Source organism: Microcaecilia unicolor, chromosome 6 (assembly GCF_901765095.1).
Source record: "Microcaecilia unicolor chromosome 6, aMicUni1.1, whole genome shotgun sequence".
NCBI classification, from domain to species: Eukaryota; Metazoa; Chordata; class Amphibia; order Gymnophiona; family Siphonopidae; genus Microcaecilia; species Microcaecilia unicolor.
In genome coordinates this window covers 149,142,339-149,695,098 of record NC_044036.1, presented here as the reverse complement: position 1 = coordinate 149,695,098, position 552,760 = coordinate 149,142,339, and the positions used below count along the sequence as shown (strand labels likewise).

Genomic DNA, 552,760 nt, shown 5'->3' with positions numbered 1-552,760 from the left:
ACCACAATCGCTCAACTGCAAAACACTATGCACAACTTTGTGCAAAAACACACTCAGAACCTTACTGTACCATAAATATTACACTGGGCAGAACCGAATACACCAATATACCACCCATACGGAAAATGCAGACCGTCAACAATATGAAACAAGGATCATAACATCACAATTCTCATGTAGAGCCACAAAACATCCTAATTCATGTTTAATGTGGGATAAAATGCCATACATAAGTAAATAAATAAAAACATTTAATGTTGAGCACCTGATTCTCAAAGTGGACATATTCCAAACACTATAATGAAAATAAAATGATCTTTTCTACCTTTGTTGTCTGGTGACTTTGTTTTTCTGATCATGCTGGCCCAGTATCTGATTCTGCTGCTATCTGTCCTCTTAACTCCGTTTACAGGGCTTCCTTTCCATTTATTTCTTTACTTTCTGCCTTTCTTCTTCATTTCTTGTCCTCGCTCCCCTGCCCCCCCCTCCAGCCATCCATACACACCCATTGATTCTCTCCTCTCCCCTCCCCCCCTCCAGCCATCCACACCCACCCACCCATTGGTTCTCTCCTCTCCTCTCTGTTCCCGGGCAGATTTTCTAACAGGAGCTGCTCATCCAATCAGAGAGCTCTATTTGAATGCAGATTAACATACAGACATATAGTCAAAAACACTAGCTAAACCCTTTGTTTTTGGATCAAACTTCACATTTTTGATCAGAGCCATGCCCTAACATTAAGGCTGTAAACATTTCCAACAATTTTTACCCATAAATATGCAAATGAGAACCTCCCCAAAACGGACTAATTTGCATATGGCTTGAGCAAATTTGAGTACATGGCATACCAATCCCACTTCCTAGCACCTAAATTCTGCAATTAGATTTAATGCAAATACTTTTAAAACTTATTTTTAGCACTTTTAAAATTTCAGGGGTCAGTGCAAGTCTCTTTGGTATGAACTGCTCATGTGCAGTTATTCATCCTAGTTAAATATCTCCCTGGCAACCCAGGACACCTCCAGCCAACCCCTCTGCTCTGCTCTCCCAGCAGTAAGGTAATCAAATTACAACTGGTTATACACAAGGCTAGAGACAGCTTTCACTGCAGCTGCTGCTATTTAAACCCCCCAGAGCAGCAGGACTCATGGGAGAACTACTACTACTACTATTTAGCAGTTCTATAGAAACAGCTGATCCATCCTGCTGTGGCTGGGGAGGCACAGCCTCTCCAAGCCTCTTATACCGGGCGCCTATGACAGGAAGTGAGTCTCTTTCAATTGAAAGGAAGCTCTGGAATGAGGGGGTACAGAATGAAGGTGAAAGGGGACAGCAGGGCCGCTGAAAGGGGGGCAAAATTCCCCAGGCCAAGCCTTCAAGGGGGGCCCAACATCAGGGTCTGTCTCCTGCTGGGACTGGGTAATTGCATCAATGCGATAATCCAGTCCTGGCACACAGGAGCGAGAAAGAGACAGACCTCAGCATCAGGCCCCCCTTGGAGGCCAGGGAGGAGTAGATGTACTGAAGCAGGAAGGTAGGGGATGGGGTGGTGGCTGTGGCTGCATCCTGAGTGGGGGAGTCGTGGCTGCATCCCTAGGAGGGGGCCAGGCCTGGCTCTGTCTCTCAGCAACCCTGTAGGACAGGCTCAGGAAATACTTCATTACAGAAAGGCTGGTGGATGTGTGGAACTGGTAGAGACGAAGACTATCCGAATTCAAGAAAGCATGGAACAAGCATGTAGGATCTCTAAGGGGTCCTTTTGCTAAGGCATGGGGGTTTCCCATGTGCTCCAGCCACTTTCTACTACTACTACTACTACTTAACATTTCTAAAGCACTACTAGGGTTACGCAGCGCTGTACAATTTAACAAAGAAGGATATTCCTGCTCAAAGGAGCTTACAGTCTAAAGGACGAAATTTCAAGTGTGGCTCTCAAATGGCTGACTCTCAATTTCTTCCATTAATGGTCACGCGCTAATTTCCAAATTAGCATGCAGCCATTACCGCCTGAGAGGCAATGTGCCCACGCTGCCTGATTACCACCAGGAACACCACCTCCCCGCCCCCTGCTCTAGAAAATAAAGATTATTTTATAGTGCAGGAAACAGCGTGCAGCAAACCCAGAACACGCCCAGTGGTAGTTCTGTTTTGTAACACGCTACCCACATGGTAGCCCTACCAAGCCTTTGTAAAAGGGCCGCTAAAGGAGAGGAAGGGATAGTAGACAGTATGGATTGGCAGACTGGATAGGCCGCACGGTCTTTATGTGCCAACAATTTCTCTATTTCTGTGTTTCTTTAGCATGTTTATCCAGTTCATGCTAAGAATTCTAGAACTTCCACATAGGTGCATCATTTGACATTGATTCTCAAGCTTCATATTGGCTGACATGGGGAAAACCAGCACTTGGACTGAATTTAAGTATGACTAGGGTCAGCTATATAGAAAAGCAGTAGAAACAGTTTTGATGGCTTAGAGAAAAGGCGGCTGAGGGGAGATATGATAGAGGTCTATAAGATAATGAGTGGAATGGAACGGGTTGATGTGGAGCGTCTGTTTACGCTTTCCAAAAATACTAGGACAAGGGGGCATGCGGTGAAGCTGCAGACAGTGTAGTAAATTCAAAACGAATCGGAGGAAGTTTTTCTTCACTCAGTGCATGGTTAGACTCTGGAATTCGTTGCCGGATAAGGTGGTTGGGGCGGTTGGCTTAGCGGAGTTTAAAAAAAAGGTTAGCCGGCTTCCTGGAGGAAAAGGCCATAGAATGTTATTGAATGGGCGTAGGAATAATCCACTATTTCTGGGATGGGTGGGACAAAATGCTTGTTCTTTTGGCCGCTGTTGGAAACAGGGTGCTGGGCTCGATGGACCCTTGGTCTGTCCCAGCATGGCGATGCTTATGTCTTATGTCTTAAGGGCCATGGAGAGAGGGGAGCTCGAATAGTGGCTTAAATACAGCAATTTGTATGGTGTTCTTGCCAGAACAATAGTAGAGAAACAAAGAAGGAAGACAACAAAGCTAACTTTGATAAAGACAGATATCCTGTCAGTGGTCAAACATTTATGGCAGTTAGAGCCAACCCAGTGTTTCCATCTATCAACTGTAATCTATTATGTTGCTATTGTTTTGCAATGTGCTGCTTTTTCTTTTTCCAATAAAATATACCTTTACAGTGATGAAATAACAGAAAATGATTCTACTAATCTATAGTTCATTGGGGCTGATATTCAATGCTATTTCACTGCCAGTAACAGCTCCTGGCTGGTTAAATAGAAATACAGAAATATAGAAATATGACTGCAGATGAGAGTCAAATGGCCCAGCCAGTCTGCCCATCCTCAGTAACCACTAACTCCTGCTTTCCCTAAGAGATCCCATGTACCTATCTCATGCTTTCTTAAATTCAGACACAGTGCTTGTCACCACGACTTCTACTGGGACACCATTCCACGCGTCCACTACCCATTCTGTGAAAGAGTATTTTCTTAGATTACTCCTGAGACTATTTCCTCTTAACTTCAGCCTACGCCCCTCTCATACAAGAGTTTTCCTTCATTTGAAAAAGCTCACCTCCTGTACATTAATGCCACTGAGGTATTTGAACATTTCTATCATATACCCTCTCTCCCGCCTTTCTTCCAGAGTAGACAGGAAGACCTTAGGAAATTGGAAGACTGGACATTCAAATGACAGATGAAATTTAATGTGGACAAATACAAGGTGATGCATATGGGAAAGAATAATCCTAATCTTAGTTACCTGATGCTGGGGTCCACCTTGGGGATCAACACTCAAGAAAAAAGACTAGATGTTGTTGTAGATAATACACTGAAATCTTTTGCTCAGTGTGCGGCAGTGGCCAAAAAAGTGGCCACTGTTGGAAAACAGAAGACTGGACTAGATGGACCATTGTTCTGATCCAGTATGGCTTCTCTTATGTTCTTATGTTGAGGTCTATAAGCCTGTCCCCTATATGGTTTATGACAGAGACCACTGACCAGTTTTCTACGGGCCCTCTGGACTGACTCCATCCTGTTTCTATCTTTCCATAGGTGTGGTCTCCAGAATTGCCCATGGTATTCTAAATGGGGCCTCACCAGAGATCTATACAAGAGCACTATCACCTCTTTTTTCCTGCTGGTCATGCCTCTCCCTATGCACTGGAGCATCCTTCTGGCTTTGATCATTGCCTCTTCCACCTGTTTGGTCACCTTAACATCATAAGTACATAAGTATTGCCATACTGGGACTGACAGAAGGTCCATCAAGTCCAGCATCCTGTTTCCAACAGTGGCCAATTCAGGTCACAAGTACCTGGCAAGATCCCAAAACAGTACAATACATTTTATGCTGCTTATCCTAGAAATAAGCAGTGGATTTTCCCCAAGTCCATTTTAATAATGGTCTATGGACTTTTCCTTTACGAAGCTATCCAAACCTTTTTTAAACCTCGCTAAGCTAACCACTTTTACTACATTCTCTGGCAACGAATTCCAGCATTTCATTACATGTTGAGTGAAGATACAATCACCCCCAAGTCTCACTATTCATTCGTACACAGAAATACTTCACTCCCTATACTGTACAGTTCCCTTGGATTTTTGTAACCCAATAAGCGCTAATATTCAGTGCGAGATAGCCGGTCATCTCCGCTAAATATTAGTACTCAGCGCACAGTGGCTAACCGGCTGTATTGTGTGATAGAACTGGCTATCCACAAATATTCAAGCACTGGTTGGCTAAGTTTAGCTGGCAAATTGGACCACAAAAATATCAGTCCTATCTTAGCCTGCTATTAAGTTAACCAGCCAGAGCTGAATATTCACATAGCTGGTTAAGTTACAGCCAGCCAGAAAAAAAGCCGGATATTCAAAGCTGGTCACCAGAAGTGGCTCGTCATTGAATATCTGGGGGTTAGTGCTGGCTGAATATCAGGGGGATCGTAACTAAGAGAAATGATAAAGCTTATTTTCAGCATTTTCCCTTAACAATCATTTTTGAAACTTATCTCTAATATATATTTTTAACCACAGTCTGTTTTCTACTCCATGACAGCTCGGTGAGGAACTGTGATCCAATACAAATAAAACCTTTTCAAGATAGAATTTCTTGTCTCAAAGTACCAGCGGGAGCTTTTTATTCTTCTGTGAAGTCAAAGCTGACGCTGGGCTCTTTAATTCTTTATTCTGATATGAAGAAACTTGATGGAGAGTCCCATAATATGCTTTGAGATAGCAGGCGGTCTTTGTCCTATAGCCATGCTGCTGAAAGCTAATGGTATTAGACCTGATAGAAGAACTACAGCCAGCTGAGACTCTAATCATATGACCTGGGGAAGGCAATGGTAAGTGCATGAAAATTATTTTTCCATTTTGCATCTTCCATTTACTTCTTTGCTACAAAACACATTGGACCAGCAGAAAGATTATTCAGAGAAAATAAGTGTGCATGAGTTTTTGCAAGCAAATAAGGCCTTTCTTCAGCTGTAAGATCCTTCAAAGAATCGGGGCTTTTTTCCCATGACTAGTATGACCACAAGAATTCTGTGGTGCAGTGTTATTGTAACACTTTAATATACCATTCAGCTAAGATAGGGAGAAATTTTCAGGCTGAAATTCAAAAGAAGGTATGCCTTCACCAGTGGCTGGTATAACTTCCCTCTATATATGTTTCCAAAAACTGTTTGAATAACATCAAACTATTAGCGTGGAAGAAAAAAAGCTTACTACAAAAGTGTTTTGCGGTACTTTGCCTGTTAGCATGCGCTAATCACGTGTTTGTTTGTTTGTAATTTTTTCAGGAGGGGGCGTGTCATAGGCAGGAAATGGGCGTGGAATCGTTATCAGTTAGTGCATTCACATTAGCTCATGCTGACTAATGAGGAGTTAACCCAGGAACACTTATGGTATCTCCTGAATAGTAGGTAGTAAGTGCTCCCACATTAATATTTTTGCAGGGCTCATGCACACATTAGAAATGTGTATAAATCTGTAATATCTGAAATTTCAATTAAAAAAATATTATCAAAAGGTACATTGAGATTGAGAATGCCAGTGATGCTCCTAGCTTCACACCTTATTTTACTTCACCTAAAAATACATTTCCCTCATAACAAGCCAATGTTCAAACGCCGTGTACATGAATACTCTGGATATAAAAATTATCTTGTTCTGCGCAAACTTTCAAGTAGGGATGATATCTCATTTGAAAAGAGTTGGATGGTCGGTAGTGGGAGGCGGGGCTGGTGGTTGGGAGGCGGGGATAGTGCTGGGCAGACTTGTACGGTCTGTGCCCTGAAAAAGACAGGTACAAATCAAGGTAAGCTATACACAAAAAAGTGGCACATTTCTTGGGCAGACTGGATGGACCGTGCAGGTCTTTTTCTGCCGTCATCTACTATGTTACTATAGAGGAGCACCTAAATGTAGGCACCAGTTGCATATGAAGAGACAGTCCCTGCTCGAAAGAGCTGACAATCTAATCAGGACAGACAAACAGGACAAATAAAGGATAAGGGAATTACTAAGGTGGGAATGATAAAACATAAATGGGTACTGTACAAGTGAATAGCGGTTAGGAGTTAAAAGCAGCATCAAAAAGATAGGCTTTTAGCCTAGATTTGAAGACGGCCAGGGTTGAAGCTTGACGTACTGGCCCAGGAAGTCTATTCCAGGCATATGGTGCAGCCAGATAAAAGGAACAGTCTGGAGTTGGCAGTGGAGGAGAAGGGTGCAGATAAGAGAGAGGGAGGAGTATAGGGAGAGATAAGAGCGGAGAGAGAGGTACTGAGGAGCTGTAGAGTGAATACACTTGTAAGTCAATAGCAGGAGTTTGAACTGTATGCAGAAATGGATATGGAGCCAATGAAATGACATGAGGAGAGGGTTAATATGAGCATAGCAACACTGGCGGAATATAAGTCGTGCAGCGGAATTTTGAACAGATTGAAGGGGAGTGAGATGATTTAGTGGGAGACCTGTGAGAAGCAAGTTGCAGTAGTCTAAGCCAGGGGCGTAGCTACGGGTGGGCCTGGATGGGCCCAGGCCCACCCAGTTTAGCCTCAGGCCCGCCCAGAAGCAGATGCTTACCGCGACCGTCTCCCACCCCTGCCACAGTGCTTCATTTAATGTTGTCGGTGCTGCTGTTACAGTTTCCCACCCCCGCGGCAGCGCGCTTTACACTTTACCTGACAGCAACGCTACAGATGCAGCGCTGACGTCCGACGTCCTGCTCCGGGGCCTTCCACGCTGATGTAACTTCCTGTTACGGAGGCGGGACGCGGAAGGCCCCGGAGCAGGACGTCGGACGTCAGCACTGCATCTGTAGCGTTGCTGTCAGGTAAAGTGTAAAGCGCCGCCGCGGGGGTGGGAAATTGTAACTGCAGCGCCGACAACATTAAATAAAGCGCTGCGGCAGGGGTGGGAGAGGGTGAGGAAGTCAGTGGGGTGCTGCGTGCTGGCCCAGAAGTAAGGGGAGGCAGGGAGGGGAGGGAACAGAAGGGTGCTGGACTTGCCAGGGGCAGAGGGTTGGAGGGAAGGGAGAGAGGTTTTGGGATTTGCAGAGGGGAGATTGGAAGGAAGGGGAGAGGTTTTGGAATTTGCAGAGGGGAGGTTGGAAGGAAGGAGAGAGGTTTTGGGATTTGCAGAGGGGAGGTTTGAAGGAAGGGGAGAGGTTGGAAGGAAGGGGAGATGTTTTGGATATGTAGGGGGGTGGAAGGAAGGGGAGAGGTGCTGGACATGTATGGGGGCTGGATGAAAGGGAAAGAGGTGCTGAACATGTAGGGGGGGCTGGATGAAAGGGAGACAGATGCTGGATGTGTGGGGGGGGGGGGGGCTGAAGGAGAGGTGCTGGATATGCAGATGATGATATGCAGAGGGAAGGGAGAGAGATGCAGGGAGAAAGAGCCAGATGCATAAGGGGAAGGAAAGAGAGGAAGAGAAGCTGGTTGGGGGGTGGGATCAGAGAGGAGAGGGACACATTGGTGTGGAGGAGGGAGAAAGGGGACATAGGGAAGTATACAGATACAGAAGGGAGATGATGGGCATTAGGTGGGAGCATGGGGACAGGGACACAAATGTGAGATGCTGTATGGAGATGGCACATGGGCACAGAGGGGTAATGCCTGACCAAGGGGGGGGGGGGGAAACGGGGATATGGAATAGAGATAAAATGCTGGACACTGGAGAGGGGGGTATATGGACACGGGGGGGGGGGGGGGGGGGAGAGCTACCAGACAAGGGAGAGAATAGGAACGCAGAAGGGATATGCTGGGCATGGGGTGCATAGGTGCACAGAGGAATGATGATGGATGAGGGGATATGAACACAGGGGAGATACTGAACAAGGAAATATAGGAAAACAGAGATGGGAGATGGATGATGGACATGAAGAAAGAAGAAATGTCAAATAGGAGACCCTGGCAAGTGAGTTAAGAGAAGACAGAGGGAAGCAGAAACCAGAGACTGGGACCAATATGATTTGAGAAAAAATGACTAGACAACAAAAAGGTATAAAAAATATTTTATTTTCAATGTTGTGAATATAATATGTTGGATTTAGAATGTACATCTTGCCAAAGTTGATGGTAAACATGGCTGGGGTCCAGGACAGAAATCTAGGAAAGGACCCCAAAGTCCATTACCAGGCTGCGCCTTCAGCTTCCAGCATGCAGGCTTTCTCTGGCCAAGGAACCAAGCACAATTGCCCTAGTTGCATCCCCTAACACCATCCCTGGCATGTGCCATCTTTATATTTTGCACAGGAGCAAATGCCTTTCTTTCTTGTTTCTCTGGTGTTGTACTACATGCAAGGTCTAGTTTCTTCGGGTTTCCGTTTAATTTATATTTCTAGAGTTTGTGGTCACTTATTCTGTATTTGGCATTTGTGTCTTGTGTGTGTGACTGAGGTATTCTGTTAGCATGAAGTTTCTATGTAGCATTCTGTAGTAATTTGGCTTGTTCAGCTTTCCTGATAAATGTATTTGTATTTTAGGGCCCTACTATAATATTTAAGGCACTTCTTTTTCATAGGTAGGATCTTTGTTTTTGGAAGTTAGTGTTGGCATGGTAGATTTGCTCTAGGTTCTGAGTGACTTTTGTTTTATAGATTTTTTTAAAGTTAATTTATAATATGTCTGTAATTGAGATTACACTAGAAAACAAAATTTCTTTATATGATGAGTTTTATGGAGAATTGTCCTTGCTGTGCTCTGTATCCATTGTTGGTGGACAGCCAGGAGGTTCTCTGGATGCAGAATGTGTTTGGCTACAATACCATATATGTGTTGGAGGACCATGGCTCAGTGGTGCTGAATAGTGCAGTCTATTGTACTTCCCTTAGCTCTCAATTGGCCTGCAGCCACTGAAACCTGCACTGCAACCCTCATTGAAGTTATGGGGAGAGGGGTAGGGACAGAGCATGGGTGCATCAGGTTTGCTGTTTTTTTTCTTTTTCAAAAAAGTTGGCAACTCTAGTGCCCACCCATCCAACCTGTTGGCCCACCCAAAAATTGCCTTCTGGCTACGCCACTGGTCTAAGCGAGAGGTGATAAGACGGCTTCCTAAAGGAAAAGTCCATAGACCATTATTAAATGGACTTGGGGAAATCCACTATTTCTGGGATAAGCAGTATAAAATGTTTTGTACTTTTTTGGGATCTTGCCAGGTATTTGTGACCTGGATTGGCCACTGTTGGAAACAGGATGCTGGGCTTGATGGACTTTTGCTTTTTCCCAGTATGGCAATACTTCTGTACTTATGTATAAGTGTGGATAAGGGATTTGGTAGTGTGCTCAGAAAGGAAAGGATGAATGTTGGTGATGTTATAGAGAAAGAAGCAACAGATTTTAGCAATCTGTTGAATATGTGCAGAGAAAGAAAGAGAGAGAGAGAGAGGAGTCAAAGATAACTCCAAGGTTACAAGCTGATGAGACAGGGATGATGAGAGTTTTATCCACAGAGAAAGAGAATGTGGGAAGAGGAGAGTTGGGTTTATGGAGAAAGATAAGAAGCTCAGTCTTGGTCATGTTTAGTTTCAGATGATGGTGAGACATCCAGGCAGCAATGTCAGACACCCATGCCCTAAAAGATTTGACAGCCAAGAACTACTGAAAAGATGTTGCTTGATCAAGTCGGAAAATACTGTTAGATCAAATCAAATGTAGCTTTCAGATTTTCCTTGTTCTATGAGCTGGACAACTTTTCTCAGCAGGAAGTGTCTGATAGAACATCCTGTGATAGCAAATCACAGGATACTTTCATTAGAGATGTGAGCTCCATTAATTTCCATGATAGGTCTGGGTGTTAGCTTATGAATGTTTCAGGAGAGACACTCACTACCCTGCTGTTTCTAACAGCATTGAGTCTGTGGGGAATGCCAAAGATACCAGGTACACATTTTGTAATGAGGTGTGATCAACCTTGTTCTGTCTGACAACAAAATGTATTTTTGGGGAGGGGAAGAGGGAGCACAGATGGAGGAATGAGCACAAATCAGTAAAGCAGCTGAAGAAATACAAGCAACAATAAAAAAACACAACGTTTTGGTTAAGGATGCACGACGTAACAAAATATATTAAAATGGATCAGATTCTGGAGCACATGAACGATAGGAAACGTGAAAGGCGTTTATTTGAAATCAGCTTTCCAATGAAATTGATTGTTCATAGAACCAGTGAGGGAATAGGACAGTCAGATCATGGTTGCCATGGTAACCAACGTGTGTCTGCCCTGCGTAGAGTCATGCAAAATTTGTGTGCATGAAGGTTACCCATGACATGTCTTTCTGAATTGCAACACCAGAGGTTTGTCAGCAAAGGACACTGCAAGTATAAATATTGCTCAAATTTTCCTTCTCAGCAGGTTTCCACAAGCATTTTCTACTACCCACTGCATAACGAGCAATTAAATATTTTAGCTCAGCAACCACTTACCCTGCTGATATAATCGCGGAATGGCATCATTACACATGAGCGTCATTTTCTTTTGTAAGGAGAAATGAAAACGGTAAAACTACAGGTACACATTTGTGGACATTAATTTTCAGTGATTTAATGAAGGAACAAAGTTAATGCAGTCTAAATATGACTATAGATGATGCTGGGGTGTTCATTAACTACCACATCCCTTCAGGGCAGCATTAACCCTTTGGTAGGCCCTAGGCCAATGAGCATATTGGGCCCCCCTTTTCGTAATATAAATATAAATGCTGCTTAATAGCAGTTTGAAAATGAGCACATGAAATGTCTTTTAACAGTGCCATTCATAATGACTGTACCAGCTGACTCAGAGGAGTATTTTCGATCAGTGGCGTACCAAGGGGGAGGCAGTGGGAGCGTTCCACCCCGGGTGCACGCCACTGGGGGGGGGGGGTGCCGCGCACCTGTTGGCCGAGTCCGCTCGTTCCCTCCCTGCTGCTCCCTCTGCGCGGAACAGGTTACTTCCTGTTCTGGGGCAGAGGAAGCAGCAGGGAACGAGTAGACTCGGAGCCAACAGGCGCGCAGCACCCCCCCAGCAGGTAAAAATGCACCCAGGGGGGTGTAATTACACCGGGGGGGGGGGGGGCGCATCGGCGATCCGCCCCGGGTGTCAACCAGCCTAGGAATGCCACTGTTTTCGATATGAGGTCTAAGTCGGACTTTGGACGTTTTGTGCTAAACAACCCAAATCCGAACAGAATACACGACCATTTTCGAAACTGCAAAACATCTATCTTTTTTTAAAAAAATTTTTGAAATACCATTTGTAACAAGGTTTTGTGCACTGCATTTATCTTTTCAGGCTATTTTCGGGGGAAAAAACGTACAAGTGAAAAACTTTGAAAATCAAGCCATTGGGATGTAGGAGGGGAGAGCAACGGGGCACCCTAGGGGGCACTGCTGTGAACTTCATGTAAATGCTCCCAGGTACACATCTCACTGTTGCTCCCTTATCTTGTCTGCTGAGCCCTCCAAAACCCACCCAAAACCACTACCCCCAACTGTACACCACTGCAATAGCCTTTATGGGTGAAGGGGGCACCTATATATGGGTACAGTAGGTTTCTAGTGAGTTTTAGAGGGCTCACAAATTCTACCACAAGTGTAACAGGTAGGGGGAGGTATGGGCCTGGGTCCACCTTACAGTGCACTGCACCCACTACTAGACTACTCCAGGGACCAGCATGCTGCTCTAATTGACCTGGCTATAGCATCTGAGGCTGTCATAGAGGCTGGTAAGTACTATTTGTATTCACATTTTGGGGGGTGGGAAGGGGTCAGTGACTACTATGGAAGTTAGGGGGGGGGTCATCCCTGATTCAGTGGTCATCTGATTCCCTCCAGTGGGCATTTAGTGCATCAATTTGTGCTTCATTCATTCTGAAAGCAGGTCTACACCATAACATTGAAGTTTTCACCCTAGGCATTTTCATGTTCTTATATTATGGCTGTAAAATGTCCAAGTGTTACGTCCGCCCTAAGCCCACCCTAATCCTGCCTTTCAAACACCCTGACACACACCCTTGTGATTTGGACACACTGCAGACAAAATGCATAGATAAATGTCAGCAAAACAGGTTTTGAAAATACTGATTTGGACGTTTTGAGAAGAAATCCATCCAAATGCTGCACATTTTTCTCTTTCAAAAATGAGCCCCTCAGAAAACCTCATTGGGGTGAACTTCTGACCTACCAATAGATGTCAGCATATTCCATCTGGCTTGTTTGGCCATTCCTATCCATTCCATAGTTACCATTTCCTCTAAGGGCCCATCTTGTTCCTGGGTTTGCCTGAGTTCCTTGTCAGAGGTTGGTATTCACCAATCTAGTATTACTGAATGTTACTTGATTGCTTGCCAAGACCCTATCGCATTCTTGATCTTGAGCTTTTGGTGTGGTCTTCCTCAGGCCTGAACCAGTTCCCTTGCTGCAATCAGGTTTGGTAACTCAGTTGGAAGTTTTTAGCGAGTGACAGCATGCTCTGCTGTTCCTGTTTTGCCATTGGGTCCAGTTCCCCATCCTGGGCTCAAGCTAGGACCAAAGGGATCAACACAAAGGGGGTGTAGTTGTAACAGGTGGAAGACCACAATCCTGTCACGACAGGCCTAGGAGTGATTTGTCCAGTGGCTTGTCTTGTCCTGGGACTTCATATCACTCACTACTCTCCTTGGGTCCCTTTTAGGAGTATGTATTTGCTGGTACGCGATTGGCTTATTGATGGACTTAAAATTTTTGTGCATGCCAAATTGATTTAATGCACACTAATCAACTTAGTGCACCTTAATTCATCAGTTAGTGTGCGTTAAATCAATTTGCCATGGATTAAAAGCTCCTTATTAAACACATGTGTGAAACAAACAAAACAAATGGCAAAATGAGGAAACATTGATGAGAAAATGAAAACTAACCAAATTTTTCTTGCATATCTCTAGTCCCTTTTACTGATTAGATCCATCACAGTACCATATCAAAGGAAGACTGGGTGATTAATGATTTTGGTTTGTAGCTGCAATTTAAGCTGAACTAAAGGAGAGGAAGGGAGAATAAATGTCATGAATGGGCAGACTGGATAAGCCATATGGTCGTAATCTGCCTTCATTTTTTTTCTGTGTTTAAAAAAAAACAAAAAACTTATTTGCCTCAACTTCTCCTGAAAATGCTCTGTAAATGTACTGAATAAATAAATGAGATGGCAAAGGCCTTCATACATTTTTATAGTTGTTCTACACTATACACACAATCTTATTTACAGTTTTTCTACGGCACCCTGCCCGGATCACCTTACAACACGAATTACAAAATGAGAGTTAATACTGTACACAGTTAAACGAGCAGTGTATCAAGAAGCACATGCCAGACATATTTCTCTTAGTTCGAGACGTGCCATAGCTCTTCTTATTAAACTGTCCTCCACTGACTTCAAGCCATTTTCCAGCTGCAACATTCAGTACTGGGGACTGTAAACAATTTCAAATGTGCTGCGGAGAAAGCTGGACGGAGTCTCAGGCCCCGATGCTCACTAGTAGCCATTAAATACCGTGTGCATTTATAGCGGCAGTTGAACTTACCGATTTCTAGACTGCGACTGATGCTCAAAGGAAATCATATGCAAATGAGATGCATGGAATTTCTGCAAGCGGCTCAGTAGGGAAAGCGCCTAGCATGTGCGCAGAACAGTCTCTCGGTAAGTGCTCATGTTCTACGTATGCCTAGGAATCATTTTGTCCGACTACTGCAGTCTCTCCTTTCCCCTGTAGTGCTCTGATGCTGGTCCACCTTCTTCCTGTGAATTACTTGCTCTCCCTCAGGCTGCCCTCCTATTGATTTTTCCAGAGTGCTTGAGAATCTCCTCCTTGCTGAAAGCCCTCCCCCAGCTGACATCATACGGGTTTTCTCCAGCCGATTGGCTGTCTGCTTTTGTTTCTGCGCCCCTCTAAGCTGTTCTCTGCTCACCATCGCTGTTTTGTTCCTCCAACTCCTTTTCCGATGCTGTTGAAAAATGCAAACAGACTGTTCCTCCCAGTAGTCGCTCTCACACAGCAACAGTTCCAGACCTGCTGGAAAATTTAGTATGTTAAAGGTAGGTGCTCCATTCTGTGCATCACATGGAAATGTCGGTGCATTGCACAAGATGCTCATTTTAATACTAATGATCTCATTGTAATGCATTTGCATTGGATTTATCGGTAGCTGCTACAGCGAATGGTTAAAGCCACGCAGAACGCGTTATGCATTAGACGCTAAATAACGCTATCTTTAGACCAGCAGCAAGCGACAAAACAGTGTGACAAGGCAGTGGGTGTAGCCAGAAGGATGCTAGGCTGTATAGAAAGAGGTGTAACCAGCAGAAGAAAGGAGGTATTGATGCCCTTGTATAAGTCATTGGTAAGGCCTCACCTGGAGTATTGTGTTCAGTTTTGAAGGCCGTATCTTGCTAAGGATGTAAAAAGACTTGAAGTGGTGCAAAGAAAAGCTACTAAAATGGTATGGGATTTGCATTACAAGACGTACGAGGAGAGACATGCTGAGCTGAACATGCATACCCTGGAGGAAACAGGGGTGATATGATAAAGACGTTCAAATATTTCAAAGGTATTAATCTGCAAACAAACCTTTTTCCGGAGACGGGAAGGCGGTAGAACCAGAGGACATGAATTGAGGTTGAAGGGGAGGCAGACTCAGGACTAATGTCAGGAAGTATTTTTTCATGGAGAGGGTGGTGAATATGTGGAATGCCCTCCCAAGGAAGGTGGAGATGAAAACGGTAACGGAATTCAAAAATGCATAGGATAAACACAAAGGAATCCTGTTCAGAAGGAATGGATCCACAGAAGCTTAGTAGAGATTGGGTAGCAACACTAGCAATTGGGAAGCATAGCTAGTGCTGGGTAGACTTCTATGATCTGTGCCCTGAAAATGGCAAGGACAAATCAAGGTCAGGTATTTATATAAAGTAGCATATACAATGAGTTTATCTTGTTGGGCAGACTGGATGGACTGTACAGGTCTTTATCTGCTGTCATCTACTGTGTTACTATGTTACTATGTTGTGAGCATGGTAAGCTTTGTGTATTGGGCCCTGAATGTACCACCCGCTCCCTTTCTTCAGATCATTTTGCCCATTTTAGGAATCTTTCCATGTTCAGGCGAGTGTATGGGAAGTTACACTCTGATGAACAAATGCATCACCTTGTCAGTTTTACATTTGACAGCTAGTACCCTGGAAAAAAATGATTTGATCAAGTAAAACTGTTTTCTGTACCGGTATCATGAGCTTAGATGTGATTACAAGCTTTGAAATGTAAGAAGAAAACACACAATAAAAGAATATATACCAGATAAACTATACAGTAACATTGCTAGCGGTCAGTACTCACGTCCTGGAGTGGAGAAATAGCCTAATGGCAGAGAACCAGCAAACAAGGTTTAAATCCCATTGCTGTTCTTTGGGATATTGGTCAGGTATAAACTTAGATTATTGCCTTTCAAGGATAGGAAAATACTCACTCTACCTGAACGTAACTCACCTTAAGTTACTGCAGTCCAAGGAATGAGCAAAATCCCTTCCTCTTCCTGTGTTTTGGGATTCCATTGGACAAATTAGATTTTGCTGAATAGCAGCTGTCCTCAAAATGGATATTTGCGAAATATCCTTTGTCATCATGGGAATAGTTTTATTAAGGTTTTTTTTTCTGTTGATGTAAACCCTGTTTTAACCATGGTAAAGAGCTTTAAGAAAATTACATCATGGTGATCTGCCTAGGTTATAGATGGAACATAGATTAACAACCCATAAACCATATAAGCAAAAAAAAAATATGTATAGTGACAAGAAGGCAAGTACATTTAGCATTTCCCAGGTGCCATAGTTTGAGTGGGGTGCAGAGGAAAATCCTCAGGAGCTTAGCCGAAATTGTGCGGCGGAGCCGGTGGGGGGAAGAGGGGTTGGTGGTTGGGAGGCGAGGATAGTGGTGGGCAGACTTATATGGTCTGTGCCAGAGCCAGTGGTGGGAGGCGGGACTGGTGGTTGGGAGGCGGGGATAGTGCTGGGCAGACTTATATGGTCTGTGCCCTGAAAAAGACAGGTACAAATCAAGGTAAGGTATACACATATAAGTTTATCTTGTTGGGCAGACTGGATGGACCGTGCAGGTCTTTTTCTGCCATCATCTACTACGTTATGTTACTATGTTCATATCGCTTCCCATGTTGTTTCTGGAAATATTTGCTTTATTCACTTTGGCTTGGCCACTTTTTCATCACTGGAGCAAAGTCATTGAGCGGCCCTTTTTACAAAGCGGCGGTAAACCTAACGCGGACTTACCGCTCGTTAAAAAGAAAGTACCACTGGGCTACCGCAGCAGCCCAGCTGCAGTTTCCACCCCATAGCGCCATACCCAATCCCTGCTCTAAATTCATCAAAATACACCACACTGTAAAAGAGAAAGAGATGTCAGATACGAGTGTAACTTAGCAAATATTTATATATGACTTTATTAGTGGTTGCATTCGCAGATAAAATGTTTGGAGAAGAGACGGCTGAGGGGAGACATGATACAGGCATATAAAATAGTGAGTGGAGTGGAACAGGTGGATGTGAAGCGTCTGTTCACGCTTTCCAAAAATAGTAGGACTAGGGGGCATGCGATGAAACTACAGTGTAGTACATTTTTTTTATATATCAATTTTTATTGATAACATTTGAACACAATACATCAAATAATTCGAACAATACATAAGAGATGTCATCAAGCTTATAAGTTTTCTCCCCTCTTCCCCCAACTCCCCCCCCCCCTCTCTATCCCCACCCTCAACTCTTTCCCACTACCGGTTCTATTAACAGTTCAATATCCTGCTTCTTGCAACAGGTGTCAGAGTGTCCCAGAACGGGAGCCAGACTTTACAGAACTGGTCTCCTTTTTTTGAGGCCAAGTCTCCCACTTTTTTCTTTTCTAGCATGCAGCATTGCATCATGGCTCCTCGCCATTGCGGTGTTCCAGGTGGTTCTGGTTGTAGCCACAATTGTAGTATGGTACGCTTGCCCATCAAGACTACTCTTTTCAAGAACGCTTTAAATCCCTCTGGTGACTTGCCACGGATCCTATAAACATCAAATAGCTGTCCTGGCGTTGGTTGCCAGTGGATGTTCCACATTTGCGATACTTGTTGTCCCAGTTTTATCCAGAAAGGGATCACTTTTGTGCAATACCAAAACATATGCCCTAGAGAGGCTCCCACAGTTCCACATTTTGGGCAGTCGTCTGTTGTTCTCAGGGTTGCTTTATAAGCCCTGTGTGGTGATATGTACATCCTCATGATAAATTTGTAGTGCATTTCCTGCCAAGTCACATTCTCTGTCACCCGATACACACCCATTAGGCACAATTTGATCTGTTCTAGGTTCGGTTTCCACTGCAGCTCCTGATGCCATTGTTGTGACACTTGCGTGTAGTCCAGTGTCCCCTGTAAGTCTCTTAAATGATGGTGGAAGTACTTAAGCGGTACTTTTAACTGTGCTTCCAGGCCCAGCATCTCACTCATGGATTCCCATACTTGCTGAGTGAGAGCCGATGCAGGCAATGTTCGTATGTAATGTTTGAGCTGCATATATTGAAAATAGTCTTTCTGTCCAAGTCCAAATTCTATGCACAGGGCCTGGAATGTTTTAATGGTCCCTGTTTCAGACACCACCTGAAATAAGTATTTAATACCACAAATCTCCCATTTCCTAAACAAAGCAGATTTCCCCCCCTCTGGGAATGCTAGGTTACCTTTAATGGGTAGTAGTGGGGACACTACATTGTTCCATTTGTTTTTCTTACTCAACCATTTCCATGTTTTCCGCAATGGGTTCAAAAGAAATCTATATGGGCCCAGGTTTGGGAGTTCTTCTGATGGGGCATGTAGCCAGTAAGCAAATCCCATTGGGGCCATCAGCGAGGTTTCCACTCCAGTGCAGGAGAAAAACTCCCTCGAGCGAAACCAGTCCGATAAGTGCCTCAAATTACAGGCGATTGGTATAAGTTTTAAGTCAAGTAGCCCCAGCCCCCCTTTTAAACAAGGTCTCATTAATTTGTTTAGTCCAATGCGTGCACGTTTTCCCTGCCACAAGAATGTTGTAAGGGTTTTGTGTAGCCACCTCTCCTCTTTATATCCCAATATAGCAGGGATCATCTGGAAAATGTATGTCCATTTGGGAAAAATAAACATGTTATACATTGTGATTCTTCCCCTCAAAGACAGAGGTAGGCCCTGCCATCCCTGCAGAGTTTCTTTTGTGTGCCTCTTCAAGGGGTCCATATTCTCTTTGTACAGATTTGTTAAATCCCTCGGTACATTAACCCCTAGGTACTTGAGTGTGCCCACGGCCCATTGAAAGGGGAAAGGGCCCTCCCACTCCTTTTGCACTGTTTCCTGTACTGGAAGGGCCAATGATTTTGTAAATTTAATTGTAACCCTGATTAAAACCGAAATTCGTCTATGACTTCTAGTAGGCATTGGACTGAGGTCTTCGGTTGAGTAAGGGTAAGAAGCATATCGTCAGCGAAGGCCAGTATTTTTATTAATGTCCCGTGTAGTGTGACTCCCTGTATGTCCGGGTCTAGTAGCATTGTGCATAATAGTGGTTCTAAATATAAAAGGAACAGTAGAGGGGATAATGGGCATCCCTGCCTGGTGCCGCGCTCTACTCTAAAGGGTTTAGATCTGGTGCCATTTATTAATATTTGGGCTGTGGTATTTTTGTATAGTGTTTTCGTGGCATCTAAAAACCAGCCATCCAAGCCCGTGTGCTCAAGTACCTGAAACATGTAATCCCAGTTAACTTTATCAAACGCTTTGGCTGCATCTAGGCTAACTAATAGGAGAGGATCTCCTGTAGCCTGCCCATACGCCACTGCTAAGAGGGCTTTCCGTACCTGTTGAACCGCCTGACGGCCCTTAACGAACCCTACCTGGTGTTCTCCGATCAACATTGGCATGTGAGACATCAGTCTGTTTGCCAGTACTCGGGACAGGATCTTGACATCTACATTAATAAGGGAGATGGGTCTATAAGATTCTACTTGATCTTTAGGTTTACCCAGCTTAGGAATTAGGGTAATCAATGCTTTGTTCTCTCTGGGTGAAAAGGATCCCCTAGCAACCACTGCATCTAAATAGTCCGCCAACGCTCCACACAATTGTGGTGTCAGCATTTTATAATATTCATTGGAGAAGCCGTCCAATCCTGGTGCTGATCCTATTTGTAAGGCTTTTATTACTTTAAATACTTCTTGTGTTTGTAGGGGCGCAGATAATATTTGGCGGGCTTCCTCTGGCAATCGTGGCATTTTTGCATCTTCTAAATAATCTTTAGTCAGGGGGCCTTGGACCCTATTTCTGGGAGTATACATCTGTGTAAAGTGCTCATAGAATGTATTTACTATATCTTGTAACTGATTAAGTTTGTCTCCCTTAGAGTTTTCGATCACTGGGATAAATCGCTGTGCAGTGGTTGCCTTTGCCACCCTTGCCAGTAACTTCCCAGATTTATTCCCAAATCGTTGGAAATTTAGGCGTCGCGCTGTTAATTGTTTCTTTGCTTGTTCATGTATCAGGGAATTTAATGTTACTAGGGCTGCTGACATTGAGTCTCTATTGGCTATTGTTGGGTTACTCAAGTATTTCCTCTTGGCCTTCACATACATTGTCTCTGAATGTAGTATCCCGGCCGCCAGGCGCTTTTTCCTAGCACACTGAAATGCTATTACTTCTCCCCTCATAACCGCCTTAGAAGCTTCCCAATATGTTATAGGTGAGTCACATGATATCAGGTTTGTATCCTCGTATAATTGCCATTTTTCCTGCAGGTGAGTTAGCAGTTGTTTATCCTGATACAAATATGCTGGAAATCTCCATTTATTACCCTCTCCACCACCCCCACCTACGTTAATTTCCACCCAAATCATGTTATGGTCCGATATTTCCATAGGGCCGATAGTGGCTTTCCGGACTTTAAAGAACCAGGATTGTGATATCAGTATGTAATCAATTCTAGACCAGGAAGAATGTACTTTAGATTGGTGTGTATAGTCCTTTGTGGTAGGGTGGAGGGCACGCCACGGATCAATTAATTGGAGATGTTTACAGAGCGCTGGTATCCCTTTCCCTTTACCCGACCCTGGGATAGCCGTGGGTGAGGATCTATCCAGACTCGGGTCTAGTACTTGATTGAAGTCTCCCGCCCATATCCAGGGGGCATCATTATGTTGCAGTCCTAATGCTATAAGGGTCTGGAAAAAATTTGGGCTATAAGCATTTGGGGCATATATTGCACAGATGTAAAACTTTTGCCCTTGATAGTTTATCTGTAACAGTACAATACGTCCCTCAGTGTCCCTGTGGATTAATTTTGTTGTGCAAGGTAATCCCTTTCGGACGAGTATTACTACCCCGCTCTTCCTATTACCCGAAGAGGAGAAGTGGCTTTCACCCACCCATTGTTGACAGAGTTTTTCGTGTTCTATATCGGACAACTTTGTTTCCTGTAAGCAGGCAATGTCTATACTTTGCCGCTTTATCTGGGTCAGGATTTTATATCGTTTTACAGGTGATGTGATACCTGAAACATTCCATGATAATATTTTAATTCCAGACCGACTAATCTTTTCTTTGTTTCGTTGGTACTATTATAAATATCATCAGGGTAGTCCTCCGGGAGCCCAGCCTCCCCCGGAGGGTGTGTGATTTAATGTGTGGGAGAACTTGCATTGTCCCTAACACTCCATATGCGAGAACAGACATTATTAAGAACCTCCCCTCTATTTTACTACTTATCCCCACTCCTATCACCTCCCTCCCATCCTCCCCCACCCCCCTCCTTCCCTCCCTCCCTGTACCTAAACCCCTTTCCTTCCCCCCTTGTTCCCAGAGTTGCCTCGAGAGGGATAATCCCATCTAGGCAGAGTCACAGCATGCCGGTTCCCCGCTCACCCCCAGGCCCCTCAGTGTTATAATTAAACTTATAAAGTTATAACCTCTATGTATAAAGTCTTTTCATGATTATTTATCCCGTCAGGACAGTTCAATCAATCACAAGTTATGCTCACCACCATATGTCCAAAACCGGATCAAGCCGGTGCTTCCTGACTTTTCAGTTCTTGGTTAATATATTGCAGTGCTGAGTGTTCTGATGTAAAGGATATCCATTTCCCGTTTTTCATGATTTTTAATGTGGCAGGGTAAAGTAGCATAAATCTGGTGTTTTGTTCAATTAAAGCTGTACACACCGGGTGGAATTTTCTTCTTCTTTCTTGTACGTTGGCTGAGTAATCTTGAAATATGCGGATCTGGGCACCCGCGTAGGTTAGGGAATCTCTTTTCTGACGGAACCCCTGTAGAATTTCTTCTTTATGGATATAGTTGTGAACTTTCATAATTACTACTCTGGGTTTTGATCCATTTTGGCGTGGTTTCCCCAGCCTGTGTGCTCTTTCAATGCATAGTGGGCCTCTGCTGTCTGATATAGCAAATTCTTTAGAAAGCCAGCTTTCAAGCAATGTGCCCAGATTTTTATCAGGAATTGTTTCGGGCAGGCCCACCAGTCTAAGATTACATCGTCTGGCTCTATTCTCCAGTTCATCCAGCTTCTCCTCTTGGGCAACCAGGCGTTTCTTGAGGGTGGAAAGTTCTGGCTCATGTTGTTGCCAAGTCTCTTCAATTTCGGAGACTCTCTTTTCCACCTCCGCGGTTCTGCTAGTGATCTCACCCAACCGGCCATCCAATTTCTCCAGCTTCCCCTCTAATGTAAGGAATCGGGGTTCCAGCGCTGTACTCACCGCCGCTACTAATTGCGCGAGTTGTCTGGCGGTAAATTCGGCCTCGCCTCGCGGCGATGCGGCCGCCATCTTGGATTCGCCGCTCGCTACCGGGAGCTTTTCTTTTTCGTTCTTCGAGCTCTTCCTCGTGCTTCCAAGCGGCATGGGAACGAGGAATGGGTCCATACACCTTCCGCAACACTTTAACGGGATGAGGTTGGTATTTTTGAGGTTAGCTTAGTTCGTAGGGCGCCGGGAGCGAGCAGGGTCCGCGGAGCAGCACAAAAGCGTTGCTACTGCTCCAACTGCATCACGTGACCTCTCACAGTGTAGTACATTTAAAACAAATAGGAGAAAATGTTTCTTCACCCAACGCATAATTAAACTCGAATTCGTTGCCGGAGAACGTGGTGAAGGCGGTTAGCTTGGCAGAGTTTAAAAAGGGGTTAGACGTTTTCCTAAAGAGCAAGTCTATAAACCACTACTAAATGGACTTGGGAAAAATCCACAATTCCAGGAATAACATGTATAGACTGTTTGTACATTCGGGAAGCTTGCCAGGTACCCTTGGCCTAGATTGGCCACTGTCATGGACAGGATGCTGGGCTTGATGGACCCTTGGTCTTTTCCCAGTGTGGCATTATTATTTTTTTTTTTGTTACATTTGTACCCCGCGCTTTCCCAGTCATGGCAGGCTCAATGCAGCTTACATGGAGCAATGGAGGGTTAAGTGACTTGCCCAGAGTCACAAGGAGCTGCCTGTGCCTGAAGTGGGAATTGAACTCAGTTCCTCAGGACCAAAGTCCACCACCCTAACCACTAGGCCACTCCTCCACTCCACTTATGTACTTATGTTAATCTTGTGTGAAAAATTTGCAGCTACCGTGGCATAATTCAGGGTTTTACTACACAGTAGCTGCAAATATAACACCACTATTTTTTATTGCTGGTTGTGTGTTAACATTCAGATTAACGCGTGATACTTCTGATTAACACAGAATACCTTGTATTTAGGAGGTGGTATGTGTTTCCGCATTAACTCTGTGTTAGGCAGTCAGGGCGCAGTGCATACAGCAATGTTAACTGCCGAACACCTTCCACGGCTACTCTCCACCCATGCCATCTCCCTGGACACTAAAAGCATTTAATGCCCATTTGGCTGTATGCTAGTTGTGCAAATACCACAAAGCCCCTTAACGCAACTCTATGGGTAGATATGAATCGTTTGTTTACTCTTTCCAAAAATACTGGGACTAGGGGGCATGCGATGAAGCTACAAAGTAGTAATTTAATACGAATTGGAGAAAATGTTTCTTCACTCAAAGTGTGACTAAACTTTGGAATTCATTGCCAGAGAATGTGGTAAAGGCGGTTAGCTTAGCAGGGTTTTAAAAAGGTCTGGACGGCTTCCTAAAGGAAAAGTCTCTAGACCATTATTAAATTGACTTGGGGAAAATCCACTGCTAATTTCTGGGACAAGCAGCATAAAATGTATTGAACTTTTTCAGGATCTTGCTAGGTATTTGTAACCTGGATTGGCCACTGTTGGAAACAGGATGCTGGGCTTGATGGACCTTTGGCCTGTCCCAGTGTGGCAATACTTATGTACTTATACTAGTGGTTAGTGCGGCATAAACCGGGTTTTAAGGGTATAATTAAATAAATGGCACCCATAGTTTGGTGCTAGGCAGACTTGCGCTAAGATAGTATTCTGTGAAAGTCGCTCCACATAAAACACTCTTTGCAGAAAACTAACTCAGCGTGGATCTTACGGCTAACGGTGTAAATGCTGGCGAACAACCAATGGCAATTGGGTGTGTAAATGACCCTAATCTATAACATCACACTTGATTTCTGGGAACACCCCTGACCTGCCCATGGCCATGCCCCCTTTTGAGTTAGCTATAAAATTTAGGCATGAATCTTATAGAATAGAGTGCAGGGCAGATCCATGCAATGGCGGCCCTACCATTACGCGGGGGCCTCAGGTGGCAGTCTTATGGGAGTGGCATATCCCCCAACACCGGCCGCGGTCTGGCATCTCCCCCCTTCCTTCTTCAATCCCCTTCCCCGAGCCTACCTTTGATTATTAAAGGATGGCAGGGCGTCAGCAATTCCCATTGGCTGCCTTGCTTCCGGCACTGGCCTCTTCTCTCTAGTGTGGCCTGCTTCTGACATAACTTCCTGTTTCCTCAGAGGCGGGCAGCAGTAGAGAGAAGAGGCCGGTGCTGGCAGCAGGGCAGCCAATGGGAATCGCTGCCACCTCTGCCTTTTGGAAAAGAAGAGTAGGTTTGTGGAAGGGGGTTGAAGAAGGACGGAGAGGGCGGCAGCTCAGCTCTCACCTCAGGTGGCAGATTGCCTTGGGCCGCCCCTGCTTTCATGCATAAATCCAAATTACTGCCAATTAACAGGGATAAGTGTTTAATGCGGTTTAGTGAAGGTCCTATTTTTAAGCCATCTTTGTTCAAAGTTCAGCTTGCTTTCTGCAGGTTTTCTTTTTGCTATGATCATTTCGAGAACACTGTACTTTATTGAACCTCCCTCTGGATGACTACGGGCTGAAGGCGAAATCTTCTTCCATATGAGTTACTCACTGTGGAACATGTTCAGCTTTGATGGGTAATTTCTGCTTTTGTGTTTTCCATTTGATGTCTGCAGTTTCTGCAGAGTTTGACTTCATGGGCTGTCCATAGAGATCAGGCAGATTGGACTGAGATAACTCATTTATTGCAAAACCCAGCTTCAAAAGCATCTGTTGTTATGAGTCTCATGACCCAATACTAGCCCAATGGACATAACTTACCCCGAGTCATGCAACACACTCAGAAATATAAGAAAACTACAAAGTGTGCTGAGCATGTGATTTGAGAAAACAAGGGTCACTTATTTGTACTAGATTTCTTTTTTCACTTTTGTAAGAACTGTTGGATATTTCTGACTTTCTGTACCAGGTTGAAATGCTTTTTATTTCTAACACTGTATGTCTTTTCAAAGTGTATATGTTCCATTCCATCTCTGGGTTAGCGGTTTTCCATCTTCTGAATATTGACTTCCAAGGTTGCACAAAGATTCTCACATGTTGCTTTGATTTTGCATCTTCAAATGATACCCTAGAAGGCATGTGAGGGGCTTTATTTAATGAGCCGAGGCACCCACAATGTGTGAGGGAAGAGCACGAGGAGCCAGCAGTGTCAGGAACAATAAGATTTAAATTTTATGCAGGGAAGAAATTAAACTTTAGGCTGGATATTCAAAAATATGCAGTTACAGGTGCAGATTGGATAAATAGACTTTATAATGTGATAGAAGCAGATTCAACCTTTGAAGGGACAAAATTATTTTAAGTGCAAATGAAAGATAACAGCTCATAGCAATTTAATAAATGATGACATCCAGCCTTCCCAGTAGGTTCACATACAAATTCTCATATGGAGTCTGTTTCAGGTACAAAACATAGATTGTGAGCCCACTAGGGACATGGAAAATACCTGCATATAATATATGTAAACCACTTTGGTTGTTCCCACAGAAAGGCAGTATATCAAATCCATGACTCTAACCTTTTCTTGTTCCCCTTCCTCTGTTGCACTCACCCAGCCTCTTCGGGTTTTAGGGTTGTATCTGGTGCTCCATGCAGGTTACCCTAATGCTTTCCATAGATCCAATGTAAATATAGACAGGATTGGCAGCAGACTATCTCACACCCTGGGTGGCACAAGGGTGGGGCTGGCTGAGGAGGAAAGGAGAATCCTCAGATGATGTGTCCAGTTGCGTTCTTCCTCAGGTGATATGACTGTAAATTGGTGCCCCCGCTGGATCTCAAATTTCAAATTACCAGAAGATGTGCTGCTGCTGACCCTCTGGTGCCCCATGAACCTGGAGCTATGGTTGACTGACTGTTCCTTCAAACCCTCCCAACAAATCTGATTATTCCACTGCTGTGTTACAGCATAAAGAAAGGACTGATTTTTATGTGATCCTATTTATGTGGTTAACCTGGCCAGTTAAATTCTGAATATCAGCACTTAACTGGGGAAGTGTTGACTCCACCCCTAAAATAGCCAATTTAGAGCTCAGCATTAATCGGTTCTTTTCAATGGTCTAACCAGATAAGTAAGAACATAAGAACAGCCAAATTAGGTCAGACCAATGGTCCATCTAGCCCAGTATCCTGTTTCCAACAGTAGCCAATCCAGGTCACAAGTACCTGGCAGAATCCCAAAGAGTAGCAAGACTCCAGAATCCCAAAGAGCAGCAAAATTCCAAAATCCCAAAGAGTAGCAAGATACCAGAATCTCAAAGAGCAGCAAGATTCCAAAATCCCAAAGAGTAGCAATATTCCAAAATCCCAAAAAGTAGCAAGATACCAGAATCTCAAAGAGCAGCAAGATTCCAAAATCCCAAAGAGTAGCAAGATTCCAAAATCCCAAAGAGTAGCAATATTCCAGAGTCCCAAAGAACAGCAAGATTCCAAAATCCCAAACAGCAAGATACCAGAATCCCAATCCCAGGGCAAGTAGTGGCTACCCCATGCCTATCTCAATAGAAGACTATGGACTTTTCCTCCAGGAACTTGTCCATAGTCAGATACACTAACAGCTGTTACCACATCCTCCTGCAGCAGGTTCCAGAGCTTAACTATTCTTTGAGTGAAAAAATATTTCCTCCTATTTGTTTTAAAAGTATATTCATGTGACTTCCTTGAGTGTCCCCCTAGTCTTTCTACTTTTCAAGTCCCCCTAGTCTTTCTACTTTTCAAGTGAGTAAAAAATGATTCACTTCTACTTGTTCTACACCACTCAGGATTTTGTAGACCTCAATCACATCTCCCTTCAGCCATCTCTTTTCCAAGCTGAAGAACCATAACCAATGTAAATGCCCAATTAGCCTTGAGCAGGTGATTTAACTAGCCAAGAGCATTTTCCGGCCGGTTAAACCACCCTGAGTATCAATCCTCACTATATTATGATCTGATAACCCATCTCAACAGGCTTTTTGAAAAAACATTGACCACCATAGCTGAATATTGACTCCATAACTTTCTGGGGGGGGGGGGGTCCTTTTACTAAGCTGCGGTAAAAAGTGGCCCGTGTAATATGGGTGTGTGTTTTGGGCATGCGCTGGGCCATTTTTTTTACTGCAGTTGGGAAAAAGGGCTTTTTTAATAGGTCGGCAAATGGGCATGCACTGAAATTAAAAGTAACGCACACCTATTTAAAGCCTGAGCTCTTACCACCAGTGGTGCTCCTAGGTCGGCTGCGCATCCCCCCCCCCCCAGGTGCAGCGGCGTCTGTCCCCCCAGGGTGTAGCATGACCCCCCCCCCGGCGCAATTACACCCCCTCCCCGGCGCATCAAGCCCCCCCGGGTGCATTCTTGGCTGCTGGAGGGTGCGGAGAGCAGCCCCGCGCCTGTCGGCTCCACTGGCTCCCTCTGCCCCAGAATAGGAAGTAACCTGTTCCGGGGCAGAGGGAGCAGGGAACCAGCGGAGCCAACAGGTGCATGGCTGCTCTCTGCACCCTCCAGCAGCGTGCACCCAGGGCGGACCGCCCCCCCACCGCCCCGCCCTTGCTATGCCGCTGCTTACCACCACCCACTGACTTAGCAGTAAGAGCTCATAAGCTACCAGTATGGTAACCATACAGCATGCCCCCTCCTCCCCCCCGGTGGTAGAAATTAGAAAATTATTTCTACTGTGGGATTCTGCGTGCGCCAAACTCAGAATTACCGCCGGGTGAATGCGCTAGCCCAGCGGTAGTACTGATTTGGCGCATGCTACCCGCGCATTAGCCCTCCTGTACCTTAGTAAAAGGGCCCCTGGGTGAATTAAAAGGAATTAGTTCATCTGTTACTTCATGGCTGTACATGAAGCAAACGGGAAAACAAAACGCCAAGAAAAATAATACTTCAAGCTGCCTGTCCTCTTTCCAGGTCCTACTATGTTGGTTACAGGCTCCTATGCAATATTCTACTAATAGAGTTCCCTTCTCAGGTAACAATGGTGGGAGGGAGTGGGGGGGGGGGATCCTCCTGGACCCTAGGGATGACACACTGCTGTTTACACAGTTCCTATCCTTTCCTTTTTCTCTCTGGTATGGAGACTCTATCCTCAACAGGAACTGAGGTTCCCACTTCTTAAACTCCTGCCTGGGTTTTGGGAGGCAGGAAAAAGATGACTCGATATTAACCCCTCTTCATTCTTGTCCTGGATGGACCCCGCTGACTAGGGAAGGTTCTGTACTATCTCAGGTCAGCTTGTCAAAAAGAAGGAAAGAGAAAGGAAAACATTCCCTTTTATAACCTGGCATTACAACTCCTCCCCTACTTTTCAAAGTATGGAGCCAACCAGAGAAGTCCTTAATAGTCATTATAGCCCCTCCTCTACCCCCTTGCCCAATCACCTGTCAGGAGCATCTCTGGGTCCAAGGCCATACTGGCAGGGCTTCTTTTCAGGCATGCTCAATCACTCCTTGAAAGCTTGATGCGAGGTGTAGCCACCTGAGGAAGAAGAGTGTTAGGTGAGATTTTCCTTATGTCTCCCAAGGAAAGCCATAAAAACAAGTGTGACCGTGAGCAAGACTGATGGTAGTATTTTGACATTTTATTAACTTATACATCTATAGGTTTTTATTAAAAACCAATAATGCATTTAAACAATTGAGATGTTAATCTTCATGAAGTATAACTAACAGAACACAAGAATTTATGCTCCTCCGAGGTGATTGTTTGTCCTAGGTCCATTGTCGCTTTCTGGTACTTGAAAATCCTGGGGTGCCTTCCTCCTGCCCAGTTAAACCCTTTTGAACCTTGGACCCTATATTAGCAAAATGGAAACACTTCTTGATAATTTAACAGACCTTAATTAATAACAATAGAGGTTTAAAATGAAGGATCAGAAACCCGTCTGTGTTAGTCCTGCATGATGGTGAAATGAAACATGACTACCATCTGCTGGTGAAAGAGGGTACTGCCAAACTTGCAAGGATGGCCTATTTGCTCACTTGGGGATTCAGAAATGAAAGTGAACAAATGGTCCCGTTTACTAAGGTACGCTAGCATTTTTATCATGTGCACAAAATTAGTGCGCTGATTGTGTAGGCGCTCATAGGAATAGTTTTAGGGTGCGCTAAAAGATATACAAAAATAGGATATTGCAGCATTAAGAAGTGTTTAGAAGAAACATCACAAATTTAGCTAAGATATTAATTCAATTTGACATATATTTGGGGGCTCGACCATGCAAGATCAAAAATACAGTTATACAGATTTTACAACAAAGGACGCGCCTTTCTGAGCAAGGGCGTAGCCAGACCTCGAGGTGGGGGGGGCACATTTTGTTCTACCACCCGGCTGCTGCCCCCTCCGCCACCTCGCTGCCCTGCCACTCCCCACCCACTGCCACTGCTGTACCCCCGCCAGCTGAAGCACCGCACACCACAAATACCTTGGCTGGCAGGGGTCCCCGCCAGCTGAAGCCTTCATCCAGCGCTGGTCTCCACTGCCACTGCCGCATTGCCTGCCCTGCTGTCTTTTCCCCTCACGTCCAGCATGCTCCTTTTAGTGAAACTCAGCATGCTCAATTCACTAAAAGGAGTGTGCCGGACGTGAGGGGAAGAGAGAGCAGGGCAGGTAATACGGCGGCACCGGAGACCAGCGATGGATGCAGGGGCGTATCTGCGTGGGGCCACAGGGGCCTGGGCCCCCGCAGATTTCGCCTTGGCCCCCCTACCGCCGTCAACCCTCCCCTCCGTCGCTTACTTTTGCTGGAAGGGGACCCCAACCCCCGCCAACCGAGATCCACTTCCTCCTCCGAGTCCTACCTTTAAAAATATTTCTTCAGCTGGCGGGGGACTCCAACCCCCGCCAGCCGACCCGAGATCTTCTTTAACTTTCTTCTATCTTCGTCCTCCGCGTGGCCAACGTGTTGCTGCTGTTGTTGTGCAAAGCTGAAATCCAGTTTCGGAGTCTGACGTCGCAGCACGTTACGACGTCAGTCAGACTCCGAAACTGGATTTCAGCTTTGCACAACAGCAGCAACACGTCGGCCACGCGGAGGACGAAGATAGAAGAAAGTTAAAGAAGATCTCGGGTCGGCTGGCGGGGGTTGCAGTCCCCCGCCAGCTGAAGAAATATTTTTAAAGGTAGGACTCGGAGGAGGAAGCGGATCTCGGCAGGCGGGGGTTGGGGTCCCCCGCCAGCAAAAGTAAGCGACGGCGGGGAGGGAGGGTTGGCAGCGGGAAGGGAGGGGGGTGTCTGGCAATGGCGGGGAGGGGGGCGGCAGGGGGGGCTAAAATGTGCCCCCTCCCTCTGGCTCTGCCCCCCCTACCGCCGGAGTCCAGATACGCCCCTGGCTGGATGAAGGCTTCAGCTGGTGGAGGTTGGAGACCCCCATCAGCCAAACCAGGGGCCCAGAGCAAATTTAGGGGGGCCCAGGCCCCCATGGCCCCATGTACCTACACCACTGTTTCTGAGACAGGCCAATTGTCCATCCAACCCAGGCCACACTAGGCTGTGCTTTAAGATGGCTTTATCCAAAGAAACAAATTTCACAGGCCATCTTGCTCACAAAGCAGAAAGTCACTGAGAACTCTTCTGAGATGGTGGAAAGTGACCAGGTATGTGTTTATCCTGAGTTCTTAACTTTATAGTCTTTTTGGGAAGCTTGGGAAGCTTGCCAGGTGCCCTTGGCCTGGATTGGCCGCTGTCGTGGACAGGATGCTGGGCTCGATGGACCCTTGGTCTTTTCCCAGTATGGCATTACTTATGTACTTAGTCATTGGCATATTGCTTCTATGGGCTTGTAATCTATCTACTATAATAAAACTCACCCTCAACGTTCTGAAGACAACGTTCTGAAGTCACTCAGTCACTCCCTGAAGGGTTCATGGATTCATGGTGGTGAAGCCAGAACACTGACCATGTCTCTCTGCCCCGCCCTCGCATGTCGGACCAATCAGAAAAAACACCCTCAACATTCTAAAACACAAAGGACCATCACAACACCGTTCCCAGGCAACACTAGGCAACGTAAGACGGACCAATCAGAGGAAACTACGTGACAATAAGGGAGGAGCATTCCCCAGCAGAATGGCTTATTATCTGTGCAGCACGGAGAGCACAGAACCACCACTGGAACAAGAGAAGAATATTCCTGCTGTGGGTATGTGCAAAAATAGACCGGGGGGGGGGGGGGGGCGGGAATTTTTAAATGCATAATGCCAGTACTGAAGAGTGCCAGAGGGCCTATAGTACAGACTATATTTGGGATCGCTTGACATGGAGTCAGAGGAGCCGGAAAACAACGTGCCCATCACCATCTGGGATGTGGGCGAACAGGACAAGCTGCGGCCCAGCTGGAAGGATTACCCGCGACCCAGCCAGCAGCAAACAGCGACCAAGGACAGCACAGCACATCCCCCAACCCCCAAGCAAAAAAAAAAAAAAAAAAGACACATCAACAACCTGCACACACACAGCACCCTCACACACTCTCACACACACACACAAAATAACTCTGTGACACATACACACACACAAAAAAAGCCACATGCTAGTGCCCGTTTCATTGGTTCCGGAAACGGGCCTTTTTTACTAGTAATAATAATAAAGCACAGCAGCATTCTAGTAGATGGAATGGGGAGGGGGATGGGATTTGATATACTATCTTTCTGTGGTTACAATCAAAGTGGTTTACATATTATATACAGGTACTTATTTTGTACCTGGGGCAATGGAGGATTGAGGGGCCCTTTTACTAAGGTGCGGGAGGGCTAATACGCGGGCAGTGCGTGCCAAATTGGCGGTACCACCGGGCTAGCCTGTCTACCCAGCACACAAAGACAGTATCTGAATTCAAGAACGCATGGGACAAGTGCAGAGGATCTCTGAGGCAGAGGCAGGGATTATGGAGCTGAGCATTTGGTGTGGATGAGCAGACTGGATAAGCCATATGGTCTTTATCTGCTGTCATGTTCTGTTTTTCTATAATTGTATAAATAAAGTTGCTGGTGCAGAAGCATTTGTTTAAAAAATGTAATTCAGTCAGGACTGTCAAAACAAGGAAAATTATTTTTATTCTGATGATATTTCAGTCCCAAGAAGAAATCTGTTTTGAAAGTTTTTCAAAGCTCCTCCCACCAAATCACTGCCAGCATATAAATCTAAGAAAACAATCGCTTTGCCGAGACCTACGGTAATAATCTTTTATTTCCCCAAAACGGTAAATATGGGTAGGGGAAAAGGGCTTTTTGGAAATTGTCTACCCTCCATGGGGGCCTTACACATGACCGTTTTGGAATAGCAGACATGCATATACCCTCGTTCTGGGGTAGCATTCCTGGGACAGGGTTAAGTCAACAATGGGACCCTTTCAGCAAAGTGTGCTAAGCAGTTAATACACAAATTAACACGTGTTAACTGCTTCCATACAAAGCTCTGACTGTTACCATGATGGCATGGCAGTTACTGTGTGCTAATTTGTGTGTTAACTCCATGATGTGTTATGGGATGGGACCAGGTGAGTCATGGGTGGAGAATGGGTGTGGACTGCATGGCTTTGATCAAAAATGTGAAGTCGGATCCAAAAACAAAGGGTTTAGCTAGTGTTTTTGACTAAAAATTCCCATTAGAGTGTGTGTATGTTAATCTGCATTCAAATAGAGCTCTCTGATTGGATGAGCAGCTCCTGTTAGAAAATCTGCCTGGGAACAGAGAGGAGAGAATCAATGGGTGGGTGGGTGTGGATGGCTGGAGGGGGGGCAGGGGAGAGGAGAGAATCAATTGGTGGGTATGGATGGCTGGAGGGGGGGGGGGCAGGGGAGCGAGGACAAGAAATGAAGAAGAAAGGCAGAAAGTAAAGAAATAAATGGAAAGGAAGCCCTGGAAACGGAGTTAAGAGGACAGATAGCAGCAGAATCGGATACTGGACCAGCATGATCAGAAAAACAAAGTCACCAGACAACAAAGGTAGAAAAGATCATTTTATTTTCATTATAGTGTTTGGAATATGTCCACTTTGAGAATCAGGTGCTCAACATTAAATGTTTATATTTATTTACTTATGTATGGCATTTTATCCCACATTAAACATGAATTAGGATGTTTTGTGGCTCTACATGAGAATTGTGATATTATGATCCTTGTTTCATATTGTTGACGGTCTGCATTTTTCGTATGGGTGGTATATTGGTGTATTATGTTCTGCCCAGTGTAATATTTATGGGACAGTAAGGTTCTGAGTGTGTTTTTGCACAAAGTTGTGCATAGTGTTTTGCAGTTGAGCGATTGTGGTTAGTATATGCTTTGAGCAACCACTTTATTCTTTGATATATGATACATATCTAATATCTAAATTTAATAAAAGGTATTAATTGTGACTTTTATTTTTATTTATTTATTTTTTGTGTGTGTTATCAGACCATTATGGATTTAAGCTCCACCCCTGGCCCCACCCCCTAACCCCGCCCCCTTTAGCCTCCCCAAACAGTTGGGCCACCAACCGCCTATGGACTGCATCCTACAGTTAGGGACCCTTTTACTAACGAGCTGTTCACGGGTAGCGTGTGGCAAAATAGCATTGAGGCATCTCGCGGTATTGCTGTGATCAGCGTGTGCTGATCCCCGCGCTAGAAAATTATTTTCTAGGATGGGGGAGCAGGGAATAGGTGTTCCTTGTGGTAATTCGGCAGCTCACAGCCATCACTGCACGCTGCCCGATTACTGCAACATTATCACGTGAGTTTTTTGCGCCAACTAAATAGGTGGTGCTAAGGGATCCGGTGGGAATAGCCACGTGCCAATTGTGAAAGTAGCGCATGGTCATTACTGAAACAAATACCAATTCTGGCATTTTTCCGACGTGCTAGAAAGTGGCCGGAGCAGTGGCAAACCCACGGGCTAATCGCAGCGCCATCCACTTTCTAGCATTGCTTGGTAAAAGGACCCCTTACTGCGCTGTTTTAAAGGCACACTAGCCTTCACTTGTGCAGCTAGCACAGGTTCACTTAGCAGCTCCTCAGCAGGAGGCGGTGTGCATCCACACATTTCAACAGGTTCACTTAGCATCTCCTCAGCAGGAGGCAGTGTGCATCCACACTCATTTCAACAGGTTCACTTAGCATCTCCTCAGCAGGAGGCGGTGTGCATCCACACATTTCAACAGGTTCACTTAGCATCTCCTCAGCAGGAGGCAGTGTGCATCCACACGCATTTCAACAGGTTCATTTAACATCTCCTCAAAAGGAGGCGGTGTGCATGCACACTAACTTCAACCAGGTTCACTTAGCATCTCTTCAGCAGGAGGCAGTGTGCATCCACACTCATTTCAACAGGTTCACTTAGCATCTCCTCAGCAGGAGGCAGTGTGCATCCACACTCATTTCAACAGGTTCACTTAGCATCTCCTCAGCAGGAGGCAGTGTGCATCCACACTCATTTCCGCAGGTTCCCTTAGCATCTCCTCAACAGGAGGCGGTATGCATCCACACTCATTTCAACAGGTTCACTTAGCATTTCCTCAGCAGGAGGCAGTGTTCATCCACACTCATTTCAACAGGTTCACTTAGCATCTTCTCAGCAGGAGGCGGTGTGCATCCACACGCATTTCAACAGGTTCATTTAGCATCTCCTCAAAAGGAGGCGGTGTGCATGCACACTAATTTCAACCAAGTTTGCGTTGCTGTTTTCAGTGAAAAAATTGCTGAGGACATGCTAGGCAGGGCCCCAACAATTTCCACACAGCCTTTGCACTTAGCATGTTTTAATTTTTTCTGCTAAGGCACACGTGCAAAAACATAGTACAATTTCATGAAAGACCCCAGATTTATAACGTTTTTTTTCTTTAGCGACTGCTGAGATGAAAAACTTCAACGTACTCTTTGTCCACAACTGAACTTTTTAAAAATATTTCTGGACTATTTACATTAAGAAAAATGTTTCTGATTGTTTTGTGGAAATTCACAGTTCACTATTATTTAATATGCCACTTGACAAAAAGATATCTAAGCAGTTTACAAGTAAAAATATATTTTTAAAAGGTTGTTCATTTATATATTTTGTGGGACCAATGATTACATCTTCCGATGGAGCTGATTTTGGCAAAGAAAAGGTTGCCTGTCATATTCCTCTTTTCCTTATGAAGGTTTAATGGCTGCTGGTTCAGTAATGATTGAGTATTTTTGATATGGTCTTTATAAAATAGGTAAGTTTGAGGGAATTTTTATAGGAGTTCTCATATAAAATTTATCAATAAATATATTGCGCTGCCTGTGTGCATATTTCCCCAAACTTTCAATTTATAGCAGCCAAAAGTTTTAGGATGGGAACCTATGAAGTTAATATCGAGTAGGATGGCTGAGGATGTCATGCATGCTCAGTTTCACTAAAACTCAGCATGCACGTGACGTGAGAAGAAGCAGGGCAGGCAATGCACAGAGAACAGCGCTGGAGAAAGGTTTCAGCTGGCAGCAGCTGGAGATCCCTGCCAGCTAAACCAGGGGCCCTGGATCCAATTTGGGGGGGGGGGGGGGCAGGCCCCCAAGGCTCCCCATTAGCTATGCCACTGTTTTGGCCATATGTTCACTTACACAGACAGAATGTATCTGTCTGCTGGTGGCTTGCATTTAGTTTATTTCCATTAGTTTTTATATTTTATGTTAGTTTTCTCTTTAGACTCTGGACCCCTAGTACAGGCATCTGCTGAAACGTGACCTCATTGGGTTTGACCAATAGAAGGTATTGTCCAGTTGACCCCTTCTGTTGCCATAATGGTTTCTTCTTTTTACCTATCTCAGGGGCCCTTTTACAAAGCAGCGGGAAGCCCAATGCAGACTTACCACACACTAATCTGGAGCTACCGCCTGCCCAACCCAGGCGCAGGTAGTAATATCAGCCCCGGCGAGCACCATTTCCCGTGCTGGGGAAAATAAGGCTATCATTTTTATTATGATGCTAACCTGACGGTAATTGGGCAGCGTCTCATGTTACTTGGTTACCTCTGGGTTAGTATAGGAGCCCTTACCACCACCTCAATGGGTCACATTAAGTGCTCCCCCTCACATGGCCATGTGGTAAAAGCAATCTCACCGCATGGCCATGGCTATTTTCAGACTTTTTGGTTTTGGTTCTTTTTTCTGCCTCCTTTTTGGCCCTTTCCATCTCCCTGCCTCCCTCCCTGCCAACCCCTTCATTGTTCTGCCATTGCTCCACCCTCAAGGGCGGGGCCCGGAGCGATTTTGGTGGCTTCACCACCACGAACCTTTGAACCTATTTGAAGGAAGTCAGGGCTTGGCTTCACTGACGTCAGTGACCTCAGAACGTTGAGGGTGAGTTTTATTATAGTAGATACTGTATACTGTATATATATATATATATATATATATATATATATATATATATACATACATACATACATATATATACACACACACACACACACTGGAAAAGAATTTGCATTTCTACTTTTAATATGAGTAGCCACGTATAAAAACTTTCTTCCCGAGGGAAATCTTTTGAAACCTAATACAATCAATGGTCCTAAGCCATGCAGACTATTGCAATGGAATTTTATGCGGGATGTAAAGAACAACTCACAACAAAACTCCAAACCACCCAAAACACAGCAGCCAGGCTGATATTCGGCAAAACACGATTCGAAAGTGCCAAACCCCTCCAAGAAAAGCTGCATTGACTCCCAATCAAAGAATGGATCGTCTTCAAAATCTGCACCCTGATCCACAAAATTATCTACGGCGTAGTTCCAGGATAAATGACAGACCTCATAGACCTACCTACCAGGAACAGAACCAGATCATCAAGAACATGCCTAAACCTACATTACCCAAATTGCAAAGGACTCAAATACAAAACAACTTACGCATCTAACTTCTCCTACATAAGCGCACATCTATGGAATGCACTTCCAAAAACTGTGAAAACAATCCATGATCACCTAAACTTCAGGACATCACTAAAAACCAACCTGTTCAAAAAGGCTTACCCCACCAATCCAACCTAAACCCCCACACCAGACAACACAGCAATACCAATGATCGTACTGGACAATCTACAATTTTCACTCCCTCCCTCCCCATTAGACCACAACATAACCTTGTATTTGTTTCTCAACCGGACTTGGCGAACGCCTTTACGGTGCTTTGTAAGCCACATTGAGCCTGCAAATAGGTGGGAAAATGTGGGCTACAAATGTAACAAACAAACAAATAAATAAATAAATAAATATTTACAATACTATTGCCAATAATATGGGGAAACATTCTTGCAAGTTATCACCTGAACACTAGGTGGTAGTATCAGCCTATGAAAGTTTCAGCTGGCCTATCTTTTTTTTTTAATTTATTATTTATTTATTAGGATTTATTTACCACCTTTTTCAAGGAATTCACTCAAAGTGGTGTACAGTAAGAATAAATCAAACATGAGCAGTAGACAATTTCAGCAGTAAAAATATACAATTAACAATACAAAGCATGGCATATTAGTATACTAATAATGTCAACACAATACGTAATAGAACATTTTAATTGACATTTTAATTGCTACTTCTATAAGTGTTCAGATTTGATGCTTAGAGTATTTTATTCTGTTCTTACATTTATACCTCACCTCATCAATGCCTTTGCATTTATGCTTTTGAAGATAGGGTCACCAGTCTTGATTAAGAAAATATTTACTCTTATCAAGAACAATAGCATGTGTTTGTACCATTAGCAGAACATCTACAATATTTGTGACAACTTAACCCTGCCTTTGTCCCACTCCTTATAAAGCAAGAGAAATATTTTTTAAATGACTCAACACGATTAAACTGTATAATTTCTTCTTTTCAACAGTTGCACTTACATGTTGTTGTTTTTTTTTTTTTAACTTTTGTTTAGTTCTCATTTTCGTTCTCATTTCTTTTGATAGAAAGCATCTTCTTACCCGGATTCAAATACTGCCTTAGCTGAGAAAGGAACTTAACATATTATGGGGGTTCTTTTACTAAGGTACGCTGGCACGCTAAACACTAGAGACACCGATGTATTCCTATGGACGTCTTTAGCGTTTAGCACGCACCTATTTTTAGCACACGGTAAAAATACCAGTGCGCCTTAGTAAAAGCAGCGGCATAGCAACGGCGGGGCGGTGGGGGCGGTCCGCCCCGGGAGCATGCTGCTGGAGGGTGCAGAGAGCAGCCGTGCGCCTGTCGGCTCCGCTGGTTCCCTGCTCCCTCTGCCCCGGAACAGGTTACTTGCTGTTCCGGGGCAGAGGGAGCAGGGAGCCAGTGGAGCCGACAGACACGCAGCTGCTCTCTGCACCCTCCAGCAGCTGAATGCACCCAGGGGGGCCTTGATGCGCCGGAGAGGAGGGTGTCATTGCGCCGGGGGGGTGTCATGCTGCACCCTGGGGGGACGGACGCCGCTGCACCCGGGGGGGGGGGGGTGCGCAGTGGCGATCCACCCTGGGTGGCAGCCGACTTAGGATCACCACTGAGTAAAAGACCCTCTACATACCTTATATTTCCCATAAACCTAAACACACACACACACAAAAACCCAAGAAAAAATGCCAAAACACTGATGTCAGCACTCACTGTCATTCGTGCACTATTGGGGTAATTCTCTGTATAGCAGCCAAAGCTGGGCACCAGGATGATTTAATGTAATGTAATCTAACATGATCACTTCTATTCCGCTTCACTCAAGTGCAGCTCCCGGCGGATTACAAAACAGCAAGAAGAAAAGTGGGCCATTTTCCCAAGTTATAACATCACAATCATATACTGTGATTGATTAAAAAAAGATCTTCACATAATCTGGGGCTCATTTTCAAAGCTTTTATCAAGCCGTGGTACGGTTACCGTGGCAATGGTGATCAGCAAATCGGCCCTACCGCTGGGCTCTCAAGAGGCCGGAAGTAGTTCTGGCTTCTGCTGTGCACCATTTCTGGTGCTAGGAACATTTTTTATTTTTGTAGCGCTGAGGGCTTACCCCACGGTAATCAGGCAGTGCTGCGGATTGCCTGGTTACCGCTGGGTGAGCACAGAAGTCCTTAGGAGGCGGTCAGGGTTCTGGGAGTAAATGGCCATGTGCCAATGTGCTGACATAGTGCACGGCCATTTACTTCCCTTTGGGGGGGGGGGGGAATTCCTTTTACACGCTGCAGTAAAAGGGGACCTCGGTATGTGGCAAACCGGTGCACTGACACCACTGCAGGCCCCATTTTACCGCAGCTTGGTAACAGGAGCCTGTAGACTTACAAAGTACTATGAAATTTTGGGGCCCTTTTATGAAGCGATGGTAAGCCTGACACGGGTTTACCGCATGCTTATCTGGAGCTACTGCCAGCCCATTGCAGGTGCCAGCGGTAGCTCCAGCCCTATCGCATGCAATTTCCCATACTAGTGGAAATATTCAAATAATATCTCCACAGGCGCTAACCCGATGGTAATCAGGCAGCACCGCGCAGTACCAAGTTACCGCCAGGTTAGTGTGGGAGCCCTTAACGCCACCTCGGTGGGTAACTCAGAATTGGCCAATGCGGCTTAGTAAAAGGGCCCCTACATCTGCAGCTAACACACCTAACTTTAGACGTGATGTTAGCTCAATGGCTGGTGTAAATGCATGTGCCTAGCTGTACGTGCAAGTGCTGGACATGCCCCCAACCCAACCATGGCCCATGACCTTCCCAGAACCAATAACAGGCTTCATCGTTAGTAGTGGGCAAGATGCTGCTGATGTGAATGTCTAGCACTGAAAGATTAAGCCACAGTGGTGTACCAAGGGCGGGGCGGTGGGGGCGGTCCACCCCGGGTGCACGCTGCTGGAGGGGTGCAGAGAGCAGCCACGCGCCTGTCAGCTCCGCTGGTTCCCTGCTCCCTCTGCCCCAGAACAGGTTACTTCCTGTTCCGGGGCAGAGGGAGCAGGGAGCCAGCGGAGCCGACAGGTGCACGGCTGCTCCCAGCAACTAAGATTGCGCCAGGGGCGGGGGGGGGGGGGTGTCGTGCTGCACCCGGGGGGGGGGGGGGTGCATCGATGATCCACCCCGGGTGGCATCTGACCTAGGATCGTCACTGTTGAGCCAGGTTGATTATTATTATTATTTATTGTTTATTACATTTGTACCCTGCGCTTTCCCACACACAGCAGGTTCAATGCGGCTTACATAGTAAAAAAAGAATTACAGAGTCCTGTAAGAAGACTATTATAAACTGTAATAAACGTAATAATAGTAAGGTTTTAAGAATATATGAATTGGATATGGGAAGGTAAGAAAGTTAGGATAGGCAATAGGAAAGGAGATTGGGAGGGTTATGGTATAGGAGAAGAAAAGACTGGAGGATGAGTATAAGGAGATAGGGAGACAAGGTCAAAGGTATAATCGGTGTCAGAGTTAGTGTCAGAGCAAGAGTTGTGTAGATGGGCTGATAGGATTAAGTTGGGTCGTTAGGGTAAGCTTGCTTGAAGAAATGTGTCTTCAACATTTTCCTGAAGGGTAGATAGTCATTAATTGCTCGGATGGATCTTGGTTTCCTCCTGCAATTGAAGGTGGTTCAGATCCCTCCCTTCCCCCTCTTCCACCCCTTCCCCTCCCCCTCTTGCCATGAGGTACCCTTCTTCACCCTCCCCCTATACTGATTTCATCCAGCCACCACTCAGCATTTGGTGCCAATATGCAGCCATCTTGACATCTTGGCTATAGTTGCATTTTCTGTGCCACCTCTGTTTGCCAGTTTTCAGGCTATCCACAATGAATATGCATGAGATTAATTTCCCTGCAATAGAGGTCCGAGCCCTGATGCTTGGCCTGTGAGCAAGGATTATCACTGGAACCCTGCAAAGACTGGGCTAGGTAAATTACAAGTGAATAAAATACAGGGGAAAAAAATCACTTGCTGGTGAAGATTCCTGGCTAAGGCTGCCAACTAGCTCTGGATTTTCAGGGCAGGCTGATCCAGTCCTGGTTTGACCTTCTGGACTTTTGGTTCTGGTCTTCCTATTGCAAGACTCTGGGTTTGTGCAGATAGTGAGGTACAATGAGGACTGGATTGTCCAGTCCTGTAATCCTGGAACCAGTTAGCAACTCCACGTCTGGCACCAGATTCCAGTTCTGGTTTTGAATGAGATGGAAGCCTAAAAGAGCAGAAAATGGCCAGGTCAAAAAAAAAATCCACTTGTTTGTGTTCTGTAAAATATATGACCACTTAATGCAAAGCAAGAAGAGAATACATTAGTATTAACCTGCCTATTTCACAGTTTGAACAAATTGCAAAGCGGTATTGATTTCTATGTATAAGCTGAGAAAAAAGAATTACAAAAGTTTTTAGAAGGCTGAAAAGCATGTATCGACCAATCCAGAATGACATTTAGGGGAGCAGTGCTTAGCTGATGAAAATAGATAGCAGTAAAATAGCTTCTCACTTGTAATTTTTATCTAATATTGTATCAGCTCTGTAACCCTTTCTAAGTATCATCTAAGGCATTTTTGGTGACTGGAGGAACACACCTAGAATTAATAAAGGATTAGGGTCAGACACAGAACAGCTCCAACAAACTGAAGAAATTTTGATATAATCTGTCAGATATTTAAAATTATTTAACTAGCCAGGAACAGCTGCTGGCAGTTAAATAGCCTTAAGCCGGCTAAGAGATAATATTCAGCACGTGATAGACGACTATCTCAGCTGAATATTACCACTTAGCAACTGGCCTGGTCACGGGCTACTTCATGTGACATAGCCGGTTAGCGCTAATATTCATTGGCTGACTGGCTAACAGGGCTGGACTGACCCCCCAGTCTCAATATCGGCTCCAATGAGTTTATACAGCTCAGCGCTGATGGAAGTGTGATAAGCATAAACTATTTAAAAACAAATACAGCAAAGCACCATTCAGAAAGACACAAGGAGGTGGCCAAAGGCTGGATGGAAGGACCACAGAAAGCAACTGAGACCCCTGCCTATCACTCACCCATGCTCTGCCCCTCCATATACCCCCTTTCAAATCCACACTATGATGCCCTTTTATTAAAGGGTTGGCGGGCAGCAATAGGTTTGCCTTGCGCCAATCCAAAACTACTGCCGGGCTATCAAAAGAGCCCAGCGGTAGTTCCCACTGGTCCTTACATCATCCAGGCTCTTATCATCAGCTGGGGGAACCCGTTACAGCGAAAGCCAGGAGCTTTTTAGACCAGGAACAAGTCCTCTGTGCAGTATGTACCAGAGGCGTATCTGAAGTGCGGCAGTAGGGGGAGCCAAGGCCAGAGTGAGGGGGCACATTATAGCCCCCCCCCCGCCATTGCCATCACCATCCCCCCTCCCCCGTCATCGTCCCCCCGCCGTCATCACCGTCACCGTCACCTACCTCTGCTGGCGGGGGACCCCAACCCCCGCCAGCTGAGGTCCGCTTCCTCCTGCCACTGCCTTTAAAAATATTCCTTCGGCTGGCGGGGGACCCCAACCCCCGCCAGACGAGCCAAGGTCTTTTAAAGTTCTTTTTCGTCCACCGGAGTCCGTGCTGTTCAAAGCTGCTCCTTTCAGAGTCTGACGTCACTGGACGTTGTATGTGCAGGATGTCTGCACGTACAACGTGCAGCAACATCAGACTCCGAAAGGAGCAACTTTGAACAGCACGGACTCCGGAGGACGAAAAAGAACTTTAAAAGACCTCGGCTCGGCTGGAGGGGGTTGGGAGGGTTGGGATCCCCCACCAGCCGAAGGAATATTTTTAAAGGCAGCGGCAGGAGGAAGCGGACCTCGGCTGGCGGGGGTTGGGTCCCCCGTCAGCAAAGGTAGGTGACGGAGGCAGGGTGGTCCAGGGCGAAATCTGCGGGGGCCCAGGCCCCCATGGCCCCACGCAGATATGCCTCTGGTACGTACGTTACTCACAGATGAGCTCCTGATTTCACTGAAAGAAACTCCCCTTTTTATTAGACTCAGAACTCATGTTCAGAGCTAAGGAAAATAACATAATGCTTCTCTGCTTAGGTAAACAAGCCATACTGTGGGAACGTGGTCACATGCTTTCCAAGTCTAGGTAGCCAGGCTGAACTTCCGAAAACAAGAACCATCCTCCCCTTTGCATACCAAATTAATTCTTATCTTCCAACTTGTTTTTGTATTTACAAGGAAAGTTACTTTCGGTCAAAGAGAGAAGATTTCAGAGTTCATTATCGATCAAAGCAGGGTTGAACAGCAATCCTTTACATCTTCCATTATAGATGGGAAGACCTTTACTAAAGTAGTATTCTGCAAAGGGTGATTTGTGCGGACAATGCCCTTTACAGAATACTAGCTCAGTGAGAATCTTGCACCTAACTTTGGAAGCAATACTTAACGCCTGCTGAAACCTGGGGAAATGGCAGTTGGGCACGTAAATTAACCTATTCTATAACATCACAACTAATTTCTGGGAACACCCATGCCCCCCATGGCCACACCCCTTTTTGAGTTGCATACTGTAAAATGTAAGTGTGGGTTTTATAGACTAGTGTGCAGGGCAGATCCACTCACAAACCAAAATGAGTGCAAATTAACACCAATTATTGTTAACAGCTCCTTAATTAGTTTGCGCACACATCTGGAATCTGCCTCCTAAATTTGGGCAACCTATATAGAATCCGAGGGTAGCACACGCATAAATGTTAGCGCCTAGGTGGCCTGTTGGTGTGCATGGAAACATTTTGAGTCACCTTTTTTTAGACATCAAACACTCTGCATATAATTATCAAAACATCCTTTTTACTGTAAATTTAGTCTTGTGATTATTTAGTTTTAAAGAAACTTTCATGGGAGATCAGTAGCTTTATACAGATAACCTAAACATGTGTATTTCAGGAACAGATTCCGAATCCTGAGGAAAACAGATCTCTTTCTCATTCCTTCAGCAAGATTTTTCGTATGGCAATCCAGTTTTGTATGGGCTGGAGAGGGCTTCGATGGAAACTCCAGTGATTTGGAATGTCAGGACAGTGCCGGGCTGACTTTTTTTTAGTCTGTGTCCCGTAAATGACAAGACAGATTTGGATAAGCTGGAGTGGGCTTTGACAGCAACTTCAGTAGTTGGAACCCAAGGACAGGTCCAGACAGACTTCTATTGTCTATGTCTCAGAAATGCCAAAGAGAGACAATGATCAAGTATTTTGTATCCCGTTCATTGTTGGTTTGATCATGACTTGGTGATGGGTGTGACTGTTGGGCAGACTGGATGGACTGTTCAGGATGGACTGTCCATACTGATTCCCAAGTTCACAATCATACCACACAGGAAGGCTGTCAGTGAAAGTCCGGAACAACAGTTAATTGATGGCCAACTGGAACAGCCAACGACTTTGCAACAACCTTCCTCTTAAATTTGAAACTGTGTTTTCCTACATAAAACTAATCACGATGATGCTGCTGTGATATAAATTATGTCTTAGATGAATAAATGTCTATGCACAGGGTTCTGCGGGTTTCCTCATTTACTTCTGTGGCACAAAATTAATTTAGCAGCATGGCCAGTAAAAACACGGCTTGAGTGTATTTCGTAAACTCTTTATGATTTAGAAAGTGTCCATGATTTCTCTTAACAATGGAACTTAAATCGTGCATAGCTCAATATCAACCAATAATTTAACAAGCAACTGGAGCATGTAATTGAGTTTGTCAGCATAATTGTATTTTGGAATGGATATCAATTTTTTTAAACCTTTGTGAGTCCTGTATTTAGGCTGCTGATTAATTCTATTAGAAAAGTTAATTAGGTAGACTCAGAAAGGAGGCTGAGGGTGTGGATTCGATACAATTCATTTTGAGTATCTGGTCTCAGTCTGATTATTCTGCATACTGAAAGAAAAAAAATTATCAGTGTGGCAGCAAACTACACCTCATGTGCAGTCAGAACTTATTAACGAATCTCTATTACCCTCAGATGCAAGGACACAAATTTTGAACATCAGCAGAACAGTAGCTTGAGGCATGTGAAGCCTTCATTGCATCCCGACCTGTTAGGAAGGATAAACTCTTGTTGTACTGTCAAATTAACACACTGTTATCCACAATGTATTAATTTAAGGGGTGATTTTAAGAGCTACTTACAGGCGTAAAACAAAGACATGTACAGGAAGGTTAGTTATAAAATCACCAGGTACCACAGCGAGTAACAATATGTGTGTAACGCCATTACAAGGGGCCCTTTTACTAAAATTAAAATTGGCGCTCGTCCATTTTGGGTCTGAGACCTTACCGCTAGCCATTGACTTAGCAATAAGGTCTCTTGTGTTATCCATGCAGTAATCGCCTATGCGCGTCAAGTCGGAGTTACCGCCTGATTTTCGCTGCACACCAGAAAATAAGATATATTTTCTGGCGTGCGTACCAGGCGTTTTGTCAAAAATGAAATTACCGCACGGACCACAAGGTAGCTGGGTGGTAACTCCGAATTGATGCATGTTGGGCATACGTAGGTGCCTATGCGGCTTAGTAAAAATGCCCCATTGTGAACTACTTAGAACTTTGTGGTTATAGCGGTATACAAATACTACCGTTATGTTATGTTATTTTAATAGAATAGTAAAACACATTTTGGCTTCAGGAAAGACTTTATAAAACTATCTCCTATTGGGATATCAGGCTTATTTTCAAAAGAGAAGGGCACCCATCTTTCGACACAAATCGGGAGATGGGCGTCCTTCTCCCAGGGTCGCCCAAATCGGCATAATCGAAAGCCGATTTTGGGCATCCTCAACTGCTTTCCATCGCGGGGATGACCAAAGTTCACGGGGGCGTGTCGGAAAGCATTGCGAAGGCGGGACTGGGGCGTGCCTAACACATGGGCGTCCTCGACCGATAATGGAAAAAAGAAGGGTGTCCCTGACGAGCATTTGGGTGACTTTACTTGGTCCATTTTTTCTTATGACCAAGCCTCAAAAAGGTGCCTGAACTGACCAGATGACCACCAGAGGGAATCGAGGATGACCTCCCCTTACTCCCCCAGTAGTCACTAACCCCCTCCCACCCAGAAACCCACTGTACCCACATGTAGGTGCCCCCTTCACCCCTTAGGGCTATGGTAGTGTTGTACAGTTGTGGGTAGTGGGTTTTGGGGGGGAGGGTTGGGGGGGAGGGTTGGGGGGGAGGGTTGGGGGCTCAGCACCCAAGGTAAGGGAGCTATGCACCTGGGAGTAATTTATGAAGTCCACTGCAGTGCCCCCTAGGGTGCCCGGTTGGTGTCCTGGCACATAGGAGCTGACTCTGTGGGTGCTGTGGGTGCTTGAGCACCCCCAATATTGAGAAGATTCCTTGTATGTGTCCAAGGAGGGGTTATTTCCATTGGGCTTAGCACCCCCAATAATTTTGAAAAGTTGGCTCCTATGTCCTGGCATGTCAGTGCACTATGAATGCTTGCTCCTTCCACGACCAAATGGCTTGGATTTGGTTGTTTCTGAGATGGGTGTCCTTGGTTTCCATTATCGCCAAAAACCAGGGATGACCATCTCTAAGGATGACCATCTCTGAGGTTGACCTAAATGTTGAGATTTGTCCGTCCCCGACCGTATTATCGAAACAAAAGATGGACGCCCATCTTGTTTCTATAATACGGGCTTCCACGCCCCTTCGCCAGGACGTCCTCAGGAAAACTTGGGCGCCCCTTTCGATTATGCCCTCCACGTTATACAACATTCACCCAGCATACGTATTGGTTATGGCACACATCTTTCTTTATAGAATACTAGAGGGAATGACCAAAAATGGCTGTATACAAGACCACTGTTATCTCTAAACTGAGCAAGAATCGTCCACCTACGTTCCTGCCAGTAGAGGGTGCTGTTTTATTATCACATTTTCAATAGTGAGGGACAGGCAAGTTCTGCAGGACTCCAGGGAACCTGCCTGTCCCTAGCGATTGAAAACACAACATTGAAGCACCCCCCCCCCCCCCCCCCCCCCCCACTGACTGCAATACAGTTGGAGGACTCCCACTCAGCTTAGAGGGAACAGTGATGAAGACATTGTCACTTCTATCAGCCCTATGGCTTTTACTACTTTGGAGTTCCTTTCTTTTAAAAACGATTATTGTTATTTTTGTAAACCACTATGATTTGCATAAGCCAGGTGGTATATTAAATTTTATCAAACATATAAATGGCAAGAGGCGTACTCACTCGCAAATGCGCAGTAGAGACCCTCTCTGTCCCGCCCCCGCGTCAATACGTGATGATGGGGACATGACAGAGAGGGAACCTGCGCACCTGCGAGTGAGGGAACCGCCGTCACCACCGCTCCCCCCCAGGGTTGCCGTTACCGCTCCCCCCACCCACCTGGAGTCGCCGCTGCCACCCACCCTCCACCCGGCCCGGGTACCTGGCTTCACTATTCAAACTGCCGGAATGCAGCACACAGCTCATCTGAGCTGCCATTGGCCTTCCTTACCTGCCTGTGTCCCGCCCTCGCTGACGTTACGTCACACGAGGGCAGAACACACGCAGAGAAGAAGGAAGGCCGACGGCAGCTCAGATGAGCTGTGTGCTGCGTTCCGGCGGTTTGAATAGTGAAGCCAGGTACCCGGCCCGGGTGGAGGGGTGGCGGAGGGGACTCCGGGGGGGGGGGGGGGCGGTGACGACTCCGGGGGGGGAGGGGCGGCGGCGACCTATCTGGGGGGGGGGGGCCTTTCAAACCCCCCCTTCCTTTACTAGCCCGTTTTTACGAGCTCAATGGCTAGTAATAAATATAAACATATTAGGATAGTGATAGGAGTGTACTACCGTCCGCCTGGCCAGGACGAACAGACGGATGCGGAAATGTTAAAGGAAATCAGGGACGCAAACAAACTGGGCAACACAATAATAATGGGGGATTTCAATTACCCGCATATAGACTGGGTTAATGTAACATCTGTACACGCAAGGGACATAAGATTTCTTGATGAAATCAAGGACAGCTTCATGGAACAGCTAGTTCAGGAGCCGACAAGAGAAGGAAAAATACTAGACTTAGTCCTTAGTGGTGCTCATGATCTAGTGCAGGGGGTAACGATACGAGGGCCGCTTGATAACAGTGATCATAATATGATCGGTTTTGATATTGGCATTGAAGGAAGTGAAACTAGGAAATCAAGTACGCTAGCGTTTAACTATAGAAAAGGTGATTATGACAAAATGAGAAAAATGGTGAAAAAAAGACTGAAAGGAGCAGCTCGCAGAGTAAAAAACTTGCATCAGGCGTGGATGCTGTTTAAAAACACCATCCTGGAGGTTCAGGACAAATATATTCCACGTATTAGAAAAAAGGGAAAAAAAGACTAAACGTCAGCCGGCGTGGCTAAACAGTAAGATAAAGGAAATCATTAGAGCCAAAAAACAATCCTTCAGAAAGTGGAGAAGAGAACCAACTGAAAGTAACAGGATAGATCATAAGGAATGCCAAGCCAAATGCAAAGCGGAGATAAGGAGGGCAAAAAAGGACTTTGAGAAGAAATTAGCGTTGGAAGCAAAAATACATAGTAAAAATTTTTTTAGATACATTAAAAGCAGGAAACCGGCCAAAGAGTCGGTTGGGCCGCTGGACGAAAATGGTGTTAAAGGGGCGATCAAGGAGGACAAAGCCGTAGCGGAGAAATTAAATGAATTCTTTGCTTCGGTCTTCACCGAGGAGGATTTGGGGGGGACACCGGTGCCGGAAAGAATATTTGAAGCGGGGGAGTCGGAGAAACTAAACAAATTCTCTGTAACCTTGGAGGATGTAATGGGTCAGTTCAGCAAGCTGAAGAGTAGTAAATCACCGGGACCTGATGGTATTCATCCCAGAGTATTAATAGAACTAAAAAATGAACTTGCGGAGCTACTGTTAGAAATATGCAATCTGTCCCTAAAATCGAGTGTAGTACCGGAAGACTGGAGGGTAGCCAATGTTACTCCGATTTTTAAGAAGGGTTCCAGAGGAGATCCGGGAAATTATAGACCGGTGAGTCTGACGTCGGTGCCGGGCAAGATGGTGGAGGCTATTATTAAGAATAAAATTGCAGAGCATATACAAAAACATGGACTGATGAGACAAAGTCAGCACGGATTTAGTGAAGGGAAGTCTTGCCTCACCAATCTAATGCATTTTTTTGAGGGGGTAAGCAAACATGTGGACAATGGGGAGCCGGTTGATATTGTATATCTGGATTTTCAGAAGGCGTTTGACAAAGTGCCGCACGAAAGACTCCTGAAGAAATTGCAGAGTCATGGAATCGGAGGTAGGGTATTATTATGGATTAAGAACTGGTTGAAAGATAGGAAGCAGAGAGTAGGATTGCATGGCCAGTATTCTCAGTGGAGGAGGGTAGTTAGTGGGGTCCCGCAGGGGTCTGTGCTGGGTCCGTTGCTTTTTAATGTATTTATAAATGACCTAGAGATGGGAATAACTAGTGAGGTAATTAAATTCGCCGATGACACAAAATTATTCAGGGTCGTCAAGTCGCAGGAGGAATGTGAACGATTACAGGAGGACCTTGCGAGACTGGGAGAATGGGCATGCAAGTGGCAGATGAAGTTCAATGTTGACAAGTGCAAAGTGATGCATGTGGGTAAGAGGAACCCGAATTATAGCTACGTCTTGCAAGGTTCCGCGTTAGGAGTTACGGATCAAGAAAGGGATCTGGGTGTCGTCGTCGATGATACGCTGAAACCTTCTGCTCAGTGTGCTGCTGCGGCTAGGAAAGCGAATAGAATGTTGGGTGTTATTAGGAAGGGTATGGAGTCCAGGTGTGCAGATGTTATAATGCCGTTGTATCGCTCCATGGTGCGACCGCACCTGGAGTATTGTGTTCAGTACTGGTCTCCGTATCTCAAAAAAGATATAGTAGAATTGGAAAAGGTACAGCGAAGGGCGACGAAAATGATAGTGGGGATGGGACGATTTTCCTATGAAGAGAGGCTGAGAAGGCTAGGGCTTTTCAGCTTGGAGAAGAGACGGCTGAGGGGAGATATGATAGAAGTGTATAAAATAATGAGTGGAATGGATCGGGTGGATGTGAAGCGACTGTTCACGCTATCCAAAAATACTAGGACTAGAGGGCATGAGTTGAAGCTACAGTGTGGTAAATTTAAAACGAATCGGAGAAAATTTTTCTTCACCCAACGTGTAATTAGACTCTGGAATTCGTTGCCGGAGAACGTGGTACGGGCGGTTAGCTTGACGGAGTTTAAAAAGGGGTTAGATAGATTCCTAAAGGACAAGTCCATAGACCGCTATTAAATGGACTTGGAAAAATTCCGCATTTTTAGGTATAACTTGTCTGGAATGTTTTTACGTTTGGGGAGCGTGCCATGTGCCCTTGACCTGGATTGGCCACTGTCGGTGACAGGATGCTGGGCTAGATGGACCTTTGGTCTTTCCCAGTATGGCACTACTTATGTACTTATGTACTTATGTACATACACATGCAAATGATAGAATTATATAATTTACAGAGGTACCTGTGCTCTTCGCTTAGTGCTCCACTGGCTAAGTGTGTGCCATCAGGTCATGGCTGGTACTTTTTCACTAGGTGGTATTCTATTAAAAAAAAACCACCTAAATAATTAGAATACCACCATCTATGAGCCTTCCTGCTCTCTAAATCTAGGTAGCTCCTTATACAATTACTTCCCATTAGCGCCTGACCAAATTTCAGTTTTGGTTTTGACACTGAAATTTCTGATTCAGCCATGTGTCGGTTTTGGTTTTGGCCAAAAACTACCACCCACTCTCTGCCTCCCCTTACCAAAACTTCTGCCCTTTTAACCCCCCAGGACCTACCTTAGGAGCCCTGAGGTCTAGTTGCCTAACCGGGGTAGGACCACTCACCAGTTGCTTCTGCTCCTGCCATCTCTGCCATCAAAATGGGTACTGAGACCTTCAGTGGCAGTCTTGCAAGACTGCCGCTGAAAGTTGCAGCAGCCATTTTCAGATTGGAGCCAGCATAGGCAGGAGCAATTTTCAGACTGGGGATCACTCCTGCCCCGGGTTGGGCTATTAGACCACCAGGGTTTAAGGTGGGCCATGATGGGGGACTGATGAGTGGGACTGGGAGGGGAGTTCTGTCTGGTCATAAGGGAGTCTCTGTCTGGTTGAGGCAGCAGCGGTAAGGGGGGGGGGGGGGAATGGGTGCTGTTCAGAGAGCAAGACCAGGTCGATTTCAGTTTTGGCTGAAATCAAACCGCAAACTTTAGCGGAGGACTCAGTTTTGGCCAAAACCAGAAAGCCTGGTTTCAGTTGGCCTCTACTTCTTATATGTGTTACTACACAACGGAAAAAATAAACTGTTTTCATTAATATAATAAAATTGTACTTACGCAGCAAAGCAAAGGTGAGGAAACTTAAGTCCTCCACAGTTACAACCCAGTCATATTGTCAGGAAAACCCTGATGAATATGCATGGGGTTGATTTACATGCACAGTACCTTAATTGTATTCAAATGTGCTTTATGCATATTCATTTTGGACCTCTTGGAATCCTGACTACTTTATATACCTCAGGTGGCCATGATGTGGAGTGTGATACTATGTATGCTTATGTGCTACTGTTTTTACTAATTATTACTTCAGCCCATGCATGCAAATCTTTCTCATGAATATTCAATGTGGATATCCTGAAAACCTGACTGGCTGGAGAGCCCTCAGGACAGGTTTGTGAGCCACTGATTTAAGGACTTTGTTTATCCAAACTTTAAAAAAAATATATCTATGCTAACTGCTTTTCCTACATCATCTGACAGCAAGTTCCAGAGCTGAAGTATGCATTGAGTGAAAAAAAAAGTTTCTACCATTTGTTTTAAAACCATTACTATGTAAATACATGGTATGTCCCTTAGTCTTTGTGAAAGAATAAATAATCAGTTTGCATTTACACATAGATCATTCTCTGAAATCTTTTCATATACCTATATACCAGTTTGCACATGTAAATCTGTTTTTTACACCAGCAAATTGCTCCTAGCTTTTCTAGAAGTACCTCCAAAACCTACATCTTCATTAATTATATTTCCTTAATGAATACTGAAACAGGTGCTTCTCCTGTTGGGTGGCTCATAGGAATTATTAAGTATTTGGCTGCCTGTTTTTTCCATCTGTTCCAATGAAATTTACAACAATAATTGTTTCTGCCAAATTTCTCTGAAATTTCCAAATAACCTTGTGATGGCCAAGCTGATGTAAACAACCTTTGAAATGTATAGTTCTGACTATCTTAATACATTCAAATGTTATCCAGTAACATTAATTGACAACAAAAATATATATAGTGATTACAAGTTTAGATTGCCATGTCATTTTAAGCTCTTTTTTTGTTTAAATTTCTTTTTATTAGTTTTCAATACAAAGATAAACAAGAGCGCACAACAAAACAACAGATAACACTTTACAGCAAAAGGTAACCCTGGAGCTCATAGGTGAAAACAACTATTCATGTCAAGGTTAAGATCAAAGCAAGAAAAGAGAGAGGAAGAATAGAGGGGAGCTGGAGGAGCCAAATCAGAGTGTAGAGCATGCAAAAGACACGAGACACATCAATATTTATGCGTATCACTGTACAACGTTGGAGTGAGATACAAGCGGTAGCCATTTCTCCCTATAACACACAAACCGAGGAGACTGCTTAGCAAGGTGTGATTCATACTTGTATATTTGAAGCATTAAGTTCCACCATTCCTGTCATGTCATTTTAAGCTCTTTTGTAAGAACATTAAGATTAGTCATACTAGGTCAAACCAATGGTCCATCTAGCCCAGTATCCTGCTTCCGACAGTGGCTAATTCAGGTCACAAGTACCTGACAGAATCCCAAACAGTAGCAAGATTCATGCTACTGATCCCAGGGCTAAGCAGTGGCTTTCCCCCATGTCTATCTCAATAGCAGACTATGGACATTTCCTCCAGGAACTTGTCCAAACCTTTTTTAAACCCAGATACACTAATTGCTGATACCACATCCTCTAGCAACGAGTTCCAAAGCTTAACTATCAGTTCAGTGAAGAAATATTTCCTCCTGTTTGTTGTAAAAGAAGTAGCATATAACTTCCTTGAGTGTCCCCTAATCTTTGTACTTTTTGAAAGAGTAAAGACATTGATTTACATTTATCTGTTCTACGCCATTCAATATTATGTCTCCCCTCAGCCATCTCTTTTCCAAGCTGAAGAGCCCTAACTTAATCTTTCCTCATACAAGAGGAGTTCCATCCCCTTAATCATTTTGGTTGCATTTCTTTGAATCTTTTTTGAATTCTGCTTTATCTTTTTAAAGATACAGTGACCAGAATTGCACTCAATGGGCCCTGTTTACTAAGGTGCATTAGTGGTTTTAGCGCGCCTACACTTAGCGCACAAGCTAACCATGTAGGCACCTATAGGGATATTGTAGGCACATACATGGTTAACGCGTGTTAAAAACATTAATGCGCCTGTAACGCTGCTTAGTGAACAGGGCCCATAGAGTGATACAGAGGCATTGTAATATTCTTTATCTTATTTTCTATCCCTTTCCTAATAATTCCTAGCAATCTGTTTGCTTTTTTGGCCATCACCACATACTACTACTACTTATTATTTCTACAGCTCTGCAAGATGTACACAGCACTGTACACATTATATTCAGGTACTTTCTCTGTCCCTAGTGGGCTCACAATCTGAGGTGTCTTTTGTGCCTTCATTAAGGTTTAAGTGAGTTGCTCAGAGTCACAAGGAATTGCAGTGGGAGTTGAACCCCAGTTCCCCAGAAAGTGTCCACCTATAAAATCACCTCCTAAATGCTTAGAAGCAGAAAGTGCTTGAACTGTGCCAAACCTACTTGAGGATTATCACTAACAGCTGCCCAGTTTAGTTCAGTCCAGTATTTCAAGTTCACAACTTTATTTGTTTCAATTTAAGCACAAATCAACTCAGAAACTTCAACACAACATTCCCAGATGGTGTGACCCTCACCCCACCCTCCCCCTACAACCCAAATTGGTCCAGTAACCCCATATAATGCCGAAGAGGAGCCCGAAAGGCAGAGAAGCACCTCCACTGCCATATGTGGGCCATTTATTTGAGCCTCCAGGCTACTTTCTGAGTAACTTTCCATGCAGTGGCAAACTTGATAGGCTTATTGTAGCAGTTGCTCTTCAAGAAATTTGAGGGATTGGAAGAATGTATCTTTACTGCTACCTTCTGGTGGAACTCTGTATGTTTGATATACAGGTATGAGGCGAGAGCAGCAGAACAGTCCAATATTTTAACTCCATATATGTATTAGCATGACAGGATTTGAAATGATGTCATAGTAGTGAACTCTGCTGATTGGCTGCCATGCCACCACCTTGCTTCCTGAACTGCCTCTGTAGCAGTACAGAACGTCCTATGGCAATGTGCCTCATGTCTAATCACCTCTGCGCCTTCTGCGATTTCTTTAGATACACACGCACTTCATCTCTTACATCCAGCATCCACATTAACAAAGATACATCTGAAATAGAAAATCCTCTCCATTTTAGTTATCACTTGCAATCATAGACCCTGCAGGTTCTCAGCTGTGACCAATGATGATAAAAGCATTTTTCAAGTTCAAACTCAATTTCAAACGCCACAAAGGGTTAATGCAAACCTACAGGAAAATGATTTAATAGTCCAGAACTTGGACTAGTGTTAAGGGTCCGGTAAAACAAAAATGTGATTTCCCTTTTGTTGGTGAATCTAAATAGCCAGTATTTGGAACACAAAGATCATGGAGCCATCACAAAACTGAAGCCAGATGGTGCTTTAAATCACCAGCTGAAGCTTGATGCTATTACTGGAGTCTCATTTAGGTCAATGATAATAAACGGGATGTGGAAAGTAATTACCTTTTATAAATTAAGTAGAGGACAGGTGTGTATTTTTCCACCCTCAGAGGTCAATAAATGACCGGCAGTTTCATTTTAACATCTATTCCTTGACAGCTTGAATACTGCTGTCATTGAATCCATGTCTTTGCTGCTGGTGACATGCTTCCCTCTGCAAAAGAAGCTTAGAAAAATTGCAAGCTGGAAGCATTCATCATTACAATCAATAGCGACTAGTGCTGTAATAGCACAGATATATGGGGCACATCTGGAGCAATATTCTTTCCTCTTGATACATCTATGTTTAGCAAAGTGTGTGATAGGGGATCAATATCCTGCTAGCAAACGATGATTCATTGGATATGTTTGTCTGCATGTTGGCAGGTCCTGGTGCCTCTACCAGGCAAATTAGGCAGTTGCCTGGAGCACCAACATTCCATTGGCAGCAAAAGGACAGTGAGCAGGCTTTTTAAATGTACTGGGACTCAGCTCCAAAAGCAGAAGAAGAAGGGCAGTCGAGAATTCGTTGCTTTCCTGTGAGGTGCAGGTTCACTACAGGCAGCTGAGCTTTTGAAGCCAGAAGAGGAAGGGCATTTAACAGTGGTTGGTTTCCTCTGAGACACGGGGTCACTCCCATGAGAATTATCTACACCTCATAGGAAAGCCCCCTCCTTCTCTGAAACCAACAATAAATTTTGAAAGTCTGCTCGGGCTCATTTGGTTGCAGCAGCAAGCTGAAGGTACCAAGAATGATGGGGGGGGGGGGGGGGGGGGTGGGGGGAGAGTTGTCATAAGAATGATTGTAAGGCACTGTTTATAGAATACATGTAGCGGCCGTTCCTGCAGCTAAAAGTTATGCAACAGTCATTTATGCCAACTAAAACCTGGTGTAAATACCTATGCCTAATTTAGGTGCAGATTGGGCATATTCTATAAGAGTGTGTATAATTTTTAGAAACACCAATGATCTGCCCATGCCCCTCCCACGGCCACGCCCCCTTTACGATCAATGCATTAGAATTTACACGCACCGCTTCTGTGTGTAAATTCTAATTAGTGCCACCTAGTAAATTCTAACTAGTGCCAATAATTGCTTGTCAGTGGCCAGTTATCGGCGCTGATTAGCTTGTTAAGCAATTAAGTTGCATGCGCAAAATCAGCTACACCTGCTGATTGGCGCACACAACTTTAATCACCGTTTATAGATTCCAGGGGTAATTGGCTTTAAGTACCAATAATGGCTCTTAATTGGTGTTAATTGGCACTGATTTGCAGTTATGTGTGTAACTGATCTTAGACAACAATTCTATAAACATAGAGCCTGAATGCTATAAGGCACAACTGCAAAGGGGATGTGCACATGGGCACTTATGTGCAGTGGAGATGTTGCCTAATGGTCATTGCAGTGGGCTGAGAACCTGCAGAACTGGATTTTGATTTCCACTGCAGCTCCTTGCGACTATTGGCAAATCACTTAACCCTCGGTTGCCCCAGTTATAAAACTTAGATTTTGAGCCCACTAGGGACAAAGTACCTGCTGCATATAATAAATGTAAACCACAGAAAAGCAGCGTATCAAATCTATAACCCTTTACCCTTTATTTCCTTGTAAATAATTCACCATTTAGGTTATTTTCTTTTGTAGTCTTCCCAGCAGCTAAGCTCTGGGCAAACTGTGTTTGCTGGGGGGGGGGGGGGGGGGGGGGGGGATTTTGTGCCCCATATCTGCACAGGTGACTATATGCCACTCCTTATTTGATGAGTTTGCACTGGCTTCCAGTCAAAATTTGAATATCTTTCAAGCTCGCCTGCTGGGTTTATAAACTTTTTAGTGGTTTATGCCCAGACTACTTAACAAATGTATTCACTTTACCTGCATCTCCATTTGTTTCTAGAGCTGGAAGTTCTTTATTTTCCTTCTTTATCAGGAGTTAAATAGAAACAGACTTTACAGTTTTCTTTTTGGAACTCTTTGCCAATAGAGCTTAAAACTATACAATATGTTTCTTTTCATAAGAATCTAAAACCCTTATGTGTTTGCTAAGACCTCCTATTAGCCTTTTTATTATTTTTGAACTGTAATCCGCTTTGAACCAATTTACATTGGGAGTTGGAGGACTATAAATACTGTATCATATCATATCATGCACAAAAAGAAGAGGAATTATGGGCAGGTGTTGTGCTCTGTCATGAGGTGGGAGTTTAGGGTTACCGCAGTGGAATTGTGGGAAATTAACTGCCAAAACGGGAGCTCCCTGCTGAGTGCAGGAGACTTGGTAGGTATGTGGCTAGACCAGCAGTTCCCAAACTGTGCGCCCTACTTTCCCCTCCCGCAGGTCCGGCGTCTGCTGCTTCCTGCTTCTTCCCCTGCCACCGCTGCAGTGCTTACAGCTTACATTTTCGGGCCATCTGCGATTCACACAGGCATTGTGGGGACTTCCCTCTGCCACATTCAGCCCTCACAACAGGAAGTTGCATCAGAGAGGGCCGGATGCGGCAGACTGGAAAGGCCCTGGAGTGCCTGTGTGAATCATGGACGGCCCGAAAATGTAAGCTGCAAGCACTGCAGTGGCGGTGGGGGGAAGGCGAAGGATGCGACAGCAATCCTGGACCTGCAGGAAGGAAGATAGCGAGTAATGCAGAGGTGTGCTGGTTGAAGAGGAGGGGGCTGCAGGGAAAGAGAGACCCATGTGGGGGGGTGCAGAGACCCATGTGGCGGGGGGAGTGCGTAGACCCATGAGACCAGGGGGTGCCACAGAGACCCATGTGGCAGGGGAGGGGGTGCCGCGGAGACCCATGTGGCTGGGGGGAGGGGTGCCGTGAACTGAAAAATTTTGGGAACCTCTGGGCTAGACCATTCCATAATACAGCCTACAAATGAAGCATCCAAAAAGCTGAGTGCATCAGAATTGTTTCACATTTGAGAACTTTCCGCTGTAAAACCATCCCCAAGCTATGTGTTTGATTAGCTAATCCTGGACAAGCAAAAGGGTAAACCAATAAGCATGAATTATTTTGTTAAACATAGGGAGGTCATCGGTAATAGAAGCATTCACCTTTGGCAAAGATTTCAGTACAGATGGATGTATCACTAATGATGCTGCAGGATATATACATAACTGCTATCGAATGCAGGAAAACAAATGCCAGGAATGTGGCTTTGAACTTCTAAAGTCACAGAATGTTCCACATGAAACATTCCTACACTAAGCATTAAATCTAAAATAAATATTTGCAGAGCAGATTTCTGGTGGAATATGAAATTTACAGGTAACAAGCCTCCAGTGTTTCTTTGCATTAAAGTAAGGCACATATCTTTTTGTGGATTCATGTTTATTTATTTGGATTTATTTACCGCCATTATGAGGGAATTCACTCAAGGTAGTGTACAGCAAGAATAAGTCAAACATAAGCAATAGACAGTTACAGCAATAAAAATATTCAAATAACAATACAAAATATGGCATAGTATACTATTTATAATGTCAACGCAATAGGTAATACAACATTTTAATAGACAGCATAGGGTGTAAGCAAAGATGGAACATATAGATAGGTAAGTTACAAAATAAGGTACTAATTTAAAGAAAGCTGTACATAAGATCAGAAAGGTGCTTGAAAATTATTTTAGCTAGGGTAGGAGTGGGTAAACATGTCCTGCTATAGTATGTGCAGCCGGTGTTATTCCGTGTGTGTGTGTGTGTGTGTGTGTGTGTGACTAGCAAGTTACTTCCATTAAAGGCCTGGGTGAGCCAAACATTCACCTGCTTCCGTAAGTACAGACACTGTAGTGTTAAGTGAAGCCTTGAGGGAGTGCATTCCAGAGTATGGGGACGACTCCAGAGAAGGCTCAATATTGCAACGCATAGCTGGGTCCCGCCCACACAGCAACAGGAAGAGTGTGACAAAGGGGGCGGTACCCAAGAGTGCCTTCCAACGCAATGGAATGAGATACTCCGTGGAGCACAGCTTTTCTTATTGGATGTGATCCTCTAGCTGGGACAAGAAGGTTATGATCTCATTTCAGTGCATTTTGGCCTCTAATCTGCAAAGTGCATGCGCCACAGACTTAGCCAACTATCTGTGTACACAATCCCCCTCAGTCTAGAACTTGGCACCTTAGCACACTTGTTATACAATAGTAGCACTTAACATGTGTCAGTGCACCAATAATTGGAAGTTTATGCATCTAAATGCTTAGCGCTGATTCCTGCACCCTATCTTTGGGTCTGAGAATTACGCCTGCTGAAACCTGTCGTAAATACAGGCTCCCAAGTTAGACATAACTTTCTGAAATGCCCCTGACATGCCCATGCCTCTTCCATGGCCCTGTCCACTTCTGAGTTAAGCACTATTAGAGTTAGTCGCCATGCCTTATGGCAGTGGTTCCCAAACCTGGTCTTGAGGCACTCCAGCCAATCAGGCTTTTGGGATATCCACAATGAATATTAATGAGAGATATTTGCATGCACTGCCTCCACTGCGTTCAAATCTCTCTCATGAATATTCATTGTGGATATCCCAAAACTCTGACTGGCTTGGGGTGCCTCCAGGATCAAGTTTGGGAACTACTGCCTTATAGAATGCTGTGCAGCGAAAGATGCACTGACAAATTTTATTGGGTGCCAATTAAAATCAATATTTGGTTGTTAGCACCCAAGTTGAAAAGTTGTGTTACTCATGAGAACGCTCTTTGGGTAGGTTTATTTACTTTCACATAGACTCTTTCACATAGACTCTTCTGTAGCATGGAAATTTGATGACTGGAGCTGGTATCCCGTTATTTGGTCAGATCATTATCGATTGGCGTTTACTCTATATTGGTAACTTTCACAGAGGAAAGTGTATAATCGTAGAAAATATGAATCTTATGAGCTCCTACCACTCTTTCACCTCATTCTTATTGAGGTGGCGGTAAGGGTTCCCGCACTAATCCGGCGGTAACTGGGTAGCATGCGGTGCTGCCCGAGTAACATGGTAACAAAGTAAATGACGGCAGATAAAGACCTGTATGGTCCATCCAGTCTGCCCAACAAGATAAACTCATTTACATGGTATGTGATACTTTATATGTATACCTGAGTTTGATTTGTCTTTGCCACTCTCAGGGCATAGACCGTAGAAGTCTGCCCAGCACTGTTCTTATACTAAGTTCTGAAGCTAATGTCGAAGCCCGTTAAACTTTACACTCAAGCCCATCCATATCTATTCAGTCACAATCAGGGCATAGACTGTAGAAGTCTGCTAAGAACTGGTTTTGCTTCCCAATTACTGGCGTTGCCACCCAACCTCCACTAAGATTCTGTGGACCCATTCCTTCTAAACAGGATTCCTTTGTGTTTATCCCACGCATGTTTGAATTCCACTACCGTTTTCATCTCCACCACCTCCTGCGGGAGGGCATTCCACATATCCACCACCCTTTCCATGAAAAAATACTTCCTGACATTACTCCTGAGTCTGCCCCCCCCCCCTTCAACCTCAATTCATGTCCACTAGTTCTACTACCTTCCCATCTCCGGAAAAGGTTCGTTTGCAGATCAATACCTTTGAAATATTTGAACATCTGTATCATGCCACCCCTGTTTCTCCTTTCCTCCAAGGTATACGTGTTCAGGTCAGCAAGTCTCTCCTCGTACGGTTTGCAACACAAATCCCATACCATTTTTGTAGCTTTTCTTTGCACCCTTTCCAGTCTTTTTACATCTTTAGCAAGATACGGCCTCCAAAACTAAACACAATACTCCGAGTACTGCTGGGTAACCCCCTACAAAAATAGTTTTTGAATATTTCTGCCAGCGCCAAAAATGCCATGCACTGGGGGTAGAATTACCGCTGGCGTCTGCATTGGGCCGGCGGAAGCTCAGATTGGCATGCGGTAAGCCCACAGTGGGCTTACTACCGCTTAGTAAAAGAGCCCCTTTGAATGGGCTGTGTTGGCATTGCTGTATGGCAATCGCTAGCACAGCTTAGTAAATGGGGGAGGGGGGTATGTAGATGACCAGGTCTGTATAACTGAATATCACACATTCTTTTTCTTATTTAACATATAAATGGAAAGCATATGCAAGTCACTCATTTTTTAAAAATAAAATGAATAATTCCAATCCTTGCTAGAATGGATTTGTACCACTTCTTGCCTGCTACCAAATTCTGCCTTGTTGCTCTGATCAATGCTAAAAAGAGAGAATCCATCAGTCTGTCATATTTCATCACCTCTGTGTTCCATTACTGTTAAACATACCCACAAAAAATAAATTAAGATTAAGGACAGCAAGGTATGTATTAAAGAGTTTGTAAGCATGCAACTTGTTAGCCATAAATAAAGGGGCTGAATTAAGGAATGAGACAACGTAAGTTAAATATAATAAAATCCTGTTTTGAAAATGTGCATTTATTGTTTGAAAAATGAATGTCCTTCAGTTTCTGGAAAGGGGAAAAAACTGACAAAATTTTATTCAGGCACAAATGTGTATGAAATGTAGTTTTGGTTATTTTATTAATTTCAGGTAAATAAAAAAATATTTACGTAAACAACTTCTTCTACCACAAGCTTGCAGAGAGTGAAAGATCTGAGCAAAAGAGACACAGGGACCATTTTACAAATAGGGCTAACGTGCGGGTAACATACGCCAAATCATCACTACTGCTGGGGCAGTACGGGTGCCCGGCGGCAATTCCGAAATTGGAAAATAATTTTCTACCATGAGGAGAGTTCCCAGTGGTAATCTGCAGCGCCCACATTGGAGCGTGCTGCATGATTACTGTCCGTGTAGCATGTGAACTTTTACCGCTAGGTCAATAGGTGGCAGTAAGGGCTCAGGCCTACACACTGCTTTTAGTTTTAGTGTCGGCCATTTATGGCCCCATTAAAAATGTCCTTTTTCCTAGCCACGGTACAAAATGGCCCAGTGCACGCCAAAAACACGTGCCCAGACTATGGCAGTCCACTTTTTACCGAAGCCTGTAAAAGGACCCCAATGTAAATAAATGAGAGAGAGAAGAGCTTCCGGTTTGATCTAGACTTCGACAGTGAATGAACATTAGAAAACTGCTGTAAAAATTAAGACCAGATTCCACACAGTTTTCATCTTTCTTTGTTTTTAAATGTTTTCTGTATTGTTTTTGTTGTCGTTGCAAGCACAGTAAAATCAAGATTACACACAGCATCATCGGCAATTTTTATGTCACCTAGGAGAAAGGACATAACTATACATGTCTCTTCTTTTGTCCAACTGCTTCTTTAGGCTCTGTGGGAGTTCACTGAGGGGCATATCAAGAAGATTAATGTTAGCCCTATAGCATTAAACAGAACTTGTTCATTTAAGACAAGACAGTGGCTCAGAAGAATAAAAGGTTGCTGCCTTTCTAATGGAGAACTGCTGTTCCTGAGACAGACGCCCATAAATAAAAGAACCACAGTGCCACAGAGCACATTTGGAGTCATCACGTCGAGCAATATGAACAAAAAAAAAAAAACAGCTGCTAAGTCAGAGAGAGCTTGAACACCAAGGGATCTCATGAAGGAAAATGCAAAACAGCACTTCTTAAATATGATCATCAGTGGATCATCCTGGGACAGGGGCACCATAATAACACACTTCATTTAACACAGTTTTGTGCTTTTCCCTTATGTGACAGTAACCTCCAAAGCACCTAATTTAATGATAGCGATGCACTTGGAACATTGGAAGACTTAACTACATAAGTACATAAGTAATGCCATACTGGGAAAAGACCAAGGGTCCATCGAGCCCAGCATCTTGTCCACGACAGCGGCCAATCCAGGCCAAGGGCACCTGGCAAGCTTCCCAAACGTACAAACATTCTATACATGTTATTCCTGGGATTTTGGATTTTTCCAAGTCCGTTTAGTAGCGGTTTATGGACTTGCCCTTTAGGAAACTGTCCAACCCCTTTTTAAACTCTGCTAAGCTAACCGCCTTCACCACATTTTCCGGCAATGAATTCCAGAGTTTAATTACACGTTGGGTGAAGAAACATTTTCTCCAATTTGTTTTAAATTTACTACACTGTAGTTTAATCGCATGCCCCCTAGTCCTAGTATTTTTTGAAAGCGTGAACAGATGCTTCACATCCACCTGTTCCACTCCACTCATTATTTTATATACCTCTATCATGTCTCCCCTCAGCCGTCTCTTCTCCAAGCTGAATAGCCCTAGCCTCCTTAGTCTTTCTTCATAGGGAAGTCGTCCCATCCCCGCTATCATTTTAGTTGCCCTTCGCTGCACCTTTTCCAATTCTACTATATCTTTCTTGAGATGCGGCGACCAGAATTGAACACAATACTCAAGGTGCGGTCACACCATGGAGCGATACAACGGCATTATAACATCCTCACACCTGTTTTCCATACCTTTCCTAATAATACCCAACATTCTATTCGCTTTCCTAGCCGCAGCAGCACACTGAGCAGAAGGTTTCAGTGTGTTATCGATGACGACACCCAGATCCCTTTCTTGGTCCGTAACTCCTAACATGGAACCTTGCATGACGTAGCTATAATTCGGGTTCTTTTTTCCCACATGCATCACCTTGCACTTGCTCACATTAAACGTCATCTGCCATTTAGCCGCCCAGTCTCCCAGTCTCGTAATGTCCTCTTGTAATTTATTTATGTGTTCTCAGTACCAGCAAGCAGTGACAGATGAACATGCATTTTTTATACGGATGCCCTGTCAAAGTAGATCTGAAAGTCACTTAAGAACTTTTGATTGTGGCCTCAGCACTTGCTCGCTATGGGATCTAGAAACCAAGAGGCGTATTTTCAAAGCGTTTAAAGGGTCTTTTACTAAAGATTAGCTCGAGTTATCTGCAGCAGGGCCCAAAGGAAATGGGACATGCTGCAGATAACTCGAGCTAACCTTTAGTAAAAGACCCCTCTTAGACTTACAAAATTCCAAACTAACGTATGGAACTTTGTAAGTCTAAGAACCCGATGATCAATTCCCTGCACTGTTCTGAAAAAGCACCAGAAAAATAGCACTGGAACAGTGGGGGGAATTAACTCCCTGATGATCAACGCTAATAACATGCAAATTTAGGTGCATTATTAGCGTTGATCATCAGGAGAAAGTACAGGATTGTGCCTGGTGGTCTAGTGACCCTGAACTCTCCCCTCTGTACTTTACATGCTAGAGGAGAGAGTAGCACTCCCAGTGCTGCCTCCAAAATGGCAGCACACTGCCCAGTGCATCCTGGGATGTGCTGTGCGGGGCTTCCATATATATGGTGAGAACAGTGACAGCCCGGGCTGCCTGGCATGAACAGGGTGGGGGGGGGGGGGGGGAGAGGAAGGAATAGTGCCTTAACCCTAACACCAGCACCGAGCTGTTGTAGGTTTAAGGTGCTATTCTACTGATAAGATCAGAGCGCAGTGCTCTGATCATATGGGCAGAATACCTCAGCATGCCATTTAAATATAATTTAAATTAGATCTGCGGTATTCCCCTCCGATCATGTCAAGCTGGTAAATGTGAGCTCTAATCCAGCACTAGTGGCCTCTAGCACCCACATTTATCTTTGATCATCAGGTCCTAAGTGATTTGAAAATGAGCCCCCAAGAGTTATAGAATAGCATGCAGCCAGATTCATGTGCAAATTCTAATTGGTGCCAATTAATGTCAATAATTGGTTATTAGGAGCCTATTATTGCTTAACAGCTTGTTAGCCAATTAAGAGATCCTTTTACCAAGGCATCTAGCAGATTTAGTGTGCACTAATGATTATGCCATGCAACTTAGTAAACAGGGCCCAAAGTTTAAAGCAAATGCTCTTAATATGTAATATTTGGTAGCAATAATGAAACAATGATAGAATATTCACATAACAAGCAGCCCGAGCCAACAGATTTATTTTTCAGTGAACATAATTAACTTTGTTTGAACTTGGCAGCTAATAGTGTCCTGAACTGGACAATGTTGGCACATTTAGACAGACTCTGGACTTGTGCTTGAAGGTAGCTCTGCCCTTGTTATTCAAAATCTGTCTTTTAAATTGTAGTAATCAAAAATATGAAGTGTATTTTTATAATATACCACCACAATCTACAAAACAAAAGAAGCAAGTTCCCACATGCCATCTTTTTCTTTTGATCTATGCACAGGAAAAAAGAAGATTTTAAATGCTCCCAGGTTTCAACCAAACTCATGTTTGATGTGGGATATAAATGTCACAAATAAATAAGTCAATAAGTGGATAGATAGAAACTCTAATGTTGAGCACCTGATTCTCATAACATGATGTCTGTTTAGCAGCCCTTTATCAGGAGATAAAAAAAATTCTCTGAACGAATATAACACGTGCTAGAGTGTCCCTATATCCAACCGCTCCAAAATGACACTTCTCTCTACCTATGAAAATATTATTCCGTTATTATTCTTCCTGTGTGCACATCCGTATGCTGAACAAGCTCGCATGTTTGAATATATAAGTGAGATTAAATAAAAATGCTACCAACAACAAAAACGACAACGTGGATGCAGCAGCTCACAGCTTTCATTGCTTTGTTTTGAGTGTACTGGGATGACGGCTACGCAGGGACGGGGAAACAGAGGTAAACTTAATTAGCTTCAACGGTTTGACGTCATCCCTACCCAACCTCTTTGCATCAAATCTCCTTAGCAAGAGCACCTGGATGATTCACGGATTGACCCGGAAGTAGTCCGGGTAAGGATGCAATATGGCGGCGCCCAATGAGCAGAATATGTGATTGAGTTGTTCCTCGGCATCAATCGCCAGGTTGCTTAATTTCTCGATTACAGATGGAGAAACGGGATTTCTGGGTGTCACTCCTGGTACGTTGGGTGCTGTTAATTTGGTTTGGGCGCCGTTGTCCATTAATCGACTCCATTCTTTTTCTGTGCTTCTCTTCCACCTTTCTGGAAATTGTCAAAAACTAAGGACAGTAAATATAAACAAACAAAAAAGTCACCCAATTTTCTTTTAGCTTTACCTAAAAATATGGGCTTGGATTTAGTTTATCTACTGTACTTGTTGTAGTGGGTCTATGGTATGCATCTTACTGAAAATATAAGATTTAGCTCACTCCTTTTCTGTAGTAGTTCAAGGTTATGGTTACTATATGGCTCCAGAAAAAGGAGGACAGATTGAGCCAGTCTGTGTTTTACTTACCTGGACTGGATCAATTTGTCCTCCTTTTTTTTGAGCAGGTGAGGTACATTCAGGTAGTATACCTCCATTCTGGGAAAGGGCTTCTATCAAAGATACCCTTTTACTAATACTTTGTGTGCTAATGGACATTAGCTTGTGCTAAGTGCTAGTGGCCCCAAGGTATAGGATGTGCGGTATTTAGCACACGCTAATTCCATAAGTGAGCACTAAGCTTTAGGAAAGGCCCCTGTTTGGACCTGGGCAACTCTTAACTCTCCATCGGCTCGAAGACATTGAGAACATCAGTGGGATTTGAACCTGTCGTCCCTGGATCTTATCCCAGTGCTTTAACCTCTAGGCTACTCTACTACAGACTAGAAGTTTATTTCTTTATTTCCCACATTAACCAGAGTACAACTCAGGTTCAGTGTGACTTACTTCCATATCATCAAGCTGATCAATCCATAGACTGGTGGGTTGTGTCCATCTACCAGCAGGTGGAGATAGAGAGCAAACTTTTGCCTCCCTATATGTGGTCATGTGCTGCCGGAAACTCCTCAGTATGTTCTCTATCTCAGCAGGTGGTGGTCACACACAGCAGCAGCTCTGGCTAGGCCTCCAAGCCTAATTTTTAGGTTTTGTTGAGTGCCTGGGGTTGAGGGCTCTTTTGAGCAAGTGCAAACCTGGTGGTGCCAGGTCCCTCCTTTTCTCCCCCCTCCCGATGGCTCCGTTAAAAAAAAAAAAAAAAAAAATTTTGAACGTCCTTAAAGGCGTTTATTTCGACGTTTATTTAAGCGTCTATTGCAGCTACTCACTGGGACACCAGGTCGTTACAGCTCGGAGCGGACAGCAGGTAATTTTTACCTTTTTATAGCGGGCAGGGGGTTCCCCGATTCTTCTCCTCGTGGCATATGGCGTTGGAGGGCGAGGGCGCAAAGGGTCGCTCCCCGGATCGCTTGAGCGCTTCTAGAGGGGATGCGGGGGTCTTAAAGACTGATTCGCCCTTGTCGGGTGACAGTTTCGTGACCGATGTATGTCCCGGTCCTTCCTCCGGCGTGGCGGTTTTTCCCGCCATAAACGCCCATCCCCCGCTCCTCGCCTCCGCCATCTTGGCCGGCCACGCGGCTCGGACGGCTTCTTCTTGGACCGCCCTTGAGGTTGGAGACATTAATGCCATGAACGCCCTTAATTTGGGCGACGGCACAAAAGCGGCTAAAGTTAAGAGCCGTTCTTCCCGTGCGGCTCCTTCGCGGAGTGTCGCGCCGGACGCCATTTTGGATGCGCAGCATGTCTCTCCCCCGCTCTTGCGAGCGCCGGTTGAGGGTGCGTCTAGGGCTGTTGCCCAGGCTGCGGAAGTGCACAGTCTGGGGGGTTTCTCCCCCGAGTTTGTTTTGCTGCTGCATCAGGCCTTCCTCATGCACAACGCTGCCCCTGCTCCCTCGTCTGGAAAAGAGGTTGAGGTTCCCAGAGGCAAACGCCCTCGGGTTGATTCCCAGGCCTTGGAGGAATTTGTCTCCTCCGATGTAGATGAGGGCAGCGTGTCTGAGGTCTCCCAACGGTCCTTTGCGGATTCCTTGGAGGAGATGGATCCCCGCTCGCATGGAGCGGATGACCCCTCTGCAGCGCGGCTCTTTAGCCCAGAGGATTTGCCCAACCTGTTGGTACAGGCCATGGACACTTTGAAGATTTCCTCTCCGGAGGACGTCTCTCCTTCAGCCCCTGTTGGCTCTGCCATTATGCTGGGGACGAAGCGCCCGCCTAGAACCTTCCACGTGCATGATGCCATGCACACCTTAATTTCGGCTCAGTGGGATGTCCCAGAAGCGAGCCTTAAAGTGGCTAGGGCTATGTCCCGCCTCTATCCTTTGGCTGTGAGTGAACGTGAGGCCTATCTGTGGCCTACCGTGGATTCTTTAATCACTGCGGTGACTAAGAAAACGGCGTTGCCGGTGGAAGGTGGCACGGCCCTAAAGGACGCCCAAGACAGAAGATTGGAGGCGGCCTTAAGGTCGTCCTTTGAGGCGGCTGCTTTAAGTTTGCAGGCCTCAGTTTGCGGCTCCTATGTGGCCAGGGCGTGCCTGACTATGGTGCAGCGGGCTTCCCCCTCGGATCATTCCTTAAGGGCTGATTGGCCGGCCCTGGAATCGGGCTTAGCCTATTTGGCAGACTTGCTGTATGATGTCTTGAGGGCCTCAGCGAAAGGCATGGCTCAGACAATCTCTGCGCGGCGGTGGCTTTGGCTGAAACATTGGTCGGCTGACCACGCCTCTAAATCCCGCCTGGCTAGGTTGCCTTTTAAAGGCAAGCTGCTCTTTGGGGTCGAGCTGGACAAAATCGTGACCGATCTCGGCACGTCTAAGGGCAAGAAGTTACCAGAGGTCAGGGCTCGAGCTAGTACTCGTCCCGGTACCTTCAGAGGACGGTTGCAGGAAGCCCGTCGGTACCGCCCGGGCAAGTCGGGTTACTCTGCCCCCTCTTCCTTTAAGAGGACTTTCTCCCACAAGCAGCATTCCTTTCGCAGAGACCGCCGTCCCGGAGGTGCTTCCTCCGGTCCTCCCCCAGGGTCTCGTACCCAATGACGGGGCCTTGGTCCACGCCCCAGTGCAGATTGGAGGACGGCTGTCCTCGTTTCTGGGCGAGTGGACCACAATAACTTCATACGCGTGGGTGCTGGAAGTCATCAGAGACGGCTACAAGCTAGAGTTCTGCCGACCCTTAAAAGACGGGTTCGTACTCTCTCCCTGCAAGTCTCCGGTCAAAGCTGTGGCAGTACAGCAGACCTTGGACAATCTGATCCGCCTGGGCGCGGTCGTTCCGGTGCCAGAAAGTCAGCTTGGCAAGGGACGTTACTCCATTTACTTTGTGGTACCAAAGAAAGGAGGTTCTGTCCGGCCTATCCTCGACCTCAAAGGGGTCAATCGGGCCTTGAAAGTGCGGCACTTTCGCATGGAGACTCTCCGCTCTGTTATAGCGGCAGTGAAGGCAGGAGAGTTCCTGGCATCCTTGGACATCAAGGAAGCGTACCTGCATATTCCCATCTGGCCTCCTCATCAACGCTTTCTGCGTTTTGCAGTCCTGGGACGACACTTCCAGTTCAGAGCCCTCCCATTCGGGTTGGCTACTGCTCCGCGGACCTTTTCCAAAGTAATGGTGGTCATCGCGGCCTTCCTACGAAAGGAAGGGGTACAAGTCCATCCTTATCTGGACGACTGGTTGATCCGAGCCCCCTCTTATGCAGAGTGCGGCAAAGCTGTGGACCGGGTAGTTGCTCTTTTGAGCTCCCTGGGATGGATCATCAACTGGGAGAAGAGCCAGCTGCGCCCGACTCAGTCCCTAGAGTACCTGGGAGTTCGATTCGACACCCAAGTGGGCAGAGTGTTCCTGCCAGACAATCGGATTGTCAAACTTCAGGCTCAGGTGGACCAGTTCCTAGTAGCCTCTCCTCTTCGGGCTTGGGACTATGTGCAGCTGTTGGGCTCTATGACGGCCACGATGGAAGTAGTGCCCTGGGCCAGGGCTCATATGAGACCACTTCAACACTCTTTGTTGCAGCGCTGGACTCCGATGTCGGAGGATTATGCTGTGCGCCTTCCCCTGGACCCAGCAGTGCGCAAGGCACTGAGCTGGTGGATGCAGACAGACAAGTTGTCTGCGGGAATGCCTCTGGTGACCCCAGAGTGGATTGTCGTCACGACGGACGCCTCGTTGTCGGGCTGGGGAGCCCACTGCTTGGGAAGGACAGCGCAGGGGCTCTGGTCTCCTGCAGAGGCAAAGTGGTCTATCAACCTCCTGGAACTCAGAGCCATTCGGTTGGCGCTTTTGGAGTTCATCCCGGTACTGGTGTGGAAGCCTGTACGGGTCATCTCGGACAATGCCACGGCTGTGGCCTATGTCAATCGCCAGGGAGGTACCAAGAGCGCCCCTCTAGCCAAGGAGGCTATGAATCTTTGCCGGTGGGCGGAAGCGAACCTGGAGCAGCTTTCAGCGGCCCACATTGCCGGAGTCATGAATGTCAAGGCGGACTTTCTCAGTCGCCATACCTTGGAGCCCGGAGAGTGGCAGCTATCTGCTCAGGCGTTCTTGGACATCACGAAGCGCTGGGGCCAGCCGAGCCTAGATCTGATGGCGTCATCGGCCAATTGCCAAGTGCCGCGCTTTTTCAGCAGAGGACGGGACCCTCGTTCCCTGGGAGTAGATGCTCTTCTCCAACAGTGGCCGACACAAGAGCTTCTCTATGTGTTCCCGCCCTGGCCCATGTTGGGCAGGGTGCTAGACCGGGTGGCAAAGCATCCCGGCAGGGTAATCCTGGTGGGTCCGGATTGGCCCAGACGTCCCTGGTATGCGGACTTGATCAGGCTCTCAGTCGACGATCCTCTGCGGCTGCCAGTGGAGCAGGGCCTGTTACATCAGGGTCCCGTGGTGATGGAGGATCCCTCCCCCTTTGGTCTTACGGCCTGGCTATTGAGCGGCAGCGTCTGAGGAAGAAGGGCTTCTCAGACAAGGTCATCACCACTATGCTGAGAGCGAGGAAGCGCTCTACTTCTACTGCTTACGCCAGGGTTTGGCGTATCTTTGCAGCGTGGTGTGAAGCAGGCTCACTTTCTCCCTTCACTGCTCCAATTTCTTCAGTGTTGGCGTTCCTGCAAGAAGGTCTGGAGAAAGGCCTGTCGCTCAGTTCCCTTAGAGTCCAGGTAGCGGCTCTGGCTTGCTTCAGGGGCCGCCTGAAGGGTGTTTCCCTGGCTTCGCAGCCAGATGTGGTGCGCTTTCTCAGGGGAGTTAATCACCTGCGCCCTCCTCTGCACTCAGTGGTGCCTGCGTGGAATCTCAACCTGGTGCTAAGAGCATTGCAGAAGCCGCCTTTTGAACCCTTGTCGAGGGCATCTCTGAAAGACCTGACGTTGAAAGCAGTCTTTTTGGTGGCTATCACTTCAGCCAGAAGAGTTTCCGAGCTCCAGGCGCTCTCTTGTCGAGAGCCTTTTCTGCAGTTCACTGAGGCAGGAGTGACTATTCGCACAGTGCCTTCCTTCCTGCCCAAGATTGTTTCTCGCTTCCATGTGAATCAGCAGCTCTGTCTCCCTTCCTTTCGTAGGGAGGACTACCCAGAGGAGTACTCTGCTCTTAAATATCTGGATGTGAGACGAGTCATCATCAGATACTTGGAAGTGACCAATGATTTCCGGAAGTCAGATCATCTGTTTGTCCTGTTTGCAGGTCCTCGTAGGGGTCTGCAGGCTGCTAAGCCTACAGTGGCAAGATGGGTCAAGGAAGCCATTGCAGCGGCTTATGTGGCCGCGGGGAAGGTGCCGCCTATCCAGCTGAAGGCTCACTCCACAAGAGCTCAGGCGGCCTCGATGGCAGAGGCCGGGTCCGTCTCCTTGGAAGAGATATGCAAGGCGGCAACTTGGGCTTCGGCTCATACATTCTCCAAGCATTACCGTTTGACTGTGGCTGCACGGGCGGAGGCCCGGTTTGGAGCTTCAGTGTTGAGGTCAGGGATTTCAATGTCCAGCCCTGGGTGAGTACTGCTTCGGTACATCCCACCAGTCTATGGATTGATCAGCTTGATGATATGGAAGGTAAAATTATGTATAATCATACCTGATAATTTTCTTTCCATTAATCATAGCTGATCAATCCATAGCCCCTCCCAGATATCTGTACTGTTTTTATTCTGGTTGCATTTCAGGTTCAAGTTTAGTCTTCAGTTACTTCAGAAAGACTTCGTGTTCAAGTTTTTTCACTTGGATTCTTCAAGAGTTGAGACGAGTTTGTGTTACAGTGAGCTGCTGCATTCCTCTCCCCTCCGTTTTACGGGGCTGGATTGAGATTTAAATTCTGCCGGCACTCCCTCCCGCTTCGTGCGGCTGTAGGGCAGCTTTGTACCCCTCCCGCTTCGGCGGTGTTAGGGTCAGTCAGCTCCTCCCGCGGTTGCGGTTGCAGGATAAGCCAGATCCCCCCCGCATCGGCGGGTGTGGTGTCCCTCCCCCGCTCCGCGGGGATGAGCTGGACGGATTCCCCTCCCCCACTTGTGTGGGGATGAGCTGGGTTAATTCCCCTCCCCCGTTTCGGCGGTGGTGAGCTGGGCAGAGTGTCCCTTCGTGGGTGTAATTCTCTAAGTGCTGAGTCCTGCGGATGGAGCTTTGATATCGACATACTGAGGAGTTTCCGGCAGCACATGACCACATATAGGGAGGCAAAAGTTTGCTCTCTATCTCCACCTGCTGGTAGATGGACACAACCCACCAGTCTATGGATTGATCAGCTATGATTAATGGAAAGAAAATTATCAGGTATGATTATACATAATTTTACCATAACACTTAATACATTTTGAACTTGTTTATGCTTTTCTAACAGAAAGCAGAATGTACCATATAATGTTAGGACCTGTAAAACTTGAGTTAGAAACAGATGTAATTAAATACTTGGGCTTCTTTTATAAAGTAGCGCTAGTGATTCCCGCATGGCAAATGAGGAGAATCCCATAGGAATTGAATGGGCTTTCTTTCATTTGCACCACGGAGAATCGGTACCGTGGCTTTCTAAAAGAAGTTAGATAATTGAAATATGTAGGAAAAAGGTAAAGGCTAGGGTTAACTGGGATAGACAGGAATAGTGCGAGGGTGGGATGAGGGAAAAATTAATAAATGAGACATATACCCCCTTGTTTACTAAGCCGTGCTAGCACTTGTCGGTGCAGTAATACCAACATAGCCCATTCACTTTGAATGGGCTATGTTGGCATTGCCGCACGGCAGCTGCTAGAACGGCTTATTAAACAGGGGATACATTTAGTTGAAATAATGTTAATAAAGCAGTTGGGTGAGGATGCTCTTTGCGGAAGTTTTCAGTAATGCTAACTACATATTTTTACACATTTGAGCTCCATCTCAGACCACAGTAGTATAAAACATTACTGCAAGCTATATTTAGCTGTATGGCAGGATCTATTTATTTAGGCTTTTTCTTAGCTCTTATCTTTTTGGTCCTAATGTATATTTTGTATTTTTTTATAGATATGTCCCACAGCTTTCAGATTTCTTATATATATATATATATATATATATATATATACAAACTCTATTAATACTTTGTTGAGGGTCTGGATAGCATAATCTTGATTTACTGTTAGGTTGATAACTGACCTCCCCCCTTTTTACAGAGCCTCATGGCAATTCCGACACAACCCACTGACATTGACTGGACTGTGTCAGCATTACTACACCGGCAGCCACTAGCGTGACTTTGTAAAGGGGGGGGGGGGTGGTTAGGGAGTGACTGAATAAGAGAAGCTTTTTTTTAAAGTGCTATTTATTGCTCCTGAAGATTGAGATAAATAGCATGAAAAAGAGGAGTCATTGGGAGTATGCAAATGGAAGGAAAGTATTACAATTTTATGCTTTTACAAAATGTATAATTTAGCTACATTCTGCTTAAGCTCATTTTTAACCGCAGGCTTGATTATGCTATGTTTTAATGGGAGAAACTTTTTGCTTTCTGTAAAAAGAAGAACTTACAAGGTAAGAAATGTTAGTGATCGCTCAGGAGGTGACATCAGAAAGTTCCACCAACTACTGGACCAGTCGGTACCAGTATGCAAGTCTAGACATCCTTTGAGACCAACACCTGTTTTTCTGTGATGAAGTGTTCAGCATTCTGAGACCATGTTTATCGAGCTTTTCTTATCAATATCTGTATCAGGGGGTAATTTCACAACAGAGCACATATGTGAAATTTTTTTTTGTTTTTTTAACATATGTAGCAAGTATGTGCATATGTGCACACAAACACGCATATATGCTAGTATTCTAAACATTCATGCTTGTAACTGGCATGCAAATGTTAATGCCTACTTTATAGAATGAGCCCCTTAGTAACTTGACTTGCAAAGCCAACAGAATTTCCCAAAACTTATAGGGGCCCTTTTACTAAAGCTTAGCATGCACTAACAAGCGTTAGCATGTGAAAAATGCTAAGAAGCCCATTTTACATCTATAGGCTTCTTAGCATTTAGTGAGCACTAATTCTGTTAGTGTTTGCTAATCTTTAGTAAAAGGGCACCTCAGTAAGAGAGAATTTTTATTTCAATTAAATGAATAATTTAAACATTTTTTTTATTGTAGTAGACATATTTAATCAATAAAAAAATTGATTGCATTTTAACTTAACCTAGCACTGCAGAAATGATATCAGGTTTATACTTTTTCCGATGATTTTGTTTGGATTTCTGGTGAGCTTTTGTAACTTCATTAAAAAAAAAAAAAGATGAGGCCAAAGCTCAAGGAAGCACAAGCACGATGGGCAAGAAAAGGAGCAAAGAGACAGGCAAGAAGAAGGATCAAAAGGGGACTGCACAGAGCTGTTAGAAGCCTGGTTGGGTGGCGAGCCCTATGTACTCAGCAAGCAGCACCTTTCCTTGCACAGTGATGCTCCTTATTTTATGGCCAAAAGCACAAGCACTCCTTAGCACAGCAGCATTGGGGTTGCCAAACTCTGCCCGCAGGCCCAATAATGTTACCAAAGGGAACTGCAGCAAGGCTAGAAAAGCTGTAATGGAGCATACTTTTTTCTGGTCCAGCATTTGCTCTGCGTTGCTTGAATAATTAGGAATGGCTTTTATGTCAGAATAAATGGGTATTATGTAATAAATTTTTAAAGTTTGTGGAGGAGTGGCCTAGTGGTTAGGGTGGTGGACTTTGGTCCTGGGGAACTGAGGAACTGAGTTCGATTCCCGGCACAGGCAGCTCCTTGTGACTCTGGGCAAGTCACTTAACCCTCCATTGCCCCATGTAAGCCGCATTGAGCCTGCCATGAGTGGGAAAGCGCGGGGTACAAATGTAACAAAAATAAAATAAATAAATAATGTTAATGAATTTGATTTTGAGGTTAGTAAGAGGGAACCTATCCACATTGTCTGTGGCAAGGCGAATATGGAAGGGTTGTTTGACGAAGAGGTGGACAGTGAAAAGCTGTTTTGAAGCATTGGGTTTGCACCTTAGTTTATCTTTCCTAAAGAAAGGAGTGCATTAGGGAACATTTGGTGGGGGATCTTAACGTTGTTTTTAACTACATGAGCATTAAAATAAATAATGTGGAGACTGAGGTAGATAGGCATAATAATTGTATATCAGGCGATTTTGGGGCCTTTGAGGAGGTGATACATGTAGATCAGGGGTGTGAGGGTTTGGCTTTGCATTTTAAACTTTGTTCAATACTTCTTATTTAGTACTCACCGTGCCCTCAGGCTAATCTTCAGTGAATGGACCCTTAAGTGTCTCTCTTGATTTCCACTTACATTTTCTGCAAAATCTGTATCGATAGACCCAACACAATATGCTATAAAGTGAGCTAGTTGTGGTTGCTGTTGAGTAATGGCTGGAGTTCTAGCCCCAGGGAGATAATCTGCATGCAGGCTTTGTAACATCTCCAGCTTCCGCTAACCTCTGGAACATATATGAGTGCACAGCACTGTTGCTGAAGTAGAAAACTTTTACTTTATATTAAGCTCTTTTATTTAAAATTAAAAAGAAAATATTCTGATGTGAATTAAATTTGATTCTTTTATTCACCTTGTAGTATTTCTGTTTCCCTTATATTCTTTTAGTAACCTATACAGTGTCAAGGACTTAAATATAGGAGGTTCGGAAGCCTTTGTATCAAAAGGGGTACTTCAGAAAAGAGCGCTTGTTGCCTAGCAAGTGGCCATACCAGGATCCTGTGCCTGGGTGGGGAGGCTGGGGTGGATGGTAAGGATTAGGTTTTTGGTCATGCTCATCATAATAAGATGGCTTGGAGCCATAAGAGTCCAGACACAGGCCGTCCGAGTCGTGTTTTCTTATATTTATTTATTTATTGCATTTGTATCCCACATTTTCCCACCGAATGGCAGGTTCAATGTGGCTTACATATTGCTAAAAAGGCGGTTACAAAATTTAGATTTGTAGAAGTCTAGTACATAATACAGAAGGGAAATGGGACTGGATATACCGCCTTTCTGAGGTTTTTGCAACTACATTCAAAATGGTTTACATATATTCAGGTACTTATTTTTGTACCAGGGGCAATGGAGGGTTAAGTGACTTGCCCAGAGTCACAAGGAACTGCAGTGGGAATCAAACTCAGTTCCACAGGATCAAAGTCCACTGCACTAACCACTAGGCTACTCCTCCGCTAGCAACATTCCATGTAGAAGCCTACCCTTGGAGATCAGCAATGCGGCCGCGCAGGCTTCTGTTTCTGTGAGTCTGACGTCCTGCACGTTCTGACCCCTGAAAATTATGAACAGTAGTAGAAATAAACTGTGGAGTTACGTGAGGTGCAGAATGAATGTGTGATTGATATCTAGATTTGGTACTACAGTTGCCAAATCTGACAGGGAAGACCCCATTCCCTCCCATGCCACATGCATATTTTTCTGTCCTCATGCTTTGTACCTCCTGCTACCCTCCCACCTCTAATATTCCTGCTCACCTTCCATGAAATTACTCACAAATGCTGGGTGGCTTTGTCATCTTCCTCCCTGTCAGCAGTGTTTTGGAGCAAGGAGTAGAGAAGAACAGTCATGCATTGCTGCAGATCCTTCCCACCCTCTTGGCCACAGTGTCACTGCTGCTTTAGGGAGGCAGGAGCAGTAATAGATTTAAAGGGTGCCACCTGAATTGAAGCCAGGCCTCAGGAGGGAGAGAGAGGCATAGAGAGCAGAGAAACTGTTCAATAACATAACATAGTAACATAGTAGATGACAGCAGAAAAAGACCTGCATGGTCCATCCAGTCTGCCCAACAAGATAAACTCATATGTGTATACCTTACCTTGATTTATACCTGCCTTATTCAGGGCACAGACCATACAGGTCTGCCCAGCAGTACTTCCCGCCTCCCAACCACCAGTCCCGCCTCCCATCACCAGCTCTGGCACAGACCGTATAAGTCTGCCCTCCACTATCCTCGCCTTCCAACCACCAACTCCTCTTCCACCCAATTTCGGCTAAGCTTCTGAGGATCCATTCCTTCTGCACAGGATTCCTTTATGCATATCCCACGCATGTTTGACTCCAGCTCCATCCTCCTCTGCTGGCCCTACAGCAAAAGAGGACTTGTAGGGGATAGTTGGAGCAGCGAGCATATGAGCTATTCATCACTGTGGAAAGAGAGAAGGGTCAGGAGACTCCTCATGCCTCTTCCAGTCCAGCTTCTCTGGTGTTGCTGTCCACAGGTTATGTGATTGGTGTTTGTTTTTTTAGCCACAGCTGGAGAGTAGTGACAGAAGCAGTTCAAAACCAGTTTTTTTTTAAATATATTTCCACTTTAGAACTTGTGCTTCTGCTGGCCATAAAAAAAACAGCTAGGCCGGCTGAAAACCGGCCAGTTGGCGACCTGAATTCCAGTGGGTATTTCTGCACCTGTTGGTGTTTGATAGCTGTAAATGGTCAAGTCTGGCAATCTGACTCATTTGGCCTTTACTGATGAATATTTCTGAGATTCTCACTAGTAGCTGGAATCAGACCTTGGATATACAGGGGTTCCCTGCTGCTAAAGCAATATAGTGGGCATTAGCTTCCAAATAATTTTACATGTCTCTTCTGCCAAAAAAAGAAAACCTGTTGGAAATATCTGTAAAATAAAAAGTATCAACTTATATTTAATGTAACTAGAATACATTACTAATTAGTTACACGACCCCCAGTGGTTGGTGTGAAGGGCTAAAGCGTCTCTTTAAAAAAATAAGTTAAAATGTTAAGAATACATCTTTTTTAATCCAGGCTTTTGGCTCGCAGGTATCAGGGATTTTTTAAGTGCACTGAACCATATCTACAAGACTGTATGTGAATTGTATTAATTAACTGTTTGTCATTGTGGATTGAGTGTTTAGGTCTGTCATATCATAATACCAGTTCCTTTTTCCTCTTACATGTTTTTATATTGTTTTATTATGTAAACCACTGTGACCTGTAAAGGCTAAGCAGATTAAAAGCCAAAAAACACAACAATATTGTATTCAAACATAACCTGACCTGGCCACATTTCACCCGAAGGCTGTGTCAGGGGAAATGCTTTTTCAGCGATTTTTGAAAACAAATTTTTGAGTATTGTAAGAGTTCTTTTAAACATATGACCTCTGACCCTTCTCAGAGTATAAATGCTGGCAGCTGAACATGGCGGACTGCATACTCTGAAGGAGATTTGCTTCTCTATAAGTAACTTGTAATTAATGTTCTCTGGCTCTTACACATTTTTTGAGACTACTTGATGGTGTGTTATGTTGAAAATTTGAATTTTATCTTTTATGTTTTGTGATTTTGAATCTGGCTAATAGGGGGAGTTTTTGTGCCCTTTTTGACTTTTTATTCCATTGTGATATTGTCTTCCTGTTACACATTGTAATTATGATGTGCTTCACACCGTTTCTCCCTCTTTGCACTAATTTATCTTTCTATCGTAAGTTCCATTGCTATATAATGCACAAGTGCACTGATATTTGTAACTGTTCATTTGTATCTGTCTTTGACTGCATGGTCTTAATCCTGAGCCCTGTGATTGTTACACTGTGTCGTAAGCATCTTCAATGCATGCTTTTTATGTTTTTATTGTTTTGGCTTATTTATTTGTGACATTTATATCCCACATTATCCCAAACAAGTTTGAGTTCAGTGTGGCTTACAATAAACAGTATAGGATACATAACAAAGAATAATGCATAAGAAAGTAATTTGTTGTAAGAATCCAATTTTACAATACAGTATCTTAAACATACTGGGATAGCTATGGATGTTTAACCTTTAGAAAATCTATTATGAATGAGAAATTGTACATGAGGCAAAGAGAAAGTTAATGATAAATAGTGTAATAACCATTTCAGATAATAATTGCTTGAGATGTACAGTTTTTATCTTTATGTACTGATTTGTAATATTTAATCTGTATGTTTTGTAGTATTACCCCTGACGCAGCCTTCAGACAAAATGTGGCCCTATTGGGTTATCTTTGAATAAAATATTGTTGTGAGACTTGTCATCTGAGACCTGTTCTGTTTTTTTGGTTGTACTGATTTACTGATCCACACTGCCTCTCCTTTTTGAATTAAGCTAAGTGTAATAGCAAGTTTTAATAAACATAAATATCAGTTACAGGATTTAGTTGGCAAGGGCTATTTCTAATCTCTGCTTTAATCACTGATAGAATAATTGTAGTTGCTGGCTCCACTGGCGTACAGGTGACATGCTCCACAAGCTGACTTTCTTAGCTCTCTTAAATGTCATTTTAAATTCATGAAAGTTTGGAACCCAAAGAAGCAATTAGTAACTCTTGATTCATGTTTTACTAGATGGTTAGATTGAATTTGATCAATTTTATTTTGATCAGCTTGGAATACTGATGGAGAAAGAATGGGGAAAATCGAATCATGCAAAGCAGCCCAATAGATTAAAAGAGTAATTAACTTATTGATTAAAACTTTGGAAGCAGATGACACAAATCTTGCTGAGCTCCTTTCTCAGATTTAACAGAAAAGCAGAGCTGGACACAGATTCAATTCAGATTTTTCTTCTTCTATACCTTCAAAATATCAATTTTCTCTCTCCCCCTCCTCCACCTAAGCTTCCAGTCGCAGATCGCATGCCTAAGTGGCAACGGTGTTCTCTGTGCTCATCGTTAACTGCCACAGGAGCGATAGCTATCTTCTTTTCTTGGTTTTAAATCAGCAGCCTCCACAGTGCATCTAATCTCTGATGACCCAAAGGGACAGCAGTTGTGGACTCTAATGTACCGCGATGCTGTCACTATTACAATTAATGATACTTAGAATTTGTGTAGCAGTATTAGAGCTAGATAGATGTTCCTACTCTTTGGTGAAGTTGAAAAGGAGTGTGCCCTAGTATTCAAGCAGTACTTAATAAAATGTTCTTTCTGAAATTGATTGGGTGTATTAATTCAGCTGGCAGGAGTACCACTTGCCAAAGCATTAGCATGTACAGTTTAAGGATTTTTTTCTAGCAGCTACTTACATGGAAAGCCAGAGGAGGAGTTGTGATATCAGAGGTTGTAAGAGGGAACCTTGGAGGGAAACTGGTCTTGCTCCCACTTGGACCAAAAAAGGACTCGACACGGCACCGTGTTTCGGCTAGTGTGCCTGCATCAGAAGTCTCATATGCTTGTAGGTGAATATAGAGTAGGTTGTAATTGTGAACTTGAGCTTCTCTAAGTTAGTCTTTAAAAAGACGCTGCAAATTCAGATGCACGCTGATATCAGCATGCATCTGGAATTCTGTGCCGTGTCGAGTCCTTTTATGCAATAAAATTTGAATTTGATACATTATCATCGCCCACGTGTTTCTTCTGCAAGAGTTCTGTTGACTGGGTTACTCTGTTCTTCTGGCTCACTGTTCGTAGCAGTTCACGTTTCTCAACGTTATGGTTTGCCACACAGGATTGAATGAAATACTCCTTTTTATTTTTTTTTCTAAAATGGCTTGATCATTTAATAGTCGACATATTCTTTTATAAACCCCTTTAGGGAGAAGCTTTCTTTGCGATATGCTTCTCATTTTCCTGTTTTAGATAACACATTTGCCTTCAGACTATGTAATTATTTCTACATGCAATTAATTTGTTAAGCATGATACTGTAAGTTCTGTTTTCCAGATAATTTCTGTTCTCATGACAAAGCTCTCTTGGAAGCACTTCTGTAAATGCTGTAATTAGATGATGGAATGAATGATAGCTATATCATTGTACTGTGTTTGAGCGAAAGCTGCTAGGAAGTGTTCATTTGGTATAGCAAACATTTACCGTAGGAGACTGAACTAGTGTGCAGTGTGTTTGCTTATACCTTGTTTTCCCTTTTGAAGGTAATTGCTTTTATATATTTATTTAAGGCTGGTGGAACAGCAGGTGTATGTGTTGACCTGGTATTATTCCCCCTCGATACGATCAAGACCAGACTGCAAAGCCCCCAAGGATTTTCTAAGGCCGGTGGTTTTCGTGGCATCTATGCAGGTGTATCATCCACAGCGGTTGGGTCATTTCCTAATGGTAAGACGTTTTCTAATTCTAGATAAGCTATTTGTAGTAACAATTGACATAGAAAGAGCCAACATTTTATTGTAGTAATATTATTGTAGTTGGGCACATAAGTTAAAGATGTGTTTGAAACAAAGGCTGTGCAGTAGAAGGGAAACAATACCTAGCTGGCACCATTAATTGGGCAGTGTTTAACTAGCTTGCCCTCTCTCTATACTGAATTGCCTTTCTTTCCCACTTTTGGATTAGAGAAGTAGTTTGTTTTGCCCAGAGTTCTAGGATCTTATTCCTAAGGAAAACTGCAGAATCGTGCGTGAACCATTGGGTGTTAGAACCAGAGTAGGTCATACAGATTTATGCTGTTTAATCATTGTCATCCATTAAGCCATATCATTTGAGAAATGAGCCTCACAGAGCCACGTTCAAATGGTGCTAATGAACCATGCTAAGGAGATCAATGAGCCTTGCATGGAGTAATGTTTGTATAATAATGCACAGACATAGGTCTTTGGATAAATCTTGAGTTGTGCAGAGGCATATAACACATTGCAAAATAGTTGCAAGTGTTTTCCAGGAGCCATTTGTTTTGTCTTTTGTTTTTCCAAATGCTTCTTCCTCTAGACCAGTCCAAACCAATGGTTGTGTACCCCTACCAGCAGATGGACGTAGAGCAGCTGAAGTCTTCCAGTGACATCGGTTTAAGCACTGGTGCAGACTGGAACGTTCCAATATTGCTATACCTCCAACAGCGGGTGTAGGTTGGAATTGTGCAGCAGATTTACGTTTGCCAACTCCTTGCGATGAAATCCACGACCTGCATTCATTGTGGTAGAGTCCCTTGACAGTATTTCTTTTGGGGTTTGGTTCATGGCCCCTACCCCAGTTGATACTGGAGCGATCTGACCTGAGACCCCTGGAGGTGGTGGTAACTTTACAGGATTAATGCTGCTTACAAAGTTTAATGCTAGCCATTTTGCTTATAATGTATTTTATTACCTTGTAACACTCGCTGGGTCTGATTTTTGCATGTAGCCAAAATTAACACGTTTTGTTTCATTTTCTTTATTTAAAGACATTTATTACCTCTTCCATCCATTGTTTAAGGTGGGGTACAAAATATGTATATACATAAAAACATGATAATGCGTCAATCAAGACACAAGCATAAAACAACAAAAAACATAAATTCTGTAGGGTTTTAATGTGTGTTAGATGCTGTTTCAAACAGGCTATTGCCATAACACAGCTTAGTAAACAGACATTACATTTGTTTAAAGTTGAAACTCTTGTGTTATGTGTTTGATTGAACTCTCGGTTTAGCTGATCCATAAAGCTGTTTACTGATAAGCATCTGCTGATTTGACTGCAAAAGGCAATGGATGTGGGTCCCTGGTCAGTACAAATCTCTCCTCTTTGATTTATTTCTTCGGGACCTGCAGGCTTAGAGAGGTTCAAGCTGATATTCAAAGGGAGTTTATTGAATTAGCTGCTGGGTGGCAACACATAACTCTATTGTCTGTGTATATTTGTTTCAAAATCTGTGGACAATGTCGAGCTATTTAAGGGCCTCTTTTATCAAGCCACGCTTGCGGTTCCAGGTGCGGCAGTGCCAACAGAGCCTGTTCACTTTGAATGAGCTGTGTCGGCTTTGCTGAACGGGAACCACTAGCGCAGCTTGATAAAAGAGACCCTTTATTTCTAAATGACTTGATATTAAGGACCCGGTTCAGCACCATCATCTGCGCCTGGTTTTTGGTGCGAGGATTTACTGAAACCTGGTGTAAATTCTTGCACCTAAATTAGGCACGGATCTCCCTTTCCTTTCTGAGCACACTACCAGAACCCTCATCCACGCTCTTGTCACTTCTCGCTTAGACTATTGCAACTTGCTTCTCACAGGTCTCCCACTTAGCCATCTCTCTCCTCTTCAATCTGTTCAAAATTCTGCTGCACGCAGTGGCGATCCTAGCCAGCATGACACCCGGGGCGGATCGCCGATGCGCCCCCCCCCCCCCCCCGGGTGCATGCCGCTGGGGGGGGGGGGGGGGGAGTGCCGCGGCGTGCGCCTGTCAGCTGAGTTCGCTAACTTCGCTGCAGCTCCCTCTGCTCTGGCCGGAACAGGAAGTAACCTGTTCCGGGACAGAGGGAGCTGCAGTGAAGTTAGCGAACTCAGCTGACAGGCGCGCGCCGCGGCACCCCCCCAGCGGCGTGCACCCGGGGCGAACCGCCCCCACTGCCCCCCCCTTGGTACGCCACTGGCTGCACGACTAATATTCCGCTAGCGTCGTTATGCTCATATTAGCCCTTTCCTCAAGTCACTTCACTGGCTTCCTATCCGTTTCCGCATACAGTTCAAACTCCTCTTATTGACCTATAAGTGCATTCACTCTGCAGCTCCTCAGTACCTCTCCACTCTCATCTCTCCCTACATTCCTCCCTGGGAACGCCATTCAATGGGTAAATCTCTCTTATCTGCACCCTTCTCCTCCACCGCTAACTCCAGACTCCATTCCTCGTATCTTGCTGCACCTTATGCCTGGAATAGTACGTCAAGCTCCATCTCTGGCCGTCTTCAAATCTAAGCTAAAAGCCCACCTTTTTGATGCTGCTTTTAACTCCTAATCCTTATTCACTTGTTCAGAGCCCTTATTTTATCATCCTCACTTTAATATTCCCTTATCTTTTGTTTGTCTGTCCTAATTAGATTGTAAGCTCTGTCATGCAGGGACTGTCTCTCTATGTTCAAGTGTACAGTGCTGTGTACGTCTAGTAGCACTATAGAAATAAGTAGTAATAGTAGTAGTAGTAGTTATTCTGTAACACTATGTACAAATTTAAGGAACGCCCCTGATCTGGCCCATTCTCTTCCCGTGGCTGCACCCCTTTTTCGGATCTGCATGTAAAATCTACACATGGGTCCCGATGCCTGAAGATGCATGTGCAAATTTAGATCGATGCAAATGAACGCCGATTAGATTTTTAGCGCCCAGTTATCGGCACTAAATTGGCTGATTTATCAGTTAAATTGCACATGCAATCTTGAGTGCCATTTATAGAATTAGGGTGTAACTGTGGGTCGGATTAGGGGATGAGCAAAGGTGGACCACAATAATATCCATCTAGAAACAATATTTAGGTTGAACTGCAGGCCTAAATTAAACAGATTTTGCTGACTCATTCACTGCACTGTCTGCATATACGGTGATTCATCTATATGGATAGCGATGTGAAATATTGACCTTCCTGTGTTCTATTGCATTTGCGTGGTATTCTATTTTGTAATGTTTATTAGATAAAGCTTTAATCAAAACCATAAAGTACATTTTTCACTTAGCTGTGCAGGTGATTCGCTGCTCTTCCTGGTCTCGTGGGTAGAGTGATTGATCCGTGCTGCCAGTGTTACAGTTGAGGAAGAATGGGGGTCATGATGGGTGAGGGTCCCAACTGCCCAACAATCATATTTCTCCCAAAAATTCAATCCAAATGGCTGTCACTTAAACAAAAAAGATCCAACTTTATTGGTGCTCTGCCCCCCCCCCCAAAAAAAAAAAACCCCACAAACATGACCCAGCAACAAAAATATCAAATAACAGTATAGAGGGGGGAAAACAATTTAAAATTGCAGTCCTGTTTAATTGGTGCCTTCTCAGCAACAAGTAGACCACCTCTGTCTTGCAGTAGTTGGGAAGGCTTACTTCCTATTTCTCCTTCCCACCTTAGTATAGGCCAGGGGTTCTCAACCCAGTCCTCAGGATACACCTAGTGAGTCCAGATTTTCAGGATACCCACCATGAATATGCATGGGATCAAATTTGCATAGAATGGTGGTAGGGCTCGCAGATATATATTGTGCATATTCATTGTGGGTATCCTAAAATCCTGACTGGCTAGGTGTGTCCCGAGGACTAGGTTGAGAACCATGACTGGTTCACCTTTTCCAGTCTTCCTCCCGATCGTCTTTAGATTCAGACTCCTCACTCCTTCCTTGGACCCTCCGGGCAGCACACAGTCTTCTCTTCGTCCGAATGAGTCTCGCACACAGTTAACACTAGGGGGTCTTTTACTAAAGCTTAGCTCGAGTTATCTACAACAGGTCCCATTTTATTCATATGGGCCCTGCTGCACATAATTTGAGCTAATGTTTAGTAAAAGACCCCCTCAATGTCTCCAAATCCAGAAAAATGTTTTTCTGTTCCCCCCCCCCCCCCCCCCCCCCCCCCCGTAACCTTGGAGAAAAGGCACCGGAACAATGTTTTAAAAATCTCCAAAGCAGAGCCTATTTTTCTGGTTCTTCTACATATATATTTAAAGAGTGAGCATGTTAATGAAAAAAATTTTACGGACATACTACTACTACTACTTATCACTTCTTTAGCGCTACAAGTTATATGCAGCGCTATACACCATACATGAAAAGATAGTCCCTGCTCAAAGAGCTCACATTCTAAATAGGACAGACAAACAGAACAACTAAGAGGTAAGGGAATTAAAGAGGTGGGGATAAAAGGGTACAGGGCAAGTGAGTAGTGGTTAGGAGTCAAAAGCAGCGTTAAAGAGGTGGGCTTTTATCCTGGATTTGAAAACGGCCAAAGACGGGGCTAGACATACAGGCTCGGGAAGTCTATTCCAGGTGTGAGGTGCAGCGAGATAAAAGGAACGGAGTCTGGAATTAGCAGTAGAGGAGAAGGGGACAGACGAGAGATTTATCCACAGAATGGAGTACCCGGGGGGGGGGGGGGGGCGTAGGGAAAGACAAGAGTGGAGCGGTACTGGGGAGTGGTAGAGTGAATGCATCTGAAGGTTATGGAGATGAGTTGGTATGTGATGTGTAATACGTAGTAATAAGCCATTTGAAAATTTTTGTTTACAGATAGTCTCTATGACAAGTGATATTCATAAAGGCCCTGTTCTCTGTACTGGCAACCATGCAGTATGCAAATATTGATTGCCATTTTTAACTAGAGTAGTTATTGCTTACGGGATTTATGGTTATCCTTTTTTTTATTCAACTAAGCTCGCATTTTGGTACCTGAGGGTAATAAATTTGACTATTGCCAAGAAAACGGTAATCACAATCTGCTTTTAGCATAGACAGCTGGATTGGAACATCCACTGAAATTGACGAGTGGTGTCTTTTCCTGAAAATAGATACGTAGCAACAGATGTCATGCATCATAAATGTGAATTACTGGTTATTATCTTACTGAGGCTGGGTCTACTATATATCATAATTTTATTGTGTGACCTGTGCACTGAAAAAAAAAGTATTGCAGCTTTTGGAAGGTCTAGCAAATAACTTGCTCATGTTTTTGTTTACATCAGCTGCTGCCTTTTTTGCCACCTATGAATATGTGAAGTGCGTGCTGAAGTTCAGCTCATCTTCATACTTGTCTCCAGTTACACACATGTGTGCTGCCTCACTTGGAGAAATAGTAAGTAACGGCTGAATGTACTGCATGTTGTTATTCTTTTCAGTCCAAAGTAAGATGGAAAGAAATATACAGAAGGTGTTGAGAATCTGTGGTTTGGTGGCAAAACCAAACCACAGATTCTGGAAAATTAAAGAGACTGGATGAAACTTGGCCTGAGTTAAAAACTGGTAAAACGGCACGAGTTTGAAAATAAGCCAGATTGGACTGGGGGTTCCACAGAAAGAAGATTCCCCCCCCCCCAAAAAAAAAAAAAAAATGACCCAATACATTTCTATGAAAAAAGATGTTTCAGCATCTATAGCATTGAAAAGTTAACGGAATGAGATGAAACTTTACTTTTGGGAAAAAAAAATAAAAAGGAAATTCAGGAGAAGTTAAAGCAGGTACATCTCTGTGATAGTGTGTTTACCAACTTAAATAATTGCTTTGGGTATATGAAAAGAATATCGTGAGCCAGGCTGTTCATTCTTTCTCCATTGGTATTTACTACTTTTTTGAGACTGCAAGCACAAACAAAAATTTTTTTTTTTAAATTGTATGCCATGGTAGACAAGCATCCATACAACTTATACATTAAAACTCTGGTAACAAAAGATTTTATCTCGCCTTTAACTTCAGCACTTGAATTTTGGTTTTAATTGTTGACCTTTCCAGGTGCATTCGAGGACAGTAAGTAGTACTTTCCTGACTAAGAGGACATGCATTCTAAAGGTGCCCCGACAAAACAGCCTTGTAACAAAATAGCCCTTGACAAATCGGCCCCTAACAAAATAGCCCTAGACAAAATGGCCCTTCCCACAAAATAACCCTTGACAAAATAGTCCCCTAGAAAAAAATAACACATCACAAAAAAAGATGATAAACTACAAGTGAAATCTACACTGATAAAGTATTAGTTAAGAGTTCCAACACAGTCTGTTTATCTTAACAAAGGCATTTACCCACATAGACTATGTTAGAACTCAACCTAAAACTAGTTTTATCATTATTACCTATAAAATTACCTCAAATACAGGGATCCTCTACAAGTAAATTTGGGCAGATCCTCTTGCGGTGTGCCGCAAGGTAAGTTACTACTACTACTACTCATCATTTCTATAGCGCTACTAGACGTACGCAGCTCTATACACCTGAACATGAAGAGACAGTCCCTGCTCGACAGAGCTTACAATCTAATTAGGACAAACAAGAGATAAGTTCTCCCCCTGTCTGGTACTGTTCGGGCTACTTTGTCAGAGGCCATATTCTGGCCAGCCTGATAGGACCCTTTTGTCGGGGGGCTAATTTGTCAGGGACTATATTGTGGGCAAGCTGTTTTAACAGTGGCTGTTATGTCGGGAGCTTTTTTTGTCAGGCTGTTTTGTATGGGGGCTTTTTTTATTGGGACTATTTTGTCGGGGCTTTTTTTGACAGGGCTATTTTGACCAGGTACCCATTCTAAATGTTGTACCTGAGGCAATGGGGAGCGAAGTAACTTGCCAAAATTTGCAAGCACCATCTTTGGAGAGGAGGGATTTGAATCCTTGTGTCCCTGGTTCTCAGCTACTACTACTACTACTTAACATTTCTAAAGCGCTACTAGGGTTACACAGCGCTGTACAATTTAACATGGAAGGACAGCCAGCTACTCTGACTCTATTCCCATCTTCCTTCAGAGTTTTTGCAGCCACAGTAAGGGCTCCTTTTACAAAGCCGTAGTACTGATTCCCACATGGCAAATGCAACAAAGCCCATTCAGTTCCTATGAGCTACGTTTAATTTACCGCGGGAGGAATCAGTACAGTGGCTTTCTAAAAGGAGCCCTAAAAGTGCAACAGTTCTATGACCTATGAAGAGCAGCCAATCAAGAGTTTGATTAGAGATTGCATCCTATATCTCTGAAGTTGTGTTGTCCAAGATAAAACTGGAAAAAAAACAACTCCTGTTGGCTAAAAGCAGTAGTAACAAAATGCATGTGTCACTGTCTCTTCGGTGGCTATGAGAGTTTTTCAGTCCTGGGATTGTGGGGGGGGGGGGGGGTCTCATGTCTGAAAGCCAAATAGTATTCTTAGTTGTGCAGTGCCATCACAGTTAGCAAGAACGGGTACGAGCTTGAAGTGATAAATGGGTTGAAGAAGTTTGAATAACTTAATAAAAGGCAAAACTCTAATCAGTGGTTCTGATGATTTTCTTTGGAATTACAACATCAGGAGTCAATCATGAGACAAAATTAGTTGGGAAATGCATTCTCTTCTCATTCCCTTAGGTAGAGATGCTAATATTTGGAAGCCTATGAGACTGTCCTGAGTGCCCCCTCCTCCCCTTTAACTTTGTAACTTGCAAATGATTATGTTTAAGGATAACAAATTTTGGGGTATGGGGAGGGACTTGCCTCCGAGTTCTGTATAGTTTGCCCAAAGTTGGGCATAGAGCACACACTGAGTAGTCAGTTGGGTTCTAACCAATTATTGGAATTGATTGGCACTTAATTGACAATTTTGATTTCATATTTTCCTAAGCTGTGTTCTATAACTCTGTGCGCCCAAAAAGTCTTGTGCACAACCCAGAAGGGGGTGTCGCCATGGTGTGGGCATGGATGGGTCAGGGGAATTTCAAATATTTAGACACAACGTTATAGAATACCAGGTGTCAGCTGGCGTAAGTCTTTGTGCCCAAAGTTGTTTGCGGGAACTTGTTCTATAGTGTGGATTCTCCCCGGCAGCTAAATTTGATTACCATTTACTGAATCTGCCTCTTAATAAACATGAGGACGATTTCACAAAATGTTCACCGGGCGACAGTACAATTCATCATGGAATGACAACTAGTTTGGGTGGGGAAATGCGGGGGATTTTGTGCTGTAACCTTGGCAGGCTTGGGATTGATTTATCAAGGGATGCTGGGTCAAAACTGCATGTCTAATGCACTGAATAAAACTAAAGGCTAGTTAGGATTTTTAAAAATTTTTACTGGCCTTAGTAGGTAGTCGATTGACAAGTCTCTGTTAAACCCCAGCGTCTTTTTCTCTGGCTTTCTTTTGTAGGTTCTCTTCTCCTGCCTTCTTTTGGAACTGTTTTTTTTTTTTACCCTTTTCCATTTTTCTTTACTATTCCAATACTTTTTTCTACCCCTCTGCTTTTCCTCCTGGTTCTCTTCATACCTCAGCTAGGGGTAGGGGGGCTGGAGTTTTGATGGAGCCCTGCTGCTGCTCTGCTCGTTCCTCTTCCAATCCTAGTCAGAGGACTCCCTGAGCTTTGTTCTCAACCCAGTCCTTGGGATACCCATAATGAATATGCATGAGATAAATTGGCATGCACTACTTCTACTGTATACAAATCTGGTGCCGTATATAGAATCCAGGAATAAGTGCTTAAGAATGATTAAAATACAATAATCTAAGGACCTGTGATGAACTGTGGTGAGCCGTGAGTTACGAATTGACACTACTCTTGTGAAGTAGGTCACCTGATGGTCCTAAATATTTTTTTTGAGATGTGAAAACTTTTGAAAGAAAAAGTTTTTGAATTGAAAATAGGAGTTACAGCATTCTGCTTGTAAGAGTGTGTGGTGTTAAGTATTAGTGTATACGCTGGAACTATTCATATGTATTTTGAAATCTCCCCACGTTATGTAGAACATATTGGACCTTTAGAAGTGATTCACTACAGAATTGTTAAGCACCAGACTGGAAAGTTAAGTTGCTACAGGTTGCCAAACAACCATGTTTTTGGACCTCCTTTAAATGTAATGTAATGTTTTTCATTTTGTGTTTAGGTTGTTTTATGGAATATGCACAATAATGTGTGTCAGACTGGTGTGTAAAAATACTTGGTGAAAAGGTAGCTAAAATTTGTCTACTATAAAATCAACAATTTTGTGGATGGATTATTTCTATGGCATATAGAGTTATCCAGGAAACAATAAGCAGAAATATTTTTATAAGATTCTGGTGCACCTGTATGTGAAACTGGAAAATGAGCTGATAGCCGGAATTATATTGGAATTTATTGAAGAGAGAGAGATTATGTTTTTAAAATGGTAATAAAGATGTGCCGGCTGCTGTGGAGATGACTCAGAATGGAAGGATTATGCTGTGTGACATGGAATGAATTTGATCTGTTGCTATCTGCTGCTTTTCAGTGCTTCACTTATCTCGTAACATATCCAGGGAAGATAGAGTCTTACATTTTCATTACTGTAAAATGGCATTCTCTCTCTCTCCAAGAAATCAGTCCCTTCACCTTAAAGTCTCTTGAGAAAAGTGTTCATAAAAAGAACATCAGGGTAAGATATCTCAGCTCTTAGTTGCCGTGCACACTTCATAATGAATGAATCTATTTTTACATTTCTGGGTTTTGGTTTTGCTTTGCATTATGCATTATTCCCCTCATTTTATAGATGGCCATCTAAATTTAGCGTGTTTTGCGTGCTTAAATTTATACACTATTGCCCTCCGTAAATGGCAGTAGTGTGCCTAACCACGAGTCTGTATTTATGCAGTAAAATGCCCTACCCCCAAATTCTATATGTGTTGCTCAAATTTTGGCGCAGTGCGAGGATGCGCATGCAAATTTTTTAATGAGCAGTTTAATTGATGTTAACAATCAGTTATTGCAGGGATTTGTGTGTTTATATCTGCCTGCATGTTATTCTATAAGACTAGCACCTAAATCATCTAGCATGTAGCTCTAAAAAGGGGTGTAGCCAGGGGAGGGCATTCCAAAAAGTTGTGCGTTGCTTTATAGAATAGTCTCCTTAATGAATAATTGCTAGAGGGGCATTCACAGAGCCGGAGCATAGGCATGGCTGACATTTATACGCATTACAGAATACTGTAAATTATGAGCATAAATGTCACATTTAGGTGTCAATATTTATGCGAGCCATAGAGATGTCTGCATGTAGGCATACCAGTGCCAGTTAAGTGTGGAGGAGTGGTGTGGAGAAGTAGACTAGTGGTTAATGCAGCGGCCTGAGAACCCAGGGAGCTGGTTTCAATTCCCACTGCAGCTCCTTGTGACTCTGGGCAAGTCACTTAACCCTCCATTGCCCCAGGTACAAATAAGTACCTGAATATAATATGTAAACTGCTTTGATTGAACCACAGAAAGGCGGTATATCAAATCCCATCTCGTTTCCCCTTATAGAATAGGCTAACTGCCTGGATTACTAGGATGCTTATACAATGATGCCCTGTTATTTTTATTGTTTTTATTATTTTGCCTTGACACGATGAAGGGAGCATAGCTATCAAAAGCTTGTCAAAAATGTATGGGAGATCCAATTAAACATATTGTTACCTGCACCTTTTTTGACCCTTTTTATTTCTGTGTATCAACACATGACTTCATTGTTCTGTGTGATTCTGCAGGCTTTAGATAGCGAAGCAGTCATAAAGCTGCAATGCATCTTAACTTTATTCCATTTCCCAGCAATTATAACCGGCTTGGAATCTTGAGACCGGGAGTAATTTTTTTAAACCAGGTGTTGGTGGATCATGTGACCATGGACTGTGGCAACCCCCTCCCCCCCAGTCCTTAAGTATTCTACCTTCTCCAGTCTGCTTCCCCAGCACTAGAGAGTTGCACGGGGACAGAAATCTTACCCGTCCCCGCTGGAATCTTACCCGTCCCCGCTCGTCCCCGCTGGAATCTTACCCGTCCCCGCTCGTCCCCGCTGGAATCTTACCCGTCCCCACCCATCCCCACTGGAATCTTACCCATCTCCACCCATCCCCGCAAAAATTTAAACCATCCCAACCTGTCCCCACCCGTCCCCGTAAGAATTTAACCCATCCCCGTAAGAATTTAATAGTACATAAAAGAAAGTTCCAGTCAGCTCCCTCAGTCTCTCTCTGGATTTGAGCCACAGCACTGTAGGCAAGGAAGGAGTGGAAGCTGAAACTTGGAACACTCTGGTGTGCACATGTAAGATTTGTCTCTGATTTACTGGCAGTGTGTGCTGAGAGGCCGCCACATGCAGGCGCCAGTAGGTTAGGTGACATCTGATTCTTGTGCCTGTGTCAGAGCTGAGGTCTGACACAAGTCTGGTAGCAAAGAGGATTAATAGTAACAAAGTAAGTGACAGCAAATAGACCTGAACGGTCCATCCACTCTGCCAATAGTCACACTCATGATCAAGTCATCATTAAATCAACGAGTGATATTATATACTTGATTATGGTCTTTCTTCTGTGTTTCTGGAACAAAGACCACAGAAGTCTATCTGGCCCTATCCTTATGTTCTAACTACTGGAGTTGCCGTTGAAGCTCACTCCAGTCTATTCGTCTTCTCATTTGTGGGACACAGACCGTAAAAGTCTGTCCAGCACTGTCCTCATGTTCCAGCCACTGAAGTTGCTGTCTAAGCCCTTTCCAGCCCATCCTAAACCAGATTGCCATGTATGAGACAGAGACCATACAAGTCTTCCAGGTATCAGCTCTAGTTCATCACAGCCAGAGTTGCCATCTAAGTGTCACTTGACACATCCACACACATGCAGCCATTTAAGGTTAGCTTTTTATATAACTTCCATTTTCTAATTAGAGATCCTCTGTGTTCATCCCACGCCTTTTTGAATTCCGTCATCATTTGTGACTCTACCACCTCCTTAATGGAAGACTTTCCACATTTATGCTGTTAAAGCAAGGAAGAAGAGGAGGAGGAGGAGGAGACAGCACTCAAATAAATTGGTATTCGGTAGATGAGAGGCTGGTGCAGGTGCAGCTTACACTTCTACGGGAAGCCCACAGAACTGGTTCCATCCCCGTGGGAACCCCGCAGGAACTGCCTCCGTCCCTGCGGGAACCCCGCAAAACTGCTTCCATCCCCGCGGGAACCCCGCAGGAACTGCCTCCGTCCCCGCGGGAATCCTGCGGGGACGGAAGCCGTGCAGCTCTCTACCCAGCACTGTGAGAGGGTACGAAAACACACCTATATTCAAAGCAAATCACCTTGTACAGATTGGTGCACTCTGTATGGATCCCTGGCTTTACATAGTACTTTCAGAACAAGCGGGTAAGATAGGTAGCTGTCCAAGGTGCTAGGCTTAGGAAGAGGGTGTGTTGCCCAGTCAGCACAGTGACCACAGAAGTCAGTTCCTGCATGGCCATGCCATTGAATGGGAACAAGACCTAGGAGCTGGCCATATCACCAGAGGTGGTTCTACAAGGCTAGCCAACTTCACCAGGCACCGTACAGCTGGTGACAGTGCAGGCTTTACATCTGTCTTAGGAGGGGACTGTCCTGAACATTGTAGAAGTTAACAGAATAGGAACTTGGGAAAACAGCATTGCAAAGCTGCATAGTGTGGGATTTACAGTGATTTAAAGAATACTTCTCCTTAAGTTTATACCTTCTGATGACCATTTCTCTAATATATTGCATTTCTTGAAGATGTGAATGAGACTTCCTGTAGCTGCCTTACTTAGGGGTCCTTTTACAAAGGAGCTCTAATTATTAGCATGCGCTAAATGATAAGACATCTGTAGGAATATAATGGGCTTCTTATCTTTTAGCGCATAGAGCAGAGGTTTTCAACCCAGCCAGTCGAGGTTTTCAGGATATCCCTCAGAACTGGGTTGAAAACCGCCGCTGTAGACATACAGGCACCCAATGTCAACACCTACACATATATAGAGTATGCATGTAAATAGATGTACAGAATTAGTAAGTGTTTTTAGTGGTGCACAGTATGGGGTAATTCTTTAACAGTGTGGCTATATTTAGCTACCTGGAGTGTGCTTATGCAGTGCCTATTCTGTGAAGGCAATTAGGCACTTCCTTTTCTTTTTAGTATATTAGCTTTGACAGGTGAAGTACATGCTTATAAAATCTGATGTTAGGTTCTTATGCCAGAGTTATGCATGTAAGCTATTGTATTTTATAAGTACATAAGTATTGCCATACTGGGAAAGACCAAAGGTCCATCACGTTCAGCATCCTGTCTCAAACAGTGGCCAATCCAGGTCACAAATACCTGGCAAGATCCCAAAAAAGTACAAAATATTTTATACTGCTTACCCCAGAAATAGTGGATTTTCCCCAAGTCCATTTAATAACAGTCTATGGACTTTTCCTTTAGGAAGCCGTTCAAACCTTTTTTTAAAACTCCGCTAAGCTAACCGCCTTTACCACATTCTCTGGCAACGAATTCCAGAGTTTAATTACACGTTGAGTGAAGAAACATTTTCTCCGATTCGTTTTAAATTTACTACATTGTAGCTTCATCGCATGCCCCCTAGTCCTAGTATTTTTGGAAAGCGTAAACAGATGCTTCACATCTACCCGTTCAACTCCACTCATTATTTTATAGACCATAAATGTGACATACACCTCCTGTAAAATACACATTATGCAAGATATGTGCATCTATACAGAATAGCGTTTAGATGGACTTGTGGCATTAAATGCACATGCATGCCATTATTCTAATCATTTACTTTCCCAAATAAATGTTCGTGTTTAATTTACAGAATTACCCCCATACATTCAACACCACTGAAGATCCACCAGATCTAAACATATAGCTCTTGCAAATTAACAGACATCACTGGACGCCCCATTTGATGACTGATCCGTTTGTTTTCAAATTCCCACTTCACACAGTTAATATTAGTGAATTATGCTACAGAGGCAAATACTGCGTTATTCTCTCGCCTTTTAAATCCAGTTTCTCCCTACAAGGCAATAAAGAAAGGTATGTTATTTGCGGGGAATTAAGAGTAAAGTTTCCAGCTTGAAAGCCCTCCCTCCCCCCTCCGAATTTGGAGGCAGCAAAGAACTAGGACTCAACTTTAGAGTCCTGCACTGGGATTCAGTTATGAACTCTTAATCATCATCTCGGAGGTTTATATGTTCTAATTATCAGAAGAAGATATCGCAACCCATCAATTTGCTTTACTATTTATTCCAAAAATAGTAAAAAGGCCAAAGAAAAAGGAGAGGAAGCAGTGGAAATAAGGTATAAATCATTTCTCCCAGATACATTTAGAAGCTGTGTAAGAAGCTCTGTCATATGTGACAATCTAGCGTAAAGAACTGGATTGTCACGTATGTATTGCAGACTGGTTTAAAAAAGTAAACTAAAAGTACTACAAATGAATGGCATATCCTAATTCCAGAAGATAAGACTTGGAAAAGGCATAGTAAAATATGCATATGAAAAGGAGATTTTAAAAGATTTAGTGGTCTCTGTTGTTTTAATGCCAGACTGATTTTCTTTGTAATGGTGTTATGCTCTGTGTATATTCTGTTTTATAGAATGTGACTTTGTGATCCACTAAGAACGATGGATTAAGCGGAATATATGTTTTGTAATAAATAAATAATTAACAAGGAATCATCAGAGCAGCATTCATTAGAAATGTGTATGCCATTCCATATTTCTGGATGATATCTTTCTACAGAAGAAATTCATGCACTGTCTAGCAAGTAAAGTTAAAACGGCTGACAACTGCCCTAACTTGTCATGTCACTCTGTGTTTTCTGGTGTGTCCTCGGGGATAGAAAGTTTATAAATGCAAGAAAGCTTTTCCTTCAATGTGACAAATGAGCTTTAGAAGACAATGTTGACTGAATGTGAATGAAAGGATGATTAACTAGTTTGCTGTTGGCTTTATCCAGCTCACTAAGTTGAAATTTAAGCTATGAAGACAAAAATGCACTATTTATGACACTTTTCATTTGAAATTCTCATGTAAATAGCACATGGAATGTTTCTGTGTGAATATGTTTTCATAAGCAACCTAATTTTCTGTCATGCAACAGCTCATATGAGTGAGATACAAAGGTTGTGGAACCTAACTCCAACTTATCAATTTCTCAGAAAACAAAGCATAGCTTTAAAATGAAAAAGTCAAGGCAAGCTCTTAATGAACTGACAATGGCCACGTTCCATAACTCTTTCCAACAGATTTCAGGGTAGTCTTGAAAAATAAGCTTTAAGTATCATCATGTTGTCTGATGTTTTCCAACAAGATTACTACCAAAGATGTTCTTCAGAAAACATGGATCTGAAGAAAAGGTGAATTGGGAACAGGTATTCTTTAAAATTTAAGGAAATGAAGTTTCCCTCATTAAACCATAAACATTGTGTCTTTTCTTACCAGTTGAGTATAATAAGCAGATAGTGCTACAGGAAGTTATCCACAGAGAAAAAGGTGGTGGTGGTGGGGGGGGGGGGGGGGGGGGGAGAGATTGTTGGTATCAGAAATGGTTGGTATTTTGGTTCTTGGGCATTTATTGTATGCAGACAATATCCAATTATTCTTTCCTGCTAGTTCAACTGGGCAGATTTGTGTACCATGTATTCTTGATGTACCTCCCAGATTCATACTGGGTGATCTCAAATAAATTGGTTTTTAACATTCAGAACACAAACACAGAGAAGTGGAAACTTATAACAAGAAGTCAAAGGAAGCGGAGGTGGCCAAAAACAGAGATGAAACCACAGGTCCAATTGAAAATCCTTTATTGACGGACCCGACATGGCCCTGTTTTGGCACTTTGCTTACGTAAGGGGTTGTTGAAATGTGTCGGGTATCTGTACCAGAAACTCAAAATCCAAAATGCATGGAAGTTGTCTGAAAGACTGGGAGCAGCATGGTGTATCAGTGGCTGCCACACCTTCCACAGTAACATCCAGAAAACAGAAGTTTCTTGGCTATGACAGATATATCCCAATGGTATATTTTTTGTTACACTGGCTCATAATCCAACAAGCTAGTCTTCAAATAAGATGCTTTACTGCTTTGAACTTTGAAAAGTCAAAGCACAGATTTTAAATTTAATTGGCAGCCAGCAGAGTTTGGTCATTTCCAGTGATACGTCTGAATTCTCAATCATTTGACGTGCTCTTAAAGAAATCTTTAGCAGGCCCAGGTAAATAGCGTCACATGACTCAATTTTCAGCATGATTTATGCATTCACCAGCAGGTGGCGAAAGCCTAATTCGCCTATGCAGATATATTTATTTTAATTATCTGAATAAAGTCAGGCATTTTAATTTTTATTTATTTATTTAAAAAAACTTTTATTCTGCTCAATCCAAATGTCCTTGGTGGATAACAATGTGTACATTCATACTATAAAACCAACAACATACAGGATACATATAGGTCCCATCTATATTCTTCACAACACATTAAATGGGTATATTTTATCCAGATAATAAGGGGCTGGGTTAGTGGTAAGTTGGAGGCAGCATCAGAAATTATCAATTTTTTTAACAATGTTTAGGTGACGACTACAGAACATGTCTTTTGTGGCTGGCTTACCCGAATATTGTTTGGCTCTTGCAGAGAGCAGATTGCTTTTGGCCTCCTTTTCATACACCAGGTTCAGAGTGGAACCTTCAGGAAGGCCTCCTTGAAAGATCTTATGCTAAAGACAGCGTTCTTGGTGGCTGTTGCATCAGCACATAGAGTTTCGGGCTCTGTTTTGTTTCGGGCTCTATTAGATTGTAAGCTCTTTGAGCAGGGACGGTCTCTCTTTGTTAAATTGTACAGCGCTGCGTAACCCTAGTAGCGCTCTAGAAATGTTAAGTAGTAGTAGTAGTAGTTTTGTCAGGATCCCTTTCTTCACTTTTCAGAGGTGGGGATCTCCTTGTTCATGGGTCCTTTCTTTCTTCCGAAAATGGTATCTGCATTTCATCTCAACCAACCTGTGGAGCTTACGTCCTTTCACAAAGAGGAGGAAGAGGCTCAGTACTCTTCCTGTGTGCGCAGAGACCTCATTAGATATCTGGAAGTCATGAATGAATTTTGCAAATTGGACAGAATATTTATGCTTTTTGGAAAACAGAGGCTGGCCTTATGGCGTCCAAGCCCACAATTGCTAGGTGGCTGAAGGTGACATCACACAGCTTATTTACTTGCAGGGAAGCCTTGCAGGTTCATTCTTCAAGGTGTACAGTGATATCCTGGGTGGAGACTACCTTACCGTCTCTTGTGGATATTTACAAAGTAGCAACATGGTCTACACTGCATACCTTTGTCAAGCACTACAGGGTGTACATTGCATTCGGAATCCAGTTTTGGGCTTCTTTCCTCAGGATCCCACACTCTAGGGTGCTTCCTGCGTATCTCTCGTTCTCCCAGAGATGTGTTTCCTCAACTGGTTAATGTTAAGTGAGTGAGTTGTTTAAGATTGTTGTGTTTATTCAGAGTTTCTCCTTACTGCTTGTCTGCGTAAATGCAGAGGAGCTGGACTGGATGCCAAGAGATGTCTCAGCTCAGTTTTTAGTTCTCTGTCTCCACCTGCTGGTTGATGGACACAGTTATCCCACAAGTTCTGTAATAGTGGGGAGGACTAATGGAAATAAAATTATTAGGTAAGCCCTAATTTCTCCTTAGCAGCAACTTTTATGTGCACATGCCAATACATACATTTACAGTTGTTCTGAATTTGGTGTAAATTTGTGTGTATTTTATAAAATAGGTCTGCATTGCAACTCTGCTTCTGCTTTGCCCAGACTATGTTCCTGTTAATGTCTGCATGCTTTTTACACGTTATCATGCATGTTCAGTAGTGCAGTTTTAGAAAGCTCTTTTCTGTGTGTAAAGCAAGCTTTATATGTAAAAGTATTTATAAAATAACCCCCCCCCCCCCCCCAATCACTACCAAGAGCCCTTGCTCCCAGTTTAGTTGCGTTGGAGTTCTGAGGAATTACCAGAATGGAGTACAGAGCCCTGACTTCACAGTTCAGTGTATTATGCAGTGGTCTGTTTTTTTTCTCTTTCTTTTTGTTTTTATGACCCGGTAGTTTTCTCCTGATCCTTTGAGCCTCCAGCTAAGTTTGAACAGAGCTGAAATCTGGTGCCATGAGCTGTCATTTACATCCACCCTGAGATTTTTCTTCTTTTTTTTATTAACGCTAATGTACTTTACTCAACTTGCTGCAGTGACAATATTTAGCTGGGAATCATGCACATGGGCTCTTTCTGCATTTGTGGGCCCCAAATTTAGCTATTGTGCAATGAGCGTGACTCTTCCTAGGGAGCAGAGGACCTGAGCCAAGAATCGAGGCCAGATCTTTTCACATTCTAGTATGCAGCGCTGCGTTTCCATCATCAGCCTCAGCTAGCCTGTCTGTTAGTTTGATTTTACCCTGGTCACTAGCAATATCTGCAATATATATCCGCAATGATTTTAAGTGTGATGGAGGCTGCATGAAACCTACTGACAAAATAATAGCCATTCCCTGCGGCTATAACTTGATTAAAACTTAATGACTAATCAATAAAGCTATAATTACAACTTTCTACCTTATGCTTGCAATTTGGTATACAGTAAAATCAATAAAATAAGATTTGATATGAGGTAACAGCAAGAGAAGGCCCAGATTGTGTCATTTTTATTAGGTGGCTTACCGTACCAAATCTCCAAATCCCTGCCTCAATTATTTTATAGCTGAGTTTTCATCAGAGCAAAGAAAAGAAATAATTGTGAAAAAGTGGATTCTGTTATTAGATCAGAAGAGTTAAAACACCGTACCTACTTTAACACTAGGGGTGCCATAGCTTGAAATTGGTGTGTTTATGAAAGCCTTAATGTGAAAAATGGCATCGTTGTCACTGAATGTCAGAGCACTGATATGAAGGAAGAGATCATACTGTTTGAAGTATCCCATCAAAATAGACACTTCTAAAAATGTGCAGAAATACATTTCAGACTTTTTTTTTGTTATGGTAACCCCAGTATGCAGTGTTGCCATAAGTACATTCATAGTGACTTGCAAGAAAAAATTATTGTATGGTATGTGCTAAGAAAATAAGAACATTGAACATAAGAGTAGCCATAATGGGTCAGACCAATGGTCCATCTAGCCCAGTATCCTGTTTTCCAAACAGTGGCCAAGCCAGTTCACAAGTACCTGTGAGAGAAAAACATCCTCCAGTTTCTGATATCCTTGGTCGCTCTCCCACTTTCTGTTCTCTCAGGTCACAAGTACCTGGCAGAAACCCAAATCGTGGCAACACTCCATACTACAAATCCCAGGGCAAGCAGTTGCTGCCCATGATTGTCTCAATAGCAGACTATGGACTTTTCCTCCAGGAATTTGGCCAAACCTTTTTTTAAACCCAGATATGCTAACCGCTGTTACCACATCCTCCGGCAAAGAGTTCCAGAGCTTAACTATTCGTTGAGTAAAAAAATATTTCCTTCAGTTTTGTTTTAAACGTATTTCTATGTAACTTCCTCAAGTATACCCCTAGTCTTTCTACTTTTGGAGCGAGTACAAATTTGATTTACTTCTACTCGTCCTAGCCAAGGAGGACTATTGGTAACCCCTAGAGTAAGGGAGGTGCACAGAGAAGAGTTGCGTCATGGATGTTTTCAGTGATGGTTTCTCCTTCTTCTGTTTTTGTGCCAGAATGATAAAACAAGTTGCCTGAAGGTTTAAACTTGGAGCTAGATTATAGTAAGTTCTGAAAAGGTATATCACTTCACATTTTCTAGAAGTGGAGATAGTCTAGCGATGGGTAATGTGTTGTGGATTTGTGAGAGGTGCTGGCTAGGTTAGGGATTTTTTTTGTTAGATAATTCAGTAAGTAGGGGTCATTCTGTTTTAACTGGTGTGGTTTTATGTATGTAAGTTTGTAAGATGCATTGATAAAACATATAAGTAATACCAAAATAATTTGCCCAAAAGCATGAGTGACTGGTTTTTAATTCTTATACACCTTGAAAAGGTGTAAAAAAAAACCAGCAAATGATGGCACTTAATGTGCCTCACAACGCAAAACGCCATGCTTATAGATATATTGGCGTTCTGTGCTTTGCGGCATTTTAACTGCCGTCATTTGCTGTTTTATTACACCTTTTCAAGGTGTATAAGAACAAAGAACCAGTCACTGCTTCATTTTATTGCCATCTTTAAGCGAGATCTTGTTTTGACCCCTGACGCAGGCATGTGTTTATGCTGAAACGCAGCTGTGTCGGGTTCTTCCAATGTTATCACTGCTAGCAATAAAGACTCTTCTGGCTCCTATATGCACTTATTGTCTCCACTTTTTGCTCTGTCTGTGGATTGTTCCATCCATGGAGGATTGTTTCCTTCTTTGTTTTGTACTAAATATAAAGGAGGCAGTTCTATAACAGGGCACCAACATTTAGGCACAATATTTACATGGACAGTGCACCTATTCTGGTGTTATAGAATGCTAGCATAGACGGACATGCATATGGGCATACCTAAATGCAGCATCTTAGTGCTTAACTTTAAATACATCTGTAGTTTATTTATATACCGCTTAGACCTAAGTGATTTGCAGTTTTTTCTTTTCAGTTACCGAGACGGTCCCTAACGGTATTATATTGTACCCTGGGTAATGGAGGGCTTAACTTGCTCAGAGTCTCACAGAGCTGCAGTGAACCCGGTTCCCCAGGTCCGCAACCCACTGCACTACCCATAAGGCCACTCCTCCACTGCCGTGTAAATGTTAGTTATGCCTTGGACATGATTGTGCTCCTCTCCTGTGAATAATCCTCTTTGCATTTATGTGCTAAGCCATTTTACCACATAATTAGTGAATAGTGGTTAGACATACTACTATCATTTATACATTCAAATGTACACTTACCCTTGTGAATGAGGCTCTTCTGTATATTTAAGTGTGCGAATAGTGGTTAAATTTAGGTGCCTTGTTACAGAATAAGCAGGAAAATGTTTAAACGGATGATCAATTTAATTAAAAAACAAAACAAAAAACGTATGCAGTAACAAGTAAGCAGTTCCATTCTTTGGAATTAGAGGGTTTTCTTTTTCTTTTTTTTACTATTTTGAAATGCATAATGTAGGAAGGACAAGCTGCATGTGTTACGATGTAACTGAAATGTAGACTATAATAAACATACCTCCCCCCCCTTCTACAAAGCCGTGCTGGTGGCCACGCGGCTTTGAAAAAAGGGAATGGTGGAAAATATTTTGTTTTACTTAGGGGACTGGTTACCAAACTGCAGAAAAAGTGGCCTTGGCTTGTGGTCACCCGGGTTATTCCTGCTCACTAAGGCCATTTTTACCACATGGAAATGGGGAAAGGGAATAGGACTTGATGTACCGCCTTTCTGTGGTTTCTGCAGCTACATTCAAAGCGGTTTACATAGTATATACAGGTACTTATTTGTACCTGGAGCAATGGAGGGTTAAGTGCCCAGAGTCGCAAGGAGCTGCAGTAGGAATCTAACCTAGTTCCCCAGGATCAAAGTCTACTGCACTAACCACTAGGCTATTCCTCCACTCATTGGTAAAATGGCCGAATTTCTGAGTTGTTTTTTTTTCTGTTAGTGGCCTTGTGCTAATTTCCTTTTGTAGGCAGCAAGGACTCGCAAGCTATTCATGTGCTAATCGGTTAGCATGTGGAAATGTAGCTGCGCTAACCAATTAGCACAGATCATGCCTACTCTGAGCCCCTAGACCTGCCCCCAGCGCTAAAAAATAAAATCAATGTTGGCATTGGTGCACATTACCCATGCACCAAAAAATAATCATGGGATGCCTGAGCACACCTCATGGTAGGGTATTTTAAACTGCAGTAATCACGTGTCAGTGCATCCTGTACCTTGGTAAAAGGACCCCTTAATTTTGTGCATATGCATCTATTTTTCTATATAGTGACAAGGTTCCTTCTGAGCTTCATAAATTTTCCACCTCTTGTTACTGGATACCCATTCTTGGTTCTTGCAATACCTGAGACCCAACTGTGATTCCTCTCACTGTAGTCTCTGTTCGCAGACGTCAGAGAGAGGGATGTGTGGCAAGAGAAAAGCAATGGGTAAAAATTATAGGAGATAATACTGGCCTATTGACTGACATTGGAAATATTGGTTTCAAGGGGTCTAGGACCTGCATCGGATACTGGGGATGCATTGACATCAAGAGTGTCTCAGTCATCTTGACATCAAGCATCAGTAGGAGGCACTGTAGAATGGTCATCTTCTGATTCCTATCAGTAGAAGTAAGAATTGTGCTGGTCTTTGGTGGCACTGAGAGAGCACAATGCTGGACTTTGAGCAGAAGCTGAAACATCCTAGCGTTGCTCTCCGTTGAAATGTGCTCTTAAGGCATCAAGATTGCCAGCATCCTTGAAGCGCCCTCAGTGCAAGGACTACTCAGTCTTCATGCCAGCGAATAGGATGCAACAGCTTCCCAGGTGACTCAAGAGGTTGTGGCCACTCCTCCTGTAATGCCTCTTCTTTTTTCAGTGGCAGCACTGGAGCAGCTTGTGAAGAAATGTGTAAGTGGATGAAGCACTTTGCCGCGCACAGTGTTGCAACTTTGACTTCCATTAGTGTTGAGAGCAGATGCGGTTCAGTCAATGTGCAAGACCTGTGCTATACTTGAAAGAGATAACCTTGACGCAGAGGCGGGGATGTGGCTTGGAATCAGTTGGCCTTGTTTTTCAGTGTACTGGGGGAGGAAGCTTTGTTGGTGCACAGGAATCTTGGTGTCTTAACACCAGAGGAGAAGGTCTGCAGGCAAAGTCTGAATCTCTTCCTGCCTTGCACTACTAAGGCCTGATCCATTAGTCAGTAGTGCAAGAGAGGAAGACTCTGACTTTGCCTGCAGACCTCTATGAGTTTGAGTCAGCGTGCTCGTGAGTTTCTGAGAAGGAGCTGGAGGTGGTCTTGGAGGAGGGGGTCCACAGATCTTCATTCTCATTCCTCTCCAAAATTAACAAAAGATACATACCCATTCCTGAGGAGCTCTCATTCATTGATTTTTGTCTGAGAGATGGCTCTGGCTATTATCCCATTTCAGTTAAAGACAGAGGAGAAGCCCAGGGTAGAAATATTGGATATCCTTCAATTCCTTGACCCACTCGAGTAGGCTGTGACAGTGTTCATTCACAGAATCCTGAAGGAGATTCAGTTGAGAATGTTGATGACCCCCAGTTCCCCCTATTGTTTCCTATTAATTAGAAGGTTGATTCTATGTATAGAGTCCAGAAGGTTCTGGGATTCAAGAATTTTTGCTTCCTGGTGGTCACTGATCTGGCAACTTTGGGGATTTCAAGCTTTGATTTTACCTGTCCCTGGGGTGCTCGCACCACCTCCACTTCTAGGGCTACATGCCAGTTCTTCAGCTGAAGGGCAGGTGGTGTTATGGTATCAATTCTGTTTGGGTCTCATAATTTGCATCCAGTTGTCCTCTTCTTTCTGCACATCTTCTTCTTCCTTTCTGTAACATCTTGAATTTTGGCACCCGGCAGACAGAACTCACTAGTGAAGTTTTCCATATCATCATGCTGATCAATCCATAGACTGGTGGGTTGTGTCCATCTACCAGCAGGTGGAGATAGAGAGCAGTCCTTTTGCCTTTCTATATGTGGTCCTGTGCTGCCGGAAACTCCTCAGTATGTTCTCTATCTCAGCAGGTGGTGGTCACACACAGCAGCAGCTCTGGCTATGTCTCCAAGCCTAATTTTTAGGATTTGTTGAGTACCTGGGGTTGAGGGCTCTTCTTGAGCAAGTGCAAACCTGGTGGTGCCAGGTCCCTCCTTTTCTCCCCCCTCCCGCTGGCTCCGTTGAAAAAAAAAAAAAATTTGGACGTCCTTAAGGGCGTTTATTTCAACGTTTATTGCAGCTGCTCACTGGGACACCAGTTCGTTACAGCTCGGAGCGAGAAGCAGGTAATTTTACCTTTTTATAGTGGGCAGGGGGTTCCCCTGTTCGGTCTCCACGTGGCTTATGGCGTCGGAGGGCGAGGGCGCGAAGATTCGCTCCCCGGACCGCGTGGGTGCGTCTAACGGGGATTTCAAAGCCTGAATCGCCTTTGTTGAGCATCAGTTTGGAATTTGGTCAGTGTCCCGGTTCTTCCTCCGGTGCGGCAGTTTTTCCCGCCATAAGCGCCCATCCCCCGCTCGCCCACTCCATGTTGGCCGGCCACTCTGCTCGGACGGCTTCTTCTTGGGCCGCCCTCGAGCTGGGAGACGTTAATACTATGGTCGCCCTTGATTCGGGCGACGGTAAGAAAGTGGCCAAAGTTAAGCGCCGTTCTTCCCGCGCGGCTCCTTCTCGGAGTTTCGCGCCGGACGCCATTTTGGATGCGCAGCACGTTTCTCCCCCGCTCTTGCGAGCGCCGGTTGAGGGTGCGTCTAGGGCCGTGGCCCAAGCTGCAGAAGTGCACAGTTCGGGGGGATTCTCCCCTGAGTTCATTTTGCTGCTGCATCAGGCTTTTCTTATGCAAAACGCTGCCCCTGCCCCCCTGTCTGATAAAGGGGTTGAGGCCTCCGGAAGCAAACGCCCTCGGGTGGATTTCCAGGCCCTAGAGGACTCTGTCTCCTCTGATGTAGATGAGGGCAGCGTATCTGAGTTCTCCCAACGGTCCTTTGGGGATTCCTTGGAGGAGACGGATTCCCGCTTGGATGGAGCGGATGACCCCTCTGCAGCGCGGATCTTTCGCTCAGAGGATTTGCCCAACCTGTTAGTGCAGGCCATGAGCATCTTGAAGATTTCCTCTCCGGAGGACGTCTCTCCCTCAGCCTCTGTTGGCTCCGCCATTATGCTGGGGACGAAGTGCCCGCCTAGAACCTTCCACGTGCATGAGGCCATGCGCACCTTGATTTCGGCTCAATGGGATGTCCCGGAAGCGAGCCTCAAAGTGGCTAGGGCTATGTCCCGCCTCTATCCTCTGCCTGAAGGTGAACGGGAGGCCTTTCTTTGGCCTACCGTGGATTCTTTAATCACTGCGGTGACTAAGAAAACGGCGTTGCCGGTGGAAGGTGGCACGGCCCTAAAGGACGCTCAAGACAGAAGATTGGAGGCGGCCTTAAGGTTGTCCTTCGAGGCGGCTGCTTTAAGTTTGCAGGCCTCAGTTTGCGGCTCCTATGTGGCCATGGCGTGCCTGACGATTGTGCAGCGGGCTTCCCCCTTGGATCCTTCCTTGAGGGCTGATTGGCCGGCTCTGGAATCGGGCTTGGCTTATTTGGCAGACTTACTGTATGATGTCTTGAGAGCCTCAGCTAAAGGTATGGCTCAGACAGTCTCTGCGCGGCGGTGGCTTTGGCTGAAGCATTGGTCTGCTGACCACGCCTCTAAGTCTCGCCTGGCTAAGTTGCCTTTTAAAGGCAAGCTGCTCTTTGGGGTCGAGCTGGACAAAATTGTGACTGATCTCGGCACGTCTAAGGGCAACAGATTACCAGAGGTCAGGGCTCGGGCCAGTGGTGCTCGCCCCGGTTCTTCCAAAGGACGGTTTCAGGAAGCCCGTCGGTATCGCCCGGGCAAGTCGGGCTCCTCTACCCCCTCTTCCTTCAAGAGGAACTTCTCCCCCAAGCAGCATTCCTTTCGCAGAGACCGCCCTCCCGGAGGTGCGTGCTCCGGTCCTCCCCCAGGGTCTTGTACCCAATGACGGGGCCCTGGTCCATGGCCCAGTGCAGCTTGGAGGACGCCTGTCCTCGTTTCTGGGCGAGTGGACCAGGGTAACTTCAGACGCTTGGGTGCTGGAAGTCATCAGAGACGGCTACAAGCTAGAGTTCTGCCGACCCTTAAGAGACGGGTTTGTGCAATCTCCCTGCAAGTCTCCGGTCAAAGCTGTGGCAGTGCAACAGACTTTGGATAATCTGATCCGCCTGGGTGCGGTCGTTCCGGTGCCAGAAGATCAGCTTGGCAAGGGACGTTACTCCATTTACTTTGTGGTACCAAAGAAAGGAGGTTCTGTACGGCCTATCCTCGACCTCAAAGCGGTCAATTGGGCCTTGAAAGTTCGGCACTTCCGAATGGGAGACTCTCCGCTCGGTTATAGCGGCAGTGAAGGCAGGGGAGTTCCTGGCATCCTTGGACATCAAGGAAGCTTACTTGCATATTCCCATCTGGCCTCCTCATCAACGCTTTCTGCGTTTTGCAGTCCTGGGCCGACACTTCCAGTTCAGAGCCCTCCCGTTCGGGTTGGCTACTGCTCCGCAGACCTTCTCCAAAGTAATGGTGGTCATCGCGGCCTTCCTACGAAAGTAAGGAGTACAAGTCCATCCTTATCTGGACGACTGGTTGATCCGAGCCCCCTCTTATGCAGAGTGCGGCAGAGCTGTAGACCGGGTGATTGCTCTTTTGAGCTCCCTGGGGTGGATCATCAACTGGGAGAAAAGCCAGCTGCGCCCGACTCAGTCCCTGGAATATCTGGGAGTTCGTTTCGACACCCAAGTGGGCAGAGTGTTCCTGCCAGACAATCGAATTGTCAAGCTTCAGGCTCAGGTGGACCAGTTCCTAGTAGCCTCTCCTCTTCGGGCTTGGGACTATGTGCAGCTGTTGGGCTCTATGACGGCCACGATGGAAGTAGTGCCCTGGGCCAGGGCTCATATGAGACCACTACAACTCTCTCTGCTGCAGCGCTGGACTCCGGTGTCGGAGGATTACGCTGTGCGCCTTCCCTTGGACCTAGCAGTGTGCAAGGCGCTGAGCTGGTGGCTGAGGACAGACAAGTTGTCCGCAGGGATGCCTCTTTTGACCCCGGAGTGGGTTGTCGTCACGACGGACGCCTCTTTGACGGGCTGGGGAGCCCACTGCTTGGGAAGGACAGCGCAGGGGCTCTGGTCTCCTGCAGAGGCAAAGTGGTCTATCAACCTCCTGGAACTCAGAGCCATTCGGTTGGCGCTTTTGGAGTTTCTCCCGGTACTGGCGTTGAAGCCAGTACGGGTCCTGTCGGACAATGCCACGGCTGTGGCCTATGTCAATCGCCAGGGAGGTACCAAGAGCGCCCCTCTAGCCAAGGAGGCCATGAATCTATGCCAGTGGGCGGAAGCGAACCTAGAACAGCTGTCAGCGGCCCACATTGCCGGAGTCATGAATGTCAAGGCGGACTTTCTCAGTCGCCATACCTTGGATCCCGGAGAGTGGCAGCTATCGGCTCAGGCGTTCTTGTACATCACGAAGCGCTGGGGCCAGCCGAGCCTAGATCTGATGGCGTCATCGGCCAATTGCCAAGTGCCGCGCTTTTTCAGCAGAGGACGGGACCCTCGATCTCTGGGAGTAGATGCTCTTCTCCAACAGTGGCTGACACAGGAGCTTCGCTATGTGTTCCCGCCCTGGCCCATGTTGGGCAGGGAGCTAGACCGGGTGGCAAAGCATCCGGGCCGGGTAATCCTGGTGGGTCCGGACTGGCCCAGACGTCCCTGGTATGCGGACTTGATCAGGCTCTCAGTGGACGGCCCTCTGCGGCTGCCAGTGGAGCAGGGCCTGTTGCATCAGGGTCCCGTGGTGATGGAGGATCCCTCCCCCTTTGGTCTTACGTCCTGGCTATTGAGCGGCAGCGTCTGAGGAAGAAGGGCTTCTCAGACAAGGTCATCGCCACTATGCTGAGAGCGAGGAAGCGCTCTACTTCTACTGCTTACGCCAGGGTTTGGCATACCTTTGCATCGTGGTGTGAGGCAGGCTCCCTTTCTCCCTTCACTGCTCCAATTTCTTCAGTGTTTGGCGTTCCTGCAAGAAGGTCTGGAGAAAGGCCTGTCGCTCAGTTCCCTTAAAGTCCAGGTAGCGGCTCTGGCTTGCTTCAGGGGCCGCCTGAAGGGTGCTTCCCTGGCTTCGCAGCCAGATGTGGTGCGCTTTCTCAAGGGAGTTAATCACCTGCGCCCTCCTCTGCACTCAGTGGTACCTGTGTGGAATCTCAATCTGGTGCTAAGAGCCTTGCAGAAGCCGCCTTTTGAACCCTTGTTGAGGGCATCTCTGAAAGACCTGACGTTGAAAGCAGTCTTTTTGGTGGCTATCACTTCAGCCAGAAGAGTTTCCGAGCTCCAGGCCCTATCATGTCGAGAGCCCTTTCTGCAGTTCACTGAGGCAGGAGTGTCTATTCGCACAGTGCCTTCCTTCCTGCCCAAGATTGTTTCTCGCTTCCATGTGAATCAGCAGCTCTGTCTCCCATCCTTTCGTAGGGAGGACTACCCAGAGGAGTACTCTGCTCTCAAATACCTAGATGTGAGACGAGTCATCATCAGATACTTGGAAGTGACCAATGATTTCCGGAAGTCGGATCATCTGTTTGTCCTGTTTGCAGGTCCTCGTAAGAGTCTGCAGGCTGCTAAGTCTACAGTGGCAAGATGGGTCAAGGAAGCCATTGCAGCGGCTTATGTGGCCGCGGGGAAGGTGCCGCCTATCCGGCTGAAGGCTCACTCCACTAGAGCTCAGGCGGCCTCGATGGCGGAGGCCGGGTCCGTCTCCTTGGAAGAGATTTGCAAGGCGGCAACTTGGGCATCGGCTCATACCTTCTCCAAGCATTACCGCTTGACTGTGGCTGCTCGGCGGAGGCCCGGTTTGGAGCTTCAGTGTTCTGGTCAGGGATTTCTATGTCCCGCCCTGGGTGAGTACTGCTTCGGTACATCCCACCAGTCTATGGATTGATCAGCATGATGATATGGAAGGTAAAATTATGTATCATACCTGATAATTTTCTTTCCATTAATCATAGCTGATCAATCCATAGCCCCTCCCAGATATCTGTACTGTTTTTATTCTGGTTGCATTTCAGGTTCAAGTTTAGTCTTCAGTTCCTGTTCAGGAGGACTTCGTGTTCAAGTTTTTCAATTGGATTCTTCAGGAGTTGAGACGATTTTGTGTTACAGTGAGCTGCTGCATTCCTTTCCCCTCCGTTTTACGGGCTGGATTGAGACCTAAATTCTGCCGGCGCTCCCTCCCGCTTCGTGCGGCTGTAGGGCAGCTTTGTACCCCTCCCGCTTCGGCGGTGTTAGGGTCAGTCAGCTCCTCCCGCGGTTGCGGTTGCAGGATAAGCCAGATCCCCTCGCATCGGCGGGGTGGTGTCCCTCCCCTGCTCCGTGGGGATGAGCTGGACAGATTCCCCTCCCCCACTTTTGTGGGGATGAGCTGGGTTAATTCCCCTCCCCCGCTTTGGCAGTGGTGAGCTGGGCAGAGTGTCCCTTTGTGGGTGTAATTCTCTAAGTGCTGAGTCCTGCAGATGGAGCTTTGATATCGACATACTGAGGAGTTTCCGGCAGCACATGACCACATATAGGGAGCAGGGGCGTATCTGCGTGGGGCCTCAGGGGCCTGGGCCCCCGCAGATTTCGCCCTGGACCCCCCTACCGCTGCCAACCCTCCCCCTCCGTTGCTCGCCTACCTTCGCTGGCGGGGGACCCCAACCCCCGCCAGCCGAGGTCCGCGTCCTCCTGCCGCTGCCGGCTGCCTTTGGTCCTTTAATTCTTCCATTGAAGCTGGCGCCGACGAAAGTTTCTTTTGAGTCTGACGTCGCTGCACGTTGTACGTGCAGGACGTCAGACTCAGAAATTGTTTCTGAGTCTGACGTCCTGCACGTACAACGTGCAGCGACGTCAGATTCAAAAGAAACTTTTTCGTCGGCGCCAGCTTCAATGGAAGAATGAAAGGACCAAAGGCAGCCGGCAGCGGCAGGAGGACGCGGACCTCGGCTGGCGGGGGTTGGGGTCCCCCGCCAGCGAAGGTAGGCGAGCAACGGAGGGGGAGGGTTAGCAATGGCAGCGGCTGGGGGGAGGGGGATCGGCAATGGCGGCGGCGGCGGCGGCGGCGGGGGGGGGGGGGCTATAATGTGCCCCCCCTCTCTGGCCCTGGCCCCCCCTACCGCCGCAGTTCAGATACGCCCCTGATAGGGAGGCAAAAGGATTGCTCTCTATCTCCACCTGCTGGTAGATGGACACAACCCACCAGTCTATGGATTGATCAGCTATGATTAATGGAAAGAAAATTATCAGGTATGATACATAATTTTACCTTCTTCCTTTCAGTACCTCTTCAGGACAAGATAAGTCTGAGCCTAATGCTAGGGCCAGGGATACATCTGTAGTCGTGATCATAAGCTTTAAAAAGCAGCTCCTGTAGTTGATAAAATTAGGGTGCAAGTAGATTTAAACTAATTTCCACTTTTGAAGCAATCTGTTGAACTTATAAGTAAAAATTGTCTTAAAAATGAAAACAAAGGTCCCTATGTATTTATGAGGAACTCTTATCCAGAATGGTTGAGTCAAGGCTTCTTCCAAATAACTGGAGCTTTGCTATCAAAACATTTCAGATAATTGAAAGATTTTCCGACTAATGGAACACAGGTCAGAGCTCATGATTTTTCTTTTTGAGTAACAGGAGTCCTGAAATAAAGATTCTTTAAATATATGGTGATGTGCTGTGTATGTTTAATCATACAATAGAAACTGCTTTGCCGTGTGAATTTATTAATCTAGCTGAACTGTGAGCAGTGTTCAGCCAGGCACTGCTACAGGGTTGTGTTTGGTGGACAAAAGATGTTTGAGAGAACAAGATTGTAGCCATTAAGATCTAGTGGGGAACATAGAGATGTGGTGTAGTTAGACAAGAGGGGAACTGGAATTGGAGCTGCAGCTGGAAATTGCATGTAAATAAAGATGAATGGAGGCAGAAATCCACAGTCACTGCCAACAAATTCATCATTCAATTAGTGTGTGAAACCAGCAAATTAGGAGCTGTCAGCCACCTAACCAACCACCCACACTGCCACCTCTGTTCACCCACCATGTTTGTGTAGATGTTTTCACTGCTGTCTTTTTGAGCCTTTAAAAGCTATTGTGCAAGCAGTTTAATAACATTTCTCATGGTTTTAACTGCAACTTTATAGGCTCTGAATTTTCATTTTGAAAATTGATAAATGGTTTGTTCTCATTTGTGTATATGATTAACTAGAGAGCTCATAGCAATAAATTGCATGGTTATAAAAACCTTTATTTTGTATAGTGCTATATAAAATGTAAATAATCATATTCTTAGTTCTTATTAACCATGCTGCAAGAAGCAATGGGCATAAAATAGCTGAAGGAACTCCTATGTGTAGAGTGCCGGTCAGTTGTGGCTTAATGAACCAATCCCATTATATTTATAAAACGTGTGTGTGTGTGTGTGTGTGTGTGGGGGGGGGGGGGTCTTTTACTAAATATTAGCTCGAGTTATCTGCAGCAGGGCTCATAGGAATAAAATGGGACCTGCTGCAGATAACTCCAGCTAACCTTTAGTAAAAGGCCCCCTAAGATTCTGACATTCCAGGCATGAAGTGCCTTCCACATCAATTTAATTGAAACTTGAAAGTAGAAATCTTGATACCGAGTTACTCATATTTCTTTCTGTTCTCATGCAGTCTTTTGTAAAGTTACTTTTAAGTCTGTTCATAACATAAGATTTAAGTAGCAGTGTTTGTACAGGTGAAAAGGATGACCGCTCTTACTTGACTAACAGTGGTTCTGTACTGAGCACCTTTTATTTACAAGAAAAAGAAATGTATTGTGTATTAGTTGAGAGTAGAATTTTCTATCAGGCAGCCTAACTCATGCACATACATGTACTGGTTAGTGTGCATCACATTTTTAAGAAAATAGATACGTGTCATTTTGACCCCTGTGCTAACCCTGTCCCAGCATGCCATTTCCTTGACGTGGATAAAAGTTTGTGAAATGGCAATTTTACAAAAGGCTGTTGGCCATGCTAGGGATTTTGTTGGCATCTGTATTGTTAAGAATGTAAAGACGTGTATGAATATGGAGTGTAAATTGTTTTAAAAAAAAGTAGTACATTTGCTGTATTAGTTGAATGTGTCAAATAAGTCAAAGAAGAGGAGACGTATATGAAACTTTTTATTGGGCTAACAATACATTTGTGACTAGCTTTTCAGGGCTGTACTCCAAATACAGTGCCTCGTGAAAGTCTTCATTCTTTTGTACAATTTTCACATTCTTTTGTCAAACACAAAACAAAAAAAAGCATTAAAGTAGGAGTTTGTTTCTCTGATCTACCCAATATACTGTACGTTTTCAATGAAATCAAACCAGAGCCCTACTACTACTAATCATTTCTATAGCGCTATTAGATGTACGCAGCGCTGTACACATTATATGCAGGTACTTTCTCTGTCCTTAGAGGGCTCACAGTCTGTTTTTGTACCTGGGGCAATAGAGGGTTACATGATGCCCAAGGTCACAAGGAGCTGCAGTGAGAATTGAACCCAGTTCCCCAGGATCAAAGTCTACTGCACTAACCACTAGGCTACTCCTCCATTGCATAAGGCTTAAGTCATCTTGACCCAGTACTTGGTAGACACCATTTTTACAACAATAGCAGCCATTGGTTGCTTAGAATAAGTGTGTGTCAGCTGCACGGGAGTAGGGATCCCCTCCAGGTCTACAGGGATTGACCCAGGTCCTGTGGTTTCCCTACGGAAGTGCCTTCCCCTGAGTGCAGGGTGCTCTCCCGGCACACACTTCAAGGTACACTGGTGATCTAGTGGCTTCTTCGGGGCAGGAAAACTCCTCACTCTTTCCTGGCCGCTGCTGCGGTGCTGATCCTCTCATCTCTGCTTTTTTAAAATGGCTGCTGAGACTTCCAGCAGCAGCCTCACAAGACGTGCTGAGATGGGTTAGATTCCTGTGGGGACGGGTTAGATTCCGGCGGGGACAGGTTAGATTTCTGTCCATGTGCAACTCTCTACCACACAACTGCGCGTTTTGTTTGTTATTCTTGACAAAATAGTTTAGGCTCTTTCAAGTTGGCTAGGGATTGTCTGTGGACTGCAGTCTTCAAGTCTTTGAATAGACCATTCACTTTCTTCTTACTAAGCCTCTCCATTGTTGTTTTTGCTTTTTGCTTAGAGTCATTGTCATGCTGAAAGGTGAATCTTCTGCTAAAATTCCAGGTCTTTGGCATTCTGGAACAGGTTTTTCTCCAACTTTTCCCTTGATCTTCACAAGCCTCCAAAGCATTCCCACAGCATCATGATGCCTCAATCATGCTTTACTGGAGGGATTGTGCTTGTAGGGTGATATTATGTTTGTTTATCCCATACATTGCTTACCATTGAGACAAAAAAGTTCCACTTCGGCTTCATCAGACCAAAAATTCTTCTCCCGCATGCATGTAGTGTTCCTCAAGTGCTTCTGTGCAAATGCATTGTGGTTTCCTCCTTGCTATCCTCTCATGCAAGACAGTCAGAATTTACTCAGTAGTTTGTTTAAGGTGATCTAAGGCCTTGCAGTGACCATGCTCAGAAATTTCCTGAACTCATGGTGCAGACTTTGGAGGGATACTCTGATCAAGCCAGTGTCTTGGTGGTAACAAACTGTTTTCAGTCAAAAATGAAAGACTTGACAGTATCCAATGGTAAATTCAAACACATAAAAATTTTCTTACAGCTTATGGGGCTCATTTTTGAAAGAGAAAAACGTCCAAAAAGTGTCATAAAGCAGCATTTGGACAAATTTCTAATCAAAACTTCTTCTCAAAATGTCCAAATTGGTATTTTCAAAACCTATTTTGCAGATGTTTATCTAGCAATTCATCTGCAGTATGTCCAAATCACAAAGGAGCATTTCATGGGTGAGCTTAGGATGTGCCTAATACTTGGATGTTTTATAGCCATAATGGAACAAAACGGAAACGTCTAGGGCTAGAATGTCAATATTTTGATCTAGACCTGTTTTTAGAACAAATAAGGCACATAAAGGTACCATAAATGACCACTGGAGGGATTTAGGGATGGCCTTCCCTTACTCCCCCAGTGGTCACTGATCCCCTCCCACCCCTCAAAAATGGGAATAAAAATAGTACTCACCAGCCTCTATGACAGCCTCAGATGTTATATGCAGGTCCCTGGAATAGTGCAGTGCACTGTAGACAGGTAGACCCAGGCTCATACCTCCCCCTACCAGTTACACTTGTAGTGGAAACTGTGAGCCGCCCAAAACTCACCAGAAACCCACTGTACCCACATGTAGGTGCCCCCTTCACCCATAAGGACTATTATAGTGGTGTACAGTTGGGGGTAGTGGGTTTTGGAGGACTCGGCAAACAAGATAAAGGAGCAATGGTGAGATGTGTACCTGGGAGCATTTATATGAAATCCACAGCAGTGCCCTCTAGGATGCCCCATTGCTGTCTTGGGATGTCTGGAGAACCAGTTTACAAAAAATACTGGCCCCTCCTACATCCCAGTGGCTTGATTTTCTACATTTTTCACTTGCATTTGTTTTGAAAAATGGCCTGAAAAGATAAATGTACAGGGCTCAAAAACTTGTTACAAATAGTAGTAAAAAAAAATAGTTGCTTTGCAGTTTCTATAATGTTCATGGTTTCTATAAGGATTGGGGACGTTTAGTGCAAAATGTCCAAAGTCCAACTTGGAGGGACATTTTTGATATGACATTTATGTCTAATATGTAATTTTGAATAACTTTATCCTACTGATTTTTCAGGAGGTCCATTTTCAGCATATTTAAACTTTTTCTTCAAATTTACTTTGTGCAACAAAAATGGCTTGATTCTTCATCCAGGAGTATGCCAGTCAACTGAAATACAGTGATTGGACATAGGTAGACTCTATTTAATTTATTGGCCTTGTTAAAGCATTTTTTTGAAATGGAGTTAATTTGGCTTTGCTTTGAAAAAGCATTTGTAGACGTAAGCAACTGAGACTTTTTTTAATTTCTTAATATACAGAAAAAGTAGGATTGATAAATAAAAAAAACTGATTATGCAGATTGGATATACAAATAATTATTGGCAGATACCATTTGAGGATGCAGAACAGTTCTTGTATCTTGGCAGAAACAATGGTGATGTCGAGGCAGATGTGAATTGTAGAATTGGAAAAGCGACAGCAGCATTTCATCAATTGTGCTTAGAAAAATCGATCGATATCAAAACAAAATTGTGCCTGTATCACTCATTTATCTTGCCAACTGCAGTGTATGCCAGTGAAACTTGGAAGATATCAACCAGAATATAAAAGAAACTGGATGCATTTCACCAGTGATGCCTAAGGATAGTCTTAGGTATGATTTACCAAAATCACATCACGTATGATGAAATACTGGGGAAAAGCAACTGCATAGGATTACAGGATCTTGTTACCAAATGCAGAGTACAGCTGACAGGGCACATTTTATACATGCAAGATCACTTAAAATGGGAGACCAACTGGCTGATCAAGAAGAAAAGGAAGACCAAAACTGATCTGGATAAGCACAGTTGCGAGGGATCTATGCAACCCTAGCTGGGAGGAGATGGAAGCCATCATGGTCAGTCGAGACAGATGGAGAAAGCCTGTTGCCCAACGTGTAGTGGTGCCAGGGCCGCCGACAGGGGGGGACGACACAAAATTCCCTGGGCCACCAAGGAGGGCCCGGCGCCGGAGTTTCTCGCCCCCTCCTGCTCCCAGGCCACTGGCGCCGCCGTCCCGTCTCCACCTGCCTACCCTCAGCTCCCTTCTGTCTTTCGTCCGACCCCCTGCATTTAAAAAAAATCTGTAAAGCAGCAGTGCAGCACCTTCTCTGTGAAAGCGGCAGATCGCTTCGGGCGAGCCTTCCCTCTCACTGTGTCCCGCCTTCCTCTGATGTAACTTCCTGTTTCCGCGAGGGCAGGACACAATGAGGGAAGGCCCGCCCAAGGCGATCTGCCGCTTTCGCATAGAAGGCGTTGCGCCTGCTGCTTTAGAGATTTTTTTTTAAATTTAAATGTCGGATGGCAGGCAGAAGGGAGCAGAGGGTAGGTAGGTGGAGACTGGGAACTGCCGTGCCGGCGGCCTGGGAGCAGAAGAGGGAGGCGACAAATAGCGATTGATGGGGGGGGGCGGCGATCCTGGAGGGAGGGGTGCGGCCTTGCCCCGGGCCCGGCTCAGTCTCTCGGTGGCCCTGAGTGATGCACAAAAGGAACTAGTGGGTCTTTTTCCTAAGCAGCGGTAAAAAGCGGCCTGCGGTAGTGTGGATGTGCTGGGCCATTTTTTACCGTGGCTGGGAAAAAGGGCATCTTTTAATGGGGGCAGTAAATGGTTGTATGCTAAAATTAAAAGTAGCGCACGGCTATTTACTGCCTGAGCCCTTACCGCCACCCTTTGTCTAGCGGTAAGGGCTCACGTGCTAATTGTGAGGTAATCAGGCAGAGTGGGCCAATTTGGCTGCACTACTGATGAGCGTCGGGAACGCCCACTGCGGTAGAAAATAGAAAAATATTTTCCACTGTGGGAAACAGCAGGCGCCAACTTTGAAACTGCAGAGCGCCCACGCTACCCCTGCGGTAGTGCTGATTTGGCACACCCTACCTGTATGTTAGCCCTACATCTGCTTAGTAAAAGGGCCACTGGGAGAGAACATTTCTATAATCTTTCTTTTATATTGAAGATATTGTATAGATAAGTGAAAGAAACTCCTGTTTTAACACATTTTGCATAGTATTTTTTAGGCAGAAGAATGTAAGAAACATACAAGGGTGTGAAGACATTCACAATGTACTGTATCTAATTTTTTCTGTGCTGATTTGATGAAAGGGATATAACCCTTGAAAACTAGTCACAAATACAGTGGGGGAAATAAGTATTTGATCCCTTGCTGATTTTGTAAGTTTGCCCACTGACAAAGACATGAGCAGCCCATAATTGAAGGGTAGGTTATTGGTAACAGTGAGAGATAGCACATCACAAATTAAATCCGGAAAATCACATTGTGGAAAGTATATGAATTTATTTGCATTCTGCAGAGGGAAATAAGTATTTGATCCCCCACCAACCAGTAAGAGATCTGGCCCCTACAGACCAGGTAGATGCTCCAAATCAACTCGTTACCTGCATGACAGACAGCTGTCGGCAATGGTCACCTGTATGAAAGACACCTGTCCACAGACTCAGTGAATCAGTCAGACTCTAACCTCTACAAAATGGCCAAGAGCAAGGAGCTGTCTAAGGATGTCAGGGACAAGATCATACACCTGCACAAGGCTGGAATGGGCTACAGAACCATCAGTAAGACGCTGGGCGAGAAGGAGACAACTGTTGGTGCCATAGTAAGAAAATGGAAGAAGTACAAAATGACTGTCAATCGACAAAGATCTGGGGCTCCACGCAAAATCTCACCTCGTGGGGTATCCTTGATCATGAGGAAGGTTAGAAATCAGCCTACAACTACAAGGGGGGAACTTGTCAATGATCTCAAGGCAGCTGGGACCACTGTCACCACGAAAACCATTGGTAACACATTACGACATAACGGATTGCAATCCTGCAGTGCCCGCAAGGTCCCCCTGCTCCGGAAGGCACATGTGACGGCCCGTCTGAAGTTTGCCAGTGAACACCTGGATGATGCCGAGAGTGATTGGGAGAAGGTGCTGTGGTCAGATGAGACAAAAATTGAGCTCTTTGGCATGAACTCAACTCGCCGTGTTTGGAGGAAGAGAAATGCTGCCTATGACCCAAAGAACACCGTCCCCACTGTCAAGCATGGAGGTGGAAATGTTATGTTTTGGGGGTGTTTCTCTGCTAAGGGCACAGGACTACTTCACCGCATCAATGGGAGAATGGATGGGGCCATGTACCGTACAATTCTGAGTGACAACCTCCTTCCCTCCGCCAGGGCCTTAAAAATGGGTCGTGGCTGGGTCTTCCAGCACGACAATGACCCAAAACATACAGCCAAGGCAACAAAGGAGTGGCTCAGGAAGAAGCACATTAGGGTCATGGAGTGGCCTAGCCAGTCACCAGACCTTAATCCCATTGAAAACTTATGGAGGGAGCTGAAGCTGCGAGTTGCCAAGCGACAGCCCAGAACTCTTAATGATTTAGAGATGATCTGCAAAGAGGAGTGGACCAAAATTCCTCCTGACATGTGTGCAAACCTCATCATCAACTACAGAAGACGTCTGACCGCTGTGCTTGCCAACAAGGGTTTTGCCACCAAGTATTAGGTCTTGTTTGCCAGAGGGATTAAATACTTATTTCCCTCTGCAGAATGCAAATAAATTCATATACTTTCCACAATGTGATTTTCCGGATTTAATTTGTGATGTGCTATCTCTCACTGTTACCAATAACCTACCCTTCAATTATGGGCTGCTCATGTCTTTGTCAGTGGGCAAACTTACAAAATCAGCAAGGGATCAAATACTTATTTCCCCCACTGTATATAAAACTATTTAAACAGGCCCGTTTCTGAAACAAATGAAACGGGCGCTAGCAAGGTTTTTCTCGGAGTGTGTATGTTTGACAGTGTGTGAGAGTGATTGTGTGTAAGACAGAGAGAGAGTGAATGTGCAAGTGTGTGTGTGAGAGAGTGAGACCACTGGGTGCGAGTATGTCTCCTCTGTCCCCTGCCCCTCCTCCAACCACCCAGGGATTCTCCTCTCTCCCCTGCTCCCCCTCCAGCCACCCAGGGATTCTCCTCTCTCCCCTGGCCCCCCTCTCCAGCCACCCAGGGATTCTCCTCCCTTTCTCCCACTCCAGCCACCCAGGGATTCTCCTCTCTCCCCTGCCCCCCCTCCAGCCACCCAGGGATTCTCCTCTCTCCCCTGCCCCCCTCTCCAGCCACCCAGGGATGCTCCTCCCTTTCCCCCACCCAGCGAGTCTCCTCTGTCCCCTGCCCCCCCTCCAGCCACCCAGGGATTCTCCTCTCTCCCCTGCCCCCCTCTCCAGCCACCCAGGGATTCTCCTCCCTTTCCCCCACTCCAGCCACCCAGGGATTCTCCTCTCTCCCCTGCCCCCACTCCAGCCACCCAGTGATTCTCCTCGTTCCCCTGTTTACCTCCGTCGAAGCGACCACATCTTTGAAAGCCCTGCCCATCTGTAGCCTTCCCTTTGACTTGGTTCCCTCTGAGTCCCGCCTGCTGACGTCGTTTCCTCTTTCCGCGAGGGCAGGACTCTGAGGGAACAAACTCAAGGGGAAGGCTATAGATGTTGAGGTTGCGCCTCGTGCTGCTATCCTGTGGTTGGTCAGTGTTGTTTGTGACGAACCCAGAAGTATGTGACGTCAATTCAGGAGATGGATATAGTGTTAGAGGCAGCACGAAACCTTCAAACTTTCACTGCCACGGAGTCAGCTTCAGAACGTTGGAGGTGCTTTTTATTATATAGGATTAGTTATTTAGAAAGTTAAAGCCTACAACCTATTTGTTCACCATCTTATTTATTTATTTAGATTTTGCTCACACCTTTTTCAGTAGTAGCTCAAGGTGAGTTACATTCAGGTACACTGGATATTTCTCTGTCCCAGGAGGGCTCACAATCTAAGTTTGTACCTGAGGCAATGGAGGGTCTTATTTGTATGTCTCCTAAGAAACAGGTCATGTCCCTAAAGGAAGGTATGAAGTACCAAATATTTAGTATCTGAATTTTCTGATATTAGAATATCTTATAAACTTGTAATCACACCAGATTTGTATTTAACTTCAAATGGTTTTGTAATGACATACATTTACTTAACTACTTCTACTGTAAATATTTAATCTTTTAAGTACAAATTATTATATTATCGCTGTTATTCAGAGGAGCACAGTGTAGCACTTAGTAAGCATACAAGCAAGGTGGAAGGCATCTTGAGCTCCTGCTACTGTCAGCTGTTAAGCAGTACATGTCTATTCCCCTTGTCCCTAAGGGACTGGATGTATTGCCACTGTGATACACCTGAATCCCATTATTTCTGATGAACAGAAGACTTGAATGGGTCTTCTACCACCACAGTTCTCCTGTTAAAATGGACAGTAGTGAGGTTATTTTAATGTTCAAAACTTGGCTACAGAAAGTGCCAGCATATTATCCAAGGAAGAGGGAAGGGGAGCCTGTACGTTCATCTTAAGTTCAGCTTATGCATGTTCTGTAAGTTCCATGGCATTTTCTGTAAGCATTAAGAATATAAGAAACTAAATTTCTAAATAACGTGTTAAACTGTTTTTTGTAAATATTCATTTCATTTGAAAAATAGAAAAACATAAGACTAGGTCCAGAAGATGGCAGTCTCGATACATAAATATTTTACCAGTAGTGTCCACAATTTTTTTTACTATATAAAAAATGAAATTGTATGCTTTTTCATTCTAGAAGTATTACAGCATTATAATACTGTCCCTCTTCTGGTTAAGGATAGATAGATTCATAGGGTGAAAACATTTCATTGGATCATAAACATGAAAAAAACAGTTCATTGAATGGGTATCATCTTGCTTAGAATGTGTTCCAGGCCAAGACTAATGTTTTTTTTAGGGTATCAGCAATTGCAAGTCCCTTGTATTGTCCTGTGGCTTTTTAATGCAGAGAATAAAAAACTGACGATTGTAGGAATGAGAAAGTGCTATAACTGAATTCTACATAATCATCTACATTTATTTATTTAGAGCAACTTAATGTCACCCAAGATCCATGTCTCTAAGCAGCTTGCAGTGTCAGAGTTCCTCTGGCTTAAAATTACCAGGACACTCTGTTCTGTCATAGAGGTACAGCAGCATAACAAAAGATTAGTGTAAACTTACATGTACAGCATATTATGGAGACAGTATCTCACCCCAGCTTCCCATCAGTTGTGTGATTTCACTTGATGAGATAGTAGGTCCAGAGACCTTTAAATGCATGCATAAAGATCACATTGCATCCAGTATCCATAATTGTTCACTTTGATGAGCAAAAGAGGATCATTGCTAACAGAAAATTATTAATTTTATTAAAACAACTTTGTGTTCTGTTATAATGCTTTCTAATAAACGGAATACTGGAAAGAATTATGTAAAGAGATTGATGTCCTCCTGTCTGTAAGCACAATAACTCCAGATAAGAGATGGAAATTAACCTAGGGTCTCTTTTACTAAGCCACGTGTCTACGCGCGCCAAAATGGAGTTACCGCATGGCTACTGCGTGACTCTTGTAATTTCATTTTTGTCCCGCGTCCGAAAAATAATTTTTATTTTCTGCTGCGCTTATCGGACGCGTGGCATTTGGCACGCGTAGGTCATTACTGCCCGGTTACCGTGTGAGACTTTACCACTGGGTCAATGGCTGGCAGTAAGGTCTCAGACCCAAAGTGGACGAGCAGCAATTTTGATTTTTGCCGCAAGTCCATTTTCTGCAAAAAATTTTAAAAGGCCTTTTTTACAGGTGCGCTGAAAATGATTCTGTGCTTGCCCAAAACCTGTGCCTACATTACCGCAGGTCATTTTTCAGCGCTATTTTAAGTACTTAATCATGATGCTTGTTCTTTTCATTGGCAGCTTCCTTGCGTTGTAAGAGATTGCATGGAAGTATTGGGGATCGTGTCATTTATAATAACATCTTGGAGGGACTGCAGATGGTCTGGAATTCTGCTGCCTGGTTCCAAGTTTAATAAATATTTGATAAATCTGTCGTTATGTTGAGCACTCTGAGCAGTGTTCAAAGCTAAAAACAATAAATAAGAGAAGTAATAGGAAAATAACTACATTATTGACAAGCAAGCAAGGGAAACAGATAAAACCAAAATGATAGCATGAAGCATGGTTGTTGCCTGAACACAGCTTAAAGTTTGGATTTATTTGTTTGGATTTGGCTCACCCCTTTTTCAGTAGTAGCTCAAGGTATTACATTCAGATACACTAGGTATTTCCCTGTCCCTGGGGGGATGACAGACTAAGGGCCTCTTTTATAAAGCTTTGTTACCGATTCCTGGTGTGCAATTGAGAGGAAGCCCATTCAATTCCTATGGGCTTCCTCTCATTTGCCATGCGGGAATCGCTAGTGTGGCTTTGCAAAAGAAGCCCTAAATTTGCACCTGAGGCAATGGAAAGTTTTTATTGACTTACCCAAGATCGCAAGGAGCAGCAGTAGGATTTGAAGCAGGCTAGTGTCCTTGGGGCAGACCGAACTTTTCAGGATATCCACAATGTACGTTCATAAGATAGATTGCATTTTCTGCCTCCTTGATTTGCAAATCTATCGTATGCATGTTCATTGTGGTTATCCTGAAAATCCAACTGCCTGAGTGTTCCCCCAGGACTGGGTTGAGAAGCAGTGCACTCTTCCACGCTTCATGTATACTGACTTTTCAGTTTTGGCCAGTCTACACTGCCTTTGAATCCAGGTGAAAAACTTGTTCAAAACATTGACTTGTTCTTTCATGGCATTACAGGTTAGGTGTCCTGAATATGTAAAATGCAGATTTTTAACATTCTGTTCACCTCAATCTCTTAAGAAGCAAAAACTATGCAACGTTGCTAGTCTGTTATTTTTGCATAATGTTAGATCAGAACCTCTGTGGCACACAATTTCTTTATAGCAAAGCACACAATTTGCCTTTTTTGATGGACAATGAGATTCACGATACCCTATCAAGCATTAAAACTCTTGTGACAAGAATCTCCGAGCCAAGAACTTGCTGGAGAATGAATCTGACAGCAGTATCTCAGATGACATTATCCTCAATTTGTTATCCATAGTGGCACAAGACATTAGGAGGTAGCTTTATTTTTTTTTTGTTTTGTTCTTGTGCAGTGATATATTGGGGGTAAAACGATCAAAGTTCATACTGGAGAAAACAGACAGAGGCATTTACTTTGTAGCTTCTTCTCAAGCCAGAATTGCAGCGCGTCAGAAGACAGGAAGCCATGCTGGGTGCTCCATACCCCCTCAGTTGGTTTGATTGTTTCCTGTCTGAAAGCCTTTTTAAAGTTCTCCTTTTGCTGCTTATGTTTTAAAGAAACAAAAAGCTAATGTAAGGACACGAGGGTTTATGAAGCATGAAGTACTATAAATATTTATGCTGAACTTCAGAAGTTGACAGTTCTTATTTTCTTGACATATTGGGGTCATTTGTTATTTTTGACCTCTAGAATTGAAGAGCATATAGATCTTGTACCTTTTTGAAATGGCTTTTGGATATCGGTAACCTAGTGGTGCTATGTTTTTACAACTGAATTTGGTTCATATCCAGCTTATGAATATGGCTTTTTTAAACTTTTTTAAATAAGAGGAACTTGAGCAAAACGCCCATGATGAAGAAAGTATAGCTTTAATCCCATGTTGAAATTTACTGGGAGGAGCTTATTCTTGAGGCGATTTCCTCTCTATATGAGATAATCTTAGACTTACTTTTTGAATAACTGATTCTGTATTTATAAGGTGAGCTAAAAAGAATTGGAACCAGTGCCCCTGTGTTTATATTTTTTAAACTTAGACCATCTCAACTAATACAAAGCCTTCTAATCCTCTCCTCTGTGTGGAAAATGATTGTTTTCTCATTTTCTTTGAAGTTGCCTGCATTTTATAAACAGTTCACTGCTGAACTTTTGATTCTCTAAGGAGGAGTTTACTAAAAAGTGCAGTAAACGTTTTTTTGCAGTTGCTGTGCAGTAATTGCAAAGCCTCTGTGTTAACTGGTGGGTGGGGGAGAGGGGCAGTTCCAGATCTGCTCATGCAGTTAATACAGAGAAAAAACACTTAGGGCAAAGGCACCAAAAATTAGGCACAAAGAAATATGGGCACTAACCCCTTAATTCTATAAATGGTGCTTTGAGATGCATGATAAAATTTGGTCAAGCATACATATTAAATAATTATCCAATTAGCACCAATAATTGGCTTTCTAACAAACTGTTTTCGTATTAATTGGAATCAAGATGTATGCATATAAATTTAGGCACGTGATCTGTCCATAAATTTTACACACGTCCCAAAAAAGGGGGTGTGGAAATGGGAGGGTCATGGGCAGTTTGAGGCGGATTGTGAGTATGGTTTTTGGTTACACGCACAATCATAGAATAAGGGGGAGGCGCGGGCATTTGCACCATGTTATCGGTGCAAATGCATGTGCCCTAAATTTAAGCTCAACCGCTGGGACTTGAGCACCATTCTGTAAACCACGCCTAACTTTAAGTGTGGCTTATAGAATAGCGCTCAGTGGGGGGGTTTTTCAGCATTTATTGAATCTAGCCATAAGGCCCAATTTTGTAAAGGCAGTTGTGATGAAATCACCATTGTAGGATAGAGCATAAGTTGACATGCATGCACCTAACTTGACGTGCGAGCACTTACACCATATCAAAGGCTGAAGTAAATGGTCACGGCTAAAGTTGGCAGTTGGATACATAAGTAATAGTACTCTCGAACTTATGTGTGCAATTGCAAGACATGCCAGTGCTGCGCCCATGTGCACATGCCCTTTGTAGTTGTGTACTATAGCATTTAGACGCTGAGGGGTAGATATTTAGCTGGTGGCAGTCAGCATTTTGCTGACTACTGACAGCTTTATCCATGGCTATTCAATTTCAGAAAACAAGGAAAGAGAAAGGTAAAAACAGGGAAGGGAAATGGGACTTGATATACCGCCTTTCTGAGGTTTTTGCAACTACATTGAAAGCCGTACTTATTTTGTATCAGGGGCAATGGACGGTTAAGTGACTTGCCCAGAGTCACAAGGAGCTGCAGTGGGAATTGAACTCAGTTCCACAGGATCAAAGTCCACTGCACTAACCACTAGGCTACTCCTCCACTAGCAACATTCTGTGTAGAATCTCAAATAGTACCAACAGAATCTCAGCATTCCAACTAGAATCTCCAATAGTAGCAACATTCCATGTAGAATCTCAAATTGGGGAAGGGAAATGAGACTTCATATACCACCTTTCTGAGGTTTTTTGCAACTACATTCAAAGCGGTTTACATATATTCAGGCCAAAGTATCGGCCTGCTTATCCGACATTGCTGCCTGGATGTCCAACCGCCACCTGAAACTGAACATGGCCAAGACCGAACTCATTGTCTTTCCACCCAAACCCACTTCTCCTCTCCCTCCACTCTCTATTTCAGTCGATAACACCCTCATCCTCCCAGTCTCATCTGCCTGCAACCTTGGAGTCATCTTTGACTCCTCCCTCTCCTTCTCTGCGCATATCCAGCAGACAGCCAAGACCTGTCGCTTCTTTCTCTATAACACCAGCAAAATTTGCCCTTTCCTCTCTGAGCACACCACCTGTACTCTCATCCACTCTCTCATTACCTCTCGCCTTGACTACTGCAACCTACTCCTCATTGGCCTCCCACTTAACCATCTATCCCCCCTTCAATCCGTTCAGAACTCTGCTGCGCGTCTTATCTTCCTCCTAGACCAATATGCTCATATCACCCCTTTCCTCAAGTCAATTCACTGGCTTCCGATCAGGTACCGCATACAATTCAAGCTTCTCTTATTAATCTGCAAATGCACTCAATCTGCAGCCCCTCATTACCTCTCTACCCTCATCTCCCCTTACGCTCCTACCTGTAACCTCTGCTCACAGGACAAATCCCTCCTCTCAGAACCCTTCTCCACCACCGCCAACTCCAGGCTCCACCCTTTCTGCCTCGCCTCACCCCATGCTTGGAATAAACTCCCTGAGCCCATACGCCAAGCCCCCTCCCTGCCCATCTTCAAATCCTTGCTCAAAGCCCACCTCTTCAATATCGCTTTCGGCACCTAACCATTATTCATCTATTCAGGAAATCTAGACTGCCCCAATTTGATTGACTTGCACTTTGTTGTCCTTTAGATTGTAAGCTCCTTTGAGCAGGAACTGTCCTCTGTGTTAAATTGTACAGCGCTGCGTAACCCTGATAGCGCTTTATAAATGTTAAGTAGTAGTAGTAGTGGTACTTATTTTGTACCAGGGGCAATGGAGGGTTAAGTGACTTGCCCAGAGTCACAAGGAGCTGCAGTGGGAATTGAACTCAGTTCCCCAGCTGTCATTTATTTTCTAAGAAATGACCGTGCGGTAAGTGAACCACTAGCTACGTGGCCATTTGGGGGGGAGGGGGAGAGCACTTAATGCCACCCATTGAGGTGGCGGTAAGGGCTCCCTCTTGAACCTGGTGGTAACCGTGCAGTGCAGTGATTAGGCGCCAATTATAAAATACGTTTAGTTGATATTTCAGCGTCTAAATCTGCGCACATCCATTTACACCAACTAAAACATGGCGTAAATCCTGGCAGATTTAGGCGCACTAGGCCATATTCTGTAACTAGGCACCTAAATTTCAGAACACCCTTGAAATGCCCAAAACTATGCCCCTTTTTGCCCGCTTGCGTTAGAAGTTTGATGCACTTTATTACAGAATACGCTTAGGAAATTGTGCGCCCAAATTCTAATCAGTGCCAATTAGTGCTCATTGCTTGTTAAATGCTGTTATCAGTGCTCATTAGCTTGTTAGGTCAATTAAGTTATGCACGGTGTTATAGAATCTGCGCTGATTTTGGCACCTAAATCTAAGCACTCTATATAGAATCCGGGCGCTAGCGCTGAAACATGGAACCATGTCGAGTCAGTCTATTTTCTGAATTTCCACCATCTTTTGTGGATTTGTTTTATGTAGACCTACTGTCTTTTTTAAATCATAATAAATTTTGTTTTATAGGTTCTTACTCCAAGGTTCTATGATTCATTTTTATTCAGTGCCACGCTATGTCCAGACTCCAGCATCTGTGCAGAGACAGCCTTCTAGAACTTAGCCATTTAAGTGCAATATTCAGCTCTTAACGGGCTAAGAACTACATAAAGATGAGACTGTGTTCTTATGTGGTCCTGTTGATGCAGTTATCCTGGACCCTGGCTGGCCCCAAATTCCTCCTTAGTCAAGAAGCATAAATTCTGGCTGTTAAGTGACTTGAATGGCCAGAATTGTATACATTGTGCAGCTATCCAAATTCAAAATAAAAAGCCACTTATGTGGTTAGCAAGTGATTTTAAATGTCAGGTCCAGGGTTCTAGGCAATGTAACATCACAATGCTTGTTGACATTTCACACTGCGCCCTTTCTAGGAGACGAGAAGAAACAGAACAGAAAAAAAAAACCAATTCTTCACAGACTGCTGATTTAGACTAGTCACCAGGAAATGACCTTGTTACCCAGATAAGATGAAATGTAAATCAAGACTGATATTCATATTTAAAAAGAAATTGCAGCTTTCCAAACTGAGCTTTATTAAAACTGCAGTATCCACTGTGCTGAAAGATAAATGTCATTTTATACTATATTTGCTATTTCAAACAGTGTTCTCAAAAACTTTGTCTTCAGTTTACGCTTATAGAAACAAGCATTAGTTATTCAGAGTCTTCTATATCCTTATTTCCCCCTAAGTTTCCATACATTATTCTGAGTATTCCATTTTTTCCAAGTGCACTTCCCTGTGTTATGCTTTCACATGCACAAGAATAAGGCAAGAGACACATTTTGTTTATACATCTTATTTGCAAGTTCTTCCTGTCCCCCCCAACCCAAGATACGCTCTTCCTTGTTGTGTCGGTTATACAGACTTAGTCTAAATAGTACATCTTATCATGTACTGCAGTGAAGATATTTAAATATAAAAGAAATGTTATACTGTAAATGATGACACTAAAATATGAAGTTTTTAAAAATCCTTGTTTCAAGAATATCACGGAGGCTGAATGTGTGTGTTGTTTTGTTTTTCTTTTTCCATTTCTAAGCTTTTTCTACTTGGATATTGAGTTTCATGCGAAGAAAATGCATTTTCTAGTTTGACTTTATCTTTGAGCATTCTCATATCTCGTGTAATCTGATTTTCCAGGTTGCCTGTCTAATTCGAGTTCCTTCAGAGGTTATTAAACAGCGGGCGCAGGTGTCTCCGTCATCCACTACCTATCAGATGCTGGCTAACACCTTACGGCAAGAGGTAAGATCAGCTTGTACGACCAGAATAAAAACTGTGCTCTGTGGTTCTTACTGATTGGCTTCAAATGAATAATTGCTGCTAAGATTAGTTTATCAAAACAATTTAGCTGCAGGCCTGTGTATATTTTTACAGTCTTTGAAAAAACTGTGCATCTTAATCAGTATGAGAAAGTAATCCATCATCAGCTAAGCTATAGCTTTTCGGTTCATAGGACACTGGCAAACATTTCCCTGGTCCCTATTTTATCCTCAAGATAATTGAGCATTGTTTGGCCTGATCATACTGAATGCATTCATGAGTAAAGGTATGTTCAGAAATTATGAAAATGTTTAACTTGGCCTACAATCAGTGCTGCAGGTACCGTAAAGTCTTGATTATCCAACCTTTGCTGATTTGAGCATCCTTCATGTCTGACAGGACACCCCCCCCCCCCCCCCTCACTCCTCAGTGACGGCATTCTGCTTCTTTTCTATTTTCCGAACCCTGGACCCTACTTTTACCACTGTTGTGAGCAGAGACCCTGCTTCCTTTGTTTCTGTATTGTTTGAGGGGTTACCATTGTTTTCCGTATTATCTGACTTTTCATTTACCTGACAGTGGGTCGGTCCCGTTTAGGTCAGATAATTGAGCCTTTACTGTATTTAGATATTTATTTATTACTTCTGTTTGCAGCCTTGTTAAAATTTATAACCTCCAACACCGTATACATCCATCAGTCTGCTCAGCCAACTGCTCATTAATTCCAGTCAACTTAAACCTCCTTCTGCCCCAGCAGCTACCTAGTTCTGAGATAGTCAGCACTGTTACTAGTATTACTGTGATATATATATTTTTTTAATTTCTTTTTTTATCACCCAGGCTTAGTTCATTCCTGTTTGGATTATTGTAATTCTTTGTTTTTGAGTCTTGCCCAAAGGGAGATTAGATGGCTACAGCTCATACAACACACAGCAGTGAAGGTTCTGCACAGAGCAATGAAATTTGACCATGTGATCCTCGCTTTTGCGGGTAGAGCATTGTCAGCCCATACGATTTTGCATATTTGTTTAAGGTTTTGGAGTTAATTTTTAAAATTCACCAGTCGGGCTCTCCCCTGTTTTTGGCTCACATTCTGATACCTTATAACCCCCTCTTGGACCCTCCAGTTGGCTCAATAGTGTCTTTTGGTGGTGCCATCCCTTCACCGTCTTTTTGGTTTTTTTGCGCACCTTCATGTTTAGTGTAGAGGTTCCGCTTTTTTGGAATCATTTGCTGACTTTTTTGAGGTTGGAAACCTCATTGATGCTTTTCATTAGATAACTTAAAACAGCATAGAAAAACATCTTGTGCTAAAATGACAAAACAGCAATACAGTTTATTTTGATTTTACTAGTTGAGCAACTACCATGGAGATGTAGGGCCTGACCCACTAGGGTTTCTCCCAACCTGTCTATAGGAAGTGAATTCAAGTAACTCAGACCCTTTGTAATGATCCTATTGCTAGTCTCTTCAGACCAGCAACTATTTCAGAGTATTGTGGTAGTGTATCGAGATGGGAAGTCATTATGACTTCTAATTAATAGAGTGTAACGGGATATGTCAGAATATTGTGTAGTTGATTGAGTGGGAATGTTGGCATTATAGAGTTGGTGCTGTACTATATATATATAGTGAAGGTGTGGCCTAGTGGTAAGCGTGGTGGACTTTGGTATTGGGGAACTGGGTTCAATTCCTACTGCACCTCCTTGTGACTCTGAGCAAGTCACTTAACCCTCCATTGCCCCAGGTACAAATAAGTACCTGTATAATGTAAGTCGCATTGAACCTGCTATGAGTGGGAAAGCGCGGGGTACAAATGTAACAAAAATAAAAAAAAAATATATATATATATACGTACACACGTACATCAAATCTAGAATCAGTCCCTCAAAATATCGCCAGGGCTCTGATCTTAGAAGAAGACTAAATGACAGTCGGTTTGCAGCTTTACATGGTTCAGCACCCAATGGCCCTGAGAAGGAGTTTCCGAAACAGGGATCTCAGACAACTTTAAAATTAAGATAAGTGATTGATGCTGTTTATAGTTTAATTTGAATCTGCTTGGTTTCAGACTGCATATGTGACTGGATTATCTTGCCATATAAAATAACTTTGATCTATAAAGTCTTCTCACTCATTGTATCAGAGACTCTTGGATTATGAGAGGTGTCTTATTGGTGTATGGATAGAAGGATTTACAAATATAAAAATATTCAAAAATATTGGAGTTAATGTAGGAGACTCATGATTTATAAAGCGGTCTTGCGAGCTGATTGGCGGCTTGTTTCATTGAAGCTAAATTGCTCTGCTGCAGGTGCAGCTGATACCGACATCTACTATACTAAAAAAGAAACCTTTTCCCTCTCAGACACTCTTCTAAGATCAGAGTCCTGTTGATATTTTGAGGGATTGGTTCTGGATTTGCTACTGCTGTTTATTTTTACCTCTCACTGTTGAGATTCCTTCAAGGTTTTGAAGTACTCTTATATATTGCAACAAGGATTGTAACTTTGTCTTCTAAGATATTACAATTACGTTTCTAATATGACATCTTTTCTAAGCTGTAATCTGTGCTTTTGTCTGAAAAGGCTGAAGGCTTTTCTCTTTGTTTCAGGGTATCCAGGGGCTGTATCGAGGTTACAAAAGCACGGTGCTAAGAGAGGTAAATGGTATTTTCACTTTTCGGAGTTAACTTACTGTATTTTTCGGACTATAAGACGCACCGGACCATAAGACGCACCTAGGTTTTAGAGGAGGGAAATAGGAAAAAAAAATTTTCGGACTATGACGCACTTTTTCCTTCCTCTAAAGGTGCGTTTTATGGTCCGGTGTGTCTTGTCCGAATGCAGGGTCCCCGATCTCTCAGTTTTCCAGGGCCCCCCCCCCCCCCCGTCCCTCCCTCCCTACGTTTTCCAAGGTCCCCCCTCCCTCGCGCCGTAATTCCATTTTGCAAGGTCCCTCCCTGCCTCCCTCGCTCCGTTTTGCAAGGTCCCCCCTCGCTCCCTCCAAATTTTAAAAGTTTTACCTGGTCGTGGTCGGGGCCGCAAAAAGCATGCACGCTGGACGCGTCAGTCTTCCGTTCTGACGTCTCTCTCTGCTCGCTGAGAGAGACGTCAGAATGGAAGACTGACGCGCCCAGCGTGCATCTTTTTGCTGCTGCTGCCACAACCATGACCAGGTAAAACTTTTAAAATTTGGAGGGAGCGAGGGGGGACCTTGCAAAACGAAGCAAGGGAGCAAGGGAGGGACCTTGCAAAACGGAATTACGGTGCTTTTAAAACTACATTCGGACTATAAGACGCACCCCCCATTTTCCTCCCAAATTTTTTGGGGGGAAAAAGTGCGTCTTATAGTCCGAAAAATACGGTAAATATTCTGTTGAACCTTCCCAATCTTCTGTTTAAACCAGAAGAGCAGGTGCATCCTAGTAGTGCGGGCTGAGATACAGAGAAGTCAGGGTTCAGATCCTGTTTCTCTCACTGATGTTTCTTCTGACCTTCGGGAAGGTTTTTTTTTTTTTTTTAACCTCCCATTGCCTCAGACACAACATTAGGGCTCAATTTGCTAAGATTGGAAATAATGGGGCTTTCATTATTTAAGAGCCATTAAATCACATTAATGGATGTTAATGTGCATTAACACATTTGTATTAAATAGAGCCCTTAGACTGTTAGAGTTCTGGGGGGAAGTAACAGCTTAATGCACTTTGATATTGCAAATCCAAGCTTAAGGCAACAGGTGTGCAATTGAATGTAAAATCGAAATCCAGCAAATCGAAGTGTCTGTGTGGCGGTATTGCTCTGCTTACAGCAACTTGGATAAGATCAACTAGGGATGAGCTTCTCTGATACGGAGACACTCTTTGAAATTGAAGATTAATGGTGATTGCCATTCTGGAAGAAGCGTATCGTACTCGTACAACAGAGAGGCTCTTCAGATCTGCACCAGATGTGATGCAAAAGAAAACAGATCCTAGACAAACTGCTCCAAAACAAAATCTCTCTTATTAAAACAGTCACTCGTTGTGGTCCACATTTCGCACATTCATGGGTTGCGTCAGGGGTACAATACTAAAACCAGTCAAAACAACAATATAAATCACAAAGAGACAAAATTAATGTACATTCAATACATAACATAAACATTAAAAGTGTGTGGGATCCAGGAATATCATCTTGTGCATTAACAATGAGGATAAGACCACCAACTAAAAGTACAAACATTATAGTCATGCAATCAAAATCATAAGTAATAGCAAAACATAAGGACAAGTCTGTGCAGCACATTTTTCCATTAAATACTCTGAGTATATTATGTGAACATAATCATTAATTGTAAAAACAGGCATTAGTAGTGCATAAAGGAGCATGCCATTATGTGTACGTCAAACATCAGTCCAAAGTGTTTAAACACATTTTGTTAGATTTTTTTTTAACATACCCAGAAGTGGGAAGGCTAAAGGATTCACAATCCCAAATAAAATATGCAAAATGCTCAGAAACACTATAAAAAGGAAAAACAGAATTGTTACAGTATATTCCAATTCCTCAAAAACATAACTTTGAGCCATTGAATATAGTACCCTGTGATTAATGGAGTTCCTTTTCCCATATTCTGTGATTTCCTTTTTTGTATTATTGTACACTGCTCTGATATTATTTGAAGGCGGTATATCAAGTCTTAATAAACTCATCTAAACTAGTAGGCACCTTCCTGGTGTGCTCTCGGTACTCAATCTATATGTGAGGAAAGTGGGGGGAAAGAACTGAAAATTATAAATGACTTCTCCTTGAACCTTTTCTCTACTTAAATGATAGATAGGCATGTTAGGATTTTTCATACTGGACTACAGCTGACACAAAAAATAGAGATGTGAGAATATTTTTATATATTAATTTCCTGTGACAAAATTATAATAAAGGGATTTGTATTTCAAGAAATAGTAGCCAGTCTTCCTCAGTAGCTGAAGCAAGATATTTGTGCTTAGAGAGCTGCACAGGAATGGGGATTGTGGGAATCCCATGAAACCCATGGTTATGACTTCAGGTCCATAGGAATCCCACGGGGATGGGAGAAGTTACCATGAGTTTCCCATGGGAGTATACTCCAAATCTCTGGTGACACAAAAACAAGGCTTGGAATGCACTGAGAGAAGCTATTGGAGCCCTAGAATGAGGCTTGGAATGCACTGAAAGAAGCTATTGGAGCTCTAGAATAGAGGTCTACACGGGAACGGGGTTTGCAGGGATCCCGCGTAGACCGTGGGAATCCCCTCTGGGTCAGCGGGAGTGCCGCGGGGATGGAAATAAACATGCGGGATTCCCGTGGGGATGGAGGATGTTCTGGTGAGATTCCCGTGGGGACGCATGCACATACCTTTGAGAGCCCGCTGCTTTTCTGCCGATCTGTGCCCCTATCGCATCAATCATGCTGCTGGTTCGCCAGTCGCCCCTTCTTCTTTTAGTAGGCGGAGACACCAAGCTCTCCTCCAGCGGGAAAAGAAGGACGCCCTCAACTGCCCCATTGCGGCAGGGATGGCCAAATTTAAGGGGGTGTCGGGCAAAGCAAAGACGTGGATGTGCTCCGAAAAACGTTCATTTGGGGCATCCTTAACTGCTCCATCGCAGGGACGGCCAAATTTCAAGGGGGTGTTGGAGGCATAGTGAAGGTGGGACTTGAGCGCCTAACACTTAGACGTCCTTCAACCATAATCTTAAAAAAAAAAAAAAAAGGACGTCTCTGACGAGCACTTGCACGTTTTCACCCGGGTCTCTCTCTGTCTCAACTCAAGTTCAACACGTGCAGGAGATTTGCTCAAGTTGTATGTAGTGAGTCTTCCAGGCCCTGCTAGACCTCGGTATCCACAGAAGAGAACTGCACAAAGGTGAGCTCAGCTGACTACTTTTATTTTTTATATGTGCATAGGCAGTTTATTTCTCTCATGGTGGGAACTGGCTGTTTGTGAGCTGTTTTACTGCAGCTAAAGCATTAACATACCCACTTGTTTCTTTTGTTGAGGGCATTGTGTTGTTTGGGTGACCAATAATTCTCTCTCTTTTAGTGTGGAAAAAAACTTCAGTTTGTTTCATGTATTTATTGCCCTTTTTCTAAGATTCAGTATATTAATGAGTGAAGAAATATTTTCTCTGATTCGTTTTAAATGTATTACTCTGCATTGTGTGCCCCCTGTCCACTCCACTCAGTACTTTATACTTCCTTTTTTTATGGGGACAGGCGGGACGGAGGAGATTACTCACGTGGACGGGTGGGGACGGAGGAGATTACTCACGGGGATGGGTGGGGACGGGTTAGATTCTGGCGGGGATGAGCGGGGATGGGTTTGATTCTGGCGGAGACGGGCGAGGATGAGTCGCATTTCTGTCCCTATGCAACTCTCTACTCTAGAATGAGGCTTGGGAGGGTGTCAAAATGGCGCTGAGAGCGGAGGTTTGGTAATCAGCTCCAGCCTAGCCTCGGAAAAGTTTTCGTTTTTTCTTCATTGAAAATGCCTCACTCGAAACGAAAAGGGGTCGTCCGGATAGTTCCCACACCTACCGGTACGTCCACGCCGACGAGGCCAGGTTTGGAGCGCTTTTTCCCTGCTCTCTCTCGTGGAATTAGTGGGTCGGAGTCCATTGCGGGAGGAGCCGGTGAAGCGGCCACCTTGCTGGAAACGGAAACATCTCTATCCCCCCCCCCCCCCCCCCCCCCCCGCCGAACTCTATGATTCCTCTGTGCCCTGCGTACACAGCGAGTCGAGAGGGAAACCCATCGTATGCCGGAAAGGCTGACGCTGGAGGACCTTGTGGGGCATCCGACCCTGTGGAACTAACAGCTGCAGCGGGGAAAGAACCGGAGGTCAGCCTAGGTCAGATATGGCTGAAGTTGCTGGATATGGACAAAACCTTGCAGCAGTCTTCTAAGGAGGTAAAAACTTTGAATATTACTGTACAAGAATTGAAGGACTCCATAGAAGTTGTGAAACAAGATTTTTCCTCTAAGATAGAGACTTTACAGAAAGAGATGATTCAAAATACTGAATTTAAAATGGCTGCAATAAAAGATAATATGGAATTAAGAAGAAAAATAGAGCAAATGGAGAACTTTAATAGAAGACTAAACCTTCGTCTACTTAATTTTCCTAGGTTAGTAGGGATTTCCCCATTAGAAATTTTTACAAGATTTCTGAGAGAAAACTTAAATTTTCCAAATGAGGCAATCCCGCCATTAAATAAAATATATTATATACCCAATACAATTAAAAAAGTAGAAGGAGAGAAATCAGTGGATTTAAATAACATTACAGTCATTCTGGAACAATCTTTAGAAGAGGCAACCGAAAGAGCAACTTTGATCGTTTCTTTTGTCTTCCAGCAAGATTTGAACTCAGTAATGAGACTTTATTTTAAAACTACAAATCGTATATTTGGAGGACACAAAATCTGGATTTATCCAGATGTAACAAAGACTACCCAACAAAAAAGAAAATTGTTTCTTTCTATGAGGTCTAAAATAGTAGAAATAGGAGGTTCCTTCCTTCTTGCATATCCATGTAAATGTGTTGTAAGGTTAAGTCAAACAAAATATGTGTTTTTTAATCCTGATCAGCTTAAATCTTTCCTAGACTCAAAACAACAATAGAGACTTTGAAGGAGTAAAACGAGAATGTACACGGCATCAATTTCTTATTTAGAGATTAATATAATGTAATCTTCACAAATTCCTACCCCCCTTCTTAAATTGAGGTCTAATGAAGCTGAATGACATGTTACTATTGGGGAAAGTAAACTCCTGTGTATTTAATTTGTTTCCAAAGCTGTATTTCACTTAACAGTTTTTGTATGTCTGTTTAAGTTGCAAAAATTCAATAAACAAATAATTTAAAAAAAAAAAAAAAAAAGAATGAGGCTTGGAATGCACTGAGAGAGGCTATTGGAGCACCAACTCCACTGCTGCTTAGAAATCTTTTGCCATTCTGAAGGTATAATATACACATTTGCTCCAAGCTCTCATCAAATAATGTCAGTGCCTAAAGATTAATCTGAAATAGGTTGAGCCTTTAAGAATAATTGAATCTACTGTAAAATAAATTCCCTATCTCTTTTTTTTAAATTTGAATCCTTAGTGCTGGAAGTACTTGCGGGTACGGGTGGGGATGGAGTGAACGTTAGTGGGTACAGGTGGGATGGGATAGATTCCAATAGGGACGGGGAGGGATGGGTAAATTTCTGTCCCTGTGTAACTCTCTGTTTGTGCTTTTACGACAGAACAGTAAGATCTTGATTGATACAATATTTCATAAGTTGCTTTAACTTCAAGTCTTCAGCATTATTTCACTGGATATTTCACCTTCTCCCCCAAAACTCATAAGTTTAGGTAAAGGATGAATAAAATTACTTGCATTAAGGTCACACAGAGGACAATTTTCAGACTGCCTTCCTATGGCCCTGTAAAAATTGAATTGGTTGTTTATTCTTTCAAAAAGTATAAAGACTGGGGAATACACATTTTGAACAAATTGGAGAAGATATTTTCACTCCTTGCATAATTGAGCTCTGGAGTTTATTGCCAGAGGATGTGGCAAAAGCAGTTAGTGTAGCTGGGTTTAAAAAAGGTTTGGACTGGTTCTTGAAAGGAAAATCCTCAGTTATTAAGGTAGATCTGGAGAAAGCCACCACTTATCTCTGGGGGTGAGTACCATAGACTTTTACTACTTTTGGGAATCATGCAGGGCACTTGTGATCTGGCCTGGCAGCAGTTTTCAGACAATTAAAATAGGTGATATGCCTTTTACGTATGCAAATTGATTTGACAGTTGACCTCTAATCGATTTCATTATTACTATAGCATGTTGGTTCGGATTTGTATTAGGTAGTTTTTTTCCTAATTTCAAAACTACGTGGCAGTGGCTTAACGTGGCAGTACAGAACAAATGGTGAGATGAGACGTGTACTGTTCGTGACATCTGCATTATTGTTACTGCAGACTTTTTCAAAGATTTCTTTGATCTGTGTACCAGGAACAGATTGTACTTATGTTCTTAAATGTTTCAAACTTAAGAACATATAGCCACACTGGGTCACACTGATGGTCGTTCTAGCCCAGTATCCTCCTTCCAACAGTGGCCAATCCAGGCCACAAGTGCCTGGCAAAATCCCAAAGAGTAGCAAGATTCCATGCTACTGATCCCAAAGATAAGTAGTGGCTTTCCCCCATGTTTGTCTTAATAGCAGATTATGGACTTTTTCTCCAGGAACTTGCTCAAACCTTTTTTTAAACTCAGATGCACTGACTACTGCTAGTTACCGCAGTGAGTTACAGAACTTAACTGTCCACTAAGTGAAAATAATTTCTTCTATTTGTTTTAAAAGTATTGCCATGTAACTTTGTGGAATGTCCTCTAGTCTTTTTTTTGTATGGAAATGATGATACCTATGTTTTATAACATAACCCATAAAGTGTATTTATACCTGGACTTATTTTCTGCCTCACTAAACACATGTTAACCACTCAGATTTCATCTGGATTCAAGAAAAAAAAGGGCAACAAGCCTTTTTGATTTCTCTGAGGGGTTCTGAATAAATGAATACATTTTAGGTGCCACAGAAAACAGATTTTGCATACCAGCAAATAGATAGAATGCAGAGTTACAACTGGATGCTATTCTCTTTAAAATTCATTTTGACATATGTCAAGATGGTAATTAATTTCCAGGCTGCCACCTTAGCCCAATATATGACCTTGCTGAGATATCTTTGTTTATTCAAAATGGCATTACTTTGTCGGAAATTTAATTGGGGTCTTTTCCATTATGTACATTCATAAAAGAACCTTCAAAACTGATTTCTCATGAAATATTGCTTTTCTGGGCTATCTGTCCTATAGAATGAGAACAAATTATTGATGAATGAAATGGGGTTTCTTTTACAAAATGAAGTAAATCAGAAGTGACCTGTTTGTTTAGAATGTTTGTTGGTGTATTTTTTTTTTAAACTTTGTATCATCCTTTGCATTTTGTGGGACTGTTGTTCCTGTCTTTTCTTTAGTGCTACAAAGTGGATACAGCGCTGTGCAAATACATTTAAATATATAGCCCCTTTTCGGTGGAGCTGGCAGTCTCGTGAAGACTAGAAAGCTGCACGGGAATAGGGATTGCAGGAATCCCAAGGGGCTGGAAGAAGTTGCCACAGGATTACCGCGGGGATGGAAGAAGTTGCTGCCGGATTCCCGAGAGAGTGTAGTCAAAATCTCTGGCAAAATGCCAGAATGAGGCTTGGAATACATTGAAAGGGGATAGTTGGAGATCAGACTGAGACTCGGAACACTCATTAGCTGAATAGTGAATACCGTTCAAAAAAACCATGGGGGTCTGTTGGGGTTGGGAGGAGATGGAGGGCCGCAAACGAATAAGCAATAGCGTTGACTCCTGCAGGTATGGGTGGGGATGAAGGAGATTAATGATAGGGATGGAATGGATCTTGGTGGGCACGGGTGAAATTTCTGTCCCTGTGCAACTCATAGAAACAGAGAAAAATGTAGGCATATAAAAACCATATGTCCTATCCAGTCCGCCCATCCATGCCATATACTCTCCCTATCACTCCTTTAGAGATCCTGTGGATTTGTCCCAGGCTCTCTTAAATTCATATACTGTTTTCATCTCCTCCACTTTCACCGAGAGGGTGTTCCACAAATTCACCACCCTTTTCCATGAAGAAGTATTTCCGTAGGTTACTTCTGAGTCTATCCTCTTTCACCTATCTGTGTGAAGACACACAGAAAAGACAAATTGAGGTTTGTGGAACACCAGATACAAACGTTTCTCTTTTGCATTGATCAGACACCTGGCTTTCCATAGTAGTGTGTAATGTCTTTTTTGAAACTTGGTCTGTAGAGGTCATTTTAGTAGAACCTTATTATTTTTACAATGTTATTTCTGTAGTTATCAAAAAAGCAAATTTGTTTCAGAAATTCAGTGATTGATTTTGTTAAACCTTTTGTTTGCTGAGCAGTTAGAATTTAACATGATTTCACAGAATGATCTTTCTGACCATTTTCTTTATGTATATAGAGCATTGCGTTGTGAACTGTTGTTTTTATACCCTGCAGAATATACCTTATGGTAATGAAAAGTACTGTTGGGGCCCTGTTTACTAAGGTGTGCTTGCGTTTTTAGCACGTGCTAAAATTTAGCACGCGGTAATGCTAGAGGCAACCATATGTCCATATGTGAATGGACATAGGAGAGAATTCATTTGGCAAAAAAAAAAAACTAGGGAAGCATTGAAAAGCCCTACCCAGAGCCTGGAAGAACTCCAAGGGAGGGAAGGGGCTTAGGAGGGGAACAAGGAGGAAGCATTGTTTGCAAAAGTAAGTCTCAGCAATCCATGTCCTACATGCTTAGCCAAAATTGGGTGGCGGAGCAGGTGGGGGAAGAGAGGTTGGTAGTTGGGAGGCGAGGATAGTGGAGGGCAGACTTATACGGTCTGCCAGAGCTGGAGATGGGAGGCGGGACTGGTGCTTGGGAGGCGGGAAATACTGCTGGGCAGACTTGTACGGTCTGTGCCCTGAAAAAGGCAGGTACAAATCAAGGTAAGGTATACACATATGAGTTTATCTTGTTGGGCAGACTGGATGGACCGTGCAGGTCTTTTTCTGCCGTCATCTACTATGTTTACTTTATTTATTTTTTGTCTATTAGATTGTAAGCTCTTTGAGCAGGGACTGTCTTTCTTCTATGTTTGTGCAGCGCTGCGTATGCTTTGTAGCGCTATAGAAATGCTAAATAGTAGTAGTAGTAGTATGTTACTATGCTGGCCACTAATTCCCATATTCCAGGGCTCAGGCTGTATCTAGAAAGGAGACATGTTTGACTTCACATTTGCTCAGAAAGGAGCTCCTGCATATTTAAATGAGCCTCCACTGGACCTTAATGCTCTACACCTGAGCTGAGTGAAATCATGACTTTTTTTTTTCCAAGGCACACTGGTTGGGAGACTGCTCTGTCTGCTCCAGTTCACTGCTTGCCTAAAGAGATTATTCCTCAGGCTGTACCTCTTGAGCAAGACACAAGTTAAGTGATATTGCTGGATCCTTCAGTGGATTGTGTTTAGTGTTTACAGAGTCTCAAATTGGACACATCGGCATTCAAAACATAAAATTCTATTAAACATAGAAAATGACAGTAGGTAAAGACCATACAGGGTATCAGTTACGTTCACCCACACTAATTGCTCAGCTCTACACTCTTGATTTCCTCCTGGTTCTTTGGGATTCTAGCTCAGCCAGAACTTCCTTCTGGTATGTTATGACACTGTGAGCCTTCATCGGCAATTACATGAGCTTTTTAACAGATCGGTGGTGGTGGTGGGGGGGGGGGGGGGGAGTAGTAGCATTTTTTTTAAACCTCTGTTTTATCTAGCCCAGTCACTGGCTACAGCTGGGGCCTTCTTCTGAAACTTAGGACATTGTATCCATCTGCATATTTTGAAAATCTACACCTGAATGTATGTCACCTTATCACTTCAGCTGTGAATTTCCTTTCGGGAAGTTATTGTAGTAAGACTTCTTCAGGTTCTTTAAATATGTAGTCAGTTTTTCAGACCCTTCTGAATAGTTGTGATTCCGCATTATGACAATAATGCATTAGCTACACCATTTTCAAGACGACAATGGGTGGTGCAGCTTTTTTCTGCTGAGGTTGATGGGCAAGCAGATATTGAGCCTGATTTTAATTTGTGTGTAATATACACTATTAACTCTGACTAAATAAAACATCTGTCAAAATTCCATAATGCAGACTTCATGGGAAAAATTGAGCCATATTCAGATTTTTTTTTCTAAGTTAATGTTGTGGGCTTTTAACAGATGTTTTTAACAGATATTTCTATTAAATGGAATTTTAAATAAGTGAAGTGTAATCTGCCCTTCTAAGCATGGTTTTTATTTCAGCATAAAAAATGAGTGAGTTCATTATCAGACTTATTTTCGAAAGAGAAGGACACCCATCTTTCGACACAAATCACAAGATGGGCGTCCTTCTCACAGGGTCGCCCAAATCAGCATAATCGAAAGCCGATTTTGGGCATCCTCAACTGCTTTCCATCGCAGGGACGACCAAAGTTCCTGGGGGTGTGTCAGAGGCCTAGCGAAGGCGGGACTTGGGCGTGCCTAACACATGTGCGTCCTCAACCCATAATTGAAAAAAGAAGGGCGTCCCTGACGAGCACTTGGACTACTTTACTTGGTCCTTTTTTTGTTACGACCAAGCCACAAAAAGGTGCACAAACTGACCAGATGACCACCAGAGGGAATCGGGGATGACCTCCCCTTACTCCCCTAGTGGTCATTAACCCCCTCCCACCCTAAAAAAAAAATCTTTAAAAATATTTTTTGCCAGCCTCTATGCCAGCCTGAAATGTCATACTCGGGTCCATCGCAGCAGTTTTAGTGGGTGCAGTGCACTTCAGATGGGTAGACCCAGGCCCATCTCCCCCTACCTGTTACACTTGTGGTGGTAAATGTGAGCCCTCCAAAACCCACCAGAAACCCACTGTACCCACATCTAGGTTCCCCCTTCACCCATAAGGGCTGTGGTAGTGGTGTACAGTGGTGGGTAGTGGGTTTTGGGGGGCTCAGCACACACGGTAAAGGAGCTATGCACCTAGGAGCAATTTCTGAAGTCCACTGCAGTGCCCCCTAGGGTGCCTGACATGTGAGGGGGACCAGTGCACTACGAATGCTAGTTCCTTCCACGACCAAAGGGCTTGGATTTGGTCGTTTCTGAGATGGGCGTCCTCAGTTTCCATTATCGCCGAAAATCAAAAATGACCAAGTCTAAGGACGACCATCTCTAAGGTCGACCTAAATTTCCAGATTTGGGCGTCCCCGACCGTATTATCGAAACGAGAGGTGGACGTCCATCTTGATTCGATAATACGGGTTTCCCCGCCCCTTCACGGGGACGTCCTGCGAGGACGTCCTCCGAAAAACTTGGGTGTCCCCTTCGATTGTGCCCCTCCACGGGGACCTTTTACCAGACGGCAGTAAAAAGCGGCCTTAGTGGGTCCTTATGCGAGTCATTCCCACATGTCAAGGCCATTTTTACCACCGGGGTAAAATGGCTGATTTTTCTATTTTGCCTCTTTATTCAATTAGAAGATATTGGGGCCAGCATGTAAATTATGCAGTCACCGGCTTAAGTAAAATGTCGTTGCTAGTGTTTAAATGCATACATTCAGCGCCGTGCTCCATATAGATGAATATATAGTATGCTGACTGCACCTGCGCTATCCATTTAGTTTAAACCCAACATATAAATTATCCACATACTGCCGGATTCTATATATCGCGCCTAGCATTCCACACCGAAATCCAAGCATATTCTGTAACAATGCACGTAACTTAATTGGCTTAACATGCAGTTGGCGTTTTAAACAGCACTTAACAAGCAATAATGAGCATGAATTGGCAATAATTAGAATTTAAGCGCACAACTCATTAAGCGTATTCTGTAACTTACAGTGCCTAAATTCTAATGCAGTCAAAAAGGGACATGGTTATGGGCTGGGAAATAGGCGTTTTGTAGGCATTCCAAAATTTACATGCACTGTTATAGAACATGCCCCTTTGCGCCTAAATCTATGCGCCGGTATTTACGCTACATTTTCCTTGGTGTAAATGGATGCACGTAGTTCTAGGCACTGGGACATCAACTAAGCGTATTCTGTATACCACGCCTAAATCTAGGTGTTCCTTATTGAATACGCTTAGGCGGAAAGTTGTTCCCTGCGGATTTTTCAGGCACCATATATAGAATCTAACCCATAGGGGATAATTCTGAAAAGGTCGCCTAAAGTTAGGCTCTGAGGTGATGTGCGCTAAGTGTGAATCCTATAACGGCAGCTATGTGTATATAGAATGCTAACGCAAGTCCACAGTTAAGCACCTAAATTTAGGTGCACGCGCTTATGTTAGCGCAAAGGCTGGTGTAAATGCTAACGCCTAACTGCCCTTGATCTGCCCTTGCTCTTCCCAGGCCAATGCCACACTATGGGTTTTGTGCACACATTTTGTAGAATACCGACGTAAGGGCAGTTAAATGCGTCACTGCTGATTAGTGCCAATTAATGCCAGTTAACAGCAATTATAGCTCATTAACATCAAATAACAGCTCATTATTAATTTATGTGCATAACTGCCACTATTCTATATCTTGTATGCACAGCTTTGCATGTTCAGCATAAAGTTATACGCACATCGTTATAGGACCAGTGGGTTAGTGGCCGAATATTACCACTATCCAGATAATTTTTCATCCTGTCTTTGCCCTTCCCCTAACCCAGCTCCCTTTTATACAGATAGTATTGGGCCGTTAAGAGATGTGAATGACACGATTCTATCTGTATGATTTCTAAAAATATACAGGTAGACCAGGAATGTGTTTGCTGGGTTTAGATTAAGGTATAATTCACTTGTTGACAGGAACCACTATTTTAAACATACTATTTGTTACTAGATTGATTGGCAGATTTCTGTTTCTTAGTAACAATTATATAATTGTGTTTTATAATGCTCACTTCCAGGTGCAACATTTCTTCTGACAGTGGCAAAGAGTAGAAAAGGAAATGCAAAATAACATTTGTATCTGAAACTACCGTGGTCTGAACTTAATTCCAGTTGAACAGTTGTACAAATGAGCAGAACCAAAATGACTATTTTTAATAGAAGAAATTTAGAGTTTAGATGTGCAAGCAGTCCCTGTTCGCTACTTATTGTGCTTTAATATTCAGAAGTCACACATGTGCCCAATAATGCCTTAGTCCGTTCTGTTTAGCAGTGGCCCTGACCAATTGAGTAGTCAATATATAGTTATCCACTAGAGGGCAGTCTATGCTTGTCAGTTGTTCCTATAGTTTATCTTCAGATGGTCTGTTTTGTGCACACTTTCTCATACACTGGGAGTTTCTGTTGTGTTCTAATGGACATTTTTACTTTCCTTAACTTTTTGAGTAAGTTAAAATGGTATGCATAATAGTTCTAATAGTAATGAGTAACTGAGGCTGTGTCATTTTTAATTCCTATCAAAAATTAAACATATATAATGATATGTGGCTGCTTCTAAGCTTAATAAGTGGAGATCCACAAACTTTTGTAAAAAGGTTGGAATGATTATGCAAAATTGAACAGAGTTCCTTTCAGAAGACTAAGATAAGACTTGGGCTACCTTCTTAATCTATTCTTCCCCCAAATGCTTGCTGCAGCTGCTGTTCCGACACACCTTTATTCCCTCTCCTTATTGTCCTGTCTTCACACCTTTTCTATCCCACAAGGTATCTTCCTTTTGCCTCCCACCATTGGTTCCCTCCACTTTCTTTTCTAATCCTACAGTTTAGTAGCTTCTCCCTCTGGTCAGAGCAGGATTGTGGTCTTAACATGAGTCCTCAGAGACTTGGCATCCTTGCTGCTTCCAAATAGGGTTACCATATGTCCGGATTTACCCGGACATGTCCTCTTTTTGAGGGCATGTCCGGGCAACCGGACGGGTTTTGCCAATCTGCCTGTTTGTCCAGAAATCCGGACAAAGGGGCAGATTGCTAGCTTCCCCTCCCCTTACTTACCAGTACCCTGGTGGTCTAGTGACCTCTTCCGCCTTCGGGACAGGAAAGAGCCCCCTCTTTCCTGCCCGGAGCGCTGCCCTGCATTCATCCTTCCTGTTGCTGATCCTCGGCGCCGATTCAAAATGGCCGCTGAGAGTTGAAGTGACCTTGCGAGACTTCAACTCTCGGCGGCCATTTTGACTCGACGCCGAGGATCAACAACAGGAAGGATGCATGCAGGGCAGCGCTCTGGGCAGGTAACCCTACTTCCAAATTACAGTTACCTGTTTGTGGTCCCGTAGGCTATGAAAATTCATTCAGCAGTAAACAAAGGGGATCTTAGGTGACTCTGCAATGCTTGCTGCATGATATGCATGTATGCACTATTTGATCTACAGCTTACCACTTAGGGAATTCTGCATTATTGCAGAATTTACACAGAATTACCTTCTGTGCAGAATTCTGCATTTGCCGTACATAAACCAAAGAGGCCAAACTTGGGTGTGTGCAGAGTTTGAGAGAGAGCAGGAGGAAGGTGTGCCTCGGCAGTAAGGGCCAGACCTGGGCTGTATGGGGGGAGGGTAGGAGGTGTGTGCCTTGGGGGAAGGGAGAGGGGCCAAGCTTAGAATATGCAGGGGAGGAAGAACTGAGGGAGTGTCACAGTAAGATTAAGACATCAATGGAACGTATCCAAGATGGCTGCTGGAACACATAGCATTTTTTACATTGGCGTTTTTCTAGCAATTTTAGCAGCGTTTTTTGTTAACAATTAGTGTTTTGGGAAGAGCACAGTATAAGGTTGCTAGATCCACCTTTGTTTTCATTTTTTAAATTAAGTTTTATCATTTTTTATACACTTCCGTTTTTAGGAATGGGTCTAAGTGGCTTTATTTTGCTTCTTTTTTTGCTTTTTATGTAGTTTCTTATGACAATAGTTCTTCAGTATGTGTTTTAAGTGCTACATAGTAACATAGCAAGTGACGGCAGATAAAGACTTGAACGGTCCATCCATTCTGCCCAACAGTCGCACTCTTTTATCAATTCATGAGTAAATCAACAATGAGTGTGATTATATACTTCACGAGTCTTTCATTGGTATTTCTGGGAGACAGACCGTAGAAATCCACCCTACTCTGTCCTTATGTTCCACCTATTGGAGTTGCCATCAAAGCCCACTCCACCCTATCCAAATACGTGTTGCCATTTGCGGGACCCAGACTGTAAAAGTCTACGTGGCACTGTCATCGGTTCCAGTTACTGATGTTGCTATTGAAGCCCTTTCCAGCCTATCCTAAACTTTTTATTTTTGTTTTATACCATCTATTTTCTAACGTTTTTTATTTGGAATCTGAAGAACATCATACAGCAATCACCTAAACAATAAAGCTGTTACAAAATACACCCACTCCTTGCATAATTTAGGTATTGGGAACTAGCTGTGGCGCGGAGCTGTGTTTGACGTATTCTGTATACCGCATGGAAATGTAGGCTTATTCTATAAAGTACACCTAAACTAAGGCATACTTTGTAGAATACGCTTAGGCGAATTTCAGTTTGACGCCAATTTTTTTTTGTTGTTGTTGTTGTGATATATAGAATCTAGTCCTTTATACCAACATATACTTCTGTCTTCCCCTTAGTGCCGATAATTGGTTTCTTGGTATTTTCAGATTTAGTTTGGTTTTGGTCATAAATGCCAACAGTGCAGGTGCCTGAGCACCCACAATATTCAGCAAAGTTCTTATAGTAACATAGTGGATGACGGCAGATAAAGACCTGTACGGTCCAGCCAGTCGGCCCAACAAGATAAACTCGTATGTGCTACTTTATATGTATACCCGACCTTGATTTATCTTTGCCATTTTCGGGGCAAAGACCGTAGAAGTCTGCCCAACCACTAGCCCCGCCTCCCAACCACCGGTACTGCCACCCAATCTCTGCTAAGCTTCTGAGATCCATTTCTTCTGAACAGGATTCCTTTATGTTTATCCCACGCATTTTTGAATTCCATTACCGTTTTCATCTCCACCACCTCCCGCGGGAGGGCATTCCAAGTTTCCACCACTCTCTCCATGAAAAAATGCTTCCTGACATTTTTCTTGAGTCTGCCCCCCCTCAACCTCATTTCATGTCCAAGGAAGGGTAGCTTATGTTGTTTTGCAACCCCAGTTTGAAAAGTTGGCTCCTACACTTTTGGCCTAGTTCAGACAGTAATCTCAGACCTTTCAGTGAGTGTTAGTCGTGCATAAAATACCCTTTAAGACTGGATTTGTAGTCCAAATCAAGCTCTGATAAATTATGTTAAAAGTCAGGGAGCTGCTTTGTGCCCCAGGATGGTAGAAAGAATGTGACCCTCCAGCATCGAAAGGATTCTGTCAGGAAATGTTCCATGCTTTTGTTATATTTCTTTTCTAGCTAAAGTAAACCTTCCTGAGAACCATACCCAATGTGCTCACTTACAAAGGCACTGCCTTATCAGGACAATAGTCCTCTCAAAGTTGATTTCTGACTTCATTCAGAGAGGTTTAGTAAGGCATTGATGAGACAAGTAACGAGGTTGACAAAAACTGCAATTACAGAGATTGCTGTTTTCTCCAAGGTACATGGTGGCGTTTAGGTTTTCTTTCCAGTACTAGTGGTTTTATATACTGAAGAGGAGAAAGTAATTTTACAGAATTGCTTTAAAAATGGCTTGGACGCATTCATTGCTCTTGTTAAAATTGTGTTTTCAAATTAAGTTAAAAATGTTCACTTTCATTTGAAATAACTTTTGTTCCTGCTTCCTGTCTTACTTTCTGTCTTTTAACATCTCAAAATCGGAGTAGGACCTCTTGTAAGGAGAGAGAGCTATGTATGCATTCAGTCCCCTAGAGGCAAATGCTCAAAGTTCTGGTGCTGTTCAATACAGCGCCGTAAAAATACCGCCACAACACAGCCCCCTAATGCTTAACGCTAATGGCATGCAAAAGTAGGTGTGCTGTTAGCGTTGAGCATTAGGGAGTTGTTTGGAAGTTAGGAGGAGGATGGTGTACTGGTGCATGCGCTGCCAATCCAGGTCATAGCAATTACCTGGCAGAAACCCAGTGAGTAGCAACGTTCTGCGCTACCAATCCCAGGGCAAGCAGTGGCTTCCCCCATGTCCATCTTAATAACAGACTATACACTTTTCTTCCAGGAACTTGTCCACACCTTTTTAAAACCCAGATATGTTAACTACTGTTACCAGGTCCTCTGGCAACGAGTTCCAGAGCTTAACTATTCTTTGAGTGAAAAAGTATTTCCACTCGAAGAATAGTTAGGTTCCAATGTCCGGAGCCTTCCTTGCTCTTCTTCTTGCAGCCGTTGCCAGTCAGGCTGATGAGTGCAACTATTTGCGCTTGTTCATCTTTTTGTGCGTGGTGATAGGCTGCCTCCACTGGAGCCAGTCGGCGGCTAGTACCTGACCTCTAGCACCTTGCAGCTCTCCATCTTGCACTCAGAGCCCAGTCCTGGGAAAGAGTGAAATTACAGTGGTGAAGGGAGGCAAAGTCACGAGCAGGGTCTGGGTTACACCAAGGAAGGGGAGACCGGAAGGTAGAGGTGGGCCAGTTTAAGCCCAAAAGGAGGGGAGAACTGTCAAGACGGTGGGAGTCCATTGTACAGGTCCTTCCCACCTCTGAGCTGGCGTTAGGTTTTCGGTGGTAAGAACGTGCTTTTTCAACACACGTCTGTCTGAGCAAATGGGGGGGGGGGGGGAGATAAGAAATAGCCTTTTCTGCATGCATTTGCATTGTCGTCTCCCAAGCTTGTTCTTTCCGGTGGTAGGGCTTTTCAAGCGTGTGCCAGTAAACACGGGTGCTAGTCCAGCGCTAATGGTCTCTACCACTTGCGTTTACTTTTGGGCATTGGGGCACTAGTGATTCACTAAAGTTTAGAGAGTGACATGGCAATCAAATAGTCCTCATCCCTATGCAGTTTTTTTTATGCCCACCTCATCCCCTTTAATTTAAGCATAGAAATAAATCGCAAGTAGCTGAAGAAAAATCTGTTTAATCATCATGGTTATATAGCTCACCATTTCAGAAAAGTATGTGTGAAAATAAACATCCATCAACCATTTCAGGCTTCAGCTGTGTTCTTTGGTTGTCTGTGATAAGTCCAGCAAGTTAAAAAGTCCTTTCCAATAAGCTACTGATTTCTGAAACAGCTAAAAGATACTTTCCAAGCTTACTTAATTTAGGCCAAACCATTGCCTTGCTCTGCCAGAGTGAGAGAATATTCTCATGTTTCTGAGTTTTAGTAGTTATTCTTCCAAATTGGTGTACTGAAGTTTGGAGGTATTACTACTTCAACATTCTCCATCCTTGTGGTAAATTTGTGATAATCATTACCATTCCCACAGTAATACTGTGCAGATCATTCCCGTGGTAATACCGTGCAGATTGTTCCCGTCCCCGCAGTAATATCGAGCAGATTGTTCCCGTCCCCGCAGTAATATCGAGCAGATTGTTCCCGTCCCCGCAGTAATATCGAGCAGATTGTTCCCGTCCCCGCAGTAATATCGAGCAGATTGTTTCTGTCTTTGTAATACTGTGCAGGCTGTACCCGTCATCGCGGTAATACTGTGCAGATCATTCCCAGGTAACTACAGTGGAAACTACCTGTTCCTCTGATCCTATTCCCACCCATCTACTTAACACTATCTCTTTTACTGTCATCCCGTTTATCTGTCACATCCTCAATCTTTCACTGTCCACTGCGACTGTTCCTGATGCCTTCAAACATGCCGTAGTCACACCACTCCTTAAAAAACCTTCATTGGACCCTACCTGTCCTTCCAACTATCGCCCCATCTCCCTCCACCCTTTCCTATCCAAGATACTTGAATGTGCTGTTAACCGCCGTTGCCTTGACTTTCTTTCATCTCAAGCTATTCTTGATCCACTTCAATCTGGCTTTTCTTCGTTCAACTGAAACAACGCTTGCTAAAGTCTCCAATGATCTGTTCCTAGCCAGATCCAAAGGTCTCTATTCTATCCTCATCCTTCTCGATCTATCTGCTGCTTTTGACACTGTTGATCACAGCCTGCTCCTTGATACGCTGTCCTCACTTGGATTTCAGGGCTCTGTTCTTTCCTGGTTTTCTTCTTATCTCTCCCAGCATACCTTTAGCGTATACTCTAGTGGATTCTCTTCTACTTCTAGCCCACTGTCAGTTGGTGTACCTCAGGGATCTGTCCTGGGACCTCTTCTCTTCTCCATCTATACTTCTTCCCTTGGTACTCTGATCTCATCCCATGGTTTTCAGTATCATCTTTACGCTGATGACTCCCAGATCTACCTCTCCAAACCAGAAATCTCAGCTGAAACCCAGGCCAAAGTATCAGCCTGCCTGTCTGACATTGCTGCCTGGATGTCTCAGCGCCATCTGAAACTAAACATGACCAAGACTGAGCTTCTTATCTTTCCCCCTAAACCAACCTCTCCTCCTCCCCCATTCTCTATTTCTGTGGATAACACTCTCATCCTTCCTGTCTCATCAGCTCGTAACCTTGGGGTCATCTTCGACTCCTCCCTCTCCTTCTCTGCACATACTCAACAGACTGCTAAAACCTGTCGTTTCTTTCTCTATAATATCAGCAAAATTCGCCCTTTCTTTTCTGAGCACACTACCAGAACCCTCATCCACACTCTTATCACCTCTCGCTTAGACTATTGCAACTTGCTTCTCACAGGTCTACCACTTAGCCATCTCTCTCCTCTTCAATCTGTTGAAAATTCTGCTGCACGACTAATATTCCGCCAGGGTCATTATGCTCATATTAGCCCTCTCCTCAAGTCACTTCACTGGCTTCCTATCCGTTTCCGCATACAGTTCAAACTCCTCTTATTGACCTATAAGTGCTTTCACTCTGCAGCTCCTCAGTACCTCTCCACTCTCATCTCTCCCTACATTCCTCCCTGGGAACGCCGTTCAATGGGTAAATCTCTCTTATCTGCACCCTTCTCCTCCACCGCTAACTCTAGACTCTGTTCCTTTTATCTTGCTGCACCATATGCCTGGAATAGACTTCCTGAGCTGGTACGTCAAGCTCCATCTCTGGCCATATTCAAATCTAAGCTAAAAGCTCACCTTTTTGATGCTGCTTTTAACTCCTAACCCTTATTCACTTTGTTCAGAACCCTTATTTTATCATCCTCACTTTAATATTCCCTTATCTCTTGTTTGTCCTGTTTGTCTGTCCTAATTATATTGTAAGCTCTGTCGAGCAGGGACTGTCTCTTCATGTTCAAGTGTACAGCGCTGCGTACGTCTAGTAGCGCTATAGAAATAAGTAGTAGTAGTAGGTTATCACAGTATTACTACTTTCTTCATTATCGTATCACACTCTAGTACAGATGACCTATGTGTAAGGCCTTTAAAAACAGATTTAAACGCTAAGGTGATTCCACCTCCCCATCATCAATGGCCAATTTCTCTATTTAGAAGAAACATGTGATTCATGCCTACAGGATGTTTTTAATAGCAAGGAGATATGTTTCCCCAAAAACGCCTGGCAGCTGAAACATTAGCCCAAGCTCATCACAAAATGAAAACCTACTGGGTAAATCATGACTAGCTGCTGACAGACTATTAACATCACATTTACAACATTAAAGTGGTTCAACTTTTTCATGTGAACAAATTTAACTATGTAGCTGACATCATGACTTGACCAAACCTGCTAAGTAAAATCTGGAAATCACCACTTCAAAATGATTAGATTCTCTCCTAGCAGATCTGTTTTATATGCTGCTTAAATGCACATTTAAAAAACCTAGCACTAATCCACAGCTGCTTTAGAGTGTAATACTAAAAAGATTTTATGTTTCCTCACATAAAAACATGGATTAAATGTTATGCTCACTTCAGTGGAGCTAAAAAGTGGATGGCGTTAGATTGGAGGAGAACACAGACACCCGATGATTTTTAAAATCAGTGTATGTATTTTCAGTAACATATTTTGCACCTGCTAGACCAGAATTTCCTGGGGAAGCCCAAACCTTGCATTAGGCAGTGTACACATTTCATGCCTTTATACTCCAATCAGCATATTATGTAGCTTGGGGGAGTGGCCTAATGATTAGTGCAGCGGGCTTTGATCCTGGCAACCTGGGTTTGATTCCCACTGCAGCTCTTTGTGACCTTGGGCAAGTCACTTAACCCTCCATTGCCCCATGTACCAAAAAGCTTAGAGAAAGTACCTGCATATAATGTGTACAGCGCTGCATACGTCTAGCAGCCATGTAGAAAAATTTGATCTATAAGACTGAAAACTTTGGTAGCCCGGAGTCTTTTTCAAACAAGGTCTACTAAGCAAGGATATGTTTTATAATATTATATAATTTATATAAATATATATTTTATACACATTTTTGTATATTTTGTTATATGAATGTATAGATATAAAAAACACAAACTGATATAGATGAATTATTTGGTTGTAGGAATGAGTAGGGGATGGGGACTATTTCATTACCGTGTCACACTCTAATCTTTAGTGAATCACTAGAGGACTGGATGCATGCCTACCTGAATGTTTTGCTAATTAAGTGGCTTAAAGAAAATCTGCCCAGCTGCTTGGACACCCATTTGGTGCCATGCAGTAGAAACAGTGATATTAATTTGTCTTCCTTGGTCAGCTGAAATGGAGGTTGAGTTGATGCTACTAATTCAGCATTTGCTTATTTTTATTCTTAAAATGTGTACTTGGCAAAGTTCTAAAAAAGTCACACAGCCAAGCCCTATCCCAAATACTGTATCTGGGGGGATCTTTTAGTGAGGTGCACTAACATTTTTAGTTCGCGTAAAAAAAAAATCAGTCTGCTAAATGCTGAGATGCCCATTATATTCCTATGGGCGTCTCAGCGTTTAGCGCTCACTGATTTTTTGCATGAACTGAAAACGCTAGCACACCTTAGTAAAAGACCCAGTTAAATAAGAAAATGGTTAGAAGACCTTGAGATTTCTTATTTATGTGAATGTGCATTCTGTAATGTGATCACAGTCAAAGTCAACAAGAGAACACAGAGACCGACTATTAAGCTAAGTTTATTTTATTTTTGACTTGCTGAGTTGAAAAGTCTGAACTGAAACTACAGTAAAATAGTACTTCTCACCGAGGTTGTTCAGGGCAATGATGAGGAAGTCCAACTCCTTAATGATTTTTTTTATAAATCAAGGGGTTTCTTGAGGCCTTTTCCTCCTAAGATCTACAAGTGTATTTGCTGTATGTTTTGAGAACATAGTAACATAGTAGATGACGGCAGAAAAAGACCTGCATGGTCCATCCAGTCTGCCCAAGAAGATAAATTCATATGTGCTACTTTTTTTATTTGTACTGTCCTCTTCAGTGCACAGACCGTATAAGTCTGGCCAGCCCTATCCCCGCCTCCCAACCACCAGCTCTGGCACAGACCGTATAAGTCTGCCCAGCACTATCCCTGCCACCCACCACCGGCTCTGGCACAGACCGTATAAGTCTGCCCAGCACTATCCCCGCCTCCCAACCACCAGCTCTGGCACAGACCGTATAAGTCTGCCCAGCACTATCCCTGCCACCCACCACCGGCTCTGGCACAGACCGTATAAGTCTGCCCAGCACTATCCCCGCCTCCCAACCACCAGCTCTGGCACAGACCGTATAAGTCTGCCCAGCACTATCCCTGCCACCCACCACCGGCTCTGGCACAGACCGTATAAGTCTGCCCAGCACTATCCCCGCCTCCCAACCACCAGCTCTGGCACAGACCGTATAAGTCTGCCCAGCACTATCCCCGCCTCCCAACCACCAGCTCTGGCACAGACCGTATAAGTCTGCCCAGCACTATCCCCGCCGCCCAACCACCAGCCCCGGCACAGACCGTATAAGTCTGCCCAGCACTAGTCCCCCCTCCCAACCACCAGCCCCAGCACAGACCGTATATGTCTGCCCACACTAGCTCCGCCTCCCAACCACCAGCTCTGCCACCCATTCTAGGCTAAGCTCCTGAGGATCCCTTTCTTCTGCACAGGATTCCTTTATGTTTATCCCACGCATGTTTGAATTCCGTTACCGTTTTCATCTCCACCAAAAAACCTTTTACTAGTTTACATTTGTCTGACTGATTTAGGTATCTCACCCCCACTTCTATTGTTGAGCATTCTGTAATGTTGGCAGTGACAAGAGGTACCACTCTCCGTTTATTATTTATTTATTAGGATGTATTTACCGCCTTTTTGAAGAAATTCACGCAAGGCGGTGTACAGTAAGGGATACTCCTGTCTCTTAGCATATGATTTTTGAAGCAATTTTCAAAAGCATTGTACCTCAGTAAATGGCTGTTTCCCTATACAAAGAAGTTTTTCAAAATAGCCCACCAGGTATCATTTTCACGTGTACTTTTCCCCCCTTGGTAATTATTAAAGAAAAGTGTGCCTACTCAGTGGAACTATTTAAACTTTATTCTACAATTTAAGATCTCTGCGTCTAATGGAATCTTTAGTGCGCTGGCTGTAATTTTTTTTTTTGTTTTTAATTTTATGGGAGTTAATGGTATGCGAAATGTTTCTGAAGAAATGTGGAGGGTTTCAGCCTTGAAAAGGAATTTTACTTCTATTTTCCTATTAATGTCCAGTGTACCTTAAGGCAGGTCTGTCTTTCATTTTGGATATTTAGCTTCTTGGTCTTTAAAAAATGTAGGTCATGCAGCCCATCCATACAGCTCAGTATGTTATTCCCCTCCCTTATATGTTGTGTAATATGTACTTTATTAGGGTCAGTCAGCAGAATCTAGGAGCACATTTGTATCTTCTAGATTTTATGATAAAATTTTTAAAAAATCTTAGAAATTATACATGCTGAGGGTGTTAGTGGTTGAATCATGATTTATTTTTCAAGATTACACAAACCAAAGTTTTACATTAATAAAACTGGATGCTTTCACAGATTGTATTTCAGCACTCTGCAATGTGCTTTATGTTTTCCTTCAGCCTTATTCTACTCCTTACATAAAGGATTGCAGCCATCAAAATTGGCAAGCGTTAAGCATGGTAATTAGTTCAATATACTGACCAGTTCTCAGAATCATAAGTTCAAAGAAGCATGTGGACATGGATGAAATCAGATTTTGGCATTTCTCACTGATTGTTTCAGGATACGTGAAGCCGTCTTTGATCTGTTAATAACTAATGGGTTTTAATACTTTACTCAAAATACATCAAACACATTTAAGGCTTTTGTCTTTTAGATTTAGAGCTTAAGTTCTGTGTGTCTCCAAATCAAACAATTCACGTCACTCGACTGTGGAGATATGAAATGGGAAGATCAATTTGCTTGTGTATATTTAATGAGTCAGGGATTGGCCTGTTCTGTTCAAAATCTTGATGAGTGATAGTTTGGAAGGGTTAGAAGGAAGTTTCTTTCTGCAGAAGATGCTAATATTTGCAACTGAGTAGATACCTTTAAGGGAGTTGAAAGAAAGCTGTGGAACGAAGTTGCGTAGGATGAAGGTGAAAGGGGATAGTCTCAGAAGTAACCTAAGGAAATACTTCTTCACTGAAAGGGTGGTGAAATTCATGAAATGGCCTCCTGGTGGAAGTGGTGGAGACAAAACCTGTATCTGAATTCAAGAGAGCTTGGGACAAGTACATAGGATCTCTAAGGGAGCGATAGGGAGAATAGGTGGCATAGATAGGCCATATAGTCTTTATCTGCCTGCATTTTCCAGTGTTTCTAAGAGTAAATGAACTAAGAAATGCCCTAAGAACATTTCATGAGTGATCAAATGTTTTGCGACTAAAGTAAGAGCACTGTATTGCAGAGTGATTTATTTGGGAGCCAATAGAAATCAAACAAAATAAAACATGGAAAAGAAAATAAGATGATACCTTTTTTATTGGGCATAAATTAATACATTTCTTGATTAGCTTTCGAAGGTTGCCCTTCGTCAGATCGGAAATAAGCAAATGTGGTAGATGACAGTATATATAAGTGAAACATCCAAGCATTTCATTGACTGTCTAACAGGGTGGGGGTGGGTAGGAGGTATGCATGGGAACATCAAAGCATTTCAGAGAGAGTCTAACAGGGTGGGGGTGGATAGGTGAGAGGAGGGTGATAAATAGAGCAATACAACTTTATGGTTTATAATGGACTAGAAACCCCAGATCTTTGTTTAGTCCTGTCTGTTGGGTGTCAGAAATTCAAAGGACTTGATGTGCACTGAGCAGGTGGTAGTGTCTGATTAGGGTTACCATATTTTGTCCCCCAAAAAGGAGGACACATGCCCTGCCCCCTTTCACACCCACCCCGCCCCCCTTTCACACCCTCGCTCCGTCCTCTGTCACATTTTCCCCTCCCCCCTGTCACACACCCCATCACCCTCCTCCCATTACCTTACTACTGCCCTGGTGGTCTAGTGACCTCTTTGGGGCAGGAAAGAGCCCCCTCTTTCCTGCCCGGAGTGCTGCCCTGCATATCCTTCCTGTTGCTGATCTCAGCGCCGATTCAAAATGGCCGCCGAGAGTTGAAGTCTCATGAGGTCACTTCAACTGTTGGCGGCCATTTTGAATCGGCGCCGAGACCAGCAACAGGAAGGATGCATGCAGGGCAGCGCTCCAGGCAGGAAAGAGGGGGCTCTTTCCTGCCCCGAAAGCGGAAGAGGTCATTAGACCACCAGGGCAGTAGTAAGTAAGGGGAGGGGAGGCTAGCAATCTGCCCGTTTGTCCAGATTTCTGGACAAATGGGCAGGCTGGGGGAGGATGGCCCGCCCACCAGCCTGCCCGTTTGTCCAGAAATCCGAACAAACGGGCAGATTGGCAAAACCCGCCCGGTTGCCCGGACATGTCCTCAAAAAGAGGACATGTCCGGGTAAATCCGGACATATGGTAACCCTATGTCTGATGATCTCAGGATAGCAATAGAATGTGACAGGGTGGCGGCTAGAAGCAGAGGGATGCTGGAATACAGAGGGCAAGGCATAACCAGCAGAAAAGTGACATAGGCAAGGCATTCTAACTGCTTGTGCTCAGTTATACAACTGCCTTTCCCATGTCAAAAGGATAGAGGTTAGAAGCAGTCCAGAGAAAGGCAAATAAAATGGTGCAAGATTTGCATCAGAATTTGTATGAGATGAAACTTGGGGATCTAAATATATACACTGTAGAGGACAGGAGAGATTGAGAAATGATAGAAACATTTAGGGTTTTATTTAATAATTGTGTTAATTGCTTACAGCCCCATTATTTGCAGTTAGGTCTGTATTCTAACTATAGGGGCAGTTCTACAGGGCGCCCCCTTTAGGCACATGTGTAACAGGTGTCCGTATCAGTGATATGAATTTTCAGAGAGAAAGTACGCACATGCATTCCTAATTGAAAACTACCCATTAAAACTTCACTTACACATTTACACCTGCTATTTAGCAAAAGCTTATGCAAATACTTAATAATAGTCTTTAAATTATTGCTGATTTGAAAACAAAAAAAAAAGCTTAAACCTAACCGTGAGATGTCAACGGCTATTACTTTCTCCAGGAAGGGTGGTTTCCTTTATAATACATTGCATATATCAGGGATAACCTTACCTGTAAAATTTTTGGAATAACATTTGATCTGGAATCGAACTTTCGATCTCACCTTTCACGTTTTGGTTAAAAAGTGCATTTTGTGCTTAAAAAGATCTGCTGTATTCAGATCCTTGCTATAAGGAAGTATTTTTTAAATCTATATTATTGTTTATCGGGCAGCACAAATGGAAAGTTTCATCATCAGACCTGAAAACATAGAGCATTCTGCCTTTTTTCACCTTGTTGATCAATATAAAGTGATGAAAGGAAATCAAAATGTATGGATTAGGAAATGTAGGGAAAACATTTTGTATTTTTAGGTGTTTATTTTTATCAGAATTCAGATGTTTTTTTCCCAAGTTTATTAAATCATAATGATACAACCTCAGAAAATGCAATACCCAGAACAAAACACGTATTCCTCAGCGACCCTCCAGACCGGTCAAGACGCGTGGGTTATGTCCTCCTACCAGCAGAGGGAGACTGAGAAAACACTAAGCTTTTGAAGCCTGTATATATAACCTGTGCAGAACCTCCACTAGCCAGTATTTTCTCAGTCTCAGCAGAGGTAGCAGTTGACAGCCTGTGCAGTCTCCAATAATCTGGTGAGGTAGTTTGTCATTGGGTCGTAGGATTTTTTCCTTCCAAACTTTATTCTGTTGCAGTACCCTGTACGTGTGTGTGTAAAAAAAAAAAAAAAAAAAAGTGCTTTGGGGTCCTGGGTCTGGTGGGGCCCAGTTTTTCCCCCTGGGGTGTTACACCTATGTTTGGGTCCCTCCCCCTGTGCTGCTCTCTATTTCTGTTTGCTTGGCAGCTTTGTGCCTCGGCTGCTTTCTCAGTATTGTAGCCTTGAGTGCCTTACAATTTCCAGATGCCAGAGTTAGAGTAAGATGCCTTTAAGGTCAGTTATTCTATTTCATTTTGCTTGCCAGCTTTGTGCCTCGGCTGCTTTCTCAGTATTGTAGCCTTGAGTGCCTTACAATTTCCAGATGCCAGAATTAGAGTACTGTGCCTTTAAGGTCAGTTATTCTATTTCATTTTGCTTGCCAGCTTTGTGCCTCGGCTGCTTTCTCAGTATTGTAGCCTTGAGTGCCTTACAATTTCCAGATGCCAGAATTAGAGTACTGTGCCTTTAAGGTCAGTTATTCTATTTCGTTTTGCTTGGCAGCTTTGTGCCTCGGCTGCTTTCTCAGTATTGTAGCCTTGAGTGCCTTACAATTTCCAGATGCCAGAGTTGGAGTACTGTGCCTTTAAGGGCATTTATTTCTTTATTTTCAGCGGACCGAACGGGGGTTTTGATTCCTTGCTGGAACGAGAGAGCAGCGCTTTCTCCAGTGCTTTTGCAGTGTGAGTGAGTTTTTGGTTTGGCGCGTTTGCGGAACAGCTTTTCTCTTCCCTCGTGGTTTATGGCGGCCCAGCTCCTCCGATGTCGCGCGTGCTTTTGGCGAGGGGTAGAGGCGCCAGGCGCTCAGTGTAGCTTTGCGGTGCACCTATAAAGGTGGCTGCGGCACCCCCCGACTTGACCGCGGAGGGATCGATGGTGTCGGGAGTCTCCGGGTCAGCGGGAGCGTAGGCAGGGCCGCTGTCAGCGGGAACAGTTTCGGCGGGAACAGCCGCCATCTTGAGTCTGACGCGGCCCGTGGAGCCGGCTGGTTTTGGGCCTGCGGCCTCCGTTTTTGGCACAAAAGGGCCTAATGACGGTCCAGGAATGGTGGGCTTTCCTCCAGATTTTGTCTGGACGCGGTATCAGGCCTGGAGATCGGGACCCCCCCCTCCCCCCCCCCCCCCAATTGGAAGAGGGGGCTATTTCCGTCTTGGCTGAGAGACCACGGTTAGAGTGGTCAGAGGACAGGCAATGTTTTTCTCCTGTAGCTGCAGAAGCTGCGCTTAGTGATCTGGGGGAGTCAGATGGAATTGACGGCTCTCAGGAGCAGGATTGTTGGATTCCTGGAGAGGATCCTTCAGTAGTGCGGATTTTCCATAGAGATGAGCTGTCAGAACTCATAGATCAGGTGTCGTCCACCCTTCAGTTTGGTCCTGAGGTGGCTTTGGGGGAAACTGTCCAGGATCCGTTGGTGAAGGGCATTCAGCGTCAGGCGTGATCCTTCCCTATGAACAAGGATCTCCGGGAGATGATTTGTCAGGAATGGGATTTGCCGTGTAAGGTGGCAAAAGCAATGGCGAGGCTTTATCCCCTCCCTCAGGACGATAGGGATTCCTTTAAGGTTCCCACGGTAGATGCAGTAGTGACGGCAGTAATTATAGCTACGGCTATCCCGGTTGATGGAGGAACGGCCCTCCGTGATCCTCAGGATAGGAAGTTGGGATCTTTTCTCAAGCGTAGTTTTGTTTTGTCGGCTCTAGCCCTGCAGGCCTCGGTTTGTGGGGGTCTGGTAGCTCGGGCATGTTTTCGTTGGGCCGAGAAGCTCCTGGATGATTCGGTAGATGTTGGTTCTTCTGGGGGTCAGGAGTTAGCCGACTTGGACATGGGTTCATCCTTTTTGTCTGAGGCTTTTATGATTAGTTGCCTACTTCAGACAAAAAATATGGCTATGGTTGTGGGTCTCTGCCACTTAAGGGAGCTATGCTCTTTGGAGAAGATTTGGACAAGTTAGTGTGAGGTCTTAGTGATACCAAGGTTCTATGGCTTCCAGATTTTCGGTTCAAGGCAGGGGCCAGAACTAGTTCCTCTCTGGGACGGTTTAGGGAGGCTCAGCGGTATAGGCCGGGCAGATCGAGTGGGACCTACCCCTAGCTGTCTGTTTGTCCAATTTAGATTGTAAGCTCTGTTGAGCAGGGACTGTCTTTTCATGTTAATTTGTACAGCGCTGCATAAGTCTAGTAGTGCTATAGAAATGTTTAATAGTAGTAGGACCTCTAGGGGTCGGTTTTTCCAGCGCACACAGTTCTTTCGTGAGAGTCGTCGCGGAGGGCGTGGCTTTTCCGCGGGAGGTTAGTATTCAGGCCACAATTCCCAGGCTCTGGTGCTTGGTGGGGCTCGGCTGAGTCTGTTTTACCAGAGTTGGGCCCAAATCAGGTCAGATCAGTGGGTTCTCAAGGTGTTTCGAGGCGGATGTGCGCTGGAATTCGAAAGCTGTTCTCCCGAAGTGTTTCTGGAATCCCTCTGTCGGTCTTGGAGCAAGAGGGCAGCAGTGAGGGACACTCTGCGGTGGCTGCTCGCGTTGGGAGCCGTGGTTCCTGTTCCTTCAGATCAGCAACGCTCAGGGTGCTATTTGATCTATTTTGTGGTCCACAAGAAAGAGGACACTTTTCGTCCCATTTTAGATCTCAAAAGGGTCAATGCGACACTCAAGGTGCCCTCTTTCCGGATGGAGACGTTGCGGTCGGTCACTGGTGCGGTCAGGAAAGGAGAGTTTCTCACTTCCCTGGATTTGACGGAAGCTTATCTTCACTTTCCTTTGTGCAGCCTTTTGGTTCCAAGTTACAGGGTCCGATTCGTCGGTTCCTTGCAGAGAAGGCGCCGACGGCCCGTACTTATCGTCAGGTCCTGGGCCTGATGGCGGCGACCATAGAGGTAGTTCCGTGGGCCAGGGCGCACATGCGTCAGGTACAGTCAGCTCTGCTCAGTCGTTGGTCCCCTCTGTCGCAGGACTTGGAAATGTGTTGTCCGCTGTCGGTGGCCCCTCGTCTCAGTCTCCGCTGGTGGCTCAGTCCGCGCAATTTGGGAAAGGAATGCCGTTGGAGTCCCCACGGGGGCTGGTAATGGTCACGGATGCCAGTCTGCAAGGTTGGGGGGCACATTGTCTCAGTCAGGTAGCTCAAGGCCAGTGGTCTCGGGCAGAAGCAGAGTGGTCCATCAACCGGCTGGAAACTCGGGCCATTCGGGTGGCGCGCCAGGCCTTGACGTCGGTGGTTCGCCACAAGGCAGTCCGAGTGCTCTGTGACAATGCCATGGCAGTAGCATATGTCAACCGTCAAGGGGGGAACAAAGAGCCTTGGCGGTGCAGTTGAACTCATCTTCAGGCTCTCTTGGCAGCGCATGTGGCCGGGGTAGGTCACATAGATGCAGATTATCTCAGCAGGCACACTCTAGATCCCAGGGAGTGGTCTTTTCTTCGGTCAGTGTTCCAGTGAGTTGTGTCGGTCTGGGGACTTTCGGTGATCTTAGCGCAACGGCTCGCTATGCGCAAGTTCAGAGATTTTTTTTTTTTTCAGTCGCTGAAGAGACCCTTGAGCGGAGGAAATCGACACTCTTCTGTTGCCTTGGCTTCGGGAGTGACTGTATGTGTTTCCTCTGTGGCTGTTAGTCGGTCGAGTAATATAGCGCATCGAACATCACTCCGGTCGGGTGATTCTGGTAGCTTCGGATTGGCAGCGTCGACCATGGTATGGAGACCTGGTGCGGTTGGCAGGGGCGGCGGCCCTGCCTTTGTTGGGATCAGTTCTGTGTCAAGGCCCGATAATCATGCCGGATCCGGCTCGGTTTTCGCTTATGGTTTGGCTCTTGAGCGGCACAAGTTGAAGAAGAAGGGGCTTTCGTCCAGTGGCTTTGCTACGATGTTGAGTTGCCGTAGACGATCCACTTCCTTGGTGTATGTCCGGGTTTGGAGAATCTTTGAGCACTGGTGTGAAGACCATCGAGTTCGGCCGTTTCACTCTTCGGTGGCGGAAGTTTTGGAATTTTTGCACGATGATGTTGATAGAGGTCTGGCCTTGTCTACACTGAAGGTTCAGGTGGCAGCTTTGTCATGTTTTCGTGGGAAGCTTCAGTGAAAGTCCTTCGCGTCTGTGCCTGAGGTAGTGCGTTTTTTGAAGGGTGTTAAGTTGCTGCGTCCGCCTCAGTGACGGATGGTGCCTCCGTGGGATTTGAAGCTAGTTTTGGATGCTTTGATCAGGCCTCCGTTTGTGCCTCTGGTATCGGCATCTTGTAAGGATTTATCTTTAAAGGCGGTCTTGTTGGTGGCGATTACTTCAGCACGGAGTGTTTCAGAGCTTCAGGCTTTGTCTTTTAGGGAACCATTTTTGTCCTTTCTGAGGGAAAGGTTTCGTTGCGGACGGTGCTTTCCTTTTTTGCCCAAGGTGGTTTCCGAGTTCCATGTTAATCAGGTCATCTCTCTGCCAGTGTTGGGTGATATGGCTGGAGATTCGGAGCAGCGTGGTATTGCCAAGCTGGATGTCAGGAGAGTTTTGAGTTGTTATCTCTCTGGAACTCAGGACTTCAGAGCCTCTGACCATTTGTTCGTTCTTCATGGTGGCCCAAAGAAGGGTGCAGCGGCTCCTAAGGTGACCATAGCACGGTGGTTGAAGGAGGCGGTTGCATCTGCTTACTTGGTGAAGGGTCCTGTGGTGCCTAGGGGCTGGTCTGCTCATTCCACTAGGGGAATGGCAGCCTCGTGGGCGGAGAATAGTATGATTTCTCTGTTAGATATTTGTCGGGCTGCGGTTTGGTTTTCGTTGCATTCCTTTGTGAAGCATTATAGGATTCCTGTGCATGCAAAGGACGAGGTGCGCTTTGGGGCAGCAGTTTTGACCTCTGGCCTTAGTAGGTCCCTCCCATAAGTTAGTTACTGCTCTGGTACGTCCCACGCGTCTTGACCGGTCTGGAGGGTCGCTGAGGAAGGTGAAATTAGATCTTACCTGCTAATTTTCTTTCCTCTAGACCCTCCAGACCGGTCAAGAGCCCGCCCTGTCTGTATTGGAGGCCAGGAGGTGTATTTGTTGGATAATTCTTGGCTGCTGTAAATTGTTTTCTCTAATTGCAGACTGTTTATTTCTGTTTTGTGATAGGAGTCCGGGACAGGTGGGGCTCTTCTTTGATAGTCCACCTGTAGAAGCCCAACTGTTTTATCAAAGGCAAAGGAACATGCTTCCGTAAGAGCAAGCGGAAGATGTTTCTTGTTTTTGCAGTTTACTGTGACCACGTACAGGGTTGCTAGTTGTTGTTAGTGTTTTTTGTTTCTCTGCTTTGTCAGGGGTATACTGGCTAGTGGAGGTTCTGCACAGGTTATATATACAGGCTTCAAAAGCTTAGTGTTTTCTCAGTCTCCCTCTGCTGGTAGGAGGACATAACCCACGCGTCTTGACCGGTCTGGAGGGTCTAGAGGAAAGAAAATTAGCAGGTAAGATCTAATTTCACCATATGATACATAGTGCCGAGTTCAAACCCTAAAATTAGTCCGAATTGGATAGAAAAAGGTCTAAAGATATCCATTTGCGGATAGCGGATTTATGTCCAGACAGGGAAAGTACTGTAGATTGCTCATATTTTTTATAAAGCAGAATCCAATTCCACCACACCACCACATTAACATGGGAATTGGATTTAAATGATACATTGTTGGCTGCCATAACTTAATCCCTCTTCTTCATGTATCACAGGGCCCTCTGGACACCTAGAAGGAGTAAACTGTCTGGGTCCTCTAGTTGTGATTTGTGTTGGTCCTGTAAAACCAAAACTGGAACCCTCACACATCTACTGTTGGAGTGTCCGCCTCTTGTAACATTTTGGTCATAAGTACATAAGTAGTGCCATACTGGGAAAGACCAAAGGTCCATCTAGCCCAGCATCCTGTCACCGACAGTGGCCAATCCAGGTCAAGGGCACCTGGCACGCTCCCCAAACGTAAAAACATTCCAGACAAGTTATACCTAAAAATGCGGAATTTTTCCAAGTCCATTTAATAGCGGTCTATGGACTTGTCCTTTAGGAATCTATCTAACCCCTTTTTAAACTCCGTCAAGCTAACCGCCCGTACCACGTTCTCCGGCAACGAATTCCAGAGTCTAATTACACGTTGGGTGAAGAAAAATTTTCTCCGATTCGTTTTAAATTTACCACACTGTAGCTTCAACTCATGCCCTCTAGTCCTAGTATTTTTGGATAGCGTGAACAGTCGCTTCACATCCACCCGATCCATTCCACTCATTATTTTATACACTTCTATCATATCTCCCCTCAGCCGTCTCTTCTCCAAGCTGAAAAGCCCTAGCCTTCTCAGCCTCTCTTCATAGGAAAGTCGTCCCATCCCCACTATCATTTTCGTCGCCCTTCGCTGTACCTTTTCCAATTCTACTATATCTTTTTTGAGATACGGAGACCAGTACTGAACACAATACTCCAGGTGCGGTCGCACCATGGAGCGATACAACGGCATTATAACATCCGCACACCTGGACTCCATACCCTTCCTAATAACACCCAACATTCTATTCGCTTTCCTAGCCGCAGCAGCACACTGAGCAGAAGGTTTCAGCGTATCATCGACGACGACACCCAGATCCCTTTCTTGATCCGTAACTCCTAACGCGGAACCTTGCAAGACGTAGCTATAATTCGGGTTCCTCTTACCCATATGCATCACTTTGCACTTGTCAACATTGAACTTCATCTGCCACTTGCACGCCCATTCTCCCAGTCTCGCAAGGTCCTCCTGTAATTGTTCACATTCCTCCTGCGACTTGACGACCCTGAATAATTTTGTGTCATCGGTGAATTTGATTACCTCACTAGTTATTCCCATCTCTAGGTCATTTATAAATACATTAAAAAGCAACGGACCCAGCACAGACCCCTGTGGGACCCCACTAACTACCCTCCTCCACTGAGAATACTGGCCACGCAATCCTACTCTCTGCTTCCTATCTTTCAAGCAGTTCTTAATCCATAATAATACCCTACCTCCGATTCCATGACTCTGCAATTTCTTCAGGAGTCTTTCGTGCGGCACTTTGTCAAACGCCTTCTGAAAATCCAGATATACAATATCAACCGGCTCCCCATTGTCCACATGTTTGCTTACCCCCTCAAAAAAATGCATTAGATTGGTGAGGCAAGACTTCCCTTCACTAAATCCGTGCTGACTTTGTCTCATCAGTCCATGTTTTTGTATATGCTCTGCAATTTTATTCTTAATAATAGCCTCCACCATCTTGCCCGGCACCGACGTCAGACTCACCGGTCTATAATTTCCCGGATCTCCTCTGGAACCCTTCTTAAAAATCGGAGTAACATTGGCTACCCTCCAGTCTTCCGGTACTACACTCGATTTTAGGGACAGATTGCATATTTCTAACAGTAGCTCCGCAAGTTCATTTTTTAGTTCTATTAATACTCTGGGATGAATACCATCAGGTCCCGGTGATTTACTACTCTTCAGCTTGCTGAACTGACCCATTACATCCTCCAAGGTTACAGAGAATTTGTTTAGTTTCTCCGACTCCCCCGCTTCAAATATTCTTTCCGGCACCGGTGTCCCCCCCAAATCCTCCTCGGTGAAGACCGAAGCAAAGAATTCATTTAATTTCTCCGCTACGGCTTTGTCCTCCTTGATCGCCCCTTTAACACCATTTTCGTCCAGCGGCCCAACCGACTCTTTGGCCGGTTTCCTGCTTTTAATGTATCTAAAAAAATTTTTACTATGTATTTTTGCTTCCAACGCTAATTTCTTCTCAAAGTCCTTTTTTGCCCTCCTTATCTCCGCTTTGCATTTGGCTTGGCATTCCTTATGATCTATCCTGTTACTTTCAGTTGGTTCTCTTCTCCACTTTCTGAAGGATTGTTTTTTGGCTCTAATGATTTCCTTTATCTTACTGTTTAGCCACGCCGGCTGACGTTTAGTCTTTTTTCCCTTTTTTCTAATACGTGGAATATATTTGTCCTGAACCTCCAGGATGGTGTTTTTAAACAGCATCCATGCCTGATGCAAGTTTTTTACTCTGCGAGCTGCTCCTTTCAGTCTTTTTTTCACCATTTTTCTCATTTTGTCGTAATCACCTTTTCTATAGTTAAACGCTAGCGTACTTGATTTCCTAGTTTCACTTCCTTCAATGCCAATATCAAAACCGATCATATTATGATCACTGTTATCAAGCGGCCCTCGTATTGTTACCCCCTGCACTAGATCATGAGCACCACTAAGGACTAAGTCTAGTATTTTTCCTTCTCTTGTCGGCTCCTGAACTAGCTGTTCCATGAAGCTGTCCTTGATTTCATCAAGAAATCCTATGTCCCTTGCGTGTACAGATGTTACATTAACCCAGTCTATATGCGGGTAATTGAAATCCCCCATTATTATTGTGTTGCCCAGTTTGTTTGCGTCCCTGATTTCCTTTAACATTTCCGCATCCGTCTGTTCGTCCTGGCCAGGCGGACGGTAGTACACTCCTATCACTATCCTTTTCCCCTTTGCACATGGAATTTCAATCCACAGTGATTCCAAGGAGTGTTTTGTTTCCTGCAGAATTTTCAATCTATTTGATTCAAGGCTCTCGTTAATATACAATGCTACCCCTCCACCAATCCGATTCACCCTATCACTACGATATAATTTGTACCCCGGTATGACAGTGTCCCACTGGTTATCCTCCTTCCACCAGGTCTCAGAGATGCCTATTATATCTAATTTTTCATTTAGTGCAATATATTCCAACTCCCCCATCTTATTTCTTAGGCTCCTGGCATTCGCATATAGACATTTCAAACTATGTTTGTTGTTCCTAAGTACATCATGCTTAGTACTTGACAGTATTAATTGGCAATCTTTTGTCTGATTTTTATTGTTATTTAAAGATACCCGATCTACTACAATCTCTTTTGCAACCTCACTATCAGGATACTCTATCTTCCCTGTTATGGTGATATCTTTGAAAGATACCTTATCCCGAACCATGCTCTTTTGAGCGACTGTCGGCCTTCCCCCCATTTCTAGTTTAAAAGCTGCTCTATCTCCTTCTTAAATGCCGATGCCAGCAGCCTGGTCCCACTCTGGTTAAGATGGAGCCCATCCTTTCGGAATAGGCTCCCCCTTCCCCAGAATGTTGCCCAGTTCCTAACAAATCTAAAGCCCTCCTCCCTGCACCATTGTCTCATCCACGCATTGAGACTCTGGAGCTCTGCCTGTCTCTTGGGCCCTGCGCGTGGCACAGGTAGCATTTCAGAAAATGCTACCCTGGAGGATCTGGATTTCAGCTTTCTACCTAAGAGCCTAAATTTTGCTTCCAGAACCTCTCTCCCACATTTTCCTATGTCATTAGTACCCACATGTACCAAGACAGCCGTCTCCTCCCCAGCACTATATAAAATCCTATCTAGGTGACGCGTGAGGTCCGCCACCTTCGCACCAGGCAGGCAAGTCACCAGGCGATCCTCACGTCCACCAGCCACCCAGCTATCTATATGCCTAATGATCGAATCACCAAGTACAACAGCTGTCCTAACCTTTCCCTCCCGGGCAACATTTGGAGATATATCCTCGGTGCGAAAGGATAATACATCCCCTGGTGGGCAGGTCCTGGCTACAGGAGTACTTCCTACTTAACCAGGGTGATGCTCTCCTTCTAGGAGACCTCCCTCCTCCAAGGTAGCACAGGGGCTACCTGACTGGAGGTGGGACTTCTCTACAACATCCCTGTAGGTCTCCTCTATGTATCTCTCTGTCTCCCTCAGCTCCATCAAGTCTGCTACTCTAGCCTCAAGAGAACGGACACGTTCTCTGAGAGCTAGGAGCTCTTTGCATCGGGCACACACATATGACACCTCACCAATTGGGAGATAATCATACATGTGACACTCAATGCAAAAGACTGGATAGCACCCCTCTCGCTGCTGGACTGCTGACTCCATCTTAGTGTTTTTTGAGTTTTTCCGTAATTTAAACTTGCTAAAGTATTAAGGATATCAGCCTATCACTAACTTACAGTTCCTCCTTTAAACCCCAATCTTCAAGTTCCGAAAGCACAAGCAAAATTTGTTCACTTACCAGAGAAATATCCTCTTCTCCCAGAACTTATTAGAAGGAAAGCTTTCGCGCGCCGTTAGGCCCCGAGTGGATCGGAACGGACCTGGGAGTCACTCCGGCGAAGGCTCCGAGGATATGCAGATGAGCTGCAAGTCCTCCACGGCACCTGAGAAGGCAACCGGTGGGAGAGCTGGGCACCTCTCAACCAAGAAAAGGCTTACCAGGGGTTAGGCCGAAGCCAGCATTCCTCCCCCTGAGGGTCACCTGATCCTGGCTAAGAAGTACCTGGTAGCTCTGGGTAGGTGGAGCGAAAGCCCTGGGTAACTGTGGCGAAGGCCCTGGTCAGATGTTTGGGAAAAATTGAAAAGGATTTTTGGTTTCCAAGAATCCTTTTTACCTAAATATGTGATATGGAAATCTGTTTGTATCTCATTTCTCTATACAGACAATGATAAGTTATTGTATGACTTTTTGGTTTCAGTTGCGCTAAAACTGATCATTTTGCACTGGAAGGAAGCATTTGACTATTCTTGTGCATGCTTTGGTTACAACTGCCTGGATTATTGCAGGGTTAAAGATAATTGATATTCGCTAACTGCAGTTAATCCAAAATACAGCAATAAACCTTTCTCAACACATGTACAACAGTAATAATGTCAAGGATATTGCATTGAGGTGTTTAAAGACTTATTGTTTGGGCTAACAGTGTACCCTGTCATGAAAGTTATCAAGGATGATGCCTCTCATACCCGGGTTCAAATGCTATATCTGCCAGACTGTGATCAAATTTCTCTGTGACCCTGAGTATATTGGTTGCTATATATTTTTTTTCTCTGCTTTATTTATTTATTTAATGCATTTGTATCCCACATTTTCCCACCTCTTTGCAGGCTCAATGTGGCTTACAGTACATCATGAATAGTGGAAATATATTAGAAAATAGACATTAGTGTTACAGAAGGATCTTGGGCAACATGATAATGATGAAACAAAATAGTAGTATAACAGCAGATATTGTAAGACAGTTCTGAATATATGTGAAAGAGTTGTGTATATTGTTTAATCTTCCTGCCTATACATCGCTTTATGAAAATGTATTTTCAGTCTTTATGTCTTTACTAGTAAAAAAAAGGCCTGTTTCTGACACAAATGAAACGGGCGCTAGCAAGGTTTTCCTCGGAGTGTGTATGTTTGAGAGAGTGTATGTGAGAGTGACTGTGTGTGTGAGCGAGAGTGAATGTGTGAGTGTGTTTGTGAGAGAGAGAGTGGGTGCAAGTGTGTGTGTGAGAATGAGAGTGTGTGCAAGTGTGTATGTGAGAGACAGTGTGAGAGAGAGAGAGAGTGTGTTTCACACAGATACAGTGTGTGCGAGAGAGAGAGTGTGTGTGAGACACACTCTCTGTGAGACTGAGTATGTGAGACCAAGAGAGTGTGTGAGTGACTGTGTGACACATAGAGAGTGAATGTGATACAGTATGAGACAGTGTGTGAGAGTGAGAGAGAAAGACATTGACTGTGAGAGAGAGAGTGTGTATGTGTGACAGAGATACCTCCCCCCCTCTCTGGTGTCAGGCCCCCCTCCCTCTCTCTGATGTCTGAGCGTTACTGTGCAGGACGCTGAGCTCTGGCTGTGCTTCAAGGAACTGACCAATCCTATTTAATAGAATGCACCTCCAACATTCTGAAGCCGAGAAACCTTGTGTGGTTGGTTACTTCTGCTTGTGACGAACCCGGAAGTACGTGATGTCAATTCAGGAGATGGATACAGAGAGCAGGAATGCCTCAGCCATGCAGTCAGCTTCAGAATGTTGGAGGTGTGTTTTATTATATAGGATGTACGTTGTGATTCTGGAATGTTGCACTCATTGTAAAACTTAAGATACTATATAAAAGGCCTGTGGGATTTCCTGTGGGTTAGTGGTCGTGATCATGTGAAAGATTGTAAGCAAGTGATTTTTTTTAAAAAGCTTTGCTTAGGAGATGAAATTTTAAATTAAATGTTGAAACATTTCATAGGACTGTATCTTTCCTTAAAATAGTTTTGAGAGAAGTAGTGAAGAATGATTTTTGAATACCCTTCAGCTCTACTGCTTTGCAGAGAGGAGAACATTGGAAATAAAATTGTCAGCAAGTTAAGATATTTCTAAATATGAAATAAGGTCTGCAAACCTGTATCCGCTGAAAAGCTCAGGAATTGACTTTCTTTAACTTTTACTGCCAAGTGCCAAAATATTATCATTTTCTGTCTGAAAATCAATAGCTTGAAGAGTGAGTAACGAAAAACTGCATAAGCACAGAAAACATTCGGGAATGACATACTGTTATGAGAATTCTTTTCTGCTTTGGAACAAGTTCATCTCACACCTGCTGCATCTGGCAGTGGACTTAGTTTCCATGTCAGTGAAAAAAAAAGATTTTGCGCCATTCCAAAAGAAAAAAAACCCCTTCTTAATAGCCATTACATGGTATGAAGAGGAGGAGATTTAGCAACTGAAATCCATTGAAAAACTGTCTTTTCATAGATATCGGTGAAAAAAAAGCCCCTTTGTTTGCTATTTTCCCCTTAGCATGCTCAGACCTCTGCAGAAGAGACATTGTTTGCTTTAGAGAAACTGTCTCGCTTTCCTTTCTTATCAAATCAAATGTCTTGGCAACAGAAAAAAATAATTTTTTTTGGCAATTCTGTTGATAGTCAAAAAAACATTCCCCCTCTGTTTTTATAATCACACCTTTGATTCTGAGTTTTCCTTTGCTTATAGTTTATTAAAATTTACTATACCGCTCAACTGACAAAGAGAGTAGAGAGGTGTACAGGTTAAAGATTTGTTTATTTATATATTTATTAGGATTTATTTACCACCTTTTTAAAGGAATTCACTCAAGGCGGTGTACAGTAAGAATAAATCAAACATGAGCAATACAAGTATTCAAATAACAGTACAAAGTATGGCATAGTATACTGCTTTCAATGTCAATACAATACGTAATAGAACATTGTAATTTAAAGTGAAGGGTATAAGCAAAGATCTAACATATAGATAGGTAAGAGAGTAAGAAGAGTTAGAAAGTAAGGTGACTAATTTAGGGAAAGGTGCACATGAGAGCAGATAGATGGTTAAATATTGTCACAGGGTAGGAGTGGATAAACACGTCCTGCTGCAGTATGTGCAGCCATTGTCACTCCTTGTGTGTGTGAGTGAGACTAACAAGTCAGTTACTTCTTCCATCAAAGGCCCAGTTGAAGAGCGAAGCTTTCGCCTACTTCCCGAAGTAGAGATAGTCTTGTGTTAAGCGGAGCCTTTCGGGCAGTGCATTCCAAAGTGTGGGGGCTATTCCGGAGAAGGCTCGCTTGCGGGTATCACATTGTGTAATTTATTTATTTATTTTATTTATTTATTGCATTTGTACCCTACGTTTTCCCACCTCTTTGCAGGCTCAATGTGGCTTACAGAACAATATGGATGTTGAAAATATATTAGAAAATATACATTTTGGAGAGGGTGTGGTTAGTAATAGTCTTTGAGAGGACCTTAGTATCCTTGGTGATGTGTAGAGGGTCACCTATTCTTCAGGTACTCAGGACCATTTCCTTTAAGGGCCTTGAAGATCGGACATAGAGTTTTAAATTTAAATTCCTGCAGAGAATGAAAATGGCGACAGTCAGTTAAAGCACTGCGTCCCTGAAGAAGCCTGAGGGTGAAACGGGCCCCGTTGGGAACAGATAAGTGTGCTGCATGCTATAAATGCTTTTGTTGAAGCCCACATGATTATAAGTTGAAATAATAATAATAAAGGTTTTGAAAGGGTTTTTTGGCTGATGATTGATTGAGGTCCATTGGATACAGCCTACGCTGAGCTCTATTGAGCACTATCTAAGTGTTCCAAGGTCCGGACCATAGGGTGCTGCATTACCACGGACTTCTGAGGCCTTTTCCCTTTCTTTCTTTGTGATTAGGCGATATAATCAGTGGTTTGGTATTTGCTTTAATATCCACTTTGGTTGGAGTTTTAATCCTTGAGAACAATAAGAATGTGAAGTTTATAAAATCTCCATCTAGTTAACAATTCTTACTGCTATGATTAAAGCAAATCATATAGTAGATGATTAGAATTATTACAAATTTGTTGCAATATGATCCAGTGTTTTGAATATTAATGCGTCATGTTTGGACTATTGGATGTTGCGTTGGATGTTGCTACCTGCAAATGCCTTTTATGCCCACTCTCCAACACTCTTCCCTCTAAGCTGAGTGGGTGTCCTCCAATTGCATTGCTACCAGTAGGGGGTGGTGCTTCAATATTGTGTTTTCAGTGTCTGGGGACAGGTTCCCTGGAGTCTTGCAGAACTTGCCTGTCCTTCAATATTGAAAATGTGATAGTGAAATAGCACCTCCCACTGGCAGAACTGTAGATGGAGGGTTCCCACTCAACTTTAGAAGAACCAGTGCTCTCCACCTTTGCTATGCCCCGGACACAAAAAGCACTTAATGCTTGGATTACTGCATGCTAACTGTGAAAATACAGCAAAGCCCCTTATCGAGGTTCTGTGCTAGCAGTTAACACAACACAAATCGGGTGTTAAGTGCTTAACACAGTTTAAGGCCTTTTAATTTAACACTTAAGGGTTTTCTCATCAACGTCCTTAAGTTTTCATTTTCATTCTTTCCGTCATATGAAATGTTGGAATGAATTAGTAAAAAGAGTGTTTCTGCACCTGTTTGGAGACAAAATCACCATGTGAAGCTTGCCTGAAGAAAATGGAAGTATCTTGAAACAGTGGCCGAGTCTTTACGACAGAAGTATGTACAGACAAGAAAAGTTTGATTAGTTTTTTGAAGTAGATAAACACGTTTGTTTTAGTAGGAAATTTTGAGTGTGTACTAAATTTAATATGCTCCGAGTAGAGGCACGCTAAGACAATTAATATGTGTTAAATCTGTGTAGCATACTTTACATTTATTTAAGGCACCAAGCTGCAGTGAACAAATTCTCCCCAAAATTCCCTTGCAGTACTGTGGCAAGAAGTTAAGCGACTGTGGAATTTTTGATAGGGAAAAATTAAACCTGAAACAGTTGGCAAAAGATGACAGCTGTAAAGCCAGATACCCCTCCCCCTCGCAAACATATGCCTTTCCCACACAAGCTGACAACCGCCTCCCAACCCAAACCCACTCACATCTCTTCACACACATTCCCATGTGCCCTCGCAAACCCCTCCATATAAACCCGTCATCCCTCCCCCCTCCCCCACACATTTCTTCTCCTTATATACAGATGCATCTGAGACTTATCAATCTTCATGTGTGTCTGTGTATGATTAACTGTGTGCATATATGTGTGGTTCTCTGTGGATGTAGTCTGTTCTTTCCTGCTTGCTTTTTAAAAGCTGAATTTACATTAGAATGTTTTCTGGTAACAGATAAAGGGGTCCTTTTTCTAAGCTACATTAAACACTAACGAGTGCTTAGCACAGCAAAAAAAAAAAAAGTGCTTGAATGTCTCGTGGTCATTTTACATGTATGCGCGCTACCCATGCGCTAAGAAATAAAATTTATTTTTTGTGCTGGGGGTGGGTCGGGACGAAGAGAAAGCATCTTACTACTAATCGAAGTAGCCTAGTGGTTAGTGCAGTGGACTTTGATCCTGGGGAACTGAGTTCGATTCCCACTGCAGCTCCTTGTGACTCTGGGCAAGTCACTTAACCCTCCATTGCCCCTGGTAGAAAATAAGTACCTGAATATATGTAAACCGCTTTGAATGTAATTGCAAAAACCTCAGAAGGGCGGTATATCAAGTCCCATTTCCCTTCCCCCCTTATCATTTCTATAGCGCTACAAGATGTGCGCAGCACTGTACACTTGAACATGAAGAGACAGTCCCACTTAGCAGAGCTTACAATCTGATCAACACAGATAAACAGGACAAACAAGGGATAAGGAGAAAGAGAGCAAGATTCCGGAATCCCGAAGAGTAGCAAGATTCCGGAATCCCAATGTAGCAAGTTTCTGTGCAGAATCCCAAAGAGTAGCAAGATTCCGGAATCCCAAAGACTACTACTTATCATTTTTATAGTGCTACTAGACGTATGCAGCGCTGTACACTGAACATGTAAGAGCCAGTCTCTGCTCGACAGAGCTTACAATCTAATCAAGACAGACAAACAGGAGAAATAAGGGATAAGGGAATTACTAAGGTGGGGATGATAAAATATGGGTACTGAACAAGTGAGTAAGGGTTAGGAGTTAAAAGCAGCATCAAAAAGATGGGCTTTTAGCCTAGAGCAGTTACATCGCTGCGTGATAATCGGTTAGCACGTGAACCCATACCACCTATAAAATAGGTGGTGGTAGGGGCTCAGACGCTAATGCAAAAATTATCCCGTGGCCATGAATTTTTTTTTTTTAAAGAAAAATCAGCCATTTTACCCACATGGCAAAAATGGCCTGTAGTGCATGGGAATAACAGGCATGAGCTAAGGCCACTTTTTAGCACAGTTTGGTAAAAGGGTCCCAGATTTACAGTCCTGCTTCAGTTTTGTATGTTTATAGATTCTTTGAGACCCTGCTGCTGAGTTGCTAAGCTGAAATTCACATATTGTGTAGTTATTTCAAACTTGTTTTTTCATATTATCAGCTAGAGATGCTTTTAATCAGTTGGGAATACCCGGCTCAGCTGCTCTGAGTACAGGCAGAGATGGCTGAAATATTTATGCCTACCCGTATTTCTTCTGGGTTTACAGTTTATAGGATTTGGGAGATCTTTCATGGCCTCCAGAGAGATGTGGAATTACAAGGAGAGTGCTCCGGTTTGGGACTTATTTGAAATGTATCTTTTATTCTGATATTTTATTCTGAAAGTGGATGGACCTTACAGGTGTTACAAATTAAATTAAGAGTCTCTGTAAACTCCTTAGTTACTGTTCAAAGGGACCAGTATGAGCAACGATAAAACGTAAGAGAGCGCAGTGCCAGTAACCTACCATGAGACCACTGACCTTATGGTATACCACGGATTGGCAGCACATTTACACTGCGTTTGGGGCTATTATTATCACAGGAAGCACATTAATTTTGTTTTTCAAAACCCAAGACTTCAGCGCATCATTTCCATAATGCTCATGTTCTATGACAGTGGTCTTATTCAGCTAGCGCAGCCGTAGATCTGATTATCATCATTCTCCCAGTGAATATTCATGAGTTAGTGGGTTTTATGCATTTGTTCTTTGGAGAGGGCAATTTTGAAAAGTCCTGTTTTACCTTTTAAGAAATATTTGTATTTGTATCTATTTATCTTGAGATAATTAGATTGATGCTCAGGCATTTAGAAAACCTATCTTGCAATTCAGAAATTGTAGTGTGGAGCTTTATTCAGTAGTATGTGATGTGTGGCAATAATCTTTCAAAATACAGTCTTGATATGCCGCCTTTTCTGTGGAACAACCAAGGCAGTTTACATATTTCAGACAGGTAGAGGGCTAAGTGACTTTCCCAGGGTCACAAGGAGCCTCAGTGGGAATTGAGCCTCATTTCCCCTCCCCCCACCCGTTCTCAGCCCACTACACTAACTATTAGGCTACTCCTCCACTCTTATGCAGTTACTTACAGTTCGTAACCAGAAAAAATACCCAGCGCAGTCCTTGATATTTTGTTAAAACAAACTTAATATATATGTAATATAAGGAAACTCAGAAACAGAAATGTGGGAATGTTAGATGCAAAATTTGGTCTTCCATTTAACTCTGTCCTGACTTGGTTCTGAGGTTCCCTTATATTACATATACATTTGTACAGTCTTGTTTGTTTTAAACAAGTACAAAATTGTATTAGATATATTTTTTCTGGTTCCAGCAGTTTTTACTAGAACACACCCTTTGTGTAGTCTGAATTTAAACTGTGGAGCAGTAATTTGGGTTTAGCCAGAGTAAAAATACATCTGTGGTATAAAATGAAGACCAAACTAACTGAATTTCAATTCTAGTTCTAAAAAACACTAAATGCTGGAAGTTTCCATCCTCCTGTTCTGAAAATCTGTCCAAAACATTGCCCTGTGATAAATGCTTTACAAAGTAGTTGTGTATATTCCATTAACATGAATTAAATATTCTTGGGGGAAAGCAGCTTGATTGTGCATTGGAAACTAATGAGTCAAACATTCAGCAAACGTTTTTAAATGATTTTGCCTGTGTATTTTAAAACCATTTGCCCTATGCATTAAGGATGTCCATTCATTAATACACATTTAACAGTCTCTGCACTGGAATGGGGGAGGATTGGAGAGCTACAGAAGGTTAAACTGTGAAAAAGATCCAGACTCTTTAGCCATCATTCCGACTTGAGCCTAGTAATTTACAATTTGTAGAATCCTAAAAAAAATCCAGACAGTTGGCAATCCAGGGCCTTCCGAGTCCTCAGCACATCTGATAGGGCCCCCCCCCCCCCCTAAACATTTGGGCCTGAGGCACCAATCTAGTTTGCTTATGCCGTTATCCGGCTCTGATTTTGTCTCTACTTGTATCAAGAATAGATTACTGCAACACAGTTTACCTTGGTTGCTACTAAGTTCATACTTAAAAGACTTCAAACTTTACAAAACACATCCATTGGACTCCTCTTCTGCTCATGAAAAACAGATCACGCCACCCCTCTGCTTAAAAAATATCATTGGCTTCCTTTTAAAGCATTTAGCCAGAGGATTCTGTCTTATCTGTCATCTCTAACCATTCCATACTCTCCAGCGCATGTCTCAAAATCTTTGAATGGCCATCACATGGTCCTGCTGGGACCTTGTTTGGTGCAGATGGAAAGTGCAGCCCTCACTGTGGAACTCTATGCCTTTAGCATTATGCGGTGAACTTCCTGTGAAAACCTTCAAATCACTATTAAAGACCTGTCCATTTGAACAAGCCTATTAACTCCTGATTCTGACCTTGCTTTAATGTGTACTGGTTTCCAGTACCTTAGAAACTAGAATGAAATTTGGTGTGGATGTGTCCTTTTCCTATTTATTTGGAGTTCCTTTCTCTTGATGTTGTTTAGTATGTAAACCGCTTTGCCTTGTTAGACAGTTAAAGCGGTATGGAAATATTCTGTAAGTTGTGTATGTAAGTGGAAATCCTGCCTATTCTCCACGCATGTGTATGCCTCCCCCTCCCCTTTGTAAATACATACTATCAGGCTTATTTTTGAAAGAGAAGGGCGCCCATCTTGCGACACAAATCCCAGGGTCGCCCAAATCGGCATAATCGAAAGTCAGTTTTGGGTGTTCTCAACTGCTTTCCACTGCGGGGACGACCAAAGTTCCCGGGGGCATGTCGGAAGCATAGCGAAGGCGGGACTGGGGCGTGCTTAACACATGGGGTCTTCGGCCGATAATGGAAAAAAGAAGGGCATCCCTGATGAACACTTGGCCAACTTTACTTGGTCCTTTTTTTTTTTTTTACGACCAAGCCACAAAAATGTGCCATAAATGACCAGATGACCACCGGAGGGAATTGGGGATGACCTCCCCTTACTCCCCAGTGGTCACTAACCCCCTCCCACCCAAAAAAAAATAAAAAATATTTTTTCCAGCCTCTATGCCAGCCTCAAATATCATGCTCAGCTCCATGACAGCAGTATGTAGGTCCCTGGAGCAGTTTTAGTGGGTACTGCAGTGCACTTCTGGCAGGCGACCCAGGGCCCATCCCCCTCCTACCTGTTATACTTGTGGTGGTAAATGTGAGCCCTCCAAAACCCACCACAAACCCACTGTACCACATCTAGGTGCCCCCCTTCATCCCTAAGGGCTATGGTAGTGGTGTACAGTTGTGGGGAGTGGGTTTTGGGGGGCTCGGCGCACAAGGTAAGGGAGCTATGCACCTGAGAGCTTTTTCTGAAGTCCCACTGCAGTGCCCCCAATGGTGCCCGGTTGGTGTCCTGGCATGTCAGGGGACCAGTGCAGTATGAATGCTGGCTCCTCCAACGATCAAATGGCTTGGATTTGGTCGTTTCTGAGATGGGCATCCTCGGTTTCCATTATCACTGAAAATTGGGGATGACCATACTCTAGGGACGACCTAAATGTTGAAATTTGGGCCTCCCCGACCGTATTATCGAAACAAAAGATGGCCGCCCATCTTGTTTCGATAATACGGGTTTCCCCGCCCGTTCGCGGGGGACGTCCTGCGAGGACATCCTCAGGAAAACTTGGTTGCCCCGTTGATTATGACCATCCACGTAAATTAAGCCAGTATTTGCAACGTAGCGCTTAGATGGCACGCTGGCATGTATACCCACAAGTGTGTATCTATGCACGTATACACTAGTGTTTTAAACATTTACATTTATAAATGTTAGCACCTAGGTTTGTAGAATTGCACCATGTGTGTATGCTTTTACCTGTATATAGGGTGAACAGCAGGGCTATAGAGTCGGTATACCGAACCTTTGACGACTCAAAAGCCACTATGTGTTCTGGGATCGGTAACATGGAATCTTGCTACTCTTTGGGATTCTACCAGGTAATTGTGTCCTGGATTGACCACTGTTGGAGGTAGGATACTGGGCTAGATGGACCATTGGTCTTGATCTAGTATGGTTATTCTTATGTTCTTATATTTTTCTACTGTCCTACTGATTAGGCTTTAAATTTTTGTTCTGGATTCAAGTACTGGTAATATAACTTTAGATCCAAGACAAATATATGTGTATATAAACATAAAATGATACATTTACCATATGTTATGAAGTTTTTTTTATTTTTAAGCTATTTTTCCAACTCCACCCAAAATTGCTTCCGATTCCATTACTCTGAGTCCTTAACCCTGGCATACAGTATTATGGTGAACAGTATTATAAAAGCCAAGTGTTTGTGAGTAAAGCAATTTTTTTTAACCTATGGAAATCGTTTTATTCTTCCAACCTAACAGAAGTTAGAAAGAATTAAAAAATGGTCAAGAATGTCTGCTGATTCATCAATCTAGATGCAAAATAGTTCCAAAATTTAACGGAATACAATGAAACTTGGCCTTTCAGGAAAAAAAAAACAGTAAAGAGATACATTGAGTTTAAAAATGGGCAAAATTATACCAGGAATTCTAGAGAATTAAGCCCCCCCCCTTTAAATCATGGCCCAATATAGTTCTATGGGAGCAGGATTTCGGCTCCCTAGCACAGAAAATTTAACCGAATGGGATAAATCTTGGTCATATGGGCAAAACTATAAAAAACGTACATCACATTTCAAAATAGACCAAATTGGTCCAGGCAATCCAGAGAAATAACCCCTTAAATACCACGTCTCCACAAACAGACCCACCCCCAAAACCTGCCCCTGCAAACTGCCCCACCACCCCACTGTGCACCACTGATAAACTGCCCTACCACCTACAAACTACCAACACCCCAAAATATATCCCTGCAAACTGCCCACCCCACAAAACTTCCCCATCCCCAGAAGTACCCCTTACAATTACCCAACACCCCGCAAACTGCTCTCATCCCAAAATCTAATTGTCTAATTCCCAAAACTAACTTCCGACAAACAGCCCTATCCCCCCAAAATACCCTCCTCCAACTGCCCCACCATACCACGAACCAACCATTTATAACATATACCCTAACACTACCACACAAAGGGCAGCACCAAAACAGGCAACCACAACCTACACACGTACACATAACTCCATACTTAACAAACCACAGGCAATGCAGACATACATTCACCAGAGAGGGATTGGAAAGTATTACATGAGCCATGCACTGCGTCCTTTCTTTACTAGTTAAAACTACCTTCTAGACCAGCAGTGGGTAATACTTTATCCCCAATGCAGAATAAAACATGTGTCAAAGTTTATAGTCACTTTTTAAATTGTTAGGAAAATTATGACCCTGCACCGTTGTTGTTTTTCGCTTTAAGAACTTGTTTCCTTCACCACAGATGCTTCCATGGGCTTTGTAAAACATGACTGAGGTTGCATTGGTTTGGGTGTCTTGCTGCTTACAAACTCTTGGACTGTAGCTGTTTCCCACAATTTTCTGCATGTTTGTCACAAATGAACCGTAGAAGATTCATTGCCAACATGTGGTTTTAATAAGAAAGTGAAAGCGGGTAAATGAAAGAATGTTGAGCATTAGTTAAGGTTCTCAACACAGAACACACAAAACATTACAGCGCCGCCACACTCGTATCAGTGTTCAGGTGCTCTCGTGATACATATAAGATTACACAAGCCTCCCTTTTACAGTTCTAAATGATTGTTGAAGGAGAGTTGTAAGAATCATGTAAATAAAATCTAGCATTTATATCATGTTTGTTTTTAAAAGTACTACATATTAGACTTCCCTCTAATGCCCAAACTGTTGCTTAATTAGACCCTTCTGTGGAGGGGAATTCTATAACAGGGCCCTAGTGACAGGAGGTCCTGTATTACCTTGGGCGAAGTGAATAGTGTAGGTCACAAAGTGTATTGTCTGTCCCTGAAGCAGCCTGTTGCTGGGGGAAACACAGCCGTGTCGGGACGTTTTATTTGTGTTTCTACAGTAAATGTTTTTATCGGCTATCAACCGTGTCTGTTTCTACGTCGTCTTCCATTCAACTCTCCAGACACTGCCGGTTGCATCAGTGCTCAGATAACCCTCTAGGTAACTTTGGGGTCCTTTTACTAAGCTGCGTTAGACACTAACGTGCACCCAATGCAGGAAAACAAAAAAAAAAAAAGCTTAGTTGTTCATGCAATAATTTTTAAATAATTTTTTGGAAGGGACGTGACGGCAGAGAGTGCATCTACATTTATGTATGCATTTTTTCACTCAACAAATAGTTAAGCTCTGGAACTCGTTGCCAGATGATTTGGTAACAGCGATTAGTGTATCTGGGCTTTAAAAAGGTTTGGACAAGTTCCTGGAAGAAAAATCCATAGTCTGCTATTGAGATAAACATAGGAAAGCCACTGCTTGCCCTGGGATTAGTTACATGGAATGTTGCTACTATTTGGGTTCCTGCCAGGTACTTGTGTCCTGGACTGGCCACAGTTCGAAACAGTATACTGGGCTAGATGGATCATTGGTCTGACCAGGTATGGCTACTTTTATGTTCTTACTGTGGACCTATGGACAACAATGTCAATTGACCTTTCATAATGTGGTTTCTGTTTTGCAGATCTTGGTCTTTAGATCTTACCTTCAGCAGTTGAAATTGTTAACTTGAAAAATTTACTGATTTGTTTTACCCTTCTTCTTTGTTAGAATACATTTTTTTTTTCAGATGTGCAGACAGCTGCTTAGAGGAGCCCATGGTTTTTGGAAGTAGGCAGAACAGCTGTTGCAAGCTGAGATTTTAGAAGGGTCAGGGTGTTTTTCAACCTTGGATCTATTTTTGCCTGACTAATTGGAGGCCTAATGAATCATTGAATGTTTTGGCCTTATTAACAACTTAAAAAAAAAAGTTGTAATGAATCACCTAGAAGGGTGTACAAACATTTGCACTTGCCATAATTATTTATTTTCAAGTTGTTCAAATCAGCAAATTGTCATCATGCATGAAAATTTGCAGAAAGATGTAATGTTTAACTGTCAAACCTTTAGGTGTTGTCACTTTCTGTTTACTTAAGGATTGATTGAAATGTACAGTTTGGCCAAAGGTATCTAAACTTTTGCACAAAACTGTGGTCTTGGGTACCTCCAGAGGTCTAGGAGTTTAGCCACCAGGAACTGTTTGAAAAAAAAATTAGAATTAAAAATCATATTATCTAAAAAAAAAAAAAAAAAAAGTTGCCCTTAAATTAAATGCAAAACAACTCCGGTGAAGTAGCAGCTTATACAAACATCCTGTATAACGTGAAAATAAAATCAGTAGTGCAGTAGTTTTTCACCTTGGTACGACCTCCAGAAAAGTACCCTTCTAAGCAATCCCACACCACAGTTGCTTTTCTAGGTGCCATACCAGCCACAAACATCCTACTCAGAGCCTCCTGATTCTCAAACATCCCATCAATATCCACTACCCTGGCCCCACCACCATCAGGCAATTGGTCCTCCTCCTGCCCCCAGCCTCCGTCCAATGATCATTGTTAGATGTGACCTGAAACAGCTGTTCTTCTTCTATCATGGAGCCCACAGTGACTTGAACTGTGCTGCACTGTGCGCAAGCTCCTCATGCTGGTTTCACAGCCTCACTAAAAAAAATAACTGCAGGAATTCATGCACCACACAGTTCCAAATCAGACAGTACCAAAGGGAACAGTTGTTCCGAGGCAGGGTTGACAGGTGTATGGAACCCTCGGTGTAAGGAAGTAGCGTTGTATTTCTTTTCATGGTAGGATGCCATAATTCTTAAGAATATCTGCAGCACTGCAGGGGCATAATTTAGTGCATTTTTCTCTTCCACAAGGTGAAAGCTGATTTGGCTGATATCGTGGATGGTGATTTATCAGACTGTTTGTTACTGTCAGACTGAGCATGGAATCCAGTAGATTTGAAGGCAAATGACAGCTTTTCAGTATTCTAAGGTTTTAAAAGAGCACTTATTCTGGCTTTAGAAATTATATTTCTGGCTACTTAACTGCTCAGAATGCTTTAAAAATCTTATTTAGTTTTAGGAAGGGGGGGGGGGGGGAGGCTTGTTGTCTTCTCCCAGAGCAACCCAACCCATCAAACATATAAATGGCAAGAGGCGTACTCACTCGCAAAATGCGCCAGTAGAGACCCTCTCTGTCCACACCCCCGCGTCAATCGTGATGACGGGGAGCGTGACAGAGAGGGAACCTGCGCACTCTGCGAGTAGGGAACCGTCGTCGCCACCGCTCCCCCCACCCACCTGAGGTCGCCACCGCCACCCACCGCTCCACCCGACCGGTACCTGGCTTCACTATTCAAAACCGCCGAATGCAGCACACAGCTCATCTGAGCTGCCGTTGGCCTTCCTTACCTGCCTGTGTCCCGCTCATCGCCGACTTTACATCACATGAGGGCGGAACACACGCGAGAAGAACGAAGGAAGGCCGACGGCAGCTCAGAGAGCTGTGTGCTGCGTTCCGGCGGTTTGAATACTGAAGCCACATACCCGCCCGGTGGAAGGGTGGCGGAGGGACCTCGGGGGTGGGGGGGGGGTGGCGGCGGCGACTCCGGGGGGGGAGGGGCGGCGGCGACCTATCCAGGGTGGGCTTTCAAACCCCCCCCTTGCTTTGCTAGCCCGTTTTTACGGGCTCAACGGCTAGTTCTCTTATAAAGGAGAAGCTGCTCATCTCTATTGACATTCCTCAGTGTATTTTTAGTGCATGAGTATCAGTGAAGGGTTTATGGTGACAAGAAAGCGCAGGCTTGTCAGATTTTTCTTCCAGCTTTATATAAAGAATGTTGCTTTCTGTGGTATGGAGGGAAAGGTAGGAGATAAAACCATCCCACTGTGTTTCAAAGAGTGTTTGCTTTTGAACCCTAGAGTACACTGTGTATTTCCAGAATGTAGAACTTTTGGAGTGTTCTAAAACTGCTTTGCTATGATTGTGGAATGTAGCTGGAGGGGTTTAGCCCAGGCACCCTGAGCGTGTCCCAGTTTGCTTGAAATGCAGTTGCCCCTTGCAGACCCTTGTTTCATCTCCAGGCCAAATGTAACAGTGTCTAATACAACGGTGACTGTTATGACATGCTCTGAAGCAATTCTCATTCTGCTTGTGTAAATTCTACCTGTGGGGGGCCTCTGGAGCTGACAGGTGGAATTTTATTTGTGATTTTATTTAATTGTTCTGACATGGTAAAAGTTTCTCGTTTTTCTTCCTAATTTACTACTTGTTGCAAGGTAAGCGAGGAAGGCTTTTACTGCCACCCTTTTGAGAGAGAGAAAAAGAAAGATTTTGTGGTGCCTCTTTCTTTCAGTTGAAAGTAAATAAATAAGCCTGTGGAACGACTTTCATTATAAACTAAAGTTGGGTGTACCTCTGGTCTGTAGCTAACTAATGTATTCATTGCCAAATCTAGTGCCTGCCTGTACTCATTACTTGTAGCACAAATCATTATCAGTACTAAGCTACAATTCTTGCATGGATTGCCTGATGATGTAAGAAGGGCTACATCAGCTGCGTGTTTTTACTAAGCAAATAGATGTAGTTGTTTTCCTGTGGTTGGGGGAGCACTTAGTTTGCAAATTTTGATTTCCAGATTAACTGGCTAACCCCAAACTCACATCATGCAGGCTTAATACTAGCTGGCTAGGGTGCAGCTGAAAACAAGTTTTACTTAGCTGACTAAAAGCCGCAGTTATCAGTATGCTCTACCAACGTTTCAGATTGATTGAGCGTGCCAAACACGATACAAATTACCCCTCCACTGGACACAATGAAAGGAGTTCGTTCAATATTGGGGGTGCTTATTACCCACGTGGCATCCACAGAGCTGGCTCCTATGTAGCACATTCATGCCGTCAATCCTTTTGGAAGAGTTTTGATCCAGTACCACTTTGCAGTTGAGCATGTCCACTGTCCTCCATTAACACTTTAATAATCTCACCTTTTGTCCCTCCCTATCTCCTCTGTCTTAGCCTATATGTATTTGCCCTATTTGTTTTATTTATTTAGATTTATTATCTACTACGAATATGATGTAACCTGAGCCATCTTTCCCTCTCGCTTGTTCCTATGATTTGTGAATACTTAATTTTATTTTGATTGGTGGTGTATCAAATAAAGATGATTATGACTAATGGGCGTTATTCGTTACCAAGGCCCACTGCATCAAATGAAACCTACAATAAAATAATAATAGTAATTATAATGCTAAAATTACATTCATGGAATTAGAGTACCCTAATGTGGCAGTGCTTGCTGGCAACTAGCTGTAAGTCGAGGAGTGGCCTAATGGTTAGTGCAGCGGACTTTCATCCTTGCAACCTGGGTTTGATTCAGACTTCAGCTCCTTATGACCTTGGGCAAATTTCTTAACCCTCCATTGCCTCAGGTACAAAAACTTAAGATTGTGAGCCCTCTAAGGACAGAGAAAGTACCTGTGTATAATGTGTACAGCGCTGCGTACATCTAGTAGCACTATAAAAATGATTAGTAGTAGAGCATCCAGTTCCCATTTGAAGATTTGGTTTGAAATTAGACAAACGTACCCTTGCTGCTAAGAAGCATGTTAAGCTTGAATCTATAACAAAATTCTGTAAAAAGTTCAAAAGCACTTATGAGCTTTTATAAATAAATAAGCCCCAGCAGCAAACACATACCAGCAGATACCTGCTCCCAAAAAAGTCTAAATTTGTACGTAATGATCTTCACATGCACGTGTGTTATTTAAAATAATGCAAACCTCCTGTGGCCAAAACTGTACTCCCAGAAATGCCTACACACAGAGGGGAGATTATTTAAATGGCGCTCAAGAATCAGCACTGCCAGAAATCAGCCCTAAACACTATTCCAGAGGTTCCCAAACCTGGAACTCTGCCTCCGCTGCATGCAGATGTTTCTCATGAATATTCATTGTGGATATCATGAAAACCTGACTGACTGGGGGGGCCTCCAGGACCAGGTTTGGGAACCACTGCACTATTTTATAAAGGGCGCTCCGGGATGAGAGCTCCTTATCGAATAGCGCACAGAGCCGATTGCCACGCCGGAACTGACACCAGCTGAAACCTGGTATAAATGCCGGAGTCCCAACTCGCTCGTTTCAAATTATAAACCCCAAAGGGAGAGAGAAATCAATCAAAATCCAAAAATCTCACAGCATTTCTGCATGTAAATTGCGCTATTCTATAACACTGTGTGCAGATATGTGGAATGCCCCTGATCTGCCCGTCAGCGCCCCTTTTTGGGTTGCATGCTATGGGATTTAGGCACTCGGTGTTATAGCGCGTAGGCAAATATATGTACAAATCCAAATTAGTGCTGATTATCTTCAGTAATTGATCGTTAAAGCCTATTCCTAGTTAATGGCTTGTTAAGTAATTTAGAGGCAGTTTTACTAAGCCATGGTAGCCTACTGCATGGCAAAAAACACTGTCACAGGACACGCTGAGGTGGCTCGCGGTAGTGCGCCCATCAGCATTCACTAATCCTGTTGTTAGTTTTCAGCGTGGGAGGTGTGACTATGGGCAGAGGGTAGGCGTGCCCTTCGTTAATCGGGCAGTGCCAGGCACATTGCCACATTCTTCCCAATTACCACAAGTTAATGTGGGAGCCCTTAGCACCAACCAAATAGGTGTCACTAAGGGCCACACGCTAATTTCTAAATCGTAGAACTTTACCACTCTACAATATAATATGTATCCAAATCTGAGGTGGTAATATTGCAAGTACTGTGCGACTTACTTCTCCATCGCTTGCAAATATGCACTTTATACATACATCTTCTAGGAGAGAGATATTTCAAAGAGACAAGATCTCTTGGTGTGAGAAAATGCATCTGTATGTCAGTGGTCTGAATATTTTATACTTCACAGACTCGCTGAACTGTCTCTTCATAGGCAAAACAACTCGTTTTGCTGATAACTCATTTCTCTTTACAATGTCTCCTCTCTGTTTTACTTTTTTACTTTTTAAAAAGTACTTGCAATATTACCACACGCTAATTTCCCATTAGCTACTCCTCCACTCACACGCTAATTTCCCATTAGCGTGTGAGTGGAGGAGTAGCCTAGTGGTTAGTGCAGCCAGGGTTGGTCTTAGCAAGTGCGGGGCCCTGTGCAGACCAATTTGGTGGGGACCCATCCTAGCCCCGCCCCCACCCCAGCTCCACCTCATTAGATAAGATTATTCAATTTTTAGAAATTTTTTATTTATGAAATTTCAAATAAAGACGAAGCTAAACTTGTACAGAAAAACTGATTGAAATAATAAGCACAATGCTATCATGAACCCCTCCCTCCCCAGAAATTATTCAGTTCAAGTCCATTACAATTAGTAGTTCCAATTCTTATAACCCCGGGGGGGTCAGAGGTGCGGACACACAATCTCTCCACTGCAAAACACTATACACAAACTTGTGCAAAAACACACTCATAACCTTACCAAACCATAACAGCACTAATTCCAAGGACAGGACGAGCTACATCCTTATGCGTGGAAAGGCAGAACTGTAATTACACCAGGCTCTAAAACACCAATACACTACCTCGTGAAAAAAACAAAACAAAAAGGGCTGCAAATACTACACGCTAGCAGGATACTGCACCTTGATCACACATGAAAAATATATGACACAACAGATATGAAGGCAAAATACTGAACTGGAAAGTTACCTCAAGAAGTCAGACTCAGCATGCAGCAATACTAGAAAAATTGAAACGTGCATGCAAAATATCACAGATGCACATTTCCAAAAGCTGACATATTCTAATTAATAAATTCTGAATAAAATACTTTTTTCTACCTTTGTTGTCTGATCATTTAGTTTTTCTATTCGCTTTGGTCCCAGTGTCTTCTGTTTTATGCAGTGTCTTCTTTCCATTTGATACTTTTTCTCTCACCATGTCCACCATCCTCCTGTGTCCTCTCTACCATCTGTAGCCCTGTCCCTATTCTTTCTCCAGTTTCAGCATCTGCCTTCAAAGTGTTCCGATCCAGCCCTTAGATTCAGCAATTTTCCCTCCATCCATATCCAGCATTTCTCCTCACTCCCCTCCATCCATGTGCATCTACTTTCCTCCCCTCCCCTACATCTATGTCCAGCATTTCTCCTCTCTCCCTTCCCCTCCATCCATGTGTATCTCCTTCCTTTGTCTTTCCTTTCCTCCATTCCTGCCCAACATTTCTCCTCTCTCCCCTGCCCTCCCCTCAATGTTCAGCAATTTCTCCTCTCTCCCTGGGCCCTGCCCTCCCATCCATGTCCATCCTTGTCCATCAATGCTCCTCTCTCCCCTTCCCTCCTCCATCCATCTATATCCAGCAATTCTCCTCTCTCCCCTGCCCTCCCCTCCATGTCCAGCAATTTCTCCTCTCTCCCTGGGCCCTGCCCTCCCATCCATGTCCATCCTTGTCTATCGATGCTCCTCTCTCCCCTTCCCTACTCCATCCTTCCATATCCAGAAATTCTCCTCCCTCCCTTCCATGTCCAGCAATTTCTCCTCTCTCCCTGGGCCCTGCCCTCCCATCCATGTCCATCGATGCTCCTCTCTCCCCTGCCCCCTCCATCTATTCATATCCAGCAATTCTCCTCCCTCCCCTCCATGTCCAGCAATTAATCCTTTCTCCCTGGGCCCTGCCCACCCATCCATGTCCATCGATCAATGCTCCTCTCTCCCCATCCCTCCCGCTCCCATGTCCACCTGCCCGCCCTTTTCTCTCTTCTATAATATTTAAATTTACCTCTGTTTCAGCAGCTGTGCAGCGTAAGTGAAAGAGCTGTCTGATGTCTCTCCACCAGCCTTCCCTTCGCTTGTTCGTTCCCTCAGTGCCCCGCCTTCTTCTGACGTCATTTCCTCGAGGGCGGGACACTGAGAGGGAACGAACGAGCGAAGGGAAGGCTGGTGGAGAGACGTCGGGCAGCGCTTTCACTGACACTGCACAGCTGCTGCGACGTCGGAGCGAGGTAAATTTAAATACCTCCGGAGCGCCGGGATGAGCGGAGGAGGCTGACTGAGGCGCGCCGCGCGGGGCCCCCCCTAAGCACGAGGCCCTATGCGGCCGCCTCGGTCTAAGACCGGCCCTGAGTGCAGCAGACTTTGATCCTGGGGAACTGAGTTTGATTCCCACTGCAGCTCCTTGTGACTCTGGGCAAGTCACTTAACCCTCCATTGCCCCTGGTACAAAATAAGTACCTGAAAATATGTAAACAACTTTGAATGTAGTTGTAAAAACCTCAGAAAGGTGGTATATCAAGTCCCATTTCCCTTTCCCATTAAAGAAAAATATTGAAATGCAGCCATTTTACCTCAATGTTAAAAGTGGCCGCAGCATGCGGAAAACCCACGCACTGACAGCAGCACCGGCCACTTTGTAGCTCTGCTTAGTAAAAGGGCCCCTTAGTTGCTTGCGTAAAAGTAGGCGTACATTTTCTGTGCACATACATTTTACATGTTTAAAGTTTTTGCATAATTTTGTAAAAGCCCTTTTCAGTGTGTAGAAAACTTTATAGAATTTCCCCCATTATGGGATAAATACGTTACCATGTCCTACACCATGCTATGTGGTAGGTATGGTTACATGCATGAATTTGTTTCATTTTAAAGGTCTAAAATGAAAAAGTTACAGTATTATTATTATTATTATTTGTTACCTTTATATCCCACATTTTCCCACCTATTTGTAGGCTCAATGTGGCTTACATAGTAATGGAGAGGCGTTACAGACTCCAGTGTAAACAAATACAAAGTGATGTTGTGGTAAGATAAAGTTCATGTGGCATAGCCACACTAGGGAATCGTACAACGGAAGAGTTGTGTTATGTCCTTTACGTACTTTAGTTTTGTTGTGTTGCAGAGATCAGGCATTTATGTTGGATCGGTAGGGTATGCCTTTTTAAACAGGTTAGTTTTTAGTGTTTTCCGGAAGTTTAGGTGGTCGTTCGTAGTTTTCAAGGCTTTTGGTAATGCGTTCCACAGTTGTGTGCTTATGTAGGAAAAAGAGTAGAAACAAGAGTGGTCAACTGGCTGCGACCACATTTTGCACTGACCTGATTCAGCCAAGAAATTCCAAACTAGCAATAATGCACTTAGCATAGTTTAAGAACTCTGTGGTCTTGGCATCACTTTGCTGGAAAACAGACAAACGCAGTGTGAGGCAGCTTACGTTGAAGTAGCAGGGCATCACCCAAAGTGGAATCCCTGCCACTGTGTCTGGATAGTGTTTCAGGCCCACCCAACCAGCTGTTACCTTCTTGAATAAAAGTAAAATATACAGTTTTGGATCCTCGTGCTGAAAATAGTTCTAATATGGCTAATGAATAGAGATTTGTGTACGTTTAGCTGCACTGCTTGATCGCCAGGAGGTTACTGAAGGCAATACAAGACCTGTATGTATGTACCAGGGGTTAGGTTCAATATAACTATTTACTGTGCTCTAGTATAGATAGCTGACGAAAAGCAGACTTTTAAACTCCTTTCTAATAAAGAGGATGGCTGCCTTGCACTTATAAAGTTGCAAACCAGGGCTTTATAGGGCAGTTGAAATATGTTAACAACATGCAGATAAATGCTCGTTTTGCATATGTTTTAATTGCCATTAGCTGCATCTAAAGACTCTGATACACATCTGGCAGCAACCAGTATAAGGCAAACAAAAAAAGCAAAACACTGGGCCTTCAGGATTGAGAAAAATGTAGTCCTTTAATATCACAAATACCCGACACGGGCCGTGTTTCGGCGTACAACCGCCTGCATCAGGGGTCAGTAAACTCCTATCAGTCAACTTGCAAACTATGGCGCAATAGGTTAGTGAAACAATCGGGGTAGAACTCCCCAGCCTGTTTTTCTTCCTTGAGCACACAGTCTACCACAAGTCCCTAGGGTTTAGCCAGTTCTTTCCAGGGGGATTCTCTTTCTTCACATTTGCTGCTAAGAAGCACATTTTACAAGGTTTCTACTTTTGTTCAAATTTCATACTTTTCCATCTGGAGGCATTTTTTTGTTTTAATTTAGGCCTCTCTTTTTAGGTGACATATTGTAGAATAAGGATCAACGGGATCATTATTCCTTCTGGAGTACTGGCATTAATTTTAAAAATTTAGCAGCCAGTTCTGCTAATTTTGCTCTGTGTAAGATTAGCAAAATTGGCCTCAGAGCTTTAAAGTATGATGCCAGCATTAACAGAGGGATGTTTTTCTGCCATAGTGGAACAAGACCAAAACATCCAGGGCTATAAGTTGGATGTTCTTGTCTAGACCTGTTTTATTAACGAAAAAGCCACAAAAAAGTTTCCTAAATGACCGGATGACCTCCCCTTATTCCTGCAGTGGTCACTGACCCCCTCCCACCCCCCAAAATGTGATAAATCAGCAGTGAGCTTTTTCTAGCGAAAAAGGTGCCGGTAATCAAATGCCAGGCCACCCTTCAGGGGTGGGGTGATCACTGAGGGACCACCCCACAATAGCCAGGCCCCCTGCATCCAGTCACAGAATCTATGATAAAGCTGAATTTGTGTGTAGAGCCTAAGCTCTTTCATTAAAACTTGGGAACAATGGGTAATTTAAGCAGACAATGGAAAATATGCCAGAACTCAGTATCTCCAAGTACCCCCTCAAAAAAAGCACTGCTTATCAGCCTCAGATGTTATACTCGGGTGCATTACAGCAGCATGCAGGTCCCTGGAGTAACCTAGTGGTGGAAACTGTGAACCCTCCAAAACTCACCAGAAACCCACTGTACCCACATATAGGTGCCCCCTTCACCCATAAGGGCTATTGTAGTAGTGTACAGTTGGGGGTAGTGGGTTTTTTGGGGGGGGGGGCTCAGCAGACAAGGTAAGGGAGAAGCAGTGAGATGTGTACCTGGGAGCAATTATTTGACGTCCACTCAGTGCCCCCTAGGGTGCCCCATTGCTGTCTGTGTGGTCAGTCTACTAAGAATGCTGACTCCTCCTATAGTGGCTTGCTTTTGTGCTTTTTTCACTTGGATGGTTTTTTTTTTAAGTGGCCCAAAAAGATAAACACGCAGAGCACAAAAACATCTATTTATTTATTTATTTATTACATTTATACCCCGCTGTTTCCTGCTCGGTAGCAGGTTCCGTGCAAATAGCCATTAAAAAAAAAAGATGTTTTTCTGTTTTGAAAATATCTGTATACCTCACTTGAATTTTGGACATTTTTAGCAGAGTGGAGGAGTGGCCTAGTGGTTAGGGTGGTGGACTTTGGTCCTGGGGAACTGAGGAACTGAGTTTGATTCCCACTTCAGGCACAGGCAGCTCCTTGTGACTCTGGGCAAGTCATTTAACCTTCCATTGCCCCATGTAATCCGCATTGAGCCTGCCATGAGTGGGAAAGCGCGGGGTACAAATGTAACAAAACAAAACAAAAAAAAATTTCTTGCCCGCCAGAGAGATTTTAATATAGATGATAATTTTATATATCATGTTTCACATACAGAAAATGGCTGTTACAATACAACTGGGTGCCGTTTGGAGAATAGCTCTTAGCACTGAGATCTGCACCTAACTTTTAAGGCAATGAGGATCTATATCAACAGAAACCTAGTATAAATCCTTGTCCCTAGATTAGGTGCAGATCTTCTGTATTCTGTAACAGTGCATTCTTGGAACGCCCCTGACCTGCCCGTGCCCCTCCCATGGCTGTGCTCCCTTTTCAGATCAGTGCATAAGAATTTATACATGCATCTTTATAGAACGAGATGCATGTGTGAATTCTAATTATTGCCAATTAGTGCCAATAATTGATAGCGCCCAATTATTGGCACTGATTGGCACATTACTCAAATTGGGCACATACCCAAATTTGCATGCACAATTTTGCGTGCCGTTTATAGAATCCGGGGGACTGTATGTAGCTGTTCCTAGGGTGTAGTTTGCAATTTGCATATGTATTTTATAAAATATGCATAAACACTTTCACATTTATACCTTCCTCAGAGCCAGAGTGAATTTGTACATTACCAGGGACAGTTTCTGGGTGCCTGATTTATAAAGCTACATGAGCACCTATCTTGTCTTCTTAAAGCAAGCACCTTTTGAACTACTGTTTTGTGAAATAAGCCCCTGTAAGGATTTTGAAGGCTTTGTTGACTATAAGATACTGTGTTGAATAATGGAATGGCTCTTTAAAATTACAATAAGCGACCGTCTCTGGGAAAGGTGACTGAACATGCTGAGACTGACCAATTTTCTTTAATGTTATGGATCCACTAAGCAGTCTGAAATAGTTACGTTGGAACTTCTGTAACTCCCCCCCCCCCCCCCCCCCCCCCCCCCCCACAACACACACACAAAAGGTTTGGGCTGCTGTATTACAAATTGTTTGCTTGTTTGTTTCTAACAGAATTCAAAACCTCATTTTTTTTTTTTGTTTCTGGTGACTTTAGTCTCCTTTTCCTAGAGATAATCACATATTTCCTCATTATAACTTGTTGCAGATTCCAAGCACAGGGAGAATTCTGCTATCAGTTAAGTTTCTGTTGGTGCTTCAGATGGATTGTACAGACGCGACTTGCTTGTTTCTCGTGACTTGCACTGTTGTGGCCTTTTTATGTGAACAAAGTTGCAGCCTTCCTGGCCCTAAACTCCTTTCCTGTGCATGTCTGAAAGGCATTACCTACCAATAAATAGGAGATTAGCTGTGGCTTGTATATTTCCTGATCATTTCACTTTTTTCAGATGGTTCATTGTTATCCTGTTTCCTTTAACGATGGGATACTCTAATGAGTTTGCCATCTGACATACATCTGTTTCCTGTTAAACAATGTAGTCATTCTTCTTAAGCTGTTAAACTCATCTGTTGTCCTACAAGATCCCTTTTTTTTAATCTTTGGTTTAAAAACAGCATGCACAAGTGGAAATAGATGAGTTTATCTGTGTGGATGTCACATTAAAAAAAAATGTATAGCACAGTCCTTTTGCTATTGAACATTTGGTTTTTTTTATTTAGAGATCATTGGGAGAATGTGCATTTGAAGAGTTGATGTTTTTATCAACTGGTTATCCCTGCATTTGAGAGAATGTTTGTGTAATTGGATTAATTTTGTAAGTATTTATGCCTGCCAGAGGTTGGTGTAAATGCTCGAACCTAACTACTGTCAGTCGCAGAAATGGAAGTATGGGTGGGTCATGAACATTCCCAGGATTTCAGTGCAGATTTATACAAGTATTCTATAAATCTGCACTCAAATCCTGGGAATGTTCATGACCCACACATACCCTTGTCTACGCATGCTTTGGAGTCATGTGCAAGATGGATTAGGCGCATAAGTTATAGAATAAGGGTTCAGAGCAGTTACGTGCATAGCCAGTAATTAGTACCTTCTACTACTACTAATTTCTATAGCACTACTAGACGTACACAGCGCTGTACACATGTGCAGGTACTTTCTCTGCCCCTAGAGGGCTCACACTCTAAGTTTTTGTACCTGGGGCAATGGAGGGTTAAGTGACGCCCAAGGTCACAAGGAGCTGCAGTGGGAATCAAACCCAGGTTGCCAGGATCAAAGTCCGCTGCACTAACCACTAGGCCAGTCCTCCACTAGCAACATTCCATGTAGAATCTCACATAGGGAAAGGGAAATGGGACTCGATATACCAACCTTTCTGTGATTTTTGCAACTACATTCAAAGCGGTTTACATATATTCAGATACTTATTTTGTACCAGGGGCAGTGGAGGGTTAAGTGACTTGCCCAGAGTCAGAAGGAGCTGCAGTGGGAACTGAGCCCAGTTTCCCAGGATCAAAGCCCGCTGCACTAACCATTAGGCCACTGCTTCCTTCTCTAGCACTTGTTAAGGCCAATTATTTTTTATCACCAATTTAGCCAGTTATTTTATGCATGTATCTGCAATAAGCACACAAAATTGCGTCCCTAAATTTGGGCGACTACACAGAATTTGGCGGATAATGTCCAGACAGAACAATACAAAGGACCTTCGTCAAGGACTGAAATGTCTGTTTATTTATTTGGATTTATGTACCATCATTTTTATTTGTGCAAACACCAATGTAAGGTTCATTATATTACTAGATATATATATATTTAAAGATACTAATGTGCCTGGACTTCGTGCTGTGTTTTTATTAGTTTGTTAGTGATTTGTACAGTGTTTTGGGATGAACCCTCAATCGTTTCATTGTTTCTAGGAATGATGTTTTTGTTTATCTAAGGTTTTTGAAGTTAATATGAAAATTATAATTAAATGTTACATTCATTCAACAAAAGGATATTGCCTGCAACTTATTTTATGTCCATTATTTATCATTATTTAAGTGAACTAACACAGTAACTCCATTTAAGCCATAACTTGTGTGGCTTACAGCAAATTTCACATGCCTCTATTCCCTGCAATAAATATAGTTGCATGAGTTCCAGTTTCTGTGCAGATTTCTGCTAACTACATTGGTCCTAAAGAAAACTGTAGTTTTTCTGGACTTTGCTACCTTTTATTAGACCAACATAAGAATTATCCAATCATTTCCCTATGCATGAGCTCTTGGGAACACTTAGGTTCCATCGTCAAACGTAAGTATAGAAGGCAGTAGCTGTGTAGTCTCAAAAAAAACCCTTAAATATCATCACTCAGCAATTATTTTGTCAATCCAATGAAAGGTGTTGTAACCTGCAAAAGAATCCATCTTTCTGACTATGACATGAATACTTCATTCCTCATTAAAATATTAAATAAACCCCCTGAGTAATGATGCAATACATTGTATTCTCATAAATATTTTATGGCAAAAGATTCTAATATAACTAACTGGCTTTTGTCACCCAAAATCGAAAAAAAAGAAAAAGAAACTCTGCTTGTGTACTTGAGTTTCAAGGGTCCGATAAGTAAGAGGAGTTTGACCTTTACTGCAGGATCTTGAGAAGCCTCACGGGATAGGCCTCATGGCTCTAGATGACAGACATCCTTCGAGATTTCAGTTTGTCAGTTCAGTGCACAGCAGTGACATTGATTTCTTCTCACTGCCATTTCCTGTCTAAACAAGATAACACATTTTCCATGGCAGGAGTCTGTAAAGAGTAGTTTTTTCCTGAGAGTCCAGCTGAAAGACTCATTCATTAATCATTACATGAAATGCAGTAACCAAGAAGATATTTTTAATTTTTCTGTTTGAGAGTTGGCAAATAGAGAAGCAACCAAATAGGAGAATCTTAAGAGCTTTATCTCCTGTTAATTTTTTCCAGAAAGCATGCAACTTGTTTAGGCTAGACTGTTTTCATAAATTGCTAAATTAACCTACAAAGATGCATAACAGAAGAAAAAGTTCACTTTCTGTAGTACTGATTCTTTACCAGAACTCTCTTTATAATACATTAAAGTATTTATAATGCTCAAGGTAGTTCATCGGCAGAACACCAAAGCACTCACAGCCGTAAGGGGAGAAAAAAAGCCTCAGTAAAGCTGACTGTAGTACTAAGGCGTGGGCCCAGCTCACCATCATCTGGCAGAAAAACACTCCACTCGGACCAGAGTGCTCAAATTAATCTCTCAGGAAAACTCACAGGAGTTCCAAAAATAGAATTATAGTCCAGACAATTCAAAAACATATTCTTGACATCATTGTAATCCACTTATTTTATCTATGGATAAACACTTCAGTCGCATCACCTGGACTTTGAAGTACCCAACAGGGAATCCCCGTTTCGCAAAAACTGCATCAGGAGTATTAACCCTGTGTCCTATCCACTGCATCCAAAACTTAGTTGTAAACTGTAAGCCACATTGAACCGACAAATTGATTGGAAAATGTGGGGTACAAATGCATAAATAAATAAATATTCTGCAAAAGTCTTCACAGTTCAATGCGGATTACAGTAACAAAGAGCCAGAACAATTTGTCCAGGACAACAATACAGCATTCATTACATTAAACAGTATTGACCCACATATTAGAAAAGTTTTAAGTAACTTATGAAAACTTAGCTATTCCCTCTGAAAATGCACTAAAATAAGAAGAGAATTCCATACTGATATGGCTTGTTAAGACAGAGATGTGGATTGTTGTCTAAAAAATATAATCAAAGTTACTGATGGAAACCTTAATAAAACCTGACCCTGCAATAGTGGTCTCGCCAGAAGGTGGGAAAACACAACCAAATAAGTGGGCGCATTTATATATATTGACTGAAAAACCAAGGTACATAATTTAAAACAAACCCTTGCCATCTGTGAAGGCTTTTGCGGAATATAAGACAGAACTATAATGTAATGTATTAAGATTAAAATTTTAAAAAAACCAAATAATTAAAAAAAAAAAAACACCCAGCCATTCAGCTTCAATTCATATGTCATTAAACCAAGTCTCAAATTTTCGCCCAATTTGAAATTTTTTTCCTTTTTATATGAAGAAAAGCAACGTTTATGAGAAGATTGTAGTTACTATAGTGAAATGTGAAAGTTCTGTATGGCCGATTAAACCACATGTATGTATACAGTTCATAGCAGTTCAGGTCTCGTTACGCGGCGAGCTATGGCTCACCGGTTCACCGGCCGTCTGCTGCAGTCGTCCTCTGGCCCGTTTCCCCATCCTCTCTCCCGTTACGTTCACGCCTCACTCTTCTCTCTGTACCAGCTGAGTTCCACCTCCGTGGTCGCTCTGGTTGGTCAGGTCGTTGGCCCTGGAGAAGGGACAACGGGTAAGCGGCTAGACGGGAGGAGGACTGAAGGTGCATGGTGCCAGAGGATTCCTGTCTCCGACAGGCGGCCGGCAGGGTTGGAGGTAGGTGAGGTCGAGATGCGCTAGGATTTCCCATGGAATCGGGCCGATCTGTGTGTGGCGCCTCCTTCCTCCTCTCCTCGATCTGCACGGACGGCGGTCAAATCTAGACTGCCCCAATTTGACTGCCCCTACTTGACTGACTGTACATTTGTCCTTTAGATTGTAAGCTCCTTGAGCAGGGACTGTCCTTCTATGTTAAATTGCACAGCGCTTTAGAAATGTTAAGTAGTAGAAAGCTGCCGACCATCATGGGGTGAATTTGACTCACAGATTTCAAAGCTGGACCTAATCCGGGTAGCAACATTGACTATCTGGTTCATGAGTGGCCGCCAACAATTATCCGGATGCCAGCCAATATTCAGTCTGGTACCCAAATAACTAAGCAATCGATTGAACTAAGTCTTTCATAGAAACATGACGGCAGATAAAGGCCATATGACCCATCCAGTCTGCCCATCCTCTGTAACCCCCAATTCTACCTGTTCCTAAGCGATCCCACATGCTTATCCCATGCCTTTTTAAATTCTGGAACAGTCCTAGACTCCACCACCTCCACCGGGATGCCATTCCACGCCTCCACCACCCTTTCTGTGAAATAATACTTCCTTAGGTTACTCCGTCTTAACTTTGTCATATGCCCCCTTATTCCAGAGCTCTCCTTCATTTGAAAAAGGCTCTCTTCCTGTACATAAATGCCCTTGAGATATTTAAATGTTTCTGTCATGTCTTCTCTCTCCCTCCTCTCTTCCAGCTTATACATGTTGAGGTTCATAAGCCTGTCCCTATAATTTTTGCATTCAAGACCACTTACTAATTTTGTAGCCACCCTCTGGACCGACTCCATCCTGTTTATATCTTTCCATAGGTGATTTCCTTTGCACACATTGAGAGACAACCTAGTAGTGTGCATGGGAAAAGTTCTGGTGCTGCACATTGAATCTATTATTTCTCACGTCACATTTGAGCCCTGATGCAGACGCTGTGTGCCGATACACGGCGTGTGTCAGGTCAGTAATGGAAGATTGTTTTTCAAGTTACACCATTAAAGAAATCGTGTCCCGTTTTTGAAGGTTCTTGATGCTTCTTGTTTTCTGGACCCAAATAACTAAGGAAATTTATCTGGGCATTTACCCAGTTAGTGCCAGTGGACTGAAAATCACTGCTAATTGGATAAGTCCTTGCTCCACCCTGACTTTGCCCCCAGACCACACCAGCACTAATGAAATAGTTCCATGGCGGTCGCAACTGATGTTCAGTTAAATGCCACTCATTATCAGTGGCAGAGGCCGCCCATGGCAATTTAATCATGCAGGAGCCTCTCATACCCAATTAAATTGGTTTTGAATATCTCCCCACTGTTTTTGCATATTTTCTTTTTCTGTGTTCCTACCTAGAAGTTTCTTCCTACTCCTTTTGGCCTTTAGCTCAGTCAGAACTGGTCGTTTATGGGCTGTTATGCCAAAAGTCTTCATTCACAAATTCCTGGAGTTTCTTTTCCTGTTTCAGATATCCCAGACAACTTAGACTGGTCTTAGCTAAAAAGTCCTTGGTTACAGTCTATGTACCAGGGTTTTTCACAGTTCCCTATTATTGTGAGACCTGAGTTCAGCCACTAGGTGTTGCTGTTTCATAATGAATGGGACTCTCTAACCCCCTGACTGTGAATATCGCCTCTGTGGTATCCCCATCCCAAGCCAATCCAGGAAGCAGCGGTCTGGTTTTTCTCAGCATTTTAATGAGACAGCAGGCATATTTTTCTTACAAGATTCCAGTCTTTTGACATATTTATTCATTTATTAGGATTTATTTACTGTCTTTTTGAAGGAAAAATTCTTTCATATGCTAATTTGTCAGCAGAAAATATAATTAGGGCTTCTGATTGTTTTTAACACCACTAGAACACCACAGATGCAAAAAAAAATTTAAAATAGGTGTTTATCGGACAAATATCAGAACCACCCGCTCCCCCCGCCCACACACACACTTCCTCTCACCCCTTCTTTGGCTTGTCTTGCATCCACTCAGTTTTTGTACCTAAGAGACACAAACGTACATTGATTCAACTAGAAATACACAGTAACATAGTAGATGACGGCAGAAAAGACCTGCACGGTCCATCTAGTCTGCCCAACAATTTAAACTCATATGTGCTAATTTATGTGTATACCTGACCTTGATTTGTTTCTGCCATTTTCAGGGCACAGACCGTAGAAGTCTGCCCAGAACAAGGCCCACCTCCCAACCACCAGCCCTGCCTCCTCTCACTGGCTCTGCCACCCAATCTCGGCTAAGCTTCTGAAATGGTAATAGTAACTGTGGAGTGGTTAGGGTAGTGGACTTTGGTCCTGAGGAACTGAGTTCGATTCCCACTTCAGGCACAGGCAGCAACTTGTGATTCTGGGCAAGTCACTTAACCCTCCATTGCCCCAGGTACAAATAAGTACCTGTATACAATATGTAAGCCGCATTAAGCCTGCCATGAGTGAGAAAGCGCGGGGTACAAATGTAACAAAAAACCCCACAGATAAACACAGATGTTGTTTTTTGTACCCTCAAAGAACTGTTAATTAGTTGGAAAATAAACACCTTAATAAATGCATAAGAAAAGTGTTCAGTGAAACCTAAACCTTAGTAACAGTATTCAAAGAACCATTAAAGATCTATACTACTATTGGGCTACCGCAGGAGCCCACAGTAGTCCCAGTGTGAGCTGCGTGCCATTTCCAGCACTCCAAATTTGTTTTCTTTTTTCAGCGCCAAGGGCTTATCCGGTGGTAATTGGTCAGCACTGTGCAATGCCCAGTTACCACAAGGTTAGCAAGGAAGTAAGGGCTCCCCCAGAAAATGGCAACGTGGCATGTGCTTAACTTACTGCACAGCCATTTTCTTAAAAAAAAAAAAATAGCCTTTGACCCGCTGCGGTAAAAGGGGGCCTCGGCGCCCAGCAAATCCATGCACCAACACCACCACAGGCCCCTTTACTGCAGCTTGGTAGAAGGACCCCTTAGAGCTCTCTGGGTAATATTTATTTCTTGGGCTTTATTAACCACCTTTATGAAGAGATTCACCCAAGGTGGTGTACAGCAGGTACAGTTTAACATAAAACTTACAATTTTATTAACAGCATAACAATAGTAAAATAACCAAGAATAAACATAAATACAATAAATGAGGTAAACTTGAAATCAATAAATTGAAACATAATAATAGAAGTACCATGAAACAGTATCAAAAATATACACGTTTAACAGCACTGGAATTCAAATAGTAGAGATATAATACAATGTTAGCATAATACTAATGATACACCTAATCATGCATTAAAACATTCAACAAACATAGATATGATGCTAAAGATTTTCTACAATGCTGCTTACCATATAACTGAGGGACCAGGAGCAGATATATGATGGGAAGAAGATGCGTGGTACAGAGTCAGTTGGGATAATTTGATGTTTAGCTAAACTCAAGATAAGTTCTTTGTATAGTTAAGCAAGAGATAAGGAACTGATCTAATATGTTAACAATTACTGTGGCAAGTGCTTATAAAGCCAAGTAGTTCATGCTTTCCTAAGGTGCTTTGGTAACATATTTTGCAATGTGACTTTTTTTTTTATTATTCAGATTCCATTCTCTCTGGTGCAATACCCTCTTTGGGAGTTCTTAAAGGTAAGCCAATAATTATCTCGTATCTTGAAAATGTGATGTAAAGTTGTGACTGCTATATAAAAGACTTGGTTTATCACAGGGCCTAGCCATACCTCGGTGGGAGGGGGGTCCAGAGCCTGAGGTGGGGGGGGGCACAGTTTAGCCTGCCTCCCCCAGCCGCTAACCACCCCCACCACCACTTCCCCCCCCCCCCCCCCCCCCCGCCGCTGATCCTCCCCTACCACTTTCGATCCTGCCGCCGCTGCCTGGTACCTTTGCTGGCAGGGGTCCCCAACCCCCGCCAACCAAAGTCTTCTTTAGCGCCGGAGACCAGTAGAGGTACGAGGCAGCGGCAGGAGGGGGGTTCCAAAGTGGCGGGGGAGGGGGTTGAAAGTACAGGGGACCAGGGCTAAATCTGTTGGGGCCCATGCTCCAGTGGCCCCACCTAGCTATGCCCCTGCTTTATCACAAACATATATTAACTTTGGGTAATGCAAAAGCCAAATGTATGCTCAGTTCTACAGCATAGACATGTTGTAGTCAATGTCTATGGTAAACAATGGGCCCGATTTAAGGGTCCATTTAATATCCAAAAAGCCTTCACATCAGTTTACGTATGCAGTTTTGAAAAGGCAGATCTTTTACCCAGTAATTTTTTATGTGTTTCCAAATAAAACAGTCAAGCAAAAATAGATGTATAGAAAGCTGAAAAGAAAAAAATAGTCTTTTCATAATATTAGGCAAATCATTGGCTGCAGTCTACAATAAGGGATTCCAATACTACAGGAGGCTCAAGAAAAAAACTAATCAATTACTAGAAAAGAAATTATTTTTTTTTTTGTTTAAATCTTTTTTATTAAGAGTATAAGGAATACAATACAGAACCAACGATACATGAAGATACAACATGTGATACAGAGTTTGATTTCTCAATAAATCTGTTGATTGAAATTCCATATGGTGTCTTCTTTGGAAGTCATTAAGTTTAAATCTGCTTATTGGCGTATTATAGGAAACCTATATATTTATTATCCGGCATAAAGCCCAACTAATATCATAGACAACTTGTAATCCTTCCACATTCATCAAATCATTTTCTTCTTTTATCCCTGAACCCCCCTCCCCCCACCCTTCCTTCCTTGTGGGTTTATATAGTAATCATGTTTAATAACGGAGGTAGTGAACCTTTCACTGAAACTTATCAAAGAAACTACATTACAGGAGATGTTCTCTGATGTCATATCTTCAACAAATGAGTTACCATATTTGCATTTATTTATTCCTCCCTTAATCACCCTCCCTCCCTCCCTCCCTCCCTGCATTGTCAACCAACATTAGGGCAGTGTCACAACTCTTTTTTTGTTCCAAAGTAACATGTTATTAGCTGTCTGTACCTCAGAATATGAACCAGTCTACACCTTGCTATAAAGTGCTGTCCTACCTGTCACCTTGTCTTAGACTCCCTGACTGATACAGGGTCAAAGAGTACCAGATTATGAATTTAGCAGTAAACTTCGCGCTCTAGGCGGGAGGGTGTCCCACAATGGCTCCCATTGCGCCCTAAACCTATGGCCTGCTGAACTGTCCAGATCCTGTACTCCACATCTATCAATTCTCATTTGTTTCACTAATTGGGATCGCCACAGCTGCAGAGGGGGAACTTCTTTTACTCTCCAATATTGCAATATGGCTGTTATTCCAAAATAGATTGCTATCTTTGCAAATGCCCTGAATCCCTCTGTGGGGTCTGCGGTGTAGCTAAAAATATTAAATAAGATAGTAGGTTCCCGCACAAGGGTGCAATGCCATAATTGACCTATCCCTCCTATGACTTGTTTCCAGAATTTTTCAATACCGGGACAGCTCCAAAACATGTGGCCGAGTGATGCCTCCTCATGGCCACATTTAGGACATGCCCCTGTTGTATCAAACCCCGCTTTCCGCGCTCTATGGGGCGAAATATGTGTTCTAAGCATCCACCGATATAGTCGTTCCCTCTGTGGGATAGACAGCCTCTGTTTGTAAATAGATTTCAATTGAGTTCTAAACTCTCCCTCAGTGAGTGTGCACCCTAAATCGTTTGACCACTCATGCGCTAGCCGCCGGAAGTCTATCTCTTCTGTGGAATCTTTGAGTTGCTGGTGGTGGAATTTCAGGGGCACCCTAAGCTGCGCTCCCAGGGTAAACTCCTCCGATAAGACTTCCACCACATCTTCCGTAAGGTCTGTCCAGCCCAGGGAGGCCACATAATGGTGTAATTGATAGTATGCAAACTGATGTGTCTTTGGGATCCCATATCGTGACTGAAGTTCCTGATACGTGTGTATGTGTCCCTCCTCTGTAACTATATGCGCCAAGTATATAATCCCCTTTTTTGCCCATCTGCTAAATATACTGGGCCCTTGGCCTGGGGGGAAAGCAGGATTATCACAAATTGACATCCAAGGGGACACTCGGGGGGAGAAGCGGCGGCGTCTGCACACCCATCTCCAAGTTTCCCTGAGGGATTTCAATAATGGAAAGAAATTATTTTTAAAATGCCATATGCTAGGCTATAGAGATCCAATTTCTTCACTGAACCCATCTAGGAATGAAACCCCAAGGTACTGGCACAGACATTAAATGTGAAGGTTCCCAAAATATAAACTTATTAGAATGATAGTGTATAACACATTTACAGGGAAATTTCAGATAAAAAGAAGCACTCAGTTGAATAACTCCTGGCTGGAGTAACAAAAATTGTTTCTACCTTTTTTGAGTCTCTTGTTATATTTTGGAAAATTGACATTTTAACACCCATAAATGTCTTCTCTTTAGATGTATGGTCAAACAAAGGAGTAGCGTGATCAACACAACTCTTCCAATAGAGCCGGTGAGACGGGAAATATCATGCAAACTTTATCAAAGTCAATATCAACTGATTTATGGAATAAAGTTTGCATAACATTTCCCGTCTCCCTGGCTTTATTGGAAGAGTTGTGTTGATCATGCTACTCCTTTGTTTGACTTCTCTTTAGGTTTGAAATAATGCTTAAGCAAAAAAAATCTCTTATCAGAACTTGTAGCCAGTGTCTCAACTAACATAGCCAAGAGCTCACAGTAGAATTCCCATAGTTCCTCAGTTTGTCTGGCTTCCAGTGAATTTAATGTAATATCTCCACCATCAAACTGCCCACCATGCTGCTTTAGAATAACTTTGTATAAATGATTATTTCCTAGTGTCTTGGCCAAAACCATTTGTGGGCTATGTTGAGAGATATTTTTCCTTTTTAAATACGTGAATGTTATAATAATTTTGCTGTTTTTTACTGTATCATCTAATTGTTAATTCTTTGGATGTAATGATTAACAGAGAACTATAAATAAAACATCCAGAGAGAGACCATTAGCATTCATCCATGCTTGCATTTCCCCAAGGTAATACTCCACCAACCCCACACCCTCTTCAACTACTGGAGGCAAAGAAAAATAAAACTGAAGATCATCTGAATATAAACAATAACTAACACCTAAATCAGTCATTAACTTACAAACTAGAAACATGAACAAATTAAACAAAAAAAGCAGATAAACAAGAACCTTGGGGGACACCAGATTTCACAGCCATCTACTCAGACATAGAAGAAGTTTGTACCACTTGAAAAGTACACCCCGTCAAAAAAGATCAAAACCAAGAAAGAACCCTCCCAGAGATTCCAAATGATTGCAAACATTTAACACAGTGCACTCACCTGAGGTGTTATCTGACAAAGGAGCATATGCTAAATAATATTAAGTAAAGAATAATGTAAATGACTATACTACTGACAATGATCATATGGGCCCCCTGGACATTGGAAGATTTTGAGAGAGGTTAAACAGTTACATCCTCTTCACTGAATTATAGCGCTTCAATGGGACCTGTTCGTTAGTCCTTTTAAATCTTTTGTGGGCCTACCATTTGAATCTTTGAAGAGAGTGGCTCTTAAAGATTTGTTGCTGAAAGCAGGTGGCATTCTGAGCAGAAGCTAAGGCAGTGTGTCTGTAAGACATTACTACTACTACTTAACATTTCTAAAGTGCTACTAGGGTTACACAGCGCTGTACAATTTACATAGAGGGACAGTCCCTGCTCAAAGAGCTTACAATCTAGAAGACAAGTGAACGATCAAATTGGGGCAGTCTGAATTTACTGAACGGTAAGAGTTAGGTGCCGAACGCAGCAATGAAGAGGTGGGTTTTAAGCAGAGACTTGAAGATGGGCAGGGAGGGGGCTTGGCGTAAGGGCTCAGGAAGGTTGTTCCAAGCATAGGGTGAGGCGAGGCAGAATGGGCAGAGCCTGGAGTTGGCGGTGGTGGAGAAGGGTACAGAGAGGAGAGATTTGTCCTGTGAACGGAGGTTTCGGGCGGGAACGTAAGGGGAGATGAGGGTAGTAAGGGGCAGCAGACTGAGTGCATTTGTAGGTAAGAAGGAGAAGCTTGAATTGAATGCGGTATCTGATTGGAAGCCAGTGAAGTGACCTGAGGAGAGGGGTGATATGAGTATATCAGTTCTGGCGGACTATAAGACGTGCGGCAGAGTTCTGAACAGATTGAAGTGGGGAAAGATGGCTAAGTGGGAGACCGGTGAGGAGTAAGTTGCAGTAGTCAAGGCGAGAGGTAATGAGAGCATGGACGAGAGTTCGGGTGGTGTGTTCAGAGAGGAAAGGGCGAATTTTGCTGATGTTAAAGAGGAAGAAGCGACAGGTCTTGGCTGTCTGCTGGATATGCGCAGAGAAGGAGAGGGAGGAGTCAAAGATGACTCCGAGGTTGCGGGCAGATGAGACGGGGAGGATGAGGGTGTTATCAACTGAGATAGAAAGTGGAGGAAGAGGAGAAGTGGGTTTTGGTGGAAAAACGATGAGCTCGGTCTTGGACATGTTCAGTTTCAGGTGGCGGTTGGACATCCAGGCAGCAATGTCGGATAAGCAGGCTGATCCTTTGCCTGGGTCTCCGCGGTGATGTCTGATGTGGAGAGATACAGCTGGGTGTCAACAGCATAGAGATGATACTGGAAACCATGAGATGAGATCAGGGAGGAGGTGTAGACATGGTTGTCACTGCAGTTGGTTTTTAAAAACATTATAGATTGGACATCCAAATTAAGGATGATGATGTGTTTGCGAGTTTTCAAGGAGGCAGTGTCCTCCTTCGGTTTGGGTATGTCTCACATGTCTGGATTGTTGTAGCAGAATGATAAGGAAGATGAAATTTGTTTTTACCTGGTAATTTCCTTTCTTTGAGTCCTGCTAGACCAGTTCAGGACACTTCTTGGAAGACTGTGCTTTGTTATCCTATTTTGTTAAGGGTTTGAAACCTGTCAGAGTGCAAGAGAGTTGTTCAGTATATTTCAATTCTATTCCAGATTGAATATTGAGGTCTGGTGTGGTTCTCTTATTGTCATTATTATTGTTGTAGTTTTTATTGCTAAGTTTCTGCTTTAGAGTGGAATGGTTCCTTGAGCCTTAACAAAAGTATATTGACTAGTTACAGGACTAGCTCAAAATAATAAACCTAAAAAAAAGGGAAAATTATGTCATATATTTATACTTAAGAGGTTTTATTAAAACTGTGTTCTTGTGGTTTATTTGTGTAACAAATGAATATTTGAGATGTACTTCTAATGCCCAGTTTCAAGGTTTGATGTCATTTCTAACCAATCAGAAGTGTACATTTCTCACAAAAGAACAATGAAAGCAACAGCTGTTCGGCAAACAAAAATCACTTTATTAGTTTCACAATAAGCATCATTGACACAGTCATTACTTTCAAAGGCGTTCCTACACCATCTGCAAATTTCTGTGTACTGTATCTGAAGCAGTGAAAGGAGGAAAAAGAACAAAAGAAGCAGTTGTTGCCCTTATTAGTAATATCTTTCTGGGAAGCTAAAGTATGTGGTGTAATTTGACAGCAAAAAGAAAAAAAATGTGGTATGCTTGATTTTTGTTTTTCTACTGGGATCCTATGGGTTATAAATACTCATCAGCTTATGTGCTGACACCTAAGTGATTGGATATTTTTTGTCCTAGTCTAGACATGTTCAGGTTCTAACCATCACTTGTAATTTACTCGCTGTGAGTAAATGTATGTTGTATTTGTAGAGGTTTGATAAATAACAACCTTTTTATAAAGGGGATAATGGGTGATGGATTTGATATGTTGCCTTTCTGTGGTACAACCGAAGCAACATATCAAATCCATCAGCCATTATCCTCTTTATAAAAAGGTTGATATTTATCAATACTCTACAAATACAACATACATTTACTCACAGCGAGTAAATTACAAAAGTACCCAACAAGGTGGTCAGATCCGTGCCTGCCACTCTGTAAGGGCCCCAGTCACCCATACGTAATCACTGGTCAAGTCTCCCCCATGCCAACCATATAGACAGCCAAACATGATGTAGTTTGGTTATAACATATACCATCCCCAAGTATTGCTAACAGTATTCAACTTATCAACCAGACAAAATGTCTTCCTCTCCCCCTGAGCTCCACAACACCCTCACTCACAGTATGTGACATACGTGCATAAATTACTAGAATACCAACGTCTGTACAGGTCGCCTAAAAGTAGGCAACCATTGTATAGAATTAGCTCCATAATGTTCAGAAAGTCAACTTTGGTTACTGTACCACACACCAATTTACTACAGGCTTGAGAAATGTCCAGGCATTACCAGAGGGACCTCTGTAGGCAAAGGGTCAGTCTTTCTGGCATACTGTGGTAGAACAAGGAGGATTATTTAGTCAGCCAAACAATTGTTTTTCAACTTTACTTTTCACAAATTATTTGGAACCTTTTCTGTTGCATTCAAGAGTAAAGAGTTGTTGACCTGGAGCTATTCATGGCCATTAATTTTAATATTACCAGACATGAGGGTCAAGTGCTATGAATATGCCTAGTTGTTCTATTTCAATAGGAATGATTTCAGTGTCTGGGAATATCATAATATGATATATTTAGTACCCAAAGTGTGTCAGCTTCACAGGCAAATTCTAGTCTACAGCTAAACTTTGTGATAGTCTGGAAGAAGGATTTGGAATGTACCCATTTGCGAACTAATGGAGCAAATTTTGAAGAATGAGGAGGATCTGCTTACGTCACATCATTTAAAATAATGGCTGTGAAATATGTTTTCAGTGTTTTCTGATTCAAATGTGTCCTGAGAATGCTGGAGAGAATATAGGATGGAAAGTATTTTGTGGGAGTGCCCCAATACCCACTTTTCCTAGAGACGGAGACAAGGAGCCATCAGTAAAATAACCAAATCAAAATAGCTTTAGGATCCTGGAATCTTTTCACTTGGCTCTTTACGATTATCTGATATGCAAAAAAAAAAAAAGGGCAAAAGCACTATTTGGCTTATTATCCCTTGATAGCAGCATATTGAATCCATGAGGGGTGGGGGGAGAAACCCCACTACACTGGCAGATTGGTTGGCAAAAGTTGGACAAGTCACAGGAAAACATTCATAAATGGGAAAAAAGGAAAATCTGTTTGAAGTCTGGCAACCATTCCTAACATGTCCAGATTCAGAGTTCAAGGTTGGCATTCCGCTTTACCTCTGGCAGTTCCTTTTAAAATTAACCGTTTTATTAACCCTTATGTTGCATTAACAATTAGATTCAACTAACTGGATATGAGTAAGACATAACAGAAAGGGGCGAATTCTGTATATGGCAGCAAAAAAAGCACTATTCTATAAATCACGCTTAAAAGTTAGGCACGGTTTATAGAATAGTGCTTACGCCCGGGAATTGTGGCTTTAGGCCATTTGATCCAACTAAAACGTGGTTCGAATCTTCGCGCGTAAATTAGGTGTGTTTCCCTCTTATTCTATAACTACGCGCATTAGTTGTAGGAACGCCACCGTTCCTCCTACAACACTCCCATTTCCGCTCCTCCTTTTTGAACTTGCATGTATATTCCAATTAAATCTAATTAGTGTCAATAATTGCTTGTTAAGCTAATGGTGCTAATTAGCTTGTTCAATTAAATTGTGCATGAAAATTGTGTGCACGCTCAAATTTGCATGCGTAAGTTTTAGCAACGTTTATAGAATTAGGGGGAAAGTGTTGGAAGTAGTTTTATTTTTGTATACTCTGAATATGCCTTCAGAACATTCACATAATCTGATTTTTGTAAAATATTTTCAATCCCAGCAAACAGTTTTCAGTGTTTTTTGCATGTTAACCAGCGGTCTGAAAACTGGTCTCTCTTCATGCAGCTAAAAGTTCACATCTTCTTCTTTACACCCATACTTTGAGCTACATTGAGATTGGGTAGCAGCGAAGGGCGACAAAAATGATAGCGGGGATGGGACGACTTCCCTATGAAGAAAGACTAAGGAGGCTAGGGCTTTTCAGCTTGGAGAAGAGATGGCTGAAGGGAGACATGATAGAGGTATATAAAATAATGAGTGGAGTGGAACAGGTGGATATGAAGCGTCTGTTCACACTTTCCAAAAATACTCAGGCTAAGGGGCATGTGATGAAACTACAGTGTAGTAAATTTAAAACAAATAGGAGAAAAGTTTTCGTCACCCAACGTGTAATTAAACTCTGGAATTCATTGCCGGAGAACGTGGTGAAGGCATTTAGCTTGGCAGAGTTTAAAAGGGTTGGGCGGTTTCCTAAAGGATAAATCCATAAACCACTACTTAATGGACTTGGGAAAAATCCACAATTTCGAGAATAACTTGTATAAAATGTTTGTACGTTTGGGTAGTTTGCCAGGTGCTCTTGACCTGGATTGGCCGCTGTCGGGGACAGGATGCTGGGCTCGATGGACCTTTGGTCTTTTCCCAGTATGGCATTACTTATGTACTTTTGGGTATTAACCTGGAGCGTGCTTGGATTAGGGGAGGAAAATGCACAGATTGCGTTTTCACATCTGCATTGGCAAAGTTCTAAATGTAGGGAAAACAGGTACAAGTTTCAGAGTAAAAGTAGATACACACTTCAGTTTTGTGAATTTGATGCAAAGCCCACAGGCATGTAGACTTTTTATACCAATGTGGACACTTTGAAAAGTGTCCCTAGTGTGATGTATTAGCACAAATTAGAATAACAATATACAGTCAATTTTAGATTGAAGCAGTAGGGTTTGTACATTGCGGTATGTTGTGTTTGAGAAAGCTAACATTTAACCAGCTAGATAATTATGGGACCTCATTGCTTTGCCATTGTGACATATGGTGGTTATAAAAGTTTATGCAATTTGTTTCTTAATCTCATCTGAGCACAGGTGCTATTAAGGGACTTGCTGTGTGCAATGTAATTTCTAAAATTGTTTCACATTTCATTGCTTCCAGTGGCATGGGGCTGCTTCAATCATTTTTAAAATAACTTAAAACTGGAAAAATAAGCTGCTGATACCGTGAAATGTCTAATACACAAAGGATATGGGTACAGTTTTCCTTAATAGATACTGAAGCTTATTTTATATCTGTTAAAGAAGGGATAGTAGCCACTAATCATTTGTATTTATTTTAAATACATTTGGCTCAAGGAATATGAAAGCAGCTACTCTGTGCAAAGGAAGGCAAATAGCCTTTAGTCAGAAACAGAGGAAATGGGGCCCAGCTGGAATCTTTTTGTAAGGAATAGCCTAAGGGAAGTGGACGTCTGCTGCTACTGTGGAAGTCAGGGGAGGAGGTGGTATAGAAGCAAATGGGACTGTCTCATCCTACCTTGCTAAGGTTGCTTACTAAGTCCTAGGAAGTAGGTCTCTAAGCTGCTGTTTGTTCCAGATCCATCAGCAATACAACAGGAAGCTAATGAAGGCTTTTTATATACAGTTTTTCTTCTACAGAGAGTAAGTGTCTTTCTGAAAGTCAGAATAGGCTCCTTTTTCATCACCTAGAAATGGTATTGTGAAGATTCCTTAACCTGATGTTCAGGTGTTTGGGGTAGATGTACTATATGATGCAGACACCATCCATCAAATAGCATTTTCATTGGACAGTGTCTTTGGAGGTACATAAGTACATAAGTAATGCCATACTGGGAAAAGACCAAGGGTCCATCGAGCCCAGCATCTTGTCCACGACAGCGGCCAATCCAGGCCAAGGGCACCTGGCAAGCTTCCCAAAAGTACAAACATTCTATACATGTTATTCCTGGGATTTTGGATTTTTCCAAGTCCGTTTAGTAGCGGTTTATGGACTTGTCCTTTAGGAAACCATCCAACCCCTTTTTAAACTCTGCTAAGCTAACCGCCTTCACCACATTTTCCGGCAATGAATTCCAGAGTTTAATTACACGTTGGGTGAAGAAAAATTTTCTCCGATTTGTTTTAAATTTACGACACTGTAGTTTAATCGCATGCCCCCTAGTCCTAGTATTTTTGGAAAGCGTGAACAGACGCTTCACATCCACCTGTTCCACTCCACTCATTATTTTATATACCTCTATCATGTCTCCCCTCAGCCGTCTCTTCTCCAAGCTGAATAGCCCTAGCCTCCTTAGTCTTTCTTCATAGGGAAGTCGTCCCATCCCCGCTATCATTTTAGTCGCCCTTCGCTGCACCTTTTCCAATTCTACTATATCTTTCTTGAGATGCGGCGACCAGAATTGAACACAATACTCAAGGTGCGGTCGCACCATGGAGCGATACAACGGCATTATAACATCCTCACACCTGTTTTCCATACCTTTCCTAATAATACCCAACATTCTATTCGCTTTCCTAGCCGCAGCAGCACACTGAGCAGAAGGTTTCAGCGTGTTATCGACGACGACACCCAGATCCCTTTCTTGGTCCGTAACTCCTAACGTGGAACCTTGCATGACGTAGCTATAATTCGGGTTCTTTTTTCCCACATGCATCACCTTGCACTTGCTCACATTAAACATCATCTGCCATTTAGCCGCCCAGTCTCTCAGTCTCGTAAGGTCCTCTTGTAATTTTTCACAATCCTGTCGCGAGTTAACGACTTTGAATAACTTTGTGTCATCAGCAAATTTAATTACCTCGCTAGTTACTCCCATCTCTAAATCATTTATAAATATATTAAAAAGCAGCGGTCCTAGCACAGACCCCTGCTTTCAAAATGAGATGAGTATTAGTAGTTAAACATTCCATACTAAATAATGTGGTTAATAGTATAGCGACATAGTTAAGGTTGCCCTGTATATAGATTTTGGGTCTGGCCCCTTTAAACAGCGGAAAAAGCTTACTAAAATATGAAACACATTTTGTTTGCCTAGCATTGCACCTACATCATGGAAACTGTGTAGAAATGAAAGAAAACCTAAGAGAGGAATCAGTCTTCATTGCCTTTTTATATTCATATATGTCAAAGAATATGCAATTATATAAAAGAAACACTTCATCAAGTAAAATAAAACTATGCTAAATCACGTGTCCATAAATAAGTATATTCATTTTTATGCTATAGGCGGAGCTAGCTACAGTATAATACTTTTTGTATGTACTGTAAGAGTGGGAAGGGTAAACTGTATAAGCATACCGTAGCTGTTATCAGGATTTTCTAAAACCCTGTCCCACAAATTAAACAGATCCAAGTTCTATCGCTCTGGAACTGGCAAACAAGGAAACAGGTCAATTATAAAAATAAAGGCTATTTATTTACAGCTGACTAAAACAACCCCAAAAATGAAAACACAAGTAACTAAGAGTGTTATGCACATACGAGATAGCTCAGGAAAGTAATAGGCAAATATTTTTTTCAGAGAATTGGTCAGAGTGAACGCACTCAACCCTGAATCAGGCACTGAAATCAGCCCTCCTATTAATATCCTTTGGCAAAAATAGAGCTGGCATATAACCTTGATGTAGATGAAGGTAGCAGGTGATGTCAGTGCAGGACTCAAGATGAACAGCTGGATGAAGTAGAGCCCCAGGCATGTCCCAACAGTGTAGCAGCAGAGAAGGTGCTGGTAGAAACCTGAATGGAAAAACCAGCCCCCTCTTCTTGGTTTCCGGCGCTTCATTATACGGAGTCACTGTCCTTGAAGATAGCAAGCTTCTCTCTATATTCTGGACCTTCTTACCCTGTAAACCACAAGGACATCCATTTGGGTCATTAAGGGTGAAATTCCCAGACTCCTAACAGTCTAATGACATGGGTGCTGTGGCCTTCCTCCATGCCCAGGCTCCAAAGGGCTGGGCTGGGTTGGCCTAACCCTAATCTGTTTTACTGTTTTGGGATCTTGCCAGGTACCTGTGAAACAGGATACTGGGCTTGATGGACCTTCGTTCTGTCCCAGTATGTTCGTTTGTTCTTATGTTCTAATACTTTGTGCCATTCTGGATACTGCACCTTCAAAAGATATAAACAGGATGCAGTTGGTCCAGAGGGAAGCTACCAACTTGGTCAGTGGTCTTTCTCGTAAAGTGTAAGGGGACAGACTTATAGACCTCAATATGTATACTCTAGAAGAAAGGCGGGAGAGGGGAGATATGATAGAGACGTTTAAACATCTTTGTTGCATTAATGTACAGAAGTTGAGCTTTTTTCAAATGAAGGAAAACTCTGGAAGTTAAGAGGTTATAGGCTCTGGAGTAATCTATGGAAATACTATTTCATGGAAAGGGTGGTGGATGCATGGAATAGCCTCCCGGTGGAGGCAGCAGAGAGAAGGACCGTGTCTGAAGTTAAGAAAGCATGGGACAGGCACGTGGGATCTCATAGGGAAAGGAGATGATAGTGGATGCTGAGGATCCGCAGACTGGATGGACCGTGTATCCTCTATCTACCGTCATGTTTCTAACAGGGAGACTGTCAAAGCTGTTTAACCCTGTTTTATAAAGGCAATATAGGTGCCTGTTTGCTTGTATGACGTCAGTAACCAGAGCAGCCGCAGTAACGCGCAAATCCTCACGTACAAATTTGTACCTGCACCGAAGAAGGTTCACATGGGTACATGTTCTCTATGCGTGTACACATGTAGTTTATAAACTGCACACCAATCTTGCATCCTCAAACCCGGGTCCTGTTATTTTATTTCTAAAAATGCCAGTGCGGTCGCATTGTTCCCATCAGTAATTCAAAGCGGTGTACAGTAAAAGGTAAAATGCGATCAATAAAATATGTAGAAACAACAAAAAATAATCATCCTGCCTTACGTCTGGAAGAGATGCCTAGAATGTTATCCCATTACTACTACACTGCCTGGCATAACCTTTATATTGAACCTCTACAAAAGCGTTGGAAACCCTTTCGTGGACATATTTTATTACATGTGAATAACCCCTGTTCGAGTTGTCCAAGAGCCCTTTTCTTTGTGTAAAACGTGTTTTACTTGTAAGGTATACACAAAAAGTGGCACATTTCTTGGGCAGACTAGATGGACCTTGCCGGTCTTTTTCTGCCGTCATCTACTATGTTACTATGTTGCTGACACTCTTTATATAAAATAATAGGAGTGGAGGAGTGACCTAGTGGTTAGGGTGGTGGACTTTGGTCCTGGGGAACTGAGGACCTGAGTTCGATTCCCACTTCAGGCACAGGCAGCTCCTTGTGACTCTGGGCAAGTCACTTAACCCTCCATTGCCCCATGTAAGCCGCATTGAGCCTGCCATGAGTGGGAAAGCGTGGGGTACAAATGTAACAAAACAAAAAAAAATTATCCTCTCTCTATGTGCAGTTTTTTGGTACTTAAAGCTTATATGCTTTCCTTGTGGTTAGATAAAACTTATGTGTTTAAAAATGTGTTAAGTATCAAGCTAGTCTCCACGTTCATTTGTAATTCCTGTTCTAGATATCTGGCAAAATTTGTCAAATGGGCTCTTTGATACAGCTGGTATGCCTGGTTCTTTGAACTGGCCATTTGTAGACCTCAAAGAGAAGGGGTCCTGAAAAGAGCAGGTGGAATTTATAAATTTACTTATAAGAATCCAGTATGAGAGGCATATGTGTTTCAGATCTTTGTGTCCCCATCTCCCTCTGGAATCCCATTTCTCTTAATTGTTAGGGCCTCAGGCTTTTGCTGTCTGTATAGTATCATAGTTGTTTTTTTTTTTTTTTTTAATGCCTTAACTTTTCTTTGCACTTCCTGTTAGAGATCTTGGAAAGCTGGAAACTATGCTGTAACTTTCCCTTATGCCTCTGTATCACTTGTCCTTGCCAAAAAAATAAAAATCTTCCTGGAATGATTGAAGTAATTGATACAGATCTCCATCCTGGCTAAGGGCTTCAAGGAAAGTCTCCTTTGAGGAGGCTGAGCCTGTCTGTGTTTACCCCTGCAGTTGTGGCTGGCCTTTTTCCCCTTCCTTTCTACTCAATTCCTAAGTGAATCAGAATTGTTCTTCAGTTTTATTACCTGCCTTTTGGAGAGGATCTCATCCAAATAAAAATAATATTACCATAGGAAGAAGTACTAGGAGACAAACAATAATAGGGCTAGAGCTGATACACAATGCATATCTGCAGTGTCCAAGAATATTTACAAGTTACAAACACTGTTGCTCGAAGCCTCTCATCGTACGTCCTGCGATTGTATAGAGAGAGAGAATGTAGTTAAGAGGTATAATTGGTAGACAGGAATAAGGAAACTTGAATACTTGGCTTTTGTCACTTAGTGGCCCTTTTACTCAGCCTCGTAGGCGCGTTCATGTGTCCTATGTGCGTCAGTTTGGAGTTACCGCCCGGCTACTGTATGGCTCTGGCGGTAATTTTGTTTCTTTACACGTGCCGGAAAATAATTTTTATTTTCCTGCGCGCGGCAGAAACCGGGTGGTAATCATCAGTCTATGTGCGTAGATGATTACCGCACGGTTACCACGTAAGACCTTATCGCTAAGTCAGTGGGTGGCAGTAAGGTCTCAGACACAAAATGGATGTGTGCCAATTTTTATTTTGCCGTATGCCCATTTTCGGCAAAAATATGAATAAAAGGCCTTTTTTATAGGCGTGCTGAGAAATGGATCTGCGTGCTCCCAAAGCATGTGCCTACACTAGCGCAGCCCATTTTTCAGCACACCTTAGTAAAGGGACCCCTCAATATAGGTCGGGGACCAGATAAATGTCTCAAAATAGGCATATGCAACCATAGCTCTACCTTTACATGACAGGATGGAGAAAAGGTAGCGAGGGATTGGAAATCGTGCATATTTTCTAAATTTGCACCTATTGCCTATTCTTACCAGCATATACATGCAAACAATTACATGTGCTTTTTTTGTCTGCGGTAATTTTATGAAGGTACATACTGGACCATATTTTATAAGTTAGCACTGAGAATGTGCTAAGTGCTATTCTATAAACAGCACTAAAGGTTAGGTACCATTTATAGAATATGCTGTGGGCCAGATTCTATATATGGCGCCTGAAAAATCCACGTGGAATAAATTTCCACCTAAGTGTATTCTGTAGGTGGCACCTATATTTAAGCACAGTATATAGAATACGCTTAGTTGATATCACAGCGCTTAAAACTACGTGCATCCATTTAGACCAAGGGAAACGTGGCATAAATGCTGACGTGTAGATTTAGGTGTATGGGGCATATTCTATAACTGCACGTAAAGTTTTTGACACCCATTTCCCTGCCCATAACCACACCCCTTTTATGCTTTGCGCATTTGAATATAGGCACAGTGCTTTACAGAATACGCTTAGCGAGTTGTGCATGTAAATTCTAATTATTGCCACTTAGTGCTCGTTATTGCTCGTTAAGACCTGTTATCAATGCTGATTAGCTTGTTAAGCCAATTAAGTTAAGTGTGATATTATAGAATACACTTGGATTTTGGCATGAAACACTAGGCACGATGCATAGAATTCGGAGGGTTAGCGCCTAACTTTAGACGCAAGGATTTACTCTGAGTAAACCCTAGTGTAAATCTTCATATCTAAATTAGGCATGGATCCCCCTTATTCAATTACAGAGCTAAACTCATTTTCTTGATCGCTATTCTGGGACTACCATTGGCCCATTTAAGCCGCCGGCGGTATTTACAGGTTGAGCGCGTGCCATTTTTTGGGGAGAAAAAACCCCAGAAATGGTTAGTGTGGCGGTAACCCAGAGGTAATTGGGCATTGCAGCATGCTGCCTGGTTATCATAGGAGCCCTTACCACCACCTCAGTGCGTTTTGCTGCAGCTTGGTAAAAAGACTCCATAAATTCTAGGAGTGGCCATGACCCTCACATGGTCACACCCCTATTTTGGAGCTGCAGAACTAAAAATGTGCACGTAAAGTTCAGTTAAGGCCCATTAGTGCCGATGATTGACTTTGTACCCAATTATCATTGCTAATTGGCTCATTAATTCAATTGTGTGCATGCCTAAATTTGCATGCGCAATTTTAAACGCCATTTATAGAATTTCAGGGACGATGCCTATGTTGTCTTTATAAGTACATAAGTAATGCCACACTGGGAAAAGAACAAGGGTCCATCGAGCCCAGCATCCTGTCCACGACAGTGGTCAATCCAGGCCAAGGGCACCTGGCAAGCTTCCCAAATGTACAAACATTTTATACATGTCATTCCTGGAATTGTGGATTTTTCCCAAGTCCATTTAATAGTGGTTTATGGACTTGTCCTTTAGAAAACCGTCTAACCCCTTTTTAAACTCTGCTAAGCTAACCGCCTTCATGTTCTCCGGCAACAAATTCCAGAGTTTATGCGTTGAGTGAAGAAAATTTTCTGCGATTTGTTTTAAATTTACTACACTGTAGTTTAATCGCATGCCCCCTAGTCCTAGTATTTTTGGAAAGCATGAACAGATGCTTCACATCCACCTGTTCCATGCCACTCATTATTTTATATACCTCTATCATGTCTCCCCTCAGCCGTCTCTTCTCCAAGCTGAAAAGCCCTAGCCTCCTTAGTCTTTCTTCATAGGGAAGTCGTCCCATCCCCGCTATCATTTTAGTCGCCCTTTGCCGCACCTTTTCCAATTCTACTATATCTTTCTTGAGATGCGGCGACCAGAATTGAACACAATACTCAAGGTGCGATCGCACCATGGAGCGATACAACGGCATTATAACATCCTCACACCTGTTTTCCATCCCTTTCCTAATAATACCCAACATTCTATTCGCTTTCCTAGCCGCAGCAGCACACTGAGCAGAAGATTTCAGTGTATTATCGACGACGACACCCAGATCCCTTTCTTGATCCGTAACTCCTAACGTGAAACCTTGCATGACGTAGCTATAATTCGGGTTCTTTTTCCCCACATGTCACCTTGCACTTGCTCACATTAAACGTCATCTGCCATTTAGCCGTCCAGTCTCCCAGTCTCGTAAGGTCCTTCTGTAATTTTTCACAATCCTGTCGCGAGTTAACGACTTTGAATAACTTTGTGTCATCAGCAAATTTAATTACCTCACTAGTTACTCCCATCTCTAAATCATATATAAATATATTAAAAAGCAGCGGTCCTAGCACAGACCCCAGAGGAACCCCATTAATTACCCTTCTCCATTGTGAATATACTGCCTGTTTAACCCCACTCTCTGTTTCCTATAGAATAGCTTTTGTGCTCGGTTAGAAAATGGCTCTCCTAGAATGCCTAGTAGAAGACTAAGGCTTTCAAATATTCCTTGTATGATGTTTGCAGTTGAACCTGGGATATGGTTTGCGTTTTGCCAGCTTTAGGGTTTGTGAAGTGGTTGGGCCACCATGCTTGTCCCTTGCCACTGTGGTTATATAAGAAGTTCTAAGTAAATAGTATTAGAAAGTAATGACAACCTCATCCTTTAATAAACAAAATTGTAGCTTTGGGGAAGAAATATTGGATCTGCTTCTAGAGGAGTCAGAAAAAAAACTCCTATTTTTGGAATTTTCATGGCATCACAAGTAGAAAGGTGTGGTAGCCGTGTTAGTCCATTCTTGAAGGTTATCAATAGAAATCAAACAAAATAAAACATGGAACACAGAATTTTCTATGTAGTTTAAGAGAGGGTCAGTGTGCAAATACAACTGTGATGTTACCCAAGCCTGCTGCTTCCATATGGGAGATCACTGAAGTTATAATGTTTTTGTAATTTTATTTTAACTAAGTGTTTTAACCTGAAATTAAAGCTCATGTAATGAGAGATTTTCTATTTAAATGCATAGTGTGTATTCTTTTATTATTAAGAATTGCATCTCGCTGGTGCTAGGCCCTAATGGGATTCAGCTCTGTGATAAAAGATGAGTCTTGTCTATTGTATATATTTATTTTTGAACAAACAGTTTCAGAACTACCATATTGGTCAAAGGTCCATCAAGCCCAGTATCCTGTTTCTAACAATGGTCAAAACTGATCACAAGTACCCAGTAGGGTCCCAAAGAAGACAGATTCCATGACATTAGTAGAGTGTTGAATGAAAAAAGACTTTCTCTGATTTGTTTGAAATATATCACTTGGTAAATTCATGGAGTGCCCCCTGGGCTTTGTGCTTTTTGAAAGGACAAACAGCTGATTTATGTTTATCCGTTTTACTCCACATATGATTTTATAGACCTTTTTTATATCTTCCCTCGGCTACCTTCTCTCCAAGTGGAGGAGCCCTCATCTCATTAGTCTTTCCTCATAAGAGAGTCGTTCCATGCCCTTTGTCATTTTCGTTGCCCTTCTTTGTGCGTTTTCTGGTTTTGCTATATCTTTGTTTACATGCAGTGACCATAATTGCACACAGTACTCAAGGTCCAGTTGCAACTTGGAGAGATACAGAGGTATTATGATACTCTATATTTTATGTTCCTTACTTTTCTTCATAATTGCTAATACAGTACAATCCGCTTAAGTGCAAGGGTCTGGGACCAAAGAAATACATGCAGTTAACCAGAGCGTGCATTTAACCGTTGTGACCCAAAGAAGCTTGACATCTGATAAACATATGTACAGTACTATTTATTATACGTACAGTATAAAGTCTCTGTTAACTGACGTTGTACAGTCTCCGTTAACTGACGTTATACAGTCTCCGTTAACTGACATTAGGCTTACTTGAAGTAATCAGTCATAGCCCTCTGTATACTATTGAGTCTGTGAGTTCCATAGACTACGTCTGCCAGACGGTAAAAACTGTCATAGCACTGACATCCAGTGGCCTCCAGATAGGCCCGCACGATGTTGAGACTCTCCAGTGCTCTTGAAAAAAGTGACATGAGGTTGTTGAATTTCGTCAGAATGTGCCTCGCTGCTCATTTCATCATTTGTTTCATCATCAGCCGTTGCCTGCGTGTAGGTGCATATCTGGACATCAGTGCGGTCGTCAGCTGTTTGTAGATCGTAATCAACAGCTACGTAGTGATGAAACTCCTCTTCAGTAACACCGGCTGGGATGTCAATAGCCGGTTCATCTGATGCGTTTGCAACAGCTGCATCTGTTTCGTCCCTCTCCACATCCTTAACAAAGCTTGCCCGCTTGTAGCAGTTCACAATGGTTGCCTGTGTAACATGATTCCAGGCTTCTGCATATGTAGGGAATCCAACAGTGATAGATTACGAGCCAGTTCAACAGCATGTTTATCCTTGCCAGTCTGGTCATCCATAATGCTCATCAGACAACGTAGCACAAGAGCCCGCTGATGTTGTTTGAAATTGGGTATTATGCCCTGATCCATAGTTTGGATCAGAGAGGTAGTGTTTGGTGGCAGGAAAACCACCTTGACGTTAGACAGCCTGACATCATCACTGTGTGCAGCACAGTTATCACAAGGCAACAAAATCTGACGCTTTTGTGCCCACATTCTAGTGTCTAACTTCTTTAGCCACTGCTTCCAAATTTCCCCATGCATCCATGAATTTGCGTTAGCCTCGTATTACACAGGAAGTCGCTTAACATTCTTGAAGCAACGGGGCTGTTTGCTCTTTCCAATGACTAGTGGTTCCAACTTCTCACTCCCATCCATATTGCAGCAAAGGAGGATTGTCGGTCCTTCGACGTTTTACTTCCTGTAGTTTTGGCTTGTTTGAATGCAAGTGTTCCATCAGGAATCGCTCGCCAGTAGAGACCGTTTTCGTCAGCATTGAAAATTCAAGTGGTGCAAACTCGTTCAAGATGGTAGGAAGAACTGAAACAACCCAATTTTCAGCACCAAAGTCATCAGCGTCTTGTTTTTCACCATTCTCTTTCTTGAATTTTATGTTGTTCCTCTCCCTCCATCTTTCCAATCATCCAACAGTGGCTTTGAATTCAGTTAGTCCAAGACTTTCAGCTAGCTGATTAGCTTTCTCCATAAGCAGTGGACCACTGACAGGAAACTGTCTGCTCCTGACTTGAGAAAACCATCGAAGAAGAGCATCTTCTACATCCTCAGCTTTTCCTGCCCGTTTACATTTCCTGTGTGGATTTGTATTGTTTTGCCAGTCTTCCAGAAGCTGATCTTTCTGCTTCAAGATGGATTGACACCATATTCTTTAGCAATAGATGCTGGGCTTTGTTTGTTTTCTAATTTTTTAAGAACTTCTATTCGTTCAGTCAGTGTTAAAGTCTTACAGTTGCGCGATGACGACGATGACTCTAGTGTACACTCCTAACAATTTTCTTTCGCTTATTCTGCCTGTGGCAGTTAACCAATGAGATTTCAAACTTATTGCCCCTTTGTCACGTGCTAATCGGCTTCCATATTCCGTGCGTGTGCTTATGAGGAGTCTTTCCTGCGGAGTGGTCTTAAACCATGCATATAAGTGAATCTTGCACTTATCAGTGGTGCGCTAAACCGAAGTTTGTCCCCATAGAAATTGATGGCGCCAAAAACGGGACCAAAGTACGAGATGCATTTAAACAGAGCATGCGCTTATCTTACGTGCACTTAAATGGAGTGCACTGTATTCTATTTTTCTTTTTTCTTTTTGACTGCCTACTATTTGTTTACTTACTCTTCTTCTCTCTGTCAGGTTCTCCTGTACTGCTGCTGCTGCTATTCCCTGCTCCTGAACTCCCTCTGCACAAGGTGACATCAATGCTGAGACTCTTCAAAATCCACCCTACCCCAAGGCACTTGCGCCAGGGGTGCATGATGAAGAAGAGCAACCAAGGAGCAGGTCTTGCTCCTTGGGCGTCTCTGGGCTACCCTTCCTAGTTTTCCTCATTCCTGCTTTGCCTGGTCTCTAGTCCCCCCCCCCCCCCCCCCCCCCCCCCCGTCCCTGCTGTCAACCGAGTCAAACTTCTCCTCGTGTTCTCTGACCAGACCTGGCCCATTCCTGTTCTTTCCCATCTGAGGTTATTTACTCCTGCCCATCCCCGTGCCCGTCCGTCCTTCCTTCTTTCTTGTCCCTATTCCCCCAGTCACTTCACCTCCTCTCCCTCCTACTTCTCTTCCTACTCGCCTGCTCTGTGTTGGCCTTTTAAACACTCACTCTCTCCGGCATAAGAGTAGCCTAGTGTCATATCTGTTCTCCTTGAACTCAGTGGATACTCTGTGCATCGCCAAGACGTGGCTGTTCCCCGGTTACACTGCTTCCTTGCTCAATGCCTATCCTCCCAGGGTTCTCTCCCTTCATGTTCCCCGCCCCATCTGCACATCTCTCTCTGCCTCTCTAAGCCTTTTCCATCTCTGATACAATCCTCCAGCACATCTCTTTGCCTGGGACCTCCTCCTGTGTGGCTTTACCACCTGCCACCTGCTTTGACTTCCTCCCTTGATGAGTTCACGGCCTTTACCTCCGAGTGTTGTGCTCTCTTCTTGCCCCTCCTGGTTTTGGGAGATTTCAGCCTCCTCCCTCTGAGTTCCACCTCATTTCTCTCCTTCACATCTGCTGCAGGTTTTAGCATGTCACCTCCTTACTCACTCCACTGGCAACCGGCTCAATCTCATATTCACTTCTGCTGCTCTCTCCCTTGTCCCTTCCTCCCTGCATCCACTGCCCCTACCTTAGACTGAATGCTATTTTCTCGCCTTCTCCTTGTCCTTCCCCACACCAGGTCTTGACCACATCACTGTTCCCCGCCCCTTCCGTGCCCTTACTGACCCTGTCATAGATTGAATGGCCACCTCACTGGCCTCCCTTTCATCTCCCTCTTCCTCTTTCTTCTCAGATCACTTCTTTTAATTCCTTCCTCATATGCATCGTTGATGCACATGCCCCTCTTGTAATAGCATCACACTTCTGCCATCCTCATCAACCCTGGTTCTCTCCCAAACGCCATCTCATATAATGATATCTTCATTGCGCAGAAAGGAAAATGCGCAGGACCCACTCTGCTAGCCTCTCGTTTCTGTCCCTTCCATGTGGAAACATGCTGTAGTGCGCCCTCTCTTAAGGAAGCCCCTCCTTGATCCCACACATGCCTCAAATTTCCACCCAATCTCCAATCTTCCGTTGTTTTCAAAGATCCTGGAAAAGGTTGTTCTTTTTCAATTAGAATCCTTGCTGGAGCCCACTAATGCATTACACCCTTTCTGATCCGGATTCTATCATCATTATAACACTGAGATCCTCCTCCTTGCTCTCTATAACACCATCTATATTGGCCATGACTAGCATCAGTCAGTCATTGTTCTATCTCTAGATCTCTCTTCTGCCTTCGACATTGTTGACCACTCACTTCTCCTTTCCCATCTTCACTCCCTGGTAATCCAAGGGTCTGTTCTGTCTTGCTTCTCGAGTTATCTCGCCGATCACTCTGTTCAGCTAAACTCACTCACATTTACCAGTTACAGTCCGGGGTCCCCCAGGGCTCTATCTTTGCACTCTCCCTTTTCAATATCTTCCTCACACTGATCCAGGATCAAAGCTGTGTCCCTTTCTCCTATGCAGATGACATTCAGATCCTCTGTTGTGTTGCGTCACTGACTCTTCTGCTTCCCTGTCCATTCTTAACAACTGTCTCCAAATGTCTCTTACTGGCTTAAAACCAACTGTCTTTTCCTGAATTCTCATTTTATGTAGTGAGACCCTCTACTAAAATAACCCAATTTAACAATAGCCTAAATTGACAACTTCCCCCTTCAGTATGCTATTCTCAGTTTTGTATTGTTTTACGTGTGGAAAACATTCATGGAACATTTGAAAAATTACATTATTGCAGGCACAGAACCCCATAAATGTCAAATCTAAAAGTGATTTCTTTCATTCTTTAATGCTTGACCTTCCTCCGACTTCACTTGCTCCTATTAGCACAAAGCTAAATTTCTTGGGAAGATTACAAATTACATTACTTAAAAATAAATGCCACAAAATAACTTTTCTCTTAGCTTCTCCTCTTCATGGTTAACCCAGTGAGTGTTCAGATGGGTTCAAGCGCTTAAGAACTTTTGTTTCTCTTTCTCTTTAACTGCAGGATCTTTGGTCTTTGAAGCAAGGTCATGTGGTGGATTCTTGGCAGGCTGCAGTCTGTGGAGCTTTTGCAGGTGCGGAGGATTACGTGTTACACTGAGAAAGACCAAAGAAGGGAGAAGAAACTGAAAATCTATTAAGTATACCAGAGCAGCATTCTTGTGTGATTCTCGTTTGTTTAGAGAAAAATGATGCTGCTTGTTCAGGGCATGGAAAAACCTTCTGAAAAAGAAGCCGAACAGTTGAGGTTGTTGAGGAAAAGGTGTCCACTTAAAAGACAGCTAATTTGTTTTCAACAAATTTTTGTTGTATGAAGCACAGAGCCTGTCATTCAGGCTGTCAGTTGATTCTGTGGGTGATTTGTAAATAGGTCTGGGAGGAAAGACTTTTGCTTGGGCGCGGGATGGTGCAGCTGTCTGCCTTGGGCTGTTCTGGAGGGGTTTAAGTGATTTCAACAAGAGGCCATGATTCACACAGCTCACATGACATCTTTGACAGCAACTGTAGATTAACTAGTGTCAGGAGAGCAGATGATACTGCTGCAAGAGCTCAGAGGCTGAAGCCTGCAGGATAGCAGAACAGAGGACAAAACATCTGGGCAGACTCGGGACAGTACACGGAGGATCAGAATGCAGTATTGTATTACCGACAAGTCGAAAGGTTTGAAGTAAGGCACTCCATGTTGCCCTGTTATAGAGCTTGTCTGTAAAGGAAATCTCTTTTTAAATATCCTGTTTATCCACTTAATATAGAGAAATAAAACAAAACAAAAAAAAGAAGAAAAAAATGATCACTTTAATTGGACCAACAATACATTTTTTGATTAGCTTTGAAAGGCAATACCTTCTGCAGGTCAGAAATGAGAAAAATGTAAACAGGTTAAGAAAAATAAAACAAAATAATTTTTTTTTCATGGTCTTTTTTTTATTGGTAACGAAAAGACATCCAGCATACAAGTGGCCAGAAGAAGCAAAATGGAAGAATCCTATATAATAATTTGCACCTCCAACGTTCCACCGCTGTCTGGCTGCCTGGGTTCATAACATCAAATGACGTCAGCCAGCCTCCAGCGTTCTGTTCCCCCTCACTGCCCCGCCCTCGCTTCAAAACGTAATGATGTCAGAGGGCGGAACAATGAGAGGGAAGGGAACGCTGGAGGCAAGCTGAACTGATGTTAGGGGATGTTACGAAAATAAACAGGCAGACAGCGATGGAACCCCAAGGTACAATTTAGGCAGCAGGGTGGTGGGAAGCGGGCGAACACAGTAAGCAGTGGCGCGAGACTGAGAGGTGAAGGACAGCAGCTTACAACCCTACATTCCCCCTCACTGTCCCGCACTCGCAAAAAGACGTTATGACATCAGAGGACGGAACAGTGAGAGGGAAGGGAAAGCTGGAGACAAGCTGAGCTGACGTTAGGCAGACACAGAACTGTGAGGTACCCAGCAGACAACACAGCACATAAATTTATATATAACAGGAAAAACAGGATAATATCTAAAAAAAAGAAAGATACAAAACACACAGACAGTGCTATCACTGTCACACACTCTCTCGCTCTCACACAGATACACACACACACAGAGTCTGTCTGTCTGTGTGTGTCTCTCTCTCATACACACACACTCTCTCTCTCACATACTGTCTCTATCTCTCACACATTGTCTCTGTCACACACTCTCTCTCTCACACACACACACACACACTCTCTCACACACACACTCTCTCTCTCACACACACACACACACACTCTCACACACACACTCTCTCTCTCACACACACACACACTCTCTCTCTCACACACACACACAGTCTCTCTCTCACACACTGTAATATCCCCCTTCTCACTCAGGGTGACCTGATTCCCACTCCGCACATTAAACAGGTCTCACCAACTGCATAGCTCTCAGGCATCTCTTTATTCCAGGCCCTGGGCATACTTCTTCTAGCTTAATACTTTATGCTTTCATAGATCTTCACACTGAGCCTCCCCACCCAGATACATGGGCTCAGTACTACACCAATACTTTGGGGACTCTCAACCCCAGGCTTTGCAGCCTGCTTCTCTTAGACCTTTGGACACACAGTCCCTCTTTGAACACACAGTTCTAGACACACAGTCTTTCTTCTTGGACACACAGTCCCTCTTTGAACACACAGTTCTAGACCCACAGTCAAACTCTAATGCTTTAGGGACTTCTTACCCCAGGACTTTCAGCCTGCTGATCTCCTTTGGACACCCAGTCCACCCCCAAGTCCATAAGGTTAGCCAGTATCTTTCAGGGGCTCTCTCTTCTTCTGCTGCTAGCTCACTTCCCTCCATTCACAACTCAGGTGGGGTATAAAGTGGTTAATTCGCCACCCAGGACCCAGCCCATAATCTCCTGCACCTGTGGGCCTCCCAGGGCTCTCCCCGGTCCTAGCGACCTCCATCTTCTTCTAGCGCCCTCTAGTGGCCTACACCGTATAGGACACCCCCTTACTTATCACAACACACACACACACACACACTCTGTCTTACACACACATTCTCTCTCACACACTCTCACACACACATTCTCTCTCTTACACACACATTCTCTCTCACACACACTCTCTGTCTCTGTCTCTCAGATACACTCATTCTCTCTCTCTCTCACAGACACACTCGCACACAGGCGAATTGCAGGATATGGATGGCATGGGCGGCAAGGGGAGGGGAGAACATTGGAGAATTGGTGCACATCATGTAGAGACCACAATTGCTGGAGACGGAGGGAAGGGGAGGGAACGGCATAGGAGAATCGCTGCATATGGATTGCATCGGAGAGGATGAGAGTGTAGGGAAGAATTGCAGTACATGGAGGGGAAGGCAGGGCACTGAGGAGAAGCAGAGGCACAGTCCAACCTACTGTAGCTCACAAACAACAATCAGAGACACATTCCAATGTGGTGAACATCACATGACTAGAAAAAGAACACTAACTGCTGAGGAGCAGGCTGAAGTTAAAAGAAAAAGAGCTGAAGCATAACGAAAAAGGCTTGCAGCTCTGAGTGAAGACGAAAAGGCACATGAAAGTCAAAAAGGCACTGCAAGAAAAAGGTCCTGGATACAAAAGAAGCCAGCATTAAGTTAAATATGGAAAAAAATTGAAATACTAAAATTACAATAATGTCCACTCTGTAGACCCAGATTACAACAACTGGCTTATTACCTTAGCAGACGGAAATCTTCCATATTATCGAAATCCCACAGAAGCACATTTATGACGGCGATATAGTTAATGCCGTTTTTGGAGAAAAAGTTACCACAGATACTGTTTACAACTTTGATAAAAAGGCTATTCTTTGCCCCCAAAATGCACATGTTGACAAGATAAATGAGGCTGTTCTAAATATTTTAGAAGGTGAGACAGTTACTTATTTAAGTTCGGACTCCATTTATGACCCCAATGATGAGGAACATCAGTTATATCCTGTAGAATTCCTTCATGAACAAACTCCAACTGGCATGCCTTGCCATAAACTGCATTTAAAAATTGGAGCCATAATTATCCTACTCAGGAATTTAAATACCAAGCGAGGTTTATGTAATGGAACTCGCTTAATAGTGAAAGACTTGAAAACTAACCTCATTATTAGTCAAGTAATCACTGGGTCAACTGCAGGGAGTACTGTTTTTATCCCACTTATTGAACTAACACCATCTAACACTGACCTTCCATTTACATTACGTCGAAAACTATTTCCTGTGAAATTGGCTTTTGCAATGACAATTAACAAGTCTCATGGACAAACATTTGAAAAAGTTGGCATTTTCCTCCCAGAACCAGTGTTGACACATGGGCAACTGTATGTTTCATTTTCAAGAGTTAAAAACTCTTCTGATGCAATTGTAAAAGTCATAGATGGTCCTGAACAAGGAAAGCTTTTCCCTCAATGTAACAAAGTTTTCACTAAAAAATATTGTTTATAAAGAAATCTTGCAAATGTAAACAAGCATTATATTTCTAACAAAAATTTTTTAAATTTCTGTGTACTCTTTAGCTTTTTGGAAATATACTATAAATAAAAATTAAAACAAAACACAAAGATTAAAAAAAAAGAGAGAAAACAATCCACATGTCATACCCCTGGACCATATTACTCATTATACACCCTTCCCAATTATTCTTTATCATCACAGCACATTCTTCCTAACAGTTCCCATAAAAACATAATCACCATTAGATGATAACCTTGCTAGCACGCGTTTCATTGGCTTGAGAAACGGGCCTTTACTAGTTATGTAATAAATTGCTGCCTTAATGCCTCTCAAAGTAGCGAGGCAAAGGTTATCACTGCAGACATTAATTTTACAAAAATGTCTTTGAGGTGTTAATGTGAGAGTGGACCTGGAAGGAAAACATTTCTCATGGAGTCCAGACCTTTCATTTGAGACTAATGTGAAACCTATGACATCAAGGAACCAAGTGTATTCTTTAGGAGTTATAAGTCATCTGAAAATGTATGTGTGATAACCACAGCAGCTTAGAAATGCAGCTGCTGTTCACATTTCTGACCATCTTAGTGGGGTTATCTACAGAATAATCTACTCTCTGGTATTGGATGTCATACTGTATTCTGTTCTAGAACTGGAACAATAAACTCATCTTTCAATACTTAAGAAGGTCCTTTTTCAACTGGATGAACACTAACTGGGATGATGGGCACTATTCATTTTAGATGTTCAAATATCGGTTTTTCATGATCATATTTATAAATTTTCAAGTGTTTTCTTTAAATAAAAACAACAAACGATAATGCTTTTTGGTACAGAAGGGCAATGCAGTCTTAATCCACAAAGTGGGCAGTACATTTATGTGACCTGGCATGAAATTTGCACTTTTATTGACAAGAGCAGGGGTGCCCACAGCAGTTCTCAGGCACCTTTTATCCGGTTAGATTTTCATGGCATCCCTGATGAATGAGAGAGATTCACGTATAGAAAATCTCCGCAGGATGCAAATTTATATTACACATATTCAATAGGCATATCCTAAACATTGGACTAAGAGGACCCAAGAACCAGTTTGAGCATTACTGTACCACCGCAGGGGTGGTGATTGACCAAGTTTTTAGTTCAGGGGTATTCAGTCGCATCTGAAAACCAGAGTTGTATGCTGTCCTCATTGAGAGGTTCTGCAGTGGAAAGTATGATGTAACTTTAGTCTGTCAGCAAGGCACTCATGGAACTTCACAATAAAGCATGTATTAGTGTGTTAGAATTTGCAAATGCAATTATGTGCATCATTTTGTATCTCTCTGCATGCTATGTGGTTTGCAAAGGCAAATGTGCATTGGCTTCATTGTACATTAAACTCATTTGGTTTAAGGCAAGTCTGTCCTTTTCATAATGGCAAATTGATGGGAACGCTTTTCTAAAATTACATACCTTAAACAACATAACATCAGGCATGACCATTGGATCCCCACAGGGATGTCATAGGAACCGAGGTTGCCAACCAGTTCTAGATTCTTTCCCTAACAGATTGATCCAGTCCTGGTTTTAACCCCACTGCACAAATGAAATTGTTTTTGTGCAGTTCGTAGAAAACTGAAGTGCAAATTCATATATGCAACAAGTTAAACCCAGGACTGGATCAACCTGGCAATCCTAATGGGAGCATATACCTTTTTTTTTGTTTGTTTTTTAATGATATTTCCTTTAACGGAATGCATTTAAAAAAAAAAGAGAGAGAGAGATTGAGAGATTACAGCTCCATATGACTGACCCTTTGACAATTGTTGCAGTCCACTTATCCTAATTTACATTGCTTGAAGCTCTTTGCACTAAGTCGACTGGATGCGCAACCCCCATTAACCACATGCAATAACGTCCTTGCTGCTGTGTGCAAGCAATTATAGAGAGTTAAAATGTGCTCATCACTGTAGTCTGAAAATTGTTGACAGGTAACAGCTTTCTCTTCGTATTCTGTCAACGCCTGGTACAATATTGCCCTTTGGCAAGAACAAAGATGAGGAGAGGGAAGGGAAAGACAGCTAGTATGGCCAAAGCTGAGATGTTCGCTGATTAAACTTTCTCATTAACCACTGCCTGTCATTCTCTGAGCTCTTGGAATCATGTCACACATTTTGTAAATGAAATTCCTAACACAGGCTCACACTCCCTGTGTAACTATAATGTGGAACCCCCACTCCGTTGTCAGTTTAATCCAATATTTTGAAAATGGAGAAAAAAAGCTTCAGAGTCGCCGCCCAGCCAGTCCATCTAAGCAGACTATAAGGCTTGAGCTCGGCGTGCCATCATATAGCTTAAAAAAAAAAAACTCCACTCCCACATTTATATTGAATTTCAAATCACCAAATACACTATGTGCACTGCTGTCTACTTTGTGTGTCCACTATAACTTAGATCAATGTACTGTATACTACTAGTGGCATTATTAAATCTTCCAATATTCTGTAGAATGCAAATTTATCAAGTCTATCAAGCAGGTGTCACCCGAAACCACTTAGCTCGATACTATCGCTCTAGTGTTCCTCTCCAGGCGGCACTCTGCACTTCATAACCCGACAGGGAGCCCCCGTTTCGCTGGTGCGGCGTCAGGGGTTTCCAAAATTTTTCCACACAAAATTACATCCACAGGTATTCCACTCTGTTTCCTGCTCAGACTTACTCCACTCGACCTGCAGTAAGTCTGAGCAGGAAATTCAATATAAATGTGGGAGTGGAATTTTTTTTTAAGCTATTTGATGGCATGCCGAGCTCAAGCCTTATAGTCTGCTTAGATGGACTGGCTGGGCGGCGACTCTGAAGCTTTTTTTCTCCACTTTCAAAATATTGGATTAAGCTGACAACGGAGTGGGGATTCCACATTATAGTTACACAGGGAGTGTGAGCCTGTGTTAGGAATTTCATTTATTATATTGAGCTTGCATGTATTAATATTCGTTAGACGATTTACACATTTTGTAAAGCCAGGCTAGTAAAGACATCATTGACATTTGAGAGTAAATTCAAAGCAAATGATTGCTAGACTTGTGTTATGTGGGTTTTATGTCCTTGACACTTTGTGCCAACCAAACCCATGCATTACACCAAATTTCAATAATACCCTTAACAGCATGTGGTAGAGTTCTGGTCTGACATGTGCCTGTTTGCATTTAAGTTTTATTTCTTTTATTGATGTATTCTTCAGATTTATAAATCTCACATCCAGTTGTAGGGGCAACGATTAAGCATAAATTAAGAAAACTGTCACGATTATGTTCCAACTCTTTACCTAATGTGTAGAAATCTGTATTAGTGATTAGAAAGCAAATAGGAATCTTAAAATTGCCAGCAGAATGCAAGTTATGTTTTACAAAGTGGTTTGAGGTTGGCTAGCTCACTGCCAGATTTTAGATGAGATACTAACAACAACAGAGAGAGAGTGCTGCTAATGGAAAATCGGGAGCCACAGAGGCAAATCGTCACTGAGGGCTAGATTTACTGAAAGGGGCTGCGTTACTGGGTTATTTACTGCAGGTGCTATTTTTTGCGGTGGGACCTATTTACTAACAATGCGCATTTGTGTTGCTAATGCATTAGTGCTTGTAAATCTAGGACTCAATTCAGTAAAGGGCGCTAAAACAAGTGGCAAAACTTTGGGCGCTAAGACCTTGATTCAGTATAAGGTGCTTTGAGTTGTGTGTGCAACTTATATGAATAACGAGCAAATGAGTGCAATAACAAGCAATTTATTGACACTAATTGACAATAATTAGAATTTACACGTGCATCTTTTTAGGTGTATTCTATAAAGACGTGTGTATAAATTCCAGTGTGTGGATCCGAAAAGGTGCATGGGCCATGGGAGGAATATGAGGGGGGGGGGGGGCGTTCCTGCAATCTATGTGCATTATTATAGAATTAGGGGGATCCGTGCAGGATTTACACCAGGTTTTGACTGTAGTCAGGGCATAAACTGAGCCTAACTTCAAGTGTGGTTTATAGAATATTTATTTATTTATTATTACATTTGTACCCCGTGCTTTCCCACTTAAAGCAGGTTCAATGCGGCTTACATAATAATAATATGGATTACAGAGTATTGATAGAGAAAATATAAGTTAATTATAGCAGAATAATAAAAGAGATAGGTAGAGATGGGGAAGGGTGAAGGGACTAGGAGAGGTATGAGCAGGGTATAGATGAACAATGGAGGAGGGGTAGAGGGGGCGGGAGGGGAATGGGACATAGGAAAAGCATAGGGAAATTTTGTGGGAGATGTAGTTTGAATCACTGTCGTCGTCTTCTGGATATGTGTTGGGTAGAAGGGATCGTAGGATTAGATTGGTTCATTTGGGTAGGCTTGCTTGAACAGAATAGCACTGAACACTGTCTTTTTCTGACGCCAATTTTTTAGGCTCCATTTATAGAATCTAGATATAAGCGTCGATTCTATAACAGCAATAATTGCGTGTGGTTGCATTATGGAATACTAACATAAGTCTACATTTTGGCACCTACTCTCTAGGCACATGAATGGCTGATGTAAATGTTTGCACTCAAATCGTGGCAGTTACACTCTGACCCACCCATGCCGCTCTTACATCCACACCCCCTTGGAGTTGCAGGCCATTGAAATTAATGCTGAGTTTAGAGAATAGGGATGTAAGTCATTTACACTCGTAACTACAAATTAGCATCAACTAGTGCTTGTTGGTGCCAGTTGGTACATAATGCCAATTTAGTACCAATTAGCTAATTTAATTATGCGTATAAATAACCCCTGTGTGCCCAATTTTAGAATTAGGGGGCTATTGCTTAATCTGCTAAAGATTCAAGACCAAAATGGAGATGGACAGCTAAAGTAAAACCTAAACAATAATAATGAATAATAAAACTAAGTACTAAGTGGCATGTAAAACTTTATAAAAACAAACAAGGAGGGGGGGGGGGTCACGTGATGTGCTGAGAGAGCAGGACGTGAGATCTCTGCGCTCTGAGGCCCGACACCCAAAATCATCAATAAATGTCGCCAAAAACTCAGAGCCAGCCAGAAAAAGTCTAGAGTGGGGAAGATAACCCACCGATGGACAAATTCCTCGAAGTGCAGCCTAAAGCGATGCCAGCTCACAGCGTGAAGAAAGACACAGAGAAACCACGAGCAGCAGACTCAGGCGCGGACCAGCCGACACCACGAGGCGGGTTAGCCTTTACCGAGGAACAGCTCCTGCAACTGACAACAGCGGTAACACAGGCGCTGGAACTGCGCCTGGTACGAGTATCGACGCAGATAGAAAATTTTGAAACTCGGCTGACGGAGTCCTCCAAGCGAACTGGAGAGTTAGAACAGCGGGTATCAGATCTTGAAGATACGCGCCCTCCGACACAGCAGAAATTAAAACAGCTGCAAGACACGGTGACAGCGCTAAACGAAAAGATTGACGATCTCGAAAATAGATGCAGTAATTTGCGTCTCATTGGACTGCCAGAATCGATCAGTGACTCCGTCTTAGCCACCGTCGTGGAAAAATGGCTGAAGTCGGAATTTGCTCTGTCAGATCACACTGGGGCCATCTGCTTGGAGAGGGTGCACAGAGTGGGCTGAATACAAGATGGCCGCCAGGCCCCGCGTGCAGTCATTTTGAAGGTGCACAACTATTTACACAAACTAGAGATCCTGAGAGGCTACAGATTAAAGCGAGAGACCACCAAATATGATGGCCACCTTGTAAGAATTTTTCAAGATTATTCAGCATCTTTACAAGAACGACGGAGGAAGTTTACCCCGTTATGCCGCCGACTGCAGGATCTACAGATCAGATTTATGTTCATCTACCCAGCGGTGCTGCAAATAAGGCATGATAACAGATGGAGATCGTTTGATACAGATCTGACAGCCAAAGAATTCATCACTGAGCTGGAAGGCAAACTGACCCCGCAACCGGCCAAGGAAGTGGGAGAGTGAGAACTCTATTGAAACCCGGTACGGGCTGCTGAAGCAAACACAGTAAGCATTGAGAGCACACCACATTACATAAATAGCAAGGGCGGGAGGCCTCGTGCATAGTAGGGGCTCCCAATTTAAATAAGGGCAGATGAATAGGGAATGGGCGGAAGAGGTTAGCTTTGGGGGGGGGGGGTAAGAAACAGGGTTACAGAAGGAGGGAAGGGTTAGGGGAGGGGGAAGCACAAGATACACACATGTAATGAGGAACACACCATTGGGACAGATCAGCAAAACATACAGCAACACAAGGTACGGAGGAGAGAAAAGTGGCAAAGAGGTGTGCAGTGGGGGAGGAAGATCTCTGGGGTAAGGCTGGGTGCCCTGGAGACACAGACAAACAGAACTTTGCGCGATATTGGAAGTTTATAATCCTGTGTGTCATCCAGTAAGGTGCGCCTGATCTCCTGGAACGTGGGGGGGGGGGGGGGGGGGGGCATTTCCTCCCCAGTTAAGAGAACCAAAATTTTAGCGGCTCTTAATCGTCATAAAGTAGGCATAGCTTGCCTCCAGGAGACCAGGCTTTCTCAGGAAGAACATGAGACGTTAAAACGTCACTGGGTGGGAGAAGTCTTTAGTTCATCAGCAACAGGCCAGAAAGGGGGGGGGTAGCCATCCTAATCCATAAAACACTCATGTGCAAAGCAAAAATGATGTTCAAGGACGGAGATGGGAGGATTGGTGGGGATACAGCTTAACCTACAATGGACAGAGATGCTCTTGGCTTCGGTCTATGGTCTAAATACATCGGCACAGAAGTTCTATACAAAATTGTTAGCACGTTACCAAAATAGAAATGTGCTGCCCCTAATACTAGCAAGGGATATGAATTTGGTGATGGATACAGAACTAGACAGATCCAACTCACCACCGAAATGCCTGACATCATCTCCCTCTGTCCTAGAAACCTTTTGTCAGGAATTGGGACTGACAGACCCCTGGAGAATCCTACACGGGGAGGAGAGAGACTGTACCCACACTTCCAGGGCACATCATACACAGTCTAGAATAGACTACATACTCGTAACACTGAAACCACAATAGGCCCGGAAGAGATCTCAGATCACTCCGCCATATGGGTAGATATAGAGTCTGGGGCATTCTTTCAGAAGCTGCCAGGATGGAGATTCCCAGCATATCTATTCTCCTCTAAGGATTTCCAAACCCACTCACAAAAGAAATGGGAGGAGTTTAAGACACATAATCTTGAACACATAGAAGACACTATTCTATTCTGGTCCACTGCCAAAGCGGTACTCAGAGGTGAGATCATAGCCTACGTCAGCAAACGGAACCGGCAAATAACACAGGGAATAATAGAATTAGAAAAGAAACTGAGGGGTGCGAAGAAGATATGCCAAGGAGCCAACTCAATTACATTATGAGTTATTCATGTCCACCAGGGCGGCTTTAAACAGCCTGCTGCATGAAAGGACAAAGAAATCTCTGCTGTACAGGAAATATCAATTGTATAAATTCAGGGACAGAACGGGAGGGATGATGGCTAGGTTAGTAAAAGGGGCCTGGAGGTGTCACTTTATTTCAGCCATAAGGAAGCCTGGGGGTGAGATCACAAACAACTTAGTGGAGATAGCTCAGACCTTCCAAAACCACTTCATCACTTTATATGGGGGAACAAAGGAAGAGGCAGGCTTCCGAGAGCAAATACAGGAATATCTACAAGAGAGGGGGCTGGGAAATATCCTGACAGATCAATTAACATCTCTGAATAATCCGGTAGAAGCCAAAGAGCTGCAGAAAGCCATTGGAGCGTTGAAGTTGCACTCCACTCCTGGGCCTGATGGCCTGTCAGGAGAATTTTACAAAATGCTGAAAATACAGATCTTAGGCCCACTAACAGAATATCTCAATACTGTGGTAGAGTCAGGTCACTTCCCACTACATGCGAATATGGCATCCGTTAGCCTCATACCCAAAAAAGATAGAGACCCCTTAGAACCCAGCTCATACAGACCTATTTCACTCATTAATGTGGAGGCCAAACTGTTGTCTCATATCTTAGCAGATAGATTGGCTTCCCTAATGCCACAACTGGTGCAAGAGGAACAAGCAGGCTTCGTTCGGGGCCGCCAGTCAGTTTTCAATGTACGGAAATTACTATTGGCCATGTTACCAGGAGCAAATCCTGAGGCCCATAAGCTGCTCGTGAGCTTAGATGCGGAACGAGCTTTTGATCAAGTGGAATGGCCTTTCATGTTTGAAGCCCTGAAGGATAGAGGTTTGACGGGGTAGTTTTTTTTCAAGCCGTAGAAACGTTATATACACACCCATGGGCAATGATAAGAGTAAATGGGATCCATACAGAAAGTTTTGATATCGGAAGGGGTACAAGGCAGGGATGCCCTTTGTCCCCACTGCTCTTCCTATTGACCCTGGAGCCTTTACTGGACGAAATACGAACACAAAAAAGTATAAAAGGTGTCCAGGTATTTGGGAGAGAATTAAAAGTGCTTGCATACGCAGATGATGTGTTGATGTTGTTGAGCGACCCGCAGACTTCACTTGCATCCCTCCTTTCTGTGATCACAGATTATGGGAAACTCTCGGGATATAGACTCAATCAGGCAAAGTCGCTGGCCCTACCACTCAGTGAGGCTGTGCGACACAAGTGGAGGGGTCAGCTTCCTTTACAGTGGGCAAAACATCAGATCCGCTACCTGGGGGTAACAATTCCGGTCGACATGGAGACACTATATGGATATAATGTATCACCACTTATGGCCACAACCAGACGATTGTTGCAAACATGGGGCGCATGTCCCCTCTCTCTATCGGGACGGGTAAGTCTCTTCAATATGATGATAGCCCCTAAATGGCGTTATACATTTCAGATGCTGCCCTTATACCTGAGACGGAGAGAGGAATAGACTCTTATTTATTTATTTATTGCATTTGTATCCCACATTTTCCCACCTATTTGCAGGCTCAATGTGGCTTACAGAGTTTGGGTATGACATGGTCATTCCATGATATCAGACACAATTAGTGATGTACAAAGATTAGGTGAGGGATGCGAAAAGGAAGGTGTTAGGCAGGATATAAGGTGGACTGTAATAATTGGGTGAGTTGGTGAGGTAGTTTTGTAAGGTTATGGGTTTTCTTTGTAGGCCTTGTTGAATAGATGTGTCTTCAGAGATTTTCGGAAGTTAGTTATTTCATCAATAGCTTTCAGGGCTGTAGGTAATGTATTCCACAGCTGCATGCTCATGTAAGAGAAGGTGGTGGCGTGTATCAGCTTGTATTTTAATCCTTTACAGCTGGGGAAGTGCAGATTGAGAAATTTGCGGGATGATCGTACACAAAAATTCTTGTGGCATGGGAAAAGGCCAAGATTTCCAATACACGTAATACAGAAACCAAAATCGCACGGGTGGATGGGCCTACTCAACATATATCACCTAACAATAGCTTGCTCCAAGAGACACATAAAGGATTGGTTAACAGGAACACAAGACTTTTCGATAACGCCCTTAGAGATGGATCTAGCTCCCACTGCACACCTGGGATGGGGGCTACACGCACGGGGCAGAGACTAGAAGAGGGACTGGGGGAAAACCCATTAATAACAGCAGCTAGGGCGGCCTGGAAGTGGCTCTGCAAGAGGCACAACTTCGACTGGAAAGCAACTCCCTTCCTGCCGTTGCTTCAAAACCCGGACTTTCCAGAGGGGTCCACCTCGGCAGCCTTTGCCCGATGGCGGAAGAATGGAATCCAGTACATTTACCAACTGGTGTCTGAGGAGGGCAAAATACGGACATTTCCAGAGCTACAACAGGAATTTAACTTGACAGAGAGTGACCGGTTTGCCTACCTACAGGTGCAACATTACATCATAGCTTTGTGCTGGAGCAACTTGAGCGAAGATGTCCAGGACACACTAAACACTGCATTGACATTAGGGGCACAGAATTCAGTGCCCCTAAAATACCATCACAGATACTTACAAGACTCGACAGAGGACATAGATTTCCGAGCCAAGGCACGAAACTGGGCTATAGACCTGAAGGCGGAGGTCACAGAAGAGATATTGAGCAGTTTCCTGACTTCCATACAACGAACCTCAGTTTTCACCCGCTTCTGGGAACTGCAATATAAATTTGCCCTCAGACTTTGTTTCCCCAATTAGAGCCTTTAAAGCAGGTTATGGACAGTCAGATGCTTGCCCATGGTGCGGTCTAGCCCAAGCCTCCCTTGGCCACATGTTCTGGTCTTGTCTCCATACGTCACAGCTATGGACACACATACTAAGCGAGACAGAGATATGGGGTCGCACAATCCAGAGACAGCCATTACTCCTTTTTGGATAATTTAAGTACGCCAAGCCCGCCCTCCCAGGCTTTTGTGCATTTCTACAGAGGGCTATATTGATGGGGAAAAGAGTCATACTGCTACATTGGAGAGAAAACAGAGCACCGCCAATAGGAGCCTGGAGGATACAAATGATAGAATTTTTGAAGTTGGAGAGGCGTGGAATTCAACATTTGACATCTAGGGAGGGACAGACACTTCAAAAAACGTGGGTGAATTTTTGGGACACTCTACAACCCACAGTGAGAAGCAGAATCCTCAATTAGCAGTACCAAAGACAGTAGCAATGATAAAAACCAAATCAATCTTGTGCTGATGGGATGGGAAGGGGGGAGGGATGGGGTCACCACGGGGGAGGGGAGGAATTTGGTAGGGTTCAGGTGGGTGGGAAGGGAGATGGGAAGGTTCTGAGGGGAGGGAGAAGTTGAGTAAGGGGTTGGGTGGTTGGGAGAAAATGTAAACTGTATGGCGCCACTTGTTTAGATAATGACAAGTTGTGCTTGTGTATTGTTTGATGCATTTATATAAGTTCTGTTATCGTTAATAATAGAAAAGATTTAAATATAAAAACAAACAATAAGAATGTGTTATGGCAAGTCACCTGCATCAGGAGTACCATAGAAATAAAAAATGTAGGTATTGTGACTACTCTCTTTTGTAAGGGTGAGACCTTTTGGCAAGCTATGGTTTTGAATTCACATACCAAAGCAGCGTCTCTGGCAGATTCAGTGACATTTGGCCTCGTTTGTTGCTCCACATTCATTTTTGTGATTCTCAGATGAGATGATGATAGTCTGGTCCTGTAGAGAATGGGTTGCCTTATAAGATACAGTAGCATCTTTTAGGACGTAAGAGGAGGGATAGTGGGTTATACTTGTGTGAAGACAGAACTTGTTCTTTGTCTGTTCTTCTGAAATTGAAGTATGGGCAGAGATGCTGAGAAATGTCCCTGTAAAAATCCAGCAAATTTCGAAGTATTCTCTCTTCACTGCAGTTTTTGAATTGCTCTCTAATTTCCCCCCCCCCCCCCCCCCAATTTACTAAGCTGCAGTAAGTACTAACGCATACTTGCCGCAAGCTAAAAAGCACTATTGCAGGGCACACTCAGGCTTCCTGGGAGCGTGTTTGGGGGTGGAGAGTAGGCGTGCCCAGTGGTCATTGGTTAGCATAGCTACATCGTTGTGCACTAATCGATTAGCGCACGGGGAGCCCTTACAACCTAGAAAATAGGTTGGTAAGGACTCCTGCGCTAATGGTCTTACGCTAATTGGGAAATTAGCGCACAGCCACTAATGAGGGAAATAAGAAATGCGGGCTTTATACAGCCATGCTAAAAATGGCCTCGACGCATGGGAAACCCATGCACTAGTATAGCACAGGCCACTCTTTAGCACAGCTTAGTAAATGGGCCCCCAAATTTCTTTGCTTACGAAATGTATTTGATGTGTAGGAAGCTGAATGTACTTCATTTGAGGAAGTTGTAGGAATTTAGAGTGGAGTTTCCACTAATAACAGTGATCTAGAAATTTCCCTTTAGCGTATCGGAGTTCCAAGAAATAGAAATATCAAGGAATTTCAAGAAATAAGTTACAAAAGCTCCTAGATTTCTTATGAAATGCCAACAGGTTAAAATTATATGCAGAACCATATGTATTTTTACAATAGATGAGATTTTGGGAAGGTTGCCGGAAATATGGACCATTTGTGAAAGCAGCATCTTGTTTTCTCCCTTGTTATATGTTCAGGTGGATTTGCAGCTGCCGTTACTACACCTCTGGATGTAGCAAAGACTCGAATTATGTTAGCAAAGGTAAGAAAAGAAGGGAAGATGCTGACATATGCAGCTGATGTCTCCACAGTAAGTGGCCTTAGCATTTACTCATGAATTTCCCTCTTTTTTGACTAAGTATTTCCCCCATATCCATCTCAGTCAGAACCAGGGTGGGGATCTAGTTTCATGAGCCTTCATTCACAGCATCCCGGGAGTTCTTTTTCTATTTTATGTCTCCCACTCCCCTTCATCTGCCTAGTCTCATCATTGCAGCAAAAGTCTGGGCCAACGGCCATGCACCAGAGCTAACCATTGTTATTTGAACATTAGTTCTTTGTTGTTTTGACCAGTGGTTCCCAAGCCTGGTCCTGGAGGCACCCCAGCCAGTCAGGCTTGCAATCTATCCACAATGAATATTCATGAGATACATTTGCGTGCAGTGGAGGCAGTGCATGCAAATCTCTCTCCTGAATATTCATTGTGGGTATCCTGAAAACCTGACTGGTTTGGGAACCCAGGGCCGCCAATAGACTGAGCCGGACCCGGGGCAAGGCCATCCCCGCCGCCCAGTCACTACTGCTGTCACTTCCCTCTCCTGCTACCGGCGCCACAGTCTCCAGTCTCCTCCTGCCTACCCTCAGCTCCCTTGACAGCCCCCTTCTGTCTGCCACCTGCATTGAAAAAAATATCTCTAAATCGGCAGCGCCAGCACCTTGCGTTTGTGTGAAAGTGGCAGATCACCTTGGGCCCTCTTTCACTGTGCCCCACCCTCACGGAAATAGGAAGTTATATCAGACGAGGGAAGGACCGAGGCGATCTGCCGTTTTCACACAGCAGGATCCACAGAAGGGCAGAGTGTGGTGGTTGAGGGTACGACTCCTGAGGAAGCAGATGGAGAAACGGAGGCTCTCTGTTGAGCATTCCCGACTGCATATGCCACAACTCAGATAAGTGCAAAAGTGTAAAAGAACTAAAAACGTGATGATTAAATGAAAAACAATTTATACAGCATATCTTTAAAATTACAAGGAGGTTTTTTATACTGATGAGACTCTGCACCTTATCCTAAACAGAGTGGTTAATCACTGGCAAAGGAAAGGAATCAGTCTGCAAATAGAAATAGTGTGAGAGCACTGTGCAGAATTTCTGAAGTCTTTTCCTCCGTTAGAAAGTGAAAATAACTTGCATTCTAGAGTACTATTTAATTTTTTATTATGCAATATTGTTACATAATATTGTTACATATTATGCAAATTTTATGCAAACTTGGTGAATTGTTGCATGTTTTGCTGACCCTTGCCAAAGAATCTACCCTGGCTGCTAGAGGACACTGGGAGCTATGGCCATAATGGATTTTCACTGTTGATTAGCCAAATTTAGTTGACGATGTTCACAGTAGAAGAAACAGTGCAACCACAAATGAGTGTGTTTAATTTAATTAAAGTTATTTCTGGTCTGCCAATTTCTGGATGACCAAACCTAATCTTTTTATTCCTCAGACAGGTTCCTGGACCGCTAGTGGAAATGTGTTCTTTGTCATGCACCATGTTTGGAAAATGGAAGGCATAGTTGGGTAAGAGTTTTATTTTTTTTTTTGGTTCTGTCTTACATATGTTAAATTATATTAATTTCTCATGATCGTCTTAAGGGAATAAAGTTGTTTTGTATAAGATCACTATTCCATATTGCTGTCCAAGTGTTGCCATTGTGGAAATAGGTTTGTCATCCCAGTTCTTTGCTTCTCTTTTTAAGCAAGTTTCATATCAGGCAATATCACCTATTTTGGGGAGTTGGTCCATATGTGTAACAGAGTGGAGGAGTGGGAAATGGATGACAGCTCTTCACAAACTGTGAAACACCAAAAAGTGGAAACAGTACTCTTTATTAATGTTATTTAAAGACTCTACATGGCACAATGTTTTGGCTATAAATACCATTTCAACATAGCCCCTTTTGGCATATCAAACTTTCTATAGTAGAAGCATTAATCACTCTTATACCACCAGACTCCTGAGGCAGGCATGTATAACCGAAACCATGTGCCATGTCAAGTCTTTAAATAACATCTGTAAAGAAACGTTGTTTCCACTTTTTGGTGTTCCACGGTTTGCTTGTGAAGAGCTGTCATCCGTTTCCCACTCCTCCACCCTGTTTTGTTCTCCACTTTGGTGGACTCTGCATTTGACTGTTAAACTGTCCATCTGTATGCATAACTTTGTTCACATGCAAACAAAGCTACGTTTAGGATCATATAAGAAGAAGAGCAGGGTTAAAATGTATACAGGGAAGCAGCCTCAGCCTGTAAATAGGGCAGAAAGTTGGTGAAGATTCCTTCTGCTGCTGCCAAAGATGAATCATCTGATAGATTCTCTCAGAAGGCTGAGCTCATGTCCTGCCTGCTGAATGCTGGAAAAGGCTACTCTCAAAACCTCTACAGTCACTCAGCTCCCATCTCTGAGAAGGATGAATGAGAGAGACTTAGTTAGGATTTATTAACTGCCTTTATGAAGAGATTGACTTCTGTGGATGTGTTAGAAGGAAAAAAAAACCCCCAAACAAACCTGTGTCTATACAAAGAAGCAGATAGGCAAGAAAAATGTATGCAAACAGTGTAACTACTTTGATAGGGCACCATTTTCCACTCCATGCTTATGCCCTTGGTTTCTCAATATAAAAGAATATGATTTGTGTAAGGAGAAGACTGGTATAAGACTTAACAAAAAATTGTTCTTTGTTTCAGCTTATTTGCTGGCCTCATCCCTAGAATGACTGCAATCAGCATGGGAGGTTTTATCTTCCTTGGTGCTTATGATAAAGCTCGCAGTTTGTTGCTACAGCTGGGTATCAAAGAATCTCAATGAGTCATGCATAAGCCAGTAAGAGAAAGAATCACCGTCACTGCAGATTTTTTTTGTGGGATTACCATCTGTTCATAAACTGAAATGAGGATGGTATATACAAGGTGTCATGGATTGCTATTTCCCCTACATCGAGGGCTATCTAAGCAGTGAAGTCACCAGAGTTTACTGTGCCAAGAACCGAAATGAGAAGAGAAGCAAATTTCATTGACGACAATTACTCGCTTCTGCAGTGCTTTCAGATCTCAAAGAACTAGTTTTAGAAACCAGATAAACACAGCTCGTAATGGGATAGTATCGGTATAGTGCTTGGTTTATATAAATATGTATTCAAACTCCTTTTGTAAAAAATATTCCACTAATAAAACATTTTTTAAAGTATATTCATATTTACTGAGTTATTTACAGAAAATATGTACTGCCATTTTCTTAAGATAAATGAATTTTTAAAATCTAGGACACTTCATATTTAAAACCATATTTGAAGGTTTATTATTGAAGATACATAGCAACAATTGTTTTTTTAAATTGTCCATTTCCTGGCCAAAATACCTTTTTTCTGCAGGCCAGTTTTTGGCACGCCTTTGTAAAAGGGCCCCTCAATGTTAGCAGTGGAGTTCATGACCTACCTCATAAAATTACATGAAAAATATGAATTCTGTTGAAAAATTAAAATAATGTAAAATTTATAGAACATTTCTGTCAGGTTCTCAGGTTCAGAGCCCGCGGGGCTGGGCTCTGGAGCAAACGTGAGCCCTTGGGCTGCTGACGAGGAGCGACAGCAGCAGGCAAAACCCACCAACCAACACTGAGTAAGCACACCGGCAGGGACTGCAGGCACTGCCCAGCGAACCGGAACACATGGACTGGAATCCCCCGGACTGGAACACTGGACTGCAATCCCCCGGACCGGAACACACTGGACTGGAGCACACCTGACTGGAGCACACTGGACTGGTCCCCCGGACTGGCACACGGGACTGGCGCACACTGGACTGGTCCACACAGCTTCACCTGCACTTAGCTACTAAGCCCCCCAAGAGTTGAGCTCATGGGTTCGAGTAGCCGGCAGGACTTACTGGACGACACAAGGACCAGGACTAGAACAAGCTGTAACTGAAGTGCACCTAACTCCTAAATTGACCAAAAGTGTTCCTAAGCCCAGCACCAACAGAAAAAGCTCCTAAGCCCTCCACTAACAGCAGTGCTCCCAACAGAAACTAACAGGGGTGCCCCTACACCCTACACTAACAGAAGTGCAGGGAACCCACAAGGGAAAAGGAAGGGAAGACAAATGCCAGACCTAACACTGGTACTTCCTAAGCACCAAGCTGCAGCAGCTAAACATGGGTTCTCACCCTGGTGCTTCCAAAGCACCCAGCTACAGCAGCTAAGCACAGGTCATGAGGAAAAGCGGGACAAGCACAAGGAAACAAGCAGGAAAGCCCAATACCCAAACAAAAAAAGGTGCTTCCTAAACACTTACTAACACGGGTGCTCCCAGCACCAAACTCCAGCACTGCACCAACAGCAGTGCTACTCACTATAACAAAAGGGGAAAAACAGGGAAGTCAAACACACAAGTCACAAGTGCACACTGCACTAAACTAACCTGGACCTAAAGCAAGTAGCCAGAAGCAAACGTTGCGAAGGCCCTGAAGGAAAGAACCCACTTTCCTTATCAAGGCCCTCCCAGATGATGTCACACTCCCTAGACCTAGGCAAAAGCACACTGACCCAGAGAGGCCCAACCCACATCAATGCAACACCATGAAACACTTGAAGCCAGTACACCCAAAGAGAGTTAGAGCAACTCAGACTACCCACACAGGTGCAGTATAGTGAGACAATTAACCCCATGCTGCTGGAAGCTGCCAGCACAGAGAGACAGAGCCAGCTCAGAAAGGACAGAGAAAGAAACAGAAGCCAGCTAAGAAGCTGACTCCCAGGAAAGAGGTAAGTTTGAGAGGGGTTCAGACCCCAATCATAACAGCACCTCCCCCTCAAGGCTCCCGTGTCCCCACGGGAGCACCAGGTCTCAAAAGACAATTTAGGTCTCCATGGGTAGCTGTGATGAAATCTCCCAATGGGTTGCACAACATAAATCTGGGCGGCTGGGCAGGACGTGACAAGTACATCTGGAACTAGGAAACCAGAATGGCTTTGGCTGCCACGAGGCTCTTTGGAACGGCTGCTAGGCAGGATCAGAGTCTTGGATGCAACAAGTGGAGTTCTATTCAACAGGAACCATCTCCTGAAGGAGTCCACAACTTCCTTGACTTCCTGGCACTCCACTGTAGCAGCCAGAACTGGGCTAGAGCCCACATCCATCCTGGAATCTGAAGCCGGACAGGAACTCCAACAGGACTTCAGACTGGACCTTGCCTCTTGGCTGGAGCTGGAACTCAGGAGGGGTTCAACCTCTTGGTTGAAGTGGGAACTCAGAGTAGACTCAGCATCTTGCCTGAGACTGCAATCTGATCCGGCCTCAGCATCTTGGCCGGAACTGCCACTCAATTCTGACTCAGCCTCTTGGCTGGACTCGGTACTCAGCATAGACTCAGCATCTCGGCTGGCACTGGAACTCGCTCCGGACTCAGCATCTTGGCCGGAACTGCAACTTGACCCGGACTCAGCATCTTGCCTGGAACTCCAACTTGACCCGGACTCAGCATCTTGACCGGGACGGCAACTCTCACCGGACTCAGCATCTTGGCCGGGGCTGTAACTTGACTCTGATTCGGCATCTTGGCCGGGACTGCAACTCCATCCAGACTCAGCATCTTGACTGGAACTGCAACTCGATCCAGACTCAGCATCTTGACTGGAACTGCAACTCGATCCAGACTCAGCATCTTGACTGGAACTGCAACTCGCTCCAGACTCAGCATCTTGACTGGAACTACAACTCGCTCCAGACTCAGCATCTTGACTGGAACTACAACTCGCTCCAGACTCAGCATCTTGACTGGAACTACAACTCGCTCCAGACTCAGCATCTTGACTGGAACTACAACTCGATCCAGACTCAGCATCTTGACTGGAACTGCAACTTGATCCAGACTCAGCATCTTGGCTGCCACTGCTGCAACTCGCTCCGGACTCAGCATCGTCGCTGCTACTGCTGCAACTCGCTCTGGACTCAGCATCTTGGCTGTCACTGCTGCAACTCGCTCCGGACTCAGCATCTGGGCTGGAACTCAAAACAGACTCAGGCACTGGGCTGGAACTCAGTGTGGACTCAGAAGCTTGGCAGACAAAGCCCTTCAGGCTGGACTCAGAAGTTTGTCGGGAAAAATCAGGAAGCCACCTTCTTTCAGCTTGGGTTTCAGGAGTATCCCGCAGGGTTGGCTCCGAGAGGAGTTGGAAGCGGTAAAAGAACAGCTTGGTAGAGGGATCAATAGCAGAAACTGGGTTTTCTTCGAACCCAAGCCAGGAGACACGCCTTCTCTCCGCTGCAGCTTCAGGAGTATTCTTCAAGGCTGGATCAGACAAAAGTGCAACCCGGTAATCCTGGAGTGTCAGAAACGGATCCAGATCAAAAATGGGGTTGGAACTGGGATCCAAACTTGTACTAGGAGGCTTGTTTTGAAGCACCACTCGAACGGGACTCAGAGACTCAATTACCAGCCCCACTCGGACTGGAATAGGAGGCGCAGTCAGCGTTTCTCGGACTGGACTCCGAGGCTTGCGTGGAGACGCCACCTGGACTGGAATCGGAGGCTCGGTCAGCAGCGTCCCACGGACTGGACTCTGAAGCTTTAGTGGAAGCGCCACTTGAACTGGCATTGGAGGCTCGGTCAGAAGCATCCCTCGGACTGGACTCTGAAGCTTGGCTGGACGCGCTGCTCGGACTGGATTCAGAGGCGTGACTGGGCGCACTGCTTGACCTGGATTCAGAGGTTTGGCTGGGCGCGCTGCTGGGACTGGACTGGACTCCAGCTGAGCCCATAGCGTAGAATTCCCCAGACGTCTCCTCTCAGCGACCGCTTCAGGAGTATCCCACAAAGCTGGATTCAAGACAAGGCTGCGGCGATACTCAGAGCGTGATGAAAGGGTCCATATCTGAAACTGGGTTTTCAGCGATTCCAAGCCACCGGACGCGTTTTCTCTCAGCTGCCGCTTCAGGGGTCTTCTTCAAAACAGGATGAGACAAACGTTTCCCACGATACTGACGAAGAGTCATAGAAGGATCAAGAACAACGATGGAGCTGGACCCCAGCTGGGTCAGCTGGGCGGGGGTTCTTGCCGGGCTCATGGCCTTCGCAATCTGTCAGGTTCTCAGGTTCAGAGCCCGCGGGGCTGGGCTCTGGAGCAAACGTGAGCCCTTGGGCTGCTGACGAGGAGCGACAGCAGCAGGCAAAACCCACCAACCAACACTGAGTAAGCACACCGGCAGGGACTGCAGGCACTGCCCAGCGAACCGGAACACATGGACTGGAATCCCCCGGACTGGAGGACACAGGACTGGAACACTGGACTGGAACACACACCGGACAGGAACACACTGGACTGGAGGACACAGGACTGGCACACACAGCTTCACCTGCACTTAGCTACTAAGCCCCCCAAGAGTAGAGCTCATGGGTTCGAGTAGCCGGCAGGACTTACTGGACGACACAGGGACCAGGACTAGAACAAGCTGTAACTGAACTGCACCTAACTCCTAAATTGACCAAAAGTGTTCCTAAGCCCAGCACCAACAGAAAAAGCTCCTAAGCCCTCCACTAACAGCAGTGCTCCCAACAGAAACTAAAAGGGGTGCCCCTACTCTCTACACTAAAGCAAGTAGCCAGAAGCAAATGTTGCGAAGGCCCTGAAGGAAAGAACCCACTTCCTTATCAAGGCCCTCCCAGATGATGTCACACTCCCTAGACCTAGGCAAAAGCACACTGACCCAGAGAGGCCCAACCCACATCAATGCAACACCGTGAAACACTTGAAGCCAGTACAGTATAGTAGAGCAACTCAGACTACCCACACAGGTGCAGTATAGTGAGACAATTAACCCCATGCTGCTGGAAGCTGCCAGCACAGAGAGACAGAGCCAGCTCAGAAAGGACAGAGAAAGAAACAGAAGCCAGCTAAGAAGCTGACTCCCAGGAAAGAGGTAAGTTTGAGAGGGGTTCAGACCCCAATCATAACAATTTCATATTGATTTACTACATGAAACTGCATTTAGTAACAAATTATTGACTAATATAGTTTCTTTTTCTGGCCCTTTAAGTTTTCCCCTTTTTGGCAGCACCTTGAGCCTACATGAATGGAGGAGTATAACAAAATGACTACGTGAGTGGGAAGAATGGTTCAAATCCCACTACAGCTTCTTGTGATCTCAGGCAAGTCCCTTAACCCTCCAATGCCTCGGGTACAATGAAGGACAATATAAATCACATTAAAAAAATAGAAAGCTTTTATCCTACTTTTATTTATTTTTTACTGAGTTTTGAAAAACTTCTCAAAGAAAGGAGCATTATGCCAATGAATTTTTATTAAAGACACATCAGTGCCATTTGATAAACACTTCAACATCTTACAAGTTTTTCCATGTACAACATCGTACCAAATGTTCTATAAATAAATAACTTTGTACACAAAAGTAATACTTCCTCTTTCACATTGCCTCTCAGAAGCAGCAAATTCACATATTTTGTGGAAGTAATGACAATAAACAACTCTGTCAAAAAAATAAACATTTTCTAACGTAAATGTGCTTACAACTGCAATGGTGATGATATTTCTACCAGTCCAAAACAAGGTTACAGTTCACATAATGAGCTGCTGCTACACTCGGGCAAGTCTTGTAAAATAAACTTGTTCTCCACAAATAAGTTAAATGTGACTACTTTTCACTTTATTCCTCATCACCACTTCATAGGTGAACTAAAATAAAACAAACTGTAAGCTTCTCCTTGCCAATATTAAAGCCCCTTAGTCTCAAAATGTTTTACTCAATGTAAGGACTTGGAAGTAAGTCTCCAAAGCCCAGTAATTTCCCATCCAAACTGCAAGGATCCATCCTAGCTTATAGTGCATGACTCATTACGCAAGTTTGCAATCTTGGCTAGATGACAGACAACCATATGCTTCCATCTCATACCACCAAATCTTTATTAATCTAGACAGCTACTAGAACTAGATGTCATATATACCTACAACCTATATGCTTTCACATTTGCCCAAGTGCAGAGGCCGACTTGCATTTCTTAGTGTCCTTTGCCATAATGTTTATACCTTCAAAGTTCCAAGGAAGCACAAATTGTTTTATTGAAAGAGAAAAAATAAATGTTTTCCCAGTTGTTCATATTTTCTTAGTCAGGATCAAGTAACCATCCAAATAATGGCACTCACAAGAGATTTAACTACCCATGGCAAAAGTGCCAGCTTTTTCTAATCAAACTGATGCACAGGGAGGTGGCTAATATGCTTCATGTTTTTCTCATTTTTTGAGAGACAAAAATACTCTTATGTATTCAGAGTGACAAACCATAGATTAATAAACTTGTGTTAGCAAAAGCAGAATTACAACATGAAAACAAAATCTCTCATCCACAGGTACCAACACCACTCAAAGCAGCTCTTCTGTTAATAAAAGTGCTCTGCCAAAACCAAGAACATGACAACATATTTCAAGCCATTTCAACATTTCTTTTTGTTTGTTTCTATGAAGACATGAATTTAAATTTATAGGCATGTTTCTTTTGACCCATTTTAAATATCAGACCCACTAACAAGATCTAGTTTTGTCTCAGTGGGATTAGTGTGTGCCTGAAGGTTTTCTCTTCCACTGAATCAAATGTGTTGCCACTGTGACATGCCCTGACTATCCTCCTCAACCCTCCAGTTTGGTCTACATTTGAAATTCAGGACATGCGAGTGTAGGATCCATCTCCAGCAAAGAAAAATCTTAGGAAACTGGGTTACAAGGAAAACAGAGAATCCCTCCGAGACCAAGGTAAAATACCAGCATACCACACTTTTTTCTGAGGAATGCTTTATAATATTTCATGTAGATTTTTCCTTTCATAGTGCTCTTACACTGTACTGAACAGAAAATATCAGTATGCAAAATTTTAGTTTTGGGGTAAGTGTCTGAAAAACAGACTAAGTTCTCCTATTAGGATGCCAGTACTTTGATCACTTGGCTATCAAAAAGGCATGTCCATAAAATAAATGTTTCAGTTTAAATCTTTAAGTGCAAAAGCCTTAAGGGGAAAGTTGGGCTTACCCTTTAAGTGAATTTTTAGCTCCATGCCTATTAAAAATTTTAAATGAAAATCAACAATTCTTTTTTGAGTTTCACTCATGCAGTAAGGCATCTGTGTATTCTTCTCAAAAATCTGAAGAGAAAACAGCTCCCTGGGATTGAAAACAATATATCAAGAACTGAAAACTGTCACTCAGTTATTCATGCGCTAACAATTAAAGATATATATCTCTCTCTCTTTTTTTAAATATATATGAAAACTCTTATGTACAACGTATGAAAACTCTTATGTACAACTTATCAAATGTAGTTTGTTTTCTTTACACAATAGTTTTTGCATTTGTCTGCTTCACATACAAGCCAACTGCTAAAACACTTCTCATGGAAGTTTTAAACCTATATACATTTCTGGAACGCTCGAGCAGGATTCTTCCCCACACAAGCTTGTTTTCGTGCCTCGGATTCTCCTGTCCTTCTGGAGGCTGCCATCTCAACAGCTGAGGTAGAAATAGCTTAGATGTTCAGTGCAAAAAAAACCAAAACAAAAAAAAATACCCCTTCTTTACACACAGTACTCTCATGTGCTGGAACCTTCCAGCAACATAAGCTCAGTCATGTGACCTTGGCAAATGTCCACTATAAAAGGGAAGTCTGTTTAGATATAATCTTTCTCAGAGGATCCAGTAGAGTGTTTGAAATTTCAAGAGATGTGGCTGGCTGCTGAACTGAACCTTCTGAAGATGAAAATCGCATGATCTCTTTGAATTCTGAAGATGTGATTAAAGGCAGTGATGATGAATCTACAGAAGAAAGAAGTATGATTGTGAACATGATAGACAAAAAGAACCCTCTCTGGAGGGCTTTTGCAGTCAAACTATAGGAAAGTAAAGGCATCTGAATCTTTTGAATGGAAATAGAAACTATGAGGCCCTTTTACTAAAGTGCGTTAAGTACTTAGGACTGGGTTCTATATATGGTGCCCCCCCCCCCCCAAAAAAAAAAAAATAATAAAGATCAGTGTGGCAAAAACACGCTTAGCACTATTCTATGAACTACGCCTAACTTAGAACACACGTAGCACCCAGACTTGTGAATAAATTTATAAGCAACCATTTATGCCATCTAGAACCCGATGTAAATGCCCACGCAGATCACACATATTGTATAACAGTGCGTGTAGTTTCTAGGAATACCCATGACCCTCTCATGGCCACACCCCCTTTTGAGAATCATACATTAGAATTTACACACATTTTGCAGAATATGCTTAGAAATTGGTGCATGTAAATTCTAATTAGTGCTGATAATTGCTTGTTAATGGCCAATTATCTGTGCCAATTTGCTTATTAAACAATTAAGTTGCATGTGCAACTTTAGTTGCCATGTATAGAATCTGGGGGTTAGCACGCAATTTCACTGCATAAATTGCTAGTGCACAATTGTGTTAAGGGGTTTCATGGCAGTCTAGCAGTTACCACATGGTAACCCATGCATTAAGTGCTTTTCATGTTAAGGAAGGATGACAGACGGACAACAGATGTGGAAGCGCTCCCGCTTAACTGTGTCCGGGTACCACACAATAATAGGCAATTTAACATAGGATCTGAATATGAAAATGCAGGTTACACCCTCAGTAGGTGCCATGTTATATTTGCAGCTACAGCACTGTAAAATCCCGTGATAAGCCAAGGCAAGTGCAAATATTAAATACAAGTTTTAAATAAATAAAGAGGTACACTGGATTCAGTGTCTTCACCAGTTCATAAAAATATGTATTTATCTATTTTAAATAAATCAAAACATCAGAAAGACTTAAATGTATTCATCCCTCTGCCACCTCGGGTACACAAATGCAGTACCTGAATTTACACCCCTTTGATAGCTTTTGGGCTCAAAGGGTATATAAGAGGTTAAGTTGGTAAACAGGGTCCACTGGGTGGAACGGGGCTTAGTAAATGAACCTTGTCTATTTTAAGTCCTCTTCAGCAGGGTAATATTTCCTGTGCCTGACTAACTCGTTTTGAGTTTGGCTTTGAGAAAGCAAGTAAACAAATTTAAAATGCAAACGCTTCACTAATTGTAAAGGAACTAAAAAAAGGAAATCTTATTTTCTCACAAAAGGTAAGGACTTGAATCACACTGCGGGGTCAGAATAGCAGTAGGAAATGAATATCCATACCTCTTCTGTCTGAATGCAGTGCTTGCGCCTGTACCGGGGACAGCTCTCGCATTCTGTCATGGTTGCTGGGATGCACAGAACCAGGGGAATCTGTTCCATTACAACAGACGTCCTCGTTGCACAGCTGAGGCTTTAAAATGGTTGCACCCTCTCTGCCGACATCGCCGTTTAATGTCTTCTGATAAAAGCTCTCCATGGGTTTGAATGTCTGGAGATGGTGGTGTTCCTGCCCCGTAGGTGTGCTGTCATTACAGGCTCTGGACAGGACTGGCAAGCTGTATTCTTGTTGGAGAAGAGACAAGGAAATGGTTCAATTATTATTTTTTTTGACTAGGTCAGCTGCATTCCACTAAACCAAATTCAATGATTTAGAAAATTGACTTTTGTATCCTTACCCCATTACCGTTTTAAATCAGCATTCCTAGCACAAAGGTCTTTAACAATAATTCAGGTGGCAGGTAAAAAAAAAAAATGTGATTGAAAGTCCTGTGGTATTAGAAGTGCTGAACTTGCTACCATTATTAATCTTTCAGTTATAAAACTAGGTGAATGCAAATTACTTTAAACACAAGACCCCAGAGCCTGCCTAATTTGACTATGCTGATACCTTTCCAAACACCTGCTGAAAAGTGAAGTAGTTGTTCCCAGAAGGGCAATTTACAAATTGAAGAAATAAAATTAAGCGCCCTGTTTATTAAGGTGCACTAGTGTTTTTAGCACGTGCTAACCGTGTAGACAACCAAAGGAATATTATGGGCTTCTACATGGTTAAGCACACGCTGAAAACGCCAATGCGACTCTAGTGCAGCTTAGTAAACAGGGCCCTAAAATTGTAGGTTTTCTGCATAATAGGAGCTGAAAGCCTTAGCTGGCCATAATCATTTCTACCTGAGGGTCTGCACCAATCAAAGCAAAATTACAGGCTTTCATGACTGCCATGAGGAATAAAAGCACCCGGACAGTTCTGCCTCTTTTTTTTTTTTTTCAGGTAAAATTTTAAATAGAGATTTGAACATGTAATCTGTGAGCACTTTTCCCCTCCCACTTTGGCATGCCCTCCTCTATACCCAAATCTGTCTTGAACTATTTTATCCAAAATTTTGGACAGCCCTTCAGACTTTTTTTTTTTTTTTTTAATTCAGAAGGCATTTGGGGATTGGCTGGCTCTCAGTGGCAAAGCATCTTGTATTTACTGAACGACTGTGTTTATAATTTTTTTTTTAATTAGGATCTTTTTTTTTCTTTTAGCTTGTGATGTGTAATTGGTTCTTTTCCTATTGTGTAATACCATTCCGTTTCACCTCACATCCTTTTTCTTTTAAAAATTTAATATGATTTAAATCACCCTGTGACGCTCACAGAAAGGGCAGTATATTACATTCAAATAAACCATAAGTCATAAACACACCACTGGAAATGGCTCCGGACAACAGCATAGATTGCCATGCTTACTTTTACCCATATGAGTGGGAGGTTTTCACACAGCCCATTTACACTTGTTTAAAAAACAAAAATACAATATTCACAGAGGAAACAGGCAAAATATCAAAATCATTCAAACAATTGTATATTATCTCCCCTGTTTACTAAAGCTTAGCTCAAGTTATCTGCAGCAGGGCCCATTTTATTCCTATGGGCCCTGCTGCAGATAATTCAAGCTAAGCTTTAGTAAACGACCCCCTATATGTTTACTTGTGTTTCAGACCATACCCTCCGCTACCACGGTGTTTGGTTTTTGTACTCACACTAGCTTTGAGTGACTCACATTTTGTGGGTGGAGATTTTTTTAATGCCGTTTGGCTTTTTTTTTTCTCCACCTGTGCCATATTTTGTGTTAGTGCCAAGGAGTGGACATGGTGATGGTTTTCCCTGTTGAGACGACATTTTCAAAGCACGTAGTAACCTTTGGAACTTTGTAAGTCTAAACGCTTTGAAAATGAGCCTCTCTGTCTTGGAGGGGGCATTTAGCTTTGAGGCTTCTTCACTCCTTGCCTTTTTCTTCTTTTTTTTTTTTTTCTCTATTTGGAAGAACGCCCCAGATTTGCCTTAACATAACCCATACCAGGTGTTAAATGAGGTGGGTAATTTATTTTCCACATTTCTATACCGCTTCAAACTAAGTGGTGTACAATAAAACAAAGCAAAAATACATAACAAAAACTTAAAAACAATCATTAAAATATATAAAGTACTGGATCTGTTGTCATCATGACATACTGTTGCACAACAACTGCACAAAAATTATCACAGTCCTAACAGAAAAGCTTCAGCAAAGAGGTCTTTAAAAGGGAAAGGAAATGGGGACTTGATATACCGCCTGTGTTTTTTTTGCAACTACATTCAAAGCGGTTTACATATATTCAGGTACTTATTTTGTACCAGGGGCAATGGAGGGTTAAGTGACTTGCCCAGAGTCACAAGGAGCTGCAGTGGGAATCGAACCCAGTTCCCCAGGATCAAAGTCTACTGCACTAACCACTAAGCTACTCCTCCACTCGTTGTTTAAACTGCACTTTCAAAGAGTTCCATAATGAAACCTCTGCTATAGAAAAGGCTGCAAGCTTAGTGTCTTAACAGTCGGGGAGGAACTGTCTTTTAAAAGAAGAGGTAGGGTACTAAGGAAGTTCAAAGGGCTAAGAAGTGATGTCCTGCCTTTTTGTTTTGTTTTTTAAAGGGAGAGGGGAAAATACTAAAAACAAAACACAAACTGGGACCTGTAGGTTTCTTATGCCAAATGTACCTGTTTTTCCTGGAATAAGTTCCCCATTAGCAGTGTCCTCAGTTTTATATATACAATTAGTGCTGCATTCAATACAGAGCTGGGGCTCAATACAAGAAGCAGCCTGAATTTCAACACTGGGATACCCAACGTTGTCAGTCTTGCACATGCCTGTAAAAGAAAGGCCAACTGAGTAAAGACTCCACCCATTTCTTCCTTCAACATCAGCTACTATCGCAACTGTTCCTGGGCTTCTCTCATTCTGTGTGTGTGCTAGTAAAACTACATGATCAATTTAGGGGAAAATTCATCAAGATGTGGTTAAACATCAACTTTTACCATATACCAACTGCCCGCGGGATTCAGCAACCTGTGGGATCCTGGTACCTTAAGATGCCAAATCTCATGGTAAAAGAATAATACCATTTGTAATGCCCCCCCATGCAGAACCTTTCATTCCACAAAGCTTCCCTACCCCCCCCCCCCCCCCCCCGAGGGCCTCAGGGCCCTTACATAGTAGTCCACTGGTTAGCAGCCAGAACCACATCCAAAATGGATCCTTATATGAAAATATGACTCCCTAGCTTTAGTTGCACAAAGCTAAGACCCTCTCTGGGGGCAAGCAGGCCCTGTGGGCTGAAAAATGCTACATAGGGGGCTGTTATAAGGAGCCTGCGGCCCCCACCCATCAGTCCCGAAAGCATTATGCCACAGGTTTGTGGTCCGATGCTCTGGAGAGGTAACATAACCCCAGCTTTTATTTTACCTTGATCACTAAACCTTCACATTCCATTATACTGTCTCTGATTTGCACATTTCTGAAACCAAAAGTCCAACGTACCATTGCTTTCTATATGTCCATTAGGCTGTTGGCGAGTAGTAAAGTTGGCTCTAACAGCTTTCTGTCTCTTAAAAAGTGTACCGTGGGAACACAGGTAATTTGGCACATCTGGAGGCTCTATGGTCTCATCTGCAAGATAAAGTATCATAATTAAACACACATCTAAATCCCTGGCAGCACACATGCTGGATTATCCATACCTTATTCTTTAAGTTTCAACAATTTTTTATTTGATGACAAACAGGTCCATATACAGAAACAAAAGACTCTCAATAGCAAAACATACAAAGTAGTAACAGTATGACATAACCGTCATCAACCTGTTATTTTTAACTATTTCCCCGTCCCCTTCCCCCAAATCCCCTCCCTCCCCCCCCCCCCCCTTTATTAAGCTTCCAACAAGTCTAACAGTTGAGAGGGAAAAGTAACTAGTAACTAGATTGTAAGCTCTTTGAGCAGGGACTGTCTTTCTTCTATGTTTGTGCAGCGCTGCGTATGCCTTGTAGCACTATAGAAATGCTAAATAGTCATAGTAGTAGCTAAGTAGTAGTAGTAGTAAAGTTCGCCTAGCACTTTATAGGTCCTGATTATACCCAAAAATAATAAGTACAACTCATACCCACTCGAAGGACCAGCTACTTAACTTGCAGCCATTAGCCCCTACACTACCTTCTTTATGGCGAAACTCCCCGAATACAACAGCCCCCCAATGTCAACTTCAATACCCTATCCCCAACAGACAGCAGATCTCTACATTCCCCTTCCTAAATGATAACCTCTCTCTTAAATACCAATTTAGATGCTTAACTCCTATATAAACAATCCTAAGCCCCAAACTCTTACCCCCCATCCCTCCCCCCAGCTTACCCCTCATATATTCTTACCAACCCATAGTGTCCCAGAAGCTTGTACTCTGATAGCCCCTGAGGCTACCCTCCCCCCCCCCCCCTCCCCAAGAAAGGTGGATTAAGGTATACTAATTATATTATCCAAGATGCCTTGCACTAAATTGAGTATTAAGACTGCGACCTCGAGTATTTAGATTTTGTAGGTAGGGATTCCAAATTTCTAAAAAGCGTTGTTTACGCTTAGGGGAATCCCTCATATCTCTTGCTTCCCAAGCCACCAACAAGTGGACCTGGTTCCTCCGTTGCCAAACAGATGGCGCCTCCTGCGCCGTCGAACACTAATATATTTTTCCGTGCTACCGGACACATTTTACGACACATTAAACTACCAGATTTAGTGAGATTAGAAAAAGCTTTGGGTTTATCTAGAACAAATTGTTCCAGTGTGGCTTGAATATTCACCTCTAACAACTTAATCAGGAATTGCTTGACTTGTACCCAAAAATCACAGATAATTGGACACAGCCAAAAAGCATGACTAAATGAATGGGGCCCTTGTCCACATTTATTGCAAGCATTATCACCTGAGTTCCCCACATGTGCCAGCTGTGCTCTCGTCATGTACACCCGGCGTATCACTCTATAACCACATTCTCTGTTTTTCGTCTAAAGTTAAGGACAAAAAGCCCCGCAGAGAGGCTCCTACGTCCCAGTCTGCCAAATAAGTCCCTGTATCTTCCTCCCAGCGTGTCTTCAATTTTGTGTAATCTTTGGGGAGGTTCTCTCTTATCCAGAGACTTATGAAGCCCCGAAACAGGGTCTCCTGAAAAAACTGCCTTAGCTTACATCCCAATCTTGTCCTATATAAAGATGCTACATAATGCTTAACTTGTGCATATGCAAATCTGTTCCCCCATGTAGCCCCCACCTTCGCTTGTAGTTCTTCAAATGAGTTTAGCTGACCCTCTCCTCCCAACAAGTGTTCTAAAAGTGTAAATCCTTTGTTCTCCCAAGGATTAAAGACGGGATTTGCCAACCCTGGCTCAAATGCAACATTCCCTCTAAGAGATATCTGATCAGATATAAAAGGGCAACCCCCCAATTTCTTTGCTAACACCTTCCACACTTCTCGCAAGGAGATAAGTAATATACATGCTCACAAATGGCTCAGTAACTGGTCAGTTGTATTATGTAACAATGAGAAAAACTTATATGGAGCAAAAAATTCTCGTTCTAATTCTATGGGGCGTGATTTTTTGTGAATTACCAAACCAATCTCCTAGGTGTCTCAAAAGGCATGCCTGATTGTATAAAGTCAAATTAAGTATCCCTAAACCCCCATTCTTCAAGCTCCCCAACATAACTTTTAACCTCAATTTTGGCTTTTTGCTGGCCCAACAAAAAACGACTTAACTATAGTGGATAGGTCTTTCTGTAGCACCCGAAGAGGTAATGTTTGTAAGACATATAGCCAATGTGGGAACAGAACCATCTTCAGAAGACCCACTCTGCCCATTAATGTTAACGGCAGATCCTTCCAAATATTCAATTGACGTCTAGTTTCCTTCATGAGCACCTCTAAATTAAGATGGTATAGGGCCGTGACATCCATAGATAACCTGATACCCAAATATTTAAAGGAACTCTCTGCCCAACGTAAAGGGAAAGAGCTACCCCAACTGTGTCTTACCCGCAGGGACGAGGCTAAGGCCTCTGATTTATCTAAACCCTGCACAATCCCCATACTCCCGAAATGTCTCAAGCAGAGCTGAGACTCCTGTGGATTAATGATGTGTACTAACAAATCATCTGAAGCATTTGTTACAATGTCCCAAATCAGGGGGTCCGGCGCCAACTCAAACAGTAGAGGAGACAGAGGACACCCCTGCTTCGTCCCCCGCAGTATAGGAAAAGACAGGGAGCTCAATCCATTCATCCCTACCCATGCACTTGGCTCAGCATATAACGTCCGTAGAGCTGAAATAAAACATCCTGAAAAGCCATAGGCCTTCAATGTATCAAACAAAAAATCCCATCTGATCCTGTCAAAAGCTTTTTCTGCATCAAAGCTAATGAGCACTGACTGTATATTACCTCTGCACCTATAAGCCAGAGAAGCCAATATCTTCCGGAGACTCTTAGCCACCGACTTACCTGACACAAACCCCACCTGAGCCTCATGTACCAGGTCTGGCAAAAAAAGAGGCCATCCTGGTAGCCAAAATCCTCGCCAACAGTTTAGTTTCAAAATTCAAAAGAGATAGAGGACGGTAGGATTCCGGTCTCTGTGGGTCTTTACCTGGTTTAGGTAGCACAATAATTTGTGCCTGTGCCAAAGTAGAGGGAAGCCGTTCCATATCTACAATATGATTTATGAAATTTGTAAGCGCCTTACCCAAGAGCTTATAAAACTTGGCTCTAAAGCCATCAGGTCCCGGGGTCTTGTGTAAGGGACTATGCGCTATTGCTAATTCCACTTCTTCCTCTCTAACAGGAGCATTCTTTTAAGCAAAGAACTAAAGTGGTGTGGGGAGGGACGGAGGAACAGGGAGAAATGTGATGACAAGGAGGTATAATGGACTTTCTGGAGGCAGTTGTTGTTATTCTGCTGGGATGGTTAGTATTTGCTTCCAGAGCCTATGAAAGAGTGTACTGTTTGATATTGAGAAGTTCTCAAATAAGATTGCTTCAAGTTAAACATACAGAACATAACACACAAAGAAAGAAGCTTCAAATAGCAGGAGATTAAGGAAGGATCACAGCTCCTTTAACAAGCTCACTATAGTTGGAAAGTTATTAAGGGAATGTGTGTAATGTTAAACATAAAATAGAGAGGTGGGGTGGAGATAAAATGTTAAAAGAATGATGTTGGATTGTGTTATTTTGTCCTCACTGAGTGCTTCTTGCTCTTTGAATCTGTGTGTATTCCTATTGTGGACGTGTTTCCTTTGTATTGACATCAATAAAAACCGTTGAACATAAATATAGCTCCTTTCAGTCTTGTCCATTGATGTTCTACATCCTTCAGTTGTTCCCATCCTGTTAACTGTCCCATCTCAGCAAAGTTAGTTCCTTTGAAATCCAGGAGCTTTAATCTCGAATGAGCCCTCTCTTTTGTTTTAATATTGAACCACACCATACAATGATCACTAGATGCCAAATGGTCTGCCACCTTGACGTCAGAAACGTTCTCTCCATTTGCAAGCACCAGGTCCAGAATAGCTCCATCCCATGCTGGTTCCGTTACCCACTGCTGGAACAATTCTTCCTGTAGGGAATCTCTTTGCTTCTAGATGATCCCGCAGCAGGGACAATCAACACCCGGCATATTGAAGTCACCTATCCGTACTACTTCCCCGTTCCTAGCTATCTTGCGGATGTCTTCAATTAAGTCCCTGTCCATTTCCTCCGACTGTGAGGGTGGTCTGTATATCACTCCGATATAGATACATTTTTCTTTCTCTCTTTCCAGTTTAACCCACAGCTTCTTCTTCCTTACCCCACGTGTCTTGCAGTTCCGTCACTTGGATATCATTCTTAGCATATAATGCCACACATTCACCCTTTTTTTTCCTACTCTGTCCTTCCTGAATAGATTATAGCCAGGTATAGCAACATCCCAGTCATGGTTCTCCTTGAACCACGTCTCCGTGACCGCCACTAAATCCAAGTCTGCTTCCATCATTTTAGCCTCAAGATCTAGAAGGCTGTTTCCCATACTACGGGCATTGGTATACAAGGCTCTCCAGATGTTACTCTTTTTTGTCTCTTCTACAGAGGCATTAAATGTCCTACCTTCCTTGGGGTTAATTATGGCTTTGTGGCCTTTTGTACCTATCCCCAACAATTTTAGTTTAAAGCCCTCTTTAGTACTTTAGCCAGCCTGTTCCTGAAGACCCTCCTTCCCTTCCTTGACTGATGGACATCACCGCTCAGTACCTCTTGGAAAATCATCCCATGGTCTACAAAACCAAAGCACTCTCGTCAGCACCAACCACACATTTATCTCCAAAATTCGAGCTTCTCTCATTTGGCCTTTACCTTCAACAGGGAGGATCGATGAGAACACCACCTGCGCACCTAGATGCTTCACCCTCTGACCCAAAGCCATGAAGTCATATGATATGTTCAGTAGGATATTTAGCTGTCCATTTGTGCCAACATAGATGAGTAGCATAGGAGCATGGTCAGTAGGCTTGATGAGTCTAGGCAATCTGTCCACAATATCGCGAATCTTGGCACCAGGCAGACAGCACACCTCCCTGGACAACATGTCCAGCCAGCAGATAGGTGCTTCGGTACCCCTGAGAAGTGAATCCCCAACCACCACTACCTTTCGCCTTTTTTTGGCCCTTTGTCCGGCGGTGATTGTATTTTTGGTCATTGTTTCCTCTTGTTTTTTCAGATGTTTCAAGCTCTTATACCTCCAGGGCTCTGAACCGATTCTTTAGTTAAACAGAAGGTGGAGTTAGAGGATTGATCTTGTGGGTCTTGGTGACTTGCTTCCAGCTGTGGTCTGTCTGTCCAAGATCTTTTCTCCCTTTGCTGGAAGTCCTCAATGTTTTGACCTGCATCTCCGGGACAAATTTCTGGTTGTCCCAGATGTTTTTTTAGTCTTGCCACTTCTTCTCTTAGTTCTTGTACTTCTTTCATGAGGGATTCAATGAATGTACATTTATCACATGAAACCAGAATCTTGTCCTGGTCCAAGGGTTTGGTCTTGACAGTGGTAGAAGCTGTAATGAAAGCAGTAGATTTAGGGGCTACTTGTTTCTTTACCATAGTTCCAAATGTAGGGGCTGTTCTACTTATGATAATTATGTAGCCTGTCAAACAACTACCAATCCTATTTTTTCTCCTACTCCTGTTCTATGGGATATAGAGGGCAGTTAATATAGATATAGGGGGTAGCTAATGTGTCGTTTTAGGGTAAGAACTGAGAATCTGTTAAGATTTACTCTGTGGATGGAAGTCAATGTATGTCATTGGCTATTACTAATTCAGTGATTTAGCTTTTTCCTTCAGGGTATCTTTTTTCCCTCTCCTTTCCCTGATGTACTGGTTGGTTGTGGACCTAATTCAATGGATTAATCTTGCAACATAAAGACCCAGAATAAATCTGATCCTGATCTATTGGTATAGTTAACGATTTCTTGATTATCCTGCCAATACAGTACTGCTAACAGTGACAGAAGCTTGATGAACAAGTTTAAGGAAGAGAAGATAGTTTATCCTTTGTGATATATAACGAGAATAACAACTAATGGATTTGTTAACAGAGGTCCTTTTTATGTAGAGCAGGAAGGCCCCTGATGCCAAGCAGAAGGCTGGGGATATACTGTGATAATGAATGGTTTACTTTTCAGAAACAGCTATAATTTGGATGGAGTTCATTTGTGATAAGTGGTATATTTAGGAAAGCTATTTAGGAAGCGTCAATCTTGGGGTGGGTGGGTTGAGGGGCGGGGTGGGTGGGCTTAAACTGAAAACTTATGGAATGTGTTTGCTGTAAAGCCTCTCTCTAAAGCTGTATTAAGCCACTTATCTACACAGCTGGTTGGGATTGGGGAAAGATAAGGTTAAGAAATGCACCAGAAATGCCCCAAACCACAGCTCTAAGTTAGGAATAACAAGAAATAATGCCAGAACAAGTCTTATCTGTGAGCTTTCAGCACTTCAGGCAGGAGTCAAGAGACCTTGTGGTAGCCTTCAGCTCTCTTAAAGCAGAAGTTTTAGCCACACCTAAGCTATACAAGGCTGCCTACAAGAATCCAGGTGGGGGAGGGACAGGGCTCAACACACTTTAAGGAAAAAAAAAGATCTAATACAGAGTTATAGCAGATTTTAAATCTAGTGCTCAAATTAACAGATATCAAGTAAAAATAGCCAGTCAATTAAACAAGTTAGAAAATACAGCAAAGCAGAGCACAAGTTTAGCACAGCAGATAAAGTTTTTTTTTTTTTAATTTGCATGAGAGATATTAGCATATATTAAAGACAAATTATGAACATACAAACTGGCTGGGTGTGTCCGAGGACTGAACTGTAAATGCTCTAGAAGATATTCACAGGAGCTCAATTACTCTCTAAACCTTCACGTTCCATTATACTGTCTCTGATTTGCACATTACTGAAACCAAAAGTCCAACGTACCATTGCTTTCTATATGTCCATTAGGCTGTTGGCGAGTAGTAATGTCGGCTCTAACAACTTTCTGTCTCTTAAAAAGTGTACCTTGGGAACACAGGTAACTTGGCACATCTGGAGGCTCTATGGTCTCATCTGCAAGATAAAGTATCATAACTAAACACACATCTAAATCCCTGGAAGCACACATGCTGGGTTATCCATGCCTTATTCTTTATCACAGAAATTGTATTTGGGATTTGTGTTGCAGGTTGTTTCTTCAGACCTATTTTAGTAGCCTCATTTCTCTGACAATCACACAGAGAATACAGCTACATTTGTTTGATACCTACAGCCCCCAGTTTTAAAATAAAATGACAAATTATTTTTATATCATCTGTCAATTTATTTTTAAACTGCACGGTACAGACAGCATAACCTAATGTGTAATGCGGAAAACTAACAAGCTGTGCAGACCACAGCACTGAGAAAAATTTGCCATAATGAGTAATATCTTTGGAAGGACATATGGCATTCTCAGCTGTGATTCTTCTACAGGTGAAGTCCTTTGCAGCTCTACAAGATCACTTGCTTGCTGACAGGAAATGAGAAGATTAAAGGAACCAATTTAGCCCCAAAAGATGCATAAAACATGAAAGAAAAATCACAGCCTCTCTTGGGGAGTGTCACAGTACACAGCACCTAGATAGGTTCACTTTTTTCAAGGGGGTGAGGGAGGGAAGGTAGGGTTTATGTATTTGGGAGGGTGAGAAAATTGGAAAATTAGGGTTTGTTGGTTATACTTTGTTATAGAATCATATTCATCAGTAACTTTTGGTATTCACTGATGTGCTAGCTATGGATCACACTTACTGTATTTGTTATGGTTGCATTAATAAAAAGAAGTTTCTATAAAAATTGGTAGGTCAAGTTTTTACTGCTATGCCCTGGGGTTTTGCAGTGGGTTCTTCAATTTTGTTTCCATGTAAATATAGGAGGAGCTGCAGTCATATCTTACTACTCAGCAGGTGTCAGCTTAGATATTGACCATCCCTAATGAGTGATCCGGTCTGAAAGTGCTCTATCACTAATAAGTAATGATGCTGTTAAGAGTGTGTTATGTGTGTTTAAAACCTTTTTTTCTTTTCTTGTTGTTTTAATTTCTTTTGCTCCCTCTATTTAGCCTTGGAGTCTAAAACTGAGGATTTGAGCATTATCAGTTCATGTTGTTTTTCTGACGGATGGTATTTCTTATTTAGTGTATACTGCTTGGTTTGTTATATCATATTGCATCAATACAAATACAAAATTAAAATTAAAAAGAGAACCCAGGTGCCAATATATTCATGTTGCACGTAGCAGCCACATTTTCAAAGGAAACCTTGTGTGGAGTTTCTCTTTAAAAATGGGCTTACAGTCACTGCAAGGTCCTCACTGAGTTTCACTATTACCCTTATAAAGAGCTATGAAAAACACAGAGGCAAACAAAAGAAGTACCTGTATTGGTCATATTATATTCTTCATTCTTCTTTCGAGTCTGATAGATTATGCACACCCAGACCACAGAGGTGAGGACAATGCTACACACCACTACAACTGTTATAATTGCCACAGTCATGGTGCTATCCGTTTTGGCCTTTTCTGCTACATAGCCCAAGACTGGTGAGACGATCATCTGACTGTGTGCACGCTCTGTTCCCAGTGTGTTGGACATCTTACAAGTATATTTCCCAGCATCTTCTGGTACCACATTTCTGATAACAAGCAGCTGGTTGCCAGCTGTGAAATGATGCCTCTCTGTTACTATCAGGGGCTCATCGCCCTTCAGCCAACTGATGCGAGGAGGTGGGCTTCCAGTGGCTTTGCACTGTAGGGCCACAGTGGCACCAGCAATCACAAGATGATCCTCCAGTGGATATACCAAAGATGGAGTTTCTGAAAAGTAACACAGAACAGTTAGTCTTCCTCGAATTGCATTTGTTGTTGGCATCCATTCGTCAACGAATGACACAATAGCGATTTTAATGCTGCTAGTGGAAGAGAAAATCATTGAGTGGTGTGATCAACTCAATCTGCTGCTGCTTCATTGGTATAATAGGATGTTCTATTGCCACGTGAGACACTTGTTGATTCTGTGTTCTGAAGAGGGTTAGCTGTAGTACTGGGAAGGGTTTTGGTGGGTATGGGTAAACTATGACTTCATTTAAAATTCTGTTTGGTCATTGCCAAGGTTCTGTTTATTAAAAGTTGGTGTTATGTTCTGTTTCTTCAATATGTCTCTGTTTTTTTAATTATACTGCCTGTGTATTGACCAATAAAAGGACATTTTAAGTAAGGTAAACCTGGGTATAGACACTGCTTATCCTTGAGATTAAGTAGCATGGAACCCTGTCAGCTTTTATGACTGCCAGGTACTTACAGCCTGGACTATTTGAAACAAGATTACTGGGCTAGATGGACCCTTGGGGTTTTACCCAGTAGGGAAATGTATGTTCTTATGAAAGCATACTTTTCCTAGTGAAAATAAAGACTAATAGACATACAGGTCCTCCCATAATCTTCACAGGCACGTGTGGGCACTAGATTACTGTACCTTAAAGAAAAAACAAAAAAAACATTCCTTTCGGCACATTTCTGCTGTAATGCAACTGCATTAGGAGGACATTAAAGTACAGTATGATAATATTCTACACACTATAGATTTTTTTAAAAATATCACTTGCCTTCTAGGAAATACAGGTCAAGAGGCTTATAGCTGCCAACTAGGCCTCTAAAAAGCAAAATCTGTGTCTGACTCTAAGATTTCACTGTATTACAGCAACACAGAATTGTGACAGCCTGAAGGATAAGCGAAACTTGGCAAGTGTGCAAAATGAGCTGAGGTAAAAATGCCAGCTGAACAGGGGCATAACGAGAACCTGCAGTCAGATATATCTTGCAAGAAATAGATGAGTAGATAGCTAGGTGCAAGAAAACAGAACTTTGAGAAGGGTAGGCCAAAACTTGGAAGACAAGAATTGTCACTGTGGTCAAAACTAATGATTGCTACAGATAGTTGCTAAATGAGACTAATAGATGTTAATGTAAAAGATAGGACATAAATGGGTATAAAAACTGACAGCTGGAACAGTCTTTGGAGAACTCAGTAAAGGTGATTTCCATTTGATTCACTGTCTGAACTCCCTGTGAGAAATATGCTTTGATTGCTACTACCAATGATCTAATTGATACTGCTTGGTGAGTATAGATTTGAATTAATAAACTTGAGAGCTGATTTCTCATATCCGCTGATTTCTCCTGATTATTGTCTCCTGATTTATTCAGAGGGAAGTGCACTACTCTGGGAATGAGGGAGTCCAGATAAACGAGGAAAAATATACAGATGCAGCCTTGGGTGATTTGTTCCATTCCTATGTATTGGTAGGAGAACTGCCATATTGGGAGGGATAAATACACCCTAAACAAAACAAGTGGAAGGGCTGTAATCTGACTGCTATGGTATTTTGTAAGGATCAATTTATAGTCAGTAACAGCAAGAGTGCAGCACAATACAGGTTTTATGACTGACACTAGCAGTAAATGAGAGTATGAAACTGTGTAGACTGTGAACCCTGGCTTATGAGTGAGGTTGATTTCTGTCCTGGTTCACACAATCCCGACCCAAAAGTATTTTTCAATAAATATTAAGAAATCTCTTTATTAAACTGACAACAAAGTTAAATTGTGCTTTAAAAAAATCAGCTTTCACAGTGTCACAAATTCAATTGATGTAATCAATGAGGAATTCTAGAACAGCACTTTTTTGTAGATACCTTAAATCCCTACAGTGAAAAGTTAGGAAGGTGTTATTTAAGGGCTAGCTCAAGGTATCTTCCTTATGATACATCTTTCACTTTAACAAAATACTACTAATTAACATAAAAAAGCTAAGCAATTCAAATTTGGAGTCTAATTTTCAATAGCATATAGAATTTTTATGGATTATAATGTTTAAGGATAACAGTTAGTTTAGTATCAGTGTTGCAAAAAGCATCTATTATATAGTCCCAAGTTTACTGTCAATGCCAATACAGTAATAAATTGAAAGCTCATCTAGCCCATCCAGTCTACCCAGTGATTCCATCTGCGTGGCTAAGGACATGTTCCAGCAGCCAGTCAGAGTGTGACCACTGGTTATAGTAGTCGTAACCTCTTTGTTCTCCATCTTGTGTGGGAGAACTATATAAGGCCCCTACCACGTAGTTAGCCGTGAGAAAGGTGGATGCTGGAGGGAAATCAAGCTCTATAATAATAGAGCCAATAAAGAGAGTGTGGCCACTGCTCAAAATGTCAGACCTCTTATGTAAGGCCATCTAGTTATAACAGAGCTCGAGAGGAAAAGGGCCTGAACGTCTTTGACAAATACCATTTTGGAAGCCCACATTGATTATCTTAGACAGCTAGGATTTCATATTAACCACTTTGTCAAACATTCTAGCAGCCTGAACTCTTACTTTTGAATCACTTAAGTGATGCTATGAATGACTATGGTCGCCAAATCTCAAGAAAGATATAGTAGAATTGGAAAAGGTGCAGTGAAGGGCGACTAAAACGATAGCAGGGATGGGACGACTTCCCTATGAAGAAAGACTAAGGAGGCTAGAGCTTTTCAGCTTGGAGAAGAGACGGCTGAGGGGAGACATGATAGAGGTATATAAAATAATGAGTGGAGTGGAACAGGTGGATGTGAAGTGTCTGTTCACACTTTCCAAAAATACTAGGACAAGGGGGCATGCGATGAAACTACAGTGTAGTAAATTTAAAACAAATCAGAGAAACTTTTTCTTCACCCAACGCATAATTAAAATCTGGAATTCGTTGCCGGAGAACGTGGTGAAGGCGGTTAGCTTAGCTGAGTTTAAAAAGGAGTTAGACGGTTTCCTAAAGGACAAGTCCATAAAACACTATTAAATGGACTTGGGAAAAATCCACAATTGCAGGAACAACATGTATAGAATGTTTGTACATTTGGGAAGCTTGACAGGTGCCCTTGGCCTGAATTGGCCGCTGTCGTGGACAGGATGCTGGGCTCGATGGACCCTTGGTCTTTTCCCAGTGTGGCATTACTTATGTACTTATGACTATGGGCCACTAAGTCAGGCTTCTTCTCTCTTCACTTTTAGCAACTACTTACTGCTTTGGCCACCACCACTTAACCGCAGGGGTGGGTGGTTCAATGCTTTCACCATGAAAAAAAATATATATATATTTCCTGACATTCCCCCCCCCCCCCCCCCAAGTACTCAAGCAGAGCCTCGTACCATGACCCCTTGTTCTAGATTTGTGTTTCCCAAGTCCGGTCCTGGAGTACCCCTTGCCAGTCAGGTTTTCAGGATATCCACAATGAATATGCATGAAATATTTGCATATAATAGAGGCAGTGTACGCAAATCAAGTTCATGGATATACATTGTGGGTAACCTGAAACCCTCCAGGACTGGACTTGGGAAGAACTGCTCTAGATGATCCTTTTCCTTGAAATTGGTTTGCTTCTTCTGCATGGTGTTTGAATGTCTAGCTCAACAATCCTATCTCACATCTCTGGTTTATACATGTGATTTCCAAGGCTTCTGATGCAGACCTTTGGTATCCCTTTACTGGAAGGCTTCAAAGGTCTGTCTATATCTTTCTGAAGATAAGGCTTCAAAAAACGATCCAATACTCCAGATAATGTCTCACCAGAAGCCTTAAAAACAAATCACCTCTTCTTTAGTATTAAGTGCTACGTTTCTTTCTGCACCATAGCACCCCGCCTGGATCTGGCCACTGCCATGCTGCACTGTCCTCTACCTTCAAATCAGTGGATATTATTCCAAGGTCTTTCCATTGGATATCAATGTCCCGTTCCTTATGTACCGCTTTTGGATTTCTGTATCCAAAATGCCCATTTAAAAAAAAACTGAAGTACAGGTGCCCAGCAGATCTCCTAAATGTGCAGTAAGCTCCAGATAACACTCAGTAAGGGTCCTTACCTAGTACATTCAATGAGGCATTGGCTGAGACAGAGCCAGCAGAGTTCTCAGCAGTGCAGCTATAAACTCCCATGTCCTCAAGTTTTACTTCCATGATGAAAAGCACATCGTCATCTGGCATGACATGCATACGGCGCTCTCGAGCAGCAGGGAAATCTGTTCCTCCATCTTTCTGCCAGGAAATTTCTGGAGTAGGATATCCCCTAGCAGCACATTCCAGCCGTGCAACTGTCCCCGTTCGAACACTGATGTCATTAGGAGTTTTGGTGAAAGATGGTAATACTATGGGGGAAAAAAATGGTGTGTGTTTGTTTTTTAATTTACATGTACTCATTTCTTTCTCCCCAATCTTATGATCTCCACTGAAATCTGGAAACAGTACTTTACTGTTTCTATAAAACCTACCAGTTTGGAGGTTGGCCCATGCAAAGGCCAAATTGTACTAGACAAGGAATCTCCATCACTGGAAGATTTTAAGAGTAAATTAAATCAGTATTCATCAAGGATACTTTTAAGTATCTAGGAGACAAGAGCAAACTGGACAATTTCTTGCAATCTCTTCCAGCCCTATCCACACCTCCAAATATGTACGCATGGATTACACGCATATTATAGAATACAATATGCATGTAAATCCTAATTATTGCCAATTTGTGCTAATAGATTATCACCCAATTATCAGCCCTGACTGGCTTGTCCATTAAGTTACGCATGTAAATCAGGCAAATGCCCAATTTAATGCACATAACTTGTAGCACCACGTATAGAATCTGACCCTAAGCTCATAAATCTAGGCAAGTGAGTGGCAGACCTAAGTTTATAAGCATAACTTTTAGGCTCCTAAATTAAAATTAATTTTCAGCTGAAAACTTATGCTTCTGTTTGGCTGAAAATAGGGCACACATTTAGAAGCCTAACTTAGAAGCCAAAGAGGTTCATTTTCAAAGTAGTTAAACTTACAAAATTCCATAGGTTACTATTGTAACTTTGTAAGTCTAAGTGCTTTGAAAATATACCTCAAGTATAGCAGCTCAGATTTTCTTTTTTCTTTAAACACTGGGCCCTTTGTGATTAAGTCATTTTAAATCAGGATTTAAAACAGCACTGAAAGCTCTTCTGTACCCTTCAGGCTCACTGCCTCACCAGTGTGTCTCAACTTCTTTCTGAAAGGATCATCTGCACAGATGACAGAAAAAGTAAATATCCATCCACTCCTGTAGCCCCTTTGTGGAGGAGACTGCCAGCCATGTTACTTCTTAAAGAGAAGGGAGATGGTGGTTTTAAGTATTGTAGAATGTTTGCCCAATGGGAACTGGACAAAGTTAATGTAGTCACCAAATGACTCTCAATTGCCAAAACTTAATCACTTGCAATCTGGTCTTGGACTCCTGCTGGCATTTCAGCTCTTGAAATGTTTTCTATTAGTTCCAATCCACTGAGCCATTTCCTTTGTTAGTGATATATATAATACTAGTAAAAAAGCCCCGTTTCTGATGCAAATGAAACGGGGGCTAGCAAGGTTTTCTTCTATGTGCATGTGGGAGTGTGTGTGTCCCTGCCCTCTGCCCTCTCTCCCTTCCCCTGTGCTGTCTGTCCTCTCTGTCCCCTCCCCCCTCGGAGTCGAGTCCTTCAGTGTTACGTTTCCTGCTGTGCTGTGTTTCAGAGATAGTGAGGGCTTCTGCCCTCTCTCCCCTCCCCCCTCTGAGTCCTTCACTGTTACAGAGAGAGCGATTTGATTTCGTGCTTTGCTGTGTTTTCCTTCACTGTTTGTGTTACAGAGAGAGCGAGGGCGGGGCAGACACTCATGGGGAAACCGGATATCTCTCCCCCTTCACACTTCCGGCTGGAGGCTTCGTTTAGAACGTTGGTGGTGCCTTTTATATATAGAGATATTTAGAATTTTCACTCTATTCGAGAGGTAAAGAACACTGAAGAAATGCTGTGGAAAATTACTTCAAAATAGCCGAGACTGTAAAGTTGACAGTTTTAACATTTCCACAGAAAAAGTTATACAGCCTATATAAACTCACTAAAAACATGATACAAAGTCTTTTTTTTCTCACCATTAACAGTCAGTTGAGCCTTGCTGGAGTATGTGGCGCCAAAATGGTTGGATATGATACATTGATAACGCCCCTCGTGTGCGAATGTCACATGCCGTAGGTGCAGAATGGTGGTATACTCTGTCACATCACCATCCTTTGCCCGCACGTGAGCCAAGTTCTCAATCTCAGGGTTGGGCAGGACTTCATTATCTTTTTTCCAGGTGAAAGTCATTGGGGAGCTACTGCTGCTCGCTGCAGAACAAGTAAAGCTGATATCTTCATCCAAGACACCCACAGTCGTCTCTGGCTGGATAATAATTTGAGGCTTGGGAACGTCGTCTAATTAAAAAAAAAAAGTTAAATATGCATTAAATTAAAAATTAATCTACAAGCGAAGTACACACCTATCTTCTCTAAAGAGATTAAAATGTAACTACGTAAGAATTATTGGAGCCCAACCCCAGCTGCATAAATTGAGACCATAATGATATGATTTTTTTTAAGTTACACGGATGCTGTTGAAGAGCCGACATTCAAAATTATCATGAAAGGAGATAGTAACTATAAAAGCGGTTCCTATCATTTTGTTTGTATTTCAGCCCAGGTTTTGGATAGATCATCACTATGCTGCCAGCACTCAGAGGCTCCCCCGTACACAAAAGCAGAACAAGGAAGGAGAAAAACAGCCACACTGTCTGTATGCTGTATGTATTAGAAGTGTTTTTTTCAATCTTGTTCTGATTTCTGAAACACACTAACAGATGTGTGTTGCCAGACGGGTATTTTCAATCCATCATTATACAAGTCAATATAATGAACCCATATTCATCAACAAGCTATTATAATCCCTACAAATACTTTCATTTACTATCCCACCAAGATATCTCTTCTAAATCACTCCCAACACAAAATCAGTTTTAAGGGGGGAATAAAATATTCAGTGCAATTCATTAACCTTCAAAGTACGTACCATGTTACAGAGAAAAACTCCACTGGCTCCCACTAAAAGAACAAACTGCATTCAAAGTTTGCACCCTGGTCCACAAAATTGTTCAAGGTGAAGCCCTGATCTACATGTCAGACCTCATAGACCTACCAACTAGGAACACAAAAAGATCAGCACGCACATTCTTGAATCTCCACTACCCCAGCTGCAAAGGATTTAAATACAAATCCACATATGCATCCAGCTTCTCCTACTTAAGTGTGCAACTATGGAACGCACTACCAAAGGCCATAAAAACAATGCATGACCTAACAATCTTCCGAAAACAACTGAAAACCAACCTGTTCAAGAAAGCATATCATAATGACTCATCCTAAATTACTAGACAAATATACTTACATGAACTTGACTAAACCAAACTCTTTACTCTAGTCTGATAATCTTGCTGCTACTAATGAAAGCTACGCAATACACACTACCACTTTATTTCTCATGCCAGAATGAACTTTCTATAGTTGACTATCTAACTTACTTTATATTTCACTCTATCATTCAGGAACTTCAATGTAATACCACTTTGTACTTTACTTTACCAGTTATGCATCTTAAAGCAATACCACTTGTAATTCTCTATCCGGAAATAGCGATCGCCATTACGGCATAATGTAAGCCACATTGAGCCTGCAAAATGGTGGGAAAATGTGGGATACAAATGCAACAAATAAATAAAAGTGCATAGCTGGAATACTGGCATTTAGGCGCATATGTGCGCACAAACACCAGTATATGCTGATGTTCTTGGCACCTTTCTTATATAGCTAACAGAGTTTATTTTATGGTAGCACTGTAGCATTAAAGAGGAGAAGAGCTAGCTAAGATAACTAGACTGCAATGTAATATGCAACACATTTTTTCCTAGAGCAGGTGTGCTTCATTCTTTTATTGCAGACATGCATGAAAGGCTAACTTATACCATGGCATCATTTCCTCAAAGTGCACCACCGTTCTCCAGCTTATTAAGAAGCTGTAATATTATCTTCTCTTCCCTTATTTCATTAAAACACATTTTCCTTCATTCATTCTCCATTATATATAATGAGTCCTAACATTAAGAAAACTCCACAACCCCTTCTCCTTAGCCTGGGAGTTAAGAGGCCACTGCACCTAGTAATATTTCAGTTCCACAAAAGTCCTCTCCAAAAATACTCTTCTGTGCTCCCACACAGGACAAAGGTCTTAGGTTTGATCCTGCTAAAGGGTATCATGCTAGAAATCTAACTCAAATGACAGCCACTAAACCACCACACTAGCCCCCAAGGCTGAAAACACACTAGAATCTTTGAAACTCGCCCTCCATCTGCTTGCCACGACAAACCATTTTACGATTATGTTATAAACTGCTTTCATGTATTTGACAAATGGAGCTTCATACACACTATTCTTTTCTCCTTTTGGACAGTGCTCCAGTGAGCTGGATTTAGTGCCCAATTCACTACCTTTTCCCCCTCTACCAAGAGTCTTAGTAAATCACTTAAACCCCCTCCCCCATCATGCAACTGTCACTTGTAAGAAGTCGTTTTAACAGCCTTGCACATCATTTCTGTATGTAAATAGCGGCATTTACATATGTATTTATTTATTTGTTACATTTGTATCCCACATTTTCCCACCTATTTGCAGGCTCAATGTGGCTTACGTAGTACCGTAATGGCGTTCGCCATCTCCGGTAGAGAAACAAATACAAAATGATGTTGTGGTCGAATAAGGTTAATGTGTGATAGATACATTGGGGAATCGTAGAGAGGAAGAGTTATACAGTGTCCATTACAAGCTTTGGTTTTGTTGTGTTGCAGGGTTTAGGCACTTACGTTGGGTCGATAGGGTATGCCTTTTTGAACAGGTTGGTTTTTAGTGATTTCCGGAAGTTTAGGTGGTCGTACGTTGTTTTCACGGCTTTCGGTAGAGTGTTCCACAGTTGTGTGCTTATGTAGGAGAAGCTGGATGCATAAGTTGATTTGTATCTGAGTCCTTTGCAGCTTGGGTAATGGAGATTTAAGTATGTTCGTGTTGATCCAGTTGTGTTTCTGATTGGTAGGTTTATGAGGTCTGTCATGTATCCCAGGGTAGATGGTATATATGCATTTAAAGATCACAGGCAATCAAAACCAAAGAACAAAGGCTGGATTTACTCTATAATTGTTTCTCTAATTGAAGGCTGTTGCATGAAAACCTGATAAGATCACTTTAGTGAGAAACAGATTTTTGAATGACATTATTTCATAGGGCTGTTCACTATCTACTTATTTTTACTGAAAAACATGTCAAGACCTCGTATTACCCACTGCAGAATTTTACTGTCTGACTTTTTGCAAAATCCTGTTAAAAATACTTTCCCAGTGTCATGTGTCCAAACACCTATTACAACGCAAAACTAAGAAGCTGCTCTGGCTCTTTAAGACGTGGAGACTTAACGGGTTCTTACACAAATGAGTCAAGCACTCCTTTTGTGAGGTGCAACAAAATTGACATGGATATGACATTTTTTATATAGGGCTCCTTTTACTAAGCCGCGGTAAAAAACGGCCTGTGGTAGTGTAGGCTCGGGTTTTGGGCGCACATGCAGAAATATTTTTCAGCACACATACCAAAAATGCCTTTTTAAAATTTTTACGAAAATGGACGTGCGGCAAAATCAAAATTGCCGCTCATCCATTTTGGGTGTCTGACCTTACCGCCAGTCATAGACCTAGCAGTGAGGAATTTGCGCGGTAACGACCTACATGCGTCAGATGCCACTTGGCACATGTCCGAAAATAAAACATATTTTCCAGACATGCGCAGCAGACGTGCACCAAAAATGAAGTTACCGCAAGAGGCACACGGTAGTCTGGCAGTAAGTTCATTTTTGTGCACGTTGGGTGCGCGTAGAGCCTTACGCAGCTTAATAAAAGGAGCCCATAGTGTGCTATAATATGCCATCACAATGTCTACAGCACACAATAAATCTTGTTAGCACAACTATTGCATTATTATAATGCAGCAGCAAGACTCATAGACGGTTGCAAGCGACATGACCACGTCACACCATTTTTGAAAAAACTTCATTGGCTACCAGTACAATACAGAGCTAAATTTAAAACTCTATGTCTGATCTTCAAGGCCCTGAAAGGAATTGGCCCCGAGTATCTGAAGAATAGGATGATCCTCCACACACCGCCAAGGACACTAAGGTCCTCACAAGGACTTTCACTAACTACACCCTCTCCAAAAGACATTACACGATGTGATACCCGCAAGCGAGCCTTCTCCGGAGTAGCCCCCACACTCTGGAATGCATTGCCTGAAAGGATCCGCTTAACACAAGACTACCTCTACTTCAGGAAGCAGGTGAAAGCTTGGCTCTTCAACCAAGCCTTTAATGGAAGAAGTAACTAACTTGATTAGTCTCACTCACATAAGGATCGACTCGGGCTGCACATACTGCAGCGGGACATATTTATCCACTCCTACCCTAGCTGAGATAATATTTAACCATCTCTCTGACCTCACGTGCAACTTTCTTCAAATCAATCACCTTACTTTCTAACTCTTCCTACTTTCTTACTCATCTATATGTTACAACTTTGCCTTACCCTTACTACCAATTATAATGTTCTAGTACATGTTGTGTTGTCATTGCAAGTAGTATACCATGCCATGCTTTTTATTGTTGTTCGAATATTTTTACTGTTCTAATTGCCTCCTGCTCATGTTTGATCTATTCTTACTGTACACTGCCTTGAGTGAATTCCTTCAAAAAGGCGGTAAACAAATCCTAATAAATAAATAAATTATTAATCAGACATTAATATTTAGACAAAAAGTATGCTAAGAAGCTTTAGACGGTAGGTCTTCAAAGCAATGTCAGAACAAAAAATAACGTGATGACACAAAGTAACAATATAACCTCAGGACCGCCAAGAGACTGGGCCAGGCCCGGAACAAGGCCGCCCCTGCCCCCACCCCCCCCCCCACCCGAGGTCGCCAGGCCCCCCTCCACCGGGCCCTCTCTCCACCCCCGGGCCCTCTGCACTGACCTTAAGCGCCTCACCTTCGAAAGCGCAGCAAGCAGCGGAAGTTACATCAGGCGAGGGCGGGACACGGAAGGAAGGAGTGGTCTGTCACTGCTTGCTGCGCTTTCGAAGGTGAGGCACTTAAGTTCAATGCCAGGGAGCGACGGAGGGCGGGTGGGCCGGACTGCTGCCCCCTCCCCCCCCCGGAGGCCCGGGAATTTTGTCCCCTTGTTCCCCCATCTCGGCGGCCCTGTATAACTTGTGAAGAATGCCTTTCACAGAAAAAAATCCAAATACAAGAACTGCTTTTGTTAAAAGTGTGATTTTTTGTGATTTACTAGGTTTTTGTGCAAATGCCCTTCAATTATACATTGCTGGAGGAAAAGACTTCAGAAGCTTAATAGCACCAAATATTAGCACAAAAGGACTCTAGCCTCAATCACTGATCTAAAAATACCTCTATTTTAATCAAACTCAATTTCAATTATCTGTTTTAATTTTCTGATTCAAAAGTGATTTGTTTTTACATTGTATTGAAAAACCACTTAGCTTCCATGATATGTTAAGATTTTTGAACAGTGAAGTTTATATAGCACAATGGTGCAGGCTATAAGAGTATCTTGATAGCTGAGAAGAGGCAGAATATTTGAGAGTGTGATTGTGCAGTGTGATCATTATGAAGCATTTAAGCTATTTTATTTTTAGCAGAAAAAAACTTGAGAACATTTTGAGCCCCTGATAATGCCTAGAAGTGAAACAGCAGACCTCCGTTGAGCATAAATATTAAGCTAAGTGGCTTTCCCAGATATATAAGAATATAAAAAAATAGAAAGTTTTTTGAAGCAGAAAATTGCAGCAGATAACCGAAATTAGTTTTTTTTTTTTAAACTGTATTTCTTCCTTTTAGACCACTGATTGAAGTTAACAGTCCTTTTTACATTAACATTTGGCACTATGAGGCTTTTGAAGTCTCCTCCAACAATAGATGGACCATCAAACTGGTAATCTACTTTTTTTGGAGGTCTAACACACATTTAAATGCCAGTTCTAGTTTACATGTAGATATGTGGTGCAATGTACAGATTCAAAGGGGGGGGGGGGGGGTGATTTGGCAGCACAAAAATTATACATATTTTCAATCTTGCACAGGAGTACACAATTTATTCAATTTCCCCGCCAGTTCTCCACGTCATCTGAGGCATACATAAATGCTGGTAAAATGCACGTTTTCGCCAGAATTTAAAGAGAGCAACTGTGCTTAGACTTTCAGTAATCCAATATTTTAAAACATAAAAAAATTACCTAGAGGAGCTTTATTCCTTAATTGGTTGCTCTTTCATAATATGACTTGCATATGTATAATCACCAGTACTTATTTACAAAATGTATATACTGGACATATCTTTCAGCAGTCCTTTTGTAAACAGACTAGAAACAACTTCCTAGCTTGCAATCTGCCAAAATAAGATACATAAGAAGCCCAATAGTGGAGGAGTGGCCTAGTGGTTAGAGTGGTGGACTTTGGTCCTGGGGAACTGGGTTCGATTCCCACTGCAGGCACAGGCAGCTCCTTGTGACTCTGGACAAGTCACTTAACCCTCCATTGCCCCAGGTACAAATAAGTACCTAAGCCGCATTGAGCCTGCCATGAGTGGGAAAGTGCGGGGTACAAATAAAAAAAAATATCTGGTAAACAATTAAGGGGCCTATTTACTAAACCATGCTAAGCAGTAAGTGTGGGTGTGAGCATACAACAGCTATTAACATCGACCCACACGAATGGCTACCACAAGAGAATGCGGTAAAATTCCTATGCTAACTAGGCAGGGGCAAGATCCAGGTAGGACATGGGTTGAGATGAGGACATGGCCAGCCCTGACAGATAGTATACAGAATAGTAGGTATCACAGTCTGATATGGAAAAGGTGACAACCAATATCACTGCATAGCCCCTTCCTCCTCCTGAAGCAGAATAACAACCCCCCTCCCTGCCCCCCCCCTCCACCCACACTACATGCATGCAGTACAGCCTCTTAGTAAGACAATACATTGTCTGGACTCTGGCCTGATTCCCAGAATTCTCAGTACAGTTCTTGGTATTTCACCAGCCAGCCTGCCTTAGGCCGGATCCAACGTATAAAGCTAGAAGGTCCAAGTTTAAGTTGGCCTACCTGTTGCGGTTCCTTATCCACCGGCTCTTGATGGGGTGCATGCAGTAGGTCTATGCTCCTTCCCTCTGGGCCCTCTTAACCCCACTCTGGCCCTGCCTTTTAAAGTCCCTGGTTCCAACTCCATCCCTCCCATCTCATTTCCTCCCTGGGCGGGGCTAAGGGTTTTAAGGTGGCTCACAGTACGTGAGGGATTCTTCATAAGGGTGAGGGGCAGTGTTCTGTAAACCCCCCCCCTCACAGGCAGCTATAACCCCTAGTGGTAGTCTCGCAGTACAAACACTAGGGGTCAAATCCAACTGTAATGTACTCAAAAACGCCACCATCTCAATTAATGAAGACCTATAAGGCCCCAGGGATGGAGGGTTTGTACTCCAAACCAACACTAAGAACTGTTAAATAACCACGACTCCCTCCCAAACAGAATGATAGAAAGATCACATATTCCCCTGCTAACCACGCTTAAAAATAAGCAGCACTTCCTCCTTTCTTTTCTTAGCTGATGTTCCTATTTAAACCCTATGTGTGATTTGTTTGAAAATAAACGGATTTGAATCTAACAGCCACAATAGCACTTACTAAACTGTGTTTTTTAACCAAACAAGCATTCATCAATTCTATCTAATTCCTCCTAGAAGCTGGTCCCAAACTAAGATCTGCTAACTACTGTTTCATAGGTAAGAACATCCTTTCCCTGTGAACGTAGCACTTCAGAGCATTTCGTTCAAGGAGCTTTGCTGGAACACATGCCACAGGGGAAAAAAATTTCTTACCACAAACAAAGTTTTCTGGTGGTACTGAGAAAATGCTTTTGTTCTTCAACGACTCTGGATGGGCACAGGTGGCTACAACAGATGTTTCCAGCCCTCTCGTAGTTAGCCACTCAGGCAGCCACATCAGCATACAATCACACAGAAAGCTGTCGCTGCTAATATGGCTGAAAGAAGAAAAAAAAAGATTTAAGAGGCTAGAAACACTGCTTCCAGAAGAGGAGTCTAGAGTGAAGTCACTTCATTCCTTCAACAATCTCTTGTAACTTGACAAACTGATATTAAAGTTTGAATCTGAGGAACAAGATTAGATATTTAAGAATGTTAAAATGGCTGCCCTATAGGCACGAATACTCCAATATGTGGTAAACCAAATCACTCAATGGGAAAGCATAAAGATCAATATACAAATTCGAACTTTCCACCTACAATATTTTAAGTTCAGTCGAACCATCAGAAAATGGCTCAGTAGCTAACTTCATTACCGGCTTCAAAGCAACTCCTCATAGGTCCATTTTTATAAAAGAAATATTTAAGGAAGTTGGTGTGAAGCCGATAATGAAGTTAAACATGTTAGTCTCATTCACACAAGGAGTGACACGGGCTGCACATACTGCAGCAGGTCATGTTAATCCACTCTTACCCTAGTCAATATAAAATTTAAACATCTTTCTAAAATCATATGCACGTCTCTTAAATTAGTCACCTTATCTTCTAACTCCTCTTACTCTCTTACCTATGTATATGTTAACCATCTCTGTGACCTCATGTGCAACTTTCTTTAAATGTTACCTTACTTTCTATCTCTTCTTATTCTCTTACCTATCTATATGTTCCATCTTTGTTTATACTCTTTCACTGTCAATTAAAATGTTCTATTACGTACTTTGACATTGTAAGTAGTATATTATGCCATACTTTGTAATGTTATTTTAATATTTTTACTGCTGTAATTGGCTATTGCTCATGTTTGATTTATTCTTACTGTACACCGCCTTGAGTGAATTCCTTCAAAAAGGCGGTAAACAAATCCAAATAAATAAATATAGAACCCATTTTCTGATGGCGCTACTGAATTTAAAATATTGTTATATATGGAAAGTTCTAATTTGTACATTGGCCTGTAGGCACATCAATGCTGTGCGCTGTTCAGGTGGTGAAGGATTCTTGTTCAAGCTCTTCCATGCTCAACTTCTACCTCAACTTCTGCTTCTCAAGTTGATACAAGGGTCTATACTCTTCCAATTTCCCTCTCCTATAATCTTGTAGTTCCTTTCCTGCTTTACAAAGAAAGATATGTCTTATATGTAAAACACCTAGATAGATGGCTTCACTGAAGGGTGGTATATCAAATGAAAAACTTGGACCGAGGCTGGGGCTGGGCAAACTATGAGCCAAGAAGGAATCCCAACTGGCACACAACAGCAAAATACTGTCAAAGAGCTCCTTTGTGTATGGTTTTGTAAAGAATATGACCTCTGCCTCTCAGCTAAAAAAGAGACTGTCCTAGCATGGAAAGAAAACACTAGGTTCATGGTGCCATAGCTGCCAGTTCTGATTCAGCTGGAAACCCAAACAAATGGTGAGCTGATGGGTTAAAAAGAAGTGGTTTCCTTCTGAATATGCATTATAAATTATAACTTAAGGAGAGCACGTGACGTGATGAGCTGAGTGGACGTGTGCTGCTTTAGCTCTTGGGCCCTCGCTCCAGAAACCTCTTGAATATTGCAACACGAGAGATTAAACAGGGAAATTTAAAGCTGGCGTACCTTAATGGACAAATATCTTAAACAGTCTCCACCCGGAATGGCGCTACGAACGGGGAAAAAAGATAAGGAGAAAAGTAAAGTGTCAGCGCCAGACCCGAAAATGGCGGAGGACCCGCTTCCGGCGCAACAAAATTTTACAGCGTCGCAACTTGAACAGTTAACGCTTGCAGTTGCAAATGCTTGGCAGCCAAAATGGGACGCTTTAGATTTAAAATTGGACGCTTTCAATGCGAAAATGGAAGGTTTGGAAACCCGAATGGAGGATGCAGAGACCAGGGTGTCCGCCTTGGAGGACGATTCGCAAGGCTACAGCACAGATTTGCGGGAGGTAAAACGGCAGCTTCAAGAGCACATGGATAAGCTGGAAGATCTAGAAAATCGCTCCCGCAGGAACAATGTGCGGATAGTGGGCCTTTCCGAGAAAATACCTGACAAGAACCTGGTGGACTGGCTCACGGGATGGTTATCTAAGGAATTGGCCTTGACAGACTCATTTGGGCAGTTGGTTATTGAAAGGGCACATCGAATTGGCCGAATCAGAGAAAATCAAGAGCGACCAAGAGTGGTGGTTGCGCGGTTGCTCAATTATCGTCATAAAATGGAAGTCCTACAAGGATTTAAGATACGTAGAGGTGAACTAAAACATGAGGGACGGCAAATCCTGATTTTCCAGGATTACTCAACTGGAGTGCAGGAGAGACGGCGTAAATTTCACCCTATATGCTCATCGCTGGCCCAAAAACAAGTTCGATTTGTTCTGCAGTACCCAGCCTCCCTGAAAGTGCAAGTCCAAGGACAATGGCAGACTTTTAAATCATTGGAAGAAGCAAAAACAAGCCTCCGAGATCAAGGCATGCTGGACGGAGTCTAAAGATGTTGGTAATATAAAGGAGACCAGATACTAAATGTTGCAGTAATTATAGTTATAAACATGTGTCATATATAGGAGTTGGGGGCTCTCGACACGCTAGGTGCTTTCTTGCTAATTCCGGGGCTAGGCCTGGGAATCTGGCTATAGGGTTAGAACGATTGGGGGGGAATGAGGGGACTCAGGGAGAAAGGTTAATATTACAAAGACAAGTACTAGACGTTAAAGAGAAGCGAAACTTATTACATGGGAACCGGGAGAAGTGTATAATGGAATTGGGAGGTACTTTTAGAGTTTGTTCTAGAGAGTGGGGTCTTGGAGCTGAGGAGACCTGTAAATCCTGGGGCGTAGCAGGACACTGGAAATGGGGTGGTTTAAAAGATGACCACTAGACTAATATCATGGAACGTGGGTGGGATTAGTTCCCCAATTAAAAGATCTAAGATACTCTCTGCACTTAAGAGACACAGAGCGGATATTGCGTGCTTACAAGAGACGCGGTTAACTGATCTGGAACATTCTAAACTACAAAAGCATTGGGTCGGAGAAGTATTTGCAGCGTCAACACAGAGTCGTAGGGGGGGGGGTGGCGGTGCTATTTAGAAAGGGGCTCCCATATAAAGCGACAGTATTGGAAAGGGGGGCTCGGGGGGACCATATAATGTTGAAGGTTTGGTTAGCGGGGAGAATTTTGTTGCTTTTGGTTTTATATGGGCCTAATAATCATGATGCATCCTTCCTCACCAACCTAGCAGGGAAGTGCCTGCAAAGTCATGGTGGAGAGTTGATAGTGGTTGGGGATTTCAATGCAGTCCTGGATCCCCGGCAGGATTGTTCTAGCACAAAGGATTCTCAGTATAGAGGAGTGCGGGCTAGAGAATTTCAGACATTCTCCAAGACCCTTGATCTGGTAGATCCGTGGAGGATTTATCACCCAGGAGAGAAAGATTACACGCACAGGTCAAGGGCGCATGGCACGTTTGCCAGGATAGACTATATATTACTAGCCCGCAACATATTTCACCTAGTAGACACAGCACATATAGGCCCAGAAGAAGTGGCAGATCATGCTATGATATGGATAGATATTAAAGTTACCACAGATACAACTGGACAGAGAGGGTGGAGATATCCGGCGGGCTTATATCATGATACACGGTTGCGGTCACATGTGCAGCGGAACTGGGACCAATATATAGAACATAATAAATGGCATGCCACCCATCAGCCCGAGTTGTTCTGGATGGCCTCTAAGGCGGTCATCCGGGGAACCATTATAGCTTATTGCAGTGCTAAGAACAAGAAGAGGGCTGTGGGCATATTGAACTTAGAGCGCCAGTTGCAGAGGGCTAAGAGAATTCACCTTCACCACCCCACAATAGCTAATTTGGAAAATTTGAAGGCTACACAGGTGGCCCTTAATAGTCTGTTACATGAAGGGGAATTGAGATCGGCCCTTTTTTACAAATACAAATTACAAAAACATGGCAATCGGGCAGGCAGAATGTTAGGGCGCTTAATAAAAAATTCAGGAGCCCCGAGGACAGTGGCAGCATTGAAAGATAAAAAAGGGAACTTAATTACGGACCGTCGAAAGATTGGGCAAGCATTCACAGATTATTTCTCAGCCCTATATAAATTAAGACAAGCTCCCTCGGAACGAGAGATACAACAATATGTAGCACAGGCAAAGCTCCCAAAAATAACAGGGGAACAGCTGGGGAACTTGAATAAACCTTTGACATTGATAGAAGTACAAGCTGTGATTAAAACATTGAAGCTCTGGTCAGCTCCAGGGCCAGATGGATTTTCAGGAGAGTACTATAAAATACTATCAGGGAAGGCCCTAGCATCTCTACTGGAATACTATCGGGAGGTAATAGAAAAAAGGGAATTTCCACAGTATGCAAATTCAGCGCTCATAACTTTGATACCCAAGCCAGGGAAGCCATTAGACAATGTCGAATCCTATCGACCAATTTCGCTGTTAAACGTTGATACAAAAATTTTGGCAAAACTGATGGCTGTGAGGTTGGCGGAATATCTACCATCATTGATAGGCCCCGAGCAGGTGGGGTTTGTGAAAGGCCGTCAGTCCGTACATAATATTAGGAAAACTTTGATGGCCATGGCGATCAGTCAACAACAGGGGGCGCCCACCCTGGTATTAAGTTTAGACGCTGAAAAGGCGTTTGACCAGGTGGGGTGGACGTTCATGTTCCAGACACTGGCGGCCATGGGTATAGAAGGCTGGTTCATGTACGCAGTCCAAACGCTCTATTGTCAACCCAAAGCGGGAGTGTTCATCAATGGTGTCCGGGAACCAGAGTTTACAATACAGCGTGGTACTAGACAAGGTTGTCCCCTATCCCCTTTGTTGTTTATCATGACCCTGGAACCCTTACTGCGTATGGTCTCTTTGGCTCCAGATCTTCAAGGGGTTAAGTTAGCAGGGCAGGATATCAGAATATTAGCTTATGCAGATGATTTGTTAGTAATTCTACGAGAGCCCCCACGGACTTTACCAAGATTGTTGCAGCAAATTGAACAGTATGGGAATTACTCAGGTTTTTGTCTAAATCTACATAAATCTATGGCCTTGCCGGTGTTGCCAGAAGAGCAGATAAATTGGCTAGGGACTTTCCCATTACAGTGGACACAGAACTCTTTGAAATATTTGGGAGTCACAATTACCAGGGATCTAACAAAACTTTATGGACAGAATGTGCAGAGATTGTTGCAGGACACTACCAAACAGTTGGAGGTCTGGGGGAACCTACCACTCTCACTCATGGGAAGAATTGCACTATTTAACATGGTGATAGTCCCCAGGTGGTTATACACATTCCAATCACTCCCACTATTCCTAAAAAAGGTGGATGAACAGAAGTTGATAAAACTGGTGCAAACTTTCCTTTGGAGAAAGAAAAAGCCACGACTGTCTTACACAACATTAACTGTCCCGGTGGAGTATGGAGGCCTGGGCTTGCTGAACATTAAGTATATGACGGTGGCAAGTGGAATGCGTCATGTAAATGACTGGTTTCGTGGAACCCAGGATTACTCGGATACTCATATAGAGTTACAACTATATCCAGAGACGCACTTCAGTGCCTTCTTACATACGGCAGGGCCTTCCCTGCCGTATATACTACAGCGGACAGGAATAGTGAGGTCGGCGAAAGCGGTGTGGCACTGGGTTTGTAAATTGCACAAATTTTCATCAAAAACTACCCCATTTCTGCCGATTTGCGGGAATCCCGCCTTTCCACCTGGAACTTTATACCCAGCTTTTCACAGATGGAAGCGTAAAGGGATGGTATACCTATTACATGCAGTTACCCTTGAAGGAAGGATAAAGCCGTTCCAAGAGCTCCGGGAAGAATTTGATCTGCTCCCCTCAGATGAGTTTCATTATGGACAGCTAAAACACTACATACAGTCTTTGCCCTGGGAGGATTTAGCTGAAGATGTTCAAGAAGAGCTGGCTTCGGCATTTTCTCTAGCAGCGCAGCAACGGGTTCCACTAAAATTTCATCATAGACATATCAGAGATACTGTTCCGGAACCTGACTTTGTAAAGCTGTTAACTCAGTGGAAAGAGGATATTCAGTTGGACCTTACAGTAGCGCAATTTAAAGCTTATATTTTGACTATGAAGAGACGTACCATCATGATGTCGCATTGGGAGACTCAATATAAAGTGGCACTCAGACTTTATATCCCCCCCAGGAGGGCTTTCCATATGGGGGTCTCCCCGTGGGGGGAGTGTCCTAAATGCAAGGAGGCTGGAGCTACCTTGGGGCATATGCTTTGGACATGCAGAGGCATAGCTAAATTTTGGAAACAGCTTACACAATATGTTTCTACTATCTGGCGAACCAGATGGACATGCAATTCGGGATTGTTGCTGGGACACCCAGTGTTTATTCACCCAATACCAAAAGGATTCACAGCCTTTGTATATAGGGCTACTGTGACTGCCATGCAGGTGATTTTGTCTGAATGGGTGACCAGTCAATACCCGTCATACTCTCAGTGGCGGACACGAATGATTTTGATGATGCGGATGGAGAGGACGGGAGTGGTTGACTTTAGCTCCAGGACAGGGTTGCGGTTCCAGAATATATGGAGCCCGCTATTAAATACAATGACCCCGGTTGCGAGAAGTAGACTGTTGAACTTCTAGTATTAAGTTTTGTTCACATAGGAGAGAGGGAAGGGAGGGAGAGGGAGGGGATTATTGGGGGGAAGGTTGGGGGGGGGTTGTTGGGAAGGGAGGGATTATAATAAAAAAACGAAAACAATTTGTTTCTGTAAATTTCAGCAAACTCACATTACCTGTAATAATGAAGAATTGTTATTGTGAATGCAAGTGATAAAGTTGTATAGTGATATATGTACAGGATACTGGTTTTGAATAAAAATGATAAATCATAAATTATAACTTAAGATGAAGGATTCTGTGTGCCTGCTGAACAAATACAGCTGACCGGGAAGCACATACAAGATCTGAATGAAGCAAAGTCATCAACATAGCCTGGTGGACTTTAAGAACAAATTCCCAACACTAGTATTGCAAGTGAACCCTGTAATCGTGCCCAGAGGAGCTTGTTTGCAGATGACAGTGGTATCAAAAAAGATTAAACTGAGCTGTTAATATCACTACAGGATAATAGCTCCATATATAAAACAGCAGTAGTAAATGCAATAAACTTAAAACACACTGTTCTACAAAAGGATACAAAAATAGAAAGACAATGTTAAAACCAGTGGTTTCCAAAAATCCAACCTACTATTCATTTACATTATTAAAAAAAAAAAAAAAATACACGGCAGTCCTTTCTTAGTGTGTACTTTGTGGTTGGCCATTTTGGTTGGCCAAAAGTACAACTTGGCCAACCACAATGCAGGATCACACTCATGCAGAACACAAATTTTCAGAAATTACTTTCAATCGTATCAAAAATGTGAACACTATAAAACCACAATGTGAAAAATTACCATATTAACTTTGGAGGGGGGAGGGGGTGAGGAACAGGTCTGGGAAATTATAAAAATGAAAAAGAAAGCAGCTGCTGCAATGTCAGTTGGGGTTTATATTTTGGTACTTTTGGAGCTTTATTTCTAAATATTATACTGTGGCCAATACGTTGTGGTCTTATTGCTACACAGAAAACCCCCCAGAAAAAAAGTACTTCACAAATAAATCCAATCCAAGCGAAGAGACCAACGAGAGGCAGATTTGTTACTTCAAAATTTTTAACATGGGCCGTGTTTTGACTCTAAGGCCTGCATCAGGAGTCAGAAAGGAGTATGCCAGGTTCTTCACATGCCAGCACATGGGCAGGATCCAATCCTGATAACACACTCGAGGAAACTCGGCGAGATTTCCTCTTCTCAAGAGAACCCTCTTCTCAAGAGAACCCTCTGTAAAGCTTCTCACAAATCCACTGCAGCCATGGCTCAAGGAGTACCCAAAGGAGGACATGTGAGAAGCTTTTCAAAGGAAGCCTCACTGGGTTTCCCTTTGTTGTGTTAACAGATCTGTTTCTACTGATGTGCTGGCATGTGAAGAACCTGGCATACTCTTTTCTGACTCCTGATGCAGGCCTTAGAGCCGAAACACAGCCTGTGTCAAGTCTTTTGAAGCGGAGTCTTACTGCTGGCAGGCAAATACCAAAAGGAGTGCTCATTATCTACAGTAAAAGTATCAATCTGCTTTAATAAGGACCCTTTTACTAAAGCTTAGCCTGCACTAACGGAATACACTGGGCTTCTTAGCATTTAGCATGTGCTAATTCTGTTAGTACACACTAAGCTGTAGTAAAAGGACCCTGTGTGATTTATACACACAAGCTCATAATAGACTGAAAAACTGACGGGTTGATCTTGTCTGCCCACAAACACTTGGGGGCCATAAATGAATCTACTGTAGTGCAATCATAGTTGATTGAAGAAAAGCACTCAGATTTTAACACACACGCTGATCCTTTAATCAAGCATTATACAATAAATGAGCATCTAGGTTCCTAACAAAAAGCAGGATCTCTCTCTAAAAACATTTCTAACCATAATGGAATGTTTCTGGTTAAAGCTCCCAAAATTGAGATAGAGGCTATCTAAGCTTATGTGTCTGCTTGTGGGTAAGGTTACCATATGTCCGGATTTACCCGGACATGTCCTCTTTTTGAGGACATGTCTGGGCAACCAGGCGGGTTTTGCCAATCTGCCCATTTGTCCGGATTTCTGGACAAACGGGCAGGCTGGTAGGCAGGCCGCCCTATCGCCCACCAGCCTGCCCGTTTGTCCAGAAATCCGGACAAAAGGGGCAGATTGCTAACCTCCCCTTACTTACTACTGCCCTGGTGGTCTAGTGACCTCTTCCGCCTTCGGGGCAGGAAAGAGCCCCCTCTTTCCTGTCCGGAGTGCTGCCCTGCATGCATCCTTCCTGTTGCTGATCTCGGCGCCGATTCAAAATGGCCACCGAGAATTGAAATGACCTCGTGAGACTTCAACTCTCGGCGGCCATTTTGAATCGGCACCAAGATCAGTAACAGGAAGGATGCATGCAGGGCAGCGCTCCGGGCAGGAAAGAGGGGGCTCTTTCCTGCCCCGAAGAGGTCACTAGACCACCAGGGCAGTAGTAAGGGGAGGGAGGTGACGGGGTGGGGTGTGAAAGGGGCGGGGCATGTGTCCTCCTTTTTGGGGAACAAAATATGGCAACCCTACTTGTGGGTGATGCTGCTCTGATAACATTCCCCCTTTGGAGTTATACAGATAAGACACCACAACTTACAGCTGGAGTTTTCATGTTAAAAGTGCAGCAGGATGCTGTTTGGAAGATAGATGTAAGATTCTAATCACTGGGGCATTCTATGGCCTGTCCCTTTGACTTCAGCAAAACCTCGGCCTGTCCATGGAATGGCTGCAGACAGACTACAGTTTAATGCAGGCGCAGGCATCCATGGTCCTCAAGGGCCACAACCCAGTTGGGTTTTTAAGACTTCCACAATGCATATGCACGAGATCTATTTGCATACAACGGAAGCAGAACATGCAAATCAATCTCATGCATATTCATTGTGGAAATCTTGAAATCTCAACTGGATTGAGGCCCTCAAGGAGCGTGGTTTTCCATTGCTGGCTTAATGTAAACTCTTGAAAGTTGAAGCAAAACAAAGTGGACCCTAGAAGTGATTAGGAAACCTTAGCAATTAAAAAAAAAAAAAAGTTATGAGGTTGTAGTACTGAAATTTAATGAGAATCTTGTGCTGACTAGTCAGGCTCTTGGAACTGATGACGCAACAGAGCCATTAGCTGTAGCTCAAATTCTGCAGGGCTGTGAATACAAAATATTAATTTCGCACTGGCATAGCAATGGAAGCACAGTAACAGTGAATGATAGCTGATAAAGACTGACTGGCCTACGCAGTCTATCCAGCTGTCTTCTTCCACAGTTTTCCAGCACGTTGGGTAGATTAGCATATTTATTTTATTTGGATTCAGCTTAAAATGATTTACACGCAGGCATGTTAGATATTTACCTGCTTCCCCCTCCCCCCCCCCCCCCCCCCAACGGGCTTTCAATCTAAGGGCCCTCCTTCACTAAGCAGCACTAAGGGAACATTGGCGTTTTTAGTGTGCACTGATTAGCACGTGGTAAATGCTAAATCACCCATAGGAACATATGGGCGACTCTAGCGTTTAGCGCACGCTAAAAACGCTAGAATGGCTTAGTAAACGGGGTCCAATGTTCAAAAAACAAAAGTGTACATATTCAGCCAGTGACGTTATCCACAGATATTCAATGCTGGGCCATGTCTGGGCACCAACATGGCCAGTTAAAACTTATACAGTTAAATGCAAAATTCAGCACTTAACTGCATAGACACAAGACTGTGTTTTATGCTGTCCTATTTATGTGGTTACGTGCTGAACATTGGCAATTAATTGCATAAGTGCCAATTCCACCCCCAGACTTCACATGAAATAGATAGTATTTCTGCACGTATATTCCAACATATACTATGCATCTATAACTCGGTGCTTCGATATAAGCACCACAATGGGGCACAAGCAGTGCCAATTCTATGAAGGCAATTAGGCGCACCAAAGCCATTATAAAATACTAGTGCAAATCTAATTGGCATACTGAAACTTCAGCACACCCACTTATGGCAGGTCAACGCCTGGTGTAAGTTGGCATGCTTAAGTACACTATGCAGTGCAAGCTGGCATTCTATAAGTTGCTCACATCACCCAGTGAATGTGGCGCATAGCAGGGACGTAGCCAGACTTTGGTGGGAGGGGGCGTCCAGAGCCCGAGGTGAGGGGGCACATTTTAGCCCCCCTCCCCCGCTGATGACCCTGCTGAGAGTCTTGACCCCCCCTCCTGCCGCCAACCCTCCCCCGCCATCACCTACCTTTGCTGGCGGGGGACCCCAACTCCCGCCAGCCGAGGTCCTCTTCTTCCAGCGCAATGCTTCGTTCTGTTTCTGTGAGTCTGACGTACTGCACATACAGACTCGAGAGGGTCATCGGCAGGGGGGTCCAGGGACAAATCTACGGGGGCCCAGGCCCCTGTGGCTCCACGTAGCTATGCCACTGGCGCATAGAATTGTGCCTGGCATTAAGCATATACATGCCAATTATTGGCACCAATGACAAGTGTAAGTGCTGGTATTCTATAAACTATGCATATATTTGGCACCTAACATTATACGCCTACTTATAGAGCTGCCTTTAAAGAGTACAAGAGCAATCTGTATATGCATTATGCAGACTAGCAAGACTTTCAAAGCTAAACACCACAAGGTGTTTCCCTTTGAAAATAAGATCTCACAGCCAGATGAACTAAGTTCCCCGTAAAGAATCGCTCTGTATTTCCACCTCTGTAAAATTTACCGACTTGGAAATACAGAGGGATTCCCAAAGCAAATTGCGTGCAAATGAGCTGGTCGTTGCTTTTGCAATCAGCTTATTTGTATGTGAAGGGGGGGGGGGGGAGCCAGTCGGCCAGCTGAGCATGCGCAGAACAGCCAATCACTAAGCTTGGCTGCTCTGTGTATGCTCAGAGCAGCACTTGTATATGGCTTTCATATATGCAAAGAAGCTGCGTGAATGAAAGCTGGTTTACTTTTTTTTTTTGTTTGTTTTTTTGTGCTCAGGGACAGGGGTGTGCTTCAGCAGCGGCCGACAAGCAGACCAGAGCACTGAGGTAACTGTTGTCGAGATGTTTTCAGTTCTGTGGTTAAATACGCTCCCAGCATATTTAAATGGCAACAAACAACCAAAGGTGGAATATATTTTAGTGATTGCAGCTTTCTTTTCTCCACACTGCTGATTTTGGGGGAGAGAGAAGCAAAGCAGCAGCTTTTTTTCAGAACTACTTCTCTCCTTTCACTTGAGTGTTCTGCGTTTTCCCGAGGGCAGTATGAAGATCGAAAAGTGGCAGCAGCCTTGCTGTATAATGAGGAGCCGCAGGCATGAATAAGGAAGGCTCTTTTCTCCTTTCATCCTCTTCCCAAATGACTTTTCTATTTCTGCCACTATAGAGGACCCTGTGGCTGTGAAGTACTTGCAAGAACTGTCAGGACCGACAGCTGCAGACCTCCCGTTAAATTTTCAACGATAAAGGTAGGGGCTGCTTCTATGCATCGGTCGGAAAACAGCTGTGCATCGCTTTGCATGCACATTTGTAAAGTAATTAGCTCATTATAATAAATTTGCATTCCATTTTCGTTAGCTGCTACTGTAACAGCAAAAGAACTCTCAGAACCCTTTTGTGTGAGCAAGTTACAGCTCAAGCTCCACCTAAGGAATTACTAGGACTAGGATTGTCAATCTGCTGGCTAATCTGGTGTTTCAAAGGGTGAAGCTGCTACTTGGGTGCTCCAGATTCTGTTTCAAGCAGCCTTTCCAAGTACGATACACGGTTTCAAGGTCCATATATGCCACATGTGATACTTCTCATCCAATATTAACCAGTTAAGGAAAAAAAACATTATTCACAATGAGTCAGCTACTTCTAGTCAGATCATTCTTCAATCAAAAAGCCTTCGCACAAAGCCAATCCAAGATGGCATCTGAAACAGACAGGCATTCGGTGAGCTCCTGAACCTCCGCGAGTGGGCTAAACGTTTGGAGCTTTTCCCCGTGCTGGAAATGGGGAAAAGAAAAGGGAAACTAAGGCTCTTTCCTCCTCAAGCCTGGTAGAAAATCCTATCTTACGTCATCATGCCACTCAAGAGTTTTAGCGTCCGAACGCTGAAAGATCCAACACCCGCTTCAATGGGATCCACAGGTAGTGAAGCGGATCGCAGCATCGAGGGAGTTTCACTTAGTCCTCCCTCAGTCGCAGCTCCCCCACGACCCGGAAGCAGTTCCATGCTGACGGAGATGCAGCATGGTGAAACACCCGAAGTGGGACAGGTTTCCCCTGCAAAAGAAGGAACTGTCGCCTCCTGGGATCCGAACACCAGAGGATAGCCAAGTTGTTCGGCCTTCTTCTTTCTTCAACCAGGGACCTGCTCCCAGAGGGAATGGTGGATTAAAGAGACCAGATGTGGTGACAATGAAGTCTCTATGGAACGCAGTCCAAAGTTTGAACTCTTCTCTCCTTGAACTGTCTAACTCCTTTAGGGGAGAGGTTTTGGAGTTAAAACAATCTTATCAGCTTCTGTCGGGTAAATTGGAACTGCAAGAAAATAAGACTGCCTCTATAGAACGTGAAATTAAACAACTACAGAACTTTGCCTTATCAGTTGTCAGGGACAGAGATATTCAAGCTCATAAGCTTGAATATTTAGAAAATCATGGAAGAAGGAACAATTTAAGATTTCTAAATTTTCCTAGGTCACCGCTTATTTCAGCAATGGATATGTTGAAAAAATACTTTTGTGAAATATTGGGTATTCCTGCTGAGGCCTATAGTCAGAGCCCAATATATAACGGGCTTTTCAAAACCTTCTTCTGTGGAACCTTAACCTGATTTAAATCTGACAATTTTTGGAAAGTTCTCTAGAAGTTATAACGGAGCGGACTACCCTTCTGGTGATTTTTGCCTTAGAGCCAGACAGAAATAATATTTTTCACTCTAATTTTCGTCATATAAATGCTGTTTTTCTAGGATCTAAAGTTCAAGTTTTTCCAGACTTGGCTAGGGACACACACAAAAGGAGAGAATTTTTGGCTTTAAAACTGAAAGTTCTACACTTAGATGGATTATTTGTATTAAAATTTCCCTGCAGAAGCTTAGTGTCTCTAAATATGATTAATTATGTTTTCTTTGATCCAAAGAAATTACAGGAATTTATTAATTCTAAAGAAGGTGGAAGAGATGTTTTCTTGGTTGCCCCATTAATTAAAACAATGCTGTATATTGGCTTGCGAGTGTTGGATGTTCTCCACTGCTTCACTGATTAAAGCAGTTTTCCTGTTTTTGGGTTTTTTTTATTCCTTGTATCTTGGATCTAAATATTTGTGGACTAAGTTGAAGGAAAATTTTTAATTGGGTAATCTTATTTTCCTTTCTTTTTGTAATGCTGAAATTGCTGTGCATTTACGTTTATTATGTGAATGTATAATTAAAATCTACAAATAATAAAAAAAAAGCCTTCGCACTACTAGTCCAAATGTTAGCCTACTTCACTTGGATTACTGTAACGGTCTATTTCATGGCATTAAATGTCAATATCAGAAAAAACTGCAAATCATACAGAATATAGCTGCTAGGCTAATATACAGATTAAACAGATATCAGTGTTTCAACTCATCTCAACAAACTACACTGGCTTCCCATGTCAGAAAGACTCCGATTCAAAGCCGCTTGTTTAGTTTTTCAAATCCTACAGGGTTTCACCTCAAAACTGCTAAGACCGCTTCACTACGTCTGGTCCAGTCTAACAGACTGAAAGAACTACCGATGCTAGCATTACCGTTTCAAAAGCCAACTCGATATCAGAAGGTTTACAGCTCTCTATTTCCCGTACTTGGAGTTAAAATATGAAATCTATTACCATCAGAACAGAAAACAGCTACCTTAGTTTCAGGACGAGGCTAAAAACCTCTCTCTTCTCAAAGACTACTTCATAATAATCCATTATGACTTCTATCTCCTAGTACCACCCACTAACATAATACTTTTGATCTCATAGATTACATCAAGGATATCTAATTTTCTCATACCTCACACCAACACTATCTGCTTTTGTCTCACCTAGATTGTAAACCGCACTGAACCCTGGAAAGGGGATATTTAGCAGTATACAAGAATTGATTTGGATTGAATTTATATAGTGCTATGCAACTACAGTGGTTTACCACATTATGAGGCTTTGTCAGTGGAACAAATGTCAAATTATTTTTCATTAGACATAAAAGACTAAATTTATAACTGGACACTTACTGTATGTTAGAAGTCCAAAAAAATGCCTATTTTAAGCCTATATTATAAAGACAATATAGATGCCTGTGACTCTTCATAAAATAGGATCCCCAATCCAGCCCTAATAAGAGCACAAATGCCAATAGGTCAGGGGCGTAGCCAGACTTCGGCAGGGGGGGGGGTCCAGAGCCCGAGGTGACGGGGCACATTTTAGCCCCCTCCCCGGCCGACGACCCTCTCGACCCCCACTCCTGCCACCAACCCTCCTCCGCCGTCACCTACCTTTGCTGGCGGGGGACCCCAACCCCCGCCAGCCGAGGTCCTCTTCTTCCTTCGTTCTGTTTCTGTGCAGGACGTCAGACTCAGAAACAGAACGAAGGAAGGAGAGGACCTCGGCTGGCGGGAGTTGGGGTCCCCCGTCAGCAGAGGTAGCAAACGGCGACGGCAGGTTGACGGCAGGTTGGCAGCGGGGGGGAGGGAGGGGGGTCGGCGGCAGGGGGGTCCAGGGCCAAATCTATGGGGGCCCAGGCCCCACGTAGCTACGCCCCTGCGACAGGCAGATATACACCTGCTCTGAACAGCTGTACATTTGCGTGTGCTCTACACATGCACATCTATTGACTACACTGCAACTCCGCCTGAACTCCATACTCAGGAATGCCTCGGCACAGATCACGTAAAAAGGGGCATGTGTGTCACGCATTTTTATAACAGCCTTTTCTGCATGTAAAACAGGATTAAACATTGTAAATGCTTTATAAAACTACCCCCAAATTTGGGGGTAGTTTTATAAAGCATTTACAATGTTTAATCTAACAATGTTTAATCTAACCACTAGGCCACTATTTTGTATTCTCCTTGCATCAGCACAGTTTATCCTCAACCCTCTATCCCGAAGGCAGTAAGCCAAAGCCATGAGTTTGGTACCAATGTTGTATTTTTTAGAGGGCCACAGAGGCCTGTAAAATTGGCCTTTAACACACTCCCAATACACTACAATACACATTCTGTTTAAACAGCTCCAACAACAGGGCTTGTAATGAAGTTTAAAGCAACAATGGATAACTTTAGCTCTCAAAAACCACAAAACAGGTCTATCCACAACAAAGAAACTATTGGCACATAAAACAGCCTATCCAGTCTGCCCATCCATACCATCTACTATCCCTTCCTCTCCCTTAGAGATCCTATAGGCTTGTCCCATGCTTTCTTGAATTCAGATACAGTGTCTCTTCCACCTCCAACGAGAGGCTGTTTCATACATCCACCACCCTTTCCGTAAAGAAATAGCCCTCAATTGCATGTGCATCCCATTGGTCTAAAAGCTTGGATATCCTTACATATATCCTGAAAACTAGATCAGCTGACTGCCTCAAGGATCACATGACTATCCCTGGCCCAGTGATCAGGGCTCAAAACCAGAAATCCCACTCCATCATTAATTTATTACCAAATAAGTCAACTAATTTCCTTTTAGCGTGTATATAAATTGTAAGCTCATTGATGCATGAACCTATGAGTATGTTATTTGTATTGCAAAACCGTGTTTGCTGTTTCCCTCATAATGTGCAATTATTAGACCACCGCCTTAAATCTGGCATCAGTAAGAAGTTATCAATCTAACACAAAATGCAAAGCAGGTAGGGAAACCACCTGGTACTTAGATTACAGCCCAAAACAAGAGGGCAGGTCTAAGGTGGTTGAAAGGCTGCTAGTGCTCATTTCAGCTCTCTCCAGTTGGATCTGATTCTTATGCATTTACTTTTGAGTTCTACCTTGAAGAACAGTGAAGAGGAAAGGGAAGCAGAGAATTTATCCCCTGGATGCTTCCATATCAGCTCAGTCCTGTGTTAATCTTGTTAAATAAAAGATTATAAACAACAACAAAAAAAGTATAGGAAATGTGGTTATGGGTCCTGGAGGTGCAGAAATATCTAATAATGAAATCAAATCAGATGAGTAACAGAGGCTGGGGTGGAAGGGAGGGAGAGTTTCCAACAGGCTCAAGAAGGCTCCAGTTTCACCTCCTACTGAATATAACTAGATGACACCTGCTTAAAAAGATACCCTAGCAAGGGGAATGGGACGGGGAAGGGAAGAGTAACGTTAGCATCTAGTCATTCAAAGGTATAAGAAAAAAAACTTTCAGTACATCTAGGTATATATTCCTTAAAAGGTTTCCAATTCAATGTAAGTACATTTTTAATACTTTATTGCAGTGACTTACAGCTCCTTCAGATTTTTCATTGGTGCAAAGGTATCAAATTGAACAGACCGTATTGCATTCTCCCCAAGGTTTCTAAAAAGGAAATGTTCAAATTTATTAAATCAAATAAACAGAATAAGGAAGACTTCATGACCAGGATGCATTTTAATATAAGATACATGGTATGTAAATGTTTTAAACAATTTGAAATAAAGTTGCACTATATCATGCTGCAATATTTTGACTATTGGAATGCTGCAATATTTTGACTATTGGAAGTGATCGCCGGCCATCTTCCGACATAAATCGGGAGATGGCCGGCGATCTCTCAAAAGTGGCAAAATCGGTATAATCAAAAGCTGCTTTTTTGACACCATCGCCGAGCCGGCGAAAGTTCAAGGGGGCGTGTCGGCAGCGTAGCGAAGGCGGAACATGGGCGGGCATGGGCGTGGCTACCAGATGGCCGGCTTTCGCGGATAATGGAAAAAAAAGCAGCGTTAATCAGTATTTTGCCGAGTTTACTTGGTCCTTTTATTTTCACGACCAAGCCTCAAAAAGGTGCCCCAACTGACCAGATGACCACCGGAGGGAATGGGGGATGACCCCCATGGTCACCAACCCCCCCCCCCCCCCCAAACTAAAAAAAATAAAAATAAAAACCTTTTTTGCCAGCCTGTATGCCAGCCTCAAATGTCATACCCATCTCCCTGACAGCAGTATGCAGGTCCCTGAAACAGTTTTTGTTGGTTGCAGTGCACTTCAGGCAGGCGGACCCAGGCCCACCCCCCTACCTGTTACACTTGTGGTGGTAAGTGTTGAGCCCTCCAAACCCCCCCCCCTAAAACCCACTCTACCCACATGTAGGTGCCCCCCTTCACCCATAAGGGCTATGCTAGTGGTGTAGAGTAGTGGGGAGTGGGTTTTGGGGGGGGATTTGGGGGGCTCAGCACCCAAGGGAAGAGAGCTATACACCTGGGAGCTATTCATATATTTTTTAAAAATTTTTAGAAGTGCCCGGTTGGTGTCCTGGCATGTGAGGGGGACCAGTGCACTACAAATGCTGGCTCCTCCCACGACCAAAGCCTGAGATTTTGCCAGGTTTGAGATGGCCGGCATTTTTTCCCATTACCGCTGAAAAACAAAACCAGCCATCTGAAACCCGGCGAACTCTGGCATTTGGCCAGGCCAAACCGTATTATCGAAAGAAAAGATGGCTGTCCATCTTTTTCGATAATACGGTTCGGCCAGCTGTTTGCGGCGCTGCCAAAATAGATCGCCGGCAATCTATTTCGCCGGTGCTGTGCGATTATTCCCCTCTATGTGTGGTACAACAGATGTCCCCCTTTGATAGTGAAAGTTTTAAACATGTCCTGCACAGTGAGAACAAAATGAACTTCGAAGATGTTCTTGTGTTGGCCTCACTAAACAAATCAGCAGACCTGAGAATATGTGAGACTTTCACGGGTTTATTTTCATTATGCAGGAATAATACATTAAAGTGAATCTAAGCAATAAAAGCAGCCAAATGTAATCACAAAGACAAGTCACACAACCACAACCTCAGAGTAACCTTTACCAGAGCAATAAAGTAAAAACAGGGTAAGAAAAAAAAAAACCCAAAATCAAACAGCTCAAGCATAAATTTCATTTGTAAAAGAAACTGCTGCAAAATCAAGAATGAAAGGCACCCACTCGTCTTGGGAGAAGATGAGAGGAATTTCTAATTTTGGCCAAAGCTGTTTCCTACAACCAGCTGTCCTCATCACATTTAAATATGTGCACATATGTATACACACTAAGTTGTACATCAGGGGTGTGTACCACTGTCCTTGAGGGCCACAACTCAAGGCTCTTCCAGATTTCCACAAGGAATATGTACATTGATTTGCATATACTGCTTCCATTGTGTGGAAATAAATCTCAAGTATATTCGCTGTGGAAATCTTGAAAACCCAACTCCCTTGAGGACAGTGGTTGCCCACCCCTGTTCTGGATTTTATAGAGAATTATTTAAAACCATCAGATTCCACACTTTTGCGTGTTCATTTGCCTCTCTTGATGAAAACATTTAGGGCAACATGGGGATATGCAATTTCCAGATTTGTTCACATACCAATCAAAAAATGTGTGCAGAAATTAGCCATATGTTCTGTAACTTTGTTCCCAGCAGCTTTTAAAAAAAAAAGAGGCCAGAGTTGAAGTGGACTTCTAATGGGAAGGAAGCAGCTGTCGTCCACAAATGGATTTGCTTCTCAGTTTACAAAGACACGATTAAATTGCTAGCAGACCTCTGAAGCAGTCACTTTTGGCATTTCCCTTCTGATTGCAAAGCATGCTGGGATACTCACAGGTGCTCCAGGGCCTCCAAGCCTGAGAATGCTTTCTTGGCCACTGACTTTATCTTGTTTCCAAATAGAGTGCTGTAGTATCAAACAGGAAGAAAGGCAAAAGAAAGAGTGATTAGCTGGGCAGAGGCTGAAAAAAAAAAAAAAAAAAAAAGGTTGTCCACAGCAGGGCAGTTGGAATGTGCAATGAGAACATAACACTGGGCCTTACCCTTTCTGAAATTAAATGCTTTGTCTTTACTAGAATTTAATAGTGATGACAAGCTGAAACAGGACACTGAAAAATAGATACTGCTTAACTTGTTCAGAAACACTAGTACAGCCAGTGCTCTTTGGGCACTGGCCATGAATAAGAGCTAACTGCTGTCGCAGTGCCCATACTGTCATTGCAGCACAGTTCAAATCTGACCTTTTCTTCACTCACTAAAATAAGAAAAACTAATCACTTGCTGACAGACATTTTATGTAGCTGATCTTCACACTTTCTGCACAGTAACAGGAGGGAACTTATAAGAGCAATATTTTCAAAGCCAATTGTATAGTTTACAGGGGTTTACCTGGTTTAAATTGGACGCCTGAAAACCGGCTTCCCTCAACCTGGCTAAAAGTGCTCAGCGAATTCAACAATATGAACAATTGTAATCACAGTTGGGGGAGCTGTTTCCGGTGGGATCATTTGAGACCCAAGTAGGTGGGCTCAAAAGATCATGCAGAAATCATGTTTTCAATCCATGCATGCTTCCACACAAACAGCACGTGCAAAAATCCATGGGTACTTGGTGCACAACTTGGTATCACAGTTGAAAATATTTCCCAGTTTTTATCTGTATATATATTTTTAGAGAGAAGATTCAAGAGCTGTCTTGACCCAAAAAAAATCTAATTTCTAAAGTTGAATAAATTTGTTATGTTATACGAGTCTTCTAGTCCGCAAATACCAGAAATAGTTCAATGCGGATTACATTCAAAAGTGATGGAAACAATACTCTAGAAATTATAATCTGTAAAGGATAGTAATATCTAATCTCTGAAAATGTAAAAAATTATCAAGAAGAAATCTCTATCAAATACCATTAAACCATTAAATCTTAAGTATGCATTCATTTGCATTTTTTTTCTGCAGAAAGAGTTATAACTGTCTGCAGAAAATAAAAATGAGAGAACTGAACATGCAAGTCTGTCCCAAACTAAACATGCTCCAAGGAATGCCTCCTCTCACTCAGCCACTTCAACAATCACTGTAAAACTGTCAATACTATGAGACTTTGTGGGAGGAGGTACAGCAAGGTCATTTTGGTCTTACAGGAGACTTTCTGTTATTTTACTGGTTCAGAGAGCGTAATATTTAGTATAGCAAATCTCAGCTAAGGTTTGGGACCCAGCGCAGGTGAAGCAAAATCCATTCTTAATTTTATACACAATTATAGTGAAATCATGCTGCCATGCAAAGGTGCAAAAATCAATCCTCAAAGACTGTGATGCAGAAATATATTCCCCACAAACAATGAAATCAATTCCTCATCACAAGGTAGGGCCCCTAAAACCTGGCAGGGACAGCCTTGAGTTGTTATGCTGGATGTTGTCTAGTGGATCTGGAGTTATTTTTGCTTGGGTTTTTTTTTTTTTTTGGGGGGGGGGGAGGAGGAGGATGTTGAGGAACAATCAGGGTTTATATTTATGCTGCATTTTTGTGAAAAACTTCTAATAAAGATTGTTAAAAAAAAAAAAAAAAAAAAGGTAGGGCCCCTACAATAGCAAATGTATGTGAACCTGGGCAAAACATCCTGTAAATACATACCCTCCAGCCATGCAGCTCTGGGCTGTCAGGCATTCAGTTTCACCCTAACATTCTTTGTCACAGAGTTAATTGGAAACAAATTACTTTCTTGGTACAAATACCAAAACTGCAACAAATCCATCAAAGCTTCAGCTTTGGGCGCATTTTAGCACCCAGCTTCTCCAGAGAAGTTATGTTACTTGCTTATGTCAGCATTAGTTTAACAATAAAAATCTGTCTCTTCTTACAGTTCCTCTCTGCTCTCTGAACAAGTTCTATTCTGCCTTAACCATATAATTATTACAAATAGAGGATCTGCGTGTCTGAGGAGAGATCGGACAGCTCGTGAAGACCTGAGCAAATTTTCATTAAGCAAGCTAAGTATCGGTATCAGAAAAAGTGGTACAGCAAGATTTTAATTACACAAAAAAAAAACCAAAGTTTATGGTTCACCTAAGAAGTAGGAATTTATTTGTTACATTTATATCCCACATTTTCCCACCTATTTGTAGGCTCAATATGGCTTACATAGTACCGGAGAGGCGTTACAGACTCCGGTGTACACAAATACAGGGTGATGTTGTGGTAAGATAAAGTTCATGTGGCACAGCCACACTAGGGAATCGTACAATGGAAGAGTTGTGTTATGCCCATTATGTCCTTTACTTTTGTTGTGTTGCAGAGATCAGGCATTTATGTTGGATCGGTAGGGTATGCCTTTTAAAACAGGTTAGTTTTAGTGTTTTCAGGAAGTTTAGGTGGTCATTCGTAGTTTTCAAGGCTTTTGATAATGTGTTCCACAGTTGTGTGCTTATGTAGGAAAAACTGGACACATAAGTTGATTTGTGTTTGAGTCCTTTGCAGCTTGGGTAGTGCAGATTTAAGTACGTTCATGTTGATTCGGATTTGTTTCTAGTTGGTACATCGATCAAGTCTGTCATGTATCCCGGAGCTTCACCGTAGATAATTTTGTGAACCAGAGTGCAGATTTTGAAAGCAATGCGTTCTTTGATTGGGAGCCAGTGTAGTTTTTCACGAAGGTTTTTCCAAAGATAAGCCTAGCTGCCATGTTTTGAGCGGTCTAAAGTTTATTTAAGGTTTGTTCTTTCAATCCCGCATAAATTCCATTGCAGTAGTCTACATGGCTTAGAACCATTGATTGTATCAGGTTGCGAAATGTTCCCCTTGGGAAGAATTGTTTCACGCGTTTGAGTTTCCACATTGAGTGGAACATTTTCTTTGTGGTGGATGTCACTTGGCTCTCTAGTGTAAAGCTGCGGTCCACTGTAACGCCGAGGATTTTCAGGCTGTCTGAGATAGGGAGGGTGTAATCTGGGGTGTTGATAATTGTGTGGTTATCCACGCTGTGTAGGGATGAGAGGAATGACTTGACCTGATATTTTTAATTGTGTGTATATATATTTATTTTTAAATATCAGGTAGGGGAAGGCAAAGGTAAATAATTGAACAGACTTGTAACTCTAACCTGCTTTATTTCTCATAAATAAGACAGTTTAATCAATCTTCTCCCCAAGTTTTAAACACTAAAATTCCCAGAAGGCCAATACATAGTTGCACATTTCTTACCAGCAGTTGCAGGTGCTGTCTCAACAATAATTTAAAACTGGAGTGATTTAGAATAGATAATTTATTGCTTGATATAACTGTTTATATATTTATTTGGATTTTCTATCTTGGTAGGATTTTTTTCAGAGTGCTGAGTATATATCTGCTCTGAATGGCCTGGTGTTCACTACTACAGTATGCAAGATTTTCAAGTTTCAGGTTTACTGAAATTTGATGTACTGCCCATCAAGCATTGTCTTCTGGGTGGTTTACATTATTAACGGAAAAAGGGAACCGGAAAATACAAGTAACATAACATAGTAAATGACGGCAGATAAAGACCTGTACGGTCCATCTAGTCTGCCCAACAAGATAAACTCACTTTACATGGTATCTGATACTTTATATGTATACCAGAGTTTGATTTGTCCTTGCCTTTCTCAGGGCACAGACCGTAGAAGTCTGCCCAGTACTGTTCTTGTACTAAGTTCTGAAGTTAACATTGAAGCCCCTTAAAATAGAAGAGGAATAAAGCTAAGCTAAGGTGCAATAGCAGTAGGATGGAGCAGCCACTGTTGGTGCAGTGTAGGAAGTAGGAAGGTTTGTAAACCAGATTTAAACTGTGCAACAGATGCTTCAACCCGTAGGGATGGAGACAGGTGTTCCAGAAGGTGGGGCCTGCAACGCTTAAGAAACTAGAACGAAAAAAAATGTTGATGCACCACACAAAAAGCATATAGTTTCTTCTGTTGTGTCAAACCTCATTTGCTGAAGACTCCCTCCCCCCCAAAACACACAAAATAAAAATAAATAATCACGGCTTGGATAATTAAACTAGTGATTTCTTATTTTCTTCAGTAATACCTTTTATGCTTAACTTACATGTAATCATGCAGTTGTATCTGAGGGTCTGTTTTCCAGTGATATCAAGAGTAGAACTACCCCTTCTAAAAATGAAACCCTTAACATATATTGTTTTATGACAAGGCAAGACACTAGAACTAACTCTAAACCCAGTATAAATGAAACAGGTAAGTTCCTGTTATCCAGGGGCAAAACCTACATGGTCTCAAAAGATCATATACCATACATACTTGAATATAAATGGAGATTTCTGGGTTAAAAACAAGGCTCAAAAATTGAATATAAACTGAGACCCCAATTTTTGAGCCTTGTTTTTAACCCAGAAATCTCCATTTATATTCAAGTATGTATGGTATATGATCTTTCCTTTCCTCCACCCTGTATGACCAGCATTGCCGTCGTCCCCCGCCCAGAATTTTTCTCCACGTGATGCTGACCAGGCATGTCTTTTTTCTATATCTCCTTCTCCAGCAGATGCTGACAAAGCCATGCACTGAGCAGATTCAGGGCCTTAAGCATCTGCACATGCTGAAGGTCTCCTATACCTCACCCTCTCCGACAATCTGAGACAGGCAAGAGCTGGCAGGCCTTCAGCTTGTGCAGATGCTCAAGGCCCTGCACCTGCCCAGCGTGCATCTTAGTCACTGTCAGTCGGAGGTAGAACTGCAGCAATCCAGAGAAGATGGTAGGAAAAATACATGCCAGTTACCACTGAGTGGAGAAAGAAATTCCAGGCAATGTAGGGTGAGAAAAAGGGAGGGGTGGAAAAAGCCATGCCGGTCACTGTGGGGTGGAGGAGGAAGAGAAATGGAGGTGGGGGGGGGGGGGGGGGGGGAGTGAAAAAGAGAGGGAAGGAGAAGGGCAAAAATGGTACATACCAGGGAGTAGGGGGAAGGGGAAAATGCAGGGGAGGAGAGAAAGAGAAAAACACTTAGAATAGAACCGCCTCCCTCCCCGGTTTATATTCAAGTTAACATTCCCTCCCCCCTTTTTCTGGAGGGGATGTTATTTTGGTTTATACTCAGTACATCATTAAAGTGTATTGCTGCATGCATATTAATCCATTTTCCTTATAACTGCATAAACAGCATATAGTTTCTTCCTCGTCTGCTGAAGGCAGCCCCCCCCCCCCCCCCCGACACACACAAAATAAAAAAAAAATATCACAGCTTGGATAATTAAACTAGTGATTCCTTATTCTCTTCAGTAATGACTTTTATGCTTAACTTTCCTTTCTACTTCCTTTGCAAGGATTTTTTTTTTAAACCAAGGCCTTCTTGTTCCACAGTGGCAGGGTTCATCTATTATTCAGAGTGGACTGGCCTTTCTTGCCCCTCCACCTCCTCCTCAAACTTAAACAACTTTCTTGCATTCAATAACACACACATTCTTAAATCTTTTCAGAGGCTAAGCCACTCCAGATCAAAGAGGAGCAGCTTTTAAGGCAAACTCTGTGGAGCAGAGGTGATTACTAATTCATCTAAAGGTTTTCTCTGAAGTACCCCTTCACGTTTTGGACACTAGCCTGCTCAGAGCCGCTTTCTAGCATAAAGTATTACATAAAATGTACAATGGTTTATCAAGCCTAGACATCGGCTTAAAAGAGGAAGAAACCTACATACAAGAAACATGGCATGACAGCACAAAGGAGCAACCCAAAACTGTCAAGACTCTAAATCCTCTGGGCCCAGTTTCAGACAGATCCATTTAGTGGATGTCATTAACAGATGGACAGACAGATGAACCCCTTTGCAACAGGCGCTCTTGCACTAGCGAAAAGCAGGATTTCTAGCTTAGGTTTAGTATGGATACAGAGAAGACCTCAAGCTAAACACCAATGGTACAAGTACAGACTATACTCATATTAAATATGTACATTATATGAATGAAAATACAGTAGATGCCCCTTACCACCCAAAATAAGCAGCATGCAAGAATACACCAAATTCCACAAAATCCTTAAATCATTCCTCTTCAAGCAAACCCTTACAAAGAACAACCATAACTCAAGCAACTAGTTCTCCCCTGAATTGGTTATTTCTTTATTTACCGTTAGCCTTCTCACTGTTTCATGTACAATTTCTCATTCATAAAAGGCTTTTTGAATGTTGAATATCCATAGCTATTCCAGTACACCTGTGATATTGTATTGTATAATTGGGTTCTCACAACTAGACTACTCTCTTATGAATTAATCTCTGCTACGTATCCTATACTGTTTATTATAAGTCACATTGAACTCAAGCTTGTTTGGGATAATGTGGTATATAAATATCACAAATAAAAAATAAATTGTTACCAGGCTTACACCTAAGCGGTTTACAATACAACATATCTAAGATGGGGATTTCTTTGGGAAGTTGGGATGTGGGAGCTTCTTTAAAGGGCATTCTGACATTAATATCGGATGAGTGCCTGAGAGAATGCGGGTATAGGGTGGTTCTCAGGGCCTATATGACTAAAGGGCAGCTGGCACACGTGGAGGGGGCTGGAGGGAATGCGTACATTAAATGTGATCAGATTCCGCACACCTTGGGTCATGCCTTCTGGTTATGCCCAGCCATACAAGAGTTTTGGAAGCAAGTAAAGTTGTTTCTGATCAAACTGTTAGGAGTCACAATACAAGGTTCATTAGATCAATTTGTGTTAGATAAGCCAAAGGCTTTCCACCAGCTGCCAGAGTCAGCTAGTCTACTATGTCGCAAGATGTGCCTGGTAGCACGGAAATGCATTCTACAATATTGGACGGTACAAGATAAGCCATCCTTTTGGCACTGGAGAAATCAAACGCATTTATTAGTAACATGGGAAGCAAGGGAAGTGAGGGGGTCTCCTAAACGTAAACACTTTCTACAAATTTGGAATCCCTACCTACAATATACAAGTCCTCGAGGTCGCAGACTTGTCCTTAAATTTGATCTAGCCCTAATGTGAATTAATAACTATAATCGGCTTACTTAACTTATAGGGGGGAGGTGGGGTTTGGGCAGTGGTTGTTGGTGGGATGATTTATGAGAGGTATGGTCTGCTAGAATCTAGAATGTTAACATGTTATAAGTTGATTGTTGGGGGGGGGGGGGGGATTGAGAGGGAGGGGGAGATGTTATTAGGGTAACTCAGGGGAATTTGTCAAAGTTGGGTGGGCACTAATGTGTTGGGGGGGAGTTGGAACAAGTTGGGGAGGAGATTGTATAATTGTTTTCTTTTAAGACTGGAAGCAGCTGTAAGGATTAAGTTATGTATTCATGTATGTTGTTCGGTCTTATTGTGACAACAGGGACATATCTTCAATAAAAATGTTGAAACATAAAACATATTTAATTAATAAAATCACAAATACAAAAATATACCCACACATACCCCATTCTTAGAAAATACAAACAGCATTACAGAACTATAACCAGCACAAAATTAGCCTCCTTCAAAGGAAAGCTTCCACAAAAAGCACTATTCTTAATAATTTTTTTTAACTGTACCTAATCTCTGCACAAACGCATGTGTCCTGATAAACCTATTCCAACTCAGCAGACCAGCTATCGAGAAAGTCGATACTTGCATACATACATAATGAACCTTACTCATAGCTTCCACATTCAATCACATAGCAGTTTGAGACCGCAATGCCCTCCTGGGGCATTATTTATTTATAAATAAATAAAAAAGGTTTTGATTTGGACGTCCTTGCACATTCCAATCGTGTGTGTGGGGGGGGGGGGGGGGGGGGGGCGCAAGCTGAAAACATTGCAGGTAGGAAAAACATGTCCAAGAAGGACGCCCATCACAAAAGCTCTAGGAAGACGTCCAGCTCGTGTTAGACGTCCCTGACGAGCACTTGGATGTTTTTTTTCTTCACAGAAGTCCTTCCTAATTGCCTGATGTAAGCCTGCCTTTAACATGCAAAGCAGTAAAAAATGAAAATGTTACACAAGAGAAGAGCAGTAGCACTTAAATCAACTGGGGCTCTTTTCAGCACTGTTTCTCTTCTGAGGTTCAGACTGCTGACAAGTTTCCTGCTCGTCAGGGACGTCCTTTTTTTTGTTATTGTTTTTTGAGTGAAGGACATCCATAAAGGACATCCTTGGCATGTGCAGAGCAGCTGGCATAACGCTTGGCTGCTCTGAAGATGCTCCACCGGCCGAATGTTTACCGATGGAATAGAGAATGCAAGTGAGCTACAACGAGCAGCTCATTTGCATTCCTTTTCCTTGATGCATGCCCGTTTCTTACCGATTCACTAAGGGAATCAGTAAGGGAAGGACTTTAACAATTTTTTAGTGCATCTTCCCCTAAAACCTTTCTTCCCAAGGGAAACCTTCCAAAACCTAATACAATCAATGGTCCTAAGTCATGAAGATTACTGAACGGAATCTATGCGGGATGCAAAGAACAACTCACAAAAAAACTCCACCGCCCAAAATACAGCAGCCAGGTTGATATTCAGCAAAATACGCTTCGAGAAAAATTGCATTGGTTCCCAATCAAAGAACGGATCATCTTCAAAATCTGCACTTTAGTCCACAAAATTATATATGGTGTAGTCCCAGGATACATGATAAGACCTCATAGATCTACCAATAAGAAACAGAGTCGGGTCATCAAGATCATACCTAAACCTACACTACCCAAATTGCAAAGGACTGAAATACAAAACAACCTACGCATCCGGCTTCTCCTACATAAGCGCACAACTATGGAATGGCCTCCCAAAAGCTGTGAAAACAATCCATGACCACCTGAACTTCAGGAAATCACTAAAAACCAACCTCTTCAAAAAGGCCTACCCCAACGATCCTACGTAAACCTTTTCACCCAAAACACAGCATGCCTAATGATCGTACTGGACAACACACAATCTTCATCCCTTCCGACCCTCCACATATACCTCATTCGATCACTATACAACCTTGTATTTGCTATCAACTGACTGGGCAAACGCCTTAATGGTATTATGTAAGCCACATTGAGCCTGCAAATAGGTGGGAAAATGTGGGATACAAATGCAACAAATAAAAAAACCAAAATAATATGTTGCCTATTAAGGCTTTGTTTGTATTATACTGATGTCAAAAGTATATCTGTTATATGAATGTTCCTCTATGCTGCCTATTATGAAGGTTCACTTGTACTCTTGCTGACATTTATTGTACTTCTGTTATGATTATTGAACTGTGCATATCAGGGGCATAGCCAGACTTTGGCGGGAGGGGGGTCCACAGCCCGAAGTGAGGGGGCACATTTTAGCTCACTCCCCAGCCATTGCTGACTTTGCCCCCCCCCTCCCGCTGCCGACCCTCTCAACCCCCCCCTACCGCCGCCAACCTGCTGTCGCCTACCTTTGCTGGTGGGGGACCCCAACCCCCGCCAGCCGAGGTCCTCTTCTTCTCGCAAAAGGTTTCCTTCTGTTTCTGACGTCCTGGGACGTCAGAAACAGAAGGAAGCCTTTTGCGAGAAGAAGAGGACTTCAGCTGGCGGGGGTTGGGGTCCCCCGCCAGCAAAGGCAGGCGACGGTGGGGGGGGGGGGGGGGTCGGGCAGGTCGTCGGCAGGGGGGTCCAGGGCCAAATCTACAGGGGCCCAGGCCCCACATAGCTACGCCACTGGTGCATATTCCTTACACTGTACCATGTTATTCCTATTATTAGGATCCTACCAACTGATGACATCTCAAAGTTTCTCATGTTAAGTGAAGTTTTATCACTTTTATGCATCATGTTTTCTCTCAAACTGCAAATTTAAGCACCAGTGCAGATATCCCTTATTTGTCCTGTTTGTCTGTCTTGATTAGATTGTAAGCTCTGTCAAAGGACCGTTTCTTACACGTTCAGAGTACAGCACTGCGCACGTCTAGTAGCACTATAGAAATAAGACCCAGCAATAGTAGATACTTAAATGAATGCAGTGACCATGCTGCCAAATATTGATCCTCAAGTTTTTAGGAGGGAGACAGCAAAGACATTACAGTTCCAGGTCAAATAAGATGATTCTCTTTTAAAAAGGGGAAGTAACTTTAAAACTGCATTAACCCGAGAAATCGCATCTCTACTCTTGATACACAGCGATTCTTAAGAGATCCAAGAATTCAAGAAACTAGCTGAAAAAATTCTGTGATATTCAGCTTTAGATTCCTGTCCTATACTTATTCAATTATAGCCAACACGGACTTCTAAATATGGCTACTTAAACAACTGCAGATCTTTCATAGTCTACTTTATTCTTCAAATTTTCCCTTGCATTCTCGGTCACAGCACAAGAACAAAGGCTGCCGTGAAACCATTCCCCCTAGTAAGCAACTTGACAAGACTTCAAAAGCTAGGATACTCACAGCTTGGTCAGACTGTCTAGGCCCGTAAAGGCTGCACTGGTGTCTTCTATTGTGCCCGAGATCTCGTTATGATCTAGTTCCCTGGGAAGACAACAAAAGAAAGCTCACAGTCAATTTCACAGTCCCAAGTTCTCTCTCGCTAAGGATGAAGAGAAAACATTTGGGAACAGCTTACAAAGGACCTTCTCTTTGTGACTGTGCCACATTTCCTTTCTCAAGCAGTCGGACACTATAGACTGAGGCTGTTAATCAGCTTTGTCTGCCTTTTTTCGGATATGACTTTTTCTTACTTTTGTCTTATGAAAAATAAAAAGAGGCAACCATTTGAAATAGTGCAAAATAGTTACGAATGACAAATGTAACTTAGTCTGATCAACTTTATAAGAGAAACCATCAGAATAGAGGACTTGCCAACAGCATTACACACATACGTTAACATCGCAAGCAGCATGCGATGCTATGAAGTGTGTTATTTAAATATTTTGCTGTCATAATTATTTACTTTTGAGCATTCTCTACAGAATTCATCTTGGAGTAATTATTCATGTACAAGTTATAGCTGTTGTACACTACCTTGAGTGAATTTCTTTAAAAAGGCAGTAAAACCTAACCAAATGCACACACATTCCATTATGAAAATTCATTACCTTTTAAGTGTCCACTGGCAATTCCATGAAGAGATTGCATATGGATAAATGTATTTTCCTAAGCAGTCTTAGAGAAGTTATCACTTCCCTTAAGCTGATGTTCAAAATGCAACCTCTTCATGGAATTGCCCTTTGAAAATCTCTTCCCTAGTGGGGACTCCAGATATATATGGCGCACAAGAAAAAAAAAGTGCTGCTTATCTGTGATGAGGATTCTCTGTAGACACGACAGTGCAGCCATATTTGTAGCTGGCGTTACTGGGACAGAACCAGGAAGATGTTTGCTCTCTCTCAGAGCCTGGAAGACCTTGACCCGACAGTGCAGCCATATTTGTAGCTGGCGTTACTGGGACAGAACCAGGAAGATGTTTGCTCTCTCTCAGAGCCTGGAAGACCTTAGAAAAGTTTTTAACGGGCCTGTGTTGCTCCTGCACTGGCACAGTTTCCTCCATCCACAAGTCAGTACTGAAGCTGAGCAGATCTTCCATCAAAAGGGAGCTAAGGTGAGGTGGCTGCATTATCCTGCTGTCTATGAAGAATCCGGTTACAGGTAAGCAACACCACTTTCTTGTCATCAAGCAGGGATAATGCAGCCTCCCCCTGTGGGACACTGCAAAGTTGGCAGATGCTTGTTTTAGTTATTTCTGTTAAAAGGCAGTCCTGGATAGAATTCCAGTTAGAGATGAAGTCAACTAGGGAAAGAGGTTTTAAGTAGTAACTGGCAGAAGGTGCTATCAAGCTGTGAAGAGGAACCAGGTACTAGCATGTCACAATTAGACACATAACATAAAACTGTAGGATGGAGATGGAACCTGTTTTAGCATAGAGCTGATGATCCCCAAAGCAGTCTGGAAAGGGCGTAACTGCTTTGCCACAGCAGAAAAGGTTATGACTACCTGGTACAGCCACATACCGACTGAAAAAAGCTGGATGAAAGAAAACCGGAAATAGAGGTAAAAGAGAAAAACACCAGAACGGCAATGAGAAGGATTTTGGGTTGGGATGCACGAAATATCTTGTGTGTTTTATTACCATGGAGAGGGGTTCCCATGAAGATAGGTGAGACCATTTTGAGCAAGGTGAGCCACAGGAACCAAATCTGCTGCGGTCAACGTGGTGCTTTGACGATAGCACCAAGTTCTGTACCATTCTGTATTACCTTACACTGCAAGAGAAAGACATTAATAAAGGAGCCCCTGCCTCCATGATATGAAAAACATGGAACAGAAGATTGGACATTTTGTGTTGTGCATCATGGTAGACATTTATAATGGGAAAGGACCCAATATACAAATAAGATGCGAGGAAGTAGGTCCAGCTTGCTTGTAACTTATTTGTGGTCATCTGAGAGGTAGGTTGCCTCAAGAAGTTTACTAACTGCTTCCTGGCATAGCCTGTAATGGCCAGAACCACACAGTCTGTTGATGCAGAACATGGCATCTGGGTTCTCAATCAGGATGAATAGACCTTCCCTGCAAGTCAGCCCTTGAACACTTGTGCTCATAGGAGATAGTTTCTAGTTCTAAAAGATTAATGCAGAATTATTTTCTCCATATGTGCTCAGACACAGGTAGGGGTGTGCTCTACCTAAAGAGGGTCAATTAAAAGAATCCTAGGTTGGTGCGAAGTGTAGCCCTACTGTCTTTCCCAGCAAGAAAGTCGGTGCTGAACAGTATGTTTCAAAATCTAGTTCATTTATTATTTGTATGTACACATTCTATGATTCCACAGCTTCATTAAAGATAAAAAGACGTCCTCCTCATTGCTATGCATCTCCTTCCTAATGGGCAGATGATCAGAAGCAAACACAAGCGTAGAGGCTATTAGCACCATACTAACGCCTGTGCTTGCTACCTCCCCATGATCAGAGCCCCCAAAGCCCATGAAACAACACACTCGCGGGCTCTTGACCGCAACTAGCATGCAAATGCATGCTAAACAGGGCTCTTAGCGCAAGTAGCATGCAAATGCATGCTAAACATATTCCTCCCCAATGATCAGCAAGAGAAGCACGCCAATGCGGCAAACCCTACGCCAGCTTGGAGCTGACATTAGGGTTTGCAAACCAATGGGGAGGAATGGTGAGCCATGCCCAGCATGCATTTGCATGCTAGCAGGCCCCCCACTCCCCTCAATACAGGCCCCCCCCCTTCAGGAGCAGGAACCCCGACCCCTCCCACCCCAGCCTCCTCTTCCAGGCTGCCTTGAAAATGGTGGAGCCCAGCCATGCCCAGTGCATCCTGGGATATGCCAGGTGGGGCTTCACACCATATAAGGCAAGGGGGCAGGGAAGATGGCTGCTAGACCACCAGGTTGGGGGGTTTGATATGCAACTCACTGGGCCACTAAGGCTTTTTTTTTTTTTTGGGGGGGGGGGGATGCGGGGGGTGTACGAGGCTAGAGAGCCACTGGATCTCCAGCCACCCCCCCCCCCCCCCCGTGAACTTGTGTTGGGGGGGGATCAGAGGGACTGGAGGTCTGTCAGACCTCCAGCCCCTGTGTCGCTGGCTTGGGGTGGGGGTTTGGTGGCAGCACTAGGCCACCAGGACCTTGCTATTTGGGGTCTGGTTATCCCCCAGACCTCCAAGCCCCTGTGTTTGACAGGTCTGGGCTTTTGACAGCCCAAACCTGTCAAACAAGTGCGAGACGATCCTCCCACACTATGATCAGAGATAATAGCGTGCATACATTTGCATGTAATTATGATCATACGGGCAGTAAAGCCCCGTGCTGTTTCAGCGCTATTTTTAGTGCGCTGTTTGGAACAGCACAGGGCTTTCGATCATCTGGGCATAAGGAAGCTGAAAGTCTGCTACTGGGTGTGTGTATGGGGATGGGGGCTGGAGCTGAGGAAAGAAAGGTTTCCATGGATAAAGAATTGCAAGCACTCTGCCATTCTGGTTTGTCTCACTTTGTAACTCTCTACTCCTTCACTCCCATCCCCATTTCCTAGTCTTTCTGCCTGAGTGCACCTGAATACTTGCTGCTTTTTTTCAAATCACTGTGCTGTGAAGTCCTGCAGGCCCATCTCTATTTGAATAGCTCTGCATTTCAGGATTCTCACACCCACCAAAAGCTTGTTTTGTTATTGAGGATGTAATTAAAGCGTACTTGGGTCTCTTTCACCAGGTGCAGAACACAAGAGGCCTCCTTTTCCATTTAATTAGAGTCCTCTCTCTCTCTCTGGACACAAAGCATAAGACTACAGTGTCCACCATTACTGCCCCTCCCAACTTGCAAAGTTTCCCCTTTTTAGGCACTGCAGTAAGCTGCCAGTGATAAGAAGCGAAAAAGCCTTCCTTCTTTGATTTAAAAAGTCATACATCAAAATTCTTTAGAAACAGAACAGGCAGTTGTAGTTCCAGTATTTCTCATCCCACTTTAACCAAACTCCCAGGAAATCCCATTTAAAAGTAAAAAGGTAGAAGAAATTTCTTAAACCTGCATGTACAATGAAAGGCATTTTTCAAACGACTAAGATCTTAAACTGATTTCGTACTGTTTCTACTACTACTACTATTTAGCATTTCTATAGCGCTACAAGGCATACGAGTGCTGCACAAACATAGAAGAAAGATAGTCCCTGCTCAAAGAGCTTACAATCTAATAGACAAAAAATAAAGTAAGCAAATCAAATCAATTAATGTGTACAGGAAGGAGGAGAGGAGGGTAGGTGGAGGCGAGTGGTTACAAGTAGTTACGAGTCAAAAGCAATGTTAAAGAGGTGAGCTTTCAGTCTAGATTTAAAGGTGGCCAAGGATGGGGCAAGACGTAGGGGCTCAGGAAGTTTATTCTAGGTGTAGGGTGCACCGAGACAGAAGGTGCGAAGTCTGGAGTTGGCAGTAGTGGAGAAGGGAACAGATAAGAAGGAGTGGAGCGGAGTGCACGGGAAGGGGCTGTGGAAGATTTCAGACACACTCATGGGAAGCCATTTTTTCAGTTTCAAATTGCAAAAGGCCTGCAGGTTATTTTACAGACAGATTTTGAAATAGGGCACACTGAAGGTAATTCGACATAGCAGGCGCCTCCTTTTAGGTACCCCGATGCTGCACGGCTAGAACCTGCATTTGGGTGCCCAGATTCTGTTATAGAATACTGGTATAACCTAGTGTCAATGTAGAGACCTGCACGGGAACAGGGTTCAAGAGAATCCCGCATTCCTTCTCGCTCTCTTTTTTTTTTTTTTTTAATATATATATATATATATAAATTGTTGTACTGGAAAAGGAGAGCTCCACAGGAAAAGAGGGCAGAAGCAAATTCGCAAGGCATCAGAGACAGGGATTTGAAGATCTCCAGATATGATTCTGCAGACTCAAGCCACCTGTAAAAGCTCAACTGGGACCAGCTGACCAACTGGACCAGGAGCAAATCACTCAGAACCAGAGGCTGAAGAATGTGTTCATCTACTTGCTGGAGACAGAAAATACTGAGGAGCTAGACTGAATGCCAAGACAGATATGTGTCAGCTCAGTTTTCAGTTCTCATCTCCACCTGCTGGTTGATGGACAACTATTCCACAGGTTCTGGAGGGAAGCTAAGTAATGGAATAGGCAGAAATAAATAGGAACAGGATTGATAGGCTGGATAAAATAGCAGGGAGGAAGGAAAGCTGGTGCTGATTTAATGATGGGAATTTACATGCTTTCAACTGAAATTGAGCCCACAGCAGTCTGCTATTATACAGGTGCTGAACACCATGGGCAGTAAGCAACCCAGAGATAGTGAATACTAAGCTTAATCCAGGTTCCGGCATTGAATCCGAGTGCCAGCTGCTATGCAGTCCCATGCCTGGATAAAGTTAGGCCAACCTTTATCCAGCTGCTAAGTGGGAGTCTCAACTCTTCCCCCAAACCACTCCAGCACTAACCTGATAGTGCTGCAAAAGTCTGGGCTGATACTCAGCAGCACTATCCAGTTAAATGCTGCTGATTATTAGAAGAAGAGCCAACACACGGGATTTAACCATGTAGAAGACTTCCTACAGATTAAACATGGCTGAATACCTACTGCTAGAGAACTAGGCAGACTAGGTGGGCCAGCTGATTATGATCTGCTGTTATCTGCTAATATACAGTAATTGGGGGGGGGGGGGACATTCTCCCATTCATAGCTTTCCTAACAATTGGTCTGCAGCTGTAACGCATACATTCATATGATCATGCGCTGTTTTTTTTTATTACTGCTCATAAATTGCTCAGTGTTGCAATGTGATATAACTTTGGTTGAACTGTGCCTGTCCTGTGTGTGATAAAATAAGCAGAAACAGAAAATGCCAGAGATACACCAGCAACCTTTCAACAAGAACTGGACTTCTGCCACAGAAACAATATGGAAGTAAGCGCTCCTGAACAGAATGCTTACAGCCTCAAGTGAGTGTGGGGGGGGGGGGGGGGGGGGGGGAGCATCTGTTTTACATCCCAACATACATTACAGGGAGTATAAAGGTAACAAGTTATTTTCAGATTTGGTTATAAGCATTCACTGATGCAAAACAAAGCAATTGTTCTGAGGGCCTCTGCAAAGACAGATTAATCCTCAGTTCAATAGCCCATTATCCTATCAATCCTTTCAACCATAAAAACTGACAGGGAATTTGCATAAGGTGCAAGGAAAGAACTTTCCATAAAGTGAGCAGCTTAAAGCAAAATTGCTTTCATTTTCACAATTGTTTTACATTTCTTTCCCCTCATTTTTAGGACTACCACCCCCATCACGGCTGGATAATGCATCCCTTATGGCAAAACATTGGCTAAAAGGAAGCCTACTTTCACACTAATACTCAGCACCACGCTTCTGTCCGTACTAGGTTGCCACATTCCCTCTTTCCTGAACCATAATGCATTGCCTCCAGAGTGATTCCAACTTCCACTGGCTCCAGACAGGAGACGCAAACCAGCTGAGGGTGCCTGAAGGACAGGTCCAGGCCACCAGGGTTTTAAGAGCCTTCCTGTTTGACTTCTCATTTTTTATTTACTTCCTGCACAAGCATTGCTGTCCAAAACGTTCTCCTACTTAACTACTTGTACTTCTGTGAACCTAAGTGAAGTTGGACATGGTTCTGCTGGTCTTTATCCAAACCCCTTGCAGGAATCACATTACTGAACAAAATACTTTCAATATGAAATTTACATTTGCAATGATTCTTTAAGGTGAAGTCGTTTTACTGAAATACTTGTTTTGTCTATTGCCTCTCAACTACAGCAGCACCATAGAAGAGGGCTATTTGATTTATCTATTCAACACTATATATATCTGGTAGCATCACAGAAATGTTATATGATGGTAATAACTGAAACTTAACTACAATTTGCTTAATACATGAAACGTGGACAGAAAAATTATGTTTACTGTAAAGCACAACCAGTAGCTTGCACTCTTTTGAAAATAAAAATCCCACTATCTCCACGGACCGTGGCCACTGTTTTCAGACTACAGATCCCTGGGAGCCCCCAGAACCAACCCCTGAGAAGACTCCCCCCCACTGGACATGCTCTTAGAGGCCTAAGAATGCCTGCCTAAAATACCCAAAGGATTGTAAAACTGGCACACTAATGAGGCCAATGCCGCCCCCCCCCCCCCCCGACTCCAATTCCAGCAGAGAAGCCCCCCCCCCCACCCCCACCCCAAGTTCTGGATGCTCCCTGAAGCTTCCCCATGTAATGCAATGCTATCCCCATCACACAGGGCAAAAGGTACTGGCCACATTATTTGTGTGTCCAGCATGATATAAAAGCTCTGGACACAACACCACATTGGTGCAGCCACAAAAGTATAGCCCTCCCCAGCTCCCAGAATCAGTTGCCCCAGATCCAACTTTAACAGGCCTGCCACCAGACTAAGCAAGATTGCTTTTCCTCGGTCTGCCATTCTGTCCTTCATTCCTGTCTATTTTTAACTGTACTTCCTTCAGAGAAGAAACAGCACTAGTCCTTAATGTTCTCCCCCCCCCCCCCCACCACCACCACCACCAGAGCCCTGACAGGAGAAGAAGGACTGAGAGGGATTAACTCCCACTGGGTCCCAACACAGCCCAGGACACTGAGTGAAGGCTCACAGATTGAGGTTCCAGGCCACCATGCGGGAACTAACTGCTTTCCTATACGTCAAACAGTGGTCTGGCCATGACTTAGATACTGGGAGCCCATCCCTTTACCAGACTTCAACCACAGAGCCAACAGCTAAAGCTCAAGGTTCAGGAAGTCTGACCCAAAAGCTGATTTAAAAGATACTGCTGCATCAGTCCACCTGTACCATCTGCTGGAGGCAGAGAAAACTGGAATGTTCCTGGCTGCACCACTCGTTATACTGATGTCATTAGAAACTTCAAATGTAGCCCTCCATCTGTTAACAGGGGGACAACTCATAGGTCTAGACTGATCAGGATAAGGAAGACAATGTTTACATCTTAGCCAACAACCAGAATATAATACACTTACAGAATGCGCAGGTTCTTCAGTCCCTTGAAAGCTCCCTCTGCAACATGGCTGATAGAGTTATGACTAAGGCGCAGAATATCCAATCCACCCAGGGATGCCAAGCCTCCTGCATTCAGTCTTGTGAAGTTATTATAGGACAATATTCTAGGAAAGAATACAAAATGTCACAGATATATCATTCCTTTAGTTTTCTACTGAGTGAGGTATACCTTTTGAGGCTAAGCTGATAAACTATTTGCCGGTGGTAAGAGCAATAAAAACTACTCAAGGATTAAATTAAAGCAAAGTTTGTTACAGTTTGCAAACACATACTGGGTACTTCATGAGAAAATCTGTATGGCAATTCACATGGTTAACTATGCGTGCTAACAGAAATCTACAGCCCTACATAACCACTACATTTCCTCTCAACCTGCTGAAACCAAAACGTGAACTTGAATCAAAAAGAGTAATGTTGATGGAGAGAAAAAAAATGTAACCTTGAGATTCTGAATTATGTGCAATTCACGTCAATAAATATCTACATTCAGGCTTTGTGCTAGGTCAAGAACTTATAGTTATTTACCAGACCTGTAAGTGTGACTTGTATAGCTATCTTAGAAACAGAGGTTTCTCTTCTTAGAGGACTATTGTACAAGACACTTTTCATTGACTGCTTTATAATTACATTTACAAAATGCATATGAATTATGTAACATAGTATATTTATTTTATTTTGCTGCATTGATATCCCACATTTTCCCACCTATTTGCAGGCTCAATGTGGTTTACAATATAATACAACTACAATCACATTGATGGAATAGAGAATCAGAGTATATATAACAGATAAGGTGCATAGGAATATTATGGCAATCATATTAATGGAGAAGAATTTCAGAATTGCTGCTATTAAGGTTCATACGAAAATTATGTTTATTAAGAAGTTGGTAAGTGGATAACAACATAACATAATGATATCAGGACAAGGCATAATTGAGCAAAGTAGTCTGTGATTTAAAATAGTATTAACTATCAAGCTACTTTTACAAATCATGATGCATTATCATGAGAATGACTGAAGTCTGGTCAAGAAACACACCTTAAATAGAGCTTCCGCTTCCCATTACAGAAGGCTAGATGACAGCCAAAATGCATATTCAGACACATATACCGTAGGCTATATGAATATTAAGGAAAAAGTCAGTCTTACGGTTACCTGATAATTTTCTTTCCTTTAATCAGAGCAGATTAATCCAGAGACTTATGGGTTATGACCATCTACCAGCAGGTGGAGATAGAGCACAAACTGAACTCTGTCTTATGAGACGGTATGCTCCTTGCTCATTTAGCAGTATTTCTCAGAAGCAGAAAGAATTACATTACATTTCTCCTTCCTTACAGAGAATAGAGATGAACACAATTACAACTGGAATGAAGAACAAGAAAATACAACATTCTAAATAGGGAAATATTTTGAAATACAGACAGGAGCACCGAAAAAAAAATGTATGAAGGGGTTCTCGATTTATCTGCTGTGATTAAAGGAAAGAAAATTATCAAGTAAGACAATTTTTCCTTCCTTGTCATCAGCAGCAGGTGAAACCAGAGACTTATGTAGTGCAAGAAGCAAGTGGAGAGAACCAACACTTCCGACCAAATTGTAATATCCAACCGGTAGTGCCTAGAAAAAAGTATGCCATGAGGACCATGTGACTGATCTACAGATTTCTTCCAATGAGTAAGCCCGAGACTCCTCCCAGGAAGTCAAGAGAGTCCTAGTTGAGTGAGCTTGCAGAGGAGTTGGTGCCTGCTTGCCTAAAGGAATATAAACTGAGGCAATAGCCTCCTTAATCCAGCAAGCAATGTTTGGCTTAGAAGCTGCATTTCCACTGTTTGGACCTGAGAGAAGAATGAAAAGATGATCCAAGCAACAAAACTCATTGGTAGCTTAAAAGGTACTGAATGAGAACCCTACGAACAACAAGCAAAGAGAGCATTTTACAAATCAGCCTCCTCACAAAATGATGGAAGAAACAAAAGGCTGATTCAAGTGAAATGCAGACATAATCTTCAGTAAAAACGAAGGAACCATGTAAATGATTATTCCCATTTCAGAAAATTGGAGACATAGATCGCTACAAGACAATGCTTTAAGTCAGAAATCCTGCATGCAAACGAGATGGCGACCTGAAAAACAGACTTGAGGGTAAGGCCTTTCAGTATAGTTTCATCAGAAGCTCAAACGGTGCCTTCTGGAGTGAAAGAAGCACAAGATTAAGATCCACTCAGAGCAAGGATGACGGAGAGGAGGCTAAGACGACTAACGCCCCTTAAGATGTGCACTACATCTGGATGAGCATCCAAGGAGGATTTACAAATATGCCCTCTATAACAAGCTAAGGTTGCTACTTGTACCCTTAAGAATTATATACCAGACCTTTAACACCCTCTTGCAAGAAGGCAAAAATCTGACGTAAGGAAGCCTTTCATGGGGACCAAGCCCTTTCAGAACACCATGCTTCAAAGGCTTGCCAGACCCAAGCATAAACAGAGGAGGTAGAATACTTTCTTGCCTGGAGTAAGGTCGAAATATCCTCCTCAGAATAACCTACCTTTCTTAACCACTCAATAGCCATGCCTCAAGACCAATGTGGGATGGATCCGCCATCTGAACGGGGCCTTGAAGGTGCAACCCATGCAGAAGGGCAGCCGGAATGGCTCGTCTACTAGGAGACTAACTAGATCAGTCTCCTGGGCCAGTCTGGCACAATCAGAATTACCACTCCTCGAGGGGGATTCTGGAGAGGACCCTACTCATCATTGGCCATAGAAAAATACATAAAGAAGATGCGACTCTAGCCAGTGTTGGAGAAAAGCATCTAGACCCTCTGATCCAAACTCTTCTCTTCTTCTGAAGAACCTGGGGATCTTAGCATTGCAACAATAAGCCATAAGATCTAAGCATGTCTACTACCATCACTGGCATCTAAGAAAAATTAAAGCTGTTCAGGTATAAAGAATACATGTGTATCTTATGTTTTCAGACATTTATATGGATGCTGCAGGAGAAAAAAAATACAGTCCCAAAGCTCTATCTTCTTGATGCATTGTTTGACAAGAAAGCAGGCGTGCTCATCACTGCAGTAAAGGAAAATTAAGCAAACTGAAATATTACCTACTTTGGCTCTTTAAAAAGATGTAATAGAGACTTCCTTCTGGGGGAAATACATGCCCCAGAATGCACTAGTTCCTTTAGTTCAAAGCAGCTTAGTAGTCGGCTTAGGGAGGGACCAAGTAGTCAGCAGTATTCCCAGCTGCTGGTGATTAGCAGCAGTACAAACTGTTAGGTAAAAGCAGTTAAAACCAATTGAACAGCACTTTTCCAAAAACTCTGTCCATTTTTTTTGCCAGTTTTCAGCTATGCGATTAATTTTGTTCATCAAGGCGAGATTCATTTACTGTAGCTTACTCCTGTGCCAAAACTGAGTCAGTTAAAAATATATATATATATATGGACTGAGTGAGTTTTGGAAAAGTGCTCTTCAACTGCTGTGCTGATAGAACGAGCTATAGAAAGACTTGAGAGCTGTAAGAGGGCCAGCAGGGACACAGCAGCGTTGTTCTAAGCTAGAAAAGTCTGGAAAGGGGGAAAGGTTCTCGAGGCCCAGAAGATAAAAGGATGAGCCTGACATCAGTGCTGGGTAAAACAGTGGAAACTTAAAAAAAAATATGGAACGCATTAAAAACAACAACAACATGGTTTCGTGGAACAGAGTCAGCATGGTTTCAACCAAGGGAAGTCCTGCCTCACCAATTTGCTTCATTTATTTGAAGGCATGAACAAACATGTGGACAAAAAGTGAGCCAGTTGATGTAGTGTACTTAGATTTTCAGAAAGCTTTTCAAAACGTTCCTCATGAGAGACTTCTGAGAAAATTAGAGTCAAGGGATAGGAGGAATTGGTTATTAGACAGAAAACAGGATTAAGAGGTCATTTCTCTCAATGGAGGAGGGTGAATAGTGTAGTGCCACAGGGATCTGCACTAGGACCAGTGCTATTTAACATATTTATAAATGATATGGATGCTAGGAATTAGGAAAGGGATAGTAAGTAAGACCAAAAATACTATAATGCTCTGTATCACTCCAATCTGCGACCTCACCTTGAGTGTTGCATTCACTTCTGGTCACCATATCTCAAGATACAGTGGAATTAGAAAACGTTCCAAATAAAAGATATCAAAATGATAACAGGGATGGAACTCCTCTCATATGAGAAGAGGCTAAAAGAGGTTAATGTTCTTCAGCTTAGAAAAGAGATGGCTGAGAGGGGATATGACTGAGGTCCACAAAATCCTGAGTGGTATAGCACGAGTAGAATCGATTTTTTTCTCTCTCAAAAAGTACAAAGACTAAGGGACACTCAAAGTTACATGAAAATACAAATAGAAGGAAATATTTTTTTCACTTAATGGATAGTTAAGCTCTGGAACTCTTGGCCAGAGGATGTAGTAACAACAGTTAGCGTATCTGGGTTTAAAAAAAGGTTTGGACAAGTTCCTGGAGGAAACATCCATAGTCTGCTATTGAGACAAACATGGGAAAGCCACTGCTTGCCCTGGAATTGGTTGCTACTATTTGGGTTTCTACCAGGTACTTGTGATCTGGATTGGCCACTGTTGGAAACAGGATACTGGGCTAGATGGACCACTGGTCTGGCCCAGTATGGCCATTCTTATGTTATGTTCTTATTTTGGAAGGCTGATATCCCAACAGGAAAAGAAGACATATAATTCCCTGTGTTGAACTGTTGTGCAACTGAAACTGTATGAGGTATCCCAAAAGCCCTGAATTCAAAGGTGGTAGCAATACTGTTCAGGGAAGGGTTGGAAGATAGGTCGAGACTGCTGAGACGTGGCTTCAAAGGTAAGCTGATGCTCCTTCTTTTTGTAATCAACCCTCTAGCTCAGAGTGTAAATCCTATTACAGAGAGTAGGGGAAGGAAAGTTCCATATACTAACAGGGCAGGCTAAAAGGAAAATACAGGTGGAGATAGTATAGATTGAGGAAATAGGCCTGGAAATTAACCATGTACTTATTTGGGAAGTGGTAGGGATACAGAAAAACCTTGTCTAGTATAAGTTGAATAGACATATTTTTCCTTTTTATCAGACACTAATTCAAATGTTTAACCTTCTAAAACCTCAGTGTTTGGTATCCTGCTTGAGAGGCTAGGGGCAGGGCTAGTGGTTTTAAAGCTTGAGTCTGTACTTCATACAACCAGCGGATGGCATTCCAGAGAGGTTGAAGACGCGAGTGTGGGGAGGGTTGTGAGAACCTCCTTTCGGTCACAATAACCAGCAAAGCCTTACACCTTTCCTGGCTAGTTTAGCAACATCAGGAATAATCCAGACTCTAAACCTCATGAACTATATATATATATATATATATATATATATATATATATATATATATATATATATATATATATATATATATATATATATATATATATATATATATATCAAACTTAAATCCTTTTCAAAAGACCAGAAACAAGTAGGGTAGCTCTTCATTTAATTACTAGGTTGGAATCTTCCAGTAGGGCATAGAGTTCAATTCACTGAGCTGTGGTTACCAGCTCCCACTCCAATGAAAGATCCCCCCCCTTGAATTCAGAATGTAAAAAACAATTTCCATACAGGTGGAACAGAATCTGTACACAAACCCCAAACCTAAATCTTATATGTCCTAAATAGTTCTCTTGGAGTAAGTCCAGTGACTTAAGATTAAGATGTCCTGACACATTCTCCAAGTGCTCAATTTTCCTGGCCAATATGATCTTACCTTGAACAAAATTTTTTCAGAGTGCTCCTTATACTGCCTCTCTCTCCCCACCTTTAAGTCCTTTGATGTCTGATTCTAATAAATGTAAGCCCATATTCACTTCACCTAATGCGAAGTCCATTTTCTCAAAGGCTTGCCAGATAGTGTTCCATGTCACAGTTCCAGGCCAATGTAGTGGCAACCATGCCGCTGACAAAACACCAGACACCTGAGAATCAACAGCAACAGCCTGGGAGCATGATGCATTCCCCTTCCAGAAGTTCTCCCTGTATTCTAACTCAAAGATCTTCCCCATCAATTATCACCCCTCGGTGGCTAAACTATGGAAGACGCCTACTACAGCTTCCATTTCTGGGAAACAAAAGCTGGTGACGTCTCTCAGTGCTGGCACTACAGTTGACAAAGTACTTGTGCCTCGCAGCAACAGTGGCAAGGACTGCAAGGGGCTCCACAATGGAGCTTTTTCCCAGCTATGAATGTTCCCCATGAATATTCGCAGTCGAGGAAGCAGCTCTCCTTGGTACAACAGGGTTGTGCCTCATAGATGTAATACAGAGTCTTCTTTTTGAGCACTCAGCAAAATGTCAGATTAGGTCTTGTTCTCTCTCCTGCACTTGTTATAGCAGAATAAAATATATAAGGAAAAAGAACAACCAAGGGAATTGAGATTCCCAACTCTGCCAATCCCATGCCATCTTGACGCCTCCCTCTTCCAATGTTTTACTATTCTGACCTTGTAGACCAAGTGCCACATATTGATGCCACACAGGCTCAAACTGGCCAAAGGAAAGCAATTGCAAGCAGCAGTGCATATAGTGTTCCGTGTCCTGAAACTAAGATCAGGCTCTATCTATTTTGTCTTTAAAGATTCTTGGTACAGAATTAACTGCTTTGAGACATCAAACCTAAATTCCATCCACAGCAAACAGAACTCTGCTCCTAGACCAACCCATAATGTTTAAGATGTGAAAGAAACACATTGCACAGTCCCAACTAAATCTATGTCAGTCAACACTTATATTTCTAACCGCATCTACTGTTGCTTCATCTAGTAATCATCTGCTTTTTTTAAAAGGGACTGAAGAAACAGACAAGATTAATGAGTTGCAAAAGAGTAGAAGACAGACATTATTTCTTGCATAGGAAGAGCTAGCTATGGAGACCTGGCAAACAATCAAAACTGTGTCCTCACCTGTGATGAAAGAATTTGGCTTAAAAAATATTTTCAGTTTTAGAACGTAACTCTAAACCTAGTTTTAAAAAGTTTACTTTGATACTGTGCAGGGAGGCTTTTGCCATGACTGGTAAAGGCATGCTTCAGAAAATCCTTCTGCTGTCATTTATAGAAAGAAAAGAGCAAGAATCAGGACGTTTGTCAGCATCATGGAAACTAGCTGGAACATTTCACACAGTCCCCACCTTTGCTGCTGTGTGAAATGGCCATGCCTGTGAACAGACAGGATTAGAAAAACAGGATGTATCATTCCTTGGTCATTTACAGTAAGCAGCTCAACAGAGAATGAAGATCTCCATGCCTTTTATTCTCCCAGCCCAAGATGAACTGAGAAGAAGAGATTGAACTGATACCTACAGAAACAGAGTTCACTAGTCAAGCTTTGGCAAGGATGCTGCAAAAGAGAAACAAATCTAACACAATTGATTGCAGGGCTGAATGTCACCTTAGTGGTGTCTAGATTTGTCATCTCTATTTTAATTGAGTCCAAATATATAAAGTCACAAAAAAGTTAAAAAAGACAAGATTTAAATAATTCTGCTAGCTCGAAAGTTTGGGGGTGGCGTAATAGAGATATGAATATAAGTCTTTGTGATTTGTTACCTTGGTGAACTAAAACTATAGCAGAGAAAGCTGTATCCTATTCCATATACCATGAAGTTCAGTCTATAATTGGGATACATGTGGAAAGTCTGAGGGAATTACATGAAGAACAAATGACTTGCATGATATTTTCCTGCTAGGAAGAGAGGCTGAAGAAAAGCCCTTCGGAAGAGAAGCAGCACTACCATTATTTTATAAGTGCAGCCAAAATATCTACATCAGGATTGCTCTACAGCAAAATGAAGCACAAATGCCTAAGAAGATGACAAAAGAAACACTCCATTTTGGCTTTGGAAATGAGACACCCTAGATAAAGTAAGAACTAGAGAACCGATAAATAAGGCAAAATATTCCTGCCACATACTGTATATTTTGTGGAAAGCAACAAAGTAGTAAGCATTCAATTACAAGTAACCAATCAAATGCACCACAACTGAAAAGCATAGCACCCTGAACCTACAATGTTGCCTGTTACAATATCACTATACTCCAAACAAGGGGTTCATGGCTGTAAGTTAAAGAGATGCCAATTAGTTTGGTGGAAATGAAAATGCCTGCATACCTCCCCCTCCTCAATCAGTCACTCCTTTCAATAGTGAAATAATGGACAAGACAATATATAATCACCTTCCCTAGGAAAAAAAAAGCCAGACTTTGCGTACACTAAACAAATAATGGAAAGTACCATCACTATGCCTACCCACTTCGACTATTTACTTTACAGTTCACTGAAGTCCAAGAATGCACCCGAAGCTTAGGCAGGGTGTCAACACACCCTAAATGTGCTTCTACATTAGATGATTCGTAATGCAGCAAGTAGTGTCGTAAAGACACATCACTCCCCCTCCATTACATCCTCATACACAGTTATTGGGGATTTCTTCCGTTTCTGCATGCCTTCTGGCTCAAGATTTTGATGCTCCCTAAAAAAAAAAAAAAAAAAAAACCCACACGGAGAAGGTTGGGTTTAATTTTCCTTTCTGAGGTTTGACATTTCTGTAATATGATGATCATTTTATAAAACCACGTTACGAGAACCTAAAAGTTTACAGAAGCAAAGAATGTAAAACAAAAAAAGTTTTGTTTTTTTTAGTTTTCAACTTTTTTATTGATGACAGAACTTAAATACAAACTTTCCCCGAAGGGTATTACAATAAAGTAGAGTATCATACCGTATGTCATCATAATTTGAAATTTTATCCCCCTTCCTCCTTTGCCTCCCCCCCCCCATGAACCATTCCCCACCTCCCCCCTATAATCCTCTCCTCCGCCCCCCCCCCCCCCCTCCCGGTTGTTTTTTTTTTTTTTTTAATAGTATGGGGAAACAGTTTACACTGGAACTTAATGCTGCAGAGATGCAACCTCCTGATTTGCACTGTGCTCAGGAGAGTGCCAGCAGACATGGAGATGTGGCCCAGGAGAGAATATCATCTTACATATAATAGTGCGCCATCAGCCACTGCACACCTTTTATCAGAGATAAGTTGTAAATCTGAGACTGGCACAAGGGTGCGATTCATTCCTGTCATGATCTGACCAAAACTGACCCATTTGGAGGCATTCGCCCATGCCAATGGGAATTATATATTGAACTGATTACATTGGTGTCCCAAACTACTGATATGTTCCTTTTAACACTGACATTAAAAATAAATTCTGGTACATAAGGTTTCTGAAGGTCATGACTTTCAGCGGTGAGACTGATCTTTGGAAAATCAAAATTCAAATCTGCCAAGCCCCTTCGTGAAAAATTACATTGGCTTCCCATTAAAGAACGCATCGCCTTTAAGGTCTGTACCTTGATTCATAGGATCATCTACGGAGAAGTTCCCGAATACATGTTAGACCTGGTGGATCTACCAACCAGAAACAGTTCCAGTTTCTCCCGATCCTACCTAAATTTACATTATCCAGATTGCAGTGGCCTTAAATACAAAATTTAAACAAACTGCTGATTCTTGCTCCTCAGTAAAACACTAAACACAAACAAGCAAGACAGAATGTGCTAAATGGTATAATAATGGACTTTTAAGTTTCAAGCTAAAAAATTGATAAATAAATTTGAACAACATGCATATCCTACACCGGTCTTAAAGCAAGCCTATACTCGAGCTAAATATAATAATAGAGAGGCACTCTTGCAGCCAAGGTCTAAAACTAAAGACCCCCTACTACAAACGTGTGTTAAAATACACTTCCGGGATTTTTGATGTGGTAGGTATTCTCAGACAACACTGGAGGAATGTCCAAGCTCACCCTTGATTTAAAGACCACCAATTGCATATAGCTACTTGAGGGGTCGGAACCTGAGAGATCTGTTGCAACCTAGTCCTACAGTTGATAATGTGATCACGAATCAAGGACATGTATCTTCTGTAATAATATGGTGATGTCTAATTTTTTCATCAACCCTGGCGATTCGAAAAAGTACATTTTGAGATACTCCACCAATTGTAACAGCTTGAATATGGTATACGCTATGCAATGCCCCGCCCTAAACTTTATGTAGGAAAGACATCGAGGGCTTTTAAACATAGACTGTGCGACCATAAGTTCAATATTGTTCATCAGAAAAGGGATGCTCCCCTGGTTTCTCACAGTATGGATAAAGCGCATTCCTTCTCTGACTACCGTTGTATTGTAATAGATCAGATTCAAGCTTCTATCTGAGGAGGGGATGTTGATCGTATCCTGATTCAAAGAGAACAAAGATGGATTCATTGTTTAGGCTCCCTCATTCCTAAGGGGCTGAACAGCAGAATCGAGTGGAAAGCGTTCTTGTAGGTTTGTTGCTGCAGGGGCGTTTTGGTCCCTTTAAATTTTTATGGGAGTCATGTTCCTTTAATTTTTACCTCTCAGCTGATAGGTAGGTGGGGTCGGCATTCTCTTAAATATTGGGCGCCATTTTGGGTGATGGCTGTGTCAGTGAAAATTTCCGACAGCCACTCGAAGGTAGTTTTTACTAGCTTGCTACTGGTTTTGTTCTATGCTAGAAGTTTGCCGTCTGTCTGTTTCCACTTGCTGTGCTTTTTGTACATCTGTGTTGCAGGGCTTTACTTGCGATTGAGGGCTCAGCTCCCGACGAAGCGATGTGAAGAAACAGAAGCTTTCTGTCGAGCACTCCCTCTGGATAACGCCATTGCTCAGATCGGTGTATTCCTGTTAAAGTTTTGTGACAATAGAGCATGAAAATACTAAGAAATAATGGAGGTTTTTTCAGACTAATGAGGAATCTGTTATCATAGTCTCTAACAAAAGTATCTTTTGAGATCTAAGGCAGGCTGTGATTCACAAAGTTGGGTATAAGTGATTACAGAATTTCTGAAGTCTTTTTTCCTCCATTATTATTCTGTTTAGCACATTCTATCTTGCTTGTTTGTGTTTAGTGGCCTTAAATACAAATCTACCTACGCATCCAACTTCTCCTTCATAGGCACACAACTATGGAATGCACTATCCAGAACCTTAAAATCAACTCAGAATTATTTAAATTTCAGAAAATTATTGAAGACCACCATGTTCAAAAAGGCATACCTTCCAGACTCAACCTAATTTTAATTTTTCCTGTTTTCAGCAAAATCCATGGACCTTATTATCTTGTATTACCCTGTACTATCTTTTGTTATCTCTGTTGTTTTATATGATACCTGTACGCTTAAATAAGCTACTATTACATTGTTCATTAATACTTTCTGAACTGTAGCCTACCCTACCAGTTATGTGTAAGCCACACTGACCCTACAACTAGTGGGAAAATGTGGGGTATAAATGTATTAAATAAATACATAAATGACTCTTCCTAGCAAAATATGCTGTAACACGATTGCACAGGCCACTTATGCAGATATATTTTGAAGATGTCCCAACCCAAGGCACAACCTGCATTTCTGCCAGACTGATACAGCTACTGGAACGCTAGCAACTAGGGTGACCTTCTTCCACTTTGAGGAAGCAGCTTACAAATGGCACAAATTCCTAAGATGGCAGTGTTCTATCCTATGGACTAGGATCCTTATCAGACAATGACATCCTCTTGAGAGGCAAAAGGCAAGCTAGGCTTCAAAGTGATGAAACATTCAACTACAGATGAACAGAATTGTGAACAGGAGAGGCTACTGTATTGTGTAAATTAGAGGTGACTACAGTACTGTGCTGTTTTGAGGATGCAGCAACTGCTAGTGTGATGCGACTTTTCCCCACAATAGGAAAGCGAGACATATGCTCACGAGGTCTCTTGCAAAATAATAAAAAAAAAAAAAACCAAGACAGAGTTATGAACTCAACAGCACCAGCTCTGATTTGCAAGAAAGGAGATGCAGGTGTTAGTAGCAAGAAAGCACTTACAGTTCATTCAGTTTCTCACAGAACCGCCAGCCATCTGGGTTGATGCGAGTTATGGAGTTGTTACCAAGGTGAAAACGAAGGAGAGATGAAAGGCCAAAAAGTGATCCTTTGTCCACCTCGGTCAAGTTGTTATACTCTAGATGCCTATATATAAACAATGGAAAACAAAGACATATTTTAGAAATGTCTTTCACAAAGTGGGGAGGGCAGGCTGTGACCTCCGGATTTCAGGCTAGCTAACCCCACATAGCCATCATGCCCTTCATCTCAGGTTTGACTTCTATGCCAAGGTGCCAAAGATGTCATGCAGCCAACTAATACCAGAGCCATCATTTCTGCATCTTTATAATGTTCTTGTTTGAACTTACAGGATTCAGTACCATCAAAATAGTTAATGAGCTGTATGTAAATGACCCACCCAAAAACAGTTGGAGGTAAAACAGATGTCAGTGGGTAAGTGAAAGTGGGTTAAGTGTGACAGTGATTTATTTCCTATGTAATGTTTAATCATTGTAATAATTGTTGTAATAAATTGTACATGTTTATTTGGAAGCTGCCTAGAATCATACACATTTTTAAATAAAATAAATTCTTCAGGGGGATGTGCAGCTTCAAATACTATGAAGTCAACATTTAACTAACTTTTTATCTGTCAAACTTCCACCCACACAATTTTCTCAAAATTCCTTTGAGCACCAATTAACTCTTTCTTCACTACTTGAGGAGGATCAAACATGTTTCACATTATCAGTGCTATAAAAGAGTGAGCTGTGACATAATCAAGTATTTATGCAGCTTCACAAAACCCATGCACACTGTACTGGTGTACCAGAGGGAATTTTTCTTCTTCCTACTTACAAGGATTGCATTTTACCAAGGCCCCAGAAGGCCCCGTCTGTCAGTTTGTAGATGCTGTTGTGCTGCAGTTTCAGAACTTCCAATTTATCCAATCCTAGAAACGTGAGCCCTTCAATCAGGCGAATTCGATTCCAATTCAGCTCCCTACCATCATCATAAAAATGATTATTAACCAATCTGATCCCAATTATTAACCAATCTGATCAAATGAAAAAGAAAAAAAAGCCATGCTCAGAAATTACAGAATTATCTTAATTGCCCACTTTCACCTGCTATGGAAAATGAACAGCTTTTAAATGCTAAAGGATTGTGAAGATAAGCAGAAAACTGCTCTTAATATTTCTCTTGTTTTGTGTGTCTTGTCAATGTCAGTAAGTACAACATGATCCCCACCTGACTGAAAACTGTTCTGTGACCACACTAGTTGAAACCAGATATGACATTCTTACTGGTTTCCTCAAGGGAGGGTTTGCTGATGAAAAGTAGATTGCTCTTAATTACTGAAGTTAAAGAAACCTAAAAGGTCCTCTCCACTGCATTCTCTCCTCGTATTTCAGTGATTCTCAACCTAGTCCCGTCTACAATGGAGGTAGACCAGCCAAACAGAAGATGGAGTAAAGACGTGTAAATCGATGTGCAAGTCAACAAACAGCATTTATTAAAAAGACCCAACACGGTCAAAGTGTTTTGACTCTACAGCCTGTGTCAGGAGTCCAGAATGCTCAGACTGGTGTAGCTGGAAGGGTAATCACAGACACTTATAAATACAAGGAGGGATAAATGCCCCCCTTTCCTGCCCCCTCCCAACATCCATGAAACCTGACTGGCTGGTTGTGTCCAGAGGACTTGGTTAACAACTCTGTCAGAGGAAACATTTACAATAAGCAGTGGCTAACTACCGGTAACAGGAGGGCTGAACTTTATAGAACTCACAGAGTAAATTCTATTGGTTGTTCTTAATAAAATCAAAAATTCAGGAAAAGTGAGAGTAACAATCCTCAGCATGTTTACTTGTGTCCTTTATTCATGTTATAGGCTTAACATTCAGCAAGCAGAGATAAAACCCTCAAGGCTATTTTATTTTTCCCTCACAAATATCGCTATTTAACAGCTCTTTATCACCATCTTTATTAAGCAAACAAAATCTTCATAGTCTTGGTAAAATTACTGAGATCCTTTTAAAATTGCACTGTTAACTCACTCAGGGGGTCTTTTACAAAAGGCAAGCTAGCGTTTTTAGTGCACGTTAAACGCTAGAGACACCCTATGGGTGTCCTTATTTTTAGTGTGCGTTAAAAACGCTAGCGTGCCTTTGTAAAAGGACCCCTCAATATCCATTAGGGGTGCTTGGAATCATACTGAATACAGATTATTTTCCTAGGAACAGAATAGAGAAAGTTCTTTTGGAACATGTTCGATTTTCCATTCCAGTGTTGGTAATTTTGCATTTCACTCTGAGAAATTTCTCAGGGCAAACTAGGTGGGCCCAGTGGGTTGTGGCCCTGAAAGACCAAAGTTGCCCACCCCTGTTCTATTCTGGAAACAACCATTTTTACATAGTAAGGGGTAAGCATTGAAAAACAGGGACTGGCTTCAACATATGGTATCACACATATATTATACATACATCCACTTTTAGACATTACATTTACTATCTTAAAAAGTCTAAAAATATCATACCCTCCCACTACAGCATTTAGTATTGAGAAAGGCATTACAATAATTTACAGTACTGAGGTTTTAAGACCAGTTTAGAATTTTTCACTCTCTCTCCGTCATCTTAAGACCATTAAGTGTAGCTTGTACAAAGTTAAGGGAAAGAAAAGCTGTATTTGAGTGTCACATCCCAAAGAACCATTTATTAACATAAAGTCTGGTTAAGGATCATTAAGAGATGTATCTCTACTCACAGTTGTATTAGATTTGGTAGCTTGAACGTCTTTGCAGAAAGCTGGGAGATTTTATTTCTGTTTAATCGAAGGATAACCAGGGACCGAGAGAGGATGTTAAAAGCACCGGGCTCCAAGGTGGTGATTCTGTTGCGCCCAAGACGACTATAACAAATCACATAATTCAAAATGGTCACAGGAGGTAAGAATCATAAACTTAACGAAAACCTAAAAATCAAATTCAAGCTTATCTTTTTATGGATGAAGTTATGTTCTGCTCAACAGTGCTACATGTCTTTGCACAGACTGGACTGGAACACAGAGTTGTAGCAGCAGTACAGCCAGGGTTCAAAACCCACTGCTACTCCTAATGACCTTGGTCAAGTTACTTAATCTTCTATTGCCTCAAGTACAGAGATTTGTAAGGCCATTGAGGACAAAGAAATACCCAAAGTACCTGAAATGTTTAAAAATATATATTTATAACCAGGGGTGTAGCCAGACCTCGGCGGGAGGGGGGTCCAGAGCCCAAGGTGGTTGGGGGGGGGGGGACATTTTTGCCCACCTCCTCCAGCTGCCGACCCCCACCCCTGCAAGGTACCTTTGCTGGCGGGGGTCCCCAACCCCCACAAGCCAAAGTCTTCTTCAGCGCTGGTCTCCGGCACGTTCGCTGATCTGTGCTGTGAGTCCTGACATCCTGCACGTTCCTTTAAGTGAAACTGAGCCGGCGCTGAAGAAGACTAAGGCTGGTGGGGGTTGGGGACCCCCAGCAGCAAAGGTACCTTGCGGCAGTGGGGTCGAAAGTGGAGGAGGCCACGACTAAATCTGTGGGGGCCCATGCCCCCACCTAGCTACGGCCCTGTTAATAACTGTAGCAAGAGACTTTTTAGCAACTTATCTGAAAAGTTACTAAAGAACCAGGCATCTTCCGACAAATTCATGTTTCTTTAATACTGCTTCAGGAAGTGTGGTCTCCTTAATGTAAGTTCAGCACAGTTTACTTTCTGCTTCTACCTGATGACTCTGACATAAATGAACTTGAACAAGAAGATGTATACAAATATCTAGTAGACAAAAAAAAAATTCCTGAGAAAAATGATTAGTAAGGATTACAGGACATTAAAACTGATATTGAAAAGTGTTTCAATATCATAGAATAAGAAACAAGCCAATAATCAGCTGGCAATTGCTGCACTCTCATATGACTTTGGAATTGTAGAATGGCCTGTTAAAATCTTGAGGAACAAGCAAACTCCTCCATGTCCAATGAGATAATTTATAAGAACTGTATAATATCGGAATAAGTAGAATACCAAATCCACAATAGTCCAAAAACAATTCTACAATCAACTAGAGTAGATGGAGATCAAATGAAAAAATAGTGGAGAAAAAAAGACCTCAGTGAAAACCGGATACACCTCTTTGTAAAGGACACGCCTTTTAAATAGAGAGGGAACCTCTTAATCATTAGTCTTTAAAAAAAAACTCCACTTCATTTACTTTCATATTCATAATACCATCTCACCCCTGTAAACACTCATTAAGGGCGGACATGCAATGCTTCATATCAAAAAGCCAAAAACTTAAATATTACTTATCTTGGACGGTGACCATTTCCATCTGTGAAACTTCACAAATTGCTTTCTTTTACTTCTCTTTCTTTGTAATTCCCGACAGGGAAGCCCTGTTTCGCTACAATCTGGCTGCTTCAGGGGAAGATATACTTATTCAACACCACCATTTCTATGTAGAGGCCAGAGGACAGTATGCTGGTGAGTCAATTGTTCTTGGAGGTGTTGAATAAGTATATCTTCCCCTAAAGCAGCCAGATTGTGGCGAAACAGGGCTTCCCTGTCGGGAATTACAAAGAAAGAGAAGTAAAAGAAAGCAATTTGTGAAGTTTCACAGATGGAAATGGTCACCGTCCAAGATAAGTAATATTTAAGTTTTTGGCTTTTTGATATGAAGCATTGCATGTCCGCCCTTAATGAGTGTTTACAGGGGTGAGATGGTATTATGAATATGAAAGTAAATGAAGTGGAGTTTTTTTTTTAAAGACTAATGATTAAGAGGTTCCCTCTCTATTTAAAAGGCATGTCCTTTACAAAAAGGTGTAACCGGTTTTCACTGAGGTCTTTTTTTTCTCCACTATTTTTCCATTTGATCTCCATCTACTCTTGAACACTCAAAGTTGATTGTAGAATTGTTTTTGGACTATTATAATTTATAAGAACCAATATATGCTGAAACTATACATTCCCCAAGTAGAAGGAAGAATGAGCCTCAGAGACAGATTATACATAGCAGCCTCTATCATAACCCTCCAGGCCTATTTAACAGCATCATCAGATGCAAACTCGCAAAAATGATTTAGGTATGAGAATAAACGTCCAGAATCCATTAACAAACATGGGCAAGCGTTCCTATAAAGAAAGAGGAATGAGTGAGAATCCACCAATATACATAGGGGAGGAAGTAACAAAATTTGCATAAGAGAAGGAAAACCTCTTCAAAGAAAACAAGAGACAAATGCACAAGTACAGTGAGAAATAAAATGTATTACTCCATAACCCCTTCACTGATCAAAACTGGACAAATGAAAGTTATTAATTCACATTTTCTTAACCAAAGGATGAGTGATGGATAGTCACAGCTCAGAACAGATTTTGGATGAGATGGTTTACAGCAAGCACAGAAAAAATAATGCTACAACAGGTATCTATAGATTCTGCAAGGAAGAGCTAGAAAATGATTATTCATCTTGCACCTAGCTAAGAAATTCTGACAGGAAGTTTCTATACAGAAAGGTAGAATAAGATGGCATGTCTTATCTACTGAAATGTTATAAATGCTGTAGTAGAAAAAGCATAGGATCACAACCCAAAGGAAACTGTGGAGGATGAAGAGGTTATGATCAATTGGGACACTTTCATTCCAACTGATAAAAAGCTGGATGCAAGAAAACCATACAGTAGTAAAGGCAAAAAAAAACCCCCAAAACATAAGAACTGTACTGATAACAGAGATGTCGGGACCAAGCAATTGGGAGGAAATCCTGAAGTACCAAGAAATGAATTTTGAGACCAAGAAAATATGGCCAAAAGATTCAGATGTATTTCCTATCATTCTGGATGCCATAAGTTTGATTATAAGGCATTTGAAAGCACACTTCAATAGGATGCTTATATAAGTAACGTCTTATGAACTCCATGAGGACATTCCCTTTGACAGTTCAAATGCTATGACGCACGTTAGCAATAAATTTCAGAGACTGAAATCATACTCCATATATCCCCCTGGGGCTTAGGAATAAGATTCATTACTGTCATGATATGTGCAAAAGTAACCCATTTGAAGAAACTGCTCCTGAGAAAGAAGATCATTAACCAGCAAACACAGAAAAACAGAATCATCCATTTTTTCAAAAAGAATTATTAGTATTATACTGGTTCCTGAAATTACATCTGAAATTTTAAAAGTGATCGCTGCAAACCTGACCGACATAAAGGTTAAATACAAAAAAAAGAGGGAGAAAATACAGCTGTAGTTTAAACATTTGTTTAAAAAGTTTTAAAGACACGAGCCACTGACTTGCATGTTAAAGCTGTACAAGGAAAAAAGAAAAAGAAAACCTACAGCTCCTTTATGGGAAGTCCAAATGGAAAACAGCCGTTTCGGATTGCTGTAATCTCATTGGAACTCAGGTCCAGTGTCTCCAAGGAAATGTAGGGCTCAAGCTGGCTAGGTTCCACACTGCGGATCTTATTATGATGGCTAGAAAAAAGCAAAAACATAAGTTAGTAACATTACACTTCAAAAGAGACATCACCTATCTCCTCATTTGGATCAATGGAGCAATTCATTCTAAATAAGTTTTTGAGACCAGAGAGCTTCCCTGACAGGACCTCTGGAGAGTTGCCAGGTTGACCAAAGAGGCTCATACAAGTCTGGGTTTTGTTCCCACTATATATCCTCAGGCTACTACACAACTGCCCAGGCAAAGGGGCTATGCAATGGACACCAGAAGAGGCAAAAGAGGAAGGGGTCAACCCCATACCACATAATGAAGAACTTTCAAATGAGAGACTGGGAATCACCTGGTAATTACAAAACTAGAATGAATGGACATTACTAGCTGACTAATGCTCCAAAATAAGCAGTAACAACTAAAGATTAAGACATGCATGGAGATGTAGGTATGACTTAAGGAACAATCACAACCACAATGCCATGCCTGCAAGAAGGCAAACTAGAACCAGACTGACCTGTTAGGGTTCTTAGCCCAACCCAGGTTGACCTAAGAACCCTATCTTTTTGGTCTCAAAAGCTCATACATGACAGCATGTGTCTTAAAACTGCACTGATTAAACCCATGATTAAGCTATGTCTGTTCAACAAATGAAGATCCCAGGTTTTTCTAAACCGATACAGCTACCAGAATTCTGATCATCATTAATAAACAACAATTTTCATTTCTAAATACCATATTCCTGCTTCTGAAAGGCAAATGCTTAGGACAAATGGAAAGGTTATGCCTTACCTGGTAACTTTCTTGCCTTTAGTCGCAACAGATAAATCCAGACATGTGGGTTGTGACCATCTACTAGCAGGTGAAGATGGAAATAAGAGAGAACTGAACTCTGTCTTATAGGACGTTACTCATCCTGGTCAGTCAGTATAGCTCATCACAAAGCATGTGGAAGAACAAGAACCATAACAATAATGCACATAAATCCCCTTCCTCACAGAAGGACCTAACAAAACAAGGATTGCAAAACTGATCGTAGCAAATCACCAACAATCACTAAAATAGAGAAGAAAACGCTTACCACAGAAACACGTGTACATTGCACTGAATTAGGGTAGGACTCTGGATTCATCTGCTGCGACTAAAGGGAAGAAAATTATCAGGTAAGGCATAATTTTCTTTCCTTAGTGTCTGCAGCAGATGAATTCCAGAGACATGTGGGATGTAGTAAAGCAGTCATCAATCGGGGTGGGCAACCGCTACTCCTGCCAAAAGTACCCAAAGAAGCATCCTCCCTTGCCGCAACATCCACTTGATAATGTCAAGAGAATGTATGCAAAGCTGACCACATTACCACCCGACAGATGTCCTCCAATGAATAGTTTGTGGACTCAACCCACGAAGTAGCCACCACCCACATGGAGGAAGCAAGCAATGAAAATGGAAGCTGCCTGCCAGCAGATAAGCATCGGAAATCGCCTGCTTAATCCAGCATGCAACAGTTGCTTTAGACACCGCAGTACCACGCTTGGGCCCAGAGATAAGAAAAAGGTGGTCTAAGCAGAGGTAACATGACCCTGTACCTCACACAGCAGCTGTAAACCCCAGTGAAAAGCTCAGTGCTGCCCAACAGGGTTTCCCTGCAGGGAGCCACAAGCAGCCTTTACTCTTGCTGTCCGAGTTGTAATAAATCCCTGAGCTCGGTTTCTCTTTTTTTTTTTTTTTTTAACTAAATCTGTGAGAGGAAGGAGAGAAACTGCAGCCTAGAGTAAAAAAAAAAAAAAAAAAAGAGGGCAAGCAGGGTTGTTGAGGAGTAGGGTAGTGACCTGGCACCACCATGTGTACTGTAGGGGTATTTCCCTGTGATCTTACCTGAGCTGGTCTTGGTTCATACAAGCCTCATTCATCATAATACAGCAAGATGAAGTCTATGACCTCTGACCAGAAACCTTTCTATGTCAGCAAGATCCAGCTTTTCAGCTTGTGGAAAATCACTGGCAGGCTTACTAAAGACAAGAACATTGTGTGTTCCAACCACCCCCTTCTATCACCCTGAGAAGCTGAGAAGGGAGTCAGACCCATGGCACCAGAAGTTACCATTTCCAAGGTCACAAACAAAGAATTCTTCTTGCCCATGTACTGAGCAGGACGAGATCATGATTGGTCCGTGCTATCACCTGACCGGGGTCTAAAAGCGGGAAGAGAAGAATTCAGTGGTAGTCGTCGTCGGGGGCCATCGGAAGAGGGGTAACTTGGAAGAAGACTTGAGAAACCCAGCCAGGCTCGGGGTGAGCCACAGACTGTGTTTGGTACCAACCTTGTGACCTGCATAACTGGTGAAAATACCATGTGGCAGATATATTGGCTCTGAGAAACAACACGGAGAGACGGACACCTGCTTTCTGCAGAGAGACCTACACTTACATCTAAGACAGACTCGCTGGGAAAATCAGCTCGAGTCTAAGAAGAAATCTGCTCCGGTCTCATCGGAAGTCTGCATAAGGACAGCGGTGAGATCACTGTGATTTACTTCCTAGTCTGGGGTTAGTGAACGGTAGTTATCTAAGAAAGATTGGTTCATGTCAGCTCGTGGTCAGGGAATATGCTGCTAACTTGTATTTTTCATAAGAGGTAGTATCAGTTCTTTTACAGATCAGGTAGTATAATTTACCTAGTGTTCTAATAAGAGTCACTGTGTAGTGACAATATATTTTGTAGTTATCTGATCAGCAGGAGTTCTATTTTTGTATTGCTAAGCTTGTGCAGAGTTCTATATTTGTATCTTATCTATATTTTCTTACCCCTAATAAAAGTAATATATATCACGGTGGCTTTGGTTTCATAACGGGACAGACCTGGCGAGGTGCCAGAAGCAAGGTTCTGTATAATATTCCCCTAGGCTGAGCTAGGAACCTTGGAATAAATAACCTGTGGGGAATTGTTTTCCGATAAGAGTTATTTATCTACACCTACAGTACCCCCTAAAGTTGGGGCCGCTCAGCCAGACACCCTCAGGTTTGACAGAGCTGGACGAACCACAGCAGAGACCAGGAGGATGAGGGAGACCATCTACCACCTGCTGGAGACAGAGATATACTGACTAACCAAAAGGAGTACCGTCCTATAAGACAGAGTTCAGTTCTCAATCTTCACCCTGCTGGTAAATTATCACACTTGTCTCTGGATTCATCTGCTGCAGACACTAAGGAAACACAGGATCTGTAAGAGAGTGAAAGGGGGAAAGGGGAAATGGGACTTGATATACCGCCTTTCTGAGGTTTTTTGCAACTACATTCAAAGCGCTTTACATATATTCAGGTACTTATTTTGTACCAGGGGCAATGGAGGGTTAAGTGACTTGCCCAGAGTCACATGGAGCTGCAGTGGGAATCGAACTCAGTTCCCCAGGATCAAAGTCCACTGCACTAACCACTAGGCATAATGGGCATACTGGATAGGCCATATTGACTTTACCTGCCTTCATTTTTCTATGTATAAATTATAACAGCATGTCTCTCACTCTGATTCATCTGTTAACTTTTATGTTGTGCATTTCTCATATATGGTAGAAGTGCATCATCCATTACCAATGTTAGGAAAATTTATATCCTACTACAGAATATAGAAGAGACCAATATAACACAAGTTATTAAAACAAGTGTTTACGATTGTATGACTAGACCAGTGTTTTCCGACCAGTGTTCCTTTAAACTTGATCAGGAATGCCACGGAATAAAAGCCACCACTGCCTGATGCAGAGAACCGATCAGCACCTCACAACATGGTGAGTCTGCTTTCCAGGATATCTATAATGCGTATATATGACAGATTTCCATACATTGTTTAGAGCAGCAGGCTGAGAACCAGGGAAGCCAGAGTTCCCTGTGATTTGGAGAAAGTCACTTAACCCCTCCCCTGCCTCAAATACAAATTCAATGCAGAACCATGTGGCAAGGCTTTATGCAGGGTTGGCACAGCCTGAGCGCACAATTTTGCATGCAGCAGCTAACCCTACACAAAGCCTTGCTTTGGAGCTCAGTGCACGCAATATGTAAACTCATGGAAATGTAGTTAAATAGCCAGTGGTGTTCCTAGGGGGGCTGACACCCGGGGAGGATCGCCGATGCGTTCCCCCCCCCCCCCCCGGGTGCAACGCCCCTCCCCCCGGCGAAAGAACCCCCCCCCCCCGTATGCACGCTGCGGGGGGGGGGGGGGTGCCGCGCGCCTGCTGGCTCTTCGTTTTCATGCTCCCTCTGCCCCAGAACAGGAAGTAACCTGTTCCGGGGCAGAGGGAGTATGAAAACGAAGAGCCGACAGGCGCGCGGCACCCCCCCCCCCCCCCCGGTGGCGTGCACCCGGGGCGGACCGCCCCCCCTTGGTACGCCACTGTTAATAGCTAAAGTGCAACAATGTAGAGAACATGCACAGAAGATCAACAAACTGAGCGCAATGGCCGAAATGTAACAGCAGGTCTGAGGTGGCATACAGCCACCTTGTACTTTGCTGTGCCAAACCTTAACAGTCATCTGAGGTGAATGGTGACACTTCATCTCTGGCGTCTATTGGACAGACTACAGACCCCAGTCCTGACTTACAAGAAAACCCTGGTAGGCTGTGCTGCTACGTGTGATGTTTTTCTGACCACAGTAATTTGCTTGCCACTAGTTTACCCCATCGGAGAGATCAGCCATCGATCGGTATCTGGCTCAAATATGCAGCTTTCTGCATCAGCCCCTTACATTGCAGGCCCTTCGGTTACACGGAAATATCTACTGTAAGCAGCCACTGAAAACAAACAAACATTAGAGCCCTTACCACCTCCTATTTAGGAGGCACCAAGGGCTTCCATGTTAAGTTAGTGTTATTCAGTTAGCGTGCACCCATAGTATGCTAAATAGCGCTTCCGCACCCATTCTCTGCCCTCACATGCCCTTGCAAAAAAAATTGTTTTCAAAAAATAAATACTGCAAGGTTTGCATGCACAACTGGCATAATACTTCATGTCCTGCAGTAGGCCATTTTTTCCTGAGTTATGCGCTCACTAGCGTTCAGTACAGTTTAGTAAGAGGACTCCTAAGTGATCCTGCAGACATTTCCTTTTGTCTACATCTGAAATTTAAGCTGTATGTAATATTTAATTTCTGAACAAAAAGTACTTCTTTTCTTTGTTAGCGCTTCCTAAGAAACCCAGAGATACTCCCCAGTATATCTTTCCCACCAAAATTCCATATGCTTACCCTGTAATCCATCCCCCTCCTGCCTCTTCTACCCTTGCCCACACATCTCCTACTCCTTCACCCCTGTCCTTCTCTACCTACCCATCACTTTTGTCTATTCTGTTATACTTAACTTTTATTTTCTTTATCAATATCCTGTAATCCCTATTACTATGTAAGCTGCAATGAACCTGCTTTGAGGGGGAAAGCGCGGGGTACAAATGTAATAATAATAATAAATGCTTTTTCATTAGGGGAATTCTCTAGTGACTATCCACCAATGTCAAAAATGTTCCAAAGAATGTTTTATTAAGTATTACGCTTCACAGAGTGGAACAACAATTGCCTACAGTGATATGACAGTACATGACAAAGTGTCTCAATAGATTTCTTCTTGCAATAAGACATGAATTTGCATGTTCAGTAGCACTGACAGGTAAGGAACTTATGTTTGCCCCTCATCATCCCCCACAATGTAAAAGTTTGCTAAACAAAACTGCAAATACAGCAATTCTGAACCTATCATCATTTTGGGGCGGAAAAGAATTCATTTTTAATATGCTAAACTGGATCTCATTATAAAGAAAGCTGGTAGGCAACTAAAAGGCTATGGGACCTGATTACTAAGCCGTGCTCTAGGCACGCTAACGCTAGAGACACCCATATATTCTTATGGGTGTCTCTTAACATTAGCACACGCTAAAAACCTAGCGTGCCTATAGCACAGCTTAGTAAACACAGCCCTATATCTGCTATAATTTTGTCAGGAGAAAGATTTTCAGCATGATTGGTCCATCCCTATGGAATGACCTTCCATCATATCTTCACCTGGATCAATCATATGCAAAATTCAAAATCTGATTGAAAGACATTTCTAGTCAAAGACACCTTCCCTGAATAATCTTTGGAACTAATAACCTTGGAAATGACACTGGACACGCGACTGGGTTGCCTGCTCTACACAGTCTCTAGCTTTTCTTCCTATCGTATTGACACCACTCCTCCCTTATTCTGTCTTCTGTTATAACTGCTTGACTATATTGCCTTGCTATCCTTGATATCTTTGTAACACCAATTGTATCTTTTGTAACCTGAAATGGCGATGCCATAACAGGTCTTTGTAAGCCACACTGAGCCTGCAAATAGGTGGGAAAATGTGGGATACAAGTGCAATAAATAAATAAAAATAAATAAATCATAGCTCTAACTCCTTTTCTTCCTTCTCTCCTTACTACATTTATTTTCATTTTTTACATTTTGAACTTTATTTTTACCGTTTATTATAATTCGTAAACCACTCAAAGTACTTAGCCATGGCGGAACAATGTAAGCCACATTGAGCCTGCAAATAGGTGGGAAAATGTGGGATACAAATGCAGCAAATAAATTAATAAATAAACTATATCGAATAATAATAAAACTTGGAACTTGCTGTACTCTCACGCAAACAAAAATATCATGTCAACGTTGACCTTTATGGAAGTCTGAAGAGATCACTTAATTTACAGGTGACATGTGTCAGTTCAGCTGTCACTGGCCCTGTGAAACAGTTGGCCCTAGCTGGTGCACTATTTCACACCAACACAACTGTGCATGTGCTCTCCCCTCCATGTGCTCCATTTTCCTCACCAGCTCTAGCTAGGGAATGTCAAATGTTTTCCCTAAATGTGCTCAAAGCACCAGATTTAAAACAAAGCCTGGTAACTTTCCTATACAGAGTCAGGAGATCTGCACTTAGCGGACACATTTTCAATCATAGCTCAAGAACAAGTTACATTCAGGTACAGTAGTACTTCTCTATCTCCCAGAAGGCTTACAGTCTAAGCTTGTACCTGGGGCAGCAGAGGGTTAAGTGAATTGCCCAAGATCACAAGGCGCATCAGTGGGATTCAACTCCGGCTTCCTTGGTTTCCAGCTCACTACTCTAACCATTAGTCTACTTGTCATTCAAAGCATATAGGGGCCCTTTTACCATGTGGCAACCCGGAACGACCGCCAGCCCAACGCGAGTGCTGGCGGCAGTTCCACCCCCAGCGTGTGCCATTTTCAGCGCTAGTGAAAATATTTAAAAAATAAAATTTACCTGGAGGTAAACTGGGCAGCGTCATGCGGTAGAACGAGAGGACATGAAATGAGATTGAAGGGGGGCAGACTCAGGAAAGATGTCAGGAAGTATTTTTTCACGGAGAGGGTGGTAGACGCTTGGAATGCCCTCCCGCGGGAGGTGGTGGAGATGAAAACGGTAACGGAGTTCAAACATGCGTGGGATATGCATAGAGGAATCCTGTGCAGAAGGAATGGATCCTCAGAAGCTTAGCTGAAATTGGGTGGCGGAGCAGGTGGGGGGAAGAGGGGGTGGTGGTTGGGAGGCGAGGATAGGGGAGGGCAGACTTATACGGTCTGTACCAGAGCCGGTGATGGGAGGCGGGACTGGTGGTTGGGAGGCGGGAAATACTGCTGAGCAGACTTATACGGTCTGTGACCTGAAAAGGACAGGTACAAATTCAAGGTAAGGTATACACATATGAGTTTGTCTTGGGCAGACTGGATGGACCATGCAGGTCTTTTTCTGCCGTCATCTACTATGTTACCTGGTTACCACCCTCAATGGGCGGCGGCAAGTAGTCTTCTCCCCCCCCCCCCCCCCCCCTTTGTAACGGCTGCACGACAAGTGCAAATTTACAGCACGGACATTTCTTTTTTCAGCCTTTTACCTGCTGTATTAAAAGGTGCCCTGGTGAGCGGCAAAAGCATCCGCCGCCACCAGCACAGGCCCCTTTTACCACGGCTTAGTAAAAGGGCCCCATAGTTTATTGAAAACATTTCCTCGGTAATTGTTTTCTCTGGTCTCTAATACCCTGAATTAGAACATAAGAATAGCCATACTAGGTCAGACCAATGGTCCATCTAGCCCAGTATCCTGTTTCCAACAGTGGCCAATCCAGGTCAGAAGTATCTGGCAGAAACCCAAATATTAGCAACACTCCATGCTACCAATCCCAGGGCAAACAGTTGCTTCCCCATGTCTGTCTGAACAGCAGCCTATGGACTTTTCCGCCACGAACTTGTACAAAGCTTTTTTAAACCCTTTAGGGCCACATTTATTAAGCAGTGCTGTAGGCGCACTAGCGTTTTTAGTGCACGTTAACACTAGACACCCCCATATATTCCTATATTGTAGACAAGGGAAATATCCAAAAAGCCATTTATCTAAATACATAAGACTTTTTGACAATTTCCCACCTTCCCTGAGCGGATGGCTTTGTGTTGCTGCCAGGATCTATTTGTGGATATATATATTTTTTTAATGCAGCTGCTCGTTGCTGCCCTAGGTGACTGCCTAGTGTGCCTGATAGTTAAGCCAGCATAGCTGCTGAATGTTTGTTGAAGCAGCATTAAGTGGGCAATCTTTTTTTTTTTTTTTTTTGTAGACCAGAACGCACTGGCAAATCAGAGTGTCAGTATGAGCTAGTTTGTTTCTTCTTTTCAGAATTCAAGCACTCTACATTCAGGATTTAAGTGTGTCGGCATGTGCTGTACTGGAATGAATATGAAAACTTTGATTAGAGCCCATAAAGGCTAACAGCCACCTTTATGTATACTTTCCTCAAAAGTTCAGGACTTTGACCTACAGGTAAACAAGCTGCAAAACTTTGGCAACTGACAGCATGTTATTTATTCACCCATGCAAGTCTGAGGGAGGTAAATTTAATGGGAACCTGTTCTTTATTTATTAGGATTTATTTTCTTCTGCAGTGACTGTGAGAAAACCCTGCTTTGACGTTGCTTGGCTATTCAAACCTATAGAGGGAATTGGGGTTACAGCCAGTGAGCAGCAGGCACGGCGGGAAGGAGGGAGGTCGCATTCATGGTACCTTTGGATCCATCTCGTGTATCAGTTTTGATTCCCCCCCCCCCCCCCCCCAACTATTGACTATGCCCTTGCTTTCTGGCCCTTTTGTGTGACATCAGACCTTGTGTGTCCTTCAGTAGCTAACTATCGGTGATGACTACTCGCTTACTGTGATGGGGGCAAAGGGCAAGGAAGTCATATTGGTAGTGGGGTGAGAAGGACCATTTCAGCAACATTTGGAGAGCCCCCCCCCCCCCCCCACCTAACTACGCCTATATAGCTAACACCAATAATTCTTTGTGTACAGAGTAATGGCTTCCCCTCTCTATTTTCTTCTACAGCTGCCTTTAGGTTCATTAGTTTTATCTCTTAGCAATGGTTCAGAAGTGCATTTCAGTAGTAAAGAATATACCTCTTGTTCATTGTTTTGTCAAAGTCCTTTTTTTGCTTGGAAATATTTTTTATGGGAAGCAGGTGGTTTAAGGGACTTTTCTGTGGTTCTTCTCTCAATGATTTTATTGTGTTCAGCTATACAATGAAATTCTAGATGAAGGCTGAAAAAAGATTGAATCCTCTGTTTTAGATCAAGTCTAAGCTACAGGATAACCCAGCTGCATTGATTCCTTGTGAGTGAGTGGCTGGTACAGCTCTACCGAATAGCATCTTTTACTATTAAGCTGAATATGAATAATGAAAAATATTATTCGGCAGACTATGAATGCCAAATAGGCATTGAGCTTTAACATAACAAATAATGAAAGAAGCAATGCAAAATCAGAGATCAAGTGTTTATTTGAGTAGGATTTAGCTCTGTACATAAGAACAGCCATACTTGGGTCAGACCAATTGTCCATCTAGCCCAGTATCCTGCTTCCAACAGTGACCAATCCAGGGCACAAGTACCTGGCAGAAACCCAAAATAGTAGCAACATTCCATGCTACCAATCCCAGGGCAAGCAGTGGCTTCTCCCATGTCCATCTCAATAACAGATAAACTTTTTCCTCTAGGAACTTGTCCAAGCCTTTTTTTTTTTAAACCCAGATAGGCTAACCACTTGTGACCACATCTTCCGGCAGTAAGTTCCAAAGCTTAACTATTCTTTTTGTGAAATAACATTTCACTATTTGTTTTAAAACATGTAATTTCATTGAGTGTCCCTGGTCTTTGTCCTTTTTGAAAGAGTAAAAAAACTGATTCACTTCTACCCATTCTACACCACTCAGGATTTTCTAGACCTCAATCATATCCCCACCTCAGCTGTCTCTTTTCAAAGCTGAAGAGCCCTAACCTCTTTAGCCTTTCCTCATATGGAAGGCATTCCATACCCTTTATCATTTTGGTCGCTCTTCATTGAACCTTTTCTAATTCTGCTATTTTGAGATACGGTGACCAGAATTGAATGCAGTATTCAAGGTGAGATCGCACCATGGCGTGATAACAGATGCATATAATATACTTGGTCTTTTTTTGCATCCCTTTCCTAATAATTCCTAGCATCCTGTTTGCCTTTTTGGCTGCTGCCACACACTGACCAGACAATTTCAGTGTATTGTCCACAATGACACCTAGATCTTTTTCTTGAGTGCTGACTCCTATGTATTCTTCTTCCCAAAGTGCATTTGTCCACATTACATTTCATCTGCCATTTGGATGCCCAGTTTCCTAAGATCTTCCTGAAAATTTTCACAATCTGCATGCGTTTTGACAACTTTCAATAGTTGTGTGTCATCTGCAGATTTAATCAACTCACTCATCCAAATAGGAGTAATGTATTTGGGGCACTACTTGGGGCCTAATTGAATACGAATATTCGGTACAGCCCTAGTGGCTGGGATCACTGGAGCAGGCCATCATCAGTGCATATTCATCAAGATGGTACCCAAACAAACCTCACCTTCAACATTGATCCATCTTTTTCCAGCATACAGACCAAAAAAATAATGCAGAAGTATTTTTCGGTTCTTTTAATGTACTTCGCAAAATGCATAATAAGTCCTTGTTTAAAGGCTGTGGATTAGCTACAAAAAGAAAAGAAAATGTGACCAAAAACCCTATAAAATAGGGTAAAGCATATCCATAAGAAAAGAATTTTTCTATTGCCTGGATGAAAGTCTGGATTGAGTTTTGGGCATGAATGATTTGTTTTTAGATTCTGGTATAATCTGAGTTAGGTTATTTTCTAGAAAGTTCTATGACCACTTATAATGAATAGCAATCACACACAACTTTATTGAAGCAAATCACCAAATGAAACCTGAAGCAGTCACATTTCAGCAAACTGCTTGCATCAGGGGATAATCCTTTGGGGTTGTCTCAACTGTGTTTCACTGAAGGCAAACAACTCTAAGCTAGTATACTGTGCCTTCACTAAGGGGTCCTGTTACAAAGACACGCTGAAAAGCGGCTTGTGGTTTTTGGGGCGCACGCAGAATCATTTTTCAGCGTGCCTATAAAAAAACCTGCTTCCCCTTCCCACGAAAATGGACATGTGGCAAAATCAAAATTGCTGCGCATCCATTTTGGGTCTCTGACCTTACCGCCAGCCATAGACCTAGCGGCAAAGAATTTGGGCAGTAAGGACCTACGCATGTCAGATGCCACTTGGCACGCAACCGAAAATAAAAATTATTTTTCAGACGCGCGCCAAAAATGAAATTACTGCAAGGGCCATGCGGTAGTCGGGCAGTAAGTCCATTTTGGCGCATGTTGGGCACGCGTAGGCACCTACATGGCTTAGTAAAAGGGGCCCTATATCAGAGAATCACATCTAGGGATGGTCTTATAATGCTTACTCATTCAGCCTTCTCCCGCTCCCCCAGCAAGCCAGTCAGCCACATACTTGATTGGTTGGGTTAAGAAGTGGACAGTACCGCCTTGAGAGGAACATTAGAGTGACATTATTAAGCTAAGTGATTTCTGGCAATATCTTCTTGATGTATTTGCATTCTACAGAAAAACGGAAGAATTAGCACTGCTAATAGTAGTATACAGAATATTGATTTATAATATTGTGGACATACACAAAGTAGGCAGTAATGAATATAGAGCACTTTGAGATTAGAAATTTAGAAATAAACATTAAGCAGTGGAGGTTTTTTGAAGCTACATGATGGCACGCCGAGCTCACGCCTTATAGTCTGCGAAGTCGGGCTGGCTGGGTGGCGACTCTGAAGCTTTTTTTCTCCACTTTAAACACACACGATCAAGCTGACAATTGAGTGGGTGTTCCACATTAGAGTTACACAGCTAGTGTGAGTCTATGTGAGGAATTTCACTTGACAACATAATGCCAAATTGAGTGGTCTTTTTACTCCATTGTTTGAGCATCATTAGCAACCCATTATAGTAGATATAAAATTAAGTTCTATAGCTTGCATTCAAGACTACACAATTGGATCTGCCCACTGCTTAATATACTGACACCCTGATGCTCAGAGGTAAACACGGGGGCTGGAGGCTGTTAGCACCAGACTAGCGCCCATGTTTACCGGCACACAATGCACGAAAAGCCATGTCACGGGAAATGAGTTTGGCAGGAACATCATAAATTACATGCAAATGATATGGAAAACATGCATATGAGATGATCAAAAAACAGCACGCTTCACAAGGGAACTCCTACTGCTTTAAACCCTACACCAGCAAGTAGCTGGAATTTGGGTTTCTGAAGAAGGGCACAGAACAGTTCAGTTGCATAACTTTGCTGGAGTCTCCTGGCCGACTTCAGGGCTCAACAGTACCATGGCGATACAGACTTTGCGGATGTCTTTAAAAACCAAAATTTAGGAGTGAAATAACTTGTAATAGTGACCCTCTCCTTAGGAATTTTTTTTTTGCACTCACTTCTGTAATATCTTCATATTTCATTGACCTCTACTCGTTCGTGTACAGGCTTCGCTCATTTCCCTCCTCTTCTCTTGGAAATGAGAGTGACCGGCTTGATTTATGCCCAGATACCAGTGAGTAAGGCATAGCAGTTGGACAGTTTTAAATTGCTTCCCCCTCCCCTTTCTTTTCTCTCTTCTTTCCTGTCAAAAATGTTTGTAGGTCCTTTCTGGTTTATTTACTACTACTACTAACCAGCATTTCTAAAGCGCTACTAGGGTTACGCAGCGCTGTACAATTTAAACATAGAAGGACAGTCCCTGCTCAAAGAGCTTACATTAAATAAATGTTATTGTACATCGCTCTGATTTGCTTGTGAAGGGCAGTATAGGGGTGCACAGCCCTGGTCCTGCAGGGATGAAAACAAGTCTGGTTTTCAGGGCCTCAGCATTGATACATTAAGCATGTTATCAAGACACTTTCCTGCGTGCCGGTTGGGTTAATTTGCAGAGATTGGTCAGGCATAACGCCAGACTTCTTTTTAGACCTTGAGGACCCAGGTGGTGCATCTGAGATATAGTACAATCTAATAGATATTGCACTCTGAATTTGTAACTCATTTTCACGCAGTATATCCCAATATTGTGTAGACCCACCCAAATCACTCCTCTCCACACTGTAGCACAGCAGCACCCTTGCTATCCTCTTGTGCAAGATTTTAGACAGAACTTTTTATTCTGTTTGACATTTGCAGGGAAAAGTCAGTGGAGTTCAGCAAATAAAAAGGGCCCTGTTTACTAAGGTGCACTAGCATTTTTAGACTATTTACTCAGATAAATGGCTTTTTGGATATTTCCCTTGTCTACAATATATAAGATATTTAACTTTGCTCCTTGCGATATCTAATTTTGTATTTTACGTGATTTTTCTGGGAGAGGAGCAGTACTGGAGTAATGATCATGAATCTAAAATGTAATGATCAACTCTTGGGGGTCCCAAGGAGTCTGGGGGTCACCTAGGGTGCCTAGCACCAGCTCTGTTCAGTACTATGTGAAGCATTTAAAATATGTCAATATTATTTAGCAAACTGGCATGATGAAGACACAGGTCCTCTCAACAGAAAAAAGGCATGGGCTTCCAAATGAATAAACGACATCTTCTAGTGAAAACTAGCTTCTTATGCATTTAGTATGGCTCTTTTATATTGCGACTCAACCCAAATTATCCTCTGGACCCTTCATCTTTTCCATCTTGCCATAATGATAAAGAGTCCTGCCAACAAGAATCTTCTATGGACATCAAACACTGTTCATAAACAGCTTTCACTGAGCTGTTAATATGGAAATAAGGATACTTATATAAAATTTTAAGTTTCACAACAGTTTGTGTAACTGTTTATGCATATCGAACATGTGAATTAAACGTATTTTGCTTACACATAGCCATGTGCACCGTTGCGTTTTTTTAATCTTGAGAATGATATATAGATATTTTTTTTTAATCAGCCACACTTTAATCTATTAAATATTATGTTTTCTCTATTCAAAAGAACACTACCCCCTTTCACTTAAAAACAAAGCTGAGCAGGGTCACTCTTTGGACAGGAAGTGAGAATCTAAACAACCCCCAGCTTCCTAAACCTGCTGAATCACTAGTTCCCTGGAGAATTTTGGCAGATTCTCAGGCTTGCAGCAGAGAAACTGTTTGTTCAGGTGAAGATTCCCAATACTAAACAAGAAAAGGCCAGTGGCAGAATTAAGAGGCACATTACGTTCCGGGTCAACCACACTGTGATCAGCCATTTTCTCAACTTTGCCACTGCAGTCTCTAGTGCATCCTCCTCCCTCTCCTGTACCCCCAAATCTGCTCCTCAGGATCACATCCACCAATAGTCACTACCTTCCTCACTTCATACAGTTTTCTATGAGCAGAGAAGTGCCAATTTTTTTTTTTTAAGAAATCAGACCAAAGTGTCTGACTCAAAAGGAGAGGATGGTGCCAGCAATATTCACATACTCCTCCTATATAAGTGTATCCAATGACTCCTCCAGGACCAATGGATCCTGAAATCTTAAGTCTTTATAGACTTAAGTCTTATGCTTCTCAGTTTCTTGCTTTAACATCTTCTTTCAATCTTCAACTGTGCTCCACTGTCCCTACTCACCAGAATAGCCACTGTCTTTTATCCTCTTCTCAAACTGCTCACTCTCCAGTTTCTGTGCCTCAACTCTTCCCCTCTCTGACCATCACCTGATAACTTTCACACTTAAATACCCTCCCTCCCTAGTCCCACCCAATCTTAACCAACACATTTAGGAATCTTCAGGCTATTGACCCTTCTACTCTGTCCTCCAGTGTTTCAAATCTCTTCTCTACCACTATGTTATCCAAGTCTGTCAATGAGGCTGTCTCTTCCTATAATACTATTCTCTTCTCTGCTCTGGATACTCTCACTCCTCCCATTCCCCATTCTGTAAAATGTACCAAACCCCAGCCTTGGCTGACCTCTAGAATCCGCTACCTACATTCCTATGCCCGCTCTGCCGAATACCTTTGGCTGAAATCCCATGCCCAGGCTGACTTCATACATTTCAAATTCTTGCTGACCTCCTTCCAGTCTGCTCTTTTACTTGCCAAAGAGGACTACTACATCCAGTCGACAAATTCTCTTTGTTCAAACCCTCGACGTCTCTTTGCCACATTGAACTCTCTCCTCAAAGTGCCTTCACCTCCAACTCCCCCTTCACTTTCTCCCCAGACTCTAGCTGAGTACTTTCATGATAAGGTTCACAAGATTAAACTTGAATTCTCAACCAGGTCACCTCCACCTCTCCTTCCCTTAGTCCATTCTCTCAACCCTCCAACCCCTGCCTCTTTTTCTTCCTTTTCTGAAATCACTGAAGAAGAAACTACACATCTTCTTTCCTCCTCGAAAATAACTACCTGTTCCTCTGATCCTATTCCCACCCACCTACTTAACACTATCTCTCCTACTGTCATCCCTTTTATCTGTCATATCCTCAATCTCACTTTCCACTGTGACTGTTCCTGATGCCTTCAAACATGCCGTAGTCATACCACTCCTTAAAAAAAACCTTCATTGGACCCTACCTGTCCTTCCAACTATCACCCCATTTCCCTCCTCCCTTTCCTATCCAAGATACTTGAATGTGATGTTCACCGTCGTTGCCTTGACTTTCTTTCATCTCAAGCTATTCTTGATCTACTTCAATCTGGCTTTCACCCCCTTCATTCCACCGAAACAGCGCTTGCTAAAGTCTCCAATGACCTGTTCCTGGCCAGATCCAAAGGGCTCTATTCTATCCTCATCCTTCTTGATCTATCTGCTGCTTTTGACACTGTTGATCACAGCCTACTCCTTGATATGCTGTCCTCACTTGGATTTCAGGGCTCTGTTCTTTCCTGGTTTTCTTCTTATCTCTCCCAGTGTACTTTAAGTGTATACTCGTGGATCCTCCTCTACTTCTATCCCACTGTCAGTTGGTGTACCTCAGGGATCTGTCCTGGGACCTCTTCTTTTCTCCATCTACACTTCTTCCCTTGGTACTTTGATCTCATCCCATGGTTTTCAGTATCATCTTTACACTGATGACTCCCAGATCGACCTCTCCACACCAGAAATCTCAGCAGGAATCCAGGCCAAAGTATCAGCCTGCCTCTCTGACACTGCTGCCTGGAAATCTCACCGCCATCTGAAACTAAACATAACTAAGTCTGAGCTTCTTATCTTTCCACCTAAACCAACCTCTCCTCTTCCCCCATTCTCTATTTCTGTGGATAACACTCTCATCCTTCCTGTCTCATCAGCTCGTAACCTTGGGGTCATCTTCGACTCCTCCCTCTCCTTCTTTGCACATATTCAGCAGACTGCTAAAACATGTCGTTTCTTTCTCTATAATATCACCAAAATTCGCCCTTTCCTTTATGAGCACACTACCAGAACCCTCATCCACACTCTTACCACCTCTCACTTGTCTCCCACTTAGCCATCTCTCTCCTCTTCAATCTGTTCACAATTCTGCTGCATGACTAAAATTCCGCCAATGTCGCTATGCTCATATTAGCCCTCTCCTCAAGTCACTTCACTGGCTCCCTATCCGTTTCCACATACAGTTCAAACTCCTCTTATTGACCTATAAGTGCATTCACTCTGCAGCTCCTCACTACCTCTCCACTCTCATCTCTCCGTTCACTGGGTAAGTCTCTTTTATCTGCACCCTTCTCCTCCACCGCTAACTCCAGACTCCATTCCTTTTATCTTGCTGCACCATATACCTGGAATAGACTTCCTGAGCCGGTACGTCAAGCTCCATCTCTGGCCGTCTTCGAATCTAAGCTAAAAGCCCACCTTTTTGATGCTGCTTTTAACTCCTAACCCTTATCCACTTGTTCAGAACCCTTATTTTATCATCCTCACTTTAATATTCCCTTATCTCGTATTTGTCCTGTTTGTCTGTTCTAATTAGATTGTAAGCTCTGTCAAGCAGGGACTCTCTCTTCATGTTCAAGTGTACAATGCTGCATACATCTAGTAGCGCCATAGAAATAAGTAGTAGTAATAAACTATTTACGCGTGTTAAAAACGCTAACGCGTCGATAGTGCACCTTACTAAACACAGGCGTAAAAGTGTTACAAGGTTTGAGCAAAGAGAGGTCCACAGTTATTAGGAAGGCTGATAAAAGGTAGAGCAACAGTGATTAAAGATAGGGAATATTATATCAAAGGTGAACAGCAGGCTGATCCATGTTACTGTAAAAAAAAAAAAAAAATAGCTACGGATCCAAAATAGAAACCAGTCAATTATTTAATCCATTACCAAGAAAAGTTTCCAGAAATTTTTTTTTTAATCAGCTAAGGAATTTACTTTTTTTTTTAAACACGAAATATTCAGTGTTACCAGTATTTATTGTACCTTAAAACAAGGTGGATCGTAGTGCAACATACATAACTATACAGAATCAAAGAAAGATGCAATAAAAATACAATATAAGAATCATACAGACTGCACATAGTCCGTGCCCTCTTTACCTCATAAAATGAAAACAAAAACAAAAAAATCCTTCCAGCAAATTATGTAAATGACTACGTCCCATCATCTCACTCCTACAAGTGGTTCTTTAGAGATAAGCACTTTCAACTGTCTCTAGAAGGCAGCAGTATCTGACAAAAGTCGGAAGCTGTCCAGAAGATGGTTCCATTCTTTAGGTCTGACAACAGATAAACTACCAGCTCAATCCTCTTCAAAGTGGATTTTTTTAAAAGCTGGAATCATTAAAAAAAAAAAAAAAAAAAAAAAAGAGAGAGACCACTTTCTGACCTACTGATTTATAAGGTTTATAGCTTTTTAAACAGACATCCTATATAATAATTCTCAACTCCAACGTTCTGTCGCTGCCTGGGACCCTGGCTTCCGCCGTGGTCTGCTAGGTGCTGTAGATCAAGATGACGTCAGAAATCCCACTGATTGGCTGCGCCTCAGATGAAGTCACCAGGAATCCCACTGATTGGCTGCGCCTCGGGTGAAGTCACCAGCCCGACACACAGCAACACAACTTGACCCAGCCAGCAGCAAACAGCGACCCAGGCAGGGGGATTTCCCTACTCCTCCCCCTGCCTAGGAATCGCTCGACACTGGCTGCCAACCTCCCAACCCACCCGCGCACAATAACTGCCATCAAATAACAGCCGACACCCTCCCTCTCCTCTTTAAGTCCGTATTCGGACTGTCGGAGACGACGAACAGGGAGGACGGCGACCGAGCGGCTCCGGCGACTGTACAATGTGGAGGAGGCGGGTGAGGGCTCAGGGCAGCGGGTCCGAATCCAGCGCAGCCATCATCCCCGTTCACTCAACACAAAGCAAGCAAACCTATGAGATGCTGCAGGACGTTTCATACACAGGAGTGGAAGTGAGCAATGCAAGTCTACGGTAAGAAAGGAAGCCCATTGGTTAATCTCTGTTTCCACTACCCTACACAGCCGTCATTGGTATACACTCAAAAACCAGCAAACCTAGGAGCTGCTGCTTCACATTGTCGTTTTTTAATTGTTGTTCCATCTAAAACAAGTCTAAAGCTGTTTCAACTGGAAAGACAGTGCCTTAAAATGTGGAGGACAAAAGGAAGGAGGGAGACCCTGCAACTGGGAGGGAGGGAGGGAGGGAGACCCTGCAACTGAGAGGGAGAGAGACCCTGCAACTGGGAGGGAGGGGGACCCTGCAACTGGGAAAAAGGGAGGAAGGGAGGGACCCCCTGCAACTGGGACACAGACTGGGGGGGGGGGTGACAACCCTGGAACTGGGAGGGAGGGGGGACCCTGGCACATACTCTCATTCTCATTCTCACACACACACACACACACACTCGCAACCAGTTTCTCTCTCTCTCTGTTACACACACACACACACTCATACAGTCACTCTCACACACACTCTCTCTCAAACATACACACTCCGAGGAAAACCTTGCTAGCGCCCGTTTCCTTTAAAACAGAAACGGGCCTTTTTTACTAGTAAGATAATACAGAGCATCCTTCTTCAAGGCTTTGTGTATTAGAAATATAACTTTGAATCTTATTCTAAATGCAACAGTGTAACGTACGGGCATTTCTCTGAAGTAACAGAGGGGTCAAAAGGTTTAGGCAATGTGTAAAGTGGATTACTCAATTTCATCAAACAATTTCTCCCACTGCTTAGCGTAGAAAGGGAACACTAAAAATACCACTAAACTGTGACCATGTACTGAAAATATGAGGGGGGAAAAAGCCTCAAGGTGCTTGTGATCTATACAATCTTACAAGCATCCTCTTAAGACCGGAGGTTTTTTGACCCATGATTTATCTGTGTACCTATTTAGTGCTAATAACTGTCTGTGCCGCAGCACTGAGCACGGTAGGCTTCTGAGGTCTTTTTTTCCTCCTAATGAACAAAATCTAAAACCCTTAAAACAGAGAAAAAAATCTGGGGAATATTGATCGTGTTAACACTATAAGAGTATATATAATATTGTGCACAGTGTGTGGTTGGAACTTGTTCTTTATACCTGTGCTACAGTTTGTGTATGAAACATTAGAACATGGCCATTAATTTGGAAAATTGGCCAACTTTGAACCAGAGACTACTGGGTTCAGAGCTGGTGTGCTAAACCATGGAATAGCTAGAGATAGATAAACCAAGGTCCCTTATTCTGAGGATCTAGATGTTTCCTTGTATTCAAAAGGAATACTCTTATGGAAAGACTGGTATCCTAATGATTAGAAGGCCAGTTATGTGGATTATGAATCCCATGATCCCTAAATATGTATAGATGGTGCTGATGCTTAACAGTCTTGAGGTTAATACCCAGTGTTGTTGAAGTCTTCTTCATAGGTATTCTTTGTCAAGAATAATTTTTACTAAAACTTGAATCCTGGACTGGATTGTACCTAGCCCCAGACAGTGTTACATTCTAACTACATTTTACTTGCTTTGCTTGCAGTAATCGTAAACCAAGCAAAAATAAAAATCTTTGCCAAAACAAACCTCTCTCATACACTAAGGCCATTTTTACTGCAAAAAATATTTTCCTTCTTCTGAATTAACGGCCACACGCTAATGTAGCCATTAGTGCAGCGCCATTACCAAAAATTAGCACGTGAGCCTTTACCACCAACTCTCTGCCCCCAGACACAAAATATATTTTAGCGTGTGGTTTGTGCGCACACATTTGGAACTGACCACGGGATGCCTCAATGTGTTCCGTAGTAGATACATTTAAATACTTATAGTAACATAGTAACATAGTAAATGACGGCAGAAAAAGACCTGCATGGTCCATCCAGTCTGCCCAACAAGACAAACTCATATGTGCTACTTTTTGTGTATACCCTACTTTGATTTGTACCTGTCCTCTTCAGGGCACAGACCGTATAAGTCTGCCCAGCACTATACTTATGCAACATAAATGCTCAAGAGGCGAGTCTCTCAATTGAAAGGAAGCTTTGCAACAAGGGGGCGTAGGATGAAGGTGAAAGGGGACAGACTCAAAAGTAACCTGAGGAAATACTTCTTCACAGAAAGGGTGAGGAATTCATGGAACAGCCTCCCGGTGGAAGTGGTAGAGATGAAAACAGTATCTGAATTCAAGAGAGCTTGGGACAAGTACATAGGATCTCTAAGGGAATGATAGCGAGAGTAGATGGCATAGATGGGCAGACTGGATAGGCCTATATTGTTCTCCGTTTCTATGACAAACTTCAAAAGAATCCTACACACTGTCACAAATACTATGCTTACCTGCCAATTCACACGGGGACATCAATTTCCTGGAAGAAACATGGGTCTGGCATGCCCTTTACTCACAGAATCATTCCAAAACAGTTTGTAAATGTAAACTAAATGTAAATGCCCTTAAGCTGGGTAAAAACATCAAAAGCTTTTTTACAGCCCCACTTGTTTGTCTTATGAAGCTACTGTTTCAAAATATCTACATTTGGAGGGAAATTTTCCAACAGGCACCCAAGTATGTGTTATTAGCCTTGATATGTTAAAAAAAGAAATCATGGGAAAAGAAAACCGGTTTCAATAATTATATTTATTCGTTTGAATTCACTTCCCATCCGCCATACCCTGCTTTCACTTTAGGCCTTTCCAGATGGTTCACTCATAGGCTGAGAAGACAACAGAAATCTCCTCAGAAATTGCACTCAATGCTCAGAACAGCAGCAAACTTTCCCTTTATACTCCAGGGTAATCACCTCTGTAGAACTAGTCAGCTTTGCCAGATTGAAAGCTAGGGTTTCCTAGGCTACAGTTCAATGGCCAAGCCATAGGACAGCTCCATTAAACTTTGTTTTTGGAACTTTCTCCCCAAATAGAGAAATTTATCAGGGGATTTTCTGACAGACATAAAGGAGACAATTTTATAGGAATGTGCATTCATCAGTGTGCATTCGGTTTGACTGGGCACCTAAATAAATACATTTAAAAACTCAATTATATGCACATAAACCTATAAATCTGAACAAACCACTGATTTACATGCCTAAAAAGTATAGATTTTATTTTTTTTAATTCAACATATGTGCAAAACAAACTGAACACAACCCAAATCAGGAAAATAAAAATTGAAAAAAAATGAATGAAAACGATGTAGCTGTGCACATCTCTAAATTTTGTACAACCGATGTTTGCAAGATATATGGGGCACTTTTAGTCTGCCCACACTGCACCTAAAAGGAAACTACCCGAGTAGCTTCCTTTTCAAGCTGGCAGTCAGAGGTGTGTGCACATTAAAATTACTCATGTACTGCAGCAAGGGGCACACACAAATCTGAAACTCAAACGTACGTCTGCTGTTTTGTTTTGCTCCTCCAACTTTCTTGTGACTCAGCAAAAAGTATATGTACTGGGAACAGGACCTGCTTTTAGGGTGTATGTCCTGGGCGGCAACACTGGGCTCAATAAATAAAGGGGCTCTGCCATTCTGGCACCATCTTCCTTCTGTATCATATAGAAAATGAGAAGAAGGGTCAAGAGTGGACAGCAGAGCAGGGCCGCCGAGAGGGGGGGGTCCGTCGCCATATCCCCTCCATCCACCACCGGGCCGGGCCCCCCTGAATTCAAATTATAGCGCCTTGCGCAAGTTACATCAGACGAGGGCGGGACACAGGAAGGGAAGGCCCGAAGGGAGGCGATCTGCAGACTGCCGCTGCTGCGCTTCTTTCACACGGAGCGAGGTTGAGGTGAGGCGCTATGATTTGAATTCAGGGGGGCCCAGCCCGGTGGAGGACGGAGGGGGAGCGGGTAGAGGGGGGACACAACGACGGCGATCTCGTGGGGGCGGGGCCCTGGGGGCGGCCTTGCCCCAGGCCCGGCCCAGTCTCTTAGCAGCCCTGCAGCTGAGGGAGAGCACAGGGGAATGCTGTGGTGAAGCTACCACCTGTTTGAAAGCTGTGCTGGAGCTAACACCTCAAAAAAGGAGGGGCATAGATTTCACATTTTGTCAGGACAAATAACAGACTTGGAAAGCCAGGAAAAAAAAAGAAAGAAAACTTTCCAGCAAAGCCATTTCACCCACGTAAAGAGCAATTCAACTGGGTAAATGGCTTTCAAAACTGTCCTAAAAAATGGGGAAACCACACCAGTTCACAGGGTCCCATCTCCAACTGTATCTCCAATAGTGCGAGATACGTCATAGTCAGCATATTAGTTAATCTTAAAATAGGCTAATAAGTTTGTTAAACGAAGCACTAGCATTAAACACCCTTCAAAGCACACTGACATTTGGATCTGTCAAAGGAAGTCAGAACTATTCTTCATTCAGTTCTTTTCTTTTAAGGATGTTATGTTAACATATAAATGACTGACTGTAATATGTGTATTTTAAGCTGTAAAGAGTAAATTAAGTAGCATATTGAATTCTCATTCTGAGGATCAACACAGATCCTGTAACATAGTAAATGATTGCAGATAAAGACCTGAACAGTCCATTCAGTCTGCCCAACAAGATAAACTCATTTTACATGGTATGTGATACTTTATACCCAAGTTTGATTTGTCCTTGCCATTCTCAGGGCACAGACCAAAGAAGTCTGCCCAGCACTCTTCTTGTACTAAAAGTTCTGAAGCTAACATCGAAGCTCCTTAAAACTTACACTCAAGCCCCTTCCATATCTATTCAGTCACGATCAGGGCGTAGATCGTAGAAGTCTGCCCAGCACCAATTTCGCTTCCCAAATACCACCGTCGCCACCCAATCTCCGCTAAAATTCCATGGATCCGTTCCTTCTAAACAGGATTCCTTTGTGTTTATCCCACGCATATTTGAATTCCATTACCATTTTCATCTCCACAACATGAAAATTACTGAACTAGATATTCTGCCTTGTTTTTGCATTATGGCAGTAAAAACACAAAACAGGGGTGAATTTTATCTGGAATATTTCATCCCACAGAAGCCTATGTTCAGCTCTCCCTGATCGTCTACAAAAGCCATAACTAGGACCCATGATTACTGTGATATTAGGGTCAGCTCTGCTGACAATCAACCCTCTCCTCCCTCCTTCACGACCTACACACCAGATAAAAGAAAGGAGGAGACAGAAGTGATGGGAAGAAAAGAAATGAGGCTGGATAACAGTACAGATGAGGAAGAATGAAAAATGTTAACTACTCAGAAAAGCCAATTCTCACTTAATTGACAAAACTTTTCCCCCTACAGATTCACTTAAACATGTTCCTGTCTTCAAACAGATTCTATCTACTGTCTTAGCTCCCAGCCCAACATCTTATCCATGGTTCTCACTCCTGAAAATGGCCCTGCTAAATTAAAAGTCCCCCCTCCCCCACTACATTTTGTATCTCTTCGTTTGCCTAAGCTTCAACAAACAGGGACTACTTGTGTGTGTTTGTAAAATACTATTTACACCTAGCAGTGCTACAAATAGTGTTCCAGAAGAGTTCAACCCAGTTGAGATCACACTGACAACCGTAAATCCATTAATCTATGCCTTGGCCCTTTTCTAGGCCTGTTTTGTTCCATACTACTATCTTAAAGGGTGCTCCGTTGTTGAGGACTTCCCTGTTGTCTTCTTGGCATTATATCTTTTTAGGCGTTGAATTATATATTGCTCTGTCTAAAAAATAGTTATCTGTAGTATAATGCATATCTCGCTCCCTCAAGCAGACTTCTGTTTAATTATAGTTCAATGGGAATTGATCCTTACATTAACAATCCTGTAAAAAAGATTGATTTTTTAAGAGTGTTCAATGCTCGGTTTGCCAGCAAAGTAGTTCTATTGATTTTGCTTCATCGGTAAATATATTATAGGATACTTTTCTTTATGAATCGGCTACTGCTATTTTACAAGCTCTCGTTGCAAAACTCTTGTTTCTGGCCTTCAGAGATTCCACATGGATTCAGCACAACATTGTAGGGCAAACTTGTCTCAGCTCTGATTTCTGCTTGCAGACTGAATATACTGCGTCTTGCCTGCTTGATGGTTTACTGAAATCCAAGTGTTGGGAACCTTGCAATGCAAACACATACACAGCCCACTATCATCTTCCTTTATTTTTATTTATTTTTGTTAATTTGTACCCCGCGCTTTCCCACTCATGGCAGGCTCAATGCGGCTTACATGGGGCAATGGAGGGTTAAGTGACTTGCCCAGAGTCACAAGGAGCTGCCTGTGCCTGAAGTGGGAATCAAACTCAGTTCCTCAGTTCCCCAGGACCAAAGTCCACCACCCTAACCACTAGGCCACTCCTCCACTCTGCACAACATGCAAAAACATATCCCTTAATCAAATCAGGTCCACATTCTGTTACCAACCTACTTTACTTTTATCTGAAGAGCCAATAAGCCATAGTAATATGGGTTCATTTCCTTATCTGGGAACTCATTCACTCAGGGGGAGATGATCAAAGGTAAACGTGGGTGCTAGAGTTCACTAGAACCCATATTTACCTGCGCAGAATGCTAAGCGGTCTCTAGCGAGGCTAACAAGCGCACTAAGGAATACTGCCAAGCTCATTTAAATGATATTTAAATTAGCTCATTTTGTATTCCCCTTCATGCTCAGAGAACCGCGCTCTGAACTCTGGCGCTCCTACCTTCTTAACCCTTCGCCAGCTTGGACATGGCAGTATTAAGAAAGGAGATGCACTGCTAAGCCTTACTGGTTTGACTGTCCTCCCTCTCCCCCTCCCCCAAAAAGGGTAAAACATACAGCCCGGGCTTCAGGTGAAAGCCCTGTCAAGGGACCCCCCCCCCCAATCACCCTAGTGGCCTGGCGGCACCCCCACTCACCACCTAAAGGCCTAGCAGTGGCACCCCAAACCCATAATACCTTTGAAGGAGGAACGCAGTCCTAGTCCCTCCTCTGGCTAGGTGCCTCTCAAAACGGCGGTGCCCAGGTGCCGCCATTTTGAGATCCACCCAGCAGGAAGGGGGACTAGGGCTGTCCTTCCTTCAAAAGGTTATGAGGGGTTCAGGAGAGGGGGGGTGTCGGCTGCTAGGACACCAAGGTGATGCGGGGGTTCTTTGACTGGGGTCCCACTGGACCACTAGGTATTTGCATTTGTAAGGGGGAGTCTAGGGGCCCAACATACTTCTGGGTCCTTACTCATTGAGGGGTCCAGGGGTTCACTGGACTCCCTGGGCTGTGACAGCCAGCGTCCTGGTCACGTGTTCAAAAATTGTGCTTAATGCACAACCTTTGAACACATGCGCCAGGTGCCATCCGCCTGCTTTGCTCCCTCATGATTTAAGCTAATAGCGTGCATATCATTTCATACTATTAAATCTGATCACAAGGGAGGGAGTTTTGGGTGCTGTTGTGGCGGTGAACTCCAGCACTGTTCCATGCAGCACCGAAGTTTTGATCATCGAGCTGTCAGTGATTTCCCTGCTCTTATATTCAGCATGACTGGAGTTCAGCTGCTTCAGCAATCTTTGTCACACAAAAGGAAAATATGATGTTTGTCCTCTTAAACAGCACTCAATGTCAGCCAATTCATCTACATTAGAAGTCACATGTTCCCATTCAGCAATGGGACCTAACCAAGTTTCGTATCTGTGGATCTCTCACAGTAACGGCAAGCTGACGGACAGGAGAGGCAAGTTAACAGTCCCTCGTGAAAACAAGTGATAAACACACATATGTGGTTTGATTAGGAATATGAGTCAATCCGCCTGAATGTGTCTTCACCTCTTAACATATATTCTCCCTTAATTATCTAATTTTGTTAGGGGTGCAGTTAGTAGCAGGTTTCTAGTCACACTGCAGTCAATATTCAAAGTGATTTAAAGGCAAGGAGAGGGTTCTGGGGCTAAACAGATCAAATTACATAAAATGATAAAATATAAAAACAAAGATTTTAAAACTCACCACAATAAACCAGAAATTATTGAAAGCCATGTTTTGTTTTGTTTTTAATATATAAACTTACAACAGATTCATATACTGTTTCAGCTCTCCCTCTGCTAGTCTTCAGGGCTAAACTTAAAACCTACCTTTCAGACAGCACTCATCTCTACAACGGTGTTTCTCAATTCAGTCCATGGGTCGCATTCAAACCACTTTGGTTTTTGACATGTTCACAATGAATATACATAAGATAGACATCACCACCTTTATTGTATGCACATCTATGTATATTCGTTATGGATATCCTGGAAACCAGATTGGCTGGGTTTGGACTTAGGACTGAACTGGGAACTACTGCTCCATAGTCTCCTCGTGCCCTTAGCCCATGGCCCCTTCAAATGTATCTTCAGTACATTTATATTGCATGTATTCTCTTTGTTATTGTGCCATCAACAGGACACCAAATTACCACAGATGTACTGTACTCTAGGTACCTTTATAAAGATTGAACTGCAACCGCACCACATACTGCTATATATTTGAATACAACAAATAAATAACAAAGCACGTATTCATTTTATACTACCAATTCTACTTATATGCCACAACCTGCTACCAAATTTCTCACTTGGAAAACATGCACTCAGTTTTCCATATTACTTTAATATCTTAACCAGTCCAAAGCCAGCTTCTCTTATATAAGCACGCAAATATGGAATGCACTTCCAAACGTCATGAAAACAATGCACGACCTAACAAACTTCCGGAAATCGTTAAAAACCAACCTGTTCACAAAGGCATACCAGAATGATCCAACCTAAACACCTGAACCCTGCAACACAAATCGAAACTCCTACCAGAACTGGACAAAACTTAACTCTCTCTCCTTGAATACTTAATATACTCTGTCATCTATGAACATTAACACTTGACCACTCTGTATTTCTCTTACCGGAACTGGCGATCACCATCACGGTACTATGTAAGCCACATTGCGCCTGCAAATAGGTGAGAAAATGTGGTATACAAATGCAACAAATAAAATAAATAAATAAATATATTGAAATGCTCCCCCAGAAATACAGAGTGTAAAGGTTTATTTTGTTTTTAAAGAAGTGCTAACCAAAGTGTGCACAGCAATATATAACACTTTACATTCACACCAAATGTAACCAGGTTCTGTTTGCTAAAATTCTTTAGGAAGGTATTTTTCATAAGTCAGAAAAATCTTTTACAATTCTCCTTAACTGCTGACATTATAGGAAGTAACTATCTGATTAAATGCACTTCTATCCCCGCAAAACCAACATCCCAGGACACAGTAGTGGGTGAAGAACCCAGTGACAAAATGGCCACCGAAGCATCGCAGAGCACAGGAGAAGTTGCCGCCGAGTCCGCCAAAATCGCCACCAGAAAGGAGCCTGTCTGAACTCTCAGAGATGGAGTACCGACAGCTAAATTAGGTTAACAGCAGCATGTCTGCGAATGTGAAACAGTGTGCAGGAACCAGTAGCCAAGAGCTTACCCCCACAATGTGCCAAAGACTTAACGGGTTCAGACAGTGAATAAAAAAACATGCTCTCAGAAACAGCCAGTCTTGTGACCTCCAAGGTACTGAAGCCCCACAAACTTCCCATGGTATAAGCACTCCCAAAGAGAACCGCAGTGGCTGACTTTTTTTTTTTTTTTTTTAAATATGGAGGCAAGAGAAAAAAAAAAAAAGAATAGCGAAGACAGAGGTAGAAAGTGACAATGGGGGAGCAGAGAGAGACCTTGACCACTAGGTTTACACCTGCGGCACAGGATATCCTCAACCTCAAACTACTGAACCTGCAAGCAGGACAGGAGGCCACACAGAAATCAGATAATACACAATTTTAATCATCCACCATATGCCATGATTGGAGTCATATATATTATATTGGACCCATAAAGTAAATTTTATGTAGGCAAAGCTAAGCTAATCCTTAAAATTGTGTGTTTTATAGTCCCTCCAAAGGCGACACCTCAGGGTGCTGAATACCAGTGTCTAGCATAGTCTTGGGCATTACATCTTTGTCAGTTTTGTCTGATGTGATTTAAAGAGACCGCGTGCTCCAAAGATAAATGTGTTTTTTCACGTAAGCTTTGAGGTGGGAAACAAAGATGAACACTTTGCTGGATACTGCTAGCTATGCCTGTATACAGAAAAATATTTATAAAAAGACATGGTGCACAAGTATAATTGAGTTTGCTCTGTATTCTTTGCGTATTGGACACAGTGATCATTTCCCCCTTCCCCTAAAACCACCCTTAGGTTCTCTTCCCAATGGTGCCAAGAATTATTAGAAATATGACATTGTACGCTAGAACGTGAACAACACACTTCTCTTACTATAGTACTTTCTTGAAACCCTGAATCCAAACCCCTTTTATTAATGGAAAACTAAAGGGGGTGTCCCAAGGATCAAGTTGACCCTGAATGTTCAATAAAGCTACTATAGTTACTATACTGTGGACCTGTATATAGTTGCTCTTCGCCTATTATAAGTCCTGAATACATATCTGCTTCCTGTAATCCACACAAAGAGTTAAGGTATTTGGCAATAATACAATACCTTCAAAACACAGGGCTTCATGCCAGCAGAAATCTCAGAGCTATAAGTTATATCAACAATTTTATTATTAAGTTGTCATGCCAAGGTACCTTAGCACTTACTTGCTGATTCCCTGTTTCATTTTAAAGTAAACACAGGTGAGCAAACCTTGCCTTTAAAAAAAAAAATCCTAAAAGGTGTGCATGTTGGCCTGCCTAAGCCTTGGCCAAGGATACAGTTGGATTTGTTACTGGTTTATCTGGACAGAACTCTTTAACAGACTCTAAAGCAAACAAAGCACTGCCTTGGGTTCAGGAAGTCCTTGGGCTTCATTTTAGATGCATTTAGAGCAACACTAAATCAGTGAATCTCAACCCAGCCCTCAGGACATACCCAGTAAGGTTTTCAAGCCATCTACAATGAATATGCCTATGAAAGATTTGCACGCATTGCCTCCCTTGTAAGCAAATCTTTCATGTATACTTATTGTTGATATCCTGAAAACCCCCACTGGTTGGCTATGTCCCAAAAACTGGGCTGAGCAGCACTGTTCTACATTAGCCATGACTGTGGCACAATTCAACAATGCAGTGGGAGAATGGGCATCCTAAGTACATAAGTATTGCCATGCTGGGAAAGACCAAAAGGTCCATCGAGCCCAGCATCCTGTTTCCAACAGTGGCTAATCCAGGTCACAAATACCCGGCAAGATCACAAAAATGTACAAAACATTTTATACTGCTTATCCCAGAAATAGTGGATTTTCCCCAAGTCCATTTAATAACGGTCTATGGACTTTTCCTTTAGGAAGCCGTCCAAACCTTTTTTAAACTCCGCTAAGCTAACCACCTTTACCACATTCTCTGGCAACGAATTCCAGAGTTTAATTACACGTTGAGTGAAGAAAAATGAGTCAAATGAGAGGCATTCAGAAAGACCAAGCTCTTAGCTGCAACTGCGAGTGGTTCTGTAGAGAAATCCAAGCACTGCTTTTTGGCTGGAGACGAGACTGGACAAATGTACTTATACTCCTCTAAACACCTGAGACTGGGATTTCTACTTTTGCAATTATGGCCAGGAGCCTCCAGATTCCATGAAGACATTCATTCTAAATTGGAAGATGTCCCACGTATGGGACTCTCTCCTTGGAAACAGTCTCAGAAACATCAAAAACAGTGAGTACCATGCTCATCCACCTGTGCTATTATGACAGCTAACTGCGCTTCTGATTGGGAAGACAGGTTCTGGTTTGTTGAGAAAACATGGACTTTTTGGAAGACCACATGCTTGTATTGGACCATATAAAAGCCAATGTACTGCTATGCAGACTGTAATCGACCCATGAAAAACCTTTCTGCTGAAATGATCTAGTATTAACAGATGTGTCCCAGGTGGCATGCTAGAGAACTTCATCCATTCTCCAAAACTTCATCCATTCTCCAAAAAACTGGATGAACAGTGAGTGGATTCTGCCACATACTGAATTGCTGGTCTTGAAGTAGGTCATGGATAGAAAAGTCACAGCTGCTTTGGGTGTCTTAATATATTTCAAGAGGCAAACAATTTCTGTGCTTGGCTCAGCATCCTGTTATAGAGGACAGGGTTCTTCCTTAACCATCTTCTAAAGGATCTCAAGTAACAAGTGTCCTCATATGGGGACTCACTCCTGGCCAAGTGGATCAGATGGAATTCCCATAGATCCCTTCTGACTGTCATCCAATGAAGAAGGGTGAGAATCAAAAAGGTTTAAATAAATCCTTCAATGGAGCTTAGAGAGAATGATAGGAACAAAATGTGCAGATATAATTAATATAGACACTATACAGCCTCGAGAAGATCTCTGTGTAGGCTTAACTCCTGTCGAATGGGAAGATAATTAGTCTTTACAACAGCCCTTGACAAAACTCGAACAGTTTTTGCAGGAATGAATGCAGTTTGCTCTGGGACATACAGAAAAATAACCAGCACATTGCAGAGAGCAGACTTAGCAGAGGTGGTGCTGAATAGCTCTCATGCTCTGTTTGGGGTTTTCTGTGCAGGAGGAACATGAACTGTGCTGAATATGCAGCTCTGCAGAGGAATTCAAGTGTTGCTTTTGGCCAGAGGTGAGACTGCAAAGATGGGTTTACACTCCTCCATGCACGAGGAAGGACAGAAACAGTCATCGACCCTTCTGGCTCTGATGACAGCTGTGCTACAGGCCTGGTACACTGGGGGAGGGGGGAGAAGGGTTAGCTTTTTTTTTTATTCAAAGACAGTCTAATTCCCTTAGGTAGCTCAAGTATAAAAATCACTATGCCCAGAGGTTAAAAGCTGCTCCACAGAAGATAGTTTGTATACATATGGGGTTACCGATTACAAGTCCAAAAATCCGGACTGCTCAGGAATTGGGTCAGTCCGGATCTGTCTCTCTTCCCCATCCAGCATCTGCATCTCTCTTCCCCATAGGAGGGGGGCCCAGGCCCCCATGACTATGCACCCCCCCCCCCCCCCCCTCCTTCTCTTCCCGGCCCTGCCCGCAGCTTCCTCTCACTCCCCGGTGTACAAAACTGTATCTTTTCAGAAGTTTTCTGTGCTGCAGTGCCAGCAGCAGCCTTCCTCAAAGGTTGCCTCCAACCTGCATCAGGCCTTTCCCCTCTGATGTACCTTCCTGTTTTCAGAAGGGTGGGAGATGTGAGAAGGGAAAGGCCCAGTGCAGGCTGGAGGCAGCCTGCAAGTAAGACTGCCACCAAGACTGAAGCACGGAAGAGTTCTGAAATGGTATATTATTGTACACCAAGGAGTGGAGCAACTGTGGTTGGGGGGAGAGGAGGGAGGGAGTTGTAATCCGGATTCTCAGGCTGTCCGGATACCGCAATTTTTAGGCGTCCAGATTCTCAGGAGGTATGGATTTCCAACATCTGGATTTTTAGACCTCTACTATATGAAGAGTGAATTCTTCTCGTCCTCCAAATGGTCTCTTCTCACCGTAGGAGACATCAGAGAGTAGTTCTTGTGATCTTCTTGCATTGTCAGGACCCAAAGGAAACACTTGGAATGAGTGTCAACATTCTGGATTTTTCTGCCACACTCATGGGAAGATGAAACCCCAACTCTGTAGCTTTTTTTTTTAATTAAAGCAAAGTAAACACAAGCCAGATTGAAATTAATCAAGAATAGCTTGAGATGAAAGAAAGTCAAGACAACAGCGGTGAAGAGCACGTTCAAGTATCTTGAATAGGAAAGGGAAGAAGGCGATGGATTGATAGTTGGAAGCAGTGGCGTACCTAGGGTAGTTGACACCCGGGGCCGGTCATTTTTTAACACCCCCCTCCAAAATCCAGTACTAGGCATACCAAGAATACAAAACACTCAGGACCTATAGAGCAATTCTACCATACCATAAGCAGTCATTTCTACGAGTCACACATGGAAAAAGAAATCATCTTAAACACTACAGTGAGCACTAGAACATCAATTCACCTATTGTAAAACGAAACCAGACAGATAGTACAGATTGTCAATCCTGTAAAGTCAATGCCAACTGAAAGTCATGTCTTTTTCACAAACACAGATACACCCTAATCCACTATAGAACAAGTAATCATAAACTTTCTATTTAGGCAAAAATTAAACTGAACCCCCAAGATGCCAGACTCTGCATACAATGCAACACCACAGAAACAGAAAATGTCCCCTAGTACTGTGCAAAATATAAAGACAGCAGATGTAAATTTGAAAAAAAAAACTAACAAATACCAATCACCACTTTACAAATTAACAAATAGAAATAAAACAAATATAGAAAATAAAATACCATTTTATTGGACTAATACATTTAGCTGTCAGAGGCCAAAACCTTCTTCCTCAGGTCAATACAGTATAGTGTGTTACAGTGTCCTAAACTGACTTGAGGAGGGGGGTTTTGTTCTCCAAATGTTAGTCAAAATGTATTAAAATTAGTCCAATAAAAAGATTACCTTATTTACATGTTCTATTATAAACATTTATTAACACAGCTACAATACTACTTTATCCTAAAGCAAAAAAAAACAAAAATATATATTTTATTTACAGTTTGTTGTCTCTGGTTTCTGCTTTCCTCATCTTCTTTTCACTGTCTTCCTTCCATCCAGCATCTGTCTTCGTTCTTTCTCTGCCATCCAGTGTCTGCCCTCTCTGCTGTCCCCTCCATCCAATGTCTGCCCTCTCTCCCTGCCCCTTCTATTCACTGTCTGCCCTCTCTCTCTCCCCCTTCCATTCACTGTCTGCCCTCCCTCTCCCCTCCCCATCCATCCAAGGTCTGCCCTCCCTCTCCCCTCCCCATCCATCCAAGGTCTGCCCTCCCTCTCCCCCCCATCCATTAAGGGTCTGCCCTCCCCTCTCCCCCCCATCCATCCAGGGTCTGCCCTCCCTCTCCCCCCCCATCCATCCATCCATCCATCGTCTGTCCCCTCTCTCTGCCCCTTTTTTCAGCCCCCAGTTCCAGCCCTCTTATCCCACCTGCCCCTAGTTCTAGCCCCAGCCCACATCTCCCACTTGCTCCCCCTTTTCAGCCCCACTATCCCACCAGTCCGCAGTTTCAGCCCCAGCCCTTTTCTCTCACCAGTCCCGAGCTTCAGCCCCAGCCACTTCTCCCTGTCCCCTTTTCAGCCCCCAGTCCCCCCCAGCTTCAGCCCCTGCCCCTTTTCAGCCCCTAGTTCCAGTACTAGTCCCCTTATCCCACCTACCCTCCTTTTCAGCCCCCAGTTCCAGCCCCCTTCATCCACATGCCTTGCATTAGGGACCCCCCTTTTCAGCCCCAGACCCATTTTCCCACCAGCCCCAGGCATGGCTCCCATTTTCTCGCATGGCCCCTCTTCCCCACCCCCCTTCTCCCCACCCGTCCCCTTCTCCCCTCTTCTCCCATCTGAGATCCCCCTCCCCACCCCAGTCCCCTTCTCCCCTCTTCTCCCATCTGAGACCCCCTCCCCACCCCAGTACCCTTCTCCCATCTGAGACCCCCTCCCCATGTCCCCTTCTCCCATCTGAGACCCCCACCCCCCTTCTCCCCAGCCCAGTCCCCTTCTCCCCTCCCATCTGAGATCCCCCTCCTCACCCCAGTCCCCTTCTCACCTCTTCTCCCATCTGAGACTCCCCTCCCCACACCAGCCCCCTTCTCCCACCTGAGGCCCCCCTCTCCAGTCCCCTTCTCCCATCTGAGGCCCCCCTCTCCAGTCCCCTTCGCCCATTTGAAACTCCCCTCCCCAGTCCTTCTCATCCATCTAAGCCCCCCCCCAACTCGACCCACCTACCACCTTCGACAACAGCCCTCGTCTCCTGCCTCCATCCAGGGCTTTAAAAAAAAATCTGAAAAGCATCATGGCAGGCAGCGCTTCGCATCTGCCCTGCCTGCTTGTAAAAGAAAGCGCCGGCAAACCTCCTCGTCGACATCACGTCGGGTCTTCCCTCACTGGGTCCCGCCCTCGCGGGAGGGCGGGACCCAGTGAGGGAAGACCCGACGCGACGTCGCGACGTCAAAGAGGAGATTTGCCACTTTCTTTTACAAACAGGCAGGGCAGACGCGAAGCGCTGCCTGCCATGCTGCTTTTCAGATTTTTTTTTAAGCCCCGGATGAAGAGGAGACGAGGGCTGACTACAGTCTGCAACCGAGCACCCCCCCACCCACTGACACCCGGGGCGGACCGCCCCCACTGCCCCCCCTTGGTACACACCACTGGTTGGAAGGACAGGAGGGTCCAATGAAGGGTTTTTGAGGAATGGTGTGACTACGGCATGTTTGAAGGCATCAGGAACAGGAACAGTCGCAGTGGAAAGTGCTGCTGATGCGAAGGAATATTTTTATGAACAGGAAGAACTTCAACTAAAATCGGTTTACTAGAGCAGAAGAAAATGAAATAACATGTCTGCTATTGAGACAGACATAGGGAAGTAACTGCTTGCTTTGGGATTTATAGCATGGAATGTTGCCACGATTTGGGTTTCTGCCAGGTACTAGCGACCTGGCTTCCCACTGTTGGAAACAGGATACTGGGCTAGACGGACCATTGGTCTGACCCAGTATGGCTACTCTTATGTTCTTATGAGAAGACTGTGGGGGGGGGGGGGGGTGACATGCTCAAAACTAGAGTACTAAACTGTGGGAGCGCAGTTATGTCAGATGTCACCCACTTGTGTGGCAGACTCAATCCTGGTTGACAGAAAAATGTTGATTTAATGCTTCATGGGTGGCATTTCCTCCCCCCTTCCGGTCTTCCAAAAAGGAATACCCAGGAAGCTCTAGGACCTCCACCAGCCCAAGTGTTCATTGGCCAAGAAAGGCTACCACATTAGCAGGAGCCATCTTGCTTCCCCAGCATGCCCAGGTCCAAATGGCTTTGATAGGTCCACCACACAGCATTACAGCACTCCTAATTCAGGAGGGTTGACCTTTAATCATCTTTTTAATAAACTTACTTTCTCTATATATGTGATAGATTTCTAAAGATTAGAAGTGCATGAAGTTTCATAATATCAAAGATTCTCTACATGCAGCAAAACCCAGCATGTAATACAAGGAACTTACAGAAAGAGGGCGACAACGTGTGAAGATTCAGATCCCAGGGATGGAATGGCTGTCAGCTCATTGTAACTGAATGTTCTGTAACAAAAAACAAGGAATTTCACCTGTAAGAAACTAAGTGATCTTGCAGAACATCCTCAAATTGTTTGAGCAGTTAAAGAAAGTCTTTACAAGCAGTGAAGCTTTTTAAAAACACCAACAAAAATATGAAGCACATGAGCTCTTAAGACCACACAGACTGCTTCATCAGGTACCATTTCAAAAGACCTATGTAGTCATGTACCTCATCTGCTTAATTAATCCTTTAATATAACAACCTACAAAGATTTCAGTTCTCTATACCCAACCTGTCAGCTATGACACACTGGTGTGCCTTCAGATCCGCTAAGGGATTCAGATAAAGTAACCACTGCAGCACCCTGCAACAGCCAGAAATCATGGCCAACTGCTCTCCAACATGCTGGATCTCCTTTCTAAATATACTCAAATTCCAGCTAGAGAGTCTATAAAGAGTACTTCTTCAAAGCTCTCTAAATGTAATACATATTCAAAATGTGAGATACAAAACCTATATCCCATTCAAAAACAAAAATTCATGACATTGGAACTTATCATTGAACTGTTATTGAACAATCCACAAAACTTACCTGAAATAATCTAGAAGCTCAACATTCTTCAAATCAACACAAATTAATAATCCACAGTTCAACATTCTTCAAATCAACGCAGATTAATGTTCCACAGCTTAATGAGGTGCCTCATTTCACTACTTCCTCAGGAGCCAACAACTTAACGTGTCTTATTATTTCAGATAAGTTTTATGGATTGGAACCATTATTGAACAATCTCATGATGTTTTTGAATGGGATATGGGCTTTTTGTTACCACACTATGAACATCTGTGAATACCTGAGCACATTGCGAGGTTAATAAATATAAAAATGGCAATTGAGTCCTAGGATGTTACAGCATGGCAGTGATGTACAAGTGCTAAAGCAGTTCAGACATGTCTGTGTATATATTGCTTATAGTTCTAACATACTTGTAGCACCTGTGAGTGCTCTGCACTGATTACCAAGAGCTCTAGTCTCATACAAACACTTAAATGTAGCCTTTTCACTTTGTGTCTCACGTGTCATATATGTATTATATTTAGAACGCTTTGATGAAGGATCTCCTTTCTGAGCATATATGTAGTCACATATACGTCTCTTTCCAATACACAGCATAAGCACTGTGCTTTAACTATTATTACATCTTTGATCTCATTATACCTAATGCTTTATCCCACTATGTTACTCATGTTCTAATGTAATTATTAATTGTTATCTTTACTCTGCTACGGCGATTGCCATGGCGGAACACTAAGCCACACTGAGCCTGCAAACAGGTGGGAAAATGTGGGATACAAATGCAACAAATAAATTAATTAATTAATAGGCAGCTCATAAAACGTGGAAAGCTAGACCTCACTTTATGCAGCTCATGCATTGCACATAGCACCACCTGCTCTTCCCCGTCTTGAGCCTCTTCCAAAACATCCAACTTTCTGGGGTGGTGTTCAGTGCTTCCCTAGCATTTCTTTTGGCACGAGTCATCTCCCACATCCACACTGTCTGCTCTGAAGGTTCATTGTATCATGCACTTTGGAAAATTTTGTCTATACTATTTGATGCTTAGTTACTATATCTGATGCTGTGCATCTTTATACAGTTTTTTCTTGCATGCTTTATTTCAAAAATATTTTAAACAGCACTAAAAGTTAACTGCAAAAATCACCATCAGTGCTATTGTGCCAGTTTCCATGCTTTAGCAAATCAACCTAAGAGTTGTAATGGAATATACATACTAACTAGTAGACAATGGTCAGGAAATACAGAAAAGGTGGCGTGAGACGCAGGGGCAAAATTGGACACGGTAAGTGTAATGTTTTACAAACAAGGGGAAAAATGAAAGCAGAGCTTTGCACATAGACTGAGGGTAAGAATCTCATTTACTCACTTGGAGGGCTAGAAAAAAAAAGCAAACAATGAATTACAACAGGAGAGCGGGGTAGGATCTCAAGAAAGCAGTCTAGAGCAGCAAAATATCAAGCCACCAAAGGCCAGGATCCTTTGAACCAAAGCCAAGGAATGATTCACATGGTGAAAATATAGAATGAAAGGCTGGAAAGAGAAGGAATCCTGAATCTGAAAGACTGGCGAACTCTTCAGAATGATCCCTGTGCTCTGTAGTGATACATTTAGAGTAAAATCCCCAATTTCCCCAGGCACCCTAGACCTGCCTCAGAATACCCACCACATCACCCAGGGCTCCCACCTACAAACAGGAGCAGTAATACTAGCTCTGCCTGAAATCACTGCCACCCCTCTGATATGTCTCTGATGTGATCACTCAAATGTGTCCCTGATACTTCCTCTCCCCACTGTGAACATTTCCAGGTTCACACATGTCACACACACACACACCCACCCAAGCTTACTCCTGCAACAAACAAAACATTCAACATATGCTGACTGAGGTCAGCCAGAAGCTTCACTTCACTGGCATTTTGTCAGCTCTTATAAGCACAAACACCAGAGTATTTGAACTACATTTTATATATAAAGACTATTTTAGAAGCAATTTTAAATAACTCGTATGATTTTCAATGTACAAGGGCCCTTTTAGTCCACGCAACATTGCAACCAATTCGCATTGTTTCTTTTTGAACACCGTATTCCAAGCGATGAGAAAACATGTAATGTTAGTCTCTGGAATGACTCCTTTTAACCCAGCTAGAAGTATGCAGACTATGAGAAGACAGTAGTTGCATCCAGAAAGAAGAACGAAAATTCTCAAACAAGCCATTCACCAAGGTAAATTGCTTTGACCGAAAAAAACAAACAAACAAAAAAAACTCCCCACACATACTTCATTCAGGGTCTTTCAGATGTTTTTTTTTAAACTTGAAGTCGAATGATTATTTAGGAAGACTTTTTATACAATATCACCACATATCCAATTTCCAAGCTGAACTCACAATTTTTAAAGACAGTTCTAAGAATGTACTTTAAATCCAGGTCTACATCTTTCCAATCTTTTTCCAGTTATGTGACCAACTCTGGGGAAAAGGTGACTAAGGGGCTCATTTTCAAAGCACAGACTTACAAGCAAACCTATGGAACTCTGTAACTTTGTAAGTCTAAGCGCTTTGGAAATACACCTCCACATTACCAGAAACAAAACAAAAAAGTGAGGATTTAATGAATTCTGTTAGAGCAAACAATTTGTAATACAATAGCCCAAACCCCATCCATTTATGTGAAAAAAATAAAATGTTAACAGAAGTTCAAGCATGTAACTTTCACCGACTGCTTATGGACCCATGATTTCAAAAATTAACCATTTCCCACTTCTTGGATCTGCTACTTTAGTCACTTTTTTTTCCAGAGATGGTACATATTTTGCCTTACTTTCTAAACTGAATGCAGTTAGTGATGACTTTTCCCTGTTTTGGCATTACAGCCCTTTTAAATGCAGTAATGTCTGTTTCAGTGACCTAATATTAGAAGTGTCTTCCAGAGTGAAAGCAGATCTGTCCCATATGACAAGTCCTTTCTCAATTTAAAAAGCCCTCACTCGTGTGGTGAATTAAACAATTACTTTAGAATTCTCATATGCAGCTGCTTGAAAATTAACTAATTTCTTGGCCACCCAGTTTTTGTTTTTTTTTTTTTTTTTGGGGGGGGGGGCGGTTTTCCTACCATGTTGAAGCAATTACTGCCATGCCAGTGCCAGCATCAGAAAAGCCTACAGAACAATTCCAATCTCCATCACAGTTTCTAAGTTTTCTACAAAATTGTCAATTTTGCCTCATTCACATTATTCCTCAATATTAATTCCTCTATTTCAGTGAAAGAGGTCTAAGCAGAATCCAGTACGAGTGCTCTTACATACAAACTGTGCAGCAGCAGTATCAGTCCTGATAGAAAGCCTTTCAAAAATCCTGTTCCACCCCTACAGCCACCTTGGTCCGATCTGCTACAGTGTCTTGTAGACTATGCTAGAGATGTCTGACATTCCTTTAGATTCTCTTTAAAGCCATGATGAATGCAAAGGGGCCTGCCATGGAACGGCTGCATTCATTAGAGAGCCTGGGCATTAAACAATCAGAAATCTAAGTCCCAGTTTCTGTAGTGTGTAGCAATACATCACCCACAGTGCTGGAGAAAGTGTGCAAACAAAAGAAGATAAGCACTGTTAATTTATTAATCCAGGACATAACATAGTAAATGACGGCAGATAAAGACCTGAACGGTCCATACAGTCTGCCCAACAAGATAAACTCATTGTACATGGTATGTGATACTTTATATGTATACCCGAGTTTGATTTGTCCCTGCCTTTCTCAGGGCATAGACCATAAAAGTCTGCCCAGCACTGTTCCTGTATTAAAAGTTATGAGGCGGGAGTCACGTGACGCTATGCAGAGGAGCGGACGCTAACGGCTTCGCTCCTGCTCCCTCATAGCCGAATCAGCATAAAATATCCCGAAAAAGTGACTGCAATTACCCAGAAAATCGGCGAACCACCACAGGAGGCAAAGCCCCAACTTTAAACACCATACTTCTCCGCGATGGCGGCTAAAAATCTGCGTAAAGACAAAGAGAAAAGCAGATTGGCGGACGACAAGATGGCGGCCCCGGCGAGCCCGGCGGCTTCACAGGTGGGATCCGCGTGGGCCGCCGAAATTGTAGAAGAGGTTACCACTGCTATGGAAACGATACTGGAGAAAAAATTGGGCTCATTAACAGCAAAGCTGGAAGCTCTTAATAATAATGTTACACAGATTGGAGAAGACATGGCGAATTTCCAGCGCCGAACAGGCGAACTAGAAGACCGCATGGAGAAAGTTGAGGAGGCTCAAACAAAATTACAAAAACTGGTGGACTCTTATGCTGATAAAATCGAGGATCTGGAGAACAGATCCAGAAGAAACAACTTAAGGCTGGTAGGCATACCAGAAAATCAAGGAGATCATGATTTGAAAAGATACCTGGAAGTGTGGCTGAACAAGGAGCTGGAGTTGCCGATGGAGCTGGGCCCCTTGAGAATCGAACGGGCCCATCGGTTGGGCATAAAGCAGGCGAACTCCACAAGGCCCAGAGTGGTCATCTGCAAAATCCTTAATTTTGCGCACAAAACGGCGATACTACAAGCTCTGCGCTCTGGGAAAGAGTTGAATTGTGGAACTCAAAAAATCCTATGTTTCCAGGATTATTCGGCGGGGGTGTCGGCGCAAAGGAAATTATTTTCGCCGATTTGCGCTGAGTTGGTGAAAAGAAAAATCAGGTTTGCATTGATGTACCCGGCAAAACTGCAGATTACTTATCAATCATCAACGAACACATACTCATCCGTTGAAGATGCGCAGCAATTTGTGCGGCAGTTGGACCCTAATCGCTGAGCTCCTGATTGGAAGCAGTAATAGGGAAACAAAGGTTACCTGATATACGCGAAAGGAGCGTGGAAGAAGGTTTGATTTGGTGTATATTTCCTTCCCCCCTTTCTTTTCTGTGTGCAGTTGAACGTGGAAACTTACAACCAGAAGGAATAAAGCAGTATGGTTGAAATTTGGACTTACTTGTTGATATGAGGGGACTGGTGATAAGAAGAATTATTCATCTCCTTATATAGACTATATATATGATTGAAAGAATTCATGTTTGTTTGATATGCCTATTATTACTTGTTCTTTTAAATGGGGGTTTAATAGGGGGAAATAGAAGTTGACCGTTAAGGTGGGAGGGTTTTGGAGAAATGGAAAGGGGCAGGGTTAAATAAATAAGATATCATAAGGGATATTAATAAAACCTGTAAAACAATTATGTTAATAGGCCTGATTTGAGATTGAGGGGGTAGCGTATAAAGTGACTCGACCCTAGGGAGGGATCTTGGGGGTAAGAAGGGGTTCGGGAAGATGGTATTGGGTGGGATAGAGGGGAAAGGGATAGGGAAGGGAGGGACACAGGGGGGAGGGGAAATAAGCGTATGGGCATTAATATTAAGGATGAGGGCTCAATTACTTGGGATAACTACTCAAAATGATGTGTGGGCTTGGATGAGAACTATTGGTCTACACAAGGGGGGTCAGAGGCTGGGCTGGCTCCTCTCAGATAATAGGGTAATTAACTGGTGGACAACATACAATAAATGCAAAGAAAAATGACTAAGATAATCACATGGAATGTGGGGGGTATTCACTCCCCCATAAAAAGATCAAAAATATTGCATTACTTACAACGAATCAGAGCTGATATAGTATTTTTACAAGAAACACATTTGTCAGAGAGTGAACATGCCAAGTTGGCGAAGTGGTGGGTAGGGGAATGTATATCTTCAGCGGCAGTGGGACGTAAAGGAGGAGTGGCAATTCTCATCCGAAAGGGGGTGGCAATGCAACTCACGAACATCATAAAAGACCCGGACGGTCGTTTTATTTTCTGTAAGGCGGTAATAGCCAGAAAGCAGGTGAATCTGGGAAGTATATATGCCCCTAATCAACTTGACATCAAATTTTATAAGAAATTAATATCAATACTAACCCAGGTAGACCCTGTTCCGTTGGTGCTAGGGGGTGATTTTAATATGACATGGGATATGCAATTGGATAGGTCTAATCCTATGCAGGGCCGAGGGACACAAACATCGAAGGGCTTGCCAGACTTTTGTTCTATACTTAACCTTATAGACGTTTGGCGAGTACTACATCCTTTGGAAAAGGAATATACTCATCAGTCCAGAGCTCATGGTACTCACTCCAGGATCGATTATCTGTTAATCTCGAGAGAGCTCTTTTCGGACGTAGGAGAAGCTGAGATAGGCCCCTGTATAATCTCAGACCACGCGACGGTCTGGTTGACCTGGAACTTGGGGAGTCAAGAGGGGGTGCAAAAAAACTGGTCCTTCCCTAGCTATCTATATACTGTTGGGAAATTTAAGGAGTTCTTAGTGAGTAAGTGGGAAGAATATTCACACTTCAATGAAGGGGCAAAAGATAATTCAGTACTCTTTTGGGAGGCTGGGAAAGCAGTAATGCGAGGAGACATTATAAGTTATGTAAGCCATTATAAGAAAGTCAGGGATAAAGAAATCATACGCTTGGAGAAAAAATTATTGAGCTTACGAAAACAATTTGGGAAAAAACCAACCCCCAAAATCAGACAAGACATCCTAGCAGTCCAGACAACTCTGAACGCCTTACTCCATGACCGGGCGGTAAAATCACAAATGTATTATAAATTTCAACTTTATAAACAAGGAAACAAAGGTGGTAAGATGCTGGCAAGGCTAATAGCAGCTAAACGATCTTCTAGACACATTTTAACTATTAGGAATGAGGGGGGAAGATTACTCCACACAGATAAAGAGATAAGAGAAGTTTTTCAAAATTTTTTTCAATCACTGTATGGCTCGGGAGAGGAGAGAGGTCTAAGCGCAGAGCTTTATCTGGATAATGTCTTAACCCCTAAAATTCAACTGAAAGAACGAAAAATTCTGAACGCGCCTATTAGTTGTGATGAAGTAAGCTGGGCAATAGGGTGCAGTAAATTGGGTAAGTCTCCGGGCCCAGACGGGTTTAAAGCAGAATTTTACAAACTGCTAGGTGACTCGATAGTACCGTATTTAACTCAGGCATTTAATGCCTGGGTAGACCAAGATCATTTGCCGGGACACCTTAACCAAGCCCAGATAATAGTTTTGCCCAAACCTAAAAGGGACCACACCTTAGTAACCTCGTATAGACCTATTTCACTTCTCAACCAAGAAGTTAAACTATTTGCTAAGATATTGGCGAACAGACTACGACGTGTTCTCCCGGGCATTATCCACGAAGCTCAGGTGGGGTTTGTTCAGGGGAAGATCAGTGGCACGAAATCTTAGGTGTATTCTAGCATCCCTGGAACGCCTGGAGGTTGGGGGTGAATCGTCTATTATGATTAGCTTCGATGCCGAAAAGGCATTCGATCGGGTGGAGTGGCCTTTTCTATTCTCTATCTTGGACAAATATGGGATTCAAGGCTGGTTTGTGAGGGCGATAGCGGCATTGTATGAATCACCAAAAGCTAAGATGTGGGTGAATGGAATGTTTTCTGAGGAATTTGAAATTAAGAGAGGGACTCGGCAGGGATGTCCGCTGTCGCCCTTACTCTTCGCATTATATATGGACCCATTAATCCGAGATATAAATCAATGTTCCACAATTAGGGGAGTGCGGCTTGGAGAACAGGAATTTAAGGTAGCGGCTTTCGCTGATGATTTGTTGGTACTGTTAACAAACCCACAGGAGTCATTAGGTGATCTTCTGGAAGTTTTTTCAGAATTTGGGGCATACTCTGGGTTCAAATTGAATTACGACAAGTCGGAAGCGATGGCCATAACAGCAGATACTCGTAGAACATGGAGGGGACAATTTCCACTGAAATGGGTGGAGGAATCATTTCGCTACCTGGGCATTTATTTAACACCAAGGACAAAGGGGCTTTATAGAACAAATGTGCAGTGGCTGTTAGACAAAATAAAACATCAACTGGAAGCCTGGAAAGGACTGACATTGTCATTATCAGGGCGCATATGTCTAATTCGCATGGTAATTCTCCCCAGGTGGTTATATGTAATGCAAACTTTGCCTTTACAGTTGTTACAGAAAGTTGTAAGGATGTTTTACCGTATAGTGACGAAGTTCTGTTGGGCATATAAGAAGGCAAAGGTGCGAATGTCATTGTTACTGGGGGGGTGGAATCAGGGAGGAATAGGCTTGTCCAATATTAAATATTATAATCTGGCATGCAATTTGAGACATGTCCGTGATTGGATCTATAACTCGGATTATCACACACCTTTGGAAATAGAAAAAGAACTATTTAAACCATATCAGCTGGTGTCATTATTGCAAGGGGATAACAAGTCTTTGCCTCAGTTGATGAGAAAATCAGTATTGCTGAGCCCCGTACGGGAAGCGTGGAGATTCCTGGGTAAACAACTGGGAGGTGACCCGAGGGTAACAGAACTTCTAACAATAAGGGGGAACCCAATGTTTAGACCTGGACAAGAGAATTTGGTGTTCAGGCGGTGGGAGACACAAGGTCTCCATAACTTGGGAACAGTGGTAGATCAGACAGGGGAGCCTAGAGCTCTGGACATGCTGATTCCGCGGGAATCAATTCGCTGGGGAGACAATTTTGCTTACTGTCAGCTGAAACACTATGTTCACTCTCTTGACAAAGAAGCACTTAAGTTTAAATTGGGAGAGAAAATACAGGATTTATTAACAGAAATTTCAGAGGAAGCGCCAGCCATATCCAAGTTACAGCAGAAAATTTGGACATTGGCACCTGGGAAGGAGCTGGCCCAGCTTAAGAGAAGATGGGAGTTGGATGTGGGATGTGATCTTGCCTGTTGGGATATTGCAGCTCATCTTAAGGGTATTCCCCAATTAATTAGCGGGGCAGGTTATCGAGGATGTGCATATAGAATTGTCCACAGGGCCTACTTTTCGCAGGTCCAGCTATTTCGGGCGGGGGGAATTGAAACACCTACCTGCCTGAAGTGTAAAGCTGCTGATAATTCTCTATACCATGGGCTCTGGGAATGTCTGGTTATAAGATGTTTTTGGAGGAGGGTGACAGCTTTCCTCTCCCTTTTGACGTCAAGCTATGTTCAGGGGACACCTATTCAAGTGGTGCTTGATTGCCCAGGCTCCTTTGGGAGGCTCAAAGCAGGAGAGGTGCTGTTGTGCCGTAAGTTATGTTTGATTGCAAGAAAATGTATAATGCAACAGTGGACTTCATCGGATGCACCAGAATTCTGGCATTGGCGTAACCAAATACATCAAGTACTTACATGGGAAGCACAAGAGGTTAGAGGCTCATTTAAACGTAAAACCCGATTTTTGAAGCTGTGGAATCCTTATTTAGCCAAGTTATCACATCAGGGGAGAAGCCTAATCCTTAACAAATTATGAATATAGGGGGTAAAGGTTTTGATGTTTATGTAGAGAACCAATATGAGATAAAACAGGGGGGGGGGGGGGGAAGGGGGGATAAGGGGGGGGGGAAATTGAGAAGGTTCAAAAATATGAGAATGGATCTGGACGTTGAGTTGTTGTATAACTTGAAGATATGAATGTATATACTTGCTAAGATTGTAATTCGAGGTTGTTTATCTTTTGATCTCAATAAAAAAAGTTGAAATATAAAAGTTATGAGGCTAACGTCGAAGCCCCTTAAAATTTACACTCCAGCCCATCCATATCTATTCAGTCACAATCAGGGCAAGAAGTCCGCTCTGCACCCGTTTTACTCCCCACATACCGGCGTCGCCACCCAATCTCCGCTAAGATTCCATAAATCCATTCCTTCTAAACAGGATGGGTGCCCAGCTTCAGGCCTGCTGGTCCAGTGATTCTCAGTCCTCTCCAGTAGAAAAGCCTAGCCAGTCAAGTCTTCAAGATTACTGAGCAGCATAACCAGAATTGATTTTTTGGTGGGGCCTCAGGTTAAAGTAGGCACCAGGCAACTGTGGAAACTGCCAGTTCTCTTCTCAGTGGCCCATGTCACTTCCACTGACCGAGTAGGCCTGTCTCCAAATTGGTGATATCATGGCCCACCCAAGGCTATACGCCTAAGATCATCTCATATTTATTAATAGCTGTAAACATCATATTCTGGACACCCATTTTATGCAAACCTCCCCTAATGATAATCCTGAAAACTTCACTGGATAGGTGTGACTTAAGTTGAGAAGCTTTGTGCTAGTCACTAACCTAAGATAGAAATATAGTACTGGGCGTCAGTCCTAAACACTTAACTGTTTCCCCTAGCCCTGCTCACTTTTTAAGCACCTGCTAAATTAGGCTCACAAATGCAAAGTTAGGCACCTATTATCTGCTTGCATAGATATAGCCCTCACTTAAGAGGCATTGTAATCAAGCAGCCCAGCTTCTTCCTTTAGAAATGAAAAGGTCACTATCTGTCTACTTTATTTCAGTTTTTATATAGCAGGGCATTTTCAATGTAATGTTTAAACCCAAGTTTTGGACGTTTTGTGGAAAATGTCCAAAAATCCAGGAGCGAATGTGGACCCTTTCAAACCAGAAAAACGTGCAACTTTTTGTTTTGAAAACGGCCATTTGCTAGATGGTTTTTGTGTTCAGTGTGTATTTTTTATTTTTGGACCATTTTGAAATTAAAAAAAAAAAAAAAAAAGACATCCAAGTGAAAAATGCACAAAAAAAAATAAAATAAAAAACTATCGACATGTATGGAAAAGCAGCATTCTTAGTACACTAGCCACACAGACATCCCCAGCAGAGCAGTGGGACACTGCACTGGATTTCATATAAAGATCCCAGGTATGCCCCTTTATATTACATGGTGAGCCCTCCAAAACACAAAGCCTACTGTATCCAAGTATACACTAATGCATGTCTGCAGGTGTCACCTATATGTGGGTACAGTAGGTTTTTGGTGGGCTCACACTTCCCACCACAAATGTAACAGTGGGACATGGGCTTAGATCCCCTTCTCTACAGTCCACTGCACCAACCACTAGGCTACTCCAGGGACCTGCCTGCTGCTCTAATAGGACTGCATAGTATGTACTGTTTTTTTTATTCATACCTTTTGGGGGGGTGTTAGTGACCACTGGGGGAGAGTAAGGGGATCATGCCTTAAATCCCTCCTGTGGTCATTTGGTGATTTAGGGCACCTTTTTGTGTCTTAGTTGCGACTAAAATAGGTCTAGACCAAAACATCTAACTTTTAGCTGCAGATGTTTTTGCTTTGCTCCCTTATGGCAGAAAAATGTCCACGTTTTGGGAACGTCCAAATTCCATCCCCAACACACACCCTTGTTAATTGGACGCAATGCACATGAACTGCATAGAAAACAGTCTTTAAAAAAAAAAAAAAGGTTTAAAAAATAGCAGTTTGGGCCTGTTAGCCAAAAAAAAAAAAAAACCCTACAAACAAAACTGACGCTTTGTGCTGCTTTTTGGATGCTTTTCTGTTTTGAAAATGAGCCCATATCATCCTGTAAGGCACTGCAGAAAGTTTGTATTATTACAGGCTAGCTATGCTGAATACTTCCTGGTTACATTTGGAAGTAATGAGTGAAAGCAAGACAAAGTACATACATAAAAAAAAAATAGAAAGAATTGTTTGCCAAAAATTTCAAGACATCAAGTCAAAGATATGAATGCAACAGACCATCAAGATACTCGGGATTAACACAGAACTGCACATACGTGCCAGGAGCAACAGTCTTCATTAGAATTGGGTCTCAAGGGGTACAGTCTCCAAATGGGATGATATTGCACATATCATGGTCCAGTAAAAAACATGTGCTTCTCCTAAATGGCCCATTAAGAAAAGGAATGTATTAAATAAGTATAGATGGGGGAAGAGGGGGAGGATATTTGGAGAATAAAGACCATGTTTCCAGAAAAAAACCAAAACACAAAAACATTAACAAAGCTAAAATTAAGTCACTCTTCCTTCATAAACTTTGAACAAATAAAGCCTATGCCCTCAACTAGTAATGACAGGGGCACGGAGTATAAAAATATTTACAGCTCAGCTCGTGCTGGTGTTAGACTGGAATGGAATGTGAGCTCAAGACTAGCACAGACCTCTAGATTGCTGGCTATACAAGTTTGTTCTCATTACATTTCTACCCTCTCTTTTTTTTTTTTACATTTCTGGTTTATCTATCCCCCATGAGTTTGGGGTTTTTTGTTTTCTATTTTTCCTATATTTAGTCTGTACATCACTTCGATTTACTTGGCTATAAAGGCAATACAGTAACCACAATTAAACAAAGCACTGAGCCACAGAAACTTAAGAAATAAAATAAGATACTGAGCAAGGACACCAAACTCTACCTGCAAAACCCCCATCCAACAATTTTGGAGGAACAGAAAAGTCTATTAGAAGGTCAAAGTGGAAGGAAATTGCTCTTTATGTCCCATGTTCAAAGAAATTAGTCACTTCCTTGTTCGTATGTGTCCTTCTTCCTCACATAGGAGCCAGCTTTGTGGTTGCTGTGGGTGCTTAAGCACCCCCAATATTGAGAAAATTCCTTGTATATGTCCAGGGAGGAGCTATTTCCACTGGGCTTAGCACCCCCAATAATTTTGAAAGGTTGGCTCCCATGCTTCCTCATACTTTCTTTTTGCAATGTGGTGCATCACCACTTACAACTTTATACAACAATTAAAAACAAGAACTCCTCTGTGCCCGTGAGATAATTTATAATAATCAGTGTATGCCAATATTATATAGGACATGCGCTAGATGTAATCTACTTGGATTTAAGCAAAGCCTTTGATATGGTTCCTCACAGAAGACGAATAAGTTGAGAGGGCTGAACTTAGGATCCAAAGTGGTGAACTGGATTGGAAACTGGTTGACCGACAGAAAACAGAAGGTGGTGGTAAATGGAATTCCCTAGGAGGAAAGGAAAGTGAGTAGTGGAGTGCCTCAGGGGTCAGTACTAGGGCACATTCTGTTTAATATATTTGTGAGAGACACTGCTAAAAGGTTAGAAGGAAAGTGGAATGGGACTTGATATACCACCTTTCAGTCATTTTTGCAACTATATTCAAAGCAGTTTACATAGTATATACAGATACTTAATTTGTACCTGGGGCAATGGAGGGTTTTAGTGACTTGTCCAGAGTCACAAGGAGCTGTAGTAGGAATCAAACCCAGTTCCCCAGGATCAAAGTCCACTGCACTAACCACTAGGCTACTCCTAGCAGATGACACAGAAATAACCAATAGAGTGGATACCCTGGAGAGAGTAGAAACCATAAGAACAGATCTCCAAAAATTAGAAGAATAGGCAAAGATCTGGCAGTTACAGTTTAATGCGAAGAAGTGCAGTGATACATTTGGGGTGCAGAAATCCATAGATGATGTACAAGATAGGAGGAGCAATAGATTGATAAAGCACAGCTCAGGAGAGGGACCTTGGGGTGATAATATCTGAGGGTGTGACAAAACAATGCAACAAGGCAGTAGCCATGGCCAGAAGGATGATAGGCTGCATAGAGAGGGCTATAACCAATGGAAGAAAGGAGGTGTTGATGCTATGAAATTCTGTTTTGTATACCACACAAATTATCTAAGGAAGGATTTCTAGGCAGTTCACAATAAGACAAGCTCTTCTCATCAAGAGAGCGCAAAACAAATCTGCATCAACACAACAGTAAGAGAATATTGCCCCTGTACAAGTTGTTGGTGAAATCCCACTTGAAGTATAGTGGCCACATCTTTCTAATAACACAAAAAAAAAGCAGATTAGAGAAAAGCTACAAAAATGGTACGGGGTTTGCGCCACAATACCTATGAGGAGAGACAGGGCTGATATGATCCAGACATTCAAATATTTGAAAAGCATTACTATACAAACAAACCTTTTCCAGAGGAGGAAGGTGGTAGAACTAGAGGACATGAATTCAGATTGCAACGGAGCCATCTAAGGAATAACGTCAGGAAGCACTTTTTTTTTTTTTTTTTTTTTTACACAGAGGGTAGTAGATGCCTGAAACGCCCTCCCGTGGGAGGTGGTGGAGATGAAAACAGTAAGGCCCCCTTTTACTAAGGCACGCTCACATTTTTAGCACGTGCTAAAATTGTGGGCGTACTAAACGTTAGAGATGCCAATGCATTCCTACGGGTGTCTCTAACGTTTAGCGCACCCACAATGTTAGCACGCGCTAAAAACGTGAGCACGCCTTAGTAAAAGGGGGGCCTTAAAGAATTATAAAATTTGTGAGATAAACATAAAGGAATCCTGTATGGAAGGCAGAGAACCAAACAAGCTTAGAGGTGATTAGACGGCAAACACCAGTAATTGAGAAGCAAAGCCAGCGCCAGGCAGACTTCTACGGTCTGTGCCCTGAAAATGGCAAGGAGAAATCAATATCAAGTATGTGTATGTAGTATATATATTTATTTATTTTCTGCATTTATATCCCACATTTTCCCACTTCTTTTCAGGCTCAATGTGGCTTGCAAATACCGTAGTGGCGATCACCATTTCCGGAATAAGAAAAACAAAGTAATATTCCAGTTAAAGAATAGAGAATACGTAATATAAATTGGTAGAAAAATAGATAACAGTACAATTCAGGTATTTAAGAGCAAGGGTAATGAAAAGCATTCAATAATAAAAATGTGATAAAGTAGCCAGATAAGAATGATTCAATGTTAGCTAATTGTAGTACAGTTCAATGTCATGTCATATCATACCTTATGCTAGGAGTTTATCTTGTTGGGCAGACTGGATAGACTAGACTATGTTATTAACTCTTCACATTTGCTGATGCCAGTTAAATGAATAGCGCTTGCCTTTTAAGAAATCCCCCCCTGCTGATTATGGATTCCACCATCATGAGGTTTCAGAACTCTGCTCAGAAAAATAAATTTGCAGTTGAACGGTAAATACTTACACTTCTCTTAGGTTAGGCATTCCCTCAAAGGCAGCAGGATCAACCTCTGTCAACTTGTTGTGGCTCAGATCACTGTTTCAAAAAAAAAAAAAAAAAGGAGAGACAGACAAGAAAATTAGTACATACCTGTTCAGCAGAAGCTGTTGGTTCTTAATTAATCTATACTGCATTTATTTATTTATTTGCAGCATTTGTATCCCCCATTTTCCCACACAATAGCAGGCTCAATGTGGCTTACAAGACACCGTATTGGTGAACGCCAAGTACAGCAGGTGTTTAACAAACACAATTAGAAATAGGATCAGGGAAGGTAGGGACAAGTGGGTAAAATACGTGACAAAGAAATAACAAATAGCAATGTCCTTTGAATCAGTGCAGAGTCGAGCCAGCTAAGCAGAAGCAGTAGGGGTAGGCCTTGCAAAATAGATAGGTCTTTAAATTTCGCCTGAATTCTAGATGGTCATGTATCGTTTTCACACTTTTAGGTAATGCATTCCACATCTGCGTACTCAAGTAGGAGAAACTGGACGTGTAGAATGTTTTATATTTAAGACCAATGCAGTTTGGATAATGAAGGTTCATATAAGTACGAGATGAGCTGGTACTATTCCTGGCCGGCAGATCAATTAGACCAATCATGTAACCTGGGGCATCACCGTAGATTATCTTGTGGAGTAATCCACAGTTTTAAGACAGCATTTCAAAAAATAAAACATTTTCTACCAGGCTTCAGTTACCCATTGGACAGACTAGGCAATCGCTTAGGGTAGTAAATCATCAGGACCTGCTTGTACCTGCAGGAAGGGTGGACAGTTATAAAGCAGCCCATTTACATGAATAAATGGCTTCTTAGAAAATGTCCTTCTCTTGTGTATTTGTCCGGATAGCAGAGGATCAGTTTAATATTTATAAATTCAATGTCCAATTACGCACTTTTACAGGACCACTCTGGGATGTGTGGTATTGGGATAATCGTGATTTTTATTTTTATCATCGTAATCTCGGGGAGGATGACAAGTCTGAAGGCTTGGGTGCCCAATACACTTGCACTGGCCCTGCCTTCTGGAAAAGAAACCAATTTAGATCTGCAACAAGATCTTGCCTATCTTCTCTTACAAGTATGACAATAATTGTACTTTTGCTGCTTTTTTCTTATTAAGGTTCATGACAAAATTTAGCCAAGTTTATTGCCAAAGGTTTAGGCTTCAGTGGGTACAGCATCCTGTTCATCCAATTTTGTTTTGTTCTTTTGTGATTTGATGTTCTGTATGTTCTACTTGCTAATAGTGTTTGTATGTTTGTTCTGCCTATGTGCAGTACTGAATAAATAAAACAGAAAAAAAAATGCAGCTATGCGAAGTTCCACTCATTTGATGGCTGCATAACAGATCTGTTTTTCAGATAACATAGTAGATCACGGCAGAGAAAGACCCGCACGGTCCATCCAGTCTCTGCCCAACAAGATAAACTCATATGTGCTACCTTTTGTGTATACCTGACCTTGATTAGTATCTGCCATCCTCATGGCACAGACAGTAGAAGTCTGCCCAGCACTAGCCCCGCCTCCCAACCACCAGCCCCGCTCCCCCCCCCACCCCCCCCACCGGCTCTGCCACCCAATCTCTGCTAAACTTCTGAGGATCCCTTCCTTCTGAACAGGATTCTTTTTTTATGCTTATCCCACGCATTTTTGAATTCTATTACCGTTTTCATCTCCACCACCTCCCGCGGGAGGGCATTCCAAACATCCACCACTCTCTCCGTGAAAAAGTACTTCCTGGAGAGAGTGGTGGATGCTTGGAATGCCCTCCTGTGGGAGGTGGTGGAGATGAAAACGGTAACAGAATTCAGATAACCACAACCATCAAATTAATATGAATTTTTATCTTATGCAAACTACAAACCATCAAATTAATATAAATTTGGATCTTACGTAAACTACAAATCTTTCAACCACGTTAATTCCAGCATCCCTGAAAACTAGCCCTACAGCAATGGACTGCTTTTTGAAACCATCCCAATTCAACATTTTATAGCTGCAGTACAATGAATGTGAAGAGCTGTAAGAAAGTACAACCCAAAGGGCTGTACAGACAGTTCAGTTAGAATGTAACAGAGTACCACTGTAATACTACGCATCATTGAAAATACCTTGCCACTGGCTAATACCTTGACAAAAATCAAAGACTGCGGAAAGTATGTTACTGATCCTGATTTCCCAAATTTTCCCCATTCTAATAGAAAGGGAGGGAGGAGAGCTTAATAAATTAGGGGTCCTTTTACAAAGGCACGCTGAAAAATGGCTTGCAGTAGTATAGGCGTGGGTTTTGGGCACGTGCAGATCCATTTTTTAGCATGCCTGTAAAAAAGGCCTCTTTTTTTGGCCGAAAATAGACGTGCGGATCAAAATTGCCACGTGTCCATTTTGGGTCAAACCTTACCGCCAGCCATTGACCTAGCGGTAAAGAATCTGGGCGGTAATGACCTACGTGCGTCAAATGCCACTTGACGTACATCTGTTACACACGGCAGAAAATAAAAAACATTTTTCAGACGCGCGTACTGGGCGCGCTAAAATTGAAATTACAAGGGCCACGCGGTAACCGGGTGCTAATTCCAATTTGGAGCAGTGTAGGCGCCTACGCGGCTTAGTAAAATTCCCCTCAGGCAAGTTGTCAGATTAAAACTTGTGGTGGTGTTCGAGTTGAATGGGGAACTGGTTGGGGAGGGGTGGGTGGGGGTTGGGAGAGCTAGGTGAAGGTTTTGGGTTTCTCATATATCTCTATATATAAAAGGCACCACCAACGTTCTAAATGAAGCCTCCAGCCGGAAAGTGTGAAGGGGGAGAGATATCCGGTTTCCCCATGAGTGTCTGCCCCGCCCTCGCTCTCTCTGTAACACAAACAGTGAAGGACTCAGAGGGGGGAGGGGAGAGAGGGCAGAAGCCCTCACTATCTCTGTAACACAAACACAGCAGGAAACGTAACACTGAAGGACTTGACTCCGAGGGGGGAGGGGACAGAGAGCTGAGGGGACAGACAGCACACTCCCACATGCACACAGAAGAAAACCTTGCTAGCCCCCGTTTCATTTGCATCAGAAACAGGGCTTTTTACTAGTATATATATATATATATATATATATTGTATAAGTCCTCGTCTCCACGACCTCCACTAGGAGGCCATTCCACACATCCACCACCCTTTCCGTGAAACAGTATTTTCTTAGAATCTTCCTAAGCCTATTTCCTCTTAACTTCATCCTATACCCTCTCATTCCAGAGTTTTCCTTCATTTGGAAAAGGCTCACCTCCTGTGTATTAACGCCGAGATATTTAAACATCTCTATCAAATCCCCTCTCTCCTTCCTTTCTTCCAGCATATACATGTTGAGGTCAATGAGCCTGTCCCCATATGTTTTATGCCAATTTGGTAGCCACCCTCTGGACCGACTCCATCCTGTTTACATCTTTCCGTAGGTGAGGTCTCCAGAATTGTATGCAGTACTCCAAATAGGGTCTCACCAGAAACTTATACAAGGGCATTATCACCTCTTTTTACCTGTTGGTCATCCCTCTTCCTATGCACCGAAGCATCCTTCTGGTTTTGACCATTGCCTTTTCTACCTGCTTGGCCACCTTAAGGTCTTCAGACACAATCACCCCCAAGTCCTGCTCTTCTTTCGTACACAGAAGCACTTCAACCCCTATACTGTACCGTTCCCTTGGAATATTGTAACCCAAGTGCATGACCCTACATTTCTTAGCATTAAATTTTAGTTGCCAGTTTTCAGAACAGTCTTCAAGCTTTGCTAGATCCTTCCTCATGCCATCCACACCCTCCGGGGTACTACCCTACTACAGAGTTTTGTATCATCCGCAAAGAGACAAAACCTTACCAGACAGCCCCTCCGCAATAGTATACAAGATGCAGAACAGTGGTTTACATATTATATACAGGCACTTATTTTGCATCTGGGGCAATGAAGTGACTTGCCCAGAGTCACAAGAAGGTGCAGTGGGAATTGAACCCAGTTCCCCTAGTTCTTAGGCCACTGCACTAACCATTAGGCTAACTCCTGTAACCGTTTCCTTTGACCTAGATCAGTAAGGTCCCCTAAGTGGAAAACAGAACTAGAAATGATACAATCCATTTTTATCAGGTTATCAAATGATTACCAGGCCTCAGAATTATTACTGCTCTTAACACTGTATAACTCACCATCACAAAATAATGAAAAAACAAAACAGACTTATTTTACACCAGAAAAAGAAAACAAAATCATTTCTGTTTTTAGCGCATCTTAATTTATAAACCCACGTTTAAAAATTAAATGGAAAATGTTTTTTGAATGAAACAACCTGCCCTATTACACAGATGGCATGCATATTGCTATTTAGTATACGTCACAACATTAATGTATAGGTTCGATGCATTCTGCATTCTAAACTGTTATTCTACAATAAAAAATTTACTTTTGCAGTCTTACAGTATTTTCAAATATTTTCCATTTACAAACACTTCAAGATAATGAATGTCCACACTCTGGCAGAAAGGTACAGCATTAAGTTTCAGACTGCCCTGTTTTACAAATCTTAACATCTGGGATGCCCTGGTTTCAAGTGGATCAACTGTAAAACACTGTAAACAAAGATAATTTTATCACAGTTGACAATAATCCCTACCGGAGAGGGTGCTTCCTGTTAGTTAATTCCTTGACTACCAGGGATTATTAAGGGCGTACGATACCTTCATACAGATTTCATCTGTTAACTTTTGTCTACAAAGATGACTGTATGTGGTGTTAAATTCTGAAAACATGGACCTCGGGAAGGTAAATGAAAAGATTTTCCTCTCTCAGCACCTTTCACGGGCAGCTATAATGTGGGTGGATGAAGGCGTCTTCCTTCTCAATCCCACTAAACAAAATGCCATAACTAAACTGGCACTCATAATGAGGCGGATAATTTTCACAAAAAAATGCCACCAAATTATAGAGCTGCTACTCGACTCAAGGTAGCTATCTCAGTTTTGAGCCTCTTCTCAATGTCATTCCAAATCCAGCTCCAGTTGGTTACACGCTTGCTTATATGAAATGAGATGGTTCTCTCAGCACCATTCTGAGGCCCACAGAAGATGTTGATATTGTGGCCCCTATAAGACTGCTAAGAATCTGAATTCTGCAGCACATTTTATTTATTTGTTGCATTTGTATCCCACATTTTCCCACCTATGTGCAGGCTCAATGTGGCTTACATTGTGCCGGAGTGGCGATAGCCGTTTCGGGTTAAATACAAAGTGATATTGCATTAGAGTTCATAAATGATAAGGTAAATTACAAAGTATATTGCTTTCTCTGCAGCACTTCAGCATGGATATTTAAATAAGTGGCCCACCTCAAATGCATCTCTCCCCAGTGCATAGCCTGATGGCAGCTTGTGGTAGACTTGAACCCAAACTGGGTGGGCACAAAATTTTCTTTCCTCTCTGCCCTCTCCCCACTCTCTGTATCCCCCACCCCCAGTGCCTTCCCCAAACTCAAAATATAAATGACTGAATTCCCAAGCTCCACCAGCTGAAGACATCCTGCATGTGAGGGGGTAGAGGGAGCACTGATGACACCAGCTACCCAGCTTGGAAGAGTTCTGGCAGAAAGGTCTTCTTAAAGGAGAGATCTACCTGAGAAAGAAGAGTTTACCTAAAGTTTCCCACCTAGATGTCTGATCATCACTACAACTGGTTATTTCAGTTTTCATGCCCTCACAGCTAGAGTTGCTACCACTTAGCATGTGCTCACCTCTCAACATAACACGAACAAATTCACCACCATTAACACACCAAAACTGAATCACCCAATCTCGGACACCTAACACATACGAAAAACACAACCAAAAAGATGTTCCACTCAATGTGGAAATTAAAAAGAGTAAGACCTTTCTTCCCAAGGACCGTCTTCTGCAACCTGGTACAATCAATGGTACTCAGTCATCTAGACTACTGCAACGCACTTTACGATGGCTGCAAAGAGCAAATAATCAAGAAACTTCAGACAGCCCAGAACACTGCAGCTAGACTCATATTCGGTAAAACAAAATATGAAAGTGCTAAGCCCCTACGAGAAAAGTTACACTGGCTCCCACTTAAAGAATGCATCACGTTCAAAATATGCTCCCTGGTTCACAAAATCATTCACGGAGATGCCCCAGCCTACATGTCAGACCTGATAGACTTGCCACCCAGGAATGCTAAAAAATCATCCCGCACATTCCTTAATCTTCATTTCCCCAACTGTAAAGGTCTAAAATACAAACTAATGCAAGCGTCAACCTTTTCATACCTGAGTACACAATTCTGGAAAGCGCTGCCGCGCAACTTAAAAACGATTTATGAACTAACTTCCACAAACTACTGAAGACTCTTTAACAAGGTATACCACAAAGATCAACAAATGTGAACTCTTCCACATACATCCAGAATTGTCTTATAATATCTGCTTGTTATACTACTATCATGCTTTATCATTATAATGTTACCCAAGATCCTTCTGTAATACTAAATGTTTATTTTCGTATATAATTCCACCATTCATAACAACATAACATAGTAACATAGTAGATTACGGCAGAAAAAGACCTGCACCATTCAGGATGTATTGTAAGCCACATTGAGCCTGCAAAGAGGTGGGAAAATGTGGGATACAAATGCAATAAATAAATAAATAAACTGTGTTATTTTACAGGCGGTCTATTTTATGCAATGAGATCTAATTAGTAATAGCATACATTAAATGGCAGTAACAGAACATGTTAGTAACTAGCTCTTTTACCAGCTAGTTATGTAAACGAGAAGGCTATCACAGGAACTTAATCTTCACATTGCGGCTGTCATTTTTTGAGGCATTGGACTTATACATTTTGCATACTGCAGAACCAAACCTTGACCCCTGAGGCAGGCGTTGTTTAACGCCACAACACAGCCCGTGTCAGGGCACCTGTCAATAAAGGATTCCTGTTGTCTCAGTCTTGAAGGCCCAGTGTTGCTTTTTTTTGTTTGTATACTTTTTATAGTCAAAGTTTTGGAAAATAAAATTAGAGAAAGCCACTATTCTGTTCTTTTATAGAGATGATAATGCTCATGGAACACGACACTGATGGTACCCAAGAACAAATGCCTTCATTTCACCAAAGAACAGGTGGAATAACATTTGCAAGCACCATCCCCTTTCTTGGTCCGTAACTCCTAACGTGGAACCTTGCACGACGAAGCTATAATTTGGGTTCTTTTTCCCCCACATGCATCACCTTGCACTTGCTCACATCTGCCATCTAGCCGCCCAGTCTCCCAGTCTCATAAGGTCCTTCTGTAATTTTTCATAATCCTGTCGCGAGTTAACGACTTTGAATAACTTGTGTCATCAGCAAATTTAATTACCTCGCTAGTTACTCCCATCTCTAAATCATTTATAAATATATTAAAAAGCAGCGGTCCTAGCACAGACCCCTGAGGAACCCCACTAACTACCCTTCTCCATTGTAAATACTGCCCATTTAACCCCACTCTCTGTTTCCTATCCTTCAACCAGTTTTTAATCCACAATAGGACTTTTCCTCCTATCCCATGACCCTCCAATTTCCACTGTAGCCTTTCATGAGGTACCTTGTCAAACGCTTTTTGAAAATCCAGATACACAATATCAACTGGCTCCCCTTTGTTCACATGTTTGTTGGTGAGGCAAGATTTCCCCACACAAAAGCCATGCTGACTCAGTCTCAGTAATCCATGTCCTTGGATGTGCTCTGTAATTTTGTTTTTAATAATAGCCTCTACCATTTTCCCTGGCACCGACGTCAGACTCACCGGTCTATAATTTCCCGGATCTCCCCTGGAACCTTGAGTATTGACCACACCTTGAGTATTGTGTTCAATTCTGGTCGCCGCATCTCAAGAAAGATATAGTGGAACTGGAAAAGGTGCAGTGAAGGGCGACTAAAACGATAGCGGGGATGGGACGACTTCCCTATGAAGAAAGATTAAGGAGGCTAGGGCTTTTCAGCTTGGAGAAGAGACGGCTGAGGGGAGACATGATAGAGGTATACAAAATAATGAGTGGAGTGGAACAGGTGGATGTGAAGCGTCTGTTCACGCTTTCCAAAAATACTAGGACTAGGGAGCATGCGATGAAACTACAGTGTAGTAAATTTAAAACAAATCAGAGAAAATTTTTCTTCACCCAACGCGTAATTAAACTATGGAATTCGTTGCCGGAGAACGTGGTGAAGGCGGTTAGCTTGGCAGAGTTTAAAAAGGGGTTAGACGGTTTCCTAAAGGACAAGTCCATAAACCGCTACTAAATGGACTTGGGAAAAATCCACAATTCCAGGAATAACATGTATAGAATGTTTGTACATTTGGGAAGCTTGCCAGGTGCCCTTGGCCTGGATTGGCCACTGTCGTGGACAGGATGCTGGGCTCGATGGACCCTTGGTTTTCCCAGTGTGGCATTACTTATGTACTTATCTTGGTTCCTCAATATACCCAAATCTCAAAGCCATTAGGCATTTAATTTCCATGCCTTTAACCCCCTCTATGGATACTACCTGCAAAACTATATTGTCAGTTCTGATATTGTCAATAATTGTCGAATGGGAGACAGATTGGCACTGCCACATCTTGTAATAGAGACCAATGCAGGGCTGCCCATTCAGTTAGACTACCACTTCCAATTCAAGACTTTCTAATTGGATACACCAATTATTGCAGCTGCAACGAGGATATAACATTGCTATTGCTACCAAAGTCCACTGAAAGTCCAGTAAACTGCACCTAGTACTAGCGACACTTGCTATGGTAAACCGGCCCGGCCCCTGCAACAAGGTCAGATTTTGTGGCTCCCACCATGGACGTAGAATTACAGCAGACTAAAGGTCACGATTAGTGTATTCTGTGCCTTATGTGGAGTGGAGGAGTAGCTGAGTGGTTAGTGTAGTGGACTTTGATCATGGGTTGAACTGAGTTTGATTCCCACTGCAGCTCCTTGTGACTCTGGGCAAGTCACTTAACCCTCCATTGCCCCTGGTACAAAATAAGTACCTGAATATATGTAAACCGCTTTGAATGCAGTTGCAAAAACCTCAGAAAGGCGGTATATCAAGTCCCATTTCCCTTTCCCCTAATGTTGTATATTCTCTCAGATGAAAAGGCTGATCCTAAAGTTGAAAAAAATCAATGGAGAAATTTCAAAGACCGGTTTATGGTGACATTTCATGGTACCTCGCCACCTCTCCCTCCACTAGTCCATTCCCCTCTCTCTCCTTCCCCTCAGTCCTTTTCCTCCTTTCCCGAAGTTACTATTGAGGAAACTACACTCCTCCTTTCTTCCTCAAAATGTACCACCTGTTCCTCTGATCCCATTCTCACCCACCTTCTTAATGCCATCTCTTCTGCTCTTATTCCTTTTATCTGTCACATTCTCAACCTCTCACTTTCCACTGCGACTGTCCCTGCTGCCTTTAAACATGCTGTGGTCACACCTCTCCTTAAGAAGCCTTCACTCGACCCTACTAGTCCCTCTAATTACCGACCCATCTCCCTCCTCCCTTTTCTCTCCAAATTACTTGAGCGTGCTGTTCACCACCGCTGCCTTGATTTTCTCTCCTCACATGCTATTCTTGACCCACTACAATCTGGTTTTCTCCCTCTCCACTCAACCAAAACTGCGCTCACCAAAGTCTCCAATGACCTATTACTGGCTAAATCCAGAGGTCTCTATTCCATCCTCATTCTTCTTGATCTCTCCGCCGCTTTTGACACTGTTGATCACAGAATACTCCTCGACACCCTGTCCTCACTTGGATTCCAGGGCTCTGTCCTTTCCTGGTTCTCTTCCTACCTCTCCCTCCGCACCTTCAGTGTTCACTCTAGTGGATCCTCTTCTACTTCTATTCCTCTGCCTGTCAGCGTACCGCAGTGCTCTGTTCTTGGTCCCCTCCTCTTTTCTATCTACACTTCTTCCCTCGGTTCATTAATCTCATCCCATGGCTTTTTCTACCATCTCTATGCTGATGACTCCCAAATCTACCTATCTACCCCTGATATCTCACCTTGCATCCAAACCAAAGTTTCAGCGTGCTTGTTTGACATTGCTGTCCGGATGTCTCAACGCCACCTGAAATTAAACATGACCAAAACCGAGCTTCTCATTTTTCCCCCCAAACCCACCTCCCCACTCCCCTCGTTTTCTATTTCTGTTGATGGCTCTCTCATTCTTCCTGTCTCTTCAGCTCGTAACCTTGGGGTCATCTTTGACTCCTCTCTCTCCTCCTCTACTCATATCCAGCAGATCACCAAGACCTGTCCTTTCTTTCTTTACAACAGCCGTAAAATCTGCCCCTTTCTTTCTGAACACTCTACCAAAACCCTCATCCACACCCTTGTCACCTCTCGTTTAGACTACTGCAATCTGCTTCTTGCTGGCCTCCCACTTAGTCGCCTCTCCCCTCTCCAGTCGGTTCAAAACTCTGCTTGCAGATGGAAATTGGGTGTATAATTTCTCTGTAGATGAATATATGCCTCTAGAGCTAAATTACACAACTTTCTCTGGGGTATTTCACCGGAAATATGAGTAAACAATGAGGTGGTGACTGACTGATGTAACTTACTGTCTTGGTACATGGAAATTTCACAGCAGTACCCTGTTAGTTCTCCATTGAAAGTATACAGTAGTAACCAGAGCATTACAGCATTAAGAAATTAATGATGCAACTTGTATTCAAGTTTCAGTATACACTAAATTCTTCAGACAATGCTTGGGCAACTGGTCCCCTGTTATCAGGTTAAATTATCTCTTATAGATCAAGAATTATCTCTAGCCAGTCTGGACTATAAAGTGTACAGCACCACACACAAGCCTGAAAATTAACTAGCCCATAGGGATTTCCCCCACTCCCCCCTCATTTTCACTCAAAGATAAGCGTTAGATTCTGATCATAAAGGCCCAAAATGTACACAAATACCAAATGCTCATGCTTTGCCTTCCAATCTGACTGGAGACTAAGAAAGGGAATAAGCAGATAAGTGAAAATTCTCTATTACATTTAGTTTAGTTTATTATTAAATATGATGACATTTCTATAAAAGATCCACTAACTGCAATAGCCTTTTTTTTTGGGGGGGGGGGGGGGGGGAGGGTGGTAATCATGGCTTGGAAAACTCATCGTGCAAACATCGATGCCTACCTGCCAACATAGTAATTGTTTCATAAACATATCAACTACCATATGGCAGCTTTACAATGTTTTTCAAACTTCCCCTCCTAGCCTATATGGTAATATAATCCTTAGAGAGAACATTCAGAAATCTCAGGGCTGGGTTATAACACAAATTTCTATGTAAACTTCAACGTCTTCAGAACAGTGCAGTCAAGCTAATTTATAGGTGTAAAAAGTTCAATAGGGCATCTCCTCTATTGAAGGAGCTACACTGGCTTCCGTCGCCGAGGCCCAAGTAGAATTTAAGATAGTATGTTGGGTACATAAAATTATTTTGTGTTGTTGCCCAATATCTCTTGTTGATTTACTAACTTTTATTTAAGACCGAGTTATCATTTTAGTTTCACACTTAAGCTGGGTTTCCCTTCAGTTAAGAATATATATATTTAAAACAATTTCATGAAAGCTCTGTTTGCTGTCTTAGCAAGATCTGGAATACGATACCTCTGCAGATTAGGTCTCTACTTACCTTCACTTTCATAAACTTTTAAAAGCTTTTCTTTTTAGTAATTTTTATGATCTTAATTAGTGAGTTCTGATTTTTGTATTCTGGTTGCTCTCTTAACTGGTAGGATATTGCCTTTAGGAATTTCACTCTGTGTTACCCACTTTCATTCCTTAGCAGATACAAGCGGGATACAAATGCCAGAATAGTATATGGTATAGTAATCCAACCACCACACACACACACTTTATCTAGAAACTGCTTAATTGACAGCTTACCAATCTTGTGTGACTCCAACCCCAAAAAACCATTGTTCTGACTTTTGGAAAATCCTGACCTAACTAAAAATTTTAAAACAGCTCTTAAAAATGTATAATGTGCAAGCTCCTTGAAAACACAAGCAACAATTTGCTAATTCAAATAAAAATCTAAACTCATCTTACGTGCCAAACTATGAAACATTCTTAAATATCCTTATCCGAATAAACTGAAGACAGAGCTGCAAAACACGAGCCAACAGAAAGACACAATCTTAATGATAAACTATAAGGACACCAAACTCAAATGCTCAAAGAATATCTTCATCAGCATCCTTAAATTAAATTTAAATGCAGATTGGGCAATGGCCAATAAATGTGACAACTGTACTAACAAAACCTAATTGGGATAACGCTCATTCCCTCATCAAGGAAGCTGTTAAGTACACCCATAATTTAAGGGCTCTTACTCCTTTGTAAAGTCCATCAAAACAAAAATATCCCACAAGTAGATTTCACGGAAGTTTCTGGGCAAAAACCTTGTCTCCTCAATGTCAGAAAGTCCACTTTCTCCAAGTAACAAGGTGCTTTTTCATTAATTCCTTTGTTAAAGCTCAATAACTAGACTGTAGAAATATAGCCTTCCTCTCAACCTTCAACTCAAGACACAGAAATTGTACGTTTGAATGAAATATCCGCCCTTGACTGATTATGTCTTTGGCAGAGTAAGTCTTAAATGGCCCCGTCAACGAAGTCAATTGCCCGACCTGGAAACCAGGTCTACTTTAGCTAATATGATGATGCTATCAGAACCACCTCTGCCTGATGAAATATTTTACTTTTTCATCACAGACCACAGAGTATAAGCAAAGAAATACTCCCCATTGCCGAGACAGTGTGCTAGGGAGTACTGTTTTCAGATCCTAAATCTGCTGGGAATTTTGTAATACATAACTATGACATGGTGTCCAATAGTAGTATACCCAACTTTTAACATACGAATTTAAACATTTTGTCTTTGTTTCCTTCTCACTACACTGATTACAGCCAGACTGCATAGAAGTTCAAATTTTCTGCCATATGGAACACTGATGAATTCCAGAAATTCTCTTCAACATACAGAACCTTCTAGCTCTCTGCTAACATAAAAGGATTCTTCATTCCTTCTTGTTAGTATATCACTTACAGTTTTCTAAATTTTATCATTTGTGGAAATACCAAGTCAACTTTTTCAATGCTCTCATTTCTAGGAATGTAACATAAAAAGCTTCCTCCCCCCCCCCCCCCCCCCCCCCCCCGAGACTAAACACAAAGTTCAGAGTGCTAAAAAAATTGCCTTCCCATCGAAGGCAATCTTATCATGCTAGATTTAAAAAAGAAAATTCCTTTGTCTTTTGGAGACTTGACGCTTGGTCCCACAAATTGGGCAACAAACACCACAACATGAGTTCAGTATTTTACTCTTGGCTGCTTCTACTGCTTCAGTAAATAAAAGTGTCACCGTGCACACACAACACATGCAGTGTCAGGTTTATCTCTAGTTTTGCTGACAAACCTAAGAGCCATCAGCACTCTCTTGCATTTATCATTTCTACCATATGTTCATCAATCTCAGTTCTAGCACCTTGTCTCTAAATTAGCGAATGACACAGGGACGGGGAACCACAGTAACCACGGGGATGGGGGCAGAGCTCGCAGGGACGGGGAGGGGACAGATCCCATAGGGACAAACTTTGTCCCCATGTCATTTTCTAGTTGGAAGGGTAGAGGGTGGTAGTGGGAAGGAGGGTTATTATCGCTGCTCATTGTTCTTATTGTTTTCTGTTTGTAATTTATACACAACAGTTGCACAGCATATTGTTCCTTTTTATACTTTAATAAAAAGATTTAAATATAAAATCATAAGTGTTCAAGGCTTCTGTAGAAGAGGACAGAGCCCACGGGGATGGGGACAGAATTCTGTACTCTAAATCTTCCTATGCCCCCCTTAAATCACAAATCTGACTCCCAAGTGGTCATTCCTCCCAGATGACCTAACCATTATCTTGTAAAATGCTTTTACAAAATGAAGTCCTAAATCAAGACAGCACGGCATGAGGCTAAAGTAAGTAGATTAAAAACAGAAAAAGGGAGTCGATGCATGGAGGCAGAATCAACCAGTACTAGCAGTGAAGGCCAAATAGTGTAAACCCCCCCTCCCCCCGGTGGCGGAGCAAGGTATTGCAATGTTGAAATTTGTCAGTGTTTCCCCCAAATTTCTAAGTCAAACCAGGGGATTTAACATTAAAATAAATTTAATTTTTAGACATTTATACACATTTAACAGCAGAGCTCTCTGCTCATTTCAACAACATATTGTGCTTGGATACAACAGAAACAGATAAGCAACTTTTCTCTAACAGAATAACATAATAAGTAAATTCCAAATTAACCCTTTCTTTTCTGAAAATTGATTCTTTGTGAACCAATTTTGTCTTTCAGGAACGTCAGAACCACCTCAAGAACCACCACCCCAGAACCAGGTAAGTTTAACTTCTATATGTCTCAAATGTCACAGTCTTTAGCACAGGAATCACTTAGCATAGCTACAAAGTTCAGTCGTCTCTCTCTTACACTGGCTGGCATCACAGGATCTTCTTCACCCTACTGACCTTTCTTTAAAAGCTCAAGAAAGAAATTTGTCTCCCTGGTGTGTACCCATTCTCAATATGTCCTGCCTTGGCATGCTACTGTTTCTATTCACTAGCTATTTTTTTTCAAAAGAAATACAATTTTAAATCCCTAAACTTCCCAACCCACAATAGCCTCTTACAATTCTCACTCACACAGTCTCACTATACCACAAATTTTACTTTTATAGTCCCTTTAACGTTTCTCACAAAGTGCCACTTACTTATTTCTTCACAAAGGTGTACATTAAAATCTTCGGTAACCTCAAGTCATCAAACCCTAACTCCCTATGTTAAGTTTCCTCATAAAACTTTGCACATACACCTACACACATCTTCACTCTAATGCAACTCCTTCCCAACTATGAGCTATTTAAAACCATGGAGGCCCTGTCCTCAAAACACACAGTCTTCTTGCTTGTGACAACAATTTTAACCAGTATTACTTCACAATCCCAGAATCACATCCTCCTGAGTAAACAGCTCCCTCCCAACTGCCAATATAGACAGTTAAGAACTTTGAAAACTGAAGCCGCGAGACTCTTGCCACAAGACCCTGACAGACTTTCCAAATATAAATATATTAAAAGTCATGAATTTCAAGTTTTCCTTCCTTAAGTCAGTGTTTTTTATTACTTATTTCTAACACAATGAATTAATCTTAACTTATTCGGCATGTACCCGCTGAACAGCTCTGCCATGAGCCAGCACTCACGCCTGAAGCTCCTTGTTGTGTGCATGCTCGCACAGATGTCCCAGGCATGCACCTCCTACCCAACAAAAAGCTTCTGGGAGGCTCTCCAGAGCTCCTCCCAAACTGCTCCACACTGCCCATTCACGTACCTAAAGCTCCAGAGCTACCCCGGTGCTCCCAGTGAGGCCCTGGGCCTGTGCGACCCCCCACGTGGCTGTTGTTATCACTGCAAATCAATGTGGTGACTTCATTTGCTGGTACAGGAAACCCAGAAATGCATCAGCTGCCTTTACACACCAAGAGGTCCGCGAGCATCCTGCTCCTTGCAGCTCTGGCCTCAACCCGAACGCTGCCCCGACACCTCCATCCTCTGCAACACGAACCGCGGTTGCCCTGGCTCCTCTTCCTAACACCCTTGAATTGTCTCCAGAGTTCCAGGCCACCAGGGTTTTTTGGGTTTTGTTTTGGGTTGTTTTTTTTTTTTACATTTTAATCCACAGGGTTACAGCAGTAACAGAATTCAAGAAAGTATGGCAACAGTGGATTTTTGGATGTGTGGACACTAGGGAAAGAAAACTGCAATCAGTTCACCTCTAGAACACAGCATCAGAAACAGACAGACTAGATGCATCTTATGTTCTCTCTCTGCCCTTATCTTCCATGTTTCTATAAATGTACTTCCAACACAGAATGGAGGAATAGCCATATGGTTACAGCAGAAGGTTGAGAACCAGAGAAGCCCAATTCAAGTCTCACTGTAGCTCCTTGAGACTTTGGGCTAGTGAGTCACCTAACCCTCTACTGCCTCAAGTACAATCTTAATAATGTAATTCCCCACTACACTGCTGGTATATAAATCATCAATCAATGATGTAAACCAGGGTTTTAGAACTGAGCTAAGAGGTCATGGATGGAAAGCTTCAAATGAAAGTAAATTAATAATAAAACTTTTTGTGAAAAGGAGACATTCTCAGAGTAAGGACTCACCCAAGCAGAATGCCACCCTAGGGTTAAAGGCTATTCCTAGAGGTGGATAAGTTTCTCTATCATTGAAAATCTCCCATGTGCCAGCATAAACAAAAATGAGCAAACTTCATTGCTCCCAATCCAAGTAAAGTGACAAACAAAACAAGTCAATGTGTGATTTCTTTTTGTACCATACACAAGCTGAAGGGTTCCCATACATGACCTCTTAGCTCAGTTCTAAAACCCTGGTTCAGGTACAATCTTCACAGTTTAGTAAAAGGGCCTTTAAGATGATGCTTAATGCAGGAAAAATGGCCTAATGCAGGACACGGTAAATCATTTTGCATTAGTTTTGCCGTTTGCTTTTCAGTAGGTAAATTCATCAAATGGGTCTTATGGTAAGAAATTAATCAACCACTGATTAGGAACATAGACCTCTCTCTCCTAGTCAAGCTTCCAAGTGACATACACATCAGTAACATCCAACAGGTGCTTGGCCTCTCTCTGAGGACAAGATCCCTAATAGTTTTCTCAAAGAAATCAGAGTTTGCAGTCCATTTGATAAGAGCCAGGAATCTTAATTTTCTGGTTCCTTGAGAGTCTCATCAGTTGCCAAGGACCCCATTAGCCTTCTGTCATTCAGGGGCCTCTCCCTGTCCCTCAGAACGCATCTTCTCAAATCTGGCACAATAAACTTGAACTAAGAGATACATTCAAGCCCTGGAATCTGGGAAGTGGTTTCTCCTTGTTCTCTTATCTTCTTCCATGCCAACTGTACCTGTGAACAATTCTGGTGTAAATTTAAAAAAACAAAACAAAAAAAAACACAATTCATTTTCACTTTCCCACAGCTCCCTACAGGTTCAGTTTGTAGATTCATCTGCACTGCTCCACCCATCCACCCAACTGTGTTTATGTTTATTAGATTCTTAATATACCGCCTTTCTGTGGTACAACCAAAGGAGTCTACGTATTACATACAGGTACTCTCTCTGTCCTTAGTGGGCTCATAATCTAAGGTTTCTTTTTGTCTCTCATTTTAACAGCAAATAGAAAAAGGGTTCTGGCCTGCAAATTCCTCCCCAGTAGCTTGCTATTTTCTGTAAAGACGGCAATACAACCGTGCCTCTGTTCTTTTCTTTGTGAAAGACTAGGCTTAAGCCTTAACCCCTCTGAAGTATAGCAAAAAAGTCACATATCCCGGGGGTGCTCTCAAAAAGAGTAAACTGTGTGGAACTAGCTCTTCTGACGCAGAAGTGTGTGTTCCAAACAACCCTGGCAAGATTGCTGTATAAAAGAAAAGAAAACCTGTTACACCATATAAACTGTGCCACCTGCGTGAACTTGCTCCGAGTTTCACATAGGGGAAAATGCCAAATGAAAAGATCCTTTATTCACAGAGAGCTAACGAACCAAAGACCTGCCAAAACTTGCAGGTGTCAATATTTGTTCAGGACTGTGCAATTGTGAATGCAAAAACTTAAAGCTAGATTTTCAGTGAACTACTGTTCGCTGCAGCACAACTTTAAAATGGGGATTAATTTACATCTTAGATTACTGTCTTTATCCAGGGCTCATCCTAAGACCTACACACCACACTCAATTTTTGAAAGGATTGCAAGAGATTGTGACCATCTGAGCAAATTAGACATCTACAAAATTTCCAAGAAAAATAATTTAGCCAAAAAGTGATCTCTTCGTAGACCGACAGAACTAAAAATATGTTGTAATATAAGACCTTTAAAGACCACATAGACCCTTTCTTCAGATAAAAATGAATCTGTATGTCCTTGAAAGCTCTGATACCTCCAGAACCATTTTTACTAGAGCCAAAGCACACTCAATCCAACAGGAATAACAAAGGGGAGATCTCAAGATGGCAGCCTGACTGCTGAGGGTTTACTCCTCTGTTGGTCTGTAACATTTTTTTTTTCTTTTGGATTTCAAATTTCCCCGCTTCAGCAGAATGAAGACAAAGGGCTAGGTGAAGACTGACTCTTGGAATCTTCTGTGTCTTTCCACAGGCAGCAGACGTTAATCATTTTGTCGACACAGCAGCTGGAAATGTAAGAGGCACATGCCCATTGATGATCTCAGCATCCGCTCAGATGGACCAAGATGCAACTGAGCCCTCCCAATTGGCTGCCTCCAGGAAGAACATGACATTTTTTTTTAAAGAGAAGTGATATATGATACAATACACTCAAAAAGTAAATAACCACTTTTCCAGATACAAGTGTTTCCTAAAAGACAGTCTAGAAAGTGGAAGAACCTTATTCTTAGTAATAAAAATTGTAAGCCGCATGGTCACCTCAGAGAACACTTGCAGTATATCAAGTGCTGAAAAAATAAATAAATAAAAACATGATTTCAGATTTTATTGTGTTCAGTTTCATTTTATGTGAAGTCAGCCATTCTGAAATTTTGGACAACCAGCAATTTGGCCTGGGACCTGGAACAGAAGCAAATCAATGGCAATATTTTATTTATTGGGATTTATTAACCACTTTTATGAACAGATTCACCTAAGACAATAAGAATGTGAACATCATCTGCATAAAAAGAACACAAGCCCTGCAAAATAGCAAGGGACACAATATAAATATTAAAACAGTATTGGCCCAAGGAACATCAGTCCGCAATCCTGGAATGCTTTGCTGAAACTACTGAAAGAGATGACAGATCACCCAACATTTAAAAAATTACTAAAAACATATTTGTTTAGTAAAGCCTATCCCAAAGCCCACAATACTATCTAAACCCCTATTTCCAGTTTGTTTAATTTCCCGCTTTTTGCCTTATGTCTGCTTTCCCATCCGTTTCCTCTTAATTAGCAGCTTCTGTTACTGTATTTGTCAATTTTTATATAACTCTTATAACCTGCTGTATTATGTAATTTTCTTGTAACTTTGTTAGCCACATTGAGCCTACACAAGCTGGGAAAATGTGGGATACAAGTGAACCAAATAAATAAATAGAGAACCTTGTAGCATACCAAAGGACACAGTATAAGCTCCAGAAAAATGTTTCACCAATCTGAACCCTAATGTAATAAATGAAACCATTCATGCACTGTACCTATCAGCCCAATTTCTGTTAATCTGTCTAAAACCAAGGGATGACCAACAAGATCAAAAACGGTGCTTAGATCAAGTTGGATTAGCATAATATATTTGTACATATCTAACTCATTTAACATAGCAACAAAGCAAATTTCTGTGCTATGACCAGCTATCTTACATGTTAAATATTTTTAAGAATAATAAAATCTCACCACTTTCTGGACCAACTGTTTTCTTTGTCACTTTGGCTAAAGAATAACAAATTGGCAAAAGGCTTGTAGTTATTCAACATCAAAGGAGCCAAATTTGATTTCTTTTAAGAATAGGTCAAATTAAAGACTCATTCCACCTTTTAGCGACTATTCCATTGGCTAAGCTAGTATTGAGTATATCCATGAGAAAAAGTGACAAATGAACCAAAATATCCTTCAAAAGTAAACAGAAAATCAATTTAATGTGCATTAAACTGAATGCAGACTAAGAAATGTTTTAATTTGACTTATTTTTAGGGATGTACATCTGGAGGGCAATTTTCAAGCTACTTCCATTGTTACAAAGCATTCATGTTCTTTTTTTTTTTAATCCATGGTGTTTACTACAATTTTCAAATTGTGTATGCAATTTAGGGGGAGGGGGTTGTACATTGCCTTTGTTTTATTATTTGGATTAGTTTATTTAGATGCTTTATGAATGTTATATTTCAACTACATTTCCTTTGCAAATGTGTGGTTATTTCCTCAGTAAGATATGTCTTTTCTTAAATTCAAGACAACTTCAATTTCTCCTAGAGGTAGAGAGGTTGGAACTTCCCACTATGAAACAAGAGCAAGGTATCCTGAGAAGTAGCTTTGAGGGCATTTTGTGTATAGACATAGGTATTGCCCTTCAGTTTCTCTCCTGATTCTTTTCATTTAATAGATCCATGCCTTGGGGTTTTTCTGTTGGTTCCTTCTTTTTTCATGTTCATCTTATTTTGCTTTTATTTCTATACTATGCTTTTCCTTACCAAGTGTCTCCTTGTGCAAAAAAAAAATTACATGCAAATAAGAGAAAACACATGTACTGCTTAAAGTAGTAACCTGTTGTCTCAAAATTAGAAATTGTTTCCTTTGTTCCTGTGTGGTTTTTCTTAACCTAGGATAAAGTCAAATTTTCTTGACAACAAATTCAGAAGTTCTATGATTTATTTTTGTACATTTATACCCCACGTTTTTCTCCCAGTTTTGCAGGCTCAAAGTGGCTTACAATGCACTGACAGGCTATTGTCAGATCAGAGGAGATAGTTACAATTAAATTAGATAGAATCAAAGAAACTGAGAAAATAAATAAGAAGGAAAGGTGAAAAGAAAAGTTTCAATATATAATCCTGATACTGAACATTTTATGTAAGTTTATACAGGATTATTTTCCCTGTACTGTTAATCGCTTTGAGTGGCTTTTGTAGAAGTGGTAAACAGAATTAAATAAATTAAAATAACATTTCACTTTGAAAACTATAACAAAGACTATGGGTAAAGTACCAAAGTGAAACTGCATGCACACTTTCACTGAAAAATTTCCTCATGGAAAAAAAATAAATAAATAAAAAGCTGTAGCTGTGGAGATTTGCACTTAGTTTGTGTGTACATATTTTTTTTTCAGACCAACAACAAGCACATGCATGTATTTTTCTTCCCTAAACCTACCCCTGCCCTAGAATGCGTCTATTACACAATTCAGCTTAAAACATGTGCACTGATCAAAGCATGTACTTTCACCTGCAAAGAGGGCAATTTTCAAACAAACAGGTGATTTATGCAAGCAAGCACTTGTTTACCTATGGAAATCCCTTTGATAATTATCCCCTTAAAAAAAAACAAAACCCTTCCCCACAATGTGCAAAATTTATAAGCCAGAACACAATTATAGTGTGAAAGTCACAAACTTTTAATAAAAAAATCTTTGCACTATACTCAGTAGCCTTTTCTATTTCTAAGAGTCTCTTAAGTAGAAAACAACTTTAAAACAAACTTATCTGTGGAAAATGACTTCTTGAGTGTATACATGCTGTTGCACAATACACACATTTTTGCTGGGGGGGGGGGGGGGGGGAGAGTGAGAGGGGAAGTGAACGAGTTAGGTCTGGGACAAAAAGCATAATTTCATTTTTGAATCATCATGTGTGTAGGTACAAGAACCCATGCTGGCATATTTTCAAAACAAACTTTTCTTCTGGGCCCTTTATCAACCAGTTTTATTAATCTGAAGTTAATCCTTAAAAAAAAAAAAAAAAAACATAGCAGAATCAGAAAACGTTCAAAAGAAAATGACCAAAATGATAAAGGGGATGGACTCCTCTCATATGAGGAAAAGCTGACGACGTTAGAGCTTTTACATAGTAACATAGTAGATGACTGCAGAAAATGACCTGCACGGTCCATCCAGTCTGCCCAACAAGACAAACTGATATGTGTATACCTTACCTTGATTTGTACCTGCCTTATTCAGGGCACAGACCGTACAAGTCTGCGCAGCAGTACTTCCCGCCTCCCATCACCGGCTCTAGCACAGACCGTTTAAGTCTGCCCTCCACTATCCTCACCTCCCAACCACCAACCCCTCTTCCCCCCACCTGCTCCGCCACCCAATTTCGGCTAAGCTTCTGAGGATCCATTCCTTCTGCACAGGATTCCTTTATGCATATCCCACGCATGTTTGAATTCCGTTACCGTTTTCATCTCCACCACCTCCCGCAGGAGGGCATTCCAAGCATCCACCAACCCCTCTGTGAAAAAATACTTCCTGACATCTTTCCTGAGTCTGGAAAAAAAGATAGCTGAGGGGAGATATGATTGAGGTCTATAAAATCTTGAGTGGTGAAGAACGAGTAGAAGCGAATCGATTTTTTACTGTTTCAAAAAGTACAAAGTCTAGGGGACGCTCAATGAAGTTACATGGGAATACTTTTAAAACAAATAGGAGGAAATATTTTTTTTTTCATTCAATAAATAGCAATCTCTGAAACTCGCTGCCAGAGGATAACAGCGGTTTGCATATCTGGGTTTAAAAAAAAAAAAAAGGATTGGACAAGTTCCTGGAGGAAACGTCCACTGTCTCCTATTGAGACAGACCTAGGGAAATCTCTGCTTGACCTGAGCTTTGTAGCATGGAATGTTGCTACTATTTGGGTTTCTGCCAGGTACTTGTGACCTGGATTGGCCATTGTTGGAAACAGGATACTGCGCTAGATGGACCATTGGTCTGACCCAGTATGGATATTCTTATGTTCTTACTCATGGTAATATATAATGGTACCTTATTACCTAAGTCAAAACAAGTCAAAGCTTTTCAATATTTTTGTGGCCATGGCTCCATGACTGTGACCAAATAAAATCACCCCCTTGGAGATGCAGAATAATGATGCACATATGGAGAGCCAAACCAGGTCTTGACCCTAAGCGTGGGTTTAGTAACTCATTTGAGGTCCCAACCCACAGTTTTGAAGCTCTGTGTTAGAGCTGCTGGGAACCCAGAAAATTGTCCTCCCTGTTTATCACAAAAACTTTTGTAACAATGCAAGTGCTATAAAGAGTCTTGTGTTCTTATTTGTCACACTTACAATAATGGCCCAATTATTCAAATGTGTTGACAGTCATCCAAAAACATTTCCACTAGAAATCCAAAAGCAAACAGATCAAAATCATTTCCTTTGAAGTCTTGTGACCTATTTTATGCATACACACTACATATAAGCTCGAAAATATTTTTTAAAAATCTGCAAAATTATCTTAGTAAATGAAAAATAATTCTCTAGCAATGAAAGCTGTAGACCAACAAAATCAACATCTACTTCTATAAACCACAATGCAATGAGGAGCCAATCCTATGACTATGTACATCCTATGTATGATATTTTGGGCCTGCAGGAGAAGGACAACTGAGTGACCTATGCTACCAAACAAGCAAATCTGAAGGCTTTGTCCTGGAAGAAGACAGTATTTCTCATAACAAAGCAGAAGGAAACAGAATTATAACATTTCTCCTTTCCCACATGGAAAAGTGATAAAGAACCAAAAACACAAACTGATTACAACACTCCATCTAAAATGTAAAAATGCAGCAACACAGTCCAACAGAGAGAACTGCCGGAAAAAAACAGGGTGGGCCTCTGGATTCATCTACTGCAACTAAAGGAAAGAAAATTATCAGGTAAGGCACAACTTTTCATTCTTTTGTGTCAGCGGCAGATGAATCCAGAGACTTGTGGGATATAGCAAAGCAGTCCTCAAGTAGGGTGGGAACCTGAAGCTTTCACAAATAGCATCAATACTCCAAAAGATGCATTTGACCGAAGACATACAAACGGTAATGTCTGGAGAAGGTATGCAAGAAAGACCATGTCACCATCTTACATATTTCCTCCATGTAGAGCAGATGGGCTTCCGCCCAAAAAGTTACAACAGCTCAGGTATAACATGTCCAGAATCCATCCGGAAGTGGTTTACTCACTAGTGATTGCTTGCTGGGTCAAGAAGGCTACCATGGCTTTGGAAGCCACATTACCTTTTTGAGGTCCCAAGCAAAGCACTAACAAATGATCTGTGACAAAGTCAAGCAAGTGGAAAGAAACAAAAGACAGAAGTCACCTTAGGAAGAAAAGATGGATCTGTGTGCACCATCACCTCCTTCAGGAGAAATTCAGAGGATCTCAACAGGAGTGAAGACTGCGGCTTAATTTGAACCAACACAAGAAACCTCACCTGGCCTGGACATGGAAAGGATTGACAGATCGATAGCTCTTCTTGATTTTGTGGGTGGTGGTACATGGCAGTTCTTAATTGGTGGAGCGATTTGTCTGGTTAATTCCAATAACAAACGAGACTCCTCCATGCTGACTAGTTGCGTGACCCCCGGCGGTTGGCTTCTAACTTCATAGAGGGACAAGTGGCGTTTAGCCACATGAGATAAAATTCTAGACCTAGTCCTTAGTGGAGCGCATGATCTGGTGCAGGAGGTAATGGTGATGGGGCCGCTTGATAACAGTGATCATAATATGATCAGATTTGATATTAGCTTTGGAGGAAGTATACACATAAAATCCAATACGTTAGCGTTTAACTTTCAAAAAGGAGACTATGATAAAATGAGAAGAACGGTTAAAAAAAAAAAAAAAAAAAAAAAAAAAAGAGGATCAGCTGCGAGGGTCAAAAATTTACATCAGGAATGGATGCTGTTCAAAAATACCATCCTGGAAGCCCAGCCAAATATAGTCTGTGTATTACAAAAGGAGGGAGAAAGACCAAACGACAGCTGGCATGGTTAAAAAGTGAGGTGAAGGAAGCTATTAGAGCTAAAAGACAGCTTTGTTAACATTACAAACTACACTTTTATACCACATCCACCTCCAGGTTCTGAGCGGTTTACAATAAAGAAGCCAAGACATATTCTTGGGAAACTTAAGATAAAAAATCTGCTAAAAAGAACAGTTTAAATTCTTCTTTAAAAAAAATTAAAATCCAACTGAAAATTAACACAAGGATACAAATTCTTCCATAATTTTGGTCCTTACACAACTAAAATGCTACGGAATACTCTAAATCTTTTCATACTCCTAATGGAAGGCAAAACAAAGAACGAATTACAGCAAGATCTTCTAACTCTATTATTGGACTGAAATGCAAAGTGGGTTATCAAGTAAAAGAGACAATCCCCATTCAAGATCTTCTATATCAGGCAAGAGAACTTCATCCTGGCCTCTATAGGGAACCAATGAAATAAGGTATAGATGCAACAGGTCTGTAATTGGATACTAATCCTTTTGACTCTTTCAAATCTTTCTTAATAGGTGTAATTACAATTTCTCCAATTCTGCTAGCAAAATAACCCTGTTTAAGTAAATACTGGATCCAGATAAATAAAATAACTAGGAATTCATATAGAGGTGAAAACCATCAAAGAAAGAGGGAAAGGATCCAGTATACAACATGATCTAGAATATTTACAGAAAAATTAGTTATAGCCCAGTGGGGGAGTGGCCCAGTGGTTAGAACACCGGTCTTGCAATCCAGAGGCGGCCAGTTCAAATCCCACTGCTGCTCCTTGTGATCTTGGGCAAGTCAATTAACCCTCTATTGCCTCAGGTACAAACTTAGATTGTGAGCCCTCCTGGGACAGAGAAATATCCAGTGTACCCGAATGTAACTCAGCAAAATCAAAATAAATAAATAAATCAACAAAGGGAAAAAAAATCTGTCCATTGCCTACAGGAGTTGCAGACAGATTTATTATATCATCATCATGTTTTTCCATGTAGAGTCAAGTTTGAAAAATCAGCTCTAATCTTGAGGATTTTACCACGAAAAAAAGTGGCCAACAGCTGCCATAGTAGACATAGCATTATCTAGGCTGCTCAAACTAGTCATTGTCGTGACTAACGGAAAAAAGGCCTTTGTATCAGATACATTACCACCTATGGTCTGTGAGTACCATAATTTCCTTCTGGAAATCAGTGCAGTTTTATAAAACTTGTAATTGCATTTTTCCCCAGTCTTTAACACTTTGGTCTAAAGATTTTTGCCACTTTCTCTCTAATCTCCTACAAGCTTATTTTAAATTAAGTAATTCAGAGTCAAACCATTTATTACTTTCTCAGGATTCCAGGGCTCTGTCCTTTCCTGGTTGTCTTCCTACCTCTCCCTCCGCACCTTCAGTGTTCACTCTGGTGGATCCTCTTCTACTTCTATCCCTCTGCCTGTCGGCGTACCTTAGGGTTCTGTTCTTGGTCCCCTCCTCTTTTCTATCTACACTTCTTCCCTTGGTTCATTAATCTCATTCCATGGCTTTTCCTACCATCTCTATGCTGATGACTCCCAAATCTACCTTTCTACCCCTGATATCTCACCTTGCATCCAAATCAAAGTTTCAGCGTGCTTGTCTGACATTGCTGTCTGGATGTCTCAACGCCACCTGAAATTAAATATGACCAAAACCGAGCTTCTCATTTCCCCCCCCGAAACCCACCTCCCCACTCCCCCCGTTTTCTATTTCTGTTGATGGCTCTCTCATTCTCCCTGCCTGCTCAGCTCGAAACCTTGGGGTCATCTTTGACTCTTCTCTCTCCTTCTCTGCTCATATCCAGCAGATTGCCAAGACCTGTCGTTTCTTTCTTTACAACATCCGTAAAATCCGCCCCTTTCTTTCCGAACACTCTACCAAAACCCTCATCCACACCCTTGTCACCTCTCGTTTAGACTACTGCAATCTGCTTCTTGCTGGCCTCCTACTTAGTCACCTCTCCCCCCTCCAGTCGGTTCAAAACTCTGCTGCCCGTCTCGTCTTCTGCCAGGGTCACTTTACTCATACTACCCCTCTCCTCAAGACCCTTCACTGGCGCCCTATCCATTTTCGCATCCTGTTCAAACTTCTTCTACTAACCTATAAATGTACTCACTCTGCTGCTCCCCAGTATCTCTCCACACTCGTCCTTCCCTACACCTCTTCCCGTGCACTCCGCTCCATGGATAAATCCTTCTTATCTGTTCCCTTCTCCACTACTGCCAACTCCAGACTTCGCGCCTTCTGTCTCGCTGCACCCTACGCCTGGAATAAACTTCCTGAGCCCCTACGTCTTGCCCCATCCTTGGCCACCTTTAAATCTAGACTGAAAGCCCACCTCTTTAACATTGCTTTTGACTCGTAACCACTTGTAACCACTCGCCTCCACCTACCCTCCTCTCTTCCTTCCCGTTCACATTAATTGATTTGCTTACTTTATTTTTTTGTCTATTAGATTGTAAGCTCTTTGAGCAGGGACTGTCTTTCTTCTATGTTTGTGCAGCGCTGCGTACGCCTTGTAGCGCTATAGAAATGCTAAATAGTAGTAGTAGTTTGTTTTGACCTTTAAACATCTAGGTGCTATCTCATCTAAAATTTAATCACAAAATTCTTTCCAGTTAGTATCAAAATTCTCCCATTTATCTGTTCTCTGAGCATTGGAAGGGAATAAAAAATGACCTCATTAACATCCATTTTACATTAGCATGCTATTTGCACTAATCTTTGGTGTGTCTGTTGTTCCCCGCACTAGATCCTCTGAGCATTCTATGCTCACTAATACAGGAGCTAGTCCAGCGCTAATAGACTAGCACTTGCGTTTGCTTCTGAGCATCGGGGCCCCAGTTTCTCAGGCCAGTGCACTAACCATTAAGCTACTCCTCTACTAAAGTAAACACACTCCTCTGTCAGCTTGTCTACATCTAAAAAAAACTCAAGATTACCCAATTTGGTTGACATTCAGTGTGGTGGAGCTACAGTAAAAAGCTACTTAATTTTGGTACCAAGTTTACAGAGCTGATGAACAACTCAAAACATGCTCATTACCCCATTTTTTTCCTTTTTGATTACTCTTCCTTAATTTGTGTTTTTGTTCTCTCCTTTTCTACCCCCTCCTCAAATATGTAGCATGATATACTCCTACCACCCAGTTGTGCTCACTTTCCACTGTACCATTGCTTTCTACCACTACTGCCAGCTAGGGCTCAAACTCCATCTTCTTCCTCCTTTCTCTCATGTTCTCCATCTCTGTTTCCATCTCTTCTTTTCATTATCTTCTCGTCCTACAATTTAGCTCTCGCCTACCCTTTCACTCACTCAATTTCTCTCTCTCCTACGCTTCCTTTTATCTCCCACCCCCTCCAGCTTCTCTTACTCTTCATCTTCACATTTGTTCAGGTCAGAAAGGAACATAACTATTGACAGCTAGTCACAGATGTATTGCATTAGTCCAATAAGGATCAGTACACATGTAGGTGACACCTTTTTATTTCTGCATTTTCAAGGGGATTAGCATAGCAACCACAGCAACGTTGTCTTAGAATAAATAAAACTAAATTTTCTGCATTAAAACACAAACCAGATGTGCTTGAAATTCTCTCTCCTTTGGTCTCTACGGGGAAAAGTATTTATGTACAGTCTCATATTTCTACAGCTGAGGTTATTAAAACAGTATTTACCAGAATCAAACAGGGAAATGCAGATGATGTACAACTGACGTCAAATTATTTTAAGTCCCTTAACTCCACAGCTGGCCAAAAAAATCCACCTAATTGCAGATTTTAAAGCATTTTAGGACATATCAAAAATGTATACTTCGGGGGGGGGGGGGGTTCAATTTACTGAATTTCACAGTAATAAGTAAACAGTAAAGAATATAACAGTGAGAGAAACCAACTGGCACAGTCTACCAATTTATTTCTATCTTTACTTCTAAGAATATCTCTCACCTGCCATCCCTAGAGTGTTACCCAATTCCATAGTAACAGACGGCAGATAGAGACCTGAATGGTCCATCCAGTCTGCTCAACAGTCACATTCATTTTCAATTCTAGATTAAATCAACAATGAACGTGGTATTATAAACTTGATCATGGTCTCTTTTTGTTGTTTTTGGAACATAGACTGTAGAAGTCCGCCCGGCGCTGTCCTTATTTTTCTCACTGTGCACATGTTAAAATACCATTTCCTTCTGTGCATTGCAGGGGAATACCTAATGGCCTCATTGCCATTCATTTTACTATACTGTGTGCCCATGTGTACCACGTGAATAACTGCTATAGTGAACCCCTATCAGCATCATGCAGACAGATGTGTGCATACACCTCATGATAACTGCATGCTTCTGATCACTGCAGCTTTCTGCATTGTCCCCTTAGCTAGCAGGCACTTCACACCAACTATAAGCCTGGCCGAAGTAATTACTCTGCCTCAGTTCAGATAAGCTTAACACCATATTACTGCTTTTGGATTTATAGCTTATTGTACTAACACCAACAGCAGACTGGCCCCCTAGGGCTGGGGGAGGGCGAAGACATGCTGAAACAGCTCAGATCTGAAACCACACATACATACAAGGCTGCCAGAGCACAGAATCACTTTTTCAGAAAGTTGATTTTATTTTTATAGAAGTTTTACAAAAATCAATCAAGTTAATATCACTTGAAATAAGCAGCAGGACAACTGGTCACAGAAACCAAAAGATAACCACATAATATATGAAAAAAAGAAAATGGCTTCAGAAATTGGCCTCTATAAGCCTATTATTCGGGGGGGGGGGGGGGGGGTAAGAGAGACCTACTAAGTAATAGGGCTGATGGTACTAGAGAGAGAGAAAAAGAAAAGAAATAAGGAATCTGCAAACACCTGATCCCAATAAACCTTTGATCACAGTATCTTAGGAGGCTCAATTACGGAACACAGGAATCACTGTAGTACTTGAAGACAATCCCCCCACCCCCAGCAATACAGAAACACCTTAACTGCTTTGGGTTATAGAAAACTATTATTCTGACGCTTCACAAGTAATTTCTATGGAAAACAAAGAAATAAACAGATGGCCAGGGCTAGTGTCTCTGATGCATACAAGAAACTGCTTTCTTTGACTTATAAAGCAGTACAAACTTGGTAAAACCCAAATCTTCTAAGAAATAGCTTTTCTCTACTTCAAAAGCATAGTTTCAAAGTTCTGTAACCTGATTGAGGCCTGGAAAGGGAAGAAAACATGGTAGCCCTCAATGTCACCTCCTGAAAAGGAATTTTCCAGAACTTAAGGCTTGATCTCTAGCTTAACGGTATATAATTAGGCCTCAAAAGTAGGGGGGATGCTCTTTCCATTATCACCAATATTTCGAATAAATATTTTCAAACAATTTCCACAGGAGATATCAAAGTGGATTTTGGCAGTTTGTGAATCTTAAATTCAAATTCTTAATATTTTTCTCAAACCTCTCAATAAAAGCTTAAGTCCAGAAACTATCTAATGATACTTTGGCTCAAAATTCTGAACTCAGATTAACAGCCACAAAGCACAGGGGCTATCCCAGGATTTCCTCCCTGGCTGTTGCATAGGCAGTAAAAAAAATGGCGAGAACCAAGCACTCAATTAAAAACAGGGCTGGGGGGAGGGAGGAGGCTGTACACCAAGCCTTGAACCATTTCATTCCCTACCTCCAGATGGGGCCCCTCAAGGCTGCTGCCAAGAACCTCAACAAGCAAACAGGAACTAAGAAAAGTTCAAGGAAACCAGTTTTTAATGGTCCATTACATTTATTCAAAATACAGCACATGTGTGATACAAAGAGAGGTGTGACTTAACACGGGCCATGTTTTGGAAATGCTGTCTGCACCAGCAGTCTGAATCTTCTGCATGAATATCAAAATTTAAATAAAACAAATACCATGCAAATTAAAGAAGTGTGTAGCCCAGCAGCACCATGGAAAAAAAAGTAGACAGCAAGGGCGACAAACCGTGAAAGTTTGGGAACCACTGGCTTTATAGTTTTGTTTTTTGACCTTTTACTGAAAATTCAGAATCAATTCAGTACACTATGAAGTGAATGTATCTGAAGTCTTCCATTCAGAAGTAAATAGGATAACATTCTACATGATGGGAAAACATGGACTGCCTCGTTATAGTTCAGAAAAGATCAAATTCACCTGTGCAAATTAACTTCACGGGATTTTTTTTTTTTTTTAACAGCTGCATTTCGTCCAGTAGATTTGGGATTTAAGGAGTGATTTTGCATCATGTATACCCAAAAGGTACTATAAAATGATACATTGCACCTAACAGCATAATATACAAACTACACACATGCATTTGTCTTTGTAGTATCCCATATAAAATATTTTGTGAGTTATGAAATTACAGCAAATCACTAAGCTCACGATCCGAGCATATTCTGATTTAGAAGAAAAAAAATAAAAGGGCTGACACCACTTAAAGAGGACAGGAATCTAAATTAATACACAAAATGTGAGATCCTCTGACTAAATTATGACTCAGACCTTTCATTAATTTCATTGTAGCACAGCTGTTCATTTCCATGTAAAACAAAAACAGCCTATTAGGTCACTAGGTTTCTACCCTGCACATGCTATTAACTACCTTGAGGAGGAAAACCTGAGCTGACACACAACTAACCCTGCCTGTAAAGCAGAGTAAAAGGCAACAGAGCCAATAACTCTAAACAAAACAAAACAAAAATTACACAAGAAATTTCTCAAACATCTGTTTGTCATCTACAGATTGCATGAAAACAAATTCATCTGGGGGAAGTGTCTCCAAATGGGTCCCACAATTGTGCAGAATTCAGAGCAGTTATCTCAAAGATTTTGCAACCTCCTCCTAGGCCAATCTGGTTTTCAACCTATCCAACTAACAGTGATGAAAGATTTGGGTACCCACATTTCTGTCTTTGTGGATATCTTGAAAGCTAGACTGGCAGGGGGAAACCCCAGGATCCATTAGAAAAATAAACTCGCAGGAGGATCAGATCCACTGTGCAACTGATCAGAAAACAAAGCTTAGCAGCTCAATAAGCATCTGTGAGGCTCAGTAAGCAGAATTTCTGTGCTATTTAAAAAAATGTGTTTCTTAGAATCCTCTACATGTTTGTGCTCCAGACTTTGGTGCACAAGGCAACCATATCACATGGAGTCTAATGGGTTAGTGCAGCAAACTTTGATCCTGGCAACCTGGGTTCAATTCCCACTGCAGCTCCTTGTGACCTTGGGCAAGTCGCTTAACCCTCCATTGCCCCAGGTACCAAAAAAAAACCTTACCCCCCCCCCCCCCGATTACTAGGCTGTGCGTTGTGTACGTCTAGTAGCGCTACAGAAATGATTGTACTAGTAACGTTTCACTGCTTCCCAAAATGTATTTAGAATGGTTGTGTGCGCATTCATTTGAAATATTCCTCACATCATTTTCCCCCCAAATGACAGGAAGAATAATGGGGAGGGGGCTTGTATGTCATCAATAGGGCACACTCTTCAGGATACTGCTGTTGTGACAAAATAAAAATCTTCCAAAAACAAAAAAATGGCCATGACTGAAATAAAAAATATAGAACGAAATTTTTCTGGATGCACACCCCTAGTATTTAACATAAATCCATCTAGCACTATCCTATCTCCTTGCCTTCATGAAAAGGAACAGAGGTTAACTAGGGTCTATGCCATTAAAGCAGAAATGAAATTGGACAGTAGGACCCATCTAGTCTGTCCACTTGCTGTTAAACTCAACGTTTTCTTTCTTCCCAGACCACACATTTATTTATTGCATTTGTAGACTACTACTACTACTACTACTTAGCATTTCTATAGCGCTACTAGGGTTACGCAGCGCTGTACAAGTTAAAACATGGGGAAGGACAGTCCCTGCTCAAGAGAGCTTACAATCTAAAGGTAAAACTATGTAGTCAGTGTATCAAGAATGGGGAAGGTGGTTAGGCGCCAAAAGCAAGGGAGAAGAGATGGGTTTTGAGTAAGGTCTTAAAGATGGGCAGGGAGGGCGCATGGCGTATGGGCTCGGGGAGTCTGTTCCAGGCATAAGGTGATGCAAGGCAGAAGGGACGGAGTCTGGAGTTAGCGGTGGTGGAGAAGGGTACAGATAGGAGTGATTTGTCCTGAGAGCGGAGGTTACGGGTGGGGACATAGGGGGAGAGGAGGGTAGAGAGGTAATGGGGGGGCTGCAGATTGAGTGCATTTGAAGGTCATTAGGAGAAGCTTGAACTGAATACGGTAGCGAATCGGGAGCCAGTGAAGCGACTTGAGGAGAGGGGTGATATGAGAGTATCGGTTCACGCGGTAGATAGACCACATTTTCCCACCGTATGGCAGGTTCAATGTGGCTTACATATTGCTAAAAAGGCAGGTACAAAATTTAGATTTGTAGAAGTCTAGTACAGAATACAGAAGTACAATAAATGCTTAGGTTGATATATTAGCATTTTGAGAGAGGTTAATATTGTTGTTTTCCATTTCCGAACTTTTCGTGATGTATGGTGGTGTGGGATTAGGCAGATCCACGGGGGAAAGACTTCTTAAAGATGCATTTTCGTTTTTTTTCTGAATTGTAGGTAGTTTTCTGTGAGTTTCATGTATTTGGGTAGTGAGTTCCAAAGTTGTGTGCCTATAAACAAGAGGCTGGCGGAATGTGAAGATTTGTATTTTATACCTTTGCAATTGGGGTAGTGAAGAGTTAGGTAGGTTCTTGCTGTTCTAGTCACGTTTCTTATCGGTAGATCAATAAGTTCTGTCATGTAACCTGGTGCGAATCCATAGGATTCAAAGCTATCCTACTGATAAATAGGGGTGATATGTGGAACCTCAGAACATGCAAAAACTATAGGTTTAACGTTTCTATTTATTTGGGAATTCTTCATTTTATTTAGGGTTTATTTTCTCTCTCTCACTTATATATATATATATATATATATATAAGTGAGAGAGAGAAAATAAACCCTAAATAAAATACAGTTGGAGTCTGAAATGCGTACTGTATCCATCCCAAGGTGCTAAAATGACATGGGATAGGGTCTCCTGAATTATATGGTGAAGAATGAAGAATTCCCAAATAAATAGAAACGTTAAACCTATAGTTTTTGCATGTTCTGCCTAGGTGTGCCAGAAAATAAATTAAAGCAAAAACCTTCCTAACCCATACTGGGATGCCTGCCCAGGAGCAAGTCTAGTTATTACCAAACCATCCATTTCTCAATAGCACAGTTTCAAGAGTCATCTCTCTAGCTCTGTTCAGTAAAAGCTTATTCTGCCACAAAATCTCCAGCTTTCCTAGACAGTAAGCCACAGGACATCAGGCAAATACCTGAACTCTACACCTCTTATGACAGACTTGAAATAGAAATCAGAGCTTGCAAAAAAAAAAAAAAAAAGTCCAATAGCAAAAAGTAAATCTCATCACTTAACTCGTTGTATTTCTACTGATTTGCCAGAGAAGAATAGTCCTGAAAGCAAAAAAGGGGCAACCACACACTAATCAGAATAAAGAGACACCATAATACAGTAATCATTTAAGAACATTACAGACCCTGGAAGGTCTACTCAAACCTCAAACCTCCTGTAGGGAGTTAGGACATGTGCAATATCAGCAACATTGGGCTGGACTTCCTGTCAAAATGGGTAGGAAGTCTCTTCTAGGAGGAAGTCCCATTGTCATCCTCATCTTGCTATTTTTCCTTCCAGGCCGAAGTTTGGATAGGATCCTTATGATCCTCGATGTCCAGCACCACAACCCTGGGATGCCTGGGCCCCTTAACATCTGCAGTGCGGGACTCAACACACTGAGTTAATCCTATATAATAATTCTCACCTCCAACGTTCTGACTTGCCTGGGACTGTGGCTCATTCCGAGTTGGTCTGCTAGGCTCCGTAGATCAGGCTGACATCACCGTAGCCATTATGATGTCAACTTCAAAAGCCGGGGGGGGGGGGGGGGGAGACATGCCTCACAGCTGATCCATGTCCAGAGGGTCGTCGCTGGACATGGGTGGCTGGAGGGGGGGCAGGGGAGAGAGGAGGGTCGCTGGACATGGGTGGTTAGAGGGGGGGCAGGGGAAAGAGGAGGGTCGCTGGACATGGGTGGCTGGAGGGGGGCAGGGGAGGGAGGAGGGTCGCTGGACATTGGTGGCTGCAGGGGAGCCAAGGAAAACCTTGCTAGCACCTGTTTCATTTGTGTCAGAAACGGGCCTTTTTTACTAGTGGTAGATACGAGGGAAAAAAAACTTCAGTGGAGGTGGTAGGAATCAAATGAAAGGACATCCACAAAAGGGACCAAAGTCTGAGTAAGATCTATGGTAGCAGAGTGTGGGGTACAGTGGGCAGACTGGGTGGACAAATAGTCCTCATCTGCCAACAGTTTCTGTTTCATATAACATAGCAATTCTTTTGATTTTTCATCCACCGTATAATTGAATTAGTGTTGAACAGAACATTTTGGTACCCAGATCTCAAATCCTCTGCCTAGGGCTGCCTGGAATTTGCTACCTGCAATGTTTTGCTTCCCAGTTTTGTCTCCACTTGTCCAAGTGGCTAAGGTTATTTTTACATTTTCTTAATACAAAAAGAACCTTATACTTTTTTTTCCTCAGAAAAATGAAATACAAACTAACTTCCTTGGCATGTCTTTTTAAAGCCTGTTTTACTTGAAGGGGAAAATTTTTTTTTTTTTTTTTAGAAAGATCTGCTGTCTCAGAACAAAGAGCTTGAAATTTTGGACACAGCCTGGCAGACAATTCAGAGCAGTACAGATGCTTTTACTACCAAGTACTGTGTAGGTTAAGTTTCTAGATCAATCACAGGATGAAACTTACCCCTGGATTCTAAATATGACCCCTCAGATTTAGGCACCTAAATTTGGCCGCAATTCTGAAATGTAGACACAACTTAATTGGCTATAGAGCTGTAAAGCAATAATTGGCAACTAATTAGCACCAATTAGGATTTGCGTGCACATCTGGCTGCGTGCTATTCTATGGCACCCAAATCCCGCAACTCGAAAGGACGCTTGGGCATGTCAGGGGCATTCCAAAAAGTTGCATGCATTGTTGTGGAATAATGGGTCAGCATGCCCAACCTGGGCACCAGGTTTCAGCAAACGTAAATCTGCTGCCTAAAGTTAGGGCATGGGAATCGACGCTAAATGTGATTTATAAAGGGCATGCCCTTTATAAAATCGCACTTAGCGCTGATCTTTTTCCAGTGCCCATTTTTGAGCGCCATTTATAGAATCTGGTCCTTATTGTATAGCTGTTTTATTTATTTATTTAACACATTTATATCCCACATTATCCCACTTAGTTGCAGGCTCAATGTGGCTTACACAATACCGTAGAGGTAGGCTCCGGTTCAATAATACAAATACATAGTACAGTAGTAAGCATGTAACAAACATCAGTATAAAACATGAAGGAAATAAAGAGGGGGTAGTGATAAAAGTCTAGTACAGTCCATATTTTGCTGTGTCGCAGGAAATTAACTTGGATCAGGGGGGTAGGCCTTCTTAAACAAGTTGGTTTTCAGTAGTTTCCTGAAGTTAAGATGGTTATGGATAGATCTCACGGTTTTGGGCAAAGCGTTCCACAGTTGTGTACTTATGTAAGAAAAGCTGGATGCATAAATTGATTTGTATCTAAGTCCATTGCAATCTGGATAGGCTGGTACTGTTTCTGGGTGGTAATTTTATGAGGTCCAACATGTATCCAGGAACTTCACCATAAATAATCCTGTGGACAAGAGTGCAAACCTTGAAGGCAATACATTCCTTAATGGGAAGCCAATGCAGTTTTTCACAAAGGGGTTTGGCACTTTCAGATTTTGGTTTTCTGAATATCAGTCTGGCTGCTGTGTTCTGTGCGGTCTGAAGTTTCTTTGTTAGTTGTTCTTTGCAACCTGCATAGGATTCCATTGCAGTAATCTAAATGGATTAGTACCATAAATTTTATTAGGTTGCGAAATACGTCTCATGGGAAGAAATGTTTTATGCGTTTAAGTTTCCACATTGAGTAAAACATTTTCTTTGTAGTGGAATTTACTTGACTTTCAAGTGTCAGATTGCGGTCAATTATGACGCCAGGCAGTTTTAGGCTATCCGAGATTGGAAGAGAGTAGTTTGGGATGTTTAAGGTTGAAGGTTTATACTTATTGTGTTTAGATGAAAGGATAAGACAATGAGCCTTTTCAGAATTTAGTTTGTTTCAGTTGGAATGAGTTTGCCCATGCATCCATTGTATTCAAACCGATCTTTATTGGTGATTTCTGTCAAATCATGTCTGAAAGGTATATAAATTGCATCATCATCAGCATAAATAAATGGGTTAAGGCCTAAATTGGATAAGGATTTAGCCAGTGGAATCATCAATATGTTGAAGAGTGTTGGTGAAAGTGGTGATCCCTGAGGGACTCTGCAAACTGGCTGACATAAATGATAAGATTTTTAAAAGTGTGTAAAATACAATGGGGCTCATTTTCAAAGCACTTAGCCTCCCAAAGTTCCATAGAAACCTATGGAACTTAGCCTCCCAAAGTGCTTTGAAAATATGCCTCAATATACACTACAATACGGATACTTATAGTCTACAACTTACCAAAAGGTTTAGAGCAGAATTCCAATGTCTTACTGGTTGACAGAAAAAAAAAATACATTATAAATTCCTTTTTTACTCAAACACTTCTTTTTTTTTTTTTACAGGATTGTGTAATAGCAGGGCACTTCTTGTATGGTAAAATTTCACAGGGAAACGAGGGGAGAATAAATCAGATATGCAACTTGGGGCTAAATCCATGAATAATTCTTAAAAAACAGAGTGTGTATAGCACTCAACAACACTGAAGTATACTCAGCTGAGGGCCTATTGGAGTGCCTATCATTAAAACAAGGCACTTGTGTACTGTGAACAGTCTGCATCAGCTTGTAGTATTTGAGGGGGCAGATTAGTCTTTTAGCATTTACCAGTATAGATAATGTGTGAATGTACCTATTCTCCCTCTCCTTCCAACCCAAAAATATGACGTCTCCCTTCAAGCAGGTTCAAACCTACAAACCTTTCCATAGAGTTAATCAATTCAACACATTTTTAACAAAAAATCCACATTTATGACAAAGTTTACTTAATTTTTGAGATTTCATTCAAATTGGTGGATCAGGTTCTTTCCTTTACTATTTAAACCATGTTAAATTTTCCCTAGATTTGCAATGAAAATGTGAACTTGAAGCAGGCTAAACACTTACTGACTGGCACCCTAATGTTTTCTAGAAATTGTTACAAGCACACTGGGCAGACAAGATACAATAATGTGGTTTTTAAATGTTTAATTTTTTAAGATATCAGTTCAGGCAGCCTATATGAGCCTAGCAAGGATTAGGAACAGAAACTGGATAAAAACAGCTGCTTATTTACTCTGACCTCAGCAATAAAAGGAAAGTGGGTTTAAGTAATTTTAACCCCCACTGGACATGGGATGCCAGAGGTACACCTCTCAAAGTACTGCCAACAGAGGCAGCATTCTGTCAACTATATTCACACATAGCCTTAGAAAAGATTTACTTTAAGTCACACTCCTGTTATATACTGCCTTGAAAAATAAACCACTGGCAGGAAAGCTAAAATCTGGCTAACACTTACTATTTTTAGATTCTTCAACAATAAGGAACTGGATACAGTGGTAAGAAAAGGGATGTGCCACGTATTCACCAGAATTTTAGACTGCATACTTTAAAAATTTCTCTTCTGCTTAAACAGGCTCAGGGAATAATTGTTCCTTATGTTCCATGGGTGAATCCCTGATGGCAATGCTACATCCTACCTTTCCAATCTTGTATCTTTACAAGTGCCTCAACATTGTACAAATCACCAAAATGTTTTCCTGTTGACATTTCTGGAAAGACAAAGAGCCAGACAACACTTTCCATCATAATGTAGTATACTGTCAAACCTTTCAGCATTTATAACCAAATTTATAAAAAAAAAAATCATATCTATTAATAACCATTCTATAAGTATTCTGCTGCTACACTATAAGATTTTTTTTCCTTAACGTGTTTCCTTGTCTTTGGGCTATGCAATTTCCAGATCTGCAAATTGTTACCAGATGTAAGAGAATTCATATACTATTCATTTATTATGAGCACACCATCTCTGAAGGGTGATCTTCTCTGGATCTGATCTACCTCCAGAGCCAGGCTGAAACTGCGCAACACAAGTTTGTTTTTAATTATATTTCAAATTCTTTTTGTCAATAACTTCAAGGCGTCTGGCACCAACACATCCGATACTTTGATGTGGTTCTCAATTGGAGTAGGAAAAAAAAAGTTGTCATCAGTTCTAGTTTCACACAAGGAACGAGCGCTCCTCTGTTCTTCACACAACCAAATGGCACAGCTCCAGACTATATGGTATCATTAATAAACTTACCTCAAAGAAACACTAAATATGAGGCAAGGAACTATCTCAGACTACACCTCACAAACTGCAAAAAAGTGATCTACAAAACTGTCCACTCTGCAGACTTCACTTACCTGGGAACCAAATGGTGGAACTCCTTACCACCCAAAATAAGAACTATACTAGATTCCGCAAAATCCTCAAATCGTTCCTATTCAAACAAACCCTCACAAAGAACAACCATACATATCTCAAACAATTATTACCTAGTTATTATTCTATTTACCATTAACTTTCTCTGTGCTTCAGGTACAATTTCTCATTCATCATAATAGATTTTCTAAATGTTAAACATCCATAGCTATCCAGTGTATGTTTATAATATTGTATTGTAAAATTGGATTCTTACAAATTATTTTCTTATGCATTATTCTTTGATATGTACCACATACTGTTTATTGTAAGCCACACTGAACTCAAACTTGTTTGGGATAATGTGGGATATAAATGTCACAAATAAATAAATACATCTAAAGACAACTCGCAGCTTTTATTCTCTCCCAACTTAGAATCAAGAAACTAGTGACCAGTAGTAAGTTACAGAAGCTCCTGTACATTAGTAAAACATATCATCTTTCAACAATTCCAGCAAAGCAGTTCACAAAATAACATAGCATATAAATGAACATGAAACATAAAAACAAAAAGTAAAATACTAACAAATCAAACAAATAAAAAAAAAAGCCAATGCTAGAAATCAAGAACATTACCTGGAAACTGTTGCTGGCAGGGCCCTCTCCATCTTCAGGCTGTTTCTCTGTTCTAGATCATTTCATGATCAATTTATCTGTGCCATAAATCCCTCCCCCGCCCCCCCCCCCAGGTTGATAGATCCCCCTTCTCACCCCTCCCAAAAATTGGCTTCTGTGGACAAGAAGCATATGACTTGACCACCTTGCGCCCACCGACCCCCTCAAGTCTTAGCTCTGTTTGTTGATAGTCTGGCCAACCATGGTTTACTTATGCTGGTTTACTATGCAGAGCTGATCATCAGTAGAGAAGGGATAGAAACCCTTATCCTCCTGTAGAAACGTCCAGACAAAATATTCCTTCCTCCAAAAACAGGCAAAATCTTTATACTATTCCACACAAATTCTATCATACTACTATTGCTAATCATTTCTATAGCGGTAATAGACGTATGCAGCGCTGTACACTTGAACACGATGAGACAGTCCCTGCTCGACAGAGCTTACAATCTAATCAGGACAAACAGGACAAATAAGGGATAAGGAAATTACTTAAGGTGGGAATGATTACACAGACATGGGTACTGAACAAGTGAATAGGGGTTAGGAGTTAAAAGCAACCTTATGAAGGATCACCCCTATCACCAACTATTTTCAACCTAATGATGATACCCTTGGCAAACCTCCTATCAAACCATAACCTCAACCCATACATATACGCCGACGATGTAACAATATACATCCCTTTCAAACACGACATCAAAGAAATCTTCAATGAAATTAACCAAAGCTTACACATCATGAACACCTGGGCAGATGCATTTCGACTGAAACTGAATGCAGAAAAAACTCAATGCCTGATACTCAACTCCCAATACAACACGAAAGAATTTACCGCAATAAACACACCAAAACTAAATCTTCCAATCTCAGAAACTTTAAAAATCCTTGGAGTCACCATTGACCTCCACTTAACACTTGAAACTCACGCAAAGAACACAACCAAAAAGATGTTCTACTGCATGTGGAAATTGAAAAGAATAAGACCATTCTTCCCAAGATCCGTCTTCCGCAGCCTAGTGCAATCACTCGTACTCAGCCATCTGGACTATTGCAACTCACTATACGCAGGTTGCAAAGAGCAAACACTGAGGAAACTTCAAACAGCCCAGAACACAGCAGCCAGACTCATCTTTGGGAAACCAAAATACGAAAGTGCGAAACCCCTACGAGAGAAGTTACACTTAAGGAACGCATCACTTTTAAAGTATGCACACTAGTCCACAAAATCATTCACTGTGAAGCCCCAGCCTACATGTCTGACCTAATAGACCTACCACCCAGAAACGCTAAAAGATCATCCCGAACTTTCTTTAACCTCCACTTCCCTAATTGCAAAGGCATAAAATACAAAATGCTGCACGCATCAACCTTCTCTTACATGAGCACGCAATTCTGGAACAAACTACCACGAAACCTGAAAATGAACTATGAACTAACCGACTTCCGCAAACTATTAACGACTCATCTCTTTGAAAAAGTCTATCGAAAAGATCAAAACACATGAAGTCCACACACACTGTTAACAATGCATCAATACATTCTCCTCTGTACTATTATCCCCCGTAACTTTAACACATTTAAACCTCAATTTTACAGGTAAAAATATATTAAGCCAGAACGTTCTACTGCTAATGTTCTGTTGCCCTATCAGTATCAGTTGTTCTTCTATTGTTAGTCGTTCTTCTCCACTGTTTTATTCCCCTTAACGATACCTGGACCTTGTTTTAACTTAACTCCTGGACCTTGTTTTAACTTAACTCCTCACAACGCAACCATAATTGTGTTGTAACAAATTGTACTTCCATCATTACAATGTATTGTAAGCCACACTGAGCCCGCAAATAGGTGGGAAAATGTGGGATACAAATGCAATAAAATAAATAAATCATGTAGCAACTACCCATGTCAGTTGTTCTCTTTGATGGATAAGCTTTGTTCTGCAGACCCTGTTGAAAAGCAGCTGCCCCCCATGTTCACCAGACTCTTGCTTCTTTCCTCACTGCAAGAAGTCTCAGCATTCACCGCTCACACCTTCTCTCCTCTCTCACTCACATCCCACAACTGACTCACTTCCTCAGATTTCCTTCAGTAACTTTATAGCTATGAGTCATGCTGGATTTGGTAAATTCCCGTCTTCCAAGAGGGCATCTATGTCCCCCCTTGACCCAATTCCTCCTCTGCTCCTCAAAAATTGCCGGTCGTAACTTTCTCCCATACTGTTAGGCCTGATCAACTCCAGTCTGCATCAAGGCTTCTTACCTTCTCACCTGGAAGTTGACAACTACTAGGCATATTAAAAAAAAAAAAACTATTAATAAATTCAGATTCTTCCTCATGTTCTAACTTCAGACACATCATCACACTTCCTTTTCTTGTTAAAGTTACTAAGAAAGCAGTCTTTCAACAAGTAATGTATTTCTAGAACTGCAATATCTCCTTTCATCATTGCCAATCATGATTTTGTGAGTTCACAGTATGAAAACTAATCTGGTAGTCTTGTTAAAAGATCTTTCTACCATCTTGACATATGTAAAGATTTTCTTTTGATTTAATTAGACTTAAGTTCTGCTTTTGACACCATTTGTTGACGATATTTGCCTCTTAGGCCTGCCTTCACGACAATGGCCTGTGAGGCACAGTGCTCAATTGGTTTTTCTTTTATTTCTCTTCCCATGCCTTTCAGGTCATCTTCAATGGTTCCACTTCCCACTCTTACCCTCTTATGGGGGGTACCCAGAAGTCCATTTACCATCTTTAACATTTATCTAGCACTTTTGCAATCCTAGTTCAACAATCGGGACTAATCTCCAGATGATATAAGGCTCCTTTATCCCTCACCATTTCAGGATTTCCTAATACCTCTTTGGTTAAGTAAACATAAGCTTTTGGTGACCCTCACAAATGTGAGGCCATTTGGTTTCAAACAGCTCTATCCACCACCCCCCCACCCCGGCCCTTTTTCAGCATCTGTAGATGGGGTGTTAATCCCAATTAGAAACTCCATTCAATCCCTAGGAGCAATTTTGGATTCTTTTCATCTTTGGAGAATTCACTCTTTGAAACCTTCCGTTTCTTGATAACAGAGTCAGCTGTACTTTGGTCTGTGCATTAGATTATTCAAACTCACTTTTGGCACGTCTTCCAGCTTATCAAATTCGGCATATAAACTCATTCAAAATACTGTGGTTAAGCTTTTTTTTTTATAAAGGCCAAAAAGGATGATCATGTCTCTCCTCTGCTGTTTGCGCAGCACTGGCTTCCAGTCACCTTTAGGATTTGCTTTAAAACTATTACTTCTGACCCGCTGGGCTTATTCCTGTTGCTGTGCACCCGATCTCTGCTCTTTACCATCTTATCATAGGTTCAAAGCTTTGAAGATTTAGCTCTCCAAACAGCCTTTTGGTGTTTAGACTGTAGGTAGGAGCCCTAACTATATTCTCTGCTCCTATCCCCACATAGTGTTGCAGAGTTCGCTTCGTCTTAAGGATTACTATGTTGTGCAAGATTTTTTTCTCGTGTCCCAGTTTTTGTCTTTCTGTAAGACCTATACTTCCTGGTATTAAACTGCCTTGATATTAATTTGACGATACGCCAAACATTAGAAATCAATAACATGTAGAACCTTAATAGCCAAGGTCCAGAAAACCTTGAACCAGAAAATACGTTTTTAAGAGTGCCTAATTTCTTTTTAGCTTTTATTTTTTCACATTTTAATTACAATCACATCATTGATGCAAGTCGTGAAATAAAGAGCTAAGTCTCAAGAGAAAATTACAAACAAAACTAAAAAAAAAATTAAATTACAATATCCGTCCACTATTTCAGTTAACAGAGCCAAGTTCTAGAAATTGCAATGAGGAAAAAGAAAATATAAAGACACAAAAATCAAGATGCTATCTCAGCCAGCTTAAACAATGATCCCTAATTGATAAGGAATAGTGTCTAAATTCTTAACTCCTCTTTGGAAACCCCAAGCTCAACAACTGACTGATGTCATTAAAGATATAGGAATTATTCTGAAAAAAAAAAAAAAAAAAGAATACAAGGAAAACAAAGTAAAAAAAATCCATTGCCAGAGTCTAGGCCCAAAAGTGCTGTGCCAGAAACTCTAGCGATGCTTCTGGGTACTGAACCCAAGAATTCTTGATCCATACAGCATAAATACAACTTTAGAACATTATTCAGTCCAGCTCCAAAGCAAAGGTGACTAAGAGTGGCGCTTTGAGCTATAAGTTCCAATGATGCTGCTGCCAAATTAGCTTCCTGGAGTCCAGAACCTTCCTTAAATCTTGGCAACAACTAATAAGTGTTCTTACTACTGATGGCGATATTTCAGATGGCATTTTGAACACTTCTTTAAATATTTCCTAGCCACAATCAATAGGTTCTATCAGTGGTGACTTTAGAAAATTCAGGAACTTTAAGGTGTTCTAACTCGATTTTCCATATATTCCAAGCCATACAACTTTAATCCTCAATAAGTGTTCCACAGAGTTCTTACAATTCAGAAATCTTTTTCCTTAGGATTACCACCCTAGCTGACTGCTGGCCCAAAGTTTGGGCCTGGACATTCAAAGTCCCAGTTACAGAATTTAAATCGGAGGAAAACTTAGAAGCCATTTGTATCAAACAGTTAAGGGCATAGACATCATCCCATAGCAAATCCAGTGTTATGGTTGTCAGTTTAAGGTGTTCACCAGTTCCATAGAAGCTTCTTCTCCAATACCGGTCAAACTATTCACTGCCTTGTGTAACTGTTTCTTCTATAGCGAGCACAGACATCAAAGGAGCAAATAATGGCTGGGGGTTTGTCCAGATGCGGCACTGGAGAGAACATGCCCCAACCTGATTGCCGTTCTGCTCAGCCAGTACAGAGCTTCTGGGTTGTGGTGGAGCCAACCTGGGAGCAGGACTAAAGGATATCTCGCTTACAGTGGTGCTGGAAGAAAGCAACTCTGGCACATCTGAAGATAATATTACACCTGAAAAAGCTGGGGCTATAAATGAGTGGACTGCTTCATTGACAGAGGCATATATGGTGCTGGAGGCAGCTGCTGAGTCTTCCCTCTTGTCTTCTCCATTACAAGAAGGGAGAGTTGCTAATAAGGTAAGTCACTCACTGCACACCACAGAGCTCTTGCACAAGCGTCTGTTCAGGATCCCATCTTGGCCCTAATAAATTCAGAGTGCTTTAAATTTCTAATAAAAATTCTCAATGCCGAAAGACCAAAAATCCTGCCCAGTACAGAAACATACTAATTTAGCACTGTATACCCTCCAACCATTTTGGGGAGGGGGGGGGGGGGGTTAAACCCTAAAAAAAACACACACACACACACACACACACACACATATACCCTCATCTACCAACTTGAATAAAATCTCAAAAATACAACATTTTGACAGTTTATTTAATTTTTGAGATTTTATTCAAGTTGGTAGATGAGGGTATATGTGTGTGTGTGTGTGTGTGTGTGTGTGTGTTTTTTTTAGGGTTTAACCCCCCCCTCCCCAAAATGGTTGGAGGGTATACAGTGCTAAATTATACAGTTGGAGGGTATACAGTGCTAAACCTACAAACCTTTTAATAGACTTGTTTAATCAATAACACTTGATTAAACAAGTCTATTAAAAGGTTTGTAGGTTTGTTGAATCTACTGGGGGACCTTAAATTTGGGGGCTGAAGCGAAGGGTGGAGAGAGGGTAGGTAGGTACATTCACAATTATCTATGCTGGAAGATGTCAGAAGTAAAAGAAGTGGGAAAAGTAAACCAGGCTTGTCCAAAGAACTGGGACCAAACAAATGATTAATAATAAAATCAACACAGTTTATTAATGTTTCCTTAGAAATGACTCAACACAACACTGTGTTTCGGCCTGGTGGCCTGAATCAGGAGTCTTATGTCTTAAGGAAAGACTGATGGCCTAATTTTACATTTAGGTTGAAAGACAGAAGGCTTTTTTTTGTGTCAAACCTGATGCAGGCCGCCATTCTAAGGAGACATTAATAAACTGTGTTGATTTTATTATTAATCATTTGTTTGGTCCCAGCTCTTTGGACAAGCCTGGTTTACTTTTTCCACTTCTGTTTGCTGCCCCGTGGGATCTATTGAGTTCTCCATATACGTGGATTCTCTTTAGCAGGAAGATGTCAGAAGACCAGTCTGCCCCTTTGAATGCTACAGATCAATACTTATTGTTCACAGTACTAACTAATAAAAGAATTAAAATTAGCAAGTGCCTTGTTTCAACGATATAGACAAATCAACAAAAAGTCAACCCAACAGGCCCTCTGTTGAGTATACTTCAGTGTAATCAGGTGCTATACACCCAGTGGAGATACTGTAATCAATCTATTTAAAAAAAAATAAATAAATATAAAAGATATGTCCAGTTTGAGTTCCTATGATTGATTTAGAAATTTCACTGAGGGTACACAGTACAAGGCAGTGAAATCATTATAACCTCAATCTATAAGCAGCTCTTCACACTAGGCTGCCAGGCTGTATCCAAAATTTCAAGTTCTCTCTGTTCTTGGACAGCAGATCTTTTTTCAAAAAAATTTCCCCTTCAAGTAAAACAGGCTTTAGAGAGACATGCCAAGAAAGTTATTTGATACATTTCATTGGTTGTTCTGAGAAAAATAAAGTCAGATTCTTTCTGTAATAAGAAAATGTAAAAATATCCTTAGCCACTTGGACAAACAGAGGCAAAACTGGAAACCAAAATACTGCAGACAGTAAATTCTAAGAAGAATTTGGGATGCATAAGCCCCTAATATGTAGAAAATATTTGGGAAACTATTTTTGAAGAGGTGCCCGACAAAAAATAAACCAAAATACCATCCAAGGATTGCTGTTCTTGCCTCCTATCACACCAGGTTACCAGCTGACCAACTTCCTGAAGAGAATAAATGTTCCCAGGCTATTTAAAAACCTGGCTAGGGATGAGAGGAGTGGGCCTAGCCTGAAAAAAAAACCCCCAAAGCATTGTGCATATGAGGAAGGAAGTGGAGGTGATGTGAAGATTGGAGCAGAGATGGATAGTGGAACAGCTGATAATATTTTATAGCCCTTGATCTGAACTTCTCAGAGAACACCAACCAGTTGGACGAGCTGTGCATTTCCATTCTAAGCGCAGCCCACACCAAGCTCCCCCTCTCAATTCCTAGCAGCTCACAGGACAAGAATATTTTTGACACCCCCCCCCCCCCCCCCCGCTGAAATATTTTAAATAGGATTTTGGCATTTATATTAACATTCAAGCTGCAAACGAGCTCCCACTTCAAAGAGCTTCCAATGTATATAAACACTTGCAACAATGAGATACAACAGGTAAACTGAGCAAGGTCACATGAGCTGTTATATTTTCCTCACACCTTTTTCACTAGTAGCTCAAGGTGAGTTACATTCAGGTACAATAGGTATTTCCCTGTCCCTGGAGGTCTTACAATCTAATTGTAGGAGAAGCAAGATTTGAACCCATCTTCTAGTTCCCAGTGTTACTACTCTGTCTCTAACCACTAAGTCACTTATATGCTCATTTTCAAAGCACTTAGCCTCCCAAAGTTCCATAGAAACCTATGGAACTTAGCCTCCCAAAGTGCTTTGAAAATATGCCTGTTAGCGTCCATCTACAACAGGGGTTCTCAATCCAGTCCTCAGACACACCTATACAGTGAGGTTTTCAGGATACCCACAATGAATATGTACAACATATATCAAACATTGATCTAAACTTCAAATACACAATTCCAAATATGTTATTTTATTCATACATCACAATTTCTCTTGCAAAACCAAATACCCCTCAGAATCCCCAAAGTGTACTGATTACTAGGTTCATTTATATGGCAATAAAGTCTCTTGCATAAACGATCTCTTCGCTTTCAATTAAGTTTTATAGCATTTCCAAAAACTTCACAGTTCTCTTCTCAAGAAAGATCCACTATCACATTAAAACACTCCTAATAAGGTTCCGCAGGATTTGCTAGAAAGTTTGAAAACTTCAATGATAGATCCTCTCTCATTCGTGTGCAAAACGCAGTATGAGCCTGGTTTGCAGGCAAACTGCGGATCGAGTGGTCCGGGTGGAAAAAACATCTGTCACTGAGGTCTAGAAAACTAGTGTATGATATGGTGGTCTGATCATTTTTGATTAGGGTTGGGTGTTATACGGTACACGTATGAATGACCCACACTACTGAATTTAAGTTGGATTGGTATATTTGATTTATCGACTGTTTAAAGTTGGAAGCACATTTAGTAACAAAAGTGCTCATTTAATAGGTTCCTTCAAATGGAACAAATACACATTTTTGGCAACTCCAGGAACTGAAACTGCTCCAGTTCACAACCATGCACAGTGAATGGTTGGAAATGTCAGTCTCCCGTTATCAAAACAGAGACACAGTTGTAACACTTGAGTTACAAGTGCTTTAAAACAAACCAGAGATAAATCACCAGGCTCTCTTTAGCTGCTACTCTCTGTATGGTTCCGAGTCTCCTGTTTCTTCTCCCACTCCTTCCTATTTACCCCAGCAAACACAAACCACCTTTTTCAGGATTCAGATGACTTTATATATTACCAAAGTACTGCATAAAGGGGCTCTTTCGGGTGCGTTTATTTGCTCTTAATGTACGGTAAATGCAAAATCTGTGTGCCTAATGCATATGCCCAGCATTTGTCCTGCATTTATTTATTTATTTTATTTCTTTGTTACATTTGTATCCCACAATTTCCCACCTATTTGCAGGCTCAATGTGGCTTACATAGTACTGGAGCGACGTTCGCAGACTCCGGTGTGAACAAATTCAAAGTGATGTTGTGGTAATATAAAGTTCATGTGGAACAGGCAGCGGAAGAGTTGTGTTATGTCCATTACGTACTTTACTTTTGTTGTGTTGCAGAGATCAGGCATTTAGGTTGGATCGGTAGGGTCTGCCTTTTCAAACAGGTTAGTCTTTAATAATTTCCGTAAGTTTAGGTGGTCGTACGTTTTCTTCAAGGTTTTTGGTTTACTGAACATGGCGGACAATTACTGCACAGGCACCATGTTACATGCCTAGGCCGAAAGCACACAGAGTTAAGCTCAAACATGTAATGCGGTTCTGGTCCTAAACCTGTTATTTATTTGTTACATTTGTACCCCACATTTTCCCACCTATTTGCAGGCTCAATGTGGCTTACATAGTACCATAGAGGCTGTTGCCAATTAGGTTGATAACAGATACAAAGTTATATCGTGGTCAGATGAGGTAGGCATCAAGGGGTCGAAAGAAGTGAAGATTATAAATTGTCCAGTACGATCATTAGTTATGCTGTGTTGCTGGGTGCTGGGATTTATGTTGGATCGGTGGGATAGGCCTGTTAAAATTGAAGGGTGGCCAATGTGACACCGATTTTTAAAAAGGGTTCCAGGGGGTGATCCGGGAAATTACAGACTGGTAAGCCTGACATCAGGACCGGGCAAAAGAGTGGAAACTATTATAAAGAATAAGATTACAGAACACATAGACAAACTTGGTTTAATGGGACAGAATCAGAAAGGGGTTCAGCCAAGGGAAGACTTGCCTCATCAATTTGCTTCATTTCTTTGAAGGCGTGATTAAACATGTGGATAAAGGTGAGCCAATTGATGTATATCTAGATTTTCAGAAAGCTTTTGATAAAGCTCCTCATGAGAGACTCCTGAAAAAATTGAAGTCATGGGATAGGAGGCAAGGTTCTGGTGTGGATTAGGAATTGGTTATTGGACAGAAAACAAAGAGTAGGGTTAAATGGTCATTTCTCTCAATGGAGGAGGATGAACAGTGGAGTGCCTCAGGGATCAGTACTGGGACCAGTGCTATTTAACATATTATGCAGATGACACAAAACTATTCAAGGTTGTTAAAACACAAGTTGACTGTGAAATATTACAGGAAGACCATAGGAAATTGGAAGACTGGGCATCCAAATGGCAGATGAAATTTAATGTGGACAAATACAAGGTGATAAACATTGAAAAAAAATAATTTAAATCATAGTTACCTGAAGCTAGGGTCCACCTTGGGGATCAGCACTCAAGAAAAAGATCTAGGTGTCGTGGTAGATAATATGCTGAAATCTGCTCAGTGTGTGGTGGGGGCCAAAAAAGCAAACAGGATGCTAGGAATTATTAGGAAAGGGATAGTGAATAAGACCAAAAATACTATAATGCCTCTGTATTGCTCCATAGTGCAACCACATCTCGAATGTTGTGTTTAGTTCTGGTCGCTGTATCTCAAAAAAGATATAGCGGAATTAGAAAAGGTTCAAAGAAGAGCAAACAAAATGATAAAGGGTTTGGAACTCCTCTCATACGAGTTAAGGCTAAGGAGATTAGGGCTCTTCAGTTTGGAAAAGAGACAGATGAGGGGAGATATGATTGAGGTCTACAAAATCCTGAGTGGTGTAGAACAAGTAAAATGATTTTTTACTCGTTCCAAAAGTACAAAGACTAGGGAACACTCAAGGAAGTTTTTTAAATGAATAGGAGGAAGTATTTTTTCACTCAACGAATACTTAAGCTCTGGAGCTCTTTGTCGGAGGATGTGGTAACAGCAGTTAGTGTAGCGAAGATACTTACCTGTAGCAGGTATTCTCAGAGGACAGCAGGCTTCTTATTCTCACAAGTGGGTAGACGCCAATCCGCGTCACCTGGTCCAGCATTTATGCCATAGAACAAAACTAGAGCCTTGAAGAGCTATTACCAGGTTTTGTATTTATGCACATCTGGAAAGTAACAATTGGATGTCTAGGTAACTAGCTAGCTAATACTTACCACAAAATGGCTATAAAATGTCATACATGGCTGAATATCTGAAAACACTCCACTGTACCTCCACCACACTCCTTAGTACCCTTTGCTGCACAATGTCACAACCTTTGGGCAATCATTTGTACTGTCCTATGGACAGATTTGCTTCTGTGCACAATATATGACTGTAGTCTAGTACAATAGATAAAAAGAAAAAGAAATAAAAGCAAGAATATGTTTTATCCATAGTCAATCACTTTCTTAGACCACAATAAGAAGAAAAAAGCAGGGGGGGGGAAGCTTTATAAATGAGGAGATATTTATATAGTAACACCAATTTAAGAAAAATTGCCTGGTCAGTTCACATACTTTTAATCTTAGTCAGAAATCTTATTCTCTAAACCTCTTGATTATCTGGAATCTTTTTACTATCTAAGAAAACTTGAAGCTGATTCTGGTTCAAAAAAGACATTTTATCCACAAGAACTTTATCAGGTATTTACATGGATAAACTAAAGAAAATGTTGCCCCCAGATTTTTTTGTTTCTTCTCTCAGAGCCAAAAATCTCTTTCTTCTATCCTGTGTTGGTTTCGTGACATCATGGAAGAGCCAAATCCTCTGTCCTCAAAATTTTTTTAAGAGTTTTTGAAGTATAATTTTATAATTGAATTCACATCTTGCTCAAATACTAAAGACACAATTAAAGTTCTTCACTGAGTAATGTCAGAAAGAGAGTCTTCTAATAAGCTGATATATTCAATGGTTCAGTTGGTATATTTTCCATTTTTGAAGATTCTGTTCCAGTTAGTGGCCGCAATGGCAAATAATATATTTTATTCACCGGAGGAATAGCTGAGTTTGGATAAGCTAACACATCTGTTAGGTATTTTCTAAATAGTTCCATTTGATTTATACCTTCCACCACAGGAAAATTGAGGATTCTTAAGTTTTTTTTTTTTTTTTATAAATCTTGTTTATTCACATCAGTGCACAAAGGAACTTAAAACATACATGTAGGTTACAATATTAATAACAGTCCTTACAACCAAAACTGTTCCCTTTATTTCCATTTTTTATTCCCCCCCTTCCCCCCTTTGATATCTCCCCTCCCTCTATCCCCCCCTCTCCTCCCTCCCTTCCTTTATTTCAAGAGTTTAATATTCTACTTTTTGTCGTTGCAGTCAAAGTCTCCCAAAATGGGGCCCATATTTTACAATAGTCATCTCCCTTTTGGGAAGCTAAGTCTGTAATTCTCTTCCGTTCTAGTGAACACATGTGGATCATAAGTGCTCTCCACTGGGCTATCGTTGGACTTTCTGTAGACAGCCAAACTTGCAAGATCGCCTTTTTCCCCATTAAGACTGTCCTCTGTAAAAAGGTTTCCATGCCAGCCGGTTTATGACTTTGTATTGTAAATCTATGAAATAATTGTCTCGGGGAGTGGTGCCACTTTACTTTCCACATGTCTGACACCTGTTCTGCCAGGGATTTCCAGAATTTATGTACCTTTTGGCACGACCAAAACATATGGCCTAAGTGAGCATTCGCTAACCCACATTTTGCACAGTCATCATTGTCTCTTAGTGTCGCTCTATAGGCCCTGCGTGGTGATACATAAAGGCGCAGGATAAACCTATATTGCGTTTCTTGCCAGCACGCATTCTCAGTCAATTTATAGGTTCGTTGCACACAATTTCCCAGCTGTTCCGCTGTAACAGGTACTCCCAAATCTGCCGTCCATTGTCCCGCTTCTTTCTCATAATCATATTTCTTTGTCCGTTCCCGGAGAAGGCAGTGGAAGCATTTAAGTGGTATCCGTGTTTGATCGTCCAGACCCAACATTGCGTTATATGTCTCCCAGCTTCCCACACTAAGCGATGAGCTAGGAAGTGACTGGATATAGTGCCGTAGTTGCATAAATGCAAATGCATCTTTCTTGTCCAGCTTGAATTCCGTGCACAAATCTTCGAATGGCTTTATCGTACCTTGCTCCGTCACCACGTGGAACAGATATCTAACTCCATGGTCTTCCCAGTTCTTGAATATCTTGGATGTGTCCCCCACAGGGAATGCTGGGTTGCCTCTGATTGGCAATAATGGTGAGGACGCCGTGCTCAGCTCGAAATGCTTTGTCAGCCATCTCCACGTCCTTTGCAACGGTCTGAAGATTGGAGCCGCCGTCCCAACAATCTTTTTGGTGTTGGAGGGCATATGTAACCAGCTGGCAAAGTGCTGGTGTCGAAACCATTGTGTCTCTGTTTGTGTGTTTGTAAAATATTCTTTGCTCCGAAACCAGTCAGAGAGGTGTCGCATTGAGCTTGCTGTTGAAAAGAGCCTCAAATCCAAAAGGCCCAATCCTCCTTTATCTCGCGGAAGCATGACTCGCTTGATGGACATTCGCGCTCGTTTGCCTTGCCACAGGAATTTATTGAGTTGTTGATGTAACCATCTCTCATCTTTCCCACTCAGATACATTGGCAACATTTGAAACGCATAAATCCATGTAGGAAATAGGATCATGTTATAGAGAGCCACTCGTCCCATTAATGAGATGGGCAGTGCTTGCCAGTTGTGAAGTGTTTTCCCCACTCTGTCCTTCATTTTGGCCATATTTAAGGTATACAGTGTTTTAAGGTCAGCCGGGACTTGGACCCCTAAGTATGTCACCGCCCCTTGTGCCCATTGTAGTGGAAACGTTCCCTCCCATTCTGTTACTAATTCTGGGCCTACAGGAAGGGCTACGGATTTCTGGGTGTTCAAAGTAAACCCTGAGTGGAACCCAAACTCCTCTATTGTCATTAACAACCTCGGTAATGATGATTGTGGCTTTGTCAAAGTTAGAAATAGATCATCCGCAAAGGCTAGTACCTTCACCACCTGCCCCGGAAACTGAACCCCTTCTATGTCCGGGTCCACTGCAATCGTGCGCAACAGAGGCTCTAAGTAAATCAAAAACAATAGTGGGGATAACGGGCATCCCTGCCTTGTGCCCGCCTGTATCTCAATTTTTGGGGACTTGACCCCATTTACTAAAATCTTCGCAGAGGGGCCTTCATATAAAGTTTTAACTGCTCTTAAAAACCAGTCATCTCCCCCCACATATGTTAGCACTCGAAACAGATATTCCCAATTAACTTTATCAAAAGCTTTTTCTGCATCGAGACTAGCCATCAGCATCCTGGTCTTTGTGTCTTTACTCTGGGCAATTGACATAAGGACCTTCCTCACATTAATTCCTGAGTGTCTACCCCTTATAAAGCCCACTTGATGTTCCCCTATCAACTCCTTTAGTCGCGGTGCTAACCGTTCTGCCAGTACTCGGGCCAAAATTTTTAAATCTACATTGATAAGTGATATTGGGCGGTATGACTCAACTCGATCCTCCGGTTTACCCGGCTTGGGGATTAGTGTTATCATTGCTTCATTTTCTCCAGGGGTAAAGAAGCCCCTCTGCACCACCGCTTCATAATACTCAACCAATGGCCCACAAAATTGTATCGGCAAAATCTTATAATATTCAGCTGAAAATCCGTCTGGGCCCGGTGTTGAACCCAGAGGGAGGGTTTTGAGCACCTTTTGAATCTCTTGGGCCTGTATTGGTGAGGAGAGCAAATCTCGCTCCGTCTGTGTCAATTTTGGCATTCCGGAGTCTACTATGTAGTCAATGGTTAATTGCTCCTCTGGGCTATCGCCCCTAGAATACATCTCCGTGAAATGCTTATGGAAGGCCTCTGTGATTCCCTCTATACTATGAACCCGTGGGCCCCTCCTAGGGAGAATGGAGGCTACCAGTTTCTTAGGCCTCTGCGTTTGCGCCACTTTGGCTAACAGTCTACCCGCCTTATTCCCAAACCTATGAAAATATAACCGGCTCCCTGCCATCTGTTTTTGGGTTTTGTCATGTATAAGGGAGTTAAGTGCCACCGTTGTGGCCGTTAAGGCATCTCGGTTTTCAGTTGTTGGGTGCTGTATGTATTTATGTTTTACCCTCTTCAGCTCATGCTCCAGGTTGATTATGCCCGCCGCTATCCGCTTCCCTCTAGCACTCATATAAGCTATTATCCCCCCTCTGACTACGGCTTTGGAGGCCTCCCATAGTATAATTGGGGATGTGCATGTTCCTGCGTTCGTGGCTATGTACTGGTCCCATTGCTCTCTAATGTATATGGCAAATCTTTCATCTTTATACAGGAAGGAGGGAAAGCTCCATGCATAGCCCTTCTCCCCAGGGATGTCATGCACCACATCTATCCAAATTAGTGAGTGGTCTGACACTTCCACTGGGCCTATCTCTGCTCGTTCAATTCTAAAAAATAATGACTGGTCCACTAGAATATAATCCAGCCTGGACCACGTCCCATGGGCTTTTGATTGGTGCGTGTAATCTAAGGTGGTTGGGTGCAGTAACCTCCAGGGGTCCACCAATCCCAACTCTGTTCCCAGCTCTTGCAAACTAGCCCTCTCCTCAAGTTCTCTCTTCCCGACCTGTCTAATTGTGGGTCCAGGACTTTATTAAAATCGCCTGCCCATATCCATGGCGCGTCCGTGTATTGGAGGCCCAGAGAAATTAACTTTTGGTAAAACGTGTTTGCATGGGAGTTGGGGGCATATACCGCGCACAGGTAAACCCGCAGTCCCTGTATGTTTAAACTCAACAGTACCACTCTTCCCTCCCCATCTTTATATATCAGTTTAGAGCCACACATCAAGCCTTTTTTAATTAGAATCGCCACCCCACTTCTTTTAGCCCCCGAAGACGAGTAATAGCATTCTCCCACCCATTTTTGTTTTAGCTTTTCATGTTCTATGTCTGTTAATTTAGTAGGATTCTTAAGTTTAAGATTATTTTCTCCCTATATAGTATTGCCTAATTTATTATGTATTCCATGTTCAATATGTAATACCAGTTGCATATTCTTCTCTTTTGTACCTAATTGTTCATTATATTATCCATGTTTCTACATATATTACCAATTGTAATATACCAATTGTTCATTACATCATTTATGTTTCTATACTAGCCGTTAAGCCCGTTAAAATGGGCGAGTATTGGTATGTTCTATTTTGATGTCTTCCCTCCCTCCCAGCTCCAAGGCCCCATTCCCTCCCCCCTCCTTCCCTGCCAACTCCAAGGCCCTCTGTCCCTCCCTCCCAGCTCCAAGGCCCCATTCCCTCCCAGCTCCAAGGCCCTCTGTCCCTCCCTCCCAGCTCCAAGGCCCTCTTCCCTCCCCCTCCCCTCCCAGCTCCAAGGCCCCCTGCCCTCCCTCCCAGCTCCAAGGGCCCCCCTCTGTCCATCCCTCCCAGCTCCATGGCCCCCCTCCTTCTGAGACCTCCCATGTCCAGCATTTCTCCTGCCCTCCCCTCCCCTCCAAGGTCGCCGCTACCGCTCCCCCCCCCCCGGGTCACCGCCCCCCCCCCCCGTCCACCCGGGCCCTCTTCTCTCCATTAAACGTAAAACGCCTCACCTCTGAAACCGCAGCAAGCAGATCGCCTCCCGTCTGCCTTCCTTCCCTGCCTGTGTCCCGCCCTCTTGTGACATAACGTCGGTGAGGGCAGGACACAGGCAGGGAAGGAAGGCCGACTGGAGCTGATCTGCCTGCTGTGGTTTCGCCACTGTAAGTTCAATGGAGAAGAGAGGGCCCGGGTGGAGGGGGGGGGGGTAGCGGTAGCAACCTCGGGGGGGGGGGGGTACCAACCTCAGGGGGTGGGGAGCGGTAGCAACCTCAGCGGTTCCCTCGTGGTGCAGTCCTCAGCGCAGTTTCCCTCTCTAGTCCGTCATCACGTCTTGACGTGGGGGCAGGACAGAGAGGGAAGTCTCTACTGCGCATTTGCAAGTGAGTCGGTCACTTGCCATTTATATGTTTGATTGATATTACCAATTGTATCTGTACTCTGAAATGGCATATGTCATGACGGAAATTGTAAGCCACATTGAGCCTGCAAATAGGTGGGAAACAAATGCAACAAATAAATAAATAAATATATTGGTACCTTCCAGATGTTCATATAATGGCCCATCTGTTTGCTCTAGTTTTTGACTCCTGACCTACTTTGCGGACTTGACTGAAGCCACGTAACCGAATCTCTCCCCACTCACCTTACTGTTCTCTAATACTGTTTAAGCTCTCAGTTTTGTATCATCCTTGCTTCTTGGTTTCTTGCTCCCACTGTAGTTCCTTTTTATTTTCTGCCATTAGTTCTTTGACTTTGTATTGTAAACTGCTTTGATGGAATTTCCCTTAGGCAGTGTATCAACTATTAATAAACTCAGAAACTGACATGCAACGTTACTGAACTAGGATTCTATCTATCAAGAGAGAGGGTGTCAGACGCACTAAAGGGTTTCTCAGTTTGCATTTATGGCAACAACAACAAAAAAAACATTAAGAAACTGAGGTTTGAGGGCATGAATCTACTTACCATTACTCACCTCCTCTGTAAGAACCATAGGAAGCATGGGGGGAGGGGGGCTTGACAGTGGGGCAGGATCTAAGATGGTTTATTCTGCTCCCACCCCCAACCAGAAAGGTATTCTGTTGCCCCTAAGACAGGGTAAAGTTTATTGTGACCAGTGGGGAGAACACACTGCATGCAATCTGTGTGTCAATTTGACAGGCACAAAAGATGTAAATATTTATTTAGTGCATTTCTACCCCACATTTACCCACTTGAGCAGGCGCAATGTGACTTACAATAAATCAAGTGGATACAATACAAGACAATGATGGCCCAGAATCAGAAAGTGACAGGAGGGGAAGGAACAGGGAATAACACAGGGTAAATGACAGGGGTGACGCGACGGCAAGAGAGAGAGGTTAAACATTGGCGTTGTCAGTGGAGTACGCCTTTTCGAATAAGAACGTCTTTAAGGACTTCTTGAACAGTTGGTGGTCGGCGAGCTCCTTAAGTTGTTTTGGTAGGACATTCCAATATTTCGGACTGATGTAAGGGAAGGATGATGCAAAAAGAGAGCCAAAAGAGAGTCAAAAGTCTAAATAAGTCTAAAACTTCTCCTCTGAAATCTCTGTAAATTAAAGACATGATCTGGGGCTAATCTGGGGCCCAAAGTAATATAGCATACAATGATCTTGCAAAAAGGATCTAGAGTTGAATCCTAAACATTAACCAATAGCAAGTGAGGGAGGAATGGTGCTGTGATGAGTGGGTCACAAGACAACCCAATAGTCACACCTGCCAGCTAGTGAAGGGGATGAGCTCCTTGTCACAAGAAGGAATTTGGATAATTTAGGGAAGTAAGATGTGAAGGATGAAAAGAAGACAGTAGAACATGAAATATTCATGGGTTTTAGCTTCAGGCCCTCTGTACAAGCTGCCTGCATTAGGAATATCCTGATTTGTTCCACAGAGGCCTGTAATCTAATAGCCATGACAAGGGCGAAGTTACTTGTCTTTTTCACAATTCCTCAGCCTTCAGAGCTTGCTCCAGTACCTACAATATAGCCAAGTAGAGCATAATTAATTCTACATGTGTCCCCAACACCACTCTCTTCTAGCAGCTTTAAAAACTTAAAACTGCACTGACCTAGCTTGGCTGGCAAATTAAAGCAGCTTGCTTCCAGCCAATCCCATTATTACACTAAAAACTGCAACAGCAAGAAAAAGCTGTATTTGGACAACTGCAATACATCTGGAATTGCATCTGGAACAATTTTTTCCTCAGGGCCTCTAAGCATTTTTCTTCTAAGTCAAGGCTATGGTCCACAACAGAATTCCCAGTTAAGCAAACTATCTAAATTTCTTCTGCCACCCCTCCCCCTCACATTTTACTGAAAACATTGTTTAAAACAAATTCTTTAAAGTAGTTAAATTTAAAAAAAAGGTTCAAATTATGCACTTATGCCTAAGAGAAGAAAATGGTCATCAAGACTTAGCAGTTTCAAAAATGCATTCTTTACAGATTACACTACCTTTTATCGGATAAGCCTAACAATTAGCCAAAGATGTTGTAGTGCAAGAAACTGATTTGATGCGATTCTGGTTCTTTCAGTCTAACCAATTATGCAATTACATATGAGCTTTCAAGACCACAAAAGGTCTCTTCTTCAGATCTGTATTCTCAAAAACTTGTGTACTGTAATATTGTTGGATTATTCTATTCTTGATCCAATGGAAAGTAAAAGGAAGCATCATATTTTTATACAGAAGAGTGGAAGGGCCTCCCTAGACAGCCATGGAGATGCAGCAACACTGAAGGCTTTTGCTGGTACAGAGCAGCAACCACTATGAGTGACTAGCAGACATGACAGATTCATTGACAGCCTTAATTTTGCCATAAAAAAATTTAAGTATTTAGAGAATATGAGATGGCACAGGAATGTACCGTGTGACACTGGGACTACTGGTTATTATTATTATTAGCAATTTGTATAGCACTACCAGACGCACGCAGCGCTGAACACCTGATACAAAGAGACAGTCCCTGCTCAAAAGAGCTTAAATCTAAATATGACACCTGAAAGCCTTCCAAGAGCACAAATCCATTGCTTTGATGCTAATGTTCATATATGTTTGGGTTGAATAATTTCCACAACTCAACTGTAAACTGTCACTTATCTGCAGGAAATAAAAAACAAAACAAAAGCCTAAGAAAGCAGAAATAACTTAGGGACCCTTTTACTAAAAGTTAGCACACTACTAGCATGGGCTAAATGCTAAGAAGCCCATAAGTATACAATGGGCTTTTATATGTATGGATGTCTTAGCATTTAGTGCATACTAAGCTTTAGTAAAAGGGTTACTGGGCACCTTTTACTGGGCTCTTCAAAAATACTTCCTTTACCTCCCTTCAACCAACATGAAATGCTAGATTTATATTACAAAATAATAATGAAAGATTATATTTTAGGGGTCTTTTTTCCTAAATGTGAAATATGATTGCACACAGAGATGAGTTACAACTCTTCTATAATTAATCACACTTGATTATTGGTTTTACAAAATATTTTTGCCATTAAGGATTCTCTGTACTTATCACATGCTTTGACTTTAGCTGTTTTATCATTTCCACCTCCAGAAAGATGATTCCATGCTGTCCTTGAAGTGAAGTAATATTTCCTTTTGATACTTGAGTCTTCCCTTTTCAGCCTCCAACCATGCAACCCCCTTTATTCCCTAGAATTATTCCTTTTTTTTTTTTTAGTACAAAAGAAGCCCTTGCTTACATAGACAAGACAGACGAGACCAGTGGATCTCAATCCAGTCCCTGGAACACACTAGCAAATCAGGTTTACAGAACACCCACAATGACTAGACATGAGAAGTGTGTGTGCACTCTATTATACAAAAATCTCTCTCATGCATATGGGTCACTGCAAGTCCATAGATGTTTGCCCCCAAAATATCATAAAGCCATGTATATGAAACCCAAGATGTTTTGGCGAGATGCTCGTTTAAGGGGCAATGAGGTCTTTAAACATTAGGCAAAAGTAACAATACAATGAACCAACCAGGAGAACCTACCACAAGCATGACCATCCAAGGCACAAAAAAAGAAAGATCTCTTTGAAAACCAAGCCTGCAAGGATGACAAATTATTTATTTGGATTTTGCTCACACCTTTTTCAGTAGTAGCTAAAGGTGAGTTTCATTCAAGTACACTGGATATTTCTCTGTCCCAGGAGGGCTCACAATCTAAGTTTGTACCTGAGGCAATGGAGGGTTAAGTGACTTGCCCAAGATCACAAGGAGCAGCAGTGGGATTTGAACTGGCCACCTCTGGATTGCAAGACGGGTGCTCTAACCACTAGGCCACTCCTCCACTCCTAGATAAAGAATGATCTGAGTGGATTTTTTCAAACTATGGATAGTACGGCTCTGTCATCTGCTGTCACAGACTGATTTCTGTGAAGTAGTCTAAGCACTGGTTTTGCCAGAGCTGGGACTACCACAGTGCTTTGTTTGAGAATGTCACAGGTGTATATATGTCCTTTACAGATGCTGCAAAATGTAGGATCATTATGTGGGGTTTGGAAAGAGATCATGTCATTCCCTATTTGAAAATATTATATTGGTTGTCTATAGAATCAAGTTTAAAGTTGTGTGTCTGGTCCATTGCACCTTAATAGTTGCTTGCTTTATTGGGCAAATATAATATTGCTGTAACACCACCCATTGAAGAGAACCTGTTTTAAAAAAACGTGCACTAGATGTATTTCGGTAACAGATCTGAAATACACTCCCAGCACAATTAAGGACAGAATATAATTGTCATTTAGGAAGACATTAAAAATATTTCTATTCCAATGAGCCCAGAATTGAAGAAAAAGTTGAGAGGTTATGGGGGTTGATCTGATGCTTACTGAAAGTTTTCATTTTTGTGTGTGAAATATATTTATAACTGAAAGAAAGTATCAAATGTCTAGATAAACTGTGTGATTTTATTGTAAGCTGCCATTAGCACAGACCTTGAATTGGTGACCAGTAAATATTTTTCTTAAACAAAAATACTTACTCACAAACTCTGGCTTTTCTACAGTTAATATAAATGCACCACCTCCAAAGATAATATAACACCTCACAAATTGAGTAGACCACAGCAAAGCATCTTAACACCACCAACAGGATTTACAGAATATCTATATGCACAAGATCAATGCTTGCAGTTTTGAATCCAGCATATGCAACTCTCTCTTATAATTGAATTTGGAAATCCTAAAAACCCTATTGGCTAACAAAGGGTCCTCAAAGACAGCTTTGGGAAGCCCTGGTATAGACTACCATTTACATAGTAACATATAGCAACATAGTAGATGACGGCAGAAAAAGACCTTCACGGTCCATCCAGTCTGCCCAACAAGATAAACTCATGTGTGCCACTTTTTGTGTATACCTTACCTTAATTTGTACCTGTCTTTTTCAGGGCACAGATCGTACAAGTCTGCCCAGCACTATCCCTGCCCCTCAACCACCAGCACCGCCTCCCACCACCGGTTCTGGCACAGACCGTATAAGTCTGCCCAGCACTATCCTCGCCTCCCAACCAACAGCCCCGCCTCCCACCACCGGCTCTGGCACAGACCGTATATGTCTGCTCACCACTATCTCCGCCTCCCACTACCAGCTCTGCCACCCAATCCCGCCAAACTCCTGAGGATCCATTCCTTCTGAACAGGATTCTTCTAGATTAGAAGAAAATTAAACAAACCATAACGAACCCTCACCAATAATAATAAAAAAAAAGGTGCAGAGATCTTATCACAACATAGATCCAACTACTCTGTCACTGTTCAGCAACCCAGAACCCATCAGATACGGTCATCCTGAAATTCTTTTTCACCTGTTTCATAGTACTGGTAACTTACTCTGATCATGTTGTGCCCTAAAAAAAAATGTAAGGCTCAAAAGGGGCCAAAATGTATAAACAATGGTCATTAAAGTAGTTAAGTTAGCATCAGCAGCCCATAAATGACATGTGAATGAACTGAGAATTTTACAAGCATTCAAGCTGGCATACCAATGTGCATGCTACTCAAAATCTTAACTCTTGTCTGTTACACACAAAATTCAACATCTTTCTCTCAAACAAAGAAAACAGTCTTGCTGTTGATCAGCAACAGCCTCCCCTTGTCTCACACATAGAGGAGATTTGTGGTCATTAAAAAAAAAAAAAAAAAAAAATTTACACACCTTTGGGAATCGTGTACTCCACAGAATAAACATTTCTAAATTTGTTTTTGTGTTTTCTAATATATGTGACTGTCTCTGGAAAAAGGTGAACAAAGTCTCATATCCAAAATGTATTTATTTATTAAGATTTATTTACCGCCTTTTTGAAGGAATTCACTCAAGGCAGTGTACAGTAAGAATAGATCAAACATGAGCAGGAGGCAATTAGAGCAGTAAAAATATTCGAACAACAATACAAAGTATGACATGGTATACTATTTGCAATGACAACACAATATGTAGTAGAATATTATAATTGGTAGTGAAACGCCAAGGAAGTGATGACAGCGTTACAAGCCCTGAAGATGCACTCCGCACCTGGGCCGGATGGGTTTTCGGGTGAGTTTTATAAATTGCTTAAGCAACAAGTGGTGGGACCCCTGATAGGCCTATTCGAAGAGGCGATAGAAGCAGGAAGGCTCCCCAGATACGCGAACGAGGCGATAATTACATTAATTCCCAAACCAGGACGAGACTCTACAGACCCTGCTGCCTATAGGCCTATCTCATTAATTAATGTGGACATTAAGATCCTCTCCCGGTTATTAGCAGAGCGCTTAGCGAATGTACTACCAACGTTAGTGGGGAGGAACAAGTAGGATTTGTGCGTGGTAGACACTCAGTGTTAAATGTGCGGAAGTTGATTGCAGCAGTGATAGCAACACCTAGGGAAGCTGCAACAGGCCTAGTGATAAGCTTAGATGCCGAGCGCGCTTTCGATAGGGTGACCTGGCCATTTATGTTTGAGACACTAAAGTGGACTGGGATACGTGGCTGGTTCCTACAAGCTGTTAAGATGCTCTATGAAGATCCCCAGGCCCAGCTATTGGTAAATGGGGTCAGAACACAAAAATTCTTGATAAGGCGGGGAACAAGACAGGGGTGCCCTCTGTCCCCGTTACTATTTTTGATAACACTAGAACCCTTGCTATGTAAAATTCGTGCAGAGCCCGGAATCCAGGGCATGAAGGTGGGTGGGGGGGAGGTGAAACTATTAGCCTATGCAGACGACTTATTGATTCTAGCAGATGACCCGCAAACATCAGTGGCGCGACTACTGGGGAGCCTAGGAGAGTATGGGCAGTTATCAGGGTTCAAACTAAATCTGGGAAAGTCCTTGGCGTTACCGATGTCCCCCACTGTTAGGTCTAATTGGAAGGGTCCTTTTCCTTTTAAGTGGGTAGATGAGAAACTTACATATCTGGGGGTGGAAATCCCGGTAGACTTATCGACACTATATAGGAGGAACGTACAGCCGTTGCTAGAGGAAACTAGACGCCTTTTGGGGATATGGGGCTCTTGTCCGCTCTCTCTGGCGGGGCAAATTGCTCTTTTTAACATGATGATAGCACCAAAATGGCTGTACAGATTCCAGATGCTGCCCTTGTATCTGCGAGGCAGGGAGGAGAAAGCACTGCATGCAGTCTTAAGGAAGTTTTTATGGAATAATAAACGCCCCAGAATAGCGTTGAATGTGCTATGTAAACCTAAAGCACATGGAGGCATGGGATTACTCAGTATCAGGTACCTTACAATTGCTTGCACCATGAGACATGTGCGGGATTGGCTAGCAGGCAGCCAACAATTTACAAATACACAGCTGGAAGCCTCATTGGTGCCGGAGGTACATCTCAGCTGCTTAATGCACACACCAAAAATAAGACCTGTTAGACAACAACCCTTGAACTGTTTCGTGAGATCAGTGAGAGCAATGTGGCGTTGGCTGTGCCGAAGACAAGGCTTTGCAGCAGATGCGACTCCATTTATATCACTACGTCTTAACCCGGATTTCCCAGATGGGTCATCAGCACAACACTTCAAATCCTGGAGGACAAAGGGGATTCAATACCTTTTTCAGATATTGAATGAAGAAGGGCAGGTTAAGCCACTTGCAGATCTACAAAGAGAATTCGGACTGGTTGCATCAGACTTTTATGCACACGCACAGGTGAAACACTATGCTCGCTCCCTGGGTGCAATGAATTTGGCCGAAGATGTACAGGAAACGATATCAACAGCGCTTACTCTAAGATCGGAAGAAATAGTGCCATTGCGATTTCATCATAGGTATCTCCTAGACACAACAGAGGACATTGACTATCGCAAGGTGGCACAAGACTGGAAGCAGGACCTCAAGGTCGAGATAACAGCTGACATTATACAAAGCTTCCTGCTGTCCATCTTGCACAGATCAACGTTTACTAGACAATGGGAACAACAATATAAATTTGCCATGCGGGCCTTTATAGCACCAGCCAGAGCGCGAAGGGCAGGTTTTGGAGTAGGAAATTGCCCCAAATGTGGAGAGGACAGAGCAACTTTGGGCCATATGTTCTGGCATTGTGTACAGATTAGAGCATTCTGGAAGCAGGTGCTGGCTGAGGTCAGCCATCACTGGAAGCGGACAGTGGGAGATACCCCACTGCTATTGTTTGACACATATGCTGTGGCAAAGCCGATTCCAGCGGGATGCACGGGCTTTTTAAGAAGGACAGTGCTAATAGGAAAAAAGGTGATTTTACTTAACTGGAGAGAGACACAGGCGCCCACCAGAGAGCTGTGGAGATCAAAGATGACAGAATTGCTACACCTTGAACTATGTGGACTTCTCGAGGCCGCTCACCCAGATCAGGAGCGGAAAGTATTCCGTGGGGTATGGGAGCGATACTGGAGTACCCTACAGCCTAAGATCAGACAGAGGATCTTGTGCAAATTGGAATAGAGAACTGAGACAAAGTGACACCCGTCAGATCCCTACAGAAGTGACATTAGATCCCAATACCAGAGTCTAGAGGAGGGAGAGGGTGGGAGGGAGGGAGGAGAGGGTGGGGGGAGGGGGGACGAGGGATATAAAATGATAAAAGAATCGGGGACAGCATTTGGGGACTCAAATGTGAAAAAACTTGTTTTGCTAAGTCTTGTGGTTTTGAGACTGATTGATATATACACATTTGTATTGTTTGATTACTTACGGCTTTAATAAAAATCATTGAAAGATAATTGGTAGTGAAGGGTAAGGAAAAGTTGTAACATATAGATGAGTAAGAAAGTAGGAAGAATTAGAAAGTAAGGTGATTGATTTGAAGAAAGTTGCACGCGAGGATTCCGTTAAAGGCTTGGTTGAAGAGCCAAGCTTTCACCTGCTTCCTGAAGTAGAGGTAGTCTTGTGTTAAGCGGAGCCTTTCAGGCAATGCATTCCAGAGTGTGGGGGCTACTCCGGAGAAGGCTCGCTTGTGGGTATCACATCGTGTGTCTTTTGGAGAGGGTGTAGTTAGTGAAAGTCCCTGGGAGGAGCTTAGTGTCCTTGGCGGTGTGTGGAGGATCATCCTATTCTTCAGATACTTGGGGGCCATTTCCTTTCAGGGCCTTGAAGATCAGACATAGAGAAAATGTTGAGAATGGACAATTTTTCATGTCCTGGGTCCATAAAGTCTGCAAAAGTTACATGTTTGAACTTCTAACACACTTTTTTCACACAAAAGGATGGGATTTGGGCTGCTGTTTTACAAATTATTTGCTTTAACAGATTTTATTAAAAGCTCTTTTTTTTCTGTTTGTTTCTGGTGATTTTAGACACCTTTTCCCAAAGAGGGACGCATAATATATGTTTTTGTTGCAGATTATAAATAAGTTTAAAAATTTTAAGGGGCCCTTTACTAGGCTGTGCTAAAAAGTAGCCTGAACTGTGTTTAGCACAGATTTCCATCATGCTGAGGCCACTTTCAGTACAGCCATAAAATGGCCACAAATTTCCCCAATTAGTTCACGGACATCAGCAAATAAGCCCTTACTGCCACCTATTATCTAGGCAGTAAGGGTTCGTGCTACTATGGGGCCATGGGGCACTGGACCCCCCTGCTGACGACCCTCTAAACCCCCCCCCTGCCGTCACCGTCTGCTACCTTTGCTAGCGGGGGACCCCAACCCCCGCCAGCCGAAGTCTTCTTCCTTCGTTTTGTTTCTGAGTCTGACGTCCTGCACGGACGTCAGACTCACAGAAACAGAATAAAGCATTGCAGTTCAGCCAGCGAGGTCCCGGGGGCAGGGGTCGAGAGGGGCGGCGGCGGGGTCAAAGTTGGTGGTGGTAGTGCTGGCGGCGCCGGGGGGTGTCAGCAATGGCGTCGGGGGGGTCAGCGGCACCGAGGGGGGGAGTAAAATGTGCCCCCCCCCTCGGCTCTAGACCCCCCTCCCGCCGAAGTCTGGCTACGCCCCTGCCCTGCGCTAATCAGGAGGCGTATGGCGATTTACCTGTTCTACCCCAATTAGTGCAGGGCATGCCTACTCTCTGCCTCCAGACATGCCCCCGTACTAAAAAAACAAACTCTATTTTTTAGTGCATGGGTAGCATGTGCCAATCCCAGACCTACCGCAGGACACCTCAGTGCATCCCGCAGTAGTGCATTTTAGTGTGTGGTAAGCAAGCGTTGTGCTTACTGACACTCAGGATTACTTTTTTTTTTTTTTAATAAATCCCAAAAAGGAAAAACAAAATGCCCAAAATGCTTCACTTCGGGGGAAATATTGTTATTTATGGTCTTCATAATGATCATACATAATATAAGGGATCTGGTGGGGTTGAGTTTAAAATGATGTCGAATTTGCAGCATATACGATAGTATTTATTTTATTTATTTTAGAACATTTATATCCCACAGATTCCCACCATGGCGGGCTCTATGTGGCTAACAGCAGTTATGAGAAGAACATCTTACAAATTCAAATTTGAGAGTAGCAGCCTCTGGAGAGGTCTTTGGGAGGTGGGAGTGGGGGGGGGGGATAAAGTTGGGGTAGAGTGGATGGGTAAAGGGACTTAATATGGGGGGGACGGGGGAGGATTACTGGAGGGATAGGGGTGAAAATGTTTTTTAAAAAATTTTTTGGATGTTGATTAATGTTAAATGTTTGCATACAGCATGGTTTGTTTGTAGAATATATACAGTGCAATGTTTTGAGCAGATGTATAATGCTGAAAATTTCAATAAAAATTGTTTAAACATAAAAAGTCCTGAGGAATAGATGTGGCACCGTAAAAATACATTGCACAATTACTTCTATATAAATTGAAATGTAATTCTCAGACTTAAAGGCCATATTTAAACTATTAGTGGTCAAGTCGACTTCAGCCTGAACTCATACTCCAAACTGTCAAACCACCAGATCCCAATTTTTGCAAGAACATTAAGTCCTTAATTAATAGTGAATCTGTCATCACCAAAACAAGAATCACATTTCTCCCCTTGTGAAATCTCAACTCTGCTGTGCTTCGTGCAAATTGTCTTCTAATACATAGTACTCTAAAACAGATGGCAAGACTCCGATGATAGAAATACACCAACTTATCTGCAAAAAGTTCAGACAGAAAAATAGTCACGTATTTTACAAATGATGCTGACAATATTATGCGATGACAGGCGCTATATAATCACTATTATATCTTGAGTATCAGTTAAACCAGAGTATAGAACATCACTGTGATGACTCAAAACTCTTGAGCCAAAATCTTCTTTAATGCAAAATCAAACAAAGGAAATGACTTGCAGTTCTGCCCAGCAGATGAGTCTGTTCTCAACCAGCATGCAAAAGGAATCAGTGGGGATCTCAGCATCCAGCTGAGTGTAGATGTTGTAAATACTTTTTAACTGCTGCAAATGTGATGCTAGTACAAAGATTTTGAAAGGCTCATGCAGCAAGATACAGGGCACTGTTTACTAAGCCATGCTAGAGGCTCTCTAGTGTTTTAACGCATGCTGTGTAAATGCCCATAATATTCCAATGGGCATCTACACTTTTATGTTTCAACTGTTTTATTGGAAATACAACATGCTTAATAAGCAACAATCTATCTCCATGTACAGCCATTAAATCCCACCAAAGGGAACAATAAGTAGCTACAGCCGTCTACAAGTTTTACCCCCTTTTCACCCACCACCACCCCTCATTCCCTATATTGAATCAAATTCTGATCCCAATATTAAAGAGCCTCCCTCCTCCCGTAATGAAGTGTTATAGGGTGTGCTAATTTTTAGCACGCGCTAAAAACGTTAGTGCACCTTAGTAAACAGGACCCACAGTGTTTAGTTACAGTTTACAGAGAAGCATAATGCAGACAAATTTCCACTGCTTGAAGAAGAGAGAAGGGGGACTAAAGGAGAGAGAAGGGGCGTGCTAACTGCCAACAAGCTTAGAGAATCAAGTTAGCCAATAGGGCAAGTCCCATAAGACTCAAGGAACTAGTACACGTGCTCAGAAACAGCCTATCAAAGACAACTAGAGAATGACAAAGATTTGGGGTCCTGTCCTATTTAAAGGCACAGGGACTAAAACTGGCTATAATTTAATTTTAGCATTTATAGTCCACTTGACCTTTTAAGTTCTAGGCGGAGGACAAATCCAATTAATGCAAATGATAGTACATTGAATCTCAAATAACCCCAAAACAAGGTAAATATTGTTACATTAAACATAGACAATAACATTACAATTAAAATGAAGTGCGTGTGTGTTTTAAACCAGGAAGCTGAAAAGTATTTATGGGATTAATAGAAAGTTCAAGTCATTACTTCGAGATGTTGGTGTCTTTACATCTTTTATTATTATTACTTTATATAAGCAATGTCCAACATATACATATAAACAACCACCTGCCCCCATGCAAATGAGGGCGGAACAATCACTACTCGACCACCACACATGGAGCAGACGCTCAGATCTCAAACTATCAGTCTATGTACTGATGATTAGAAACTTTAAACAACTGATGGCCAAGTGCCTGCTTTAAGTATGACAGGCCATGGACTACATAAATAATTGAGAGAAATCTTATGTGACAGGCTTGAGTGTTTTTTTTAGATCATTTCTAAAACAGACACACTGAGTTCACATTCTATACTATGCAAGCACTCGTATTAATTGTTTACTCTTTTTGGATTCCAAACAAATGATCAACTCCTAGCCTTTAACTTGTTTGCTATCGATTTGAAAAACTACTTCAGTTCTACAGAAAAAAAAAACCCCAAACCTTGACAACTGTTGAGCGACGCCAGAGCCTTGTTCACCATGTAACTAGAAAATTCATTTTCATTTCAAGTTTTGTTTCATTTAGTATGGATTATTTCATTTAGGTCACACACAAAAAAAACATGTGAACATAAAATAACACATTAATTCACTTTAGCATATGCTAAGACAAATCTCAAGAAAATCTAAATGAAACAAATATTAACAAAATTTTTTCTCTTGGAACACTCCTAAATTCTTTGGGCATTTATGGTAATCCAATGGTGCAGGAGACAAGCATTCCAGAATTGGATGTTTACCCTACTTAACCTGCAAGGCTCATACTCAAGAGATATGCCAAGAGTTTGTCCTTTCTTAAGAATGATTTACAGTTCTTTTTTCAGATGCCTGCAGAGAACCCTCTTCTTTCCCTGGAAGCTTTTCTCAGTCCCTCCTCCTTGCAACCAACCACCCAAAGCATTTCTTCTTTTTATTAAAGTGAACCCATTCTAAATACCTCTCCTCTACCCCCTCTCAATATTAACACAACTGACTGAGCTGCTCCAGCTCCCTTTCCAAGGGACTGTTTAAAACTGGATGTCACGATGGAGAGGAAAAGGCTCAGAAGATTCAGAGAGTTTCTGTATTTTTGCAAATGTTCCCCTTTGCAAAAATACTAAGAAGCAGAAAAGCCATTCAGTAGTCTGACATACATAACAAAAATGTTGCTACAATGTCATCACATGGGTTCCCCCCCCCCCCCCCCGAGTCATGTTTGTTTCCTATTGGCTCAAGATGCATTTTGTAACTATCTAAAGCAGAATTACTGTGTTAAACCCCTTGAATGTATGGGCATAAATAGACTTTAACCGATAAAAAAGGTGTAATGCCTTGACTGACTGGTTAGAGTGAACCAAAGGTTAATATGTTCATTAAATAACAAAACCAAAAAGTTATACAACTTAGAGCAAAGTAGCTTAAAAAAAAACACAAAGTTGTAAAATTATACATACTTCACTTACTATGAGTTGTTTTTAATTTAAATACTGTCAAGCCAATGGAGCTAAGCAGTCCACAGAGTTCCATGCAGAACCCGATACCCAAAATATGACACACGGAACAGTTTTCATAACCTTAAGCAGTAAGGCAGGCCCAGCAGCTCTCATTGTTCTGTGATGGCTCTGCCTTTGCAACTGCTTCCTGGATGAAGTAATGAAAAGTTTTCTAATTGTTTAATTACTAGGTTTCCCTGCTGGAATCAGCTGTTACAAATTCCCTAAGCTTACCAATCCTGCAGCTAAAAGCCAAATACAAGTTAAATATACAGATAACCCAACTACACACTTCTATCACAGCAGACTACGCAGACTTTTCTAGAACTGCAGGTCTTTTCCACAGTTTCAAACCGGTTATATTTCGGCACACACAAGTAAACCTTAAGAGTTGTCCACAGGAGCTTAAAAAGTGAGCAAAACATTACGGGGCTGATATAGTAACTCTGCGTTAAAACCATACCCAAGCTGCAAAGGACTTAAATACAAATCAGCTTATGCATCCAGTTTCTCCTAGATATGCACACAACTACCTAAAGCCGTGAAAACAACATATGATCACATAAACTTCCGGAAATCATTAAAAACCAACCTGTTCAAAAAGGCATACCCCCGTTGACCCAACTTAAACGCCGGTACCTTGCAACACAACGAAACTAAAGCTCTTAATGGATATACAAGAAATTTTCCTCTTTACGATCCTCTTCCTCTATAAAATTCACTAAAGTCTCTGTTACACTTGAACCTTGTTCTACCAAAACATTACTGTATTTGTTCATACCGGAATTGGCGAACGCCTTTACGGTACCATGTAAGCCACATTGAGCCTGCAAATAGGTGGGAAAATATGGGATACAAATGTAATAAATAAATAAATACACTAAAGCTCAGTGCATGGTTTCCTAACACAGATGCACAGAAAAAAAACCCAAATGTGCTTTCCAATGCAGTAATCACATGAGTCCTTTTACAAAGGCGAGCTAGTGATTAGCATACGCATGGGCGTCTCTAGTGTTTAGTGCGCACTAAAAACACTAGCATGCCTTTATAAGTTGTGTGAAACAAAATGTGCACTGACTTGGAAAAGCACACAGAAGCAGGTGCACACAGGTCTATACTAGTAGTGGGTATATTTTGCTCACAAAAACAAATTGCATCAACAGTTGGAATTGCATGCACTATTTTTTAATCCGGGACCTCGTGTCTTTATTAGCGCTAGCTCGAGCTGAGTTACATTCAGTTACAGTAGGTATTTCAGTGTCCCCAGAGGGCTTCCAAACTCATTTCTGTAACTGAAGCAAGGGAGGGTTATGTGACTTGCACAAGATCACAAGGAACACGTACATTTTAACTGTGAACAGGGTCTGAATGCACATACATGTGTAATAAATATCAATATTATTCTGCATAGAAACACTGTATAGTTCTTTAATGTTTGCAGTCCAGCACTCTACTGTCTGTTGCAATACACCCCTCCCTCCACTCCCCCTTTTTTTTTTACGTCATCCCCTTCCAAAAATCCAGAAAAAAAAGTAGTGGGTCCTTCATGTTAGCAGTAAAGAGAAGAAAAACAGACATGAAATCCCCATTCATGCTGACTGCCAGAGCCGGAGATGGGAGGCGGGACTGGTGCTTGGGAGGCGGGAAATACTGCTGGGCAGACTTGTACGGTCTGTGCCCTGAAAAAGGCAGGTACAAATCAAGGTAAGTATACACATATGAGTTTATCTTGTTGGGCAGACTGGATGGACCGTGCAGGTCTTTTTCTGCCGTCATCTACTATGTTACCACAGAGTATAAGCTAAGCTCTTACTTCTCAGACTTGGTATTTAGGGCTCCGGCATTAAAAACACATACACTAAGGCCTTTGGGTCTTCTGCACACTTTTTTGCATCCGAGTTTAAGGCTAACACTGCCACTAACACGAGATTTAAATGAGCTATACGCCGATTACCAGCATGAGTCTTTGCCCCCAGTTTGCTCAGGCACAAAACTCATTTGAACAGAGGGTGCCCATAGGTGCACACAAAATTACGTCCAGAAGCCCCGCTAAACTGTGCGCCAAGCCTGCCACAATTTATCATCAGCTCCTACGTGGATTACTCAAAAACATAATGATTTTCAGTTGGAATCCTGGTTCTCTTTGTTCTGAGAATAAGGTTACTCCCATCTCCCACCAAAACGGGATTACCTTTAAAAAGTACCCTATAAACCAGCAATACATTGTAAAAAGTAGCAGTTAAACTGATACCAGGACACTTTGAGTGTTAGGCACTATCAGATTTAGCACGCCTGCTATGTAAACAGGGAGTTAAAACAGTAGAAATGAGTAAAACCTGTTCCAAGCCTGTGCTGACCAAAGTTGATTAATCACTTTAAAGTCACAAAGACCTGAAAACTTGGCAAATTGACCTTTGATCTATCACACTCAATTTTTTTTTTTTTTGCTCTGGGAGATCCTTCGGTGCACTTTCTAAAGCTATTACGTATCAGCTAAAAGATAGTTTCACGAGAATGATGTGAACTACACTACGACTAGTAACCACATCATTTGCTGGGTTTTGCTCAAAAGGCTCTTTAACAAACATATATTTTAGAAAAACCTTTAGTTTTTTCCAGCAAAGGACAATCAGCTATCAGTACTGTCAGATATGACCATAAAGCAGTATGGTGTGACTTAACTCACCTGCGGAAATTCCAGATAATCAATAGCTCGTAACTCATTTTGGCAGCAGATTAAAGCATCTACTTATTTCAGTAAATTTCTAAACCAGGGCCCAAAACTTAAGCAGAAATCACACTTAGGCTGCTGAAGTTTTACAAAACTTCCTCAGGGGGCACGAGAGAAAACTCCTTTTCATTAAATTAACGGCCAGGTTAAGGTCTAAAAAACATGCTCTGGAATTCAATAAACTCTTCCCCACTGAAAGTTTATTTCTTCACTGGGTAGCTTTCTTTTATGAAGACTTTATTAAACAGTCTAGCTACAGTGCATGCAATAGTGGTGCAGTGGATTATGGACCATTTGTCTGCCCAGTAAGGGTGGTCAGGATTGCAACTGTCACACAATGCAGGTTAATTTTCCTCATGCTTTCTTAGAAAAAGTGCCAAAGTCATTTTGCATTCGTTTCCATCCTTGTGCCCTTAGGATCTACTGTGTACATCTTGCCCCCCTCCCCCACTTTTTTTTTTTTTTTAATTCCAGCTCCACTTCTGCTTCCACCACCTCTTTCAGGCCTCCACCATACCTTCTAGGAAAAAATTTCCTTATGTTTCACATTTATCTCCCTCTATATTCATATCATGCCCTCTAGTCCTATAGCTTCCCTTCATTTGAAAAGGCTTCCTTGTTCACCAACGCCTTTCAAGTTCCTAAAGGTTTGTATCATATCGCCTTGTTCCACCTTGTGAGTACTGTATTTTTAAGCCTGTAACATGTTCATGCATATAACATATGCAAATTATATGTCAATGTAAAAATAAACTGATATGTGCCCACACACATAGCACATGCTATAAGTTTATTTTTCTCAGATGTGCTAAGTGCAAAACACACACACACCTGTTTTTAACAGCTTTTGCAGGCATCATTTATTTATTACATTTGTATCCAAATTATCCCAAACAAGTCCAGGTTCAATGTGGCTCACATTAAAAGTAGAACATTCAATAACAAATCCAAGTTACATTAATTATAAAGATAAAACACAAAACCTGGAAAAAAATTAAAATGCCTTTAAAAACAAGCTAATTTTGCAGTGTGTCTTAGTAAGAATACACCGGTATAGCTCACCGGGGGTGCATGCTGTTTGTAAAAACATATATGGTATGTATATATATATATATATATATATAGGTCCTGAAGGCTCATGTGTCTTTTGACGGAGATCTCTACCATTTATACACTTTCCTGTGGATTGTCTGGAGCTTCTTTATATCCTTATTCCAAGTGAAGGTTCATCAACAACCTGTAAGAGGGACATTATGACCTCTTCCTTTCTGTTAGTTGTGTCTTCATGAAGCCTAGCATCCTTCTGGCTTTTGGCACTGCCTCATATTGTCTGCCACCTTGAGATCCTCAGACACTATCACTCTGGCTCCTTGTGATCCTGGGCAAGTCTCTTTACCCTCCACTGTACCAGGTTTCCAAAAAAAAAAAAAACACAACATTTTGATTTTGGAAAGTTCCTGCATATAATAAAATATAAACTCTCTTGGTTGGCAGTATATCAAATTCCATGACCCTTTGTCACCTTGAAGTCTCTCTCACTATCACATAGAGCTAATTGGATTTCTGCATCACAAATGCATCACTCGGCACTTTTTCAGGTTAAAAGTTAACTGCCAAGTAAGTATTCAGCTGCTTTTCATTTTGCATCCTCCCTCAATTCTGTAGGCAGCTTCATATCGTAAAATCCATAGCACTTCAATCCAAATTACATGCTCAGACCAAGACAAAAGGCATTACCTCAGGAGTCCTATGGGTCATATGCAGTACAAAAGAAAATCCGAACCTATTCTTTCAGAAAGAAAGAGTGGCGGATCTTAAGCAAAGATGACCGAAACAATTAAACAGAGACAGGTCACAAGAAAACTGTCACGCTGCTATAAGCCTGACATTTCAGTTATCTGAACTGCATACTATAAAAAAAAACTGTTCCCTCCCCCCAAAATTTGCTTCATTTAAAAACATATAGAATTCCATTCTCATTTTGAGATGGAATCTAAAAAATACCTGAATATAGATCACAAACTAGGGAGCTGAAGAACCATGCACTGATGGTACTGTGGTATATTTTGATTAAGAATGCTGTTCCCTTCTATAACCATATAAATCCATGCCTAAATTAAAGTTGCAGCTTCATACTTCTCTCTCTCTCTCTCACTGTTTAACAGCAGTTTAGCATGCGCTAATTTTTTCCACTTGGTCATAAAACTTAAAATCAGCGAGCCAAAAACTGCTTCGAGAAGAAGTTGTACAGCCACAAGAAAAAGCTGTTCTGTCTCAAGGTAAAGCAAAGCAGGCACTGTCTCTAAACAATCTTCCTGTTCAACTTCTGAAATCATGTCTTCAATGTGGGCCTAAGGATGTCTTCTAGCAAGTACCCAAGATAAACTGTATGCCAGTGGTTCCCAAACCTGGTCCTTCCTGGAGGCACCCCAGCCAGTCTGGTTTTCAGGATATCCACAATGAATATTCATGAGAAATTTGCATGCTGTGGAGGCAGTGCATGCCAATTACCCTCATGAATATTCATTGTGGATATCCTGAAAACCGGACTGGCTGGGGTGCCTCCAGGCCCAGGTTTGGGAACCACTGCTGTATGCCCTTTTGTCAAATTAAAAGGTATTCCTCAATAAGGTCTCACTGCATTGGTTTAAACGCCCCGTGTTAACTTTTCTCCAAAGATCAATAAACCTGAAAGGACTTGAAAATTGTGTAAACGATGTCAGATGTTCCAAAAACTGTGGGAAAAAGCTTTGCCACAACTGAAAAATTGCCCATTTGGGGGATAACTGAATGCTACAATTTAAAATATACTTACTATGGGTATCTCCAGTGTTTGAACGCTTTACAAACGCTAGCGCACCTTAGTAAACTGGGCCCTTAGTGTAATTTAGAATTCAAAATGTCATCTATGTTACTGTTTCTTGCATCTGAAAGTACATAATCTTTCTATATTGCTCTGAAAAGTTAAAGCTTGTAAAACACATTTTTTAAAAGTTTCAAGCTGTAACCCCAGTGGATCTTCAGTTTCTCAAACTGTACAGCAATATTTTAAACTACACACAAATACATGTTTCCAGAACTTCTAGTCTGCTGTTATATCAGGAACCTGAGTTATAAGTTAAGCAGCAATATCAAAATTAACAGGTTGCACTTTTTCTTACACAACCCAAGTATTTAAATTAATCCAAAGCCTTTTACAGAGATGCCCAAATAGAACTCAGTATTGTGGAACTGTTTGATAATGTCCCACATTCATTTAAAAAAAAAAAAAAAACAACAACTTAGTGCAGGTGTTTAAGGCCTGTTCTGACTTCCTTCTAGAAAACTCTACTCAATTTAGAATACAAAGTAATTAAGCATTAAAATGTACTGAAAATGCAATGAACTGTCTCAGCAGTATCACTCTTTTTATGCTCTTTTTAATAACACCTCTTCCCTCCCCCCTCATCAAATCCCATTTTACAACTATCAAAGTGTGCTTCGGGAAAAACAGATGACAACTGTATTCTACAAATTATATCCCCCTCTCCCTGCAAAATCGCTTTGATTTGGGGATTAAAGAATAAAATCCTGACTGATAAACTGAGCCAGGCTGACCCTTCCACTTCTGTGTTTTAATACAAAAAGGAAGTAACTGATCATCTTGAATTAGATATTTTTGTGGAAACCCTACAACTGTTTTCCAGTACTCCAAGCAGAAGCTAAATATTTGTTTCTTGCACAATCCAATGTGAATCCCAACCCCGTGAATAAAAGTAAAGCAACTGCCAAATAATGGTTTTAAAAAAAAGTTATAAACTCTCCAGCGCAACTCCATTTGGCAAGCAACATTTTCAAAAAACTGCAAGTAGCATTTACTTTTTTGTAATTTATTCACTTTGTAACCGACCATGACCCAGAAAAAAAAATACAGAGCACATTTAACATTCCCAACAACATAAATAAAAACTAATTTTACAAGACAAAACTAAAGCAATCAAAGGCAAAAGTTAGTAAAACAACAGGCAAAGTGTCAAAAGTAAAGCAAGTTATTTAACACAGATTAACAGTGTGAGGGGGGGGGGGGGGGGAGGCAGCAAAAGGTTTTATTTTTCCCTTGCAACTTTGATGCCTCCTACAAAAAGTAAAGTACATCAAAACAAACAAAAAAGTGAGTGAGAGAAAATAGCAACAGGAAGGGAGAAAAGGAAAGCGTGGCCCTGGAAGGGGCTCCAGCGTGCAGGACTTACATGGACACTGCCCCGATGGGGAGATCGGCGGGGACGCGGCTCAGTCCCCGGTGGCTGCAGTTCACAAGTTGATCGGTGCCAGAACAGCCGGCAGGAGACGGCGGCAAAACCGCAGCGAAAGCGGAGCCCAGCAGCACCTGGAGAACCGCAGCGGAGCTCAGAAGGGACAGCGGCGGTAACCCGGTCCTGGCAAGCGGGGCAGCAGGCATTTTATATCCAGGGAGGGGGACCGGTGCCGTTGGTGGCGGCAGAGAACTTTCCGTGTCCGAGAAGAAAAGCTTGCTGGTTTCCCCAAATCAGAAGAGTCGGAGTCGTGAAGCGGTGCAGGCGGCGGTCGAGCTCTCTCCCGTGCCGGGGGGGGGAGGGAGGGGGGCCGATCCGCACAGCGCGCGCCTAACAGTTGCCTCGGTTCCCCGACCGTCACCCGCACAGGGTGCGGGGGCGCTTCCTAGAAGGTCCCCCCCTCACCGTCCTCTCGCCATCATCACCTTCAGGTCTGGAGGAGCACCCTGACCCCACAACTCCGCCTCGGAGCCGGCGGCACGAACGGCGCTTGTAGCGGGAGCTGAGCCGAACCGCCAGCCACGCCTCCTACTACTCCGTCCTCCCGCCCACAGCGCGAGCCGCCCGCTCGTTGGCTTGCCTTTTCGTTGGCCCCGCCTTGTTTTCCTGGCGCCTCCTACTCCGTCCTTGCGAGCCGCCCGCTCGTTGGCTTGCCTTTCCGTTGGCCACGCCTTGTTTTTCTCGCGCCTCCTACTCCGTCCTCGCGAGCCGCCCGCTCGTTGGCTTGCCTTTTCATTGGCCACGCCTTGTTTTCCTGGCTAGTTTGCTTTCTCTTTTGCAACTGAGTAGTAGACGCCAATGTGGGTTAGTTAAGTTTAGTTGATTAGAGTCCAAGCGAGATGTGTGCGATCCAGCTGTGGCGGAATCACTGACGATGCATGCCCAGTTCCCCTTCTCTTTCAGCCCTCGGGGCTGTGCAGGTTGCACATTGTACAGGCAGCTAACAAAGCCCAGCACTTCCCCAGGGGCGCGCTCTCTTTCTCTACAGACCTCTTGGGTTACCTACAAACCGTGCACCAAGACCACCCCTCGGCCAGTTCCTGGTGTCTTAGGGTGGCATAGCAAGCTCTGGTGCATGATATCCTGCTGAGACAGAGGAAGAACAGCATTAGTGGGGGCACTGAACTGGGGTGATGACATTTTTACGCCCTTTTTTTCTTGTTTGGGGAAGGGGGTGTGAGGAAAGACCGTTGGTTTGCAGTGATTACTTTTTAGTATTGCTGAGAGCTATGCTTTCCTACAGCTTCAGAATAAAAAAAACCACAAAACATGGAGACCGGAATGCTTGAAGCGAGCTGTGGATTCGGGTTTGTTACCATCGTTTTTAAAGTTTGTAGTGTATGTACACCAGGCAGCAGTGTTGCTGTGTTCTCAGATCTTGCTTTTAAAGCTTTTACTATTAAATCAAGTTTTAGTTTTCCAAGTAGAGCCATTCTGCCTTTGTTTTCACAATACTCTTTACCTTCATAATGCTTACCCCCCCCCCCCCCCCAATTTCAAATACTTTTCTTTCAAGTCGAGTGAGTTCATTTTTAAACTTATTTTGCTCAATGCTTCTTTTCAGTGTGTTTTGGGCATTTCCTTAGGTTTTATAGGTAGGGAAGAGGGATTTTTGCCAGTTTCCTTGGTTTTTGTTTTTAATTTTCGCTTATTTGCTTATGTGGAATACACAACAGTACTCTTAGTATATGAACAGTATCTTTATCCCTCTTTTATTCCCGGGCTTGTGAAGCAACATAAACCACCCCCACCCTCGTTTGTGGCCGAAAACAGCAAACTGCAGGGATCAAGATCTCTTTGTAACGGTATCCAGAAATAGAGGATCATCTGACCAATCAGAATGGTGCAGGCAACCTGTGCCCCCCCCCCCCCCCCCCCCCCAAACCACTGCATGTTGAACCTGTCAGCAAGCGGATGAGAGAAAATTAGCTAATTACACATTTTATTTCGGTTATTACATTCTTATCCTGCCTTTTGTTAATACATCTAAGTAGGCTACATACCAACATGTACATTAAAACCATACAATTAAATATAAAACACATTTACAATCTCTTAAGTGATCCTTCCTCTTACCTTTTTATGCCAAGAGATAATTTGTCTTCAAGACATAAAACTATAGACTGATATTAATCTGAATATGATTGAGCGTTTGATTAATCCACAATAACGACTTTAAACCATTTTGTGCCCCTCACTATTGACTTTGTACATACAATACTTTCTTGTGTGTGAGAGGTCGGGGTTGATCTATTAAACTATAATAAGAGACGTGTGGAGCTCTAAAAAAAGGTTGTGAAATGTCATGAACTATTTTGGGTCCTGGATGCTGCCTCTGGCCTCTTGGCTTGCCTAGACAGCAGTGCTGGCACTAGTTCTCCTCCGTACGCTCTCCCTCCCCACACTTTTCCTGGCAGGGATGTTGGTTCTCGCCTTGTGGCTTGTTGTGGCAGGATAACCCCTGACTTGCTGGCATCTATCAAGGATTCTATGTGAATCCCCAGCGATCTTGTCAGAAATTCTTTTGTTTTGCTGTAGTTGCCTTGCATGGCTGAGGACGTGTATCATTATTTTTGGGGGGACGACGACGACGACACTTAGGGGCCCTTACTAAAGTGTGTAATGATAATGCATGAATTTGTGCATGCTAATCCCTATTGCACAAGCTGTTAGTGCAGTGTCATGCTGGTTAGCATGCAGAAGTTTGCGTATTCAACACATGTCATAGAAGTGGGATGTCGGTGGAGAATAGGTATGGTTAGCACGTGGCACTTACTGCAGTGGCGTAAACACAGGTGGGCCTTTTAGGGTTCAGGCCCACCCAACAGTAGCACACGTTTAGTGGTAGCTGGTGAGGATCCCCAGCTCCACCAGCTGAAGACCTCCCCCTGATGGTAATGAAAACGCTACTCTCCTTGATACTGGCACCTGCGCATGCTCAGTCTTCAGGGCATGCCTGCTGCAGACTGTCAAGGTGGAAAGAAGTGTTTTCTCGCCAGCTGAGATATCTTTGTTTGGTGGTGGTGCGGGGGGGAAACACTTGGTGCCCACCCACTTCTTGCCTAGGCCCACCCAAAATCTGTTGTCTGGCTACGCCCCTTCACTTTCACTGCTGTTAGTGCGGGTTTACATAGCACTGACTTTTTCAATGTGGTAATTGCTGGGGACACCCTCAATATTTAGTACACAGCTTTTTTTAGTTACCCCTGGATACTATATGTGGCGATTAAAGTTGCATGATCAAATCAGCGCTCACAGCTGATTTCCGTGTGCAATTTGATTAATGAGCCAGTCCGTGCCAGTAATTGGTGATAACCAATTATTGGCATTAATTGGGAGCTATCCACACATCGTATTCTATAACGCTGTGTGCGGAACTCCTAGAGTGCATAATTTCAAGGGAACATAGACAGCGGTATTTCAGGGGGGGGGCAATCCAGAGGCTTTTCTAGAATTTATGCACATTATTACAGAATAGACTCAATTGGCGCCGTTTATGCACTTAGCACCGCTTATCTAATCTAGTATTTAGTGAGCTTTCATTTTTGCTGTTAAGGCTGCTAAGTGCAAAAATATAGTGCACTTTAGTTGGGTGAGGGGAGAAGAGTGCCCTCATTTGGAAATGTATTTGCTTGCTCCATTATTTGTATCTGCCTCACTTTTCTTAATATTATATTTAAAAAATGTAATTCAAAAAATTCTACAGCTAACTACATCCCAGAAAAGAAATGAAAACCTACCTCAAAAATTCCAAATCTAATTATATAAACTATCAATGTCCTTTCTACTTCCTAACTATGAACCATAATTGTATTTTCACCTAACTGTAAATTGTAAGCCACTTTAAACGGAAACCTGTTTTTGGATAACAGTGGGATACAAGAACACATAAATAAATATGTAGGGCAGGGGCGTGGCTAGGTGGGGGCATGGGCCCCCACAGATTTAGCCCTGGCCCCCTCTACTTTTGACCCTCCCCTGCCACTTTCAATCCCCCCTCCCACTGCCACCAACCCTCCCCTGCCACCACCAGGTACCTTTGCTGGTGGGGGTCCTCAACCCATGCCAGCCAAAGTCGTCTTCAGCACCTGTCTTCGGCGCCTTTGCTGATCTGTTTCTGTGAGTCCTGATTCCTGACGTCGGTGGAGGGGGAGTCAAATGTGGCAGGGGGTCAGCGGCTGGGGGAGGTGGGCTAAACTGTGCCCCCCCACCTCGAGCTCTGGACCCCCCTCCCACCGAGGTCTGGCTACGCCCCTGATGTAGGACTTCAGATTTTCAGTTACAACCCTGATAAAACACTCCCAAAAGGGGAATTTGGGTTTTTGGTTCTAACCAAAAGCCCCCCCAAAATCACTCCTCCCTCGGCTCTGATGATGTCAGCTGCTGTCAGAACCAGATGATGTCATCAGAGGCAGCCATTGCAATAGAGTCACGAGGTGGCAGCAGGAGCTTTTCCTCTTACTCCCGCTGCTCCTGGCCGGCATTAGAAAGATTTTGCAATGTGAGAACAGGCATTTCCTGTTCTTGTGTTTCAAAGCCTCCTGCAGTGGTTGTATTTCTGGTGTTTTCTTTTGCTATGTCTCTCTAATTATTTGTTTACTTTCATCTTAGATGTCTTCTACTATTGAGGACTTGGGGGGTTCCATAAGACATAAGCATCGCCACACTGGGACAGACCAAAGGTCGATCAAGCCCAGCACCCTGTCTCTGACAGTGGCCAATCCAGATCACAATCACCCGACAAGATCCACAAAGCAAAACATTTTGTACTGCTTGTCCCAAGAATAGTGGATTTTTCCCTACGTTCCTTTAATAACATTCTATGGGCTTTTCCTTCAGGAAGCCGTCCAGACCTTTCTTAAACTCTGCTAAGCTACTATGTTACTGTGTACTATGTTACACAGTAACATAGTAAGTGATGGCAGATAAAGACCTGAACAGTCCATCAAGTCTGCCCAACAGTCACATTCTCATTTCAAGATAAAATCAACAATTAACATATATATCGATCATGGTCTTTCTTTGGTGTTTCTGGGACATAGACCATAGAAATCCGCCCAGCTCTGTCCTTATATTCCAACTACTGGAGTTGCCACCAAAGCCCACTCCAATCTATCCGAATCCATCTTGTCATTTGTGGGACCCAGACTGTAAAATCTTCCCAGCACTGTCCTCGGGTCCAGCTACTGAAGTTGCCGTTGAAGCCCATTCCAGCTCATCCTAAACTGGATTGCCATATACAGGACACAGGCCTACAAAGCCTGCCCAGCACCGGCCTTAGTTCTTCACAACCAGAGTTGCCGTCCAAGCGTCACTCACACATCCACACACCTGCAGCCATTTAAGGTTTTATTTTTTTATACCATCCAAATAGAGATCTTCTGTGTTCATCACACACCTTTTTGAATTCCGTCACTGTTTTTGTCTCTATCACCTCCCTCAGGAGGACATTCCAGACATCGACCACCCTCCACGAAAAAGAATTTCCTGACATTACTCCTAAGTCTACCACTCCGCAACTTCAGCTCATGTCCTTTAGTTTTACCGTTTCCCCTATTTTGGAAAGATTTGTTTCTATATTAATACCTTTTAAGTATTTAAATGCTCATATTAGCCCTCTCCTCAAGTCACTTCACTGGCTTCCTATCCGTTTCCGCATACAGTTCAAACTCCTCTTATTGACCTATAAGTGCATTCACTCTGCAGCTCCTCAGTACCTCTCCACTCTCATCTCTCCCTACATTCCTCCCCGGGAACTCCGTTCACTGGCTAAATCTCTCTTATCTGCACCCTTCTCCTCCATTGCTAACTCCAGACTCCGTTCCTTTTATCTTGCTGTACCATATGCCTGGAATAGACTTCCTGAGCCGGTACGTCAAGCTCTATCTCTGGCCGTTTTCAAATCTAAGCTAAAAGCCCACCTTTTTTATGCTGCTTTTAACTCCTAACCCTTTATTCACTTGTTCAGAACCCTTATTTTATCATCCTCACTTTAATATTCCCTTATCTCTTGTTTGTCTGTCCTAATTAGATTGTAAGCTCTGTCGAGCAGGTGTACAGCGCTGCGTACGTCTAGTAGCACTTTAGAAATGATAAGTAGTAGTAGTAAATGTCTGTATTATATCTCCCCTGTCCCTTCTTTCTTCTAGGCTATACATCTTCAGGTCTTCCAGTCTCTTCTCATACGTCTTATGGTGCAAGTCCCATATCATTTTGTTGCCTTCCTCTGGGCCCGCTTCTAGTTTTTTTTTTACATCCTTAGGAAAATATGACCTCCAAAACTGAACACAGTACTCCAGGTGGGGCCTCATCAGTGAAACGTACTGGAGCATCAACACCTCTTTTCTGCTGCTGGTTACTCCTCTTTCTATGCACAAGCATCCTTCTGGCTATGGCCACCACTTTGTCACACTGTTTTGTTGTTTTAAGATCCTTGGACACCATCACCCTGTCTGTGCATATCAGCCTCTCGCCTCCCACTTTTCAACTACACGACTTAGAATTTACACGCACTGGCTGGAGGAAGTGACGTCATCACAAGAAATGGCAGCCTAGTTGCTTAGCTCTTGAGCCTCTGCCACAACTATTTGCAAATCCAACGCCATCGATACCTGTAAATTGTGGAAGCAGGTTCTAACGGGCATATAATACACTTGTGATAATGAGCAAATCCACCTTCATGTAGAAGAAAGACCTATAACGCTTGGAAGGGCAATCGGGGAGCAGGGCGATGAGTCGCCAAGTGTCGCCAGCGTGCTTGCCTCAGTCAGACTCAGATTCGGACACAGAAACGCAAATGCCACCCTCAGTGCCTTAGCGAGGGCGGCTGACACCCGGGGCGGGTTGCTGCTGCGCACTGCCCCAAGGGTGCAGCTTGGTGCCCCCCCTCGGCACGCACCCTCCCCCCTGGAGCGCATTCTTACTTCAATTAGGAAGTGAGAGGGCCGATCCGCCCCCGAGTGCACGTCGCTGGGAGCTGCGTCGGCTCCGCTGATTCCTTGCTCTCTCTGCCCCGGAACAGGAAGTAACTTGTTCCGGGGCAGAGGGAGCAGGGAACCAGTGGAGCCGACACCCCCCCAGCGGCATGCACCCGGGGCGGACCGCCCCACCTCCCCCCCCTTCCTATACCACTGGCCACCCTCAAAGAAGGGAATCTCTAATGAGCTGCGAAAGTTTTTGACCAGAATTCTGGGAGAGATTAAAACTTCTAAGGAGGAAATTCTGGACACTATGGCAGCGTTAAGCTCTGACCTCCGTGAGCTTGGGGGAAGGGTTGAGGACGTAAAACTGAAACTAGAAGAGCAATCGGAGACGTTTCATTCTCACACTACTAACATACACGAGTTGGAAAAAAAGTGTGCGGAGATAGCATACAAAATGGATGACTTGGAAAACAGAGGCCGCCAGAACAACCTTTGGTTTAGAGGGGTTCTGGAAGGAGGCCCGACTGAAGAAGTGCAGGTGATTGTTCACTCTCTATGTGCAACCTTGTTGGGATCGGAAGCGGGAGCAGCTCCGGTGGAGCTCGAAAGAGTGCCGCGGGATATAGTCGGGTGCTTTTGTAAATTTGCGGAGAAAGAGCTTGTACACACCTGAGCACGAAATATGCCAGACTTGGAGTACAGTGGATGTAAGGTCGCAGTGTACCAGGACCTCTCTCAATATACGCTGCAGCAGAGGAGACTAATGAAACCGGCACTGGATATCTTAAATAAGGAGAAGATTGCATATTGCTGGGGGTTCCCGTTTTCGTTGCAATTTGCACTGAATGGTACAAAGCATTGAGTTCAGTCACTGGCGAGTGCCTGGGAATTACTGCACGCGGCAGGCTTGGTAACGTCAGCTGTGCCGCCAAACATGATGGCCCCTTCAATGCGAGCCAGGCTTCAAAGATGACAGAGGGTGCCCGCGTCCTCTAAGAAGTCTTTGCAAAAAAACAGCACTTCTGCTGCAGAGACATGGCTTGGATATCATATCTACTTATTGCTGAACATTTGCTGATTCATCTGGAAGACTGAAAACTATCAGGGGCATTTTCGAGAGAGAAGGGCGCCCATCTTCCGACACAAATCCGGAGATGGGCGTCCTTCTCTCAGGGTTGCCCAAATCGGCATAATCGAAAGCCGATTTTGGGCGCCCTCAACTGCAGTCCGTTGCGGGGACGACCAAAGTTCACAGGGGCATGTCGGAGGTGTAGCGAAGGCAGGACTGGGTCGTTCTTAAGAGATGGGCATCCTCGGCTGATAATGGAAAAAGGAAGGACGTCTCTGATGAGCACTTGGACAACTTTACTTGGTCCATTGTTTTTTGCAACCAAGCCTCAAAAAGGTGCCTAAACTGACCAGATGACCACCGGAGGGAATCAGGGATGACCTCCCCTTACTCCCCCAGTGATCACCAACCCCCTCCCACCCTAAAAAAAAAAACTTTTAAAACATTTTTTGCCACCCTCTTTGCCAGCCTCAAATATCATACCCAGCTCCATGACAGCAGTATGCAGGTCCCTGGAACAGTTTTAGTGGGTGCAGTGCACTTCAGTAATATTTCACTGGTACCTAATACCTGCTCGACTCCGGTGCATTTATCCAGCACAGTTTGGCACTTGTCGGAGGGGATGTGGAGAAGCTGGCACAATGGGTCTTATGTGGTGGTCTTGTGTAAAAGTAAGAGCCTTTTTGAAAGCAATACATTGTAGTTTATAGATATGGCTGGGGTTATCCCTGCCTTGGGCACCAGTTTATTTTCTATTTCCTAAAAAGATTCCGGGTCTAACACCTGCTAATGCTGTTTTGGTTAGGTATGCAATGAGCACGGCCCATGTGATAGTGGCTGTGCACTGGAACCAGAACTCAGTGTCCCCATTAACGAAGTGGCTTAATAAACTGCAGTATATCTGTGAAATGGAGCGGCTCTTAGCAGAGCGTCGGCACCAGATACATAAATACGAAACCTCGTGGGAACCTTTTATTTCACGGTGCTCAGTTTGAGTATTGTAAGGCTTCGGTTTAGGAAATGATTAGCCTGTCTACCTGAATGACAGAGTGGGGGGGGGGGGGGGTGGGTAGGGTTACTTGTTACTGTTACAAGTTGTTTAGGGAATAAAGTGGAAAATACAAAATCAAAAGAAGTTTGGGTGAGCAATAATGCGCTAGTTTGGATTGTGGGGAAGGCATTTTGTGCCGTCTTTTATTTTGTGCATGTAATTGGAAATTGGACGTGCAAAGATTGCACAATGCTGTAAGCGACATGTTGTATGTTATGCCCACTTGTTTGAACTGTCAATAAAGACTTCTGGCAAATTAAAACAACAAAAAAGGATTTACATGCACCATGTTACAGAATACACTTAGACAGTTCAGTATGTAAATTCTAATTAATACCAACGAGTGCTGATAACTGGTTGTTAACTTCCAATTATCAGCACTGATTAGCTTGTTAATTAGTTTGTGCGCATTGTTATGGAATACGCTTCGATTTCCACACGGAAATCTCAGCACAATATATAGAATCCTGGGGCTAGGGGAATGCTATAAATGAATGAAAAAGCACATGGCAGTGCTTAAGCCTAGGGATCGCGCGGCCATTTGCACCAGCAAAAATGTGGTGCAAATGCCAAAGTCCCTTGTTCTATAATTATGCACATAAATAAAAGTCACACCCCTCCCACTTCCACCCCCCCTTTTTTTTTTTCCAACTCACCTGTGAAATTTAGGCACGGATCCTGCACTTAAATTTACATGCATACATGTTAATTGATTCTAATTAGTGCCAATAATTGCTTGTTAAAAGCCAATTATTGGAGCTAATTATTTATCCAGTTAAAATGTGCATGCAAATTGAGCACACATACAAATTTGCGTGTGCATTTTTTAATCACTTTTTATAGAATTAGAGGGATAAAGTTTTGCAGACACCCTATGTTTGTTATTATTTTATTTATGTTTATATTTTCATATTATAATTATGGGGTTCATTTACTAACAGTCCATTTTAACACTATTAACATGTGTTATTATGGGCCCTGAGGTAGATAACATGCATTAACACACACTAACTATTAGTAAATTACCCTCTATATCACGGATTCTTAACCTTTAACTGATCAAGAAAACCCTTGCACCCTCTTCCTAAATCATGTGTCTACTAGTGACTATTGACAGCTACTTATGTCACTGACTATTTGCCACCAATAGTGCTAACTGCTAACACGTTGCTAAAATTATAGCAGTACACAGTTATATGTCCTAATAACTGCCTTCACTCTGTCTAGAAAATTTAAATAAATTGCCTCAGGGTTCAAGACCCTTCTCCACACCCCATATGGCCTCTTTGTGTGGGCACAACTGGTTAACATCAAAACAGAGAACCATGATGGCAGACAAGGGCCAAATGGCCCATCCAATCTGCCCATGGATGTGGAGTGGAGGAGTAGCAGTGGACTTTGATCCTGGGGAATTGGGTTTGATTCCCACTGCAGCTCCTTGTGACTCTGGGCAAGTCACTTAATCCTCCATTACTCCAGGTACAAAATAAGTACCTGAATATATGTAAACCGCTTTGAATGTAGTTGCACAATCCTCAGAAAGGTGGTGTATCAAGTCCCAGTTCCCTTCCCCCTTTCCCTTATGACATCACAATATCAGAAGTGAGCCAAGTATCAGACAATCAAGCCATTGTGACATCACTGATGAGGTTGGCTCTTATTGGTGGAATGAGTTAAGGAGTAGCCTAGTGGTTCGTGCAGTGGACTTTGATCCTGGGAAACTGAGTTCGATTCCCACTGCAGCTCCTTGTGACTCTGGGCAAGTCACTTAACCCTCCATTGCCCCTGGTACAAAATAAGTACCTGTATATATGTAAACTGCTTTGAATGTAGTTGCAAAATACCACAGAAAGGTGGTATATCAAGTCCCCTTTCCCTTCTCCCCCATCCTCAGTAAACCACTAGCTCCTCCTTTTTCTAAGGAATCCCAGCTGCCTATTCCATGCAGTTCTGACACAGTCCTTGTCTCTACAACCTCCACCTGGAGACCATTCACCACCTTTTCTGTGAAAGAGTATTTTCTTAGATTCCTCCCAAGCCTATTTCCTCTTAACTTCAAGAACCCCTTCTCTATATTGTATATATATTTAGATTTTGCTCACACCTTTTTCAGTAGTAGCTCAAGGTGAGTTACATTCAGGTACACTGGATATTTCTCTGTCCCAGGAGGGCTCACAATCTAAGTGTGTACCTGAGGTTTTGCTTAATTGGTAAATATAAGGCCTCCCCCCGAGAATAAGACCTAGCAAAGTTTGAGGGAGGGAACCACCGAGATCGCTACCGCTCCCCCCCCCCCCCCCGGAGTCACCACCGCCCCAGGGTTACCATTTTGTGTCCTCTGAAAAAGAGGACACATGTCACGCCCCCCTACCCCGCCCCCGCCACGCCTCATGCCCCACCCCACCACGCCCCTTTCGGGTCCTATTCCCCGCCCCTCTGTCACATAGTCCCCTCCCCCCGTCACATACCCCCCCCCCCCCCCACTTACTATCTAGCCCTGGTGGTCTAGTAGCGTCTTCTCTTCAGGGCAGGAAAGAGCCCCCTCTTTCCTGCCCGGAGCGCTGCCTGCCCTTGCCTGCTGCATCTTCCTCGGTCTGGCTGGGGATTCAAAATGGCCACCGAGAGTTCAACACTCGGCGGCCATTTTGAATCCCCAGCCAGACCGAGAAGGATGATGGACAGGGGAGGCAGCGCTCCGGGCAGAAAAGAGGGGGCTCTTTCCTGCCCCGAAGACGTCACTGGACCCCCAGGGAACATGGTAAGGAAGGGGAGGGGATGGGAGACCAGACCCACGGTGCCGATCGCACGCCCACCGCACACACACGCCTGCCCGCGCCCACGTTTGTCCAGAAATCCGGACAAACGTGGACTCGGGCAAAATCCGCTGGACGCCCCGGACATGCCCTCAAAAAGAGGACATGTCCGGGGAAATCCGGACGAATGGTAACCCTACACCGCCCCCCTCCACCCGGCCCGGGCCCTCTCATCGCTATTCAACTTACAGCACCGAAACCGCATAAGCAGATCAGCTTCAGCTACCGTCGGCCTTCCTTCACTGCCTGTGTCCCGCCCACGTGTGACGTCACGTCGGCAAGGGTGGGACAGAGGCAGGGAAGGAAGGCCGACGGGAGCTGAAGCTGATCTGCTTGTGTGATTTCGGCGCTGTAAGTTGAATAGCGATGAGAGGGCCTGGGCCAGGTGGAGGGGGGCGGTCAGGACTCCGGGGGAGGAGGAGCGGTAGCGGCGACTTCGGGGGGGAGGGGCGGCGGTGACCTTGGGGGGGAGGGAGGGAGGGGAGGGCAGGAGACATGGGAGGTCGGAGAAGGAGGGGAGCCTTGCAGCTGGCTGGGAGGAGGGACGGAGGGGGGCCTTGCAGCTGGGAGGGGCCTTGGAACTGGGAGGGAGTGCGGGGGGCCTTTTAGCTGGAGGGGGAGGGGGGCCTTGCAGCTGGGAGGGACAGAGGGCCTTGCAGCTGGCAGGGAAGGAGGGGGGCCTTGGAGCTGGGAGGGGTGGACAGATTGTTGTACATGGAAATAATGGTAGTAACAAGAAATTCTTGATAGGATTCACAGTTTGTCTGGTTATGCTGGTTTGTGATGACAACTACTGTATAGTATATAATAAATGTTCATTTTTTTTGTTCAACAATAAATGTGAATTCTTCTTCATGAAAAAAATAAGACATCCCCTGAAAATAAGACTTAGCGTATCTTTAGGAGCAAAAATTAATATAAGACACTGTCTTATTTTCGGGGAAACAAGGTAGCCACTTCTGGATTGCAAGACCAGTGCTCTAACCACTAGGCCACTTCTCCATTCAGATTTGATTGATTGATAGATAGATAGATAGATTAGATAGATAGATAGATAGATAGATACTTTTTTTTAGCTGGAATTAGGAAAAGAGTTACTGGGGGTGTAATAGCAGGCTAGCATCATTTATAAAATTTGTGCCGAGTTTGTTTAAATTTTACTGGAGGATTTGTGCAAGGATCAGAGCAGGTGTGCAGGGTTTCATTTAATTTAATCTGTTTTTATATCCCACCCACCCTCCCTTTCAGTTCAAAGTGGATCACAAAATTAATACCTGCAATCAACAAGACCCAATCACAACATAATCAGTTACATTAGAACCCCAATTAAGTTAAACCTCATAAACTACAATTCATCACCCATACTAATCACCAACGCGTCTTCTTAAAACCTAACATAATCCAACAATCAGAGAAAGCCTTACAGAACAGTGATGTTTTCAGAGCTTTTCTAAAATCCTTATGTGAGGATAAAAGGCTTATTTGCAACGGCAAGAAATTCCAGACTATCAGTTCCTGACCAGAAATTCTTTCATGCCATGCATCACACAAACAGTAAAGGCAGACAGAAGGGAAATGGGACTTGATATGCTGCCTTTCTGAGGTTTTTGCGACTACATTCAAGGTGGTTTACATGTATTCAGGTACTTATTTTTTGTACCAGGGGCAATGGAGGGTTGGGTGGCTTGCCCAGAGCTGCAGGGAGCTGCGGTGGGAATTGAGCCTAGTTCCCCAGGATCAAAGTCCACTGCACTAACCACTAGGCTACTCCTCCACTCCTCCTCCTTAAGTTTCCTATATAAAATAGGGGTAACATTGTTTTTTTTTTTTTCAACCTGTTTGTACTGATATACTGCATGGGGCCTAGCCAAAGCTTCAGGGGTCTTTTTACCAAGCTGCGGGCAAAAGGGCCCTGCAGTAGCGGCGGGGGGCCACTTTTCCCACACACCAGGGCCCTTTTTACTGCAGCAGGTAAAAAGCCCCCAGACAGACATGGCCATGCGGTAAGAGAACACTTACTGTGCGACAGGGAACCCTTACTGTCACCCATTGAGGTGACGCTAACGGCTCTGGCAGTAACCCCATGGTAACTGGGCAGCGTGCAACAATGCTTGATTATCACTGGGTTTTCGCTGCACAAGCCATTTCCGTGGGGTTTTCTTTATCCCCAGAAATGGCACGCGCTCGGAGTGAAACTACAGAAATAAAGAAACGGCTGTATTTGGCCATGGTGATGTTTTCAGAGGATCTGACAGGCATTGAGAGCTGGTTATTGGCAGTGACCTTTTGCAATCAAACTGTCCAAACTCTCACAGCCTTTTTTACATTATACTCCACATGAACAGACATAGCTCGAGGTGGGCATGATAGGTGGTATTTCCCCCCCCCCCCCCCCCCCCCCCCCCACACACACACACTCCCAAATATTGCAGATGCTAATGCTGATTTGTTCTCCATCTTCCCATAGCCCTATGACTTCCTTACCCTTTGTCTCCCCCCCAACAGTAAGCAGTGGATTGTACGCTGGCTGTACACACTATATTCTGAAGAAGCTCCAAATGGTTAAAAACACCGCGGCCAGACTAATCTTTGGAAAAACTCGCTTTGATAGTGCGCAACCACTCTGTGTGAGTCTTCACTGGCTACCCATTAAAGACCGTATTGAATTCAAAATCTGCGCCTTAACACGTAAGATCATTTACAGAGAAGCTCCAGTTTACACGTGTGATTTGATAGATTTACCTCCTAGAAATTCATCGGTGTCATCTCGTTCTTATCTTCTGCACTATCCTTCCTGCAGGAATCTAAAGTACAAGTCAGTCTACGCTTCTTCCTTTGCGTACATCAGCCCTCACTCCTGGAATGCTTTGCCGAGACTACTGAAAGTGACAGCGGATCACCCGACATTTAAAAAATTACTAAAAATGTATTTGTTTAGTAAAGCCTATCCCCAGGACCTCCATACTCTTTAAACCCCTATTTCCGCTTTGTTTGATTTCCCGCTTTTTGCCTTATGTCTGCTTCCCTTTTGTTGCTCCTGTTTTCCCATCCGTATTCTCTTGTTTAGCTGCTTTCGTAACTGTATTTGTTAATTTTTATATAACTATTATATCCTGCTGTATTATGTAATTTTCTTGTAACTTTGTTAGCCACATTGAGCCCGCCCAAGCTGGGAAAATGTGGGATACAAGTGTACCAAATAAATAAATTAGCACCCATGATGACAAGTCAGCAATATGACAGCAGTATAAGAATCTAACACGGATGCAAGGAAACCATATCCCTTCAGTTTTTCCACTTCGTTAATGTTTTTCTGATTTGCTATTCATGATTCTCATTGACGGTTATATCAGTAAGTTTGTCCATCTGCCTATTTGGTGGTTGCCCAGCCCACATGCTATTGTGGATGTTTTGCAGGTGATTCTGTGTCCCCCCCCCCCACCCCCCCCCTTGTCCTCAAGTCTCTCTTCTTTCAAGATTATAATTAAAATGTTGGGAGGAAAGGCAACATATCCCTCTCATCTACCTGGTGTTGATGAAAACATGCCATCTGGGTGGGAAATCAGATCCGTGTTAGAAACCACAAAGTTTTCTGCGGTGAATGCAGGATCAGAGCTAGAATAGCAGGGGTGTTCTAAGCTTAGGAGGCTTTGAGAGAGAGAGAGAGAGAGAGAGCTGTGAAGCAAGTCTTTTTCACATTCCGTTCTCCTGGTTGCTTTGCTGTAGTCATTTGTGGAATTATTTCAATGAAGAGACCTAAAAAAAACAAAAAACCTGCAAGCCAGTTTGTTTTGCCAGGTGTAGAGGTAGTACACCTTTTGGCTTTTAATTCCCCACTTCAGGAAGGGAGGCAGAGCCATGGGAAAAAATCTCTGCAATTGAAAATATATGCCAACCCCCTTTTTTGCAGTAATTTTCACATGTGTTAGTTTAAGCAGTTTTCTTTGTGTCTTTTTTTTTTCTTTAGAGAAAGGGGTATTACGCTGTTGTTTAAGTAACCGGTATTTCTGTTATTGTTGATTATGTTTTATTACAATTTTCTATTTCTCGTATACATTTTCTGATTTCAGTGTTTGCTTGTTTTTACTAATCATGTGAACCATCTCAAATGAGCTATTTTCAAGGAATCGGTATAAACATCTATAAATGAATACATGATTGAAATCTTTGGGCAAAAGATAGGACCTAATATGTAAACGATTTATGCACCTAAAAAATCGGCGCAGAGCGCTGTTCTATAAGTACATGAGTAATGCCACACTGGGAAAAGACCAAGGGTCCATTGAGCCCAGCATCCTATCCACGACATTGGCCAATCCAGGCCAAGGGCACCTGGCAAGCTTCCCAAATGTACAAACATTCTATACATGTTATTCCTGGAATTGTGGATTTTTCCCAAGTCCATTTAGTAGTGGTTTATGGACTTGTCCTTTAGGAAACCATCTAACCCCTTTTTAAACTCTGCTATGCTAACCGCCTTCACCACGTTCTCCGCCAACGAATTCCAGAGTTTAATTATGCGTTGGGTGAAGAAACATTTTCTCCGATTTGTTTTAAATTTACTACACTGTAGTTTCATCGCATGCCCCCTAGTCCTAGTATTTTTGGAAAGCGTGAACAGACACTTCACATCCACCTGTTCCACTCCACTCAATATTTTATATACCTCTATCATGTCTCCCTCAGCCGTCTCTTCTCCAAGCTGAAAAGCCCTAGCCTCCTTAGTCTTTCTTCATAGGGAAGTTGTCCCATCCCCACTATCATTTTAGTCGCCCTTCGCTGCACCTTTTCCAATTCTACTATATCTTTCTTGAGATGCGGCAACCAGAATTGAACACAATACTCAAGGTGCGGTCGCACCATGGAGTGATACAATGGCATTATAGCATCCTCACACCTGTTTTCCATACCTTTCCTAATAATACCCAACATTCTATTCGCTTACACTAGGTTCAGCATCATTTACAGACTAGCGCTTCAAGACCATTTCTGCGCCAGAAGTTGCATGCCAGTATTTGCGCCATCTGAAACCTGATGAAAATGCCGGCACCCAACTCCTCAATTTCCCAGAAAAATTTGAACAAAATGAATATTATTACAGATGATTAATATCGAGATTGTTGTTTTCCCAGAGTTCCCGGTATGACTCCTAAAGTTTTTTCCTCTGAAATGATTCCTCTTAGTATATTTATTCAAAAGGAGTGAAGCCTGTGAAACTGGGGTTACCTTAATCAGTGGGAATTGGATTAGAGATTCAGGTGTTTTGTATTGTTAAATAATTTCTGGTTTTAAAAGAGAAAAAATGAAATCAGTTGTATTATTTCCACTAATATTGGACAATAAGTATGTGTCCAACGAAATAAATTGACTATACACTGTTTTGGGTTTGAAGAAGCCAACCAGACGATCAATGTGGAATAATGATTCAGATAAATAATAACTGGGGATAATCAGGTTAATACCACGTTTTCTTTGTTTACTGTTGTTTAATTGATCTCCTTGTCTTGTTTTACTCTCCCTATTTTGTGGTCTAAGGAAGAGTATAAAATTACCTGATTGAAATAATTCTTGTATTATTTTGTCTGTATTTCTGGCAAGTTATTTTAGTGCTTGTAACATTAAATTGTTATAAATAAAAATTTAAAAAAAAGATCAGTCTCATTCCTTCTTGTACAGAGAAAGATCATCCATAGGAAGACAAGCATAAGTTGGTTTAACTTGACTTTTGTGTTAACTCTTAAATTGATTTTTGGCAGTTTTCAAGCGCAACTAGACATGGACGCCACCACCTACATGCGGCATGTTTCGCAAATGCTGCTTCAGGGTGTGGTCTGATAAAACTATAAAATAGAAGGAAAAATCAGTGCCAAAGTAAAACAAATTAAAAACATTTACCCTTTTCTTGGGCATTCTAAAATTTACACGCACTATTATAGAATATGTCCCTCTGCACGTAAATCTATATGCCGGTATTTACACCATATTTTCCTTGGTGTAAATGGATGCTCGTAGTTCTAGGTGCTGGGATATTACCTAAGTGTATTCTATGTACTGCGCCTAAATCTAGGTGCCACTTAATCTTTTTTGTATATGGTGTACAGCGCTGTGTATGCCTTGTAGCGCTATAGAAGTGATAAGTAGTAGTAGTACTTAAGTGGAAATTTATTCCGCACAGATTTTTCAGGCGTCATATATAGAATCTAATCCTAAGTGCTTACTGCAGTTTATTAAAAGAGCCCCTAAATTTCACAAAATTCCTAAATTTAAGAGTACAAAAAGTTGATGTCAACATGGGTGGAGCTTAGCGCTAATTTTCAGCACCAGGCTCATAAATCTAGGCAAATGAGTGGCAGGCCTAAATTTATAAGCATAGGTTTTAAGCTCCTATATTAAGACTGAAAACGTAAAGGGGCATTTTCGATATGACGTCTAAATCCGCATGAAAAAGCAAATGAACAAACTTTTGGAATGGCTACCACACTCCTCTACTTAAGATGGAAGATACCGCATACAGCCGCATGAAAAAGCAAATGAACAAACTTTTGGAACGGCTACCACACTCCTCTACTTAGGATGTTTTGTGAAAAATGTCCAAAAATCCAGTAGTGAACATGGTCATTTTCAAACCAGAAAAATGTCCAACTTTTTGTTTCGAAAATGACCATTTCCTAAACATTTTTGAGCTAAGTGAGTCTATCTTTTAGGATAATTTTTGAAAAAAAAAAAGTCCAAGGGAAAAACATACAAAACAAGCCATTGGGATGTGGGAGGAGCCAGCATTCTTAGTAGACTGGCCACACAGTCATCCCAGCAGAGCAGTGATGCTGTCATAGAGGCTGTTATGTACTGTTTCTTTCACATCTTTGGGGGGTGGGATGGGAAGAGTGACCACTGGGAGAGTAAGGTGGGGGGGGGGTCATGCATTAATCCCTCCAGTGGTCAACTCATCATTTTGGGCACCTTTTTGTGACTTAGGTGTGACTGAAACAGGTCTAGACGAAAACGTCTTTTAGCCCTGGATGTTTTTGCTTTGTTCCATTATTTCTTTATTTAGTAGGATTTATTTACCGCCTTTTTGAAGGAATTCACTCAAGGCGGTGTACAATTATGGCAAAAAAGGGTCCAAGTTTTGGGAACACCCAAATGCCGCCCTCCCAACACACCCCCTTGTGATTTGGACACACTGCAGAGAAAAAAAACATCTCAAATCCAAGTTTCTATGAAAAAGGTCCAAATGATACTTTATGCCGGTTTTTTGTCATTTTTCTCTTTTGAAAATTAGCCCCTTAAGCTCCTATAGTTTCCTAGAATACAGCACAAATTCAGGAGCCTAAATTTTGAAGTTCAGCTTTTTTATTGGATATCAGGCCCTTGCAGTTTTTTAATGGTGCAATCAGAGTCTAACATGTAGCCTTTATATACAGCCTCTTTTTGTGCTATCTTTGCTAAAAATTTAAATCTGGTCCGCTTTCTCACTAGCCAACTTTCTTTGCGGGAGATGATGTTGACTAATGTGGAAGCAGTAGCTATTAATTGCTGAAGTCTGCTACCGAAGGCACTATCGTTATTAATTAAACAAATGTACCAAATATTTAAAAAAAATTAGTTTGAATGGCTTTACTCTTAGTTCTGGCCACTGATTGGTCAGTGGAAACATTCCATGTTCTAATCTTTGTTAAATACAATGAAGCAGAGCTTTTAATATGAGTAGGTGCGGCTCAATAGAACTTTCTTTTTTGCAGGAATAAGACACAGTTCCATATTTGCTGTTATATTTTCTGATTAGGTTGCTGAAGTAAGGACATTTTTCTTCTCTCAACATGTAATTAAACTCTGGAATTCATTGCCAGAGAACATGGTAAAGGCGGTTAGCTTAGCAGGGTTTGAAAAAGATCTGGCCGGCTTCCTAACAGAAAAGACCATAAACCATTATTAAATTGACTTGGGTAAAATTCACTGCTTATTTCTGGGATAAGTAGCATAAAATGTATTGAACTTTTTTGGGATTGTACCAGGTATTTGTGACGTGGATTGGCCACTGTTGGAAACAGGATGCTGAGCTTGATGGACCTTTGGTCTGTCCTAGTGTGGCTATACTTATGTACTTATGACCACACTGTGCTGGTGGGTTTCTTTGTAACTCCAACTCCTTTCCTCTGCCATCTTTTTGGGTATCACAGGCTTGATTAAAAGGAATTTTCAAGAACCTCTCAATAGGCTGCTTATACGTTTTATATCTTCTGAACTCTAAAAGGAAGTTCTCTGTGGCACAATGCAAGTACTATGGTGTCTATTGTCCCTCCAAATTGTGGGTTGGTGGTACATAAAGATTTGAGAGGCTAAAATTGGTAATTGTGACTTTCTCTTGGTGAGTAATAAAATCTCTAACTTCACTTTCTCATATGTGTGGCCTTGTATTTTATCTCTCTAAAGCTGTTATATTATATATGATAGTTTGGAGAGGTGGTGAAAATACTAAACACCACTGATCTTTCAGCAATCCACAATACTAAGTAGTGGATATTTGGGACACTGGAGTGAGAGTGAAAAGACAGTGATAATCCTAAAGTGATAAGGGGAGCCCGTTATTAACAGCATTAGCAGTAAATTTGACATACTGGGATCATACCTTTAGATTGTAAGCTCTCCAGAGCAGGGACTGTCCTTCCCCTTGTGAAACTTGTACAGCGCTGCGTAACCCTGGCAGCGCTATAGAAATGCTAAGTAGTAGTAGTAGTAGTAGTACTCCACAAACCCTGGCTTAGAATCAAGGTTCATTACTAACTCATATTTGGCGATATTGCCCCTGACTGAAAGATCTCTGAAATTTACAGGCAGAAGTTCAGTGACCTCATGGACGAGTAGCATAATGGTTAGTGCAGTGGGCTAAGAACCTGGGGAACTGGGTTCAAAATTGCCACTGCAGCTCCTGGTGACTCTGGGCAAGCCACTTAACCCTCCACTGCCCCCAGGTACAAAAAACTTTGATTTTGAGCCCACTAGGAACAGAGAAAGTACCTGCAAATAATAAATGGAAACTACTTTGGTCATACCAAAGAATGGCGGTATATCAAATCTATGACCTTTACCCTTTACCATTCTGCGAATTCTTCATCAGCAGAACAGTACCTCAGTAGTATCCAAGGGAAACCAGTAGTCCAGAACCTGAAAGAAGTCTCCGAATATGAAGAAAAAGCAATTGGTTTCCCCCTTGAAGGTCTTTTTTGATAGCATTCTAAAACTTCTCACTTCACCCTTTTGTAATACAGATTTAAATCTTCACAGGGAAACTGTAAGTTAAGAGGGTGTTTTCTTTCAAAGGCCGAGTTCTTGTTGATCACAGCCTTCTCCAGGTGTCTAATGCACCTGCACCTAGAGAAAACACTTGTTTCTCAAGTTACACCAGACTAAGCTATATGTTGTTTGGTCATATTGAGAGTAATTTTACTTCAAGGCACATACAGACATCATGGGGGTGATTCTATACACAGATGCCAAAATATAGGCACCCACATTCCAGAGGTAAGATACCGGTAAGCATACTTACATGTGTAAGTATACTTGCAAAATACTAGTAACATAACATAGTAAATGACTTATTTTTTGTCTATTAGATTGTAAGCTCTTTGAGCAGGGACTGTCTTTCTTCTATGTTTGTGCAGCGCTGCATACGCTTTGTAGCGCTATAGAAATACTAAATAGTAGTAGTAGTAGTAGTAGTCGATAAAGACCTGAACGGTCCAGTCAGTCTGCCCGTCCCTATATATAGGCACGCCCACTTACACCAGGTCCGGGGCAGACATAAATGGACCAGTGGCGTAGCCAGGAACTTTGAACAGGGAGAGCGTCTTATGCCACCACTGCTCCCCCTCTGTACCTTAAAATTACCTTCAGTCTTTGCCCTGGCAGCGCCAGCAACACTCATAGGCAGCCTGCACCGGGGCTCTCTCTCTGAACTGTCCTGCCCTTCAGAAAACAGGAAGTTGCATCAGAAGGGGCAGGATGGTTCAGACAGAAAGCCCCGGTGCAGGCCTCAAGCAGCCCATGAGTGCCACTGCAACTGCCCCGGGTGAAGATTGGAGGTGATTTTATGACAAGGGGGAGCGGGGGGGGGGGGGGGGGGAGGGATTGGGAATTGCAAGATGCGGCGGGAGGGACTGACGGGGGGGTGTACACAACACACGTACCTTGAATGGATATGCCACTGAAATGAGCATGCCTAAAAGTAGTATTCTGTTAATTGTGCACATCAGTGTTGGTCCAGCCCCTGTATATGCCCCTCTGGAGTTCTGCAACCCTATCCTGGTGCATTATGGGACATGAAGCACTGATTTAACTTGGTTGTATCTGGGTCTACAAATAACACATGGCATGTAAGTTCAACCACAGGACTGGCCAAAAAAAAGTCTCCATCCTGGAGCTGGGTAACTTGGCAAATCTGCAGCAGTGAGCAAAGAACCTGCAAAAGTCATTTTCACCCTCCATTGCCTTTGGTACAATGTGTCTGAGGTATGTGGAAGCAACAAAATAACAAATGTAGCTTTCTTTGGTGTTTATGAAAGGCTATAAACAGAGAGAAAGCAGTCTAAGGGCAGTGTCCCAAGAAATTGGCCCAGGAAACGTAATAGCTAGCTGGGTAAATTCCCTGGGCTGAAAACGTCTTGTCATTTAGTATGTGTACAGATGCATTTGTAGCAGTGGACTTTCAAAGGGAAGCTCAGCCCACAGGGATGCTGTATTGTGAAAGGCAATGACAAATCAAACTCGGGTATACATATAAAGTATCACATACCATGTAAAATGAGTTTATCTTGTTGGGCAGACTGGATGGACTGTACAGGTCTTTATCTGCCGTCATGATACAGAAACATATACAAGTGAATGCACTTTCTCAGGCAGTGTCCCCACTGCCACACCATCATGTAGAGTGCTTCATTTGCTGCCATTTCCTTTCCTCAGCCTGCAGCAGACCAGGGTTGCCAGGTAGAAATTTTTTTTCCAGCCCAATCCAGGCCAAAAACCAGCCCAAAACCCGCCCAAACACAAACCCCGCCCCTGACACCCCCACCCCCGCGTCACCGGCCCCGCCCCCGCCGTCACCGGCCCCGCCTCCCACGTCATCGGGCCCGCTTCCCCGTCATCAGCCCCGCCTCCCCATCATCGGCCCCGCCTCCCACGTCATCGGCCCCGCCTCCCACGTCATCGGCCCCGCCCAAAACGTCACTAACCCCGCCCAAAAACGTCACTAACCCCGCCCCCCGCGGCCGAAAAAAATCAAAAAGCCGCCCAAAAAGCCGCCCGGAAGCCCTAAAAACCGCCCAAAAAACCGCAACCCGCCGCGGGCAAAAATTTCCCGCGGCGGGTCGCGGAAAACCGCCCAATTGGGCGGTAAAACCGCCCACCTGGCAACACTGCAGCAGACCCTTCATACTTTCTTAAATTCCTGCTGCTTTTCAAAACAACCCTGTTCCCCCTCCTCCAATACTCATTGGTTCCAGAGCTCTCGCCAAAACCTGGTGTAGAAACCTTCCCATTGGCTGGATCCTACCACAGTCTCTGCACTGGAAGGGAGAAAGAGCCAAAGAAGACCAATCTGTGAAAAATATTCAGATACTTTAGCCATCATTTTGATTGAGCCCAATAGTTTACAAATGTGTAGAATCCTAAAAAAAAAAAAAAAAGATCAAAACAATTGGCAATCCAAGGCTCCTGAGTCCCCCCCCCCCCCCCCAACCTTTGGATTCACTGTATCCGTTGACTGCATTCCACCAAGGCAGACCTTTGCACCAATCATGCTGTCTGCTCTGTTGCTGACAAGGGAAGGGACCAATCGGATCAAAGGTAATCAAACAAATAGCATGTTCCTAGCAGGACTGGACATTCAGTGAATCTCCTGAGCCACTACCCCAGATGTTAACCAAACAAGAGAAGAGAAGAAAGACAACCCTATGTAGGTCCAACAAGCAAAAAAAAAAACCAAAACAAAACCCAAGAACAACAACAACAAAAAAGGGTAGTACAATAAATCTTCCAAAATAAGTCAAGGAGAGATCCAAGGTAGAAACCAGAGGTCAATATTTATTGAAACATCAACCTAAACAAGGACTCTTTGGCAAATAAATACCTGCTTCAGGAGTCACAGTAACTTTTCACATATTCCTCTGTATGCACATATAAATAAAACAACCAACAGGCTGCTTGCCTGAAAAGCCCTCAATATGGCTCTCTTATGCCCAGATGATCAAAAGCCCTGCGCTGTTCCAAACAGCGCCCTAAAAATAGCGCAGGGACAGCGCAGGGCTTTTCTACATCGATGATCAAAGATAATGCATGCAAATCTAAGCAGCGCTATTATCTTTGATCATCATGTTTTAGTGCGGGAGAAATCCTCCCGCACTTGTTTGACAGGTCTGGGCTGTCAAACGCCCAAACCTGTCAAACAGCATGCCGCACAAACCATCTCCCACCCTCCTGCCCAGCGACGGGGGGGGTGGGGGGGTGGGGCTGGAGGTCCGGTGGGTCTCCAGCATCCCCACCCCTGAACCCAATCCTTAAGTGGCCGCACCCCCAAACCCACGCCGCCTCCCTAAAAACGCTGTCCTACCCTCCCACCCACCGATGGGGGGGGGGGGCTGGAGGTCCGGTGGACCTCCAGCCCACCCCAAATCCTCCCCCCAGCGTTGTCCTTAGATTCCCTGGTGGTCCGTGGTGTGCTGTGGTGTCGTGACACCCCCCTACCTTTTGTTGAAGGAGGGACGCAGCCTGCCTGCCTCCCTCCTCTTCCAGTCAGTCGACGCCCAAAATGGCGGCGCCCAGTCCCGCCCATTGCATCCTGGGATGCGCTGGGCGGGGCTACAGACCATGTAAGGGAATCGCTCCCTTACATGGTCTGTAGCCAAGCCCAGTGCATCCCAGGATGCAATGGGCGGGGCTGGGTGCCGCCATTTTGGGCGTCGACTGACTGGAAGAGGAGGGAGGCAGGCAGGCTGTGTCCCTCCTCCAACAAAAGGTAGGGGGGCCGGGAGGGGGGGTGTCACGACACCAAAGCACACCACGGACCACCAGGGAATCTAAGGACAACGCTGGGGGAGGATTTGGATTAGGCTGGAGGTCCACCGGACCTCCAGCCCCCCCCCCCCCCGTCGATGGATCACAGTGGTGGGAGGGTAGGACAGCGTTTTTCTGGAGGCGGCGTGGGTTCGGGGGTGCCCTCTGTGAACATGGGGGGAGGGATCGTCGGGGGGACCGGAGGTCCATCGGACCTCCAGCCCCCGTTCGCGTTTGCCTTGGGGGGGGGGGGGAAGGGGGGGCCTGCCAGCTTGCAACTGCATGCTGGACAGGGCTCACAATTCCTCCCCAATGATCCGCAAAATCTAATGCCAGCTCGGAGCTGGCGTTGATTTTGCTGCGGCCAGCGACCCAATCTTTGGCGCGCTGGTCGCTGATCATTGGGGATGAATGCGTTAAGCGCCAATTAGCATGCATTTGCAAGCTAATTGCGCTAGAAGCCCTGTTTAGCATGCATTTGCTTGCTACTTGCGCTGAGAGCCCTTGAGTGCGCTGTTTCAGGCGTTCGAGGGCTCTGATCATGGGTCGGCTGCAAACTCTGGCGCTAGTATGGCGTTAACAGCCTCTAGCGCCGGAGTTTGCTTTTGATCATGACCCCCTTAGGCCAGGGGGGAAGTGAGAGAAAATTGCTGCTGTATGCTTTGCATGGCAATGATCTATAGTGATCCAAGAAGATGGAAGAAACTTTCAGCAACAGGTAAGTACTCTCTACTCTTCTTTTCCTTACAGCTAATGCCATATAATCATTATTTAACAGCCAAGTGGTAGATTGCCAAGCCTAAAGGAGAATGAGAAAGGCCACATGGATTAGCGTCATCTAAATATTCAACTTTGTCAAACACTGTGTTCCATCAGTCTGCACATCCCTGTAAATAATATGTTATAAGATTTTTATATAGCATTTATTTTGTATATTATCATGGGCATGATTAACAGACACTGCCCTACTTTGTTGGCAGACTGCATTCCTCTAACTTCCCAGGACAATCATCCTAAATAAACAGGGCAGAACTGCAAATTTCCTCTCTGATCATTTTTAACCCTTGTAGCCCAGCTGCATGATTCTCTTAGCTTTGCCTTTGCTGTTAGGTTACAGACAGCAATACAATTGTGACCTTAAAGGTGACCTTAACAATATATGATATTATATGAACAAGTAGTCAGTCATGTGCTTATTAAGATGTGCAGTAAGTACACAGTGTCCCAGTAAAACAGGTCCCGCTAAGTGTTCATGATATGTACGGAAAATGGGTACTAACTGCTCCTCTTAGTAAGAACATGGCTATTTGTCCATACAATACTTTGCATGCATTATTAACAACTTCACATCCCTAAGAAGGACTGTGAAGATAGGGTTAAATTTACCACTATATGAGCTGGTTATTTTTCAAGAACTTTTGACTAATGCATGCAAGGAGCAGACACACTTGGGCGTTTTCTTATTCTGTGTGTGTAAACAAGTCTTCTTGGAAAGACTTAGATAGCCCTGGCCCGGATTCCATGCCCTTCCAAAATAATCCTCTCTTTTGTTTGTCTTTCCACTTGCTTTCAATTTTTCAGAAGGCATGTGCTGTAAGTGGCATTTCTACTTGGGGTCCTGGAAGGTAACACAGCATAGAAAATAATTTGCACTGCCTAGAGGTGATACGCTTTCTGCACCAATAACTTGGAAATTCTGATTTTCAACATAAGATAGAGGTGGTTTTAAGTGCATGTTGCGTATGTGCTGGTTCTCTTGCTAGAATTTTCTACTCATTGATCACCCATACGTTAGTTTAAATTGGCTGCTAACTTTTGAGCCTAACCTTCCACACTGTTTCTGGCATCTGTAACCCAAAGAAGGGCTGGCCTTAGCAATTGCGGGGCCCTGTGCGGACCAGTTTGTGGGGCCTCCCACCCGGGACTTAAGATTTCAAATAAGGTGTCAAGGATTTATTTCTTGATTTAAACAGAATTCTTTGCCAAAAAGGCAATAAAATGGTGCTATCCCTTTGAAAAGCACAAAACCAACAGGCCAAGGGGAGTGAGAAGGAAAAGATGTAAGGGCTGGCCGGCAATACAATGGGAGGATTGTAGAACATCAGTGCACAGGAGCATGATTACCAAAAAGGAGGAGGAGAGGGAAGGAGATGGAGATGGAAAGTAAAAAGAAGTTGTTTTTTTTTTATAAATTTTAAATTTACATTTATGCAAATACATAAATCGTAGAACTTACATGAACAAAAAATCATTAAAGTAATAATTCAAGCAATATTTATATAAATTCAATTTAGTCCACATTAAGGAAGATCCAAGAAATAGGAACTAGAAATATCACAATTTAATAAAAATAAAAGAAATATCTAGGGGATGGAAGGGATTAGAGTTAGCGCAGCCGATTTAGCGTTAGAGCCAGGGTTGAATGACAAGTCACTCTTTACTCACAATAACTTCAAGCAGCTTTCCTGGTTCAAGAAACATATAATTATTGGATTGCAACGAAATAAAACATTTATTAGGAAATTTAAGTATGAAGGTCCCTCCCAACTGGAGGACCCTTCCTTTTAACGCTAAGAAGTCTTTTCTTCGTTTTTGTGTATCTCTTGAGAGATCTGGAAAAACTTGTATTTTAGAACCCAGGAAAGAAGTGCCAATGTGGCGGAAAAAAAGTCTAAATATATTATTTCGGTCTAGTTCTAGAGCAAATGATACCAGCAATGTTGTCCTTTCAGTAATAACCTCCAATGAACTTTCAAGAAATTGAGTCAAATTTAAATCAGGTTGAGTTATTGGAACTGGTCTTCCCGTCCTTGCATTTGAAATGTATACAGCCTTGGTTAATGGAGGAAAATTATCTGGGGATATCCCCAGTATTTCAACAAAATATTTTCTTAGCATTTCTTTGGCAGGAACTAAAGGAGATTTAGGGAAATTCAAAAAACGCAAGTTACATCTTCTCAATTGGTTCTCCATATACTCAATTTTTCTTTTTTGGAGGTTATTATCCTTAATAAGAGCTGCCGCTGTAGTTTTAACTGATAGTACCTCATTTTCTGTGGAGTCAATCCTGGCAGTCTGCTCCGTCACTTTTCCCGATAAAACATTATGTTCTTGTGATAGTTCCTCCACTTTTCCAGCGAACGAAGTTGCAATTTGTTGTAACGAGGCATCCAAACCCTGAATCTTTTCCCATATGGAATTCGTAGTAGCGACAGAAGATCTTATCATCTCCTCAAGGCTTACAGGCAGAGGCGGTCGAACCGCCATATCTGCTCGACTCGATGTTTCCAGCGGCGAGGACGTGGCTACGGGGTCTCCACGAACAGTTGCTGGGGCGCCACTTCCGGGATCCACAACCAACTGTTCCCGCCGCGCCATCGTCTCTCCTCCCGGCCTTGGGGGTGTTGTCGTAAGAGGGGGGCTCAAAGTTATCCCCTCTACGCTGAGGTCCGATATTTCCAAAGGGCCCCTCGAGGCGTCAACTCGAGTCCCCGGAGGCAGCATACCCGACTCTTCTAGAGTCAACTGTCGGGTGGAAGAGGGATTCACCCTGCCTGTGGAGGTAGGCAAATTGGATTTCCCTTTTCGCTTCCCCATAATATTATGGGGAAGTTTTCACTCGCAGAAGACAATAGCTGGTAAGGAGCTGCTGCTCACACGTCCATCCCGACCGCCATCTTGGATCATCGTAAAAAGAAGTTTTAACTTTTGATCAGCTGCTAGTTGCAAAGCTGACAGTTAAACATGAGGCCCTATGTGGGCATCCCTATTGCCCCTGCTTAAGGACGATCCTGCTCCCAAGGGTAAGAAGTAGTTGGGTTTTGCCAACTAGCATATGTAGTAAAAATATATTATGTGCATTTCTCTGGAAGAGGATGAAAAATCTCCAGTAATATGCTTGTTCAGGCATGAGGAGCTGTGTCACCTCATCGATTCAGTGACTGACACCTTGCAAATCTTGACCTTAACCTCAACCCAGGTGGAGCTTCTGGATGGGGATCATAAAACTTTTAGGCAGACTCTACCCACTTCCACATGAGGAAATTAACAGGTTGTTCTACCTCCCTAAGGTGGAAGCCATGGTCATCGCTGTGATCAAGAAGATGAAGGATACCCACGATAGGAAGATGGAGTAGGTTCTCAAGCAGTTCTTTGCCTGCTTGGCCATTAGGCACAGGCCACCCTCTGTGGAGGCTATCTGGTCTGCACCCTCTTGTGCTTTGTGCTACAGCTGCCAGAGTCTCTAGAGGTGGCATGCTTAGAATCAGGAGCTCTGGCTCTTGTATTGGGTGGCCAATGTGGCCTTGAAGGCCCATTTAAGCATGCTGCCCTTTAGAGGCTGATTAATATATGGTGAGGACTTGGAGGTGAAGGATCTGGGAGAAACCAGACTGCAACGTCTCCTGAATGACTACCGTTGCATGGTGTCTTGCATCTCTGGGGGTAGACCTAAAGGATCAGGACTATTGCTTCTTCAGCAGGTAGTTTGTAGGCATTCTAGTATCATTGAAGGCCCAGAAGCAATTGCCCTTTTGGAGGCACAGAAGGAGTGAGACTCCTGATCCTTGTTCTCTTTTACTTCTGTCAAGGTCCCCCAGTAATGACCAGTGAGGCCCCTCAGAGAGTTGGACAGCAGGCTCTGTTTTTTTCTACCACAAGAGGCCCTTCATCATATCCAATTAGTAAGTTTTGGAGGTGGTGCAACAGGGGTGTGCTCTAGAGTTGGCCAAACTAAATTCCTATGCCTTTCTGGCATTCCTCTGGAGCTCTGACTTCAAAAAGAGATACATTTATTTATTTATTTATTGAATTCACAGTCTTGCTATACCACTAGGGCCTGAACATAAAAGCTGTTTACATAGTATAATATGATAGAAGAAAGAGGCGGTAGGGTAAGGGAATCAGGGGAATGGATTAGGGAAAAGTTTAAGAAGTAATAGAGAAGGAAACGGAGAAGAGATGAGTTTTGAGGGCCTGCATGAATTTAGGGAGGGATGTTTGGTTTCTGACATGCAGTGGAAGGTCGTTCCACAGCTTGGGACATAAGTAGCAGAAAGCGGATTCACAGGTGGAAGATAGTCATGCACAGCTGGGAGGGTGAAGTTATTGTCATCTGAATGTAGACAGTGTAGGGAATGAGGAAGTTGTTGAAATAGGCAGGAGCAGATGGGAGTCTTGATTTGAATACTGTAAGAGGATTTTAAATTTAATGATGAGACAGGAAGCCAGTGTTCTACGTGGAGGAGTGGTAGCATTGTCAAATCTATGTACATTGTGTAGGAGTTTAACAGCGGTTCACTGAACAAGTTGTAGACGTTTCAGAGCGTGAAGGAGCAAACCGGCATAGAGGGAATTACAATAGTCAAGATGAGAGCAGTGGCGTAGCCAGACTGCCAATTTTGGGTGGGCCTGAACCCAAAGTGGGTGGGCACAAAATTTTCTCTCTACCCCCCTCCCCCAGCAAAATTTAGTCAAACTTTTCAGTGAGCTTTCAGAGGCCAAAACCTCCTGCCTCAGGTCAGTATAATGCTGTTACGGTATCCTCTCCTGACCTAAGGAAGGAAGTATTGGTCTCTGAAACTTTATTAGCACAGGTACCATATTACTTTATCCTAAATTAAAAATAAAATTATTTTCTTTACCTTTGTTGTATGGCCATTTACTTTTTCTCATTGTGTTGCTCCCAGTCTCTAGATTCTGCTTTCCTTTGTCTTTCTCTTGCCAGGGTTTTCTGTCCATTCATCACCTATGGCTTTTCATCTTTTCCTCACCCTTGTTCGCCACATGCCCCTTCCTCTTATTCTCCAGTCTTTCCCTACTCTGTCCTCTCTCTCTTTCCATCCAGCAGCTCCCCTCTTTCTCTCCCCATCCTTCCAGTGTCTCCCCTCTTTCTTTTGTATCCAGCGTCTCCTTTTTCTCCCTACCCTTCCATCCAGTGTCTTCCCTCTTTCTCTCCTTATCCTTCCACTCATCTACCCTCTCTCCTGATCCTTCCATCTAGTGTCTCTATCTCCCCTCTCCTTCTATCCAGTGTCTATCTCTCTACCCTTTTCTGTTCAGTCTCCTCCCTCTCTCCACATCCTTCTAGTTTCTCCCCTTTCTCTCTGCATCCTTTCATCCATCTCCCCTCTTTCTCTTCCTATCCTCCCATGTCCAGCAGCTCTCTTCCCTCTAGTCCCTTCTTCCTCTTCCTTCCTTGTCCAGCAGCTCTCCAGCCCCTTCCTCCTCTCCATCCCATGTCCAGCAGCTCTCTCCCTTCCCTCTAGTCCCTTCTTCCTCTTCCTCCCTTGTCCAGCAGCTCTCCAGTCCCTTCCTCCTCTCCCTCCCATGTCCAGTAGCTCTCTCCCTTCCCGCCAGTCCCTCCCATGTCCCAGCAGCTCTCCCTTCCCGTCAGTCCCTTCTTCCTCTCCCTCCCATGTCCCAGCAGCTTCTCCCTTCCCTCCAGTCCCTTCTTCCTCTCCCTCCCATGTCCCAGCAGCTTCTCCCTTCCCTCCAGTCCCTTCTTCCTCTCCCTCCCATGTCCCAGCAGCTCTCTCTTCCTTCCCTCAAGTCCGTTCCTCCTCTCCCTCCTATGTCCCAGCAGCTCAGCCACTTCCCCCCCAGGCAAGCGAATCCACATCCTTCCCGCGCTGTCGCTGCCATTTTGTCCCGCGGAGGCAGCGTTCAGCGTTTCCTTCCTGCCGTGTCTTCTCCCCAGGCTCCGCTGCATCGTCCCTGCAAGTGGAATCCTTTTCCGTTTCGGCCGTCGCGCTGCGCTGCCATACACACAGGCAGCTTCGCTCCTCCCCCGCCGCATCCATTCTGGCCCTCTCTGATGCACTTCCTGTTAGGGACGGATGATCACGGTGGGGGAGGAGCGAAGCTGCCTGTGTGTATGGCAGCGCAGCGCGACAGCCAAAAAGGAAAAGGATTCCACTTGCAGGGACGATGCAGCGGAGCCTGGGGAGAAGACAGTACAGGAAGTAAACGCTGCCTCTGCCGGACAAAAGGGCAGCGACAGCGTACGAAGGATGGGCGGGCCTGGAGGGAAAATGGGTGGGCCTGGGCCCGTCCAGGCCCACCCGTGGCTACGCCCCTGGATGAGAGATGACAAGGCCCAGGATGATGGGATATAGGAGGGTGGAGGAGAGAATGGGGAAGGACAGCGTACACCTTCTTGGGTGAATCTCTTCATAAAGGTGGTTAATAAATCCCAATAAATAAATAAATAATGAATACATTTGTAGTTTGAAGGTGAGGGAAGAGTCAAAAGTGACACCAAGAATCCTTATAAAGTCACAAAATGGGAGTGGGTGACCAACCAATAATGAGTGGAGTGGAACAGGTGGATGTGAAGCATCTGTTCACGCTTTCCAAGAATACTAGGACTAGGGGGCATGCGATGAAACTACAGTGTAGTAAATTTAAAACAAATCGGAGAAAATGTTTCTTCACCCAACGTGTAATTAAACTCTGGAATTCATTGCCGGAGAAAGTGGTGAAGGCGGTTAGCTTAGCAGAGTTTAAAAATGGGTTGGACGGTTTCCTAAAGGACAAGTCCATAAACCGCTACTAAATGGACTTGGAAAACTCCAAAATTCCAGGAATAACATGTATAGAATGTTTGTACGTTTGGGAAGCTTGCCAGGTGCCCTTGGCCTGGATTGGCCGCTGTCGTGGACAGGATGCTGGGCTCGATGGACCCTTGGTCTTTTCCCAGTATGGCATTACTTATGTACTTATAATAAAGGAGGGGAATGTGAAACAGGCTGGGGGGATGGAAAAAGGATAGCTTCGCACTTAGTTCAGAAAAAGAAGGTTAGACTTAAGCCAAAGAGAGACTTGGGATAGACACATATTGAGGCAGATGAGGTCAGGGGTGTGAGGAATTTTACAAATGATTTGGATGTCATCTGCATAGCAAAATGGTAGGCAAGCCTGATCTTGTATGACTGTGAGAAGAGGGCAAGAATGTTATTAAAGAGAAAAGGGGAAAGAATAGAACCCTGAGGAATATCAGAGAGGAGGGGGAGGGGTGGCATGGAAGGCTGACGAATAGAGAGCTTTTAAGAGCAGTTGTTAAGATAACTAGAAAACCAGGAGAGAACAGTTCCAGTGATACCAACAGAGTGTAGACAGCGGAGAAGAAGAAGGGCATGATCCACCAGATCAAAGGCTGAAGAAAGGTCAAGAGAGACAAGAATCACCAAACAGTGCTGGTCAAGGGAAATGCAGATAAAATTGTGAAGAGGGAAAGGCACTTACAAAATACAAACATATATCAGGACTTTGTCAGAATTTAAGAAAGTGTTGGACAGCCACGTGGGATCCCTTAGGAAAAGAAAAATTAGTGGTTACTGAGGATGGGTAAACTGGATGGGGCTATTTGGCCCTTCACTGCCATCTTGTTTCTATGTTTCTATTGAAAGATATTGGCAAATTATTTTACATTTCAAAACAAAGGAAATTTGTTGAAAGCAATCAGAGTAATGATAGTGTGTTAATTATAGTTTGGAACATCCTGCATGCTCTCTGCGTTTACCTTTCAATTCTTTGTTTTTAAATCATGACCAAACCCATAAAAGACACTGATATAATAAGAATGATCTCCCAGGCTGGCATGCCTGTCATCACATTAAATTCTCTTATTAATGAACTGCAGCATATGTAATTAGTTTTAGTGATTGGATTTTAGGAAGAGATTTTCTAACACATTTTTTTAACTAGCATGCCAGTGCCCACCCCTTGTTTGGAGAAGAGAATCAGATAAATGCTGGAACTAAAGTAGTTTAGTACTTTTTGGTATAGAAGAGTGGAGTGGAGGAGTCGCCTAGTGGTTAGTGCAGTGGATTCTGATCCTGGGGAACTGGGTTTGATTCCCACTGCAGCTCCTTGTGAGTCTGGGCAAGTCTCTTAACCCTCCATTGTACCAGGTACAAATAAGCAAGCACCTGTATATACTATGTAAACCACTTTGAATGTAGTTGGAGAAATCACAGAAAGGTGGTATGTAAGTCCCTTCCCCCCTTTGGTAAAATAATTTAGTGCTTTTTGTTCTTCAGAAAGAAGGGAAGGGAAATGGGACTTGATATACAACCTTTCAGAGGTTTTTGCAACTACATTTAAAGCAGTTTACATATATTCAGGTACTTATTTTGTACCAGGGGGGACAAAACCCTGTCTTAGATGCCACAAGACAGGAATTGCCTAGAGATTAGAGCAGCAGGCTGGGAACCAGGGATGTTGCACATGTGCAACCAACCAAACTTATGCATACAGATGGACAGACCTTCCCTACAAGGCTTAGGGTAAATGTACCTACTGATAGTGAGATAGATGAAGGGAAGAAAAGTAGCCAGGGTGGCATAGGAACATTTAAAAGAGGTTTAATCATTTACTGTAGGTTACAACGTGCTATACAGTTTTCACTGACTGCTTCCTAAAATTCTTTTTATGCAAGTGAATAAAACCTCCTAAGTGTTTCTGCAAAGCTCTCTCACTCTCCTGCTGTGAGATTGGGAGAGGCATGCAGGGCTCTTCTTTGAAATCAGGCTTGCCAAGGGACAGAGAAGGCAGGACTCTTTTCATGTCACTAGGGGACTTTACCCTGTCAAAGATAGACAAGCCTTGGGCCTATGGAAGGGGGAGACAGAAGCCAACTGGAATCCTGAATGGCTTTTCCAGCAGCAGTAAACATTCAACACAGCAGTGCATTTCTCACCAGCAGGTGTTCCTGGGACAGTAAAAGCCAGGGCATGCCTTTAAGCCTGTCCCTCCCCCTCAGATCCATACCCTGAAATCATGACTCTTTTTACAGCTTCCATGAATGTCCACATAATAGAAATGTTACTCTAGGTATAATAGCTGGTTGCCATATGTACAAAGCAAAATAAAAAAGAACCAAACGCATGTTCAAGGATTGAGTAACTGAACATACAACGTCTGAAATATTGGAATATCACCATTACTCGCTCAAGGGAGTGATGTCCGTAATATGCATTAATTGGATTGAAAGGCAGTTTTAGGTGCACAGAAGCATCTATTTCCCTTTAGAAAGATACTTCCGCCATCTGTCCTGGCATGGACAGACTTACAGGTTATAGGTCAAAGGCCGTTTGGATTCAAAAGCAGATCTTGTTTTATCAAAGAACAAAGGCAGCACATTTACAGGAGAGGATTCAGTAAATGTCCCAAACAACAAGAGGGGCTGAACAGCACCATCATAGCACCTCCCACCTCCACAAAAAAAAAAAAAATCAGAAGGGTCTTGACAGCACCTTCACAGCACTTTCCACCCTCATGAAAACAAGAGCGGCTCATAGCTCCAACACAACACTACCCACTCCAAGAAAAACAACAAGAGGGATTTGACAACTGCAACTTAACAGTTCCCATACCAATGAAAATACTTGTGGCTTGGCGACCCCAACAAAGCATCCTCCATCCACACAAAAACACTACCTGTATCCCCTCCCAATCCTCTTTCTTCCTTCAAAACTTAATATCTTCTTCCTCTCCCTCTCTCTTCCCCTTGCACTTCCCCCCACTGTTGTCTTTCATCTTTTCACCCCATTCTCCCCCGTCCCTTACCCTGCTGTTCCCTTACCCCTCACTCCCACTACCTTCTCTTTCCTTCCTGTTGTCATGCCCCCTTTTTCTATCCTGACCCCTCACTGCATTCCCCTTTCTGCCCCCATTCCTTCACTATTCCCTTCTTGTGTCCTGAATGTCTCTCACTCTGCCTATTGGTCCTTCTTCCTTTACTGTATCCCACATTTCACTTTCTCTTTCCATCCCACCCCATCACCGCCTCTCTTCCCCTTTTGCCTCCCTAACTTCTCCCCTCTATACCCCAGCTATTCCCCCTCTACTCCTTTTTGTCCCCCATGCCTTTTCTTTTATCATTCAGGGCCACTGAGAGGGGGGGGCAGGGGGCCAAGATTTCCCAGGCCCAGCCTCCAAGGGGGGCCTGGCGCCGGGGTCTGTCTCTCTCCTGCTCCTATGTGTTGGGACACGGGTGATTGTATTAATGAGATAACACAGGAGCAAGAGAGTGACAGACTGAGGGAGGAGCAGACACAGGAAGGTAAGGCGGAAGCAGCGGCTGAGTGGGGGTGGCAGGGTGGCGGCAGCAGTGGCTGCAGCAATCCTGTCCCGGTTCCGGCTCTATTTCTCGGTGGCCCTGTTATTATTCCAAGACACAGTTCCACCCTGCACTTACCTTTTTGTTCCTCATGATCCCCATCTCTTCTCTCATTTCCTTCATGCTCCCTAAACTCTCCTCTCTCAGCCTCTCACCTGACCAGGAATTGTCAGCATCCCAGCCTGGATGCTCCAATTTACAAATGCTTTTCGGCAGTTTAGGTATGACCACTCGCATCAGCTCTATGGCTGGAGTAAGTGCTCATGATTAAATTATAGGCCCACTTTTCACCCATTACACCTACTTTCCTTTTTTAGATGCCAGCTTTTGCTTCTTCCACATGTGAGTCATATTCCAGTCAATTAAAGAGCAAAGTTTGAAAGATAAGGGGTGAATATTCAGCCAGCGGCAGTCAGTGTTTTTTTTGGCCAACGGTGGCAGTATGCCCAAATATTCAATGCCAGGTCATGTCTGGGCATCGGCATTGGATTTCTAGTTATACATAGCCAGATAACACTTATCCGGTTAAGTACGATAGTCAGAACTTAATTGGATAAGTTAAACTGGATAAATGTAGGACTGTGTTTTATGCGGTCCTAATTATCCAGTCAAATGTTGACTAATAGTACTTAACTGGATAAGTGTCAACTCCGTCCCTGGTCTGCCCACAAAATAGCTGGTTTCGGCTAGATTCTATATATTATGCTTAACACATCGGCACAAACCCCCCCCCCCCCATGCCTAGCCATCCGCATGACTAAATTTAGTCGCAGGCAATTAGGCCAAGTAAAACTTGGTGTAAATGCCGACGCCTAAATTAGACTAAATACTAGGACTAGGGGGCATGCGATGAAGCTACAATGTAGTAAATTTAAAACAAATTGGAGAAAATTTTTCTTCACTCAACGTGTAATTAAACTCTGGAATTCGTTGCCAGAGAATGTGGTAAAAGCGGTTAGCTTAGCGGAGTTTAAAAAAAGGTTTGGACGGCTTCCTAAAGGGAAAGTCCATAGACCATTATTAAATGGACTTGGGGAAAATCCACTATTTCTGGGATAAGCAATATAAAATGTTTTGTACTTTTTTGGGATCTTGCCAGGTATTTGTGACCTGAATTGGCCACTATTGGAAACAGGCTGCTGGGCTTGATGGACCTTTGGTCTGTCCTAGTGTGGCAACACTTATGTACTTATGTGCTTGGGATTCTGAATGGAATCTTGCTACTCTTTGGGGTTCCACATGGAATGTTGCTACACTTCTGCATGGAATCTTGTTATTCTTTAGAATTCTAGAATCTTGCTATTCCTTGGGGTTCTACATGGAATGTTGCTACTATTGGGTACTTGTGACCTGGATTGGCCACTGTTGGAAACAGGATTCTGGGCTTGATGGACCTTTGGTCTTTCCCAGTATGGCAATACTTATGTACTTATTTTATTTTCATTACATTTGTACCCCGTGCTTTCCCACTCATGGCAGGCTCAATGCGGCTTACATATTGTATTATGTAGACGCAGACCGGGTGTATTCTATAACAACAGGCATAGATTTTAGAAATGCCCACAAGTTGGCCATTCCATGCCCATGACCATGTTCTCTTTCCAACGATGTGCCCTAGAATTTACGTTCATCACTTTACAGACTATATGCTTAGACAGTTGTGCGCAAATTAGTGTAAATAATTGCCTGTGATCAGCGCTGATTGGCTTGTTAGCTGTTTAAGTTGTGCGCGCAAATCCAGAATATGACTGAATGATTATACCCGGTTAGCCCCGGACATGGGATTTAAACGACCAGAAGCCAGTCCTGGCTGTTTAAATCATTTTGAACATTGACTTCTAAATTTGTGCTTTCTAAGTCTAAACTGTATTATGATTTCCCTGCTTCACAACCCACTGTTCTAAAATTAGGATAGTCCCTCCGCAGCTTCTGGAGGAGTCTCATTTGTTGTCTCGTCTGGCAGGGAATAAACACACGATTCAAGCAGTAGCAAAACGAGCATTTTGCAGAGCTTATGCGTGTCTTGGAAGTTGAAGGTTGTGAAACGAAGGCCTTTGTTGGGCTTGGCTCAAAGTTTAGACTTGGATTATCAGTTAGAGAAGTCACAGTGATTTAATTTTTTGCTTTTGTATTTATGGATAAATTGGAATAAATGAGATAAAATAAAGCATAAGAAGAGGTTTTGTGTTTTTTTTTCTTTTAGGGCTGATGATTGCTGATGTACGATAGAGGCTAAATTTCTCAGGTTTCTCCTCATGTTTTCTTTTTCTCTTGTTTTATGAAAATGTATTTTTTTTTAATAGGGTTCAGTTATAATAATTGTTCTGTTTATTTGCCATCTCTCTCAAGACTGGCAAAGTATTTTTTTGTTCCCTTGATGAGTACAGTACCTGCCATTGAGTCTCCAGGCTAATCTGAGCTTCCATCCCATTTAAGGCTTACTCCAGCCTAGCCCACTGGCTCTGATGATTCTGAGCTATAAGCTTCTCATCGCAGGTGACCCAAATTCACCCATTTTTAACATTCCTCAAATTTAGTTTAGTTATCAAAATTGCAGTCCTTTAGGTGGTACAGACCAACTTACCTTCCTAGACCTCTGCAGTGCAAAGGTGTCCTTAAGGCAAGAATTGGGTGTTCCTGCTGATTCACTGTTAGAACTCCCTTTCTCACAGGGCTTGTGAACATTACACAGTATAGATAGCAGCCACCCTGGCAAATGTCTTTTTCTTTGGATTCAAGTATAGTAGCATTTCCTTTTGCATTTCAACTGTTCACTCAACCATAAAAAAAAAGCGTCTAGGGTTTAAATGACAAGAAAATAGCTGATAGGTGGGGGGTAAAAAACACACACAAGTGAAACTGACACAGTGCTAAGCCTTGTCTTTTCCTGCCCTTGCTGTGGCTCTCTTGGCACTGACAGCAGTACAAACCCTGACAGGCCCTAGGGTGTAACATGCTCATGAGAGATGTGAGCACAGCTGTGCCAGTGGGCTTTGTTTTTTGCCTGAAAATCAAATGTTCCTAGTTAAGTTTCATCCATAGGTGAAATAGGCATTCACCTAATGGGCCTGATTTTTTTTATGGGAGTGGGGGAAGGGGCAGGCAGCAAAATAGAGAGTAGAGTTGGCTGGGTGGAGCAGCATAGCTGGTAAGGATCTCTTTGCCCCTCCCTGCCTCCAACTGAGGAAAGAGAATTGAATTGGCCAGCTTGTTTTGTGGCTCTTCCTCTTCCTCCTTAAGGTGTGTGCTATGTATAGGTTTGCCAACTTTTTACCAAAGAAAAACTCGACACTTGCCCTGCTCCTAGGTTTACCATATGGCTCCAGAAAAAGGAGGACAGATTGAGCCAGTCTGGGTTGTACTTCTATTGCTTTCAATGGAAGCAAAACCTGAACTGGATCAATGTGTCCTCCTGTTTCTGGAGCCATACGGTAACCCTACCTGCCCTGCCCCTATATCCCACCCCTAGTCCCTTGCCACACCCACTGTTGTACCCTTCTCCTCCCCCCACTGCCCGTACAAGTGTTGCCATCTCATAAGAAAAAACTGCCACATGTATGTACATTTTATGATTAGCTCACAAAATTGACATAAGAAAAACGGAACTTCAGTAACCAAACCCTGCAAAAAAACAAACACATTTCACAGATAAAGAAAACCAGGCAAAAAGCTGCACTAATGTCCAGGATTCAAATAGTAACAACTCTAATAAAAAGGCAGCATCCTAGAATACCAATGTAGTCCCTACTGGAAAATCAGAGTGTTACAGCTTCTTAACAAGGAACTAAACACTTGCAGAATACGAATACCTCACAGAAAATAGAATACTGAACCTTGGTCATGTGCACAAAACACGACAGACCCTCAACAAATCTGAAACAAAGAACCACACATCAGTAATAGAGATATGAAAGCAAAAAAACTGAACTGGAAACCTCAGGAAGTCAGACTATGCATGTACAACACAGGGGCGTAGCCACGGGTGGGCCTGGACGGGCCCAGGCCCACCCACTTGCCCTCCAGGCCCACCCATCCAAATCCTTCATCGCTGTCGCTGCCTTTTCTCCCGCGGCTTCCGGGAGGCAGCGATCAGCGTTACTTGTCAGTGCCTGCTTTGAAATTGTCCTTCTCTTCTCCCCAGGCTTCGCCCCGTTCTTTTCTTCGCTCGTCGGCAGCGCTACGCTGCGCTGCTATTCAAACAGGCAGCTCCGCTCCTCTCCGGCCCTACTACACAGGAAGTGCATCAGAGGGCCGGATGGACGCGGCAGAGAGGAGTGGAGCTGCCTGTTTGAATAGCAGCGCAGCGTAGCGCTGCCGACGAGCGAAGAAAAGAACGGGGCGAAGCCTGGGGAGAAGAGAAGGACAATTTCAAAGCAGGCACTGACAAGTAACGCTGATCGCTGCCTCCCGGAAGCCGCGGGAGAAAAGGCAGCGACAGCGATGAAGGATTTGGATGGGTGGGCCTGGAGGGCAAGTGCTGGATTTGTGGTTTGTTGGTTGGGGGGGGGGGGAGGGATACTTTTGCCAGAGACAGACTTGTAGGAGGAAGGGGATTAGAGGGAACTGGGAAGGAAGAGAGCTGCTGGAGGTGGGAGGAAGGGGCTGGAGAGCTTCTGGAAGAGGGAGGGAAGGGAGAGAGCTGCTAGACATGGGAGGGAGAGGAGGAAGGGGTTGGAGAGCTGCTGGACAAGGGAGGAAGAGAAGGAGGGGACGATGGAAGGGAGAGAGCTGCTGGAGGAGGGGACTGAATGGAAGGGAGAGAGCTGCTGGACATGGGAGGGAGAGGAGGAAGGGGTTGGAGAGCTGCTGGACAAGGGAGGAAGAGGAGGAAGGGATTGGAGGGAAGGGAGAGAGCTGCTGGACATGGGAGGAAGAGAAGGAGGGGACGATGGAAGGGAGAGAGCTGCTGAAGGAAGGGGAGGAGGGGACTGAATGGAAGGGAGAGAGCTGCTGGACATGGGAGGGAGAGGAGGAAGGGGCTGGAGAGCTGCTGGACAAGCTAGGAAGAGGAAGAAGGGACTGGAGGAAAGGGGGAGAGCTCCTGGACATGGGAGGAAGAGGAAGAGGGGACGATGGAAGGGAGAGAGCTGCTGGACATGGGAGGGAGAGGAGGAAGGGGTTGGAGAGCTGCTGGACAAGGGAGGAAGAGGAGGAAGGGACTGGAGGGAAGGGAAAGAGCTGCTGGATATGGGAGGAAGAGAAGGAGGGGACAATGGAAGGGAGAGAGCTGCTGAAGGAAGAGGAGGAGGGGATCTGGGTGGAAGGGAGAGAGCTGTTAGATGTGGGAGGAAGAGGAGGAGGGGATCTGGATGGAAGGGAGAGAGTTGCTGGACATGGGAGGAGAACTGGAGGGAAGGGAGAGAACTGCTGATACAGCACAAGGAGGGAGGGAAGGGAAACAGAGATACCAGACCAAGGAGATGAAGGAAAAGGGAATATTAAACCTACAGCTTGAGGGAGGGAGGCAGGAAATCAAGCAACCAAACCAGATGCTGGAAAGAGGAGGGAGTGAGAAGGAGAGAAGCTGGATGGGGTAGGGTCAGAGAGGGTAGAAATATATTGGCACTGGGGACAAAGAGAGGGGAGAAGATGGACAGAGTAATATAGGGACACAGAGAAAAGGAGATACTAAACATGGAGGAAGATAGAGGTACAGAGATGGAAGAAGATGGAAGGATGGCAGAGAAACAGGGAAAACAGATGGAAGGATGGCAGAGAAACAGGGAAAACGGATGGGTGGGGAGAGAGACACTGGATGGAAGGATGCAGAGAGAAAGGGGAGAGACTGGAAGGATGTGGAGAGAGAAGGGACACTGAACAGAAAAGGGTAGAGAGATAGACACTGGTTAGAAGGAGGGAGAGAGACATTAGATGGAAGGATCAGGAGAGAGGGTAGATGGATAGAAGGATGGGGAGAGAAAGAGGGAAGACACTGGATGGAAGGGTAGGGAGAAAGAGGTGACACTGGATGGAAGGATGCAGAAAGAAAGAGGGGAGACTATTGGAGGATGGGGAGAGAGAGGGGAGACACTGGAAGGATGGGGAGAGAAAGAGGAGAGCTGCTGCATGGAAAGGGGGAGTAGTGAAAGATTGGAGAATAAGAGGAAGGGGCATGGGGAGAACAAGGGTGAGAAAAAGATGAAAAGCCATAAGTAGATGAAGGAAATTAAAGAATGGATAGTAAGAATAAATTAAATCTAGACACAGGGAGAGGCAGAAAAATATTGAAGAAAGCAAAGAAAAAGGAGAGAAAAATGACAAATGAGTTAAACGAAAGAAAGCAGAATCTAGAGACACAATGAGACAATGTAAATGGCCATACAACAAAGGTAAAGAAAATAATTGTATTTTTAATTTAGGATAAAGTAATATGGTGTTAATAAAGTTTCAGAGACCAATACTTCCTTCCTTAGGTCAGGAGAGGATACCTTAACAGCATTATACTGACCTGAGGCAGGAGGTTTTGGCCTCTGAAAGCTCACTGAAAAGGATTAGTAAATTGTCTGAAATCGGATGCACTGAAAAGCAGCACTTTACCCTGTGTGACAAATGCATCTGAGTGTGACTAAATTTTGCTGGGGGGGGGGGGGGGGGGTACAGAGAAAATTTTGTGCCCACCCACTTTGGGTTCAGGCCCACCCAAAATTGGCAGTCTGGCTACGCCACTGGTACAACAATAGTAGAGAAATAGAAACTGAAATGCATGATATCAGAGAAGAACATTTGCCAAAGCTGACACATTCCAATGACTAAATTCAGAATAAAATATTTTTTACCTTGTTGTCTGAGCATTTCCTTTCTCAATTTGTTTTAGTCCCAGTGTCTCTTTTCTCTTTTTCTCTGTTTTTCCCCTAATTCTCTTGCAGGGCTTCTGTTCATTTGATATGTCTTCTCGCTCCTTGTCGACCACACATCTGCCCTCTATAGCCCAGATGCACTAAACTTTAACGACCCTTTAACGAAGAAATTTTCAACCGTAGCATGCATTAAAGGCCATTTTCCGACGACGCTAGCAGCTAACGAAAACGGAATGCAGATGAGCGATTCGTGTTCAAACCCTATTGTAACGAGATACACCAAACTTTTCTGAATGTCTTAACGCAGGAAAAATGCCGGAAAATCAACGAGAGGTCTGTACCTCTCGTTGTGGCTGTGTGGACTCGCAAAGACAATTATGTAAAAGAAAAAAAAACGAGCCAATCTCAGCGCAGCAGATCAGCGAAACGCACTGTGATTGGCCAAAAAGCACGTTGTAGCTGGATCGGAGCCTGCTTGATTTGTTTTTAATAAAGCTTATAGAAAAACGTGAATCCTGTCATAACCACATAAATGTAGTGCGTGCATACCGACGCACTATATAAGCGTTGGTACGCGCGTGTGCACATTTGTCGGAGAAGTCATGGCTGCAAGAGGGAGAAAGCCCAACTTCTCCGACATGGATGTGCTGTGGCTTGCCCAGCTGTTTACCATCAATGAAAAGCGCCTTTTCCCCCGTGCAGGGAGAAGGCGAAACATACAACGTATAGACATGGGCTGGAAAACGTTACAACGTCTATTCAATAAGCGTTCATCGTACCCCAGATCAGTAAGTATTGGCAGTATATAGGGACGTATATATGTGCGTGTACAAAATGAGTATTGGATGGTCATTAATGGAATGGCCTGCGCTGTTCGTCCTAATTTGTCCAGGAGATATGAACGTTATGTGCATGTCCAAAAAAAAGGTGTTTTCTTGAATGTGGGTACAGCTAATGAGGTTGACATTGCATCATATTATGATAATTATGATATCCTCTATGTCATCTCTCTGTCCTCCTCCCATGCCATGTTCCTCATCTGCCTTCTCAGTGTTTCTGTCTCCCACCCATGTCCAGCATTTCTCCTCAATGTCCCTGTCCCTAGACTCCCTCCACGCCTAGCATTTTTTCTCTGTGTCCGTGTCCCATCCCCTCTCTTCTCCTCTCCTAAGGCACCCCCACCCTTTGGCCAGCATCTCTCCCTCTCTCTCCCTTGCCCACCCTTACAATCCAGGATATTTATCTCTTTTTATCCCCTCCCTCCCTCCATTGGTCCACCTCCGCCCCTCTCCGCCCGGTATGGTCTCTCTCTCTCTCTTTTCTCCTCCACTCTCCACTTCCCCCACCACAGTCTAGTAGTCCAGCATCTCTCCCTCTCTACAGTTTGGTATCTCATTCTCTTCCTTCCACTCCCCCCCCCCCCCCAGTCCAGCATCTCTCACCCATCTTTCCTCCTCACCTCACCTCCTGGACTGGTATCTCTACCCCCTCAATGGGTGGCGGTAAGTGCTTCTTGCCGAATGGCCACACGGTAAGAGTTATCTTAACGCATGGCCATTTTTATAGAGTGTTTTTTACCCACTGCCGTGAAAAGGGCCCTGGCGCATGGGAAAAACAGCCCCCACCATTCCTGCAGGGCCCTTTTTCCTGCAGCTTAGTAAAAGGACCCCCAAGTGAGTCATGCCACTTACATGTATAAGTACTGTAGCACTATCTTGTCTTTCACATACATGTAGCACTACTTACATGTATAAACCCCTTAGTGATGGAGTTCTTGTTACTTATAAAGCTTTCCCCCATTGTGCCTAAAACTGAGCTGCTTCGTCTTGTTTAGATATTGGACTCCATGACATTAGAATTACACAGAGAGCATAGGAAACTAACAGTATTCTTCAAATTCTGTTTTTAAAGATAACACAATACATTACTATGAAAAGCTATTTCTGCTTCATTACTCACATGCCTGAATGGCAGTTGAAACAGCACCTGCAGCACTGGAGGGCTTGGGAACCAGTTGGTGAATTAATTTGCACATGTTTGACAGAATGCCTGTAACATTTCTTATTGCATCATTACAAGGGTTGATGGAAAAGGGTGTCTGTGCAACTGAAGGATGTGTGTTTTGGAAAACAGCTCTGCTTTGATGACTGATCAAGGAATAACTTGTGCAGAAGGTGTGGAACTGAAAGGTTTGTTGTCTGTCCCTTCACAGAAGAAGGTTCAATGCCCTTTTCACTCTTAGAATGAAGCAAATTTACTTCTGCCCTGTTATAATGCGGGTTGTCAGTCTACTCCATTAAGCTGTGGGGTGCACTCAGGCATCCCACGGTTATTTTGTGATCAATGCACGCTACCAGTGTACTACTACTATTACTACTTATCATTTCTAAAGCGCTACTAGACATACGCAGCGCTGTACACTTGAACATGAAGAGACAGTCCCTGCTCAACAGAGCTTACAATCTAATTAGGACAGACAAACAGGACAAATAAGCGATAAGGACAAAGAGTAGCCAGATTCCGTGCAGAATCCCAAAGAGTAGCAAGATTCCGGAATCCCAAGACTACTACTTATCATTTCTATAGCGCTACTAGAATTACGCAGCACTGTACACTTGAACACGAAAGACAGTCCCTGCTCGACAGAGCTTACAATCTAATTAGGAGACAAACAGGACAAACAAGAGATAAGGGAATATTAAAGTGAGGATGATAAAATAAGGGTTCTGAACAAGTGAATAAGGGTTAGGAGTTAAAAGCAGCAACAAAAAGGTGGGCTTTTAGCAAAGAGGCAACACAAGTGACCCTACATGGGCCGTGTTTTGGCATAACAGCCTTCCTCAGAGGTCGTTTTAGGCCAGACCTATGAACTTCACTACTTGGGGACAAAGTGGATTTTCCAAAAACGCAGAGCAAAATGCTTAAAGTCAAATTGCTTCTGCCTAGCATCACTTGCGGCTTACTTGGTGACCCCTGAGGAAGGCTGTTATGCCGAAACATGGACCGTGTAGGGTCTCTTGTGTTGCCTCTTTGCTACATTGTGTATTATGATTTTTTTTTTTGGCAAATAAACTTTTGAGGAACTCTTACTTCATATTTGCCTGGGTCTCTTAGACTGGTTAATTCTTCCACTCTTGTGTTGTTCTTTGACTTTTTTTTTGGTGGAAGCTGTGCGGACCCTTCTTTTGTCTGGACATGCACTGATTAGCGTGTGAGCCCTTACCGCTTAAAGGGGCTGTTTTACTAAAAGGTTGTCATGCGGCAACAGGCTTGCTGCGCACCAACCCAGAACTGCCGCCGGCCTACCACAGCAGCTCGGCAGTAGTTCCCATCCCCCAGCGTGTGCCATTTCTGTCGCTACAAAAATATGTTCAGTTTTGTAGTGCTAGTGCTTACCCAGCGGTAATCGGTCAGTGCCGTGTGGCAAGTGGTTTAATTACCGCATGGCTATATCTTTTCCCTAAAAAGGCAGCCTTTTATCCGTTGGAGTAAAAGGGGGTTGCAGCACGCCTCGAAAACACATGCTGATGCTATTGCAGGCCCCCTTTTACCACAGCTTAGTAAAAGGATCCCAAAATGTCCTCAGCACACAGGAAAAACCCACGTTGGGGCTACCACAGGCCACTTTTTAACGCCGCTGGGTAAATGAGCCCCTAAGTCTTATATGCTAATGTATATAGCACAGAATTTTAGCGACTACAATAGATCTGTAGTTGTAGGCGGCAGATATACAAACACAAAAGCAGACTAAAATAAAAACAAAAACAAAATAAAGAATGAATGTTTATTGTAAACAATACCCGACATGGCCACGTTTCGTCCTCAGGCTGTGTCAGGGGTAAAGGTCTATGAAAAAGGGGTTCACAATGTACCCATGACAAACTAAGCATCAAGCTGTGATGAAAGGTATATTTAAAAAAAAAAAAAGGAAAATAAGGGTACATTGTGAACCCCTTTTTCATAGACCTTTACCCCTGACGCAGCCTGAGGGCGAAACGTGGCCACGTTGGGTATTGTTTACAATAAAGATTTATTCTTTATTTTGTTTTTATTTTAGTCTTCTTTTGTGTTTCTATATCTGACATAAGTAAGCAGCCCTTTTGCCTTTTTATTATATTCTAGGTGGCAGGAAATGATATCCACTGGACAAAAGACAGGCAGTTGCAAAACTCCATAACACCCTGTTTCAAAGACAGATGAGCAAGGAAAATAACTTTTAGGTTATTTTGTATGTTTTCGCCCTGCTTTACCCCTAAATTTAAGTGTGCATCTTAAATTTTGGTCTAAAGTTTGACATGCTCATTTCTGCAAATTCTTGAAGGGCATAAAAAATGGAATATTTGGATGTCTTGCTGTAAAGCCGATAGTTGATGTGGTTTAAGGGATACTCTGTCTCCAAGGAGATTTACTCTTGGCTATGACTTTTTTTTTGCAAACTTTCTGCAAGACTAATTGGCTCTGATCTTGCTAGATTCCCCCTGGACCTGTATTCATCACCTCTGAACTGGGCACACTCACTTCAAAGCCAATTTGATTCAGCAAGTACTTCCACCTCTACCTGTTATGGATGTTAGTCCTTTAAAAACAACATTGACATGTGTGGGGGTGGGGGGGAGGGGGCAATTATGGAACAGTGGAATGCACAAGTGTATTCTTGTGCCTGCAGAGAAGCCTAAATTCCACCCAACTCTTTATTAGTACATTCCAGTGGTACAAAAATAGCCACTGAGCAATCCAAACCTTGTCCTAACTCTATACGTTTGTTCACTTCCTGCCCCTTCCTCCTCTGCCAAGGCTTGGGGCTTATTGAGTTGCAGAAATCAGAGTAGCCCGACCTGTTGACCAAACAAGGATCCCCTTTTGTGTTGCTTGTTGGCCCCCCAGCCCACTTTGCCAACCAGCTAGACATTGCCATTCTCACCCCACGGCCGTTTGTACCCTGGCTAGTAAACAGAATATTCATGCTCAACTTGGCCAATATTAATGGCTCTCAGTTGGTTAAGGCTTGGATGCTCTGCATTTTCATGACTTTAAAAAGAATAATTATCAGTGTATTAATATAATACTTTCATCTTTGTTTAATATTTTATTATGCCAATATTAATGTGTATCATTTACTGTAATTATTGATAATGTTTTATTGACACGTACTTTTGGTCTTCCTGCTCTTGTTCTCTCTGAAGAGTTTTAGTTGATGTGGGACCACATTAAAATGACAGGGCCAAGCAAAACCATAAACTAGTTCTGATGTAGGCAGCGGCAGGGCTTTTTTTGAGGGCTTACTTGGGGGTACTGAGTACCAGCACCTTTTCCATAGTCTGCTAAAATTGACCCACGGTCCCCAAGTTTTAATGAAAGAGCTCAGGCTGTACACACCAATTCTGCCTTGTCATAGATTCGGTGACTGATTGCAGGGGGCCTGGCTATTATGGGATGGGTCCCTCAGTGACCACCCCACCCTGAAGGGTGGCCTGGCATTTGAGTACCGGCACCTTTTTCGCTAGAAAAAAATGCTCTGGATGTAGGTATCACCAAATCAGAACCAGGACTGGATGCACACTCAGTGGTGCTTCAGACACACTTCAGGAAGCAGTTTCAAGAATTGTCAAATTCCCAAGAGGAAACAAAAGTGAATTAACTGTTTTATAAGCAATTTTGAGCGGGTCTAAAAACTCAGGGGGTGTTGCCAGCAGCAATCAGCAGCGCGGCCAAATTGTCGTGCGCTGCATGATTACCGTGCGAGTAGTGCGTGAGCCTTTACCGCCAGGTCAGTGGCTGGTGGTAAGGGCTCAGGCTGTAAATAGGTACACGATACTTATCATTTTAGAGCATGCCCATTTCCCAGCCCATGGAAAATGCCCTTGTTCCTAGCTGCGGTAAAAAATGGCCCAGCGTGCGCCAAAAACATGTGCCAACACTTTTGCAGGCCACTTTTTACCGCTACTTAGTAAAAAGACCCGTCTTTGATTTACTATTGCTTTTAGTACCTCTTTATGCTGTTTTACTGATGGCAACAGTAACCATTTATTTATTTATTTGTAGCATTTGTATCCCACATTTTCCCACCTATTTGCAGGCTCAATGTGGCTTACATTGTTCCCTCATGGCGATCACCAATTCCGGAAAAGAGAACTACATAGTAAAATGGAGGTAAGAGAGTGGATTAGGTAGTCAGATAAAGAAAGTTCATTTTCATAATAAGTAATAAAAGGTATTGGATTAAACTTCAATCGTGATAGATTAATTTAAACAATCAGGAATATTAAACTTCAATCATGATAGATTAGCTTGAACAATCAGGAATAAAGAGTTACGATTTGTGTAATTCTGGTGTAAATTTTGTTACTGGTAGTTAGGATGGATCTTTGTGGTATGCCTTATTGAATAGGTTGGTTTTCAGTAATGTTCGGAAATTATTTATGTCGTGTGTTGTTTTTATGGATTTTGGTAATTCATGATAAACGTAAAACAGTCTTGGACTGAATGCATCCTTTGCTCTTGTGTGGCTGTATTTTTGTTCTATTGTTATAAAGTTTATTTATGTATTTATTAGGATTTATTTATCACCTCTTATATTTGATTTATTTTAATTGTAAATCGCCTTGACTTGGGTTTTCCCAAATTTGGCAATAAACATAAACAACATTTATTTATTTATCACATTTGTATCCCACCTTTTCCCACTGATTGCAGGCTCAAAGTGGCTTACAATAATAGTGTAGCAAATTACAATGCAAAGAATACAATTTTTGCAAATCGAGCAGGATAGAAATAACAGTTGAACAACGATGGGTATTGAGGTAGGATATAATTAACAAACAATCAGTAGTAAATAAGAAAATAATAATAAGGTGTAGTTAGAGTCCATTGGATCGTATAATAGTAAGGGAATAATTCTGATTATGTTGAACCTAGGGAATAAGCCTTCTTAAACAATACTGTTTTCAATGATTTCCTAAAGTTTAGGTAGTTCTGGGTAGTTTTTGTTAATTTGGGTAAGGCGTTCCACAGTTGAGTGCCAATGTAAGTGAAGTTTGAGGCATAAATTGATTTATACTTTAAGCCATTACAGTCTGGGTAATGTAAGTTCAGATATGATCGCGAGGAACTGGTTCTGTTTCTGGGTGGTAAATCTACCAATTCAAGCATGTATTCTGATACCTCACCATAGATTTTTCTGTGGATTAATGTACATATTTTAAAGGCTATTCGTTCTTTTATAGGGAGCCAATGCAGAATTTCTCTGAGTAGTTTTGCAGATTCAAATTTATATTTTCCAAATATCAGTCTTGCCGCAGTATTTTGGGCCGTTTATAATTTCTTGAGTAGTTGTTCTTTGCATCCTGCATATATAGCGTTGCAGTAATCCGCCAGGTAACCCCCTGCGGAAATCTCCCACGCTAACCCGGTGGTAAACGAGCAGTGCGCAATGCTGCCCGATTAACGCCAGGTAACCCCCCTGCGGAAATATTTTTTCAATATTTCTGCTAGTGCCGGAAATGGAGCAGGCTGGGGGTGGAACTGCCGGTGGCAGTTCTGGGTTGCCGTGCGGGATGTTTAAATGGTAGATCCCATCAGAGGCGTAGCCAGACCTCAGATTTTGGATGGGCCACTGGGCAAACTGGGTGGGGCACATGTAGTCTCTACATCCCCCTCGGCACCAGCAAAAAAAACATTAATACCTAAGCTGGTGGGGATCCCCAAGCTCCACCACCAGTAGCTGAGGTTCTCCAGAGGCAAGAACAGCTCCCATTCTTGCTCCATCTGCGCAAAAACTGAGTGTGTGCGGCAGGGGGAGGCCAGCGTGACAGCAGTGCATACACAGTGCCACTGGCTGGAGCAAGTAGGAGAGGGAGCTATTCTTGCCTCTGGAGGACCTCTGCAGCTGGTGGATCTTAGGGGTCCCCACCAGCTATAACAAGGGCAGTAGAATTTTGGGTGGACCTGAGTCCAAAGTGGGTGGGCCCAGGCCCACCCATGGCTACGCCCCTGGATCCCATATTAAAAAGGTGCAAGGTTTTTTTTTCCTTTTAGAATGATGTAATTTTAGAATTGAGGTTCCATCTCTTAGAAATAGAACTCTAGCAAAAATGCTAGCGCACCTTAGTAAACATATTGAAGGACACCAAAGTGGTTACATTAAATATAAGTTAAAGTACCATTAATATAGGAAAGCACAATTATAATTAGGCATGCCGACCACAAAAGAAACCAACAATGAAGACAAAAATGTGCAGAGAAACAAAATGCACAGAAGGACACAAAAATCATTAGGGAATAAACAATTTATAATGGAACATTGGTTACAGCTCATTGTAGCTTTCTCTGTCTATGACAGAAATGTTTTAAAATGGCTTTCCTTTCTGCAAAAGAAATGCAACCACAAGCAAACAGGTGGAATTTTTTTTGTATTTAACAACAACAACAACAAAAAAGGCCCAACAAAGATGAATTATACCACCGTGAGCAGTAAGAGTACGACCGATTACATCAACTGATCCTGCATGTCCTTAGTACAACACAACAGGTCAGAAGGGAACAGATGGTTCAACGCTGACTTTTCAGCTCCGTTTCATAGCCTTTTTTTTTTTAAAATAAATATTTAGAGAATCCCAGAATGTTCTGTAACAGGAGACACAGGACTGCCTCACCTGTTCTTTGTGACCCGGAACCAGGCAGGTGATCTGTCACTCCAGCTGGGCTCCTCGTGAAAGAAATTTCTAGCTACCGAGAGAAAGCAGGCATTACGGTTGAGCGCACCCGGGATCCCTACATTCCTTTATTTAATCGCAGCCTTGGGGAACGCTAATGTTAAATTTCCAATGACCCCTTGTGCTCCTCTTGATCTCCAAGGCATTTTGGTGTAGTACGTTTCTGTCAGCTAAAGAAAAGCTTTACATTTTTCTTCTTTATAAGCATGCTGATGTAAATTGCTCAGGGCTGTATACAGGTGGGGATTGTCACCTAAAGATAATAAATCAGGAAAATACCTTCAGTTCTGCTGAATATACCGTAATTCCTGTCCACTAAGACCAGTGTTTTCTTCCTAAAATATTGTTTTAAAGCACTACCTTCCATACATTTGACGCAAAATTCAAAATTTTGAAACCTATGAATTATTTATTATTTATGACATTTCTATCTCGCATTAGCCCGAGTAGAACTCAATGCATAACAATTAGAAAAGCATGAACATGTTCAAAATATATTAACAGAAAATAAAATACATCATATAATGTTAGACCTGTAAAACTCGAGTTAGGAACAGATGTGATTAAATACTAATGGAATGTTTTTACTGTTTGTCAGTATCACAGAAACAATTCCGCTCTTTGCTGATGAAATGAAAACAGTGAACAATGATATAAAGGACCCTTCCAAATCAATTCAACTTAATCCAATGCACACGCAATGGCTGGCTGCATTTGTATGAACTGAACACTTTGCCTCAAATTATTTAATGTGTTTTAAGGTTTTTCTATTTTACACTGTGTGCTTGTCCTGGTGCCTTCCACTTTGAAGAAATAGACTGGAATGAACCTCAAGAGGTCCTCCACTACCTCCAGGCAGGATCCACTGGGCCTAGAAAAGAATTGGTCTAAATTACTGTTAAAATCGTTCCATTGAGTGCGGTTCCACAGTCTTGAAAGGTCTGTATCTTTCTTCTCCATCACCAAATCTTGACCCCATGCCTTCCACTTTTCTGCACGGGAATGAACCTCAAGAGGTCCTCCACTACCTCCAGGCAGGATCCACTGGGCCTAGAAAAGAATTGGTCTAAATTACTGTTAAAATCGTTCCATTGAGTGCAGTTCCACGGACTTGAAAGGTCTGTATTCTTCTTCTCCATCACCAAATCTTGACTCCATGCCTTCCACTTTTCTGCACTGAATACCTGCTATAGCTTATCTGAGTGGACGCATTAGACTCTCTTACAACTTTCAAATGCTTCCTAAAAGCTCAGGGGCCCTTTTACTAAGCCATGTAGCTGCCTACGCGTGCCCAACACGTGCTAGTTTGGAACTACTGCCTGGCTACCGTGTACCGGGTGGTAATTTTCATTTTTTTTATGCGTGTCCAGTACACGTGCTGGAAAATCTATTTTAAAATGCATGGGTGGTGGTAAGGTCTCAGGCCCAAAATGGACATGTGCCAATTTTTCATTTTGCCACATGTCCATTTTCAGCCCCCCCAAAAAGGCCTTTTTTGCAGGCACGCTGAAAAATGGACATGCACACATCCAATACATGCGTCTGCAACAGCACAGGCCATTTTTCAGCGCACCTTAAAATAGATTTTCTCGCACACGTACCGGACGCATGAAATTACCTCCTGGGCCTACTTGGCTTAGTAAAAGGGCCCCTTATTTTCCGGCGGGTGGTGCTAACTGGGTGGTATTCGGCATTGTACACGCGCTGACAATTACCACCCTGAAAAATGGACGTGTGCACATCCGATACATGTGTCTGTAACAGCACAGGCCATTTTTCGGCGCACGTAGTAAAAGGACCTGTCACTGTTTTCAGACTGCTTTTAAAACCTAAACCCTGGTTCTGCCTGATCACGGCCTTATTATCTATCTCTCAATGTCATGACTACACTGTGTTTCATGGAGCAGGATCTAGACTTGTACCCGTACAATGCTCCATACTAAATTACCATTTAGTAGTTGTAATCATTTTCTCCAGTGCTCAATTACCTTTCCAGTCAAAAGGGATTTAAGTTTATTTCATGCCCTTTCCTCAGTGGAGATGGTTACCGTTCTCGCTATCACCCCTTCTCATGCATTTGAAGACTTCTTTTTAGTCATCCATGGTTATCTCTGCTCCAAGCTAAATAAACAACATAAACTTATCCTCATAGGTCATATTATCTAAGCCTCTAATCATATTTTTGGCTCTCCCTTGGGTCTTCTTCAATTTCAGTGACATTAAAACAAGTTGGTATCCAATTTTCAAGTTTGCCTTACATTATACAGTTTTAGCACCTGAGCCTGTCCACCAGGGGAACATGTTTGAAGATTTTACATTTGACATGTTAGTTTGAATCCATGTTCTTTTTTTCCTAGAGAGGTCATTCCTCCAGACTGCTGTAGACTGAGCTGAACCCTGCTTCTTACCATGAAATTAAAATTGGTTATTATGTTGTGTTTGCAATTATGGCTTTTACAGTTTAGTTCAGTCTTCTGTTTGTTCCTGCCTTCCTGCTGAGTAGTAAAGAGAGAGAAAGAAATGTTTTTACAAATACAGATAATTCCATGAATATAATAACATTATTTAAACTTCTGCGTAACTACAGAATGACTTCTTGATTCTAGACCATAAGGAACATGTGAGTTGGCTCTAGTTTTTCTGCTCTCATTATAAAAGTTTTCATATTTAGAAACTCATAGAAATGCTAAACGTCACTCTCGTAGATCAAGACATTTTCAGCCATTTACCCAAGTAAGTAGATATTTATGCTGGTAATTGATGGCTGAAAATTACCCTCCTTTGCCAAGCTATAAGTGCTTTGCACTCTGGGACAGATGCATTAAGGGGAGTAGTTATTAAGGTGCATTATGGTACTAACGCATATTATTTGCCCCTTGACATGTGTTAAAGGGAATTTACAGTCATTATATTACTGTAATGTACATTAAGACGAGGTACCACAAGTTTCAATGAGATGCTAAGTATGCAAAGATATGCAAAACAGCTCATTACTATGTAAATTGATAACGTGGCTCTTGGTACAAAGCACGGCTTGTGGTGTGTATCGCAAGCCACCTTATTCCTGGAAAAATACTGCCAAAGCTATGACCTGAGGAACCCGGGTGCTTCTTTTAGGGGCAGGGGCTCACAATCAGGAGCTGCTCTTCCCTCTTTGCCCCAATGGCATCCCCCTCCTCTCCCCCAAATGACACCCTCAAGTGTATCTCCTCCACTTGAAGCCCCCCCCTGAATGACATCTTCCCTGCCCCCGAAACCCTTCCCCCAATCACCAAAAGCACTCCCTTAGGGCCTTCCAGGGCCTACATTTCTTAATTCCTGGTGTCTAGTGGATTCTGGGCAAGAGTAATCCCCAGTCACTCCTGTCCTGAGATATTGTGGCAGAGCATTCCTCAGGGCTGGGGCTAAGTAGAAAAGGGAATATTGGCACACACTTTCTATTAAGGCATTGACCAAAGAGGGTAACATTAAGCAGTTCTGAGATTGGGAACGTAATGCTCTTTTGAGTGGATATAGGCTTAGCAAATCAAAAACGTATGAGGCGTGTTAAAAAAGACCAAATCCTTATGTCATACTTCCATTTCATCCCCCCAAATAAAGTTTTGTTTTGTTGTGCTGGAGGAGTGGGAGGGGAACAAAAAACGCCCAAACCACAGTAGACAGAATATGGCTTTCAAAACACCCAACAAATAACTCAAAGAATCCACGTACTCAAAAATGACAAAAATATATGTACTGCAAACGGCATACACTTCAATGCAAGAAGGGAAAAAGGCCTCAAAGAGCTCCAAGGTATTAAATAATCTAACGGAGCTGAAACAGATCTTTATGATTTTCCCTTCATCATCGGCCAAAAAAACCTTCTGGAAAATAGTAAACCTCCACTTCATATGGTAGTAAACTCTGGATGAAGGTTATATAGCAAAATATATGCTTTTTCTTTGTTAATCTAATGTCAGTAGACAACTACTCGAAAGCACTTGCTGTAAACACCAACACTTATCTTTGAAGGTGGTGCTCACAATGGGCCACGTTGCCCGATCAAGTGTTCTGCTGTGTAGTCTTTCACATCCAGCCCCGAGCTGACGGTGGCCAGCGTTTCACGCTGCTTCTTCAGGGTCTCGGTGCCAGGGCTATAATTGGGACACACACAGCTCAGTTAGGCAATGTTCCACTCAAAACACTCAAACCAGACACAGTAAGATCACTACTAACAAAATATACACATGCATAATGCATACTAGATAACTGCCCTAACTACATGATGGAAGACCCACCAGACTGGTTCATCGAATGCTACCAAACACATCACACACATGTTTACAAAAGGGCAGTTCTTGACAGACAAAGGAAGCATAGCACTCACCCCAATACCTGAAAACACAACTAACAAAATCAGCAACCATCACAAACTACAGATCAGTGGTCTCAATACCACTATTTACCAAAACAATGGAAGGCCTAGTAGCACAGCAACTAACAGAATACTTGAGACAATTCTCAATCCTCCATAACTCCCAATCAAGTTTCAGACCACAGCACAGCACGTAGACAGTCGAACCACCCTGATAACGAAGTTCAGAAGCCTAATAAGTCGAGGACAGAACAGTTTACTACTACAGTTCTACATGTCAAGTGCATTCAGTCTAGTAGACCACCCAACACTTATGACCCTACTCGATAAAATGGGAATATGTGGGGCAGTCACGGCATGGTTCAATATCTTCCAAAGAACCAGATCTTACATCGTAAAGATGTGCAATCAATTTTCAGCTTCCTGGATCCCAGAATGTGGGGTACCACAGGGATCTCCAGTATCACCAATACTGTTCAACATAATGATGACACCACTCGGAAAAAAAATTGAAAGCAAAGGGCTTTAACCCATTCATACATGCTGATGATGTAACAGTGTACATACCTTTTAACAACAGCATCACTGAAATACTGGACAAAATGAAAACAGTCCTGGACCTCATGGAAAACTGAGCAACAACATTCAAACTTAAATTAAACAGGGACAAAACTAAATTCCTGGCTCTAACCAACCTGCACAACCCACCAAAAATTCACAATCAACAATCAAACATACCAAATCAAAACACAACTAAAAATACCGTGAATCTTCCTAGATAAATATCTATCACTGGAAAACCAATTATCAGCGGTAACATCAAAACTAAGAAGGATAAGAGACGACTTTCCCAGACAATCATTCAGGATAATGGTACTAAAATTGCAAAAGAAAGAACCAGAAGGAGAAATACCCCCACACAATAAATCACAAAAAGAAAAAAAAAAGACAATGAGACAATGTTCTTCCACACATAAGAGAAAATGTATTGTGAAGGCAGCACTTATGTAGAGACTATTTCCCTTTCAGCGGTTGGGAGCCGCCTGCCTCAAAGGTCATACGTGTATGATGTTATCAAAGAGTTCAAAATGAAGCAATGATGCACAGAAAAAAACCCCAAGGTTGAGTGCGGGAACGCTGCTCGATACGTCTGAGCGCAGCAATATTGACTGAGCCAATACCCGTTTTTTTTTCTGTGCACTATTGCTGCAATTTGAACCCTTTGATAACATCACACAGATTGTGTGACCCCTGAGGCAGGCAACACCCAACCGCTGAAACACAATCCCGTGTCGAGTCTCTACATATGTGGTGCCTGTACAATAAATGTTCTCTTATTAGTGCACAGTAACAACACACACTTACGGCTCCTTTTAGAAAGCTCTACTACTGATTAGTGGCGCACTGAATGCGAAGACGCTCATGGGACTTGAATGGGCTTCTTCGCATTCAGGGGCCTTTTTACTAAAAGGGTTGACACACAGCAATAGGTTTTCTGTGCGCCAATCCGGAGTTACCACCGGGCTACTGCAGGAGCCCGGTGGTAGTTCCCACCCCCAACACGAGCCACTTCTGGCGCTATAAAAATATTTTTGTAGTGCCGGTGCCTACCTGGCGGTACCGCTTGGTTAGCATGGGAGCTCTTTCAACCATCTCAATGTGTGACGGTAGGTGCTCTCCCCTGAAATGGCTGCATGGCAAGTGGTTCACTTACCGCACGACCATTTATTTTTGAGAAAAAAAAGACAGCTTAGCGTGGAATTCGTTGCCAGAGAATGTGGAAAAAGCACTTAGCTTAGCAGGGTTTAAAAAGGTGTGGATAATTTCCTAAAAGAAAAGTCCATAAGCCATTATTAAGATGGACTTGGACAAATCCACTGCTTATTTCTAGGATAAGCAGCTAAAATCTGTTTTACTGTTCTGGGATCTTGCCAGGTACTTGTGACTTGGATTGGCCACTGCTGGAAACCAGATACTGGGCTTGATGAACCTTTGGTCTATCCCAGTATGGCAATGTTCTTAGAGGTGGTGTAGGCACCTAAATGGCGGAGACACACTGTTAAATTATAGCATTCTATAATTTACAAGTGTATTAGCCCCATCCATGTCAATGCCGCCTTGCAAATACACGCTATGTAATTTAAGCAGTTATTTGCAGAATAATGTGTAGGTGAAATTGTGGCATTTACATACATATGTGTCCCCACACATGTTTATGTTCTTATCTTAATAGCAAGTACAACTGCTGGACAGTCACATGTACAGTATATGCATGGTACTCTGGTCCTATAGGGAAAATGTATACAAATGTGCAGTTCAACAGTCAACTGTTTCTTCTGGAATAAGCCACTTATTTTTCATGCCCTAAAAATGTTTTTTTTCCAGTATTTGAACTCTGCAAAGGACAATGCCTTATTATTGTTTGACTGGGAAGTAAATATCTTATAATATTTGTTCAAACGTTTCAAAAGATGTTTCGACATATGCAAAGCTACAGCTGAAACTGGAAGCAGATTAAAAGAAATACATTACTACTTCTACTATTAATAAAAAAAAAGAAACCCACCCAGGTTTTTAAAACGAGTCCTGAAGCACTTTAGAAGCCGTTGCCTTGCACTCTTCTGCAGTGCGATTCAGTTGATTCCATCCATCACCCATCCATCATTCTCATCTGCTAGAACCTTCAAAGGCAGCATCGCATCTGCTTCAGCCATTCATCAGGGGGGTAAATAAAGTGAAAGCAGACCTAAGAAAAAAAAAGTGTAATCCCTTTTCTAAATGCTTCATGGGTATGACTGAAAGATTCAACACAGTGCTGACCTTACTGGTCCTCAGATGAATCTACTGAAGCTGCCCCCCTCCCCCATCACCGCTGGAGACTGAGGTGCAGCAAGGGTCCACTGGAGGTACAGAGGTTGAGGATTGGGGGCCACCAAACAGGAAAAGCACAAAGTGGCCTCTTAAAACTTGTCTGCCTTGCCTCCCCTCCCCTCCAAATCCAGCTCCTTCTTATAGGGATGCTTTCAGACCCTTTAGCAATTTAAACAGCCTAATATTATCTGTCTAATTTTTTTTAAATAATATGGGTGGATATTTAAAGCAACTTAACTGGCCAGAAATGGCTCTTGGCCGGTTAAATCGCCTGTTGGGGCTAAACAGTAGTTCTCAGTGGCAGTTAAGGTTAGTGCCGCTGAAAATATCCAGTCAGCGCCTAACTGAAATCATGATATTCCGGGGGCGTTCCAGGGCGGAGTTAGCACTTAGCCAGTCAAGTGCCAATATTTAACTCTATTGATCACACCACATCATATCAGATCACATTTCCCTTTTGTTAAAAAAATATCATTGGTTCCCTGTGGAAATGTACAGTTGATTATGTTCAAGGCTTCTCGAATTGGTACTCCAGACTATTTGTCCTGTTTGACTATACCTTACTGCCCTTCTAGGACACTGCGGTCCTTAAACAATCAACGATCGGTTCTCCCTAGCCCTAAATGAGCTTGTCTCAAATCCGCACGATGTAGTGCTTTTTTCCTTTCTTTCTCCACATATCTGGAACACTCTCCCTCTCCTTCTACGTGGAACTTCTTCCCTCAAAAACTTTAAGGCTGATTTAAAAACTTGGCTTTTTGAGCAAGCGCTCAGAGGGAACTGCCTATCAACATCAGCTATTTAACCATTTTTTTCCCCTTTTCTTTTAATTTTTAATTAATACATGTCTCCTTCCCCTACCCTACTTTTTACCACCCCCTTAATTATTAGTTTGGTATGAGTGTTACGTTTTTTTTCTATTTATCATGGAGTTCCTTTCTTGCTTTTGTTTCTTTTAGTCTGTACACCGCTCTTGCTCTGCTAGTCAGTGAGTGGCCCTTTTACAAATCGGCGGTAAGCTCAATGCGGGCTTATCGCTCGCTAAAAGTAAAGTACCGCAAGGCTACCGCAGCAGCCCGGCGGTAGTTCCCACCCAGAGTGCAGGCTATTTCCAGTGCTACCGCAGGGTACACACCGGCACTACAAGTGCCGGTGTGTACCCTGCAGTAATCGGGCAGGGTAGTACAGGAGCCCTTACCGCCACCCAGTGGCGTAGCTACGTGGGACTACGTGGGCCTGGGCCCCTGTAGATTTGGCCCTGGCCCCCCCTGCCGATGACCCTCTTGACCCCCCTCCCGCCATCGCCTAACTTTGCTGGCGGGGGACCCCAAACCCCGCCAGCCGAGATCCTCTTCTTCCGGCGCAAGGCTTCGTTCTGTTTCTGAGTCTGACGTCCTGAACGTACAACGTCAAGGACCTCAGACTCAGAAACTGAACGAAGCCTTGCACCGGAAGAAGAGGACCTCGGCTGGTGGGGGTTGGGGTTTCCCGCCAGCAAAGGTAGGCGACGGCAACGGCGGGTTGGTGGTGGGAGGGGGGTTGAGAGGGTCGTCGGTAGGGGAGGGTCAAAATTGGTGGTGGCGGTGGCGGGTCGGTGGCGGCGGGGGGGGGGGGGCTAAAATGTGCCCCCTCACCTTGGGCTCTGGACCCCCCTCCCGCCAAAGTCTGGCTACGCCCCTGCCGCCACCTCAGTGGGTGGCGGTAAGGGCTCCCACCTGAAATGGGTGTGTGGCAAGTGCTTCATTTGCCGCTTGTCCATTTCTTAAAAAAAAAACCCTGCCTTTTACCTGCTGCAGTAAAAGGGGGCCTCGACATGTGTCAAAAACACACACCCACGTCAACATAGACCCCTTTTTGCCGCAGCTTTGTAAAAGGACCCCTTCATAGCACCACATAAATGTCAGTCCTATCTTTATGAATTGCCCCATAGCCATGGGCGCTGACTCTGTGGGCGAAAATTTCACCCGCCAGAAGTCGGAACTGGAAGTTCCTTTCACCAGCCCGACCTGCCCGGTGCCCGCTGTCTTCTCCCTCAACTCTCCACCGCTGGTCTGCCCTCGCCTTCCTGCGTACTGCCTAGAATTTTAAAAGTCATCTTACCTCGGGGTCCCAGCAGCAGCAGTGAAAGGCGAGCAGGCTCGGCGCTTCAGCCTTCCCTTCTCTCTCAGCTCTGGTCCCACCCTTATTTCTTGTTTCCGCAAGGGTGGGAGTATCATCCCATTAATATAGTAAGTAGTATTAGGACGGTCACTTATTGGAGAAGATGGTCACACCCAGGGCCAGCCCAACCACTAGGCAAACCAGGCAGTCACCTAGGGTCGCATCTGCTTTACGGATGGGAGAAAGCATAGCTGTTTGATATTTAAAAGTATGATGCCCCACTCTATGTTTTTATAGGCTCATTCTGGGAGGGATATTATCAGGGTATTGTGATTATTAAATGTCATAATGCGGGGGGGGGGGGGGGGGGGGGGGGAAGAGCTCATGGTTGAAGGTTCACCTAGCCCTAATACCTTTACACTGGCCCAGTTGACTGAACTACAGAATTCTAAGGGGAGCTTTCAGCTCCTCTGGAATTGCACAGAGAATAAAATGACATTTTTAGAAAAGCTGAATACCAAAATTTAAGTATCAAAGTTAGGTGCTTATTTGCAGTCTTATTTCGTGTGTGTGCGTGTTATCAAAGGGAAGAGCCAGGGAAGTGGGGCAGGGCTTCAATGGTCTGGTCATTTTTAGTAATATCTAAATACTCAAACATCCACTTATATACAAAATAACAATGTTGTTGGGGAAAAGCCTCAAAGAGCTCCTAGATTAAATATTAATCTATCGGAGCTAAAACAGACCAAATAGTAGTAGTAATAGGCAAAAACCCCATTGGTACAGCACTGAATAATCTTAACCGGCTGCACTCTAGTACTCTAAGGTTACTGATTTATTTTTATATTTTTTTAGGTAGATCTAATCACTGTTGCGTGATAGTTATTGGAACATGCCAAACGATCTGATATATTGCACTTAACTTTATTGCATAGCGTTCCATTTAGTGCTGCTCCATGCTGTGCTATTTCCCTCTTTGTTGCCCTGAGCCCTAGAGTACTAGAGTGTAGCCGGTTAAGATTATTCAGTGCTGTACCAATGGGGTTTTTGCCTATGATGAAGAGAAGACGATTTGGTCTGTTTTAGCTCCGATAGATGAATATTTAATCTAGGAGCTCTTTGAGGCTTTTCCCCAATAACATTGTTATTTTGTATATAAGTGGATGTTTGAGTATTTAGATATTGTTATATCTCCACACCACCATCTGTTTCTCTGGTCATTTTTAGTACATGGGATGGTCTTGGAGAGGACACAAGGGAAGGATGTTGAAATGAGCTCACCCCGGAGGCTACATACATGTGGAGAGAGGGTATTTTGTTGGACATTGAAGGGTAATTCTATAAGGGGTGCATACTTTAAGTTAGTGGCTCTGACCTCATGATAGTGGCCAAATAAAATTGAGTGGCTTCCCCTGGAGGTACAGAATAATGCTTGATGGAGGTTTGACAATGAAAGCACATGTACTTAAGATCATTAGAGATGTTTATTTTAAACTGATATTAGTAAGAAGATTGAAGAATTTACTGAAACAGTATAATTTTAGAACGGTTATACTGAGTTGAATTACTCCATGTTTTGATTATGCTAAGACATTGTTACTAGGGCTTCAGAGGATCTCAAATCAAGGCACTGCAAATGGCGCAGAACTCAGTGGCCAGAGTTTTGACTGAAACCAGTCGGTTGAAACATGTTACTCCAGGATTGAAGAGCTTACACTGGTTGCAATTCAAAATTACTTGTTTGATTTTTTAAGATTCTTACACAACATGTCTCAGAGTTATTAACCGCGAGGCTTCATGTTTACCAGTCACATCGATGGTTTGGATCAGCAACTCAGAAATGACTTGATATTCCATGTCATCATGTCACACGATCTGATGAGTATAGAAGTACGATGTTTTCTATTGCTGGCCCAGTTTACTGGAATAAGTTGCCTCTTCGAATCATAAATATTACAGAGTTTAAAGAGTTTAAAAGAGAGCTCAAGATGTTGTTTATGCTAGCTTACAGTTGGGTAATGAATGATGATTTAGCATCTGCTCTGGCTCTTTGTTTTTTTTTAAACAGTTATTTTGTGATGTCATATGGTAATGTCTACCTTGTTTTTATATTATGTATGTAATTATGTAATCCACTGAGAACTATGGATCAAGCGGAATAAAAGTTTTAAAATAAATAAATAAACCTATGGAGAGCCCACCTAGATCATAACCCCAAATATGGGTTCTGTGACCCCATTTAGGGCCCCGACTCACAGTTTGGGGAAACTCTGCTATAAGCAGTAAAGTATATACCCACTGTGGATTATTTTAATAAATTTACACACAGATGTGGCAACATACAGCGAAAATGACCCCTTACAGTAATGTTCTTCATTGCAAAGCTTAGGCTAGCATGTAGGTGGCATGATCTCATATACACACATCCACACATATATGTTAGTATTATAAACATATGTTAGCAGCTACATTTTACTAAAACCAAACACTGTATTGAGATCAGGTCTTGTTAATATATTACTAGTAATGTCGCTCATCTATACAGTCTCTACAACAGCTCTGCAAGAAGGCACTGTACCTTTCTCTTGCAAGTATTTTCAGTGGAAGAATGGCAATACTTTCCAAAATAAATATTTTGGGGAGAGAAGGGGAAAGGGTACACCATTTTTTTAAATCCTCTGGCTTGAAAACATGTTAGATTGTTCTTTTCCTCAAGGGATAACTTCAAAGGACACCTCCGGTCTGTAAACCTCATTTTCCCATGTGAACCTAAAGACATGCTTCTGCTGGAAGGGTGGATGGTAAAAACAGATTTCAGAAATGCCTTTTGGTGCACTCCCAGTTCGCAGTCACAGGTGGCTCCGGCAGTAATGCACATATGGAGTAATGAACAGTGCAACAGGGTACAAAGAAAACCTGCCATTACCATGGCAACAGGCTTCATTTGTTTTACATGGTACCTAGAGGTGCCTTTCTGCAAACATTTTGCTAAGATGAATAACCCAAATATGCAAATTGCATGGTTTCATACCTATGAACTAAAGACTGCTAATCATACAATAAGAAAGGATTATCACCTAGTATATGATTTAATTTTTGTGACAATGCATTGGCCATATGTTAGGCATTATGTCTCATCCTAATTTCCCTTCTTCCACCTCTTTGACCGCAGAATTGGTCAATTAGATTGACCGAGTAAAGATACCTAAGGTATAGAAGGTATCATTAGGAATGTCACCTAATGATATAAATTGAGGGGGTCTTTTACTAAAGCTTAGCTCGAGTTACCTGCAGCAGGGCCCATAGGAATAAAATAGGCCCTGCTGCAGGTAACTGGAGCTAAGCTTTAGTAAAAGACCCCCTGAAATGGAGAAAGAAATTTTAAGGTAAATTGCAGGTAAAGCAGTATTTTTCAGTCATGCACCTGATCTGCTCATACACGTGACAGGCTCACACATTCTGTGCACGTGTAGTTTAGCATGGGAGAGTGGTTTTATGCACATCCTTTTGAATAGTATTATTATTAATTTGGATATAGCGCACACCTTTTCAGTAACTTAGTAACATAGTAGATGACGGCAGAGAAAGACCTGTATGGTCCATCCAGTCTGCCCAACAAGATAAACTCATATTTGCTACTTTATATGTATACCTGACCTTGATTTGTATCTGCCATTTTCAGGGCACAGACCGTAGAAGTCTGCCCAGCACTAGCCCCACCTCCCAACCACTAGCCCCGCCTCCCACCACCAGTGATGCCACCAGTAGTAGTTCAATATGAGTTACATTCAGGTGCAATATTCCCTGTCTCTGAAGGACTTATAATCTAAAGGGCTCTTTTATTTAAAAAAGTGTTAATAAATGGGCTCAACACATTTTAATGTGGGACTTTCCTGAATGCTAAACCCATTTCTAACATGGCCCCCAAACAGGGCTTTTTTCTTTTTGCTTTTACCATTAGTATGTGCGACCTGCAAAAATATTAACGCGGGAGCACTCACGTCTCCTATTTAGGAGGCATTAAGGGGCCATTTATAGAGCGTGGTAAGCTCAACGCAGGCTTACCACTCGCTCTTCCGGGACTACCGCCGACCCAACGCAGCTGCCAGTGGTAGTCCCATCCCGAGTGTGCGCCATTTCTGGGGAAATAGCCCCCCCCCCAGAAATGGCTTGCTCAGCAGTAACCCGACGGTAATCGGGCATCGCCACACACTGCCTAGTTACTGCTGGATTAGCACGGGCGCCCTCATCGCCATCGCAGCGGGTGGTGGTAAGGGCTCCCCAAGGCCGGTCTTAAGGCGAGGTGACCGAGGCAGCCGCACAGGGCCTCGCGCTCAGAGGGGGCCCACGCGGTGTGCCTCAGGTCGCCCCGCCCCGACCGCCCGAGCTCCAGTCCTCCCTCCCTCCCAACAGTGTGCGACGGCGGCGTGGTGGGGGCGGTCCGCCCCAGATGTCAGCAGGTGGGGGGGTGCTCCGAGTCCGTTCCCACTGCTCCCACCCTGTCCTGCCTTTAAAAAAACAATTTCGAAGCGCCAGAGTGACAGGCAGCACCACGTGTCTGCCCTGCTACTAAAAATCTCTTCGACGTCATTGGGCCTTCCCACATTGAGTCTCGCCCTCCTCTGAGGTAACTTCCAATTACTGCGAGGGGGTGGTGGGACTCAATGTGGGAAGGTTCGAACGACGTCAAAGAGACTTTTAGTAGCAGGGCAGATGAGAGGCGCTGCCTGTCACTCCAGCGCTTCGAAATTGTTTTTTTTAAAGGCAGTGAGGGTGGTGGGCAGCAGGAGAATGGAGCTGGTAGGTGGGTCGGGGGGAGGGACTCAGATGGGAGAAGGGTGTGGGGTGGGGGTTCTCAGGTGGGGGAAGGTTGGGGTGGGGAGGGGGTTCTCAAATGGGAAGGAGACTGAGGTGGGGGGGTTCACGGATGGGAGAAGGGGGTGGGGGGTTCTTGGATGGTTGAAGGGGACTGGGGTTGGGGAGGGGATTCTCGGATGGGAGAAGGGGAGGGGACTGGGGTTCTTGGATGGGAGAAGGGGACTGAGGTGGGGAGGGGGTTCTTGGATGGTTGAAGGGGATGGGTGGGGAGGGGACTGGAGTTCTTGGATGGGAGAAGGGGACTGGGGAGGGGGTTCTCGGATGGGAGAAGGGGACTAGCACTGGGGTCTGAGAAGGGGCAATATGGGAAAATGGGGGGTCATGCCTGGGGCTGGTGGGAAAATGGGGCATGCATGGGTCAGGTGGGAGAATGGTTCTGAAAAGGGGGGCCCTAATGCAAGGCATGTGGATGAAGGGGGCTGGAACTGGGGGCTGAAAAGGAGGGTAGGTGGGATAAGGGTCTAGTACTGGGACTGGGGGCTGAAAAGGGGACAGGGAGAAGTGGCTGGGGGGGCTGAAGCTCAGGACTGGTGGGAGAAAAGGGCTGGGGCTGAAATGGAGGACTGGTGGGATAGTGGGGCTGGAACGGGGGGGCTGAAAAAAAGGGGCGGAGAGAGGGGCAGATCCTGGATGGGGGAGCGAGAGGGAGGGCAAACCCTGGATGGATGGGAGAGGGAGGGCAAATTGTGGATTGAAGGGGCAGAGAGAAAGGGCAGACAGTGGATGGAAGGGATAGAAAGGGCAGACAGTGAATGGATGGGGAGAGAGAGAGGGCAGACAGGGGCAGATGGTGGATGGATCATGGAAGGGGCAGAGATAGAGGGCAGATGTGGATGGAAGGGGCAGGGAAAGAAGGCAGACATTGGATGGAGGGAACAGCAGAGAGGGCAGACACTGGATGGCAGAGAGAGACCGAATCAAAAATACAGAAGAAACCTGTCTTCGCAAAAAACAACAATAGTCAAAAACAGCGAAGATGACGCAAAAAACGGAAAAAAGGAAAAGAGAAAGAACAAAAGAAAAAAACAAAAGGTAAACAAAAAAACAGTGGAAAAAAGGAAAATTATAAAAAGTGAAGAATACAAAATGCACAAGAGAGAAAAAACTATAAAAAACAAAATTATGAATAAAATATAAAAATAAAAAAAAAGGACAGGGGCATAGCCAGACTTCGGCAGGAGGGGGTTCCAGAGCCCGAGGTGAGGGGGTACATTTTAGCCCCCCCGGTGCCGCCGACCCCCCCCCCCCCCGCCATTGCCGACCCCGCCACCACCAACTTTGGCCCCCCTCTGCTGATGACCCTCTCGACCCCCCTCCTGCCGCTAACCCGCTGTCGCCTACCTTTGCTGGTGGGGGATCCCAACCCCCACCAGCCGAGGTCCTCTTCTTCTCGCAAAAGGATTCTTTCTGTTTCTGAAGTCCTGCACGTTGTATGTGCAGGACGTCAGAAACAAAAGGAAGCCTTTTGCGAGAAGAAGAGGACCTCGGCTGGGGGGGGGGGGGTTGGGGTCCCCCGCCAGCAAAGGCAGGTGACGGCGATGGTGGGTTGGCGGCGGGAGGGGGTCAAGAGGGTTGTCGGCAGGGGTGTCCAGGGCCAAATCTACGGGGGCCCAGGACCCCTGGCCCCACATAGCTACACCACTGTATACTAATGCTGTAAGCCTTTATACTTGTGTTAAGTGCACATTAGAGCTTAACGTGGTTTAGTTAAAGGGCCCAGAAGTTTGTACCTAAGGTAAGAAAGGGTTAAGTGATTCATCCAAGATCACAAGGAGCAGCAGTGGGATTTGGTTATGAGCCCAGTGCATTTGTCATCTAAAGAGCAGGTGTATATAAATGCCAGGGGAGATTTTCAAAAGAGAAAGCTGCTCATACTTTCATTTTGCAAATTTGCCAGTATCTGAACAAGGAAAACGGTGTCTGTACTATTAATGCATACATAAACTTACAAAATTACCCACCAAGACGTTAAGGGCCTCTTTTCCCACGCTGCAAATGAGAGGAAGCCCCGTAGGAATTGAATGGGCTTCCTCTCATTTGCTGCACTGAGAATCCATAGTACGGCTTTGTAAAATAGGTCCTAAATCTTTAAGGAGGCACCTAAAGTTAGGCATCAAGTATACACATAAATACCAGTATTCTAGTCATTTTTCTTCTGATTCTATATTGGTTGCCCAAATGTTTGGCACACATTTGGGTGCAGATTCCATATCTGCATGCAAACTAATTAATGAGCCGTTAACAATCCCCTTATTTTCTTACTTCTGTCACTCTATCTTATCTATCTATTTGTTCCATCTTTGCTTACACCCCATACTGTCTATTAAAATGTTTTATTACGTATTGTGTTGACATTGTAAGTAGCATACTATGCCATAATTTCTATTGTTATTTGAATATTTCTACTGCTGTAATTGTCTATTGCTTATGTTTGACTTAGTCTTGCTGTACTTCCTTGAGTGAATTCCTTCAAAAAGGCGGTAAATAAATAGTAATAAATAAATAACCCTAACCCTATCCCAATCCCAATGTAATCCAAGGCTTCTCTGAAGTGGAGGGATGTCTACTTTTAGATCTAAATTCTTTAAATCTTTTGCATGATCCTCTGCAGGAAGTGCTCTCATTACTTCTAGACTGTTGGAGGCGTTTTGTGAAGTCCCACATTTGCAAGCATTGCTTGTGTTCTCTTTAGCAAATCAATGGCTTTTCCTACAGTAGGTAAGGACTTCAAACCATCATCAACGTAAAAGTCTGTTTCAATGAAGTGTCTGGCATTTGTGCCATACTCTCTCCTTGGGCTGGCCTTCTAAGCCCGTAGGTTGCTACTACAGGTGATGAACTGTTACCAAAGACATGAACTCTCATTCTGTATTTTACGATCTCCTGGTTGATGTCATTGTCACAGTACCACAGGAATCTCAAGTAGTTTCTGTAGTCTGGGTATTTGACAAAGCAATAGAACATTTGCTGGATATCCACTGTTATGTCAATGGACTCCTTTCTGAAGTGAATCAAGACTCCCACTAGATTGTTGATCGTGTCAGGCCCAAAAAGCATCACATTTTTCAGTGAGATTCCTTGAAACTGAGCTCTGGAATCAAACACAATTCTGATCTGGTCTGGTTTTTGTGGATGATACACATTAAAGATAGATAACTACCAATGTTCTTCATTGTCTTTGGTGGAGCTGGCTCTGCATGGCCATTATCCAGCATGTTTTGCATGAATGTTTTAAAGTGCTATTTTGTCTCTGATTTCTTTCTTAAAGCCTTCTGCAACAAAGTGAGTCAAGAGAGAGAGCTTGCTGTCTGTTATTAGGGAGTTGTGATCTGGGTGTCCAAAAAGGTAGAAGAACTACCAACTATTTGACTCATCTTTGCAGAATTCTTTATCCATGATTCTGAAGAACTCTCATGATTCTCAAGAATTGAGTTGTCATCATCCTGGGTGACTTGAAACACTGAATTTCCCAGATATTCTTCTAAATCTGGTGGAGAGGTGTGCCAACTAATGGTTGAGCCGGGGCCTGGTCCTTTCCAGCTGAAAACCTCCTTTATGTGCAGATAATTATGACAAGGCTTGAACAAGGTGGTATGCCCATTCTCCAAGACACACGTTTTATAGACATCTACACTTGGTCTCCTCAATCTGTTAAGGCAGACGTCATCTACTATCAGCCATCCCAAGTCGAGTCGATAGATACATAGAGCATAAGGTGGATCTGCACAAGACTCACAAACTCTGATCAATGTTGGTACGTCTCTTTCCAATAAGAGTAAGATCTCGGCATTTGGGTCCATAGGCTGCAGATACTCCTCTATAGGTTGAAATGAAAAGGTGGTGTTGTGCAATCTCTTGTGTGGGAATTTCATCCCTGTTATCAGGTATCTGATTACAGTCAGTAAGAGTCAGTAGATGGGTCTTGTTGCCGACATTCATTGCTTCTATCATGTATCCACTTGCTCTTCTCCCCATCCTATTTGTTATCTCTGTACAGGTCTAGAGATTGTAGGGATAGTGATCTCCTTGGATGTGAAATAAGAACTCTGTCCTTGCCAGGGACTGATTACTCTGCTCCTCTATGATGACATATCTTTACTGCCTTTTTCTGGTTGCTCTTTTGGATATATTTTAGCTACTCATATCTTGGTACATGACCTTCCACTGCAGCTTCCTCTACACACTTCTGTATAGTTTGGAGTAATGTTCGGTGGTGATGCTTGCCCTATCTCCTCCCCACCATGGCTTGACTCTGAGGCTGGGGTTCCTGGAGAAGTAGGGGCTCTCACACACTAATGGCCACTTGCAATTGGGGAAATTAGCGCATGACCATTAATAGGAAAAATAGAACATGGTGCCATTTTACTGCTGCGCTAAAAGTGGCCTCAGCGTGCAGGAAAGATCTGCGCTGGGAATAGTGCGGCCATTTTTTAGTGCTGCTTAGTAAAAGGGTCCCTTAGGCAGTCACAAGTGATTTAATCATACACGAGTCTTGCAAGGTTCCACGTTAGGAGTTACGGACCAAGAAAGGAATCTGGGTGTCGTTGATAATACACTGAAACCTTCTGCTCAGTGTGCTGCTGCGGCTAGGAAAGTGAATAGAATGTTGGGTATTATTAGGAAAGGTATGGAAAACAGGTGTGAGGATGTTATAATGCCGTTGTATCGCTCCATGGTGCGACCACACCTTGAGTATTGTGTTCAATTCTGGTCGCCACATCTCAAGAAAGATATAGTAGAATTGGAAAAGGTGCAGCGAAGGGCGACTAAAATGATAGCGGGGATGGGACGACTTCCCTATGAAGAAAGACTAAGGAGGTTAGGGCTTTTCAGCTTGGAGAAGAGACGGCTGAGGGGAGACATGATAGAGGTATATAAAATAATGAGTGGAGTGGAACAGGTGGATGTGAAGCGTCTGTTCACGCTTTCCAAAAATACTAGGACTAGGGGGCATGTGATGAAACTACAGTGTAGTAAATTTAAAACAAATCGGAGAAAATGTTTCTTCACCCAACGCATAATTAAACTCTGGAATTCGTTGCCAGAGAACGTGATGAAGGCGGTTAGCTTAGCAGAGTTTAAAAAGCGGTTAGACGGTTTCCTAAAGAACAAGTCCATAAACCACTACTAAAAGGACTTGGGAAAAATCCACAATTCTAGGAATAACATGTATAGAATGTTTGTACGTTTGGGAAGCTGCCAGGTGCCCTTGGCCTGGATTGGCCGCTGTTGTGGACAGGATGCTGGGCTTTATGTACTTTCCTACCTGGTTTGAATATCGGGTGGTATATTTGTATATAAACCATAACCTTCACTCTTAAGCTGTGGTTTAAAACATTTATTTATTTATAGGAAGTTACTGATATATATATAGTTTTAAACCAATACCTTAGTGAAGTTATGATTTATACAAGGTGGCTGGTAATGGAAATTCCACTCATCAGAATTCACCCTTTGAAGGTTCCAATAGGTTCATCTGAGATAATTAATGTTAAGAGGACATTTTGCATAAACAAACCTTTCCTATTCATTTTGATAGGCATTCTTCCAAGAAAAATGTGTTATTTTGCCTTGGTGCTAAGCCAACAAAATCTTAATCTCTGCGTCAGGCCATCAGTAGCAGTGGTAAATTATGATGCACAGTAGGACAGAAAGAGACTCTGGGGCCTTATTCAATAAAGATGTTTTCCATAGGCAAAACCCTCTCTGGATAAGACCAGATCTTCTACTTGGTACAGCTCACTTTTGTTAATAAAGTCCATGCACTGTCTCATAATTTGTTTATACTGGTATTCGTAAAAAGACTCGCATTTGGAGTATTCTCATAATTCATTATATATTCATCATTTTCAATTCAGTTATTATTAGGTAAAGGGGAGCTCAAATTTTGTTTTAAACAAATACCCATTGTTATGACATTTTAACCTTTCCAGATATTTATGCAAGCACAAATATTTTGGTCAAAGTTTGAAACCTATGGGCTAACATAAAACGGTCTATTTATTTAAATATACAGAGCATTCCTCTTAAGGAGACGCACCAGGGATCAGACTAAAATCATTTTTAAAGCCCAATGTTCTTAGGAGAGGGATAGTTTTTAATTTTGTTTTCATCTTTTCTTAAACTCCATCAGTGCAGTGCATTTGTTATTTGTGGCATTTTAAAGTTGTATCTACAGGAAAACGTTGTTGCAGTACATGAACTTTTGAGACCACAAATGTTCCTTTCGTCACATGTGACTCACAAGGGACCTACAGGGTTGATTTAACTACTGTTTTGTGAGCACAGGAGGGCAAATATCTTGAGAAATTTGAGCCTGGTTAAGTAGTAATTGTTATAAAAAAATGTTCATTATGGATTTGAGTCACATAGGACATGGAACCCCCATTGATGTGATGCTCCATTACTGTTCTCTGCTCTATGTATGAACCAATCCCCCCCGCCAAAAACCTGTTACTAAACCACAAACTTGCAGTTTTGAAAACATTTTTCACCCTGAACCATAAGGCCAAATATATTTACTCTTTCCAGCACAGGAGAATAGCCAGAAACTCCCTTGCTCTAGCTGCACAGCTCTCATTGTAACCTGTGTAAGCAGCTTTGTTACTTTATTTTCCTCTCCTGGAAAAAATGGGAAATTTAATTTGAACTGGCCGTGCTCTACTACTCAATCACTTGCCACGAGGGGCAAAGGGGATAAAGGGAAAGGGGGATGGGACTTGATATTGGAGGAGATGTAGGGGTCCCCAGGCCAGCAGGAGTTGTCCCGATTCTCACCCATAAATCACTCTGGTGGAAGATGACCCTTATACCGCCTTTCTGTGGCTACAATCAAAGCGATTCACATATTATATACAGGTACTTATTTTGTACCCGGGGCAAGCAAATATAACAAAAGACCCCCCCCCCCCCAACCAACAACAGCACTAGTTGCACTTCCTCTGAGCTGAAACTATGGAAGGGTTGAATAGGCCATTGCCTAAGGTGTTGTATTTCCTGGGGTGCTGCCCTCCAGTCTTTATGGAGGGGAGAGGTGCTGTGCCAGTCTTTTGTGCAGCTATGCTCTAGACCAGTGGTTCTCATCCCAGGCCTTGGGACACACCTAGCCAGTCAGGTTTTCAGGATACCCACAATGAATATGCATGAGATCATGTCCTGCCTCCATTGTATGCAAATTTATTCCATGCATATTTATTTTGGGTGTCCTGACTGGCTAGGTGTGTCCTGAGGACTGAGTTGAGAACCCCTACTCCAGACACTTCAACAGTCAGTTCTGTTGTTGTACTTCCTTATGGCATATATTTCTACTTTCTTTTCAGCAGGCATCTCGAAACTGATCCAAGGGGCCAGCTAGAGAGATAGGGGAGGTTTGGGCAGTGGTGATCTTTTCAGTGCCAGTGCAAGAATGGGGCATCAGGGCTATGTAAGACAGAAGGAAGTAAGAAATTGTAATGCCATCTGTAAACCACGCTCATAGTCTGTCCAAAAACTTTATCGACTTGGGAGCAAGAACAAGGTGAAAAAAAGAGGTTGATGAAGTGGTTACAGTAATTGACTCATAGTTCAATGCTGTTCAGATATAATTAGAATTGGTGAATAATTAAATCAGGATATACTCTTTTCAGGAGGGACAGGATGGGCACAAAAAAAAAAAAAGGATCAGAAACAGCTTTATATAATAGGGACAAAATAAAAGCCTTGTTATTGTATTACTCAGCCAGTAACACGTGCACATACACCACGGTAACTGCTTGGCTGAGCTCATGATACCTTTTTGCATTGCCTCTCCCCACCCCTATCCCCAGTGATACTAAGCTGACTGCTTCCTATAGCTAAGCCTGAGCTACTGAGGGATCAGTATTCAGCTGGCAGCTGGCAGCGCTCAGTGTTTTGCTGAGTGCCGTCAACGTTATTCCCGGAAATTCAATGTTGGTTCATGCCCGCATTTCGGCATTGAATTTTTGAGTGTCCAGAGCTGGCTGAACTGTAGCCAGTTAAGTGTAATATTCAGCACTTACCCCCAGATTTTATATAGCATGCCTAGAGATCCATGCCAAAATCCAGGCGGATTCTAAAATAACTTAATTGGCTTAAGATAATTAGCATTGATAATGGCACTTAAGCAATAATGAGCACTAATTGGCAATAATTAGAATTTACACACACAACTCACTAAGCGTATTCTGTAATGCACTGTACCTAACTTCTAATGCATGCAGACAAAAAGGGGTGTGGTTATGGGTGAGGAAATGGGCATTTTATGGGCATTCCAAAATTTACATGCATAATTATAGAATATGGCCCTCTGTACCTAAATCTACATGACAAGATTTATGTCATGTTTTCCTTGGTGTAAATGGATGCATGTAGTTTTAGGCACTGGGATATCAACCAAGGATATTCTATTTATTGCACCTAAATCTAGATGCCACTTACAGAATACACGCAGGCGAAAATGTTTTCCGCGTGGATTTTTTTTTAGGTGCCATATATAGATTCTACTACTTCTACTTATCATTTCTATAGCACTGCTAGACATACGCAGCGTTGTACACTTGAACATGAAGAGACAGTCCCTGCTCGACAGAGCTTACAATCTAATTAGGACAGACAAACAGGACAAATAAGAGATAAGGAATATTAAAGTGAGGATGATAAAATAAGGGTTCTGAACAATTGAATAAGGGTTAGGAGTTAAAAGCAGCATCAAAAAGGTGGGCTTTTAGCTTAGATTTGAAGACGGCCAGAGATGGAGCTTGACGTACCGGCTCAGGAAGTCTATTCCAGGCATATGGTGCAGCAAGATAAAAGGAACGGAGTCTAGAGTTAGCAGTGGAGGAGAAGGGTGCAGATAAGAGAGATTTACCCAGTGAACGGAGTTTCCGGGCAGGAGTGCAGGGAGAGATGAGAGTGGAGAGGTACTGAGGAGCTGCAGAGTGAATGCACTTATAAGTCAATAAGAGGAGTTTGAACTGTATGTGGAAATGGATAGGGAGCCAGTGAAGTGACTTGAGGAGAGGGCTAATATGAGCATAACGACCCTGGCAGAATATTAGTCGTGAAGCAGAATTTTGAACAGATTGAAGAAGAGAGAGATAGCCAAGTGGGAGACCTGTGAGAAGCAAGTTGCAATAGTCTAAGCGAGAGGTGATAAGAGTGTGGATGAGGGTTCTGGTAGTGTGCTCAGAAAGGAAAGGGCAAATTTTTGTGATATTATGGAGAAAGAAACGACAGGTTTTAGCAGTCTGCTGAATATGTGCAGAGAAAGAGAGGGAGGAGTCGAAGATGACCCCAAAGTTACGAGCTGATGAGGCAGGAAGGATGAGTGTGTTATCCACAGAAATAGAGAATGGGGAAAGAGGAGAGGTTGGCTTAGGTGGAAAGATAAGAAGATCAGTCTTGGTTATGTTTAGTTTCAGATGGCAGTGAGACATCCAGGCAGCAATGTCAGACAGGCCTGGATTCTTGCTGAGATTTCTGGTGTGGCGAGGTAGATCTGGGAGTCGTCAGCGTAAAGATGATACTGAAAACCATGGAATGAGATTAGAAAAGAAGAGGTCCCAGGACAGATCCCTGAGGTACACCAACTGACAGTGGGATAGAAGTAGAGGACGATCCACCAGAGTATACACTAAAAGTAGGCTGGGAGTGATAAAAAGAAAACCAGGAAAGAACAGAGCCCCGCTGGGAGAGATAAGAAGAAAACCAGGAAAGAACAGAGCCCTGAAATCCAAGTGAGGACAGCGTATCAAGGACTAGGCTGTGATCAACAGTGTCAAAAGCAGCAGATAGATCGAGAAGGATGAGGATAGAATAGAGAGCCCTTTGGATCTGGCCAGATATAGAATCCGCCCCCCCCCCCCCCTAACAGCTATGAGCCACTGCATAAAGTTAGGCCTAATTTTTATGCAGTCCCATTTATACAATTACTTTGGCCGGTTAAGGGGCCCTTTTACTAAGGTGCGCTGAAAAATGGCCTTCGCTGGTTTAGGCTCATGTTTTGGGTGCGCGCAGGTCCATTTTTCAGCGCGCCTGGAAAAAAAGGCCTTTTTTTGTGGCTGAAAATGAACGTGAGGCAAAATTAAAACCAGCACGTGTCCATTTTCGGACTGAGACCTTACTGCCACCCATTGACTTGGCAGTAAGGTCTCACACGCTAACCGGGCAGTAAGCGTAAGCACACGTAAACTGGTGCTTACTGCTGAGTAAGCGCCACAAGGTAGAAAATAGAACGTATTCTCTACCGCATGTTTTGTATGCACGTCAAAAATGGAATTACCACTCGGGGCACACAGTAGCCGGGTGGTAGTTCCAATTTGACGCCTGTTGGACGCACCATAGGCACCTATGCACCTTAGTAAAAGGGCCCCTAAGTGCTGAATATCAGCACTTAACTGGCCAAGCGCCGATTCTGCCCATGGATGTCCCTCAAATAGCTGGTTTTGAATTAGGCACTAACCAGACATTTTCAGTCGCACTGGTTAAGTGCTGCTGAAAATGACTAATAAGCTCTGAACAGGCGATCTAACCGTCCAGGAGCAGTTTCTGACTGGTTAAATCACTTTGAATATTGGCCCCTAAGTTTCTATGTTTCCCTTAAAATCTGAGTTGACATAAATGGAGTGTTAGATCTGATTGTACCATGGTTTTGAATATACAGGCTTCTATTATAAAGTACCTCAAAAGTCATTGTAGAGGAGTAAATTTCCACAAGACAGTGATGAACATGCTCCTGAACTGGCCCAAATATCTCCTTTAGAATAAGAAGAAAGTGCCCCAGTCAAGTATCTCCAGACATTTTGCTGGCTACACATCTCAGGAATTTTGCTGAATGGAGCCTATAGTCTTTGTTAATGACTTCCAGCTGAGTTTAACTGCGATCGTGTCAAATATCTGACCTTGTAAATGACGCAAGGCATTTTTCTGCGTATTTTTTAACAATCAGAGTTAAAGATGATAGAATTACAGATAGCTTTGTTTAACAAGGGATTGTAATAGCTGCTAGACCAGTCTTCTTAATTGAGGACCATTAAGGAAAATGTTGAACCAAGTGCTGGGATCGGAACTAAAAAGTTTTAAATGGTATGATTGGGTGCAGGTAAGAAACATGTGTGATGAAAAAAGAATTGTGTTCTTAGAATGAAATTGGTACAATGTATTTTTAGTCTTTGGGATGGCATTGTACAAAAGGCCTGAGTAGACATCTGAAGAAAAAATACAGGCCTTCACTCAGATCCTAATGTCTTTTATGTTATGTCTTTGAAAGGTATTTCACTGGTTAATGCTCTAAATGGAAAACAAGGGAGGAAGTGTCACACCAGGAATGAAAGTAGGAAGACTGGATGGACCTTATGGTCTCTAACTTTTGCCATATTTTACAAGTAACTGTTTGTATTTATAGCCCACATTATCTAAATACCTAAGTGGGTTTCAACCAACACACACTAGTAATATGAACTTAAATCATCTGAAAATAAATTTGACAGCATACAACTAATAACAATAATACAAATACAACAAACATAAAACTGATACAAAATCATCAATCATGCCTGCCTTATATCTTTCAAGATAACCAATTCCTAATTCACAACAGAACATTGTCGCCTATTTCATGATTCTTTAATTTTCTTAAGAGTCTCTCATGAGGAACTTTGTAAAAATATTTCCTCCTATTTGTTTTAAAAGTATTTCCATGTAACTTCCTTGAGTGTCCCCTAGTCTTTGTACTTTTGGAAAGAGTAAAAAAAAATTGATTTACTTCTACTCGTTCTACACCACTCAGGATTTTGTAGACCTCAATCATATCTCCCCTCATCTGTCTCTTTTCCAAGCTGAAGAGCCCTAACCTCTTTAGCCTTTCCTCATACAAGCGGAGTTCCATCCCCTTTATCATTTTAGTCGCTCTTCTTTGAACCTTTTATAATTCCGTTATATCTTTTATGAGATATGTCGATCAGAACTGAACGCAAAACTCAAGGTGCGGATGCACCATGGAGCGATGCAAAGGCATTATGGTATTTTTGGTCTTATTCACCATCCCTTTCCTAATAATGCCTAGCATCCTGTTCACTTTTTTTGGCCGCCGCTGCACACTGAGCAGAAGATTTCAGTGTATTATCCACAACGACACCCAGATCTTTTTCTTGAGCGCTGACCCCCAAGATGGACCCTAGCATCAGGTAACTGTGATTCGGATTTGAGTATGGTGGTGTCATTTTGGCACATTGATGCTGTGTATTACTTATTTATTTATCTTGCTATCTAGCTATTGAAGTTTATAATACCGCCATTTTTAGCAAGCAGTTTATAGCGGTTTACAATTCAAAAATTTATAACATAAAACATATAGGAAAGAACAACAAGTTATGATAGGAAAGAAAAGATACGATAACTACGCATTCAGACGAAACACAAAAGGCAGCAAAAGTCACAAGACAATTAAAATTTAAAATTTATCTCCTTAGGTCTTGTCCGCTAAGTGCTATTTTCTAACATCATTACTGTAGCACGCCTTTAAGACCTACATACTTACACAATATTTTGTAAAATTTATAGAATAACTTTTGACCTGGTATTCAAAATATTTACGTGGGTGCAAATATGAAAATCAGATTCACTTATTCGGTTGTCAAACAAAACTACACATTGTAATAACTGTAATCCTGGTAGCAAACCCTCAGGGGGATGGTGGGCTCCCTTCAGCAGTCCAAAAACAAAGTCCTTCCAGACAACACAGCTTTTAGTTCAAAGCAGTTTATTTCCCCTCCTCCACAAATCTCAGTTCAAAGGGGTTAAGGTCCCATTCAGTTCCAAAACAAAACATAAAAAGGAAAAACCTTCCCTTTAACTCCAAGTTTTCCCAGTTCCAACCGCCTGGGTTTCAGCTTTAAAAGTCTCTCCTCTTGGGTGGTTGCAGAATGGTAGTACACCTCCTACAACACAGCCACTTGACTCCTGTGACCACCCACTGCCTTCAGTCCCTGCAACTGTGCCCCAGAGTACAATTACAGTCCATGTCAACTGGTTCCTCCAAACCTGGTGTGCTGGGCCCTCCAGACTCTCCTTCCTCCAAGCACTCCATTAACTCTGCTTCTCTGCTAGGCTGTTGGTTAGAGAACTCCTCCCCCTCCCAGGTGGAAGGAATCTTGTACTGATTTCTGACCCAAGGGAATTGAGCTTTGTCATCCCGGCTCCCCCTTCTGGCCCTTGTCTGCCATAGCAGCTGCTCTTTCCAGTCCTTTTCCCCCTCCCTTCCACGTGGTGTCCCTACCGGGTTTGGGGACCTACCCCCCCCCCCGATTCCTTCTCTCAGGGCCTTCTGGGGAATGTAGTCTGGCCCCATACCTCCTCCTGACCTGCTTAGACCCTCCAACCTCCTTACAACATGAATCAAAAAACACATTGAGAGGAACTTACTAATATCCTTAAAGTACTGAGAGGAAAAGCTTCATACTTCCGTTGCTCTACTGGGTATATTTCCCCGAAACTGTACTCTGTACTGGAGCAATCCGGTAAAAAAGTAATCACAAGCTGAAAAACCTCTCTTGTTTTACCTCAAAAAGTTATCTGCAAAGTTGCAATTTAAATCAAATATGAACTTACCTGTGCTGTAAGCTGTAAGCTATTGCATTACTGCTCTCACGGGGTGAGGTCCCAACGGACCCGTTTCACGCTGGCTTTTTCAAGAGTCCTCACAAAAATCCCTGAAACCACAAACAGGATAAAAATAATTCATCGTTAGATAACTTGTTAACAACTGAAAAATCAATGTGTTGAAAATGTTAAATTCCAGTACCTAGAGAGCTATCGTCTTTCGGCTTGTCAAGCCGGCAGCCAGACTAAGAAAATGGCGCCTTGAATATTTAAAGGTACCCTAAATGGAACCACCCCATGATATCATTACGTGCTTACGTCATGAGGTATCCCTGAATAACGTAATATGTACAGAGTACAGTTTCGGGAAATATACCCAGTAGAGCAATGGAAGTATGAAGCTTTTCCTCTCAGTACTTTAAGGACATTAGTAAGTTCCTCTCAATGTGTTTTTTGATTCATGTGTAGTTTTATTCAAAATATTTATTCAGTTGAAATTTCTTTTAATCAGATAAATCTAACTAGTTAAAAATCACACTCCCTCCATCTTGTTAAAATCTGCAAAAGAATCACTGTACTTTTTTTTTTGTCAGTATTTGTAGATTTCACTTCAGAGATTGATTTTGACTTGCTAGTTGTCCCCTTTCTCACCTCATTTGCTGAGCTGTATTTCCATGATTCACTTGTTTCACTTAAACTTACGGCTGCGGAGTACAGCAGATGCATCCAGGGTTTGCCCTCTCTTTTTAATTGTTACACAATAGAAAAAGATGTTGCATTAATGTGTTACCCGATTCTCTCTTGTTTGAAATGATCAATTCAACACCATTTTGTGTAAATGTGAGCGCACTTTTGACTTCTATAGACTTCTATAGAGGCCCCAGTCTACACGTCAGACCTCATAGACTTACCACCCAGGAACACTAAAAGATCAGCACGCACATTCCTGAATCTCCACTATCCTATCTGCAAAGGTCTAAAATATAAATTAACATATGCAACCAGCTTCCCCTACATAAGCACGCAGCTATGGAATGCATTACCACTTGCTGTGAGAAAAATCCGCGACCTTACTAACTTTCGGAGATCACAGAAGACCAGCCTGTTGAAAAAGGTATACCACAATGATACAACCAAACTACCGGACAATGAAACTCAAGCCTGAACTAGAAAAATCCCAACTCTCTATACTTGACTACCAAAGTCTACTCTACCTCGAATGAACTCTAACGCAATACCACTCTATCTCTAACTTCGAACATGAACTCTTTATACTTGACTGTTTAATCTACTCTACCACGAATTAACCTTAACGCAATACCACTCTATCTCTAATTCCGAACATGAACTCTTTATACTTGACTGTTTAATCTACTCACGCCAATCATGATCTCTAATGTAATACCACTTGTATCTCTCACTCCGGAAATGGCGATCGCCATGATGGAACAATGTAAGCCACATTGAGCCTGCAAATAGGTGGGAAAATGTGGGATACAAATGCAAATAATAATAATAATAATAATAATTCATAAAGAGGGTCATCAATGTAGCCATAATGAAGTAAACAATGCTTAGGAAAGCACTTTTAAGAATTGGTAAGTAGTTTTTGTGGCTCAAGTACTTTAGCTGGCAAGAGTTTAAAAATAAAGTAAAGAGATCTGTAAAACCTTCCAGTAGATACGGCAGAATGGGAAATTAGAGCTCAGAAGACCATCAGCACAGCTGAGACTGTAGCCTTTTGAAGTCCACATCCCATGAATACTTTGAAGGGTTCTTTAAACAAGTTTGTCCATTCATCTGGATGGAAAGGATGCCTATAATTTACAGTCTCTTTTCACATTTGGCATGTTCAGTTTACTGATTTGGACTCTTGAGCTATTGAGGAGTTAGGGCAGATTGGTAGATTCAGTTTCATAACATCCAGGTCTAACTAGGAGCAGAAATCGGACAGAGTTCGCTGTCAAGTAGGCTTGTGCTGAATATTTGTATTCAATTTGATTAGGCCCCGAATACATTATTCATATTCCCAAATAGTGAGTTAAAAATCAAATACGAATAATCCAGGGCTCTACTGTGCTACATCCTACAGAAATAAACACTTGATCTCTGATTTCATGTTGCTTCTTTTATTATATGTTAAGTTAAAGCTCAATGCCCATTATTCATATTTGATATTCGGCCAAATAATATTTTCATTATTCGTATTTGGCCAAATAGTAAAATATGCTATTCGGTACAGTTCTACTTTCAAGTGGAGTGCCTGTATGTAAGGAGGGGACAGATGTCCTCCACTAGCCACTTCCAGATCTTCCTCTCTCCCAGGTAGACTACTCTCACTTGACATGTCTCACGTCCAGCATCCTGAGCATAGCAACTTCAGTACCAGAATTCAGGGCCTGAAAGCACTCCCATGGCTTCAGAACCCTGTGATGCCCCGCCCCTTCTTACATCAGGGTTTTCATGCCCTATGACCAGAGGGTGGAAAACCCATAGGACCTGTTATCAAGGGAGCAGCTTGCAGACCCTATGCAGAAGGTATCAGACTTTCTGCTGCTTCTTGGCATGGGCCACCTTAAAGGGTAGTTGTGCTGCAGCCTAAGGACCGAAAAGCCATTTGGCACAGTATGGCGATGCTTAAGTACGTATGTGACTACTCTGGCCAATCAAAATTGTATCCTATATTTTTAGTGCCTGGATGCTACAAAGTGTTTGTTAACGTGGGTTTTGGTGCATGAGCACCTAATTGGGTTGCACATGTATTTGATTTGTTTGAAATGCAAATGAAATGAATTTCAAACTTATTGAACAGAATACAGTAAAGGTTAATTTATTAGCCTGTCTGGTCATTTTATGCACTCCTTGCCCTTTGCAATGCTGGTAATAGTGTGGAGTATAATTTTATAACATGTTGCCTAGATTGGGAGGCCAAGTAGGTGCAAAATGAGCCAAAATGACAGATAAAATGCAGCCAGAATCATTTAGGCTACCTCAGGAGCTAGGTAAATGTTAGGGTTACCCTATGTCTGGATTTCCCTGGACATGTCCTCCTTTTCAGTAGACTGTTGGGGGTCCAGGCATTTTTTTCTAGCCTGACCATTTGTCCGGGTTTCTGGGATGGCCTTCTCTCCCCCCCCCCCCAACCTACTGTAACACATCCTGGTGGTCTAGTGGCCTCTTCAGAACAGGAAGGAACCCCGCTGTTTTCTAACCACTGCCGTTGCTTCTTGAAAATGGCTGCTGAGACTTCAAGCAGTGGCAGCAGGCAGGAAAGAGTGGGGTTCTTTCTTGCCCCGAAGATGCCACTAGACCACCAGGGATGTTATGGTATGTTTGAGGAGGATGGATGGAGTCGTGTGTGGGTGGGTGGGTAGAGGGAAGGAGGGAGGTAGGGGCTGTAAACAAAGGTGAATGGAGCATGGGTAGCTGGAAAAAAGATTGGTGAGGGGGACATACATGGGGAGGAAGGGAAAAGGGGGAAGTACAGCACTTGGATAGAAGGGGATGGAGAGGAGAGGGGGACATGCTGCTCATGGATGGGATGGGAGGGAAAGAAAAGGGGGACATGCTGCTTATGGATGTTTGTTTTTTTGGGAAATGTACATATTTTCTAATTTTGTATTTAGCAGAGTATGGAATAAAATGCATTTCTGTTACATTTATCAGTATTTTCACTGCTAATACTGAATCTGGCGTTGTTGGAGGGTCAATGCTGCTGGGGGCGGGGGCTGGGGCCAGAGGCGGGGTGGCATTTTATTTGTTGTGTCCTTTGTTTTGTCTCTGCAAATATGGTAACCCTAGTAAATGTATATGACTGAAGTATGTGTGTAGGTATGTATGTTACAAATCTGGCCGTACTCTGTCGAAATGCCACCTCCAACTATACCAGGGTCATTTACAAGTATGGATCTCATATTTACTTGTCATAGTATGTATTTGTACTTGGGGGGAGGGGTAATTTAATAAGAGACCTTTTTCACACACATACCTGTGGATTCTATATTGGTTGGCCAAAGTTGGGTGCAGATCCGTGAACTAATTAGTTAATTAGGCATTAACAATTAGATGTTAACAGGCACGTAAATGGCAATAATTAGGAATTACATATGGATCTGCTCCGCACCCAATTCTATAACATCGTGCCTAAAATTCATAGCACACAACTCTAGAGGGGATGTGGCCATGGGTGGGTCAGAGACATTCCCAGGATTTAGGTGCAATGTTATAGAATTTCCACTAGCTCATGGCCAGGATTTACACCAGGTTTTGGCAGATATAAGTGCCGTGCCCAAAGTTATGCATAAGATCTGCGTTAAGCTAGTATGCTGTAAAGGGCGCTCTGTGTGGAGTGATGTTTGTAGAATACTAGTTCAGGGGGAGCTTTTACTAAGCCACGGTAGCCAGCTGGCGGTAAACACTGAGACGCCCATTATATTCCATGGACATTGCCAGCTGATTTCTACCACAAGCTAAAAATGCTACCACGGCTTAGTAAAAGTCCCCCTTAGCATGCATCTTCTCAGCACCTAAATTGGGCGCTATTTACTGAATTCCGTCCATAAAGACGCATATACGCCAAGCATTGGCCACTGTCGGAGGCAGGGTGCTGGGCTAGATGGACCTTTGGTCTGTCCTAGTGTGGCGATGCTTATGTCTTAATCTTTTATAGCATTATCCCCAAAATGTTTGTATTATAGATTTTCCTGAATTATTTCATGTATTTTCTTCCTTTGGTTTGATACTTAACAGTCCAGTGTTGCTCGGGGAAAGGATGTGGTGAGCATTGAACTACATTGTCTGGGCTTTGTCTGCAGGCAGTTTTGAATTGATCTGCTTCCTTTCATAGTTCCTTCTCTAAGTTCCTGCAAATAGGCTTTTAATAAAATACTTTTCAATCATTCTATTCAATCAGAGCCAAAAAAAAAAAAGACTAACGTGTACATTCATGGACATGGTTGTCAGATATAGGTGTGTATATGTAACAAAAAAAAAGACAAATATCTTTTTTATTAAATGGTAGGCTTGCAAGGAAATTAATTTGAATGCTGACAAAAAGAGATATCTTTTGAGTTGTAAAAATAGAACTCCTTAAACATAGTTCAAGAGGTGCTATTTATAACAACTGACAACCTTTTTCTGTTGTAAAAACAACATCTTTTGACAAGCCCGAAGTATAGTAGCATGCAAGCTACCATGTAAATCACTGGAGGAGTGGCCTAATGGTTAATGCAGTGGGCTTTGATCCTGGCAACCTGGCTTCAATTCCCACTGCAGCTCCTTGTGACCTTGGACAAGTCACTTTACCCTCCGTTGCCCCAGGTACAAATAAGTACCTGTATATCCTAGGTAAACTGCTTTGAATGTAGTTGCAAAAACCACAGAAAGGTGGTATATCAAGTCTCATTTCCCTTTCCCTATTTGAGATTCTACATGGAATGTTGCTTTTGCTACTGAGATTCTGGAATGTTGCTACTATTTGAAGATTCTACACTGCTAGTGGAAGAGTAGCAAAATGGTTAGTGCAGCAGGCTTTGATCCTGGTATCCTGGGTTTGAGACCCACTGCAGCTCCTTGTGACCTTGGGCAAGTCACTTAACCCTGCATATAATGTGTACAGCACTGCGTATGTCTAGTAGCACTATAGAAATGATTAGCAGTAGTAGTAGTACTGTCTAATGGAGAGTAGAAGGGTATCTTAGGAAGTCTGCTTTGCAGATAAATTCATTAAGGGGGATAGTTATCATGCTCCATGATGACTGTATCACTTGGGCAGTAATGCAAGTTGTATTACAGTAACACATAGTATTTTTAGTTACTGAAGAATACATGCTAATGAAATGCAAAATATGTAAATGCATGTAAAAAGCTCATTAATATGTAAATCCAATATCACAGCTCCTGGTGAACGCAGCAAGCTGTGTTATTATGGGAAAAATAGTACCATCAAAAAGCTGGGGTTATTTTACTGTCCTAGGAGCATCAGAACAAAGTGGTGGCCTGATGCTCCTGGGCACTTCTTAAAGGGGCTGTCCAATGAGGCATAGAAGTCCCCTGATACTCACCTCAGTCAGACCCTCCCCAGAAGATTCTCCAATGAAGCTCCCTAATACAGAAGCCCCCCCCCCCCCAATCAAGCCCTCTGGCCAAAAAGCTCCCTCTACTGGAAAGACCCCTATCTGGAAGTGCCCCCCCTCCAATTAGGGTTTTCAACTAGCTCCTGATTCGCCCGATAGGGTTGATCCAGTCCCGGGCTTACCCCAATGCATGCACAGACTAGTAGCCTGGCTTTTATTAGGGAATCCAATGGGGAAATCAGAACCACAAGTCTGGGTAAGGCCAAGACTGAATCAACTCTGTTGGGCAAATCTGGATCTAGTTGGCAACCCTATTCCCAATGGAAGTGCCCTGTCTTCTCCAGAAGACCCCTAAAATAGCCAGGCAGTAGCCTAGGTTAGCAGCTTTTGGGGCATTGCAAAAGCAGATGCAGTCAAAGCAAAGCAATGGATCCTGACAACCAAACTCAAAACCCATCAACAATCTTTTACCTGAAGAAAGGAAAGGCAATTTTCAAACAGCCCATTTACCTGGGTAAAAGACTTTTGGAAATAATGCCCTCATTATTTGTGTGTGGGTGATATATATATATTCTCCTCTCCCAGGGGAGAGAAGAGAATTGCTGGATATGGATGGATGGATGGATGGATGGAGTCATGCATATTCATTGAGGAAATCCTGAAAACCTGGCTGGAGTTTGGCCCTTGAGGACCGAGGTTGCCCACCCCTAAGCTAAAGCCTTGTTCAAGGCCAGCAAAAGCACTTTTTGCTCTAACTACTGCACAGTCTAAACCAAATACATGTGAATTCTTTCAATACTTCTGTCATGTATAATAATTAATTAAATTGAAATTACAGATTGAAACAAGCATAACCTATGATTTCTTTCCCTAGTCTGAGCACACAATGCAGTGAATAATTAAATGCTGAGCACCCCAAAGGGATAGTTTGAAATGGGTAGACTTGACATCACAGAATGCATCGACCAAGGAAATCAAAGTTCTGCTGAGTAAAACCACAAAGCTTTGGTATTCCTACAACAGAGCAACTGCATTGGAAATACATTTGGCAATGCAGGGCATGGACGTCACAGATGCAAAGTTGTCTGCTCTGAGGAATAAATCTTCAGGATTTAATTCTTTCTTAAAAAGCCACATGGAAATTCAAGCTTGCGGAAGGAAAATCCATTGAAAGGTTTGATGTAAAAGGTGATGTGGGAAAGGTCTCAGAAGCGATGCTGAAATGAGATCTAGATCACGTTTTGCTAGGAAAAGCATGCGTGGAATAATCAGAGTTCACAAGGTCAAAAGAACCATGGGCCCGATATTCAGAGACATTTAAGCAGGAAATGCTGAATATCCTCTCTGACTGCTGTGACACTCTCTGGGTAGTCTAGGGACAGAGTTGGGATGGAAGTTCTGCTTAAAATAGCAGTTCTACCTTTGCCTTGTTTGCTGCACAGATATGACACTGAATATCGACCACACCTGTATAACCTCTGGCTATCGCTGCTGAAGTGGATATTAAATGCCGCTGCTTGGATGTGGCCCGTCATTACATATTTTGTGTCTAAATTAACTGGAGGCAGTCAGTGTTAAAAAAAAAAATGCTCACCTCCATCAGCTGGATATTAACCAGTATGTTTTCACAATTGAAAAGATTGCCTTAAATACAGTAGAATAGTTATTATTTTGGCTTTTATGTGGAGGGGCATTTTTGATATAACATCTGTTCAGCTTTGGACATTTTGCTAAAAATGACCAAATTCAAGTGGGGAAATATAGCCATTTTCAAAACAGAAATTTTTTTTTTCTATTTTAAAATGGCTATTTGCTAGATGTTTTTGTGCTCTGTGCGTTTATCTTTTTGGTCCATTAAAAAAAAAAAACACATCCCAAGTGAAAAACGCACAAAATCAAGCTATTGAGATGTAGGAGGAGCCAGCATTCTTAGTAGATTGGCCACACAGATATCCCAGGAGAGCAGTGGGGCACCCTAAGGGGCACTG

General features: G+C 42.9%; 2 protein-coding genes across 4 annotated transcripts; one reads left to right on the top strand and one right to left on the bottom strand.

Moving 5' to 3' along the window:
- Nucleotides 1–65,746: 65,746 nt before the first annotated feature.
- On the top strand, nt 65,747–244,309 carry SLC25A26 (solute carrier family 25 member 26). The gene is made up of 10 exons (XM_030207165.1): nt 65,747–65,883; nt 81,072–81,228; nt 86,539–86,648; nt 128,892–128,996; nt 131,629–131,676; nt 201,783–201,827; nt 225,024–225,093; nt 241,071–241,135; nt 242,596–242,669; nt 243,837–244,309. The coding sequence occupies exons 1-10, from the start codon at nt 65,851–65,853 to the stop codon at nt 243,955–243,957; spliced, it is 828 nt and encodes a 275-aa protein (XP_030063025.1). The 5' UTR covers nt 65,747–65,850; the 3' UTR covers nt 243,958–244,309.
- Nucleotides 244,310–249,513: 5,204 nt separating this feature from the next.
- On the bottom strand, nt 249,514–465,860 carry LRIG1 (leucine rich repeats and immunoglobulin like domains 1). Of its 3 annotated transcripts, XM_030205936.1 has the most exons (20): nt 465,304–465,860; nt 387,941–388,012; nt 372,445–372,519; nt 336,449–336,586; nt 332,834–332,977; nt 330,924–331,067; nt 330,066–330,209; nt 318,056–318,199; nt 309,970–310,050; nt 299,446–299,517; nt 297,119–297,190; nt 279,870–280,033; nt 271,949–272,269; nt 269,886–270,167; nt 265,372–265,809; nt 263,902–264,030; nt 256,901–257,029; nt 256,081–256,230; nt 253,341–253,622; nt 249,514–251,961 (listed from the first exon to the last, which is right to left on the bottom strand). In XM_030205936.1, exons 1-20 carry the CDS (start codon nt 465,510–465,512, stop codon nt 251,798–251,800), a joined length of 3,354 nt encoding a protein of 1,117 aa, XP_030061796.1. In that variant the 5' UTR covers nt 465,513–465,860; the 3' UTR covers nt 249,514–251,797. The 3 variants fall into 3 exon arrangements, with proteins under 3 accessions (XP_030061796.1, XP_030061798.1, XP_030061797.1); XM_030205938.1 differs by lacking the exon at nt 256,081–256,230; XM_030205937.1 differs by lacking the exon at nt 263,902–264,030.
- Between the last annotated feature and the right edge of the window lie 86,900 nt (nt 465,861–552,760).

Bases quoted from the DNA above. Each gene is read 5' to 3' on its own strand.
- SLC25A26 (XM_030207165.1), top strand. From the start codon at position 65,851: ATGGAGAAACGGGATTTCTGGGTGTCACTCCTG. The intron at 65,884-81,071 runs GTACGTTGGGTG...TATTTATTTAAG, and splicing joins ATTTCTGGGTGTCACTCCTG to GCTGGTGGAACAGCAGGTGT. The intron at 201,828-225,023 runs GTAAGCCAATAA...CTTTAACTGCAG, and splicing joins CTCTTTGGGAGTTCTTAAAG to GATCTTTGGTCTTTGAAGCA.
- LRIG1 (XM_030205936.1), bottom strand. From the start codon at position 465,512: ATGCCTGCTGCCCCGCTTGCCAGGACCGGGTTACCGCCGCTGTCCCTT. The intron at 270,168-271,948 runs GTGAGAAAAAAA...TTTCCCCCATAG, and splicing joins GGCTCAACTGACTGTTAATG to TATTACCATCTTTCACCAAA. The intron at 257,030-263,901 runs GTACGTTGGACT...TTTATCTTGCAG, and splicing joins TGGACATATAGAAAGCAATG to ATGAGACCATAGAGCCTCCA.